Here is a 544,274-nt window from a genome sequence, read left to right as displayed (position 1 = left end):
TTCGAAAGTGTATTAGGGAAGATGAATCAATGAGAAATACCGTGGTTAAAACGTGGGACATATCCACGCACAGCATCCCGCAAAATGCATGAAAAAGAACGTCACAATGGAAGAATTGGCAATTTTCCAATTATGAAAGAATCTTTGCTAACTTCAATACAACACTAGAAAATGTGAACCCATGCAATGCCACTCAAAAAAAACCTTGCACATTTGTCATGGGGAACTTACTGCTAATAAAAATGTTGGGATTATTTCATGTCATTCATGGAGATGAACACTTGTTATATTTTCCAGTGGTTCATAATTTAACACTTTTCACAACGTGTAAAACGAGGTCACTGACAAACTGCAGCTACACTCATGTCACAAAGCAATAGCATCCTCTAGTACAGTGATTTTCAACCACTGATGTGCCGTGAGAGATCGTCCAATGTCACTTTAAAATGTTAACATTTGTGAATCATTTTCTGCTAATATGTCATTGTCAAGTGTATGTGCTGTAAAAACTGTGGGTATTGTAATTAAACATACTGTTTAGTGTCAACATTTTTGGTTAATGTGCTGCAAATTTTTTCCAATGTGAAAAACACTGCTCCAGGAGTTAAGGACTAACCATATAGAATATAATATGCCTTGTCATTGTTACAACATGGGATATGCTGTGACAACGAAATTGGACTCCTCAGATTACGCTACATCTTACCTCTTAAGTAAAAAGGGTTTTATTTTCTCAAACGTAAAAATGTCAATTTGTCAAATTGTTGGCAAACTGCCTTTTTCAGAAAAGTACAATATGCATTAGCATGATAAACCAAGTTGTAAAATGTATGTGGTGCTGTAATAGCTCCTCCTGCTCAGGTTCTCTTAGAAGAAGGTATTTGAATATAGGTTACAGGTAAACTATTGTCAACAATAGCTGTATCACTGTGACTTCTTGTCTCTTGTCCAGCACCCTGGAAAGCTGTCTCAGACATTTATTTTAGGTGTCCCCAGTTTCTCCGAGTAACTGTTCCCTGGTCGGCTTGGATGATGTACGATAGTGTTTCTGCAGCTTTTTCAATGATTTTGCAGTTTTCCAATTCTCCCTGTCTAGTTTGACGTTAACTCGCTGGCCAGGCTGCAATTCAGGCATAGATCGGGTGGAGTGTCTCCTTTTGTAGATGAATTACAACCATGCTCCGTTAGTTCTGTCGTCTTCCTGCTCGGTGATCAACTAGTTGGGCTCGGATGATGTCGCAACACATGCGCTGTTGTTCTGATTTAATGTACAATCACGTCCTTTTGCTTCGATAGGCATAGCTCTGAAGCAAGACAAGTTGTGGGTCTGGTTGGTGAGAAATTCATTTTTGCTATGCCATAACTCTTCTTAGCTTCTCCATATACCTGAGGATACTGAGGATTTGATGTGTGCTATAATCTGATTTATCAATCGGCGAAATTCTGATGAAGCAAACTTTGCCAGATTTCCCATCTGGCAAGGAAACACTTAAGATGTGAGATTTGGTTACAACTTGTTGTAGCTAACTTTCTGATCTCCAGGTAGTGCGGGTAATAGCCCGTCACTACCAAATCTTCTCTACAGTTCAGTTCAAACAAATCAGCAGCTATCTACTGCCAGATGGCAATGTTGTGATGAGTGGTTTTCTCTTGAGATTGTTTGATGCAAATCTCACATGTATTCGCCATTTGCACGTGGAACCACAGTAAGAGTTTATGATTTCAGATAAGTGAGTATTCACTACATGAGACTTGATCTGATCAACTGGACGATATGACACCTCTGGCGGCCAATCGAAGCCTGCATAAAGAAAACTGCAAAGCGTTTCATCATTCTGTGTAGTTTCTCTCATCTCCCGTAATCTGTCTTTTGCGATTGGTCTGGTTCCAATCACTGCTTGAACATATGCTTTCGCCTCATGCTATGTCTTCAACTCCATGCAGTCCAGCAGGGGGTTGCGAGAAGGCGTGTCTGCCACGAGTTGTTTCCCTGGCACATGAACAGCTTCAGCATTTCATCTCATTAGACACATCAATAGCCTCTGACACTTCAATGGTGCTTAATCCAAGTCAATTGTTGATTGGTAGAACTAGAGGCTTGTGGTCAGTCTCAAGCACAAACTAGTCCATATGTAAGTATCTTCTGAGTCCAAACACTTGCTAAACTTTCCATTTCAATTTGTAAGTATCTACCCTCAGTCTCTAGTAGTGTTCTTGAACAGAAAGCAATTGGTCTCAGTCCCTCACTGTGTTCTCGGTAGAGAGCGCCTCCTAAGCCAAAGCTGCTGTCATCAGCACACACAGCAGTTGGTTTATTGATGTCATAATACGCTAGTATAAGAGCGGACGTCAACATGCTTTTCACCTTTTTGAATGCTTTCTTTTGTGCTTTTCTCCATGTCCATGCAATGTCATTTTTAAGCAGGTTGTTCATGGGATGCATGACATTTGAGGAGTCTGGTAGGAATTTTCCTAAACTGGTTATAATTCCAATCCTTTGCCGCAGTCTACTCACATTCGTTGGTTCTCGCCCGTTCTGCAATGGCTCTGACTTTCTCAGCATCTGGTTTGATTCCCTCTTATCCAATTATGTGTCCAAAGTAGTAAATATCAACTTTTCTGAACTGACATTTGTCTTTGTTTTATTTCAGTCAATCTTTGTTTTCTTTGCTGCATACATTAAATTCAGATCAAGTTCCTTTTATCCTTGCCATAAACCAGAATGTCATCCATGACTATGTCTGTACCTGGGTGGTTAAATTTGTTCATAAGGTGCTTCAGTGTTATATTTCGTATGGAGCGTATGTGTAAGGTTTATATAAGTAACCTGTATTGTTTTGTACTAAGAAATAAACATTTCATAAAATAATATGCTCTATAAAGAGAAGTTTGAGTTACTTTTGGTAAATGGGCTTCAAGAGTTAGGCGACTTCCACTTTGGTAGAAAGTGACCCCAAAAAAAGCGACCCAACCATTTTCTCAACCGCATCAAGCTTTATTTTCCACTCTCATTCCAAATGAAATTGCTCCCCTCTTCTTTATACTTTACACCAAGCTATTACATACACTTCTAATCAGTGCTAACTTTGCTGTTGCTCAAACAGTGACTAGCCTTCAACCAGGAGAAGATTTCATTAGGTTCTGTCTAACTGTCACTGGGCGGTTCAACCCTAAACCACAACGCCCTCGAGGTGGCGGGCCGGGAGTGATGGACAGTCACTGCCCATCTTTTCCTGGTCCCCAGCTAAACTCCTCTCTCCTACTCCAGAGCCAGCATGAGGCTCTCTCCGCGGCTTCCCCCACCCTATGGGCAGTTGCCTTCCTCTCCCTTCCACTTATTCCCAGAGCTGTAAATGTGTCCCATACAGACTCTGCTGGGAAGCCCCTGCACCTGACCTCCACTGGGAATTGCCAGCTCTGCTATCCCTTGTCCCTGCACTGTTGGACCAGTTCTTGATATTTGACGTTTTTCCTTTCATGAAATGAAATGAAATGATCTGCATTTATATAGCGCTTTTCAAGTCAATGACTTCCCAAAGCGCTTTACAGTGTGCTTCACATTTCCCAATAGCGGCCTTGTATTGCAGCCATGTAAGACGCTAACCTGCTTATTGGGGGTATTAGGGGTTCATGAGCTTCGCTGCATCCATCTTCTCACGGTACAATTAGCTCAATCAGGATGATTGGCCTCAAGGAAATTTGGACTACCTGGAGAAAGTGAATTTTCCCTCCCAAGTCTACCCTAATCTACCATGCTGGCTGAATGGATGCACAAGATATTAAACAGTACAAATCTGGAAGTTCTTAGTGCACTAGAAATACAGTACAATATGTTTACACACAAACTAGGAAGAGGAACCAGATTTCTTCAGGATGGATGCTGGGTGAGCTCTCTCAGCGCTACACGCCGGTAGCAGCGGAAAGAAGTACTACAGTAATGGCCTTTACTCGGAAAAAGGTGCACAATACCAAATCGAACTCATAGCAATGTCCAGATATTTTTTGACATCCTGGAAAAAGGTTTGTATGTACTGTTGTTCATAGCTTAAATGTTTGTAAGTAGGCGAGGGTCTGTATGCCATAAATTTGCCTTTGCACACAAGCTTTCCACTTAGGCTTGTAAAAGTGGAGTTTGCCGTCACCAGGAGAGGACGCTGTTGCAGTTTTGTGTACGAATCCTGAAAATAGGAAGAAGGTTTAAATTCCAGGACATCATCGATCTGACCCAGGTATCCCCCCACCCCAGTTCTAAAAATTGTATCAATTGCCCACCCTTAGTCTCAACTCGCATGTTCTGCACATGCGTCGCGGTTTTAGTAAATTTGGGTGATGGGAAATCCTGTTTCATTTTTAGAGAAAGGCTCTTTTCGCTCGCCTCACTACAGAGTCGGCTTCCAAATGACTCTTGACATTGTTTTTGTATATTACCAAATGTACAAAATTATGCACAAAAGTATTGAATTTTCATTGAAACAACGTATGAAATATGAAATACAAGAATCATCTTTAAATTTGAATTTTAAAGTTTTTTTTTTAAACCGGAAAATGTATTTACAAACCTTCAAAATTAAACCTCCAAAATACAAAACAATCTTAACCTTTTCCCAACAAACTAAAGGTCGACAACACAGAGTCCATGAAAATAAATGCAGATTGACCCATCCAAAGAGCAAGCGTCTCAACAGGAATCAGCTCTTTATTGCTGGAGAGTCGGCTCGGATAGCCATTTTGTTCGTGAACGACATATCAGTGAACTTGAACTTATCCCATTACCCGAAGGAACTTTTTGGCAGAATTTCTATTGTGTGCCAGATAAATTCCACATTTTCTTTTGTTGGAGAGGCCAAATGTAAATATTCAGGTAATATTCCGCTAATACCACATGGAATGTGAAGTAATATCACGAATGAATGTATTGTTCTGCTAAGAAGTAGTTTGTGTTTGATATCCTTGAAAATATGATACATGTCCTCTGTTAACGTTTTTAACCATAATATCTTTTTAAACTGCAATCTCCCTCTCCAACATGGAGATTTCAAACTTCTGGTTGTTAACAGTTAAAGCGTAATCTGCCTTACTAGACGTCAACGTAACGGAGAAAAAAACGAAACGCGTCCTTGTTTCCATGGTTACGGTGTTTTGTTTCCGTATATTTCTTGACATATATGTATTTATTTAAACTTACGTAATTAAGGTCAATGACTCAGCACAAGCTAGTACTAAGCATTGCTTCCGGAGCGTTTAGGATTTTGTTATGCTAAATTCAATTAAATCGACTTTTCAACATTTGCGTCCGTTCAGTACTATCTCACTGTTCGACATTTGAACAAAGAAAAAGGTAAGTTTCAGTGATAACGCAAGAGAAAACGGCCCACTAAATCAGATACTTAACTAAACCCGGCTTTAAACGAAATCAAATCGAGTCAACTCTTTTAATGCTATTTTTTATGTCTCCTCTCGCACTGAGTTCAGATAATTTATTTGTATATGTGTTTTATATTGATTGGTATTGAAACGCTCAGGATTAAAGAAAACAATATATTCGGTCCCTATTTTAAGAACTGAATTTGATATTTAGTCCAGTAGTATTACTGTAGTATTTTCAAGTATTTCCGTTGTAGTGTTTTCGTAGTACAGTATATCTGTAGTTGTGCTTTGTAGGATTTGCTAGTATTTCTGTAGTAATATTTTTGTTGTAGTATTTTAGTATTGATGTATTTTCTAATATTTCTGTATTTTTACAGTTATTCCGTGATTTTCTGTAGTATTGACTTAGTTGCATTTCCCTAGCACTTATAGTTGTATATTATATAATTTTTCTAGTATATATCGTTGTATTTCTGTAGTTGGTAATATTGTAGTATTTTTGCAGTACAGTATTGGTGTGGTAATTTTTAAAAACATTTCTGTAGGACGTTTCTCTTTTTTAGAACTAAAGCAAGATAAAATAATAAGCCCCTGTTTCAAGCCCTACATTTGATATATAGTTTGGTTGTATTTTTGTTGTATGGTTTATGTAGTAGACAAACTAAACTGTCAATGGGGACAACACTTGCACCAATACTTTTTAATAGTTATAATAATTTGTTTACTATTGTGGATATTGTCATTATATTTGTACCTTTTTCGTTTGGCAGGCCAGATTAAAAAGATCAAGTGGCACCCGGAACATAGTTTGCCAACCCCTGGTTTAAATGGTGTTTTGTCTAACAGACACCGAGGATCGTCTTTAGGCCTCTTTTAAATTTATGATATTCAAAAAAAAAAAAAGAACAGTATGTGACCCTTATTCATTGTTGCAGGCAACACATTCTTTTGTACCTTAGTGTTATTTTGTAAGCGCTACTAACAATCTGGAGTTATTTTGATTGAAAATGAGGCGTCACTTTTTTCATGAAAAATTGTCTCGTTCAAATAATTACTCGCGGGGTAATGCTTTACTCTTTATATTAAGACGTTTTTTTAATTCAGCCTAATGGAGGAAAATGGTATTATGCATAAAATGTGTAATGACAATATATAAAGAAAATTATGTCTAATTAAAAAAAGCTTTAGTTTGGGGCCAACTTTGTCCCAATTGTCCTTTTGTGCGTCTACTACAAAAATACCACTTGTATGAAACTGAACATCAAATATAGTGCTTAAAATCTAAAGCGTTTTCATATGTTTTCTGTATCACTAGTGGTCTATGGGGTTGCTCCTTACATGACAAAAATCCGGTAAGTAAATTTTACTTCAATGTACTACTCTCCAGGCTTTCGATGTTATGCATCAAAAGTTTGCAACTGGTACAAAATGCTGCAGTGGGGCTTTTAACTCGGACAAGAAAATGTAATTACATTACCCCGATTTTAGCTGAAATGTACTGGCTCCCTGTCATTTTAAGATGTTATTTTAAGAGAGTACTCGGTTGTTTTGGACACATGGAGAGGATGGATGCGAATTTTGAAGAGTAAATGGAAAGAGACCAAGAAGAAGCCCGCAATTGACGTGGATGGAGGGTGTTATGGGTGCACTGGGGGAAAGAGGTCTAAATATAGTGGAAGCTAGAGCTCTTCTTGGTGATAGAAATGAGTGGAGAGGTGTTGCAAGAGCATAGTGGGATGTTTAGACGTGTTCTAAGGGATGGGCAGGGCACCTGTATGATGCGGCAGGGGTAAACCAGTGAAAGCTGTCGGGCCCTGCTGTTGAACAGAAGAGTGTGTTGTGTCACCCTGACCCGAGTGACATGGCCGCTTTCTTGTGTCCCGTTTCATCTGGAAGAAAGAAAGTGTTAGGTTCACGTTTCCAACATTTATAATAAAACGCTCTGCAATATAGGACAAAGAGAATCGGTTCTTTATAATTAGTTACTTTATTAATCATCATATTGAGAGCCGCCGAGATTCTGCTGTTAGACATCTTTTCGCTCGCTCTGCCCTGCTTGCTGCGCTCTGGCTCGGCTCGGCTCTGGCTCTGAGGATCTCCTCGAAAAACCTCCCTTCTAATATTCAGTTTTTGCCTTTGCTACGTAGAGTTGATTAGTCTTCTTTCGAAGGTCTGCTTTCCATCCAATGATGACAGGTGACCTTGGTCCTGGGAAACTCCTTTTTCCCAGGCTCTTTGGTGAAGAACAATCTTGAGTTATGGGATGCCAGGTCAGGATGTATTTCGTTGGTATGTGAGAACAAAAACACAGTCTGTACATAAAAAAACAACTCATGGCCCTGGAGTTTAGTTTACGGGCTGAGAACTCTTCAAAATGGCTGAGAACACATATAACATATTAAATGTCAACTGTAGGATAAATACAACTCCATCATTAAGCATGACCAACTTGGGTGCCGAGGTGCTTAACTTGTTTGGGTGTTTGGGCATTTGGGTTGGCCATGGTCAATTTTATTATGTTTTTTGCTACTTTTCCTTTTTTCTTTTCTTTGTTTTTGTTTTGTCTTGCTGTCGGTCACCCCTTCGAGGGATATGACCAGGGTAGATAGATAAATATATTTTTAAGGTTTTGCTAGTCACATACAAAATTTTGCATGGACCTGCCCCCTCATATACTGTATATCTTACCAGGGCTACACAAATACTTCTGACTTGAATTCAAAATGAATGTGTTTCTTTGTAGGGATTAGCATCTCTCTTGGCTCGGTCATGGTCTTGCAAAAGGCAAGTATGGATCAAATCAAATCAAAATGTATTTATATTGTACATTTTCACACACAGCAAAATGCAATAACCTCAGAGTTACAGTACATCTTCTAACCAGGCAAAACATTTTACGAACTTTTCAGATGTGCTCTCAGGAGACGGATACAAAAACTTTGGCCCAGGACAGAAACCGCAAACAAAAGCTAAGAATGAGTATTGGAGATCACAATTCTCATCAAGAAAAGATGGATGACTTTTTAAAAACTGAAGTTTCAGATTTCAACAATAATCCATTTGAAGATCATATGATTTCTGATAGCATTGAAGTTGGAGCACATTCGGATGGAACCAGGGAACCTGGTATGGATACTCAAAAGAGGTATATATATTTTTTTGCATCATGAAAAAAATGTTCTTTTGCAGAGGCAGTGCTTTTTAGAGTGCTGTACTGTACATTCCTGACTACAAAGGTTACCTGATTAAAAGCTGCATGCTCAAATTTAGGCTTGAAACTGAATTTCGTCTTTGTACATAATATTGTTTTAACAAGAAGACAAGTCAACAGAGTCAAACCAAACAAACAATCAGCAATGTAACAAAAATACAATATTGTATAAGAATTTCAAAAAGAAAACTCAAATACCTTACACTGCACAGTATTTTTAAAATCAGTAGTGCAAAACGTGCAAACACAAATGGATTCAATTTGAAAGCTACAAATTATGCATGCATAATCTTAGATTCCACTAACAACATTATTATAGTGATAGAACTAGGGAGACAGTATCAATCCAAGGACAATAGTATTGATCGGGTCCAAATACTTGCTCAGAATCGATATTATCAATATTTAATCACTCCACTCCTTCTTACATGATACCAAATTTGTATATCAAAACTGACTGATACTTAACTTTTGAGATGTTGATACGTCTCACTCTCAGAAGAACTATATTTAAGAAGATAAAAGTCCAATTTTACACTGGAACTACTTTCATGATGTTTTCGCAATGTTTCGTGTTAAAAAATGTGTAAAGGGACAGTGTGTAATATTTAGTGTCCCTCTAGTGTTGAAAAAAGCTTCATTTATTAAAAAAACAAAATTGATTGACCTAATAGGCTAAAATACACAAACTATTATTTAAAAGTGCATTGTTTTAAAATACTCATAGGTGAAGAAAATAGCAATTATTTTACATAACATGAGCTTCACCACCAGAGAGCCGAGATAATTGTCCACCATTTTCTTCCACAGGTACACAAAAACCCCAATGTTGTGTGTGAGTGTTTATATATATATATATATATATATATATATATATATATATATATATATATATATATATATATATATATATATATATATATATATATATATATATATATATTATCCCTTTCTTCTTTTCTGTTATTTTTTATCTTCAAGTATAAATCTATTATTGACGTTTTTTAATCATAGTTTGTTTCCTAGAGGAATACACTTATGTTTATTTAAACTTGTTGTATTTAAATAAATAAAATAAATACATATATAAACGAAGATTGTAATAGAGTAAAGTTAGCAGTAGATGGCAGTAATGATGTTTAAATCAGAGATTGAACGTTTGAGGCTTAGTCTTTAGTATTTAATCCTGCTCTTTTAATTTACAGGTTTCCCTTCTCATACACTCATAAGTAATTAGAAAAATACGCAGGAAACAGGTTAAAACTCTTGATGGTTGGATTTGACTGTGTTAAATGAGGAGAAACCATGTACGATGCTCTCTTTTACCACCTATTTTCTGTTTTTAATTATTGGAAACATTTTTTCATTGGGGTGATCAGTACCGAAACCAGCTTTTAAAAAATAGATATTAGTACTCGTTATGGTAGCTGATTTCAGTATCTGTTGCCTTTAAATGTGCTTATAACAACCAAGAACCTGAAACTAAAGTGATTGTAACCCGCTATTAGCAATATACAATATATTCCTAATCAGTAAAAACGATCATCCTATAATTCAAAGTTTGTTTTTTGTGTAATATAATTGATTTTTTTGTAAAGAGAAGGGAATTTTAAATTAAAAATTAAATTAAACACCAATAAATTTCTTAACGAAAAGCAACAGTTAAAAGTAAATCGTTCAAATGAGATAAATGTTAAATTTGTGGACATAACTTTTACGATTCAAACAAAAGAAGAATAACAGTCACAATAATAATATTAGAGTGGAGCTTGCCTAATGCAGCAACAATGATAATAAAAGCTGACAGTGGTATGTAAAAGCATCTTAACCTTGAATAAATTATCACATTTATCAATATTTATTGCTTTTGTCATACCACTGTACATTCAAGGTAAATTACAGTTTTGTTTAGATGAATAACAGTACCTGGTCACATGTGGATTTAGAACCAAGATAATTGAGATTCAAAAAAAGACTTCTTTTTGCAAAAATGGTGGTAGATTTACAGGGTATCTTGCCCTAAACTTTTGTCTACTTCAAATATTAAACGATAGAAAATCGACACAAAGAATTTATCTGGATGGAAGTATATAGTTGCAAAAGAAAATAACCTCGGTAATGTTGATTGTAATGGAGCTGAGGTAGAAGACATTGTCCTATTCACCCTCATCATGATGTTCTCTTTTTACCGATTCCTCAAAGCAGCCTTTTCCCACAATGCCACGTGATACTTTACAAATCTAGTTGCTATTCCTCATTCAAGTCATCAAATAGTATCATAGCAGCACCATTCATTTGTCTGCACTACATGTTTTCATCTATTTAATCAATATTGGCTGTGTTTGAATACATTTTTTCATTGTCACACTTTTTCAACACCCCTTTGTGCCCGTGTTTTCATTGTTGAACTCAATTTGCCCCCATCACACCCAGCTGCACGTTTAATATGTGCAATACTTTGTTTTGGTTTAACTCATTAAAGAGACATTTCTTACCCTTTCATTCCATTGAAAGGAACTGTCCTCCAACTTTTTGTTGAAATCCGAGATAGACTCATGAAGCTTTTTTTTTCATTAACAGGTGCCAGTGCACATTGTACTTTTTGTGTCAGTGAAAGTCTGGTCTTGCATTTCTTTATTGAAAACTTTAGTAGACACTTGAAATAAGGAGAGAATACACCATTAGCTATTAAACTTGCAAGGAGAACAGGAAGAGAAGCAAAACTACAGCTAAGAGATTCCAGCCTGTTATAGGCCCTCCCCTGAGCTCTTTCTTTTTATTAGATATGCTAGGTTACAAAAGCAGACCCGCCCTAAAGGGTGTGGACACTGCTCTCTGGTGGCTTCACTTTGCCATTGCATTTTTTCTACCTTTGTGAATAATCACAGCTGGCACTAGTTTATACGGCATTGTCCTAAAAAGCCCAATCGCTGTCTATGGTACAGGTGCATGCTATGTCCAAACAGGACACTATAAATCACGTATTAGTGCAAGGAATATGTATCAAGAATGGAAATTTATAACGGGCCATGCAAAGGACATTTTAGACAGCACCCATTGTCATTTTCGGTTTCCACATCCATTTTCAATACCATCACTTTTTTCCTGTTCCATCCTGGTTTCTGAGGTTTGTTATTTGTTTTTTTTTTGTTTCAGACAGTTTTAATGTTGTTTTTGACAAATTTCTTGTTGCTTTTTGATTATTTTGTTATTAAAGGCCGTAATTTTTGAGCCCCTTGCCATGAGTTCTGCTTTCCTGCATTTGAGTCCACCACAAAATCATTATAAAACTTCCTGCAACTGGAAATATAAGCTCCATATTACTGTAAAAGTGTATTTGGGGTCATTGTCAGGCTGAAACATTTCCCTGCGAAACCAGTTTCTGGAGAGAGGGGATCATTCTCAGCCCCAGTTTTTCACAGTACATGCTTGAGTTTGTGTTTCTCTTAATGAAATGCAACTTCCCAATTCCAGTTGCATTCATGTAGCCCCAAACCATGACATTACTAACGCCATACTTGACTTAAGGCACGACACAATAATGTTTGTACTCCTCACCTGGTTGCTGCCACCCATGCTTCACACCATCAGGGCCAACTAAATTCATCTTTTTCTCATCAGACTACCGTAGATAATATATTTCCAGTAAGCCATGGCCTATGTTTACATGCTTCGTTTTATTGTGTCAAAGCGATTTTTCTTCAGTGATATTCTATTAAACATAATACTTAAATCTCTGCAGAAATGTGAGGGATGTACTCACTTTTGTGAAATAATAAACTAATAAATAAAATAAATATAAACAAATCCCTATTTCAATAGATGATGGGAGTAGCCCTTTGGCCACCTTGCCTTTGGCTTTCTGTGAGAAATTTATCCCACCCCATTTCTGTCATGGCAACGGTAATGAAAAAAAAGAAGAAAGTTGACCGTGAGGGTTCCAGGTCAAATGGAAATTGGCGTATTTTTTCATCAAAATCCAAAACTGCATCTGCCTAATTTGCCAAGAGACTGTGACTGTTTTCAAATAATATAATATCAAAAGGCACCACCAGACAAACATGCTGATTAACAAAAGCTAACTGGAAATGAATGCTGTGAAAAGGTGAAGCAACTTGAAGCTGTTTTAACATGAAGTTGTGAGTCAAATGAAAATGCTACAAAAGGTGAACTACGAAGTTGTGATGCTGATCCCCAAGCACTGGAAACCTTTCATGAAGGGTGACTTTATTAGAGCCTGTTCAAAGAACTCCAGGCTGAATAGTCAGTCCTCAAACATTTTCAGTTGCTTTCTTTAAAAACCAAACAGAGATTTTAAATATTCCAGGAAAAAGAACTGACATCTGAATTCATTTTCTAGTTATGTCCCAGATATCTTGCATTTAAGTACTTTATATTCTTTAAATGGGTTTCACTTCAGAAAACACTATTTATATTATTATTATTATATATTTTTTCCAATATACTGAATGCATTTCTAAGAAAACAAACTCACAGCAGATGTTCCCCACAGTTGTATGCTCATTTTTACAAAAACTAAAGCGACTTCATACGCAGAATTTTGCTGGAATATTCACATGAAGCTTAATAGAGTTGAACATTTTATTGATAGTGTTTTTTGTGAAAATGAGAATTATATACAGGGTGTCGCCATTTTTGGGACACCCTATATGGTTCCTTTTCAAGGTACTCGTGATAAGAAATTAGTATTGGCTGTCTTCTGGGGGCTTTTCAACAATCAGGGATCTTTAATTAAAGGTATCGTAAAAAAGTTTGGTGATTCACCATCAAGTACACCAAAGAGTTGTTTCCCTTCTAGCGCTTTTCTGTGTTTATTTTTAGCTTACAGGAAGACTTTGTTTTCTCCATTCTCCAACATTCGTCTCTGGTACTGTGAGTAAAAATAGTGTGATAATGAGATAAAATTGAATGCCTTTCCGTTTTTCATCTTATAGGGCCGCTAAAGTTTATACATATCATCTGTATCATGTGTGGTCTAGTGCTTAGGGCTTTCATCGTCGCAACCAGCGTTCGTATCCAATTGCATACAATGTTTTGCGATTATAGTCAATTTATCAACTGATCAAATTTTGTACTAATATATACCGTAAGTGTATAAAATGTGCAACAGTAAACGCAACATATACACGAATAGATAAAGTAGCTCTTACTGTTAATTCCATGCGCCCTTTAGTCCAGTGCACCATATATATATGAAAAATACAAGACAGAGGGCTACTTTTTTGGGGATGCGGCCTATAACCCGTCCTGCCTTCTAGTGCAGAAAATATGGTAATAGCCTTTTTTAAATGAGGCATTTCAAATGTGTTGAAACAAGTTTTACACTTTCTGTACTGAATGTCCTCTAATATTTTCTCCCGTTTCTCCTAAAGCAAAGTGAATGAGATCTGTGCACTCTCAGAGTTCTGCTGTGAGCCAAATCGGAACACTAACCAAAAAGGAGATTTCAAGCTCTCCGTCCCGGATCATCACCAATTATTTGGACAGACACCGAATGATTTGCCCCAGCAGTTCATTAAAGGATACAAATTTATAGCTGACACAAGTTTAATGACTCCAAATGTTTCTCAGGGTGACTGTAGTCGGCCGTACCATCTCCATCTTCAAGATGATGAGGTCAGCTCCCTAAAATGCAATTCATTTCAGAATTGTAGGGATAGCATTAACTATGGGCAGCCCAAAGACGTACCAAAGAATAGCTGCGCCAATGGAAATCAAAACTTATCTCTCGAAACGTCGGAGCACACAGAGCTGGATCATGCTGTCGAGCTTAAAGAATACCAAAGCTACTACCAGAAGGAAGTGCAACAAATAGTACCGAGAGGAGCATTTCCAATCTCGACTTCTCAGACTCTTGGAAAGAAAAAAGGACTCACACATGCAGAAGATTTAGTGCGACGTAACAAAATAACACTTGGGCGCATCACAACTGCCAATAGATCCTACCTTGACATGCATGCATTTCAGCAGAAGAAGGCTAACATTGCAAAGAAGGTATGTAAACATGGTGAGCGTGTTTCTTTTCCTGCTGTGACTCAATACTTTTGCTTCTTACAAATTTAGTGTGTGATTCTTTTATCTTACAAGCAAAAATATTACTTGTAAATGATCATTTTCGGGTTCATATACATATCGAAAAATACACTAAATGATCATAAGAAAATATTATTGCTTTATAATTTTGGGTTGTTTATGTACATCTGTTAAAATACATTTTAAATGCTCAATGTTGGGAGCTCAGAGTTGTCAACTACAGTAAATTCTGGACCACAAAATACACCTGATTAAAAGCTTCATGCTTAAATTTAAGAACAAAACTCATTTTTGTACAAGCCACACTGGATTTAAACGTGGGGTGCATTGTTAGAGTTAAACATTCTTTTATTATGTGTTAACAATGCTTATTTTTCAATGTGACACTCAAAATTTCGGCAAAAAATAGTTTTCCCAAATGATTGGGGAAATAGTATCAATATTGTCACACGCTACTACCTGTCAATGCCAATATTCGGCTCATCACTGAAGAGCGGGATGATGCTGTACAGTACACCGAAAAACAACAGCAAACAGATGCTGAAGGTACTGTATCTGGGTCAAATCAGGAGGCTTCTCCTGCTATTCATAACCATGGAAACCAATACTGTTGTCGGGGAGCAAACCCTTACTGGAAAGGGACGGATGCCCCCATGCTGTACTTGCCCAAGACACACCACAGAAAGTATTGTCTCCACGACCCTGGCAGTTAAGGGATCCGTATTCCATATACTAAACAACATTGCCCAACTGAAATCAAAGAACCCTCATGAGCCCTCATAAAAAATATCCACAAGGCCTGTCAGCTTTTTCTTACTTTTAGCAAATCTGTTTGGGCCGGAACACATTAGGTAAGAGGAATGGGGGTGGTGTGGAAGTACTGGAGAGTGACGTCATGCTCGTCCCTGCAGAGTTTTCTCGTTTCAATTTGTTATTATAGCATAGAGAATAGTACAATAAAAAGTAGTGCAATAACGTTCGAGATATAATCAAATAAAAAGCAGTAAAAAATAAATATCCAGATGAACTGGTAATATTGGTATTTTTGTTTTTGACCATACAGTCTGACTTTATTTGAAGATATAATTACATCCATCTCCTGCTTATCAGGGTTTTGCAGGGGAAGATGTCTTTTTCCTGCATTCTGGTTCCTGTGTTGCTGTAGGTTCCCTTTTTGTCACTCTCTCTCTCCATCTTTATTCTTCTCATTTATGTCTCTCGACCTTACCTTATTTGGTCAATCACTTCTGAGTTCAAATTTTTTCCTCTCAGCTGGGGGTCACTTGTCTTGGTTTTCCTCCTGGCATGACTCTCCCTCGTCACTATTTAAACACTCAGTCGCCTTGGCTCTGTGCTTGTTTGTTGCCTTCCCTGTCACATCCCAAGTTTAGTATACTGAACTGACCCCTTGCCTGTCCTTCCGGATCACAAGTACTGTCTGATGAACTCTTGGACTGTCGCCTTTGTTGCATCACAGACAACGATTATCGCCTCGCACACTGATTTCCTTTGTCCCGAACCCAGTCTGAATGAAGACCTTTTTACAACGCTAATCTGTGGTTTCGGCATCATGCGTCAGCACCACCTTGAGTGGGTTCCTGACAGAAGAAGCTTCAGCGGTAATACCCATACTTACTTATCCCCAGCAAATTCATCTAGCTTGTCCAGATGGGATCTCAGGCCAGTCTAAAATCTCAGCCGCGTTTATTCAGGATCTTGTTCTTTAGGTAACAACCCCCTGTTTGTGACCATAGGTGAGTGTAGGAACGTAGATTGACTGATAAATCCAGGCTTTTCAATTTGGCACAGCTCATTCCTCACTGCGACAGACCAGACCAGTAACGGATCTCGCTCTGGTGATTAAGACACAGAGGGACTTAGACCATGACTTTCAGATTGTCACGGCAGGGGTCACCACAGTATTTCCACAAGCATGATTTGTAGCGGTACAAAACCTGTAATATTTCCAAAACCACATTGTTCGTTTGAATACTTTTTAATGAGAATTGTTTGCGTGCGACTTAGACCATTAACATCTTTCTGCTATGACCATATGAAGCAATCCATTTCTCATTTATCAGTCCTGTCTAATTAACGACCAAAAGCATGTCCAATGATCTTTGTGTTAAACCGGTCTGGAAAATAGATTTGCAATTTTATTTTTCTACTTTGCAAGCATATAAAAGAGGCATCTGTAGTTTGCTTGCCATGTAGTGCTTATTATGACTTGATGTGTACAAGCACAACATCAGAGACATGTCTCCCAATAGGCTCTCAAACATCCATGTAGCTTTTCCATTGGCATAATTGGTCTGGATAGCCCGCATTCAGCATTTGTTGGGCCACATGATTTTCTGTTTTTCAGCCTATAATAGCCTCAACCTTGTCCAGCCATCTGAGCCCCGGCCCTCTACAACATCATCATTTACATAGTCAAGAGCTGTTAGCTTTGTGTAGTGGTAAACAGAGCTCCGAGGCTTTCCCTCTCTTGAAACCTTGCATTTTCTCAATATCACCCTGAATTTACTCATTAGTTTGCAATTTGCCAGACCTATCATACTTATTAATAATTGGTCTCATTCAGTTATTTCACTTAAGAGGTTAAAAATTGTACCCCAAAACAATTTTTAGAGCCTTAATTCAGGGTCAAAATTACCAATCCAGATTTTCAATGCTCGAACTTGTTTACTTTTACTTTCCACGAAACAAACTCAATGCCACAAGATCTGAAAATTCAAATTCGATTGTGTCATTTTGCATGGAGTGGCTTTAAATAGCATTCATAGTAACCTTTCTCATACCCTTTAATTTACTGACATATCTTTCAAAAATTGAGCTCTCAAAGCCAATGCTGGCTGTGTACTAACCAACCCAAATTTGATCATTGTTACTAACATTATTAATTATTAAAACCTTTGATTCCCCACCTAAGTAAAAAATAATTTACTTAAAGCATTGGGGTCCCCAGCCAACTGTGGTGTGTACTGTAAAAGTTTTGTATAGCTTTGTCTGTGTTAATGCTACTAGCAAAGAAAATTTGTCTCAGAGGAACACTAGGCTTTGCAAACTTTTTTTTAATGTATTGTTGATAAGTGTGGAATCGGAGTCAGTTATTACACACCTTATGTTATAAAGTTGCAGTAAATCTGGGTTGCCCACCTATTTTTGATAGAAAGTTTGTTCCGATTTGTTCCGACTGGCTGCGTAGTTAGTGTGCAGTCCCACGGTGCAAAGGTTCAGGGTTGTCCAGCTACCGCAACCTCCCTGTGTGGAGTTTGCATGTTCTCCCCGTGCCTACGTGAGTCTCTTCTGGGCATTCCGGTTTCCCCCAACATTCTAAAAACATGCATGTCAGGTTAATTGGCCTGTCTAAATTGTCTCTAGGTGTGAATGAGCGAGTAAGTTGTCAGTCTCTGTGTGCCCTGCGACTGGCTGGCAACCAGTTCAGGGTGTCCTCTGCCTACTGCCTGATGATAGCTGGGATGGGCTCCAGCCGACCGCGACTCTACTGAGGATAAGTGGTGCAGATAATGGATGGATGGATGGATGGATGAACGGCATCGATAGCCTTTTTTTCTATGCCAGTCAAAAATTTCTGACTGCATTTAAATGCAACTTGCAGAACTCAAAATTCGATTTTTGGAGAGGTTGATTCACACACAAGGACTCAGTCTCGCTTCAAAATAAAAGAGCCGTAGCCTAAAATAATAGTCAATTGTCAAGATTTTTTTTTGTTTAAATATGAAAAAGTGGGTGTTTTTGAGGGGCAAAAAGCAGTAGTCTACAGTGTTTAACTATCGGGTTCTATGCGTATCATTTTGTATTTCTCACAGGGGATTATTTTTTTTGTATATCTTCTGCAGCACTTATCCTCACTAAAGTCGTTGGGGATGCTGGAGCCCATCCCAGCTATCTATGGGCAGGGGACACCCTGAACTGGTTGCCAGCCAGTCACAGGGACAGACAATTCATTCACACCTAGGGACAATTTGGACCGGCCAATTAACCTGACATGCATGTTTTTGGAATGTGGGAGGAAACCGCAGTGCCTGGAGAACATGCTAACTCCGCACGGGGAGGCTGCCGTAGCTGGAATCAAACCCTGGACCCTCCGCACTGTGAGGCTGCGCGCTAACCACCCACCAGCCGTGCCAAAACCATTTTAATGAAAATTTCTGCGGTTGGATTTTCGCCCTCCGTGAGTGTCTTTAGGTTATGTGTCAAGGCATCCCAAAAAACAATCAGAAGCAAATCCTTGATTGATGCAACTGTTTCTTATCCAAACATTTCAACAAACCACAGGACGTTCTGCCTGTCATATAAATTATTGTTGTAATTACACACTAGTTTTGAATGTATACCAGTCTGTAAAGCGACAATTGTGTGGAGCATCAAAGTGGTGCTGTGGCGTTTGCAACGAGTATGTTGGCCTTGACTCTTTGATAATAACTGAAGTATCGGATCAATCTTGTTCTATTGCGCTCATGGTCCCTTCTTGTCTTGCAGAGCTTCACTTCAAAGCTAAGGTCACATCATGTACAATCTTTTAATAGCTTTAGACCAAAGCTTTGCCCTCACCTCATTCTAAACAGCCAATCAAGATTAGCGGGGTTGTCTACAATAGCAGCTAAATGTCATTGAAGGTACACATGCTCTTTGAAGTCATCATTGCAAAAAAGATGGTTCGAGGGAACAGGCAGTAATACGGCCAGCTGCAATTGCCTGACTTTGTTGTGACATTGCCTCGTAGAAAAGCAATTACGGATCCCCCAATATGGAAGAAAAGATATTACACAGGTTACCATCCTCCAAATGCCATTCTGCCAACATTATTGGCTCCATTTGCTTGGGAGCTTCGTAATAGGTCTCAAAGGGCCATGACAGGCAAATACATGTTTGTGCATGTTGATATATATACTGGATATTTATACTGTCACACAAAACATTAGACAATTATTTGGCGCAGCATACATAAATGATCATTTCAAAAATATTCTAGTTGGATTTGAGATTTTTAGATCCATTGACACCAACAATGATTATTATCATTATTATTATTACTATTATTATTATAAAACTTAAAGGGATATTGTGTATTGATTAGGCCCGCTTAGTTGTAAAAAAAAAAATAATTTGTGAAAAAAAAAGACGATTAAAAAAAATACATGCACCATTATGATTTAAATACTCGTAAGTCAAGAAATTTGTATTTTTTACACTGCACGAGGCTCACCTATAGGGAACTGACATTGTTGCCATCTTGCTGCTATGGGTATAACCCCCCAAAAAGCTGCAAAAAACTGAGAAGAAAAATTGCGGGTTTTGGTCTCGTTAATTCTCCTTGGTTCGTATTCTTCCTTGTGGTTTCGTTTTTGGTTGCACTATACAATACAGCAACATCTCGTGGTCAAATATTACATAGTGTCCCTTTAAAAATTACCCTATCCTGGACTTTTCTCCTTTCAAAAAGTATATTTTTTTCTGAAAAGAAAGTTTTATAAAAAATAATGACAAATTATTGAGTACACAACTAAAGATTCAAATTATTCAAATCTTTAACCAATTCAGACCGCTCAAAGTTTGAAATTATTAAATAGACTATACCTATTAAAAGTTTGTTCTTCATCATCTGCACCTCTCGACAGATTTAAATTGTTTTACATTTTGAAGTTCCTCCTTTTCTGAATTTTTAGTGCTGTCAAAAATAAAAGCTTTGAGCTCAGCCTGCAATTAAAAACGAACATTTAATGCAAAAATAACTTCCATCCATCCATTATCTGCACCGCTTACTGTCAGTAGGGTCGCCAGCCAGTTGCAGGGCACACAGAGACTTGTATCTGTAAAATCTAATTTTGTAGCTGTATCCCCTCGAACTGTACAGCAGAAGAGTAAACAAATTTGTAGCTATAGGATAATTTAAATTATTATCAAAAAAACATTGTACTGTTAACAAGTTTTACTTCTAAAAACAAATCTGCATGTGTAAAAATTAAATGAGACTTTTAAAAGACCTATGTACTGTTAAAAAATGTTCTGTACTCTTAGCAAACATACACATGTTTTTGTATCAGTAACTGTCGGGCAAATCCTTCTAAAACCTGATTAGTGATGATTCCCTGGCATAGTACCTGCGTACAAAGGGCGCTATTCACAAGTACAAATCTGCACCATGCTTTATATGAAAATGATAACAGATACAAATGCATATGTTTTGCTATATTGTGGCTCTGATTTATCAAACAAAGAAGTTTCAGGTAACCATTACTTAAAAACACTATTAACATTTCCTTTTTTGTGACGCTACATTACACTGCTAATAAGGTACCAACTGCAGAGGGCCCAGAACAGAGTTCCAAACAGGGGCAAAGTATAACCCAACAGTTGAAGGTATGTATCTTGTTATACAATTTAGCATCTAGCCTTTGTAAGAGAGTTTTTTTTTTTTAATTGAAATTTATAATTTTTTCTACTCTGTCTTGTGGCATTGCACCAACTCCAACACTACAGGTCACCCATATTATTGAAGGAGATGAGCAACAGGGGACTGTGGAACCATTCCTTGGCAGCTTTGAAAAAAGCCCAGAATTGCAAAGGTGATTTACTGATTTTTTTACTGTTATTAAACATTCTTATGCCCCACTAAATTAGTGAAACATTTTTTGGCAAATGTTCTATTTTGACCTTCCTGTCTTGCTGTAGCCAGCTTAGGGCATATATTTCAGACTGCAGGAATCAGTATAAAAACACATGGCAAACAATACCCCGGTTTTGTGGAATGCTCTGCCCTCTGAGATTCAATCTGTAACCTCAGTGGAACTGTTTAAATCTAGGCTTATAACACAATTCTATTCTATAGCTTATGAATGACCTATATTTTCTGTTGACAATATCTGTGTATCATTTGTTATTGCAACATCCATTGCGGTCTGGTCATCCTGAAAGGGGGATTACCTCAAATTTTCTTCATTTTGAGGTTTTTGAGTTTTTCCTTGCCCTCATGTAGGTTTTAGATCAGGGGATGGTCTAATCATAGTCTGTAGTTTGCAATAATCTGTGGTCTGTGCAGCCCTTTGAGACTCCTTGTGATTAAGGGCTTCACAAATAAACATGACTTGACTTACTCACAGCAATAAAAACAACAAGAAAACAGTTGTGACTGAAGTATCTTTAATAATAAATATGGCGATTAATACAAATTACATAAAATCAATTCATTAAAATTAGACAGAATGAATCCCCAAAAAATGGCACACTTTTTCATTCCAAGGTATTTTTAACCAAAGTGTTATTTAGATAATAGGAAAACATTTTCTACACATCTTTATCATTCTCAGCTATTACATCTTTAATTTGTAATAATCAATATTTCGAGACTTACAATATTCAATCCTTAGCATTTATGGTGACTTAGCTGAGAGAGTGATTCCTTACTCATGTTTATAGGTTATTGAAAAACGTTTAAAAAAAATAAATTAGGACTTTCGATAACTTGACAACACTTTTTTTTAGGTTTAGACGGATGTGGAGTTACACAGTGCCCATATATCAAAAGAGGTATGCCAGAGGGGGCATACCTGTCAGTTTATATGTTTCCCCAATATTTTATATGTTATTTTTTGATCATTCAAAATTATGTACACCTTACAGAAAAAAAATCTCAAGGGGAGCAATTGCCGTAGGTTGACAGATAGGAGATCGAGAGACCGTTGTAAACACTTACTGTACACTTATAACTAAAGTAACTATCAGTTTAAATTAACTTACATATCGCACCTTTTTCATTTTTTTGCCTGTACAGTAGTAGTTTGCATGGGCAAATAGGCCAAGTTTATGCCAGCGATAAGTAGTTTGGAGCGATAGTGCTAGCGGTATAGCCTCTGGGACCGCTCGTAAACTGGATTTACCTTCGTATGCCAAACAAGATTTTTGTTGCAATGAAATTCGTACATCAAAATTTTCCTGTATAGAGGCTCTCGTATAAAGAGGTGCCACTGAACTACATTGCAATAAATCCTTAAATTTTGACGGCCAATGAGGATATTGGAAAACAACAATCATCAAGAAACAACTTCTGCTGCTACTTTGAGAGCTAGAGCTAAATGATGCCCGTTTTGTTTTACCAGTGTCATTTATCAAACAATAATTGTGTATTTCAGCACAAGTCCTCGAAGATGCTACTTAAGCGCTAAAGAGGGCGAACAGAAGTGGTGTGAAAATGAAGAATGCATTGAGCAAAGTCTGCAAAACGTCCCTACGATACTTTCAAGTACTTCACACAGCACTGGAGTCCATACAAAACTGCCAGCTATTATGCCAAAGCAACCCTTTACACACACTATGAAAACAATCAATTCCCATCATGGAAACAACTCAGGACAGATGGAAGATAAGACCAGGACCAGAGCCAATTACAAGGTTGGTTTTGGCTTTTGAATTTTCTTATTTTGGTTTTCAACTCACTCATGGAGTGCTAATGGATATGCTCAAATATATTTTACCCTTTAAACATTCAAGCATATTTACATTTATAGGTATACAAATTGAACACATAAAATGGAGTAATTAGCTGGTTAGGAGAAAAATTTGGCGACATTCTGTTCTAATCCCCATAAAAATGGGATGATGTGCTTCTTTGAAGTTTTAAGTAATCCCCTCAAGCATCTACACACTTAATCCACCAGAAAGGTTTTAGTTACTCCAGGAAAAAAAGCATCAGGTTAAGATACACTTAATTGCAATAAGATGGATACACAACTGCTGGCACTGTAAAACAAATTAAAGATGTGTTAGATCACAGGTGGCAAACTCATGGCCTGCAGGCCAAATCTGGCCCACCACATCAGACTATGGCCTGCGAGACAATGCTGAGAGAAGCATAAGGGAAAAATGAGCTGCAAACAATGACTTGCACTTTTTAACATGTTCACTGGATGTAGCCAAAGACAGGCGCCACTCGCAAAGCACCTACTGCAGCTGTATTTGCTGACTACGACTAATGAACCATAGAAAAATTAGGAAACCCATTCCGGTTTTATTCCGATTATAATATAAGTCACAAAACAAAACAAAAAATATAAATTTAAAAAATCTTTTACTATTCGCCAAAGTATTGTTGCTATGTTGTTCTCGTCTAGCAATATAGGGCTCATATTTTACGCGACGCATACCTCATTGGCTTTTTCTTTTGGCGCAGTAGTAAATATGTGCTCTTCCTCGTAATCAGCATCTTGAACGGTTACATGATCCGAAAACGTGACGTAAACTACAAGAAAACCAGCATCAGGATGCTAAAAAAAAAAAACATCCTTTAGCCAGCAGTCCTCCGAAAGGTCCGCCTCCTTCTCAAGGTACACCATTAAATTCCAGATAATGACCGCCGGCTTTGCATCATTTGTTAAGGTCTGTGAGTTGATTAGGACTGTGTCAATACAATGATTTCTTCTCTTGAGAACATACTGTATAGTATACAGTACGTGCAACAATTTGCAGATTCCTAATTAGATTATACAGGAAAATAGAATACCAATTGGAATGAAAGGAAACAGTCAAAGTAACTCAATACTAGCACAATCATCCTATTCATGTTGGTCAAATATTGATATATGATCATTTGAGAGCATTTGTCAATGTAATGAGCTAATAACTGAGCAAGGAGACCTATTCGCGTGGGAGTGTGAGAATTTCAATGACCATCTCATAGATAAACCAGTAACCAGTCAATATTTTCTTAATTGCTCTTTTTAGGGGGGTGTGCTTGAAAATGCAGTTATGCGCTTATAAAAGCTAGTATACATGTCTAATTGCTGGGGCCTTCCTTGCACTTGCTATTGGAATGAACTGATACTATCAAACGTGAGGAGTCCCGAATACCTTTGTCGGTGCTAATGTTGCTCACTCTCTATTTATACTACCACTGGTTTATCCCATCCCTAAGACCACTCGTCACATTGCTTGCTGCCAACCGTGGCCCTTTAATGTATTTTGCTGTTCAGTTGAGTCTTCTTTCCTTTGTTTAGCTGGGTAGAAAACATGGAAACTTTGAATAAAGATGAGCTAAAGAAAATTCTCAATCGTACAATGTATGAAATTGTTCAAACTTTGGCTCAGCTGACTCCTTCATGTTCAACACCGGCATAGTATAACACACACATTAAAGTCAGTCTTGTTAAACTGGCACACGGGCAAATCGAACATTTGCAAGCTTGAAATGTTGATGGATTAGTTTTTAAGAGCAAAGATTAGCAAAAAGCTAGCTATGTCATGGACCTTCAGTTTTGTTTTTTCAGTGAAAGAGGATCATTACTCAAAATGATTACCCTTGATCAAACACCATTCACCTCACCAGGAATTGAAGAGGGAAAATCTTAAGTGAAATGTAGTTATCTTCATCTGCTTGCGCCTCAGAGTGAGGAATATTGAAGAAGCAATGTCAACAGAGTAGATTCCTTCATCAATGCCTTTTGTCAATAAATCGAACAAAGGGGCTAAGTAAAATGAGTGTTTTCAAAATGGAACTCACTTAATCTGCAGAGATCAAGCGTAAGTAATATTTCTGGTGCAATTGAAATAGTCATAGATTTATAATTCATTCCTAAATAAGGACCATCTATGAGTCACTTGCAACGTTTCATGAGATAGGACAATTCACACTTGATCCATGAATTTGACTCCCTTTTTCACTCCATTTTTGATATATTGTTTTCTTTCAAGAAACCAAAATATGATCTAACTGCAGAAACTGTCCAAAGCAAAGAAAGACAATAACATGTACTCGTTTAAATCAGCCCTGAAAAGATGTGACAATGGACTATTCCATAGAGGGAAAGACTTGTCATTAAAAAAGATGAAAGACCCCAAAAGATAGAGGATAGAATGGAAAACAAACTCTTGAAAGACATGACTGAAACTAAGAAGCAGGCCAAAATGTGTACAACAAAACAGCAATAATGAAAAACAATCGGCTGGGACTTTCTTGCCTGCAAATGTCATGAGTATGGGGTTGTACATTTGTCACTAGTCATTTAAACGATTCGTCCAGATATTTCCAAAAATTCTAGGGCCATTCTCTGCACGTAAACATAGTGACTGCATTGGTTAATTAAGAGTATTCTAGATGTGTTTACATGGGCACAGTTACTAAAAACTTCTCAAAAAGTAATTCTCTCAACTCTCTCCTCTCCTCTATATTTTCAGACTTACAGCCTCAGAGAATACAAGGAGTTGAGGCTAGATGTAAAGCTACAAGGCCTGGGTCCTGACTACACAGCAGCTAACAAGCAAGTAAGTTGTGGCTTGTACACAAAACAACTTAATGGCCTTGTGGTACTCAGTGTTGAAAATCGGAGGTTACAGATTTAATGCCTGACTGTGTCAAGGACAAATTGTTACTCATTTTCCCCCTAATTGGCACCAAGCATTATTAGGATGGTGTGGTATTCATAACAGTCGGAGGTGATGTGCCAAAAATCACAAGTCTGGACTACAAGCCGCGACGTTTTTGTAATATTTTACACACTTCGGTTTTAAATTCCTTTTTTTTTCACAACGCATGTGATCTGAATACAAACCACCTCTGTGACGTCTGGAAACATTTATGACGCCCTTCGAGAGAAATCTGTGGATGTTTTTCCTAACATTATTCATATAATACATGATGGGACCGAAACGGGAGGTTTGACAGTACTTTGTTCAATATTTACAACATACTCACGGTATTTCAAATTTTTCGGTCACTAGTCAAGTCTTCAATGTATACATTTGAAATGAACATCAACAGAAGTTATCTATCTACTTCTCAGAGGATAGGAAAATCATCACATTGCCCTGGGCTAGAATTGGTAAAGACCTCAGTGCTTATATGTGTCCGATGGTTGTACAGTTTGGATTAGTATTCCATCCATCTATTAATTATCCCTTTTTCGTGTGTTTGGCAATTTCCTGCTTCACTCTTGATGCTGCTGATTTTTGTTTCACATTCTGGAAAGCCTTTCTCTGAACAATTTTTGTTGATTCACTTTTCCTTCTCTTTGCATTGATCTTCAAATCATTTCTTCTTTGCTTCTCTCAAACTATTTATAATTGGCTTCTCCTTCAGAACTGCTTCTTATCTTGAGTTCTCGCCTCGTCTCGCACTGTTGGAGAATTTTATTTGTAACCTACGGCTTTAACTTCGTCCTGTGATTTTGCTCTTGTGATTGTCTCCGCGAACTTTGTGATAGGAGTCTCGACATCGTCATTCAAAGCGAGCAAAGGAGTAAAATTCCCACCAATAAAGGTCTGGAAGCTCATCCAAGGTCCAACTTGATTTGTGGGTTCTATGAAATCTTGATCTTTTGCAGGCGAACTGGGAAGATCGCACCGTGATTAAGCTCCCAAAAATATGTTACTTCATATGTGTGTTAATAGTCACAGCCTTAAGATATATGTGTGATAGTATTTGTTTTTATATAGAAAGACACCGTTTGGTGACAAAAAGTCAAAGATCTTACATTTTTTCTGTATGTCATGATTGCCCATTGCCTTCACCTGTGCCCGCTCGTTTGGTGCCAGCTGATGCTCATTGCCTGATTGGTTCCCCTCCTATTTAAATTTAATACTCCATTCACTCCTTGTCAGTCCGTCAACGAACCTCCGCACTTGCAAGGCAAACATTTTGACTCTGGCTCCCGTTCTGTTCCTGAACTATCTTGTATCCGGTATCGATCCCGTCTGTCCCGTATCCTGTATCGATCACTGATCCAAGCACCTGTATCCTGTATCTGGTATCGATCCTGTCTGTCCCGACCTGTATGGTATCCTGCTTGTTATCGATCTCGTCTGTCCGGTAGTCTGTACTCTGTATCGATCGCTGATCCAAGCCCCGTCATCCTGTATCCTGTATCCGGTATCGATCCCGTCTGTCTCGTCCTGTCCAGTATCCTGCTCGTTATCGATCCCTTCTGTCCCGTATCCTGTTTCCTGTATCGATCCCTGATCCAATGTACAGACAGTTTAGAGACATCATCAACATAGAATATATGTAATAACAGAATGTCCGGTTGACAGCTTCCTGCGGTCAACATCATTCATAAGCTATTGAATATAAGTGTATTTTATGCAGATAATGGATTGATGGATGGATTTTAACATCTCCACTGAAGCTGCTGATCAAATCTCAGGGCATAGAGCATTCTCCAGGACCAGGGCGCGAATGGAAAACAATTTCAACCCTGCGAATTTCTTCTTGACTTTTGGAATCACTAGTAGACCAACTATATCTTCCAATTGAGGAATCTGCTCCATCCTCATCCATATCACATTAGTCATAAAATGACATAAAAATGGGAAAAATTAAGCAGAAAAATAGAAATAGACAATAATGAAAAAGAAGCAGAAGAAAAAAGAAAATAATTAAGGGCAAAAGCAAGAAAAATGGAAAAGAGAAAAAAACAGGAGAAAAAAGAAAAAAGGCTAAGAAAATAACAAAGGAAGAAAATGATTAAAGAAAATAGGGTAAAAAATAAACAGGAAAAAGACTGTTTTGGAGTCTCTTTGATCACTCATGTGTTACATTTAACTAAGTTGCAAATATATCAAGTTTCTGCCTCCTCTAAAAAGTGTGATTGAATATATTTCTGTATTGTGCAACCAACTAAATAAATCCACAAAATGTTAGTATTATCTAACAAAATATACTTAAAAAAATGTAAAATGTAATAATTGTATAAACAACTGATGAATGTGGACTGTGCAACCTTTCCAATAGCTCATTAGCCAATTTGTTAAAATGTAAAAAAAGAATTTAGCATTGCCGGAATCTTAGCAATATGTAATTTGATTTGATCTGAGGTTTTGTACACGCTTGATTTGGTTCTGAGACGTAGGATTGATGTTGCTCGCTGTTGTTCCAAGCGATGCTCATAGACTTTGTGTGATTGCTCTGACCCGAAAAGCTTAGAGGGAACATACTTCTCCGGTCCCCCAAAAACTAACATCAAAACCCTGCTGCTGGTACAAAATGCTGCAGCGAGGCTTTTAACTAGACAGGAATTTTAAACACATTACCCTAATTTTGACTCTCCTGCACTGGCTCCCTGTCAGTTTAAGATGTAATTTTTAGGTTTTGTTGTTATTATACAAAATTCTGCATGGAAATGTGCCTTCATATCATTCAGACTTTATTTCCCCCTATATTCTTGTGTTACAACACAACATTTCTACCTTTTTGTAAAAAGTTCTTGCCGTAAAAACGTGATCTTAGTCAAAAATATGCCTATTTTTAGGGCATTAAGATTCAATAAACTAATGACATTTGTCACAATAATTGGCATTAGGAAAATGTGCAGCATTTAAAATGTATTTTGCAATTTAATGAAAATTGACTCTTGAGCGCCCCCTAAAGATTCCAATAAAGATCCCAGGTTGAACATATCAGCGAGAGTTAAGGAACCCAATGGACACAACAAATTCTCTTTAAGTCATGCTAAAATGTAGTTTAGTGAAACACATTCGCCCTTCTTGGTGTTTCAGCCAATCGACATAAATTTGGCTAAAACTCCTTTAAGACCCAGAACTGTAATTTGTAGCATCCCCATCTGAATGATGGTCATGCTTTCAAACTGATGCTTCACGGTGATTTATTTTAAGAGCTGTTTGTATTACATCCACTACGTAAAAGCTTGTGCCCTTCAGCCAGGTTCTCATGAGACACTCTTTGTCCTCCTTTATAGCAGACTCGCTTTTTACTTTTTAAAGTTTGCCAAGCCGTCTTTGGTTGTGTTGACAGACTTTTCTAACTGCTGATAGTGATTCAAAAACATGCTTTTGGCGAGATACCTTCAAAATAAAAGCATTTATATGTCTGCTTTAAATAAAGAAAATAATGGCCTGGCTTTAAGGAATATCTCATCTCATCTCATTAGCTGCACCGCTTATCCTTAGTAGGGTCGCGGGGGTGCTGGAGCCCATCCCAGCAATCATCAGGCAGTGGGCCGAACTGGTTGCCAGCCAATCGCAGGGCACACAGGGATAGACAACTTGCTCGCTCATTCACACCTAGGGACAATTTGGACCAGCCAATCCACCTGAAATGCATGTTTTTGGAATGTGGGAGGAAACCGGAGCGCCCGGAGGAAACCCACCCAAGCACGGGGAGAACATACGAACTCTGCACAGGAAGTCCGATAGCTGGATTTGAACCCACACAGGAGGTTCCCAAGGCCTTAGAACTGTGCCGCACACGCGCTAACCACTGTGCCGCCGTGCTGCCCGCTTTAAGGAATATAATAAATCAAAATAGAAACATGTTTGCAGTGATACAATGAATAATCTTAAAGGTCATTTACATAAGTTGGTCAGAAGAATATTTACTTAGCGACATACCATGTAGCGGGACAGTGCTTAAAATTTGCTCTTTAAATGTGCTTTCCTTACAAAATACATAATTTTTTAATAAATATTTTGTGGAAGCTCCAAAATAATTCCTAACTCTAGCACCCTTAAAACACATGTACAATATTTTGTTTGGTGACAAAAAGTTAAATGTCCTTTATTTTATCTTATACGCCATGCCCAATAAGATTGTAATATCTCTTATTTGTATAACCGAAGATTGAAAAGGTTTTAGTTTCTATTTTTGCTTGAATACCCAACTTCTTTGGGATTTGAGTTAGTAAATTCAGTGCCTTCCATGCGTTGGCTCTATTTTCAGTTCATCATTTGAAGACTCACTTGCTACTTAGCACATAGAATTACATTTACAAAGCAAATGAGAAGACCCATTACAAGTTAAGTGCTCTTTGGCTTCAATATATCTTTTCTTAATCCTTTGTTTGACAAAGTGATCATGTTTGACTAATTTATACTTAATGGAGGCCTGCGGATCTCCAGGGCCGAGCCTATTAGTCAACCATACACCTCAATTCTTTATAAGCGAATGGCTTGCTTTGGGTCTTAATCTGCATGTGAATCTCCTGTTTTCTTCTTCATTTTCTATTTGTCTCTCTTCTTTAACCACCGACAGGCTGAGAAGGCGAGCCAACAGAAGCTTTATTCAATTGGAGTCCACGAGAGGAATAAAAACATGAGTAAGATTCCCTTTTTGTTGGCCAAGAACCCTCTAGGCAAAGACAGGAGGAACATTCCCAGGATTAAGGTATGCCTCAATCGCTTTTTAAATTGGCGCTGTTAAAAGAAAAACAAATTATCACAGCAATTTTACTTAAAATGCCAGAAACAATGAGTTGCATAGTGCATTCTGTCTCTCAATCAATTCGTCTGTGCGTCAATAACCTTGTGGATGACAGAAACAGAAAACAAAGACTATACAAGGTCTTTTAGGTACATATACATATTAAACCGAGAGTATATAGACACATAAGTGAAGAAGTGGAATGACTGTTTAACAGAACACATAATGCAAATCAGTGTTTCTGGCTCCCTGAGTAAAAATAGTGTGATCATGTGATAAGCTCTAATTCCTTTTTGTATGTCATCTGTACTTCTAGTGGTTTGTAGCATCCTCACTGCTGCAATCCTTGTTCGAGTTCCATTTCAAACAATGTTTTTCATTTGATCAGCGATACCTATTAACTGATCATAGCATGATTATATGCCGTATGTGTGTAAAGAGCCCAACAGTTATACACGAGTCCGGTGCGCTTTACGTATGAAAAAAAAACATATGGCAATAGCAGTGTCTGAAACTCATGACAAAAAGTTACTTGACACCAGGGCAGACAACTCTGAAAAGTTGCCTGCCAAGCCATAAAGTTGCCTGCCCCATTTTTCACAACTTGAAACACAATAAGACAACTAATCGCAAAAACTGTTGCAAAGTATTGAGGATTGATAATCAGAATATATAACAGAACAACACTTTAAAATTAAGTTTATTATAAATCTACTTATAACATTCAATGCACGTATATGACATTACTGTTTTCCATCTGCCATCAGAATGTACCTGCATTTACTCATCTTCATTCATGGAATGTTTGCGTTGTGTCGTCTGCTACAAGACACTTGAACTCCTCTTTTCACGATGCTTTTAATGTATGTTTACGTTTTGTAGTGTCATAGATTTTGTTAGCTTCTTTTGAATCCTTCTTCTGGAGCAGAGGTTTTGGCTTGATTCCTAACCACTTCTCCATTTTTCTTGTGTTCTCTATGCGTCTACTTTGGAAAATAATATTCAAATGCACAACTTTATAATGATCGGGAGAGTCAGGAAGTACGAAGTTATCCGATGCCGGCTTCTGATTGGCTGCCGAGTTTGCAAACTGCCAAACGAACCGAAATTTCCAAACCGAACGAAGATTTCGAAATCGGAATATAGTAAACGTTTGATTTGAAAAAAAAAAAAAAAAAAAAAAAGATTTTTTATTTCTTGAAAAAGTTGTCGGCTACCCGGGCGGAGACGTTCTGTAAGTTGTACGCCGACGTAAAAGATGCTCGCCTCGGGCACCTTTTACAGACGTTATTTTAGACACTAACAAAAGACAAATTTTTGGTGTGCCTTATGATTTAGTGCACCTTATGGTGTGAAACATGGTAAATGTTTTGTCAAAAACGAGACTTGTAATTTGAATATCTCTCAATTTCTCACTCATAGGCTTTGGAGTATGCCAAGACCATAGCCAGGCCTGTCAGCAAACTTCCAAATTCAAAATTGAAGAAAAAACAAGATTCTGGAGATTGTAGTCAACAAGACTCATTTCTTGACAGCTTGAACATTTGCCAAAAGGATGAGCTTGACCAACTTATGAAACGTCACCAAGAAGAAAAGAAGGCTCTCCAAAGAAAGGTGAATGTTATTTGAACAGATCACAAATCTTTCTTCTTGAATATTCAAATACTGTAAGCATATAGGATGAAGATTTCATTTATTTTAACTCATTTTATTTATTTATATTTTTGTGTTGCATACTGCAAGGATGCAACAATATCCACATCAATTGATGGACTATAACGGCGTTAGTGGGTATTTTTATTGGTGCACCAATATATAAAGTTGCATTCATTTTTAATATGGTATTTTTATCTGTTTTTATTTTTCATATCACAGAGGAAACACTTAAAAAATGGCCCAAAGGGAACATACTGTGGTCAGGCATTTTCATCCAGCCTGCAAAATGAAAATATACTGTAACGCTAACATATATATCTTTACCACTAACAAAAATGTGTTGTTGTTTTGTTGCCCTTATCTCCGGTGGTCCTTAATGTGCCCCCTTGAAAACTGTATTTTTGTTGGGCAACATTCAAAACACAGGCTACATTTTTCTTAACTTGCTTTTATTTGTATTTTTTTTATAATTTATTTATTTTATTTATCAAGATTTTTATCATATTACATGCAATAAAGAACACTTCAAACTAGTCCTATTGCATTCATTTTTTTCCAATGCAACTAATCAAATCTACTGCTTATTATATCGTTTTAGATAATATATTACTTTGCTTCAATTATATCAAGAATAAATGCATTTATTTATACATTTTGAGTGTTCAAAATGGTCCTTTGACGAATACATATACAATTAAATATAACTTGTGCATATAGATGCAAACAAGAAAAATCAGAAGGCTTTATGCTGTCCCCCCCCCTCATCTATTGCTGAGTAATCAGATTCAATAAGCAAAAATATACAAAAGAAATAAAGACATAAGTCTATTTATTTTTCCATCCTGGCCCAGCCCCAATGAAATTTTTCTTGAACCCAATACGGTACGCCAATCAAGTTTCCCCACCCCTACTTAAAATGAATAGCATGGAAACTGACATTTCACCCAAATTATTAATCATCTGTTCAGAATGGAACAAAACATTCATTAAAACAATATTGTAAATGGGAGCTTATTAAGTAAGTGTACAAAAAAAACATTTTTTTGCCCCATGTCCCATTATAAATCCAATTATGCCGTAAACCTGGTGCTCTTAGTGCAGTCTCTTGTTTAATGATTCAATCCTTATTTGATGAGTCAATAAATGAGATTTGAGGAAATTGTCTGTTAAGACTTTAGAACCACCTGGTCTTGTAACGAAGAACAGGAGAAACTGTTTCAGGGAGAATCTAGCAGTTTTGTTGTGCAGATAAGATTATTCTTCTGGTAGGTTTATTCTGTTTTATATATTGGAGACCTCTAAAGTAGATTTCATATGATGCTAGTTCCTTATTTTGCTTTTCATTACAAGTAGGACCTAGATAAAAAGAGAAAATGCCTTTTCCCACATGGGAATTCATCCCAGACCTACGTATCCCTTTCTGCCTTTACCAATTGAGTTCCCATAACCCCCATGCCCAACTAAGGACAATAAAAAATTAAATTTGTATTAAATAAAGTGGGAGGGCATTCAGCGTTACAATATGTAATACACTGTTACAAAACCCATCAAAATCCAACAAGGATTTTCCCTGTTCTTTATCCTACCACACTCTTCGTAGAACCCGGCTCCAAGGACCAAAATAATAAGTTAAAAGTTAAGTAAACATTTAAAATAAGGAGAGAATATATCAATGCCCGCTGGCTCCAGACATCTGCACAATGTCTGTGTTGTTGCTGTGATGATGTCCGGAAGTCGCAACTGCTTCCCTATGTCCACCAGGAGCTGCCAGTCCTTGGCAGTTGTGAGCAGGTGCCCTGAGTCTTCGTGGAGGGTTAAGTCTTCTCTCGGACAATGTAAATTGTGCTCCATGTTTGACATTGCCGCTTGCTTGTTTTGATGCCAGTGCAGATTATGTCTGCTGTTGCCCACAGGACCTGGTCGTGGCGCCAGCAATACCTGCAATCTCCCAAGGCCTTTGAGCAACAGCGGAGGATGTGTTATAATGATCCTCTTTTCTGACAAAGCTGACACACAGGAGAATCGATCAACCACTTGGTGAACAGGTTGATAGGGCCTAGGAGGACATCATACACTCATTTGACAAGGAATTTGAAGTTGTGTGGCTCCAGTTTCCAAAGTTCGGTACAGGTGACCTTCCGATCAGCGATGTGCTCCCACTTTTTCTCGCCCCCCTGCTTGCTCATGCTTACCAGTCTGCTAAACCGCCCCTCTTCCACCTCAGCACCAACCTCGTTCTGGATAAACTTACGCTTTTCCTGTCCTTTGGTTAAGCTGTAGCATGGTTTTGGGTTGCTACCCAGCCCGGCCTGGCCTGTAGCTACAGTTTCTACCAGGGTGCTGTGCCCCAGTCTGCCTTAGGACCATTCTACTTCCTTCTGGGCAGACTATTTCCTCCCTGTTCTGACCTCCATTCCTGCTACAACACTTTTGCGTCTGTGGAATCTCAGTTAAGCAAGACTTCTCTGGCGTGGGAAACCTTGAACTCTTCTGCCAGACTGCTGAAGGGAAGTTGGAGCTTGGTGTGAAATCGTGCAGCCTGTGATGATGCCTTTCTCCAGACAATGCCACACCGATGTTGACGTCCCAGAACACATCCTTCGACTATAATTTTCATAATAGTCAAGGATGAGATTGCAGACCTTCTCTGGGAAATGGTATCTGCTCATGGACAATTCCACCAACTTGTGTGGGATCGACCCATATGCATTAGCAGGGTCCAGCCACAGTACTGCAAAATAACCCCAGCTAGATCGCTCCTCATGGATGAGCTGTGTTATAGCCTGTGTGCTTGATACAGCCAGATATTCCCGGAACTCCTCCCTTCCGCACTGAAGTGTCGATATAGGAATTCGTCAGGAGAAATCTCATGAGGTGATTAGAGGCGATCTTGAAGAAGGTCTTGCACTCAACACGAAGGAGGGAGATAGTCCTGAACTGCTTGATGGTCTTTGCGTTCTCCTTGGGAATCTATACTTCTGCGTACATCCAATGTTGAGGAAGCTTTCCTCTTTTCCAAATGGATTGCAATGAAGGCGCTGCGCTTCTGAACTAGTTTTCTTGCCACTCTTCCTGTTCCACTAGGTATGTTTCTTTATGGTTCTTTGTAGCTTTGTCTGGATGCTCTCTTGTGAGAGTTGCAGCTTGGTTTCCATCTTTCCAGCTGTCCACTCTCTCCAGTCATCAACGCACTTTTGGGGTTGTCATTCAATCTTTTCTCGGAAGTCAATGGTCACTGGACACAGTGTCAGTGACTCTCCCAGGGTCGTCGGGTGTTTCAGGTCTTATTCAGACACCCTCACCCAGGCATCCCAGGCGAGGGTGAGCCCCTCAGCCATTTCTTTTTGTTAAATCTCCTAGGATACAAAAGCAGATGCACCCTAAAGGGTGTGGATTTCACGGAACAGCAACATGATTGGCCGAGAGTGACAGTGTTATAATAGAGACGCTACCCTGCTTACGAACCAGATACGTTCCGGACGATCGTTCGTAAGTTGAATTTGTTCGTAAATTGCTTCAGTGCTATATTTTGTATGTTTAAGGTTTGAATAAGTCTTTTTCAGGTTTGTATAAGTAACCTGTATTGTTTTGTACTAAATAAATACATAAATAAATAATATGCTCTGTAAAGATAAATAAAGTGAAGTTTAACTTACTTGTGGAAGATGGGCTTCAAGAGTTAGGCGACTTCCTCCTCTGGTAAAAAGTGGCCGAAAGAAAGCTATCCGACCATTTTCTCAACCGCATCAAGCTTTCTTATTCCACTTTCATTTCCAAAGACACGGCTCGCCTCTTCTTTACTCTTGACATCAATCATATTGAATGGATGCACGAGATATCAAACAATAAAAATGTCAAAGTTCTCAGCGCGCTGGAGATACAGTATAGAATTTTTACACACAAACTAGGAAGAGGAACCGTATTTCTTCTTCGGGGTGGATGCTGGGTGACCTCTCACAGCGCCACACGCCAGTAGAGGCGGAAAGAAGCACTTCAGTACGGTCCTTTTCAACATCCTAAATAATTCTTTTTTTCCGTAACTCGAATGTTCGCAAGTAGGGGAGTGTCTGTAGTTCGGGCTCTGTGAAGCCTTTTGAGACTCTTTGTGATTAAGGGTGTCACAAATAAACATGACTTGACTCAAAAGCTCTTTGTTCGGTTATGGATTTTGCTTTTTGTATATTTTTGTATCTATATTCAAATTATTTATATATTTGAATAAAAACATAACTAGATGGAATAAAAAATGAAAAGTAACGGCAACCGAAAACCAGGAATTATACGCCGCTAATAGACTTTGAGTAGATGCTATAATATGTCGTGTGGGTTTTTTCCCCTTTGAGGCTCACCTCTTTCCTAATCGTCCATAAAGTAGTACTGCCCCTTCATGGGAAATACTCCAATGCAGCTCATTTTCCTAATTGTGCTTCCATGTTATTATCAAAGCTCTATTTACCCTCTGAAATATTTTAATGAGGTCAGTGTGTCTATTTAACCCATCAGGGCTTCTTTGAAGCCCCCGTGTTTTTAGTGTTAAATCCTCAGATGACTAATAGGAAACAAATGACACGGCCCCTTTAATTGAATGAGAAATGTTGCGTATCCAGACGAAGAGCCTAGCATGTTTTTCACTTGCACCCACTCGTTTCCCTGCATTGAAAGCCAGTTAATTGAAGGGGCCTTTCACTGCAATACATGAAGGGCTTGGAAATTAGCATCCTTTTTTGTGCCCATTGGGAAGATGATGCATTCGTGGCGCTTTGATGTGAGGAGGACGTTCGGAGCTGGGAGAAAATGAGCTGATGGCTTTGCTATTAGGCCCGAATGCAAATGCGAACATGTGTTGCAAAACGCTTAATCTTTTAATTGATCACCTTCTGCATGGCCTATTCTTGTATTTTGTCTGATAATCTGAAACACATTAGGGAATGGCTTGTTTTTCAAAAGGCTGGACTACAAATGTAGTACATAAAAGACATAAGAGGTACGTTTACGACAAAAGGCACAAGCGTGTTATCTGCAGATATCAATTGAGGGGGAAGCTGTGGCTCATTAAAAGGATTCAATGATGTCGTAAAAGGGGCTGATTATGGCTCGTTACACCGGGGGTGTCAAACATGCACCTCGCGGGCCGGATCGGGCCCGCCAAGGGTTCGAATCCGGCCTGCGAGAGCACGCTGAGAGTGCAGGTGCGAGAGACAAAATTAGCTGCACTGTTAAATATCTCCACGTGATGTCGCCAAAGTCAGGCAAAGGCACTCACAAGATAGTGTAGCTGTATTTCTTTTGCTCGCATTCTTGTTCTCTATTTTTTTCTTCTCTTTTTCTCTTTCTTTATCTCTTTCTCTTTTTTCTCTCTTTCTCGCCTTTTTTTAGCTCTATTTCTTGCTTTCTCTCTTGAATCTCTTTCTCTTGATATTGTCTCTTACCTCTCTCTTTCACATTCTTTCTGACTCTCTATCCCTCACACTGTTTTTCTCTATTTTCTTTCTTTTTGTCTCTTTCTTTCTTTCTCGCTTTTTTCCTCTTCCTTCCTCTTTTTCCTTCCTTTCTATAGCTATCTCTTGATCTCCTTCTCTTTCCCTCTGCCCCCTCTCTCTCTGTCCCCTTCTCTCTTTCTTTCTTTCTCTTTAAGCTACTAGTCTGGCCACTTTAATTTTTTTCTACCATGTGTCCCCCAAGCTCAAATGAATTTGACACCTCTGCGTCACATCATTTATTTTTCCTATTGCAGAGGAAATGTTTCACAACTCGACAACTTTTTCGAACCACATGACACAAAAACTCTACCTGTGTGTGTGTTGCATACTTGTGAACTTTTGATATTCCCCTGTATTTTATATTCTATTGACCATTTCAAGTTCTGTATGCCGTATAAAGCTTTTTGCATACGGATAAAAAAGAAAATTTACTGCCACTTAAAATAAGCAACACTAAATTTTACTGCAAGAAAAAATACAATAGCATCTGTTACGCCACTGTCAGCCAGAGGGCGCCAACTGGGTTTGGAACATGGCACAGGTATCAGCACACACCTATCCCTAATTATCTCCACCCTTTATGATGACATTTATGGGTATCTGTTAACTGTGTTTGGTTTGGAACTTTTGTTAGTAGTTTAATGCCCACTTGTTAGTTTGTTACTTTGTTCTATGCATTTTCTGTTTCTGGTTTGGGTCTTCGATTCTGGCTTAGACTTTTTCAAGTTTGATTTTGGTTAGACATGTCATTTGCTCTGTAACCCATTGTTTGTTCGTTACTCAGTTCCTGGTTTTGTTAATAAACACCACCCTTATTTTGAGCACCCCTGCCTCATTTTCTCTGTATGTTTCCACTCTCCTTCATCCATGAGAGAGATACTCAGAGTTTTTTGTGTTATTTGGTAAATAAAATCAACTTATTTTTCGCAAATGGTCTGTTTTTATTCGAAATAGTCTGTAATGCTGTGAATAAATAGGGGCCATGTTGTGTTTGTGGGTAATAGCAATCATCAATAATGTATAAATTACAGGGCAGAATATGTAATGAAAGTTGTTTAATGTTTATTATACATTTGTAAAAATGTACTTTGCTTTCAATGAAGAATGCTTAATGCCAGGGTTGTTCTAGTTTTTCTTATTAAATGCTTGCAAAGGAGATTGATTTATTTTGACGATTGGACATCAGTTTGCTTTTTGCACAACAATGGCTAAAACCAATAACCATAACTTCATAAATAATATCTGGTCAAAACAAGTTGTACTCTGCGAAACAAAGGTAGACATGATCCATCCATCCATTATTTTCACCACTTATCCTCAGTAGGGTCGCGGGGGTGCTGGAGCCCATCCCAGCCATCTGTGGGCAGGGGACACCCTGAACTTGTTGCCAGCCAGTCGCAAGGGCACACAGAGACACAACTCACTCACTCAGTCCCATCAAGGGAAAATTTGTACCGTCCAATAAACCTGAAATGCATTTTTGTGGAATGTGGGTTAGGGTTAGTAAACCCACGCAAGCACAGGGAGAACATGCAAACTCCACACAGGAAGGTTCATCCTGTGACCTCAGAGCGGTGTCACGAACGCTCTAACCACTCATCCACTGTGCTGCCAGACATGATACGAAAGGAGTAAAAAGAGAAAATTACTGATCTTTAGTAAAATATTCCTGCTGTGTTGACTATTTTTCTACTTTTATTTAGGACACACCCCTTGTGGTAAAATAACTTAATTCTCTAAAAGAAAAAACAATCGAGAGTTGAATAATAAGCAAAATACATGAAAAATTAAAGCGCTTTTCAAGTCAATGAAGACCTTCCAAAGGGCTTTACAATGTGCTTCACACTTACCCATTCACGCACATGCTCACACACCAATAGGGAGTCAACCATGCAAGGCGCTGACTATAATTTGAAGATGCATTTTTGAATCACTAGTAGGTCAAGAAATTTACCATTTGTTTGTCATAACATAAGCTTCACCTATAAGGAACTAAAATGATAGTATGCCATCTTGCTGCTACGGGTACCCCAAAACTTCAAAAAGGTTTGGCAAAAAATGAGAAGTGAAATGTTGTGTTTTGGTCACTTTGAATCTCCATAGTTTGTATTCTTTCTTGTGCTGTTTTGGGTTCCGCTACACCATACAGCGACATCTAGTGGTCAAATAACACACAATTTCCAGAAGAATAAGGCTATCATTTGGAAATTGAATAAATAAATGAAGAATGCAGGGACAACGAATAGTTGGAATTTTATTTGATCCATACATGGTTTGTGGAGATCAAGCCTTGTAGCTCAGTTGGGGAAAAAGGCAAACATGCTTCTTCCAGTATTGACTTTTGAAAACCTCCCTATTTTTCACATTTAAAAAAAAACAAAGAAATAAGATCTTCGTTGCTAAAAACAGACTCCAAAAAGGAGCCCAAGTTCCAGTTATAATGCACATAAACAGGTATCAAATGAGCACATTATTTGCCATTCATGTGCAAATGAATGGAAAATATCACGTACTCCGTTAGTAATTTAATGAATGAAGTATTTTATTGAGTTCAATTAAAACACCTATCATGAATTTGCCGAGAACGCACGTTAAATTTTAAATATCACTTCATCATTCAGAATCATTAGTTGAACAATGACGAAAAACAGAAAAAAATGCAAAATGCGGCCTTAATATATAGAAAGCTGAACATACAAACAGTGTAAAAAAGCTGGCATTAGGCTGCTGATCCTTAAAGGGACAGTGTGTATTATTTAGTGTCTCCTAGTTGTAGAATAAATGTAAAAAATTGATTTAAATAATAAGCAAAAATACAGAAACTCTCATACAAACGAACATTTTGTAAATACTTGTAAGTTGACAATTTTGCATTTATTCAATATAACATGAGGATCACCCGACCTGAAATCATTGACAGCCATCTTGCTGCTACGGGTCCCCCCCCCAAAATTAAAAGCCTTATGAAAGGCTAGACAAAAACAACCAAGGTAAAACATTGTGCAGCTTGGCACCTTAAGTGTCTGTAGTTTGTATTCTTCCTTGTGGTTTTAGCATACCGGTCAACCTCCACGGCTCCATGCCCGTACAAACTGTCGTATTCTCCCTTACGAAATACAAAAAAATCTTACACCATTTTTTTCCCTGAATGATGCATGATGGGAAATCCCCAGGCGGCAGACGCATGCGCACGGTACCATCAAACCGCTCGCTTCGTTTGCAACGAAAAAAAGCGATACCGAGATAGAGGCTACCGCGGCCAACTCGTTAGACTTGACTGATTTGCCGTTTCGTGATAGTCGGTGTATACCGGATGGTACCCATAATTGACAAATTTGCGTTTTTCCGTACAGATTTTCTTGTACTTCGTACACGTCTTAAAATGCATAATAAATGTACTTTGTACGGCGAAAACGTACAGGTTGACAGGTATGTTTTAGCTGTAGTTTTTGGTTGCACGACACAAAACAGCGACACCTAGCGGCCAAATAATACACGCCATCCCTTTAAAAATAATAATAAATATAAACAATATAAATAGATCATGTTAACATAATTTGAATCAAATAGACTATGATATTTCCAAGTTATTTACATAAATGAAAGGGAATTGTACACAACATTAAACATTTCAGTATCTTTCAGCTCGTTTTTCCCATTGACTATGATGTAGTGGGCGTTTTTATTTTATTTTACATTTTTATTTTGTTATTTTTACAAAACGCATGCAGCTTACTATAGAAGGTTATCCGGGGAGCAAATATCATCTTCGATGTCCACATCGTCGTCGTTTTCTTGAAGCAAATAGGAATCTTGTTCATCTTTCGGGTCCTTATTGTTGACTTTGTCGGGCGAGTCGTGTTGGCCTCTCTCGGCCGTTTTGTGATCGTCTTGAGCTTTCCTCAGCTGCTTCTTGTGCTTCATTCTCCGGTTTTGGAACCACGTTTTCACCTGAAAAGAACATTAAGTACGCAGTTTTTGAATGCCGGTAGACCTATGCCAACTTCTCCCCTTGTTAATGATGGAAATGTTCCTTATTTAGCGCTATTAAACCTTGCAAAAGCACGGCCGTGCACCTATTTACTCACAACAAGAAGGACTAAAACAAAGATGGTTTATGTCAACAATTTCATTTTATTTAGGCTCAGTATATAAATGCTTGATCGAGTATAACATTTGCTTGTGCAGCGCGACAATATTATTAGTCTACGATGACGTCCGCCACCAGTGATCGAGACCATCCGGATAAGAAGCCAAATGGGCAAGAGAAGATCGATTTGACAAAGAGAAAAAAAACCGAGTTTTTTTTTTAAACCGTGTTTTTTCCCCCTGTCTAAAATTGTTCAACGGCAAACTCAATTCGATATGATCAAAAGAGAGGAATTGCAATCATCAATCGGGGAAACGATTGACTGATGTTAAAACAGATTCTGATCGGTACTTGGCTCGCTTTTGGGGGTGCGATTCAAACAAAGCACCCTAAAAATGACACAATTTTTACAAATCTCTTTTCCTAAATAAAAGACAAAATAGGTTTAAATATGGTAAATATGCTCGTCTGAGGATCAAGAGGTTGCAGGTTCGATTCCTGGCTCCTTTGTGTTATATGTCGTAGTGTCCTTGGGCAAGAACCTGAATCCCTAATGCCCCTGGTGTGACGCTGTGACTGTTTGTGAATGATTAAGTCTGCACATTGACTTCATAATCGCTATATAAATGCGGACCATTTACATTATTTTACTCGGCTACTACGTCACTTGCGGCATAGCGGCGGAGTCTGTGGAGGCTCTGGTGTATTACAGTGAGAGTATAGGGTTTGCAACTTCCAGGTGAGGTGACACAGATTATTCTGTAAAGTTTAGGGTGGACGTATACATTGTTGAATAGAATGCATCATTGTCTAATGAGTTTCACCGTTCTTCTGTATGTGTGTGTGTAGAAAAGTAAAGAAATGTTAACCAGCCAAACTCTCTGAACCTAAAATAGCCCCTGATTGGTATTGATTTTTTTCTCCCTATGCAGACCTCTTTTTGGGGTGGTTTTGCTTTTTTCCCAATCTTTGAAACAATAAACGTAAATAGTTGGATCAATAGTTCCCATTTTATGTTCTTGGTTTTTCAAATGTTACTTTTCAAGTGTTTGTTTTGTGTTTGAGGATATCTATCCATCCATCCATCCATTATCTGCACCGCTTATCCTCAGTAGGGTCGCGGGGGTGCTGGAGCCTATCCCAGATATCTTCAGGCAGTGGGCAGGGGACACCCTGAACTGGTTGCCAGTCAGTCACAGGGCATGAAAATATTTACTATGCTCTAAATTGATTTGCCCATTGCAAATCTCCTTAACCCAAGGTGGCTACATTCCTGCAAAGAGGGAAACAATGGATGTAGAAAATAGGCAGTAGAGAGCCTCTAAACGCCAAAACTAGGATAAATTATAGTCTATTTTATCCGTGATGTGCATTTGTGCACGTGCAATCACTAACGGGAGCTATGAAAGAGATCTTGTGCAAATATTTGGTTGTTCCCTTTTATTAATGAATGAATGGTTGATACTGTTTTTCTTAGTGTGCCTTAAACTTCCTTCATTCATCCTTGGCGTTTCTTTTGCAATTATCTAACTTATTTCTCGTTCCCCCAACTCCTCCAAACCCTTGGAATGTTCTGCAATTCGACTCTTTCGCAATTTTTTTTTTCGTTGATAAACGAAATGAAAGAAAAGACAAAAAAGAACGATGTTTCTGTTCTATACCTGAGCTCAACAGGTAAGCATATCTGTCAAGCTTAGTTAATTCCTCTCCTTATTAACGTTTTCAAGAATTGACATAATAAACACTACAAAGACAACGCGGCACCTATTTACTCACATTAAGGCAGAAACAAAGACAATTTGTGTAAATACAATTATTTTATTAATTCAATAAACAACACAAATGATTCTCTCAGAATCTTGCAGTGAATTTAGTCTTAGTTATTAGTGCATTAAAAAAACAATCTCTCCTACAAAAATGGTTTGACTCAATTTGAAATAATCAAAAAACCTCAAAAGACGAGGAAAGGTATAGGTTGACAGTTATAGGCAAGGTCATTTTTGTTACTTGTGCAAACTACAACAAACGATATGTCTATTTTTCTTTTCTTATCCCCTCACTCATAGCTACTTTAAGAAATGAAAACGATTAAAAAAAAATATTCATTCAATTTCAGATACTTCGTCATCGTTGCCCATTTTATATGCGGTGACTTGATTAATAAACTTACATTTGAAAAAAAAAACGTCGAAACCCTCTTATCCAATAACTAACTATGTTAATCGATCGCAATATTGAATACTGGAATGGTAGAATTAAGTTCACACGTTAGCCCAGAAAACGTACCACTTTTCCCCTTCATTTTTATTCTCTCGATCTTATTTTGACCCTCCTCTTAGTTTTTCAGGCATTTTTGTTGTGCATGGGCCTTTTCTCTGCAAGTATACATCCCTTGAATTCAATTTTGAAAACCTGTTAACGTAAACTTCAAAAGAATGGTAGAAAAAATGTTGTTTCGTGGCGTATTGAAGTTATTACAACACATCAATACATATATATATATATATATTTTTTTTTTCATTTAAATATTATTGACTACATGATGACTGTATGATGACATAGTGTTATGGTCAATATATTTATTTTAAGAACAAGGCTAAAAATCCTTCCCCCCACCAGCAATAGAACTTTAATACAAATATGAAATAAAAAGCACAACTACCCGTTCCAAAACAAATAATAAAATTACATTCAAAGCCTCTGTGTGCAAGAACTTACACTTCTATACAAGTGCAATTTGTGTTAGGATGCTCGTGTGGCAAAAAATGTCATTTTTAGTATATTATTTTGCAGGGATAAATATTAATTACAGTTAATGCAATATGCCCAGTTCACGTATGATCTCAAATTTGGCTTTAGCTAGCGTTTTAAAATATTTTGGTTTTATATCTGGGTCAAAACCGACCTTGACAATACAAATGTGACAATTTCAATCAGTGAATTTTATTTTTTTTCACTTGATTTTTGTTAAAATAGACATTGCAGACACAGGGAAGAAGCCTTGATGCAAGAATAGACTAGAATAGACTAGAATAGACTAGAATAGACTAGAATAGACTAGAATAGAATAGAATAGAATAGAATAAAAAATAAACAAATGTATGAGTTTCTGTATGCATTTAAAATCCAAAACACAAGAGGATCCACCTACCTGCGTTTCAGAGAGGCTGAGTGCGGTTGCAAGTTCGACTCTCTCCGGTGTGGACAGGTACCTCTGGATCTCGAACCTCTTTTCTAAACCGGAAAGTTGCGAATCGGAGAAAACGGTTCGGGCCTTTCTGCGACGGCAGTGCTTGCCCGATAAATCGGCGTGATGCTGAAACAAGGCGGGCATTTGCATGCCTGCGCAAAACCACAAACAGACATAAAAATGAAAACAGATTTTCAAGCATCACATTTCTTCCCTATTATTAAATGACAATTGACGATTTATGTGGATACAAATAAGGGAGGGCACATCTTTAACTTGATGTTAACATTTCCCTGTTAAATTGGTTCAAACTGCTTTTCAATAATCCCATGTTATCGGAAATATTAAACAGGACTTGTACATTCTTTGAATAGAATAGAATAGAATAGAATAGAATAGAATAGAATAGAATAGAATTGTCTTTATTGTCATTGATATCAACGTGGTTAAACATTGTATTCAACGAGAAAAGAAATGACAATTCAGGGTAAAGATGTCAAACAGATTTCAAAGAGAAAAATAAAATAAAAGATTGCCAGAATATATGTGCAAAAATGTTTACAATAAGTGCGTAGAAACTGGCGCAAGGTATAATAATAGTGTGTCGTAACAATAGTGCTATAAACATTATACAATAACATAAATTGCAAGATATTCTTGCATCTTTTATTTATTTTTAATTTATTCTTTATAAAGATGATCTAAAATTTGCCCGCTAAATTCGTTAAATTTGCTTTTCAATAATCACATTATATCAGAACTATTAAAAAGGACTTTAAGATTTCATTTAGATTCAAATAAAGGAGGGTGTAATCTCAATATATTTACGAGGGGGAAATTGAGTTAATTAATACTGCTTTTCGGTAATTATATTTGATCAGAATTATTAAACTGGATTTCGTGATTTATGTAAATATAATTTAATGAGAAAAGGGATGTAAGCAACTACCTGTTGATCTCGTAAAAACTGCTTTTTAATTATCACATTTTATCAGAAATATTAAACGTGACTTTAAAATGTATTTGAATAGAAATAAGGCAGGGTATATTCTTAATATTTACACGATATTGTGTGCGTTTCAGATATAGACTACCACTGAAAATGTGTACGTCAACACTCAAATAGAACCGCTTTTCAATAAAGGGGACTATTTAACATAATACATGAAAAATAACATGCTATTTGGGAAATATTCTTGTTTTCATCCCTCATATTTCTAAATACTTGTTTTTACTGAGCATATTCTTAGCTGTTATTCATTATTCACTGGCTTACTGCTGTAACAAAAGAAAATTCCCCATTGGGACGAATAAAGAATTATCTTATCTTATCTTTAAACATGACAGCCACAATTAATCAGAATTACAAAACGTTACCATTTACGTAATTTCAACTATCAGACTTGCTTATTTTATTCACGAGATGAATGGATACTTTTAAGAAGATCACAGAAAGTTTGTTATTCAATAGATATTTAAATCTATACAAGACATTTTTTTTCGATTGTATTTCCTGATCATAAATGATGAAATCAACAATTTTCGTTACAATGTAAAATTAACTAAAATGGGAATTTCATATTTCGTACGGGATAAATAATAGTTATTTTGTGAAAAATAAATTATTCTGTAAGAAGATGTAATAAGAAAAAAATGCGTGTTGTGTATTTGTTAATTCTTATCTTTCTGTAGTTATTAGCGACGCCAAATTTCCATTTGCTTTTGATGAACATTTATAATTTGGAAGATCCTTTTTTGAATACAATTAAACGACACTAGGGGTTCTTATTTTTATTTATATTTCAATGTCTATCTTTCTGGAGGCATATAGCAATAACCAATTCTTAATTTCCCGGGTCCAAATGTAATAAGCTTGTATGATTATGCAACTTTGCATTTAATGAACCTTGCTAATTGTAAATATTCTTCTGTGAATTTAAATGATACTCGTGGTTATTATTTCATCCGCGTCAACTTATACGCTTACCCCCTATTTTCTACTTTTTTATCATTTCAAATTGTGTACGCCGTATATCAATTTATGTGCGCGATCAATACATTCGAATGATACACTAAATTTACTGCAAGTGGTGAAATATCTAAGGGACATGCTAAAAGAATTTGTTTTGTATACTTGGTAGACAAATTATTTTTGCTTTTATTCCGCATAATCTGTTTTATGATGAGTAAATAGGTGCCGTGCAGTGTTTGTAAGGCCCATTATAGCCTAATAAGGGGAATTGCAATCATTTTTAATTGTTTATCCATCTTTTTGGGTCCTAATATAACATGCGTTTGCGTCCAATATGTTGGATGAAAATTAGGTACTCTAAAGATGCTTTGGTGAATTAAAAATGACACCAGGGGGAATGATTTTAACTATTTATTATAAATAAATGGGGTTTATAGGAACACAATAGATACGGGAATGAAATAGGCTTCTTTCTGTTTTTTTTCTCTCCATATTTTGATTTCCATACAAGATGGCAAACTTACCGGATGTAAAAAAGTATTGTTGATGTTCTGCTTTGTGGAGCGGATGATGCGGATGCGGGGCCAAAACCGGCGTGGGCATCAACGGGTATCCATACTCCAAACTAGGCAAAGTGGGCAGACTGGGAATCCGCGAGCTACAAAAAGGCGACTGAATCACATCTCTGAGAGGTTTTGGTTTGTGCAATAAAATATCTTCAATAAAAAAAGACGTCGATCTCTGCGTGGGACCTGCGCTTGGGTAATTCATGCTGAAAAGTGTTCAGAGACTGAAACTTCAAAGTTGCATCGGTTAAGTCGTGTTTCGACGCAGTTCCGACGTGTTGTGGAGCAACAGGAAGGAGAGATTGTCATCAAGTTCTTATTCAGTGTGAAAATGGATTTAGTCATCCGCCAATTACGGACAAGATGGGTAGGAGGGATGCAGTTCGAGCTCTGATTGGTCCAAATTGTGCACTTGCTAGTCAAAGAGCGATCATACAGGTGGGTGGTGGGGGGAAAGACCGAAAAAATAGAAAAACGCATCGTAGAAACAAATACTTACATACCTGCCAACCTGATCCCCCTATTAATGATTGCAACTCCCCTCATTAAAGAGGCTTGATGATAAAGCTTACAAACACAACGCGGCACCTATTTACTCACAGCCAGACAGACTTGTGCACTTGCTATAGTCAAAGAGCGATCGCGCAGAAAAAAAGAGTGCAATAAAGGAAGGCATCGTGGAAACAAATACTCAAAACTGCGTTTGGCAATGCCTACAAATATACTACAAAAACCCTACTACAAAAACACTAATGCAGAAATACTACAATAACATAGCAACGTCTACATTAATGATGATGTCAATTCCCCCTATAAGCGACCAGTAACAAACACAACGTGGCACCTATTTACTCACTGCAAGACACACAAGGTAGAATAAAAACAAAGATGACTCATGTAAACAAGTTGATTTTAATTATCAAACAAATCCCTTATAAAAAATAACATTTGCTAGGGTACTGCGACAATTTCAGTCAATGGTTCCCTTTAATGATTGCAAAAACAGAAATATTTTAGAAATACAACCACAGCAGTACTACAAAATACTCAAAATACAGGGCTAATGACAATTATCTTGATAAGTAAAATGTATGAATAAAGCAAAGCAAATGCTCGACAAAAAACAAACAATTTCAAATACTACAAAAATCCTCCCATACTGCCGAAATACTGCATGACTCCTACAAACAACAATACTGCAGATAAACTACAAGAATACCACAAAAATCCTACCCCAAAATACTCCTCCAGAAATACTATAAGAATTTGACGGAAATACTACAAAAACGTTACATACAAAAAACTACAGCTGAAATAGTGCACAAATACACTAATGTCTACATTTTTAATGATGGCCATTTCCATTATAAAGCAGTAATACACGTAAAAATGCAACACAACACCTATTTACTCACACAGCAAAACAGATATAATGAAAATCAATTTTTGTGAACATTTTTAATTTAATTTACAAAATAAGCAACACAACCAGTTCTTTCAGCGTCTTTTATTCGTTTTTTTACGACATAAATACTCCTAAAATACTAGAATCTACAAAGATACTACTGCAAAAATACTACAGAAACACTACAAAAACCACACTATGGAAATATCACAAAAATATTACTACAGTAATACCAGAAAAATAAGAAAACAAAAATCCCATTTCAAAACCCCCTACTACAAGAATACTACAGAAATACTACAGGAAACATACAAAAAAAAAATACAGCAATACTATAAATATAATAGAGAAGTCTACAAAAATCCTACAACGGAAATATGCAAAAATACTTCTGCAAGAATACTACAAAATACTTCTTTAGAAACACTACAACGACGAAACAAAATATCATAGAAATACTACAAAAATAATACAGCAGAAAGACTACACTCACATATACATTATTAATGATTGCAATTCCCCTTATTAAGCGATAATAACTCTTACAAACACAACGCGGCACCTGTCTACTCACAGAAAGACAGACCATGTAGAATAAAAAAAGATTATTAGTGTAAAAATGTTTATTTTATCTACGAAATAAAAGAACACAATTATTTTCGCATATTCCTTAATTCTTTCCCCACTTGCCGTAAATTTGGTGTTGATTTTAATACGTAGCAGTTTATTCCTAATTATTTTTTTTCTTCGTACAAAAAATATAATACGGCGTACACAATTCAAAATGATAAAAAATAAAAATAAAATACGGGGAAAACCAAGTTGACGGGTATGTAGTTAAAACAGAGTTTATTTGGCTGCTAAGCAACGCTGTCTTGTGTTTTTGCGTAACTGTTCAATACATTAGTCCATTAGCAAAAAAAGAGATGTATACAAATACATGACCGGCCAAAGTGTTTCATTTCCATGATTTATTCTATATTTTCCTATATGTAGATTTTATGATACAGATCATGAGCGGAAAAAGTTTGATTAGCAATCCACATTTGGTTAAAAATTTGGCGGAATATGTCAAGTCAAGTCAAGTCAAATTTATTTATATAGCCCTTAATCACAAAAATGTCTCAAAGGACTGCACAGGATTACAGTTACAAAATTACACAATTACCTGATCTTAAACCAGCATATGGGGTAAATATTGATTGATTAATTGTATATAGATAGATACAAAAAATATCATAAAGTTGGGTCAGATACCTCGGCAATGCATGAATAAATATTGAAGACACATGATAGATACATGCAGACATCTCTCTCTCTCTCTCTCCCCTCTCTCTCTCTCTCTCTCTCTGTATATATATATATATATATATATATATATATATATATATATATATATATATATATATATATATATATATATATATATATATATATATATATATATATATATATATATATATATATATATATATATATAGGGCAGCACGGCAGCGCAGTGGTTAGCGCTTGTGCGGCACAGTTCATGTCATGGGAACCTGTCGTGGGTTCAAATCCAGCTCCAGACTTCCTGTGCTTGCGTGGGTTTCCTCCGGGCACTCCGGTTTCCTCCCACGTTCCAAAAACATGCATTTCAGGTGAATTGGCCGGTCCAAGTTGTCCCTAGGTGCGAATGAGTTGTCTGTCCCTGTGTACCCTGCGATTGGCTGGCAACCAGTTCAGGGTGTCCCCTGCCCACTGCCCGGAGATGGCTGGGATGGGCTCCAGCCCCCCCGCGACCCTAATGAGGATAAGCGGTACGGCTAATGAGATGAGATGAGATGAGATATATATATATATATATATATATATATTTATGTATACATGTGTATATATCCATTCATCCATTATCTGCACCGCTTATCCTCAGTTAGGTCGCGGGGGTGCTGGAGCCCATCCCAGCCATCTTCGCAGTGGGCAGGGGACACCCTGAACTGCTTGCCAGCCATTCGCAGGGCACACAGGGACAGACAATTCGCTCGCTCATTCACACCTAGAGACAATTTGGACCGGCCAATTAACCTGACATACATGTTTTTGGAATGTGGGAGGAAACCAGAGTGCCCGGAGGAAACCCACGCAGGCACAGGGAGAACATGCAAACTCCGCACAGGAAGGTTGGTAGCTGTATTTGAACCCATGACCTCAGAACTGTGCCGCACCGCCGTCCTGCCCCTATATATATATATATATATATATATATATATATATATATATATATATATATATATAATAATAATTTCCTTGGTATTGTCATTCTTTGTAACAATGTACACAGAACGAAATGTCGATACACCTGACCCGTTGTAGCGAGCCGATGCAGCCGCAGCCAACAGAGGGCGCCGCCATTTTACCAATGTTATAAGTCTTAGGTATGACTCGGCCGAGGCGCGAACCAGCGACCTCCCAGCACGGCGGCGCAGTGGTTAGCGCTTGTGCGGCACAGTTCATGTCATGGGAACCTGTCGTGGGTTCAAATCCAGCTCCAGACTTTCTGTGCGGAGTTTGTATGTTCTCCCCGTGCTTGCGTGGGTTTCCTCCGGGCACTCCGGTTTCCTCCCACATTCCAAAAACATGCATTTCAGGTGAATTGGCCGGTCCAAATTGTCCCTAGGTGTGAATGAGCGAATGAGTTGTCTGTCCCCGTGTGCCCTGCGATTGGCTGGCAACCAGTTCAGGGTGTCCCCTGCCCACTGCCGAAGATGGCTGGGATGGGCTCCAGCCCCCCCGCGACCCTAATGAGGATAAGCGATACGGCTAATGAGATGATGATATATATATATATATATATATATATATATATATATATATATATATATATATATATATATATATATATATATATATATTCATATACAGTAAAGTAGTAAGTAGTTACATATATTATATAAATATTAATATAAATATATATATTTATATATATATTTTCATACACAGTAAAGTAGTTGCCCCTTTGTAAAGGTGCCATCCTGAATTAGGACACTTTTTGCTCGCTGACGCCATCTTCTGGCTTAAATTGTCATTGCAGCCTCTGTCAAGCTGCTTGTATGGAGCGTGCAAGCTCAAATAAACTCTTTTTTATCGTTTTGTGGTTCGGGTACTTGAAACAGCCCTTTTCCTACTTTCATCGCTCATGCTACACCAGTGCTTCTCAATTAATTGTCTATTACGTGGCCCCCGAACTCAAAGGAGTTAGTATTTAATTAGATATGTATTTAGATTTAGTATTCAAATGCTCTTCCCTGTTTTGAACAATTCGCGGCTTGCAGGTTTTACATTTTTTGCAGCTTACAAAAATGTTCCGTAGCCTCCAACCTTAAATTTTAATTTGTGTCTTTCCACAATCCCGTCAGAAATGGATTTAAGTGGTGCGTATTAAAATGAAAGAGAGCGGGCTTCATTGTGCAATGTCCATTTGTAAAATGCTGTTTGCTGTAATTTGTTGATAAGGCGCTCTCATCGCATTTCTAATCACGACGGTTAATGCTAAAGTGCGCTAATGTAGCCTGCGATGCTATATTAGGCAATTAGAGCCGTGTTAGAGTGCAAACTCTCAACCAGGATTTCTCCTCAATCCCATTGGATGAACGCAGAACAATTTAATTACAAGGAATTAGTGAATTAGTAGCTCAAATGATTATTTTTTCCACTATTTTTCTGATGACTGGAACCTTCGCACGAACTTTAATATGTTAAGGTTATTGAATTTAATTTAAAAAAAAACTCCAACATAACTATAAATGAGAATAAAATCAAAAAGAGAATGCAAGGTCAACGAACCTATACACTTGCAAGACATGCATTTTGACTCCGTCCGGCATCCTGCTCATGTGTCCAGTATCCGGTACCGATCCCATCTGGCCTGTCCTGTCCAGTATCTTGCTCGTGTATCCAGTATCCAACATCGATCCTGTCTGTCCCGTCCGGTCCGGTATCTTGCTCGTGCATCCTGTATCTGGTATCGATCCCGTCAGTCCCGTCCTATCCGGTATCTTGCTCGTGTATCCAGTATCTGATATCAATCCTGTCTGTCCTGTCCTGTTTGGTATCCTGCTCGTGTATCCAGTATCCGGTATCGATCACGTCCTGTCCGGTATCTTGCTTATGCATCTTGTATCCAGTATTGATCCCGTCCGTCCCGTATCTTGCCTGTGCACCCTGTATCCGGTATCGATCCCATCTGTCCCGTCCTGTCCGGTATTTTGCTCGTGCATCCTGTATCCGGTATCGACCCCGTCTGTCCCGTCCTGTCCAGTATCTTGCTTGTGCATCCTGTATTTGGTATCGATCCCGTCTGGCCGCCACGTAGGCACGCTAATTAGCGGGCTGCCACCTGATACAGAGGTGTATTATCTTTTATATTGTTGTTTGGTTGGATCCCATAACCACTATGGTGGGAGGGGGGCACATTTCCTGTAGTGTGTCTTAGGCAAGTACAGCCTGGTGGCGCCCCATCCCTCTGTGAAAAAAAACCCCAATCTGATTTCAACGGAGCCAATTACGAATAAGAAAATATTTGACTTTTCCTGTGTGCGTCACAGGAATACTGAGTTTTTTCACTGATAATCAACTAGTCTGACATGAGGACCCTCTATTCCACACTAATGGCAAGTTGCAACCCAAATCAAGAAAAAAATTCTCCTCTCAAAGTTATCCAACGAAAGGATTGTGCAGTCTAACGCAGATATAATAAAATATAATCACTTTTTTATAAACAAAACAAAATGACCAGCAAAATAAAATGTACTGTATATACATACAAACCTAAATTGCTTTTAAACAACCCTTTAGAATACTACATACTACGATAAATTTGTACCCAAAATATGTAAAAACATCCATAATAAATAAAAGACCTAAAATATATTATTTTCAATCTACTGTACCTTACAGTAGAGCTTCAATGGCAGACACTCGTACATCATTTTTGCGTTTCGCTGTCTTCCACTTTTCCTTCGCCTAATGACAACTGTCTAGGGTCTTATCATTGAAGGCAGAAAAAGGTAATAAAACGGACAAAATCACAATAAAATGAAACGTAGTCCCTCTCAAAAATAATTGGAACAGTAAAAAGATGGAGCAGGGCATTATCCATCCTATCTATTATGAACGAGTTTCATTGACCCTCTTGTTTCTTCTTCTTAGCAATATTTTGTGGGAGAAAAGGCCCGCGACCCACTAAGAACGATCCACTTTTGGGTCCCGACCTACCAGTTGAGTAACATAGCTTTTGAGAGGAAATTGTAAAAAAAAAAACGGATGAGATGGTCTTTCGGATTGGTGCTTAAGCGGCTTACGTGCAATTTCATTACCTCAAAATTGGAGCCGCAAAGCACATGAGTGCATCATTTGCCTCTTTACCAGTTTGGCAAGGAACACAACTAACATCATTTATTACTTTAATATTTTGCACATTTTTTAGAAGGCAATGTGTTCATTAAAGTAGTTGTATAAGTCTTCATTTCCATAAAACTTTGTCTTTTAATTTCATGTAAGATCATGTTATATCTCACCTTTCTTTCCCCTCCTGCTTTCCCCCTCTTTCTTTCCTTCTCTCCTTCCATCCCTCCTTATTTCTTTCCCACTTCTTTCATTCTTAACATCCGTTTCCCTCCTTGTCCCCTCTTTCCCCCTCCTTTTTCCTTCTTTCTCTCTTCCCTACTTCCATCCCTCTCTTTTGTTTTTTTCTTTCTTTCTTCCCTTCTTCAATCCCTACTTCAATCCCTACTTCCATCCCTTCTTCCATCCCTTCTTCCATCCCTAGCTTCATCGTTTCTTTCTTTCTTTCTTTCTTTCTTTCTTTCTTTCTTTCTTTCTTTCTTTCTTTCGCAGATATCTTGTAAAATTACTCTAGATGTATTTCTGTAGTATTTCTGTCGTATTTTTGTAGTACTTCCAGGATAGTCCTTTGTTGGATGTCTGTAGTTTTTTTTTTTTTTAGAGTTACCGTAGATGTATATTTGTAGTCTTTCTTTCTTTCTTTCTTTCTTTCTTTCTTTCTTTCTTTCTTTCTTTCTTTCTTTCTTTCTTTCTTTCTTTCTTTCTTTCTTTCTTTCTTTCTTTCTTTCGCAGATATCTTGTAAAATTACTCTAGATGTATTTCTGTAGTATTTCTGTCGTATTTTTGTAGTACTTCCAGGATAGTCCTTTGTTGGATGTCTGTAGTTTTTTTTTTTTTTAGAGTTACCGTAGATGTATATTTGTAGTATTTCTGTAGTATTTTTTGAAGTGTTTTCAAAATAGGATTTTTTGTAGTATTTCTGTAATAGGATCTGTGTTTCATTTGTGTTGTAGTATTTTTTGTAGTATTTCTATGATAGTCCATTGTCGTATGTCTGTAGATATTTTGTTGAATTACTCTAGATGTATTTTTGTAGTAATTCTGTAGTATTTTTTGGAGTGTTTTCATAGTAGGATTGTTTTGTATTAATTCTCTCATAGGATGTTTGTTGTATTTCTGTAGTAGGATTTGTGTCGTATTTATTTGTTTTCTATGTATGCAATAGTATTCTTGTAGTATTTCCATCATAGTCCTTTGTCGAATTTCTGTTGAATTTTTGTAGAATTACTGTAGATGTTTTTTGGTAGTATTTTGGTAGTATTTTTTTAGTTTTTCCATTGTAGGACATCGTAGTGTTTCGGTAGTAGGATGTGTGTTTTTCATGTAGTATTTCATGATAGTCCTTTGTCTTAATGGTGTTGATTTTTGTAGTATTTCTGTTGTAGTATCTATGTATTATAGTATAACAGTGGTACATCGGGGAGCGCTCGCCCGAGAGGTTGTGGGTTAAATGTTAAATGTCAAAGTGTCCTTGGGCAAGACACTGTACCCCGAGTGCCCCTGATAAGAAAGTAGGAGCCTTGCATGGCTGACGCTGCTATCGGTGTGTGAGTTAGTGTGTGAATGGGTAAGTGTGAAGCACATTGTAAAGCGCTTTGGGAGTTCTTTAAAGACTTGAAAAGTGCTATATAAATTCAGACCATTTACCATTAAAAGTAGACACACAAAGGGAAAATAGGGGACAAATCAGACAAAAAAAAACCCCTCATTATTTTATTAGAATTACTTTATGCATTACACATTTTACAATTGTAGCTTGCCATTATCGTTTGGCTGGATTAAAAAAGCCTGCCGGCACATGTCGCCAGTGGGCCGTAGTTTTCTGACCCCTGATTTAAAGTTTTTTTTTTTTTTTGCAAGTGTGAAAATAAAATCTTATCATTTGTGGGTGCTCCAGAGGGACATCTCTTTCCTGGGATTCAGCATACTAATCTACTAATTACTGTTGCAGTATTGAGCTGCAAGGGAGGGCAGTTTGTGTGTAGTCCATTCGGTTATTAGCTCCTGAAGAGGAGCTTACGAGCACTCCGATTGTTGTCTCGCTCGTAACACAGCTGCCCGTGTTTGCACGAGTGCGTACGCACACTAGTGCATTCACTGCTGCATTCAGTACTCCATTCAATGCTGCTTTGATACTCATTACTGTGGCCGCAATCCAATATCCTGCAATCATGCCCTCATCCAACCTATTTTCCACATCCATTGGAGTCCAAACATGCGCACAGTCACTGGCTCAAATTGGGCAATATTTGATAATCATCATTTCAAAACATACGGATTCACAAAATATGCTTTGTTTGCAGTAAGAAAAGAAAGATGGAGGTTGTTTGTATTCTTTATACAGTGATTGCAGCTTGATATATGACTGGTAGGACTGTAGTGTATAGAGAAAATTGCTTTAAACTATATTTATTTGGTTCAGAATGTAATTCGGTGGTTTAGATTCGTCCAGCAGGTGTTGCTCACAGTGTCCACCCTCAACAATCCGAAATAGCCTCATACTGTGTCTAGCATTTATAATGAAAGAAGCCATACAGACGCTTCCCTACTTACGACCATTCGACTTGCGAAAAACGGGAGATACGAACACTTTGTGAGTATTGTGTGCACCTTTTTCAGAGTAGGACATTACTGTAGTACTTCTTTCCGCCGCTACCGGCATGTGGTGCTGTGAATGGTCACCCAGCATTCACCCCGAAGAAGAAATCCACTTCCTCTTCCTAGTTCGTGTGTAAACATTCGATACTGTATCTCCAGCGCGCTAAGAACTTTGACAATTTTATTGTTTAATATCTCGTGCATCCATTCACTATGCTTGGTGTAAAGTGTGAAGAATAGACAAGCCGTTTCTTTTGAAATGAAATGGAATAAGAAAGCTTGATGCGGTTGAGAAAATGTTTGGATCGCTTTTTTTCGGCCACTTTTTACCACGGAGGATGACCTCTTGAAGCGCATATTCCAAAAGTAAGGTAAACTTAGCTTTATTCATCTTTATAGAGCATATTATTTTATTAAACATTTATTTTTCAGTATAATACAATACAGGTTACTTATACAAACCTTGAACCTACTTATAGGAACCTTACTCATACATTCCATACAGAATATAGCACTGAAGCAACTTACGAACAAGCGTAACGTACGAACGATCGTCCGTCGTCTGTACTCCAAACATTTTTTTTTTTGCTTTAAATTATCGGATTTTCAGTTCATTGATATGGATAATGTTTTCTCAGTCCAGAGGAAAAATAGTAGGGACACAAAAATAAATAAAACAAGTGGTTTGTTCTTAACAAACTATGTTTAACTTACATGACAAGGAAAATTGGATCAAATGAAAAAAGAACATTGTTGACAAGAGAAACTCGCATTTTTTATTAACAAAGGAAAAACCATTTGGGGAAAAAGGGTGTCAAGTAAAGATGGCAACGTTGTGATTCCTTAGAAAATCACAGGTTTCTTTATTGTTGTGACTAATTTGAGAATTTTTCCTAACAAATGCGTACTAAGCTTAATGGCTACCTGAAACCAGCCAGAATTGTGTGCCCAGATTACCTTGGAGAATGAGGCCAGGTTTGTGGGTCAAGCGACAGGAAGCATTTGGGGACCTACAGGTGATCTAGAGATCTCACCCCGTGGGCCCTGCACCCTGAGGGGAGGTGGCTCATGGCTGGCAGCCAGCACTCAGGTGTCTCGTTCGGCAGGAAGAAAGACTGAAGGGTTGGTGCATCCACCTTTAATAGCGTGACTAGTCGATTAAGATAGACATTAAAGGACACAGTCCGCAAAGGAGTGTCTTAATCACGTCACAATGTGTTACTTTTCTTTTACTAGACATCTCCCCTCTGATTTTTTAAAAATGTGTTTGTTGCTAATACTGCGAAAAACACCCAGTTTATACGCATTTCTAAAAAAACAACTAATAATGTAATTACTATGTTGTTAGTTGTTCTTATCGGGCTAATTATTGGATGGAGGGTTAAATAAACACAGTAAACCACTAAAAAAAATAATTTTACTAGAAAATCACAAAGACCCAGCACCAGTGAGCTATTTTCAGCATAAGTATGCGGGCACCTCAGCTGTCCTTAGGGGGCACCACGTTGGAGACCTCTGGCGTGGACAACTTATGTCCTGCCGGAAGCATCATTCATCATCCTGATTCGGTGACATCATTGGACGTATGAGCAAGAGCTGAAGAAAGCAGTACTGGTGAAGACTTTGATTAAAAATAAACAAATAATAAACAGAAAATTCTGGGCTTGTGAACAAGACACAGTCCTCCCTAAACAAGCATTGAGAACATGGCTGACCACTGTAATTATAAGAAGGGGGCATGGAATAACGAAAATGAAACTTAACTGAAATGGGAATTTTCCAGACGCAGTAAGGAAGTCAAATCTTCACAACAGACCCTTGTTAAGAGTAGATCTAAGTGGATGTTGCAGGTGGCATGATAAGATTATAACAGTCTTATCAGAACACCACTTAAAAACATTGTTGGGAAAGTAAAACCACTGAATGAATGGATGCATTGGATTATCAAATAAATACAACAAATAAATACTTCAAATGTATGCATTATCATAAGGAGCTTTAATTAACACATAATGATTACCGGTAATGTGATTATCAAAGTAATGAAGTAATGATTGTATATTTAAACTAATATAACTTGTCATGATGACTGATTTGGATCACCTGTGCCCGCTCGATTGGCGCCAACTGCTGCGGGCTATCTGATTGGTTCCCTGTCCTTTTTTAAGCCCATTCCTTTCACTCTCCTGTTGTCAGTCCATCAGCGAACCTCTGTTCCTACAAGGCAAGTATTTTGAGTCTGACTCCCGTTTGTCCCGCTTTTTGCACCCGTTTTTCCATCCGTCCGTTCCTGATCCCCCCGTTTGTCTCTGGCTTCGACCCGTTTTTAATCCCGACCATGTTTTTGCTCTCCTGTCCCGGCTATCGACCAAAAAAGTTTGAGCATATTACTCCTGTATTGGCCAACTTGCATTGGCTCCCAGTCCACTTAAGATGTGACTTTAAGGTTCTCTTATTGACATACAAGTGTTTGCATGGACTTGCACCCTCTTATCTCTCTGATCAGCTTCCTCTTTCTATCGCTAAACTTGTGGTTAACGCTACGCATTTGGGTCCTGATTCCTTTCTAGTCGTGACATACCTGGAATACTCGCACAATCACGACTCCTTATTCAGTGACACATTAATTTAACAGTTTTTTTACTAAATTTGCCCATGCGACTTTTAATCAGGTGCGCTCTGTAGTTCGGAATTGACAGTACAATATAATTTCATTCCATGCACATGCATCAACGGAAGGTTGTAGAGAACACCTGACATCTGCGCGCATGTTTTGGTGTATTGGGACTCGAACTGAGGTTGTATTTGGTCTATTGTGCCTTTTTCCCGTATCGGGCTTGACATTGCTTTGACACACACATGCACAAACCTGGAAGATGAAAGGAGAAGAGGAGCTCCATTACCTGCATTACGCCAACTTGCAAAGACCAATTGATGGTGTAAAATGCTCCAGAAAAAGCATTTTTGCTTCCCCCGCACATTTGAGTGCTCTACTTACATAGAACTTCATTTTTATAGACCACAACCTATTTTCTTCCGCCCCAAGTGTTGCAGTCAGAGGGCATTTGATAGCCACAGTCAAAGTGGACATTATGACTATATGCCTAAAAATAAATACATCTATATTTTTCCAATGAGCCAATTATTTTCGTTAGCATTTAGATCAAACTCAATTTACCTGGGGGCCGTCAGAGTTAGGGCTTTATTGAGGTTAGGTAAAATGGGGTTTCCTCAAGAAAAGCTCTTCTTTAATTTGCTACACTAAACATATCAAACATTGACAGTTATGTATGACTACTTGCCTGCTTCATCCGTTTCCAGCTTCACTGGTGAAGGATCTGTTTGGGATCTTAGGACCATCAGTTTTAAATATTATTAATATATCGCTAGCCTTCAAGTCTGCCGTTATTAAACCCACGCTTAAGCGACCTAACCTTGACCCAGAAAGCCTAGGTAATTATAGGCCAGTGTCAAATCTGCCATTTTTTGCAAAATTACTTGAAAAGGTTGTTCCCCAGCAGCTAGATGACTTCATGTCAGAAAATAACCTCTTTGAAACTGCCCAGTCAGCATTTAGGGCAAATCACTCTACTGAGACAGCCCTGGCTAAAGTAACCAATGATCTCCTTTTAGCAATAGATTCCGGTGCCTAATCAATGTTACTGCTGCTGGATCTCAGTGCTGCTTTTGATACTGTCGACCACAACATATTACTTGTTCGTCTGAAATGCATTGGTATCTCAGGAACTGTACTCTCTTGGTTTTTGTCCTACCTGTCAGACAGGATGTAATGTGTTAAGTATGGCAATCTGACCTCCAAACACTCTAATGTCCCCTGTGGTGTTCCACAGGGCTCTGTACTTGGCCCCCTTCTTTTTAGTATTTATATGCTTCCGCTTGGTGACATTATCCGCAGGTATAATATTAGTTTCCATTGCTATGCAGATGACACTCAACAGTATGTGCCACTGGCGACAACTGGACAGTTAAGTTGTAGAAATCTGGAGGCTTGCCTTACTGAGATTCAAAGATGTCACTTAATTTTTTGCGCCTTAACCCAGAAAAAACTGAAATGTTGATTATTGGTCCAGCTCATTGTCGTGAGTTGTTTTCAAACACTGCCCTGAACCTAGACAGTAATATCACCCATAGTGACTTGGTCAAAAATCCGTGTTATATTTGATCCTAATCTGTCGTTTCTGTCACAGGTGAAAACTATTACTAAAATAGCTTTCTACCACCTCCGTAATATCTCTCTGATTTGAGTTCCCCCTATGTTCCTGCACAAATTCTGCACTTGGAAAATGCCAGTCTACTTGTGACTCCGAGAGCCAAGAAGTCTGCAGGCTCGAGAGCGTTCTCCATCCGGGCCCCGGTGCTATGGAATGCCCTGCCTCCGGAGATAAGATCTGCAACCTCAATGGAAGTTTTTAAATCAAGACTTAATACACACTTCTATTCCAAAGCTTATGATTGATGCCCACCTCATATTCTGTATTGTCCTGTCTTTTTCCGACTGCCTGCCTGGTGGTGATACGAAGGAGAAGGACGATTTGAGATGAGTCAGCGGACCAGAGTCTGACCTGAAGCATGTCAACGCCTGCATTTACCACCTGGCAGAGATGGGAAGCTGCGTCGTGGCCGTCATAGACTTTCTGGACTAGTTTACAGCCTCGAGGCGTCGTTGTTCCTTGCCCACATGTTGGTTTAAGATCAGGCGATGGTGTCAGTGTAATCCTGTGCAGTCCTTTGAGACATTTTTGTGATTAAGGGATATATAAATAAATGTGACTTGACAGCCTGAGTTTTGTTACTTTGTACAACGATCTTTTTTGATTGGACCTCTCTTTTTTGAGTTAATCCTTGCTTTCTGTTCATGCCCCTCCCAAGGTGCCACACCTTTGCAGCTATCCATCCATCCATTATCTGCACCGCTTATCCTCACTAGGGTCCCAGGAGTGCTGGAGCCCACCCCAGCCATCTTCGGGCAGTGGTGAGGGGACACCCTGAACTGGTTGCCAGACAGTCGCAGGGCACACAGAGACGGACAACTCACTGGCTCATTCACACCTAGGGACAATTTGAACCAGCCGATTAACATGACATGCATGTTTTTGGAATGTGGGAGAAAACCGGAGTGTCCAGAGGAAATCCACACAAGCTTGGGGAGAACATGCAAACTCCACAAAGGAAGGCTGGTTTCTGGATTTGAACCCATGACCTCAGAACTGTGCCACGACTGCTAACCACTCGGCCTGCCCACCATTGCAGCTATCCATCCATCCACCCATTATCTGCAACGCTTATCCTCAGTCGGGTCGCGGGGTTGCTGGAGCCCATCCCAGCTGTTTTCTGGCCGCTGACAGGCTACACCCCTGAACTGGTTGCCACCCAGTCGCAGGGCATACATAGAGACGGACAACCGACTCGCTCATTTGCACCTCGGGACAATTTGGACCGGCCAAATAACCTGAAAAGTATTTTTTGGGAATGTTGGAGGAAAACGGGGAGAACATGCAAACCCCGCACAGGAAGGCTAGTAGCTGGATTTCATCCCATGACCTCAGAACAGTGCCGCGGATGCACTACCCATTCATTCGCCGTGCCGCCCTAAATTTGATCAGTTATGTAAAATTAGAAAACCCTATGTGTCCTTTCTTTGGAAAAAAAGTGTTTCTGCAGTAGGGCTTCAACGTTTAGTTCATGTTGACAAATATCGATAAGAAAAATAGTCAACAATGAATTCCATTGTTGACTATTGTTGCTAGACACTTTTTCTCTTCATGACTATAATCTTTGCGGACTGTAATCTCATACCAAATGAGGACTCTCAGAAATGAGGGCATCAACATCAAGTACCAAAACTTGTAAAGTTTGGAAGTATTTTCGTCTGAATACTGCAGATAAAAAGATTACTTGCAAAGTTAGCAAAGCAGACCTTACGTATCTTGGCAGGAACTCTGTGGCACACGTACATTTAAATAGCTCCTCGGAGCATTAAATTAATGGAGTCTCGGGAATATTCAAGTAACATTCAAGCCAATAAGGTTTGATTGTACATTCCTATGCGTATATTTGGCTATAAAGGAGAGCTTGAGCGTTATGCCAGACTGTGCCTGACAAACATATTAGAATTAAATGCATGCAGTCTGAAGAACCAACATCAGTTGCTCAAACATTAAAAACGACAAATGTGAATTGTTAAAACTGTTTTATTTCAAACTGTTGGGAAGCCTTACATTTTTTTGCTGTTGACCATTGAATGTATTTCAAAAAAATGATATAATATTTGTTTTGTCTACAGTTCTACTGCTGGTAGTGAGCCTGCTCTTGAGGATCAAAAATGTTGAATTGATTTGAATTTATTATCATACCTGTCAACCTGTACGTTTTTGCCATACGAAGTACGTTTATTATGCATTTTAAGACGTGTACGACATACAAGAAAATCTGTACGGAAAAACGCTAATTTGTCAATTATGGGTACCATCCGGTATACACCGACTATCACGAAACGGCAAGTTAATCACGTCCAACGAGTTCACCGCGGTAGCCTCTATCTCGGTATCGTTTTTTTTCGTTGCAAACGAAGCGAGCGGTTCGATGCTACTGTGCGCATGCGTCTGCCGCCTGGGCATTTCCCATCATGCATCATTCCGAAAAAAACCCAAAATGGTGTAAGATTATTTTGTATTTTGTAAGGGAAAATACGACAGTTTGTACGGGCATGGAGCCGTGGAGGTTGACAGGTATGTATTATTATTGCCTCTTCCTAAACAATGGATAAAGGTTTAGTTTTGGATTTAGATGTTTACTGACCGAACGCTGCGCAAATTTGTTTTGGATAGGGCATTTGGATTTATTTTTTTCTACAAATATGTTCAATAAAAGATGAATTTTTCAATGTACCTATTGTTGTACCATTTACAACGTCATTAAAACAAATTCATGCTTGATTTCAGAAAAAAATAATAATTCTCCGATTATTCGATTATTCGTTAAAATAGTTGACGATTGAAATAGTCATAGGTTGCAGTCAAGTCAAGTCTTATTTGTAAAGCCCTTAATCACAAAAAGTCTCAAAGGGCTGTAGAAACTAAAGGTTATTATTGCACCATCCCCTGATCTAAAACCTACATGATGGCAAGGAAAAACTCAAAACCTCTGCACAAGGAAATTAAGAAACCATGACCCTGGGTGATATTACATTTGCTAATGTTCAGAGCAGTGTTTATGAACAGGTCATGGCCCTTAGATGGACCATATCATTTCAGTCTTTTCAACATTGTCTGTATGGGGGTGGAACATTTACGCCATTTTTTTTATTGTACCCATTTTTCTCGTGTTTTCCACATGACTAAATGACTTCATGCTAAATTGAACTTAACTTCGTTTTTAACCGGGGTCAACTCAGTCCTGACCACCAAAAATAAATGACCATGGCTCACTGTAGTTAATACTACATCCTAACAAACACTTTATGCATCCATAACCATATATTACCATTGATATTTAATATTATGGCCCCTGAGACACATTAGTTATTGCATTTTATAACCTCAGAGTCACTGGAGAATTTCACACTGCCTAAGGGTCCAGTTCAAAAGAATAATTCAACTGTTTGTTTCAATTGTCTGACTAGTCGCCTATTGAAATAGTTTTTAGTTGCAGTCCTAGTCTGTGGTGTAAAAGTTGCACTAGATAGATGGATAGATGGATAGATAGATAGATAGATAGATAGATAGATAAAGAGAGAGGGATAGATAGATAGATAGAGAGAGAGGGATAGATAGATAGAGAGAGAGAGAGAGAGAGAGAGAGAGAGAGGGATAGATGGATGGATAGATGGATAGAAAGAGAGAGAGAGAGGGGGGGGATGGATGATAGATACCAAATTATTCACAGCAAAAGGGGAGGAAAAAGCAACAGTCATAAATAGATAGATAGATAGATAGATAGATAGATAGATAGATAGATAGATAGATAGATAGATAGATAGATAGATAGATAGATAGATAGATAGATAGATAGATATTTGATCAGGATCCCATGCATGCACAAAGCACACATGACAGAGGTTTACAGACTGTGACTTGAAAAGACTTTCTAAAATGTCTGGTGTCCCTCATGATTACGTTTAACGATAGCCCATTTTGACACTTAAGAATTGAGTCACAGCAAACAGTGCTCGGAGAGGAGGCCACATACGACAAAATGGCTTTCCTTTGATATAATTTAGGGCGAAAATGACAAAACACAAGCTGGAATGGTGTGTAAAGTCAAGTTTGGTGAGAGAGAAAATGGAAAAAAATCAGAGCTCTGTGCCTCACTAATGGATATCCTTGTAGCTGAGAGAAAATGGGACCTAATAATGTGTCCTTAATGTCTTTCTCAAAACATATCAAAAGAGAAGTCCCTTGCCATCTCTGCGAGCAATCACTTAATTGGATAGGTAAATCTAAAAGAAAAAAAAAGAAAGAAACCAATGCACTATCTATTACTGAGATCTGCAGACGGAATGACTCTTTGGCTTTATGGAGGAAAAAGAAATGGTAGCGCACAAAGAAAGAGCACAAAGCTGCAAACAACAAAAAGGAGAAAAGAGGCCTTTGAAAACGAATTTAGCGGCAGAGCGAGCTTGGCAATCTCGAGCGCCTTAAGTGCAGACGCTGACAAGAATTTCAATTATTTCATTAGGGAGGCAAAATAAACAGACTTAAGTGTTGTGATTTGTGCAGTCTTTTATAGATCAATCTAATGTGCGCTCACACTGGAAATCAAGCCAGATGGATGGGGAGTAAGTGAAGTAGAGTCTCCCTAAATCGTGCAATTAAAATAGTAATTTACTTTCTTGATATATTCATTTAAGTAGTTAAGTGGAAAGGTTTTTCTCCCTGCAACTGTCTCATGGGTAGAGAAAAGGTAGGCGGATGACAATTGCTATTCATTTAAGCACAGGAAAGCCTGAAAGCACTTGCCGCGCAAACGTTTCCATTTGTACGCTTCGAAATTTAAACATTTAGGCCCGGGTTGTCGGTAATAAAGGTTTTCGAGCGTTTGCCGGCTTAATGGAAATCATTTTTTAGAAGCATATTTATCACAGGGAAGTGTCAATTCTATTTCTTCTGTGTTTCATTCTTCAGATATAAACTAAAGGCTTCCTTAAATATACCGTTTCCTTTTTTCTTGTTAAAACAAAAGGTTGTTTAGTATTAAATGTAACAATCCAATCATCTGTCTGTTCATTTTTCTGCTCAAACAGATTGCATTACAGACATACCTTAATCCTACAAAACAAAAAAAAACACCACAGAAATACTACAAAATTACTACAAAACTAAATATCACATTAAATGCTTCAGAATGGGCACCTGGTAAATGATTTTGCCTTAATTCGAAAAAGGGAAAAACACTGCAGTAAGAATATAATACAGAAATATTCGAATACATAAATACTCAGAAAATACTCGAGAAAAACTCCAGAAATGCTACAAAAATACTCTACAGCAATACTACAAAAATACGAAATAAATACTGAAAACATCCTACAAATGAAATATCACAAAAGTCCTACTATAGTAATACTATAATCCAGAAATACAACAATACAAATTCTACAGAAATACTACAAAATACTATTATGGAAATACTACCAAAGAGATTTAGAAATGCTACAAGAATACATTTACAGTAATACGACAAAAATACTGCAGAACTACTTAACTAATACTACACAAATACTTCAATAATCCTACCACAGTAAATCTATAATACAGAAGTAACACTACAGAATACTAATACGTAATACTCAAAGAATACATCAAAGGAAATATTACAACAATACTACAATACGGAAAAACTACAATAATCCTATGACAGTAACACCATCATACAGTAATACTGCTAAAATAATACTAGTATAAAGGTACTCTAGAAATACTACAAAACTTCATCTAAAGTAATAAAACAAAAATACTACAGAAATGTTAAAAATACTGGAGAAATATAAAAGAAAATATCTACTGTAATGCTACAAATATACCCCAGAAATACTAAAAAAATACATCTACAGCAATACTACAAAAATACGACAGCTATTCGACAAAGATCCTACTAATTAAAAACTACAGTAGTATTATAATACAGAAATATTACTATAAAATACTACAGAAAAACTGCAATAACAAATCTACAATAATGCTACAAAAATACTACAGTAATACAACAAAAATATCAAGGAAATACTACAAAATACTATTACAGATATACTACGAACAATTTCAGAAATGCTACAATAATACATTCACAGTAATTCTACAAAATACTGCATAACTACTGAACTAATACTACACAAATACTACAATAATCCTACCACAGTAATACTATGATACAGAAGTACCACTGCAGAATGTTACTCCAAAATACTTCAAGAATACATCAAAAGAAATACTACAAAAATACTACAGACATTGAAAAAAAAGGAAATATTACAATAATCCCATGACAGTAACACTATCATACAGAAATACTACGATAATAATACTAGTGTAAAAGCATTCTCAAAATTGTTCAAAAATACATCTAAAGTAATACAACAAAAATACTACAGAAATACTAAAAGAACTGAAGAAATATAAAATAAATGCATCTATTGTAATACTACAAATATACTCCAGTAATACTACAAATATACTACAAAATACGGAAAATACTATTCTCAGCCTACATTTTTTTTCCCAATTTCTGGTTTTGGTCATTGTCTCTGGGTTGGACATGGTCAGATTTGGTTTTGTTTGGACATTTTGTGAAACTTTGTTTGTCACTTTGTACCTCTCGACACAGCTATTAGCCTTTGCCAGAAAGGTTCGTCGGACAGCCACTTCTCATCAAATTGACACTCATCCATTGTCAAAAGTAAACGTTACTGTAAGAAGTTTCTATGTGCATTGTGGGTAGACCTAAGACATGCGTCAGCTCTGATAAGCCCGACTGAAACCACATCACCGTTTTGACAGTTCCACGAAAGTAAATCGGAAAATTATTAAAAAGACGATAAATGTTACTCAAACTTTTTAGTTCAAACAAATCTAAATCTTATTAATGTGTTCACATTGTTAAGGAAATTGTATTTAAGACATTTTAATGCCAATCAAGGCCTTATTTTTAGCATAATGAATTCAATGCCAAGACTTTTCAAGGATCCGCAGGAACCCTGGGATCAGATCCAGAATGGTGTCCTTTTCCCAGTGTTGTGGAGAGCACAATTGCAGTAGCATCACAAGGCAGAAGGTTTTGCCTCTACAAACAAATGCAGAAAAAAACGTGTTGAAGATCATATTCAACAAGATGTCAAGCTTTTCCCAGTGTTGTGGTGAGCACAATCACAGAAGCGTCAGAAGGCAACTGAAAGGCCAGTGCAGCCCCTCGCTGAGCTGACATTCTCATGGTGCCTTGCCCATTAATTCTCTCATTGTTGCTGGCCTGGCCTCCTGGAGTCCTATCAAAGACTCAATAAGCACTGCTTAAGCAAAGTCCGTTGACAATTCTCTCGCTTGTCTGCTGCTAACCTGGTGGCGGCATACGGGCAGCAGTGGTGCTACAGCTTTGCACCGCAACACGTCTCGCCTGAAAAGAACATTATTAGCCTGTAATTGCGGGAGTCAAACCCAATTAAGCAAATCTGATGGGGGGCGGGACAGATGCTGCCCACCACCTCATTTTAGAGGTAAGATCGGTCTTAAATAATCCAGCCTGACCCGAGTCAGGCCCGCGGGTGTCAAAGCCTGAACTAGCCTGACCAATTCTTTTGATTTGCAGGACCGAGTCAGAAGCAAAACCCATGTTTTATATATGATTTGTGAGGACTCGGGAGGAGGAAAGGTGATTTATTAGAACAAATTAAAGTCTGCCTTTTGTAACCAAATATAAGTAAAAGAAGACAGTATAAACATTGTGTTTTTACGTTTATTCCCATTTCAATCATGTTACAACAAACAAATCCCCTGAAAAGAAAAAAATCACTTTGGACGTTCCTATTATCAATCATAAATATTTTTTTCTTTTTCTATTGTTCTCCTCCTTACACTCTAACAACAATATAATGTGCAAAACCCAAGACAAATAGGCATTTTTTTAATTTGAAATGGGATTGGATGTATGCCTAGAGTGAGTTACAAGGGCCTAACGAGACCAAGTGAGAGCTCGTGCCCAGGCAGCTCAGATAATGTCAGCTTGATCAAGGCGTTCTTGAGTGTGGTTGTCTTTTCGGCTGGGCTGTTGGTCAAGATGGAATCTCGGCGTTTAGGCGAGACCTCAGTGGGGCCAGCTGTTTCAACTGAGAACACGTTCCTACGACAAACAGTGTCGTTCCGATGAGTATACGGTGTCTCATCTTTATCGGTGTCTTCTTGGGAGTTAGGTTCAACAGAGCTCAGCACAGAGTAGAGGAAGGATTGGGTCTAAAAATTCCAGCCTGACCCGACTAGCAGGTATATAAGCCCAAACTAGCCCAAACCCGATCAATGAACATGATTAGAGGGAGCGGGCACAAAGTACCGTATTTTCCGCCTTATAATACAGTGCGCCTTATATATGGATCAATATTAAGTCGCAAAGTCGTGCAACTAAGGCAAGCAGTCGCCAACTAGATTTTCCCCCGAAGGCGAAGTAGTCTGCAGTGTATGCTGGGATTTATATACCGGCGTTTCATTTTCTAACCAATGTGTCAATCATCATTTGAATCAGTCACTATTGGCTAAAGTTATTCGGAGGTTAAGGGGGCGGCTCCTTTTTATCATTTACAGGCTCGCATAGGCTAAAGGGGCGAAACAAAGCCTGCAATTGACCGAAATGATGAATGTGAATCCATCGTTGGGTTGCACTATGGCATAGAGAAAACATTTTTTACTATTCTGTATTTGTAAATATTTCACTCTCCTGGATTTATTACACTCACGGTTGTAAGAAGACCATGGTTACGTATCATCATTGAACGTGATGGCTGCAAGAGAACTTAGGTGAGCTATGCGGCTTTATTTTCCCGGTATCTTGTTTCAGAACGATCTTGATGTTTCTGTGATGAGTCTATTTCTAAACTAAATTCAATTCAAAGTGTTTATTGTCATATGCACAGTAAAGAACCCCGTTTCCCTGGACAAAAAAAATCTTACTTTGCTGTCTACACAGTGGCCAGCAAAAAATAAAATAGAAACTAAGAAATGTTTGGCATTTCTTGAATCCCAAGACTTTAACCTTCCGAATGATATTTGGAACGATGCATTTGATTGGTGACATCGTACAGACACTGTTTCCGTACATGTCTACGACACGTATTTGCTTCTTTGCAAGCTTTCGGAATGTTAAGGGGGTAATAAGTTTGACTGAACTATCTGACTGTTTTGTCGACGTTCCCATTGTAGCGCCTCATAATCCGGTGCGCCTTATGTATAGAAAATATAGGACCAAAAACTATTTTTTGGGGGTGCGCCCTATAACCCGGTGCGCCTTATAGTGCGGAAAATACGACAAACCCGAATCTGCACTTCGGCGCTGTGAGTACTTTGACGCCGAAGTCCTCGCTTTGGCTGAAGTACACACAGCGCTGAAATGCAACACCGAGGTGCAGGTTTGGGTTAACTTCAGGCTCGTCCTTTAAATCAAGTGTCACTTCGGCGCAGAAGTGCATGCGGCGACAAAGTGCAGCACTGAAATGCACACTTTGGCACCGAAGTGTGCAATTTCGGCGAAGTGTCTTACTCAAGTGAAAGACTGAACGAAATGGCACCGAAAAGAAAATTATATTCGGCAGATTACAAGATGCAAGTAGTAAATGCAGGTGAAAAGAAAGTTTCCAAAGCTTGTAAGCTATTGGTGAGAAGCGAAAATGCCATCCGACCTATGCGACATAGAGGTGAAAAGAGGAAGCGGCGCATTGTCTACCGTGACACAGAGGATGAAAATGTCTTTGGATTTAGTGATTTGGAGTTAAACTGATAGTTTGGTAAGCATGTTCTCTATGATAGTTATTTGAATAACTGTCATTTTGGCACCGAAGTGTGTTACTCAAGTAAAAGTACTGTTACTTCAGAATATTATTACTCAAGTAGAAGTAAAAAGTAATCATTTAATACGATACCCTAAGAGCGCCGAAAGCGTGCATGCTGTCCAGATCCTCCAGGTAAAAAAACGGCGAGAGAGATGCCCGGCCTGACTTATGTATTGACATTTTATGCCTGAAATTCGGGTCTAGTCCAAGTCCGGGCCAAAGATCTTACCTCTAGTACAGAGACCCATCGCACTCACTTGCTCACCTGGGATTATAGTCCGATCTCACCACATAGGGAACAATAACAAAACAAAAAAAATCCGTCCTCAATTTTGTTAACATACTTCTGTAAAGTTTTCATTTGAGTATATAAAAAGGAGGAAGTCCAACACGATGTGCGTTAAGTTGTTTCTGAGTGTTTGCAGGTCTTCAGTTCTCTTGATCAGCTGTGTTTTAATTTGATTGGCTCCATCTGGAACCAATTTTATGAAGTCCTTTCTTTTGACATATTTTACATTTTTGTGTTTGTAGATCTTAAATTACCTGGCAATTTCCCATCATCGACGGATATAAAAAATCCGTCAAGTCAAGTCATAAACTACAGCAGCAGTATATCCTTAAGAATTTAAAGAGAGACAGGGCGAGAGACAAAGAAGAAAAATGACGGCTGGATATGTAAAAAAGTCAGTGAGAGAGAAGCCAGACTCGACCCGATTTACAGATTAAATGACCTACAGTGGGTGGTTTGGAGTGGTGCCTGACTTTGGCGACACCCAATGGACATATTCAAAACTGCAGGCTCATCTTATTCTTATGCTTCTCTTAGCATCGTCTCGCTGGCCGGATTAAATCCGTTTGTGGGTCTTTTCAGGCCCGCGGGCTGCAGTTTAGTGACCCTCGGTCCGGGTCAGGGAAAGAGAAAAGTGAAATGTCACTCCTGTTGACGGAAAGCATACAGAAGAAAAAGAGGCAAGCGAAAGCCGTTTAATCCACGGGAAAGGAAAAGGGGTTTATAGGTTGAATTGCTCCAGCAGGGATCCATGCGGGGGCCAGGCGCCTCCAACCCCTGAAGCAAATGCTCTCATTGAAGCGTCAAAGAACCCCCGGAGCCCGACACTTCCTGTCTCTTGGAGCCTTACGTCTCAAATTAAGAGAATCTTCACGCTTATATGGAGAAACTTAACACCCTGTTGCCATGACATAAATTGTACGCTTTCAAATGATAATTTCAATTCTTATTGCGTCTTTGCTGAAGTGAAAAAGCATTCAGCGGCAGTCACCAACCAAATTAGTGTCAAGGTTTTCTACTTTGATACACATTTATACAATGACTCCTTTGCTTATGCTCAAATGTACCTGTTAAATTATACGTTTTCTCCACGATTGTTTTGACCATTGTAAATCGTGAGGATTCTTTTTTCCATTTGAAAAACTAATTTAAAACCCTCGTCTTTCCCATTTTGGCTCTACTCCTTAATCTGCTACGTATAATAAGCAACACTCAGTTTACTGCAAGGGGGAAAAAACTCAAAAAGATGCTGAATTGTTTGTGTTGTTTATTTGGTAAATAAAATAAGCTTGTTCCCACGTGTCGGATACCGGAACAGCATCAGGACCCAAATGCGTGACGTTTCTCACACAACCCTTTTATTTTACGGGAAATGTGGAGTCATGCATGTTACATAGCAGTCTGGCGTGGAATGATAGGAAGCCAGAGGCATTATATAGATACCAATTGCCCGAGCGGATATCGGACAGATGGGGTCAATACCAGACAGGACGGGATAGACAGGATTGATATCAAAACACGATATCGAAATTAAACAGGACAAACTGGACGGAAACGAAACTGGAAACCGATACTAAACAAGGGATAGACAGGATTGGTATCAAAACAGGATATCGAAATTAAACAGGAAAAAACTAGACGGGAAAGAAACTGGAAACCGATATTAAACAGGACAAAATAAACGGGAACCATATCTGACAGGATATACCAACAGGAAACAGGATGTCAAAACCCACGTCTTGCGGGGCAGAGGTTTATTGACGGTCTGAAAAAGTGAGAGCACTGAGCTTAAATAGACGGAAAGCCAATCTGTCAACGAGCCGCAGCTGGCGCCACACAGGCAGGGCCAATTAGGCGCCATAGTAACGGTGACAAAATGATCTTTGCTCTTAGTTCTACATGGTCTGTCTTGCTGTGCGTAAATAGGTGCCCCCTTGAGTTTGTGAGCTTTTATTGCTTAATTAGGGAAAATTACATCATTAATAGATGTTAGCGTATTCTTGGAGTATTTATTATGTAATATTTTTGTAGTATTTCCGTAATAGGATTTTTGGGTATTTTTGTAGTATCCTTGTAGTATTTCTGCAGTAGTATTTTGTAGTGGGATTTTTGTAGTTTTTCTGTAGTGTTCTTGTAGTATTTCTGTTGTGGTATTTCTGTAGTATTGTTGTAATATTTCTGCAGTAGTATTCTTATGGTATTCCTGCAGTAGTATTTTTGGTGTACAGTTTTTCAATTATTTCTGTTGTATTCTTGTAGTATTTCTGCAATATTATTTTTGTAGGATTATTGTAGTATTTTTACTGAAGGACTTTGGGAGTATTTCGGATGTTTTTAAGTTTAACTATGGTTGTATTTTTGGAGTATTTCTGTAGCAGTATTTCTGTAGTATTCTTGTAATATTTCTGCAGTACTAGTCTTATGGTATTTCTGCAGGAGAGATTTTGTAATAGGGTTTTTGTAATTTTCTAAAGTGTTCTTGTTGTATTTCTGCAGTGGTATTTCTGTAGTATGTTTGTAATAATTCTGCAGTAGTATTTTTGTTGTAGGATATTTCAAGTATTTCTGTTGTATTCTTGTAGTATTTCTGCAATAGTATTTTTGTAGGATTATTGAAGTACTTTTGCTGAACGACTTATTGAGCATTTCTGATTTTTTTTAGTATAACTGTAGTTGTCTTTTTTGATTATTTCTGTAGTGGGAGTTTTGTACTACTTGTTGTACTATTTCCGTAGTAGTGATTCTAGTAAAGTGCTGAGGTTGACATATGTTTTCATTTGTTTGGTAACCATGCCAATCTTTTGCACACTCTATTTTTAAGAACGGAACACAATCTATCACCAGTATATTAAAAAAACAGCTTCAAACTTTGTTGAGTTATGTCGTTCTCTTGTCTTTATTTAAATTTTTCAGGATAACTGTTTTCTTCATTCTCTAGCATTAGTCTCTGGTACTGTGAGTAAAACAGTGTGAGGGTGGTAATGCACCAATATGATGATGTCAACCGCCGTTAAAAAAAAAGAAAAAGGGTGACGTTGATATAAAATCTATACATTTTCTTATGTCTTCTACATCCCCAGTTGTTTAGTGTATTTAGGCTTGTTATTGTTATTGTTGTTGATATTATTACTTAAGTCATTTTTGGGCAAGGCCGTGAGAATATTGTCAGACATGAAACCGGACCGTGGTACAGAAGTGGTTTAGGACCACTGACATTTAGCAATCAGGAAACAGAAATATTACTATGCAATTTGCATATCAATGCATACGTTTTGTAACCAATTGATACATATGCTTGCAATATAGGGTGTAAAATGTCGAGAAGCAACATATGGCATTTAAAGAGGCTTTTTTTTTCAGATTTCAGGATAAATCGGCATTCCCGAGGGACTGAGTTTCCCAAGGGGACCACTCTTTGGCAGGCCTCAGGTTGCAGACTCGAGCAACTGTTAATAGAGAGGTCCAATCCAATTGGTCTTGATTGCAGTACGCACCAGTAAATCAGTAATACATGCCGTATTTTCCGCACTATAAAGCGCACTGGATTATAAGGTGCATCCCCCCAAGTATTGTTTAGAGATATTTTGTCATATATTCAGTGCAGTGGTGCACAAGAAACAAATAAAATAAAAAAATAATATTTATTTATTTAATACAGGCATATATATATATATATATATATATATATATATATATATATATATATATATATATATATATATATATATATATATATATATATATATATATATATATATATATATATAGTTCTAAGGTCTTGGGAACCTCCTGTGTGGGTTCAAATGCAGCCACTGGACTTCCTGTGCGGAGTTTGTATGTTCTCCCCGTGCTTGCGTGGGTTTCCTCCGGGCACTCCGGTTTCCTCCCACATTCCCCAAAACATGCATGTCAGGTTAATTTGCCGGTCCAAATTGTCCCTAGGTGTGAATGAGCGAGCGAGTTGTCTGTCCCTGTGTGCCCTGCAATTGGCTGGCAACCAGTTCAGGGTGTCCCCTGCCCACTGCCCGATGATTTCTGGGATGGGCTCCAGCACCCCCGCGACCCTACTGAGGATAAGCGGTGCAGCTAATGAGATGGGATGAGATGATATAGTGACAGAGGGTGTTACTGTCACTATATATATATATATATATATATATATATATATATATATATATATATATATATATATATATATATATATATATATATATATATATATATATATATATATATATATATATATATATATATATATATATATATATGCCAATTGCAAAATAATTTGATACAATGGGATTAGAACCCGGATTGCGGCGGGGAGAGTGGCATACTCTATCTACTAGATGACGAGGGATACAGATGACACACAAAAAACATTAGGTTTTATCTCATCACCACACTATTTTTAGTCAGTGTCAGAAGGAATGTTAGAGAATGGAGAAAACAGAAATGTAGTCCTGAAAGATATAAATAACACATAAAAGCACAAAGAGGGAAACAAATATTTTGTGTATCTGATGATGAATCAGACTTTGAAGGACATTAGAATACATTTTTTGGGTGTCTTGTGTTGATAGTTTACATTGTTTATACGTGTATTCAACAATATTTGTCTTGCAATTGTTTAGTTTGAACTGAGAATAAGAAAACCCAATTTCTACACCCTCTGTCACTTTCTGTTTTCCCCATCCTCTTACATTCGGATCTGGTACTGTGACAAAAACAAGTTAGTTAACAAGATACGACCTAATGTTTTTTTAAATGCCATCAGGTCGGAAGTTGTCTACTGGTTTGGTTTGATGCTCTCACTGTTGCGCTCTGGGTTCGATATCAATAATTCCTCAAATACCATCCATATACATTTCCAACTTCATCTGTGTATGAGGCACATTGGGTTATAAGGCAGGCCTTGTAGTCCTGAAAATATGGTATTTATTTGATGTTAAAATCCTTATTTTGCCACAGAGGATATTGCATAGTTGATAGAAGAGCACATTGTTTGATTTTTGGGATTTATTTCTAAATTAGAGTGGAAAATTAGTATTTAGCAAAATTTCTGGCAGTCAAAGAGGTTTAACTTTTTCTTACAAGGTCTGAGGAGGATCCACTCTTTACCTGTATTAAAGGCAATTGTTTTAACTCATTATTGGTATAAAAGTCAGTCACACTCCAAACTCCCCTATGGCCAAGACCAAAGAGCTGCGGAAAGACACCAGAGGCAAAATTGTAGATTTACACCAGGCTGTGAAGACTGAATCTTTAGTCGGTGAAGCGCTTGGTGTAAAAAAATTGACTGCGGGAGCCATTATTAGAAATAGGAAGAAAACACCACTGATAATCTCCCTCCATCTGGGGCTAAATGCGAGATCTTCCCCCGTGGCGTCAAAATATAAAACAGAACGGTAAGCAAAAAACCCACAACCACACGGGAGGACCTAGTGAATGACCGACAGAGAGCTGGGACCACAGTAACAAAGGCTACTATCAGTAATACAATGCACCGCCAGGAACTCAAAGCCTGCACTGCCAGACAAGTCCCCCTGCTGAAGCCAGTACACGTCCAGGCCCGTCTGTAGTTCGCTAGAGAGATCCAGGAGAGGACTGGGAGAATGGCATTTTTTACAGTTTTGGCATCCAGGTTACAGTTTTTTTTAAGTGTATTTTTATTTATTTATTTCGTTTTTTTTAAATTAAATAATCTAGGTTACAAAAAGCAGATCAGCCTTAAGGGGTATGAAAATCCAAGCAGCAACATGATTGTCCAACAGTGACAAGGATATAATAACGCATAATTATCCAAATTTCGTGGAGTAAAAACAATGAACAGAAAGCCAAGATAACAGACAACTGTGCACAATATTAATGGACAAAATAAGGAACAGCCCCGGCATCCTCACCAAACGACTATGCAGGAAAAGAATTAAATAAATGCTTTAATATCACAGCACAGAAACAAAGAATCAATCAATTATTAATTGTAACATACATTAGAATATTACAATACATTTCCCCACTTTACATATTTGTCCTTTGAGCCGGACATCCCAACTCAATTTGTGCATGTCATTTTTTTCTTGGCATAAAGCAAGTTGCCGTTAATAAGGATTGGCAACACAAATTCAGTTGCAACTTTAAATAAACTAAGAAATGGATAAAAATGATAATTGCATTCGATTGATGTTTTGCGTTGTCGATGTTTACACATCAGTGTGCCCAATAAACTGCTTTTATTGTCTTCCTGCGTGTTTAATATTTCATTACAGATTGACAACAACTTCTCGTCAGTCTGTGATAAAATAAAGCAGCCTAACAGAAAATGAATGAAAATTAAACAGGCCTAATTTCCTTTACCATCAAAAAAATGAATTGCGCCTAGATTACCGTTTAAAAGTTTGGGGTCATCCAGACTATTTGCTGTTTTTTCATGAAAAAAAATCTCACTTTCAATTGTCAAACGAGTTATCCAATGTCTGTGTTCTTTCGCCCCTATTAATCTCTTCAGATATTGCTTCTCTTTGCCACTTAGCATCTCGGCGTCACCTCAGTGTTGCAAATCTTGACACTGGTGTTTTGCGACTACTACAGTATTTACCTAACTGCTAAATGAGGTAAGGCCTCTATTACTTAAACTAGAGACTCTAATGTACTCCCACTACTCTTTCTACTCTGGCTTGAGCCTGTTTTTGTGGTTCTATGAAGGAAGTAGTACACACTGTGGTAGGAGATCTTAAGTTCTTTTGCAATTTCTCCACACGGAATGGAACTCATTTCTTTGAAAAACAAAAGACTGTCAAGTTTCACAAAATGTTCTCTTTTTCTGGCCATTCTGAAAGTTCAATCACAGCCACAAATGTGATGCTCCAGATACTAGACTAGCTCAAAGGAAGGTCAGTTTTATAGCTTCTGTTTTCTCTTTCCATATGTGCTAATATTATTGCACAAGGATTTTCCATTAATCCATTAGCTTTCTAATGCAACTGGCAAACACAATGTACTATTAGAACACTGGAGTGTTGTTTGCTGGAAATAAGCTTCTATACACCTATGTAGATAATGGATTTGAGAACAGTTATTTGCAGGGAAAATAGTCATTGATCACATTAACAATGTATGGGGTGTATATCTGACCAGTTTCAGGTTACCTTCATAGTAAATGCGGTGCTTTTCCTAAAAAATAGGAGATTTCTAAACGACCCCAAACTTTTGAATGGTAGTGTACCTCTAAATGCAAGCAAAATGAAAATTCTGACTGCGCTTAAACGGCAAGGCTTCCAGTATGATTTAAAATGCACATAGTGAAGAAATGGTAAATGGAGGCAAAATTGACCCTCGCACAGCATGTTAAGTCAGTTTGTATGGGTACCTGGAGTGGCCGTCCCCCCTCTATCAATAAAATAATTTGAGAACACATTAGACTCCTTTAAAAGGGCCCATTTGGCGGAGCAGGTGACTCTTAAAAGAGCCGGTGGATTAGTGACGCCCTATGTCCCATACTTTTAATTCAAACACAATCAATACCACTTGGGCTAGTATTGTGTCCTGAATGAATATTACGAAAAAAAGGAAAAACTATTGCACCAAAATCTAGGGAGGACATTAAACCTCACTTTGACTTTACTCAATTTGTACTAAATTAATTGTTTAATGTACAGTATATGATATAATGTGTGTGTGTTATTAACACGTACGGTACCTGTCAAGCTCAGTCAAACGCTCCCCTTGTTAAAGATTGCAACTGATAATAAACCTTTCAAACACAACCTATTTACTCACAGCAAGAGAGACTGTAGAATAAAAGCAAAAAAATTGGATAAACAATGCAACTAAATGCTTGATCAAGGAAAACCTTTGCTGGTGCACTGCGACAATATTAGCAATCTAAATGACGTTGGTCTTCGTATGATCCGGCACTCTCCCAGCTGCGATCTGAGTTCGATTCCCGTTACATCCAATGTTATGCAGTTGTGAACAACCATCCATGTCCGTAGGGGCTTGGTGGTTAGGATTCAGTGCGCTCACTATTGCTGTCCGGTTTGATTCCCGATGCCATTATTGCACAAATATGACACATTTCCAATTTCATCCGCATTGGATTATGAGGCACACAGTCAAATTTCTGTCCAATCTGGGGTTTTTGGGTGTCCTTTATAGTCCGAAAAATACGGTCTATTAATTTTTTATATGGTTAACGAATAATACAAAAAAAATAATTGCTTAAATCTTTGTGCTCTGTTTATCAACTAAACGGGCAGGAGTTCCATGATTCAATGATCATGGCATTTTTAAGTAAAATAGAAATGGTATCAAATCAGTATCAAATGAAACACCATTGTATCTACTTGGATCGGATTAATACCAAAATTCCCAGTAACGCTCACCCTTAGAAAAAAAGTATTCAAAGGCATACAAATTGTCACGGTTGCCCATGGCGCCCAACTGGCCCTGCCCGTTTGGCGCCAGTTGCGGCTCGTTGACTGATTGGCTTCCCTCCTATTTAAGCTCAGTGCTGTCACTCACCTTTCGTCAGTCCGTCAACAAACCTTTGCACACGCAAGACGTGTGTTTTGACTCTGTCCAGTTTCCTGCTGGTGTTTCCAGTTCGGTATCGTTCCCGTCTATTTTGTCCTGTTTAATATCGATCTCAAGTATCTATTTTGTTCTGTTTGATATCGATCTCCAGTGTCAAGTAGCGTTACCGTCGAGTTTGTCGTGTTTAATTTCGATCTCCAGTGTCTGGTATCATTTCCGTCTGTCTGGTCCTGCTTGTTATCGGACTCCAGTCTCCAGTGCCTCATATCAATTCTGTCTGTCGCATCCTGTCCGGTATCCACCCCTGCTCGTGCAATCTGTATCGATCTCGTCGGCCTCTGGCTTCCTGTCGTTCCACGCCAGACTGCTGCCTTACATCTTCCGCCCAATGATCGCCGAATCACTGGCGTTTGGGTTAACGTGCATGACTGCCCCATTTCCCATAAAATAAAGCTCGTGTGAAAAACGTCACGCATCTGGGTCCTCCTCCAGTTCTGGTTCTTGACACAAATAACTGCTAGGACAATAGAGTATCAATTTGTAAAAAGTGTTATTAGATATTGACAATAAAGAGTAAATGCTTATGTGTTTGTTTATGACAGGGTTCGTATCGGTGCTTGTATCCTTGAAAACGCTTGAAAATTTTGTTTTCAAGGATTGTGCTTAAATTCTGGGTGAAGTGCTTGTAAATGCTTATAATTGTTGTCTTGTTTCGCATCAATTTTGCTTGAAAATGCACCGACACTGTTTGCTTTATTTTACTATTGCGTTTCCTCCCTCGTGATTAACGGCAGTTGGCATTAGTTTGTACGGTATTGTCCCATAAAGAGTCATCACCCCCTAAGGGACAGGAAAATGTGCATCAGGACATTTATTATGGGCCATGCAAAAAAAGACAAGAAAGAACTTCCTGCAACTGAAATTGTAAACTACATATTACTGTCATGTTTACCCATAGCCTATATGGGGAGGAATTTGTCTAAAAAATATTGACACACATATTGTTCACATATGAATTTGAGATTAATTTAAGATCTAAAAATCATATGTCTTGATAAATCGCAGGTATATTAGTGGTTTTGCTAAATACGTGATTCACATTGGATTGTTTCTCTGAACGGTACTGGAAAAATTGGAAAATTTGGCTTTGTGAGTCCTTAAAAAGTGCTTGAATTTGGCCATGAAAAAGGTGTACGAACCCCCTTTTGAAAATCTATTTAGTATTGCCCGTCCACCCTGCTTGTAAGTTTGTGTTGTGTCTCTGAGGGTTGATGTAGAAGCCGAGTAGTGATTGGGCATGTTAGCGAATGTTTTGGGGCTAATCAGATAGAAGGGCCAACATAATGGACAGAATGTGGGTAGAATCACAGCTAGATCTGCAGCAGTAATACAGCTAATTTCTCCACTGTCTCAGCCGCCGCATAGACAAAAATGGGGTCAACAAAGGTGTTCGCTACCATTAAATGAGCAGCTGTTGCCTTTCTCGGTTTTCGTGCGGCAGAAAACCGGATCCTGTTCTTTCCAAATGCAAAAGAATGTATGTACAAATTAAGGGCAGGACCCATGCATATTGCTTTCAATTTACACCTCCGAAACGTGTCACTCAGGATTCTGAAGGAACACTCAAAGCAGCAGTTTGATGGAATATACATACCTGTATATAGTGTAGATTGCTTTTTTTGTTTGTTTTTTTGCGCCTCACTGTTGCTGTAATGAAGAAACAATTGGCTATTTTAAAAAGGCCGCTCATCGGGAAATAAGAGTGTGCACGTTGAAAAATATGAAGGAACCTATATGTGGTGCTTCTGATAAGGACATGTGCATGTATTAATGAAAATATTAGGGTCAATCACTGGACTATATAGTTCGTCCCAATTCCCCGTGAAATGACTCAGAAATCAGAGATGTCCATCTAGAACTAGGGTGGGCAAACTTTTTGATTTGCTGGTTGAAGATCTTTGAGTTGGGGCCAAGCCAGGAGCAAAAAAAACATGCTTTCTGCATTTTATTTCTATTTATGGCGAAAATGTTTCCATTGATTTGGGAACTTCATGGTGAAATTTTACATCTATTATAGAAAGGAGATAAGGTTTCTTTAAACTTCTGCAAAGCCACCCAGGTGGTATTTAATTTGTTTTTTTTTTAAATCCTAATGCTTTTAACAGAGCATCATTTAAACACGAGATAAACTTCTACCAACTGACCTTTATTTTAAGTAAAACAAAACTGGGATGGAATTCCTTAATGTTCTCTGGTTGATTAATGGTAGTTAGCAAATACAGACGCTGCCGTATTTACAAACGAGATTTAGTATATTTAAGGCTTGTATAAGTAACCTGTATTGTTTTGTACCCAAAAATTAACATTTCATTAAACATTATGCTCTGTAAAAACAAATAGAATTGAGTTTAACTTACTTCTGGAAAATGGGCCTCAAGAGTTAGGCTACTTCCTCCTTCGTGGTAAAAAGTGGCCGAAAAAAAGCGATCCAACCATTTTCTCAATAGCATCAAGCTTTCTTATTCTACTTTCATTTCAAATGAAACGGCTTGCCTCTTCTTTAAACTTTACACCAACCATATTGAATGGATGCACGGGATATTAAACAATGAAAATGACAAAGATACAGTATAGAATGTATACACATAAATTAGGAAGAGGAGGTGGATTTCTTCTTCTGGGTGGATGCTGGGTGACCTCTCACAGCTCCACACGCCGGTACAGCGGAAATAACTACTACAGTACAGTCCTGTACTCGGAAAAAGATGCGGACAATACAAAATCTAACTTACAGCAATATCCCCCAAAAATGTTCGTATCTACCATTTTTCATAACTCAAATGGGAAGCGTCTGTACAGCTACAGTGGGTGCAAGTGGTGCCTGGATTTGGCAACATCCAGTAAACATATTTAAAACTGCATTTTTCTCTTGTGCTTCTCTTAGCATAGTCTCGCAGGCCACATGAAATGATGTGGCGGTACACATACGGCCCGCAGGCCCGACACATTTACTCTACGTGTACATTTTTTTTCCATCCTTTTCACGGTATTGTCGATGTTTATTTTTCAGTTTCGTCATTTATAAAGAAAACAATGGGGACTTGTTTTACTAATGGAAGGTTTTTAGTGATACATGTGATAAGTCTGGACATTTGCATTAATGTCCACAAGTTATGGATTATTTGAAAGGGAATACATGCACACACAATAAAAATAGAAGGATGAACCCAACCGTTTCTATCAGACTCCACATTCTGTACACGTGACATTAAATAATCAGAATACTGACAAAATATCATTTATTTCATTCAATTTCATTCATTCCTTTATGTAAACCATGTCAGTGTTTTGTTACCACACTCAACTAGCAGTTTAATTAACCACAACACCCGAACAAAAGAATTTTTGGAACCACCTGATTTCCATTGTTCATTGTCATGTTGCCCGGGATTAATAATTAGCGCAATTTCCGGACCATAAACTGCAACTTTTGTCACATGCACGCGCTTTTCTCTTTTTTTTCTCTTCAAAGTCTTAATTACATGTTTTAGCCTGCATCCAATCTTTCATAACGTTGATATCAATGACAATAAAGACAATTCTATTCTCTAATTCAAACACTGCGGGCTATGCAGAGATGCGGCAAACGTGTTCCTTTTTTCTAACGACCACTAGAGGGCGATTTTAGCGAACCTGCATTGGCTCCCTGTTAGCTCAAGATGTGATTTTAAGGTTCTGTTGGTAGTATACAAAATCATGCATGGACATATCTTTCAGATTTAATTTCCCCCTATGTTCAGGTCAGGAGCGTTCGCTCTGAAACTGCTGGTCTACTCGTGATCCCAAGAGCCAAGAAGAGATCTGCAGGTTCGAGAGCGTACTCCATTCAAGCCCCGGTGCTGTGGAATGCTCTGCCCATTGAAATATGATCTGCAATCAGTGGAAATGTTTAAATCTAAACTTAAAACACACTTCAATTCTATAGCTTATGAATAACCTATATTTTATGTTGACAATATCTGTGTACGGTATTATTTGCCCTCATGCAGGTTTTAGATCAGGGGATGGTGTCATAATAGTCTGTGGTTTGCAATAATCTGTGGTCTGTGCAACCCTTTGAGACTGTTTGTGTTTTAGGGCTATACAAACAAATATGACTTGACTTGAACGGACTTGACTTGACTGTATATGAATATAATTAGCTACATGCATTGCTGTGTCTCAGTGCCTTTTCGCCGTGTGTTTTTGTTATTTTAACTTCGAAAACTCTTTCAGGGTACGATCTTTGTCAATATAATTTGTTTCAACATGGGAATATGTGGCTTATAGTCATGTACAGGGTATGTATGTACAATTATTAGATTGTTTTTTTTCGTTATTTGTGGATCACACCGTCATCGGTGGAGTCAACTAATTAAAGGAGAGATTTGGGTTTTCAATTCCAATCAATGTTGTGGAATGGTAGCTATCATAATACCACATTCTCTTTGTCGTCTGCTCTAGCGTGCATGTTCTGGCCGCAGTGAGCAAGGACTAAATACTGGCTATTGGGACTTGCTGTGATGTCTATGATGTCATATTTATTTCTATCTCAATTCTATCTCAATCAAGGGTGTTACATATGTACATTGAAAAAAAAAGCCTCACCATTGTGCCAATGTGAAACCCAACGATGTTAATTGGTTCAAAGTGGATAATATGTGCAAGAGTTATTTTAGATAGGAAGGTGCCAAGAAAAGACAAGTCACAAGAACCTAGCGGGTGAGCTCAAGTCCTCTAGCTTGTGTCTGAGAATCTTAACCTAACACGGTTTATAGTCAGTTGCAGGTTATAGTCCGGAAACTAAGGTGGTTTTTGAATGAACAGTTATTGGATATTTCTTAGGCTGAAAATAAATCAATCAAGTCCCCTTCAATCCCCCCGCCCCCTCCACACACCTTTATTTGTAATTCATTTTAAATGGCCAAATAGAAAAGTGAATGGAAGAAGTGGAGCCATGCAGTCGTATAATTGTCCTATTTAGAGACAACTGGGTTTGAAAGACGCAAAGTGAGTGAAGTGTCCATGCCGTGGGCGGCTCGGATGCATTAAAGCTTCCACATTAGGACAAGTAATGGATTAAAGTAATGGATTAAAGGCTGCTGCGGCTCTGCAGTTTGCCAGTCGATGCTCTTTCACTCTGGTCCAATGTGAGTGCAATACCCCCCGCATCCCCTTCCCCTTTCCCTTCCGTTCCTCCTGTGTTCTCATCTTGCTGAAAGAAGTTGATTTGCCATCAATTGCCATGGCGCCATTAATGCACAGCCACAAAAGGATGACACACGGCATTATCACCTCACTCCCTTTCAAATTAGAGCTGAGCGATGCGTCGGCGCAGCTTGTGACTGTTTAACAGTATCAGCTATTTGTCGAGATTGTTCGCTAATACACAGTGGCTAAAGATTTCATCCGGCATTTCATCATGGAAATAAACCGCTGCCCACAGGGAAATCGGCCTGATTAATTAAATTAGGATTTGCGGGGAGGGGTCGATATGGACAGCAGACATTGGACGGAGGATCAACCGAGACGTCTGACACTGGAAAGAAAAGGACCAATTGTCACACTATAGTGCACTTGTGTCAAAGGCATGGCCCGCGGGCCAAATGTTGCCTGATGATCTTAAAGGATGCGGGTCAAAAGAATGCGTTGACCAAAAACTAGATTTCCCATGATGTTAGTCGTCTTGAGGTAAGATCGGGCCTAAATCAATGCAGGCCGACCTGACCCAAGCCATAAAGCCCGACCAATTTAATACATTTGCAGGACAGAGCCCCAAGCAAATCTCAAATTTCATTTTTATATGTGGGTACTCTAGAGGAAGAAAGCTCATTTATGATAAATTAAAGCCTGCCTTTTTCAACCGAATCTAAGTTGATCAAAACTGTATAAACTCACACATTATTTAGTTCTGTGTCTGCAGAGGTAACAAACTGACATAAACGACAGCAGCAGGATGTCCATAAGATCTACATACCTGTCAACCTGTACGGTTTTGTCGTACAAAGTACGTTTATTATGCATTTTAAGATGTGTACGACGTACGAGAAATGCTGTACGTAGAAATGCAAATTTGTCAATTATGGGTACCATCCGGTAAACACCGACTATCACGAAACGGCAAATCAATCAAGTCAAACGAGTTCGCCGCCGTAGCCTCTATCTCGGTATAGTTTTTTTTCGTTGCAAACGAAGCGAGCGGTTTGATTTAGTGAAAGGAAGTCCGTCTCTTTTTAGAGAACCGGCTTTTTCGGCTCAACTCATTAAAGAGAGCCGGCTCTCAAACGGCTCACTTGCTTTGATGCATTATATTACGAATTATTATGTTGTATAAATAAGTTAAGAAAAAAAGGATGTATATAATGAGAAAATGAGAAAAGACAGGTTTGTGGTAACCCCTTTAATCAGTATATTACCAACAATAATTTAATGCAGAAAATGAATTAATAATTTGATAAGAAAATTTATTATTCTGCTTAATTATATTTGTATGTATTTTTTCCTTCTACAGTGAATGTCCAAGCCACTAATTTTTGAACTTTTTTTTATAATGAACCTCATTAATGTCGAGCAACTCAGGATCTCACAACAATATGTTAATTAACAATATATATAATATAACGAAACACATGTACATTATAACATGTTAAACTACATAAATAAACATGTTTGGAAAAAAAACGGTGTAAGATTATTTTGTATTTTGTAAGGGAAAATACGACAGTTTGTAAGGGCATGGAGCCGTGGAGGTTGACATGGATCTAGCGCAGCACTTTAAGAGAGAAAGAGGCGGTGAGACCTTACGAACATCACAGTTTATAATGGTTACTGTTGTAATATTGAACTGTGTCACTGCCCATGTTTACTCATGATTATATACTTTATTCATTTGTAAATTCTTTATTTAGCCGTAGCTATGTACCTTCAGCTGTGTTTTATTTTGCAATATAGCTGAACTTATTTTAGTGTGGGGGTCAGCAAAAAGAGGCTCTGGACCCAAATGCGGCTCTTTGGCGCTTCCTAGTGCCGCCCTGGCATTTTTATAAAATGTTTGATAACAGAAAATTATATGGTTTTCTGTATGACAAACATAACATGACACATCCATTCTAAATGATTATGTAATATATATATATATATATATATATATATATATATATATATATATATATATATATATATATATATATATATATATATATATGCACTAAGTAAAGTCCACCTTGTGTCTGTTTTACCAAAATACAATTGATTTCTCTATAAAGGGTTGAGCGGTTTGAGTAAAATGATCCTAAATAGGCTGGGACTGTTCATAATATTTTCCAATGAAAAATAACGTGTAAATCCCTGTAAGGCAAGGCAAGGGTTAAGGTAAAGGGATAAGACATATGCTTGGCCCAGAAAAATCCCCTTAGTCAAGCTTCTCTGCTTTAACCTGCTTTAGTGCAGATCGGCAAGGAGTTTTGACTCACAACTTTCATCCTCTGCTCCTTCACACAAAATAACATTGATTTTTTTCCCCCCCGTTTTTACAAACACGCACCTGTATATTCGAGCATAAGAAGTCTGTTTTGAGGGATACGTTGCAGTTTTTACACTGTGGTGGAGTCTAGAATCATTTATGACGCCCTTCTAGAGAAATTAATTTATGTTTTTGCCAACATTATTCATGTAATACAGAACAGGAGTAAAGCAGGAGACAAAAACATGACAGTACTTTATTCGATATTCGCAGTATACTCTCGATGTTTATACTTTTTCTCTCACAAATCAAATTCTCAATTTGTACATTTGAATTGAACAGCAGTGGAAAAAAAAACGCTACACTTTTCTTTCCGTATCATCGGAATCAATGTCAGGTCGCTGAAGTTTCCTTTAAACCTCAGGGAACGATAACAAGCCAATGCAATTTGGTCTGTTACCGCAGAAACCACCAATAACAACACAAAAACACATAAGTGTCGCTACTGGCACTTTTGTCAACAGTATGGTTGCTCTGACACCTTCATCTAGAAATATGAGGCACACATTTTTCGCAATAGGGCCCTCATTCGCATTTTCTTTGGGCGCATAGTAAATATTTGCTCATCTTTGTAATCACAAACTTGAACGGTCACATGTACAAAATTAAACAGCGGTAAAACCAAGGCCATCATTTTATGTGCACAATTCATATCCTGGTGTATTTACTTCTCAAATGTGTTTGTATATATTTTTTACGTGACAACCACAATAAGAAGTAATGTAATGTTGTCTCAAATCACATTTGAAACATTTTATCAACCCTTAACGAAAACCTCAATCGGGGCTAAATGAATTAGACTTGGAGAGACAGCGTCTTTACGTAATCAATAAAACGAAGAAAATAAAATAACGAAGCTGCTCCTCACCATGAGCTCCTCGTTTGCTGCTGAAAAAAAGCATCCATTAAATCTCTTTTGCACTGTGACGTCTTTAATGTGATTACACGTACGCGCAGCAGCACTAAGTCCATCCCAGATAAAAGTTAGCACACAGGTCAGCCAGCTTTCAGGAAAAATAAGGCTTTGTTTATTACTGCATAGTGAAGACAGGTGGGAATCAACTAACTGACACAAACAAAGCATTTTTGATAAAGACATTTGTTTTATTTTGGGGGATTCTGTTGCTTCTAAGTGTTATTGCACTTATTTTCATTTCACTAATGTTACAACGCATTATTCCTTAGTATTTAACAAACATTGCACTATTATTATAACAAATAAATATTTTTTTCTGTCTTTTATCCTCATAGTCTTTTATCATTTTTTTCCCTCTTTAAATATTTTAGGACATGTTTACCCTGGACTCAGTGCCATGTCCAATCTTGTTGCATACAATGTTTACTACGTTGTTATTAGTGAAAATAAAGAATTCAATTCAATTCAATTCGAAACAAAAGTTGCATGTTCTCACCTTGTTATAGAAAGTGGATAATAACTAATGATAGGGGAAGTTAAACCTGGAAATGAACTGGAAGCGAGCAAGTCTTGGAGCTGAAAATAGCCTATTGGGTGTAGACAACTGGCGGAATTCATGGGATGATGATGTTGCAGGAGGTCACAAGCTGTTTGCTGAGTGAGCCGGGGCGGCGACCATCACAAGTTATCACGAATTGTTTGGAGCACAGTATAAAGGCCAGTGTGAGAAGACGAACGATGAATATGTCTGGAACTTTGAACGTGTCTCGAATGCAATAAAGAGCGTTCCCTTTTTGCCATATCTCCTCTCTGCGTATGTTTTCGGGCAACGCCCAACGACTTTCTCTTCAAAAACCTTTTGAGAGCAATATCAAAGTTTTGTTCCAATCTTTTTCCTTTAGTTTTGGTAAATGTAAAACTGTTAAGTTTTGTTAGATTATTGAAATAAATCACTGAGTATGTTGTCACCATCGCATAAGTTTCCTAGCTATATTAATTCTATTATTTAATCATCACAGTATTACTTCAATAGACACATTATTGATTTGGTTGTATACATGCAATTATGTCCATCCACATATTTGAATAAAGTATTTACTTGCTGTATCCTTTCATATCAGTACTTCCCCAGCAAAAGAGGGGACCCCTCTGATTTTGTCTTTATTTGAAAGTTTGTAATAAATGTCCTCAACTGCATTGCTTCTCTCCAGCTCTATTTTTTTAAAGTGCAAATACTCGGACATCAGAATTTTCCTTCGCCTTCAGTTTGTATATGTTTTTAAATACTTGACACCTGTAAAGGAGATTGCCTAAGATGCCAATTTGTTATTTCGACTATTATACCTCACTGTTATTTGTTGTTTTAACAGTTTATTTAATTGTCACTGTCAGGCAGGTGTGCTTTTGTAATTTAGGAGATTTATTAAAAAAATAAGGGCTAAACTGTGGGCCTTTGGAACAGGTTGGAATTCCTCATATGTTCTCATTGCAATTTTAAAATCCATAGATGTCTTCTCTCCTTGTTTTGAGTGGCTACTAAATTTTAAACTCATCAATAACCATTCCGATATTATTTGGGTTGTGGATGGGGTTATCTTAATTTTGGTGCATATGTGATAAGTTTATTCTGTTTTTTAAAATGGGCTAATTCAAGGGCTAATTTGTTTTTTGTAACTTTGAAGAATTAATCAATAGAGGAGGCCAACGGGAGGTTGGGTGTGGGGGGCGGTCTTTGCTGTACGGGCAATGGAATTCTCTTATCTGGAGGCTTCTCTTGCTGTTCTCTTTGCAAGTTCAAAATACATTTTGGTCTTCTCTCCTTATTTTGAGTGTCTACTCAAGTTTAAACTTAACAATATGTGTGTGCATAATATTTTAACCTGAAATAAAGTTCAAACTATTTGATTGTATTATACTAATTCCACCACTAGGGTGAACGTGTGATTTCTTGAATAATTTGAAAAAAAAATACAATGTATTTGTGATGCATTTAAATTGTATTCAAAGATGTTTTCAATAGAAGCATAGGGATTAGATATTTTTGCGAATCCTGGCTGCTTTCTAGTGGTTATCACTGGCAACTGCATCAGCTTCTCCAAACAATCGGTCTATGAACCGTCATTCTGGATATCTCCATCTCATAATTCCCTTCCCGTGCTTCCCAACAAATTATATTGACCCCACTTAAAACATCTCCTAAGGGTGGAGGGACCATTATTAGAGAAAGTAATACTTAATTAGTAATTATGACATTCTGTAGCGTATTTGATGGTTTGTGGTCCAAGTTATGATAACAGTGCAACGAACGAACAGTGCGTTTTAACAAGAACGCAATGAAAAGTAGTGGAATAACATTAACAGAAAAAAAACAAAAAACGTAATAAATTGCTAAATATATGTTTTTACAGGTTTGTGCGCTCGTTTAAGGTGGTGATGGCACCAGAGTCAAAATTAATTTGAACAATATCCTGCAATTTAACGAACAATGGACAAGACAATAAACAACATTTCACATATTTTAAAGTAAAATTCAACTCTTATTTGTTTTTAGGTGTTAGATGACAAATCCTTAATTTGGTTAATCTTTCTTTACCAACTGTGTTTTATTTCTATTTTATTTTGATCACCGGTCATCTACTGTAATTTGGCTTGTTAAATCTATTATTAGTCGCAAAGTGTACTTTTATGCACAGCATTAGGGTGTTTAGAATCAACCTAAATCTGTTTCTCGTGTCAGAATTTAAAGTCACACAATAATACACGTTCAATTCAAAAGAATGACACGAGGGTTTATCAAACAAGTAAAGAAAATATAATTTCGATGTTTGCCAGTTTAGGGAATCCCAAATCCATGGATAAGACCATGTGCTACTTGCAAACAGTAATCTGCTGCCATCTACTGGTTTATTTTAGTGAATAAAAAAGCAAAGAATGTGAATGGTAAATGGTAAATGGTCTGCATTTATAAAGTGCTTTTCAAGTCAATGAAGACCTCCCAAAGCGCTTTACAGTGTGCTTCACACTTACCCATTCACACACACACTCACACACCAATAGGGAGTCAGCCATGGAAGGTGCCTACCTGTGAAGAATGTTATGCTTTTTTGCAAAAATAAATGTAGGCATGTGTGTTTCTAAAAGCTGGAGCCACATAGATTAAGTCTCAATGCATAGCACGAAATGTCGGAATGACTCATTGGGAAGAACGGGATATAAATCAAGGTCGAGTTTGGGCTGGCTGGATGAGATTTTATTTTTAACATGTATCTGTCACTTGCTCTATTTAACCTTACTCGTTCATGTATTCTTGAGTCAGCTATTTGGCCATATTCAGGGCAACAGATGAGGTGAGTTTTACCATCAGGGGGCATCTCCTACTCCTAAATGTTAAGTTGGTTTGGCCCACCAGCGCTTTTCTTTTTCAAACACAGAACAGTGCTGCTGATACGAGTCAGGTACGAAGAAGGTCAGAAAGGTACTAGGTGTTATGGAGCCGAAAAAGCTAGGAAAACGGAAAAAAAAAACTTGTATGTGTATTGTGCTACTTGTTTGCAGAATTTAGCAGTTAATTTCAATAGCTCAAACAAGGGAATTACGTCTCTTTTGCAAAAAGCGTCTCTTTCTGCTAAAAAGAGCTGGCTATTTTAGCTTCCAAAAGCTTCTTCTGATTATTTTTGTTTCTTTAGTCTATTAATAATATTTTGTAACATTATACACACAATTAATTTAGATAAAAGCTAAGAAAAGGAGACAACAATGAAAAAAGAAACAATAGAAAAAAAAGGCGAAAAGAGAGAAAAAACAAGAAACGATAATAAGGAAAGGAAAAATAAGTAAAAGGCTAGAAGAATCAAAAGAATATAAGGAAAATGAGGAAAAAGTAGGTGAAAAAACAAGTAAAAGAGGAAAATGCTAAAAAAGAAGAAGAAATAAGCGAAAAGAAGAAACAAGAGAAGACAAAAAGTCAAGTGAATTCAAGTCACGTTTATTTGTATAGCCCTTGATCACAGAGTCTCAAAGGGCTGCACATACAACAGATTACTGCAAACCATAGACTATTATTACACCATCCCCTCATCTAAAACCTACATGAGGGCAAGGAAAAACTAAAACCTCAACATGATAAAAATGGAAAAGAAATGAAGAATAAGAAACAAGCAGGTCCTCTCTCGTATATAACCTCCTCACAGATGCCTATCATGTCATTGAGCTCACATATAAGTTCCTGTTGACCCATTCCTGTACCCAGGTTGTATGCGAGTGGAGATTCTCTGCTTTTAAAATGCTAAGAAGCTCACTGTTTCGGGAAATTCTGAAGGCCTTTATGCTGCTGTACAGTGAAAAGGAAATTCTCATGTCTGTAGACAATGATATTGTCCTTAAAAACCTTTCAGGGACCAGTTCTTTGCTTAGGAGGATTTGGATGTAAGTTGCCTACATAAAATGTGCGCAGGTAAGCTACTTCCTAAGAGTTCCAAGAGTTTAGTGCAAAGTCTAACATTGTTTTGGGAAGCCTGCACCAGGCAAACTTTTTTGGCCCTGACTCCCACCTGCTTTTGCTCCTGTCTGTTTCCCGGCTTCGACCCGTTGTTTGATCCTGACCACGTCTACTCTCCTCTCCTGGCTTTCGACTCGTTTCTGATCCCGACCACGTTTTTTGCTCTCCTGTCTACTGACCCCTTTTATTCGTTCCCGACACCGCCATCGCTCGCCACGGAAGTCCAGCAATCTCCGGATCGTGGGTGCAACACTTTCCTTTCTTCTAATAAAACACTGAGAGAAAAGTAGCGCAAGTGGGTCCTCTCTCCGTTCTTGTCCTGACAAAGCCAAATGCAATTTTGATTTCGAGTTACTGATACTGTACATAGATATATATGTTTTCATCTAGAGTACATCAGAATCTTCTTTAAAAAAACATCTAAATTTAAATGGTAAAGCGTTTTTCTGTTAACTTATCAATATATACCTAAATTTCTTCTGAATGAAAGAGCATCATAAGAGCTTGCTGCTGTTCTATTCATTCAAATTACTTATCTATGGCGAGCTTTGGGTAGAGAAACTCTAGGCTTTAAAATGTAGCCCGCTGATAGCACATGGTAGTTTTCAACAAAGAAAAAATAGACAAAAATAAATAGTTTGTGAAATTGTATGCCTTGCGTTGATGTCTTTATTGAATGATTAAAAAAGTTTATCAACAAATAATCTGGGTTGTGTAGGGTTACTTTAACTGGATTACTTTCAATTACTTTTGGATTACTCCAATACCAAATATGCTTATAAAAGACAAAATAAACTAAATATGAATAAAATGACTACATTTTGTGCAGGCTTGGGGAGTAACGGAACACATGGAACAGCAGAAGTGATGTTGGCAAGCTGTTTGGATTTATTTTCATTTTGTTTCTGTCGCATTTCATGTTAGTTTTGCCGGAGATCAAAGAGATCAACGCCAGGAGAGAAAGCTTACCACGTGTTGTGTGTCATAATTTTATTCATATTACGTTTCTTTTGTCTTTTATTAGCATATTTGGTATTGGAGTAATCCAAAAGTAATTGAAACTAATCCAATTAAAGTAACCCTACCCAACCCTGCAAATGATAAGGATTCTTCAGGGCTTTATCGCGTCAATTTGATATCAAATACAGCTGCAATTCTGCTTTACCGCAGCAGAGAGCAGTAAAGATTCATTTTGAATGAAACACTGAGTATACGGTCTACGGGGCGGATCCAGTCTGTTGTATAATTTATTTCAGGATGCCGTGAACGTCTGAGTATGTCAAAACAAGAAACACGTCTCTAAGTCATTTCTATCAAAGGTTATAATTATTATTTATATTTTTATTAAAAATGCAAATCATATACTCTCTCTGGGCATTAGACCTCAGTGGAACTGTTTAAATCTAGGCTTAAAACGCGCTTGTATTCTATAGCTTATGAAGGACCTATATTTGATGTTGACATTTGTTGTTTGTTAGAGCAACATCATTTGCAGCCTGGTCCTCCTGGAAGGGGGATTACCTCATTTTCCGCATGCTGAGGTTTTTGAGTTTTTCCTTGCCTTCATTTAGGTTTTAGATCAGGGGATGGTGTCATCATAGTTTGTAGTTTGCAATAATCTGTGGTCTGTGCAGCCCTTTGAGACTCCTTGTGAATAAGGGCGTTACAAATAAACATGACTTGACTTTGCCTTTTTTAGCGTAGTGAGTTGATTCAGGTGCAAAACTGCATTCACTCAACTGTTAAAATAAAACAGTTAACACATTCAATGCCAAACATAAAAAAACTTTTTTCCCCTGTTGTCTGTGAATAAATGCGTGGTGTGTTTAAAAAGATCCATTGTCAGGGTAGAAACAAAGTAAAAAAAATAGAATTGCCTTTTTTTTACTGATCTGCTTGAGGACAGAAAGTCTGGATCCAGTCCCAGACCCGAACTGACCTTGACATCCCAGCTTTGGTTAGAAACGTTGGGCCAATATCTCATCAAACATTCCCAATGTCCAAATAATAGATAATACACTTAATATTTTCCCCCTTGTATTGGATTAAACGTGTCATCATTGTGTTGTCCTTACGGAAACTGTTTTTCTTTAATAAAGTTACTGTGTTTAAATTGTAATACAAGGCTGTCATGAACCAGAACAGGATCAGGACCCAAATGCGTGACGTTTCTCACACAAGCCTTTTATTTTACGGGAGGAGTCATGCATGTTAGGCAGCAGTCTGGCGTGGAATGATAGGAAACCAGAGGCCAACGAGATTGAAACCAATCGCCAGAGCAGATATCGGACGGATGGGGTCAATACCAGACAGGATGGGACAGACAGGATTGATATCCAAACAGGATATCAAAAATAAACAGTACATACTAGACGGAAACTAAACTGGAAACCGATATTAAACAACGGGACAGACTGGATTGATATCCAAACAGGATATCAAAATTAAACAGGACAAACTAGACGGGAACAAAACTGGAAACCGATAATAAACAGGACAAAATAAACAGGAACAATACCGAACAGGAAATACCAACAGGAAACAGGACCGAGTCGAAACCCACGTCTTGCGGGACAGAGGTTCGTTGACAGACTGACAAAGAAGGAGTGAGAGCACTGAGCTTAAATAGACAGAAAGCCAATCTGTCAACGAGCCGCAGTTGGCGCCACATGGGCGGGGCCAATTGGGCACCATGGCAACCGTGACACATAGGGCTTATTACATTCAAATGAACTGTCAATTTCTCAATTGATAAAACAGGAGATAAATGTTCACAAGATAAGGCCTCATTTTGCGCAAAAGTGAATTCTGTCAACGAGCCGCAGCTGGCGCCACACGGGCGGGGCCAATTGGGTGCCATGGCAACCGTGACAAAGGCTAAAAATAAATGTGAGTTCATTAAGAAGTATTTTACTTATATATTATGTCTTTATTTGAGCTTTAAATTAATAAAATAGAGATAAATGATACTACTTCTTATCGCCTCACTTCCTGTTCTCTGATCAGGTTGTCATCAGTAGTTTCACACAATTGCGAACAGGTCGGCTCTATGTCCATTCTAACTCCATCCATGTCAAAGCATTAACAAGGTAATGCCGTGAGTTTCTAAATGTGTTTATTCGATGTATAAACAGCTATATCTTGTAATAGCTTCGACAGCTTTAAAGTCGATTTTTTTTTGTGAAATCAATGTCACGTGGTCTCAATGCATTGTAATGTACTTTTGCAGTTTTCACCATCCAGAAAACAAATTAAAGCAACAATTGCATGTCCCCTGTGGTCGCGGTCTGTTTTTGTTGGTTTAGCTCACTGTCATATCGATGACAATCAACAAAACAATTTTTTCTTTTTACTCCATTCATTTTGTTTTTTTCACTTTATTTCACTTTACTTTCTACAGCACTTGTTCCCTTCAGACTTGTTAGTTTTGCATTTTTGTTTACCGATTTTGTTTGGAATGATGTTCAATAAAAAAAAAAAAAAACGAAAAAAATGTCATTAGTTATGAGGCTTCATTTTGCCCATTACTACCCACAACTACAGCATCCGGCAAATTAAGCTTTACTTTGAAATACCAGACCGGAAGTGTTTTTGTTTTTCTACGCCAACTTTCCTGTAGCGCAGCTACCTATGACCTGATAGTTGAAGGCGATTTAAAAGGTGGATTATCCGTCCTGTTTCGGGAGAACGTGGGGAGAAAAATAACTTTTCTACGTATTCTTGGATATTAAACACCAGAGAAGAGTTGAAAAAGAATATCAGGAATAATGTATTGTGTTATGCTGATCGGAATGGTCATCCTGTTGATGGGGAAAGGTAAATATCACTTTTCAGACTTGAACTGTTTGACAAATGATTTAATTGCCTGCAGTTTTAAATTGATTTTTTTATTCTGGCGTGCACAACTAGTTAAGTATTTATCTAAACGTGGTTGGTGTTCATAACGCTTCTAAAGTGAAATTCAATGAGTTCTGGGTCTTGATACGCTCAATCACCTGAAGACGTGCTTCGGTGCAGTTTTGCGTGTCTTTGGTGAGAAAATGGTTTCCTGAATTTGGCATCGTTACCTGATTATTATACGCATCTCTTGGAATGTATTCGTATTTGTAGTCGCTGGTTTTAATTGTAAAATGTTAGGCTTCTTTTTGACGTATGACAATTCGTTTAAATGGAGATTTTCTCCGACAAATGAAGTAGTGCTTCTTAATCCACACTGATTTGCTGATCAAGTTGTCGGAGTTAAGCTCTCCATTTGACCGATTGCATCCCGGAAGGAAGACTGTCTTTTAATTCTCGTGCCTCTCTGAAACAACCGGGCTTGGGGAGTAACGGAATACATGAAACGGCCCTTACCAAAATGTCATTGTATTTCGTTACTGTTACGAAAAAGACGTACAGTAATCATATTACAGCTACATTTAGTTAAAGCCCCAATATGTAATATTTCAGCACTAGATGGCACTGTGTTGTCTGGTACGAGCTAGGGTAAAACATGGTATAGCGTGGTGGCAGGATGCCAGACAAACGTGGTGCTGACTTAAGTGGGAGTTTCCACGGTGTAAGAGAAATGGAAATTTCTCAACGTATGATTTTTTTTTTTAAAGAAAAAATAACATTGGTGTGATAATTCATGTATTTTTGTCTAGTAACACCATACCTGTCAACCTCTACGTTTTTGCTGTACAAAGTACGTTTATTATGCATTTTAAGTCATGTACAACGTACAAGAAAATCTGTACGGAAAAACCCAAATTTGTCAATTATGGGTACCATCCGGTATACACCGACTATGACAAAACGGCAAATCAATCAAGTCAAACGAGTTCGATGCAGTAGCTTCTATCTCGGTACGTTTTTTTTTTGGGTTGCAAACGAAGCGAGCGGTTTGATGCTACTGTGCGCATGCGTATGCATCGTCGGATTTCATGTGGTAGTTATGTAGTGAAAGGAAGTCCGTCTCTTTTTAGAGAACCGGCTTTTTTCGGCTCAACCTATTAAATAGAGCCGGCTCTCAAACGGCTCGCTTGCTTTGATGCATTATATTACGAATCATTATGGTTGTATAAAAAAGTTAAGAAAAAAAGGAAGTAAAAAAGGAGAAAATGAAAAAAGAGTTTGTGGTTATTCCTTTAATCAGTATATTACCAACAATAATTTAATGCAGAAAATGAATTCATAATTTGAATAAGAAAATGTATTATTCTACTCAATTATATTTGCGTGTATTTTTCCTTCTACAGTGAACATCCAAGCTACTTAATTATTGAACATTTTTTATAATAAACCTCATTCATGTCGAGCAACTCGGTATCTCACAACAAAATGTTAATTAACAATATATATTCTATAACGAAACACATGTACAATATAACATGTTAAATTACATAAATAAACACGTTTAAAAAAATATGGTGTAAGATTATTTTGTATTTTGTAAGTGAAAATACAACATTTTGTTAGGGCATGGAGCCATGGAGGTTGACCACTATGTAACAGGCAGAAGGTCCCCGGTTTGAGAACGGGTAGAAACATATGTTGGCCTGGAGAGGGATGGGCCCCACCAGGATGTACTTGCCCAAGACACACCACAAATGATGCCCTTACCACTCAAGTGGTTAAGAGATCCAACCAACCAAACATTAATCCCTCCATTATCTGCACCCCTTATCCTCAGTAGGGTCTCTGGGCAGTGGGCAGGGGACACCCTGAACTGGTTACCAGCCAGTTGCAGGACACACAGAGACAATTCACACGTTCATTTACACCTATTCACACCAATTAACCTGACATGCATGTTGTTGGGAATGTGGGAGGAATTTGGAGTGCCCAGAAAAAAACCACACAGGCATGGGGAGAACATGCAAACTTCACACAGGGAGGCTTCGGTAGCTGGACTTAAACCCTAAACCTCCGCACCTTGGGGCTCCGTGCTAGCCAACCAGCTGCCATGCCTCCCTACCAAGCATTTAATTCAATGTTTTTTGTTTTTTTTCTAAATCAAATGTTTTTTTGTACAAATAGCATGGACTAAATATTACACACCCTCCTTTTTAAAATAAGGATTTCTTTGCAATATCACAAATTTATTTAGTTGAAGTGTGTCATATTTTCAATCACAGACACGACAGATAAAAGAGATGCGGCAAGCGCGTCGTAGTACTGCAATATCCGTATCCGTTGCACAGATTGTACAGACTGGTCTTGTGCCGAAAATTGGTCCCTCCCGGCATAAAATGTCCCCCTTAGCGTGAACGTTACTAAAACAACTTCATATTTATTTTTCTGTGGGAATGGAACAGTCAAGCACGGAGCATTTGCAGCTCGTATACCTTGTAGAAATCTCTTTTGAGCAAGTTAAAAATATTGATGGTCGCGTAAACGAACTGCTATTATTGCAACGAACCAGCGATTCAAAACAGTAATCTTCCGAATATCATATGTAATAAAAACTGTTGTGTGCTCTACCATAGTGTCACGAACCGGAACAGGATCAGGACCCAAATGCGTGACATTTCTTACACAACCCTTTTAATTTACGGGAAATGGGGAGTCATTCACGTTAGGCAGCAGTCTGGCGTGGAATGGCAGGAAGTCAGAGGCAGACGAGATCGATACCAATTGCCCGAGCAGATATCGCACGGATGGGGTTGAAACCGGACAGGACATGACAGGATTGATATCAAAACAGGATATCGAAACTAAGCAGGACAAACTAGATGGGAACGAAAACTGGAGATAATAATGAACAGGACAAAAACAGACAGGAACGATACCGGACAGAAAACGCAGGCAGGAAACTGCGGGGCAGAGGTTCGTTGACGGACTGTCAAAGTAAGAGTGAGAGCACTGAGCTTAAATAGAAGGAAAGCCAATCTGTCAACAAGCCGCAGCTGGCGCCACACAGGCGGGGCCAATTGGGCACCATGGCAACTATGACACATAGGGCTTATTACATTGAAATTAACTGTCAATTTCTCAATAGATAAAACAGGAGACAAATGTTCTCAAGACAAGGCCTCATTTTGCGCAAGTGATTTCTTCAAGGTATTGACCCTTTGCACACACAACCAGGTGACGACACCATGACGGTTGGTAGTAAACAGTGGACAAGACCAGTAAGCAGTAGACAACAACAACAAAAATCAACACCATTGGCAATGACAAGTAAAACCAATACTGTGCAGCGGTTGGATGAGGTGGCTCACCTTGTCGGAAAGCACATAGGGCGCTATTTTGAGAAACCAAGGATAGCATGACCAATGCTAGTTAACGAATCACAGTCTTCCTCCTGACATTTTCAAACATCTAAACAAATCGTCCAGTTTGCCTGACTTCAGTCCACACCTTTTGTACCACTATATTAAAATGAAGTATTCCCATACACCAGTGCTTATCTAAAAGCTTATACAAGTCTCGATACACTTCCGGCGTGAAACGTTACAAAAATTACTTTGTATCTATTTTTTGGGGGAATGTAATAAAACGGCTAAGAACGGTGCAATTTGCACCTTGTAAAGAAATCACTTTTGAGCATTTTGAAAATATTTACTTTGGTGTTTTTACCTAGACGTTTTCTCTTCTGAACGTTCGTCTTACCTTTTATCCGTCGGTAATTTTGACATTTCGACGTAATAAGCTTTATGGTAGAGTTTAGTACAAATTTAATACAGATGATATTCGCAACTTTTCTGTTTTGAATCCCTGGGTAAATTAAAGCAGCTCATGTATGTAGTAAGAAATAGCAACGGTAAGACACTATTGTAGCTAGTTGGCACTAGCTAACTTATCATATTGAGTGCCTTCGACGTGACTTGTACCTTCTTAACATAAAATCACCCTGAAATTCATCAAATGTACCTTGTGAAAAATGTTCTCTGCAAATATTTGAGGGGTCCCAGCCTGCCAGTTTTGTGCCTCGGCATAACACCAGTCCCTACGTTTGGCTGCAGATAAACATTGCTGTCTTCTGTTTTCATCAAAAGGGATACGATTCCAAATTGGGCTTAGAAGCTTTCCCACCACACAGCATAGTAATAAGTGGTGGTTTTATTCTTCTGTCTTGGTTAATAGTGTTTTTTTCACTTCAAATGCCTGCGCTCAAGTACCTCTTGCTGTCCGTCATGGCTTTCATTCTGCCAGAGAAGGCAAAATAAAGTCTCGTGCAAAGGGTCAATACAAGCTGCAAATGCTCTGTGCTTTACTGTTCCATGTCCCCAAAAATGAGTCGTTTTAGTAACTTTTGCGCCAAAGGGGGACATTTCATGCCGTGGGGGGACAATTTTTGACACAACACCGGCACCTTATCCACCACTCCATGTTTGTCGGAGTGTGTTGCAGGTAAAAGCACTTTCCTTCTTGTCCGCTTTTGTGTTATTTGATTTCTCCTTCAATGTAGCTCTCATTTTGTTGAATTGGCGTGAGCCTGCAGTTTCGTGAGGCTGCTAATATGTTCCTATTGGGCACTAGGCAGCAAAGTTGCTTCCTAGTGATGAGCTTATAAATATTTAGTAAATTTGATTATCTTTTTGTATTTTGCTTTTAAGTGTTTCTTTAAAACGAATTATTAATAATTAATTATTAATAATTAATTAATATTAATTATGTGAATTTCCCAGCGGGGATGAATAAAGTATCTATCTATCTATCTATCTATCTATCTATCTATCTATCTATCTATCTATCTATCTATCTATCTATCTATCTATCTATCTATCTATCTATCTATCTATCTATCTATCTATCTATCTATCTATCTATCTATCTATCTATCTATCTATCTATCTATCTATCTATCTATCTATCTATCTGATCACTTAATTTTTATGGTGTAAATCTGAATACTTCAAGAGGTTTTGCATACCCACATCAAAAAAGTTTGTTGGAAATGTAGAAAGGGGTGTGTTTAAAACAAGGTTGGGTTCTTATACAGAGACACGAAAGCCGGGGGGAATCGGAGAGGAGGCGGACTTGCTAACACGAGGTGGTGTATCCCTGGTTTTTCACAAAGAAAAGATTTCCATCTGCCGCAAGGATGTCGAACTTTTGGACTGGCGTGACGTCATCCACTCCGCTACAAGCACCCCTAGGACATCATGTTTATCTGTTAATAAACAACGGGGTAGACTGCTGGAAGTGTGAATTTCCTTACGGGGATGAATAAAGTATTTATCTAATGTGCTCTTAATGTTAAACACAATTAAGTAATTTTATTCATACTGTTCCTGTCTTTCGTTAGCATATTTGGTATTGGAGTTCTCCAAAAGCAAGTGAAAGTAATCCAGATGCATTACTTTAATGTTATAGTATTCAGATTACGTTACTGTTTAAATTTTTCAACAATTCATATCAACTAATATCTCTACCGGATTACATTTTTAAAGTACCCTGTTCAACCCTGGAAACAACTTTAGAAAACGGTCAATTTGTCAGGACCAGAACAGAATAAGGACCCAATTGCGTAATGTTAACCACAAGTTTTATTGATAGAAAGAGGAAGGGCAGCCTCTCACACAATCGGATCTTGATCCGAATACGGAAGTGGTTCTTCTATAGCGGGAGATGGCGTGTCAGGGACGGAAAAACGGGTCGATAGCCGAGACAGGAGAGCAAAAAAGTGGTCTGGTCAAAATGCTTGCCTTGGAACAACAGAGGTTCGCTGACGGACTGACAACCGGAGAGTGACAGTACTGGGCTTAAAAAGGGTCAGGGAACCAATCAGGTAGCCCGCAGCGGCTGCGCCAAATGAGCGGGCACAGGTGATCCAAATCAGTAATCATTACACAATTATTGTTTTGGGGACAGAACTATTAAATTCAACTTGAGTTCTTTTGTATCATACATAATAAAATGGATGTTTTTAATCATCTTTACTCTATAGTTAACATACCTGGTGGAGAGTGGTTTCACGCGCATGCTGGCCTTTTTCTTATTCAAGGAAAATGGTGAAAGTAAGAAAATGAGTGTTTCTAATTCAATTCAAATGCCTACACAAACCCCAAAAAGATAAAAAGGAGTTTGTTTGAGTGCGTCTACGAGAGTCACGTACTTGCACGCACAAAACAAGCAGTTTGACATAGTTTGCAATGATGATTTTAGCCATAAATTGGTGTCAGCAAGTAGAATTTTTGAAGTTACGGACACCACCTTTAATGGTTGCTATTCCCCTATAAAGTGACACAACATGGCACCTATTTACTCACAGCAAGACCGACTATTTAGAATTAAAACAAGTATGCTTTGCGGAATTTTTTGAATTTGTTTACAAAATAAACAACAGTTATTCCAGCATCTTTGTTAGTCCTTTCCCTACTTGTAGTAAATTTAGTGTTGCTAATTGTACGTAGCAGTTTTTATCCCCTGTACAAAAATCGTTACACGGCTAACACAATTTTAAATGTTCATTTGTGACAACCAAAATCACAAGGAGTCTCAAAGGGCTGCACAGACCACAGATTATTGTAAACTACAAACTGTTATTACACATCCCCTGATTTATAACTTACATGAAGGCAAGGAAAAACTCAAAAACCTCAACATGAGGAAAATGAAGAAACCTTGAGAAGTGACCGCACATTAGGTAATCCCCCTTCCAGGATGACCAGGCTGGAATGGATGTTTTACTGAAGAACAAAAAACACCAAAATGAAATAATTAAAGTATAATATGAAATAAAAAATAACGTATAGGTTGACAGGTAAGAGTTAACCCTTTCTTGCTGACATGACAAAAGCAAAGTCCACTTTTCTGTATGGATGTTTGGCAGTAGCCATTTGCAAAGTGGCAATAAAACCTTTCTGATCTCTTAGAGTCATGCTTTGAGAGACGATGGATGTCTAATTTTGATAATTGATCATTATTAGTTTTAATACAGAAGACGGACGAGTCTCAATAACAGCTTTTTCTTACATGTCAACCATATGACATGAAAAACAGTAGATGGCTTGATGCACAATCCATGGCCAGAATAAAAACAAACTTGTGCTTATTTAAAACCAAAAGTAGCAAACCTTTGCCAAAATAATTTAGAAGTTTATTCAGGCCCAACATTTAATCTCGCTTCAAAATTAAGCAGCTGTATGTTTGAATACTAGTCTCCAGTCAATGTTTTTTTTGTTGTTTGAATTTGAATATGCTGTAGATTTCTTAAAAACAATCAGTAGGCGTTTATAAGGAGAGAAAAATGGTAGTGTTGATAGATAGATAGATAGATACTTTATTCATCCCCGTAGGGAAAGCCACACTTCCAGCAGTATCCTTTTGTTGTTTATTAACAGGATGGCCTCGGGGTGCTGTGTTGTAATTTAGGAACAGCGGAGTGGATGACGTCACATGCTAGGCCAAAAGTTCGACGTCCCTGCAGCAGATGGAAATCTTTGAGCCCAGGGTTACACCACCTTGATTCATGTAGATAACGAGTCCACCTCCTCTCCGCTTCCCGCAGGCTTTTGTTTCTCTGTCTGTCCTAAGAGCGCTGAAGCCAGGGAGCTCCACGTTAGCGTCCAGGATGCTAGACGTGAGCCACGTTTCCATAAAACACAGCAAACTGCACTCCCTGTACGCTTTGATGTTTTTCACCAGCACAGCCAGTTTGTCTGTCTTATTTGGTAGGGAGTTCATGATTACGGACGGTACCAAAGGCTTATAACGCCGCTAGCCGCTTAGCCTTCACCTTAGCTCCGGCTCTGCATCCACAATAGGGTCCCCTCATCACGCCGGCAGGAGAATTCTTCAGAGCAAGGAGTTGACTCCTCGAATAAATGCATTTTTGTGCGTTAAAACCCATAACGATAGGATAGAAAATAATCCTAAGTGTAGTTGTAAAACGGGACGAAAAACACAGAAGATAGAAGCAGACACTTAAAATAATAAATCACAAAAAGAGTAAAATAAAACTCAGCAGCTGGAAAGGCTGCCGCTCGCGGCGCCTATGATGTGTTGGTAGGTAGGTATGTTTTTCTAAGTATCAGTAATGATGGTAGGAAATACTAGTCGGCTGCATTCTACTCGCCATTTAACAATCGAGAACCCGAAATTAAAGGAATTCTAAATTGCCATTACATACATTCCATATTAAGGTACCGTATTTTCCGCACTATAAGGCGCACCGGGTTATAGGGCGCACCCCCAAAAAATAGTTTTTGGTCCTATATTTTCCGTACATAAGGCGCACCGGATTATAAGGCGCTACAATGGGAACGTCGACAAAACAGTCAGATAGTTCAGTCAAACTGATTACCCCCTTAACATTCCCAAAGCTTGCAAAGAACCAAATACGTGTCGTAGACACGTGCGGATGCGGTGTCCGTACGATGTCACCAAACAAACATTTCTTAGTTTCCATTTTATTTTTTGCTGGCAACTGTGTGGACAGCAAAGTAAGAATTTTATTGTGCAGGGAAACGGGGCTCTTTACTGTGCATATGACTATAAACACTTTGCATTGAATTTAGCTTAAAAATAGACTCATCACAGAAACATCAAGATCGTTCTAAAACAAGATACCGGGAAAATATAAATCCGCATAGCTCACCTAAGTTCTCTTGCAGCCTTCACGTTCATTAATGATAAGTAACCATGGTCTTCTTACAACCGTGTGTGTAGTAAATCCAGGAGAGTAAAATATTTACAAATACAGAATGGTAAAAAATGTTTTTTCTATGCCGCAGTGCAACCCAACATGTGATTCACATTCATCTTTTTCGGCCAATTGCAGGCTTTGTTTCGCCCCTTTAGCCTATGCGAGCCTGTAAATGATAAAAAGGATCCGCCCCCTTAACCTCCGAATAACTTTAGCCAATAGTGACTGATTCAAATGATGATTGACACATTGATTAGGAAATGAAACACCGGTATATAAATCCCAGCATAAACGCGGACGGCTTCGCTTTCGGGAGAAAATCTAGTCGGCGGCTGCTTGCTTTAGTTGCAAGACTTTGCGACTTAATATTGATCCATATATAAGGCGCACTGTATTATAAGGCGCATGGTCAGCTTTTGAAAAAAATAAAGTCTTTTAGGTGCGCCTTATAGTGCGGAAAATACGGTAAATTATTTGGAGATTCATAGACATTCTTTTAAAACCAAAACATAATCTTTCACAGAGGACAGGGAATTCTATGAACTAATGGTATCGGTATGATATATCTGTATTGACGACTCAAGCTTTGAGTATTGATAGTGATCTAAAATAATGTGGTCACCAAATCTGATACTGTACTCGAGTAGTTCTCAAATGTGGTCCCTTCATGTATGTCAGATTTAAACAGAAGCACCAAATTGAAAAAAATCCCTACTGACGTAACAAAACAGTCGAGTTTAACCCAATTTGGGTACTACTGTACTTGATTTATCAAAATCTGGGTCATATTGGACCAAAAATCCCCCTCTGTACTCATAACACGTGATTTTGTACATAATGGCATCAACATTTTAGTTCATTTTGTTTTAAACCCAACATGTGATGCCATTTATTTATAATTACACAAACTATTTAGTAATTTGTCTTATTCTCATAATATTGCGTAATCTGTTCAAACAATTTCCCAAAACTGGGGTTGTGTCGTACAAAATGATACCTTCTTAACTGAGTGAATATAAGCATTATCTTTAAAAAACATAAAACTGTCTTGTTTATAACAACTTGAAATATCTGTTCATTTTATTTGGAACAAAAACAAATAAGTTTAAGAATAACTTCAACAAAACATACCCCAAAAGTTGGTTTAAAAATATCCATGCAGTTTGTTAGGGAAATTTTGGTCTAAATATTTTATATCTTTATACTCTTATTCTCTTATACTTTTATATACTCTTGTACTCCTATACCGCTATACGTTTATATTTTCACAGTATACTCAATAAATGTGTGGTTTTACAAATAATTAAAGTGGGGAGTGACAGGAATGAAATCCTTTTTCATGTCAAAAGTGAAATGGGAAAACAACATGTATTTGTGTAATGCCATTGCTCATGCTATGCCCCTTTCCGATAACATAATACACGTAAATGTATTATTTGTATTTTATCTTTTATTTGTTCCAATCTTTTGAGAAATGCCTTGAATTTGTGTCATACAATGTTCCATTTCTGTATTGAGATTAATCACTCTAAACCTGCTAAAATGTTCTTCTTTGTGAGAGGCATCTAAAACAGCTCCTTTCAATCCTTAATTAATCCATTCTGAGCATGATCCGTGGGCTCCAGATGGCCTCTGCGCTCAGCAAAATCCTCCCGTCCGAGAATGCATCTTCTCCCCGTGAACACATCCATTCATTTTATGTTAAATTCATTAGAGCAGGGGTGTCAAACTCAATTTAGCTCGGGGCCACATGGTAGAAAGGAATATTCTCATGGGGGCCGGACTTATTGATTTAAGAGAAGAAACGGAGAGGTAGAGAAGAGAGAGAAAGAGAGAGAGAGGGGGGGGGTGAGAGGGGGAGTGAGAGAGGGGGGAAGGAAATGGAGGGAGAGAGAGGAAGGAAACTGAGTGAGAGAGAGAGAACGGAAGAAAACAGAGTGAGAGAGAGAGAGAGAGAGAGAGAGAGAGAGAGAACGGAAGGAAACAGAGGGAGAGGGGGGGAGAGAGAAAGGAAACAGGGAGAAGAAGGAAACAGAGGGAGAGAGAAATGAAATAGAGAGACAGAGAGAGAGAAGGACAGAAATGATATAGAGAAAGACAGAAATGAAAGACAGGGTAAAAATGACTGAAATGAAATAGAGTGAGAAAGACCGAAATGAAAGAGAGTGAGAATGACAGACATAGAAGAGGATAAGAATGACAGAAATGAAAGAGGTTAAGAATGATAGAAATGAAAGAGAGTAAAAATGATAGAAACGAAAGAGAGTAAGAAGGACAGAAATGAAAGAGGGTAACAGAAATGAAAGAGAGTAGGAAAGACCAAAATGAAAGAGAGTAAGAGAGACAGAAATAAAGGGGAGTAAGTGAGACAAATGAGAGTATAAAAACAGAAATGAGAGGAAGGTAGGAATAGAGAGAATGTAAAAGATAAAGATGAATAGATCGAGACAGAGAGAATAAGAGAGATATAGAAAGAGAGAAGAAAAAGAGAAATAAGGTGAAAAGGAGAGATGAAAAAAAGACAGAAAATGAGAGAGAGAGAAAAAAGAGGGATGGAGAAAAATAAAGGTATCAAGAGAGAAAAAAGCGTAAGAAAAAGGAGTGAAAAAGTGAATGATATAACAAAAGTGACCGAGAAGAAGAAAGAGAGAAAGAGAGCAAGAGAGACAAAAGAAATACAGCTCATGTTGTTTTGGGAGTGGCACCTGTCTTTGGTGACATCAAGCGGACATATTTAAAACTTATTTTTCTCTTGCACTTCTCCCAGTGTAGTCTCCCGGCCCCGATTTAAACCCTTCGCGGGCAGGATCCGACCTGTGGGCTGCATGTTTGACACCTCTGCATTCGGGAATATCTTAGCAGCAGGTCCCTGAAAGTCAACAGCACCCACACCCAGCCGCCACCACTTCATTTATTGAACGTCATTTTCGAGATTATCATTTTTTTGATGTTAGATAAATCTGTGTTTTGTCACCTCCGAGGGCATAAGACCTAAAACACATCAATTCTTAATATTTTTACACGAGGGAGAGTCTATTATTCATTAAGACCAACTATTTGCAGTGGCGGGCAGAAGTAGGTAAGAAATCTGGCCGAAAGGCCGATCCTGGAGACACATGCAATTTTTCTCATTTATGAATAAATATATATATATATATACAGGCTATAGCATATATATCTGTTATATATATATAATATATATATCAGGGTTCTCGTTTGCCCGCGTCCCTGCGTCCTAGACGCATCATTTTTGCTGGGGACGCATCGTCTCAAATCAACGTTTTTTGACACAAAATTGTCATTATTACCAGATTACCTTTTTTTTAACAAAGATTTACCTAACTTTTCGTCAGGCAGATCCGCCATTGTTGTTTTGGTCTCGCGGTTCTTTTCATCTGCACGCCAATCTCGGCAAACGAGATCTCATTTGTCTGTCTCTTTTTAGAGAACCGGCTTTTTCGGCTCAACTCATTAAAGAGAGCCGGCTCTCAAACGGCTCACTTGCTTTGATGCATTATGTTATGAATTATTATGTTGTATACAGTAGTTAAGAAAAAATATAAAAGGAGAAAATTAAAAAAGACAGTTTTGTGGTTATCCTTTTAATCAGCATATTACCAAAAATAATTTAATGCAGAAAATGAATTAATAATTTGAATAAGAAAATGTATTATTCTACTTGATTATATTTGCATGTATTTTTTCCTTCAACAGTGAACGTCCAAGCTACTTCATTTTCACGTTTAAAAAAAAAAAAAACATCATTCATGTCGAGCAAGACAGTATTAGGTGAAAATCGACACAAAATTGGTAATTTCTTCAGTGTCAGTAATAAGTCGAAACATAATTCAGAAAGTGATAACAACGGCAATAATTCCGGCACGAAAAAAATCTTCGGAAGATCGCGGAGGCAAGGAAAACACGTGTGTTGAAGCGAACGATTCGACGAAAGATAATAAACAAAAGAATACTCCTAGCAAGAAAAGGACTTTTCAGCCAAAATTGACTCAATTATATTCCTGGTGACGCTATGAGGAGGATGATAATGGATTGGATCTTGAGAAGGCATTACAACTGTGGCGGGACAGCAAACCACAAAGAATATATGAACTGAAAAATCTGAAGCTATAACTGTTTTGTATTACCGATTAACTGTGATAATTAAAACTAAATGAAAATATAGATTAATATAATTATTTCAGCAATACTATTTTGTATAATGTACAATATTGTTGTGAACTGAGAAATCTTGAAGTGATAACTGATTTGTATTACCAATAAACTGTGATGATTAAAACTAAATAAATATATAAATGTATGTTACATATTTGTCGCTGATTTACAATTTCAAACTCTATAACACTAAATTTTGGGGATCCATAGATCTCTGTTGGGACCCATAGATTTTTGAGCATGTGAGTCCCCGGGACCCATCACTTTTCAGAGGTAAAATAAACACTGATATATATATATATATATATATATATATATATACTGGACTGTCTCAGAAAATTAGAATATTGTGATAAAGTTCTTTATTTTCTGTAATGAAATTAAAAAAACAAAAATGTCATACATTCTGGATTCATTACACATCAACTGAACTATTTCAAGCCTTTTATTGTTTTAATATTGCTGAATTTGGCTTACAGCTTAAGAAAACTCAAAAATCCTATCTCAAAATATTAGAATATCATGAAAAAGTATACAAGTAGGCTATTCAACTAATCACCTGAATCATCTAATTAACTCGAAACACCTTGCGAGGGTTTCCCGAGCCTTAAAAACACTCAGCTTGGTTCAGTAAACTAAATCACTGCTGATCTGACTGCTGTCCAGAGGACCATCATTGATACCCTCCATCAGGAGGGTAAGACACAAAAATAAATTTCTCAAAGAGCAGGCTGTTCACAGAGTGCAGTTTCAAAGCATATCCACAAAAAGTCTGTTGGAAGGGAAAAATGTGGCCGGAAACGCTGCACAACCAAGAGAGTTGACCGCAGCCTTAACAAAATTGTGAAGAAGAGCCGCTTCCAGAATTTGGGGGAGCTTCAAAGACAGTGGGCTGAAGCTGGAGTCCAGGTATCAAAAGCCACAGTTCACAGACGTGTCCGGGAAATGGGCTACAATAGCCGTATTCCCATGGTCAAGCCACTTCTGAACTCAAGACAACGGAAGAAGCGTCTGACTTGGGCTATGGAGAAGAAGCACTGGACAGTTGCAGAGTGGTCCAAAGTCCTCTTTTCAGACGAAAGCAAGTTTTGCATTTCATTTGGAAGTCAAGGCGCCAGAGTCTGGAGAAAGGCTGGAGAGGAGCAAAATCCAAGTTGCTCGAAATCCAGTGTGAAGTTCCCACAGTCAGCAATGGTTTGGGGAGCCATGTCAGCTGCTGGTGTTGGTCCACTGTGTTTCATCAAGTCCAGAGTAAATGCAACTGTGTACCAAGAGATTTTAGAGCACTACATGCTTCCATCTGCTGAAAAGCTCTATGGAGATGAGTATTTCATTTTCCAGCATGATCTGGCACCTGCCCACAGTGCCAAAACCACCAGTAACTGGTGCACTGACCATGGCATCACTGTCCTTGATTGGCCTGCTAATTCTCCTGACCTGAACCCCATCGAGAATTTGTGGGGTATAGTTAAGAAGAAGATGAAAGACACCAGACCTACAAATGCAAATGAGCTGAAGGCCGCTATCGAAGCATCCTGGGCATCAATAACACCTCAGCAATGCCACAGGCTGAATGCCTCCATGCCACGCCGGATTGATGCAGTAATCCGTGCAAAAGGATTCCCAACCAAGTACTGAGTGCATCAATGGACATTTTCAAATGTTTGATTTAGTTTTGCTGTTATAAAATTATTTTTTTTACTTGGTCTGAGGAAGTATTCTAATATTTTGAGATAGGATTTTTGAGTTTTTTTCAGCTGTAAGCCAAAATCAGCAATATTCAAATAATAAAAGGCTTGAAATAGTTCAGTTGATGTGTAATGAATCCAGAATGTATGACATTTTTGTTTTTTTAATTGCATTACAGAAAATAAAGAACTTTATCACAATATTCTAATTTTCTGAGACAGTCCAGTATATATATATATATACATATATAAACACTGGAGCCATATCCCCCTCGTGGGAGGTGGCTGGAGTCAAAATTCTTATTTTGACTCTTTCTGGGAAATTGATACAGAGGAGGGGATTCCCAGTATTTATCAATTTATAAGCTGGTTAGAACAAAAGTTGGTTTTGTGGATGATGTTTCAGAAGAAATGGATATTTCCACCTATAGTGACGATTGTTTGGGTTCTGTGGCTGAGGTTTGCCATCTAAAAGAGAGGTCAGGAATCTTTTGACCGAAAGGGCCATAAGAGCAAAAACATTAAAGGGAGTCACACTATTTATTTTAAAACAAAATTCAACAAAACAGCCAAACACACGTTCCAGACAAGCTAATACTTTAGCATGTTTTATTTTACTCTGTGTCATTTATAGATTTGATCAAATCTATTAAATAATAATGCCAGAGCCTGTGTCCTATGTCATAAATATACCACATAAAATTGGTTTCTAGCCGTCAGTTACTTAAGAGTGTTGAGGCTCTGACATTTTTTGTCATAAATAATGGTTTTAAAAGCGGGTGCAAGCAAAGTTTGTTGGTAAAAATGTCTCAAAATACTGCAAACGATGATGATCTCGTCATATTTACCTTCGGCGCAGACTGCACTGAGCAAGAAAACAAAGGGAGTGCCCTGCGCTATGTGCAGCGATCCGCCCACCTATACCGCTCACCCAATCAAATTGAGTGGTTTGCTGGCTTCCTCTCTTGCGATCAACAGCAGCTGGCATTGGTTTGTATGGCATTGTCCTTTAAAGCTTTTTTTAGTTGGTTATGGCTCTTTAAGGCAGCACGGCGGTGCAGTGGTTAGCATGTGTGCGGCACAGTTCTGAGGTCATGATATTGAACCTCCTGTTTGGGGTTTGCATGTTCTCCCTGTGCTTGCGTGGGTTTCTTCCGGGCACTCCGGTTTCCTCCCACATTCCAAAAACATGCATGTTAGGTTATTTGGCAGGTCCAAATTGTCCCTAGGTGTGAATGAGCTAGCGAATTGTCTGTCCCTGTTTGCCCTGGGACTGGCTGGCAACCGGTTCAGGGTGTCCGCTGTCCACTGCCCGAAGACACCTGAGATGGGCTCCAGCACCCCCCGCGACCCTACTGAGGATTAGCGGTGCAGATAATGGATGGATGGTTTGCTGGCGTTTTCACCTGTTTACAGTTCTTTCTGTGGGGGTTCATTATAGAGTATCTCAACAGTGAACATACATAGTTTAATGAGCTTCCATTTAAGAATTTCTTAGCGACCTACTGCCAAAACGGTTGGTGTGACACCCTGACTGTAAAATGTAGTTAAAAAGTGCCCTACGCATGTTCTGAAATCGGAGTCTATTCATCTGATTTTGTTCCGCCACAGCAAGATGTGTTATGGTCTAATTCAACCCCTGAACCATATTTACTCATGAAAAGAGCCGTACATATGTCATGAAGACCTGATTGGTTTCCTGTCGTTTTTAAGCCCAGTCCTTTCACTTCTCTGTTGTCAGTCCGTCAGCGAACCTCTGTTTCTACAAGGCAAGCATTTTGACTCTGACTCCCGAGGGTCCCGCTTTTTGCATCCGTTTTTACACCCGTCAGTTCCTGATCTCCTCGTTTGTCTCCGGCTTTGACCTGTTTTTGACCCCGACCACGTTTGCTCTCCCGTCCCGGCTTGCGACCCGTTTTTGATCTTGACTACATTTTTGCTCTCCTGTCCCGGCTATCAATCTGTTATTTCCGTCCTTGACACCGCCATCTCCCGCTTCGGAAGATCATCTACCGTATTTGGCTCATGATCCGATTGTGTGACTGGCTTGCTTCCCAGGTCCAGTGAGCACCGGATCGCGAGTGCAGCCCTTCCTCTTTCTATCAAGAAACTTGTGGTTAACGCTACGCATGTGGGTCCTGATTCCGTTCTGGTCGTGACAACATAGAGCCATAGGTCCCTAACCCTGTTCTAAAAGTACATCATTTGTGTTGATTTGATATATGTATACACCTTCAGATTCACACTTTTTAATTTCATGCCTAGGAATCTTGTCTGTTATAATTGGCTGTAAATCGTTTTGGATTCTATTAAAAAATGCAGCTTCTTGACCATTTGAGTGAATATTATTGAATGAAGTTGTTTTGGTTTTGCTGGCCATTTTTTTGAAAAAATGTATTCTACTATATCTGGTTCAAACGGCACAATCCTTTCATTCAATACATTTCAGAAGTGGGAATTCTTACTTGATTTGGGTCGTGGCTTATAATTGAGGTGGGATGCAAGGTTGTCAAGACAGAACCATTGACCTAGGAGATCAGAGGAGGGCCTTTAGAACAGGTTGGACTTTTCCTTTTAAAGGCTTCTCTCCCTGTCCTTCTTGCAAGTTCAAAATCCATTGATGTCGTCTCTCCTTATTCTAAGTGTCTACTCCACTTTAAACTTCACAATGATCCTGGTGATTGGAATCTTCCCGTTAGAGTGAGCACTTCAGGACAAGGTTGTCGCCTCTGATTTGAAGTTTATCAAATTGTTGTGATGGTGGAGGGTTTCAAAACATTAGAATGTAAAATATAACAAATCTCCACTTGGTGGCAGGAGACTTCTACTCAGTCTTCCACGTGCTCTATCACTCACTGTGTGTAAAATTAGAACTACAGAAAAAAATAAGAAGACGACGTAGGAAATACTGCAAAGCAGTGGTTCTCAATTGGTCTGACTTCAGGAACCGACACTGCACCCTAATTATGAAGCGCGACCAAAATCTAGAAAAAAAACTACAAAACAACTCAAATGTATTGAATGAAACAAATACGTAATTTGAACCAGGCATAATAGAATTTACTCATAGAATTTGCCTTCATGATAATAAAATCCAAACCTCATGTATTCTCCGCTGTATCAGCGTTAGTCCATTGTCAACATTTCTAAACAAACTGGTTCTTTCAGCACCTTATTTTATATTTATATTTGTAGCATTACTATAGTTGTCTTATATCTTTCTTTCTTATTAGTATTTTTGCAGCATTTCTGTAACATTTCCACAGTATTTTTGTAGTATTTTCCTAGTATATTTGTTGTTGCATATCTGTAGTATTTTTGTAGTATTACTGCAATTTTATTTCTGTAGTATTTTTGTTGCATTTCCATTGTATAATTTTTGTTGTAGTTCTGTCGTATTTTTGTAGTATTACTCTCATTTGATTTCTTCAGTATATCTGGGATAGTATTTTTGTAGTAGTTTCATGGAAGTCATTTTGTAGTATTTTCATATTTATTGTTGTACTGTATATCTGGAGTATTTCTGAAGTATTCTTTTTGAATCACCTCACTTTATTTTGTTGTATTTTTGTAATAGAATTTCTGTTTGTTTGTAGTACTTTTGTAGTATTGATCTCATTTGATTTTGTCGTATTTTTCTGGCATTTCCATAGCATAATATTTGTTGTAATTGTCAAGGACCGGAACGGGAGGCAGGAAGTGTGAACTCAATTACGTAATGATCAGTTACTTTTATTTAGAAAATAAAAGTTGTCCAACACGCAGGGACAAAAACAAAACAAAAACAGACTTACAGGCAATCAGAAATTGTATATCTGGAGTATTTCTGAAGTATTATTTTTAGTATTACTGCACTTTATTTTGATGTATTTTTGTAGTAGAATATTTGTTTATATTTGTAGTATTTTTGTAGTATTACTGAAGTCGTGTTTTTGCAGTATTTCTATCCTAATACTCCTGTTGTAGTGTTTTTGTAATATAGTATTACTGTAGTTGTGTTGTGTTGTCATTCTGTATAAGTATTTTCATAGTAGTATTTTGGTATTTATTTTCAGTATATCCATTGCAGTACTTATGTTTTTCTGTAGTTTTTTTGTAGTACATCCATATTCCATAGTAGTACTTTTCTGGTGTTTCTTTAGTGTTTTTGGAATATAACTGTTGTTGGATTTTTGTATTACAGTATTACTCTAGTAATATTTTTCTCATATGTTTATAGCATTTTCAGAATAAAGGCGAAAAAATGTATGAGGCTTTAAGCACTACATTTTAATATTTACTTTCGTAGTAATTTTGAATAATTTTGTTCTATTTCTCTAGTAGTATTTTTGACTATGTACTCAATGTTGGCACTAAATAAAAACAGGTTTTTATTAGTTGTACTTTATTTACTATTATATTAATTGTTGTTATATTTTGACCATTTTGATTTAGCGAGCCAGACAAAAAAGCCTGACGGGCTTTTCGCCCACGATCTGTAGTTTACCCACCCCTGTGATAGAAGGTGCAATCACGTTAGCCTAGGAATAATTACACTTTGGCATTTTGTTGATGAACCAGTTGTGTGCATGCATTTAAATAAAGACAATGAGTCAAATTGAGCTTATTCATGTGTGTGCTGAACAGAGAGCGTGTTATTTTGAAGGATTTGCTCCTGTGAATGGAAAAAATGCACGACTGTAGCGTTGGGAATATTTTGTTTATTGGTGCATGTGGCACAGCCCTCCCCTCTGCAAATCAATGTCTGGGGCTCCAGTGGGCAGAGACTACCTATAAATTTCCTGTGCTATCATTTGTCTCGGCTTTATCTGAATCCATTCCAGTGATGCTATCTGATCTTTTAGCAAAAGCTGGTGTAAGGATATGAGATGCTGTTTGAGAAGTAAATCATACTCGCACATATAACATCATACTCTCACACATGCATATCTATACTCTCAGACACAGTCATACCCATGCACAAACACTACTATATACTTTCAAATATACTCCCATACTTTCGTACTCTCACTGCTATGCTCTCTCGCATACACTGACTCTTTAAAGTTATCAACATAAAATGGCAATAACATTTTCTTGGCGGCTTCAGTGAACCATATTTACGAAAGAAGTTCCGATTTACAGAGGGAGTTCAGAACAGAAAATAATACATCCATCCATTATCTGCACTGCTTATCCTCCGCTGGGTCGCGGGGGGTCTGGAGCCCATCCCAGCTATCTTCGGGCAGTGGGTAGGGGACAACCTGAACTGGTTGCCAGCTAGCCACACAGAGACAGACACTTGCTCATCTACACCTAGGGACAAATTGGACCGGCCAATTATCCCGCCATTCTTGTTTTTGGAATGTGGGAGGAAACCACGCAAGCGAACATGCAAACTCCATACAGGAAGGTTCGATCTCAGGACCTCAGAACTGTGTTGCACATGCGCTAACCACTGCCCTACCATGCTTAGAGAAAATTGAGACAATAATACAATCATCTCTAACATATATATATATATATATATATATATATATATATATATATATACACACCGTATTTTCCGCACTATAAGGCGCACCTAAAAGTTTTAATTTTTTTCAAAAGCTGACCATGCGCCTTATAATACAGTGCGCCTTATTTATGGATCAATATTAAGTCGCAAAGTCTTGCAACTAATGCAGCAGCCGCCGACTAGATTTTCCCCCGAACGCGAAGTAGTCCCAATGTATGCTGGGATTTATTTACCGGCGTTTCATTGGCTAACCGATGTGTCAATCATCATTTGAATCGATCACTATTGGCTAAAGTTATTCAGAGGTAAAGGGGGCGGATCCTTTTTATCATTTACAGGCTCGCAAAGGCTAAAGGGGCAAAACAAAGCCTGCAATTAGACGAAAAAGATGTGTCAATCATCAGTTGAATCGATCACTATTGGCTAAAGTTATTCGGAGGTAAAGAGGGCGGATCCTTTTTTATCATTTACAGGCTTGCATAGGCTAAAGGGGCAAAACAAAGCCTGCAATTGGCCGAACAAGATGAATGTGAATAGCATGTTGGGTTGACGGCATAGAGACAGTATTTTACTATTCTGTATTGTATTTGTAAATATTTTACTCTCCTGGATTTACTACACTCACGGATATAAGAGGACCATGGTTGCACATTATTATTGAACACAACGACTTCGGTGAGCTACTCCGGCTATATGTTTTCCCTGTATCTTGTTTCAGACTGAACTCGAAGTTTCTGTGATAAGTGGTGCAGATAATGGATGGAATGGAGTGTCTATTTTTAAGCTAAACTCAATTCCAAGTGTTTATTGTCATATGCACGGTAAAGTTGCGAGTGAAAAAGAAAATAGAAACTAAGGAATGGTTGGCATTTCTTGAATCCCAAGACTTTAACCTTCCGAATGATATTTGGAACGATGCATTTGAGTGACATCGTACGGACGCCGCATCCGCACGTGTCTACGACACGTATTTGCTTCTTTGCAAGCTTTGGGAATGTTAAGGGGGTAATAAGTTGGACTGAACTATCTGACTGTTTTGTCGACGTTCCCATTGTAGCGCCTTATAATCCGGTGCGTCTAAGGTATGTCAAATATAGGAACAAAAACTATTTTTTCGGGGTGTGCCCTATAAACCAGTGTGCCTTATAGTGCGGAAAATACGGTATATATATATATATATACACACAAAAATGAAAGACAATGTACATTTAAGTATTTTTTCACATGATTCTGAGTTGTATATGTACATCAAGGTACGACTGAGTAGTATTTGGTTGCAAAAGACATGCTTTCATTTGTTATCATATATGTTACATATCCTTCTAAACTCATGGACACACTACTATACTCTCACATACATACTACTATACTCTCACAACCAATACTAAAGACTCTCATGCACTAATATACTCTCTCACACACACTACTATACTCCCATTCACACACTGTCTCACTCACACCAATATTCTTTCTCAAACACCATTAAAATTGCTATTACTACAGGGTTTTTCACACCTAGTGTGATGATCACGTCACTTCTCAGTGTTTTTTTTTTTAACTTCAGGTACTTTTGGTAACTGTGGTAATGCACACTAATCTGCGTGTATATGGTGTGCAGTTTCAAAGTCGTTCAATGTCAAAGTAAAGTTGTTGTGAGTATACTAGTGTGGGTATGAGTACATAGTAGTTTGGAAAGTAAGAAGACGAGTTTTGTTTGGTGTGAAGAGAAGTCAGGAATGAATGGAACCCTGATCTTTCGGGGAAGGCTAGAAGGCAGGTTTGATTTGATTAACTTTTTGCTCTGCCAGCTACCACAGGAAACCTACCTCCCATCGGAGAAGAACCTTTGATTTTTGGACCTCATCCCCTCGTTTCCCCACACCGTTTTGTTGTGGTTTTTGTTTAAATCTTGAAATTTGTCTCTTGCCTGTGTGTTTCCAAGTGTAAAACGTGCCTTTGATTCCCCGGGTTGCCACATTGTGTATGCGGAAGCGTGGCTCTTTGGCACTCCCAAGTAGCTCCCTGGAGCTTTTTTAAAAAAAAAACAAGGTCCCAACAACCTCGCCCGAGGAGAATTTACGGCATAATGAAGGAGGGCAAAAGTATGAACGGTGCAGAGGTTAAAAAATAGGCAGAAAATTGACATTTAAAATTCCGTAAATGTCACTGCTTGGACATGTTTTAAAATGGTGCCCTTGACATTCTTTGGTTATGTTTCAAAGAGCTACAGTATATTTGAAGGTATAGATTTTATTTAGTTTAAAACAACATGTGCATAGGCATTTTTCATACATAGGCTCTCCAACTCTCTCAATTCTAAATTTCGATGATTGTTTTTTTCCCGCTGCTCGGGCCTTTAATGCATTAGTGGGAGGCACACATTGAAAAGTTTTTTTTTCACTCATCCACAATAATCAGAAGCAAATTTTTGTTAATCAAATGGGGCAGTCCCATTATGTAAATGACCAGTTAATTACCGTGCTACACTTTTTAAGTGGATGTTTATGTCACCAGTTTTCGGATCATGTGACCATTCAAGATGGCCATTACAAAAACGAGCACATATTTACTACTGCGCCGGAAGAAAACACAAATCAAGGCTGCATTACGTAGAATATGAGCCCTACTTTTCTAGACGACAGGTAACCATACTGTGGAAAATAATGCCAGATTGAATCACAAAAGTGAAACTTTGTCTTTATGTGTTTTTGTCACTGGCCAAGGTAATAAACTCTTATTACATTCGCTTGTTATCGTTCCTCGAAGATTAAAGGAAACTTCAGTGAGCTGACATTGACTCAATGCTACGGAAAGAGACGTGTAGTGTTTTTAAAAGATAACTTCTCCTGCTGTCCAATTTGAATGCACATATAATGATTGATGACTGATTTTGTCGGTGAAAGTTGTGATATCGTGGAAGATATTGAATTAAGTACAGAGATCCCCTGGTTTTCACGATAATAGGGACCAGAACCAATAAAGGTTGTGCTTTATGTGGATATTGTTGGCAACGTTGTGTACTAATTCCTCATGAAAGGCGCCATAAATATTTCCAGATGTCACTACGGTGTTTTGTCTATAGATGTACCCGAGAGTGTCTATTTTGAGACACGAATCACGATTTTGGACTACACACAAATCTAAAAAGGAAAAAAATATAAATTGTTTTCTGTTAACGTTAATTGTCAGTTCATGTACCCCAGGGTCTCCAACCTTTTTCAAGCTTAGAGCTCTTTTTTTGTCACTAATTAGCACAAAGGGCACCCAGTTTGATATGCATTTGTAAAATACCAATTTATCATGTTATTACGATGTTGTTACTATGTTATAATCAGGTTAATTTTTGGAAGTAGGGTTAGATAGACTTACTTAACTACTAGAAAAAAACATTTGACTAGAAAATCAAAACGACTTATCACTGCTGGGTTATTTTTTAGAACAGTTGAGGGCACGTCAGCTGGCCTTAGGGTGTCAGGACCAGAACAGAAACAGGACCCAATTGCGTAACGTTTACTACAAGTTTTATTGAAAGAAAGGGGAAGGGCTGCGCCCACAATCCGATGTTCGCTGAACGGTGAAACAAGTTGCTCTTGGATTTGGACTGTCATCCGAACACGGAAGTGGGTCTTCCGTAGCGAGTGATGGCGGTGTCAGGGACGGAAAAACTGGTCGATAGCCGGGACTGGGAGAGCAAAGCGTGGTCAGGGTCGGAAACAAGTCGTAAGCCAGGATGGGAGAGTAGACGTAATCGGGATCACAAATTAGTTGTAAGCCGGGACGGGAGAGCAGACGTGGTCGGGATCAAAACAGGTCGTAGCCGGAGACAAACGGAAGCAATACCGGGACAGGCGGGAGTCAGGGTCAAAAAAAGGCTTGGCTTGTATAAACATAGGTTCGCAGACGGACTGACAGGGGATTGACAGGACTGGGTTTAAGTATAGACAGGCAGCCAATCAGAGCCCGCAGCGGTTGGTGCCAAATGAGCAGGCACAGGTGATTCACATCGGTAATCATGAAATAGGGGGCACCCTGGTGCCCGTTGGCACCACGTTGGAGACCTCTGATGTAACCTCTTCACACAGAAATATAATAAAATGCCAATATTTAAACAGTTGTGTTTAAGATTCAAGATTGTCTATATTGTCATCAACATTGAATGCCCATTGACATTTTCTTTACAACCTCTGTGTACAATTTTAACAAAGGAAGTGCAAATTTACAAAGGAAGTTCAAATAAACAACGGGAGTTCAAAACGGTATATAACATAAAATCAAATGCGTATATACAAAAAGGAAAGACAGAGAACATGTATGACTCTATGTTGCACATGTACATCAAGGTGCGACTGAGTCGTATTTGGTTACAAAAAACAGGCTTTCAGTTGTTATCACAAATCACCTCTCGTCCTCCCGAGTCCTCACAAATAAAATGTAAAATATGGGGTTTGTAAATCAAGTGATTTGGTCGGGTTCAGGCTGGGTTGGGCTTTAATACCCGCTGGTTTGGGTCGGTCTGGATTTTTTAGGCCCCATTTTACCCCTACTCTGTAATGCTCTCATCTATTTAAACCTTTTAAGCATTTCAGTAAACTTGGATGAGAACATTGCAATGTGAATGAGAGCTGAGACACATTTAATTGCCATATGGGGCTGTTGAGATATCAGTATTTTCACATTCCCTCCGCTTTCCCAGTTTCACCATTCCATCTCTCAATTAGAGCAGCCTTCAAGGTTGACTCAGGCAATTTCATTACAGTCAATTAGCTTTAGGGGATGGATGGAGTGAGATAGGGAAGATGCTCCACTCATCAAGGGCGAAGCTGAAGGGCCGCCATGCGTTTCGGCACCCCCGCATATCAACCAGCGATGGCAGGAGACAGCTGGCCAAAAGGCTGCCTCCTACAAATTCAAGTATAAGTCATTATAATTACCACAGAATCAACACATTTTATTACGCGCTGTAGCGAATACAGTGGTTTCTCGTTTTTATTTTTAGCTGCGTTGCTTTCCCCGAAAAAAGACTTGCGATACTAAAATAGTAGAAACGTACAATGTAGGTCCATACAATGTAATGTTCTTATAAAACCCCTTGCGTTAGATTAGGCCTGTCAGATATTAGAGAAAAGACTTGACCTGGACCGCTCGGTTGGTGTTAATTGTCCTTCCTAGGCACATTTGTATCTTAAAGCACTCTTGTACACAATTTCCAGTTTAAATCAGTTAAGACCATTGGGACTCACGTTAGCACAAGGGCAGGGTGAGTTGCCCCACCTGCTTGGGTGGGCGGCCAAGACGGCATAAGACTAGGCATTTGAACTAAGACAGACTTCTTTTTCATTACACTGAGAAAAGCTATATAGCTGTGTACTCAATCTCTCTGGCATCCACAAAATAGTTAAATGAAAATAAGCAGTCTCCTGGTTTTTATAGTGGGCATTTAAGATAAAAGAACCAGGCTGAGGATTAGGCCCAACTTCACAGTGGTTTACAGAATAGTAAGTCCGTACAACGTAATGTTCTTAGAAAATACCTTGCGTTGAATTTCTCCTTAATTTGAACATACCGTAAACTCCGGACTATAGAGCGCACCTGATTATAAGCCGCACCCACCAAATTTTAAGAGTATAACCGCTTTTGCACTTACACAAGCCGCACCTGTATATAAGCCACATGCGCCCACATTTAAATATGTAACACAATCATAAATTCAACCCAAACCCTACTCTGAATCCCGCGATTTTTAGTGAACATAAAGTACACAGTTCCAAAACCACAGCCGGTAAAATGAACAGGAAATGATACCGGTAGTTAAAATTTGATGCAGACCTGCAGAGTCCAGGTCCCGTTGAAAGTAATCCAAGGAAAAAAAGTGTATATTTCCAAAGGTAAAATATAAAAAATATATATCCACTATTGTCTGCCGTGTCCACAAACACTCACCTTTACCGGTCCTCACTTCCCGTCATCCCCCGCGTCTGTTACGCCCCTTCTTTTTAATTGGTCAGTGCAAGACTTATCAGAATAAGTGTCCAAAATAAATACAAATAAATACATTACAAAAATATACAGTTGCAAATACATATTATACATGTTTACACATATTTACAAAGAAAGACGGTACACCGAGAGAGTTTTAATAATAATATTATAACTTTCATCCCAAACCGTGCCTGTGAAGGGTAGCAAAACGCTACTAAGAACACGGTCGCTATACAGTTAGCGGGTCTGTTAAAAAAAACATACCGTATATGTAGCAGTCACGGTAAACCGTTCTCATCTTCCCCCCATAATTGACCTCATCAAAAATGTCCTCTTTTAGTATGGGAAAGAGACTATGTCATATAGACGTCGTCCCACGCTCCCTTATTCAAAAACACGCTAGCAACACGCACGCAGGGTAAAGTTTGCGTGCAGTAGCTCTGTTTCCTCCTTTATCGGACTGCTCGATTGCGTTTAGCTTGTAAGCTGCATCATGTGCCTTGAACTCGAGCGCTGCTGGCGGCTGGTACGAAAATTACATAAATCACTGAATAAGCCGCAGGGTTGAACGTTTGGGAAAAAAGTACCGGCTTATACTCCGGAATTTACGGTAATTTGATTAATTCCATCAACTCTTCAGCTTTGTTCACCTTACCAAATATAATCATACAACAGCCCTAACTCACAGTATTCCGGCCGCTTTTTTTCTAAACCGTAAATCTTATGTTGGTGTCAAAATGCTACCGTGGTAGCAACAGCCAAGTGACCTTTCAGTGATGGAGAAAAGACTTGAACAATGAAATGTTCAACAATGTTTGGTGAGTGTTGAGTTGGACACCCGACTGAAAAGGGTAATTGGTTCCAGTTACTAGTTACTTCATTTAAAAAGTAATTGCGTTACTATCCAGATTAAAGATACCCAAAAAGTATCTAGTTACATATAACCAAATATACTCACATTGAAGTTGACCCTTAGGGGCCGGTCACACAGCCGTTTGCGGCTGAATCACGGCTAAAATTTTGCGTTTTTTTTTTTTTGCCCGTGGTTGCCCGGGATGGAAAATGCGCAAAATTGGCTAACCCGCTGTTCATCGGTGGTATGCCCGCAAAACAGACGCAGGCGACTGTTCCGCTTCCTCATCGCGTCATTTTCTCGTGTGGACCACGGGTATAAAAGCTCCCGAGCCGGTGTTGTGCCCAAATCCGACTCCTACGCAACACCCACAAAGCCCCACCCCCTCGCGTGACTTTTTGATCCACGTGAACAGACGCAATTTGTAGAATACGATCGCACTTTATTGTTTATATAAACGCGTTATATAGACTAGGATCTCCCAATTGTTATAATTAGCTCGCTTTATAGTTTTAATAAGCGTTTTATATAGAATACGATCGCTTTCGTTGGAAGCGCAGCAGAATGCACGTTCACGCGAGGGAGGGGGAGGATTTTATATACGGTGTGCATTACTGTTCGATTACGTTCACAACAAACACAAAGACGGAGTGGATTAAGTTGTATTACATTTCCAACAAATGCAAGACGATGTGGTTTTAGTTATATGTTCGCCATTACATTCCCCAAAAGTGAGATAAAACGAGGTAAAGGTGGTTGCATTAGCGAGGGGAAGCAAATCTCGGCACCGGGCTGTAAGCAATCATAACCGCACAAGACACAATCCCGTAAAGATCAAGATTTCAAGCTATGGCATCATTTTTATTTGATTATCTTGAAAAGAAATGCCTATGAATAAAAATGTATTAAGACGAGAGGGTTAAGGGTGATTGTTCTATCTTCTTTATTCATTATCCATTATCGATCAGTTCATAATACGCTACAAAGATTAGGAGCCGGGACTCCTACTCTCAACCAAAAGGCCAAGCTAAGGTCCCAGAATTATAGCCTTGCTGCGAATGCACCGAAAGATTTATTCGAAATGAAGAGAAACTACGCTGACGGGGATCCATGTTCACCCCCTTGACGTCACGAGCACAAATGACGTGTCCTCGGCAAATCGCGCTGTATATACGCGGAGAAAGGCGTTTGACTGTCACACGCGTAACACGCTAATTTTACGTAATAACACCGCGATACAGGCGCAGAACATGCTATTACCATGCTCCACCCACGATTACCCGCTGAAATTTCCCGTCCTACCCATGTGTAACCACGCCCTGGCGGCGGCCAGAGCACGTCGTTCCGCGTCATTTCCGCGTCATTACTTCGTGTTGACCACGTGTGCGGCACGCGGTTTAACACGTGCTCAAACTTTTGAGCAGCTCAAAAGTTTTGAACGCGGCCAACCACGTGAAAATTTCCGACCGCGAGTAAAGCACTGCTCTATCTCGTCTATATGGCGGTGTCCAAACGTCCGACAGCGCCCAACAGCATCTGCTTCACGGCCAGAAATTTCGAGCCGTGGTTCAGCCTCAATACGCTCGTGAAAGGCTGTGTACCCGCGCTCTGAGGAATTGAGCAGCGCAAAACTTTTTCGCGCTGCCACCCGCGCGCGAATTTCCGACCTCGCGTCAAGCACCGCTGTATCTCGTCTGAATCAATAGCGTCCGCCTCAAAGGCAGAAATTTCTGGCCGTGATTCAGCCGTAAATGTCTGTGTGACCGGCCCCTTAACGCTGCTAAAGAATAGCCACCTAATAAAGGAAATACAAGACCTGTATGCCGACCTGTGGAAACGGGGAAGCCTTTTTACTTTTTGGCTTTTGAAATCTGCAGCACCTGCAAACTAACTCAGCCGAGACACCCCATATCCATTTTGTCTTTTGTCTTAAAACCACTCGACTTCATTTTATTTTTCGTTCATGGTGTATTGCAAAACAAATTTTACAACCAAAATTTAGCACTCCTATACCATGAATTCTATGCTCACATTTACCCCGTTGATTGAATAGGTTTGTTTTTCCAATATAAGCCACGCCCCATTTTGCGCGCTGCCTACTATTTGCTACTGGTGAGTTATGACACACAACCAAATATGCGCATATAAGAAACTGACCCCTTGATTTCAGTATTTTGTTTTACAGTTGGAAATTCAGCTTAGATGTGAGTATATATGGTCGGAGATTATAATTAGGGAGACATTTTCTGCCATTATTTTCAGCAAATCAGTACTCGAGGCTGCCGATTTACGTCTGATCTTTGCATCACAAACAAGGCACATGTGAACCAAACCCATGAAAAACAACGAGAGGAACTGTTCTCTGCGTATTGTTTATCTATTTTTGACTTTCTCAGTGACATTGTTTTGCTTTGTTTTGTAATTTAAGTTAATTTATTTATAGTAAATGTTATTTATAGTTATTTATAATTGTGTTGATTGTTAAGTGTAGTTACAGTTACTAGTACTACTTAATTTAAAATGTAACTCAGTTACCCCCCCAGATTACCGACACCAAAAAGTAGCGTGTTACTCCTCAAGTAACTAGTTACAAATTACTGTATATACTCACTTAGAAGCCATCCCCCTAAAATTGCTTTAAGAAAGCCACATCATAAAAGAAATGGAAGTAAATGTGTTCACCTACCCGTGAAAGCAGTGAACCATTCATATTTCTTGGTTGCCGAGACACTTCATACCCGTTTTGTCTCTGGGCTTCAAACCCCAGGAAGATCTCCTTCTCCATTTCTGGGTACTGTACAAGTCAATTTCGTTTTTTTCCAGGCACGGTGAATTGCAAAAAAACTTTACAAATAAAATGACCAAAATTCAGCACTCTTACTGAAAATTCTGTGCTCACGTTTCCTCCCTGGATTTCGTTGTTCCTCTTTAAGCCGCGTCCCCTCCACACCCGCTGCCTACCATTCGATACTGGTGACACACAACCAAAAATGTCCATATAGTTTCCCCCCTGATTTCAGTGTTTTATTTTATAATTGTAAACACGATTTGGATGTGAGTGTATACACCAGGGGTGTCTAACATACGGCCAAGGATGCACAAACGGCATGGAACGCATATTTTTAATAAGATGCAATTCACGGAATGTCCACTAGGGAGGAGAGTGGTGCTGTTTGGATCAATGTAGTGTGATACAGATTTGAGGCGTAGGTCTGGACAATTTTTATCAGCATCTACTCCCAGGGTACCCCAAATTAAAATCCCTGGCTGCTAGAATTTTGTGTATGTTTAGACCAACCTACATTTGTTAACAAATCTTCTCAGTAATGAATATTAATAAAACAAAAATGCGTTCAAAGCTCACAAACAAGCACTTAAATGACATTCTAAAGTGTCAGCTAGTCAGGACATGATACCTGGTATTGAAGCATTTGTACAGGCGTAAAAGAGGCTGAAGATCAGGAATAAAAACAAGTCCAGAGTAGACTAACGCCATTAAAATGCTGCCTTAGAATGAAGTATACAACTCTGTGAGTACGAATCCTTACTGTGGTGTTTTGAAAAATGGGCAATTTAATTTTAGTCAGCAGCCTTCCTACATAAAAGTATGGTGGAATTCTTTATAAAATTATGGTATAATTTCAATAGTTCAGCAATGTGAAATGAGTTTGACACCCCTGGTATATACGGTAGAGAGAATATCAGAATATCAGTAGATGGAAATTACGCGCCCTCACTCTGGTATCAATACCAAAATTCCCAGTATTGCACACGCCTGCCTTGTCCACTGAAATCAATTAAAGTAGCCACCTAAAAATGAAATCCATGTTGCAAAACGTGCCAATTATTTACGGTCCGCTTTATGTTTGACTTCTTTGGATGAATGCAGGTATTTTACCAGTTTTCCTTTTCTTATTTTTATGTGTTGTCAGAGATGAGAAATGATGCGTTAGCGTCAAGATTGGCATCATTGCCTTCCTCCATCATCCTTCCTGCAGTCCATCTGCAGCCAGCCAAGTGTGAAGCTCTATAATGATCTATAATGATGAGATATTGACCCGGTTGCTGTTGGCCAGTGGATGGAGACAGAAGAGGATTGTTCCCTTTTTTTGTTTTCCTTTTCCCCCGTAAAATTATAATTGCATGTGGTTGCTGTGAGAAAACTAGTTAGAATAGATTATATGATAATAGCGACATAAGTGAGTGCACAGTTTGGTTGAATATTTCCAGCGGGAAATTATTCCAAATTTAAATATGCGTTTCATTAAGTCAAGTCACATTTATTGGTTTCGCCTTTTATTACAAAGGAGTATCAAAGGGCTACTCAAATCCACAGTTTAGAAAGTAACAACATCACCTGATTTCAAACCTACATGAGGGCAAGAACAAACTCCACCCAAAAAATGGACCACACAAGAAGTAATCCCTTCCAGATAAATTCTGTACTCTCAAATTGTAATTTAAAAATAATCATATGCACGGCGGCGCAGTGGTTAGCGCTTGTGCGGCACAGTTCATGTCATGGGAACCTGTCGTGGGTTCAAATCCAGCTCCAGACTTTCTGTGCGGAGTTTGTATGTTCTCCCCGTGCTTGCGTGGGTTTCCTCCGGGCACTCCGGTTTCCTCCCACATTCCAAAGACATGCATTTCAGGTGAATTGGCCGGTCCAAATTGTCCCTAGGTGTGAATGAGCGAATGAGTTGTCTGTCCCTGTGTGCCCTGCGATTGGCTGGCAACCAGTTCAGGGTGTCCCCTGCCCACTGCCCGATGATTGCTGGGATGGGCTCCAGCCCCCCCGCGACCCTACTGAGGATAAGCGGTACGGCTAATGAGATGAGATGCTGCTATTTTGCAAACAGGGTTGGAAATTATTTCGGGGCACTATCCACTTTTTTGATTCTGATGATATTTTTTCGCAATCATGTGGACGTTATTGGAAAACAAAAATGTGGCGGGAAAATGCTTTTACCTTCATTTAACATATGGAGAAGTCCACCTTTGTTGAAGCTAGAAAGCATCTTCCTCTACATTTTGGTACTTCTGTGGGTAAAGATGATTTTTAGATGAACTTAAAATTGAACAAAATTTGCACATACAATATCTTCCTGTACAATTAAGACCTCAACATCATCTGACAGGCAGACATAGGCAGGAAAGGGGCAGGGGGATTGTTTAGCCAATAAAAATGCAGAACAAATTGTAGGATGAAAATCCGAGAAGTAGTAAAACCCTGATACAGTGATGGATTACTGTATCAGCTGTTGGTATTGATCTCCAGAAGCAGCCTTTTTCCTCTTGAGTAGTATTGGTAGAAAAACAACAATAATCATGCAACCCTAAAATTAACTATTTTATTTATAAAAACAGTTTGATGGCTGGATGTGCAATCCTTAAAGCAGGATTAGAATTCTTATAGGGACATGGTGTAATATTTGACCACTGAATTTTGCTGTATTGTTTCGTGCAACTGAAAAAGAGTTCTACAAAGCACCAAGACTAATACAAACCACGAAGATTCAGTGACTAAACTGTAAGTTTGCTTGTCATATTTTTGCAAAGCATTTTTCAAATGAAAAAAGATAAACAAGAAAAAAATCAAACCAACTGAAAATAAGAAAGAAATGAAGGAGAAGGGATAAAGAAAAGTTATAGAAAGAAAGGGAAGAAAAAAAGGTAAAAAGAGCAAAAGATGAAATCAAGAGCCATTACGTTTGTGAATGACACAACATTAGTCTTTAAGGGAGACGGCTCTTGATTGGTGGGGAGCTGTTTCGCATCGTTTGTTACTTTAATTATTCACAATGCAACTTGTAACCAATTCATCCTGAAACCCCACAGAAGCACTGAAAAACACGCAGAAAAATATACATTAAAATGTGTAATTGAGAAACAAAGGTGTACAAATCTGACTTCTTTTCCTGCTTTGACACCTTTCTTTTTGACTCTTTTTGTCCTCCATATTGCGCTCTCATAGACAACACTACGCATATTAACCAAATTAGTTTTCCTTGAAAAGAAAAAAAGTGAGGGAGAAAAAAGTCTCAAAATGAGTTGTCTCCTGATTGGTTGGGAGCTGGCTCCTGCCATTCACTTCCAAGAGTCAGCTCACAGAGCCATTGTTTGTGAACTACACGTCAATAGTCTCGTTGGTAACAGCTCTTGATTGGTGGGGAGCTGGCTCCTGTTGGCCCCTGCTCTCGTCGTTCACTTCGAGTCGCCAGCTTATATAATTCTTTCGTTCGCAAGCGACCAGGGAACTGGCTATTGTTCGGTGTGGAGCCTGCTCCTGTCTTTAACTTCTAAGAGCCGGTTTATTGAGCTCTTTCGTTCATGAATGACACATAATTGATTCAAATCAATGTTGTTAGTTTTCTTTTGGCACTATGAGGTACTAAATAAAACACACTGTTCCTTTAAGGTAATCCTAGGAGAGTTAAGGCAAGAGACTATGGTACAAGATAAAACAATTTGAGAAGATTTGGATTAAGAGCGATCCACGAGGTGGAATGGGTGTGGGGAATAATCTCCTGCAGCATGTTCACTGGGTCACGCTCAAATCCTTCTTCACATTTTTTCCCACGAATCTAAAAGCTCAAGATCATGTCTGCTCTTAGACACTGTGTCATCTTTTGCAAGTGCATTACTCTTTTATCGCTGAGGATTTTGCTTCTTGTTCTCACAGGCTTGCCAGTCCACGGCCAAAGCGATCTGCAGTTTGACCAAAAACTCACCGAAAACATAACCATCAGACAAGGAGAGACCGTCTTTCTCAGGTGAGCCATGAATTGTGTAAAAATATTCAGTACTGTATTTTATAAGGAGCACTCCCTAAAATTTTATTTATGTTTTTTATACATATGGTGCATCGGACTATAAGGCGCATGAGTTTGAGACTACAGTAAGAGCTAGCATGCTTATGTGTGGCTAACTGTTGCACATTTTATAAATGGTATTGATTATTGCAATGATTGATCAGTTGATAAGTGTTGCAGACCAAAATCTAAAAACATTGTGTGCAACAGGAATTGGTCACAGTGGTGAGAGCGCTGACACTTAAACAGTCGACCACTAGAAATACAGATGTCATAAGAAAAGGCATTATCACACTATTTTAATGGCGCCACAAACACTGATGTGCATAGTGAATTCTGATTGGTTAAACAGTCCCTGTTCTTATTCAGATGTGCGCCAATAATGTCGCAGTTTTTTATGTATACGTGCGCAAAATAGCTTGTAGAGTAGTTTGTTGAAACGTTTTCTGCATAATCCATTCTCTAACATCCATTGGTAAGGGAGAGGAGGGACTGTTTAACCTATAGCAATGCAAAACAAAATCTACTACGCAAATCAGTGTTTCTGGCACTGTGAGTAACAATAGTGTGCTAATAAACTCTAATGCCTTTTCGTATTTTATCTGTACCGCTGGTGATCAAGTGGTAAAGTGTCTGCGCTTTTACCACCACTACCTGAGTTTGACTCCTGTTGCATACAATGTTTTGCGATTTTGATCAGTATACAGTAAAACATTGTGTAGTAACACACGGTTACAATTACTATATGCATCTTATCCAGTGAATTCTGCGGTATGCCAGGAGCACTGCATAATTTGTTGCACTTTAAAATTTCTGACCAATTTGGCGTATTTAGGTACTCCTTATAGTCTAGAATATATGGTACATTTAATCAATGTCTTTCCACGGTTTGATGTGTTATTGCAATGCTTTTAAATCTGACATGTTTATGCTGTTGATATAAATGTGGATTATTTAACCGGATTACTCCAATAATAGTCATAATAAAACAAAAACAATGATTATGATAATTTAAAAAATATTTTTTCTTTTTGAAATGTGCAAATCAGTTGCCTATTCAACTGCCGAGGGGGTTGTGACCCACTCCTGTAAACATTTCTGACTTGTTATTTAGAAGATAGAGAAAGGGTATTTGTGCACAGGGACAAATGAAACTAAATAGTTGTCCGTGCAAAGGATTTAAGATAAAATCTTGCGAGAGAAATTTTGTGGTATAAGAGAGTACAAATGGTGACCTTTTCCCTCCCCTGTGCCTTCAGAGGCTTACTGCACATCTCCAGAGGGAATTATGCTGCTTTCAAATGCTCTCGGACGTTTTAAATGCAATCCAAACAAGAGAATAGTTATAAACGCTATTTGACAAGGTTCTTAGCTGTAAAAAAATGAGAGCTTACTATACAACTAATATGTCTTACACTCTAATGTTAATGTAAAATATTCCATCTTTCTACTCTACTTGCATGGCAAGAATTTCGGGCTGAATCCGGGCATAAAATGTGAATCATTACGTTCGGTTCACACCGGGCTTCTCTCTTGCTGACTTCCATCAAGGATTATATATATGTATGTATATATATTATGATTTATTCTAAAACGATTTTTGTCACGACCAGAACGTAATCAGAACCCAAATGCGTAACATTAACCACAAGTTTATTGATAGAAAGAGGAAGAGTAGCGCCCACGATCCGGTGCTCACTGGATGCGGAAAGCAAGCCGCTCACGGCTCACACAATTGGATTGTGTTCGGAATCCGGAAGTGGATGTTCCCGAGCGGGAGATGGCGGTGTCGAGGACGGAAAAAACACGTCGATAGCCGGGACAGGAGAGCAAAAAATGTCGGGGTTAAAAAACAGGTCGTAGCCGGAAACAAACGGGGAGATCATGCACAGACGGGTGGAAAAACAGGTGCAAAAAGCGGGACTGACGGGAGTCAGAGTCAAAGTGCTTGCCTTGAGAAACAGATGTTCCCTGACGGACTGACTAAAGGAGAGTCAAAGGACTGGGCTTAAAAAAGACAGGGAACCAATCAGGTAGCCCGCAGCGGCTGGCGCCAAAGGATCGGGCACAGGTGATCCTAATCAGTCATCATGACAATTTTAATACTAAACTAAAAAAAGGTGTGCTATCCCTATCAGTGTCAGAGCTAGAAGCATGGGCCAGGATGTGCAAGAAACACTGTGATTAAATCAGTATCTTGTTACAACTCACTGTGATGTTGCTTCGCTAACATCGCTGACAATGCTGACAAATGCGCTGAGGCATTTCCAGGCAGTGAGTAGTTTTAACTACGAGACAGCGTGGTCCACAAAAACTATACAATTTGTCTCATTAAAACACCTTCGCTTGCCTTGGATGAAGAAGTTCGAAATCCTGATAACCAAGTTCTCAGAAATGATAACTGAAGCAGCAGAATAAAATGTAGGAAAACACTGGAATGAGATAAAGCTAAAGAATAAGATAATTAGCCCTGAGGGAGCAGCCAAGTATAAATCAGCCAACAATAAAATTAGAAGAAGCTTGAGAGAAGCAAAAGATAAATGGATCGAAGACCGCGAAGAGTGCCTCGACAAGAACAATTCAAAGAAAGCCTTCCAGATTTTAAATAACCTCACACCAACAAAACTGGCAAGAGTCAGCAGCATTCGGGATGAGGCAGAGAATAAGCTAACTGAATAAAAAGAGATCAAGAAAAGATGGACAGAAGACTGTTTCAAACTCTACAACCACCCAAAACAGGGAGACCCCGAGGTCCTTAAGAATTCTGGCTCTAGGGAAAGTGACAACTTCCATATCCTCAGAGAAAAAGTAGAGGCAGCAATTAACTCACTGAAGAACGGAAAGACTCCAGGAATCGACAACATCCCATGAGAATCCGTACGAAATGGTGGTGAGCAAACTATAGACATCTTGACAAATATTTGATGATAGATCTGGTAAACAGGACAGTGGCCATCTGCATGGACAAAATCGCTAGTAATTATGCTACCAAAGAAAGGAAACCATCAACTATGCTTCAACTACGACACCAACAGTCTCATCAGCCATGCAAATAAAGTTATGCTATAGGCTCTACTGAACAGACGAAAACCACAGGCTGAAAACATCCTAGCCGAAGAACAGGCATGTTTTAGGGAGGGAAGGAGCACCACAGAACAGATTTTTAATCTGCACATTCATCGTGAGAAGTTTCAGGAACACCAGAGAAACCTCTATCACGTTTATGTTGTTTTCAAGAAGGCGTTTGACAGGGTTTGGCTGGCCGCTTTATGGGCCACCATGCAGAAGTACAACATGGGCCTGAAACTAGTCCAGACCATCTAACAACTGTATGCCAATGCCAAGATCACTCAGCATTTGTTTTCAGCAAAAAAGAAGAGGGTGACTGAACAGCTGCTTTTCAACTTCCAGTATTTGTTTTACTTTTTGAATGTTTTGTATTTTGATGTAAATCTTTTCTTAACAACATATAAATAGACAATGAGACATTTGGGCTGTTTGTATGCACATTTCAGGATTTTAGTCTCCATTTAGTTCATTCAGTTTTGCTCTTTTGGTTTTTCTTTCTCATGTGCCAATGAACCTGCCAAAAAGGGAAATGCCACCCATAAATTATTTCGCTTCATACCGCGGGTGCTGCTCTAATGGACCACAACCATTCCAGTTTAACTTTGATTTGGTTACAAAAGACGGGCTTTAATTTGTTATTATAAATCAGTTTTCCCCCTCGAAGACCTCACAAATAAAATGTGAAAATTGGGGTTTGCTTGGGGCTGGGTCCTGCAAATCACGAAAAACTGTCAAGCTTGGACTAGGTCGGGCTGCCCCATCTTACCTCTAGTCATAATTGAATAAGTCAACCTGAAAGTAAGGCCTTCTAAAAATGGTTGTAAGCGTCATTCTAAACATAGGTTGTGGTTTCAAACAAATGTCCGAAAACGTAAAGGCCAGGGGAAAGGTGGCCAAAATTAATTTCCACCACAAGCTAGCCAAACACATCAGTTTTAGAGCTGGCAGCTTTGACATCTGAGATGAAGGCTGAGGGTTGAGTAGCGTATCACAACTGCTATTGTCCACATACACTAATAGGAGGAAGCTGAGTTAGAGTAGACATTCAATTGGAAAGGGTGGCCTATTTGATATTACAAGACCCCGAGGATCTTGCACGAATCAGCAGAATGAAAAAAAGTACATTACATTCCTTCATAGTGCATTACAGAAGGAAAAATCTAGATTTTCAACGTTTAACAGCATACTCAGAATTTGGCAATGTGTATATTTGTATTGTTTTTCTGTTTATGTTCTATAAAACGATTAGGATATTTGAACTGAATTGTCTTTATTGTCAGTAATATCAATCTTTTGAAACCAGATAGGACATGGCACACCAAGGTAAACGTGATAAAAACTGTAAAGAGAAAAAAAAGATAAAAGACCGTCGGGATAAATAAGAAAAATGTTTACAAAGTAGTTCTTAGAGACAGGCCTAATTTGTAATAATAGTGCAACAGGTCAAGTCAAGTCATGATTATTTGGATAGCCCATCATTACAAGGAGTCTCAAAGGGCTGCACAGACCACTGACTATTGCAAACTACTGACTGTTATTACACCATCCCCTGATCTAAAACCTATACGAGGGCAAAGAAAAACTCAAAAACCTCAACATGAGGGAAAATGAAGAAACCTTGGGAATGGACCACACAGGAAGTAATCCCCCTTCCAGGATGACCAGGCTGCAATGGATGTTGCAATAACAATTAATACACAGATAACATCAACAGGAAATATATGTCATTCATAAGCTATAGAATAGAAGTGTTTTAAGCCTAGATTTAAACAGTTCCACTGAGGTTGCAGATGGAATCTTAGGGGGCAGAGCTTGCCACAAAATTGGGGCCCGAATGGAGAACACTCTCAAACCTGCGGTTCTCTTCTTGACTCTTGGGATCACTAGTACCATTTAGCAGCAACAACAAAATCTCACAGGGTATTTGTATTTTCACAGTTTTGTGCAATAACATTTAGCAGCACCAGGAAAAAAAGGGAAAATAAGTTATAAGATACAGTATGTTCTCACAGTTTTGTGCGCTTTTTAAGGGTGGTGATGGCCTTGGGAAAGAAGCTGTCTCTGAGCGTGTTAGTCCTTGTTTTAAGAGACCTCTATTGTGGGGGTGGGGGTGGGGACTCCCGTTTTATATTCCTTAGGTGACCAAGCCCCCCCAATTCCAACCCCTAATGCTGAGCACCAAGCAGGGAGGCAAAGGGTATTAGGTATGACTCTGCCAAAGCTCGAACCAGTGACCTTCCAGTTTTGAGGACGGCTCTGGTACAGAATCATAAGCTGGCAATATCTTCTACCCTGAGCAGAGAAAAGATTATGATCTTTTGGGCTGTGTTGATTGGTTAGTTTGTTACTTACTACTAGACGATTCCTTTACTAAGTTTTTTCCTTTTCTCACTAATCGAAGAGGACTATAGCATACCTCTCAACATATAGATTTTCCCCGTATTTTCTTGTAGCTCTAGTAGCTTATACATATCTCTGTATTCATAACATATATGTGTGTTGGGGTTTTTTCTGTGCAACTGTCATGTTTGTGACTTGAATACTTCCGATTCACTTTACATGAAGAATTAGTTACATTTATGTTACAAACCCATTACATTTTGTTGCATTTATAAGTTACATAGGGCCCTTTGTGGAAAACCATTGCACTGACATTGCCCTCGGTGAAAAAGAGCCTGACACTACTGTTTTAGAGAGAAAAATAAAAAGAGTAAGCATAGTAAGATTGTCTTTGGGCTGCTCGTGGGCCAGCATTTATGTCAAGTTGCATTAAACGGAGCTGGACGACTGGTATGCAGCACCAGCGTTGCTCTTTCCTCTGTTTTTGCTCTGTTGCAATGAAAAAGACACTGTGTTCCAGAAAAAGTCGTTTTTGTGTTGTTCACTGTACTCTCGCTCAGGGGTCTTTGACTGAGCTAGGGTCTAGTTGACTTTAGGCCAAATCGGGTTTTTCACAAAAAGGTTCACACAAACATTTCACTCATGTCAAATATTGTTTTTTAAAATTCCCTACTCAAAACAGGATTTTAAAATCAAATAGCAACTGCTAGGGCTGTCACAAAAGGGAGACCATGTATTATTCAGCGTCTCCTAGTGCTAAAAAATGTCATTCATAAAAAAAAAAAAAGAATACTGAAATAATTAGCAAGTACTTAAACTATCAAACACAGTAAATGTGCATTGTTTTTTAAATAGCCGTAGTGGAGAATTTTGTGATCATTTTACATACGGTATGTCACAAAAATGAGTACACCCCTCACAGTTCTGCAGAGATTTTATGATAATGTTTAATAGAACATTGGTGAAGAATTGAATTAGTTCTGCACAATTATGGTGCCCACGCAAAATATTGAACTTCAGGTACTTTTAGTTAAGAGTGTACTCACTTTTCTCACCAGGATTTTAGCTACTAATGGCTATATTTTGAGTTTTCTGAGGGGGAAAATAAAATTACACTGCTATATACGCATTACACGGACTACTTTTCATTGTGCCAAAGCGATGTTTCTTCAGTGTTGTTCAATTAAACATTATGATGAAATCTCTGCAGAATTGTGGGAGTGTTCTCACTTTTGTGACATACTCTAACATGAGGCTCACCAAGAGGGAGATGACATAATTTTTCGCAATCTGGCTGCTACGATTACCACAAGAAAAGTTAAAACCTCAATTTTTTTCTTCTGTATTTTTTTTCCTTCTACTATTATTTCTTTTTTTCCCGTCTTTTTTGCTTGTTTCCCATCTATATATTTCTGTTTCTTCATGCTTTTCTTTATTTCTGTTTTTTTCTTCCTTCCTTTTTTCAGTTTTTTTCTCCTGTCCTTTTCCTTTTTCTTTCTTTCATTCTTTCCTCACTTCTTTCTTCCTTTCCTTTTTCTTTCACCCCTTCTTTTTTCCTGCTTGTTCCTTTATTTTTTATTTCCGGTTTTTTTCTTAGTGAAAGGCTGGGTAAAATATGAGTAGAAAAACAGTGCTTTATGGTCTTCGTACTTTGCATTCTTCCTTGTATTTTTTTTAGTACTCGTTTTCTGTTGCACGAGAATATGGCGCCTGGTCAAATAATGCACCGTACCCTAGCCTGTTTGTTTGGGACCACCGCATTACGTCAAATGTTGACTCTTGATTCATTAGTCCATTTTTTTTATCATCCTCCTTAAAATGTGCGTACGACTCGCATAAGAAATGTGTTCCTGCTTTCATTGGAATATCTGTTCTTTGCTTTTCCGCAGATGTGCACAAGGGGATATTGTGACTCACACGGCCTGGCTAAACGGGTCAAGCATACTGTACGCCGGAGATGAAAAATGGTCTGTAGATCCGAGAGTGAGCCTACTGACTCTTAATCAAGAAGAGTTTAGCATCAAGATTGAAAATGTAGAAATGACGGATGAGGGACAGTACGTCTGTGCCGTCCAAACAAGGAGAAAACCAACGACCAAAGTAGTGAACCTCTTCGTTCAAGGTAACGTAAGATCTCTCCACACACAAAAGATAAAACAAAATTGTCACTTGTACTGGGCGTCCTAGAAAATATATACAGTAGTACCTCGGTCCTCAACCATAATGCGTTCCTGGTTGTTGGTTGAGTATCGATTTGGTTGAGTACCGAATTTTCTTTTCCTATAGGAAACAATTGTAAGTATTTTAATCCGTTCCACCCATTAAAAATACCTAAAATATGAAGGAAATGTGTATCCAAACAACATTAAAGACCATAAATGTGTACATTACCTACCTACCTACCTACCTACCTAGGTCAGATCCCTCAAGAGGGGTTACCGACAGCAAGACAAACACATACTATAATAAAGAAAATAAAAGGGAAAAAACACACATAAAATTTTTTGGGCCATGGCCAACCCAAATGCCCAAACAAGTTAGGTACCTAGGCACCTAAGTTGGTCATGCTTTCGCCCCTCCAGATGAAATATATAATAAACATTAAAAAGAAGAAATATAAACTAGTTTGTATCGATTACACACCTGTAAACAGTGGTGTGATGGCGTACAGGAATGGGAGTGGGAAGGTTACTGCTTACCCTTCCTCTTCTCTTTTAATAAGAAACCCGAGGTACCACTGTACCGGATTTTTTGGAATATAAGTCGTAGTTTTTTTATAAAGTTTGGCCGGGGGTAAGACCTATACTCCGATGAGACATATATGTGAAACTATTAATACAGTTTAAAATCGTTGACCGGTACTTTATATCACTTCACATGTTATTTCCACACTAAACCACAAGAGGGCGCTCTAGGGCTATGTTGATAATTTCAACCTTGACCATGACGCAAAAGCATGAAAATAAAGCGGCCCATCATCTACCTCCGGAACCTACTGGAAGTTGTTTACTGGTAAAAGTGACATAGGATGAAAATTTGATTGGATTTAATGACTTGGAGTTAAAACAGCAGTTTGGTATACACATTCTTTATGCTAGAGTTATCTGGATGAAATGAAATGATCTGCATTTATATAGCGCTTTTCAAGTCAATGACTTCCCAAAGCGCTTTACATTGTGCTTCACATTTCCCAATAGCGGCCGTGATCTGTGCAGCCATGTAAGGCGCTAACCTGCTTATTGGGGGTATTGGGGGTTCAGTGTCTTACCCAAGGATACTTCGGCATGTAACACGGACAAGCCGGGATTCGAACTGGGATCCCTTAATCCTAAAACGATCGCTCTACCTCCTGAGCTACTGCCGCCCCCAAATATTGGATAACTTTTAATATATAAAGTCGTTACTGAGTGTCTACGATAAATAAGTATGTGTAATATTAGTATAACATGTTCTCTATTTAATTTTAATTTAACATTGCCTTTCAAAATGACGTATGTTTTTGGTGTTGGATTTTATCAAATGCATTTCCCCCAAAAATGTGACTTATATACAGTGTTCCCTCTAAGCTGCGCGCGTGCGCAATTGCGCACTGCTCGCACATTCTCAGCGCACAAGAAAATCTAGCCAGCGCACAAAAATGAGGGCTCAAAATTACTAATTAAGAAGCGACTTAAGTCAAAGTTACAGTGCATGAAGGTAAAAATACACGGGTTCTCCTGACGTTGTGTCCTAAATGCGGTATTTTGAAGTCGAGTCGAAGTAGAGCGAAGTTTAGTAAAGTTAGTAGAGAACCGGCTTCTTCGGCTCGGCTCTCTAAAAGGAACTGGCTCTTTCGGGTCCTAAACGGCTCTTCAGGTTGTTTTTGCTTCTTTAATCCTAACATTACCAAATATTATTAAAAATTATGCACAACATGACTTAAAGGAAGGGGGGAATAGAACAAAAAAGAAAGAAAATACCAAAATGAAAAAGTAGTGAAAAGCTGAGAAAAAAAGAAACATAAGGAAGAGAAAAAAAGAAGGAAAAAATTAGGAAAAAAAGCCAGAAAAAAGAAAAGAAAGAAATGTAGGAAAAAAGTAAATAGAGAACTGATAGGTTGGTCGTTTTGGTTGTAATATTTCTCAGAATTCACTGTGTGAATATAACTTGTTTTTATATTCCTAAATGTAAAAACAATCTTACACACACACACACACACACACACATGAGGTAACGTTTCAATAATTAGTCTAATTGCATCTCTTGTACGTTTATCAGTCTTGTACACTTTTATTTTGAAGTCGCATTTCCGGTGTATTTTTCTGTTTCCTGTGTGAATAAAGTTAGGTTCACACATGGGAGGAGTCAGTGCTGCCGAGGTCCTGGCCCGGATGGGCTACCCGACAGTGCTCTCCCGCTTGGGAATGTTATTTACCTTAATGCTTGTTCTTATTTGAGTTATTCTGCCAACATAGAGTTTATATAAGTATTAACTTTAACAGAACAAAAAGAAAAAAGTAGAAAAAAAAACACGGAAAAAGAAGAAAAAAATTGTGTTGCATTCAAATAATTTCCAATTATATCAAGTGAATCTTGTTGCCAACATTGTACTTCCACTAAAAAATGTGATTAAGTACGGTTCTGTATCTTACAACCGACTAAATAAGCCACCAAAAATGTTAACATTATGCGACAAAATATATCAGGAAATAAAAAGAAATGGAGATCTTGTGAAAGAATTGTAAAAACAAACAACGTTTGTAGGCCGCACAACCTTTGCAATAGTACTTGAGCCTATTCATTCAAAAGAGGAAAATAATTTTGCATTGCAAGAAACTCAGCAAAATGTAACTTGATGTCAAGTTTTGGACATCTTTGATAATTAATTATCTTGCCACACTTGGGATTATGGTTGCTCACTGTTGTTTCAAGCGTTGCTCACCGACTTTGTGTGAACGCTCAGACCCGTGGAAAATTAGAGGGAACAATGCTTGTATGTTTTTTTCCTTCTTAATTATACATTTTTCGGCCGGTGCGACCCATGCAGCGGAGAGATTTACCGAGTGTAAAATAAGTTACACATTGTAACAGCCGATAACTCAATTATCTATTTTTTCTTTACAGACTGACGCCATTGACCCAAGTGATAGCAGCTAGACTTGACTTTTAAGAAAATCTATTCAATCTAGAATGCTACTGGAAGTATGAAAACGCTGTAGAAGTGCAAAGACAATTTAAGAAGAGTTAACAGTCCACGGATCCCTAAACTGCCAGGGTCGTAGAGGCACCTTCCCTGTTGTGTGTCTCGAGCAGTTACTGCTTGACCACGCCCATCCCTCTCCAGGCTGTTTTTTGTGTAGGGGTTTTCTCCCCTGCATGAAACAGATAGTACTGGTTTCCATGGTTATAAGTAGCAGGGGAGGCCTCCTGATGATACAGCATCTTCATCACTTCATCACTTAGTCGCTGTTGTTTTTCGGTATTAAGCCTCATCCAGCTCTTCAGAGATGAGCCAGACCTTAGCATTGACAGGCGTTTGACACAAGATTCTAAATCACCGGGGAAAATCCTTTTAGTATCACATCGTAAAGTACGCAATGCCTGACTTGTGGCAATGATGTTACATCCTTTTATTTTTGTGACATTTTAATGCTCTTTTTTTTCTCATATATTTTGTATTTTATCTACCTATCTATCTCTATATATACAAAATATTCATATATTTAAATGAATAAATTAAAAAATGCTAGCATCAACAAAATAAAGCAATTAATGGTTTAAAACAAGTTTCATACATATAATCCAATAATATCGCGCCATTAAAAATACATAAATAAATAAATATCCAAATAAATAGAAGTGAAATGTAGATGTATTTACCAAGCGACTGTCTAGCAATACCTTATACGGTCTTGTTTTACTTAGATTTCATTACAAAAGACGGGCTTTAATTTCTTATCATATATCACCTCTCCTCCTCCTGAGTCAGTACAAATAAAATATGAAATTTCAGGTTTGCTTGGGTCTGGGTCCTGCAAATCAAGTTAATTAAATGGTCAGGCTCGGGCTGAGTCAGGCTTTAATACCCGCGGACCTGGGTTTGAGTTATGCTGGATTTTTACCTTACCTCTGCCGTGCTCATGACTGTGCGTTCTTAAAAAGTCTTTCGATGGACCGCGGACATCAAAAAGCCCACATCAGAAACCATATCACTGCAAATGTTACAAGAAAGGCTTTGTGGCAAGCTAGTCAAGAGTTGGGCATTGGAAAATCATCTGTCCATCGCATCATGAAACGTTGTCAATGGAGCAGTAGCATTCCAAATTTTGTCAATACTCTTAATGATGTAATCCCTTTTAAAAAGCGAGTTAGAAATGAAAAAAACAACAACTACATCATTGACATCATAGTCAATGCTGATTGCCAGTGTTTTGTCATTGCTCAATGCGGGCAGAACATACATGCCAGAGAAGACGATAGACAGAACCTGCAACTTTGATTGCAATTGTTAGCAAGACCTTGCTTCGTTGTATCCACCGATAACAGTGCAATTCACAAAGGCTGAAATACACAATCTGGACGAGTTTTGGCCAGGTTTTTTTCCTTACTGGGAAAATTCCCTGAATTTGATTATTCGTTTGATTTTGACAGTGGACTCGTGAACTATGAGAAACCATATATACCCATGGATTTGGGATTCGCTGAATTGAAAAACATCGGAATTATTTGATGAACTTTTTTGTCCTTCATTTGAATTGTTATTGAAAACGTGAAGTTTATTTTTGTGTGGCTTTAAATTATGATATGAAAACAGATTTAGGTTGATTCTATTGTCTTGATAATTGTTTATTATTGGCAGCCTTTGCTCTAATGAATTTGGACTATGGTGTTTCCTTTATTGAGTTTACCGCTCATCAAACCTCGATCTCATCTTCCCTCTGCCTAACGGCATATGTGCTACAATTATCCAGACCAAAGAGTACAGAATTGCGAGTAGTAAAGGTACGTGGAACGGTGTAACGAACTTGCCCATAAAGATTGTGTGGAGTGATGAGGCCACATTCAATTAAAATAGTTAAATTAACGGACACGATCGTACCTACAGGGGACCTGCAAATCTATTTTAAGGCCGACCACCATGTTAATTTACCAGGAATGAATTGCGTTTTCATACTTCCAGTAGCATTTTAGATTAAATATACTTTCTTTAAAGTCACGTCTGGCAGCCATCACTAGGTTCAATGGGTTCAGTTTATAAAGAAAGAATAAATTATTAATTTATCATCCTGTCTAAATTGATTGTATGACATGTTTCCTATCATTTGTGCTAATGGTGGCTCAGGGGGTAATGCGGGTAATTCATTTTAGATTCATGTTTTTGTAAATTTGTATTTTACCCTATTTTTAACCCGTTTGTCATGTTTTACCATGTATTTTGTTGTGCCTTTCTAGAAAACTTAAATGCGCTCGAAATTAACAAAAAATATTTGCCATTTTTTTCAAAATCATTAAGATTTGTACTTAATTTCATATATTTACTTAATTTTTTTCGTGTTATTTTGAACACTGTCATCAAAGAAAAAAATATCAAATATACTTTATTACCTCATGAACAGATAATTGGTATATAAAAACAAAAAGGAAAAACTCTCGCCAACAACTGATGGGGTCAAATGTTAGTTACTCGGCTGATTACTGATATTGAGCAATGGCATGGTTTTTCTTTTCTACCAGGGACACACACCATTAGTACCAGTTCCCATCAATACTCTTGCAAACCTGTACAGAAATTGTATTGTTAAACATAACATCTTGGACTTTTCTTTAAATTATAAACAAAACAGTGAGTATTTGATTAGGGTAAGCCACTTGCAAGGAGAACAAGGAGAGAAACCTTCAGATAAGAAATTCCAACCTTGTTTTAAAGGCCCTTCCCTGAGCCCTTTCTTTTTATTACATCTTTTAGGTTACAAAACTAGATCATCCCTAAAAGGTGTGTGAATCAACACTAACATGATTGTCCGATAGTAACAATAATGTAAACAGTTCATAACAGTAAAAAAAATGAACAATGTGCAATAATAGTCAAAATAACAAACTGGCATCCTTCGAAAACTTATTTGATCGTGTCCAATTTTAAGAACAGAAAAAAATTATCATGTATATAATTTTTGTGGAAATATTCATTTTTATATCAAAATCATAGGTGTCAAACTCATAGCCACACCAGGCATACAATTACAGTACCGTATATTAAAAATGTATATACAGTACATCTACTATAATGAAATGCTCATAACTCTCCAACAACAGATCCCACAATGCAGTATTTCTGATGCCGCCACAAGACTTCCCGGAAATGTTCCCGCATCAATGAGGTTAGCTATATCCTGACGGGCGCAGCTACTTTTGAAACTATCTACTGACAAATAACTCGGCCAGTTGAAAAATATAACCGACAAGTGAATTAATAGTGAGTCTTTAGTGTCAGGAAGCGTTGACGTAACACCAAGGGACGAACTTCTATATATCACTATGTTACAAAAGGCTAAATGGAGAAAAGCAGGGTGACGTTTCTGTTGCTGTGGATTAAGCGGATGCTAAACCCTCACAATGGCTGAGCAAAGAGTTTATTTGAAAAAAACAGAGCCTTTAAAAATCGATCGGAGAATGATTATTTGATAACTGACATTGCCGGCCGGTAAACCAGTATGTCTTCTATGTGGAGCTAATGTGGCTGTAATTAAGGAATTTAATGTAAAACGGCACTACAAGAGAAAACATCAGAGTAAGCTGAAAAACCTGAATGCAGAGCGGAAGATACAGAAAGTTGAAGAGTTGAACAAGAATATGAGGATCCAGCACATATTTTTCACCATGGCAAAATTCCCAAAATGAAAAGCACAAATTGTATTTATATCTCTATTTTTTTCACATTTTTAATTTTTATAGTTATGACAAGAGGTATTTTTATCGAGTTTAAAGTTTTTTATGTTATTTAAAGTTTGTTTATCCTGGAATAATATTCCTGTCAGTTTTTAATTCATATTTATTTCTAAAGTTTTAGTGTATTCAATAAATGTTTATCCCGTGGTTTGAGTTTTGGCCCTCTGTGCAATAGAGTTTGACACCCTTGATATAAATGGACAGAATTCCTTGTGCAGCCAAGGCTTTGAGGGTGTCTGCTTTGATGGTCTCAACATTGAGTGTCCTCCTTATTGCAAATAACATATTTTGATTGCTGTTCATTAGATTCCCTCCCCAAAAAATCAAAAAGAATTCCATTACCAACCAACTGGTTGCCTATCAGACTCCAAGGAGAGGCAGTGCGCATAACCGTTTGTCACAAAACCGGACCAGATCGGAGGCAGGAGGCAGGAAGGGTGAACTCATTCGCGTTAACGATCAGTTACTTTTATTAAGGAAATAAAAGTCGTCCAACACTCAGGGACAAAAACAAAAACAGGCTTACAGGCAAAGAGGAACTCAGACTAGGCATACTCACAAAACAGGCTTTTACTCAGAACGGGCAAGTACAGGTTTCCTCAAGTCAAACAGAACAGAATAATGCAAAGTAATGCAATGAAAACGCAACCGGCAATCCCCAAAACCCGCCTTTAAGAAGCACACATGCAAATTAGAAAATCTGCTACAGCCGGTGCCAAGGGGGCGGGGCCAGCCGGTCGCCACGGCGACCATGCTGGACATGACACCGTCAAAAGTTAGACTCCTGTCTTAAAGTGGAATTGGCGGGTAACTTCAATCAAAAGTATCTATGTTTATTCACAGTGCCACCAAAAGTCCTCAATCTTTCTCGAGACATTGAGGTCAATGAAGGTTCGAATGTCACAATGCTGTGCCAAGCCAATGGTAAACCAGAGCCGTATATCAGCTGGAAACTCATCTCGTCTTCAGGTAAACTGCACACATTTTCCATTTTTAACCCTTTTGCATAGTTTGAGAGTCTTTGAGCTTTTTGATTCGTCTTTGGTTATCACTCACTTCTTAACCACTTTGTTATTTTCAGTTCATTACTCTCTATTACCTTCTTCCAGATTATCATCAGAACATAATTGTGTATGAGAAAATCAACTGGCCCTATCCTAATTGGCCCAATTAATTTGCATAACAAGATAGACATAAATAGCGGCAATGATGAAGGGAGATCTCTATATTATGCTACATAATCAGCTATGAATTGTTATATAAATAACATAGTGAGCAAACTAAAATAGTGTGTTTAAAGACCATGTAAAATTCTAATATCCAGATATTGAGAATTTTTGTAGCATTGGAAATGTAGAAATGTTGTCTTTAAACTCGATTTTTTACAATTTCAGTTTTTCTCTGGTATTTTTATATTACTTTGAAGTGTCGCAGGCGAAGTACGATCTTCTCTTTATATAAGGAGCCTTTCCTTGTAACAACGTTTCAGAATCTTGCATGATTCACATTCTCCAATACGCAACTAATAATTCTTAAAAATAATGAAAACCGAACAACTTTATTATTTTTGACTTTTGCCTGTTAAATGTTGAAAAATAGACCGTTGATTTACTGTGATTGACCAGAACAGATATTCATTTGTTGGCGGACAACTAATATTTTCAAGCTCTGGCAATTCCAGTATAAAATTGGACGGACTCGTGTGTTTATAACTTTCTTAGATTTTAAGTATAAAATATTTACGTTTAATGTAACGAATCAGGTGCGTGGTCAAAGTCATAAAAATTTAAGAATCCATTTTACAGTATAACTGTATTTTCCGTACAATAAAGCACACCTTAAAACTCCAAATTGGACAGATATTTTAAAGTTTGCCTTTTAGCACATTGTGGCTTTATACCACAGAAGACTGTGGAAAAGATTTGAAAATGTCCATCCATCCATCCAGTAAAAATCGGTGTGAGTTACTACACGAGGTCTCATGGTGTACTACCGTATTCGAGCAATGATTGATCATCGCTGACCTAAATCTCAATATATTCAGGGTCGGGTAGGGTTACTTTAACTTGATTACTTTCAATTACTTTTGGATTACTCCAATACCAAATATGCTAATAAAAGACAAAATAAACTAAATATGAATACAATTATGACTCACAACATGTGGTAAGCTTTCTCTCCTGGCTTTGATCTCTCCCCGGCAAAACTAACATAAAATGCGACAGAAACAAAATGAAAATAAATCCAAACAGCTTGCCAACATCATTTTTGCTGTTCCATGTATTCCGTTACTCCCCAAGCCTGCACAAAATTTAGTCATTTTATTCATTTTTAGTTTCTTTTGTCTTTTATTAGCATATTTGGTATTGGAGTAATCCAAAAGTAATTGAAAGTAATCAAGTTAAAGTAACCCTACCCAACCTGAATATATTGCAAACAACAGGATCTGAACCTGTATTGTTGCAGTGAGAGCATCGACACTGTCCAGATTTCATACGAAAAGACATTCAAGCTTACCTCATTATCACACTGTTTATACTCACAGTGCCAGAAACACTGATTTGCACAGTGCATTCTGATAGGTTAAACAGTCTTTCCACTTCTTTACCAATTTGTTAATATCGTTGCGAAAGACAAAAACAGAAAACAGAACAGCTTTCAACAGAAGACTAAACAGGCTACTTTGTGTTTGTATACATATTAAACTGCCAAAATATGGGTGAACTAAGGAACTGAGAATTCAGGTAAGGCAGAGGTGGGCCACCCAGTCCTGGAGGGCCGTATGTACTGCATGTTCTTAGGGATTTCTCTTTTGTAAATTGGTTAATATTAAGGATCAGCTCGTTAGTGAGCTAGCAGGAGCTATTTGACAATGGCACTTAGAATGGAATTACCTGAGTTGAAGAACAGAAACCTCGCAATACATCCAGCATATGCGGCCCGCCAGGACCCAGTTGCCCACCTCTAAGGTAGGGATAAGAAGATGATATATAAATATCACCATATCAATATTTAAGACCCCGGCAGCATGTTCATTTTGGTTACAATTAATGAGCATTTGTATGACCTAATTGCTGTTGTCAAGCTTTCGTGTTGAGTCTTTTTTATTGCAGATGTTACACTCATTGGGAACAGCTGTTTTTGTGTCACACTTTTGAACATATCCACTTGTGGTGTCTAGGGGACTTTGCAACAGATGACAAATATCTGCAAATCCCATCAATCACCAGAAACAGAGCAGGAACGTACGAATGCTCAGCCGTCAACAACATTGGCTCAGATAGCCAAACAATAGACATCACCGTCAACTGTGAGTACTAAGTTTTCTTGGTCAAATGTATGTATCACATGTACAGGGATTTGTTATCTGAATGTGACTGACAGACACGTCACCACTTTTGGCGGTTTTCCTGGCATTCTTAGTTTTTCAATACAAGAAATGTGCAACTTGGTCCATTATCGCAGCAACCACCTATGTCAACAACACAAAAAGATACATCTGTGTTGCGCGTCTGTGTGGTTCTATGTCGACTCTATGGTTATTACAATTGGAACGCCAAAGATGAGATTTGTTATCAATCTCTGAGATATATGTACCCATGAAAAGACCATATCTGGCTCGCGAGCCATAGATCCCTGACCCCTGCTATAATTAGACACTAGTCAGAAAGGTTCAAAACATTTAACAGGCTTCAAGTGTTGTTCCTGTCATGTTCACTATGTTTTGTTCATTGTTACCCAATGCAACATCTATTGCAGCCTGGTCACCCTGGAAGGGGGAATACCACTTGCGAGGCCCCATCTCAAGGTTTCCTATTTTCCTCATGTTGAGGTTTTGAATTTTTCCTTGCCCGCTTATTGGTTTCAGATCAGGGTATGTGCAGTCCTTTGAGACATACATTTTGTGATTAAGGGCTATACAAACAAATGTAACTTGACTCAACAATCTGGCACTATTCTCCCCAATATGGTTGCCCTGTCGTCTGGATATATGGGGCTCACATTTTCCGTCATATTTCCAGCCCTCATTCGTATTTTCTTTTGGCGCAGTAATAAATAAGTGCTGGTTTTCATAATTGCACCGGTCATTTTGAATGATCAAATGATTTGAAAACACGTGACGAAAACAACTTGCCGTACAGTTAAACGCGGCTTCAGGTGTTGCAGGCTACAAATTCCTCAGGTGGTTGGCACCAGGTGCGCGCTGGGCTTTGGGAAACATAGAAGTTGTGTAGATATATATATTTAGGCTCCAATAACTTTTGACAGACCTATTCTAACTATTTCCTATTTATTCACGCTTATTTTTTTGCAATAGCTCAGATAAGGGCAGCACGGTGGATGAGTGGTAAGCGCGTCCGCGGCACATTCTGAGGTCATGAGATCGAACCTTCCTGTGTGGAGTTTGCATGTTCTCTGCTAGCGTAGGTTTACCCTGGGCACTCCGGTTTCCGCCCACTTTCTAAAAAAATGCATGTCAGGTTAATTGGCCGGTTTAAATTGTCCTTAGGTTTAAATGAGCGAGTGAGTTGTCTGTCTCTGTGTGCCCTGTGACCAGTTCAGGGTGTCCCTTGCCCACTGCCTGAAGATGGCTGGGATTGGTTTCAGAACCCCCGCGACCCTACTGAAGATAAGCGGTGCTGATAATGGATGGATGGATTGATAGCTCAAATATATGTTTTTAAAACGTGCTCCGGCAACCTTTTTTACGAGCCAAACTAATCAATGCTGGTATACGCTTAATTTGTGTTTCCTTTTCTCTCTAACGTTTATCTAAGTGTCTTAACGGCTTGTCTTTCTTGTATTGCGCCCATCTGTAAGTTCCATGCCACTAAGATGACATCTCATACTGAATGTTGAAGGACAAGTTGGTGTAAGGGGTGCCTGGAAGGACGAGGCTTTATTTATATATTGATTGTTTTTGGACGCTCAATTGATGCACACATTGAGTGGGATCTTTGTTCATTCTCTTTCTCAGTAATTTCTGTGTGTACTGTATTCAAGACGATTCTCTTTGCTGTTATATAACCTGTTGTGTAAAAAGAAAATAACAAAGACTCACATTTATCTACTAGTATTTTTTTCATATGATTTCTATTTAAGGAGCTTTTCCTGATACCATGTCTGTGTTTTTAAAATATATGATTAAACTCCTAGTTGCTCATGTCAGTTAAACAATTAGTTTATTGCTAAGTGTTATGACGGTGTTGTAAGGTTGAAAATCATTTTTTTTCCAATCAAACCCTTTTAAAGAGTGCATTGCCGCATTTTTACTACTTATACCGGGTCCACAGTGGCACGTTTCTAACATTAGGGACAAGAATGTGTCCAAGTCATGTTTTATTTCTTCTCCTTCGTCTGATACAATAAAATGTATCAGAATAAAGATGTGAGGGCGTCGTAGACTTCCATATGATGGACATTTGGGCAAGTTATGACAATACAAGTAAAACAATGACGCCCGAAAAATAGTAGAGCCCGCACTATTAGAGCAAAGTTAAGATGGGGCCTAAAAAACTGCAGGCTGACCCAACCCTGGCGGGCTGGTGTTAAAGCATGTCCCAGCCTGTGGGCCGACAAATTCACTTGATTTGCAGGACCCAGCCCCTTTTTTCACATTTTATATGTGAGGACTCAGGAGGAGGGGAGGTGATTTATGAGAAGAAATTAAAGGCTCTCTTTTGTGACAAAATCCAGGTTAACAAAAGTGTATAAACATTTTCACCCTTAATATTTCTGTACCTGCAGAGGTTACATTAACCGACATTTTTCCATCATTGACAGGAAAATCTCAAGGCCGTCTGTCATTTTGACGGGTATAAAATTGGGTCATAAACCACAGCATCAGTACGTCCATGTCACTAGCCAGAAACGGAGACAGGACCCAGTAGCGTTTGTTTACTCAGTTTTATTGAGAAAGAGAGAGAGCAGTGCTTGCTTCCACGGTCCGATGATCGCCGGACACGGATAGCAGGTGGCTGGAACGCGGAAGTGGCACTTCCGTGTCGAGCGAGGATAATCGCCGGCAACAGGGATACTGGTCACTAGTTGGGACGGGAGAGCAAGGGCGATATCAAGTCCAGAAAAGAGTTCGGCAACAGGTAACAGGCAGGAAACGGGGCAAAACAGGTCGATGGTCGGAATGGAAGAGCAGGGCAGAAACGGGTCCAGAAACAGGCCGGCAACAGGTATCAGGCAGGAGAAAGCAGGGCAGGAAAATGTCGGAAGGTATGAGCTTGTCTAGCTGGGAGCATAGGTTCGCAAACGGTCTGACGGCTTCCAAGAGGTGGTTTAAAAAGAGTCTTTGAAACAATCAGCGCTCAGGGCTATTGGCGCCAATTGGGCAGTCACAGGTGCCCTGAATCAGCAATCATGACAGTCCATAAGAAGCTAGTGTGGCTCTTTAAGAGAGAGAGATTGAGGCGGTGAGACAAAGAAGAAAAATGACCGGTGGATATTGGACAAAGATAGGAAGGAGTTCTTTGAATTGACATTATAAAAGTTTAGTATGTACGTGTCGTGATGAGGCCACTACTGTTTTTTTACGGACTACCCTCTCTCAAGGAGAAAACTACTCACGGCCTCCCAAAGCTAACATCGCAGTTAGCAAGAGAGAAGCTACTATATCGTGATGATTAAAATTCTAGGCCCAACCCGGCCAAAATTTTGGTCGATCCCAGATTTTGGCATGGTCTTAAGATCTTACCTCCAAAGCAGAGTGCTGAAAATAATATAATTTGCCTTTTGTTATCTTTTTGAATTTTGTGTTTTCCTGTAGATGCTCCAACTGTGTCTGACGGAAGAGATGTGGGTGTCCGGCTGGGACAAAGAGGGGTCCTGGAATGTGAGGCTGACGCCGTACCTGAAGCTGACTTTGAGTGGTATAAAAACGAAAGAAGGTATTTTCACTTTCAAATGAGGAAACTGTTTTATGTTTGGGTGTTTCCAATCACAATTCAAAGTTGTCAAAATAAACAACATGAATGCCCCCTTACCTTTTTACTTTTCCTTCATCAGATTCATGAATGGATTAGATGGCATGGAGATAGTGAACACTGGATCATTGTCCAGATTGACATTTTTTAATGTCACTGAAGTGGACTACGGTAACTACACTTGTGTTGCCATCAACAAACTTGGGAGTTCCAACACCAGCTTTGTTATGTATGGTAAGTAGATGGATCTTGGAGCCACACAGACCTTCAAAATTAATGGAACACTTGGTAACGAAGGCATGCAGTGGGTAGTACAAGTAAAATTATAGCAAATAATGAGCAATATATTAATTACTAATGGTATGATAATAAGTACTGGAGTTCTACTCTTATGCCTCCTGTCATGAACATGAGAGGTTACCTGAAACCAAGAGTCATTAGAAAGTGTAATCAAAAATCTGGAAACATTCTGTGATGTTATACACCTGATTGTAAAAATTAAGATCTTTATTAGTCTGCTGCAGATTGCTGATGAGCTTTAATACATACGTTGAAGGACATAAATCTCTTTGCGGCACTCTTGCCCTTGAGGATCAGTGTTTGGGAAGCCTGGTTTAGCCAAGATATCAAGGGTATGTGGGTGGTCATCTCTTTTTGACAGACACAACAGCGACTGATGAGAAACTGCCATAAAATTGTTGGGAGAGGAGGCTAAACAAATATTTTGGCCCTACTAAGGACGGAAGACCGAAGCACTCAGTAAAACTCACGTCATTCTGATCCTGCCTCACTTTTTACTGTGACATACAGTAAGCACTTTAAAGCAATTTTTTGGTCAACCCAATGAAGAAGACGAAACAATACCACCATTCTTAAAACAGAGTGTATGTAGCAAAATGGTTAGTTGGTTTGATAAACCCACAACCCTTGCCATCAAGTGTTTGATGTCTACAGACCTCTGTAGCTTGGTTAAATAGTAGCCGTAAAACACCAATGTCAACATCTACAGTGAAGTGGTGACCCAGAGATTCTGGCATTTAAGGCAGAGTGGCATAGAGAAGGCTATATTTGAGACTGGTCAGCAAAAATAGATTCATATGGCTAAAACAGACATCGGACAAAACAGTTGATGAATAAAAATGGGACTCTTTAATAAAAAAGACAAAATGGGATGGGTGACACCAAACGTTCGAACGGTAGTGTATATGCCAATGGAGTAGAAATTGTGGCAGTACTCTTACAGTGTAAGCCTGCATTTTCCTGCCCTGCCTTAAACAGTATGTTATTTAGTGTAGAAGATTTTGAAGTGGTCTAATTTAATGTTTTGCCAAAGTGTTTTTCTATTTTCAATCTGTTGCTGTGTCTGATATGTTCCCCTGTTTGTAGTGGTAATCGAACCTACTAGCTCAACATTATTGCAAGGTTAGTATTGCGTTCCCCAGTCTTCAGAGCATGAAGAAAATTGGCATTTCTACTAACGTCAATTGTAGGTTGTTTTTGCTTCAATGAAAGAAGTTGTGTATTTTGCTGATTTATGAGTTGATAATTAATGGGTTGACCAGCGATTTTAAATTGTGCATAGTGTGTAAAATGCATACTCCAACCTTCTGTCTTTCATGTTCTCTTTTTATATTCCAACTCTCTCTTCATGTGACATGTATTTCTTTTGATTTTTGCATGCTCTCTTTGCCACGTAAGTATTACTTTAACTCTATTAAGATGTTTGTTTGTTAAATATTCTTTATTATTTATAGTATTCATGTGTTTGTGTGCAATGTGTCATTTTTGTGTATCTTGCAAAGTATAATATACCGTAAATTCGGAACTAATAAGCGCACCTGATCAAATGCTGCGTCCTCAAATTTAATAACGAAACCTAATTTTGTGTCTGTACAAGCCTCACCGGTTTTCAGATCTATTTTTTTATATTCTAAGACCCGTAGAACCCTGCTGTCCATGCCCATGGCTGCAAAATATACTGTGGTGAATAGTGCCAAAATGCAACATTGATGTGTGTTTTTGTGTTGTTGTTACTAGTGGTTGCCGCGGTAATGGATCAAATTAAATTTGCTTGTTGTGGTTCCTCGAGGACTAAAGGAAACTTCTAGACGTTTGAAAATGTATATCACAATTTCCACGACATAGCCGTCATTGGTGTTTTGTTATGACAAAGTGGTAAATACTTGCCTGTCTTTGCAATTGCCATTTTGAATGGTCACATGATCTGAAAAAGCGTGACGTAAACAACTCTGAGCAGAACTGAAAAACTGCCCAGCCGAAAACAACTTCAGGTGCGTGCAGGGCTTAAAATGTAAGAAATAGACATGAATACGTTCATTTTTCTGGCTATTTAAACCTGCAGCTTTAAAATCCGGTACGGCACGTTAGAATACGTACTTGAGTTTATTTTTTAAATTTGGGAATGCAGCTTTTGATCAGGTGCAGTCTGTAGTCTGAAATGTTCTGTTTGAGAATGTTAAGTCTATCTTATGATTGGCTTTAAGCCTTGGAACGATATCTTAAAGTAATCGAAAAATAGTGTGAATAGATCTGTTTACCATTGTTGACAATGCAATTGTTGGTGTAAGATTCCTTTCTTTTGAATCCATTTTTGTGTTTGGACATTTTAGGGCTGAAAGCAGTTCAGGAAGGTAGCGGATCAGCGCTGGGCCTGCACATACACAACTACCTCCTCACCTTCTTCCTTCTGCCCTTTTTGCTTAAATTGTAAAGCACGTATGTTTGTATAAGGGAGTATTCATATTTTTTTCTAATCTGCAAAACACTGATGCACAGAAGTTGCTATATTACTGCGCTTTCCCTAGCAATACACAATTTCTCTTTTTTGTTGTAGATGATTTATTTTGAGGGCATTATTAGGCACCTCATTCCTTTGCAAAAAGAAATGTATTATACACTGGTTGCTATTCATATTGACTATGAATGAACTTTGCATTTTTATATACAGATTTAATATGTTTTTTTTAAGTACATCTCGAATACCTCAAGGTCAGTTAGAGAAGGCAAAAGAGTGAGAAATTGTATAGAATTAAATGACCTGAAAGTATTGTATTTTTTTATTCTTACTGTGTCTAGTTATGGAAACAATAACGATGTGTATGTTTGCAAATATTTGTATTTATAATTGTATTTATGATTTCATTAAATCCGGTCAGTTATAAAATGTATCGGAGTTGGAAAAAAAAAATCCTTGTCCTTGTTGAGTTTCTTTTTAATATTGTGTTACGATGAGAAGGTTAAATGCATCATTTTAATTCAAAAGGACAAATAAAGAGGCAGAGACTAATTGTCATTGCTTTAAAATACAACTCTCAGAACTGTTGTGAAATATTCATATCTATATCTATAAAGATAGGTATATCTCTATCTATCTATCGATCTATCTATCTATCGTAACCAGTAAGCTTCCGGTGGCGCGGAAGTGTTCCGTTTCAATTGTGTTATTAAAGTAAAGAATACCAAGTTTACGCTTTATTGTGGGGCAGCAAGGTCGCAGCAAGATGTCAGGCAAGCAACCTTTCAAAGCAGGGGACCTCGTGTTCGCCAAAATGAAGGGCTTCCCGCACTGGCCTGCTCGGGTATTGTACTCAAATACTCTTAAGAGTCCAAAGCTGGCTCCTCCAAGATCCAAATTGGAACTAACATGGCGTCCTATTAGCTTTCCAATCTAGCCTCAAAAGATAGCTTTGCTTTCCCTGATTGAGCTTGATGTATATATTATCATAGGGTCATACCTGTCAACCTCAGCCAACTGCTCCCTTTATTAATTATTGCAATTTCCCTATTACAGTATAACCATACAAAAACAACACGGCGCCAATTAACATTAAGCCAGACTATGAAGATAATTACAATATTAAATATGCAAAAGTTTATTTTATTGACAAAATAAACAAAACCAATAATATTTCCCATTCTTTATTAATTCTTTCTCAACTTGCAGTAAATTCAGTGTTTCTTGTTATATGCAGGAGTGAAGGATTTCAAAGACTATGCATACCTGTCAACCTCCACGGCTCCATGCCCTTAAAAACTGTCGTATTTTCCCTTACAAAAGACAAAATAATCTTACACATTTTTTTTTTCGAATGTGTTTATTTATGTAGTTTAACATGTTATATTGTACATGTGTTTCGTTATATCATGTATATATTGTTAATTAATATTTTGTTGTGAGATACTGAGTTGCTCGACATGAATGAGGTTTACTATAAAAAAGTTCAAAAGTTAAGTAGATTGGACGTTTACTGTAAAAGGAAAAAATACATGCAAATATAATTAAGTAGAATAATACATTTTCTTATTCAAATTATGAATTAATTTTCTGCATTAAATTATTGTTGGTAATATACTGATTAAAGGGATAACCACCTTTTTCATCTTCTCCTTTTATACTTCCTTTTTTTCTTTTTACAACATAATAGATATTTCATTAGATTTAGTGATTTGGAGTGAAGCTGATAGTTTGGTAAGCATGTTCTCTATCCTAGAGTTATCTGAATAACTTTTAATATTTTAAATTGTTAAGGAAAAATTAGAGCCTGTCAACGATATGCACGTACTCTTAACATTAGTATACTGTACACTTGTCCTCTATATAATTATTATTATAAGTTGCCTTTCAAGAAGACATGTGATTACATTTACTGCAAGTGCTACGTACATTGAGTATTAAGCATTTTAGGAGGAGATCAAGGTTCTGACAGACAAGCTGAAAGAGGGTGTCGCCATATGCAGGCAATACACAAAGAGGTAAGTATTAGTTTCAGGAGCGAGCAGCAGCAAGTCAACTGCAGGAGAGAGAGTGGGAAAGGTGAGATGGCACAACATTCATTTGGACAGGTAACTTAAAATTAGTTTTATCTGGTTATATCAGTATCAGAAATATTTTATTAACACTCCACTTATTGAAACATGAATATTTTGTTTGTTTGTTTGTACATGATTCAATTGTTTGTTTGTTTGTAAATGATTCAAATTGAATCTTTTCTTCCGGCGCCGTCACGAATGGCAGCCACTCCAGCAGCTCCCGTGTTATTTTCGATTGTTCTCGATTGTTCTCAGCTCAGGGATGCTGCTGGAAATGTGAATTTCCCTTCGGGGATGAACAAAGTATCTATCTATCTATCTATCTATCTATCTATCTATCTATCTATCTATCTATCTATCTATCTATCTATCTATCTATCTATCTATCTATCTATCTATCTATCTATCTATCTATCTATCTATCTATCTATCTATCTATCTATCTATCTATCTATCTATCTATCTATATACAGTATATTGCATCTATCTGGATATATCTATATATACCAATATATATATAATATGTATATATAAAATCAATGTTTATAAATAGACATAGATGTATAGATATAGGTGTATACACAACCATTCAAAAGTTTGGGGTCACTTTCAAACTTTGTTTTCGTCAAAGAATGAATATTTCAAAGTGACCCCAAACTTTTGAACAGTAGTGTATACATGTATATGTATGTATGTATTTACTTATATGTATGTCTGGATATGAATGAAGGCATGTGAATAAATTCACAAATATTTGACTTTGTTTTCCTATGTATTACTTCCCCAGCTATCATATCACTCATTATAATTATATTTTACCAGCTTATATTTTCATTTCTAACTCAAAACCTAAAATGTGATAACTTTGACCGCTAATAAGAAAACTAAAAATAGCAAAAAAGAAAAGAAAAGCAGTCACAATTTCAACAAACAAGAGTTGACATTTGAACAGTTTATGGACAATTTTTCATTAAAATGATACAATGACAATAAAGCACAATAGTGACTCTAGAAAGTCAAATCCCGAGAAATGTCATTCATTATATTTCACAAATAAGCCATTAAAGTGCTCATTCTTTAGAATCGACAACAAAAAAAATAGTTTGATGCCAGAACTACGAGAATACAGTACATATTGAATACTTGACCCTAACCATTTCAACTAAACTACATAAAATGTGTATTGTTCATGTTACAATACATAATACATATTAAGTCCTCATTTGATTGTGTTTTTGGGGGTAATGACATCAACACTGTATTTATCTGAGATTAAAAAAAAGGTCACTTCCATACATCTCAGTCCACATGTTACTGATGCACCAATATGTCTGAGTAGTAAATCATACTTGCTCTCACATGTAACACACTCTCACAAATGGACACCGATACTCTCATACACACAGTCATACCCATGCTCTACTCTCAAGCACACATTAAAATATTCTCTCACACACATTACTACACACTGCTATACCTTGTCTTACACTTGGTACTATATTCCCATACACATACTACTATACTCTCATACACATATCACTATATTCAGGCATAATACTATACTCTCGTACACACATTACTACACTTTCTCTTACACATCTTACAACATCATACGATCATACACACACTACAATATTCTCTTATACAAATGACTATACTTATACACACATTACTCTCTCACACGTACTAATACACTCTCAAACACATATTACTGTACTCCTACACACTACTATACTCTCAAGTGTACTACTTTAATGTCATACACATACTGCTATACTCACAGAAAACACTACACTCACATGCACACAGTTCTATACTCTCTTACACATTTTACTCCAGTAAACGCTCATACACACACACACACCTCTCACACCTACTAATATACTCTCAAAAACACATTACTATACTCACAGAAATTACTATACTCTCATACACACATTACTGTGCTCTCTCACACAGACCTTTATACTCTCATAAACACACTCTACTATACTCACACATATTACTATACTCTCTCATTTACTACCATACTCGGAGCAACTCTAAATTGACGTTGAACAGTATGACATATACCCTCGGATCAGTTTGCATCGCCATGGTTACCAAAAGTACACTAAGTAAAACAACACTCAGAGGTGAGGTGATCATATACTAGATGTAAAAACAATTTTCATAATGTGTGAGAACGAATAGTAGTATGAGTGTGAAGCAAAGTTTGTGCATGACTGTATAATAGTATGTGTGAGAGAGTATAGTAGTGTTTGTGCTTTGCTTTGACTGTTCGAGAGCATATAGTTGTGAGAGTATGAGTATGTTGGTTAAAAGCAAGTATAATTTACTTCTCAAATGGTTCCTCATACACGAACACTACAAGCTTATAACCACAAGAAACACATTCCCACATACAAACATCAGTCTGGTTTTTACGCAGAAACTGCGAAATTCAAAGATTGACTTGATTTACATCACCAGGACGTTACTTCATGAATGACTTGTGCTGTACAGTCTGGAGAAATGTTTTGACGTTTCCATTATTTTGGGTTTAAAGAGACAGTGTGTGTTATTTAGCACCTCCTTGTCGTAAAATAAACTCTATTCATTAAAAGAAAGCAATATGGATTGAAAAAAATATGCAAAATATATGTGAACTATCATATAAATAATATTTTTTTATTTTACATAATATGAGCTTCACAAAGAGGTAGCTGTCCACCATCTTGCTGCTACGGGTACCCCTACAAGCCAAAAGGTTTGTGCAAAAGAAAAATGGTGCAGTTTGGTGACTTTTAGTCTCCTTAGGTAGTATTATTCCTTGTGCTTTGTAGCACTCGCTTTTGGTTGCACTACACCATACAGCGACATCTACTGGTCAAATCATACATACTGTCCCTTTAAACTTTCTCAAGCAACAAAGAATCTGAGGAGCCATTTAGGAGCCGAAAGAGCAGCTCTTTTGAGTGAGCTAAGCCAAAAGAGCCGCTTCATGAAAAGAATTACCATCACTACAAAGAAAAATAATTATTTAATAATATTTTAGTTTTTAAGACCACATATCTGGAAAAAAATGGTTGCACTACACCAAACAGTGGCATCTATGTAATAATACAGTTAACTGCACCATTTTTCCTTTTTTACCCAGCATTTTGCAAGATTTTTTGTTTGCCGGGTTCCTGTCGCAGCAAGATGGCCGACAATCATGTCAGGGCTCATGTTATGTCAAACAAATATTGTCGACCTACGAGCATTCTAAAAAAAAAGAATGTTTATACGATAGTTCATGTATTTTTGCTTACACTTCAAATACATATTGTTTTTTTAAATGTTTTTTTACTACTACTATGTGCAAAATAATACACACTGTCCCTGAGGCACCCATCCGTTTAAATTGAAATAAAAAACACAAATTTGTATACATTTTGTTAAAGATAATATTCTGCTTGAAATATTCTTGTTTGTAGATTAACGACAACAACATCAAAAACAAAAGTTGCATTAATGTCCTCTTTGTTGTCTTGTTGTTTGCTTGTTTTGCTTTGCTTACTTTGCTATCTGCTACCAACTCTGCATTGCGTATGGTGATAGGAAAACGCATACCGTGAATTCCGGACTACAGAGCACACCTGATTAAAAGCCGCATGCTATATATTTAAGAAGAGTGAACTGAAAACCTCATATATTTATACAATAGCACTTGCGCAACTATATTGTGGAGAATAGTGCCAGATTGCAACCCAGACGTGTCTTGTTGTATTGTTGTAATTGGTGGTTGCTGCAGTAATTGAACAAATTCCATTAGCTTGTCGTCGCTCCTCGAGGATCAAAGGAAACTCTGGTCAACAATGACTCTGATAGGTAAAATGAACTGTAGCATTAACTATCACCTATGTTTAATTCAGATATATAAATTGAGTAATGGATTTACGGATGAAAAAAAAAACTAAATTTGGTGAGTATGTTGTAAATATTGTAATAAATAGTGTAATAAATAAATAAGGGTCAATCCTCTCGTTTTGCTCCTGTTGTTTATTATATGAATAGTGTTGGCAATTTTTTTCTTCATATTTCTAGACAAATGTGTCCAGACCTCACCATTGTGTTTTTTTATTCAGCTTGCAGTTTTCTCCAGTGCGGCCACAAAAAAAAAAGATTAAAAAAAAAAAAAAAATTAAAGTCGCAGTCATTAAAATGTAATGGTTTGCGGTCCGGAATTTACAGTAATTGACATCAATATAAAAGAGACCATATATTCGAAATGACTACTGTTTCTTACATATGTTTTGCAGTTTGCATAACTGGATGTTGACTTAACAAACCAAATCATACATTTCATACAAACCACAGTACTATTCATTATGTTCTATTCACACCCAGATTTAGAAAAAAAAAACATGCGAGCATTTTGTATGACTAAGCTATGAAATCACATAACGATGTGATTGAGTCGTTTCAATTTTGATTGGCTGTACAACGAATAAAATCACGGCGTCTTTCTCTTCTGTACAGATTTATACATTTTCTACACTCAAACGTAACACACAATTTCGATGCATTATGTAGTAGGACTTGCCTGAGAATTCATGATGTATTTTGTATTTTACTGCTCATCGAGAAGGATGCCTTGTTCTAGTTTGCATATAACTGTAAAAATACAGTCAGAATTAACTCAACAATCAATTTCCCTTTATGACGTACTTAAAAAAAGTTAAGTTGTACTGTACACATAGACATTACACAATAATAATCAGAATGTGCACTCCCATAATAGGCAAAAACAGTCAACCATCCACATGTTTTTCTTTTCACATACAAAAGGTTTGGGGGATACATAAAGTCGATACTCTGAACTGCATTAAATTAGTATGCACCATTCCGATTGACTCCCCAACTCACTGGATTGACGTCGCACATTCTTAGAGGACACGCTCCGTTGCTAAGTAAGAAAAGAGATTGAGAAAACTCAAAAACAAAAGGGGCTCTTTGTTTTTATACGTTTTACAGTCTATTCTTTTCCAGTGCGGAGGGAAGCTTTTCGCCGCTAACTACTTCAGAATTCTGGCAGCAGGTAGAGGGCGCTCATCAGCAGCAAGGTGCATAAAGAGACCTGAGGTGAAAACGTTGCCTTGTTGACATCGTGCATTGCACCAGGACCTGGAAGGGGCAATCACAAATGTTATTTACAAATTGCAGATTACACTGCTAAAACATATGCAGATGGCAATTAAAACTCAGATTAACGTTGAATGAATTGTTTAGAGCAAGGGGTTGGCAACCCAAACATGTTCAAAGACCCATATTGTCATTGATAACAATGTAGTGAACATTGTTTGCAATGCGGTTAGAATAGAATTTTCTCTTTTGTCATTGATATCAACATTGTGAAACATTGTATGCAACAAGATTAGACATGGCACTTCAGGGTAAAATGTGTGATAAAGACTTTGTGTCACGACTGGTACAAGCAGGGGACCCAAATGCATAATGTTTCACACAATGTTAAGGGATCGGGGAAGTCAGAGCGAGAGGAATAAGACAGCGATCTGGTGCTCGCTGGCCAGTAGAAGCGGGAAGCCCTCGTGAACGAAGCGTGGTCGGAGATCAGAACAAGTCGGGCAGCCGGGATTGGAGAACAGGGCGTGGTCGGAGAAAGGAAAAAGTCGGGTAGCCGGGACGAGCGGAAAGTCATTGATCAATACAGGAAACCGAATCAGGCAGGACACGGGTAGCCGGGACGGGAGTTGGATAGGGAGCGATAAATGGAAACGGGTCAGGATCAAAACGGGAGCCAGGGTCAAAAATGCTTGCCTTGCATGCACTGATGTTCGCTTACAGACTGACCAGGAGTGAACGAGAATGACGTTTTTAAACAGGAGGAGGACTAATTAGGGAACGAGTGGCAGCTGGGGCTGAAAGGGTGAGCGCAGGTGAGGGCAGTTGAAAAATCATGACACTTTGAAGAGAAAAATGATAAAAGACTTTCAGGATAAATAGGCAGAAAAGGTAAGTACAGTTTACGGCTTAGAAAAACTGAAGTTATTTCAATAATAATGCAATGAAAAAGATTAGTGCATTGTAACAATAGTGCAATAAAATTTAGCAGCAGCTATTACATAATTCCCAAGGCTTATATATATCCAGAGGTTTATGCCGTAGTACATATTTTTTTCGATTATTCATTTACAAACAACAAAAAGAGGAAAAAAAACTACGTTGCAAGTTATAGGTTGTGACATTCGACACGGCACTCCAGGATAAACACGTAAAAAACACTTAAAGATAACACAGGGATGGAAATGGAATATTTAAATGCATCTGTATAGTGTGAAATCTACAAAAAACATTCACATAGGTACATGTACCATTCTACATCAGCAGGAAATTAGTGTGGAAGCACTAAAAGAATTTACGTGGAGAATCTGAAAAAAAATTCCTACAAAATTGAGTAGATTTCTGTGCTTACACCAAAGAAAGTGAAGATAATAACGTTATTATGAGGTTGGATGACTTGATAATTGCAGCAGGTAACCAAAATGTCCTTGACGTGACAAAACCATGGTAACGGAGAAATTTCAAATGAAAGACTCTAATAAAACATTGGCTTTGAATGTAAAAATGACTTTATAACAAGCAAAATACACACAAAAAAATCCTAGAACGATTCAGCCAGCAAGATGGTAAAAAAAGATTGATGGATCGATTAGGACGATGCAGACATGATGATCGTTCAAATGTAGGCTACAGAGAAACAATCGGTTGCTTGATTTCTTAAACTATGAACAATACAGATTTAAGCACAGTGTTACTGTGAACAAATTGTCACAATGTTCCGTCAAACCTACAAAAAATGATTTCGATAAAGTCAAACCACCATTTGCTCGATGCCGTGACTTTTGCGAGGTTCCCTGGTGGACACGGTCCGTCAATGACCGTAGATTTTTGGACATCAAAAGGTGAGTATCATTGTTTACTTGTCAACTATTTCTATTATCAATTTTTGACGACGTATCGTTAAAGGCCTAGTTAGAATACCATTTACACCTTCAACTGTGGCTGATGTAAATAATGATAACAATAATCTTCCAAAGACCAAATGGTAGCAGACATAATCACGGAATATTAATTTATTTACACATATGAAATACTGTATATATCTGGAAGACTGAAGACTGTGCAATCACAAGTTGACTTTGAATGTATGCAAATATAAGTACTCTTTAGTTTTTGCATAGAAATATGTGAGAGCGAGAGGAAGCGTTAGAATATGTTCTCAACTATTATATATAGCATCCCATATTAATTCCTAGATAATACTTTTTTTTTACCCTGAAAAAACTAAAACGTTAGGGTGCTTGTATTGTAAAGTTGGCCGTTTTGGGAATGTGCATTTCTCATAATTCAATGCAATGAAAATAACTTGTTTTTATATTCCTAAATATAAAAACAATCTTTCTCACACACACACACACACACACACACACACACACATAAAGTAACGTTTCAATAATGAGTGTAATTACATCTTTTGTACGTTTATCAATCTTATATTCTTTTATTGTGAAGTCGTGCTCATGTGTGTTCCTTTTCCCGTTTTCACTGACAAATAATAAACCACGCCTACCGTTTGGGAGGTCTGTTCGACCAGAGATTCAGCCTCGTGAGGTATGTGCAGCTGCTACCACGATGTAGTTTTATAACTTAATATCTGTATTTTACTTGTGTAGTACAGCCACCAAAGAGTCTTTATAATGACTAATTTTAACAGTATACACGAGGTTTTACAGAGTACAGCTGGGGGGTCAAACTCATTTTAACTCAGGAGCCACACGATAGAACAAACATTCTCTCGGGGCCTGGACTAGTAGATTAGAGAGAGAGAAAAAAAGAGAGAATAAAATAAGAGAAAGAGGGAGAGAAAATTAGAGAGGGTGGGACAAACAAAGAGAGGAGAGAGAGAGCGTGAGAAACACGAGATAAAAAGGGAAATAGTGAAAGAGGGGGGATGGAAGAGAAAGAAATTATGAAATCCAAAGACAAACAGAAAGAGAGAAGGGGAGAAAGAGAGAGAGAAAATACAAGTCCAGCGTTTTTGAGAGGCACCTGGCTTTGGCAACATCAAGTGGACATATTTCAACCTGCAGCTCGTTTTCCTCTTGCGCTTCTCTGAGCATTGTCTCACAGCGCGGATTCAATCCCTTAGCAGGCCTGATCCGCCGGCTTGACTCCCCTGGTGTACAGTATACTACCTATTTGTGTATCTGTGCAATGATGGATCAGTGTGAAATATCACTGACCACAATGTCAAAACATTGGATGCAACCAGAATTTAAATGGCATTGTGGCGTTGAGAGCGCTGAAGCCTGACCGCCAAGACCATCAGTGATATAGATGACAATCAAAAAGGCATTACATTTTATTGCATTATCACACAAATTTTGATCTTGTAATGTGACACTGTGGACCATTTAAACACTAGATGTCGCTGTATTGTATAGTGCAGTGGTCGGGAGCTATATATTTCTCTTTTTATTAGTCCATGTGATTTGGAGAATAGAACATGCACAATTTTACAACATAAGATGCAGAGACGAATGACACAAGCAAATCCAAGACAATACTGATTTGCCAAGGGTTTGGTCCAGTATATATAGGACACAATTTTAACTACAATTTACTGTGTTACCCCAACAGACCCTGAATTGGCTGTAAATTGTTAAATGAAGCTCATTAAACAATCCCGTTTATTGTTGAGCCACTTTATAATTAAAAGGTGTGGAACAAACTTTAACCCACAGCAAACATTTTACCCAGAGGCTCTAGCAAAGCACCTAAAGCAATCTGATTGGGTGAGTGTAAGGAATCGGCTTAGCTATAGACAGGGCGTGCTTATTCTTTCTCCTTTGCCCAGTGTTGTCTGCACCGAAGGTAAATAGTTTGCCTTATTTTGTGACATTTTTACCAAAGAACTGTGCACCTTGCTTTGAAACCATTATTTAAGACAAAATGAGTCTCAACACTCTTAAGTAACTGTGGGAGGGAGGCAAATTTTAAATGGTATAGTTATATTGATATGGGACACAGGCTCTGGCATAATTATTATTTCATAGGTTTTATCAAATCATCTAACAACAATGCGCTGAAGAATTAGCTTTTGTCTAGAGTGCGGGTTTGCCAGTTTTGTTAAAGTTTGTCTTAAAACACATTGTGTGGCTCTCCCCCCCAAAAAATCTAAATATTTTTGCTTTGGTGGCTCTTTGAGTCAAAAAAGTTCCGGGTCCATGGTATAGTGCAACCCAAAACAAGTGCTATAAAGCACAAGGAATATCACAAACTATGGAGAATCAAAATGCTCAAACTTTTTTTCTCATTTTTTGCCCAGCGTTTCGTAAGGTTTTTGGTCTTTGGGGTACCCTTAGCAGCAATTATGTCAGCTTCATCTAAGTGAGACTGATGTTATGTACAATCACCACAATTTCTTGACCTACAAGTATTTAATAGTTTTATATCATAGTTCATGCATTTATGCTTATTATTCAAATAAATAATTTGTTTTTTACAAATGACGTTCTTTGAACATTTTTGATGTCAAAACTATTTTCTTTTTAGTGTGTGTACCGTAAATTCCGGACTACAAGCCGCTACTTTTTTCCCAAATTTTCAACCCTGCGGCTTATTCAGAGATGCGGCCAATTTATGTAATTTTAACGGCCGCCAGCGGCGCTCGAGTATATAAGGTAAGATTTAGACCGGTGCAATATATGCGCCGAGAAAGATCACAACTTCTGAGCGTAAACATACCCTCACCGTGCAGATTGCACAAAATAAGGCTCATGACACAGCTTCTAGGTCATAAGTAAACGGGCATATTGCTGGGGTGTATTGAAGTAAGGGAGAGTGGGACGACTCCGTCATAATAAAGTTCTATCTTCTTTATTCATTATCCGTTATCGGTCAGTTCATAATACGCTACAAAGCCTAGAAGACGGGATTCTTACTCTCATCCAACAGGCCATGTTAAGGTCTACTGTGATTCTGACGAATACGTCATTTATTTCCTTAACAGACTAATTAGCAGGTATGCGAGCGTGTTGTTAGTAGCGTGAGGCTACCTCCCAAAGGCACGGTTTAGGATGAAAGTTATATTATTATTATTAAAGCTTTGAAAACTCTCTCGATGTACCGTCTTTCTTTGTAAATATGTGTAATATGTATTTGCAACTGTATATTTTTGTAATGTATTTATTTGAGACACTTATTCTGCACAAGCAAATTAAAAAAGAGGGGCAGAGCGAACGCAGGCTGATGGGAAAGTAGGGACCGGTAAAGGTGAGTTTTTGTGGACACGGCGGACAATAATGGATATATATTTTTCCCACCCTTACCTTTGGAAATATACACTTTTTTTCCTTGGATTACTATCAACGGGCACCCAGAATCTGCAGGTCTGCAACAAAATTTAAGTACCTATATCATTTTACGTTCATTTTGGCGGCTGTGGTTTTTGGGCTGTGTGCTTCCATGAAGGACATTTAGTTTCAATCGCGGGATTTGAAGTTTGGCTTGGATTAATTTCGTATTTTTTAAGGGGCCGGTCACACAGCCGTTTGCGGCTGAATCACGGCTAAAATTTTGCGGGTTTGTTTTGCCCGTGGTTGCCCGCGATGGAAAATGCGCAAAATTGGCCAACCCGCTGTTCATCGGTGGTATGCCCGCAAAACAGACGCCGGCGACTGTTCCGCTTCCTCATCGCGTCATTTCTGCGTCATTTTCTCGTGTGGACCACGGGTATAAAAGCTCCCGAGCCGGTGTTGTGCCCAAATCCGACTCCTACGCAACACAACCACCCCCCACCCCCTCGCGTGAACGCGCATTCTGCTGCGATCGCTTTTGACTTTTTCATCCGCGTTAACAAACGCATTTTGTAGAATACGATCGCACTTTATTGTTTAAATAAACGCGTTATATAGACTAGGATCTCCCAATTGTTATAATTAGCTCGCTTTATTGTTTTAATAAGCGTTTTATATAGAATACGATCGCTTTTGTTGGAAGCGCAGCAGAATGCGCGTTCACGCGAGGGGGGGAGGATTTACCGTTCGATTACGTTCACAACAAAAACAAAGACGGAATGGTTTAAGTTGTATTACATTCCCAACAAATGCAAGACGAAGTGGTTTTGGTTATATGTTCGCCATTACATTCCCTAAAAGTGAGATAAAACGAGGTAAAAGTGGTTGTAGTAGCGAGGGGATGCAAATCTCGGCAGGGATGCATTTCTCGGATAACACCGGGCTGTAGAAATCATAACCGCTCAAGACACAGTCCCGTGAAGATCAAGATTTCAAGCTATGGCATCATTTTTATTTTATTATCTTGAAAAGAAATGTCAAGAAATAAAAATGGATTAAGACGAGGTCACTACGCTGACGGGGTCCATGTTCACCCCCTTGACGTCTCGAGCACAAATGACGTGTGCTCGGCAAATCGCGCTGTATATACGCAGAGAAAGGCGTTTGACTGTCACACGCGTAACACGCTAATTTCACGTAATAACACCGCGATACAGGCGCAGAACATGCTATTACCATGCTCCACCCACGATTACCCGCTGAAATTTCCCGTCCTACCCATGTGTAACCACGCCCTGGCCGCGGCCAGAGCACGTCGTTCCGCGTCATTTCCGCGTCATTACCTCGTGTTGACCACGTGTGCGGCACTCGGTTTAACACGTGCTCAAACTTTTGAGCAGCTCAAAACTTTTTCGCGCGGCCAACCGCGTGTGAATTTCCGACCGCGAGTAAAGCACTGCTGTATCTCGTCTATATGGCGGTCTCAAAACATCCAAAAGTGCCCAACAGCGTCTGGTTCAGCCTCGATACGGTCGTGAAAGGCTGTGTACCCGCGCTCTGAAGAATTGAGCAGCGCAAAACTTTTTCGCGCTGCCACCCGCGCGCGAATTTCCGACTGCGTGTTAAGCACTGCTGTATCTCGTCTGTATGGCGATCTCAAAGCGTCCAATAGCGTCCGCCTCACAGGCAGAAATTTCTGGCCGTGATTCAGCCGCAAATGTCTGTGTGACCGGCCCCTAAAGTGGGTGCATGCGGCTTATATACAGGTGCGGCTTGTGTATGGACAAAATCAGTTTTCCCCTTAAAATGTGATGGGTGCGGCTTATAATCAGGTGCGCTCTATAGTCCGGAATTTACGGTAATTTTATTTAGTTCCATTTTTTCCCTACACAGATTTCCACCTTCAAATTAGTGAGCAGAAAAAAGTAGATAAAAGCTGTACAGAATATTAAAGCCAATTTTAGAAGGAAATATAATTTTAGTATACGCAGAGGGCTGCTGAAATACAGGTTATCCATGGGGTGGCCCCTTGGGATAAAACTCACCATAAAGAATGATGCTAGCATTAGTGATTCCCATTGTGTTAATGGCAACACATGTGTAGTTGCCGTAGTCTTCTTCTGAAACGTTGAAGAAAACGAGCTTAGACTGTTTGCCGAGGTTTTCGATCTTCATCCGGTTTAGTCGGTTGGAAAGCCTGAAAGATATTTAAGAGCAACTTCATAGTCCTTCATTGACAACTAAAAAAACGTCAATCTCTGAATAATGAGTTGACTGTTTACAAAATTGCTCCCCAGATTTTACAACAAAGAAGATGATGAACTACAATGTTTGTTCTCACCAAACAATACATGATGTGTTTTGGGGGAAAAGGCTGTCTAATTTTTACCATTACGCTTAATTTGGACTCTTTCAAAAAATGTCTGAGTGGTTCTGTATTTTATGCAAAACCCTTTTTGTAAATTAAAAATCGAACATACAATGAAGAAAATAAGTATTTGAACACCATGCTATTTTGCTATTTCTCCTACTTAGAAATAATAGAGGAGTCTGAAATTGTCATCGTTGGTTTATCTCCACTGTGAGAGAGATAAACTAAAAAGAAAAACCCAGAGACCACAAACCATGCTTTTTTAACATTTATTTGTGTGATACAGCTGCAAATAAGTACTTAAACACCTGTGTATCATCTAGAATTCTGACCCTGAAAGACCTGTTAGTCTCTTCATTAGCTGTTCAGCAGCTCTCTATATGTTATCCTGAATCAGATGCACCAGATGCATAAAGACAACTGTCCACCCTACACAATCAGTAAGACTTTAACTTGTAAAATGACAAAGACCAAAGAGCTGTCCAAAGACACCAGAGACAAAAATGTACACCTCCACAAGGCTGGAAAGGGCTCCGGAGCATTTGCCAAGCAGCTTCGTGAAAAAAGGTCCACAGTTGGAGCAATCTTTAGAAAATGGAAGAAGCTAAACACGACGGTCAATCTCAATCAGAGTGGAGCCCCATTCAAGATATCACCTCAATAATTCTAAGAAAGGTGAGGAATCAGCCCGGAACTACACGACAGGAGTTGGTCAATGAAAAGAGCTTGGACCACCGTTTCCAAGGTTACTGTAGGTAATACACTAAGACTTCATGATTTGAAATCATGCATGACACGAAAAGTTCCCCTGCTTTAACCAGCACTTGTCAAGGCCCGTCTTAAGTTTGCATATGACCATTTGGATGATACAGAGGAGTCATGGGAGAAAGTTTTGTCGTCAGAGACCAAAAAAAACTTTTCGGTCATAACTCCACTAAACGTGTTTGGAGGAAAAAGAATGAAGAATACAACCCGAAGAACACCATCGCTAGTGTGAAGTGCGAGGGGTAGAAGCATCATGCTTAGGGGGTGTTTTTCTGCACATGGGACAGGAAAAGTGCACTGCATTAAAGAGAGGATGACTAGAGTCATGTATATTGAGTTTTTGGGGAACAACCTCCTTCCCTCAGTCAGATCATTGAAGATAAGTCGTAGCTGGGTCTTTCAACATGACAACGACCGAAGCATACTGCCAGGAAAACCAAGGAGTGTCTCCGTAAGAAGCATATCAAGGTTCTAGCATAGCCCAGCCAGTCTCCAGACATGAACCAGATCGAAACTCTTTGGAGCGAGCTCAAACTCAGTGTTTCTCGGCAACAGCCCAGAAACCTGACTGATCTAGAGAAGATCTGTGTAGAGGAGTGGGCCAAGATCCCTCAGTGTGTGCAAACCTGGTGAAAGACAACAGGAAACGTTTGACCTCTGTAATAGCAAACAAAGGCTACTGTACCAAATATTAACATTCATTTTCTCAGGTGTTCAAATACTTATTTGTAGCTATATCAGGCAAATACATTTTTTAAAAATCATGCATTGTGATTTCTGGATTTTTCTTTTTGGTTTATCTCTCTCACAGTGGACATGCACCTACCATGAACATTTCAGACTTCTCCATGATTTCTAAGTGGGAGAAATAGCAAAGCAGCAGGGTGTTCAAATACTTACTTTCTTCAATGTATGTAAAGAGGAAAGTCTAAACCTCAAACAGTCACAGTAACTGCGCAGCTATTCTGTAAATATTTAGGCGTTCTGAAGTAAAACTCACCTGCGATCTTCTTTGTACCATTCAAAATCGGCTCTAGGGACAGCTGAAGCTTCACATTGAAGAACTCCTTTATTCCCAACTGCAGTACTGCTAGCTCTTGCCTTAGAAATTAAGGGAGGATCTGCGGAGAGACAAAACATTACAAAGGAACACGTTTCTGCAAGGCAATTACTTCTCTCACTAACGATGACTCTAATGCATTATTGATATGATTTGGTAACTCTACAGTCCCTTCTATATGGTGCATTATTGCGTTATTTTATCTACTCATTTTACTCTTCATGGAGATATTCTCACTACCGGATGTTTCACGCCCAAGTTGAATTTACAACAATAAGATGAAATACCCAAATCAGTGTTTGCTTACAGTATATGCGTATATTTGGTTATGTGTCACCAGAACCGAATGGTAGGCAGCACGTGGGGAGGGGGGCGTAGCTTATACATGAAGACCAAACCAACGGGAAACCAATGGGGCAAACGTAAGCTCAGAATTTACGGTAAAAATTTGCCTAAATATAAAAAAATCAATAATTTGACATGATAATGTCACCAACACACCCTCATTATTGGATAAAGTGACTGTTTTTTTTCATAGTGCAGTGGTGAGCACATTTGCCTAACACGTGAAAGATCCCAGTTGGCCTGGAGAGGGATGAGCGCCACCAGGGTATACTTGCCCAAGACACACCGCAAGAAATGGTGCCCCTATGACCCTCGTGGTTGAGGGATTCAACCCAATTTATGCTTTATACTTACAGTTGACAGCCACCTGCACGGTCCTAACGTCGGGGGCGGAAATGTCATTTGAGGCGATGCACTCATAGGATCCTGACTGATCCTTGCTAATGGCAACCAGTTCCAGTTGCTCTCCATCTGCTACAAACGTATGAGTGCCTGCAAGAGAAGGGGAGAAAAACAAATGCAATAAAATGTGTTTTTGTGACATCGATGAAAATTACAGTTGGAGTATATTAGAGGTCGTCAACCTAGTCCTGGACTGACCGCATGTCCTGCTTTTTTTTGGAGTGTTCTCTTCTATTAACAAATGTAATTTTAAGTCTTTGCACCAAGGCTGTTGAACAAATACAATTCACGGCTCAGTTTTTCCTCAGACCAGCCTTACTGTAGTTCTGATTATTTTGAAATACAAACTGCACCAAAACCAATTTAATGATAATGACATAGTTCATTGTAGATCAGGTGTGGGCAACCCAGCCCTGGAGGGCCACATGTCCTGGATGTATTTGCATTTTTTCTTCTTCTACTCAGGGAATTCCAAACCGGCAGGAGCTTGATAACGATCCTGCTGATTGGAATCAATCACTTACATAAGCAGTGCGCAGACTGGAAAAACTAAACAGAATCCCCAACCCCCTAACGTGTATTGAGGCACACTTGCTCACTTCTGCTGTAGACCACGTGTATTCTTTATGTGGTGATTTACAAGTCAATAGCATAGAGGTAGTACTAGTCTATCAAAGGCATCAAAGTGTATTTAGAGATTTATAGTTGTCGGGACATGCTGCTGTCTGGCTGTCAAATGCAGCATCTCAGCATAAACATTAATGTTGCTCATGGCAGTACCCATTTTTTTAAGCGAAAGGTATAATTCAGTAGAATACTGTATATCTTCCATAACCCTGCGACTGGCTGACAACCAGTTCAGGGTGTCCCCTGCCCACTGCTCGAGGATTCCTGGGATGGGCTCCAGCACCCCCACGACCCTTGTGAGGATAAGTGGCGCCAAAAATGGATGGATGGATAGCATAGATATAATTTGAGGTTTTAAAATAATATAACATTTTTACTGATGATGGAATAAGTATTTTATTAAGAGCCAGGTATGTGCTGCCCTTAAAATGTATAAAATGGACGTGAATTGGTGCATTTTATGGCTGTTTAAGCATGCGGCTTAAAATCTGTCTCAGCTTGCACTACAACAGTTTTGTTTTTAAATTCGAGCATGCGACTTTTAATCAAGTGCGCTCTGTAGTCCAGAAATAATGATGTCATATAATTGTATCTGTGGGTATCTGTCATGTCCTTTGTCTTTTTGCATGCTGAAGTGAATAGTATTCCCTTGATTGTTTCAATCAAACTATGCATTGTGATCATGGTTCCGTCGTCGTTCACAAAAGACTGTTTATCATGGTACATTCATTTTGATGTGTTGCATAGTATCGAAGGGAATTGAGAATATGTAAGTCAAGATCCGTATTGTTACCTTCCTATTGCTATTTAGGATGTGTGCATGTGCATGTTTGCATATGTATGTACAGATGTGTGAAAAGCCTCAGCAGGAATTCTATAATTACTTCTCTGGGTTAAATGCCAGGGCTGGAGTCCTTTGTCATCTGCTCCCAAAATGTTGCACACAGTTGATAACAACATATAACCACATTTATTGTGTTTTTTTAAGAAGGCTATGTGCAATTTTGTTGCTAGGTTACTGTAAGACTTTGCTTTCCCACCCCCTTCTGTTACCATGCCATCCTAGATGCTGGAGAGAACAGGTGACTCCCAAGGCCAGCTATTGTCTAAGACTATGGCCTATCTAAATGTAGACTTAGAAAACGACCTGCTGTGAAAAAAACACTGCTTATCTTGGTTTGACACAAAAGGTCTGCTATACTGCAATTTTTTCCCCCTGATTTCCACTAGTTTAAAAGCTTTTTAATGTCATAAACTACCACAGTAGGTTGGCAAAATTCTTTACTGAGATTTCATTACAATGATATGCAGTGAGAAGCTGTGTAAAAGCTACTAAGGCTGCTGCCTCCGGTATCAATATTGAGCAGTGATAGATGCTAAAGCAGGTACCAATACCAGATTCTCCTGCCTTTGGGGCAAAACAAAGGTTGCTATTGAACTACATTCTGAATGCCAATGTAATATTAAACTTTGATTTATCATTTCATTGTCAAATCTCTTCTTCTTATGACGTTCACTGGGGTGCCGGAGGCCATTCCGACTGACTTTATGCAGTGAGCAGTAAAAACCCTATTCGTTGCTCGCCAATCGCGCTAGTTGTTACTTAAAGTCCCTCGAGCTACTTATTCTCTTGATTTTAATGTGATCTTAAGTGACACGCTACAACAGTCTTCAGGTTAAAGACAACGATTCTATTTATTTCACTTAAAGTCTGTTTAAACACGCAGAGTACAATAAATAAATGTGAGTCAAAGGGAAAACAACCATAAGCAAACATCCACGTTAGTTTAACCGTCAAAACCCTTTGCCCTTCTGGGTAAGATGCCTGTCAGAAAAAACAAAGGCGTTCCTACATTCATCCCCATGAAAACTAACCTGCGCTACCCCATTGATAAACAAGAATAACAGCGACACACATAGATTTTGGCCCCTATATGTATTCTTATTTAAAATGTCATCTTGGGACGATATCAAGATAAGCTCCATCTTTTTCTTGTAAGCCTTTTTTCCCATTCTGTTGTTTTCAATTGTTTATCAAAGCTGTTGATTTTGATTTTAATGTAATGTTGTATCTGATGATCAGTGGATTTTTTTATTTTTATTTAAATCAATCAATCCTCTCCATTGCAAATAATTCGACCAAAGTGCACAACAGAACACTTCTCCAAAGTGTGGAGCTCTTGTTTATACCATAGTCTTGTTATTACTTTTTGCATGCTGTCAGAAGAATTTTTAGCTAGTACTCTTCACTTCTCTGCAACATTTCTCCAGTTAGGTTCACAAAATAGAGAGCACTTTGAATGTTTTGGGCATCCCATATCCAGCAATATCATTTAAAGCATACCATTGTTACTCCTAGTAGTCTTGTATTCTTTGACAACATCAAAATACATGCACATGGTCTCCGTCTCCGCCTGCTTTCCAGCATGGTTGTGAACCCTAACATTCCTTTTCTAACTTTGTGGGTAAAGCCATTCCTTTTTACCAGAGCAATTTGTGCAAAGCAGATAAGTCTAAAAAAATCATCATGTCAGTGAAGCTAATTTTGCGTTGGATCAGCCTAATCATTCTACTTGATGATAATTAATAACGATCCACTAGTGATGCGATCATGCGGCCTTTTTGACGGCACCCTTGTGGCATTTGATCAAGCTAGCATGAAGACGATGATAACACATTTGACATGAAAGTGCTCTGCATTTCAACTGGGAATACATCAAGCTTCATCAGGTGTGCGGATGCCTTCATAATACACAATCTCGGATGTATGTAATGTAAATTATTCCAAATCGGACCAAATATTAGCTAAATTGCAAAAATAAGAGTTCTATCACGAGCCATTTTCTTTACAACAATGTCTTGAATAGTTGTTCAGAATTCCAAAATAGGTCATGAATAAAACAAATATAATTCATTTTAAAAGTAAATCTCTGACATGGGTTGCTTAGATGCTGTGCAGAACATTAGGGAATAAAGGCTGGGTAAACAGAGGTGAAGTTCTGAGTGAAATATTTTGATATATATTTCCTGACATTGTGGTCCTTTTATTGCTTTATTCTCTGCAAGATTCAGTGTGACACTATTAAGTTAAGTTATGGCAATTTTCTATAAAACATTTGTTCGTCCTAAGCTCAAGCGTTAAATTCCCAATCTGGTTTTAAGTGTGACTACTTGGTGGGAGAAACAGCCTTTCAGCATCTTATTAAATAAATAGTAAAATACATTTTGGGGGAGAGCTAGGTAAGAAATCCATGAAGTAATACAAACAACAGTGTCAACACACTCAAATTCTCTTTAAGCACATGTTTATATTTGCAAACATCATTAAGTATCAAACTATTATGCTGTTTTAGAATCTCAAAAATAGCAATAATATAAATAATTATCATAGCTCTAATGGCCATTTGAAAAGCATTCTTTATTAGCATAGCAATAAAACACATAGCCCGACAGCGATATGTTTACTACAATAATGACTATGAAATGACTGTTGCAATTATACAGTCAACAGAGTTTAATGAAATGACAAAAAATCCAATGCAGGATGATTACAATAATGCAACAAACAAACAAAAACCTTAGAAATTCCGTCAAACGCATTACTTTTTCACACGATTGACCGCAGAAGTGCCATATGTATCTCTGAGGATAATCCTAGCCTGGTTGTTAGCCTGGACTTGAGCAGGCAAGCTATAGAGAATAAGTCACCATATTAACTGAGGTGAGCAAAATTTATTCTGCTTTCAAGCAACCAGCTTTAGGCTAAATTAAGCCAAAATAATAAACATACATCAGCCTAATCCCTTCTGTTGGATTTGAGCAATACCCCCTGGTATAAGTCAATCAAGTCATGTTTATTTGTGAGGCCATTAATCACAAGGAGTTTCAAAGGGCTGCACAGACCACACATTTTTGAAAACTACAGGCTATTATTACACCATCCCTTGATCTAAAACCTACATAAGGGCAAGGGAAAACTCAAAAACCTCAACATGAGGAAAATGAAGAAACCTTGATAAAGAACCACACATGAGGTAATCCCCCTTCCAGGATGACCAGGCTGCAACGGATGTTCCAATAACAAACAATACACATATATTGTCAACAGGAAATTTAGGTCATTCATAAGATAGAGAATAGAAGTGTGTTTTAAGCCTGGTGTACTATAATGTGTTTTCACACAAGGATGAGGCACAACACAAACAATTAACTAATACAAAAGACATTCAGGAAAAGAGCCAATTCATGCATGCCTAATGCGTCTTCCTACCGAGTAAAATATAGGGTGTCATTTTTCAGTACACTGTCCAGAATAAATTATTTTACCATTGTGTTCTTGACTGACATCCGGCAGATTAAAGAGTCCTCCCATTATCATATTTATGAGTGTCATCTTGTCTTTATACAATTTTGAATGTCACACACCAACCTTAAAATAAGCTCCCAGCCACAATTTTAATTTGTGCAAAAGGTCAAACAACTATTTCTGAAATCCAAGCTCATTCAATAGATTGTCCGAGCTGCTAAACCTTAAATATTTACATTGTGGGTACAGTAGTTATGTTGACTATACTTTTAAATGTATCTATTAGAAAAAGGGCTGTTCTAACTATATCTTTTCCTGTTTTACTTAGAAGAAAATTAAAAATACATTGAAAATGGTCATTTAAAATGGGCAAATAATTGTTGCACAGATGTCATTTTACATCCGTGGCGATGGATGAGTTCAGTATAAACACATTTTTTTTTCAGTATTGAACCCCTTAACCTTCATTTTTGCTTAGGAATACTGAAAAAAGAGAAGGAAATAGTTATTAGTTTAAGGTTACATACACCAACAACCTTCTTTAAAAGAAAACATTTTTGGCTTGTTTTTAATTTGTCTCCAATTTCTGGGGGTTGTTTTACATACAGGACCCAGTATTTGGGGTTAAAAATTTAGACAATTTATGTTCTGATATATTAAAATGAGGGGCAGCACGGCGGCGCAGTGGTTAGCGCTTGTGCGGCACAGTTCATGTCATGGGAACCTGTCGTGGGTTCAAATCCAGCTCCAGACTTCCTGTGCGGAGTTTGTATGTTCTCCCCGTGCTTGCGTGGGTTTCCTCTGGGCACTCCGGTTTCCTCCCACGTTCCAAAAACATGCATTTCAGGTGAATTGGCCGGTCCAAATTGTCCCTAGGTGTGAATGAGCGAATGAGTTGTCTGTCCCTGTGTGCCCTGCGATTGGCTGGCGACCAGTTCAGGGTGTCCCCTGCCCACTGCCCGGAGATGGCTGGGATGGGCTCCAGCCCCCCCGCGACCCTAATGAGGATAAGCGGTACGGCTGATGAGATGAGATGAGATGAGATATTAAAATGATAAAAAAAATAACGCAATTTAGGATGTTTTTTTCTCAAAACATATCACTTTTTGGATTAGGTATTCCAAGTTATGGATATACTTTTGACCCAGTTTGGGTTGTTGTAAAGACCGTCATTTTTAACTTTAATTTCAGTTGAACCTTTTCAAATATCTTACCTTAATGTACTATAAAACACGATCTAATAATTACCTTTACAATGATTATTTATGCTTAATTTTTTTGTTAATTACATGGACCCCTGGAGTGTCTGTGCCAGGGTTACTAGTCATTGGGAAACCATTAGTATAGTATACCATTAGTATATGACACTTTTTAAATGCAAAAAACACGTATTCAGAGGTTTGTATAGTTATGATAAGTTTATTCTGTTTTACTATTACATAAATGCAAAGAGGATTTTAAAAGATGTCAGTTCTTTATTTCGACCATCATTGTCCACTGTTGTCCGTCTTTTGTCTGCCAATCATGTTGCTGTTCCTTGATGCCCGCACCCTATAGGACTGATCTGTTTTTTGTAACCTTCAACATTCATTAAAAGAGGGGGCTTTGAGGAGGGCTTTAGGACAGGGAAGGATTATCTTATCTGAAAGCGACTCTCCGTCTTCCTTGGAGGTACAACATCCATTGATGTATTTTCCCTTTATTTTAAGTGTCTACTAAAGTTTGAACTTAACACGTTACAATATTTTATTGTGACGTTTGTAAATTGGTACTACCCAAATGACCATTCCTTTAATTTCTTCTCCAAAGTACACAATCTGCAACGCTGAGACAAAAGGCTCTTGTTTACAAATGTAAAACAAAATCTTTATCTCTGGAGACAAAAAGGCCTTTAAACTAAGGTATTTTATCATGATGGTGACATAAAGTCATTTATTAGAAAACATTATTTCTCGTTTACATGACAGCACAAGCAACCTAGCCTCATTTAAGTGATCCAAAATGTATCCAGGTGTGAGTGTGAAAAATCCATGTTATTAATGATGTCATTCAGGATAACACAGATTACCACTCTGATTAATGAGGAGGGACTGAAGAGCAAAAGCCATTCACTTGCAGTTTGCACCTGCTCCAAGTTTTTTTCAAAAGTTCTACAGAGGAAATGTTCCAGATAAAGCAACACTGAGAGTGTTCTATGCATATTACACTTCAGGGTGGAAAGCTGACAATAGGCCAAGGGTGTCCAACTCAAACTACTAAATGCCATTGGTACATAAAATCAATGTAAGCACTCCTTCAGGTAAAGTAAACCTGAATTAATTGGTAGAATTGGAAACCTGTATTCATTTATTAGATATTCTATGAAACCAAGTAACAAGCCCAATTTACAGGCTCAAGCATTTGTTTAATATATACAATACTGTACTTTGTGCACTTTTTTCCAACATATAATTTGCATACAGTCAAACTGTATTGATTAAGGACACAATCCACTTTATTTCAGATTCTATCTTGTGGATGACAAAAATGTGGTATGAAAAGAACATCCCAAGCAACAAATAAAAGTACTGTACTTTATATATTCTTATATAAAAACTGGCATCCTCTAAAATCCCCTTTGCACATACACATATATATATATATATATATATATATATATATATATATATATATATATATATATATATACTTTTTACAAGTAACTTAGGTCCTGTCAAATTATAATTTTAAGATGATCTTTGCTACTATATTGCACTATTATATTCATTATGATTGGTTGACCGACTTGGCACTTGTGCAGCTTTTTATGGGAACTTTATTTAGGGGAAAATCTCAATTTGGCCCCCAAAAATTAAACTTTTCTTATTAGTGTGATGATAAAGTATCACTATATTTTCGCCTGTTTTGTTTGGCAGGACGTATTTAAAAAATAATAATCGTAATAGTAATGATAAAGATGATTTCTGAACATTTCAAAACTATTTACTTCAAAAGTTTTTGTGTCGCCATCGTGGCGACATTATGGAGAACTGCTTTAACCTTTCTTTAGCGTGTCAAGAAGTTCATCTTTGTTGGCGATATAAAGCATCTCCCTCTGCCTTTTGGTGCTTTCCTGGGTCCAAAGCGTTTCTTTGACAAAATGACTTTTAGAAAAAAAAAATAATTGAAAAAGATAAGACTGAGCACTTGGCAGAAAAAGGGGGTGCAATGCACTGTCAAAATCGACAAAGAAGCAAAACCGTGAAAAAGTACCAGTGATAAAGCGAAAGATTTCTGTAATGGCAATATCCTAAATTTAAACTAAATCTCATCTATCTGAATCTAAATTACTTTATTAATCCAAAATTATGTGTGTGTTTGTATGAAACATATTTGCTCTGAAGCCGCTGAACATATTTTCGTGAAAATTTACACAGTTGCACTATAGACCTCCATGAGTGTCTTTAGTTAGGGATATTGTCAAGGCATCCCTAATAAATACTACAAAATTGATAATGATCTACTTTTTTAGTCTATTTACCTTTACTTTAAGGTCCGCTTTAGTGGGTTCTCTAAAGCCCTCAGGCGGCCAAATTGGGTAGTGAACTCCCGACCACGACCGCTCCGAGCAGCCCATTTCAATCTTATATTAGCCCGGGAAACAACTGGCCATTTTGCTTGTGTTGCCTGAATTAAAATATAGTTATTGTCAATTTTCACATTTGTCATGAAACAGGTCAGAAGTCAGAATTTGGCACATTTGACTTCCCACTACCATCAACTGCAGTACAAGCCATTAATTGTGTTATTTGTTTTCTGTCTTTGACATTCCAGTCACATTTAGTGGCTAAGTCAAATAGATAATTCCCTGCACAGCAGCTTCATGAACTGAGGGGAAAAACAAAACAAACAAACAAAAACCCTCCATTCGTTCTTTCAATGTTGTTCCTCAGCAGCCCAGATTATTTCCCTGATGGCAGCAGAGTTTGTTGTTAGGGAGGCTGGATAAGCAATCCTTTTGCCTTTTTATGCAGTGCTTGGGGTCCTGCAGATTTGTTTTTTTTTCTCTTCTAAATCTGGAGTTGCCTGACAGATGCTACTGATTTTTTCCCATTCCCCATGCCCTTTGTGCAGTCCCTTTTCTCTTTTTTATACTTATCATAATCCCCACTCAATGCCATCTATTTGCTTCATTTATTTCGCCGATTGCATTTGGTGCGTGTTGTGTGGCAAAACACAAGTTTAAGTAAACCTTTCAGAAGCCACTTTGCAACATTTCTAAAACACAACTCGACCACATTAAATCAGTAGTACTGTTTGTGAGCTAACCTTTAAGTCCGCTCAATCGGTTGAGTATTGCATTTGGCCTAAATATTTGAAAGGCAACTTTTATAGAATTAAAATTGTCTTTATTGTTGTTGATAACAATGTAGTGAACACAGCACTCCAGGATAAACACGTCATTAAGACTTAAAAGAGGATAAAAAAAAGGATAAATAGGCAAAAATATATACACGCCTTGGAGACTGGTCTAAAATGTAATAGTGGAGCACAAAAAGATAGGGTATTGTACTAGTTGTGCAATGAAGAAGCTGACATGATTGTTTGCCATCTTGTTGCTAAGGATACCTCCAAAAAACAAAGACCTTGTAAAAGGCTGGGCAAAGGTTTCTTCATTTTCCTCATGTTGAGATTTAAGAGTTTTTCCTTGCCCTCATGTAGATTTTAGATCAGGGGATGGTGCAACAATAGTCTGTAGATTGCAAAAATCTGTGGTCTGTGTAGCCCTTTGAGACTCCTTGGGATTAACAGTTATATGAATAAAGATGACTTGACTTGACTTGGTTTGGTCACTTTTGAGTCTCTGTACTTTGTATTCTTACTTGTTCTTTGTAGGACTCGTTTTCAGTTGCACTACACAATAAAGTAACATCTAGTGGTCAAATATTACACACTGTTCCTTTGAAAGTAGTGTTAGCGCCATGTTCTGTCAAAACTAAACTCTATCTTCCACTCGTTACTCGGCTAGTGAGAGCTGCTTGCATATGTAGTCTCTTCCTTTTTAAATTAAATCAAATTGTTGCTTGTGGTCTCATGTGGTCAATTTAATTGCCGCTATCATTGTGATCTTCTGTTAGTGAAGCGATCTTTCTAAAATAATCTAATATTGTGTGAGCGATACAAAATTGAGGAAGACGTGAACGAGTAGGCTGTGAGTATCTTGGAAACAGTTCAATGCAGCTGAAAATGGCTCGGTTCATGACTCATGCTACCATGCACTCGGTGCACTCAGAGCTGACACAATTATAAGATCACATTGTTCACACATCAACATTCACAAAGCTTTTTCTTTCTTAACTATTTTGGATCCGAGGTCTCCTGGCTCATCATGTTTCATTACGTAAGGTTTCATTTTAAGTGACTCCTCAAACATACTCAAATACACGTATTCCCATTTGGGTAGAAGATTCGAGGGTTATGCAAGGAGTCAAAAAACGATTAAAACTTGGCACCGCTCATTGTGAATCATGACATGATTTGAATAAAGCAGTAAGAATCGTATGAACTGGCCTCGGAAGTGTTTGATATGTAGCGAAGTCGAGAGCAAGCATTGTGTGGGAGGACGGCTTGGAGCCACCCACACACAGCGCTAATGCTCATGCAACTTTAGTAAAGTTTTATTCCTAGGGTTAACATTTGCAAGGCAAAATGTGGGACAGAAATCTGCTGAATTTAATCTGCTGACAAAACAAAATACATAGTGGCAGACGTACAGTACCTACCATGTATGTTCAAAAATACATCAGTAAAATGAACAACTGGAAGCTTTGTACTGCAAAGGGCCAAGGCTTAGTATTCAAAGTAGAGGTAAGAGCGGGCCTAAAAAAATTCAGCCTGACACGACCCAAAACCGAACCCGCCCAAACCCGACGGATTAACTTGATTTAATGAATGAGCCCGCAATATACCTTAAGGTTTAATCTGCCGCCAAAGTAAACTTAAAGCTATACTGCCTAATTCAGCGCCGAACTGTGCTTTTCAGCTGAACTACGCAGCTTGGGGTTTACTTGGGGCCGTGTCCCTCAAATCAAGTGTGCAGTGCAAGTGCTGCGCCTAAATAAATGGTTTGGCGCCGCATCTCCGCGACTTGCAGCGAATGCAAGTGAAACTGAACAAAATGGCACCGAAAAGAAAATCAAGTTCTGCAGATTACAAGCTGCAAATAGTGAAATATTTGTCCAGAAAGCAGAAAGAAAGCTTGTAATGCTTGTAAACTATTGGCATGAAGCAGAAATGACGTCTGAGGAGAGGGAGGTGGAAGGAGGAAGCCGCGCGTCTTTTACCCTAACACAGAAGAAGAAAATTTCTTTGGATTTTGTGATTTTGTGTTAAACTGATAGCTTGGTAAGCATTTACTTTATCTAGATAATCACTATAGTAAATGTGAGTGCATGCTGTGAGTATCCTCCACGAAGAAAATAAAAACAACAGCCAGAGAAAGATTCCTGACCAGCCTGACTTAATGATTGACATTCTAAGCCCGAACCCTACCTATATTTCGGGCTGGGTTCAGGTCGGGTTCGGGCCCGGGCTTAAGATCTTACCCTAGGTCAAAGCATCTTAGCGAAACACGAAATGGCAAAATAACTCAACCTTAAACATAAAAAAAATCATACAAAACTTATTGCCCATTTTAAAAACATGTCAAAACATATATTAATTATACTGTAAATTCCGAACTATAGAGCACACCTGATTATAAGCCTCACCCAGTACATTTTTGAAATAAAAACATTTTGTACATACATAAGCCGCACCTGACTATAAGCTGCCCACATTGAAACATGACATTTTTACAAAGAAAGACAGTATACAGAAAGAGTGATAATAAAATATGGGACCTTAACCTCTTACGTTCCGACGGCCCACCGGCAGGCTGCCGGACTTTTGATAAACAAATACGTGTCTGTATGTCACCAGTCACTGAAATACAACCTTTACTCATCAGAGAAACATCACGATCAGTCCGATACCCGGAAACTCTAAAGCCGGCGTAACTCACCATTACGTGGTTACTTCAAGGACAATCCATAGAATCCAACCGTGGAAAATATTGACTCCAAAACACACGATAATGCAGCAGTTCAATAGAAATCCGGAGAAATTCCTTGGACATTGCTTTTTCTAATCTGACACATTATTTCCGTTTACAAATACACAGACTCATAAAATTATTCACAATATGGTAGTTAGTTGTCCCTTTTTGATTGACACCTTTTCCATGATGAGGGTTTGTCTATGCTAGTTTTATTCATGCACTAAGTGCAAAGTTACATTAAACTTGCGTCTTCCTAGACATATATATTCCACCTGTCTCACTCTTAACATTACCGCTTGGCGGCCATAGGAAAAAATGCATAAATTAACCGCATCGTTGCATAAGATGATCTTTCGCGGCTTATAGTCTGTAATTTACGGTACTTTTAGCAAAAACTTAGACCAAATTCCTCATACCCACCACAGTTGCTTAGAATTTGTAGGTGAGCTTCATTCTATATTGATATCAATAAAAATATAATATATTGTACATCCCTGTGTGGGCAACATTTGGTTTAAGCTCACAGTTTGAGTCTCTGGAAATATCATATTTTGTTCCATTGTAATAAAAGTTTAAGAGAGCGCCAACAGCCAATAGGATTGAAGAATCCCCATACCTGCCTCCCATCATCCAAGCCTGACTCTCATTAAGGACCCAGTACAAAATGACTGCACTGACAGTTTTATTTGTCGGATTGTTTTCTCTTCAAGTGAACATCCTGCCTCCTGCTGTCGCCTGACTTCTGAACGCCTGTCAAGATGAAATAAACACCAGAGGTGCTTTGCCATTAGCAGCAACTACGGGTGAGGATGTTAAGGTTCTAACTGGTAAGGTGCTGTGGTATTTCTACAGACCCCTTCTGTATTCTCTGCAGGTATCACATGGTCACAGGTGTTTTGCCCCTTAACCTGTACACCTCTCCTGAGTAGGGGAGCAAGGGCTAAGTTAGCCTTCACCTGCAGAAGGGGTCCAGCTACAACTTCTCGACAGTCACAGCCACCTGGAACTGATTTGTGACTTCTGGACGCCTGTCTCTATTCAATCGGGGACTCCTTGTTTCTCGCCCGCCTCTAGTTTTGCTTGGACTGTGTGTTTTTTTTCTAATTTTCTTCTTCCTCCTCCCATATGCGGAGCGCCTTTTATTCATTCCCGCTGCCCCCAATAAACTTTTGAACTCTTCTTATGTGTCCGCGATTGGGTGCAACCCGCAAATCGTAATAAAAAGTCCTCAGCAGAACTGCTCTCTTCAGCTCTTGCTTCTTCATCCCAAGATCTCGTGAAACCTGAATGTTGAATCGAGCATTCGGCGGGACACGCAGCGTCCACCGACTACAATCACCAACAGAGCGTGTAGAAAAAAGAAGAAAGTCATCTTACCTCTTGGGGAATGATGCCTCCATTTGACAACTGCCTCTGGTCGACCCATTGCAATGCACTTAAGATTGACGCTACTTCCTTCATTGACTGTGACGTCCTTTGATATATTTGTTATCCTGGCAGGAACTGACAAAAGAAATAGTAAATGGTTACGATAAAGAAAGTAAGAAATGGCTCATGAGAAAAGGGTGAAAACATGTTATAAGGGAAGTCAACTCCAGATTTTGTTGGTGATGGGCCAGAAAGACCTTATCTGTTGTCCTGAAAAGTATTTGAATCATGTGATGTTAATTAGATGTTGTTTGTGATTACTTAAATTATTCCAAATTGTCTATCCTTTCATTGTTTTTCCCCTGGCTACACTGATATTTAACACACATTTCAGCTATTACTCGTTACCAGGGTCAGAAATCTGCCCAAAGGCCTTCACAATCAGTTCTGCAGGCCCTGCATCATACTGTCGATAAAGCGGTTTCTTTAGCAAATCAGATTTCGAGTTGGCAAAGCCAGGGTCTTCTGGCTGGCCTATGGAAACGTCTGTGTTTCACAAACCATGATTGGCTAAGGGGTGGTTGATTGCGCCTACTTCGATTAAACTTGAACAGGACGAGTTGCACAAGCAAATATATTGTTATTTTGATTCAGTTGTGATTTATTCTTAAAAACACTATAAGAATGTGTCATTTTTTGGAAAAACAACAATTTTCATTTTGGGAACAGGATGAAAGCGCTGGATCCAAAATCAAAGAACACTATAGAGAGCTTATTTCTCTCATTGGTGAGGGGAACGTGGATTGACATTACCACCTGTCCACTAATAAGTGAGGTAAGGAAAATGGAGTGAAATGGTTCCGTTGTGTCATGATTTGTCAATTGCCCTCACCTGCGCTCACTCTTTTAGCCCCAGCTGCCACTCGTTCCCTAATTAGTACTCCTCCTATTTGAGTACGTCATCGAACCTCCTCGCATGCAAGCAGGCATTTTTGACTCTGGCTCCTGTTCTGCTCCCGACCTATTCCTTTATCCTGCTCGATTTCGTCCCCTGTTTCCTGTATCAATCTCCTGTCCCTGGCTTCCCGAATGTCTCCGGTTACCTGACATGTTAACATCCCTGACCTCGCTCCGTCTCCTGTCCTGGCTGGCTGAATCGTTACGATCTCCGATCCATGCTCCTCTCTCCCGTCCCCGCTACCTGACTTGTTCCAATCTCCGACCACGCTCCTTTCTCCCGTCCAGGCTACCCGATTTGTTACGATTGCCGACCACGCTTCGTTCGCGAGGGTTTCCTGCTCCTTCTGCCCAGCGAGCACCAGATCGCGGCCTTTTTCCTTTTGCCCTGCCTTCCCCGACCCCTCAATCAATCATTGTGTGAAACATTACGCATTTGGGTCCCCTGCTAGTACCGGGCGTGACAAGTTGCACTTGACACTGATACAAAGGTGAAGTCGTGCAAACTCCCCATCATAAAAGAGACAATAAAGCATACTCTTGGTGCATTTTTTGTAACCTCCATGCTGGACACATAAATTGAATAATGTAGTAAATAAAACCACTTTGCTTGGCGGTAAACTTTATCTGCTGCTGTGAGATAATTGATATTTAATTAATGCGCACCAGCGCTAACACTATATCTGCCTGTGGCAGTTAGCAAAGCCACGTGACATGACATTAACATCTTAAATAGGAAAATCATACAGGTGGGAGCTTCTGCATGTAGACCGTGATTTACATGAGTGCATTTAAGATTAATTACATTTTCGTCTTGTTTGCATGTTAGTCCATCTCTACTTATGCACGTATGCGTGTGCGCGCAGAGGTGAATACTGCCGTCAGCAACCTGTGGCTCCAGAGTCTCATTTGGCTCTTTAGCACTGCCAAAGTGGATCCTTAGAGATTTTTCAGTAATGTTTGTAAATTAAATTATGGTGGGAAACATATAAAGTAAGACCTCGGTTATCGCGGTTAATGGGGACCAAAACCACCCGCAATAAGTGAAAATCCGCGAGGTAGCGACGCCCCTTCAAAAAAAAAAAAAAAAAAAAAAAAAAAACGTATCTCATCTCATATTCACCGCTTATCCTTATTAGGGTCGCGGGGGGCTGGGGCCCATCCCAGCCATCTCCGGGCAGTGGGCAGGGGACACCCTGAACTGGTTGCCAGCCAATCGCAGCAACAAATCACATTGGTTCTCGCAGCTTGCTGCGTTCTTCATCGACGCACGAGCCGAGTGATCCACCGCTAAGAGTCGTACAGTTGGGCTATTTTACGTCCGCCCGGGACGTTCGGAGACAAATTCACGACAGGGTTTTTATTTGCGCCGCACTGCCGGTGCCGTTCGATTGCTCTCACAAGCTAGCCCCTAACCTGCGGCGGTACTTTCGGGGGTACCGCGCACGTCCGCCGCCTTTCGCCCGCCGCCTTTCGCCCGCCGCCTTTCGCCCGCCGCCTTTCGCCCGCCGCCTTTCGCCCGCCGCCTTTCGCCCGCCGCCTTTCGCCCGCCGCCTTTCGCCCGCCGCCTTTCGCCCGCCGCCTTTCGCCCGCCGCCTTTCGCCCGCCGACTTTCGCCCGCCGCCTTTCGCCCGCCGCGCTTGGACGGCCGCCTGTCGTCGCGCCGCGCTACTGGGGACGTCGGACGAGCGGGCTCTCTCCAGTTACGGGGGTAGCCCGATCACGCCTGCCGCCTTTTCTCTCGTCGCGCCGTGTGACGCCGCGTCCGCTGAACTCGCTCCGTCGCGCGGCCCGGGAGTGACCTCCGCCAACGAATTTACATTTTTTTTTTTTTTTTTTTAACCATTACAGACCGCAAAGCTCTGAAGCCGCGAACGTCGAACCGCGAAGTAGCGAGGTCCCACTGTATGTATTTCTTTGAGTAATAGTTTTCTTCAGAATGTGTATTAAATATTAAATGACTAACTTTTATGTAGGAATCACTTTTTTTTTAATTTCAAATAGATTTTTATATGGCTTTTGTTATGCGCCAAAGTGGGCGGCGGGTGTTATGCTGAACTGAACACATCTGAGCCCGATCTCCACATACCTAATAAGTGATTACATTGACCTTTTAAAAAGACTGTTCAGACAGCACACTCCATCGGGTCATTGCCTTTACATTTCCTTTTTTGTTACTCGGTTTGATATCGGCAGATTTGTTTTTTTGTTTGCACAAGGTATTTGCTTGTGACCCCTTATTTGTTTGTTGCTTTGTTCCTGGTTTTGTTACTAAATACCATCCTTTTTTGAGCACCCCTGCCTCTGTTCCTGCTGCCCATCACTTAGATCCATTCACAAAATGTGACAGTTATTATTTTTTGGGAGATCCAGACGTTTTTTATTTTGTTTTCTGGTCCTTTATGGCGCTTTCAAAATGTTTCTGATCCCTGGGTTAACGAAAGAGAGAGGCAGTGAGAACAAGTGCCTCAATGTTATGTATGTGTTGGCCATTAAAACAATTTTTAGATATTATTTGATTTCAAATGCATTGTTTTCCTCAAAGGCCTATTTCAACAAAATTAACAAATCACCCAAAAATTAATTTAAGCCAAGGCTTATAAGGGACCCATCCTCTTGATAACTTTGGAAGATTCTTCTATTAATCCTTTCAACTCATTATAATATCTTACAAAATGATAATAAATATTTTTGTCAATACAGAAATGATCACAGTGGGTTCAGTCACAAAGTTTTTGGGTTTCTTCTTCTCCTTAGTATGTATAAGTTGTATCAAACTTGTCACAAATACTGTAAATTCCGGACCACAAACTGCTACTTTTTTGTCAATTTTTAAACATTGTGGCTTCAGATATGGAGCGTATTCTTATTTTTTTGTTGTTGTTTTTTCCAAATACATATTGAAACATTTATGACACCCTCTTTGAGGAGAAAATTAGTTGATGTTTTTGCCAACATTATTCCTATAACAGGAGCGAAATGGGAGGTTTGACAGTACTTTATTCAATATTTACAATGTACTCACAATATTTCAACCTCTGCACCCATGACAGCATTCCTCAATTTATACATCCAAATTGAACAACAGGGTAACCAGACCATTCAAGAAAAGACAATTCCATTAACTCATTCACAGCTAAATACATATTTTTACATAATTTGTGTTTTTTTTGTCAACAGTCAAAAAATAAATGCTAGAAGAGACAATTTTGCCTTTTTACTGTACAATTATGTAGAATTTGAAGTTAAATGATCTGAAGATTTCAACAATTCACCTAATTCTACGCCAAAGACGTCCTTTCATATAATTTACGTTTTCCCAACATACATTCAAAAGGAGACACATTTGCCCTTTGAAAGTACAATTTAGTAATAAATTGAAGTTGAAATGTCTTTGAAAAATCTCCCTAAAAGATGCTTTTTTCATTTTTCATTATTATTTTTTAATTATTCTAATTCAACTTACATTAAAATTATACATTTCTCTCTTCTACATTTGTCTCTTCTAGCATTTCATTATTTTTGGGGGGCGTGTTGCTGAAAAAAACCCATATCAATTATATGAAAAATGTCTTTGGGTGGGAGTGAATGAGTTAATATGAACAGTTATTGCCTGTTTCGGTGTGCCCCGGTTCGGTGAGCCTGTGGGAGTATTTCAACTGAATTGCCATTTCAAAGTACACCCTCAACATGATTGGATTAGTTGTCTTTTAGGTTTTCATTAATGCAATTTTCTTACCTGAACTGCAAAATAAGTAATTTAGAACGTACAACATGGCACCATTTCAAACATCAGCACCTTTTTCACAAACCTGATACATTTTAGATTCCTAGTGTTTGTTTTTCCATGATGGTCATACTCCCACAATGTAAGTTTCCCCAATGGAGGAAATATGCTTTGCAAATCTTTGTTTTGTTTTGATACTTCTGTCTTGCTGTAGCCAGCTAAGGGTATATCTTCCACAAAGCAGAAAGCAGTATAAAAACACTTTTTTTGTTTTAAATGCTTTATTGAACAAACGCAGAATCATTTTCATACAAACATCTTACCACCTGCATGTTTTATTTTACTGTTTTTTTGTCGTTTATCTATTTCTTTATTGGTATTTTGTTTTGTTGTACAGTTTAAGTATAAAAGCACATTGCAAAGAAATAATTCACCAGCATTAGGCTCCACGCTAAATTTCAACATTGAAGACTTGAAAAATCCAAACCGGTATGTTAAATTGATTTTAATGAAACAAGCATATGGATACTTTACCACATGGTGCATTTTGAGTTTTGGACTGCTTAGTAAGCTATTCGTGTTTATTGTTGTTAGCAAATTAATGTAAGCACTTTGTTAAAGGTACATTCTGTAACACTTGACCATTACATGACACTGTATTGTCTAAACTAGAACCAAATGAGCACAGTGTAGCAGTAAGATGCCAGACGAACATGGCGGCGACTACTACGTATGGATTCCGCTTTGAAAAAGAAATTTCTCCACCTATGAATATTTATAAAAATTAACATTACTGTGATAGTTCTTGTATTTTTGCCCATTACTCAAACATGTTTTTATTTTTATTTTTACAGAATATATATTTTTTTTTATTCAATAGGAGGTACTACTGTAATATTTCGTGGGATATTGTCATTTAGTGCCTCCAAATACTTACATCCAGTCAAAAAAGAAAACATTGATTGAAATACTGGGCAAAAATACATGAACTCTAATACCAATGTTTATTTTTATAAAAAAAAATCATAGGTTGAAAAATTTGTTTCTTTTGCACCCTGAAATCCATTCTTGGATCGGCGCCATGCTTCTCCACCATCTTGCAACCACACTCTGCCGTGTCTCACTGGCCTTTGCTCGTAACAGTGCCCTCTAGTGGTCAAATATTACACATTGGGGCTTTAAGGTCACAAAATAGGCTAGATTATCTGCATTTGTTTACATAGCCACCTAAATATGTTGTGTGTAGATATATAACAAATGTAAAATATTTGTTTGTGGTTATGTTGACAGTTTTACAAAATTAAGATTGGTCTTTCACTAAAAAGGCATAAACAACTGAGTAATAATAATCATAAACGTTCCTAAAAGACAAAAAAAATGAAACAATGCACAAAGAAAAAACAAACCAAAAAAACTGAGCAAAATAAAATTATTAAATGATGAAAGTATTTGTCTAATTTTTCCAAATGTTGCACTGAATATGATAAAGAACTATAGATAAGTGCAGTCATATGTCAAGTCAGGTCATATTTGTTTGTATAGCCCTTTATCACAAAAGTAACCAAAAGCAGAGTAGGAAAAAACAACATTGAATAGCCATTTAAAGCAACATTGTGTAATATTCGACCACTAGATGTCACTGTATTGTGTAGTGCGACTGAAAACGAGTGTTCCAAAGTATGAGGAATGATACGGAGATTCAAGGTGTCTAAACAGCACTATTTTTCTCTCCACACGGCTTTTGGTCTTTGTGGGTACCCTTAGCAGCAAGATGGTGGACAATCATGCCACTTTCCTCTAGGTGAGCCTAATGTTATGTAAAATAAAATGCATGTTTACATGATACTTCGTTTATTTTTACTTATTTTTTAAATCAGTATCGTTTTTTTTCTTGGATAGCGGTAAATAATACACAATGTACCTCAAATGCAGAGGTGTCCAACAGGTGGCCCGCGGGCCAGATCAGGCCCGCTAAGGGATTGAATCCGGCCCGCGAGACAACACTCAGAAAAGCGCAAGAGAAAAACAAGCTGCAGGTTGAAATATGACAACTTGATGTTCCCAAAGCCAGGTGCCTCTCACAGAGACACTGTACTTGTATTTATTTCTCTCTGGATCTCTGGATCTCTCTTTCTCTTCCACCCCTTTTCTCCCACTCTATCTCTTTCACTCTCTGTGTCTTTTAACCCCTTGCTCTAAATTCCTTTTTCCTTTTTTCTTTCTCTTACTGACAACACTTTGTTAAAGGTACATTCTGTAATATTTGACCATTACATGACACTGTATTGTCAATAATTAAATTAATCAGTCAGATACCCTTTGCGCTTTCTTTTCTCTTTTCTCTCCTTCTGTCTTTCTATTTCTCTTTGGATTTCTTTCTTCCTCTCCCTTTCTTTTCCCCATCTTACGACTTTTTAGCTTTTGTTTCTCACGCTCTCTCCCTCTCTCTTTTTCTTTCTTTATCCCACCCTCTCTCCTTTTCTCTCCCTCTTTCTCTTATTTCTTTATCTCTTTTTCTTTCTTTTTAATCTACTAGTCTGGATCCCGACAGAATGTTTGTTCTATCGTGTGGCCCCCGAGTTAAAATGAGTTTGATACCCCTGCTCTAATGCATCAGAGAGCACAGCAGTCACATGAAATATATATATTTTTTTCATACCTTGAACAATGAGATGAACTTTTGTGGATTTGGGTTTGTTGTTTGTAATGATGGTGCAGACGTAGGGTCCCTCATCATGTACATCCACATTTTGGATTTGGATGCTGTATTCCGTTACTGCAGTGTTTTCCTTTAGAATGACTCGAGGGTCCAGAGACCATTTCTCTTTTCCTGCAAAAAGAATGGCTGTCCGATTGAGCCAAGCCACTCTAGACACTTTGCTGTCCACGCTGCATCTGAAAAGAAAAGTAAAACCAACGTGAGCAGTTAATTCATGCATTTTTAATGTTCAGATGTACTGGTAATTCCTTGGGCGCAAGCAGCTTTTGCTACATTAAGGCTTTCAACATGTTGCGGTTCCTTCTTTTTTTTTATTGTAACGGCACAGAAATAAACTGCAAGCTGCTCTTGTCCACAACCCATGTCTTCTAAAATGAAAACAACTGCCGTGAAATCTGGAGACATTTATGACGCCCTCCTAGAGGACAAATTTGTCTGTTTTTGCTATCATTATTCATTTATTACATAACCGGAGCGAGGGGGTAGGTTTGATAGTATTTTATTCAATATTAAACACATACATGCTATATTTAAAACTTTTCACCTACTAATCAAGTCCTTAATTTGTACATGCAAATTGGACAGCAGTGGGAGTTATCTATCAAGAAGGCTACATTTCTCAGTGTCAATATCAGGTCCTTGAACATTCCTTTATGTCTCGAGGAACGATGACAAGCAAATGCAATTTGGTCCATTACCATGCCTACCACCAAAGAAAACAGCACAAAAAGACAACCATGTGTTGCAATCTGGCACTATGGCCAACATATGGTGTCCCTGGAGCTGACGTCTAGAAATATAGGGCTCACATTTTTCTGCTATATCTATTAAGCTAAGTACAAACGGGAAACAAGAAAAATCAATTTAGCTGGCTGCTCATGGAAACGGAATTCGGGTAAGGCTGGGCAACATCAGGTTTTTCACAACAAACGCTCTGATATAAACTTTCCAATGTTCTGATATATCTTTTTCTTAACACGAAATAGAAGAAAAACATGAATAAAGATATTAAAAATCAATAATAAAATTAATCAGGAATAAATACTTAAAATAATAATAATACCTACTGTATTATTACATAAACAACTGAAGGAACCACATTAAATTGAATTGCTGAATTTAAAAAAAAAATTTGCATTAATTTTAATTAACATTTCTATAACATGTAACAGAAATGTTAATGTTATAGAAATGTTAATTAAAATTAATGCAAACATTTTTTTAAAAGTGCCCATTTATGCCCATCCCTTAGAACGCGTCCAAACATCCCACTATGTATTAAACATTGATTGTTATTAATGGAATACAGTCCCTTCAAATGAAACAAAACGTCTTAACAATAAATCATCCATCCATTATCTGCACCGCTTATCCTCAGTAGGGTTGTGGGGGTGCTGGAGCCCATCCCAGCCACCGCCGCCAGTGGACAGGGGACACCCTGAATTGGTTGCCAGACAATCGCAGGGAAAACACAGCGACAGACAACTCACCTGCTCATTCACACCTAGGGACAATTTGAGCTGGCCAATTAACCTGCATGTTTTTGGAAAGCGGGAGGAAACTGGAGTGCCTGGAGGAAACCCACACAGGCACGGGGAAGACATGCAAACTCCACACGGGGAGGTTGCGGTAGCAGGACTTGAACCCTGAACCTGTGTTCTAACCACCCATCCAACGTGCCACAATAAATCATTATAAAAGGAAAAATAGATAGGAACTCCTAATATGCAGTCATGATCACAAAAAATGGGAAAAATAAATAAATAAAATAAAAGACGTCTCCCTTGATTTAGTTAATTGAATTCCTGTTTGTTTGCATTTGCTTGTTTGTGCCTTATTTTTATGGGCTCAGCAAAAAAATAAAAACAATTATCAAAAAATAGCATACTCGCACACAATCACCTGATAAATACATAAAATACATAACCATGAGCCTAAAGGGAGTGGGCTGGTTCCAACGTTAGCAACAATGATTTGCGTTGCTATGAAAGTGTGCTGGCGATCCATAAATACCAGGGTGATTCAACTATGCTGAACAAAATCTCAAGATGAAACCAGGTTGGGTGCTTTTTTGATCTAATTACTTATTTCAGGGTTAATAGGACTTTTTCATGGTCAAATTGAAGCAATTTTTACGGACACTCAAAGCCAAGTCCCATTTAAAAGAAATCTGGTGTTGATAATGTATTTTGCAGAGCCATCTATATATGTATCTGCAGATTACATACACGATTATTAATCTTGTGTGTGCATTTATCAAGACATATGCTTTTAGATCTTGCGTAAATTGCGAGTATATTATTTTGGGTGAAAAATCTCTCCCCATGAAGGTGTAACATGTAGCTTAAATGTCCATAATTGTTAAATAATCCTTGCAGTAATACATATTTCGTAGTGTCCCATTTAGGTGTAGCATGCACCTGAGACAATGACTCTTCACAGGACAATATCATACAAACTGATGGCAGCTGCCGTTAATCACAAAGGAAGATGAAACACAGTGGCAAATGAGCCACCAGAGAGCAGTGTCGGTGTTGTTTTTAAGCAGATTGTTGACCAACAGGGCAACGATTTCAAGCAAATAAGAGTATATCACCCAAAATTAAAGCCCTTATGTCAAGTTTAAGTCCCCAACATTTTTAATAAAACGCTCTGAAATAAAAGAAGACATAGAGAATCGGTCATTGAGAATTGGTTATTTTATTAATCATTATAATGAGAGTGGCGGAGACCGGGCTGTTACAAATCTCCTCCTCACTCTGAAGAAGTCTCCGAACCCTCCCTTCTAATTATTAAGGTTCTTGGTGAAAAACAACATGAGTTATGGCATGCACAGGTCAGGGTGCACCCACTGGAATGTGAAACAGACTGAACAAAAAACAACTCATGGCCTTGAAGAACAGCTTACGGCTGAAAACTATACAAAAAGGGCTGAGAACACTTATAACATATTAATGTCAACTGTAGGATAAATATATGTATATAATTCCAACACCTTATCAACTCTTTAAATTACAACATTATAATTCAAGCATTTTCAAGGATTTCAAGCACCTGTACGGACTGTCTTATGTCACGGTTGCCATGGCGCCCAATTGTCCCCGCCTGTGTGGCGCCAGCTGCGGCTCATTGACGGATTGGCTTTTTGTCTATTTAAGCTCAGTGCTCTCATTTTTCCTTTGTCAGTCCGACAACGAGCCTCTGTCCCGCAAGACGTGGGTTTTGACTCTGTCCTGTTTCCTGTTGGCATTTCCTGTCCGGTGTTGTTCCCATTTATTTTTGTCCTGTTTAATATCGGTTTCCAGTTTTGTTCCCGTCTATTTTTGTTCTGTTTATTTTCGATATCCTGCTTCATTATCTATCCTGTCTGTCCTGTCCTGTCCGGTATCGACCCCATCTGTCCGATATCAACTCGGGCAATTGGTATCGATCTCATCGGCCTCTGGCTTCCTATCATTTCACGCCACACTGCTGCCTGACATGCATGACTCTCCATTTCCCGTAAAATAAAAGGCTTGTGTGAGTAACGTCATGCGTTTGGGTCCTGATCCGGTTCTGGTTAATGACAGTCTTATTTATTTATATTTATATATATATATATATATATATATATATATATATATATATATATATATATATATATATATATATACTTCAGTGTGCTCCAGGGCATCTGTTGCTGCGTATGTAGTTTACCATTAACACAGGTGAATGTGTAAGTGCATCAATAATGTATTTCCTGTAAAGCATCTTAAGTACCCAGAAAAGCCCCATATAAATCAAATCAAATGCGTAGTGATTCATTACGTCATTCAAATGGATATATAAACAGCAAAATACTGAGGAGCTGCAGCCATACTCAATAAAGAGTTCATCTGCGATTGTCATTTGTCAGAATTCAAATTCAAATTGTTTGATTTTTATACCCTTTCTCCATAATATTGTGTTTAAAGATTTTTATTTTTCAAATCAAAGACCATATTTTTGGTCTGTATCACCCAGGCTCAAAAAGGATTGCTTGCATGTGAATGTCCTCAAATGAAATTACAAAGCAATCAAATCTGGACGTGATGAGTTAACTGAAAAGGTTAATTCATCTATCCATTCTCTACTGCTTTACAGAATCGGGTCATATTCCGAGAATTCTGGGGCTTTTTTACTCATAACAAAAGCGTTTCCATCTAAAAAAGGTAGATTCTGTACAACAGAGGTAGATGTTGGTAACTCTGAGGGTACCGAACTGACAACAAGACTTTTATCAGTTTCAATTTAACATTTAGTGTTATTTGAGGTGGTATGTCACACCAGATGAGGGAGTACAGAGGCTCCCCGACTTACGACAATTCGACTTACGAAAAACGGTAGGTACAAACATTTTTTTCGGGATGTCGAAAAATATCCGGACATTGATGTAAGTCAGATTTTGTATTGTGTGCACCTTTTTCCGAGTAGAGGACATTACTGTAGTGCTTCTCATCCTGTCCCATGTGCAGAAAAACACCCCAAAGCACCCTTCACAGTAGGGATGCTGTTCTTCGGATCGTACTCTTCATTCTTTTTCCAAGCTCTCGTGCCATGCATCATTTCAAATCATGACATCTTAATGTATTACCTAAAGTAACCTTGGAAACAGTGGCTCTTTTCAGGTCATTGACCAACTCCTGCCATGTAGTTCCAGTCTGATTCCTCACCTTTCTTAGAATCATTGAGACCCCACGAGGTGATATCTTGCATGGGGTTCCACTCCGATTGAGATTTACCGTCATGTTTAGCTTCTTTCACTCTCTAATGATTGCTCCAACAGTGGACCTTTTTTCACCAAGCTGCTTGGCAATTGCCTCGTAGCCCTTTCCAGCCTTGTGGGAGTGTACAATTATGTCTCTGGTGTCTTTGGACAGCTCTTTGGTCTTTGTCATGTTACAAGTTAAAGTAATAATAATTGTATGGGGTGGACAGGAGTCTTTATGCAGCAATGACCTCAAACAGGTTCATCTTATTCAGGATGATACATGGAATGCAGGTGGACTTCTAATGGGCGGACTAACAGGTCTTTCAGGGTCAGAATTCTAGATGATATACAGGTGTTCAAATACTTATTTGCAGCTGTGTCACACAAATGAATTGTTAAAACATCATGCATTTTGATTTCTGGATTTTTCTTTTTAGTTTATCTCTCTCACAGTGGACATGCACCTACGATGATCATTTTAGACCTCTCCATAATTTCTAAGTGGGTGAAATAGCAAAATAGCAGCACGTTCAAATACCTATTTTCTTCACTGCAGCAGAAAAGTTCCTCGGGAATTAGAAGTTATCTGCCAGTTTTGACTGAGGGTCCATGATGTATTCCTTAAACATCCGTTTCATTTTTTGATTTTCATGTCTAAAACTTTGGAAAGTGCTATGTGTTTCAGATAGGAATGTTTCAACTAAACAAGAACGATTAAAAAAAAATGTATATATACATATACATATGTTTAAAACTGCCCTTAATTTATGTGGTGTTTTGTTTGTTTTTGATTGTGTTTTTTGTCGGCAAGGTCTTAAATTTATTTCCGAAGGCATTAAAAAAGGCTTAAATTTAGATTGCCTTAAGCCAGGGGTGTCAAACTCATTTTAACTCGGGGGCCACACGATAGAACAAACATTCTGTCGAGGGTCGGACTAGTAGATTGAAGAGAAAGAAAAAAAGAGATAAAGAAATAAGAGAAAGAGGGAGGGAAAAGGAGAGAGGGCAGGACAAAGAAAGAAAAAGAGAGAGAGGGAGAAATCGTGAGAAACAAAAGATAAAAAGTCGTGAGAGAAAGGGAAAAGGAAGGGTGAGGAAGAAAGAAATCCAAAGAGAAAAAGAAAGACAGAAGGAGCGAAAAGAGAAAAGAAAGCGCAAAGGGTATGAAGAGAGAAAGAGAAAAGAGAGAAAAGGAAAAAAGGAAGTTAGAGCAAAAGAGGTTAAAAGACCCAGAGAGAGAAAGAGACAAAGAGCAACAAAGGAATAGAAAAAGAAAGACACAGAGAGTGAAAGAGACAGAGACAGAGTGGGAGAAAAGGGTAGAAAAGAAATACAGAGAGAGAGAGTGAGAGAGAGATGAATAAATACAAGCACAGTGTCTTTGTGAGAGGCACCTGGCTTTGGCAACATCAAGTTGACATATTTCAACCTGCAGCTTGTTTTTCTCTTGCGCTTCTCTGAGTGTTGTCTCGCCGGATTCAATCCCTTAGCGGGCCTGATCTGGTCCGCGGGCAGCCTGTTTGACACCTGTGCCTTAAGCTGTAAGTACCCTCCAAGCTAAAACAGTGCATAGGATGGCACATGTTGTTTAACCTTTTTATAGGTTCAGCCTTTTAAACCTGCACATAGACAACGATCTGAAGAGTCGAGATATGAGAAAAGTTTTAAAAATCATCGCAGCTTAAATGTCTTACAGTCCAAAAGTGGACTTTTGAAATGCATGCTTTAAGACACTAATCAAATCAAACTTTATGTAAATAGTCTATTTGTTGATACAAATGCAATCAAGTGTTAAATTGAAAAAGAAAAAAAACGCACATGCACACTACACCATCACATAAAATGGAAATATTTGAGGGGGTAAAAAACTGATTTTTTTGAGGTTGTGCCACCACAAAACACACCAAACAACAAACTAATAAAGCCAAGAATTTATTACTGTCAGGATCTCCGCAAAACCTCATTTGTCTTGATCACAGAGACCTTTTGTTTATGACTCTTGTGTTAAATGTGATTGTGAATCTGTCACGGTTGCCCATTAGCCTCACTTGGGCTTGCCCGGTTGGCGCCAGCTGCTGCTTGTTGCCTGATTGGTTTCCCTCCTATTTAAACTCAGCGCTCTCATTCACTCCTTGTCAGTCTGTCAACGAACCTCTGCACTTGCAAGACTTGTATTTTGACCCTGTCCGGTATCTTGCTCCAGTCTCCGGTATCAATCCCGCCTGTCTCGTCCTGTCCGGTATCTTTCTCCAGTCTCCAGTATCCGGTATCGATCCGGTCTGTCTCGTCCTGTCCGGTATCTTCCTCCAGTTTCCAGTATTCATTGTCGATCCTGTCTGTCTCGTCCTGTCCGGTATCTTGCTCCAGTAACCGGTATCGATCCCGTCTTTCCCGTCCTGTCCAATATCTTGCTCCAGTATCCATTATCGATTCTGTCTGTCCTGCCCCGTCTGGTATCTTGCTCGTGTATCTGGTATCGATCCCGTCTGTCCTGTCCGGTAACTTGCTCCAGTCTCTGGTATCGATCCCGTCTGTCTTGGCCTGTCCGATATCCTGCTTCTGTAACCAGTATCCGGTATTGATCCTGTCTGTCCCGTCCTGTCCGGTATCTTGCTGGTGTATACAGTATCGATCCCATTTGTCCCGCCCTGTCCGGTATCTGGTATCGATTCCGTTCATCCCGCCCTGTCCGGTATCTGGTATCGAGCCGGTCTGTCTCGTCCTGTCCGATATCTTGCTCCAGTCTCCAGTATCCGGTATTGATCTGGTCTGTCTCGTCCTGTCTGGCATCTTGCTCTAATCTCCAATATCTGGTATCAATCCCGTCTGTCTCCTCCTGTCCGGTATCTTCCTCCAGTTTCCAGTATTAATTGTCGATCCTGTCTGTCTCGTCCTGTCCGGTATCTTGCTCCAGTAGCCGGTATCGATCCCGTCTTTCCTGTCCTGTCCAATATCTTTCCTCGATCCCATTTGTCCCGCCTTGTCCGGTATCTGGTATCGATTCCGTCCATCCCGCCCTGTCCAGTATCTGGTATCGATCCCGTCTGTCCTGTCCGGTTTCGATCTCTTCCGCCCAGCGATCGCCGAATCACTGGCATTTGTGTTCCTGCTCGTGACTGCCCCGTTCCCGTAAAATAAAGCTTGTGTGAAAACATTACGCGTCTGGGTCCACCGTCTGTTCGGGTCCTGACAGAATCTTTCTTGAGAAATCATAACTCCGCATCGTTTTGTACTGTGTTTTTTTGGCTCAGAGGAAATCGTTTCAACGCACAAAGCCGAGTTCAATTGCCGAAAATAGCAAGCGGCAGACAATGTGTTTGCCCCTTCAGGCAGACGTCTCTTTTTTGTCTTTAAAAAGAAAAAAACGAGAACTTTTGAAGATGTTTCTACCTCCAAATGGAACGTCAAAGTATTCGGCAAACCAACAATACAAAGCCCGGTTAAGTGTTTATTGAAAAAAATTGTTTGTGTGAAATTACATCCCTGCATTCCTTTCAGCCAGCAAGTGGGTAGTCCAATACTTTGTTTTGTTAACAAGAAATAAACTCTCCAACTAGTTTGCGAGCCAAGGCATTTAGAAAAACCCCAAGGCACACGCCCACTTATATATATATTTTTTTCTGGTATCTCTCTTTCTCATTCATGAATATACATGCAGAGGTCTACATGTTATATTTCTTTACATTCGTTTTTAAATGCATTCAATTGGTTTTCGAAATGCTCACAATGAAAGCAAACTAGTATTTCAGGTCCCTGTTTTAAGCACTGATTTTGATATTGGGTTTTGTAGTTTTATTGTAGATATGCTTTTGTTGTGATTTTGTAGTGCTTTTTTATTATTTGAGTATTTTTGCAGTAGGGATTTTGGAGTACTTTGGGTTGGTGTTTTTTTTTATGTTGTATTTTTACTGTCATAGTGTTTTTGTAGTACTTTTGTATTATCTTTTATCTTTTCAGAAGAAAATCAAAATATTATATAAGGTCCTCATTTTAAGCACTTTATTTGATATTTAGTTTTGTAGTATTATTGGTATTGTGTTTTCAAAGTATTTCTGGAGAAGGATTTTTGTAGTAGTATTTTGGATTATATTTGGAGTATTTCTGTAGTAGAATTTTTGTAGTGTTTCTGTAGTATTTCTGGACTATTACTGGATTATTATTCATATCCTAGTATTGTCCTGTACTATAGAATGAGTATTTCTGTAGTAGGGTTTTTGTCTTGTTTCTGTATTATTTTTGGACTATTACTGGAGTGTTATTCCTATCCTAGTATATTTTTGTACTATATATGTTTTTTGGTATTTCTGTAGTAGGAATTTTGTAATGTTTCTGGAGTAATTTTGGATATTTACTGTAGTTTTAATTCTTTAGTAGATTTTCTGTATTGTAGTATTACTGTAATGGTGTTTTTGTAGTACCTCTTTAGTATTTTTGATCTTTTCAGAAAAACGCAAAATAATATATATTGTCCCCGTTGTGAGCACTTGATTTGATATTTGGTTTGGAGTATTTCTGTAGTAGGATTTTTAAGTGTTTCTGTAGTATTTTTAGCCTATTACTGGGGTATTTCTATCCTAGTATTTTTCTGTACTATACGATGTCTTTGGTATTTCTGTAGTGGGAATCTTTGAGTATTTCTGTAGTGGGAATCTTGTAGTGTTTCTGGAGTATTTTTGGATATTTACTGTAGTAGTATTTCTGTAGTAGTATTTCTGTGTTATAGTCTGACTGTAATAGTGTTATTGTAGTAGTTTTGTTGTATTTTTTATCTTTTCAGAATGAAAGTAAGATAACATATACGGTCCCCGTTTTAGGCATCTAATTTGATTAGTTGTGTAGTATTATTATTATCAAAGTATTTCTGGAGAAGGATTTTTGTAGTAGTATTTTGGATTATGTTTGGAGTATTTCTGTAGTAGGATTTTTGTAGTGTTTCTGTAGTATTTCTATCGCTGGAGTATTTTTTATATCCTAGTATTTTTCTGTACTATAGAAATATTTTAGTATTTCTGTAGTAGGAATTTTGTAGTGTTCCTTGAGTATTTTTGGATATTTACTTTAGTTTTATTTCTCTAGTAGTATTTATGTGTTATAATCTTACTGTAAAAGTGGTATTGTATTATTTCTGTAGTATTTTTTTCATTTTTAGAATGAAATCAAAATAATATATAAGGTTACTTGATTTGATATTTAGTTTTGTAGTGTTATGGTGGTTGTATTTTCATAATATTTCAGGTGAAGGATTTTTGTAGCATTTTTGGAGTAGTATTTTGGGTTATGTTTGGAGCATTTATGTAGTAGGATTTTTGTAGTGTTTCTGTAGTATTTTGGAGTATTTCTGTGGTATTTTTACTGAAATATTATTTATATCGCAGTATTTTTCTGTTCTACAGTATTACTGTATTAGTTCACAACCAAACTTAGTCTCGCGTCAAAATTTACTAAGAACCACTAAGTTATTATTGTGATGAACTTGTCCATTTATTCTCTAAGCCACTATGTAATATCAGTCTGTTACCTGTAGTACCACAGTAATGAATATTTCTGCTACAAAACTATCAATCCAATAAAAGTTGGCAGAAAATGTACTATAAATTTTGTATATATAAGAAAAGGGCATGATTTAAAAACATGTCTTTGGCCCACTCTCTTTCAAGCATTCTGTTATGCATTGAAGTGACATTTATATGCCGTATATTAAAATATTAGTCTCGAGTCAAGATTTTTTTGCTGTTATTTGAAAAGCGGAAGGCGTCTTTAAGGGGCAAAAAGTAGTAGTCTAATATACTAATATATTAGTGTTGGCCAGTTTGCAAACTCAATGGAGTTGGTTTCATTGCATCCCTATTTTAAGTAAATCTGACCTTCAAAATATATCACCAAATTCCACCTTTCTTTTTTTTTTAAATGGTCTATTTTTCTTTTTCTTTTAGTCCTCTACAAACAGTTTAGCCTTTGTGTACATTAAAATAGCTTTTTTCTCATTTGCAACTGCTTTTAAAATACAAAGCAAAATAGCCATTTGCTGCTACGTACTTATGGGGAACACTATTAGGGATAAATTATTCGATGGGATTATTTCAAAAAGTTGTTGAATCTAACCCTGACTTCTTAGTTGTACTACCTTAATTTAAAGTTTTCAGTTCAAGGAGGGCAGATTTCAGTCAGTTAAATTCAGTCAGTGTTGAATAAACCGGCTCACAAGCTCTCTTAACAAAAAAAAAGACCGAATGAGAGGATGCCCTATTCCATGGGTCACCATGGCAACGAGGCCTTAGAGGAAAGTGGTTTTGACTCCTCCCGAACTAGAAATCTTATTGAAAGCTCCAGACAAAACAACAAATACAGAGAGAAAGAAAAATGGAAAGAAAATATACATAAAGGAAAAAATACAGAAAGAAAGACTGATAAAATTAACAAGAAACAAGCCATCAAGAAAACAAGTGAGGAAAAAACACAGAAACTTTTTCTGCAGACAATACTATCGATCCTATGTGCAGTATGGCTAACAAATTAGTGTAAGTACCGGACGACAGAGTGCACCTAATTTAAAACCGCATGCTCAAAAATTAGGAGCCAAAATCGATTTTGTCTTTTATTTGGGGTCTTTTAAGCCACAGGCTTAAACAGACATAAAAATGAACTAATTTAGGTCCATTTCTCACATTTTACGCCTGGCGCACACCTGACACCTTTTTCATCTGTGTTGTTTTCGGTTCTGCTCCAATTTGTGTATGTCACATGTTTACATGTGAATATATGACCATTCAGGATGGCAGTTACAAAGACGAGCACATATTTACTACTGCGCTGAAAAAACTTGAATGAAAGAACGTGAATAAGGTATGTATCGCATAAAATCTGAGCCTTATATTTCAGGTTGACGGCGCCAGGGAGACCCTACTGTGGTGAATAGTGCAATGCAAACGTGACCTTTGTGAAGCTGTCATTGGTGGTTTACGCGGTGATGGGCTAAATTGCATTTGCTTGTTACCGTTCCTCGAGGATGAAAGGAAACTTCAACAAGGTGACATTGACGCCAATGATACAGAAAGAGCAAGGTAGTACTATTGATCGATAACTTTCACTGCTGTCCAATTTGGATGTGTAAATTGAGGACTTGACAATTGGGTGAAAAAGTTGAAATACAATGAAAATGTTGTGAATATTGTCTTAAATACTGTCAAACATCCAACTTTTCTCCTGTTATGTAATATTTGAATAATTTTGGTAAAAAACGGCACTGATTTCTCTGAAACAGTGTCCTAATTGTTTCCATATATATATATATATATATATATATATATATATATATATATATATATATATGGTAATTTATAATGCCCAACACATGGCTGGCAACTGGTTCAGGGTGTCCCCTGCCCACTGCCCTAAGATAGCTGGGATGAGCTCCTCAGCGACCCTGAGGATAAGTGGTGCAGATGATGGATGGATGGATATGTATAAGCTGTAGTGTTTAACATTTTGCAAAAACATAGCAGCTTGTGACCTGGAATTTACAGTAATAAAGTCTGTTCTTCTGCAACTATCTAACCTCCTACTGGCACATGAAGTACGGAAGAAATTAACAAAAGGATTCCGCATACGGAGTAACTTCACAAGAACATGCCAAGCTCCCCTTTTCATTTTAGCTATCACTGCTAAAATTGACAGTCAGTTCCGTAATTAATACAGGTTATTCATTTGGTTCATATTTTTGCTTGAATTTGGGATTTTACCATATTCTTCACATATTTTTTATTTTTTATTTTATCCTGTTTTGCTTGAAAAACAACAAAAATAATACCGGTACTTAAAATGTCAGAACCAGAACAGGAGGAGGACCCAGATGCGTAACGTTTCTCAAACGCCAGTGATTCGGCGATTGCTGGACAGAAGAAGAAAGACACAAGTCTGGCGTGGAACAACAGAAATCCAGAGACCAGCAAGATAGATACCAGTTACACGAGCCGATACTGGACAGATGGTGTCAATACCGGACAGAAAGGGACTGATAGGATTGATAACAGATATAGGAGACTGGAAACAGAGATCAGACAGAATGAGATGGACGGGAACGATACCAGACACTGGAGACCGGAGACCGATATTAAAACAGGACGAAATAGAAACCACAGAAATAAAACCAGACAGGATACACAAACAGGATACCGGACAGAGTCAAAACACACGTCTTGCGGGTGTAGAGGTTAGTTGACGGACTGACAAAGGGTGAGTGAGAGCACTGAGCTTAAATAGGAGGGAAGCCAATCAGTCAACGAGCCGTAGCTGGCGCCAAACGGGCGGGGGCTATTGGGCGCCATGGGCAACCGTGACATAAAATAATGCAGAAGATCTGCCAGTGAAAAAAAATAATCACTAAAATCTGTTAAATCATGTGCAAGATTAACAAGCATGGGAAAAAATGTTTTTGTCTGAAGGATTTATTTCAATGTGACTGCATCAATTCTGTTTTGTTTTAATCTGTGATTGATATATCTGTGACAAATATCCTAACATTTTGCTATAAATCAATGCAAACAACCCCTAAAACTGTACTTTGAATGCATTATAACTCTTAGAACAAAGACAAGAACAGCACTGATGCATTAGGGTTTGCTAACTGTTTACGAATTCATCTTCTCAGATCATTTATGCTGCTAGACTCTAATTAGGACACCGAATAAAATATGTAAATAAATAGCAGAATGCACGGCTTGTAGACAAGTACATTAACATTGCTGTTGTTGTAACTTTTGCAAGTTGCAAATTGTACCTGTACGTGCCAAATTAGCTGTCAACTAAAAGGTTTGGATTAGCGGCACCTCTTTCTGGGCTTGCTTCCTGCTACTAAGATAAATAGTTTAAAGATTATGGTCACAATCTTGTGATCCCCCCCGATTACGTTGCACAATATTGAAAATAAACAACACCTAATTGCGATTTTTCAGACCTGGATTGCAATCTCGATGCAATTTTAGATACGAAAAGAGAAGTGCATTTCTGTGCTCGTGTTTTGTGGGAGAACTTAAACATAGTGACCTGCTAACCTACTTCGAGATAATGTCCTTAGAGACTGAGAGTATACAACTAGATCTACTGATAAAGACAGAATTGCAGTTGAATAAATAGTTGTTATTGTCATTATACAAAAAGTACAACGAAGGGCTGCTTCTTTCAGTGTGGGAAAGCGATTTAAAGAGCGGATGGCTAGCTACACGTTAGTGACGGGTAACCACGACTTTGAATGTAACGGCTTTAAACGAGTGGTAGCTCCAAGTCGTCTGTTTCATTGCTAATAGATCAGGAGTTGGTGACTATCCACGGACGGCAGTGGTAGCTTAAGAGTTGTTAGCCTAGCTGTTAGCTTTCCCTTCGAACACCGCCTCAATCAGTTCCTGGATGCGATAAAAATCCAGGAAGCACCCGCTGGTGCTCAGCATTTCTTTGCGCTCTTCTTACATTCCTCAGAGACCAATTTAATAGATCCATTCATTTTCAATGTAACAAGCCGCTAAAGTTACAAGCTGTCGTGTTTGTTTCGGTGGCAAGGTCTGCACCCTTGTTTTTGATTGGGCGCTTACACCAGCCTATCAAAGTTGCACACACGTTTTGCAGACCTTTGTAGGCTGGTGCCATTAAAGCCTGCTTCTGATTGGCCGGCATTGTTAAACCCTGATATGTGACAATTCTTTTTGGCTAAACACTCCATCACTCAATTAACAAACTGGAACTATAAATCCTTAAAGAAACATGGAGTGTTTTTCCGTTACACTATTGTACTACATTACATCGTGATATGGATTAGATTTCAGTTAATCGTGCAGCCCTTCTGACAATCGTTGCTGAATAAATCCGGTATTAATACACTCATTTCAGAGTCTCACTCAACATAGTTTGTTGATGTCTCAGGTAATTTGCCTCAAGCTGGACACGGTGTTGGTGCACACTTTGCACCAACCGCATGCGACGCTACTGCTATGGAATTTTACTTTAAACTCATTCAGTGTCATAGCATATACATATGTTTTTAGAAGCATTGACCCTGAGTGCCAAAATGTATAAATATTGGATTTATTTTATGATAGTATTCTCAAGGCTTTGTCGCTGCAGTTTGGTAAGTATCAAGCCTCTGGGAATGATTTCTGTATAAATCACCACATGATGGCGGCAATGGTTGGATCAGATCTATTTTTTCACACATTGAGGAAGCCCCCATGGATTCGTGTTACTTCCTCTATCCAGCGATTGAGAGTGTGTGAACGGCCCCCGAGTGACCTAAATTGTGTAATCACGTCACAAAAAACATCTGGTGCTAAAAAGTTATTTTAAAGTGCCTGATTAGTTTCGGCATTAGTTCAGTGTTCTTGCATTCAAATTTTGCAAGCAAAGTGCCGTTGTATTTATGGAAAGCATTGGAGGTTAGGATCATGAATGCGAAAAAAAAGTTGTGCTTGAAATGAATCCTTTCAAAAAAAGCTGTTTTTCTCAGTTTTCTTGGAAACGAGTATTTTCAAGAAACTAGGCATATCACGGTTGCCATGGCGCCCAAATGGCCTTACCCGTTTGGCACCAGCTGCGGCTTGTTGACAGATTGGCTTCCCTGCTATTTAAACCCAGTCCTGTCACTGTCCTTTTGTCAGTCCGTCTGTGAATATCCGTGTATACTAGGCTATCCTTTTTTGACCCTGACTCTCGCCTGTCCCGTTTTTGCTCCCGTTTGTCTCCGACTGTTTAGATCCTGACCACGTCTGCTCTCCCATCCCGGCTTACGACCCATTTTTGTTCCCGACTATGTCTACTCTCCCGTTCTTTCGTACGACTCGTGTCCGACCCCAACCACGTCTTGCTCTCCCAGTCCCGGCTACCGACCAGTTTTCCGCCCCTGATTCCGCCATCGCTCGCTCCGAAGATCCACTTCCGTGTTCGGATCCCAATCCGAGTACAAGAGCGACTTGCTTCCCGCGCCCAGCGAACACCAGATTGTGGGCGCAGCCCTTCCTCTCTCTTTCAATAAATCTTGTGGTAAATGTCACGCAAGTGGGTCCTTTTTCTGTTCTGGTCCTGACAAGGCAACGTTTAACTGTTTTTTAAAAAAACTGTAAAAACTAAAAGCATACATTTTTCCTAACAATAGATGTGCGTTGAAGCTTTCTTTTATGTCTTATGCCTATATAGCTACTGAACTCAATTTTCTGTAGGCCTTCATCCGCACTTTCCACTTGACAGAAATATCTGGTATTGGATGAGTTAAGTTTTTTTTTTAAATGTGATTTTTTTCTACTCCCGTGGTACCAAGAATGGACGAAATGCAAAGGTATTTTTAACTGTTTGGGAGTTCACCTCCAAATTTCTTTTTATATTTTGCACTTTTGGTACTCCATAGAGGGCAGCACAGCGGCGAAGTGGTAGCGCTTCTGAGGTCATGAAATCGAACCTTCCTGTGTGGAGTTTGCATGTTCTCCCCGTGCTTGCGGGGGTTTCCTCCTGGCACTCCGGTTTCCTCCCACATTTCAAAACACATGCATGTCGGGTTACTTGGCCGGTCCAAATTGTCCCTAGGTGTGAATAAGCGAGCGAATTGTCTGTCCCTGTGTGCTCTGCGACTGGCAAGCAACCAGTCCAGGGTGTCGCCTGCCCACTGCCTGAAGATTAAAGGTGGGATGGGCTCCAGCACCCCCGCAACCCTACTGAGGATAAGCGGTGCAGATAATGGATGGATGGAAGGTACTCCATAGAGAAAAACATAGTGTTTTGTTAAATGGGGCCTCAAACTCTTAATCGTCCATTAGCTCTGACACGAGGGTAAGAGGTTGTCTATGTGTACGACTCCAGATTTCCGGTGACCCTGAAGAGAATAGTTTGTGTAGAAAATAGATGGACAGATGAATAATTGATAGCAGGATAATAATCTGCCTAGCCGATGTTGCGGTCAGTGTAGTCTATTCCTCATTTTCTGTGACCTTCACATCAATGATGTGCTGTTTGTTACAACTAATGAGATGCAATTTGTCAAGATGCTCAGAAACTTCCTAGGACTTATTTGAAGGGCAGGACAGTTTTCATGACTGAAATGTGTTAAAAATCTTAGCTGCGGTCTTTTAGATGTTCCAGAATGTCATGGGATGGCACTTTTGGATTACTTTGCTGTAAAGTAACATCAAGTATTAGTAAACATCTAAGGCAGTGGTCACCAACCTTTTCTGTAGCATTGACCAAATTAATGTCTAACAATATTCTTGTGGCCCAGCTGAATACTCTCAACATTGTGGTACTGTGAGTAAAAATGGTGTTATGGTGAGATAAAACCTAATGCAGTTTCCTATGTCATCTACATCCCTTGGGGTTTCGTGGTTAGGATTCAGCGCTCATACTGTCATGAAACGGAACGGGACTGTCTTGAAACGGGTCGGGAGGCAGGAAGTAGGAACTCATTTGCGTAGACGATCTGTCACTTCAATTGAGAAAGAAGAGTTGTCCAACACACAAACGGACCAAAAACAAAACAAAGCAGGCTCAAATGCAAAGTGTGTTATAAAGGAATAAAAATAGTATAAGCAAAAACTTCAAAGTTTTTTTTTTATGTGCGGGCCAGTATCAAACGACCCACGGCCTAGTACTGGTCCACGGCCCGGAGTTTGGGGAACACTCAAAAGGGACATATTTTTCCATCAGAAAACAAAGCATGCAAAAAAGCTGATCGTCTATCCTAATATTTGATTGGCTGTTGCCTGTCAAAACCTTTCAATTGTGTTAAGTGTCGCTAGTGTTCTGTAGTTTACAAAGCTTTTGTTCAAAAGAACAAATCTTATCAGTAACCCTGAGTAAATGGATGACTTCTTGAAATGATTCATGGTTTTCTCAGTTCATTTGGGCTCAGCAAAAATACTAATGAGCAATTAGTGTGCAATAGGGTCAGCTTCATAGATGATTTATTGTGTAAAGGCGATGCCAGTTTTTATTGCCGTGTTAAATCCAAGTGTTGATTTAGATTGAATTAATCAATTTCTTTTGAATGTTGGTAATGACAAGATCCCCCAGAGGGTGCCAAACGCGGGGTTGGAACAGGAAATACCTGAGTCAGATCACCCCACACCTCGGTCTTGTTATCCCTCACCTTTTATATTGACTGCTTGGACAGCACACTGGTTGGGTCATTGTCTTCCACTTTCATCCATTAGTTTTTTTTTCTTTTTTTTCTGTTGTGGATGGTTTACTTTGTTATGCAATTTTTTACGCTGTTTGTCACACTGGTTGTCTCGCTGTTTCACCCTGTTTGTCATGCTGTTTGTCTCACAGTGTGTTATGCTGTGTGTTACACTGTTTGTCATGCCATTTGTTATGCAGGTTGTTTGTTCCATTGTTTTGTTATTTTACTCTTTTTGATGCTTCTTATCCCTGTTACTGTGACATCTTGTTAAGTGCAGATAATATGGTCTGTTTTTTTCCTCCTGTTTTTCCTGTTATCTGGTTTGGATAATTTACTTCATTAAGCTGTTTGTCACGCTGTTTGTCTCACTGTTTGTTACGATGTTTGTTTGTTACTCTTGTTACGGTTTCTTATTCTTGTTACTGTTTCTTACTCATGTGACTGTTGCTTAATCTTGTTACTGTTTCTTACTCCTGTTACTGCGACATCTGTATAAATTGCGAAAGAGATTGGTCTGTTTTTTGGATTTTAGTTTTTGTTTTTGTACAGTTTACTTTGTCACGCAGTCTGTTACCCAGTCTGTTACACTGTGCTGCATTCTACTTGTTTTTTTTTTATAGTAGGTCATTATAGCTAATATAGTAGTGTCTATATATATATATATACATATATATATATATATATATATATATATATATATATATATATATATATATATATATATATATATATATATATATATATATATATATGTTATAAATGTTTGGGCAATAATATATATATATTTATATATACTGGACTGTCTCAGAAAATTAGAATATTGTGATAAAGTTCTTTAATTTCTGTAATACAATTAAAAAAACAAAAATGTCATACATTCTGGATTCATTACACATCAACTGAACTATTTCAAGCCTTTTATTATTTGAATATTGCTGATTTTGGCTTACAGCTGAAAAAAACTCAAAAATCCTATCTCAAAATATTAGAATACTTCCTCAGACCAAGTAAAAAAATAATTTTATAACAGCAAAACTAAATCAAACATTTGAAAATGTCCATTGATGCACTCAGTACTTGGTTGGGAATCCTTTTGCACGGATTACTGCATCAATCCGGCGTGGCATGGAGGCAATCAGCCTGTGGCATTGCTGAGGTGTTATTGATGCCCAGGATGCTTCGATAGCGGCCTTCAGCTCATTTGCATTTGTAGGTCTGGTGTCTTTCATCTTCTTCTTAACTATACCCCACACATTCTCGATGGGGTTCAGGTCAGGGGAATTAGCAGGCCAATCAAGGACAGTGATGCCATGGTCAGTGCACCAGTTACTGGTGGTTTTGGCACTGTGGGCAGGTGCCAGATCATGCTGGAAAATGAAATACTCATCTCCATAGAGCTTTTCAGCAGATGGAAGCATGTAGTGCTCTAAAATCTCTTGGTACACAGTTGCATTTACTCTGGACTTGATGAAACACAGTGGACCAACACCAGCAGCTGACATGGCTCCCCAAACCATTGCTGACTGTGGGAACTTCACACTGGATTTCAAGCAACTTGGATTTTGCTCTTCTCCAGCCTTTCTCCAGACTCTGGCGCCTTGACTTCCAAATGAAATGCAAAACTTGCTTTCGACTGAAAAGAGGACTTTGGACCACTCTGCAACTGTCCAGTGCTTCTTCTCCATAGCCCAAGTCAGACGCTTCTTCCGTTGTCTTGAGTTCAGAAGTGGCTTGACCATGGGAATACGGCTATTGTAGCCCATTTCCCGGACACGTCTGTGAACTGTGGCTTTTGATACCTGGACTCCAGCTTCAGCCCACTGTCTTTGAAGCGCCCTCAAATTCTGGAAGCGGCTCTTCTTCACAATTTTGTTAAGGCTGCGGTCATCTCTCTTGGTTGTGCAGCGTTTCCGGCCACATTTTTCCCTTCCAACAGACTTTTTGTGGATATGCTTTTAAACTGCACTCTGTGAACAGCCTGCTCTTTGAGAAATTTCTTTTTGTGTCTTACCCTCCTGATGGAGGGTATCAATGATGGTCCTCTGGACAGCAGTCAGATCAGCAGTGATTTAGTTTACTGAACCAAGCTGAGTGTTTTTAAGGCTCAGGAAACCCTCGCAAGGTGTTTCGAGTTAATTAGATTATTCAGGTGATAAGTTGAATAGCCTACTTGTATACTTTTTCATGATATTCTAATATTTTGAGATAGGATTTTTGAGTTTTCTTAAGCTGTAAGCCAAATTCAGCAATATTAAAATAATAAAAGGCTTGAAATAGTTCAGTTGATGTGTAATGAATCCAGAATGTATGACATTTTTGTTTTTTTAATTGCATTACAGAAAATAAAGAACTTTATCACAATATTCTAATTTTCTGAGACAGTCCAGTATATATATTATTGCCCAAACATTTTGTTTATTTTTTTAATGTAGTTTCCGCTCCATACATCAACATTTGTTTACATCTAAACAAAAATAAATACACACATACAAATTATTGGCTTTGGCTTGATTTTTATTTTTCTAAATATGGCATACAGATAAAAATAAAAGCTATCAATTATTGGTACGGCATCCAGAGACAGGTTCTGATCAGTGATCAATATCGTTAGGAAATAACAGTACAGAGTGATATGACTATTGTTTATTTAATACTCATAGATAAGGACCCTATTTTTACTGAGGTATTGTTAAAAGTTTCCTGTATAGAATTTGGGACTTTGTTGCTCTCTGCCGCCATCTCCTGTCTTGTGTGATAATTGCAGATGCAGTCAGCTCATTCATAATGTGCGTGCAAGTAATAATAATAATAATAATAATAATTTCCTTGTATTGTCATTCTGTGTAACAATGTACACAGAACGAAATGTCGATTGCACCTGACCCGTTGTAGCGAGCCGATGCAGCCGCAGCCAACATAGGGCGCCGCCGACCACTTTTTAAGTCTTAGGAATGACTCGGCCGGGGCGCGAACCACCGACGTGAAATACGTAGACGTGCTCCGATAATTTTTTCTTTTTCATCTTTTTTGGGGTTTGGGTTGTTGTCTTGAATCTACAAAAAACAGGCCTTTTCTTACTTTCACCATTTTTATACTACACCAACAAAGAGAGGGAAAAAAAACCTGTGTAGACAAGCATGATGTCACTTTCCAGCATTTTCCCCAGGCCCCATTCCTTGAACCTAATGTGATCCGCCCGAAAACCTCTGATAAGAACAGATAGGCGAAGTGGGAAAAAACATAAGGGCTCTTTAAACATATGTGGGCATTATTAACACATACTTATCAGAAAAAATATTTAACTTTCAACTTTTCAAGGCAACCTCACACAACGCACCCCACCATTGGGTGTTAAACTAACATTGTAGTATTGCCGTGTACCTTAAAAAAACAGTGTTGAAGTGTTGAATTAACCCTGGTAATTTTACTCTGTGGTCCTGCATCCCTACCTATAATGTTTGGATATGATTTCAAACGGCTTTTTCTGGGAGCACTTGAAATGGAACTGTGTGTGTGACAGAGACACGCTAACAAACCAAGTCGAAAATGGAAGGCACCAGGGAATCAAAATTGCCAATTTGTCTGGGACAGCGATAGCCAGATTTCTACGTGATATCGATGTCAATCACCTCAGACAATGACTTTTCAAAATGGGTCGTCCATCCCAATTGCTGCGGACGGAATCTGATAAGACTCCGAAAATCCTTGCTCCGGGGTGCTGCGAATTGTTATCTTTCAAAAGTCATTGGCTGAAAGTCAGGATCTCTTTAACTTTACTGTGAACATTAAGAAATGGATATATCATATTAATCAACCCGCACATACTACCTATTTAGTAGATTCTCAGGTAATCATGAAATACCTCTCACCATATGCTGTCCATACATAATTAAGTTGAAAAGTACAAAGCTGGAAGTAGTCCGCATGAGTAAACGGTTAAGGTATTCATGACTTTCTGTCTTAGTAGGCTCTTGGCAGAAAAACAAATTTTGGATGCTTTCTTGGGCTTCTTCCAGTATTATAGCAGATGCCTCTTTAAAAATGCATGTGGAGGCTGCCGTCAGTCAGGAATTCAAAATATCAGTCGATTCTCTGTGTCTGTTATGATGTGCTGTCTAATTGTAGACCGATCAACAGTGTCCATAAATTCCGGACAACAAGCCGCTACTTTTGTGCTTTACTTTAAACACTGCGGCTTTAAATTCGTAGCCGATTTTTTTTTCCGTAGGAAGCTGCTCTTTTCCACGGCACAAGCTTTCTCGATACAAAACACTGCAGTAACGTTTGGAAACATTTATGATGCCCTACAAGAGAAATTAGTCCATGTTTTTGCCAACATATAATACATATCAGGAGCAAGACAATGGTTTGGACAGTACTTTATCTAATATTGACTATGTACTCACAATAATTCTACTTTTTTAACCACAGATAGAATCCAAATTTAACAGCAGTGTAAGTTATCAAAAACGTGTCATGATTACTGATTCGGGGCACCTGCGGCTGCCCCGTTGGCGCCAACAGCCACGGGACCTGATTGGCTGTTGGACTCTTTTTAAACTCCCGTCTTCCGAAAGGAAGCCGTCAGACCGTCTGCGAACCTATGCTCTCAGCTAGGCAAGCTTTTTGTACTCTCCGAAATTATCCTGCCCTGTTTTCCTGCCTGATACCTGTTGTCGACCTCTTTTCTGGACCTGTTTCTGCTTTGCGCCCCCGTCCTGGCCATCGACCTGTTTTTTCGCTGTCAACGACTATCCTCGCTCGACACGGAAGTGCCACTTCCGCGTTCCTGCCATCAGCTACCCGTGACCGACGATCATCGGATCGTTGATGCAAGCACTGCTCTCTTTCTTAATAAAAACGGAGTAAAACGAACGCTATTGGGTCCTGTCTCCGTTCCTGGCTTGTGACAAAACGCTTCTGTTATTTTCCGTATCCTTGGCATCAGTCCTTTATTCTTCAGGGAACGATAGAAAGCAAATGCAGTTTGGTCACTTACCACGGGAACCACCAATAACAACAAAAAGACCTGACCGTGTTGCAATCCGGGCAACCTGGTTCTGGGAAGCCGTATGTCCTGTATGTTTTTGGAGGTTTCTATTCTTCAACTATTGTTATTCAAATATGTTATTCAGAAATGACTAGGATCATTAGAAAGCTCCAGCCAGCTTGCTAACGAGCTGATATTTTTTCCATTATGGAGCTGTTTCTTAAAGATTAAATTAGATGTAGTCGTCTTTTGGGGGGGAAGAAAGAGAATGGCTCAAGAACCAATTGAAAAGAGTGGAAGAGATCTGACAGGCTCCCAGTGCTGTAAAAAAATGGTTGAAAAGATGTTGGAAAAACATTGAAAAGAAGCCTGCTTTTCATTTCCCAACCTTTTTGAAGCCAAGGCAAATTTTTTCGCTAAAAAATCTCGAGGCACACCGTCCAATGAAAACGTTTAAAAATAAATCCAAGCACCAGTTTCATGTTGGTTTCTTTAAATCTTGAATTAGGATGTTGCCTGAATTCACAGTATAAAGTTTTTGTTATCATTTGTGGTCGCTGGCAAAGGGGGTAAACAATGGTATTCATCTTGGTTCATTATTTAGCTGTTATTTTGGATTTTACTCCATTTTTTGTCATGACCAGAACAGAAGTAGGACCCAGATGCGTAACGTTACTCACAACTTTATTGAAATATAGAGGAAAGGCAGCGGCAGCGATGCGGTGCTCGCTGGACGCGGGAAGCAAGCCGCTCACGAGATCGGAAAAACAGGTCGTTAGCCGAGACGGGCGATCAAAATGTGGTCGGGGTAAAAAAAAAAGCGGGTCGTTAGCCGGGAAGGGAGATCAAACATGGTCGGGGTCAAAAACGTGTCGTAGCAGGAGACAATCAGGAACGGACGAGTGGAAAACGGGTGATAAAACGGGACCGACGGGAGTCAGAGTCAAAAATGCTTGCCTTGTGAAAACAGAGGTTCGCTGACGGACTGACAACAGGCGAGTGAAAGGACTGAGCTTAAGTAGGACGGGGAACCAATCAGGTAGTCAGCAGCAGCTGCAGCCAAACGAGCGGACACAGGTGAATCATCATGACATTTTTAACCCGTTTAATTAATTCTTTTCTTGTTTTTCTTGAAAAGTAATACTTTAAAATGACCTAAAATTATTTATACAACATTTTTGAGAAAAAATAATAAGAAATAAACCACGCAAAACAATGCTAGATTTTTACTGTATTTGATACATGCTTTTTTACAATGTAAAGACGTTCTAAAGAGGCCTTTAATCAACTTCTTTGGGGACTGAACGAAGTCCGCACTATCCAATTCCAGATTTTTTGGGGGCTAAATCATGTATAAAACAGACAAGACCTGATTTAGACCAATATTTCTATGTGAAACATGCAATAAACCACATGCGTTTTCCTTTAAATATCTGAAAAACAGCCTGGGTTCAAATTTTTCTAACCTCAATAGCTGAACTTATAGGAATGTTCGGTTTTCAGTGTAACAACAGGCTTTTAGCCGTCTCAAACAGACTACTGTTGTGCAGCGGGAAGGAAAATACTGCATTTCATCAAAAGGAGAAAACAATAAATAGATTGGACTTTGATTAGCAACAAGTTATCATCAGTGCGTCACAGCTTCAATGGGAATTGGTCACATAACTGTGTGGGACTGTTTACAAACTTTCAATATGAGTAAACAAGCATTCTTCCCTGTCACAGAGCCCTCTCGGTTCTTTGACTACTTATTCAGAACCAAAAAAATGAAATCAAACTTTGAGACATCAATTGAGAGTATGACTTGTCTTTTTATATATTATACGCGCAGATAGAATTGAGCTTCATTCATATGGATCGCAAGCGAGACCTGGAAAATATTTTAATTGTGCTAGCCAGTGGGCATTATGGGTACTGTTGCGCTGAAACTTTGGAGCATCACCAGCTAAAATAGCCCCAGTTGGATTAAAACAAACAAACATAAAGGCTTCCACAAAAAGATTGATGAAAGTGTGCCTTTGCCAAGTGTTAGAAATACAAATGGGCCTGTGCGCTGTTGTGTATGTACTGTAAACGTGATTCTCTCTGATTCCACCAGAGGCTTTGTATCAGCGGATCAAATGACATACTGAATTCCATCAAGGTTTACATACCCATTTAAGTCAATCTCTGTCAGAATTTGTTGTAACTCGGCTCTGTTTTATACAGTCATCCTAATTCAACCATGTTATGGAGGGGAACACAATCATATTAAATTTATCCTGAAATAAAATATTGATATCTGATACATGATTAGCATTGGAAACTTATTAGTCAAAACTAATATTCAAAAGTAATTGTGCATAGTCAAGCTAGATTACTCCAAAATTAGAGTGCTTACATTGTGTTATAAAGTTTTTGAACTATGACTATATTGAAGCAGGATTTTTAAAAATCATCCTCCGAACAGTGTACATTAGAAACTTGAGAAAAATCAGTATAGGACCAAAAACCGGTAGTTGTACATGCCATTCCTTATTTTGAACCAATTTCGTTATTTTTAAATTATTTCAAAGTAGATGTTCAAGTAATATTTTACAATATGAAATACAGCTTCATTGAGCACTTTACTGCAACGAGGTCATAGGTTCAAGCCTTGGCCGAGTCAAGACTTATAACAATTTTGGGTGAAATCCCATGTTTTAGTCAGATCGATCATATTTACAAGTAAATGCGACTTCTACGCGTCTCCTGTGACATTTAATCATCTCTCGTTTGAATGCCATCATATCCGACTTGCGCTGAAGAGGACACATAACGTCACACGGAATGCATTGTTGGCGAAAGTGCTCATGGATGATAACGCCATAGAGTATTATTATGCTCACGGAGGGTGGAGAGTTGTCCCCCCGAATCTGAATTAGATCCAAAACCTCACTTTCACTCTATTGAATGCACTCTATGTTTTTGTTCGCAACAGTGTGTTGAATTTGTCCACTATGCAGAAGAACATGGAGACCAAGCAGCCGCCAAGAGAGAATTGAAGATTAATGAATCGAAGGGTTGCAAGTGGAGGAATCCAAAAACAAACACCGTCAGGTAACCATCTGTGTGTTTTATTTTGCAATCAAAACTTAAATAAACCACAAGTAAACTCAGTTTTTCTACCGCTGTACAGACGCTGCACAATCTACGAATGACTTAGGTTCTGGACGATCGTTCATAAGTTGAATTTGTTTGTAAGTTGCTTCAGTGCTATATTTTGCATGTGTATGGGTTATATAAGTATGTTTAAGGCTTGTATTGTCATGATTACCCAAGTGGAGTCACCTGGGGTAATCATGTGGCGCGCTGGAATGTGCTTCCTGATTGGTCAATGCTCCCCTTTTAAACGCGTTACGCGGAGAACTCCTTGTCGGAGGATTCACATCTGTACCCCGTATGACGCTCCCGATTACCTGTGCCTTGTTTACCTGATTCTCTCTGCCTGCCTCCGATCCGACCTGCTCCGTCCCAAGCTACGATCATCTCTTCAGTCCCGACTTGTAACGAACGCTCTGGGGTCCCCTGCTCTGCTCTGTTCTGGTAATCCACGTGACAGAATCCTCCGACCAGAATGGACCCCGCGTTCGTACATCTGCCCCCTGACCGCTATAAAAGTCTGAATCAGCAGCGCGATTCCTGTTGTGCAGTTCGGCAAGTCATTTCCGACATGGCGAAATTGGCTAAGGCACCTCCGGCCGTATGACTGCGAACGACTCCCATGCCTGCCTGCTCGACTCCCATGCCTGCCTGTTCGACTCCCAAGCCTGCCTGTTCGACTCCCAAGCCTGCCTGTTCGACTCCCAAGCCTGCCTGTTCGACTCCCAAGCCTGCCTGTTCGACTCCCAAGCCTGCCTGTTCGACTCCCAAGCCTGCCTGTTCGACTCCCAAGCCTGCCTGTTCGACTCCCAAGCCTGCCTGTTCGACTCCCAAGCCTGCCTGTTCGACTCCCAAGCCTGCCTGTTCGACTCCCAAGCCTGCCTGTTCGACTCCCAAGCCTGCCTTGAGTCTGGACTCTTCTGAATCTGACCCTCCTGAGTCTGGACTCTTCTGAATCTGACCCCCCTGAGTCTGGACTCTTCTGAATCTGACCCCCCTGAGTCTGGACTCTTCTGAATCTGGACTCTTCTGAATCTAACCCCCCTGAGTCTGGACTCTTCTGAATCTGACCCCCCTGAGTCTGGACTCTTCTGAATCTGACCCCCCTGAGTCTGGACTCTTCTGAATCTGACCCCCCTGAGTCTGGACTCTTCTGATTCTGCCTGTCCTGATCTGCCTGTGTTTCCCTGTGACGTGTCTTGGGTTAAAATTATTTTTATTTTTTTTCCTGGGGAACTTCTGGAGCCGTTCCTTGAGGGGGGGGTTCTGTCATGATTACCCAAGTGGAGTCACCTGGGGTAATCATGTGGCGCGCTGGAATGTGCTTCCTGATTGGTCAATGCTCCCCTTTTAAACGCGTTACGCGGAGAACTCCTTGTCGGAGGATTCACATCTGTACCCCGTATGACGCTCCCGATTACCTGTGCCTTGTTTACCTGATTCTCTCTGCCTGCCTCCGATCCGACCTGCTCCGTCCCAAGCTACGATCATCTCTTCAGTCCCGACTTGTAACGAACGCTCTGGGGTCCCCTGCTCTGCTCTGTTCTGGTAATCCACGTGACATGTATAAGTAACCTTCATTGTTTTTTACTAAAAAATAAACAATTAATAAAATAATATGCTCTATAAAGATAAAAAAGCTAAGTTTAACTTACTTTCTGAAGCTGGGATTCAAGAGTTCGGCAACTTCCTCCTCCGTGGGAAAGTGGCCGAAAAAAAATGTTCCGACCATTTTCTCAACCGCATCAAGCTTCAATATTCCACTTTAATTCAAAAGAAACGTCTCGCCTCTTCTTTACACCAACCATATTGAATGGATGCACGAGATATAAAACACTAAAAACGTCAAAGTTCTTAGCGCGCGAGAACTACAGTACACGTTGTTTCGGTTACGCACGAACCAGGAAGTAGAAGCCGGATTTCTTCTTCGGTGTGGATGCCGGATGACCTTTCACAGCGCCATACGGCGGAAAGAAGCACAACAGTACTCTACTAACTCTACTCCAAAAAAGGTTTACACAATACAAAATATCGAATCTGCCAGAATCCGTAAGTGGAATGTAGGTAAGCTGCATACGCACGCTTGTATGCTGTCCTGTGTTGTGCCGAAAAATGACTTAACCGCCCCTCCTGCTAGACAATGCTCCCCTCACAACGCAAATGTTCCTAAAACGTTTTCGTATCTATTTTGGGGGGTAATAGACCAGTAAAGCACGGAGCATTGGCATCTTGTATGCGCGAAGAGGAAACATTTCATGCAAGAAGAGGGCACCTGCAGAGGGCAAATGCACCTCCAATAGTGTTAAATTCCAAAATAGAACTAACTACAGAGACTGCGCCCTTTCACACGGTGCGCCCTTTGGGCAACTATTTAGTCAAATGCTCTTTCTACAGTATTTTAACTCTGCTCAAAAATGGTCGGTTGGAGCCCTTAACCGCTAAGGTTGTAGAGGCAACATTTCCTATAGTGGGTCTTGGGCGAGTAGAGCCTGGTGGTACTCATGCCTCTCCTGGCCCACATAATTTTTTGCCCAGTCTCAAACCAATGACCTTTCAAGTCTTAGGCGAATGTGCTCACCACTGCACTATGTTAGCTTAAAGAAGTGATAAAAAAGAATGACAGTGTAAAAGCGAGTCGCTCAATGACAAGCTGCACTTGATCTTCCTCCAGGACAGTGAAGTGAGCATATTGCCAAGCAGCCCAAGAAATGCCCCAGGTGACTATAATGTGACTATATTGTCCCTTTTCCGATTCACTCTGCACATTTTCCCTTTTAAGATTCATGTCAGGGTCATGGCCAATCCACAACTTATGGGATGACTCCAATGCAGAGTGCACAGGTTAGCGAATAAAATGAAGTGAATGAATCTGCCAATGACCTTTGTCCGAATACTCAAGGGCTGATTCATGGAGACCGAAAATGGGCTTGGAGATGTGCATCAGACCCAACATTCAAAACCTTAAAAAAGCATATAAATCCAGGTTGAACATGCAGGTGGAGAGAATTTGATGTATATGATGAGGAATCACGTGGCTTTCTGTATAGACTGCTCATAAAATAGCAGTTGGCTATGATCCAATCCAGCAAAACAGCGTGACTTGGCTCAAAATACGTTCTGAAACATTGCCTTTAAGTGACAGTGTGTAATTATTACACCATTAGAGGCTCCTGTATTATAAAATTAAACCGGCGTGTGTGTCTTTAAAAAGTTGCCCTAAGGAAAGATAAAAGAAACCCTCCTTTGCGAAGTTCCAATGTATACGTAGAGAAGTCTCTAGCTACTTTCTATCAAAAGTTATTGTTTCTGTTTTTTTAAATACAAACAAAACAAATCCTCCCCCTTGCGCCTAAAGATCAGTGAAGGTCATTTTTCATCAACAATGTCTTGTTTCATGTTAAAGACAAGATCGTTTAGCATATTCCCAGCTTCAGTAAGCCCAGTCTAGTAGTTTGATCTAATGTTATTGCCCATTCACATCCAAAACGCTTACTTACTTTACTTCAAAGCGGAATGACAATTGAGGCTATTATTTTTTTATTTACGTGACCAATTACAAATACGAGCGTATATTTATTACTGCACTGATAGAAATACGTGAATCAGGGCTGCGTGTGAGCCTGTTATTACTGGACCACTGCGCTAAGACAGTCCCAGACTGCAACACATGCGTTTATTTGTGTTGCTGTCATTGTTGGTAACTCTGGTAATGGACCTAACTGCATTAACTTTTCATCATTCCTCAAGGATTAAAGGAAATTGCAGTGGCCTGACATTGACGCCAATTATATGGAAAAACAAAGTGAATGGTTTTTAAAGATAACTTCTGTTCACTTCGGAGGTACATATTTGTCATGATTACTCATTGCCCTCACATGTGTCCGCTTAATTGGCACCAGCTGCTTTTCGTTCATTATTTTTAAATTATTTCAAAGTAGATGTTCAAGTAATATACTTATAATATGATAAAATACAGCTTCAATTGAGCAATCCCCCTCCTATTTAAACTTAGTACTCCATTCACTCCTTGTCAGTCCGTCAGTGAACCTCCGCATAAGCAAGGCAAGCACCCGTATGTCCCGTCCTCACCTGTATCCTGCTCGTCTGCCCCTGACTTCCCAATCGTCTCTGGCTACTTGACCCTTTCTGTCCATCGACCGCGCTCCGATCTCCCGCTCCGGCTACTTGACCCGTTTTTACACCCCGACCAAGCTCCAATCTCTCGCTCCGGCTACTTGACCCGTTTTTGCCCACCGTCCAAGCTCCGATCTCCCGCTCCAGCTACTTGACCCGTTTTTGTCCACCGACCACGCTCCGATCTCCCGCCCCGGCAACTCCACTCATTTCCGCATTCCGACCACACTCCGATCCCGTGAGCTCCTTGCTCCTCCTGCCCAGCGGGCACCAGATCGCTGTTGTTTATTTCCCTGCACCTGACTTCCTCAATTCTCCAATAAAGCTTTGTGTGAAACGTTAAGCGTTTGGGTCTACCATCTATTCTGGTTCTGACAATATTGAGGACTTGATTTGTGTGTGAAAAAGTTGAAATATCATGAGTGAATGAATGAATGAAAACTTTATTTCGAACATTAAAATAAAAACAGGACAAAAACAATGAGTCAACAACAAAATAATGTTATATAACATGTTCAAGTGCATTATAGAATTTCCCTTCGAGGATGAATAAAGTATCTATCTATCTATCTATCTATCTATCTATTATAAATTTTCAATAAAATATTGCCAAACCGCCGGTTTTGTTCCTGTTAAGTATTATATGAATAATTTTGGCAAAAACATGAACCAATTTCTCTTGAAGGGACTCATAGATGTTTCCAGTAGTCACGGCGGTGTTTTGTACTTATAACGCCACCATTGTGGAAAAGAGCAGCTCACTGTTTTCCTAGGTACATGAAAAAAAAGAATATGCCGCACTGTATTCAAAGGCGTTCTGTTTAAAATGTAGCAAAAAGGTAGAGGACAGTAGTCCGTAATTTATGGTATTTTCCATTTGATGAAATCAACATTTTATTACTTAAATCCACATTATGTATTGCATTAGAAATGAATGCATGAGTTTAACCTTAAACTGTCAGGACCAGAACGGAGACAGGACCCACTTGCTTTGCGGTTCTCTCCAGTTTTATTTGGAAGAAAGAGAAAGGGTTGCGCCCACGATCCGGTGATTGCTGAACGCGGGAAGCAGGTCGCTCTGAATGCGGAAGTGGACCATCCGTGTCGAGCGAGGGCGGTGTCGGGAACGAAAAAACGGGTCAGTAGCCAGGACAGGAGAGCAAAAAAGTGGTCGGAAGCGAGTCGTGAGCCAGGAAAGAAGAGTAGACGTGGTCGCGGACAAAAAAAGGTCGAAAGCCGGGACGGGTGAGTAGACGTGGTCGGAACAAGAATGGTCGAAAGCCGGGACAGGAGAGTAGACGTGGTCAGGATCAATAAAAGGTCGAAGCCGGGTGACAGACAGGAGCAAAAACCAAGTGGGAGTCAGGATCGAAAAAAGGCTTGCATAGTGTTCACTTAGGTTCGCAGACGGACCGACAAAAGGGGACAGATAGGAGTGGGTTTGAATAGGGACAGAGAGCCAATCAGAGTCCGAGGCAGTTGGCGCCAAAGGAGCGGGCACAGGTGATGCATATCGGTAATAATGACATAAACGTTTCAAGCAACAAATTAAAAAGATGTATTAGCTGAAGTGCAATTTTGAGGAATATTTCTTTTAACCAGGGCCAAATTATTAACATATCTTATCCTCTGCAACTAAACATTTTGTTCTGCAGGCAATAACTATCACCACCAAGCCAGTAATTAATCTACTCTTCCAATTTGCATCTTTAGCACGAAATAATAATGAGCAATGATATGGCTATTTACATTTCGATATGTAATTTGTTAATATGATAAACAATCTGAATCTGAAGTGCTGCAGAACTTAGATACATTTTTCAAAGTCAGAACTGAAATTCAAAGCAAAAGATTATTCAACTTTGAAAGGCAAAAAGACATGCCAAATTCAGAAACTCTTAAGCTTTCACAGATCAAATTAAAAAGATTTGGAAACAGGATATAATGTTTGACAGTGGCGTACCATTAAAGTAATGCACTGGTGTCAAACTCATTTGAGCTCCGGGACCACTTGCTAAAAATACCCTCATGGCGGCAGGAATAGTAAATTAAAGAGAAACAAAGAGAGGGGGGGGGGATAGAAAAGAGAGAAGGCAAGAGAGGGAGAGAGAAATAAATGGAGACAGAAAGAGACAAAGAGAGAAAAATAGATAAAATAGAGAAAAAAGGAAGAAAGAGATTGAGAGATAAAAAGAACGGGAGGAAGAAAGAGAGAATTAAAGAATAAAAGAGAGAGGAAAAAGATAGATAGAGAGAGAGAGACCGAAGAGAAAGATAAAAAGACAGCGAGAAAGAGTGAGACACAACAAGAACGAGAGAGAAAAGAGAGAGGGAGAGACTAAAGAGAAAGAGAGAGTCAGAGAGAGAAAGAAAAAAGAGAGAAAAGAGAGATGTAGAGATAGAGAGACAGAAAGAGAAAGAAAGAGAGGGGAAAAACTGAAATAAAAAGAAGAAAGAAGTACAGCTGCAGTGTCTTTGCGTGTGGTGACATAGAGTGGACATATTCAAAATTATGGCTTATTTTTCTCTTGCACTTCTCTCAGCTCTGTCTTGCAGGTTCGATCCAATCTGTTGGCGGGCCTAATTGGGCCCGCGGGCCACATTTTTGACACCTCTGAAGCAATGCTGTCTATCATATTATTGTGCTTTAATTTTCAGCCATTATGTCAGCCCACGTTGATTAGATACAAAAGAAAATAATTGTTTCATTATATTTCATTGTCATACCATTAATGTTTATTAAAAACTCCTCTTCAGATCACTGTCTTTAGCCTGCAAACACAACCACAATATGGTAAATGAATCCTTAGTTGAAAAAAGGATTAACCAAACTGCCTTGAAAATGAAAAAAAAAACTTTCAAGACTTGTGTTTCGCAGATAAAAGAGAATAAATATATCTTTTCTCTCAGATTTGACAGTGCAAATCTGCTCCAACAAATGCTGTGAGACAAAAAGGAGGACAAAGCATCTATGACAGTCAATTTCCATTTGACTAAGATTGCGGTTGGAGCTAATTCAACGGCGCCATTAAATTGCTTTCACAATTGTCTTACAATGAAAATGACTGCGTTAATGATCGCATGGAACGGAAGTGGGAGTCAACATAGCTTGCCCGGATCTCCTGGTGTAAGTATAAAAATGGTGTACTGCATAGTCTGTAGATCTATTTTTCAAGCATATGCCCCTCTAGACTAGATATTAGATAGAAGGGAAATCATTTTAAAACCTGTTTTTACCTTTAATCTTCCATATGATCTAAACATCAAAGACTGCACACGTAATAGATGGGGCCCAAACATCGATATTATTGATATTGAACATACCTTTTTACATTACTGGTAGCTCAACTGTGATAAGATGTCTGCTTTCCACCTTCACGGTCGTGGGTACACGTACCACTTTTGGGTGGGATGGTTTTAATTGGATCTTGGGTTAGGTTTTTGGTTGGAACTATGGTCAGTGTTTTGGTTGGGACCTATGGTTAGGGTTTTGATGAATAGAGCAATTGCCAACTGGTAAGATGCTTGTCTTCCACTCACAGGGTTGTAGGTTCTCGTGGTTTTGGTTGGAGCTAGGGTTGTGTTGGGAGACAAGGTCAGGGTTTTGGTTGGGACCTATGGTTAGGGTTTTGAGGAATAGAGCCATTACTTATATCCCAACTGGTAAGATGCTTGTCTTCCTCTAGCAGGGTTGTAGGTTCTAGTGGTTTTGGTTGGAGTTAGGGTTGTGTTGGGAGACAGGGTTAGGGTTTTGGTTGGGACCTATGGTTTAGGGTTTTGAGGAATAGAGCCATTACTTATATCCAAACAGGTAAGATGTTTGTCGTGGCCGTCATAGACTTTCTGGACTGGTTTGCAGGCTGGGGGCGTCGTTGATGTCATGCACTTTCCAGACATTTTCAATATCTTACCTTATGTTTACTATCATGTGTACAGTAATGCTAATTGTAATTCACCCTGGTCAATTCTGGAAGGGGGATTACCACATGTGAGGTCCTTTCTCAAGGTTTCTCTTTTCTCCTCACACTGAGGTTTTTGAGTTTTTCCTTGCCCGCATGCTGGTTTAAGATCAGGTAATTGTGTAATTTTGTAACTGTAATCCTGTGCAGTCCTTTGAGACATTTTTGTGATTAAGGGCTATATAAATAAATTTGACTTGACTTGACTTGACATGTTTGTCTTCCACTCACAGGGTTGTGAGTTCTAGTGGTTTTGGTTGGAGATAGGGATACGGATAGGCTTTTGGTTAGAATTCATGACAGCACTGGTAGCTCAAATGGTAAAATGCCTGTCTTATACTCACTGGACTGTGAGTTTGATCCCTAATTGAGGCAATTCAAATTCTATGACAAGAGTAGCTCCGAACAAATAACATGTCCTAGAATCTTGCACTGCTTCGACTGTGTCTCAAACCCTCCATCCAACCTCACTGAGCTCGAGCTGTTTTGAAAGGAGGAATGGGCCAAAATATCAGTTTCTCGATGTGCAAAACTGGTAGAGACATACCCCAAGCGACTTGCAGCTGTAATCGCAGCAAAAGGTGGCGCTACAAAGTACTAACTCAATGTAGCTGAATAATTTTGAACACCCACTTTTTCATTTTTTATTTGTTAAAAAAGTTTAAAATATCCAATAACGTGTGTTCCACTTCATGATTTTCTCCCACTTTTTGTTGATGCTTCACAATAAATTACAGTTTTATATCTTTAGGTTTGAAGTCTGAAATGTGGCAAAATGTCTCAAAGTTCAGGGGTGCCAAATAATTTCGCAAGCCACTGTACATTAAAACTGTCACAAAATACGATGATTTACCTTCAGTGCAGACGGCGCTCACCCAATTAAATTCCCCTAGGTGCTTTGCTAGAGCTTTTGGATGTTTAAAGTATGTTCTGCAGCTTTTCATCATAAAGTGTCTCAACCGTGATCATTATTTAATGAGTTTTTATATAAAAGATTATTTAGCAATTTACAGTCAAGACAGGGTCTGTTGGTTGACACCTTCTCTGTAAACTGTAGTTAAAATTGAGTCTGAATCAGGGTTAGGTAGGGTTACTTTAACTTGATTACTTTCAATTACTTTGGGATAACTCCAATACCAAATATGCTAATAAAAGACAAAAGAAACTAAATATGAATAAAATGATGACTTACAACACGTGGTAAGCTATCTCTTCTGGCTTTGATCTCTTTGATTTCTGGCAAAACTAACATAAAATGTGACAGAAACAAAATGAAAATAAATCCAAACAGCTTGCCAACATCATTTTTGCCATTCCATGTGTTCTGTTACTCCCCAAGCCTGCACAAAATTGAGTAATTTTATTCATACTTAGTTTCTTTTGTCTTTTTATTAGCATATTTGGTATTGGAGTAATCCAAAAGTAATTGAAAGTAATCAAGTTAAAGTAACCCTACCCAACCCTGGTCTGAATGTACTTTACTTAACCATGTGAGCAGTCACTATTGAGCGACAATCGCCTCCGCATACAACGATAAACTAAATAAGTGCGCAAGTTCGATTTTATCTCTGTGTGCCGTGAGCCATATGAGCCGCGAGCCATAGGTTCATGACCTCTGCTCTAGATGACATACATGAAAGCATACATTTGTGCATCGATGGCAAGACCACCCTTGTTCATGCTGTCTTTGGCATGTGTGCTCCTTGCAAGCTCACTTTGCAAGACATTAAACATGTTCTCCAAAGAAATACAGGGGATGACATGAATTAAAGCACACACGGATAAGAAGACCACCCTCGCCGCTGCTGTCTTCGGCATGTGTGCTCCTTGCGAGCTCACATTGCAAGACATTAAGCAAGCGATCAATAACGTTCAAGGGCAATGAGCAAGAAAACACGCAGACTTCTCTCATTTGCGCTCCAACTTTGCAACCATGCGTGCAGCATCCTCATCCGCCTCAAACGCCAGCATCGCATTTGTGTGCATCGTGCCTAGTTTTTGCCCTTTAATCATTCGCCTTGTCCTAGCTAGCGAGCGCACGCCCGTCAAGGCGCGTGACAGCGGCCATGCACCAACAAGGCGCTCGCTCTCTCGCTCGCTCGCTCAGCATCACCTGTCAACCTCTGCAAATTGTTCCCCGTATTGCAATTCCAGTTATTACGCCATAACAAGTCCTACAAACACAACGCAGCACCTATTTATTTACTCACAACAAAACAGACTGTGTAGGATACGGCTTTCATATAAGCAATGTACGATGACGTTTGCTACCAGTGACCGAGACGATCCAGATTAGAGCCCAACTGGGCAAAACCAGATCGATTTAACAAAAAGCAACATTTGTATCCAGTATTTTTATCCAGTGATACGGGGTACGAATTGAAATGATGGTAAAAAAGTCGACAATAAAACGTCTAATCTGCCCGGTATGAAGACTTACTTGAGGACGGCGCTGTCCCCTTGTCTTGCAATAATGTTGTCCTTTAATACAGAATCTCCGCTTCTGGCAGAAAGTCCCGCAGGAAGGAGAAATAAGAATTTAAGTCCCAGGACGACGAGACATTTCCCAGTTAGCGTCAACGAGCGGCAAGTTCCCATTTTCCCCCAATGAATTTCCAGGGGAATTTGAAAGCTTTTCTGTCTTGTGTGTTTAATTCCTTCCTTTTTGCGTCTTGCCGCTGCAAATTCCACAAACAAGATGCTTGCTAGTGATGTGTCGTTCGTGAACGAATCGGCTGTATAAAACCGGCTCTTGGAAGTGAGCGACGATAGGCGGCTCCACACCAATCAGGACCCGGGTCCCTACCCTCTCTGTCTCTCTTTCACTGTCTCTCTCATCCTCTGTCTCTGTCTCTGTCTTCTCTCTCTCTCTCTCTGTCTCTCTCTCTCTATCTCATTCTCACCCTTTCTCTCTCACACTATCATTCACCTTCTCTCTCTCTTGCCTTTTCTCTCCCTCTCACTCGTTTGTGTGTTCTCTCTCCCGTCCTTTGTCCCTCTCTCTCTTACTCTCTCTCTCTCTTTGTTTGTATCTCTCATCCTCTTTTGCTCTCTGTCTCTCTCATCCTCTCTGTCTCTCTGTCTCTCTGTCTCTCCGTCTCTTTTACAGTCACTCTCATCCTCTCTCACTCACTCTCTCTCTCTGTCCCTCTATCTCCCTATCTCTCTTACTCTCTTTCATCTTCTCTCTCTCACTCGCTTGCTTCTCTCCCTCATCCCCTGTCTCTCGCTCTCTCATTGTCTCTCTCTCTCTCTCTTTTTTTCATTGTCTCTCTCATCCTCTGTTGCTCTCTGTCTCTCTCATCCTCTCTGTCTCTCTTTGTCTCCCTGTCTCTCTACCTTTCTCTTTCTCAGTCCTTCTCTGACTACCTTCTCTCTCTCGTCTTCTGTCTCTGTCTCTCTTTCTCTGTCCCTCTTATCTTCTATTGATCTCTCTCTCTCTCCCTCAGTCTCTCTCTCTCTCCCTCAGTCTCTCTCTCTCTCTCTCTCTCTCTCTCATTTGCTGTCTCTCTCAACCTCAGTTGCTCTCTATCTGACTATGTTTTATCTTCTTTTGCTCATCCTCTGTCCCTTTCTCTCTTTCTCTGTCCCTCTCATCCTCTGACGTTGTCTCTCTCTCTCTCTCTCTCATTCGCCGTCTCGCTCAACCTCAGTTGGTCTCTCTCTCTCGCTCTCTCCCCTGCTCTCTCTCTTTCATCTTCTCTCCCTTGTCCTCTGTCTCGCTCTCTTTTTACTTGTTTCTCTCATCGTCTGTCATGCTCTCTCTTTCATTCTCTCCTCTCTCTCTCCCTCTCTCGCTCTCTCTCTGAAACACTATTTTTCTATCCCTCTTGTGGTTTGACTCTCTTGTGGTTTCTCTCTCTGGTTTTGTCTCTCTCTCTCTGTCTATCCGTCTCTCTTTCTCTGTCACTCCCATCCTCTAGCTCAGTCTCTCCTTTTTTTTGCTTTCTCCCCTTCTCTCTCTATCTTTTCTCACTTTCTGTCACTCTTTGTTGCTATTTCTTCTTTCTCCCTCTCTCTTTCTCTCTCCCTTTCTCTCTCTCTCTGAGTCCCTCTCTCTCTCGCTCTCTCCCTACCTCTCCCTCTTTTTATAACTCCTCCCCCCCTCTCTCTTTCGTCTTTCTCTCACCCTCTCTGTGTCTTTCTCTTGAAGGTGTTTGTGAATAGTCAACGTGAGCGGCGCCATCCCTTGGTCGTTTGCATCGAAGGAGCAATTTGGAAAGTTGAAATCGGGTCAAAGTTTGCAGCCGATTCAAACAATAAGGGCTATTACAGTATAGTAGCATACTATACTTTCAATACCAACCAATTCATGTTGTGCATGATGTCAATAGTAATTGTTGATTCATGGATTCAACTTGAAAACTTAATATAATAATCTGTAGAACCGTTTGTAAACCGAGCCGAAAGAGCCACTTCTCTGAATATAGTCGGAATTGCCATCACTAGTAAACAGGCTTGTTATGAAACACCGAGAGAGTGTCTGTGCACACCGAGGAGAGAACTGCGATCGGTGGTTGGAAAACAATACAAAAAACGATGTTTCCCGAGAATAAGTAACCTGCTTATTCCTGAGAATTGAGCAGGGGCTTGTTTTCCACGCTCCGAAACGGTCGTTGCTGTGAAATGGATGCTCCTGATCGCCAAAGATGCACCTGCAAGTGACAAAAAAAAAACAAAACAGAAAAAAGAAATGCAATATTGCGATCACAGCTTTCCTTTGTTGGCTATTTTTTGTTCACCGCTATCTAAAACAATTCTCCTTTTCCCACACTTGTCAACCTCCGCCAGTTTGCTCCCTTTGTGATAGGGTCAATTCCCCTGGGCTTACTTACACACTGCGGTACCTATTTACTCACAGCAAGACAGACTTTTTAGAAGAATAACGAAGATCATTTGTGTAAACAAGTTGATTCACCAAGAAAACAACACAACAATTACATACCTGTCAACCTCCACGGCTCCATGCCCGTACAAACTGTCGTATTTTCCCGTACAAAATACAAAATAATCGTACACCATATGCGATTGACAAATTTGCGTTTTTCCGTACAGATTTACTTGTACGTCGTACTCGTCTTAAAATGCATAAAAAACGCACTTTGTACGGCAAAACCGTACAGGTTGACAGGTATGCAATAATTTCACCATCTTTCTGAGTTGCAGTACGTTCAACACAAATACTAAAACATACAGCACTGCAGAAATACTACAAAAATACCAAAAAAGTTCTACTACAGAAATTCTAAGAAAATTCAACTACATTAATACTACAAAAATACCGTCACGAAATACCTCTGCAGAAGATACTCCAATAATCAGACTAAAACTGCTGCGGACATACTACAAGAATCACACAGAAATACTCCAAAATACTACAAAAGTCCTACTATAGAAATACTGAAAAAATACAACTACAGTAATGCTACAAAAATACTACTACTGCAGAAATACTACAAGAATGCTTCTCAAAAACTACTGCAAAACATGGAAATTGTCACGAAACGAGGTGGAATGGAAAGGGGTGACCGGACCAGAACGGAAGCAGGAGGCAGGAAGGGAGAACTCAAATGCGTTGACGATCCATAGGTTTTATTTAACAAAATAAAAGTTGTCCATAACTCTGGGACATGACAAAACAAACAAGTTTCTTCCAACTCAACTAAACAAGACAAGGCATAACAGACGGAAAATGTTTAAACTTAAAACAGGACAAGGCATAACAGACCTGGGATTGTGTAGATATGTATAATGAGCCAGCACCCGCAAAGCCCAGAATCCAGCCTTAAATAGCAGACACAATTAGTTGAACTGCTTCAGCTGTTGCCCAGAGGGCGGGGCAGACTGGTCACCAAGGCGACCATGACAGAAATGCTACAAACATACTCAAAAAAGTTCTTCTACAGAAATACTCAAAAATATTACAAAAAAAAAAATCCCATTACAAGATACTACTGCAGAAGTACTACAAGAGTCCTACAAAAAATATTGCAGAAACACGACAAGAATCACACCGAAATAATACAATAATCACAGATGAATACTTCTAGAATACCATAAAAGTCATACTACAGAATTACTAAAAAAATATAACTACGTGTACACGTCATAGTAATACTGAAAAAAAAACCCATTACAAAATACTCCAAGAATGCTCCTCAAAAACTACTGCAGAAATACTACAAGAATATTAAAAAGTCCTTCTACAGAAATACTCAAAAAATACAACTACAGTAATCCTACAAAAATCACTTTACAATATATTATTTAAGAATTACTCCAAGAACGCTCCTAAAACTATCGTAGAAAAACGACAAGCATTGTCCTACGACAGAAATACTAAAAAAAAATACAACTACAGTAATGCAACAAAAATCACATTACAGAATATGACTGCAGGAATACAACAAGAATCCTCCAAAAAAACTACTGCAGAAATACTACAAGAATCACAAAGAAATACTCCAAGAACACAAAAAGTCATACTACATAATTACTCAAAAACACCACAATAATGCTGCAAAAATCCCTTTACAAAATACTACTGCAGAAGTACTACGAGAATCCGACAAAAAAACACTGCAGAAACACGACAAGAATCATACAGAAATATTACAAGAACACTACAGAAAACAACACACACAATTATTTCAGCATCTTTCTTCCTTCTTTCACCGCTTGTAGTAAATCTAGCGTTGTTTATAAAACGTAGAAGTATATTTAATTTTTTTCCCTCCCGTACAAAAATTGTTATATGGCATACAGAATTTAAAATGGTCCAAAAAAAAAGAACAACGTAACGGGAAAACGGAGACGTTGACAGGTATGCTATCACTGCTGTTCTCTGTCGGATATTTTTGATCAGGAAGACTAAAGAAAAACCTCCCTTTCCATGCAGACCCACACATTGCCCCGTAACAGAGTCTCTCAACCTTATTTTCCTTTCAATGTAGCCACGCAAGGATGTATCCACCCTTCACAGAGGATTTTTGACATTATAAATTGCGAGGGAATAAAGTATTATCCTGTCAAACTGAGGCAACAAATGATATACAGTACAGGGCAAGCAAAATACAGTTATACCTCTACGTATGAGTACAGTAATCTCTTCCTGTATTGCGGTTTCGATACTTCATGGATTTTCATCGTGCATTGAGTGTCATGAACCGTAACAGGATCAGGACCCAAATGCGTGATGTTTCTCTCACAAGCCTTTTATTTTACGGGAAATGGGGAGTCATGCACGTTAGGCAGCAGTCTGGCGTGGAATAACAGGAAGCCAGAGGCCAACGAGATCGATACCAATTGCCCGAGCAGATTAGGATCGATACCGGACAGGACGGGACGGACAGGATTAATATCAAAACAGGATATCGAAATTAAACAGGACAAACTAGACGGGAACGAAACTGGAAATGATATTAAACAGGACAAAATAAACAGGAACAAAACCGGAGAGGAAATACCAACAGGAAACAGGACCGTGTCAAAACCCATGTCTTGTGGGGCAGAGGACAAACTAGACGGGAACGAAAATTGGAGATAATAATAAACAGGACAAAAATAGACGGGATCGATAACTGTAGATAATAATAAACAGGACAAAAATAGACGTGAACGATACCGGACAGGAAACGCAGGCAGGAAACCGGTCAAAACCCACGTTTTACGGGGCAGAGGTTTGTTGACGGAATGACAAAGGGTGAGCACTGAGTTCAAAGAGAAGGGAAGCCAACCTGTCAACAAGCCCCAGCAGGCACCACACGGGCAGGGCCAAATGGGCGCTATGGCAACTGTGACAATGAGTTCTTCATTCTGATTGGCTAAAGAGTTGCCTTGCCCCTTTTCTGCCTGTGCCTTCATGTGCCTCAACACCTGCGTAACACAGCTTGACGTACTTTACATATCCACAAATCGTTTTCAATTTCATGTCAACACAGAACTCTGGACGGACAAAAGCATAAAATGGTAGAGGAAGATGCTTTATATTGCCAACAAATATGGACTTCTTAATTTAACTGTACACAAGTTATTTGTTTAAAAAAACATCAACAAAGTACAGTATTTTATTAGCTAAACATATACCTGAGCCTGTGAATTGAGTTTGTTTGTTTTTTTCAGGTATAATTGAGTACTAAAAAAAAATAATGTTACTACTCTGCGGATTTGGACTATCGCAAGCCCTTTTTGGAATGCAACACCTGCGAAAAATGAGTGATCACTGTACTTCCCTGCCAACCCTGAGTGAATAAAATATAAAATTTACTGATACCTCTACGTACGAGTACAGTAATCTCTTGCTGCATCGCAGTGTACTTTTTGCGGTTTCGCCGATTCACGGATCTTCATCGCGCATTGAGTTCTGCGTTCGGATTGGCTAAAGAGTCGCCGTGCTCCTTTTCTGCTTGTGCCTGCTTGTGCAAAAACACGTACGTAACACAGCATGACGAACCTACATTTTTTTTAGGAAAAATTACTGGAAGTACAAAAGCACAAAAAGGCAGAGGAAGACGCTTTCTATCGCCAACAACCTGGACTTCTCCACATGCTAAAGGAAAGTAAAATATTTTTTATGCCACTTATTTGTTGTACACCCAACCCCTAGGGAATAAAATATATACAGGTCAAACAAAATACAGTGCTACTTCTCATCCCTTGCTATATCGCAGTTTACTCTTCGCGGTTTAGCTACTTCACGGATTTGAGTTCTGCATACTGATTGGCTAAACAGTCACCCCGCCCCTTTTCTGACTGTGCATCAACATGAAAAACCTACATTATGTGCGTAGAAATCTTTTTGAATTTCATGTCAACAAAAATCACTGGACCTACAAAATCACCAAACGGAAGAGGAAGATGCTTTCTATCGCCACCAATTTGGACTTCTCCACATCCTAAAGGAAAGTAAAATAATTGTTATGCCATTTATTGGTACTCCCAATCCCTAGAGAATAAAATCTATACAGGTCAAGCAAAAAACAGTGATACTTCTACGCACGAGTACAGTAATACCTTGCTATATCGCAGTTTACTCTTCGCGGTTTAGCGTCTTCCCGGATTTGAGTTCTGCATTCTGATTGGCTAAACAGTCGCCCCGCCCCATTTCTGACTGTGCATCAACATGTACGTAACTCAGCATGACAAACCTACATTTTGTACGCAGAAACCTTTTTAATTTCATGTCAACAAAAATCACCGGACCTACAGAAGCACCAAACGGAAGAGGAAGATGCTTTCTATCGCCAACAAATTTGGACTTCTCCACATGCTAAAGGAAAGTAAAAGATTTTTTATGCCATTTATTGGTACTCCCAACCCCTAGAGAATAAAATATTTACAGGTCAAGCAAAATACAATGATACCTCTACATACGAACTGCTCGACAAAAAGCATTTGGAGATTCGAGAAGTCTTCAGAGAAAAAAACTCGCCCAACATATAAAAGAAGATCAATTTTACTTCATATATTCTCAAATAAATTAAAAAAGAAATTTCTTATTTCTACTAGTGTAGCCATCTTACTAAAGGTGCATTGGTCAGTGCTTGTAAGGAATGACTATAGCACTTTCCCACGTTTTCAAGCGAGTTGCTATACAAGAATTATGATATGGGCTTGCGCTGGAGGAATCGGACAAAGATAAGACTTAATTGAAATTATATCTTCATTGGATGCAGTGCAGGTTGCTATGTGCGCTGCTTTAATGGTTTTTAAATTAAATCCCTGTCCCTTACCTCAGCAAAATCCAAGATATATGTTCTTAATTAGACTTAAGGATGAAAAACCAGAAGCGAGCCTCTTGGCTCCTGAGACTTTGACTCCAATAAAATGTTATTTTTTTGAATTTGCATTATTTTTTATTCATTGTTGGTATATTTCTAAATGTACACAAACACTAGAGGAAAAATGATTGATTTCCGTAATCCCAATAAATGCCCATATATCTGCATAATTAAACAATAAACTGCATTATTAATACACTTTGTTGATCTTACAGCAAGGTAGGTGCATCCGCTGACATATACTGGTTAACTTGTAAGGTTAACAAGTATTTAATGTGGTTTTCAATCATTTCAAATAGTGTATGCCCTACAAAAATTATTATTATTTTTTGATATCGATTTCCTCTCGACGTTGAATTTCTCCTCATGAAGATATTCCCACTACTGTAAACAGAAGCTGCCCTACTTACTAACAAGATCGTTAGTAAATTGAATTTGTTCGTAAGTTGCTTCAGTGCTATATTTTGTATGATTAAGGTTAAGTATGTTCAAGGCTTGTATAAGTAACCTGTATTGTAATGTACTAAAAAATAAACATTTGATAAAATAATATGCTCTATAAAGATAAATAAAGTTGAGATTAACTTACTTTTGGAAGATGGGCTTCAAGAGGTCCTCCTCCGTGGTAGAAAGTGGACGAAAAAAATAAAAATCCACCCATTTTCTCAACCGCATCAAGCTTTCTTATTCCACTTTCATTTCAAAAGAAACGGTTCGCCTCTTACATTTTACATTTTACACCAACCATATTGAATGGATGGAGGAGATACTGAACAATAAAAATGTTAAAGTTCTTAGCGCACTGGAGATACAGTATAGAATGTTTACACACAAACTAGGAAGAGGAAGCGGATTTCTTCTTCGAGGTGGATGCTGGGTGACGCCTCACAGCGCCACATGCCGGTAGCCGCCAAAAGAAGCACGACAGTACTGTCCTATACTCGGAAAAAGGTGCACATAATACAAAATATAACTTGAAGCAATCTCCGGATAATTTTTGACATCCCGAAAAGAATGTTCGTATCTACTGTTTTTCGTAAGTCGAAAGGTCGTAAGTGGGGGAGCGTCTGTGTACTCACATCCAAGCTGAATTCATAACAATAAAATAAAAAACTGAAAACAGGGGGTCAACTTACACATGCCTATTTGGTTGTGAAATACTAGTAGCAAATGGTTGGAAGCCCTTGGGAAGGGAGGCGTGGCTTAAACAGGAACCAAAATCAGCCGAGCAAACGTGAGCACTGAAATTACAGTAAAAGTATTTGTAAAATTATTTTTACGAAACCCCATGCCTGGAAAAAAAGGAAAACGTCTTGGACGGTACCCAGAAACGGAGAAGGAGATCTTTGATTGGTTTGAAGCCCAGAAGCAAAAAGGATATGAAGTGTTTTCTTCTATTACTTTTACTATGTGACTATTTAAAGCGAGTTTAATCGGTAATTGTAACCGGATAGTCTGTAATCTGAGGGATAACTGACTTACTTTTCAAACGAAGTAAACAAGTATCTGTAACAACTGTCTTTTTTAAGTAAGGAACCCACTACTTATTATATTTCAGTGAAGGGTGTGCGACAGTCAAAAATGTACAGCTTGCAAATTTGACACCAGCTTTTCAAAAACCACAGATTGACAGAGGACGCTTAATATAAATGTTGTTTTTAAAGAATATTTCATAATCCTCAGATTAAGGTTATTAAGCAATGGTTGTCAGCATGGTATAAGGAAACTATTTTGGGCTGAAATAAACAGTTTACACTTGATTCCTACAAAAATGGGAAAATAAGCATCACGCTGGGAAAGGTTTTTAAAAATAATCACGACGTGCGATTGATCCTTTTTTATGAGGGTTGGCAACCCCATTTGTCGAAAAGATGAAGAAATGACTGCAAAAAATACTAATGTATAATCCTTATGTGATTTCTTGGGTTAACATAGTACTAAAATAGCCACCTCAAAATGACATTTTTTTTTCATTTTTATGCAACATTAAATTCTCGCACATCTATATACTCTAGAGATTTATTTGCTAACTATCTTGTCTTCAACCCTAAATCTTCCTCCCTGGATGAGAAGTCAAAACCCAGAACTTTCTGCAAAAACATGACAGAAGAAAACTTTTCAAAGCCAAAACTAATTGAACACTAGAAATCTGCCAGTGTGTGGTGCCTGTAGCCCTCCATAATAATCCCAAAAGCTATGTTTTAAGCTGCAGTGGGTAGACTGCTATATGATCCCTGCATTAAAGTTGTTTTTTAGAATCAGCTCTATCAAAAGCAAACTCAATAACTCGGAAATAAAGCCCATGCACTTCCTAAAAAGGACAGGACAAAGACGAGATATATGGCATATTTCTCTGATTGGATCCCTATAAGCAAATCTGTTCTCCCTTACATACAATTGGGCCATTGGCAAGATTTGCCTATGTAGAGAAAATTGCTTTAAATTATAATTTTTTAATTCAGAATCTAATTCAGCCAGCAGGTAGTGGTCACCGTTTCCCATCCGTATCAATTCCAAATAGCCTCATATTGTGTTTAGCATTTATAATGAAAGAAGCAATAATCCAAACATATTTTATCTTTATTTTTAAGTTATCGATTTTGCAGTTTGTTGATATGGATAATGATTGATCAGTCCAGAAGGAAAATAACATCCACATACAAACAAATAATGCCCCTGGTTTGATTCTAACAAATTAGGTTTTATTTACACGACAAGGAAAATGTAATTAAACGAAAGAATAAAGAACGTTGTTGACACAAGCAGTCTTAGCAAAGGGGGGACGGGGGAAGAAATCCTGTAGCAATAATGAAAGTACTGATTGATAAAACCTGTTTAAGGATAATCAACTCACTTCAATAATCAGGAATTATTTTCATAGCGTGTCAGAACTAAAAGATTATTCACCCAAAATACCAAAATTACATTAAATACATCTGAGAACAGAGGGAGCCCGTCGGTAAGGGATGTGAGAGCACTTGCTTCACAAGCTGAAGACAGCCCAGTCCCTTTTATTTTTCAGTCATGGACTCCATGGTGGTTGTCCTCATCCAGGTGACAGGTATTGGGTGATCCAAGGGCTCCCCAAGGCTCTTGGGCCTAGGGTGGCCCGACCCCAAACCCTGTCGCTCATCTTGATCAAGGCCTGTGCAAGCCCCCTCCCCGCTTTTGAGCAGGGAGGCGTGCAGAGAGCAAGAGGCGCAGGTGAAGAGAGGAAGAAAGCGGTGCACGCTTTTGCTTTTAAAATGATGACATTACGGTCACTGGAGGCGGCCTTTTGAGTCTTTTTTAAAAAAAGTTCTCCAATTTGTTTATTATAACTATTATCATAATTATAAATGTTGATCAAAAGGCAAGATTCCATTTAAGACAGGAAGGGAAATAATTCCTGGCCTAAACATGAGACACAGATGCAGATCTTTAATATTTTGATTACAAATGAACAGTCGGGGTTTTCACATTTTTATTACGCTACTGTAGAGTTCAGCCACTCCCTAGAGGGAAAGTTCTGTGGATGGAGTTGGCTTCGTTCCTAAACCTATTTTGTCTTAAAAAAAGTGTCTCTGGATCTCCGCTGCTAATGATGCTTCCTCCTAAACCGGCCCTAGATTTTTTTTTGTTTCGGAGCCCGGTGTTGGCAGAGCATCATGCTGTAGTTCCCAGGAGACCAGAAATTAGATTTGAGAAAGCCTTACATGGCAACATCAGGTTGCTAAGAGGGAATTTCAAATACCTGGCTTTCTTTTGTTTGCTATTTCACATGATTTAAACTTTGTTAAGTCAATCGTCTAATCTACAATTGTCTCTCTGAACCCCCACAATCAACGTGAAGAACCTCCGAAGATTTATCGACACAGTTAGGGCACAACAATGGAAGACACAAAATGGTGACGACCAATGTTTCCTCTAAGCTTTCACGGGTCTGAGCAACCACACAAAGTCTGTGAGCATCGCTTGGAACAATGGTGAACATCATCAATTCTGTGTGTGGAAACCAAATCATTTTCCATTTCCGAAACTCGATATCAAATCAAGTTACAATTTGCTGAGTTTCCCGGCAATGGTAGAATATTTTTTTGCATATAAATGAATTGGTTAATTTATTATTGGAAAGGTTGCACATGTTGTTTTTAACAAAAACTTTTACATGAGATTTCCATTGCATAAAAGTATTTTTGTTACATAATACGAACATTTTGTCGATTTATTTAGTTGGTTGCGCAATACCGAACTGTATTTAATCACACAGTGGAAGTAGTGTTGGCAAAAATATTGACTTGATACATTTGCAATTTTTTTGAATGTGACACCTGACTTTTCAGCAACATAAAACCCAAGAAAAAAAAAGATTTTTAATGTGTGCTCCCTTCTCAAGGTTTCTTCTTTCTTGGACGATCTCTTCCATTACCCCGCCCCCACCTTGCCGTGCCAATCCCCTCACTTTCACCCTCCTCTCTCCAGTTACAGCTCACATGCGCACTTACTTTTGTTCACTCAACCTCGTGTCGATATTGACTTTAAAATACCGCGTTTGAAACCCACGATTATTTACCCGCGTACACTGTCATTCTGGACGAATTTTCGAAGGAATTTTATTTGCAATTTTGAGCCATGATTTTTATGTGCTGGATGAATTTTTTTGGACAATGGCCTAGGCAGTGCACAGTTCTGTAGGCGCGTAGCTCAGAATAAACATCGGTGATAAGCTACCTAAGAAGAGAAAGAAGGAAATCAGGTATAGACAACGACGATATCGTCACAACAGACGTCCTGGTGAGTGTACTGGAATCAGTCAATCAAAAACTTGACCTGTTTAGTATCTTTTGTGACCAAATACATGCATTGAAGGTAAGTTTGAAAGTTCCATTTGTTCATCGTGTTTAATGTGGTGATGGAAGGGATTGAAAAAGAAAATAAAACGTTTATAGACACTGAACTGGATATTCAATCTTGTAGCGTGCGCGACAATCTTAATTTTTCTTAGAATACAACAATCCGGAAGCAACAGTCAAACAAATTATGGCAACATCATGAAAAATCTCCCATGAGATAGTTAATAAGCATCTCCTTTCATAGGGTCCACTGAATTGGAGTGCATCAGGGAAATAAACCGCGGCCCGCAGTTGTAAATTTGAACATTACAAACAAAATGAATTGCTTGTAGCTCAAGGACGTGAATTTAAAGGCCCGTCTTTTGGCATGAGTGACCACTTTCCAAAAGAGATAAATGAGCGGGGAAAATTACTTTTCTCGATAACGAGAGAAAATAGACAAAAGGGCAAACGTGCTACAATTGGGGTCGATAAATTGTGTACAGACGGCCAATTGTACCGAGACACCACTTTGACTCCTCGGCTTTTCAAACTAACTACAGACGCTCCCATACTTGCGACCATTCGACTTATGTAAAACGGTCGATACGAACATTTTTTTCGAGATGTCGAAAAATATCCGGACATTGCTGCAAGTTACATTTTGTATTGTGTGCACTGTTTTCCGAGTACAGGACATGACTGTAGTGCTTCTTTTTGCCACTACCGGCGTGTGGCGCTGTGAAAGATCACCCAGCATCCCCCCGGAAGTAAAAAAAATCCGCTTCTTCTTCCTAGTTCATGTGTAAACATTCTATACTGTCTATGTCTAGAATATCTCCAGCGTGCTAAGAACTTAAACATTTTTATTGTTTGATATCTTGTGCAACTATTCAATATGGTTGGTGCAAAATGTAAAGAAGAGGTGAGCCGTTTCTTTGGAAATGAAAGGGGAATAAGAAAGCTTGATGCGGTTGAGAAAATGGTCGGAAAGCTTTTTTTTGGCCACTTTTTACCATGGAGGAGGACCTCTTGAAGCGCATCTTCCAAAAGTAAGTTAAACTCAACTTTATTTATCTTTATAGAGCATAATATTTTATGATTTTTTTTTTAGTACAAAACAATACAGGTTACTTATACAAGCCTTAAACGTACTTATATAAACCTTAAACATAAATTTCATACAAAATATAGCCCTGAAGCAATTTACGAACAAATTCAACTCAGGAACGATCTTAAGTAGGACAGCGTCTGTACATTTAAGTAGAACCATAATTAACAGTAACTACAGAGAATAAACAGACCCTAGATGAGTATGTTGATAGATAAAACATTGTTTCAGAAAGGCGTCACTTCTAAATGTATTTCACAAGAAAGTCAGGAAAAACATAACACAAGACAAGTAGACTAATGGCAAGGATTACTGGAAACATTTCATTTGGTTTGACCAATATGAAAATGATTTAGTTCAGATGGTGTTAAGCGTGTGTCACAGCAATGAGATGAAAGATTAAACTTCTGAGAATGCCAAATTGATAATGATCCCCAAGAAAAGATTATACTTTTGTACCTATGAGCCTTGAAGATGGCCCAAATGAGAGGTCAGGCTTGATTCTCAATTATATTTCTGGGGTAACTTTAAAGTTCCCTTTGTTGTTTGCAATTACTGTAGCTTGTTTTCCATCAAAGGTTTTTGCAAAAGTGGTATGATGTTTTGCATAATTTTGATTAAGCACCATCTCAAATTGAGCAGTTATCTGTTTCTTGTTTCTGGTGAAAGATGAAAACGGGGAATAAGTTGCTCAAAAAGAAAAGAGAACATCAAAAAAGACTGCTGTGAGGTTTATAACCTTCTGGAATTAAACACAATTACAATGTCAATTTCAACCCAGAAGGTGAATGTAAAATCACTTGCACAACCTTTCTCAGCTTGTCAGCCTCTCTTATTTCATTTTAAGTACTTAAGACACAGTATTCTTCAAACTCAGAGGAAGGGTATTTAACTTAATAAGGCAACACACTCCCAAACGTGAGTATGGTGAGTGGGCTGCGATGGGGGTTGCTCCGACCAAGCGGGTCTGACGATCTTTTTGAAACATCTAGCACAGGGGTGGCGAACAAGTTTGACACAAAGAGCCGAAATTTTTAACTGTGACAGTCAAAGAGCCACACCACGCACTGACCTGCCATGACAGACAGACACACACAAACACACACAATTAAAAACATAATATTTCCCATAACACACTCCTCTCCTTACAATACAACAAGTATTGTTCTCGTGTTGATTTCAATGAAAGTGTCCACCCTCAATACACACAAAAAACTAAACATGAAACAAGTCAAAGAGCCACAGTATGTAGAAAATATGATGAGGCAAAGAGTCGCATTTTTTGGCCAAGAGCCATGTGTTCGCCACCCCTGATCTAGCACAATTGTTGCGAAAAAGCTTTTGGTATATTTCAAAGACCTCCTTAATCCACTAACACACATTTGTGTGAAAGAAGAGGCCAGAGACTCTGCGGTGGCCTTTCCTATATTGGAGGTTGAATTCACTCAGGTGGTTAAAAACTCCTCAGTGTCAAGATCTCAGAGGTAGATGAGATATGCCCAGATGTCAGTAAGTCTCTGTATTATGTGGGCCTGTTGCGTGGACATTGGGGACAGTAACTCTGGATAGGCAGACTGGTGGTGATCTAAGGATATATTCTAAGTTTTTCTAGGGACAGTCGACGACACTTCTCATTCAACCTGGGAAGTTCAATTAATGGGTTGAAATGTAAAAAAAAATCACAAATGCTTAATGAATATTTGTTTGCCTACTCTACAATACATTCACCACATTTCACAGGTACCTTAACCGCCTGGGTTGTCGCGGCACCTCTGCGGACACAACTCAACAGCTCAACAGGTTCCTAACCTGTGTTTTGGTTGTGGAAAAGTTGTCACCAGTCCATTCCTTGATCTTGTGGGCCCGTTTCTTTTTCTGTCTTCCTCTCCTCCAGCCCCTTGGAGTGTGCCCTGGAGAATGATCTTGGCCAGTCAAGATGATCTCATGATGTGACCATACCACCGCAGTTTCCATCAGCATTTCTTGGTAAGGTCCACTGTCCCTTCTGATGGCGTTGTGCACCATTTGGTTAGTCACATGGGCTATATAGCTGATGCCTGGAAGTTTTCTGTCACATGGTATCTCCATGGCCTAGATCTTCCTGTAGGAGTACATGTCGTGCGAGCGTAGAGGAAAATGGAAGTAAACAGCACTTGCTTAAGTCTGATCTTTGATATGACTGCTATGTTCTATTTCCTCCAGATGGATCTAAGCCTGGCAAGTGCAGCTGTGGTTTCAGCTATGCTGGCCAAGGTTCTTGGTTCTGAGCCTTCTGATATGACAACTCCAAAATATTCAAATTTGGTGGTTGATTCAAGCTATTGGTGGTTTGTGGTGATACCCTGGGGATTGTCAGTCATTACTTTAATTTTTTTCTGCTCTGATCTCCAGCCCATACTTGGTAGATGCTTTGTTCAGGGGATTGAGCAGATATCCGAGTTTCTGTTCTTCTCGCCAGTCTGACAATTTCATCAGTTTGAAATATTAAGATGAGCTTTTTATGCTATCTATAATTTTAATTCAATATGATGTGATAACATAAAACATTGGAAAATCACGTTAGACAACTAACTGGGGTTGATCAGAAGATAGAGAGGCAAAATTATTATTGCACATTACACCATACATTCATTGTTGTCAGTTGTATAGGTAAATGTAAAAATTGTATCTTCATGTTTCCATCATAACATGTTTTTTAAAACTGACATTTTTATCAACCTTTCAAATAACTATTCAGTTGCAAATGAATACTTACAGAAACCACATTTTCAAAACAAGCCTTTTCATTCACCTGAATGATTATAATTGGATGTGCACTCAAAACACGGATGTTTTATTTTCATCTTCTCAAGCTGTCCAATTTTAGGAAATTACTTTAAACTGTATTTACTACTCAAGTGTTTCAAATAAATATTAACAAAAAGCTCACCTTGAACAAGATAAGTGAGAAGAAAATAGAAACTGATTTTGTGTTTTAATTATTTATGTGAACTCTGCAACTCTGGTAGTCACTTTATCGTCATTTGAGATTCATGATGGCTCCCCCGGGTTTTGCAAAATAATAAGAAACTAATGCGTCCTTAAAAGCAAGCAAAAGTTGCCAACACTTGCTCCATTTTGTGTTTGGCATATCTCCAGTTGCATGCTTAGCCAATGCACTTGAGCTTAGTCAGATAAGACACTGTCATTTGCAATATTGCTATCTACTTCAGTCTGTACGACTCAGCCAAAATACAAAGTGACACGGCAATTCTTGGCCACCACAAAATTGGACTCTTATCAGTGATCAGGAAACATGCAAGTTTTAAAGCTATTTATGAAAAGCGTTGTTGAGAGAGGCAGTCTTGCCCCCAAATTTTGTATTAAGCACTTTACTAGGGGTGGGCGATACATGTAAGTTAGGTTTCGATCTCATCCAAGTAAATATGGGGAAATATCAATCGATACCAATACTTTTTCCTTGAAATTGTCATGATCATTGAATAATTGACAGCATAAAGAGTCTTGAATGTTTTATCATTTATTAAATAACTAATGCAACCTTTAACACTCAAAAAACATGTAGAGTCAAACACAAAAAGCAGCGATGTAACTGAAATACAAATATAAGTTTTTACTAAAATACAAATATAAGTTGTCAACAGTCCCCTGCCCACTGGCTGGGATGGGCTCCAGCCCCCCCCCGCGACCCTAATAAGGATAAGCGGTACTGCTAATGAGATGAGATGAGAAGTTGTCAACAGTACAAATGTACAGATGCTGCCCTACTTCCGAACGTGATTCCGGACGATTGTTCGTAAGTTGAATTTGTTCGTAAGTTGCTTCAGTGCTATAATTTGTATGTTTAAGGTTTGAATAAGTATGTTTAAGGCTTCTATAAGTAACCTGTATTGTTTTGTACAGAAAAATAAACATTTAATAAAAGTATATGCTTTATAAAGATAAATAAATTTAAGTTTAACTTACTTGTGGAAGATGGGCTTTAAGAGTTAGGTGACTTCCTGCTCTGTGGTAGAAAGTGGCCGAAAAAAAGCGATCCAACCATTTTCTCAACCGCATCAAGCTTTCTTATTCCACTTTCATTTCAAAGGAAACGGCTCGCCTCTTCTTCATACTAACCATATTGAATGGATGCACAAAATATTAAAAACTAAAAACGTCAAAGTTCTTAGTGCGCTGGAGATCCATCCATCCATCCATCCATCCATCTATACCGCTTATCCTTAGTAGGGTCGCGGGGGATGCTGGAGCCCATCCCAGCTATCTTCGGGCAATGGGCAGGGGACACCCTGAACTGGTTGCCAGCCAGTCGCAGGGCCCACACGGACAGACAATTCGCTCGCTCATTCACACCTTGGGACAGCAGCAACACTAACTTAACACATCAGATACACAGATGACATACCAAAATACAGCAGCAACGCAACTTACAGCAAAAATATTAGCAGGAACACATGTAACACAACAAAAAACACAGAAGCAACATAAGTAACCCAACAAAAACTTAACAGCACATAAAAAAAAATGAAAATAACATTGCAAAAAACAGCAATACAGGTAACAACAAAAAAGATCAATAAACAGCAGTAACACAGCAGATACACAGGTTACATACCAAACACATTGCAGCAGCACAACTAACAAAACGCTAACATGGTTGGTTAAAAAAAACGACACTAGTAAAAATCACTGACGCAACAACTCAAGTACTGTTACACCACAAAAATTAACAGCAAAACAATTAACACAGTGCATGAATGTACGTTCAGCTTCTTCTTATATGGTGTTTATTGGTGGTTGCGTCTTACCCGGCATCACCTGTCTCACGCTTACCTTTTCTGCTGGAGCACCCCCTGGTGGATGTTAGAAAAAAATGCATACATTAGCCGCATCCGTACATAAGCCGTTGGACGGAATTTGTGTGACAATTTGTGGTTTATTGTCCGGAAATTACAGTATTCTGTTGGTCAGTCGCCACTTTGACGTATCTAATGTGGACAACAATCGTGTGTATCGATTTCCCGGCTTTATTGCCCTTCATTGAACCTCAAGCTTGTACAAACATGGGAGCAAAAAATTGATGATGCAGGATTTGCTAATGTGTGCTGCATAAATATTTGATGCACAGATGGAATGGGACAAAGTGTAATCCTCTGCTATGTGACATATTTCACCTCTGTCTTGGGGGACAACACGCACCATCTGGATCATCAAGATCCCTGTACTTAGAAGTTATATAAGGAATATATAGAATAACAATTAGGAATCCACAATGTTTTTGTTTTTTTAGAAGACTTCGGACACTCGTGTCTTGATTAGACACATAGAACAGATACTGATACCACGGTTAGCTTCACTGACCATCTTCATTGGAACAGTGAATGCCTCCAGATGGTATGTGAAAAGGCAGAGGACTTTGAATTCCTCAAATGTGATGATCTGTGGGGACCAAGTGATCATTTTGGCATTATGGTGCATTTTGGCCACAGGCCAGAAAGCTGAGGCGCACCTGGTTGGCAGGGATTCTTCTCATGTTTTCCCAGTAAATCTCATTGTCTCCCTCTTTGGTGTAGCGGAGCAGCTCCTCGGCAAAGTCCCCCTTCTGCTTAGTGTCCATCTCTTTAGAGAACTGCAGGAACTCCATTTCCTGGACCTCAGCCTGAAGGTCCTCCATGAAACCGAGAGATGGACGTAAGAGCAAGTAAAGTCAATTCTGGAGTACAGAGTACCTAATAAAATGTACGAGCCAAACTCAATTTTGTCTTTGTATAAGCCGCTCCGGATTTTAGGCAGCATGTTAAGCCAGAATAATGAACTCCATTCATGTCCATTTTTTACATTTTAAGGCGAGCGCACACCTTGCACCAATTACCTGGGGATATTAGCAAAGATGCCTTTAGCTGCAGAACACCAACAGCGCCGTGCACCCCCAAACCTGACACCATTTTCAGCTGTGTCGTTTCTTTTCTGCTCCAAGTTGTTTACGTCATGTGTTTTCGGATCATGTGGCCGCTGGAGATGGTGATTACAAAGACAAGCACATATTTACTATTGCGCGTAGAGAAAACACAAATTAGGGCTGCCGCATGTAAAATGTTATGCATTTATTTCTAGACGACAGCACCAGGGCAAGGATACTGTGAAAAATGATGCCAGCTGAAAAATAAGCATTTTGACCCATCAGAAGAGATAAAAAAAACATGTCTAATAGTGTCAGCTCCTGTCATTCACTTCAAGGAGCCGGGCTTGTAGAGCCATTTCGTTGGTAAACGACACATTACTAATCCCTACAGCGCCAGCCGGTCAATTGCCACCGGATCCCTGAAGACCAGCCACCCCCAGACGGGACCCACACAGTCCCCCACCAGATTGATAAGGCTAATTCTAACTAATTTGCGTTTTGCTGACTTAAAACCAATCTAAAATGGAAGTGACTAATAGAACCCATCCTAATTAATTCCTTTCCTTTTATTTAAGGGCTAAAAGTGTCTGCCCTATCATTATTGCTAACCTTGCTTGGATTGCAAATAAAAGGATGAAAGGGAAACTAGTTTCTGTGGGTTTTTTCAATAATATAAAGTACTTCTAGAAAACTACATCTTTGATACGCTTTTTGAAATACTACATTAAAAGAACAAGAGGCTGTTCTCATTGAGCTTACTAGATATTCGATTGCCTTCACTTGCTTCTCTCTAAATATCGATTTGGGAATGAAAATAATCACATAACTCTTGTGCATTATTTTTAGTCAAACGTTGAATGCTAGGGATGCACCGAAGATTTTTTTATTTTGCCCAATAATGATCAAAAGCACCATTTGGTTTGTCACATGGGTTTTGTAGGTGATGCCAAAAAGTTTTCCGTAGCATGGCATCTCCATGGCTTCAATTTTCATTATCAGCTTTGGTTTAAGAGTCCATGTCTCAAAACCATAGAGAAAGATCTATGTAACCGGCGCTTGCAAGAGTCTGATCTTTGATTTCACTGATGTGTCCTTTTACCTCCAGACGGGTTTAAGTCTGGCAAGTGCGCCTGTGGTTTGAGCTATACTGGCCCTAATTTCTGGTTCTGACACATCTTTTGATATAACAGCTAGAAGGTATTTATATTTGGTGGTGGGTTCCAGCTCTTGTTGATTGAAGGTAATGTTTGAGGTCATACCTTGGGGGTTGTTATTCATTACGTTTGGTTTTTTTCCTGTGCTGATTTCCATCCCGTACAGGGTTGGTGCTTTGTCCAGCCGATTGACAAGATATCCGAGTTCCTGTTCTTCTCCTGCCAGTCCAGCATAACAGAGGTTAGTTACGCTGTGTTCCCTAATGCTGACTGTACTTTCATGATCCTCTCCAGGAAAATGTTGAATAAAGAAAATGCAGCTTTGTCCCATACCAACTGTGGTTTGAAACCACACTTCAATAGTACCATTGACCAGTCCTGCACTTTTAGCATTAACAAACAGCTGTTCAATTGTCTGAACCAGTTTCTGGCCCAAAGTGTACTTCCTCTGGAGTTGGAATAAGCCAATAAAATAAAGCAAGAACAACGCAGTTCTCTCAACCCAAGTAATTTAGATGATTTTAAATGAGACTGAGGTGACCGGACCACTCAAAGAACCAATTTGCACAAATTTCTACCATCTGGAGTCATGACTCACAACTGGCTTGGCTTGAAGCATTGGAGACTCGATCAATCAGCAGGATCGTTAACAAGCTCCTGCCAGCTTGCTAACGAGCTGATCATTTGTATCACCTTAGTCAGAAAAGAGAAAGATCCAAATACAAGGTTGAGCGTCTTGTTGCTTGTAAAATAGCAGCTTTTCGTGTCTCACACGCTGTGCTGCCATTTTGCATTTGTGCTTCCCGAATAATTGTTACGCTTTGCTGATGGTGGACCCAAATGCAGGGAAGCCAGGACAGAGGCAGATGTGCTCAAAATAAAGATGATATTTAATGAGAAAAAGGAGGTACAAAGTAACAAACAAACAAGTGGTCACAAAATACCATAATGTCTAAAGGAAACCTGACGTGAACATGAACAACAGCAAAAATGACATGGCTATGGCGACCAGAATGACGAAGGCAATACCCTGAAACAGTGTGCTGTCCGAGGAATCAATATAAGGTCTTTGGATGAATAAGAACAGTTGTAGGGAGATTAGGCACCTGAATGTCCAGTTCCACATACGGTTGGTGTCCTCTGAGGGAAGGTAGCGTGCCAGATCCTGATCCAAACTCAAAAAAACAAAAACAATGGAGGCCGCATTAAATAGACCTTCACCACAACAGGAGTCAAATGAAGGTCCTTGTCCGTCACTGCCTAAATAGGGACAGAAGCAGCCAAGGACAGGGACCTTTTCGTCACTGGGTCTTGGGCGGTCGAGGGTCCTTGTCTTTCGCTGCTGAAGCAGGCACCAGAAGCAGGGTCCAGAAGCAGCCAAGTGACTTTCATTCCATTACCAGGACAGGAACCTTCTTGCCACTGGAACAGGTACCAGAAAAAGCGGACCTTCTTCTCACCGCCTTCTTCCGTTTAGGTTTCCCTACGTTTAGGTCCAGCTGGAAGATGAGACAGTTTAACTGCTCATAACTAGCTATGTGCTGTGCACGGGGCAGCACAGGAGCGCAGTGGTTAGCGCGTGTGGAGATCAGTTCTTAGGTCATGAGATCAAACCTTCCTTTGTGGAGTTTGCATGTTCTCCCCGTTCTTGCGTGGATGTCCTCCGGGCACTCTGGTCTCCTCCCAAATCCCAAGAACAAGCATGTCAGGTTAATTGGCCGGTCTGAATTGTCCCTAGGTATGAATGAGCAGGAGAGTTGTCTGTCTCTGTGTGCCCTGCGACTGGCTGGCAACCAGTTGAGGGTGTCCTCTGCCCACTGCCCGAGGATAGCTAAGATGGGCTCCAGCACCCCCGTGACCCTACCCAGGATAAGCGGTGCAGATAATGGAAGAATGGATGGTGTTGTGCAAGAGTGCTAATCATCAACAAATAAGTAGCTCTAAGGTTTAAAAAGGTTGGCGTACACTGCAGTATACCGTACAGTGACATCTATCCATCCATCCATTGTCAGCCAGTCACAAGGGCACACAAGGACAGGCAACTCACTCGCTCATTCATACCTAGGGACGATTTAAATCGGCCAATTAACCTGACATGCATGTTTTTGGAATGAGGCAGGAAACCGGAGTGCCTGAAGGAAACCCATGCAAGCACGGGGAGAACATGCAAATTCCACACAGGAAGGTTTGATCTCAAGCTCAAATAATACACAATGTCCCTTACATACCTTGGTCTCAGACAAATTATCAACTGTTTTCTGAGAAAATATTCCTGGCAGAATGGTTTAATCATGTTTGCAACATAGAATTGCATTGGAAAGTCTTTGGAACTGAACTACACAGTACTTGTGAAGCGGTATTTTCCACAAACTCTGGATTGATGTGGCTGATGTCCCTATTTTTTTTATTTTACTTGCCTTGAAAACGGTTGAGGTTTGTTGATGGAGTCTTTGTTTGCCTGCAAGTTGAGTTATGCTGTCTTCACACGAGACATAAATATGGTATTGATTGGCAAACTGCACAGCTTCCACACTCTTTCTTTTCCCCCCAGTCACCATGAAGAATTAGTGGACAGTAAAGTGTATCCTGTGGCCACCACTGGAATAAAAAAAAATAAAAAAGCTCACTTTTGTGCCCCATAAATCATGCTCACACGCCACATCTATTTGTCACCGTGAAGGATTCAGCAAGTAGAGGCTGAGGATATTGCTTTTTTAATTTGTTTCTCTAAAAGTGATGTGGAGGCCAGTCTGTATTTTTCCCCCTATGGCTATTTGAGACAATTCTTTGGAGAATATGTGAAAAGGCTTGCAAAAAGGTCTGTTTCTGCAGTGCTATTGAGCATTGCTATTATTAGCACAGAATAAATTATGATTATTTAAAGATCAGTCTAAGCTGTGAGATCAACATTTTATGTGACGTTTCAGTAATATTTTTGTCATTTTACGGCAGGGGTTTTAAACTCACGGCCTGCAGGATGATAGTTCCTTAATATGGAATTAAAGGGATAGTGTTTTGTTTGTTTTCTTTCATTTCCTCTGTCTATTTCACAAAGTTTTAGTTTTGCACTGAACTCAATGCTATAGGGCTACTTGAGAAGTGTTTTATCATGTGAAATTGATCATCTTGATAAATGAAATTAAAAAAGGAGAGAAAATTGAAGCTAGCTGTTTGAATGTTGGCCATGAGCCCAATACAAAATATAATTAATGAGGGCACACAAAGAAAAATAGAAGGACACCAAAATAACGTCGCGCATTTGTTAGTACCGGTACTACTTTTTTAACATATGAAGTATGCTAGCATTATATGAAGAGGTTAATTTTAAGAAAAGGTCTTTTTTTGTTTTTTTTGTACGTTTGTTTTGTAAAAATGAAAACCCAAATTTGTGAACTTCGCTGTTAGATTTCATATATTATAGAAAGGAGCTAAAGCTTCTTTAAACTTCTGCAAAGACACCCAGTTGCTCTTTCTATTTGTGTATTTTTTAATCCAGGGGAGTACAATGGTGTTGCCTTGAACAGCGCGTCCTTGACTTCTATTTTAAGTCAAATAACCGCAGGTAGGTTTCCTCAAATGTTCTCTGGTTGATAAATGTTAGTCAGCAAATACAACATTCGGAGTGGTGCTTAGCTGTGGCGATATTGAGAGGAAATATTTTTCTCTTATGCTTTATTTCAGCTTCTTCTCCCGGGCCGGATTAAATCAGTTGACAGGCATGTTCTGGCCCGTGGGGTGTAATTTCCCAACCCCTGGTGTGTATGTCACTGTTTGTGGATCTGTGTGTTCAATTTTGGGTAGTCTATGGGTGGGGGGACAGTGAGGGGGAGGCATTAATTTTCTTCCAGCAAATGATCTTTCCTTTTGTAGAGAATCGGTTACAGCTCTTGCTTTTTATGACATAGCCATTGGCCCCTTTCTCTGTTTCTTGATAGAGTACGGGAGTTTAACGGGCTATTTGAAGCTGCTAAAAACAGAGCTGTAGACTTGAAAAATTCTCTTGAGAAACATTTGCACAATGTGTGGTGACACAAAAAAGAAGATCTATGATTTATCAATTAAAATCATCAATCCATTTCCATGTGCAATTTTTTGGGAATATATCTCATTCTTGTTTCAGTAACTGAAAAAGCAAATATGGGTTGAAAAGAAGCAAGGATTTACAATATCTGTAAAAATCTAGAGACATTCTAATTGAGAATTCATTCATTAGTATTATTTGTTTCTCTCTCTCTCATATATATATATATATATATATATATATATATATATATATATATATATATATATATATATATATATATATATATATATATATATATATATATATATATATAATCACATTGCTGCTTATATATATAGAGCACTCATGAGGGGTATAATGAGATCAGGAGTCGGAGAGAGAGAAGAATAGGAGAGAAAAAATTGCTGGTGCAAACTACTTGGGTGTTCAATAAAGAGTTGCCCAAAATGAAGCAGGAAGTGACTTATGAGTCACTTTATATTTTTATCATTTCTGACTAAAACCAAAATACTGTAGGTGTGCAAGTGGGGATAGAACTCAGAAAAATATGTAGCCTACTAGTACAAAAAGACACCATTATCATGATGTGCAATTTTAGCTGAGGTTTAACTAAAATCTTCTGAGGTCATTTGGTCTTTCAGATACATCGAACTACTCTGGATATTGATTTTGGGCATTTTGGCATCCTTCTTAAATGAGGATGCCCGTAGCTCACCTTCTGACCATCAGGGTTGAAGGTCCCCATCCTCTGCCACGGGAATGGCTCCCTTGAGGCTGGGTTGTGTAGTGCCTTGGAGAGGCAGCAGCTGGATGTGCCTCTGCAGGCTGACTCACAGATCTCCTAACTGCCTCTGTTAGCAGGGCACTACTGAGAACAAACCAAGGTTGGTGACGTTAGAATGTGCAGATTAAAGAGCTGTTCTGTGGGGCTCCTTCCCTCTTTGCTACTATTACTGTCCCTGAATGCATGGACCTTTTGTAAGAACCGCATGCTTGCTGGAGAGGTACTTGGGCCATTCCCTGTCTTTCTTTTGTGGCGGGAATGCAGAATGCTGCCACTGGTGTATAGCCTGCCATTACTTCCTTGATGGCCTCTCGTGAGGAGACCCTCTTTTCACCTGTGCATCCCCTTTGGCCACAGTGTCGGGTGATAGACAAACTTCTCACCAGGGCCTATGGAGTTGTGGGCGTACAGCCAGAATTGGGAACTCTGGTTATTTTCTGGCTCTTTCTGCCTTGTTGCAAAGTCATGGCATGTTATTTCTGGTGCATTCCAGGTGTGGCTGGTGCGGTCCCCCTAGATCACAGGTGTCAAACAGGCGGCCCGTGGGCCAGATCAGGCCCGCTAAGGGATTGAATCCGGCCCGCCAGACAACACTCAGAGAAGTGCAAGAGAAAAACAAGCTGCAGGTTGAAATATGTCAATTTGATGTTGCCAAAGCCAGGTGTCTCTCACAAAGACACTGTACTTGTATTTATTTCTCTCTCTCTCTCTCTCTCTCTCTCTCTCTCTCTCTCTCTCTCTCTCTCTCTCTCTCTCTCTCTCTCTCTCTCTCTCTCTCTCTCTCTCTCTCTCTCTCTTTCTCACTCTCTCTCTCTCTCTCTCTCTCTCTTTCTTTTCCACCCCTTTTCTCCCACTCTGTTTATTTCACTCTCTGTGTCTCTCTTTTTCTTTTCCTTTGTTGCTCTTTGTCTCTTTCTCTCTCTGTGTCTTTTAACCTCTTTTGCTCTAACTTCCTTATTTCCTTTTCTCTCTTCTCTTTCTCTCTTCATACCCTTTGCGCTTTTTTTTCTCTTTTCTCCCCTTCTGTCTTTCTATTTCTCTTTGGATTTCTTTCTTCCTCTCCCTTTCTTTTCCCCCTCTCTCACGACTTTTTATCTTTTGTTTCTCACGCTCTCTCCCTCTCTCTCTCTTTCTTCCTTTGTCCCACCCTCTCTCCTTTTCCCTCCCTCTTTCTCTTATTTCTTTAGCTCTTTTTCTTTCTCTTTAATCTACTGGTCCGGCCCCCGACAGAATGTTTGTTTTATCGTGTGCCCCCCAGTTAGAATGAGTTTGACACCCCTGCCCTAGATGGATGCTCTCTGCAGGGTTCCTGTCAAGCTGGGAGAACCTTTTGGCTCTACTGCTCTTGTAGCGCTTGAGCTGACTGTGGGAGGCCATGAGACAAGGCAAGAGCTTTGTAGTTTCTTTTTCTTCTTCTTTTTCTTTTGTTGCAAAAGGCTGTGCAAAGAATCAGAAGAAAAATTTGTTTTTTCGTCACTTACATTGTCTATTGTTTCACGGTTTATGGATCACTTAACTGCGTGGGTCATCGGGGAACCAATGAGGATGCAACTCTGAATGACGGTCCATGCTTTGTTTTTGGGCCATGGCTAAGTTGGCATCAGTCAGTTTCTTAATGTTGTCGGCAGAGTTCTTTTTTGGTCTTTTTCTTCTCCTGCCCCCTTGGACTGTGCCCTGGAGGATTTTCTTGATCAGTCCCGATGATCATGTAACGTACAGATACCACTGAAATTTCCGTCTGCGCACTGTTGACAACAGTTCTTTGTAGGGTCCAATGCGCCCTCTGATGGTGTTGCGCACCGTTTTTTTGTCACATGCCTAGAAGTTTCCGGTAGCATCGCATGTCCTGGATTTTCTTTTCCAGTTTTTCTTCGATAGTAACCAGCTTGCATGAGTCGGATCTTTGATTTCACTGCTATGTTCTTGTCCCTCCAGATGGGTTTAAGTCCAGCCAGCGCGGCTGTGGTTTGCTCAAACCCCATTCTCTTTAGTTATTGTTATTTTTCTTTGTGCTTTGTAGCGCTCATTGTTGGTTGCACGACACAATACAACAACAACTGGTGTTCAAATATTACACACTGTCTCATTTGGAATCCTTCCATACAAAGTCTCAGGACTGTCAAATTAATGTCATTGTGTTTCACCCTGGTGAAAACATGACAGTTAACAGGGGACATTAAAAAGATAGGGAGCCATTCCTAAGGCTTTCTTATCCCCTCCTTTGTTTGCTCTATGTTTGCGCTAATGATGACACAGAGAATGAGGATTGGTTTTGCATAGTCTGGCCTTTGCATTGATTGACATTGCAGGCATAATATGTTTAGGCTCTATTTTCATTTCAAAGCGGAAACAACAACTGCGATGATCACTGCCTTTTGGAAAATGGGTCACGGCAGAGATGGTGATGCTTCTATTTTGCCCCCTAGTGGCAAGACACAAGATCACCTCATTATCTCTTTCAGGCATTTTTCTTTCTTCCACTGTGACGTGTGAACGTTAGGGGGATATAATACTGAATTTTCATCCATGCAAATTGAAATGTGATGCGTGACTTGCAAATCCCATAAGCTGTTATACATGTACAGTATGTTTCACATTTGTGCAGCTATTTTGGTAAACAGCCTTTTGTGTTTCACATCAGTCTGAATTGTGTAGATGGGTGAGTCATGCTAATGCCAAAAGGCCTCTTTAATAAAGGGGCCATTATATTCAACATTGAACCAGAAAGTTACCCCCCCCATCTGATTATGTTTATATTGACAAAAAAGGAAAATCAGCAACCTCATTTCACATGTTTTTGTTTTTTGACATCCTAGCCCAGGGGTCTCAAACTCATTGACTTGGGGACCGCCAGAGCATAATAACAGTAATCCAATAGATTAGTTTGCTTTATTACTTAAAAGCAAAAAAACAAAACAAAACAAAAAAAATAGGGAAAGGCTAAAAAATAACTGTAACAGTAATACTATAGTACAAAAATACTATACATTAATGTTAAAGAAATACTAAAATAAACACAACTGCAGTTATATTATGAAAAATTCTACAAAATATTCCAATGGAAATGCTACATAAATACCTCAAAATGCTATTGAAACACTTCAAAACAATACATCAATTGAAGTGCTTTAAACAGGGACCTAATATGTTCTTTTGCTTTAAATCTGAAAAGAGAAAAATATGCTACAGAAATGCTACAAAAAATATATTACAGTAATACTATAATACAAAATAACTACTACAGAAAATACTACAAACTACTTCAGAAATACTACAAAAATACAACCAGAGTATTATGGCAAAAATACCACAGAAGTAATGCTCCAATAATACTACATAAATTGTGCAAAAATATTACAGAAAAACGACTACATACGTCAGAAATATTACTACAAAATGCTACAAAAAACAACTAAAGTAATACTACAAATATTTCTACAATAGTACTTAAAATGCTACAGAAATACGTCAAATCATTCTGAAAAGTCAAGTCATGTATATTTGTGACGCCCTTAATCACAAGGAGTCTCAAAGGGCTGCACAGACTACAGACTATTGCAAACTACAGACTACTATGACATCATCCCCTGATCTAAAACCTACATGAGGGCAAGGAAAAACTCAAAAACCTTAACATAGGAAAAATTAAACCTTGAGAGGGGGCTGCACATGAGGTTATCCCCCTTCCAAGATGACCAGGCTGCAATGGATGTTGCATTGACAAACAATACACAGGTATTGTCAAAATTAAATATAAGTCATTCATAAGCTATAGAATAGGAGTGTGTTTTAAGCCTAGATTTATACAGTTCCACAAAGGGCCCGGTCACACAGCCTTTCACGGGCGTATCGAGGCTGAATCGCGGCCAGAAATTTCTGCCTGTGAAGCAGACGCTATTGGACGCTTTGAGATCGCGATACAGACGAGATACAGCCGTGCTTTACACGCGGCAAGAAATTCACACGCGAATGGCCGCGCTAAAAAGTTTTGCGCTGCTCAAAACTTTAGACCACGTGTAACTGCGGGCGGCACACGTGGTACACACAAGGTAATGACGCGGTACAGACAAGGAACGACGTGCTACGGCCGCGGCCAGGGCGTGGTTACACGCGGGTAGGACGCGAAATTTTAGCGGGTAATCGCGGGTGGAGCACGGTCATAGCACGTTTGTTCTGCGCCTGTATCGCGGTGTTATCACGTGAATTAGCGTGTGTAACGCATGTGACGGTCAAACGCCTTTCTCCGCGTATATACAGCGCGATTTGCCGAGCACACGTCAGTTGTGTTCGAGACGTCAAGGGGTGAACATGGATCCCCGTCACCGTAGTGACCTCGTCTTAATCCATTTTTATTTCTTGACATTTCTTTTCATTTCATAACAAGATAATAAAATAAAAATGAAAAACTATTACAATAATAACATATTGGCTTCTTCGGTGCCATAGCTTGAAATCTTGATCTTCACGGGACTGTGTCTTGAGCGGTTATGATTTCTACAGCCCGGCTCGCGGAAATGACGCGGAAATGACGCGATGAGGAAGCGGAACAGTCGCCGGCGTCTGTTTTGCGGGCATACCACCGATGAACAGCGGGTTGGCCAATTTCGCGCATTTTCTATCGCGGGCAACCACTGGCAAAAAAAAAATCGCAAAATTTTACCCGCGATACAGACGCAAACGGCTGTGTGACAGGGCCCTAAGGTTGCAGATCAAATCTCAGGGAGAAGAGCATTCCACAGCACCGTTGCCCATAGAGAGAACTCTTTCGAACCTGCGGATGTCTTCTTGGCTCTTGGGATCACTAGTAGACCAGGATTTTCAGAGCGAAGGCGGCGGACCGGAACAGAGGGGAAATTAAATCTGCAAAATTTGAGGGAGCAAGTCCATGTATGATTTTGTATAATACCAACACAAAAGGTAACACTAATGGTTATTTCACCATATTTAACACAATGCATCCCATCCAAGAGCTAGGATGTGAACTTACAAAATACTATTGACATGCTACAAATTACCGGTACAGTAATACTATAAAACGAAAATACTACTACAGAAATAGTGCTGCAGAAACTATTGTAAATTCCGGACGTAAATTCCGGACTATAGAGCGCACCTGATCATAAGCCGCACCCACCACATTTTAAGAGGAAATCCGATTTTGTACTTACACAAGCCGCACCTGTATATAAGTCGCGTGCGCCCACATTAAAACATGTAATCCAATCACAAAATTAGCCCAATTAGCTTTGAGTCCCGCGATTGTAACTGAATATTAAGTACACAGTCCGAAAACCACAGCCAGCAAAATGAACATAAAATGATACCGGTACTTAACGTTTGATGCAGACCTGCAGAGTCCGGGTACCCGTTGAAACTAATCCAAGGAAAAAAAGTCTATATTTCCAAAGGTAAGGGTGGGAAAAATATATATCCACTATTGTCCGCCGCGACAACAGGTCTCACTCACCTCTACCCCACTTCCCGTCAGCCTGCGTTTGCTCCGCCACTCTTTTTTAATTTGCAAAACATATCAGAATAAGTGTCTTAAATAAATACATTACAAAAATATACAGGTGCAAATACATATTATACATCGATTACACATATTTACAAAGAAAGACGGTACACCGAGAGAGTTTTCAAAGCTTTAGATAGATAGATAGATAGATAGATAGATAGATAGATAGATAGATAGATAGATAGATAGATAGATAGATAGATAGATAGATAGATAGATAGATACTTTATTCATCCCCTAAGGGAAATTCACATTTTAATTATAATATTATAACTTTCATCCCAAATCGTGCCTGTGAAGGGTAGCAAAACGCTACTAGCAACACGCTCGCAACACAGTAACCGGGTCTGTTAAAAAAAACACACCGTGCTTGTAGGAACCACGATAAACCGTTCTCATCTTCCTCCTCATAACTGACTTCAACAAAGTCGTCTTCCCCAGTATGGGAAAGAGACTTTGTCACATAGACGTTGTCCCATGCTCCCTTATTCAAAAACACGCTAGCAACACACTCGTTAAGTGAAGTTTACGTGCAGTAGCTCTGTTTCCTTCTTTACTGGACTACTCGTTTGCTTTTAGCTTGAAAGCTACGTCATGTGCCTTTCTTTTTGCAATTTGCATGATGAGTATATGTCTACGCTAATAAAACTTGTGCACAAGCTAAGAAGTTGCAGCCTTCCTCGGCGCATATATTCCACCGGTGTAAATCTTACCTTTTGTACTCGAGCGCCGCTGGCGGCTGTTAGAAAAATTACATAAATTGGCTGCATCACTGAATAAGCCGCAGGGTTGAAGGTTTGGGAAAAAAGTAGCGGTTTATAGTCCGGAATTTACGGTACTTCAGAACTACAAAAAATACTACTACAATATCATAAAATACTAAAAATGTCACTGAAATAGAGCAAGGTACTTCAGACATACTATTACAGAACAACCACTACTACAATAATATTATAAAAAATATAACAGAAGCACCACTACAGTAATATTACAAAATACTACAGAAATACTACAAAAGTAATATTACAAAAAAAAAACTGCAGTAATGCGCCAGAAATAGTACAGTAACACTGTGATACCAAAGTACTACTACAAAAATATTACAACAAAAATACCACAAAATTACTCTGGAAATACTCCATAAATACTACTTCTTCTCTCTTACCAGTTGCTGCTAGATCTCATTAGATTTATAGTTGTGTCTATCGTGACAGAAAGTAGATGAGGAAATGCTAGCACACTTTGAATGAATACTTCATTATCAGAAAAGAAAATGTAGGTCACCCAACCATAATAACATTTCCTAGTTGGAAAGTTGCTGTGCCTTCCTTGTATCGACTGTCTAGCGGATTTCCATGGAGAAAATTAATCTACATGCAATTACTAGAGCAAGTGCAGCACATTTCAACAGCTTAGAGTAGGGGTAGGAAAACTACGGCCCAGGGCCACGGGTAGCCTGTTTGGCTTTTTCATCCGGCTCTCCAAACGAAAATGAAGTTCTAGCGGCACGGCAAACGAGAGTTTAGTAACCCCTGTTGGGAGTTTTCCACTGGGGAACAAAGATTATGGCTGTGACTTGATTTCAGCACAGTAAACATCGATGTTTTGTATTATTAGAAATGCTACGTACTCAACAAGACACTGTGTTTTATCGACAAACGCGTTCTAGAAAGTGAAGGCGTGCTGTGACCTTATCAAACTGTGATAAACTGAAAATGGAAGACGAAACTCTAAATAACGGGCTATTGAGGGATAAGGTATTTATTTGCTGGTCTTTTGCGGCTACAGAGAGAAAAAAATGGTGTGATGATTATTTTTGCAAGCTTGACTTCAGAGCAGGGGTCGGAAACCTACAGCCTGCGGGCCACATGCAGCCCAGCGGCTTTCTCAATCCGGCCGGCAAAATATAAATAGTAAAGATATGATAAGACAAAATGGTAAACAAAGTACTATTAATAAAAAGCTTAGCTTTTTTGGATGCCAGTTTTGTCTTTTTGTGTGTCTACTACAGAAATACCACTACAGATATACTAGTACAGAAATACATTCACAGTACTACTACTAAAATACTACAAAACTAATACAAAACAATTTTAGCACATATAACAGAGACCCAATAAAAATTCTGCAGAAAAAGTACAAAAATACATCTACAATAATACTATAATACAGAAATGCTACAAAAAGATTACTACAAAAATGACACAAAAAGACTACTACAGAAACGCTACAAAACGACTACGACAGAAACACTATTAAAAAATGACAGAAACGCTACAAAAAGATTACAATAGAAATGCTACAAAAAGACTACAAAAAATAGAAAAATACTGCAGAAATCCGAATATCCTAAGATGGAAATACTACAACACAACAAGAGTAACACTACTAAACTGAATATCACATTTAGTGCCTAAAACAGGGACCCAACATATTATTTTGATTTAATTGTGAGTGTTTTAAACCCAATTTGATGAGACTAATCTTATTAAAAACAAATATGAAACGAAATACAACATTTGGATGTGTGCATGTATATTTAATCACAAATGAGAAATAATGGATTGATCTCCAGAGTTTTTAACCATATGTGGCCTGCCCATCCAACGGTTTGCCTGCCCCTGCTTTAGACTTAGCATTATGTTGTTCCATCCACTTTCTATTTTTCAAGCTAAGTATTTAAAATGAAACTGACAGTGAGCTTGTCCAATCAAGTAGCACACATCCTACCCAGAGACATATTACTATAAATCAGGGGTCTCAAACTCAATCTACATGAGGGCCACCAGAGCTCGGATCTGGGTGAGGTTGGCCTAATCAGGTTTTCCATTAAAAAGTTGGGTTAAAAACATTGCACTGTTTTAAAATATCATATTTTTAGTTTCATATACAAGATCTAGAAATATAGTAGTTAAATATTACACAATGTTAAGTCAAGTCATGTTTGTTTGTATAGCCCTTAATCACAGGGTTTCTCAAAGGGCTGCACAAACCACAGATTATTGCAAACCACAGAATATTCCCTGATCTAAAACCTACATGAGGGCAAGGAAAAACTCAAAAACTTCAACATGAGGAAATTGAAGAAACCTTGAGAAGGTACCACACATGAGGTAATCCCCCTTCCAGGATGACCAGGCTGCAATGGATGTTGCAATAAAAAATCATACACAGATATCATCAACTGGAAATATAGGTCATTCATAAGCTATAGAATAGAAGTGTGTTTTAAGCTTAGATCTAAACAGTTCCACTGAGGTTGCAGATCAAATCTCAGGGAGAAGAGCATTCCACAACACCGGGGCCCGAATGGGGAACGCTCTTGAACCTGCAGTTCTCTTCTTGGCTCTTGGGATCACTAGTAAACCAGAATTTTCAGAGCAAAGGCTGAAAAATGTCCATTTTACAAAACCACAAACATTTTAAATATCCATCCATCCATCCATTATTTGCACTGCTCATCCCCAGTAGGATCAAAGAGGTGCTGGAGCCCATCCCAGCTATCTTGGGGCAGTGGGCATGGGACATCCTGAACTTGTTGCCAGCCAGTCGCAGGGCAAACAGAGACAGACAACTCACTCGCTCATTCACACCTAGGGACAATTTTGGGGTGAACCGGTTTCTAGATTGTGAACGGTGGGATGGAAACCTCACCCCAGATTGTTTTAAAGCCGATAATGACTGACAATTAAAACGGAATGGTTGGCATTACTGTAATTGAATATCCAACCCCAACACATGTTATAAACAAGTAGCATCATTCATTATGATTCATACATAGTCATTAATGTTTTAATTCGAATCCCAAACTTCATGTTATCCAACTTTATTGTAATGCCCTGAAGATTTGTAGTCTTTGTGATGATACCTGGGTTCGTCCGAGAACTGTCCATCAGTGGCCGCAGTTATTCCACCCATTCCAAAGGCTCTTTGAACTGGGGTGGAACGAAAATGTCCAGTTTGTTCTGTCTGTGGTATAAAAAAACACACAAACCAAAAGGTGGACAAATGGGAAAACCTGGTGCTTACGAAAAAAAGGCATACAAAGTCTAATAATCCAATAGGGACAAAATTAGGGAGAGTCTTTGAAAAGAAAAAGGGGAAATGTCTTGGGGGTAAGGATGTGTCTTTTGGGTACGTGGACAAACATAAAAAGGGAGAAAAAGAAGAATGGAGTAGTCATTGTGATAGGTTTATTTGCTCTAGAATTGTCTTAAATCTTGAGCTGTTTTTTACCTTTTTAGGGGTGTACCTTTGAACATCTGTATGCCAATGCCAAGAGTGTGGTACTGATCAATGGTACCATTGGAGAGTGGTTTCTAACCACAGTCGGTGCTGAATTCTCTCTACAACTTTATTCAACATCTTCTTGGATCAATTCCGAAGCTCTGGAGCAACATGAAGGTACAGTCAGACACAACATCACTAACCGCCGTTTTGCTGATGATATTGCCAGATTGGCAGGATACGAACACAAACTCAAAGATCTGGTCAATTGCCTGGACAAAGCATTAAGCTAGTATTGGATTGAAAACAGCAGAGAGAAAACCAAAAGTAATGAAGAAGAATCCCCAAGATTATCACCCAAACATTACCATTAACCACAGAGAGCTAGAACCTGTTACCGAATTTAAATATCTTGGAGCTGACATTTCAGAAGAGGGGTCAGAACCAGAAATCATGGCCAAGATAGCTCAAACCACAGCTACACTTGCCAGACTGAAACCCATCTGGAGGGACAAAAACAAAGCAGTCGAATCAAAGATCAGACTCATGCAAGTGCTGGTTACTTCCATCTTCCTCTATGCTTGTGAGACATGGACTCTCACAGCAAAACTGGAAAAAAAATCCAGGACATGGAGAAGCGATGATACATGAAACTTATAGGCAACAGCTACTTAGCCCATGCGACAAACGAAATGGTGCGCAACACCATCAGAGAGCACATTGAACCCTATGAAGAACTCATCTGTGCGCAAACGGAAACTTCAGTGGTATTATCACGTCACAAGATCATCAACACTGGCCAGGATCATTCTCCAGGGCACAGTCCAAGGGGGCAGTAGGAGAAGGAATGGACTGGTGCCAACTTTGCCACGCCCCAAAAACAGGCCAGGTACCGTCAAAAGTGTAGAAAGCTGTCCAGAATTGCGTCCTCATTTTCGCTACGACCAACCATGCAGTTAGCGGATCCATGAATCGTGAAGGCTGTGTCTATCATACTGTTACAGAACTATTGATACAAAGCACATTCTTCAATTTTACAATACAAAACCCCTAAAATAATATGATTAGCGCTTTGGGAAGACCTATTCACACCAAACATTATGCACATGTTCCTCTGGCATTGTAATATACTGGGTCATCCTGATTGACTTTGCCCCATGGAAGGTGTTCCCTTTCAACAGATATGACTTCACCATTGTCCGCTGGTCAGAAGAGCAGAAAAAGCAGTGACAAAGCCTTTCTGGAGGCAAGATCACACGAAATTAAATGTGACAGCCCCAGTTGGTGAGCCCCAAATGAGAACAGTCTGGCTTCATTTTTTCTTAATAGAATTTAAACTGAGCTTTCAGAAAAAGCTAAAACATCTTCAGTGGGCCGTTTTCTTTAATTGAGTCAAATTATTCATTCATTTTTCAGCCAAAAGGTTGAGGGGGCCCTTCCCAGCAGATTTTGGGCAGGGAACAGCCTGGACTGGCTGCCAGCCAATCGCAGAGCACAAAAAGACAGCTAACCATACAAATTCTCACTCATACTAAAGGAGAACTTACACTTGCCAATTTACCAAACATGCATGTTTTGGGGATCTGGGAGGAAACTGGGGGTCCCGAAAAAGGACTACAATTTTAGGTGGACTCAAATGCATGGAAGCATGACCAGAGGCTGGGATGCTCAAAAAAAAATAAAAGTTTAATTTTAAAACACAGGAACAAAGTAAGAAACAAAAGTTTGAAATGACAACTAAAGTCTCTAAGCTAGAAACAAAATCAAACATCATGAACTAGGATGGAACTGAAAGTTTAACAATAGTTGGCACCATCGCTTTGGTGTGTTACCGTCCTGATCATCACATATTCTAGTGACACTCCTATAATTCTATTTAAAAGTCCCGTACTCTTCCAAAATTGAAAAATAATGAAATAATTTTTTAGTTCAGTCAAGTCATTTCTATTTGTATAGCCCTTAATCATCAGAATTCTCAAAGAGCTGTCCAGACTACAGACTATCATTCCACCATCCCCTGATCTAAAACCTACCTGAGGGCAAGAAAAAACTGAAAACCACAGCATGTGGATAACTAAGAAACCTTGAGATCACACATGAGGTAATCCCCCTTCCAGGATGACCAGGATGCAATGGATGTCGCAAGGGCATCAACAAAAAATACACAGACATCATCAACATGAGCAATCCTTCCTGTGACATTTCTTTAATTCCTTCTTCCGCCAGCCCCTTCTTCTGTAATTTCCGCATTCCATTATTACATGCTCAACTGATTCTTCCTTCTGACACTCTTCACACAATCCAGTGTTGTTTTAACGTATTGTTCAAGGCACTGTGTCCAATCCTTACTCCTGACTTAACAGTCACCACTCTTGTTTTTGCCACAAACCCCTGCTGACCTAACATTTTGTTGCCAGTATCGTCAGCAAACCTGACAATTGTTTGCGTTAGGTGGTTCAGGCAACAGTCGAATTGTAGAGGTTGAACTGGAGAGATCTCAAACAACAACTCAAGTTTGTAATATACTTTAATGATTTCATATTTTATTTCTAATTTTACTGATTGTTAATGCAGCCTCCATTGCAGCCTGGTCATCCTGGAAGCGGGATTAACTCATGCGCGGTCCTTCAAGGTTTCTTCATGTTCCTCATGCTGAGGTTTCTGAGTTTATCCTTGCCCTCATGTAGGTTTTAGATCAGGGGATGGTGTCATAATAGTCTGTAATCTGTAATAGTATGTGGTCGGTCAGCCTTTTGACACTCCTTGTGATTAAGGGCTGTACAAATAAACATGACTTGACTTTACCTTTTTTTATACTGTGGAACCTCGGATCTCGACCATAATCCGTTCCAGAACCCTGTTCGAAAACCGATTTGTTCGATCACCGAAATCATTTTTCCCATTAAAAATAATGCAAATCGTTTTAATCCGTTCCAACACCCTGAATGTTTACCTTGAATGTTTAACGTAAACATAAAGCTAACCCAGGCTAATCGTACATTCGCGTTATCGTAATCTTCAGTACGAACGATTACGCTGACTTGAACGTGTAAAAATAAAAAAATCAGGTCGTTTACAAGTCATTTAGCACCCGGGTCTCCACAACAAGCGGTGAGCGGTTCATTGGAAAGGGGGCTGCGTCCCAACACCCTGAATGTTGGGCTCCGTTCCAACACCCTGAATGTTTTGAATGTTTAACGTAAACATGAAGCCAACCCAGGCTAATCGTACGTCCGCGTTATCGTAATCTTCTGTACGAAAGATTACGCTAACATGAACGTGTAAAAATCCTGGAAGGGGGATACCACATGTGCGGTCCCTTGTCAAGGTTTCTTCATTTTCCTCATGTTGAGGTTTTTTGAGTTTTTCCTTGCCCTCATGTTGGTTCCAGAGCAGGGGATGGTGTAATAATAGTCTGAAAAATAGTCTGTGTCATATAGTCCGTGCAATATAGTCTGTGTAATAACCTGTGAAGCCCTTTGAGACTCTTTGTGATTAAGGGCTATACAAATAAAAATGACTTGACTTGAAAAGGGTAGAGAAAAAAATTATGCATAGGATTTCTTACTTTTGTGGTGGTCAGTAGAAGGCGCAGGTGGACGGTGGGGTATTCCCTAGCAAGACCAGACACTCGCACACCTCCTTCATATTTTGCTATTATTTCTTTCTTAAATGCAATACAGTGGAACCTCGGTTCTCGACCATAATCCGTTCCAGAACCCTGTTCGAAAACCGATTTGTTCGATCACGAAATCATTTTTCCCATTAAAAATAATGTAAATCGTTTTAATCCGTTACAGCACCCTGAATGTTTGCCTTAAATGTTTAACATAAACATAAAGCTAACCCAGGCTAATCATACGTTCGCGTTATCGTAATCTTCCGTACGAAAGATTCCCCTAACATGAACGCGTAAAAAAAAAAAATCAGGTCGTTTACAAGTCATTTAGCACTCGGGTCTCCACAACAAGTGGTGAGCGTTTCAACACCCTCAATGTTGGGCTCCGTTCCAACACCCTGAATGTTTAACGTAAACTTAAAGCTAACCTAGGCTAATTGTACGTTCGCGTTATTGTAATCTTATGAACAGGATTTTTTACCTTTGTGGTGGTCAGCAGAAGGCGCTCGCACACCTCCTTTAAATTTGGCTATTATTTCTTTCTTAAATGCAATAGTTGTACGCACTACTTTTCTTTTTTCACCTGTAGTAACTTTGCTGCTTGCACTAACTTTCTTCGGAGGCATAATGGGGGGGCTAAAACACCCGTACGCCGCTCAGCATCGCAGTCACGCATTACCGGTGTTGGAACGCCGATTTTTTGACCGAACAGCGAAGCAAGAATTTCTCGAAATTTTTGGTCGGACTGCGATTTGTTCGAACTGAGAGGCGTTCGAAAACCGAGGTTCCACTGTACTATGTTTCCATTTCACCCAGTGTGTCATGCATAGGGAGGATTCACTGTATTACTTTACAGTACATAAAGTAATTAGTTGGGGGCTTCTGTCTTCCAAAGAACGCACATTATTCATAAGTTTGAAAATACAGGCTGCACATTTTTCTGAACTGTGTGAAATGGAGGTGAGTGGCCTTCCTGTAATTAGCATTAATCATTGAATAGGGAAGCAAATTGCTTATGACGATATTATCGACCGTTTTGCATTAAGGAAAGCCAGAAAGGTCAGGTTTTAGCTTGGTTTCTTTTTATTAAACAACTCCATTTCCTCTAGTGTGTTTTCAAATGTGTGTAATCTGCTGTATGAATATATGTCAGTTTTATAATATTGTATCTGTCACTGTTGCCATGGCGCCCAAATGGCCCCACCCGTGTGGTGCCAGCCGCAGCTCATTGACAGATTGGCTTCCTTTCTATTTAAGCTCAGTGCTCTCACTCACCCTTTGTCAGTCCCTCAAAGAGCCTCTGCATGTGTGTTTAGACTCTGTCCGGTTTCCTGTTAGTGTTTCCTGTCCGGTATTGGTCCCGTTTATTTTGTCCTGTTTAATATCGATCTCCAGTTTTGTTCCCGTCTAATTTGTCCAGTTTAATTTGGATATCCAGTTTTGATATCAAACCTGTCTGTCCCGTCCTGTCCGATATCTGCTCGAGTGATTGGTATGGAGATCGTCGGCCTCTGGCTTCCTGTTGTTCCACAAAAGACTGCTGCCTTAAGTTTTCCGCCCAACGATCGCCGAATCACTGGCGTTTGGGTTAACGTGCATGCCTTAAGTTTTCCGCCCAACGATCGCCGAATCACTGGCGTTTGGGTTAACGTGCATAACTGCCCCATTTCCCGTAAATTAAAAGCTTGTGTGAGAAACGTCACGCATTTGGGTTTTCCTCCTGTTCCGGTTCTTGACAGTATCATAGTTCTCTTCCAAGTTTTAGATTAATATTTGCCATTATATACATGTAATGTATTTATATTTATTATTTAAGCATTTAAAAAATATATTTGCCATTTTTATGTATATAGTGTATTTGTATTTATTCTTTAGGTATTTTTGACAAATGTTTGGCACTTTTATGTATATATTTTACTTATATTTCTTTATTTGAGCGTTCATGCAATTGACAAATATATCTGCTCCTTTTATTCATGTTAAATATATGTTTAGGCAATTTTTGAGCAGGGAAAGGGGGTTGCTCGGGGGTGATCTCACCCAGGGAGTGATTTAGTGTAGAACTGTCACCGATTTTACCATTTTTGATAGAGAGGCCGGAAAAAAATATCTTAACTCAAAGGTTTTTTTCAAATCTTTTTATTCATGATAATATTAACATATACAATTAAGAATAAATCCACATGATGATTTCACTGCTTCTATAGAAAAGTAAGCATAATTGTAAATGTGTAAACCTTTTGTTTAGGACTAAAAAAGACATAATGTTATTCTGCACAATATGATTGGTGATGGATGAAATTAATCCCATTTTCTTTTGCTTCTTGCACCATAAAATTTGGTGATCATATCCTAAATATCATATAAATCTCGGGACGGCGTTATTTTGTCAGAAACTCGGCAGGGACACTGTAAATTTAAAGGCATATTCTCACATTTGTGCCAAAGTCATCTTTTTAATTACAAGTGTATATTAAGATATGGGCGGCACGGCAGTTGGGTGGTTAGTGCGCAGCCCCACAGTGCACAGGTTTAGGGTTCAAGTCCATCCACTGCAGCCTCCCCCTGGGGAGTTTGCATGTTCTCCCCGTGCTTGCGCTGGTTTCCTCCGGGCACTCCAATTTCCTCCCACATTTCAAAAACGTGAATGTCAGGTTAATTGGCCGGTCCAAATTGTCCCTAGGTGTGAGTGAGTTGTCTGTCTTTGTGTACCCTGCGACTGGCTGGCAACTGGTTCGGGGTTTCCCCTACCCACAGCCTGAAGATAGCTTGGATGGGCTCCAGCACCCCTGCGACCCTACTGAGTATAAGCGGTGCAGAAGATGGATGGATGGAATGGATGTTAAGATATGATCCTGCATAGAATTCTGACAAATGCACTCCATGTAAGTCTGTACTATGAGGCGCTAAATAATGCTAAATCCCTTTAAAAAGGTTGGCACACATAAGACACCCTTTTTGGGGTTTGTCATTTTTTGTTTGGGCAACGGCTAAGAGGATTTATGAACATGGAATTACTTCAACCCTCTTCCTTTTGCATTTTAGTTAAAGGGCTTAAATGGCCCACATGATTATGGTTAATCTATTTAATCTAGAAGTTCAGTCCTCTAATCATTATAGATATGACCCCTTGACCATTGTCCAGTCATTTTTAGTGTTTCAGCATTCGAAAAAATATTAAGGTTTCTAATTTAAAAATGAACTTTTTGACAGAAAATACACATTTATACAACACTCCTTCGAGATAATCTATATTAGGACAAACAATTGTGTGAATTAAATTCATGTGAGAATATGCCCAGAGCCTTCACATCGATTGAATCCATAGGAGGTTTAGTAATGACTAAATGGTGCCGTCTCCTTCAACTCATGGTACCCTCGATGGTTTGGCTCTGTGAAAAGACAGAGAGTTTGTTAGAATGACTACAAATCCATCTGTTTCACATCCACTCAGACACATAGGCCAATTATCGGGCGCTTTTTAATTTTCTTGCGCATTTGACATCTGGCAATGGCAAACAATTTTATTCTATTTCAAAGGTGACTGTGGATGGATAAAACAGAGGAATACAGATTAGAACAGGGGTCTCAAACTCAATTTATCTGGGGGCCACTGAAGCTAGGGTCTGGGTGAGGTTGGGCTGAATCTGGTTTTCCACAAAAAATAATTCTGAATATCATTTATTAGAATTTCCAAAACAAAATAAGATATAAAAATAAAATAAAACATTAAGAATTAATATGGAACATGAGCCTTACCTAGTGGGAGCTGACACAATTGTCCGCCATCTTGCTGCTCCGGCTACCCAACAAAAACAAAAACCTTGCGAAAGGTTGGGCAGCAAAATAAATTAACAATAGCGCCATATGGTTACTTTGAGTCTCTGTAATTTTCATTCTTACTTGTTATTTTTAGCACTCGTTTTTGGTTGAACAACCGAATACTACAACATCTCGTGGTCAAATAGTACTGATAACTTTATTCTGTTTTTTAACATCGGAGATTTCATAGGATGCCGGTTCCTTACTTTGACTAGTAATGCGCACTGTTGTTCATTGTGTTGACTTTAAAATCATTGTTGATATCGGCCAATCATGTTGCTGTTCTTTGAATCCGCATCCTTGAGGGCGGATTTACTTTTGGGATATTTGAACAAAAAGAGGGGAAGGGCGTCAGAGTGGGGAATGGGACTCTCTCATCTGAAGGCTTCTCTTGCTCTTATACTTGAAAGTTCAAAATCCATTGATGTCTTCTCTACTTATTTTAAGTGTCTACTAAACTTAAATCTTAATAAATATGCACTGTCCCTTAATTTTTCTTATTCAGGCCCGGGCTGCGAGTTTGAGACTACTGGACTAGAACAACAATCGATATTTATCGAATGCTTTTTTTGTTTTTTGTTTATTGAGTGGCAGGGTTCACGTAATGATTCTCTGCGCATCCCAAATGATATAAGTGAGAATAGCAGCTAGCAGAATGCGTTTGAGTGTGTAGATCAATGTTACGGTACCAAAACTCATATTCTCCTCCACCATTGGCTTCTGTTCATTGCAGTTGACAATTCTTCCCTGGGCCGCTCCAAGAATAGTCATCAGATCCACAAGGTTGAATTTGCCTTCTTCTTTTGCTTCTTGCACCTCCTCAGCAAACTCCATGGCGGCCTCTTCCTTTTCCTCCATCTCCTTCTGGTTGAGCATTGCGTTCAGTCCTTCTGCTGCTGACGTCTTACCAACCATCGGTGGTGCCAGGGAGCACAAAGCTCGGACCTTCCCGTATGACTTTAGGTGAGCAACATTGGCCCTCAGAAAGAGTAGGATCACATTAAGATCATTCAGGGGACATCCGAGCCTGCGTTTGTTGAGAACATCCAGGGCCGGGAGAACTTCATACACAGAAATGAAGGTGGTGTCCCACACAAAGAGTCGAAGAACACTGAAGAGGACGATTGGTGCCAAGAGGACATAGATAGCGCCGTTCGCCACGCTGATCACCTGGAAGACCAGCTGGCCAATCATTTTGCATTGAACCAGTTCAGGAATCCAGTTCTGATCCCGTAGCATGCCGCTACGCACAAAGCAGCTGAACTCGTCTTGCAGGAAGGCGGACAAATGGAAGTAGGCCAAATATAGACAGGCAGCCGTCATGAAGGTCAGCAGGAGAAAGCCTCGCAGGAAAACCATGCTCACGAGGAAGTAGGAGTTTTCTTTGCATCGCATGTATCTCTCCAGTAGCGGGTATTCAAAGTATCGCTTCCTCTTTGCTCTGCAATTAACAAAAAATAAAAGGAGCACTGTTAAATTAGGACTCTTAGATATTAGATAGAATACTTGAGTTGACTCTCCATGTTGCTTTGAGTGTCCTTGCTTGGTACCTTCCTATCTAAAAGCACTCTTGCATACATTATCAAGTTTGAACCAGTTAAAGCCATTGGGTCACACATTGGCGAGGCAGAGTTTCCCACTAACTAAACTGTATGGGAGTATATGTGCACATTTTTCACAGTTCAATTGAAATCAGTAACGTAAGGCAGAGGTAGTTATTAACAAGTTAATTGACTCAGTTACATTTACTTGACCACATTTGGGAAATGTTGTAGTTCTAGATTTTAAATCACTATTGGTTTTACTTGAGTAGATTTGTGAGAAAGAAAAAGTACTCTTACTCCGCTACACCAGCCTATATCAGGGGTCAGCAACCTTTTTGGTGTGGTGTGCTACTTTCAAATTTCCTTGTAAATCGGTGTGCCACACCAAGATTGATGACTCGCAAAACATTTTTTTAATATCCAACAGAGCTGTCATTTTACACCAGTCCAAATATACAACATGTATAAACATTTTAATCGTATAACTAACCAATTTATCTTCCACTATTCTTGTTCATCAATCAACTAAAAAAATGAATGTGAATAACAAGTGGAAAGGCCTGTAGCCATCCATGAATTCAAATTTTTGCCACAAAAATTAACCAGAATCAACCATTCTAACAATGAACTACAATCAAAAAACAAGTGCTATGGACAGCTACCATACCATTTATCAATGATATCTTGTTGCAGAAAATATCAAAACTTGAAATAACTTCTTTGTGAGTTCCAAAATCCATTGACGTCTTCTCTCATTCTTTTAGACTTTAAACTTATCAGGTTTTTCCATGTTATTTTTTGTAAAACCTTGAAGGTGATCAACACTTAACTAAACGGTTATTGACCCCAACGAAAATATATTTTTTAATATACACTTATAATTACGTGAATGTTAAACAAAAACAGACTTCAAAAAAAAAATCTAAAATGATCAAAGAGTGGACATGTTGATGAGTACGGCATTGAGAAGTATTTCAAATGCACAATGTTCCCCAACTAAAAGTGATCTACTCATGCCAGTTAATTTAAAAAGGTTTTACATAATCCAATTTGAACTTGACCGTAGTACTGTCAAAACACGTATTGATTTCTACCGACTTGTCCCGTTTTTCAATTCCTGCTTCTGTTAAAAGTTCGGTAGGTCAAATCTCACTGTGGCCCCGTGCACAAAATGAGGTCAATAAAGATTTGCTTGAATGAGAAGTTGACTGGCTGGTGCAAATTCTTATTAAAAATCTTCAAAAATGAACTGGAGCCGTTAATTGGGAGTCATTCTGGCACGCTTGATTGGACAAAAATCCCACGGACAGGAAGTCTTCGGCAAAACTGTTTTTTTAATGCCAAGGGGAAACCGACTTATTTTATTCCAGGGATGTCAAACTCAGTTTGGCTCGGCTAAATTCGGACTTTCTGTTCTGAAGTGGGCCGGATCGGAAACAAAATGTCCACATTTTTAGCTGTATTTCAGGATTACTCTCTACCATTCAGCATGCATTAGTAACTTACCCTACATATTATAACCCCGGATGACAAGGGATCGTTTCTAAACACATTAATTCACAAATAATTAGGGGGAAAAAAATCATGTTTGGCATTGAATCCGTTAACTGGTTTATTTTAACGATCAAGTGAATGGAGTTTTACACCTGAACCAATTCACCACGCTATACAAACTCAACACTACCCTCCAGTGGTCAGAGAGTGTATTGGGCTCGCATTTATTAAAAATAATCACAACTTATGATAGAAATGATCTACATCTGGCTGGCCAAACAAAAAAGTTCCAAAAATATTTATGCAATCGTAATTAGAGTATCACTAATAAAAATCTATCGGGTGCCAACTTTTGACCCATTGTCCTTTTGGATACACAACAGCTGGGCATGTTTTCTATAAATACAACAAAAATAACACTACAGAAATTATTTAAAAAAAAAATGACTACAATATTGCTACACAACTAAATATCAAATTGAGTGCATGAAAACAGGAACCCTATATATTATTTTGCTTTCATTCTGAAAAGAAGAAAACACTATAGAAATACTACTAGACTAATAATATAAGACAAAAATACAACCACATGAATAGCACAACAGAAATAGTACTAAAATAAAACTACAGTAACATTACAAAAATACTTTGTAAATACTACAAGAGTACTACTATTAAAACACTTCAAAATATATATCTACAAAAAGACTAAAAAAATACCACTTTAGTAATAATATAATACAAAACTACTACAGAAATATTACGACAACAATTCTACAATAACAACTACATAATTATTACAGAAATACTTTTAAAAAATGCTACTATGGACATACTTCAAAAATACTTTGAAAGAAATACTTAAAAATACCACTGCAGTAATACTTTAATTTAAAATACTACTACAGAAATATTACGACAGAAATCCCACAATAGTACTACTACAAAAATATCAAAGACATACTTAAAAAGTACTACTATGAAAATAATACAAAAATACCACAATGGAAATACTACAAAAATGCTCCTATGGAGATACTTCAAAAATATAACTGCAGTAATACTATAATAGAAAAATACTACTACCGAAATATTATGACAGAAATACCACAACAATACTACCACAGAAATATTGCAACCGAAATACAACAAAAACAAAATACAGTAATATTAGAAAAATACTGCGATCGAACTACTACAGACAGACTACAAAATTCCACTATGGAAAGACATCTCCATAAATACAGTAATACTACAAAAATATTAAAAATATCGACCATGGAAATGCTACAAAAATACAACTACAGTAACACTACAAAACTAAATATCACATTTAGTGCTTTAAACAGGGACCGAATATCGTGTTTTACTTCAATTGTGAGCGTTTCAAAACCAATTTGTTGAGAGTAATCTTATTGAAACATATACAAAGAAATATGACATGTAGACGTCTGCATGTATATTTTTTTATAAATGAAAAAAAATGGATTGGATTGGATCTTCATGCTTTTGTTCGGAATTTTCTCAACGGAATAAAATGTATTTGTCCAAGACTGGTGATTCCATACTTTTTGCTAGGGGGTGTATTTTCATAAGTTAGCACAGGGGCTAGGTGACAATGTCCTACCTCTGCAGCTCTGCCTGAAACGTTAATGGATTTTGGGTATTGTGACGCATATCCAGGATGCATTGAGCCAATCGGATGGAGCGGTTGTACGATTTGTCCAGTTCGTCAATTATGAAGAGAAGTTCGGAACCCAGCGAAGGAACAACAAGTTGACGCCAGATCAGAGCCGGCAAATACATTAACACGGCCATGGCCAGGAGAGAATACGGGAACATCTGGAGACACATAAGGGAAACAAAATATCAAAGATGGCAACCCTGTTTTTTTCTTCCAATACAGCAATACCTGTTTTTAGCGGCGAGAACGTTCCCAAAAGGATACAAAGTCAGAATACAGTACAATATGCGATGCCATTGGACGCTCCAAGAGTTTTACCAGGCAACCCAATGGATATGGGTGAATCACGGCGTGCTCTTAGTGTCGCTTTCCCGCTCTGTAAACAGTCTACTGTATGGTACCGCTACAACAAGGGATTACTGTATAGAACATGGGTGTAAAACAGGCGGCCCGCAGGCCGGTTTAAGCCCGCTAAGGGATTGAATCCGGCCCGCGAGACAACGCCGGGGGAAGCGCAAGAGAAAAATGATATTCAGGTTGAAATATGTCCACTTGATGTTGTCAAAGCCAGGTGCCTCTCACAAACGCTGTACTTCTCTGTCCCTCTCTCTCTCTCTCTCTCTCTCAACATCAGTTGCTCTCTCTTTCGTCTTCTCTCTCTTGTCCTCTGTTTTGCTCTCTTTTTTACTTGTATCTCTCATCCTCTCTCTCCCTCTCGCTTTCATTCTCTCCTCTCTTTCTCCCTCCCTCTGAAACACTCTGTCCCTTTCGTAATATGTCTTTCTGGTTTTGTCTTTCTCTTTCTCTGTCTATTTCTCTCTCTTTCTATGTCCCTCCCATCCTCTAGCTCAGTCTCTCTTTTTGTCTTTCTTCCCATCTCGCGCCATCTTTTCTCGCTTTCTGTCACTGTTGCTATTCTTTCTTTCTTCCTATTTATTTCTCTCTCTCTCTTGCTTTCCCCTCCTCTCCTTTTCTCTTTCTATTTCTCTTTGGATTTCTTTCTCTCTCACTCTTTCTGTCCCCCTCTCTCACTATTTTTTTAATCACTTTTATTTCTCCCAATCTCTCTCTCTCTTTTCTCTAAATCGTTCTCGCTTTCTCTCTTTCTTTGTCCCAACCTCTCATTTTTCTCTCCCTCTCTTTCTCTTATTTCTTTCTCTCTCTTTTTCTTTCTCTCGAATATACTAGCCCATGAAAGAATTTTTGTTCTATCGTGTGGCCCCCGAATTAGTGCCCCTGGCAGCCGTTAGAAAAAAATCCAAAAATTAGCCGCATCGTTGCATAAGTCGCAGGGTTGAAAGCTCGGAAAAAAGGTCGCGGCTTATAGTCCGAATATTACGGTAATTCAATGGACAGATGATCATCGATCTAGATCAGTGGTAGCGAAACTACGAAAAGTATACGACGATACAACAAAGGATTACTGTACGTCTCACAAAAAAGAGCCAATGCTTCCACAAGAAAATATTTGACCCCACGTTTGTCTCCATGTAAAATATCGTTCTACTTACTTTGTGTACCCAAAGTGATCGCTCCTCAAAATTGCCATTGCTATCGAACTCGTGATGCATGAGCGAGTCCCAGCAATACGTGTCAACATAGCTAGCCTGCTTGACTGTGAAATTGCTAGGGGGAAAACAGCTGATCTGTGGCCCTGCAGTACAAAAAGAAGAAAAAGGACAACATATGCATTAATCTGCTGATATAATCAGATTTTGATCTTACATCAAAGAAATAGATTTCAAGCGAGACTTTATCACTAACACCAAACGATACAACGACATATTTTGATACACTACATACTATGTCCATCCGTTAACAATTAAATGTCAGGGGCAACAATTTTTACCCGATGCAATTCCTTTACGAATACATATACATCATATGCATTATTATAACATTTTTTTTTACATCAATTATATATCATTATAATATATACCTGGTAATTTGTATATTTTTCACATATTTATTTTTACGTTTTTTTGGGGTCATTTTCAATGAAGTACTCCAGTCACCCCTGGTCAGTCCGTCAGCGAACCTCTGCTTACACAAGGCAAGCACTTTGACTCCGGCTCCCGTCGGTGCCGTTCTCATCCATATACAACTCGCACATACCTTCCGACATTTTCCTGCCCTGTTTCTCCCCTGCCTGAGACCTGTTGCCGACCTGTTTCTGGACCCGTTTCTGCCCTGCTCTTCTGTCCTGACCATCGACCTGTTTTGCCCGGTTTTCTGCCGGATACCTGTTGCCGACCTCTTTTCTGGACTCAACTACCACCCATGCTCTCCTGTCCCGGCTACCGACCAGCTTTCCTGCCACCCACGACTATCCCCGCTCGACACAGGAGTTCCAGCCTTCAGCTACCCGTATCTGATGATCATCGGATTGTGGAAGCAAGCACTGCTCTCTTTTTCAATAAAACTGAGTTAAACGAACGCTATTGCGTCCTGTTTCTGGCTAGTGACACCGATCCTGTGAGCGGCTTGCTTCCCTCGTCCTGCGAGCACCGGATCGCTGGCGTTTGTTTTTCTCTTTTTCTCAATAAACTTGTGAGTAAACGTTACGCATCTGGGTCCTACTCCTGTTATGGTTCTGACAGTATCGAGAGTGACTGGCGCATTGGGTATAAATAGGAGGGGACTCAATCAGGCAACCAGGAGCAGCTGGCGAGCAGGCACAGGTGAGTGCAATGAGTAATCATGACACCCATACCTGTCAAGCTCAGTCAATTACTCCCCTTATTAATGATTAGAATTCCTCTTATTAAGTGATAAGAAACGTTACAAACACCATGCATCACCTATTTACTCACATCAAGTTAGCCTATGTAGAATCTTTACCAAGACCTCATACAGATATTAAAAATACGATGTTAGCCATTCTATTATAGAGCCCTCTTAAGCTGAAGTCATCAGTATGAGTTTGACTAGAGTGAAGGAAGATTTGTATGTTGAGATGAGTTTTTAGAGTCACAATTTCCAAAAACAACTTACCCAATTGATGTGTATACAAATCACAATTTTAAGGAACTTATTACTTTTTTTATAAATTCCCAGAGGAACCAGGCTTTTTAAAAAACACCGTAGGAGTCATTAAAAGAACTGACTGGACTGAGGACATCATTCGGAATGTCCACGTTTGTGTTGCTCATTTCATATCTGGTAAGCTATCGTGGCTATTTAGTTTGGATTTACTTAGATAAACGCCCAACTTTTTAGTAGGTAAAGTAAGAAAAATGACAGGGAATTGTAAGTGTTTGCTACCAAAGCCTACCACAGACTGTAAGTTTGCTACTATTTGTGCTAGATAGTAGTGTACATGAATTGGTTATCTGAGCCACTATTTTCTTCCATTTAACTTGCTGGCATAAAAATGTATCTTACTTTTAACTTTTCTTGATTTTGACCACTGAAATAACGTGGCTATCTTTCCTCTTGCTCATACTTTGTGCTTATTTGTTACTGTCTACAATCTATGATTTTCTTCTATCAAACTGCTGGTATAAACTGAAATGAGTTTTCGCAGTTCTGCCTTAACAATGCTAGCAAATCTTAGCAACGTCGCACCTGTATACAAACACCAAAACGGGTTTATATACTGCACCCTTAATCGAACCCCACAAAACTGTTTAGACAAAATCAAACATTGTATTCTGTCAAGAACCAGAACAGGATCAGGACCCAAACGGGTGATGTTCTCACACAAGCCTTTTATTTTACGGGAAATGGGGAGTCATGCACGTTAGGCAGCGGTCTGGCATGGAAAGACGGGAAGCCAGAGACCGACGAGATCGTTTCAAATTGCCTGAGTTGATATCGGACAGATGGGATTGATACCGGACAGGACAGGACAGACAGGATGGATAATAAATCAGGATATCGAAAATAAACAGGAGAAACTAGACGGGAACGAAAACTGGAGAAAATAATAAACGGGACAAAAATAGACAGAAACAAAACTGGAAACCAAAATTAAACAGGACAAAATAAACGGGAACAATACCAGACAGGAAAAACCAACAGGAACAGGACCGTGTCGAAACCCACGTCTTGCGGGGCAGAAGTTCGTTGACGGGCTGACAATATAAGAGAGAGCGCACTGAGCTTAAAAAGACAGAAAGCCAATCTGTTAATGAGCTGTAGCTGGCGCCGCACGGGCGGGGCCAATTGGGCGCCATGGCAACCGTGACAGTGTTCACCTTTAATTAATGTAACTACATCCAAAATATAAATACATATTATATATAATGATACATTTTCTTGGGTCTTAATTGCTATATAAACCTAAAGCACAGTTCTCAAACTTGTGGCCCACAGATTTTTAGCGGCCCTCAAGGCAATAGTTTGTGGCCCCTGCCATAATATAAAAGCTTAATGTTCTGCGACCCACGCAAGTTTAATGTGGATGCTTCCGTACGCAAAATGTACCCGCTAAAGTTTGCGATTGATGTTTGTCAGCCCTGCAATATGATTGGCTAGCTACTTCCTGGTTTGACTCATTGTGGTGCGTACACATCGAAGACTATACGTTTCAACAAATTTGCTGATTCAGTTAATCATTTTTTGTGCAAACTGATCGCAAAATGTTTGATTCATATTGAAATGTGGAGCGAGGGGTTGGCGCGTCGTGGAAGGAGAAAGTCAAAGCTGTTGAACTGTAGCTTGAATGGCATGGGAAGCATCTTCCATGTAACTTTCGCTGAGTTTCTGCCTTTGAGTTTCAGCATTTTGGGACCCCTGAGTTAAAGCAATACAGCAGTTTTCAAAGTGTGTCTTCTCCACCTTGTACTTAGTTGACTTTAGCTCAACCACATTTAAAGTACACCCATCTGTCATTTGACGTCTACTCCAGCCTTAAATAGAAACTTGGGAGTTGAGCCCCACCTACATTGACCAAGCTTTGCAAACACAGGGCTTCTGTTTTCACATCTGCCCAGTCTCTATTTAAATTTTAGGATGTGAGCTTTGAAAAATAGCACATAGTCTAGGTACCTCTTAATTGGAATTTGGTTACTTTAAAAATGTAATCTGTAAAAAGTTACCAGTTACATGTTGAAAAATGCAATCAGTAACGTAAACCGAATTAAAGTAATGTACATTAAGTACTATTAATTGATTTCAGATTCCAATATCAAATATGCTAATAAGAGATAAAATAAACTACATAAAAATATCATGACTACCACTGTGAATCACCTGTGCCCGCTCATTTTGAGCCAACTGCCGCGGGTTCTAACTGGCACCCTGTCAGTATTTGTCCGGTCAATCCCCTGTTTTCAGTCCGTCTGCGAATCTCCGTGTATACTAGGCAAGCCTCTTTCGACCCCGACCCCTGCCTGTCCCGTTTTTGCTCCAGTTTGTCTCCGGCTACAACCCGTTTTGATCCCGATCACGTCTGCTCTCCCGTCCTGGCTTACGACCCCTTTTTGTCCCCGACTACGTCTACTCTCCCGTTCTGGCTTACGACTCGTTTCCGACTCCGACTACGTCTTGCTGACAATAAATACAATAACAACATTCTGTTGAGGTTAAATTAATAATGTAACATTAAAAAAGAAATAGATACCAACAGAAAAGTGCTCACATTTTAACCGTGTAGTGTATTGAGCAAAATACAACTTTCTCTTTCACGCGGCAGACAAGATATGCTCTATTTTGCTTTACACTAGAGCACATTTAGAACCTAATATTGTTTCAAACACACAAAGTGTTCCCTTTTTTAATCTTCCCGAAAATCTTTGGATATTTATCATCTTTTCCCTCTCTCCAGTGTCAGTGATTAAAATTATGATGGTCACATTTAGTCTATAAGTGCATTATGTATATGTAAATGTGAGACACATATGAATGAGTGCATGAAGTGAATGAGTACATGCTTGAGAAAATGTTGTGGAAAAGAGCATTCTGAAGTAATTTAAGTTCATGTTACTCCATGTTGGTTGGTTGGTGCGGCATGGCGGCTGGGTGGTCAGGGCACATTCCCACGGTGCGGAGGTTCAGGGTTCAAGTCCAGCTACCGCAGCCTCCTCGTGTGAAGTTTGCATGTTCTGCACCGGTTCCCTCCCACATTCCCCAAAACATCCAAATTGTCCCAAGGTGTGAATGAGCAGGTGTGATGTCCGTCTCTGTGTGCCTTGTTACCAGCTGTCAACCAGTTCAGGGTGCCCCCTGCCCACTGCCTGACGATAGCTAGGATGGGCTCCAGCACCCCCGCGACCCTACTAAGGATAAGCGGTGCAGATAGTGGATGGATGGATGGATGGATGGTTAGTTGGTTGGTTGGAAAGTGGAATAAGAAAGCTTGATAAGGTTGATAAAATGGTTGGATTGCTTTTTTTCCTGTCCACTTTTTACCAGGAGGAAGTCGCCTAACTCTTCCAAAAGTAAGTTAAACTTAACATTATTTATCTTTATAGTCAAGTCAGGTTAATTGTATACCCCCTAATCATGAGTCTCAAAGGGCTTCACAGACCACAGAATATCAACGCCTAATGTGCAGCTTTGTCTTTCAGTATGCTTTATTCAGTAAGCTTTATCATTCAGCCTGCTTTGTAAAGTTATAGTGCATATTATTTTATTAAACGTTTGTTTTTCAGTTTCAAAAAGATACGGGTTAGTTGTACAAGCCTTAAACATACTCATATAAACCTTAAACATACATTCCATACAAAATATATCACTGAGGCAACTTACGAACAAATACAACTTCAGAATCTTGTTCGGAAGTAGGGAAGCGTCCGTACTTTATTTTAAAAAAAATAAAAAAACAAAAAACTAATACAGAGCTTTTTTTATTTAATCTAGCAACGATAAGTCAAGTTAATTTTCCTCATTTTAAAAACTCTTTTCTACCCACACTAAGAAAAGGACTTAAGTGAGCTAAACTATCAAACACCTACAACATAACATATTATTGTAAATATGAACAGACTTATGTTCCAAGAATAACAAGGTCAAATACTACATTAGAACATTAAAAACAAATACACCTAAATAGGCTATATGTCTTCTCACCGGGGACAGATATTTCTAGCAGTGCACTTGCAAATAATGACAGATGAGCAGATAAGCCAAGAGACCAAATCTAATGGAAAAAAAAAATCAGGATTATATCTTACCGAGGGACACCTCCCGGGCGAAAGCCATAGTGACCAGCAGCAGAGGAAGGCCCACAGAAACAAATTTGATGACTCGGTCCAAAGGAAGCTCAAGTTCCAGATGACTGATCCGGTTGAGAGAAGCGCTTTCTGGCAAAAGCGCATCGTACAACATGGCCTTCGCCGCTTCCTTGGCAATAGACATTTTCATCACCTACACGTAAAAATAGCCGTTAGATTGATGTCTATGATCATCAAAAGTTACTTTTTTGAAAAACTCCCAGAGACGAATGACCCGAAATTCTGCATGCTCAAATTTAAAAAACAAACTCAATTATATCTTATTAAAAGCTGCATCAGACTATTTTATTCTAGAGAAAAAACTCAATTTACAAACATGAAACAATCGTAAGGTCAATCCAAAGTGCAACATATTGGCTTTCAGAAAACACAGAAAAAAAAAACATCGCAATTGTCAGTAAAGGTTACTTTTATAGAGCAAGTGTAGGGAAATAAATATGGAGTCACTCCATTCCGAGGAAAACAAATATGGAATTCGTGCCTTTCGAGCAGAAAATAAGGGCACACCACGTCAATTTCCTGAGTGAAGGCTTGCCCAAGACTGGTGATTCCATACTTTAGGGGTTGTATTTGTTAGTCTGACTGTCCACCCAAGAAAAGGGGGAATAAGTCAAGATACAGGCAGTCAGGAAGGTTATCCAATATGAGGAAAAATACCCAAAAATCAGCTGACTCAGCACCTACAGTTTTGTTGCCTCTGCATTTTAAGTTTGTTTGTTTGTTTGTCTGTCCACCCAAGAAAAGTGGGAAGAGGTTTAGATGTGACCACCATCCTTCACAGACAATCTGGTAGATTACCCTAGATGTGAAAAATGCCCATCAAAAAGCTGGCTTGGTTGTGGATATTTACTCTGTTATTTTTCCCAGAAACACTTTCCACTCCCTGTATGTGAAACAGGGGGGCTGTACATCGGACACTGTGGTTAGCAGCACAGGATCGCCGCAGGTGACAGTGCTCTCTCCGTTCCTATTCACCCTGTATACATCAGACTTTCAGTACAACTCTGAGTCCTGCCACGTGCAGAAGTTTGCAGATGACACTGCTATCGTGGGATGTATCAGAAGTGGGCAGGAGGAGGAGTACAGGAAATTGATTCAGGACTTGGTCCAATGGAGCGATGCTAACCACCTGCAACTGAACACCACCAAGACCAGGGAGATGGTGGTGGACTTCAGGAGAAGTACAATTATCAAAGGAGAATGTGTAGAATTTGTCCAGACCTAAAAATACCTGGGTGTGCAGCTGGACAATAAACCGGACTGGACTGCCAACACAGAAGCTCTATGCAGGAAAGGTGAAAGCCGACTTTACTTCCTCAGAAGGCTGACATCCTTCAACATCTGCAAAAAGCTCCTACAAATGTTATATTAGACCGTTGTGGCAACGCCCTCTTCTATGCGGCAGCGTGTTGGGGAGGCAGCGCCAAGAAGAAGGATGCCTCTCGTCTTAATAAACTGTTGAGGAAAGCAAGCTCTGTTGTGGGCACAGAGCTGGACAGCCTGACAACAGTAGCTGAGAGACGGGAACTGAAAAAGCTGCGGTCAATCATGGACAATTCATCACATCCATTACACAGCATCAACTCCAAACGGAAGAGCAGCTTCAGCGACAGACTGCTGTCACAGTCTTTATTCATGGACAGACTGAGGAGATCATTTCTTCCTCATGCCATGAGGCTCTTTAACTCCACCCGGGGGAGTAAAAGCCCACATTAAACTACACCCCCACATTGCATATTACCCTATTTTTATTCCAGTGTGTATTTTATCTAAATACTCTATATCAACACGTTACATTCGGTATTTATGTATTATACTTTATTATTGTTTTATTTTCAACCCAAGGATACTGCCCCGGCTTACGACCCCTTTTTGTTCCTGACTACGTATACTCTCCCGTTCTGGCTTACGACTCGTTTCCGACTCTGACTACGTCTTGCTGACAATAAATACAATTACAACATTTTGTTGAGGTTAAATTAATAATGTAACATTAAAAAATAAATAGATACCAACAGAAAAGTGCTCACATTCTACAGGGATGAATAAAGTATCTATCTATCTATCTATCTATCTATCTATCTATCTATCTATCTATCTATCTATCTATCTATCTATCTATCTATCTATCTATCTATCTATCTATCTATCTATCTATCTATCTATCTATCTATCTCTATCTATCTATCACTCTCCTAGGCCAGAACAACATTGAAAGGGAAATGCCACCCAATAATGGTTTTGCTTTTCAACACGGGTGATGCTCTTTCGGTGCACACACATTCTAGTTTATTCATGTGCTCACTTATTTATTTAGCATATACTTGTAGGTAGTTATTCATTCATTTATTTACATGTTTGGAATTGTTCCTCCATAAATCAGGAGAAAATTACTTTTTTGAGCCTGGGTTAGGGTCAAATTTTCTCAAAGTTGTCCACCTCACTTGTTTTTAGATCATGTGACCATTCAAGTTGGCACAGACAAAAGAAAGAAAGAAAGATAGAAAGAAAATGCAAATGAGGGCTGCATCTCATAAAATGTGATCCCTGCAGTTCTAGACAACTGCGCAAAGTCAACCATTCTGTGGAAAACAGTGCCAGATTGCACGCAGACAAGGTTTTTTTTGGTGTTGTTATTGGTATTGCCGCATTCACGGACCAAATTGCATTTGCTTGTTAACGTTCCTTGAGCATTTAAGGAAACTTGACAATGACGTTGATGATACAGAAAGAAAAGTATTGCTTTTCATAGAGAACTTCTAGTGCTGTTCAATTAGAATGTATAAATTGAGAACTTGATTTGTGTGTAAAAAATAAATTAAATATCATGAGTACATTATAAATATTAAACAAAGTAAGTCAAACCTCCCATTTTGCCCCTGTGATGTACTATATGACTAATGTTGCGAAAATATAGACGAATTTTCTCATAAAAGCGTCAAAAATGTTTCCAGACGTCACTGCCGTGTTTTGTATTCAAAGCGAAAAGGTTGTTGAAGAGCAACTTGCCTGTTTCCTCTGTGCCACTATGAAAAAAAAGAAAAAGCCAGTTTTTAAAATGTCGCAAAAAAATAGCAGCTTGTAGTCCGAAATTTACTGTACTCAAAACAGCTAAAGTCACCACAAATTGTGGTTAAAAAAAATATTCAGTTCTCTTATACCTATCCACTCCTTTGTACATCTGTTCTCCTCTGTTATTGTTATTGTATAGTGACTTGTTTACCTGACTGCCCATTTTGCACATCTGGTTAGCTGATCCTCTTGCACTCTTTGCACTACTGTATAATACTATACATAGCTTTAATTATTTAGTATATTATTAGTACTTCAATACTCCAACTCAGAACAACATTTTATTTACATCTGTGCATTCAAGGAAACTGTGCGGGTCAGATGTGTCGACATTTCGTTCTGTATACACGTGTACAAGAATGACAATAAAGTATATCTGAATCTGAATATTTGAGTCAAGTCACATTTATTCATATAATCTTAAATCTCAAAGGATTTTCAAATTTTTACAGAAAGTAACAAACTTCTCTGATACTAAAGAGACATTCTGTATTATTTAGCGCTGCCGACTGGTTAGAAAAAAAACGTTATTCATGGTTGATTTGAATAATAACCAAAAACACATAAACTATTGTCTAAACATGCATTATTTTTTTTAAATAATCGTAGGTCAAGAAATATGCATTTATTTAACATAAAATGAACCTCACCTTGACGGAGCTGACATTATTGTCCGCCACCAACAAAATGCAGCAAAAAAGTAACAGATTGTAGTCTGAAATGAACTGTACTGTTTTCTTTCTTTTTCCCCCCCTTTTAACAGAACAAGACAGGCACTTACTCTTTGTTGTGAGTCTTGGCGCTTACTCCACTGTTGCTGAGAATGAAAATGGTTTCTCTGCAAAAGCATTTGGACAGTATTGGATATTGCTTCCCGTTTTCTGGGCGTGTTTCAGCAAATGAGAGGTTGGATTTGAGTTGAAGCTAGCTTAATGATAGAGAACACGTTCGTGGGCATGCAGCCACCCACATGGTCTTACTGTATATTCCAGAACATCTCTTCTATGTGAAACTGAACTATGTAATTAGGTGTACGTAATTTTGATGTAGGCCTGCTCTGACCCCCTTAAAGCGAGCAAGTCCACGCATGTGGTTTATCTTGGTCCTGTCATTTAGGAGACTATTTTTACACGGTGCAGGCCAGAATCTCTTTTCACTACTTGTTTCTGACCCTTTTGAGCGTGTATTTAATTTTTTTGACGGATGCTTGAAGGTTGTACTATTCAAAGAAGTGTATCAACTTTAGCCATTTCCAGTGGTACGTCTTTGTACAAGCTTAATTTGTTCCATGATCGTGTTCGTAGCCCAAATTACTCGTATAATGGGCACATTTTCCCAATATGAAATAATTAAAAATGTAATGGCCTATTCCTGACCTCTCAAAAGCATGAAAGTTAACCCTAAATAGCTATAAAACACATCTTCCTGATCACTAAAAACACATGCAAATAACAATTAAACAAAAAAATACTATAAGATAAATAACAATATTATTTAAATAAAATGAGAGTTTATTATGGGCACCTACCATGGATGGAGTTGCAGGAGTGGATGGTGGAATTAGCACGAGACACTGTTGATGATACATAATAACTTACTGTATACGTAAAATTAAAATTACTGTAACTAAACATACACACACATGTTTTATTGCATATTGTTTTTATTTTATTTCTTTGTTTTTTTGTAGTAAAGCCATGCAAAAAATATTGCACGCTTTGTAACCTGCACTCGCTGCTTGCTCATGCCAAACTACGTTCTCAGAGTTAGTCCTCTTGAGTTTCTCAAACCACCCATCGTGGGCATGGAAATCCATTCAAGTTGTACCCGACGCTGCGTCAAGTTTTCGGTTTTTAGTAATAGGCAGAGACTTCTGCTCTCTGTGGCTCTTTTGCTAGCAAACAAACAAATGTCTCTATTTTCTAATCATGAATAGTGGTTTGTAATTTCGAAGAAACAGTCACATCCCTGGTCGCTTTTATAGCCTCGATGACATCTTTCTGTTTCAGCAGCGTACAAATAGGAGATGTTAACCTTGTCTTACTCTTTAGCTAATTCACTCACAAGAAAACCCTGATTGTCGATTATTTCCTGCTTCATTTCAATTGACATCATGTTGCTTTATTTCCAAAAAACACCTGACCATTTCCCTTTCCGGAACTCATGGTTAGGGTCACAAAAAGCCACATAAAGAAGGTATATGATAAAAACAAAGTTTCTGCATAATATAAACAAGTGTTTGGGATCAGCTAGCGCATGTGATAACTTGGACGAGCTGATGCTGGTGGTGAGTGGTCTCTAGTGGTAGCCTCTGGGACTGCTTGTAGCTTTTATTTACCCTGTGCGTAGAGTACGATACGATTTTGGTTCCAAATAAAACTCATATATCGAATTTCTGGTGTTCACTGGCGCTTGTATAAAAAGTAGCCCCTCTATTCATATTGCTGTGCTAACTGCAAGCGCACCTCGTGTCAACAAATCCAATATTTACAAGACATCGTGGTACAGGGGCGACTTGTCGAAAGGGCTAAAATCAGGATATTAATCAAACCATGAAAAACAACCTAGAACTTCAAACAGCAGTTTTGCAACGCCTCAGAAAAAGTACAAAAAGCTCATTTGTACACTATTGCAAGAATGTAGCTTTTTCCCAACTCACGATGGTATCCAGAATATTCTGACATTAGAAAACTTCTCAAGAAGGAGTTCATCTCCAAGCCTCTTATTTTACCAACATTCTCATCACCCGGATTTCGACTAACTGTCACAATCGCCATGGCGCCCAATTGGCCCCATCCGTGTGGCGCCAGCTGCGGCTCGTTGACAGATTGGCTTTCCATCTATTTAAGCTCAGTGCTCTCACTCTTTCTTGTCAGTCCGTCAACGAATTCCTGCCCCGCAAGACGTGGGTTTTGACTTGTTCTTGTTTCCTGTTGGCATTTCCTGTCTGGTATTGTCCCCGTTTATTTTTGTCCTGTTTAATATTGGTTTCCAGTTTCATTCCCGTCTAGTTTGTCCGGTTTAATTTTGATAACGTGTTTTGATACCAATCCTGTCTGTCCCGTCCTGTCCGGTATCGACCCCATCTGTCCAATATCTGCTCGGGCAGTTTGTATAGATCTCGTCGGCCTCTGGCTTCCTGACATTCCACGCCAGACGGCTGCCTAATATGCATGACTCCCCATTTCCCGTAAAATAAAAAACGTCACACGATTGGGTCCTGATCCTGTTCCGGTTCATGACACTAACTTGCAAAGACAAAATAACAAAACTAATGTATTTCAACATACTCAGTGTGTATTATTCATCGCTTCCTAGTTGTAGAAAGAATATACATTTAAATAATACAAAATACATAAACCATTATTTAAAAGTGATTTTTTTTTAAAAACATGTATGTTGACAAATTAGCATGAGCCTAACATAAAGGAAGTGGACATAATTGTCCGCCATATTGCTGCTACAGGTAACCAAAAACCTCAAAAGGCTGAGCAAAAAATGAGAAGTATTATGGTGCATTTTGTTCACTTTGAGTCGCCCTAGTTTGTAAACTTCCTTGAGCTTTTTAGCACTTCAGTTGCACCACACCATACAACAACATGTAGTGGTCAAATATCCCTTTTACAAAGATACATAAATCAATAAAAATATTCCAACTGAGCAATGAACTCAGTTGGTGTTACTTACACTGCAGGAACAGAAATAAACATTCACAATCTTTTGTAAGAAAATACATCGTCCACATCAGCCAGTTTACATATTTTAATTATCAAATTGTTCTATTTAAACACAGTATATTATGACAATAAATGTACAAATGAAGTAGACTGAAATATAAATATTTCCCGTTGTGTATCACTTGTGCTGGAAGATCGATTAGAAAAAAAAATGCAGTCGAAGAAAACAATCATAATAAGCAACATACTTCACATTCACCACTCAAAATGTAAAGTATGACATGGGTTGTTGTTTTTTTTTAACATTATTACAAATGAAATAAGTGAATCCATTTCACATTTCTTTAAAAAAAAAAGAACATTTTTAGCAGGTTCTTTAAAATCCTTCACATAAAAGCTGACTTCTTGGCAGATTTTCCATCTCAGTCTTCATGAAATATGTTTAAAAAGTCAGTTTGCAAACAACGATGGCTTTTTCAGTCAGTCAGCGAAAATCCTTGACTATTTGTCTTTCTAACAAGATACGCAAGAAACAATTGTTCAGAGTTGGCAACTTGATGAACAAGTTTACATACGACAGCCGAGCAGATCTGTAAAGGACCTACAGTGGTATGAAAAAGTATCTGAATCTTTTGGAAATCCTCACATTTCTTCATAAAATCTTCATCAAATGTGATCTGATCTTTGAGAAATTAGGGGTGCGCGTTATACATGATTTTGACATTTATAACCAGTACAAATGTTGTTAAATATTTTCAGCTCAAGGGTGGCAAGGCGGCTGAGTGGTTAGCGCGTCTGTGGCAGAGTTCTGAGGTCATGGGATCAAATCCAGCTACCAGCCTTCCTGTGCGGAGTTTGCATCTTCTCCCTGTGGGTTTCCTTCGGGCACTCCTGTTTCCGCCCACATTCCAAAAACATGCGTGTCAGGTTAATTGGCCGGTCCAAATTGTCCCTAGGTGTGGATGAGCAAGTGAGTTGTCTGTGTGTCCTGTGGCTGACTAGCAACCAGTTCAGGGTGTCCCCTGCCCACTTCCCAAAAGATAGCTGGGATGGGTTCTAGCAACCTCGTGACCCTACTAGGGATAAGCGGTGCAGATAATGGATGCATGGATGGATTTTCAGCTCAAACTTTGCAACCAGTTGCAACGAGAATCAAACCGTTGGTGAGGGTGCCAAATCCTAATCACTGGACTACCAGTGGTACTGCTGACATGCGAAAAGGCATTTGATTTGATCTCATCATCACACTATTTTCAGTCATAGTACCAGAGACGAACGTTAATTTTGTTGTGCATTTCACATGTTACATTGACAATAATTTTTTTTCCCGTTCTTCTATTCAATTCTCGCGTCATGTGCTTTTTTTAAGTTTATTTCTTCTTGGATAAGTTTCTGTTTTCACCATTTCTAACATTAGTTTCAGGTGATGAGAGAAAACACTAGTGGTCTAGTGGTGAGGATTTAATACTCTCACCGCCGTGACCCTGGTTCGATTTATATTGGTGATATCTTCTGACTCATCAATCATTGCACAAGCAAATAATTCACTACCGTAAAACCTCATGTGTAACGCGCACCCAAACTTTGAGTTATTTTAAGGTAAGAAAAGAGGGTGTTATTCACTATTAAATATGGTCAATGAAAAGACAGTGTCTTTTTTTTGGGTTTGAACAAATTTATTGACACTAATAACAGCAAACAAGTAATGTGAGGTTTGAACAACCCTTCTCGACAACCTTAACAGCAATCAAGCATATTCACAATTTCGTTATGTAACATCTTTGTTAGTGTCAATAGATCCGTCCGGTTTGAAAAAATTTGTTGGGTTTCAGATTCTAATGAGGATAGAATGCAAACAATGACAGAGGGGGAGGAATAAGTAACGGAAGCCTCTGCTTAAGAAGACTTTAAAGAGCTATTGAAACTAATTCCCACCAAAGAATTAAAGTCATGTATGAGCCCATGTGTCTATTTGACTTTGACATCACTGGCAAAATAACACGTGACAGACTAGGGGTGAACACTGCAGATATGGTGCCAGTGTCGGTGGTACTAAAGATTCTGCATTACTCCTTGAAGGTATTACATATCATTCCAGTAGTAGGCTGGAAATTCTATATCACGTTCTTAACACAGTCACAAGAATACAGGAAAACGGGCTGCCAGTGCATATAAGTGTGCAAGGGAACAAGAGGGAAGACAAGCTGTCGGAAAGAGAATTTCAAGAATCACGACATTTCCAAGCAAATATGATCAGATCAGTGTTGATTGATACTACCCTGTATTTACTTGGATCTGATCGATAACCAAATTCTCAGTATTGCCAATCCCTAGCAGCTACAGGAAGCCTCTGGTTAGTTATTGCTGCGACAGAATATTACCGTATTTTTGGTGGAAATCTGATGTTTTTGTGAGATTTTTCACATATCCAACTATATGCGACGTGTATACGATCTCCTGTGACCTTTACGCCTTCTCCCGTTTCCGCCACAAGTTTCACACAAGCAGAAGAGGATACCTGACGTCACACTCAATTCATTGTTTGCGGAAGCACTCATGGACGCTAGCACTGTAGAATATCTAGCAATTTGAAAGTTACTCTTATCATCTTGGTGCTTTCATTTAATGAAACTGTGTCATTTTTCCACCTGAACCAGGACCATGGTGGGGAAAAAACTTGCAGATAATGAAAAGAATGGATTGTCGACACTTGGGCTAACATGTCTGCCGGGACTGTTGTTCTAACTTTCGGAAAGTGACTCTGAAAGTGAAGAAAGTAAACCTTTTAATGGGCATTTAGCAAAGCTGTTCTGGTCAGAAACAGATTATCAGGAATTTGACCGTTATGATATGGATTACCACTAAAAAATGTGAGTGCCAAACTGTTTCATACAAGCTCTTTTTAAAAAAAAGTTGTTTTATCCGTTGTTTTACTATAATTATTACTTAAATAAACGAAATTGAACCTGAGTTATGCTTCTACTGTATTTTCAAATATGTACACTTGTATACTTGTCTTGATGTTGTAACGCGGCCGCAAGCGGAGGGCTCCCACGCCTGATCGTGCGGTGCGCCCTGTGTGTTGTTAAATACAGAGATAAAACCAGCTATGGATACTCTGCACCCTATAGTTGTGAAAATAGGGTAAATGTGATGGTTCAGTTAATTATTACTCCCCCTTCTTTCATTGTTTGCAAGCTATGCTCAATAAAATATAAAAACCTATCAATGCTTGCATGTCTTCAGTTAAAACCAACACTGTGCTATGCATCTGTGTGATTTTGAAAAAGATCAGATCACATTTAATGGTAATTTCAACAGAAATATGAGAATTTCCAAAAGGTTCACATACTTTTTCGTAACATTGTACGGCAGTGTGCAGGTAGCCGTCATTTTCATGTAGCTCGAACTGGCCTCAGTGCCCGAGCAGGAAGAAAAAGGCAAATAATAAAAACAAAAACTTCACACAAGTTCAAGTTGAAAATTCACGCTTAAAAGGCTTTCGGCAGTTCTGAAATGTTGTTTGAGTGGAAGGAAAATGCTCAGTGTTTCTTTGACCTGAGAACTTATAAAAAGAAGAGGTATGAAAAATTTCCACATCACCCTCTCCTCCTACTGCACATATTTTGAAACGTTTCGCGATTTGTCTAGCAAATTAGTTGGCACCACGTACATTGATAAATCTCGCATGCTGCATGTATTTTTGTGCACTTAATAAACCTTTTAAAGTAGTCCTTAACTTCTATCCCAGGGGTGTCAAACTCATTTTAGCTCAAAGAAGACATGGGAGAAAAAAACCCTCTCACGCGGGCCTGACTAGTAAAGAAATGGGGTGTCAAACTCAATGGTGTTGGGGGCCGTTGGAGCCCCGGTCCAGGTGAGGTTGGGCCAAATCGTGTTTTTGCAAAAAAAGTTTGAATACAAAAACACCACTGTTCTCAAATGTTGTTTTTTAAAGTTCCCTACACAATACAGACGCTCCCCTACTTAAGACCATTCCAGATACGAAAAACGGTAGATTTTTTCGGGATATCGAAAAATATCCGGACATTGCTGTAAGTTAGATTTTGTATTTTGCACCTTATCAGAGTACAGGACTGTACTGGAGTGCTTCTTTCCGCCGCTACCGGCGTGTGGTGGCACTGTGATAAGTCACCCAGCATCCACCCAGAAGAAGAAATCCGCTTCCTCTTCCTAGTACATGTGTAAACATTCTATACTGTATCTCCAGTGCGCTAAGAACTTTGACATTTTTATTGTTTTGTATCTCATGCATCCGTTCAATATGCTTGGTGTAAAGAGGCGAGCCGTTTCCTTTGAAATGAAAGTGGAATAAGAAAGCTTGATGCGGTTGAGAAAATGGTTGGATCGTTTTTTTCAGCCACTTTTTACCACGAAGGAGGAAGTCACCTGACTCTTGAAGCTCATCTTCCAAAATTAAGTTAAACTTAACTTTATTTATCTTTATAGAGCATATTATCTTGTGAAATGTTTGATTTTTTAGTACAAAACAATACAGGTTACTTATACAAGCCTTAAACATACTCATATAAACCTTAAACATACAAAATATAGCCCTGAAGCAACTTACGAACAAATTCAACCTACAAACAATCGTCTCGTTCGTCAGTGGGGCAGCGTCTGTATAAGATCTAAAAGAACATTAACAATCAATCTGTAATAAATAAATCCATAATCCACTAGTGCCACAATTAAAAGGACAGTGCATATTATACAGTACCACCTTGTGGTGAAAAAAAATCGTTCATTTAAAAAAAAAAGATTAAAAGAAAAAACAAATGCATGTCATTTAAATGTGCTTTTTCTTTTTTAAATCCTCGTAGATCCCCAAAATTATATCTATTTTACATATTCCGAGCGTCATTGTCTGCCATCTTACTGCTACGGGAACCTTGAAAAACCAAACACCTGGCAAAAGGCTGCCCAAACAGATGGAAGAAAAATTGTGCCTTTTGATCATGTCTTTTTTTGTTTGTTTAAGTCTTAGTTTCAATTTCTTCCACTCCACACCCCTTTCTTATAAAAACTGTGGTCAACCATTTGTCGATGCTTTTTCTGAGGGAGACCATCTCCTTGCCTTTTGAGGGGGTAGTACTCTCTTGATCAATTGGTTCGTAGTGCACTCGGTTTTGTTTTATTTTGTAACTTTGTAATAAAAGTCCTGAACTAAACTGCTCACTTCAGTTTTTTTCTGGTTAAAATCCAAAAAGTTGAGACGCGGATTGTCTCCGCCAGCAGTCTTTTTGAGCTTCCTTAGTTTGCGATCTTTCTTGTGTTGTGTAGCACTCGTTTTCCACAATAAAGCAACTCCTATTGGTCAAATTAAGCACATTGTCCCTTCGGTGATATTCATGATAGAACACATAACAAGAAATTATATTTAAAAAAGGTTTTATGGTCACTTTGAGTGTCTGTAAAAAGTATTCTTACTTGTGATTTTTAGCACTCGTTTTCAGTCGCACGACAGAGTACAGCTATTGTTCAATAACAGACACTGTCCCTTTAACGTTATTATTAAGGCAGGGCCTCAAACTATCGTCCTTAGGGCCACAAATCACCCCTAGGCTGCGAGTTTGAGAACCTAAGAAGTGTGCCTTAGCATATAGTCGGGGGATCTTTTGGAGGCTCACAATAAAGTGAGATCATAAAATAATGATAAAGGTTTTTTCCCCAATTTTTTTTCTTTTACTAAATTTCAATCGCTTGTAATGTTTATTAACAGTGGATTTATGAAAAGGTCATTATTTGACGTGATTCAGTTTTTTTTCTCTTGTGCTTCTCTGAGCACTGTCTCGTGGGTCTAATGCAGCCTGCAGGCCGTATGTTTGACACCCCTGTTCTATCACATTACATGATGTTGAGCGTTTTAGTAAAAACAAACCAACAAACAAACCTTTGTTTAGCTAAATATGACAGTTTTAGCTTCGTGTTAAAAATACCATATTTTCCGGACAACAAAGCGCACCAAAAAAACCCCAACGGATGACATTCTGTTTTCTTTATTCTGTAACATTCGTTTCTGGCACTGTGAGTAAGAACAGTGTTATAATGAGAGAAAATTGACAGCCTTTTCAAAAGTCATCTATTTCACTGATGGTCTAGTGGTTAGGTTTCAGCGCTCTCACTGTAGCAACCCAGGTTCGATTCCTGTTGCATTAAATGTTTTGCGATTTTTGTTGGCACTAATACATACAATTGAATAAATACAGTTGTTCTTACAATAGTTTGATTCCATGTGCCTTATAGTCCATATGAAAAATTTATGAGAAAAGATATATTTTCAGGGGTGCGCCTTATAGTGTGGGAAATACGGTATGTCTTGCTTGATTAATCTTTTCCTCATTACAAGAAGCCCTGATTGATTTTGCCTAAAATGCATATTCAATGTGACAAAAATTTTCGTTGGAATCAAAACGTTGCCACGCTAACCGGCCGAGGCATCTAAACGTTCAGTCGTCTGATTCCTCGCTCCGATTTCTTCTACCGGCTTCTCTGCCGGGCATAGATCCTACCAGATTGTTTTCGTTCTCCTCCTCCTCATCGTCCTCCATACCGTCCTCCTCGTCTTCTTCGTTCTCTTCGTTTTCCTCGTCATCCTCCGTGCCGTCCATGGAGTCGTCGTTTCCCAGCATGACTTGCTGCATGGCCAGAGTAGCCGAGTCCGACGATAGCGATTGCAGACTGTCCAGGCTCAGTGGCTCTACAAGACATGAAGAAGCAGTATTATAGTTAAAGTTTGTTTCAAAAATAAATTAGAATACAATGGTACCTCTTCATACGAAAAACTCTTAACACAATATACACGGTTTTTTTTCCCGTTTTTTTTTTTTAAAGAAAAGTCACCAGCAGTCCCACAGGCTACCACAAGAAACCGCTCCAGACCACTCTGCTTAACGCCAGCAGCCACTCATACGGTTTGCTGATGCAAACTACAACAGGCAACAACAAAAAAAAGGGAAAATGTTGCTGTAAAAGATGTTTGTGTGTCTGCCCATTTAAAGTTTCAGTAACTTTATATTTAAGTGTACAGTAAGTGCTTACATATCATCAAAAGACTCTCGTTCTCCTACCCTCCAACTTCTGACAATTGCACCCTGTATCAATGGTTGCAAATCCTGTCAAGTCATTTTTATTTGTATAACCCTTAATCAGAAAGAGTCTCAAAGGGCTTCACAAGTTATTACACAGACTATTTTTTCAGACTATTATTACACCATCCCCTGATCTGGAACCAACATGAGGGCAAGGAAAAACTCAAAAACCTCAACATGAGGAAAATGAAGAAACCTTGAGAAGGGACCGCACATGTGGCATCCCCCCTTCAGGATTACCAGACAGCAAAGGATGATGCAATCACAAATAATACAGAGATATTGTCCAAGAAAAGTATAGGTTATTCATATGCTATAGAGTATAAGTGTGTTTTAAGCTCAGATTTAAACATTTCCACTGAAGTTGCAGAACGGATCTCAGGGGGAAGAGCATTCCACAGCACCGGTGCCCGGATGGAGAACGCTCTCGAACCATACCTTACAAACACAACGCGTCACCCATTTAATACAGACTATCTAAATACTGTGGTAATATGAGCACTTTACAGTCACGTTGTCGTTCGTACCAGTGACAGAGACGATCAGGATTAGAGATGAAATGGGAAAGACGAGATCGGTCTTTTCCTGTATAGTAACTGTTATACAGCGTACACAATTAGGAATGGTATCAAAACATTACGGGGAAAACTTGAGAGGTATGTGATCTCTGTCACTTTCCTTGTCACTGCACCTTTTTAGACAATTTTATTTTATTTTTAATGTTTTCTAACTTAAATACATGTTTCCCAAAAACGTATAACACATTGAGACATTGAATAGGCAATTGATTTTTTAAATTTCTATTCTAGATATGATTTTGGGGTAACAGCAGGGAATACTGAGCTTACATTCGTACCAAAATATTGATCCGGAAATGTGAATTTAATACGGAAGTGCAAAGACTTCCGGAAGCAGAATATTACCTGAAGTTAACAACGTGAAAAAACAGTTTACCCAAAGGCATAAAGGTAAGTAGGCTCAGCAAAACATTAAAGTTAAATAATATCTATCTAAAAATATATATTTTAGTTCAACTAAAACCTATTTATAAATACTCTTTTTCGAGTGTATATTGATTTTCTTGGGGGTTTGTGTCTCGCTTCTAAATGTTAGAGAGCAGAAACAAACATGAAAGGCGCCACCAAGTGGTAAAAGTTGAAGCATGCAGGGTGAATGTAAAGGTAATACTTTATAAGTGCCCACTGTTAGCATTGATGAATACTGATTTCATATTTGAAGCATGTACCTGTCCAAAATCACCTTTATCAGTTAATGAAAACAGGGATGTGTGAGACTATTTATTCCCCTAAAATTATGCCGAAAAGAGCAGTTTTTCCAATCAATCATCATAAACTACGCATGCTTCAATAAAGCCGAAATCAGTATTTGTAGATGTTAACTAAAATGTTTGATTTAGAGTGTTTCAGTTTTCAATTGGTAATTTTTCTTGGTTAAGATCAAATAAAACAATGGCTGGACTTTATAAATCACTTTATTTTTGGTTGAATGTAAAATCATGTATATTAATATACATTTGTGATATATAAGTGCGTCTTATAATAATATTCACGATCCTTTTTCTTTACTTTTCATACGGCCACAGAAATCTATCCATCATGCATAGATTATAGTATAGTAAAATGAAGCTACATGAAACCATATTGATAATAGTTTGACATTCTTTTAGATGTCACACTTGGTTTAATAATGCAATTAAAATGTAATCAATACCCATTGCAATACATTTTATAGTGAAACCATATTTAATTGTATTATGTGCAAACCCTTCTAAAGGTTATCCTAATTTTCCTCCTACTGAGTTTTTTGAGTTTTTCCTTCCCCTCATTTAGCTTTCAAACCAGGGGATGTTGTAAAGGTGGTCTGTGCAGCCCTTTTGGACTTTTTGGGATTAAGGGCTATACAAATAAATGTGATATCAATTGATAATAGAGGGAACCAACTTCTTGGTGTGCTATGAGACTGCAACAGTTATATAGACTGCAAACTAGTTGAAACTAAATGGATCAATTAACATTTTAAATCGCTTTGGAGACCGATACTAACCTGCTAGAGTGCTACAAACATAATAGAGCCAGACCAAACTCTACTTGCATGATAAAACTTTTCGCTGATTTTAAAAACTTACATGATTACGCTATAGAAATAGTCAGCAATTCATGCTTTACCGTCTGAATTGCTTCTGGATTGAGATGTGTTCGTTTGCAAAACTCCTGCCACGATGGAGTCGGGCCAGAAACGTTGTGTGGGTCGATGCTGGGACTTGATTTTCTTTGCTTTTGGCGCCGGCTCAGGGTTACTAGCATCCAACATGGGCTGCAGGATACGCCGCCGAGCATTGATGAACCTGAAAAAAAATGCAAAATTCAATTTCACTCAATTATTTTAATCCAAATAGAGATGTTCAACAGATGTATAGTGTAGTCAATAAAATGTTTCTGAATCCAAATAGCTGTATGCTGTGCAGCAACTTCAGCAAACATCAATTGGTAAATTCAACATTTATACCTACATTACTGTTCAGAAGTATGGAATCACTATCGGACTGCAGATAGAACCTGCTGCTTATGGCTGCCGACAGGACGGGGAAAGAAGGGCTTGAGATGGTTGGAATGTATTTTAGGGGACTGGAAAACTCGTATAGCATCTAGATGGACGGCCATTGACATGACTTTTAAACTCCATCTACAATTCCGTTCAAAGGTTTTGGGTCGCTTAGAAATGTCTTTATTTTTTAAAGAACAGCACTGTTTTTTTCAATGAGGATGAAATTAATCAGAAACAAACCCCATATAATGTTAACATGATAAATTACTATTCTAGGTGCAAATGTCCGATTTATAATGCAACATTTACATAGGTGTATAGTGGCCCATTTCCAGCAAGCATCACTCCAATCTTCTAATAGTACATTGTGTTTCCCAGTTGCATTAGTAGGCTAACAAATAAGTAGAATACCCTTGTACAACAATGTTAGCACAACTGAAACCAGTTTATCAGTTTGGAGAAGCTATACAATTTACCTTCCTTTGAGGTAGTCTTGTTTCTGGAGCATCGCATTTGTGGGTGTGATTAAACTTTCAAAATGGGTATAAAAAGAGAACTTTCATGTGTCAACAGTCAATTGCAGAGAAACTGTAGTTGTCCTACAACGGTGTGTACTACTCCCTTCGGAGAACAGCTCAAACAGGCTCTAACCAGTGAGAGTACATTAGAGTCTCTAGTTTTAGAAAAAGATGCCTTACGAGTCACCAACAAGCAGTTTGGTTAATTAGTAGCCGGAAAACGCCGTGGTCAACATCTGTGGTAAAGATGCAGGCCTTCAAGGCAGAGGGTCAAAGTAAAAGCCATATCTTAGACTGACCAAAAAAAGAATTGACTAATATGGGAAAATGAACAGACATTGGACAATTGATTTGAGAAATAAAAGTAGCCCTTTTTAATGTAAAACACAAAATTGTCCGGTTGACCCCAAACTTGAACGAAAGTGTATGCAGGAACTAAGAACCAAAAATGGATCCCAAAGTGCTAGGCATAAAACATGTGCTGTAACTATAACTAAAACTACAACTGAAGGGATTTCAAAACAATATCACTACAACTAGCAGTCACTTTTCCCCACTTCATTTTTTAAATCATGAATCTTTTTGGGAGATTAATACACAGGAAGGGATTCCCATCCTCCTCACTCAATCGAGCGCAACAACTCATGGTGAGTCACTAGGTGACCAAACGACAATTCCAACCCCTAATGCCGAGCGATAAGCAGGGAGGCAACGGGTTCCAATGTTGTAAGTCTTAGGTATGACGCAGCCGATGTCCGAACCAGCAACCTCCCAGTCTCGGGCCGGGCACCCTACCCCCAAGGCTGGTTTGAAAAAACAAAAAACAAATGTGAATGTGTTCTTGACTCTAGCCACCTCCCACTAGGGTGATATGGCTCCAGTGTATATATTATTTTTTAAATTACATTTAATCAAAATAAATTGACTGAGACATGCGTCCAGTAGTGCTCTTTTAAATAAAATAATTAAAAATGGCGTCCATTTTTTTATGCCAGAGGACATAAGTCAAAATAGCAGACATACCTTTTTCAGGCAGATTTGATGTGATCTTAAATGTAAAAACAACTCTGGAATGTATTGTGGAGAAAAGTAACATCAGTTAAAATACGTTGAATCGATTTTCAAATTAGTGGTCCAATTTATTTTCAGCGTTACAAAACGCACACTCTGAGTGATGTCGGCGAATGAATTTTGACAGTTAAAGACGACAAATGTAACACTAGCTTCCTTTTTTTTTGGGGTTTAAGCAGACTTCAAATCCGGCATGGAATTTAATCCACATTTAAAACCCTGATCAAATATTGCATTCTTTGCATCTTTTGTTTCCGTATTGTGCTCTGATGAAAGCGATTGGCAGTTGCCACGACGACCGTGTTTTTTCCAGCAGAAGTTCTTCGTTTTTGCAGTTGCCATGACTACCAATAGTAGGTGGGGTAGTCTACCATAATCCCAAATGAGCGTAATGGCGTAGTTACACCTGTTTACACGACAAAAGCAGCACAGTTACAAATGCAAAATTCCCAATAAGCAGGGCCGGAGTGGGCTCCTTTTTTAGCCCGGGAGATTTATACCCTAAGACAGCCCACTTAGCTATAGCGTAGGAATTTGAGCGAATGGAACAGCAGCAAATTTTTTAGTATAGAGACGCTCCCCTACTCACGACTTACAAAAAACTGTAAATACGAACATTTCTTTCGGGATATCAAAAAATACTTGGACATTGCTGTAAGTTTGATTTTGTATTGTGTGCACCTTTTTCCGAGTAGAGGACAGTACTGTAGTGCTTCTTTCCGCCACTACCGGCATGTGGCGGTGTGAGAGGTCACTCAGCATCCACCCCAAAGAAGAAATCTGGCTACTACTTCCTAGTTTGTGTGTAAACATACAGTACTATGTGTACGTTTTTATTGTTTAATATCTTGTGCATCCATTCAATATGGTTGTTGTAAAGTGTAAAGAAGGGGCGAGCCATTTCTTTTGAAATGAAAGTGGAATAAGAAAGCTTGATGCGGTTGAGAAAATGGTCGGGACGTTTTTTTTGGCCACATTTTACCACGGAGGAGGACCTCTTGAAGCGCATCTTCCAAAAGTAAGTTAAACTCAACTTTACTTATCTTTATAGAGCTTATTAATTTATGAAATGGTTTTTTTTTAGTAAAAAAAGAATACAGGTTAGTTATACAAGCCTTAAAGATACTTACATAAAGCTTAAACATACAAAATATAGCACTGAAGCAACTTACGAACCAATTCAACTTACGATGATCGTCCGGAACCTAGCTCGTTCCTTAAGTAGGGCAGCGTCTGTATATTTACAAATATTTCTGTATCACTGTAGTTGTGATTTTAATAATTCCATCTTCGTATTTAATACTGTTTCTGTAGTATTTTGTAGTAATTCTGTATATGCATTTTTGAAATATTTCTGTAGTAGTATATCTGTTCTAGTACTTCTTTAGGAAATTATTTATTTATGAGTATTTTTGTACTCTCCCGGTTTGCTCCCTTAGAGTCACCTTAGTTTGTATCCTTCCTTATTCTTTGTAGCACTCATTTTTGGTTGCATGACACATTTAGTGGTCAAATATTACACACTGACTTTAAGTACAATACGGCACTGAGTTATAGTGAAAATAAGACATTTTAAACAAAAAGAAGACACTTTCATGGACTTTAGAGCCAAAGTACAAGTGTTTCATATATTCTAGACTCCATTTGTTGTCAGTAATACATTTGGTGTTCATTCAGTCATCCACACAAAATACGAGTGGAAGTTGAATTTTCCATTGGCGGATTATTTCACTTTTGCAAAGTTCTCTTCCTAATATAAGAATTTGGGAGATTTCTTTTTTTAACTTCTAGCAGATTTTTATATGATCTCAACGTACCAGTTTACATTTGCCGGCATAATTATTATATATAATTATACAAAAGAAGAATGAACGTGAAAAAAGGCAAGAGGCAAGATAAAAACAAAGAAATAAAATGAACTACATAATAGCCGTAACAAAAAGTAATGAAAACTAAGATGAAACCAAGCATTTGTGTGTGTGTTGGTGCCGTTATAGAATAAACCGTTTCTGAAAACTATGCAAAAGCAGTAAAATTTGTTTTCAAGTAAAAAACAGTGAAAATCGAACCATTATAAAAGACAAATACACAAAACCCCAAAACCTTTAAAACCATGGACAGATTACCACACTCATCACACCATTTTCACAGAAATTGTACCCAGTAGATACAACCAACCAAAAGATGGCAGCATAGGATAAGTCATTTTTTCTACAGCAGGGGTCTGGAGCCTTTTTGCCTCAAACACATACATAGGGTTTTTTTTTTCAATATATTTTAAGACAATTTTAATCAAAGCCCCCAAACGTGATCTCCTGACAAAAGCTGATAATTCAGTCCGTTTTATTTCACTGAGGAATTTTGGATGATTTAATAACATGTATGAAATAATAACTATAATAACCAATAGTGGTAGAAACACAGTATTGCTCTGCCAGTCTAATTGCGTTAAAAAAGTTAATTTTCTTCGATCCAGTCTGGCTCTTTTCATGAGAGCCATACATTCTTAACCCCTGTCCTAAAGCAGTGGTCAGCAACCACCGGCCACGTACTGTTACCGGGCTGTGATTTGCTTGGTACCAAGCCGTAAAGAAAGAAAAAAAAAAAAAGGTTTTTTTTTTTTTTTTGCTTATACCATAATTATCTGTGTATACACGCTTCTTTTGCACCCAATAATAAACTCAAAAGTTTGAGTGCACATTACACAGAAGTTTTACGATAGCATATCACAGTATTCAAGCAATGATTGATCAGAGTACAAATAACCTAATTTCCTCAGCATTTGATGCAAACGGAATATAACTCAGATTGCGATGGTGAGAGTAAAGAAACGTAATCAATAGGTTACCAGGTTTGTAGATAACAAAGGAAAAGGTACTAAATTTTTACTCATAGTGCACAATGTTGTAATGGAGTAAGCATTGTCTTGCAACGTTGTGCCATGGGTAAAAACAGTTTAATGATGAGATAAAATGTATAATGCCTTTTCCTGTGTTATTTAGATCCATAGTGATCTAGTGAATACCCAGTGTTATTTGGGTTTAAGATTATTAATTTTTGTTATCACGTTACTAATAATGTTATTTTTATGCTGGGCCGCAGTCATGTAGTCAGACATTAACCCAGTCCATAAAACAGAAAATACTGTAGACCACCGTGCAAAAAAACAAAAATCAGTTTTTTTAAAAAAACTTACCAGTTATTGACTTGTAAAAGCGTCAAGTTTGTTTGAGCTGCGATTTGTCTTTTCTCGTCCTCTGTCGGGTACGGATGCTAAAATAGGACACAACAAAGGAATTTGGAAATGTCATTTTGTTTTGGCAACATCAATATCTCATCCTGTCAACCAAATTTCTCCCCTTAGTATTGATTGCAATTCCCCTCATTGAGCCATAATAAATCATTCAAACACAACGCGATACCTATTTACTCACAGCAAAACAGACTATGAAGATAATTTGTGTAAACAAGAGTATTTACCAATTAAACAACACAAACAGTTCTTTCAGCGTCTTTCGTAGTTCTTTTCTGTGGTGCTGTTCCAAAAATACTAATGCAGAACTACAATGAAAATCTTACAAAGATACTACTGCAGAAATACTACAAGGATACTACAGAAATACTAAAAAAAAATCTACTGCAGAAATACCACAAGAACACTTCAGAAATAAGACAAAATCCTACAACAGTAATAAACCTAAAATTACAAAAAATACTACAATAATCCTACAGAAATACTACAAACATCCTCCTACACAAATCCTACTGCAGAAATACCACAGGAACACTACAGAAATACTACGAAGTCATCCAACAGTAAAATACCCCAAAATCCTACATCCTAAATGCTACAATGATCCTACAGATATACTACAAACATCCCCCTACACAAATACAAGTGTAGGAATATAACAAGAATACTGCAAAAATACTACTGCAGAAATATGACAAGAAGACTACAGAAATACTACAGTAATCTTACTACAATAGTAGCACAAACGTACTTTAGAAATACGACAAAAATCCTACAACAAAAATACTACAATGATCCTCCAGAAATACAACAAACATACTACTACACTAATACTACAGCAGGCATACTACAAGAATACTACAAAAATACTACTGCATAAATTCTACATGCATATTTCATAAATACTCTTACTACGGAAATACTACAAAAATTCAAGAAAAATCCTATTATAAAACTATTACAGATGAAATACAAGAATATTAACGTCTACATTATTAAAGATTGCAATTACCCTTATTAAGCGATAATGAACCTTGCAAACACATTGTGGCACCTATTTACTCACGGCAAAACAGATTATGTAGAAAAAAAACAAATATAATTTGTGTAAACAAGTTTACCAAGGAAACAACACAACCCACTCTGTCTGCATATCTCTTTTCCCGCATGCAGTAAATTAGTGATGCTCTTTTCTTTCCAAAAATTATTTTATTCGACGTACAAAATTTTTGAAATGATAAAAAAAACAAAAACGTATATTATTCGGGGAAAACGTAAAAGTTGACAAGTATGTCTTTAGTGCATTACCATGAGATGCTGGAAGAGCCACGAGCGCATGATGTTTGTGGCTTGTTTGGGGAGGACGCCCCTCTTATTCCTCGACTTCTTGTCGTCGCTGTCCAACAGGGCTGACAAATCTACGTTGAGCTGCAGAGGACAGTTAAAAAAGTTGCCCCAGAGAAATAGTAAGAAATTGTGTTTCCAGGATATCTATTTAGATCACGGGTCTTAAACTCAATTTACTTGGGGGCCGCAGGAACTAGGGTCTGAGTGAGGTTGGGCCGCATTGGGTTTTCAAAAGCAGAAACTCACCATAAGTTACATGAAGGATACATATAATGTAGTTTATTTAAGCTTCAGTTCAACAGCATTGACCATCATTTTCCACACCCCAGCAGCCCCTCGTTCCACATTTTAACTCGAATATAAAATATTCTGTGATCAGTTTTGCCAACTATGATTTATTGAATTTATTGAATGAGTTGGCACTGCTGTGAGTAAAACCAGTAGGTAGCCAGCCAGTCATCTTGCAGTTTAGCATCCATATAAAAACCGCATGAGCCGCATTAACATTAAGCTTTCATATTATGGCAAGGGGCCACAATCTATCGTTTTGAGGGCCATATCTGGCCAGATATGGCCCTCAAAACGATAGATTTGTTGAGAGCCAGCTGATTTAGATCTTACCCAAGACAAAAGTGCTTTATTTTTTGTGACAATTTCAAAATCAACTCTCTGACTTGGATAAGAATGTTTCTCCCCACAACTTTAAAGGGACAGTGTGTATTATTTATCTAGGTGTTAAAAAACATTCATTTAAATAAGAATAAAACGTTTTTTTATTAGAATGAGAAGCAAAAACACATAAACCATTATATAAATGTGCAGCCCTAGCTGATATGCATGAACACATTTTTTTATCTTATTTTAGTTTTTTTTGTGCAGGGCATTGAAAAATGAAATTTAAAAAGAAATGTTTTAATCCAAACTATTTCTGCGGAAAACCAGATTTGGGCCAAACCCACCCAGACCCTAGCTCCGGCGGCCCATAGGTAGATGGAGTTTGAGATCCCTGTTACAGATATTTTACGAAAATTACATATTTCTTCTCTAACTTTCATTAAAAAAACACATTTGTTAAAAAAAATAGAGATTTCAAGAATAAGCAAATATTTGTGAACTATAATCGATGTGTCGACATGTCGAATAATAATTTATGTATGACATTTTTTTTTTTTAATTGTTTCAGTTAGACCAATCTCCTCTTGCCCATTTGGGCTCTAAACCAGATCATCTCACTCACAGGTAGCAGATGACAACGTCATGGTAGATTGCTAACATTGTTGCGGAATTCTCCATAGTCTGTTTTGCTGTGAGGAAATAGGTGCTGCAGTGTGTTTGGAAAGTTTATTGTTGCTTAATAAGGGAAATAACAATCATTAATAATAGAAGCTGAGATTGACAGCTTTGTAAAAAAAAAACAGAATTAACTGCCAATCGGAAAGAACTAAGATGCTGAAATAATTGTGTTTTATATGGTGAATAAAACAAACTTGTTTCAGACTTCATTTTAATTCTACGCAGTCTGTCTCGATGTAAGTAAATAGGTGTTGCCTTGTGTTTGTATGGTTTATTATTGCTTAACAAAGGGATTTGCAATAATCAATAAGGGGAGCAATTGGTTGCGGTTGACAGTAATATTTGGATGCAATCACTTTAGGTAATCTACTAAATCATGTATCTTGCGAGTCCTGTCATCTTTTGTAATGGTTAAGAAAATTGTTCCAGGGATAAATGTTTGGAGTTTTTTACCTGCGAGTTGTGGATGTGAATGGTTCCTGGAGGCAGTGCTTGCGTTAAGACTTGTCCTTGTGACGTCACCATGGCAACCGGTTGATACAAGGTCCCACCTGATAGCGGAAATTGAAATCACGTTTCAGAGTGACATATTCTCACACCACTAGGTGGAGTAATAACACATAGCTGTCAATACAAATGTATCAAAGTCATGGCAACCATTAAGTTCTGCAAAATCAAAAGATTTCCACAGAGCAGGATTACCATTTCATTGTACACACTTGACATTATAAAGGTCTGTCTGTCATGCACTCTGAACGATAATACCCACTATTCAAGACAAATCCTGAAAACTCTGAAAACTAAAAAAAAGTGCATCAAAAAGCAAATCACGCCTACTGTATCTCCTTCATCCCTCCAACACACCAATGATGTGTTTGATTTTGAAGCCTCTAGAACAGGTTGGAATTTATTATCTGAGGTTTGGCTTCTCTCCATGTTCTCCAAGCAAGGTGAAAATCCATTCATGTCATGATTACCGATTGGGATCACCTGTGCCCTCTCCTTTGGCCGTTACGGGCTATCTGATTGGCTCCCTGTCCCTTTTTAAACCCAGTCCTGTCATTCTTCGGTTGTCAGTCCGTCTGCAAACCTTTGTTAATACAAGGCAAGCCTTTTTGACCCTGACTCCCGCCTGTCCCGTTTTTGCACCCAGTTTTGCACCTGCCCGTTTCCGATCTCCCCGTTTGTCTCCGGCTACGACCTGTTTTTTGATCCCGACCACCTCTGCTCTCCCGCCCTGGCTATCGACCTGTTTTCCGTCCCTGACACGGCCATCGCCCGCTACGGAAGATCCACTTCTGTATTCGGATCACAATCCGAATGCGAGAGCGACATGCGCAACCCTTCCGCTTTCTTTCAATAAAATTTGTGGTTAACGTTACGCAATTGGGTCCTGATTCCGTTCTGGTCGTGACAACTGATGCCTTTTCTCTTTATTTTAAGTGTCTACTAGACTTTAAACTTATCACTAACCCAAAAGAAATGTAAAGTTGACCAAATTGTGACCTATCAAGAAGACATTGTTAAAATATCTTATTTGATTTTGAACAAAGATTATCAGTCTTCTATTTCCTTACACCCTCCCCCAAAACAAAACGAAACCAAAACAAAAAAATCTAGAATTCTGAAGATTTGGAAAACGTATGATTCAAAAAGTTAAGTTATTTAAATCTAAAAAAAAATTGGTAAAGCAACTCTTGGCAGTATCAGACTAAACCAGGGGTCACTAACATGGTGCCTGTATGCACCAGGTAGTCCCCTAGGAGCACCTGAGTAGATGGCAGACCGGTTCTGAAAATATATTATGGGGCCATTGTGATTTTCTATGAAATTTGATTTCTAACCAGCATACTGTTAAGAAGATGACTAAGCCTATTTCAACCTCTAATAAATGCAAGCTGGTAATAACTTAAAAACAACAAGATGACAACATAGTAATAACATATTGTTTTAGAAATGCATATCAAACTGGTAGCCATTCACGCTAATCAGTAACAAAAAATGAGCTCTCAGCTTCAAAAAGACGTCTGGTCGATTGGTCCTAATTGAACCCACTGAAAAGCTTACACACACATTCAAATATGATCAGATAAATTAGGCAATATTTTCTTATGGCTCTGTCAGTAACCTTTAATTTTCATCAGGCACAAACGACACATTTCCTTGATATAACATGAAGTGATTAGTCAAAGAGATTTTCTAGGAAAAATGGCATTTAGTGGTTGACATTAGCCTATTTTAACCTTCCTTTAATTAATTACAACAGGGTATTAACATTATAACAACATAGTAATGACATAAAATGTTATTTCGGAAATGCATATAAAATCGGTAGCCCTTTACGCTGATTATTAACAAAAAGTAGCTCCTCATTAATAAAATGTTAGTGACTACTAGACTTATTCACACAATGCACCTTAAAACACAGTGTGCTGTGTATACAGAAACGGCTAACAAATAAGGTCAGTTTTTTCAAAGTTTTGCCTCTTATGCACTAGTTCTTACCCGATACCACTTGTGAATTTATGTTTGTCATAGAAACATTGCACTGTTGCAACCCCCTGCTGGGGTCCACAATCCCTACGGGGTTGGATGCAGACGTCATGGATGGCGAGGAGCTCTCATTTAGTTCCTGGAGGATCACACAGACACACAATACCATCAGGACCTAAATATATCTTAAACTAACAGTACTAATGTACATAGCGATATGTGTCTCCAAACTCTTGAAACCGACCTGCTGCATGTTGAGACTGGTGTGCGTGGGCGAATAGGGTCCCCCCAAGTCGTTTCGGAGAAGGTTGTCACTGTGCATCTTGGTCTTTAGGCAGGTTATGTAGCGGTTGCAGAAATCCTTACACAGTTCATTCACCTTCTCCAGCTCCAGTAGGTGGATCCGCAACACTTGGATAGCTTTGACTATCTGAGGTCAAGAGCACCACATCATATTCTATATGCAATTTTATACGGCAACTAATACACTTATCACATTGGAAAACGAAGTAAGATGGCTCATGTCATGTCATCCATCCATCCATTATCTGCACCGCATATGCTCAGTGGGGTCACGGGTCTGCTGGAGCCCATCCCTGCTATCCTCGGGCAGTGGGCAGGGGACACCCTGAACTGGTTGCCAGCCAGTCGCAGGGCACACAGACAGACAACTCATTCACACCTAGGGACAATTTGGACCCGCCAACTAACCTGGCATGAATGCTTTTGGAATGTGGGAGGAATATATAGGTTTTTGGAGGTAGCCGTAGCAGCAACATGGCAGACCATCACGTCAGCTCCACCTCACATTATGTCGGATACATACAAATTTCTTAACCTACGAGTAAAAAAAAAACCTCACCAAGTTGTCGAGATCTGGATCTTCACTGAAGAAAGGCTTATGATCCCGCTCCTGCTGATGGACAAAGTTTTCAATGTCCACATCAAAGCTGGCAGATGTGATGCACTCAGATCCTTGTGTGGCCTGCTCGCATTTCTCAAACAACAATGCCAGCAAGGGGAACAACGGATGTCTGCCGAGAAAGGACATAAAAAGGGGTCATCAAATAGTTAAAACGATGCACGATATGTCAATTCTGTTTCTAATCAGGATCAGAACTCAACTAATTAAAGTAATCCCTTGCTCTATCACGGTTTACTTTTCACAGTTTTTATACTTTCCTGATTTTAATTGAATTGTCTTTATTGTCATTGCTATCAACGTATCGGGCATTATATTGTGTGTGTTTTGGGTGGGCGTGACTGTCTGTGTCCACGACCGTGATAGGCTGGTGTATGATGTCAGTCAAACAGGGGGGGCGGGCGCTCAAGCCTATGTGACCACCAATTCAAACTGCAAAGCACGGCGACAGCTAGAACTTTAGCAGCCCGTTACAATGAAACTAAAATTAGCAATTGAATCGGACTCTGAGGAAAGTTAGAAGAAATAGTGATTCCCCACTGGGTGCTCTGTGGATTGTTTTTGGGTCCAGGAAGAGACTGATGCAGCGTCGGTGGAGAAAGCAATAGTGAGGTTGCAGGTCCAGCTTACTACTACAGCTAGGCTACATAACAACCCTCTTAGGTCACCCCAGCCAAACCTGAATCTCACCAAAGTCACATCCATTACCCATGAGCCGAATGACCGGGAGCTACAACTCGTGGGAAACCATTCCATTTGTGACTCTTGTATTTAAATCATCATCCGAGACTGGACTCAAACCGTAGATCCCTGATGCTTGCGTGCATCTAGCCAGCCGCTCACTAAATTGCTTTTTTACATTTAAAGAAAAAACCTTGCATTTTAGTTGTACTTTTGTATACTGATCCATAGAGCGGATATTTGGCGAACTCTTTTGGAAAACTTGGGTAACTGTAAGCATAACTCAAAAATCCTAAAAATATTTCCTTCTAACATGAGATAAAAACACTAAATGATAAATTCAAATTTTTATTCTCCTGACCATTTTGGAAATATAAAGTAATGGGATGCAATGCCGGGCACTATGGTAACACATTCCCAGAGGCACAGTAAAATTACTGTTGATTAAATAGAATGGATACATGCATACTCATTGAGATGAGACTACTGCCCTGCAGAGCCCCATTTTGGATGGCCAGGCACCTTCGCAGACTAACCTGTGACTCTCATTTGAATCCTCTAATAGTCCTCTATATCATACTCTAATCTGACAGCAGACGTGGTTAGCATAGCAAGCAGGACACTTAAAAGCACGGTAAGAGCTTCTGTCTTGTCTGTTTCCTGTCAACTTGATGAAGGGGTAAATAGAATAGTACAGGTTGTAAGAATGGGTATGTCCCGTTAGCAAAATATGGGTTTTAAAAAATGTTTTCTTATCAACAATGATACATTACTGAATCTTACAAATGATGAGACTATCCTTGAATGATTGTGAACTGTTATTTTTTTTCCTAATTAAATATTTACTGATAAGTTCAAAGTTTAGTAGACACTCAAAATAAATAGAGAAGACATCAATGGATTTGGAACACGCAACAGACAGAGACGCCAGACTGCAGATAGGAGAGTCCAGCCTGTTCTTTGCCAATCAGAGTCCAAAACACAATGCACCATGCAAATTCGTGAAGTAGCGAAGCTGTAAAAAGTAAACCGCATTATAGCGAGGGATTACTGTATATCAAAATGTATGTTTTTTGTTTTTTTTTACAGAAGCCTGAATTCTGTTTAGAAGATAGTTAAAAATATCCGGTATTTCGGCTACCTGTGTGTGTATAACACCATAAGTTATGCATGACTAACACAAGTGAAAGCCGCAAAAAGGTTTTGACTGGACAACGACACCAATTCAGCAAAGAATCCAAAATGTACTGTAATTCTTGATGATGTTATAAATTAAAACTAAGTTACAAATTTCTTTAATTGTCATGGTTGCCATGGCTCCCAATTGGTCCCCGCCGTGTGGCGCCAGGTTCTGTCACGGTTGCCGAGGCGCCCAATTGGCCCCGCCCATTGATACCAGCTGAAACGCGTTTACAGATTGCTGCCAGACTATTTAAAGTCGCCAGTATGACGCCCCTGCTCGCCAGTCCGACTCCGCTGCTCGCCAGTCCGACTCGTCTGCTCGCCACTCCGACTCGTCTGCTTGCCCGTCCGACTCGTCTGCTTGCCCGTCCGACTCGTCTGCTTGCAAGTCCGACTCCGCTGCTCGCCACTCCGACTCCGCTGCTCGCCACTCTGACTCTGCTGCTTGCAACTCCGACTCTTCCGACTCTCCCGTCTGCCAGCTCGACCCGTCCATCTGTCGGCCCAGCCTCTCCCTGTTCCTGCTTTTGCCACGCCTTCAGAGGCTGAAGTGGGGCGACCCTCCTCGGGGGCATCAGCCCTTTCTGGGGTGCAATGTATTTTGTTTTTGTTGGGACTTCTGGAGCCGTCCCTTGAGGGGAGGGGGATTCTGTCATGGTTGCCACGGCGCCCATTTGGCCCCGCCCATTGACACCAGCTGAAACGTGTTGACAGATTGCTGCCGGACTATTTAAACGCGGTCTTGTAAGTCGCCTGGTGTCAGAGCGTCTGCGAAACTCCTGCTAGACTCTGTGTGATATGCCAAGTCCTGTGAATCTCCGTTTTTGCCTGTGTCTTGATCCTGTTTCATTTTTGGCCTGAACTGTTTGATTTTGACCACTCCTTAGTTCTGATTTCTATCTACTTCCGAGACATCAATCCTCAGATCGAGTGTGCGCTCATTCTTCCTCTCCCCAATAAACTTGGAGTAACGTTACGCGATTGGGTTCTCATTCCAGTTTCCTGTCCTGGTTCGTGACATTAATGACATTATGTTACAGAAAATGTTACTAAATCTGTAGAAATCCAGATAGTATATACATTTTCTTCAGAACTGAAGCAATTATAAATGCTAAAACGTTAAATATAATCTAAGTTGCAAATGGTCAAAAATGTACACTACAGTTTAAAAGTTTAAGGTCACCCAGACAATTGTGTGTTTTATAATTTATAATTGTCAATTTAATTTTCTAATGTCTTTCTTCTTTTACTCGTATGAATCTCTCCTATTTGTTGGCCAGTCTCAGATATGGCTTTTACTTGCCACTCTACATCTCAGAGCTGTCTCTTCACTGTAGATCTTGACACTGGTGTTTTGCAGCTATCATTTAAACTGGTAGTTGAGGACCTGTAAGGTGTCTATTTCTCAAACTAGATACTTGAATGTCCTTTTCATCTTACAAATTCTCTTTTATCACTGGCTAGAGCTTGTTTGTGTTGTTCTCTGTAAGGAGTAGTACACACTGTGGTAGGAGATCTTCAATTTATTGGCAATTTCATTTCTTCGAACAAGAAAAGATTGTCAAGTTTCAGACAAAGGTTTTCTTTTTCTGGCCATTCCAATGACACCCACGAATGTGATGCGCCAGAGACTCCACTAACGCAAAGGAAGGTCAGCCTAACCAACTTAATTGTTTTTAGTTGTGCTGACATCATTGCAAAATGGTTTTTTAATCATCCACTAGCCTTTTTACGCAATTAGCAAACACAATGTACTATTAGAAGACTGGAGTGCAGCTTGTTGAAATGGGGCCTGTATACACTTATGTGGATATTGCATTAAAAAGCAGACATTTGCAGCTAAAAAAGTCATTACCATCATGAATAAAGTAGTGGTTGTGTGTCTGACTAGTTTCTTGTTATCTTCATTAAAAAAATACTTTTTTTAAAATGAAAAAACAGTAAGTGACCCCAAACTTTTGTAGACTAGATGGCGTTTGAAAGTCATGCATCTCACTGGTCGGCTACCTAGATGCTATACGAGTTTCCCAGTCCCCTAAAATACATTCCAAAAATCTCAAGCCCTTTATCCCAATCCTGTCGGCAGCCATAAGCAGCAGGTTCTATCTGCAGTGCGACAGAGTGAAGATTGCCGGCTGGGGGATCATTACAAGGACCATAAAACAGCAATTTACAGGACAGCTAGCGAGTGGAGTCAGCACCATGGCAGACCCTATGGCACTGCACTGTGCTGGGTCACCAAGGAAAAGCCAAAATTTGAAAATGAGAGGTCGTTGGGCCATGTGATGACTTCAACATGAAAGAAAAGAATGTGGCATCTCAAGCAGAAAATAGAAAACCTATGTTAAAGTGAACAATGGGAGAACGTTATGCACCATGTCAATTAGATCACTTGAAGTCGTAGATGGCAACCTTTTCTGTACCACGGACCGGTTTAATGTCTGACAATATACTTGCTGCCCTGCCCAATAATAACACTAGTTCTAATAACAATAGCAAAAATAATGATGACTAGGACAGCTGTAAGTGAAAAGAGCATCACCTACCCCGAGACGCAAAACCCTTATGGGGTGGCGATTCCCTTTTGACAGAGTCATTGGAACACGATGGAATGTCTTTCTGGAAAAACTGCTTAGTCAGCAAGAACCAAAAGTGCTGAGTCTGGATTGATTGAGAAAGATTGTGATCCTGGCCAAAATTGGTCTGGGAGAGTAGAATACCTTTCTGGGAAAGCTGCTGAGTCAGCAAAACCAAAAATGCTAAATAAGTTTTTTTGTCAGCTTTCACATCTGGGGTAACCTACCTAACCCCCTGAGTGGACAGACACATAAGCAGACAAAAAAGTGTAAAATACAATGTTTAGTTTTTCAGATAGTGATCAAATTTGACAAGGTAGCAGGGAAAGCTTCAACTTGCTTAACTTGATTTTCAGATAAGATGCCCATGCTACACTCATTTGCAGGCTTTTGATGGCAAAAAAACCCAGTTAAGAATAAAAGCCTTATGGTTCTGTGTGTTCGAACTCAGATTACTCAATGGTAATAGCACTTGCAGCGATTGTTTTAGTTTGGGACAAAACGTTAGAGTATTACCTTTGAAAAGAAACCAGAACCATCAATTTTCTCGAAATGGTTCAAGAAAAGCATTGAATTTACTTTCGGTAAATCTTGGATTGGGATTTTAGACACACTTTATGGGAACAGTAAGGGGTTAATAATATACATCATCAATTTGTATTTGACATGGGTGCATGATTGGGACTGAAAAACATTTGGTGGAAAGACATGTTGGCCTGGAGAAGGATGGGTGCTACCAGGCTGTACTTGCCCAAGACAGAGCACAGAAAATGGTACCCCTACGAGCTAAGTTAAGGGATACAATCATCCACCCACTTAAAAGCTGCAAGTCATGCATTTCGTATTGTACAATATGACACTCAACAGTCTTTTCCCGAGTGGTTTAAGATCTACTGCTAGACATGGAAACCAATACTATCTTTTTTATGTGAAGGAGCAAACCCCTACCCAAGAAACAAGTCTAGAAAGGGACGAGTTGCCCAAGACGAACCACAGGAAGTGGTGCCCCTACCACCGTTGTGGTTAAGGGCTCTGTGAACCCTGATTTGGGATTATGTCCATAGTTTAGGGGTCAATAAATGATTTTAGTCATGGTCCCAATTATTCAACAACATGATACCGTGAGTGAAAATAATGTGATGGAGAGAAGAAAAAAAAAATCGAACACTTTTTCCAATATCATCTGCATTCGACTGGTCTATTGATTGGGATTCAGCGCTCTCACTGCTGAGATCAGGGTTAAATTCCCTTGCATGCATACTTCACGATTATAGTCAGTGATGTTTTTCGCTTGATCAATTATTACTCAAATACAGTAATATATGACCCAAATATTGGATTTTTTAATGGGAAAAAATAATGTATCTCATAGACAGGGTTGGGTAGGGTTACTTTAGCTGGATACTCCAATACCAAATATGCTAATAAAAGACAAAATAAACTAAATATGAATAAACTTATGACTCACAACAAGTGGTAAGCTTTCTCTCCTGGCTTTGATCTCCGGCAAAACTAATATAAAATGCGACAGAAACAAAATGAAAATAAATCCAAACAGCTTGCCAACATCATTTTTGCCGTTCCATGTATTCCGTTACTCCCCAAGCCTGCACAAAATTTTGTAATTTTATTCATATTTAGTTTCTTTTGTCTTTTATTACCATATTTGGTATTGGAGTAATCCAAAAGTAATTGAAAGTAATCCAGTTAAGTAACCCTACCCAATCCTGCTCATAGATATACGGTATAAGCAAAAAATTAGGCATCTTTTCTTTCTAAAATAAGGCTACTCTTATTCATTTCTGCATTTCTGCATACCAAACGACTCTCTGCCTGTTACCGGTCCTCAGCCCGGTGGTTGCTGACCACTGACTTAAAGTATTCTTAACCCATTTTGAACATGATTAGGCTCTGTAACGATGTCCATTGGAGACTATGGACAGGCATGATTTATTGGTTTTGTGTGAGAGAGTTGAGTTCTAATAGCTGTTCTTAGCTAAATACAGATGTTTAGTTTTTCACGAAGCATGGAAACAGCCTCTTATTATCCGAACTCCCTGTTCATCGCTAATAATATCTCTCAGTTGTTATTGCACATGTAGCTGAGAAAAAAAATAAAATAGTAACATTATCAGTATGCCAGGGCAATTACGATTTTGAGCTGAAATTGTAGTGCATAGAAATACCTTGGAGGGAAGTACATACAGTACTGTTTGATAGCAGTACATCAGGTATTCAAAAGAATAGATTTTTTATTTTTTTGTGATTCAGAAAATGAAGTTATTATGTTAGCACTAAATAATACACAATGTTCCTTTAACATTAAAATGACATTTTTGGGGCATATATTTCTGTTTGTTAACATAGAGTATCCCCTGAACCAGATTTAGAATAATAAATTCTAACCAAAAATTGTTCGAGCTTTGTTGTAAAATTACAATCATATTGTATTGTCATCGATAACCGGGTAGTGAACATTGTTTACAATGACAATAGACACGATACTTCGGAATAAACATGCAATAAAGTAAAAATTGAAGGAAAAATCTGATACAAATAGGATAAGCAACATTTACAAGATATGATGCTCTTAGACTTGTCTAAGTTGTAAGTGCATTTGAAAGTAGGGCGATAAGCATTGTGGACTGACAAAAGCAGCAAATAATGAAATATGAAAGATGAATATACATTTCTCAATGCACTTTATTTTCACAGTCTCATGTGCTTATTTAGAATGGTGATGGCCCAGGGGAGGAGACTGTCTCTGAGCCTGTTAGTCCGTGTTTTAAGGACTGAGAAATGAGCTTTTGAATATATAAAGTACTAAGCGTATAATGAAAAAAACATCAAAGAGCTCACCCTCAATGGAAGTCTTTTGCACAAAGTACAAAGGATTATTAGACGATTCACCATTGGGCTGAGAGATATACCTGTATATATATATATATACATATATATAATATACAAAATATTTTTGTATATACACTCACCCTCTTGTTCCCTCTTGTTTGACCTCACTCACTTCCTGGTGCTAATTTCATTCTCACAGCACTCTTTTTCATTTCCCTCTTATCAATACTCTCTCTTGTCACTATTTAAACACTCTGTCCCCTTGGTACTGTGCTAGTTTTTTGCCTTTTTTGTCCCGTCCCAAGCACTCTTGGGTCAGCCTTTTAAAATTCCAATGTATCACATTTTTGCCTGCCGTTCCGGGCCACGAGTGCTGCTTAACAAACACTTGGACTATCGCCCTCGCACATTGAACTACCGAGAACACCGACCACTTTGCCTAGATTCTGGACCTTGATTGTCTCGCTACCTGACTTCCCATGTAGCGAACCCTGCCTGAATAAAAGACCACCACTGCTTTACTAACCAGTGTTTTCTCAAGTGGGTTCCTGATAGAAACAGATTGTGAACTATATAAATGGTAGGTACAAACCTGTAAACAGCCCTCTTGTCCGACTCCAGTTGGGTTTGTGGGTCAAGAGTCACACCGACAGAGTTATTTCCTCCTGCAGAGGAGGCTGGGATATGGACCTGGGGGTTCTTGTTGTTCTGCGGGGTTGTGCCTGTCATCTTTAAAACAAAACGCATGATTTGTGAATCAAACAGTTTCCTAAAAGTGGAACAGAGATAAGGTTGTGTCAGTTTATATACAGAAAAGTAATCCGTCATATTGCGGTTTCACTACTTTGCTGATTTGCAATGTGGATTGTCTTTTCCATTCTGATTGGCTTAACACTCACTCCACCCCTTTTCTGGCTGTGTCTGCCTGTGCGTCAGTAACGTTGCGTTATAAGTTGCGGTTTAAGTACGACATTTAAACGCCAATCTTTCTAAATTTCGAGTTTCTCCCAAAGACATTCTGCCATCAAAACACTCTGGACCAAAAGGCAAAGGAAGATGTTTCCTAGCATCCACAAAGTTTAACTTCTCCACATGCTAACGGAAGGTAAATTGCATTGCACATTTTTGTTTTCCCAATGAGGTCCACATAATGGCGACAGAATATAATCAGAAAAAAAGTGGATTCAAAGTAGTGCAATGTAGCTGCAAGATTATTTTTGAAAATATATCATTTGACAGAACGGAAGTTATTTGCTAAATATGAGGGATTGCTCTACACATAAACACTGAACAATTGTAAACATAATGCATCTCTCAATTGAGCTCTTAATAATCACTTCCCAAATGCAATTAGGTGTGACATGTAATTTATCCTGGCAGACTACAAATGAGAACTGAGAGAGAATTATTTTTGCACAACAGGATACCTCTTTTCTAATTAAGTTAGTGAATTGCAGGAGAGTCAATTAAAGGGACATTGTGTATTATTTAGCGCTTCCTTGTGGTTAGAAAAACATAAAAAAAAAACTATATTGATTAGAACAATAAGCAAAAATAACTTAACAATCATATAAAGCCCTAACTGATTATGGATTAATCTGTTACTGATTGATTAATTTTCATATGAATATATATATATATATGTATATATATATATATATATATATATATATATATATATATATATATATAATGATAGGTTGGTCGTTTTGGTTGTAACATTTCTCAGAATTCACTGTGTGAATATAACTTGTTTTCATATTCCTAAATATAAAAACAATCTTTCACACACACACACACACACACACACACACACACACACACACACACACACACACACACACATGAAGTAACGTTTCAATAATCAGTCTAATTGCATCTCTTGTACGTCTATCAGTTTTGTACTCTTATTTTGAAGTTGCATTTCCGGTGTATTTATCTGTTTCCTGTGTGACTAAAGTTAACTAGACACACGGGGGCGCGCAGTGTGGCCGGGAGCCCAGCTGGGGCGAGTGGTGGTTGGGCCATCACCAATGCTAATAAATTGTATTTACCTTAATGCTTGTTTTTATTTGTTTAATTCTGCCAACATAGAGTTCATATAAGTTTTAACTTTATAAATATGTATATCTGTAGAATTTTAAAAACATTTTTTAGGTCTTTCTTGTGTAGGTAATTAAAAAATGATATTTAATAAACAAATGTTTTTATCCAAACCAGATTTGTGCCAAACCCACCCAAACTGTAACTCTGCCGGCCCCCAGGTAGACTGAGTATGAGACCCCTGTAATAGAGATTTGACAAAAACTACATATTCCCTCTTTAACTTCCATTCTCCTTTTATGTTTTGCATTGCCATAGCAAACCCCCACCACCATTTTAATGGGAGGTTGGGATGGGTAAAAGCTTCATGTCTTAATCCCAGCACCAATTGGGAAATAAATGAGCTTCTTCACACTTAACTAGCTCTCATTTGCATTTTGTGAACATGCATACAGCTTCTCCCCTCTTGCATTAATCCTTTGGGGAAAGGCAGGAAAAGGTGGTGGCTTAGGTGGAGGAGGGTGAGGATTAACATGCTCTACTTCCTCTCAGCGGCATCGTCTCCACCGCGGGACAATGACTTGAGTCAGATACTTTCAAAGTTTATTAATTAACACTGATGTGTCGGTCACGTACGTGTTACACTTGGGGATGCTGGGTTATCTTATTGGAACAATTGACTTGAATCTTTTATGTTTTAATTATAAATGCCTAATTTTCTTGAAATATTGTACCATATTTTCCAGAGTATAAGGCGCACCTAAAAACCCTAATTGGACAGATAATCTAAAGCAGGGGTGTCAACCTCATTTTAACTCAGGGGCCACACGATAGAACAAACGTTCTCTCTGGAGCCGGACTAGTAGATTAGAGAGAAAGAAAAAGAGAGAAAGAATTGAGAAAAAGAGAGAGAGGGTGGGACAAAGAAAGAGAGAATGGGAGAAAGAGAGAGAGTATGAGAAACAAAAGAGATAAAAAGAGAAATAATGAGAGGGGGAAAGAAAGAGAAATAAATAAATCCAAAGAGATATAGAAAGAGAGAAGGGGAGAAAGAGGGACTGTGAGAAACAAAAGAGATAAAAAGAGGAATAGTGAGAGAGGGGGAAAGGAAGAGAGAAATAAATAAATCCAAAGAGATATAGAAAGAGAGAAAGAGGGAAGGGGAAAGCAAGAATGAGAGAAAGAGAGAAAAGAGAGAAAGAGAGGAGAAAGAGAGAATGTGAGAAACAAAAGAGATAAAAAGAGAAATAGTAAGAAAGGTGGAAAGAAAGAATGAAATAAATAAATCCAAAGAGATATAGAAAGAGAGAAAGAGAAAATGAGAGAAATAGAGGAGGGGAGAAAGATGGTAGGAGGAAGCAAGTGTGAGAGAGAGAAAAGAGAGCAAAGGAAAAAAGGAAGAGAGAGCAAAAGAAGGTGAAAAGACTGAGAGAGAAAGAAACAAAGAGGAACAAAGAAATAGGAAAAGTGCTGTCTTGTGGGCCAGATTAAATCCCTTGGCAGGCCTGATTCGGCCCGCGGGCCGCCCGTTCGACACCCCTGATCTAAACGGTTCCTTACATACTGTTACTACACAATGATTGATCAATGTAATAACATCACTGTCACTGTCATTGTCATTGTAACAAGTGAAATGCACAACGAAAAAATCCTGTTACGAATTTGCATGGCACACCAGACAGTTTATGTTCATGGACTTCTTTTCCCATACAGAAACATTTTGTTATTAGTTACTTCATAAATAGAGTTATTTTTCAATTTCTGACTTTTGATCTGTGAAAAATCTATTTGATTTGATTTGATTGTGGCTTTCTGGAAAAAAATATGTTTTTACATTGACCCCGGCTCCTCGTCAGAAAAGGGAAATTCATGTGGCCCTCACAGCAAAAAGATTGGGGACCCAAGAATTAAATAAATGATTACATTTTTTTCAGTCATTTGCAGCTGACCTGTTGGCTTTCCTGGTACGATGGCGGAGGAACACGCTGGGTGGCCATCATTATCACTGCAGGTTCCGGGGAAACATGGTGCATTATGGGATAGCGTCACATTGAAACTGAAAAAGAGCAAATCCTCAAAATGAAAAAAATTTACGACAAGCAGGTTAAAAATATTTTCTATTTGTCATTGACTCGATCATCGGTCGGTTCCCAGTGCTAGAAACTGACTCGAGAAATATCGCTCAGCCTGTTAAATGAAATGACATTAATAATTAAATACGGAGTCCTAAATCAGGTCTCAGCAACAGGATGCATACTGGTAGCAGTTAGCCCCCTTGGACCACAAGAGTCTCCTGTGGACCAGTTCCAGAAAATACTGTAGGCTTATCAGTGGCGTGTCATTGTGTTTTTCAAAGAAATTTAGGATGGAAAAAATAAAAATCTTTATTCATAGAAAAAGAGTAAAACATGTTGGTATTTACTGGTGCCCTGCGACTAGCAGGCAACCAGTCCAGGGTGTCCCCTGCCCACTGCACGAAGATAGCTGGGATGGGCTCCAGCACCCCCGCGACCCTACTGAGGATAAGCGGTGGATGGATGGATGGGTGGATGGTATTTACAGGTTTCCTAATTATCTTAAAAGATCATCTGCATGACATATAAAATCTGTTCTTAACAGCGGCAGTGACTAAGACTTTGCATTTACAATCATCTTGAGGACTCGTCGGTCAACACTGAGACTCAAGTCTCTTTTTTTTAAAGGGTGGGCTGATTGATCCAAATGTCTATATTATTGGTGCTGATAAAAAGTAATTTATTATATATTTGGCTGTCCCTAAAATATGGAAGGAGGTTTATTTATGTATTTATGTCTCTACTGACAGAACACTGTGTCTAATTGCTTTTGTACAAATCAGCACTAGGTTTAATAAAAGATAAACAGTATGTCACTAAAGTCAGTACACCCCTCGGATTTCTGCAGAGATTTCATTATAATTTTCAATGGAACATTGCTGAAGAAACATCACTTTGACGCAATAAAAAGAAGTATGGGGGCAACCAGGTGAGGAGTACAAACATGTTTGCGTGTGCCTAAAGTAAAGCATTGTGTTAGGAATGTCATGGTTTGGGGTTGCACGAATGTAACTGTAATTGGGGAGTTGCATTTCATTAAAGGAAAAACGAGCTGGAGCAGAGAATGATCCCATCCCTCCAGAAACTGGGTCGCAGGACAATGACCCAAAATAAACTTCTGAGATGACCAAGGGGCTAAGGGTAATGGAGATGACCTGGCCAGGCATGTTTCCAGATCTAAATCCAATCGAACATCTTTGGGGCATCCTCATGCGGAAAGTGATGAAGCACAATATATTAACTATCCTCCAGCTCAGTCATGTTGTCATGGAGGAGTGGAAGAGCATGCAAATGCCAATTTGTGAGGCTCTTAAGTTTTTCTGCTAAATCATAGTGGCCACATAAAATGTTGAACTCCAGGAACTTTAACTTAAGGGTGTACTCACTTTTTTTACCAGGGGTTTAGAAACGAATGCTTATTCGCAGAATTCGAGTTTATTTTTAAGGGAAATGAATTTACCCAGCTATATAAGCTTTACATAGACTACTTTTCATTGTGTCAAAGCGATGTTTCTTCAGTGCTGTTCAATTAAACATTATGATAAAATCTTGGCAGAAGTGTGAGGGGTGTACTCACTTTTTTGACATTCTGTATTTTTCATTGTGCCCCTTTTCTTGTGTTCTCATTTCCCTCACTATTAGCTCAACTTCATGCTGAATTTAAGAAAAAAATCATAATCGTCTGATTATTCGACAAATCGTTTCTGTAATCGATGACTCGTTGACAATTGAAGTAGTCGTTAGTTGCAGCCCTATTATCAAGCCAATGAAAAGGGCTAATTAGTAGCGTTGAGGTGAACTGCAAACTGCTTTACACTGTGGAATGCCACTGTCACATTTAACCGGGCGCTAGGGGCTACTTGGTTCAGGAGTGCATTACACGAACATGCCAATGCAAAAATGCAAATACAAAATGGCCCCCTGCAATCAGCCCAACTTACTATAGGCAAGCACAGCAGGTGAGGCATCCTCAAGCTACGCATAAACTATGTGCTCATATGGCACCAAAAATATTCAAGAAATTGCCTTTTTAAGCCCGGGGGCACTGGATGTGATGGTACAATGATGGCAATAATAAACGCTCCTTACAAAGCACTCAATTATTATTTTTTAAATTGTATTTTAAATACTGTATTCTTAACTACTAGGGTGTTTCCATTTCTGGATAAGCTACAAAATATCCCAAAATTGATCATTTGCTAGAGACACGGTACAAATTGTACAAGCGATTGTTACGCCATAAACAACCCTTGATCTTTGGCAACATTAATGCAAAGGGTGGGCATTAACCTACAAAAAGAACACTGAATACAGTTATGGTGGCGTCACCTCAAGCATATAGTATGAGAGCGATGAATTTCTCCTCAAGAAGATATTTACCCGACTGCATTAACTCACATCTAAGCAGAACGTACAACTATGAAATAAAATAATGAAATCAGGGAGTGAGCTTATATGCGCATCACCATTAGAGTGCTAAATTTCTCCTTATGGAGATAATCTCCCTACCCTATATACTCACATCCAAGGCAAATTTTCAACTCTCAAATAAAATACTGAAATCAGGGGGGTCAGTTCATTTGCACATATTTGGTTGTGCGTCACCAAGAGCGAATGGTAGGCAGCGCCTAGGGAGGTGGTGTGGCTTTTACAGAAACAGCAAACAGATGGGAAAATCAATTAGACAAACATGAGCACACAATTTACAGCAAAAGTATACTCGATTTGTATCTGTTTTTGTAAAATTAAAATAATACACCATGCCTGGAGAAGAAAAGAACATATCTTGGTCAGTAACCAGAAATGGAGAAGGAGGGTTCTTCTTCTTGGGTGGTGTGAAAACAAAATACAAAATGGATATGGAGTATCTCAGTTAGGAGTTGGTTTAAAAGCTCTCAAGATTAAAATATAAAAATGGTTCACTGTTTCCACAGGTAGGGGTGTACCTTTTCTTCTATTTGTTTTATTATGTAGTTTTAAAGCAGTTTTGGAGAGTCGGGGTTATATGTGATTACAAAGGGTCATTTGCAACTCATTAGTTTCTTTTAGTAACGTGCTAGTTTTTGGTGTCAATAATCTGGTGGGTAGCTGAATTACTTTTTAAATGAAGGAGGTAACAGATAAGTTATATAGTTATATTTATAACTAGTGATGTATTTCAGTCACGCGCCCAATACTGGTGATAGTGTATTTTTTTCATTTATTTTTTTACGTACAATAAGAAGTATTTAATTTATATGCAACAGTGACTACCAGCCGTAACTAGTAAAAGTACAGCGCCAAAAGTGTTCAAAGAAAAAAACAAAAAAGATCTCAGACCAGAAAAAAAAAAATCTCTTATTCAGACTACTGGCATCCAGTTACCTTTCATTTAGCAAGTGTAGTACATGAAGAGTTTTAAAATTGAAATAGGTGGTTCTCAGATCCAGTCTCAAGGGGCCACTCTACTACCTCGTTCAAATGACAAGGCCAAGAACAAAAAAAAAAGCCATTTGTTTGGACCTGCAAAAAACAAAACACATACTGTGTATATCAGGGGTCTCAAACCCGCAGCCCGTGGGCCAATTGCTGCACCCAAGAATGATAGTTGCAGGCCCCAGCCTTACCAGTAAAATTAAAAGGACAGTGTGTATTATTTTCCGATTAGATGTTGCTGTATTCTGTCGTGCCACCATAAACAAGTGCCCAGAGTACATCGGTAGTAAATAACATACGGAGACTCAAAGAGACCAAAACGTGCCTTATTACTTTTGAAAAGAAGAGAAATAAGAAAAAAGAAATACAAAAAATAAAGGAAATAAGGACAAAGAAAGAAAAAAAGAAAAGTAAAAACAAAAAATAAAACTCAAGGAAAAAAGAAAAAGAAAAAAAACATAAATAAAGATACATATGCAGACATGACCAATAACCGTGTTATAGGAATAACGGTGTGTTGGAGTAAACAATTGTGCATAAAAAGAACGAAAGTGGCCCTCTAGGACAGTGTTTGGGATACCTTTGGATTGAAAAATAATCCTTTTGTTGTTTTCAGGTCAAAATGACATGCCACTGCTTTAAACCCCGGCAACAATAAAAATCATCTAAATTATATATTTTTTTATATTTGAAACATTAGGAATTCTCCTACTTTGGCTCCAACAGTACATACATGAAATGTTGCTTCAACTCATGTTTCCATGTAAGCTGTAAGACAAAAAACTTCAAAAATGGTCTTTACGTTAACATGACTCATGATTCAAATATAGTTTAAATCAAGGCTTAAGTTTTTTTTTTTTTATTTTTTTTTATTTTTTACAAAAGACAAATTATTATGCCATTTCAGTTGCGTCTTAGATCAATCAGTAGCAGAAGTGTATTTTTCATTTATTTATCTTGGCCAAAAAAGACAGATATTAATCATTTGAATTAATACATACGCATCCCAAACTCCTTTTCACATTTGTTTTCTTTTCTCTAACTATAGAAATTCAGGTGAAGAGGAAGAACTATACAATACATGTTGTGGTGAAGGACAAGTTGTTTGTTTAGGTAATATACAATTTTATGTTTAAAACAAATTAATCTGCAAATATTGGGGGTTTAGGAACAACGGGTCATTTTGACCAGGAGGACAAGGGGGGTATACAGAAAATGAGGACAACAGAAGGATTACGCGATGACAAAATGAAGGACGGATTATTCTACAAAATAATAAAACAGATCAATTCAAAGAACAACTGGATGACCTTTTTATAGCACTGTGTGAATTCCAATATGTTTATTTTGTCTTGTTTTGTGAGAGGTGTTGTGAGTACTATATTTTTTTTCTTATCCTGACTTATCAGTGGAAAGGCATCTCCTCTGTTATCTTTCCTCATTTTAATTGCAAAATACAGCCAGCGTGTTGGTGATTAAATGGAAAATTGTGCTTTAATTGAAGAGACTGAAGATAAAGCAATTCCAATTACGGCACAGTATTTTAGCGGGACTCTCGAGTTTCCCCATCGCTCCAGGGAACAAAAACACAAAGTAGCAATTTGGAACAATGCCAGTCCATAAAAATACACATACAAACACAGACCCATTTAAAGAACCTCTTCAATGTACATAAAAAAATAGCAGTGGAAAGTACCTCTCAAAAGTAATTTTCCATTTAAGTAATGGAATGACTTGGTGTAATAAATGAGGACAGAAATCGCATTATATATTGCAAATCATCTGGAAATGGCCTGTAGCAGCAATCAAAATTCACTAGCAAGCAGATAATAAAAAATGAGAAGTAGGCAGAAAATTATTCCATGTAAGATCAAAGGCTCTGAGAATTTGGATTGGAGGCAAACATGCAAAACACACAGACACAGACGCTCGCATTAAAAAGTACTTTATGGCTTTTGTGCCATACATAATTCCTGAGGGGGTAGCACGGCGGTTGGGTGGTTAGTGCACAGCCCCACGGTGCAGAGGTTTAGGGTTCAAGTCCAGCTACCGCAACCACCCCGTGCAGTTTGTATGTTCTGCCCGTGCCTCCAGTTTCCTCTCACGTTTCAAAAACATGTTCCTAGGAGTGAATGAGTGAGTTGTCTGTCCCTGTGTGCCCTGTGACTGGCTGGCAACCAGTTTCAGGGTGCCCAGGCTGCCCACTGCCCGGAGATGGCTGGGATGGGCTCCAACACCCCTGTGACCCTACTGAGGATAAGCAGTGCAGATAATGGATGGATGGAAGGAATTCCTCTGGGACGTAAACTGAGGGTCTACCCAACACATTCGAAATTAGTACACACATGACTCCTACCATCATATTTGTTTACCATAAATCCCAGACTACATTTGAAATAAAATGCAGTTTAATCTTCCGTTTAAACATTTGTTTATTTTGGGAAAAGGACACATGTGAATTTCCCTTCGGGGATGAATAAAGTATCTATCTATCTATCTATCTATCTATCTATCTATCTATCTATCTATCTATCTATCTATCTATCATTTTTTTGTCTTAGTCACCACAATGCAAAATTTAGGCATGCCTTACTTAAGTACTGTTTATTTATTGCACATTAATGTTGTATGTGTATTTGGATAACATTAATTATTTCACATCTAAGAGTCCTTCTCTGCACTTTGTCATAAACATAAACTTCATAAAAACTGGATGAGAAAAGCGAGCAAGCAAAACTGCTCAACTTATTTTCAAACAAAAATTCTGCCTCAAAGAGGATGTTCCCGGCAGTTTTCATCACAATTAATAAAAGATTTTTACAGTCAAACGGGTTGCAGCCTCAATCATTTGAGATTTTCTTTTAAAAATCAAAGGTTGTTCGGATTAGAAAATTGATTAACTTAAGTATATTTTATAGCCAGAGTTGGGTAGCAACATAGTACATTTACTACAAACTTACTCAAGTAAATATATATACTTGAGTAAGTTTCGAGTATCTTTAAATCCCTATACTTTTACTTTTCCTTGAGTAAATTTGTGAAGAAGAAATGGTAGTTTTACTCCGCTACATTAGGCAACATTGAAGTTGTTACTTTGTTACTTAATAAATCCCCTCCACCTACGCACGTGTCTGACCGTCTGTCTTCGCTAAAGCGCATTTATTTTGACGCAGAACTCCGCCAGGATCTACCATGTTTAACCAATCAAATTTAGCGGCCTCGTTAAGTGATCAGCAGGGGGGAAATTGGTTTACGGATGAAACAAATCAAAAATGTCGGTGAGCAATACAGACTATGAAAACACAGAAGAGGAGGAGCACTCCTGGCCTCACATCAGAAGCATGTTCCCCTTGAAAAGGGTGCATAACCCCAGCTACAATGTGCAATGTCTCCTTTATTCCAGTTCATGGACTAGCTTGTTGTTCTGTTTGTAGAGCATCTTAAGATAAGGATTGGTGCTTTAAATGTGCCACTTGGTGCAACATGAGCTTCATTTATTTATTTAATTTACACAATTTTTATTTTATTATTTATTAAAGCACTTGAATTTATGTTAATTATTTTAATCTACTTTTAAATTAGATATTTTTTTTTGTTGATTGACTTCGATGATTTGACGATCTGATTGGTTGGCTTAAAAAAAATCAATGAATACAACGTTGCTTCAGTTACTCAGTACTCGAGTTATTTTTTCACCCAGTACTTTTTTACTTTTGCTCAAGTACATATTTGGATGACTACTTTTACTTCTACTTGGGTAATATTATTATGAAGTAACAGTACTTTTACTTGAGTAAATGTTTTGGCTACTCTACCCACCTCTGTATATAGCAGAAAAATACAGTGATATTTATGAAGTAAAATCAAGTTTATGGGTTCAATAATTACTGTAAATTTAAGATGCATGAGGCTACTTTTTTAAACATTTGAAACAATGAGGCTTTAAAGACAGTGCACCTCATTTTTACTTTCTTTCATGGCGACACCAGAAAAAAAAAACGCGGTTAAAACACACAACACCGCGGAGATGCCCGGGAATATTTAAGACCCCCTTCAAAATAAATTAGTTTTTGCCAACATTAATCATATAATACATAACGGGAGCAAAATGTGAGGTTTGACAGTACCTACTTTTAATATTTACAACATATGATATTTTAGCTTTTCACTCACAAATCAAGTCCACATTTAATATGTATATTCAAGTTGAACAGCAGTCGAAGTTACCGATCAAAGATGCTAAATTTCTTTCTCCATTACATCTGCATCAATGTCCAGTCGCTGAAGTTTCCTTTAAACCTCAATGAACAATAACAAGGAAAAGTAATTTGGTCCGATACCGCAGCAACCACCAATGATCAAAACACAAAAAGACACATCTGTGGTGTAATCTGGCACTGTTCTCCACAATATAGTTGCCCTGGCAGTGTCATCTAGAAATCTAGGGTTTACATTTTATGCAACGCAGCCCTCATTTGCCTTTTCTTTCGACGCAGAACGAATGGTCACATGCTCTGAAAACATGTGACGTAAACAACTAGCAGTAGGACTGAAAAAGGATGCCACTGAAAATGGCATCAAGTGTGCAATGTGCCGGAGCTGGGCCACGGCGTCTCGACGGGAGGCAGTTCCTGACTGGAAGAGAGCCAGCTTGTGACGTTTGCTTCAAAGAGCCAGCTCATTGAGCCGCTACGCTTGCCTACGACACATCACTAGTGTTGGTTACTGACTGTCAGCACTTTATTTAGATTGATACAGATACCCAACTCTTGAAGTCTTTGATACTGATTCTAGTTTATGATAATAATAATAGATAGGCAAAAATTTTCCCCCGCCCCAAAAACACACCTTATTTGATAGAACAGTCACAAAGTTTCAGTTAAAACTTCAACAGAATGTTCATCTCATTTCGAAATTAGGTTTCCGATTGCAATACAGCCTCTAGAAGGCAGTGTGTAGAATATAGTCTATATATGCTACATGTCTTGTTTTAAATGCTAATTTGAGAATTGGGTAAATCAGGGATGTCAGACTCAAGTTGTTTCTGGGTCAGGATCCAGACTTTCTGTTATCATGGCCATATCAGAAATAAAAAAGTCAACTCAAAATGTTCAGCTTTGTTGTTTAGTATTACGTTTTATTATTCAGCCTTCTTTTGTAAAGACAACACATTTATTCAAACAAAAGGGAAAAGTACTGTTCATTTTGGCATAGAATGTGTTAAGTGGTTTATTGTAACAGTTTAGTAAATGCAGTTTTAGTCCTAAACCTCAACACTGTCCTCTAGTGGCCAGAGGGCACATTGGTTTGCATTTATTTGTAAAAATCCAAACTTTTGATAGAACTGACTTAATATATGTTTTTAATATATAGTCAAGAAATCGATGGCGGGCTGGATTAAATCATCCAAGGGGCCGGATCCAGCCTACGAGCGGCATGTTTGACATGCCTGGTGTAAATAGTCGCCATCGAAAAATGAGGCCTTGTGAAGGTCTTGTGATATGTTTCACTTCTCTAAATGATATTTTTGGTTTCAAAATAATGCCAAGTGTGATATGAATTGATAACAACCCAATTGCATTCTTAAAGCAAGAGTGCCATGGGAAAAGGATTTAAAATAATCAGCTTAAGCTTCAAATTAGGTGTAAACGGCCATTGTTAATAACCAAGCATTGCCTCGAAACCAAAATATCAATAATAAACAATAAATGTCACTATTAGCGCGAGTTTCCTATTCGTCGATATCGTCCCTATCAATTTGTACCGAGATGACATTTCACATTTGTATTCAAGCATTTCGACTTGATTCTCTAATGTTGAACTGCCTAATGAATGTCCTTCATTTATTCAAATGTGCCCTTTAGGAGTAATAAAGATGTAAGAATTTCCCTGGGGTCTGAGTGTTTGCCAGTTTCACTGCTTCCTTTCAAAGTGCTGACAATGGCATCATTGCTTGAAAAACACGGGGATTGTTGTTGTCTTTTATGCAAATGCCGATATTACACATTCCAGTTATATTGGGATTTTGCCTTTGAAAAGTCGAATAAGTTCCAAGTAAAATGGGGGGAACTACAATACAGTGGAAAACTCGTGCAATTCCCAAATGATGGGATGAATGAATGCAAATAAACAAACTCATTAAAATAGCTTAAAGGGCTTAAATTATTATTTTCCTTGATGAGGAGCCTTCCAATAAAAAAAAGATAGATACAACATTTAGACAGCACCACAGGAATAATCCATTACCACTAACTTAGCAGTGGTATGAAACAGTATCTGAACCTTATGGAAATTCTCACATTTCTGCATAAAATCACCATAAAATGTGACCTTATTTTTTATCAAAATAAAAATGATGAAAAAACAGTGCAAACTTTAATAAAAAATATCCAAATATCTATAGTTATTGTTAAGTCAAGCCAAGTCATGTTTATTTGTATAGCCCTTAATCACAAAGAGTCTCAAAGTGCTGCACAGACCACAGATTACTGCAAACCACAGATTATTATGACACCATCCCCTGATCTAAAATCTATATGAGGGCAAGGAAAAACTCAAAAACCTCAACATGAGGAAAATGAAGAAACCTTGAGAAGGGACCCCACACGAGGTAATCCCCCTTCCAGGGTGATCAGGCTACAATGGATGTTGCAATAACAAATAATACACAGATATTGTCAACATAAAATATAGGTTATTCATCAGCTATAGAATAGAAGTGTGTTTAAAGCCTACATTTAAACAGTTCCACTGAGGTTGCAGATCGGATCTCAGGGGGAAGAGCATTCCACAGCACCGGGGCCTGAATAGAGAACGCTCTCGAACCTGCGGATCTCTTCTTGGCTCTTGGGATCACTAGTAGACCAGCATGTGTCACTGAATATGTGATCATAATTGCATGAATTTTCTAGTCACGTTAGTTTTGTTTGATCATCACATCATTTCTTTTAGTTGCAATAAATGCACTTCATTGAATCAAGTATTTACTTCTTGTCTTTACTTTATTTTTCAATGTATTCTCTCATTCAGTACTTTCCCAGCAAAGAGCCACTGATTAGTCAGCCCTTATCTTATTATAAAACCATCAAAATCCAGCTGTGTCCAGTTTTAACAAACGTCTTTTGGATCAAGAGGTCGCAGGTTGGATTCCCGGCTCCTTCGTGTTATATGTCGAAGTGTCCTTGGGCAAGACAGTGAATCCGTAATGCCCCCAATAAGCAGGTAGGCGCCTTGCATGGCTGATTCCCTATAGATGTGTGAGTGTGTGTGTGAATGGGTAAGTGTGAAGCACATTGTAAAGTACTTTGGGAGGTCTTCATTGACTTGAAAAGCGCTATATAAATGCAGACGATTTACCATTTAACATGTTGACATCCTTACCCGACTAGAAACTTACAAGTTTAGTTTCATTTTCAATTCAGCCAATCCATACCCCTTTTTTATATAAAACATTTTTAATGCCTTTTGCAGGGATGCCTTCATCCTGATCAATGGGCCCAGGGTATACTCTCTTATTTTATTTTGTAATTTTGTAATTAAAGTCCTGAACTCCGTTCAAATTCTCGGTCCAAATCCCGGAACACGCGGCGAGGCATGGATTGTCTATGCCAGGGGTGTCAAACTCATTTTAACTCGGGGCCACATTCTTCTGGGGACTGGACTATTAGATTAGAGAGAAAGAAAAAGAGAGAGAAATAAATAAGAGAAAGAGAGGGAGAGAAAGAGAAAGAGAGAGAGACAAAGAAAGAGAGAAAGGGAGGAAGAGAGAGAGAATGTGAGAAACAAAAGAGATAAAAGAAATAGTGAGAGAGGGGGGAAGAAAGAGAGAGAAAGAAAGAAATCCAAAGATACAAGAGAGAAACAGAGAAGAGAAAGAGACAAGGGAAAGCAAGAGAGAGTGAGAGAAAGAGAAGAGAGAGAGCAAAGGAAAAAAGGAAGAGAAAGCAAAAGAAGGTAAAAAGACGGAGAGATAGGAAGAGACAAAGAGGAACAAAGGGATAGAAAAAGAGACAGAGACAGTGAGAGGAAAAGGGAGGAAGAGAGAGAAAATGAGAGAGAGAGAAAGAGAAAGAAGAGAGAGAAAGAGAGAGAGAGAGAATGGGAGAAACAAGAGATAAAAAAGAAATAGTGAGAGTGGGGGAAAGAAAGAGAAAAATAAATCTGAAGAGAAATAGAAAGAAATAAAGAGACAAGGGGAAAGCAAGAGAGGGAGAGAAAGAGAGAAAATACAGAGAAAATGAAGAAAGGAAGAGAGAGCAAAAGAAGGTAAAAAGACGCAGAGAGAAAGAGACAAAGAGAAACAAACAAAGAGAAAAAGAGAGACAGAGAGTGAAAGAGAGAGCGATAAAGCGTGAGAGAAAAAGGGAGGAAGAGAGAGAGAGAGAAAGAAAGAGAGAGAGAGAGATTCATGTACAGCGTTTGTGAGAGGCACCAGGCTTTGGCAACATCAAGTGGACATATTACAACCTGCAGCTCGGTTTTCTCTTACACTTCCCTCAGCGTTGTCTAGCGGGCCGTCTGTTTGACACCCCTGGTTTACGCCAACAGTTTTCATAATTTAAAGAGGATAGCATGCAAACAATGACAGAGTGCCGCTCGTGCTAAATTCATGCAGCATGTGATTGAGCGCCATGCGACGGTGGCTAGCTTGATTGACTTATTCTCCTGTGACTTTTCAACACAACACCTAAATCATATTTACTCGGTAATTAAGGATGCTAACTGGGTTTTCAGAGTGGTCCCAGGTGGCAGACGGCTTTTCACCATCATGTCATAAAGAAACCCCAGGCATGATATTTTCTCTCATCTTCTCACTGGAAAACTGTCTTCATAGAATAAAAGGCATTTTATAAATACAATTGTAGTTATATACCTTTCAACACACACGTTTTCCCTGTATTTATTTTTTATTTATTTTTTGACCATTTCAAATTGAGTATACTGTATGACCGTTTTTGTACAGGGAAAAACTATATATACTTATACTACTATGTATAATAAACAACACTAAATTTACTGATGATAATCAACTAAATAAATATGTTAAAAGAGTTGTTTGTGTTGTCTGCTTGAATCAACTTGTTTACAAAAGTGATCTAAGTTCTTATTTTACATAGTCTGTCTTGCTTTGAGTAAATAGTTGCTGGGTTGTGTTTGTAAGTTTTCATTGTTAATAAAAAAAGGGGAATTGCAACTATTATTAATATAGACATTAGTGTACTCTTGTATTATCTCTGTTGTTCTTTTTAGAGCAAACTTGGTAATATTTTTTTGTTTATATTTCTGTTGAAGGATTTTCGCAGTAGTTCTTTAGTATTTGTGTAGTATTTATGTAGTCTTTTCAGTAGGATTCTTGTAGTATTTCTTTTGTAAAACACTAAGAAATATGCTAAAATAATCGTTTGTGTTGTTTACTTGGTATATAAACTTGTGTAAACAAATTGGCTTTGTTTTTATTTCAGTCTGTCTTACTTTGAGTAAAAGGTGTCGTGTTGTGTTTATGAGGATTTTATAGAATAATTGCGATTATTAATAATGTAGATGTTAGCTTATTTGGGTAGAATTTCTATTGTAGTATTTTTAGTGGCATTTTTGTAGTATTTTCGTTGTAGGATTTTTGTAGTATTTCTGTAGTATTATTGTGGTATTTCTGAAATATTGTAGTATTTCTGTTGTAAACAACTAAGAAAGACGCTGGAAAATAATTTCACTTGGTAAATAAACTTGTATATTGGAAATGATTTGTTTTTATTCTACATAGTGTGTTTCGCTGTGAGTAAATAGGTGCCTGTTTTTCAGGTTTTTTTTTTAATTGCTTTATAAGGGTAATTTACATCATTAAGGCTGTGGTTGACAGATATGGGATAACTCATATAATACATCCAAAAGACAAAGTTTGCAAAGTTATTGTTGGTCTGCAAAAGTGAGCATGTGTTGTCCCTCAATCCACAAGCCCACCCTTTCCTTACAGATTTGCAGGACATCTGGAGTTTATTTCGGCAACAAAAGACATCCGATCTCCCCAGAGCGCTTGGCTGGATGGGTGGCCCCCATTCTAGCCCCTATATAAGCAGGGCCCCACTTCACCTGATTGAGAGAGGGAGCCCCCACACGTATACTGACACACTAGAAGAACTCCTATACCATTAAGAATGAAATACTCATTGAGAAAATAATCAAACACGACCCGAACAAATAGCAGAGTGTGTGTATTTTTGGATCTGTGTATATTTCTAGCAAACCATATTTTCGGCACTATAAGGCGTACTCTCATAAAATATCCTTTTGTCATACATTTTTCATATGTAAGGCCATCTGTACAATGAGGCACTTGGAATAGAAACTACAGTAAGGGCTACCGTATTTCTAACCATTGCATATTTTAAGGTTTATATTGGTGCGATGATTGATCAGTCGAAAATGTCACTGACCAAAATCGCAAAACAATGTTGCAACAGGAATTGAACCCAGGTCCCGGCAGAGAGAGCGTTGAAACCTAACCACTAGACCGCTGGTGATACAGATCATGTACAAAAAGGCATTACATTTTAGCTCACTATCACACCATTTTTACAGTGCCATAAACAAGTGTTAGAGAACTGATGAAAACAGAAAGTTGTCCTGAAAGGTAGAGATAAACGCAAAAAGCACGAAGAGGGAAATAACTCTTAGCTGTATCTGATGATACATCGGATTTTGGATTTTTAAGACTCTTTTTCAGGACAAACTTTCGATTTTCTCCATTCTCTAACATTCGTTTCTGGCTTTGTGAGTAAAACTAAGGTGTGATAATCAGATTAAGTCTAATGCTTTTTTATATGCCATCTGTATTACTGGTGTTCTTGTGGTTAGGGTTCAATTCCTTTTGCATACAACTATTTGCAAATACAGTCAGCATTTTTTTTTAATAGATCCATCATTAAACAAATAGTGTATACTGTAAAACCTCACATAGTAACACACATGTACACCAAGTTATAAAGCATTTTACATTTTAAACCCCTAGCCAGTTTGGGGGTTTAAGGTCGTTTTAGTCTGGAAAATACAATTGTGTCATTCGGAAAGAAAAGGATTCGAGCTGGTGAAGCAGAATATATAAACAATATGCATACTCAAAATTCTGAATTATCAATTTATCTTTGAAGTGAGAACTCTTACTTTTCTAATACGGTAATACATTTGATGGATTACATATTAAAAAAAAGACAAGTACAAGAAAAGAACAAGAAAAAATTGGCCAGTTATATAAATGTTGGCCATGAGTGCAATGAAAAATATAGTTTTTATGGGGACCCATGAAAGAACACGGGATGATAAGGCACCAAACCCACAACACAGGTGTATAAGTAATACTTTTGTAACATTTGTATTTATATAAAAGCATTATATATTTACCATTTTTGTTTGGCGGTCCAGAAGAAAATGTCTGACGGGCCTCAGGCTGTAGTTTGCCCACCCCAGCTCAACGTTTTCCACCACGCTGCTGGTAAAGCCTGTCACGTCACACTCTGACAATTTGATGGCTCTGTTCAGCATAATATCGGCTACAAGCGTGGATTTGAACCTCCCAGCAACTGTCTCATGAAAATTAATCAGGTATTGTAATGTGTATAATGCATTACGTCAGTTATCTGAATTGAGATTGTGATTAGGTTAAAAAGTAAAAATTAAAATACATTCATCCCTAACTTTATCGTAATTTACTTTTTGCAGTTTCCCAATTTTGCCGATTTTCATCGTGCATTTTGTTTTGGATTCTGGTTGGCTGACCAGTCGCCCAGCCCCTTTTCTACCTGTCCGCCAATAACGTTCTGGTTTAAGTTGTACACATACGGAAAACAGCTTGATGAACTTTTAATTTCAACTCTCTTTAAAACCCACAAAAGTACTGAGAGGCAGAGAGAGATGCTTTCTAGTGCCAACAAAATGGACTTCTCCACATACTAAAACAGCGGTTCTTAAATAGTGAAGCCTGGGCACATTTGACCTTGAGGAACTTTTTATTTTTTTAACTTTGAAAAAAATCCAGAGCAATTGCATCAACTGCACTGGGGAGCAGTGATGCTCTCATTGGCAGAGTGTGATTTGTTTACATTTCGCCTCCGTGCAGTTCAAAGTATAAACATTGAGCATGAAGTGTAGTTACGAGGTGGAGCAAACCGTGATTCACCCAATGAAAAAATATTTAACCCGGATAAGGAGACAGGCCAAGAGAGGTGGGTATAAAAGAGGAAAACAAAGGTCTCTTGATAGATAATACAAGTGATTTTGACAAAGCAGATTTTTTTTTGTTTTGTTTTTTTGTTTATTTTGACAAAGCTCATGTAGCACTTAGCTTCACTGCGACCACAAGAGGATTTCTTATTCTGTGGAGTGCGGGGGTTTGTGACAGAAAATAATTGAGAAGCACCGTGCTAAAGGAAGGTACATTACAAGCATTTTCACGCCACATTTTTTCTAATTAATCCCCACATGATGGCGACAAAATATCCAAAGTAAAAGAAGTAGTTCCCTGAAATCATTCCCACGCCTTTTTGGAATGAATAGTTGTAATATAGCAGCAATAATTATAATTTGACGGTAAAAACCTTATCTGTTGAAAAAAAAATCTATATAAATGCAAAGTACTTGTATTTGTTAAAAAATGCTTGATCCTCTAAATAGGGTTTGTTGTTTGTTTTCTATGTATGATAGAGTATTTAATAAATGAACAAATAAAGGTTTGTACCTCACAGGTTTGACTATCGTGTGTTTTTTTGGAACACAACCCTAGCGAAAAATGAGGAATTACTGTATTGGCTACCTTCATCACAAAACCAGAATACAAAATATTAACAATTTTTTTGTCAGTGGTCAAACGGAATAAATATGCTTTAGTTTAGGCTCAAACCAAACATTTCTTGGATACATAATTCTGAAAACTCATAAATTTACAATACAGTGAGATGGAAGCACAAGACAGTAGTATGATTGGCAAATCCTCTCAAGGGCGTGTAAGAAAAGTGAGAAAATGGAAAAGAAGTGTCATTTCCAGTAAATGGCCTCCAAAAGACTCTCCAATTATCTTTGCTTACCATGCTGCAGCGGCAGACTTCATTAAAAAGACTTGAGACCAAGCGGAGGAAGAAGCTGTCACAGATTGAGGAACTAAGCATTTAATGTTCTATTTCAACACACCACATAAAGTTTGCACCACTGTCTATTTTCAATTGCTGTCTTCAAAACAGGAAAAAAAATAGAAAATATTTTAAAAAAAAAAGTCTCGCCCTAGGGATGTACCGTATCTTCCTGTACAGTAAGCACTGTAAGGCGCACCGGATTATAAGATGCACCCCCACAATGAGTCTTTTGTCATATATTTTCCATATATAAGGCGCATTGGACTATAAGGTACATGGAATGAAAACCACAGTAAAAATCATGTATTGTATAATCGTTGCACATTTTATACACTTACGGTGTATCAGGTGCCTTTTACATCTAGGCCTTTAGCTACAGTCTGAATTAGTGATGTGTCGTTTCTCAAACTAACCGGCTCTATGACCCAGCTATATAAGTGAAATTTCCCATTTTAATTGTAAGGACTCGGGTGGAGTAGAAGTTGTTTGGGACGGTCCCCACCGCACGCCCGGTTTTCTGGGTCTGATAACGTCAGAAGCGCTGAGCGTAGTCTACTCGGGAAGTCGAGAAACACGGACTGCGCAAGAGTAACCAGGGTGGTGGGTGGGTGCGGGACGTGAATGGTTCCAGGCCACTAGAATCGTGAAGCCTGTCTTTTGTAACAAAACAAAATTAAACAAGACTGTATAAATAGAGCCCAAAAAAACAAAAACGGGTGGTTAATAAAAAATAAGTCAGCAAGAGAGAAACTTGGTCCCAACCCTACATAATGATCGACATTTTAGGTCCAGATCAGGCTTGGGCTCTGGTTTAAGGTCTTATCTCAAGGCTGAAAGTGGCGGACAAAACCCTTTCCCGCTTGCTCAATTAGGAGTTGTGCTAACTTTTGCTATTAAATCAACACAATATACTGTATATTCTTGTGCAGGTCTTCTTTTAAAAGATTCACAGCTGTTGTGGTGATCGCTTTGGTGAATTACCGCTCCCTAGCCAGCCATTGTTTGTGAAAACTCTGACGTTTCCCAACACCCGCTAGCAGGCGCTTAGAGGCCACCTTGGATTCCGATTAGCCAAGCCAACAGTTTTCCTCAAGACTGATATTACCATACACGGCCTTCAAGACTTTTTGTGAAAACCTCCGGGTAGATTTATGACCCTGGTAACAACTAATGTGGAAATGTGATTGGTTAAATGCTTAAATATGAAAGCACACATCTGGAAGCAGCTCAACCAGGGGGTGCAATGAGAGAATTCTGACAATTTAAAATGTTATATAATAATTAAGTATTAAGGGACAGAATATGATAAAACATTAAAAATTTCAGATATATTTTAGGCCAGCAAAGAAAGCCCTGCAGGCCTTGAGGGCACACCATTGTGTATATATTAGTGCAATGATTGATTAGTCGAAAATGTCACTGAGCAGAATCGCTAAACATTGAATGCAATGAGAATCAAACTCGGTTCGTGGAGGTGAGAACGCTGAAACCTAACCACTAGTGATACAACTGACATATAAAACGGCATTACATTTTTTATCTCATTATCACACTATTTCCACTCAAGTTTGGGCGCTCTCACCAATGTGATCCGGGTTTGATTCCTGTTGCATTCAATGCTTTGCGATTATGGTCTCTGATGTTTTTCCATTCATCAATCATTGAACAAATATGGTAGTATACCGTAAAACGTTGCGGAGTAGCATACACATATAAATACTGTATGTATTTCCAAACATATGCACAGTATTTGGTGGTATTTACCGCACCAGATTATTAGGAGCGTTTTTAAATTTCTGGCCAAATTGGGGTCCTTAAACTATGGTAATTCCACCCATTCTCTATTTTGAGCATCGCTGCAAAATCTGTTGGAGTTACACGGCATGTCTAACAAAAATGAATAATAAAACGACATTTGCTTCTTCCACAATTTTTCGGCCATTCTCCAAGAAATCCTTTGCCAGTGACCTTTTCACAGGAGGTGTGTTTCTATGGGAACAACAGCCAGCCACTTAGAGCATGTCTGATGCTTACCTGTTATTATCAAGAGAATGTCGGACTACTTTGTGTCTCTAAGTACGCTCGATTAGGGGGGTTTCTCAGCCCAAATGCAGTAAAGGTGTAATACTCAAAGCAAAAGAAGGTTGCTTCCATTTTGACAGGATATTTAATTGCCAAACCAGACAACTGGCTTTAATTCATATGTGCTACTAAAATACTTGATGTAAGATTTGAAATAATTAACACTTGAAAAGAACGACACAGGCACGCACATAAACAACCAGAGACATACACACAAAACGTGTGTTGCGTAAAGTAGCTCTGCGGACTTTGGAACTTTGTCACTCTCCACTGCCATCTCCTGGTCATCATCACAACCTTAGTCAGCTGTTTAATGATGCAGGTGCAAATACCTGCATTTCTTAGATAAACTCTTTTTTTCATCTTTTTTGGGGTTAGAAGAAGGCCTTTTCTTACTTTCACCATTTTCATGCTACACTGATATATAGAAAAAAACTGCGGGGATGAGCATATTGATACTCTCCAGCTCTTCGCCCGGCACCCATTCCTCAAACCTAATGTGTTCCGCTCCGGACAGCTCTGATAAAAGTAAGATTAAAGTAGATATGTGCAGGTGAAAATAAAGAATAAGGGTTCTTTGAACTCATTTGGGCATTGTAAACACAAACTTAATAAAGAAAATATTTAACTTTCAACTAGTTAAATACAAGCACGGCGGCGCGGTGGTTAGCGCGTGTGCATGGGTTCAAATCCAGCTACAACCTTCCTGTGTGGAGTTTGCATGTTCTCCCCGTGCTTGCGTGGGTTTCCTCCGGGCACTCCGGTTTCCTCCCACATTCCAAAAAACATGCATGTCAGGTTAATTGGTTGGTCCAAATTGTCCCTTGGTGTGAATGAGCGAGCGAATTGTCTGTCCCTGTGTGCCCTGCAACTGGCTGGCAACTAGTTCAGGGTGTCCCCTGCCCACTGCCCCAAAATTTCTGGGTTGGGCTCCAGCACCCCCACGAGCCTACTGAGGATAAGCGGTGCAGATAATGGATGGATGGATAGTTAAATACAGGGCGCAGCCCCACGGTGCAGAGATTCAGGGTTCAGGTCCAGCTACCGCAACCTCCCCGTGTGGATTTTGCATGTTCTCCCCATGTCAGTTTCCTCCAGGCACTTCGTTTTCCTCTCACATTCCAAAAACATGAATGTCAGGTTAATTGGCCGGTCCAAATTGTCCCGAGGTGTGAATGCGCGAGTGAGTTGTCTGTCCCTGTGTGCACTGTGACTGGCTGGCAACCAGTTCAGGGTGTCCCCTGCCCACTGCCTGAAGATAGCTGGGATGGGCTCCAGCACCCCCGTGACCCTACTCAGGATAAGTAGTGCAGATAATGGATGGATGGATAGTTAAGGACACCTACAATGACGCAGCCCACCTTTAGGTTAATTACAAAATTGATTTAAAAAGAGGACCTCATACAACCCCAAAAAACAGAACCATAAATTGATCCCGGCAATTTTTCCCTCTTAAAATATATAAATAAAACAACATCATACTTGAGAGTTGTCACAAAAAAAACAAGACTTCAGAGACGCTGCTAACAAAGACACAATTGCATACAAAGACACACACACAAAGACAAAAATTCACACTGTGCCACGCAATTCCTCTCACTTACTTAGCCAACACACAGTAGCGACTCATGTGTCACAGCTGTGCTTTGGTCTTGCCAGATTATTCAAAAGCCATGGTACACTAATATACTCTCAAAGAACAAAAGACAAACGGACTGTGGACTGTATTATTTTTGCGCAGAATGTGGGTGGGTGCAAAGACTAAACTTAAAGAGTGAGAATGCCAGGGTTCCTACAGCTTATGGCAAGTTAAATTCAAGACTTTTTAATAGTTTTTTTAATGCCTTTTAAAATTAAATTCAAAACCAAGTCGACAAATAGCACACATGGAACAAATCACCACGTGAATTAGGGGCAAGTATAAACAAATGTTTATTTTATATATTTTTTTAAATCCCATTTTAGTCAGGTAGAAAATGTTCTGTCAGAAAAACAAATTTTAGACATAAAGAAAAACGATGGTTACAGTACATCATGGAATCTCAGTCAAAACTGTCAGATTTCTACTAATTCCAAAGAACTTTTCTGTTACTTTCATAAAACATTTTTATTTATTTCTTCAACAAAATCCGTCATAAAGTGAGAGACTTATTAAAAAAGTATCTTTAAGCGCACAGAAGAAGGAGTATTCTACTTTGAAAGTCTGTATTAAACAAGAAGTCTAACTTTACGGCGTGTAGTTAGTGATGAAGAGTTCAAACATTCACTTTAGTTTAACTACTGTGTTACGTTAGCATATATAAAGCTTATTCCCCTCTCCCAAAAAATAAATTTAGCATGGGGGTTAAGCCGAGTGTGCATGTACCGCCAAAATAAAACGGTGTGGAAGTTTAAAGATCAAGTTCAAGTTTGTCATCCATCCAGCCACCCATTCTTCCGTTATCTGCACCGCTTATCCTCAGTAGGGTTGCAGGTGTAATAGAGCCCATCCTAGCTATCTACGGGCAGTGGGCAGGGGACACCCTGAACTAGTTGCCAGCCAGTCGCAGGGCACACAGGGACAGACAATTTAGACCGGCCAATTAACCTGACATTCCCATTTTTGGAATCAGGGAGAAATTGCAGCGCCTGGAGGAAACCCACAAAAGCACGGGGAGAACATGCAAACTCCACAGAGGAAGGTTCGATCTCATGACCTCAGAACTGTGCCGTGGACGCGCTAACCACTCAGCCGCCCTCATTTTTATCAAAATGCATGAAAAATGACCTTTTCACTAAATCTGTTTAGTTCAAACAAATATAAATTTTATTTACATTTTGACATTTTCAAGACTTTTAAAAAATAAATTTAAAAAGTTTAATGCCAATTAAAGCCTTATTTTTAGAATATTGAATTCAATGACTAATACGATTTGTCAAGAATCCGCAGGAACCCTGTAATGCACAAAAATGTTTGGTTGCTGTCTATATCATAAGGATAAACCATAAACATTGAAAAACATCATTCAGATTCAGATTCAGATTCAGATCTACTTTATTGTCATTCTAGTACACGTGTATACAGAACGAAATGTCGATACATCTGACCCGCACAGTGTCCTCGAATGTACAGATATAAGTAAAAGTTGTATTGTATTATGGCTACGTATAGTATTTTACCGTACCATAGTGCCGATAGTGCAAGAGGAGTAGCTAACCAGATGTGCAAAATGGGCATTCAGGTTAACAAGTCAGGTAAACAGTAACATTAACACTGTAACAATAACGCTGTAAGTACAATAGTGCAGAGAGCAAATGTGCAAGGAGTGGCAAGCTATAAAGAACTGCCAGTAGTGCAAAAAGTCAGATTAGCAGCCGTTAAGATTTAGGTTAACTATATGTTAGATTGACCATTTAACAGTCTAATGGCCAGGGGGACTAGACTACTGCGGAACCTGGTGGTCCTGCACCACACACTGCAGTACCTCTTCCCAGAGGCTAGCAGAGTGAACAGTCCATGATGGGGGTGAGAGGGGTCCCCGATAATGTTCTTAGCATGGGATAGGCAGCGCTTCTGGCCAATGTCCTGAATGGAGGGAAGTGTAGTCCCGATTATTTTCTCTGTTGTCCTTGTTACCCTCCTCACACTACCCCAGTCGGTAGCGCTGCAGCCTCCACACCACACAGAGATACAGCTGGTCAGGATACTCTCTATGGTGCCCCTGTAGAATGTGATGAGGGAGGGTGGGGGCAGGTGGGCTCTCCTCATCCTCCGCAGGAAGTACAGGCGCTGCTGTGCCCTCTTAACCAGTGATGCAGTGTTCACGGACCAGGTGAGTTTGTTTGTAATGTGCACCCCTAGGAACTTGATACTGATGACAACCTCCACAGCCTTGTTGTTGATGCAAAGTGGGGCATGGTTGGGCTGGTTTTTCCTAAAGTCGACAATGATCTCTTTAGTTTTGTCAACATTCAGGACCAGGCTGTTGTGCCTGCACCAGGCCACCAACTGCTCCACCTCCTCTCTGTAGGCCAGGTCGTTGTCGTCCCTGATGAGGCCCACCACTGTTGTGTCGTCAGCATACTTCACGATGTGGTTTGTGGCGGACCTAGGGACGCAGTCGTGTGTCATCAAGGTGAACAGCAAGGGGCTCAGGACACAGCCTTGGGGGGAGCCCGTGCTGAGGTAGATGACATCTGAGATGTTCTGACCTATCCGCACTGATTGGGGTCTGTCACTGAGGAAGTCCAGCAGCCAGTTCCGCAGGGGGGTGTTGAAACCCAGGAGTCTCATTTTGTCTACCAGATGTTGTGGGATGATGGTGTTGAATGCTGAACTGAAGTCCAGGAACAGCATCCGCACATGGGTGTTCTTCTCCTCTAGGTGTGTCAGGCTCAGGTGAAGCGCAGAGGAGATGGCATCCCTGGTGGAGCGGTTTGTCCGGTAGGCAAACTGAAAGGGGTCGAATGAGGAGGGGAGACTGGAGGTGATGTGCTCTTTAACCAGTCTCTCAAAGCACTTCATTATGATAGGAGTCAGTGCAACGGGCCGGTAATCGTTGAATGATAAGATCTGGGGTTTCTTTGGCACAGGGATGACGTTGGCAATTTTGAAGCATGATGGTACTTTGGCTTGGTCTAGCGAGGTGTTGAAAATGTCTGTTAGTACACAAGCCAGCTGATCGGCGCACTCCCTAAGTACCCGCCCCGGAATGTTGTCCGGGCCTGGAGCCTTCCTTGTGTTGACCCCTCTCAGGGTCTTTCTCACGTCGGTTGAGTCCAGGTGGAGTGCCCTTTCGTCCTGATTTGGAACCGCTTTCGCTGCAGTGGTGCCGTTTTGTGCCTCGAACCTTCCAAAGAATTTGTTGAGGTCATTCAGAAAGTCCATGCTAGTGTCCTGCACTCGGGCGGTGGTTGGCTTGTATTTGGTAATGGCCTGAATGCCTTTCCACATATCCCTGGTGTTGGTTTTATTGAGGAAACGTTCCTGGATTTTTTGACTGTACGTTCGCTTTGCTAGTCTGATAGCACGGTTCAGGTTAGCCCTCGCTGATCTCAGCGCCTCCTTGTCACCAGATTTAAAGACAAGGTTCCGTACTTTTAGTTGTTTGCGTATCTCAGTAGTCATCCAGGGCTTCTGATTGGCACGGGTGCATATAGCACTCATATGCATCCACTAATCCATGTATTCTCTGTACTATGTTTATCATTTTTGTGCTCCAGACATATATGTGGTGATAAACAAAAAAAAAAATATATATATATATATATATATATATATATATATATATATATATATATATATATATATATATATATATATATATATATACTGGACTGTCTCAGAAAATTAGAATATTGTGATAAAGTTCTTTATTTTCTGTAATGCAATTAAAAAAACAAAAATGTCATACATTCTGGATTCATTACACATCAACTGAACTATTTCTAAGCCTTTTATTATTTGAATATTGCTGATTTTGGCTTACAGCTGAAAAAAACTCAAAAATCCTATCTCAAAATATTAGAATACTTCCTCAGACCAAGTAAAAAAAATAATTTTATAACAGCAAAACTAAATCAAACATTTGAAAATGTCCATTGATGCACTCAGTACTCGGTTGGGAATCCTTTTGTACGGATTACTGCATCAATCCGGCGTGGCATGGAGGCAATCAGCCTGTGGCATTGCTGAGGTGTTATTGATGCCCAGGATGCTTCGATAGCGGCCTTCAGCTCATTTGCATTTGTAGGTCTGGTGTCTTTCATCTTCTTCTTAACTATACCCCACAAATTCTCGATGGGGTTCAGGTCAGGGGAATTAGCAGGCCAATCAAGGACAGTGATGCCATGGTCAGTGCACCAGTTACTGGTGGTTTTGGCACTGTGGGCAGGTGCCAGATCATGCTGGAAAATGAAATACTCATCTCCATAGAGCTTTTCAGCAGATGGAAGCATGTAGTGCTCTAAAATCTCTTGGTACACAGTTGCATTTACTCTGGACTTGATGAAACACAGTGGACCAACACTAGCAGCTGACATGGCTCCCCAAACCATTGCTGACTGTGGGAACTTCACACTGGATTTCAAGCAACTTGGATTTTGCTCCTCTCCAGCCTTTCTCCAGACTCTGGCGCCTTGACTTCCAAATGAAATGCAAAACTTGCTTTCGTCTGAAAAGAGGACTTTGGACCACTCTGCAACTGTCCAGTGCTTCTTCTCCATAGCCCAAGTCAGACGCTTCTTCCGTTGTCTTGAGTTCAGAAGTGGCTTGACCATGGGAATACGGCTATTGTAGCCCATTTCCCGGACACGTCTGTGAACTGTGGCTTTTGATACCTGGACTCCAGCTTCAGCCCACTGTCTTTGAAGCTCCCTCAAATTCTGGAAGCGGCTCTTCTTCACAATTTTGTTAAGGCTGCGGTCATCTCTCTTTGTTGTGCAGCGTTTCCAGCCACATTTTTCCCTTCCAACAGACTTTTTGTGGATATGCTTTGAAACTGCACTCTGTGAACAGCCTGCTCTTTGAGAAATTTCTTTTCGTGTCTTACCCTCCTGATGGAGGGTATCAATGATGGTCCTCTGGACAGCAGTCAGATCAGCAGTGATTTAGTTAGCTGAGTGTTTTTAAGGCTCAGGAAACCCTCGCAAGGTGTTTCGAGTTAATTAGATGATTCAGGTGATTAGTTGAATAGCCTACTTGTATACTTTTTCATGATATTCTAATATTTTGAGATAGGATTTTTGAGTTTTCTTAAGCTGTAAGCCAAATTCAGCAATATTAAAATAATAAAAGGCTTGAAATAGTTCAGTTGATGTGTAATGAATCCAGAATGTATGACATTTTTGTTTTTTTAATTGCATTACAGAAAATAAAGAACTTTATCACAATATTCTAATTTTCTGAGACAGTCCAGTATATATATATCACAAAATTAACTTACTTTATTTATTTATTTATTTATTTATAATTACAAAACTAAGGCTTGCTAACTATTTAATGTTTTAAAAAATCAGAAAGATGTCTGATAATACAAAAAATCTAAATGGCAACTAATAGAGTCCTTAACAAGTAAATGATTATAAAATAGTTGGCTATTAATTTTACAATCAATTAATCATTGAGACACTTTCAGAAGTGGAAATCCTATATGTCCTCAGAATTTCTGGGTGCACCTTGTATATGAAGAAAAAATACCACAAAAGACTATTCTTTGGAGGTGCATCTCATAGTGCAGAAAATATGGTAAAACCCCTTGCACACATATCCAGACATACGGACAATTCTGAGTCACAAATCAACCTGCCATGCATGTCATTGCAATGTGGTGGGGAAACTGAGTGCCCGGAGAAAACCCACAGATGCACGGTGAGAACATGTAAACTCCACACAGGGACACCAATTGCTGGAATTGAACCCGGGACCTCTGAACTGTAAGGCAGACAAGCTTATCAGTCAGCTGCTGTGTTGCCTAGAACTAAACATCCATCCATTCATTATCTGCACCGCTTATCCTCATTAGGGTCGCGGGGTGCTGGAGCCCATCTCAGCTATATTCAGGCAGTGGGCAGGGGACACCCTGAACTGGTTGCCAGCTAGTCGCAGGGCACACAGAGACAAACTCACTCGCTCATTCACACCTAGGGACAATTTGGACCGGCCAATTAACTTGACATGCATGTTTTTTGGGGGAATGTGGGAGGAAACCAGAGTGCCCGGGGGAAACCCACGCAAGCACGGGGAGAACATGCAAACTTCGCACAGGAAGGCTAGGAGCTGGATTTGATCCCATGACCTCAGAACTATGCTGCAGACGCACTAATCACTCATCCGCCGTTCCGCACTTCGAGCTAAACAATGCTGGCTTTTCTTTTACAAATAATAATTTTCTTTTTTTCTTTTTTTTACGTAAATGTTTTATTTTCTTTTTAACGGATTACACAATATCAGTGCAGAACGACACAGTTTCCGAAAGGGAATAGAAGGACGTCACATAAATGCTCAGGAGATTGCAAGGACGGTTCAATTAGTAGGGAATCATCACTAATTAAAATCAGTATAGCAGCCTGTCTGGTCTGATGGCTTCATTTAGGATATAAAAGAGCCAAAATAAGAAAAGAAATTCAATGTTTTGTGTTAAAAAGAAGTAAACCCTTTTCTGTTTTGAGTGGTATGTCTATAAAAAGTACCTAAAACCCCCATATTGGCCAGAAATGTAAAAGTGCCCCTAATAACCCTGCTGCACCATATACACCACAAAATACTGTTGATAAGATGGTATATGCATACTGTTTTGAAAGGTGTGCATTACTACGCAAGGTTTTACGGTATATTAACTTGTTTGTGCAATCAAAAATATAACAGTAATTCAATTGATTTGGTACCCTTAGGGAAATTCGTTTTCACTATCTGTACCTCCCCGGTACAGTAAGTGCCATAACAGCATAGCATGCACCAAATGACCTATTTACAGCACGTGGTATTCCCAGGCAATTACCCACCCGAGTATTAAACAGGTCCGACCCTGTTTAGCTTTCTGAGATCGGGCATTCTTAAGTTGATATGGCTGTAAACAGGTCCACCCAAAAATTGCAAAATATTGCATGTAACAGGAATCAAATCCAGGTCACGGGGGTGAGAGCACAGACACTTAATCACTAGACCACCCGTGGTTAAGATGACGCAAAAAGGATTTGATTTGATCTCATTATTACATTATTTTTACTCACAGTACCAAAGATGAATATTGACAAATGGAAAAAACAGAAAGTTGTCCAAAGGATAAAAATAAATGCATCAAAGCACGGCAGGGGAAACAACTCTCAACTTTGTATATATTTATATCGTTAAGTCAAGTCACATTAATTTGTATGGCCCTTAAGCAAAAAAATGTCTAAAAGGACTGCACAGGTTACAATTAGACCATTCTTTATTCAGGATGACTTTTTGTTTTCTCCATTCTCTAACCTTCATTTCTGGCATTGTAAAAATGGTGTGATAATATAAAAATGCCTTTTCACATGTCATCTGTAGCATTAGTGGTCTAGTGGTTACGTGTAAGCGCTCTTACCACTGCGATCTGGTTTCGGCCATTTTGTGACTTTTGTCAGCGAAATTGATAAACCATTGCATATGGAAAGCGCTAGTGTAATGCACAACAATTTTGAATAAATACGGTAGTTCTTACTGTAGTTTTAATTGAATGCGCCTTATAGTCCAGTGTGCCTTTTATAAGAAAAATATGACAAAAGACAATTTGGGGGGGGGGTGCTTCTTATACTGTAATTCGGTGCGCCTCATAGTGCGGAAAATATGTTTTATGCATCATTGCAGTGAGAGGCCGGGGCATTTATCCGTCTGATTTTGCAGTCATTACGGTTCTCCCAAATAGAAAAACAAGAGGCTGAAACAAGTATGAAGAAAAACAAAACAAAAGAAGAGTAACCTGTGCTTTTTTTGCAGAGCTAAGTGAGAATATTATTGAATTAGCGCTCCCCCGCCATCTGTTTTGTTTTCCTTCAATCTCTGTTTTTGATGAGCTGTGTCTTCAGCCGCCATCTAAAATGCCATTAGCCCTTAATGAAGTCGGGCTCCTAGCCTCTTGGCCTCACCTCATTTAGCACGATTGTCTTGCGGCCATTAGCATGGAGGCAATTACAGCCGCACCGCAAGAGTAATTGGAAATGGTGACAGGAAAGCTGAGAATTTGGAATAAATAAATAGAAAGAGATACTCGGACTAATAAGCTCTTCCTCAAATGGCATGGAGGGAGCCGCGTATGTACAAGTTAAATCAACATAATTACAATTATGGTTGCAGAGAGTACAGGTGATAGTAAAATTGATATGGATGGTTCAAAACCCGGGAAAAATTAACCACTTATAATCAGAAAATAAGATATTGTGTTTCTGTTTATAGTTGGATTAGCATGTGGCATCATGTGATGGGTGGTATGTGCTTTTAGACTATAAATGTGATCATTAGCATCAGAGGCTAGGTTTTCAATAATGTAGTATAGGCAGTAGTGATTTGCCGTTGGTGAACGAAACGAATCTTTGAAGTGTTTCTGTCTTTCTCTCTCTCTGTCTGTCTCTGTGTCTTTCTCTGTGTCTGTCTCTGTCTCTCTCTAACTCTCTCTCTCTCTCTCTATTTGTCTCTGTCCCCCCTCTCTCCATTTGTTTTTCTCTGCCCCCCATCCATTTCTTTTCTGACCACTCCCCCTCTTTCCATTTCTTTTTTGCACCCCCCTCTTTCTCTCTCTGTCTCTGGTTCTCCCTGTCTTTGTCTGTCTCCCCTCTCCGTTTCCTTTTTCGGCCCTCACCTCTCCCCATTTCTTTTTTCTATCCCCCACTCTCTCCTTCTCTCTGTGTCCCCCCTCTTTCCCTCTCTGTGTCTCTTTCTCTCTCCCCCTCTCTCTCTCCCCCTCTCTCCCTCCCCCTCTCACTCTCCCCCTCTCTCTCTCTGTGTCTTTGTCTCTTTCTCTCTCTCACCCTCTTTTGTCTTCTCTCTCACATCATCTCTCTCTATATCTTTTTTTGTCTTTTCCATCCTCTGTTACTCTCTCCCTCTCTCATTCTCTCTCTATCGCTCTCTTTCTGACTCTCTTTCTCACCCTCTTTTGTCTTCTGTCTCGCATCATTTCTATTTTTCTTTGTCTTTCTCATCCTCTTTCCCTCGCTCCCCTCTCTCTCTCTCACCCACTTTTGTCTTCTCTCTCACATAATCTCTTTTTCTTTGTACTTCTCATCCTTTGTCTCTCTCTCTCTTTCTGACTCTCTCTCTCAACCTCTTCTGTCTTCTCTTTTGCATCATCTCTCTTTTTCTATGTCTTTCTCATCCTCCGTTGCTCTCTCTCTCTCTCTCTCTCTCTCTCTCTCTCTCTCTCTCTTTCTCTCTTGCTCTCTCTCAGGTTGAGAAAGGTCAATACAAGTGTCTTTATCTCCGTGTTTTCTGAGAGAAACAATTTGAAAGTTAAAATTAGGTCAAAGTTCGATGTTGAGGCCATCCTAATAAAGTAACATAGAACATTTTCAAAATTTGGTCCATAACGCTTCATTATTAATTCGTAATAAAAAAAAATTGCAAACGGAAAAAGTCAGAAGAACCGTCAGGCAGCAGAACCTAAAGAGACAGTTCTCAAAAAAGAGCAGAAATTCCCATCACTGATGAGCAATTTAAATTTTTGATTACATTTAATTTAAAATTTAATGCTGAAGAAAATGAACTATCATCTCTCCAGTTGTTCCTGAAAATGGACACTTTCCGCTTCAGGAATTGTGATATTGCTTTCAGATAATACATCACAGAAAATGAGCCAATCCACTTAGCAGGTGTCTGTTTTTTCAAAGTTGGACTGGATTGGGGATCAATCAGACAATAAACTTTCACGGACAGTCAAATCCAATCTATGTTTTATTAAGCAGTTTTGATTGAAGATACTACTCTTGAAATTGCAGATGAAACTACCTTCTGAATGTTGTTTGTATCAATCACACAAATATAAGATTTCTGACTATTGGGACTAAAGAAAAGCCATCGTTATATGACATTTAGGCCAGGTTAGCCTAGATATCTGAAAGTACCGTAATTTCCTGATCATAACACGAACCTGACTCTGAGCCACATCAAATACATTTTTGAAAGCTAAAACTATTTCGCACATACATAACCTGCCCCTGACTTTAAACCGCGAAACATTAAAACTGTGTTTTAAGCAACTAACAGTCATTTTAAATATGGAAAATAAAAACTATGAATATCTATGTGACTCATGCAGGCTTACTGCCAGATTGCAATGAAATGACTCATGTGTTAAGGCCGAGCGCTATTCACTATCCACTAACTGACAGGTGGCGGAAATGCGATCTGGAAAAGAAAACTTCCAAACATTAACGGGCCCCCATGCTATATCACCAACCAGTGGACCACTGCGCTAGCGATGGGAATTGTGGCTCTTTTTAGAAAATCGTCTCTATTGGCTTGGATCACTGAAAAGAGCTGGCTATTTGTACTTCAAACAGCACATAGTTTGTAATAGGCAAATGTGATAAAATGAATCATATTGATCGATTATGAATGCCTGATAAAGAGAGAGAGACAGAGAGAGAGAGACAGAGAGAGAGAGAGAAAGAGAAAGAGAGAGAGTGAGAGAGAGTGAGAGAGAAAAGGAAAAGAAAAGAGACGAAGAGGGGGAAAGGGATGGAGAAATAGACTAAGTGTGAAAGTGAGAGAGATATATTGAGTGTGGAGAGAGAGAAAGAGATAAATAGAGAGAGAAGGAAAGAGAGAAGAGTGAAGAAGTGATTTAGTGAGAGAGTTTGTAAACGCCCACAAGAGAGAGAGAGAGAGAGAGAGAGAGAGAGAGAGAGAGAGAGAGAGAGAGAGAGAGAGAGAGAGAGAGAGAGAGAGAGAGAGAGAGAGAGAGAGAGAGAGAGAGAGAGAGAGAGAGAGAGAGAGAAATGGAATAAGAGTGAAAGAGAGAGACAGTTAGGGAGAGATAGAGAGAAACTGAGAGTGAAGGAGAGAGATAGTTAGGGAGAGATAGAGAGAAACTGAGAGAGATGGAGAGAGAGAAGGATGAACACAGAGAGAAACACAGAGAAAGAGACAAGACAAGACAAAAAATAATGTATATAGAGATAGAGAGAGGGAGAGAAGGAGAGAAGAAGAGAGAATGAGAGAGGGAAAATGAGAGAAAGAGGGTGAAAGAAGGGGGGAGGAAAAGAGAAAGAGAGATATCAAGATACAAGGAGGAAGAGAGAAAGATGGGAGAAAGATATAGAAAGAAAGAGAGAGAGGAAGAGAGCGAGAGATAGAGAGACCTTTTGGAAGGAAGCCGACTCCTCATTAATGCAAGAGCCGGCTCTCGTCGTTCACTTCGAATAACCGGCTCATCAAACCATTTCGTTCAGGAAAAAAACAAACACTAAACTGCTCACTGACCTCTGCAGCTGAATTCAAGATTATCTTCATTGTTATTAACACAAATGCCGATGAAATTTCCTTTGCAACATAATAATCTATGTAGGGGGGAGGGCAGTATCCGGGGGCGCAATACTACAAAGGATAAAGGGGGTTGAGAAGAAAAGGGCAAGAAAGGCTTTTTGGCTGAGGAATCAAGTGGCAAGGCAAGAAGTGAGTGGCTAAAGCTACAGGAAAAGGGAGAACGGCCCCCACAATAGTCCATGAGGAAGTCCTCAAGGGGATTTTGCACAATACAATATCAAGCAGCTGCTCTCAAACACATCCAAGGTCTCATTCTTAAAATAAGACTGTCTCACCTTTTATATTATAGAAGGGACGGTTTGTATTATTTGACTGCTAGATGTCGCTGTATGGTGTAGTTCAACAAAAAGTACAAGGAAGAATTCATTCTACAGAGACATAAAGTGACCGAACAGCTCCATTTTACAACTCGTTTTTATGTCCAGCATTTTTGAGGATTTTGGGTACCTGTAGCAGCAAGATGGCAGGCAAATATGTCAACTTTAGATGAGGCTCATGTTATGCAAAATAACTGCTAATTTCTAGACTACCTATTTTTTACAACGCATGTTTTTGCTTATCATTTAAATCAATGTTTTTTTTTTACCCCTGGTAGGCTCTAAATAACACACTCACACTGGCTCTTTAATATTTTTGAGGGTTATTTATCACGACTGTACAGATACTGCAGGGAGCATTCATAGATAACTTTAACGATATCGATGGGTTTTTAGTAGGGATAAGCAACTAATAATGCCAGGTATATAAATGCCTGGAGAGTGATTGGTGCCACCAGGCTGTACCCAAGACACACCACAGGAAACGGTGGCCCTATGACCCTAGTGGTTAAGGGATCCAACTAACCAGGAAACAAACCAACCAACAAACCAACCAACCATCTGGATCAGTGCACAAACCAGCCTTAGTTAAGTATCAGTACTTGCGATGGAAGCTTTTACCAGTATTAATCAAAAGACAATGTTCCATTTCTCAAGTAAAAGAAATAGGTGCAAGAGTTATGTGATATAATAGTTGTATGAATGTGAATTAATTTTGTACTTTGCTTCAGAATAACTCATCTCAAAAATGTGTGTTTTTCAGAAAGACAGAAAAACATTATTCACAAAATAACCAAGAAAATACCAACTAAGTTTTGATGAGTACATGCAAATTCCAAAAATAATCCTTGTGGTTAAAACTTTTTTGACTGATATTTTAAAAATATTTTAATGTTTTTTTTTTTTTTTTTTTCAGTTTAAGTCAAGTCATGTTTATTTGTGACACCCTTAATCACAAGGAGTCTCAAAGGGCTGCACAGACCACAGATTATTGCTAACCACAGACTATTTTTACACCATCCCCTGATCTAAAACCTACATGAGGGCAAGGAAAAACTTAAAAACCTCAAAATAAACATGACGTTTTTAGTTTGCAAAAACAAACAAACACATCGATGGTCAAGTGCATTTATTGATTTTTTTGTTTTAATAAATTCTTGCTACATTTTATTGCACATTCCATTTTGTTGTTTTCTTTCAACTCCTCAAAATTTAAACAACATAAAAAATCTATCTATATACAAAAGCCAAATCCCCTAATTGGACATGGCTAGAGTCGAGAACACACTCACATTCACCAAACATTTATTCCACTTTGCTCCTCCCGACCTTACATTGAACATTAAGCCCATAGCACAACAAGGGGTGTGTTACTGTGCCATTAAACCTTTAATCATCAGAGAGGCCCTGACAAAAATTGGATTTCTTTGTTTAATTTATTTAATTTTATCAAATAAATGAAACATACTGTAAATTATTAATATTGTAATGACGTCAAACATGAGGACGTATACTACAATAAAGCAGTCATGTGGTGCATCATTCTCCACAGAAACTTAATTATTTTGATAATAGGCTAATATAGCTCACAGAGACTTAAAGGACGTGTTGCATTCATTATGGAGCCTATATAAATCTTTTATTTTTTTGCGGTTCCAGACAAATACGTTTTTTGGTCCATTATGGCTCTTCCAACATTTTGGGTTGCCGAGCCATGCTACACAGAAAAGGCGCAAGGTAACCAGACCTCCTCTAGCCTTTAGCTAAACATGGCCATGTGTGCAGCTGCTCATAATGTATTTTTATTGGGTCTACAGTTTCCTTTTATATTGTAAAGGCATGTTACAGTGTTCACTCACATATTACGATAATGTGCAGTAGATGTACTCGAGAGCCCCTAAAGACACTCAGCTAGATATACAATTCTGCAAAACCAACCGCTCGGATCCATAGCTGCAGTAAGAATGAAGGGGTGGAATTCTCAATAGCCGGCAAAGACAGAGAGGGATTCCTCTTTGGTGTGGGAACAGACAACGGTGTGCTACAAATTGTTTCACCATTACTAGCATTGAGTGAATGTTGGAAAAAGTACAGACGCTGCCTTACTTACAAACGAAATATGGATTTGAATTTAAATTTGTTCGTAAGTTGCTTCAGTGCTATATTTTGTATGTTTATGGTTTATATAAGTATGTTTCAGGCTTGAATAAGTAACCTGTATTGTTGTGTACTAAAAATCAACATTTCAGAAAACAATATGCTCTATAAAGATAAATAAAGTTAAGTGAAACTTACTTTTGGAAGATGAGCTTCAAGAGGTGCTCCACCAAGTTAGAGAGAAGCCGAAAAAAAGCGATCTAACCATTTTCTCAACCGCATCAAGCTCTCTTATTCCACTTTCATTTCAAAAGAAACGGCTCGCCTCTTGTTTATACTTGACACCAACCATATTGAATTGATGCAGGAGATATTAAACAATAAAAATGTCAAAACTCTTAGCGCGCTGGAGATAGTATAGACATGTTATAAACAGTATAGAATGTTTACACACGAACTAGGAAGAGGAAGCCGGATTTCTTTTTAGGGGTGGAGGCTGGGTGAACTCTCACAGCGTCACACGCTGATAGCGGCGGAAAGAAGCACTACAGTAAGGTCTTGTACTCGGAAAAAGGTGCACACAATACAAAATCGTCCGGATATTTTTCGACATCCCCATAAAAATTTATATCTACCGTTTTCCGTAAGTTGAATGGTCGTAAGTAGGGGAGCGTCTGTAAATGTAGTAAATATATATTTTTTTAGAACTACTAAAAATTGTCGGTGTTTTACTGTTTGTTCTTGATGTAGGTATCTGTTGGTGTTCATATTTAAAATACCTACACTGCAAGCTGACCTTTGAAAACAAGTGAACTGTTATGTCTCATTCATCTCTGTAAGCTATAAAAGTACTTGGACCACTTTTAACGGGTGTCTAATGTGTTTGACCCAAGGGATGTAATGATATCCATGACATCACAATGAGGTAAAAATGAATACATGGTAGATGGGTGGTGTATTTTAAAACAAAGCTCAGGATGAAAATGTCATGATTACCGATGTGAATCACCTGTGCTCGCTCATTTGGCGCCAACCGCTGCGGGCTCTGATTGGCTCCCTGTCCCTATTTAAACCCAGTTCTTTCAATCTCCTGTTGTCAGTCCGTCTGCGATCCTCTGTTTATACAAGGCAAGCCTTTTTCGGCCCTGTACCCCGCCTGTCCTGTTTTTGCTCCCGTTTGTCTCTGGCTACGACCTGTTTTGATCCCGACTACGTCTACTCTCCCGTCCTGGCTTAGGACTCGTTTCTGAAACCGACCACGTTTTTCTGTCACAGAAAAGTCTTAGATTGTATTCAAAATGTGAGCCGCGCCCTATCACACGACGCGCCTTTTTTGGCGGATGTGACAGAGGACAGCAGTGTGTGACTTTATGCGAAAATCCGCTAAACGTTTGAATCGTGGGCATCGCCGCTAGCAATCATCTTCAAGGCAAATGGAAAGGGCTAGATGGACGGAGGCATGATGAAAGAATGGCTGAGGGATGTTTATGTCAGAAGACTAGGGTTTTTTTTAAATGCCGCCCTGTCGCTCTGGATTTGTGACTATGCGTGCCCATCTGACAGCCATTGAGAAATAAATAGTGAAGCAAATGAACCCCGTTCTTGCCATCATCCCAAGGGGGCTGATGAAGGACCTTCAACCACGAGACATCGGTGTCAACCGGCCTTTTAAGGTGTAGCGTGGGAGCAATGGATGACTGGAGGGGTACACGGTTTCAAAGAGTGGGAGGCAGCGCCGGGCGGGTTACGCCACAATTTGTGAATGGATTGCGGACGCGTGGGCTGGCGTTTATGCTCGGACTGTCGTTCGATTGTTTTCAAAAGCTGGCATGATCCCCGAAGGGCCACACGGCACGTAGAGTGACCCGGAAAATGAATCTTTGGCGCAGCTTTTCATGTCCGAGACAGAGGATGAAGTTAGAGGGCTTTGTGTAAAAATATGACCACCAAACTGTTTTTTTTTGTATTCTGGTGTTTTACTTTGTGATAAATACTTAATAAACCGCAATCAATGCTTTTTTTTTTTGAGACGCACACTTCTTGTAGTATTAAAGGCGGTCGTGGGTCGTGAGAGATTCGCGTCTATTAGGCCAGTGCGCCATATGAGCAGACAAAAAAATAATTTGAACCAAGGAGAGTGCGCCCTTTAAAACAGTGCGCCTAATGGGTGTAAAAATACAGTACACTAAAAATAGCTCCTGTATAATGTTAGAGCACAAGCAAAAACAGGGTGGTAGATTAACCAAAACTAAAACCAAATTCAACTTTTTAAGTAATGTGATATAGTAATTGGGTCAACTATATTTCATGACAAACGGGCAATTTTGTTGTGGCATTATCATGATACTTCCATTACTTGATTACAAAAGTTGGCTGGACTGATATGATAATTGAATTTGCTTGAACTTTCCTGTATGATTGAAATGTGTTGTACTCCTTTGTGATTTTGTGTAAGTCAGTAGTTGAGGCTGGTATGCCAATGAGGCTAACGATGTGGTTCATGCAATTGTGTTTTCTTTTCTTGTTGTTGTGTTTTGTATATTGGGTTTTGTAACTATTAAATGGAGTGACAATACATGTTTGTACTTTAAGACTGCAGAAAAGTGCAGCCTTGGAGGGACACGAGCAAAAACCAGTGTGCTTGATATGTTAAAAATGTTGGTAGTGGACAACACAGAACCAAATAAATTAAGCTGTCACTTAAATACATAACAACCAAATCACACTGAGAGGACCCTTGAGTTTTTAAGCAGCGAAAATGCGTTTGACTTTGCGTATATTTGGCATGTACAGAGGTAGACGTTATACCATCAATATGAAGCAATCTTTGTTCCGTCCCTACTAATACAATATGATCACTTTAAAAAAAACAGATCTTGGAGGGTGTGAGAGGATTTCTTTTTCAGAGGTGGGGTGTGACCCAAAAAAATTGAAAAGCAATGCCTTAGTCTCACAGGTGAAATGCTGACTATCATTACTTTCATAAATATTTTAAAAAACATTTTGGAGGTGTTGTGTAATAAAAGATGTTTACTTACAGTTAGCTGTCCAACAGCAGCTGAGCAGTTTTCAAGTGAATTTGCACTGAGGGCCACATAGGATTGCTTGGTTCCAATTCTTCACAAAAAGCCTGTGGATCGATTAAAAAATGCAAAAGGTTAATGGTAAAATAAGGATGGTCAACAATCATTCTGTAATATACGTAACTTATTTTGTATTTGTGTATCCAATACTACTACTTTTAATGTAAACTAAGCATCTGTCAAGTTCATGGCCGGTGGGCCGAATGTGGCAACATTTAATGTGGACAGCAAGACAATCCTGAGCAAAAGGCCAAAATGAACCACAATGACACGCAGTATTAAATATTTCCACTGGATGTCGCAAACGCCAGGATCCACTTGCAAAGCACCCACCGTCGCTGTTTTTACTGACTACCATTAATCAACCAGATAAACCCATGTCAATGGTATTTGACCAAAAATGACTCACGTACGCTCTGTTTAAGGCAAAACCTGCATGTATTTGCAGATGTTTAAAGAAGCTTTAGCTCCTTTCTATAATAGATATGAAATTTAACAGCGAAGTTCCCATATTTAGTTAAACATTCTAATAAATATAAAAACCCAAACTTTTAAATCATTCAAGTAATCATTTAAATTAGTGTTTGTATGCTATTATTGTCATTTTACAGTCACATGCCATTCCCAGATTTTAATAACATTGGTTGGGCACCATTTCCTGTGGTGTGTCTTGGGCAAGTAGCACCCATCCTTCTACAATATATGTTTTCACACTGTTTTTATAAATAATTTGTTGTTTTGCTTTGAAAACACACACACACACACACACACACACACACACACACACACACATTTGATAACCACTACAAAATATTAGTGAATGGAAAAAAAAATCCATCCATCCATTATCTGCACCGCTTATCCTCAGTAGGGTCGCGGGGGTGCTGGAGCCCATCCCAGCTATCTTCAGGCAGTGGACAGGGGACACCCACATCCCTGAATCATAATTTAATTGTGATCCCCAGAAAAGATCGCCAGCCCTTCAGCCAAGGCTTTTATGTCATCTATTTACTAGTCTAACCCTTGTGGCTCCCGAGCTAATATAAGTTTGACTAAATGATCAGATTGGTCAAGTGTAGGTTCTAAAAGAAGAGTGGATAATTGTCAATTTTATTATAAAATGCCACTTTGTAATCACAACATTAGATACAAAAGCTGATAAAGAGCATCCAGTAAAGATTTGTAACCACAACTAAGAATGTGTACTATGTTAATGCAACAGTTGCCATGGTGATCTTATAACAGGTACTGATCTTAACAGGTAATAGGTTGCTTTGATCCAATACGCATAAGAATCGTCTTTAATGTCATTGATTGCAATGTGGTGTACATTTTTCACAACAAGATTAGACATAGCATTAAATAATAAACATATAACAAAATATTAAAAAATTAAAAATAAGATCACAATTTATACTAGGATAGATTGGCAATGTTTACAGGGTAGTTCTTGTAGACTGGCCTTGGTTGTAGTTTTTTTTATAAAACGGTGCAATGAAATAAGATAAGAATACCATTTTTTCTATACACGGGCAAAACATTTTTTATTTTTTTTGTACAGTTTTGTGTGCATGTTTAAGGCAATGATGGCTATGAGGGGAAAAGAAACTGTCTCTGAGGCTGCTAGTCTTTTTTAAGGGACATGTGCATCTGTCAGAGGGAAGATTGCCAAATAGTGTTGGCCAGGATGATAGCAGTCCTTAATAATATTAAATTCCCTCCGAACTGTGCAGACAGCAGCGTATGAATTTCTGGGATGAGTTTGTGGCCCTCTGTAAATAACATTTTCAACTGACGAACTTTAAATCTGCACGTACTTTCATCCGCAAGTAAAATAATCCAAATTTCATAGAGCTCCTAAATACATAGATTCAACTCAAAATAGAAATAGGGCTGGTTAGGAAAAAGGAATATAATGATTAAACCCTATGGAAACAACAAGAACTATATTATGTGTGTAACATGTAGCATGGATTGCATATCCTTGCAGCCCTCTCGGGGCTTGAGGAGCTTTAGACAAGAATGTTGCTGAGGTTTTTAGTGGCAACAAAGAAAACATTTTTGTCTCCTTCTAATTCCTCCACGAGCCTCTCTTCGCTCAAAGGGGCTTTTCCTCTAGAACGCTCTGTCTGGATCCCACAAGACCGTCTCCATACCGATGCAAACCATTCAAATGATCTATGCCTTACGACACCTTTGGGAGACAGCTCACTTTTCCGTTTACGTCAAAGTAAATCCGAGCAAATCGAATAACAAAGCAAATCAGGTAAAGAATTGCTGAATCTCGGAGCTCCACCCAGCGGGCTGGAGGTCTAACCACCATGTTTACTACAGTAGACAGAAAGTAAAGTTTTGAGGCTAACCACACTTATGTGCAGGAATACAATCCATCGCACTTAATAGAAAACAATTTAAAAGTGTACAGAAAGATTTACAACAGTTACATGGAGACACAATCAGATATCTATTGCAATATTACTTAGAGATGCTGGGTAAGTTCATGCACTGCGCTTTACACGAAAACCGTTTTAATCTAAATGCTCTAATCTAATCTAAATCTAGGCTCCGCAATAGTCTAGTCCCCCTGGCCATTAGACTGTTAAATGGTCAATCTAACATATAGTTAACTTAAATCTAAGCGGCTGCTAATCTGACTTTTTGCACTACTGGCAGTTTTTTATAGCTTGCCACTCATTGCACATTGCTCTCTGCACTACGGTAATTACAGCGTTATTGTTACAGTGTTAATGTTACTGTGTACCTGACTTGTTAACCTGACTGCCCATTTTGCACATCTGGTTAGCTACTCTTCTTGCACTATCGGCACTATGGTAAAATACTATACGTAGCCAATTACAATACAACTTTATTTATATCTGTACATTCAAGGAAACTGTGGGGGTCAGATGCATCGACATTTCGTTCTGTATACACGTGTACTAGAATGACAATAAAGTAGATCTGAATCTGAATCTGAATCTGAATCTAAACCTGAGCTCTCTAACCAGGGTTCCCTCTAAGAACAGTTGTTTTGAAAACAGGTCACCGGTGCAGAGATATTGGGATTTTCTAGTAAAAAATTTTTTTTAGTGTTTGACTGTTTATATCTACCTTACCTCCAAAAATTGGTAATAACATAGATAGAACATAGTAATAACATGATAAGTTGTTACTTTAAAAATGCATAGCAAACTGTGTGCCTGTTGGGCTAATTGGTAACAAAACGTAGTTCTTAGCTTGAAAAAGGTTGGAGACCCCTGCTTTAAATCAAATGGGCCCTTTCTATATGGTGACAGGTGCCTATCGGTTACAAAACAAGACTTCCTTGTAATCATTTATTTATTTTTTCAAAGACGATTTAGAAATGGATATACTCAATAAATCCCCTACCCATCCTTCAGCTGTAGCGTCTGTTTTGCCCTTATGCGCTTCTCCTTTTTCTTCAGGAGTTTCTTAAGCTTTTGCCCACCCTCTTGTTTACAAACATAAGCACAGCATGGTTATTGCAAGGTGTGGCCAATATGTTTAGTCAACTACACATTTGTGCAGATGTAGCAGCTAGCCCCATTACCCACTGGTGTTTTAAGGCATACCGTTGGTGGCACAGACGCTATTATTAGTGGCGAGCATCGCTCAGTAGGTGTGTAGGGCGCTAACAAGTCTAATGAATACCACTTGTTTTCTTTAATTATCAAGTCTGAACTGTGTTTGTTGTATGTATTTTAACATATCATAATGTAAATAAATATGTAAACAGCAAAACATTGAATGGGTGCAGCCCTATCATTAAAATAAAATATCTCATCCAATGTTATGCAGAAAATACGAGTCTGTCCTGTTCCGTTGCTGCTGTTCTTCATTCTTTATCAACAAAAATGAATAGAATGAAAATGTTGGTTGATCTTCAATATCAGAATGCAAATGAACTAACAAAAGTATATGTATCTTTGTTTATTTTGTTCCCTATGCATCCTGAATTGAGCAGCAACCAAGGTGAGCCGTTTAAATTATTTTCTGCCAGGGTAAATTTGTTTATTTGTTCATTAATATATCTACTTAATGAAAAAGGAGTATATGAATGTTGTTAATGAAGTGAGCACATTATTCACAACATCAATATATGGAATCTAATCTGTGTAAGTAATTTTATTACATTTCTTGTCCTCATATTACGAGTTCAATCGGCAAGTTAATTGTGTGGCACAAGAGACATTGAACTTTTTTTCCCTTTAACTTTGTGTGTTCATGTTGGAGGGCTCTCTCAAATAAACGTACGAACCAGATGGATGTATTTAAGATTCCACCATCTTCCCCAGTTGAATTTTTGGTGTCAAGGTGGAAAACTTGGGGTAAAAGAACGTTTTCCCACAATGTCTAAGACCCCAGCTGTTCAAGGACTACCATAACAACAGCTGCACAGAGGTTTAGTGCTTCATGTTGCTATGACAACAGGAGGATCAATTGGCATGCAAAGACCCTGTGATAGTAGTGAAAGTGGCATTATACCAAAATTCCATCTCAATAAAACAGGCAGGTTTTCCAGTGCTTTGAAATTCAGGAGAAGGCAAAATCGTTAATGATTCATCATAAAGCACATTATTCACTAACAAAAAAAATCAAATAAAAGACTCACACGTGTAAAGAGCTGACTCAAATGCATTTAACTCCATGTAGGAATTCAAGATTTGCTAATGCATCTGTTGTGTCCAGCCTCGTGTGCCACAAAACTCTCAAACAGGAAGTGTAAAAATATTTTTTCCTTGTAACCAAAGGAACATTAGACCTAGAGAACATTAGAAAATTAGAGATTTTTTACACATAGACATTTTTGTTGAAAATTGATTGTAGGATAGACCATACTACTGTGGCTTGAACATATTCAACATGCATTCATTAAAGCACAGTTCGTGTATCTTTCGTAGTGTCTCCCATGCATAATCCAGCCTAGACAAAACCCACAGCATTATAGGGACTCCAAACAATAGCTTTGGCTGGTAGTCCCACAGGGGTAACAAGATCCTGTGCAGCATTGCCATGGGGATAAAGCTAACATTTAACGAGACTGCCAATGATAAGGACAGCTGGGCCAGACATAAGTTGCACAGTCTCTTGTAAATTTACAGTTTTGCTTTGAGGTACACTTTTTGAGGATTTTGCCTGAAATTTATCAAAATTAATGCTCTATTGACAGTTCCTATTACGTAATCTACATCCTGGCAAGCTAAGTAATTGCGGCCGCATTGTATGGATGTAAATTTATCTTATTAGTGTGACTGAACTTAGAAATATGGCCATCGAAGCTCTAGTTTGGCTGTCGTTAAACTTTCCGGGCACAACACCAATACGCACCAGAGAAAAGCTTGAGGTATGGGAGTTAGGGTTCAAGTACGGTAATTTCTGGGACTCATTTCACCCAGCGATCGACACACAATCATTGGCAAAGCATTTTAGCGTACCCAGGCCATACCCCAAGGTTGCATGTTAGGGCTTTGCTTTGCCCTCCACTCAACGGATAAAGGTACACTATTTTCGAACAGGCTTTCAGGGAGACTCAGGCTTTCTTTGGAGCTCATTTCGACTGGGAAACGGCGTACTATTTTTGACGAGGCCTTATGGCGCGCGCCAGAGATCGCATTGCACTAAGTGAGGTTCTCCCTCAGTTACATCACAAAAACGACAAATTACACTTTCATTTGAACATACTGTATAACAAAATAGTGTAGACTTGTGAAAATGGACCTATCCAATGTGGCCGATTGTTTACATTAGGGGATGTGCGTGACATCAAATGAAAACTATCAATTGCCTGATATTAGGCAATGACGCAAGTGTATACAAATATCAGGGTGTACAGTTAATGATGTAGGTGGGAGGGACAGTTTTTCAATTATTCAGTCATTGATTTTCTAAACCGCTTATCCTCACTAGGGTTGTTGGGGCGCTGAAGCCCCTCCAAGTGGGTACATTACACCCAGGACTGAATGCCAGCAAATCACAGGGCATACATAGACATCCATATGTAGGGCCAATTTAGAGTCACCAACCAGGCTGCCATGCATGTTCTGGTATGTGGGAAGAAACCGGAAAAAAAAACACCCTGGAGATCATGCAAACTACACAGAGAGGCCGGCAGCTGGAATTGAACCCGGGATCTCTGAACTGTGAGGGGGACGTGCACGGAAAGGTACAGCTGCATGCCTTTAGCATGAACTATGGGTACTGACGCCGTCCCCTGATGACATCCCCAAGGGGAAGCACATAATGATTAAAAACAACAAGGCCCAAGATTGAAGGTTGGGGAACTCACACATTTAATGTCATGGGTTTTAGAGAAACACATGTCCATACAAAAAAATGTTGGTTGACAAGGTAAGAATAAAACCAGTTCAAAACAGTTTAAGAGATGCTCTACACGTTTCTGAGTGAATAAAATGTGGTGATGTACTGCAAGAATGTCCTAACTTTTTCAGAAAGCAGGCCAGATTTGGTAAGCTGAAAATGTGTGAGGGCAAACTATTAGCATTCTTGAACCATCTTTAGTAAATTCACCCGCAGTGAAAGGTTTGCAGTACTGTACTTTGCAATCAGCGTCGCAACCTCGTAGCTCGCCTTTGTGGCATTTTCATTTGACTCGCGGGGTCTCGTGAAAAACCCCTGCTGTGTGGTTAAAACAGCTTCCAGTTGCTTCACCATTTCACAGCGTTCGATTCCAGTTAGCTTTTTGTAGTTAGCATGTTTCGTCTGGCATTGCCTTTTGATATTATATTCTTCTTTTGGCAAATTAGGCAGACGCAGTTGTTTCGAATTTTGGTGAAAAAATACTCGCAACTTCCATTTGTTCTGGAATTGGCAGCCTGCACAGTCAACTTTCCTTTTTTTATTTACAGTCGCCATGTCGGGAATGGGCTGGGCTAAAATTCTCCCAGAAATCCGAAGGCAAGGTGACCAAAAGGCTACTGCCATTCATCTGGTGAAATTGTGATGTTTTTTTTAAACATTTCGGCATTAGCTCAGGAGGTAGAGCGCTCATCTTGGGATCAAGAGTTCGCAGGTTCGAATCCCGGCTCCTCCGTGTTACATGTCGAAGTGTCCTTGGGTAAGACACTGAACCCCTAATGCCCCCAATAAGCAGGTTGGCGCCTTGCATGGCTGCACGGCCGTTATTGGTGTGTGAGTGTGTGTGAATGGGTAAACGTGAAGCACATTGTAAAGCGCTTTGAAGTCTTCATTGACTTGAAAAGCGCTATATAAATGCAGATCATTTCATTTCATTTTACATTTTTTAATACTGGGATCAACAACATTACTCCAAGAAAGAGGCCGTGGGCCAGTGAAACTTTGATAACAGGCCGTAACGGGCCCCTGGGCCAAACCTTGGACATGCTTGATGTACTTCATCAGAAGCAGCACTGAGATCCATAAAGTGCCTGTCCATCAGTTCATGATCACTATTCCTTATCATAACAGCATGTGTTCTTCTATCCAATAACTATAACTTAAATGTTGATAACTCCAGGAGACAAGAAATAATGTAACAAACTCATTATAAAAACACATTAATTTAATGACTTTGGAACTTCTGTAGACTTTATTAACTTGACAATAAAAGTATCAGCGGAGGATCACGAGACCCTGCTGGAAACAATGTCACAGTGGTGAGTGATGTTTTGAATACATAAACAAACAAAACAAAGCACTAAGGTTTCAATTTTCTTTGCTAAATGATTACCCATTGGATACATTTAATAGCTGCTGTAGGATATTTTTTTAAGAATGTCAAAACCTCAAAAGACAATATAAAAATGATTAAGACTTAGCTAGTTCATCTGAAACGTGCAAAAGCCAAGCACTGGAAAACAATAAAATGGTTTCATTTCTGCAGTTATGAAATTGGCTGAAAATTATTAAAAGAAAAGAAACTTTGTTATGGTCGTTGCAGGTCGTTGCAAGTCGTTATACGAATAACACAATGGCACAACGTGAAAGCTTTCTTAGGCCGCACAATGGGCTCACCACTTGAGGTCAGCCGACTTTCCTTCATAAATTAATGTTTTTGTTGGTTGTGTTATCAATTGTTATTCCTAATATTGCTACAATTATTGCTTCTCATACTCCTTGTAGTATTAATATTTTTGTTATTGTTGTAATTATGATTGTCGTAATTTTTCTTTACTGTTTTTTTTTTGTATACCGTACAAAAACAACACACGAGCAGAAATTTTACAGATGCTTTTATAATATAAACCTATATTCTTCTTATGGCAAATTAGGCAGACACAGTTGTTTCGAATTTTGGTGAAAAAATACTCGCAACTTCCATTTGTTCTGGAAGTGGCAGCCTGCACAGTCAACTTTCCTTTTTTTATTTACATAAACCTATAAGCTGCTTCAAAGATAAATGAGAGAAACTGAGACATGTACATTATTGATGAAAATTAAAGTAAAGAAAATTGTTAAATGTTTTCCTTTTACTGTATTTGTCATTTAAACAGTTTTCAAATGTTTTTGATGATTATTCTACATTGTATTTGATATCAATAAATCGAGATTCATTCATGCATTTAGAGGGTACATTGATTAACATTTTCTCATTTACTCCATCTTTGTTACCATCTGAAATCAATAAATGTATATGTATTTTACATAGATTTCTGGTAATTAACAAAAAAAAGTGTGTGACTTTGTAGATTAGCCCCAACAATTTATTTCCCAGAAAAGCATAGCAAACAGGCTCAATTGTGGACATAACAGGTTGGTCATTGTTTGAAATGTATTAAATCATTACAATTGAAAGCATCCACAGTATAGTACTTCATACTTGTTCTACAAAAGTCAATTCCATTGAAGTTGGGAAAAAGTTTAAAATGTCAGTAAAATTAGAATAGAATGACTTGCAAACCTTTTCTAACCCATATTTAAATGAATACACCACAAAGACAAGATTATCCATGTTCAAACTCATAAACTTTATTTCCATAAGCAAATAATGATAAACTTAGAATTTTATAATTGCAACAAGTGCCAAAGTAGTTGGGAAAGGGGCTTCTTCACCATTGTGTTACATCACCTTTCCTTTTAATAACACTCAATAAACGTTTAGGAAGTGAGGAGACTAGTTGTTGAATCGTTGATAGTGGAATCCTTTCCCATTCTTGCTTTATGTACAGCTTCAGCTGTTCAACAGTCCGGGGTCTCCTTTGTCTTATTCTGCGCTTTATAATGCGCCACACATTTTCAATGGGAGACAGGTCAGGACTGCAGGCAGGCCAGTCAAGCACCCGCACCCTCTTACTACGAAGCCACGCTGTCGTGAGACGTGCAGTGTGTGGCTTGGCATTATCCTGCTGGAAGAAGCAAGGGCGCCCATGGTAAAGATTCTGTTTGGATGGCAACATACTTTGTTCCAAAACCTGAATGTACTTTTCTGCATTAATGGTGCCTTCACAGATGTGCAGGTTACCCATTCCTTGGCCACTCATGCACCCCCATACCATCACAGATGCTGGCTTTTGCACTTTGCGTGCATAACAGTCTGGGTGGTTCTGTTCTTCTTTGGACCGGAGGACACGACGTCCACAATTTCCAAACACAATTTGGAAAACTGACTCATCAGACCACAGAACACTTTTCCACTTTGTATCAGTCCATTTTAGATGGGCTCGGGCCCAGAGAACCCTGCGGCGTTTCTGGATGTTGTTGATGAATGGCTTACGCTTTGCAACATAAAGTTTTAACCCACACTTACGGATATAGCGTCGAACTGTATTGACTGACAGTGGTTTTCCAAAGTGTTCCTGAGCCCATGTGGTGATGTCCTTTACACATTGATGTCGGTTCTTAATGCAGTACCGCTTGAGGGCTCGGAGGTCACGGGCATTCAATAATGGTTTACGGCCATGCCGTTTACGCACAGTGATTTCTCCAGATTCCCTGAACCTTTTCACAATATTATGGACTGTAGATGATGATATCCCTAAATTCCTTGCAATTGTACTTTGAGGAATGTTGTTTTTAAACTGTTCAACAATTTGCCCACGCAGTTGTTCACAAAGAGGTGAACCTCGCCCCATCCTTGCATGTGAATGACTTAGCTTGTTCGGGTCTCCCTTTTTTATACCCAGTAACAACTCTCACCTGTTGCTAATTCATCTGTTCACCTGCAAATAGTTGGTTGATTTCCATTCATCCACTTTCTGAGTAGTTATTGACACCTGTCCCAACTATTTTGGCACGTGTTGCTGTCATCAAATTACAGAGTTGATGATTTTCTCCCAAAACAATAAAGTTTATGAGTGAAGACAATAAATATGTTGTCTTTGCTGTGCATTCATTTAAATATGGGTTGAAAAGAATTTGCAATTTACTTGGATCAATTTTTATTTGCAATTAACACACTTTCCCAACTTCATTGGAATTGAGTTTTGTACATTTATAGTATACCACTATATCTTAAAAAATATGCAAATACCTTACATTTTTTGATTTAATTTAAAAGCTTAGTAGCTGTCTCCATGTTTGCATGATGTCATACAATATTATTCAGCAGCACCATCAGTGCTGCAGATGATAGCTGGCAACTAGAAAGTGAGAAGAGCTCCCGACAGTTAAATGTTTCATCTAGAGTCAACTACTGTACAATACGGAGCAGTTAGAAAGAGGGGCACAAATTTATTCGGTTCAGCAAACTAATGGTTAGCATACTGATTCTTTTATGAAATGATAGGAGGCAATCCTTTCATAGAATAGTCTTTTCTCCATCTTGGATTTATCCTTAAAAGCCATGCTCTTCAAATGATTCTGATTCAAATTTGTAGCCGTTTTCACATACCTTTGACAAAAACAAAGTTGAGTTACATTCCTTTTAGCCACATTATAATCAGAGTTGGGTAGGGTTACTTTAACTGGATTACTTTCAATTACTTTTGGATTACTCCAATACCAAATATGCTGATAAAAGACAAAATAAACTAAATATGAATAAAATTATGACTCACATCACGTGGTAAGCTTTCTCTCCTGGCTTTGATCTCTTTGATCTCTGGCAAAACTAACATAAAATGCGACAGAAACAAAATGAAAATAAATCCAAACAGCTTGCCAACATAATTTTTGCCGTTCCATGTGTTCCGTTACTCCCCAAGCCTGCACAAAATTTAGTCATTTTATTCATATTTAGTTTCTTTTGTCTTTTATTAGCATATTTGGAATTAGAGTAATCCAAAAGTAATTGAAAGTAATCCAGTTAAAGTAACCCTACCCAACCCTGATTATAATCATAACAATGGTGTTTTTAGTCACTATAACAGAGATAAAAACAAGTATTTCTGACAAGGAAGCACACCGAGCTTACCAAGATTTCCTAAGCTGACGATTTGCTATTAATTTGAAATCCAATGGTTTTAACTTCTCCCATTTTACCAGGATTCAAAAATATAATCAATTTTGGATTTACAACCCAGCTCCATATTTCTTTGTGTGAAGCGCTCCTCATTTATTCGGATCATCTACATTCCATTGGAGATAAGAAGCAAAGGCACAATGAGGGTCCGTGGTTTTAAATGCAGAATATATAATAAGATGTTGCTAAATTGATTTTCTGCTTGATCTTTGAATAATAACTAGTGGTTTCTAGAAATAACTGTTCTTCCCACAAAGATAATGACATCAAAAAAAATTATTCCAAGACAGTGGCTGCTGAGGAGATTAGAGCGTACATGCCGACATGCTTGTGTGTGTGTGTGTGTGTGTGTGTGTGTGTGTGTGTGTGTGTGTGTGTGTGTGTGTGTGTGTGTGTGTGTGTGTGTGTGTGTGTGTGTGTGTGTGTGTGTGTGTGCGTGCGCATCCCCCATTGTTAATGGCAAAATTATTGAACTAATATTGCATGCTTGACAAATGGTTCATGTGGTTTCTCAAATCCTTATTAATGTTTAAAACCTTTAAATGATTTTATCTGTGCTAAGGTTTTCACTTTATTTTTTAAAAAGAAACAATTGAGCAGACTTAACATGATTTATCGGTGAATATATTTCTAGAAGTTTGATAACAACACTAAAACCAATATATATTCTTTTATCCAGAGGAATAACGTAATCAAACACCGGAAGTTGTGTATAAAAAGCAAACATACTTAATTTCCATTCCCCTTCCAAATGATTCATGATAATTACTTTAAGACTTAAAGAACATTGAAGTTTGAAGCTTTAATTACAACATATTGGAGATATACGGATATAGATCTTCTGATCTCAAATTGAAGTGTTTTATTACTATTGTTCTGAAATTGGAAATTAGCAGAGGTCTCCAACGTGGTGCTCGAAAACACTTGAGAGATAAACAAAATATTTGCACAACCTCACACATGTTCAGTGAAGGACTACGAGAGATTAAGTGATCAAAATCACGATTATGATTTGGGATTTTGTTAAAACTTGTTAATATAATGGGAGTGTATCAGGCACATTTATGGAGATAACCAATTCTAGTTTTTGGTTCAAAATGGGAGTATTCTCACTTTGGAACTTGTAAACCTTTTGTGACACTGTTTCTTATAAATTGGAATAAAAATCAGACAACGATAATGTCTTGAAAGAGATTATGCCAAAAACAATGATTATGCCAAAAACAATGATGAGTGGACACTAACCATGGTGGGTACAATATACTGCTTCATTTATAAGAAGAGAGCAGAGGTCTATTACTAAAAGACGGATTGGTACAAAGGAATAAACTCAGTTGTAGAGACAAAATGTAAATGTAAAAGGTCTGTATCAAGACCTCTGAAGACCTCCCAAAGCGCTTTACAATGTGCTTTACACTTAACCTTTTACACACACACACACTAACTAACTGATAGCAGCGTCAGCCATGGAAGGAAACTACCTGCTACCCGTAGCATTAGGGATTCAGTGTCTTGCCCAAAGACACTTTGACATATAACACATGCGACCTCTTGATCCCAAGGCATTACCTCCTGAGCCACTGCAGCCGCAAAATTTAAAAAATCTACTTTCCAATGCCATAATTTTTTGAGGAACCAAGACACAACTATTTACTAGCTATTGTATTAATCTCCATTGGATTTTTTGACAGGCGTTCCATTATCGTTACGAATGACACCCAAGTTAATTTTGAAATATAATCAACCAACCACATACAATAAAACATGGTGTACAAAAACTCAAAAGCTTCAAACACGAAGCAGTTATAGTTGTTTTTCTGATCTCCCCTTCATCTGTTCAACAACAAACACATCCAGAATAAACCAATCTAGATTCAGTCTAATGATACATTAAAAAACTACTAACGTTGTTCAGGATAAGAACACACAACAAAAACATCCTTGACAACCTTTAAAATGAAAAAGAAGTAGATGTTATCGCACACTGTATTTTTATGCGCGAAACACAATCAGTCTCCAGAAATTTAAAAGCAAACAAACATGTGTTTGTTCAAAACTTTTACCAAAATGGAAATCAAATGCGTTCATTGGAGGGGTTTATTCATGCACCAAGAATTAGTCTTGCTTCAAAATGACGCAGTTGAAATGCTAGTCTGTAGTCAGGATTGTGTTGTTTAAATTTAGAGAAGTGATAGATTTTTTAAAAACCATTTTGCGTTTTTCAAGGGGCAAAAAGTGGTCGTCTAACGCTTAAAGTGGTAGTGTTGGCAGATATGGTCTAATTTTACAGAAGTAACTCCCAACATTCTTCCAGATAAAAACATACAACCAAAGCATAAATGACCACGTCCATCTTACACTTTTTTATGTCAAAAGATTCGCATGGATGCTCTTGTGATTTTTTCTAATACAGAACAATGTTGGAACTTTTTTTTAATGTTTTATTCTTTACATGAACACCTACATTAAAAAGTGCTAGATTTGATCACACACTTTATTTTTACGCGCAAAACACGGTCAGTCTCAAAAATATTAAAAACAAACAAACAAAAAACATGTTCAAAAACCAGACGAGGCAACTGTTTTTCCCCCGATTTAGGAGTCATTAGGTGGCCAAACCTCCCAATTCCAACCCCTAATGCCAAGCAGGGATGCAACGGGTACCAAATTTATAAGTATTAGGTATGACTGTGCCAAGACTCGATCTGTGACCTCCTAGTCCCGCGGCGGGCGCGCTACCCCAAAGGCCACCGAGCAAACTTTTACTCATCTAATGTGATTATTAGAGTGATTTTTTCGAATATTTCAAAACAAAGCAGCGGTAGACTGAAATATTAGTCTACAGCCAAGATTTTTGTGTTGTTTTTACATTTGAAAAAGCTGTAGATTTCATTTTAAAAGCGGTAGGAGTTTTTTGTAAAGGCGAAAAGTGTAATCTGATGTGTAAAGTGTGAATACGTGAATAAAACAATAAAAAAAGTTCCAACATTGTTCTGTATTGCAAAACCTCACAAGAGCATCCATGCGAATCTTTTGACATAAAAAAAGTGGAAAATTTTATCGTGCAAAACACAGTCCGTCTCCTGAACATAAAAAATGTATAGACAATCACCATGACTGTTTAAAACCGGAAGTGGTAAACTTTTACAATAACAGATATCTAATGTGATTGTTGGAGCGCTTTATTCACGCACAAAAACTTCAAAATAAAGCAGCCTTAGACTGAAAAAAAAAAACAGTCTCAAGTCGAGATGTTTTTGTTGTTTACATTTGAAAAAGCTGTAGACATGTTTTTAAAAGCGGTAGGTGTTTTTGCAGTAATCTATGTATGTAATAATAATTAATAAAAAAACTCACAACAATGTTTTGAATATAAACGCACAACAAAGGTATATTTTGACGTTAAAAAGCGGCAGATTTAACACACAAAACACAATCCGACGCTGGAATATTATAAACAAACAACATGAGCTTGTTTAAACCCGGAGGTTGCGAACTTTTACCAAAACGTAAATCGAATGCAATTGTTGGAGCGGTTTATTCAGACTTCAAATTAAAGCCGACGTAGACGAAAATACAAGTCTCGAGTCAAGATTTGTTGTTGTTGTTTACAGTTGGAGAAGCTGAAGGTGTTTTTTAAAAAGCGGTAGGCGTTTTAAGAGGCAAAATGCGGTTGTCTAACGCGTTAAGCGGTAGGTATGTAATAATACATATATAGACCTTCTAACATCCTTCTGGATAGAAACGCACAACAAAAGCCGTTTAAATAAAACCGATAGCGACGTGAATTCAAATTAAATTCCCGACAAATAGAGATCCAAGCAGAGGAGGAAAGGAGAAAATCCAGTGCTGTGTTCCTCCAACACAAACAAGACGTGTTCCCTCCTTTTCCTCTTTCTTCATTTATCTTTCCCCCCTCCCTCTCTTCCTCGCTTTCTCCCTTTCTCTCTCTCTCCTTCTCACTGTTGCCCGGCTGCCTATCTTCCTCAGTGAACAATGTCTTTTGAGAAGAGAAGGGGGAAGGGTAAAAATGCCCTCTGTGAGAAGCAAACGGCTTTAAATGTGTGAAGCATTGAGATGTGCAAGAAAATGAATGACAGCTTACCTGCATGCCAATCTTCATCAGACTGACACGGCGTTGACAGCACAGCCTATACTCCTCCACGCAAGAGTGACGTCACATGTAGCAAGCCCCGCCCACCTATTGCTGTCTCGCCTCGGATCCGCTCCCCAATTTTTTCGGTGCTGCTGCTTTCACACCGGAAAAACGATATTAATGATCAATTTAATAATATGTGAAATATCGATTAAAGCAGGGGTGTCAGACTCATTTACACAGAGGGCCCAAACTCAAACCACACTTTTGGTTGCAGGCCAAACAAGATAAACATTAATTGAATACACTAGACTACACTAGTTTTTTTAACATTAACATGAATTAGAAACAGACAGGAATATTATTCCAGAACCAACCTAAACATTAAAAAACGTACTTGGTTCTCCATAAAAATATATTTTGTCAACACTAGACTAATTCAAAATATGAAAAAATATATATAAATATAACTGTGCGGAGTTTGTATGTTCTCCCCGTGCTTGCATGGGTTTCCTCCGGGCACTCCGGTTTCCTCCCAGACATTCATTTCAGGTGGATTGGCTGGTCCAAATTGTCCCTAGGTGTCAATGAGCGAGCGATTTGTCTGTCCCTGTGTGCCCTGCGATTGGCTGGCAACCAGTTCAGGGTGTCCCCTGCCCACTGCCCAATGATTGCTGGGATGGGCTCCAGCACCCCCGCGACCCTACTGAGGATAAGCGGTGGAGCTAATGAGATGAGAATGAGATGAGATATATATATATAAATAGAATTTGTGAATTTCACCAGACATGTGCGTTTTTAACATGAATATGAATTCAAAACAGACAAGAATATTATTCCAAATTTAACGTTAACATTAATTCACTTCACATACTTTTTTCCCCTGCAAAAAATGTATCCTGTAAAAACTTTACAAATTTAAAATATGGAGAGAGAAAAAAATGAATAAAATGTATGCTTTTCACCCCAAAAATGTAACATGAACATGAATTCAAAACAGACAAGAATAATATTTCTGAATAAACGTAAACAGTAAATAACTTCAAATACTTTGTTCTACATAAAAAATAGATCCTATTGAAATGCTCTGTTGTGTTTTGTCCATAGTGATGCTTTAGCATCCACGTTATCCACGCCACCAGAAACGCCCACCTACTCGTCTCGGTTTAGCCTTCTTTTGCAACGTGATATGCTCATCCCCGGGCGTCACATTTCCGCTTTCTGACACTTAAATTTCACTTTTAGTGGCCGGCGTGTTGTTTGTTAGTAGATTGGTTCGTTAATAATTTTAACGGTAGCTGCTCAAGCTAACGATCGATGCGGGAACGCCCCTGTGAAGTTTTGCGGCGGCAGCCGAAGCGCTGCATTGTGGGATTTGTAGTTTAAAAGTTATCAGGGCTTTATGTAAACGACCCATTATAGTAGATATAAAATTATTACGCCGGCTGGATATAATTGTGTCCCGCGGGACGTAAAATTTCCCCTTACGGATTATGAAAACCTTGGAGCCGAAAGGGAGAGCTCTTTTTCGTGAGCCGAGCCGAAAGCGCCGGTTATCGAAAAAGACTGAATTCCCATTATTTCAGGCAGCTGTTATGCCATTATTTTAAAGGCGGGCAAGGCCAGCCCCCTGTCGGCTTTACTCAAAAAGTACAAGTCTTACGATTCAGCTTTATTTACCTTCGTTTCAAGCATCAGAGCAAAAACAAATCCCAGTTAAATTCCAATTTTCTGGCCAATTAATAGTACAAAAATATTGTATATTGAAACGTAGAGTTGCGTCATCGATAATTGAAAAAATATACAAATGATGCTATAAAGAATTTCTCAATAAAGCTGTGGCTTGTCTTTTTCCATCGTATTTTATACACAGTAGCTTTATATAGTATCTCCTTTTGAAGAAAACAGTGTTTCGGCTTGTAGTAACTATTGATAATAGTAATATCTTAACTGGCAATAGTTTGAATTGGTGTCATATCACAAATTAGATCATTAGTCAGCCAGTTGTTCCCCTTATTCGTGATTGCAATAACCCTTATTAAGCGATAATAAACTTGAAAAACACAACGCACCACATATGTACTCACAGCAAGACAGACTATTGTAGAATTAAAAACAAAGATACTTCGTTTAAACAGATTTATTTTATATACCAAGTAAACATCACAAACAAGTCTTCCCTATTTAAGCAACAATAAACCCTACAGACGGAACGCAGCACCTATTTACTCACAGCAAGACAGACAATGACATTGACAAATGTAATGTCACCCAGAGTGATTCAGTCAAAAAAATTAGGTGTCATATTTGACCCCAATCTGTCCTTTTAAACACACGTTAAGAATAATACTAGAACAGCTGTTTTCTATCTTTGCAACAGTGCTAAAATTTGCCCTATGCTGTCTCAGTCGGATGCTGGGATTATAATTCATGCGTTTGTTACCTCCCGTCTCGATTACTGTAATGAACTACTCTCCGGTCTCCCGAAGTCCAAAATCAAGAGCCTTTAGCCAGGTCAAAATGCTGCAGCGAGGCTTTTAACTAAGACAAGACAGTTTGATCACATTACCCCGATTTTAGCTTACCTGCATTGACTCCCTGTTAGCTTAAGATGTGATTTTAAGGTTCTGTTGGTGGTATACAAAATCATGCATGGACTTGCTCCCTCATATCTTTCAGATATTTCGCCCTATCTTCGCTCTGAAAATGCTGGTCTACTTGTCATCCCAAGAGCCAAGAAGAGATCCGCAGGTTCGACAGCGTTCTCCATTCGGGTCCCCCTGAGATTCGATCTGCAACCTCGTTGGAAATGTTTAAATCTAGGCTTAAAACACACTTCTATTCTATAGCATATTAATAACATATATTATATGTTGACAATATCTGTGTATTATTTGTTATTGCAACATCCCTTGCAGCCTGGTCATCCTGAAAGGGGGATTATCTCATGTGCAGTCCCTTCTCAAGGTATGTTCATTTTCCATATGTTGAGGTTTTTCCTTGCCCTCGTGTAGGTGTAAAAATAGTCTGTGGTTTGCAATAATCTGTGGTCTGTGCAGCCCTTTGAGACTCTGTGATCAAGGGCTATACAAATAAACATGACTTGACACGACTTGACAATTTTGTGATAATAAACTTCAAAAGCACAACACATCACAGACAGACTATTGTAGAATAAAATCAAATATAATTCGTTTGAATATGTTCATCTTAACATCTTGAGTTAATCTTGTATTTTAATCTCTTAAATATTCCTAATACTATTTTATGTATGCATACATCTAGTTTCTTAGTTCTATTACGCTGGCAACTGTGTAGAGCAAATAATTTCATGATGAAGGGAATCAGGGTTCTTTACTGTGCATATGATAATAAACGCTTCGAAGTTAAATTTTATTTACCAAGTAAACAATACAGGCAATTCTTTTGAGTTATTTTCTCACTTGCAGTAAATTTAGTGTTGCTTATTTTACGCAACAGTTATTTCCGTACATAGATTGTTATACAACGTACATTATTTGAAATGATTAAAAACAACAACGTATAAATACAGGGGAAACTACAATGCGTTGTGTTTGCGTGCCCTGATTGTTTGAGTATTAATATCTTTGATTGGCTATTTAAGATTTTGTACAGCCAATTGCATTTGAGTTTGCTGTTACCAGGAAGCGTCCTCGAACGCTTTGGTTTAACGCGGTGGATTTAGACGACAGTTAAAATGGAGACATACACCATGTATTTTCTTCAGATTTATAACCTTAACCAATTGATTCTAACAAATTGTTTCCGTAGGACCCAGGTAGTTCATTAGGATGCGATCTAAGGCTAATGTGTAACTGCCGATCTATACTTAACAGATAGCAGCTAAAGCTAACAATAATATTGTCCAGAATTTTTTTCTTTCATCTAAAATAAATAACAAACAAGGAAATGACCACCACAGTCTTGGGTGTCGGTACTGGTGTTTTTATCATCGCTACAGTTTGGATTGTGACAATTTTGCTTTGGTTGATTCTTCTGAGAGCTTCTGGATCAACAAAGTGAGTGCCATAATCTCTCAAAAATCTGTTTACTGTGTTTATGATTTCGTGAGCCTAACATTGTATAAAATGTTAAACGAGAATTAAGACCTCTGTGTTAAGTAGATATCCCGACAATCTGATTGCACATTACTACCAAAAATAAAAATGGACAATAAGAACGTCTGAAGCACTGAATGCACACACATTCTAGTAAAGCTCTAGTCCTAAACCCTAATGTCCTGGTTGACTGGTGAAAAAGCATGCAATTACTAAAAACGAGTTTGTTTTTCTTTCGATGATGTATTAGTTTGATCTTGATCACCCATTTGTGCACGTTATCATATTGGGCGCCATCAGGCTGTCCTTGCACAAGACACACAACAGGAAGGGGTAACGTTACGACCCAGGTGGTTAAGGACTCCGTAAACCGTGAATATTTTCACATGTTCTCCTAGTAATTAAGATAAAACGTATAAGGATGGTTACCACGCCTTAAAGCACAGGTGTCAAACAGGCGGCCCGCGGGCCAGATCAGGCCCGCTAAGGGATTGAATCTGGCCCGTGAGACAACACTCAGAGAAGCGCAAGAGAAAAACAAGCTGCAGGTTGAAATATGTCAACTTGATGTTGCCAAAGCCAGGTGCCTCTCACAAAGACACTGTACTTGTATTTATTTCTCTCTTTCTCCCTCTCTCTCTTTTTCTTTCTTTGTCCCGCCCTCTCTCCCTTTCCCTCCCTCTTTCTCTTATTTCTTTATCTCCCTTTTTCTTTCTCTTTAATCTACTAGTCCGGCCCCCGACAGAATGTTTGTTCTATCGTGTGGCCCCCGAGTTAAAACGAGTTTGAGACCACTGTTCTAGATTATTTTCTCTTATCATAGTAACTAAACATTTGTTTGTAATATGTATTTTCTAGGTTAGGAGTCATCCCGATTTTCTTCTTGGCTGTCATCATTACATTGGCACTAGTGTTTTTTCCACGAGACCCAGCAACCCCATCAGTTCTCAAAGAGAAAGAGGTGACGTTTTACTCTCATTATGTTCACATGCAAGCCGGTATACTATTTCCGGTATTCCTATTTAGAAAATCAATGTTATTGTGTAAACATGTTAAATCCTGGTCAATCAGCGAGCAGTGGGAGTTACTTCATCTAAAAAGTAACCCCCATATTACTGAAAGTAACTAGCTGGTTATAAATTACTGGATATACTTGCATGGATGCTGACGCCCTAAAACGGCTTTAAATATAATAGATATAATAGAAGAAAAGGCATACACCAACCTCTGGAAGCAAGGAAACTTTCATATTTCTTGGCATGTGCAAGCGTGAGAGCCTGCAAATCAACACTTAGCCAAGACACTCCATATCCATCTTGTCTCTAGGTTTCAAACCACTTGAAGGTCTCGTTTTTCTATTTATGGGTACTTTCCAATATGTATTTTTTTTCTCTACAGGCATGGTGTTTTTTAAAAATAGCTTTACTAATTAAAGACCAAAATTCAGCACACTTTTACTGTAAATTCTATGCTCACGTTTCTCTAATTGATTTGCCGGTTTGTTGTCCCTGTATAAGCCCCCCTTCCTACATGCTGCCTACCATTTCCTACTGTTGACACACAACTAAATTTGAGCATATTAACTGATGCCCGGATTTAAGTATTTTATGGTTTTGAATTGAGCTTATGTGCAAGTATATATATATATATATATATATATATATATATATATATATATATATATAATGTATATATGTATATATGGTAGGGAGAATATCTCCTTGCGTTTTATGGCGCTGGATCTGTGACGCACGAATATTTAAAGAGCACATCGGACAGTTGAGCAAGAATGAGTCTGACTTGCTTCTGTAAGACTCAAGTAACATTCAAGCCAATACGGTTTCGATGACATGCATTATCCATTTCATACACGTATATTTCACTACAAGAAAAAGTTTGAGCGTTGTGCCAGGCTGCGCCTAATACACATGTTTGAAATTAAATGCATGCAGTCCGAAAAACAAACGTCAGTTGCTAAAGTATTGAAAATGACAAACGTCAGTCATTAAAACCGTTTGATTTTAAACTTGAGAATCACTGAGTAATTTTGTTATAGACATAGCAGTTGACCACTTAATGTACCTCACAAATTGGACATAATTTTTGTTTTATTTTCTGTTCAACTTTTGCTAATGTGACTCAGTCATGGTTGACACGGATAAAACAAATGTTTAGTTGATTGTCATATTTTTTTTATTTACCTCTCCCTAAAAAAATGGACAGAGGATTAGTTATCTATTTACAGTTGTGGTCAAAAGATTACATACACTTGTGAAGAACATAATATCATGGCTGTCTTGAGTTTCCAGTTTTTTCTACAACTCGGATTTTTCTCTGATAGAGTGATTGGAACAGATAGTCCTTTGTCACAAAAAACAATCATGAGGTTTGGTTCTTTTATGTCTATTATGGGTTAACAGAAAATGTGATCAAAACTGCTGGGTCAAAAATATACATACAACAACACAAATGAGCAATTTGGTCACTTAGAAAGTTGTGTCAGTGAAGTGAGCTTTATAGCATGGCCTCTTAATTTCTTATGAGTGATTATGAGTGACAACGTCTGGTGACTTTTCTGAGGCGATTTAAATAGGGCTCATTGGATGCAAACGTCCACAAACGATACAATGGGAAAGTCATAGGAGCTCAGAATAGATCTGAAAAAGCGAATCATTGACTTGAAGAAGTCAGTAAAGTCACTTGGAGCCATTTCAAAGCAGCTGCAGGTCCCAAGAGCAACAGAGCAAACAGGAAATATAGTTTTGTCACTGCCATGATCAGGAAGAAAATGCAAGCTATCACCTGCTGCTGAGAGAAAATTGGTCAGGGGGTGAAGCTTCAACTGCGAATCACCAAAAAGCAGATCTGCCAAGGATTAGAAGCTGCTGGAACACAGGTGTCATTCAGTGCCCACAGTCAAGCGTGTTTTGCATCTCCATGGACTGAGAGGCTACCATGCAAGAAGGACGCCCTTGCTTCAAAAGGGGCACCTTAAGGCTCGACTGAAGTTTGTTGCTGATCACATAGGCAAAGATAAGACGATCTGGAGCAAAGTTCTGTGGTCAGACAAAACAAAAATCAGGATATTTGGCCACAATGCCCAGCAATATGTTTGGAGGAGACAAAGGTGAGTCCTTTAACCCCAAGTACACCATGCCTACCGTCAAGCACGGTGGTGGTAGTATTACGATATGGGGCTGTTTTGCTGTCAATGGAACTGAGAGTAAATGGGATCATGAAGAAGGAGGATTACCTTCCAATTCTTCAAGATACCCTAAAGTCATTAGCCCAAAGATTGGGTCTTGGGTGCAGTTGGGTGTTCCAACAGGACAATGACCCCAAACACACATCAAAAGTGGTAATGGAATGGCTAAATCAGGCTAGAATTAAGGTTTTAGAATGACCTTCCCAGAGTCCGTACTTAAACCCCATTGAGAACTTGTGGACAATGCTGAAGAAACAAGTCTATGTCAGAAAGCCATCAAATTTAACTGAACTGCACCAATTCTGTCTAAAGGAGTGGTCAAGGATTCAAACAAGCTTGCCAGAAGCTTGTGGATGGCTACCAAAAGCGCCTAATTGAAGTAATAATGGCCAAGGGACATGTTACCAAATATTCGCGCTGCTATATGTATACTTTTGACCCAGCAGATTTTTCTCACTTGTTTTGTTAACCCATAATAAAGTCATAAACAAACCAAACCCCGTGAATGTTTTTGTGGGAAAGAACTATCTTTTCCAATCACTCTATCAGAGAAAATCCGAGTTGTAGTAATAACTGGAAACTCAAGGGAGCCATGACATTATGTTCTTCACAAGTGTATGTAAACTTTTGAGCACAACTGTGTGTCCCTACTGACAGCGTGCGGTGCCTATTTGGTTTGAAATTTAGATTATTTTTTTCGTACAAATCAGTAATATGTTCAATAAAATATATTTATTTTCAGCATATTATCAAAATGCCTCTCTATCTAGTGTAGAGACTGTTACAATTTAATGGAAATGCTTGTAATTCCCGCAAGGTTTGTAGTTCAATAATTGATTAGCCTTGAAGCCCAAAGACTGTTTTCTTCTTCCTCTCCTCCTACTAGATGAGGTTGGAATTAAAATTAGATTCTAATTTCACTTCCCACTTCAGCAGATCTCTTCACTTCCCACACACAAGATCAAACTGGCGTTAAAATGTTTAATAATGAATCATTTTTGACAGGGAGTATCTTACCATAACAAGTATGTTTTTAGCCCATCTGCTAAACCTGCTCCAAAAAGCACCGCCAGTTCCATGTCTCGAATGGCATCCAACAAACGACTTGCCCATATATAAAAAGACATGGCAAGCAGCCAATACAATTGAAAACACCGTAATATGAGACTTTACCTTCAAACTGGGAAGAAGCCAGAAGTCAGATAACACAGCTGAACGATTGCGCATTTGTATATGCCGTGCCTTATCGATTAGCGGATTGTCATGTGATCAGAAAATCGGTTAAACCCACATAAGCTATATTTGCTTTCAGTTGTGACCAAACCAAGTTATTTTGTAAGGGTCTTAAATACTCTTCATATCAGTTGAAGCATATCCTGATAGTGGATGGACACAACAGCCTGTCAGAATTTATTGTAAAAATGTATTTATTGTATGTGGAGCTTTACATTTTTTTCTTTTAAGGCATATTTCAACAAATATCACATAACAAAGTAAACAAATCACCCGAAAGAAAATCAAGGGAAGACAGGTTGAAGCTGTCATGTCCTGCACGGTTGTCGTGACATCCAGCTAGCCCCGCCCCTTGACACCGGCTGAGACGCATTGAACTGATTGTTTGTGGAGTACTTAAACGCTCCTTTTGGGACTGCCCGTTGCCAGACCATTGCTTAACCTTGAGGAAAACCTGTTCATTCCCGTTTGTTCTAAGTAATGCTTAGCCTAGTTTGTAATTTTGATTACCTTTGAACCTGTTTTGTTTTGTCCTTGGTCCGTTTGTGTGTTGGACAACTTTTATTTCTCAATTAAAGTGAAAGATCGGCTACTCAAATGAGTTTCGACTTCCTGCTTCCTGGTTCGTTTCCTGACAGAAGCCATCCCTTAAATATTTTTTTTATGATGTGATGTAAATAATGTAATGCTTTTATTGGGTATAATTATTTTCAAAGTCCAATATTGAGCAACAGCTGTTGATAGGTTTTACGTTTAGTAGACCCTTAAAATAAGGAGAGAAGACATGAATGGAAAACAGGGAAGAGGCTAAACCTCAGATAATAAATTCCAATCTGTTCTAAAAGACCTGCACTGATCCTCCAGTTTTGCTCCTGTTATGTATTTTATGAATAGAGTTGACAAAAACATGGAATAGTAGGCTGTCATAAATGTTTCCAGACATCACTATGGTGATTTGTATTTAGAGTGCATGTGTTGTGGAAAAGTAGTCCGTAATTTCCGCTAATTTTTATTTTGTGGTTTCTCGCACAACAGAAAAATAATCGTTTTATTTTTCCCTTCCATAGATTGTGGACACCTTGTTCATAGCTCGCTACGTGCTGCTGGCTTTAGTCAGTGTGATATTTGTCGGCAGCCTCTTCCTGCTGCTGCCATTTCATTTCTTGGAGCCCGTTTATGCAAAAGCTTTGAGAACAAACTAGAAGACTTTGCACCGGATCACATTGCCCTGAAAGAAGACAAGGAAACAAGAGGCCCACTTCCTCTCCATCACAGACTGTGGAACCAAAATGACAGGAGATACTTCTTGATGGTTAACTTGCCATAGGTTGTTTATGTATCACGGTGTATGCTGGGTAAAAAAAAACACTCTACATGTCATTTGAAAAATGTTTACTGTATCATATTTTCCGGACCATAAGAGTCACCTAAAAAAACAAATCGACCAGCAGTTTGAAAGTCAAGTCATGTTTATTTGTATAGCCCTTAATCATAAAGTGTCTCAAAGGGCTGCACAGATCAAAGACTATTGCAAACTATTATTACAGACTATTATGACACCATCCCCTCATCTAAAACCTACATGAGGGCAAATGATACACATATTGTACGCCCTATAACGCAGTGTGCCTTATATACCGCAGAATGCGAAGGTTTTTACAGTACGCTTCCGTATTTAATAATCACCGTTGGCCCAAATCTCTATAGATTGAGTGCAACAGGATTCGAACCTGGGTCGTGGCAGTGAGGGCGCCGACACTTGATCATCAATGGTTCGGATGAAATATAAAAAGGCATTAGCGTTTCTCATTTTCACTCTATTTTTACTCACAGTGCCAGAAGTACTGATTTACATATTGTATTCTGGTGTAAACAGTCTCTCCACTTCTTCATCTCTGCATCAATAACCTCTCGTTTTAAGATGTATACTGTACTGTCTCAGAAAATTAGAATATTGTGATAAAGTTCTTTATTTTCTGTAATGCAATTAAAAAAACAAAAATGTCATACATTCTGGATTCATTACACATCAACTGAACTATTTCAAGCCTTTTATTATTTGAATATTGCTGATTTTGGCTTACAGCTGAAACAAACTCAAAAATCCTATCTCAAAATATTAGAATACTTCCTCAGACCAAGTAAAAAAAAGAATTTTATAACAGCAAAACTAAATCAAACATTTGAAAATGTCCATTGATGCACTCAGTACTTGGTTGGGAATCCTTTTGTACGGATTACTGCATCAATCCGGCGTGGCATGGAGGCAATCAGCCTGTGGCATTGCTGAGGTGTTATTGATGCCCAGGATGCTTCGATAGCGGCCTACAGCTCATTTGCATTTGTAGGTCTGGTGTCTTTCATCTTCTTCTTAACTATACCCCACAAATTCTCGATGGGGTTCAGGTCAGGGGAATTAGCAGGCCAATCAAGGACAGTGATGCCATGGTCAGTGCACCAGTTACTGGTGGTTTTGGCACTGTGGGCAGGTGCCAGATCATGCTGGAAAATGAAATACTCATCTCCATAGAGCTTTTCAGCGGATGGAATCATGTAGTGCTCTAAAATCTCTTGGTACACAGTTGCATTTACTCTGGACTTGATGAAACACAGTGGACCAACACCAGCAGCTGACATGGTTCCCCAAACCATTGCTGACTGTGGGAACTTCACACTGGATTTCAAGCAACTTGGATTTGCTCTTCTCCAGCCTTTCTCCAGACTCTGGCGCCTTGACTTCCAAATGAAATGCAAAACTTACTTTCGTCTGAAAAGAGGACTTTGGACCACTCTGCAACTGTCCAGTGCTTCTTCTCCATAGCCCAAGTCAGACGCTTCTTCCGTTGTCTTGAGTTCAGAAGTGGCTTGACCATGGGAATACGGCTATTGTAGCCCATTTCCCGGACACGTCTGTGAACTGTGGCTTTTGATACCTGGACTCCAGCTTCAGCCCACTGTCTTTGAAGCTCCCTCAAATTCTGGAAGCGGCTCTTCTTCACAATTTTGTTAAGGCTGCGGTCATCTCTCTTGGTTGTGCAGCGTTTCCGGCCCCATTTTTCCCTTCCGACAGACTTTTTGTGGATATGCTTAGAAACTGCACTCTGTGAACAGCCTGCTCTTTGAGAAATTTCTTTTTGTGTCTTACCCTCCTGATGGAGGGTATCAATGATGGTCCTCTGGACAGCAGTCAGATCAGCAGTGATTTAGTTTACTGAACCAAGCTGAGTGTTTTTAAGGCTCAGGAAACCCTCGCAAGGTGTTTCGAGTTAATTAGATGATTCAGGTGATTAGTTAAATAGCCTACTTGTATACTTTTTCATGATATTCAAATATTTTGAGATAGGATTTTTGAGTTTTCTTAAGCTGTAAGCCAAATTCAGCAATATTAAAATAATAAAAGGCTTGAAATAGTTCAGTTGATGTGTAATCAATCCAGAATGTATGACATTTTTTTTTTTTAATTGCCTTACAGAAAATAAAGAACTTTATCACAATATTCTAATTTTCTGAGACAGTCCAGTATGTGCGTAAAAAGTTTTTATAGTATTTTGTTGAAATACTTTCTGTTTTATGTTTGTGTCTTTCGCAACATTATTGAAAACCATTTTAGGGGGGTGAGCCTTATAGTGCAGAAAATATGGTATATTATTTCTTAAAAATCTCAACTTTGGGATAATTTTGTTTTATTAACTCCTTAACGTTCCTAGTTGTGTTTTGATGATGTTACCAGTCAATGAAATATGTCATATCATTGGAAAACGTGTTCAAGAGAGGATTTCAAAATATACTCATCCATCCATTAACTGCACCGCTTATCCTCAGTAGGGTTGCGGGGGTGCTGGAGCCCATCCCAGCTTTCTTCGGGCAGTGGGCAGGGGACACCCTGAACTGGTTGCCAGCCAATCGCAGGGCACACAGGGACAGACAATTCCCTTGCTCATTCACACCTAGGGACAATTTGGACCGGCTAATTAACCTGACATGCATGATTTTGGAATGTGGGAGGAAACCGGAGTGCCCGGCAAAAACCCACGCAAGCACGGGGAGAACATGCAAACTCCACACAGGAGGTTTGATCTCATGACATCAGAACTGTGCCGCACACGCGCTAACCACTGCTCTGCTGCTTTTTTTCTCGTTAAATGCACATAACAAAGACATGCAGCTTGCCATTAACTAAAAGATATATATTCTTTAGTTCTCTCATAAAACAAGTTTTTTGTATTATCGATTTCAACTGATTAAATCACAGTGCACTGTTAGTTTTTGCACCTTCTAAAAAAGACCACTCTTTTCATTCAATTATGTAATCAGTTTGTTGATTGTTTTTTATCTTTAATACACATTCTTCCAAATCCCATGTTCCATAACAGTTTCATCTCCCAGGTGTGTGTGTGCACATGTAAAATTTATAAATGCATAGGGTAAACAAAAGGGTTTTAGAAATGTTCGAATTGTGTTTGAATATTATGTTTTTAATGAGCAATCACAAAAGTGATGTTATGATGGGCGGAGAGAATCCAAATACGGACACTCGAAGAGTTTACGGTTTTAATCGGTCAAAGGAAATAACCAAAGAGCCCCATAGAGGGTGGAGAAGAAATAACTGAAAACAAAAACACAGTCCAAGAGTTCAAGGCTGGATAAATAAAATAAATATTCAAGGCACAATGCAGGTGTCAAGGGTTCAGAGAAGTGGCACGGACAGGCAGATATGTCCATGATCCAACGCTAGAGATCTGTCCGTGCTGTCATTTGCCAGTGATTAAGTAAGCATCAGGTTTGATTAATCAGTATTTAGTCCAATTTGTGGATGTTGCTTGGCAATTCCTACTCGGGCAAAGGGCCATGTTTAGACTTGTAAGGACCCATACAACATAATATTGACAACCATCCGTTTTAAGCCATACATTGATGGTTGGCCAGATTTGTCGTCTATCACATAAATACCTTTTAAGACTCATTAAGAATATGCAATGGGGTTTTTTTTTATTCCCATAGTGCATTTTGCATGGCTGTTTCTCATTTACTGAAATATTAAATATTATTAACTTGCGAATAATTGTTGTTATGACCCGTACATCCATTATCTGCACCGCTTATCCTCAGCAGGGTTGCTGGAGCCCACCCAGCTATCTATGGCCAGTAGTCAGGGGACACCCTGGACCAGTTGCCAGCCAATCACAGGGCTCACAAAGACGGACAACTCACTCGCTTATTCACAGCTAGGGACAATTTGGACCAGCCAATTGACCTGACATGCATGTTTTTGGTTTTGGGAGGAAACCAGAGTGCCTGGAGGAAACCCACACAGGCACGGGGAGAACATGCAAACCCCGCACGGGAGGCTCCGGTAGCTGGACTTGAACCATGAACCTCCGCACTGTGGGGCTGCGCGCTAACCACCCATCCGCTCCATCGCCTGTTATTATTATGCTATTATAATGATCTGATATGATTACAATTTCAGCCCCTAATCATTTTCTAAGTCTTGAAACTTTAACACTTCCCTTGTTTCCTTCTTTCATTCAGTACAAATGCTGAAATGATGTGGAGAGGAATTCCAACTACGATAAGAAAAAGGGAATGTAAAGAATCAAAACCAATCCTATTAGTGCCGGTCTGTATTGTGTTTTGTTCACAACATGCATATCAATACGGATCCGACATTTCAAACAGGCTGGGAAACTACGGCATTTCAACTGGGTGGGATCAGGAACATTTTTGAACTGCAGAACTAGTTCTCTCAGAAATAGCCGCATGATACGCAGAACACAAGTCCTAACAGCGAACTGCTGTTATTTTTATTCATTCTGCCACTCTTCTTTGCACTTGTCACACACTTTCTCAGATGAACTGACTCGTATAATCTTTAGCATCCTCCCTCCAGCAATGTCTTTCCTTTATTTTTAAACTCTTATGTCTAAGGGGTGGGAAAATTGGAAGAACAAAGCAAGTGGGAGGTTTCAGGAATCATTTGAAACCAGAGGACAAAGTTTTTGGGGCTCAGCCAGCTGGACATAGAAAGAGACGGGGCGGGAAGACGAGTGAAAGAGGAGGCAATGCTAAGGCTAAAAAGGTCGAAGGCTTGAGCCTGCCGTGTAAGCTTTGGGGGAATGTGCTGCACTCCTCTCTCCAGTAGAATCTTCTTTGAGAAGCATTCAAGCAAATCTGAGTTTGTTTTTCCAACATTTCATTTCCCAAGAACCCAGCCCACATACATTCATAAAATCTGAGAGACACCAACGTTAGACGGGAAGAGTCTGTCTTGTTACGTGTTAAATCATTAGTATAGTTGAACTGTTAAGTCATATTTGTTTGGACAGTCTTAATCACAGAGTACCAAAGGGCTTCAACAGACCACTATAATGGTAGTTACAACTTACGCTGAATTCAAACCTCCACGAAAAAAATTGCATGAGGAAAACTGCGAAACATTGAGATGGGACCACCCGTGAGACAATCCCCCTTCCAGGACAGCCAGGCTGCCATGGATGTTGACTTGGCAACAAAAGACAAACCATAGCAGTGTTCATTTTACCTGTGAAAAGTGATGGGCCCCGGGGACTCGCATGCTCAAAAATCTATGGGTCCCAACAGAGATCTACGGGTCCCCAAACTTTAGTGTTATCGAGGTTGAAATTGTAAATCGGCGACAAATATATAATATAAATCTATATATTAATTCAGTTTTGATCATCACAATTATTGGAACACAAATCAGTTATCACTTCAAGGTTTTTCAGTTCACAACAATATTTTACATTATACAAAATAATATTGCTGAAATAATTATATCAATCTATATTTTCATTCAGTTTTAATCATCACAGTTAATTGGTAATACAAAGCAGTTATATCTTCAGATTTTTCAGTTCACAAAAATATTGTACATTATGCAAAATAATATTGCTGAAAAATTAGTCTCTATATAAATACACTTTTAATCATCAATGTTAATTGGTAATACAAAGCAGTTATCACTTCAGATTTTTAAGTTCATATATGCTTCTTCGTTTGCTGTCCCGCCACAGTTGTAATGCCTTATCATGCTCCTCATAGCGTCACCAGGAATATAATTTAGTCCATTTTGGCAGAAAAGTTCTTTTCTTGCTAGGAGTATTCTTTTGTTTTTTATCTTTCGTCGAATCGTTCGCTTCAACACACGTGTTTTCCTTGCCTCCGCGATCTTCCGAAGAATTTCTCCGCCGTTTTTTCGTGCCGGAATTATTGCCGTTGTTATCACTTTCTGCATTATGTTTCGACTTATTACTGACACTGAAGAAATAACCAATTTTGTGTTGATTTTCACCTAATACTGTTTTTTCGTAGGCATACTTAATCTTCACCTTTACTCGACGACAAGCACCACAACAATGACGTCATCTCGAAGCAACGAGATCTTGTTTGCCAGGATCGGCGTGCAGACGAAAACTCAAACCGCGAGACCAAAACAACAATGGCGGATCTGCCTGATGAAAAGTTTAGATTGCGGTAAATCTTTGTTTAAAAAAAATATAATCGGGTAATAATGACAATTTAGTGTCAAAAAAAAGTTGCGTCCCATGGACGCACGTCGATTTAACACTATGCGTCCCCAGCAAAAATGATGCGTCTAGGACGCAGGGACGCGGGCAAACCAGAGCACTGCCATAGTGCACATGAACAATAAAAAAAAGAAATCCTGAAATTGTGAAAAGGTCCAAGACAGCAATGAGGAAGCTTCCCATCTAAACCCACCGGTTGTTGCAGAGGACTCTAGCTAATGGTTTGGATTAGGTCCAGATGCTGCAATTCCCCTACTTCCTCGCTCAACCAATAACCAGGCAGCCGGAAGAGACAATCAATAAATCTTATGAGCTCAACATCTATCACAAGCTATCACAACATAAAAATAATCTCAAGCCTAGATTTAAACACTTCCAGTTAAGTTTCACATTGTATCTCTGATGACAAATCATTCCAAAGCATTGGTCCATGGATGGCGAATGCTCTCGAGCCTTCAGATTTCTTCTTGGTTCTTGGCGTAACAAGTAGTCCAGCATTTTCTAGGTAGGGAAACAAGGCACAAAAAAATCTGAATAACCAGGGGGATTCCAAGAACATGCAATTTTTTTATGTTAGTTACTTAACTGTAAAGTCACGTCTTAAACTGACAGGCAACCAGTGCGGATCAGCAAACGTTGGGGAATGTGATCAAACTTTCTCGTCCGATCATAAGTCTTACTGAAATATTTTGCACCAGAGGTAAACTTTGGATGCTGGACAACGGGAGAGTTAGCACGAGTGCGGCACAGTTCTGAGGTCATGAGATCGAGTCCTTTGTGGAGTTTGCATGTTCTCCCCTTGCTTGCGTGGGTTTCCTCCGGGCACTACGGTTTCCTTCCACCTTCTAAAAAGATGCATGTTAGGTTAATTGGCCGGTCCAAATTGACCTTAGGTGTGAATGAGCGAGTGAGTTGTCTGTCTGTCACGACCCTACTGAGGATAAGCGGTGCAGAAAATGGATGTCTATCCCTTTCTTACTCTGTTTCTCTTTCCCATTATTTCTCCCTCTTTCTCTCTCCTTCTTCCTCTCTCTCACATTCCTTATCTCTCTGTTTCTCTCCCTCTCTCTTTCACCCTCTCTCTCTGTTTTTTTCTCTGTCTTTCTCTTACTCTCTGCTCTTTCTCCTCCCTTTTCTCTTTCTCTCTCTCTCTCTCTCTCTCTCTCTCTTTCTCTCTCTCTTTCTCTCTCAGAACAGGAAACAGAACCCACTCGCGTAACGTTACTCATAGTTTTATTCAGTAACGTTACTCATAGCTTTATTGGGGAAGTGGGACTTCCGTGGCGAGCGATGGCGGTGTCAAGAACAGAAAAAGTTGAAATCAAACAGATCGTAGCGGGAGAAAAACAAGAGCAAAAACACAGGACAGTCGAAAAAAGGGCTGGCTGTGTAAAAACGGAGATTTGCAGATGCACCAACAAAAGCTGACTGACAGGACAGCGGTTAAATACTGACAGGGAGCCAATCTGTCAACAAGCGCCGTCTCCGTCTTTCTCTCACTTACTGTTTCTCTCTCTTTCCCTCTTTCTCTCCCTCATTGTCTCTTTTTCTCTCTCTCTCTCTCTCTCTCTCCATTTTTTTCTCCATCTATCTCTCTCTTACTCTGTTTCTCTCTCTTTCACTCTTTCTCCCCTTCTTTCTTCCTCTTTCTCTCCCTTTTCTCTCCCCTTCTCTCCCTATTTCTCTCCCTCATTCCCCCTCCATCTCTCTCTCTCTCCCTCTCTCTCTCTCTCTGTCAATAGGGGGGGAGTGTTAATCTCTTTTAGCCCTTAACTTGACCCTCCTCTTTTGCATCTCCCAAGGAAACTAAATACCCAATGAGGTGAATGCATGGGACAAAAGATGAACTGAATTAAAGACGCTAGGATGAAGGGCGTTCAGGGATGTATACAAATTATCATGTTGATGGTATGCAAGTTTCAATTTTACAATGTTGGTGATGGGTCTCACATTACAACCAATGCCACCGTTTAGTAAATGAAGTGTAGAACTTTAGGGCTCAAGATGAATACCGGTGCTTGGGTACTCTATGTTTCATGGCTCTATACTTTGAGCGAATACTCTCAGAAGTGCAAATGCAAAAATCTCCATCCATCCAAACTGGAAAATTGGAAGGCAGAGACCCAGATGACGGTGTTTTTTCGCAATGCTCTGAGACACAAGACCACTCTTCTCAGAAGCAAGCCTCACTGCAGAAAAGGTGAGCTTTTAAAAATGTTGAATTCATTTTTTTTTTATCGTCATTGATATTTACATTGTGAAACATTGTGAGCAATGAGATTAGACATTGCACTCCAGGGAAACATTTAATATAGACTTTAGAGAGGAAATTGAGATTAATGACTCAGGATAAAAATTAAAAAAAAATTAACACAGTTGTTTTTAGAGACTGGACCAAGTTATAACTACAATACTCTAGTATATAGTAGTGCATTGTACTTTAATAATAATCTTAACAGTAGTACAATGAAAAGTTTTGTCCATGTTACATTCAGGGTTTCAGTATCATTTACCCGAATTGAGAGCACTGAATTTTCTTTGCACTATTAGGTGCAACAGATTATAACACACACTCCAAATATAGTATATTGTGATATATTTTTCTTGTATACAGGGTTCGTACAGGTCTTTGAATTTCTTGAAAATGCTTGAGTTTTAATGTTGTGTTTTCAGGATTTGAAAAGTGATTGAATTTTGTTTGAAATGCTTGTAAAATCCTTGAAATTGTTGGCATGCTCAAGCCGATACTGCTCTTTGGTGGCTTGGATTTGCCATTGCATTTCCTCTGTCAGTATTAATGGCAGCTCGCATTAGTTTGTGTGATTTTCCTATGAAGCGTCCTTTCTGGGCCGCATGTGTTCTACACCTAAACAGGGCACTGTGAAATGTGTACTAGAGCAAGGGATATGTACCAATTATTATTTATTATGGGACATGCAAACAATGAAGGTAGTTATTCCCAGTGTTAAATTGAAATGCAAATGATTTCCTGCACCTTAACATGTAAGCTACATATTACTACCCAACAACTATATGAGGAGAGATTTGTCTCAAAATTATTGACACACGTATTGTTCAGATCCACTAGTATAATTGCAATTTACTCAAGATCTAAAAATCATAACTTGATAAATGAGGTGTACGAACCCTGCATAAATAAGACGCTCTGGGCTATAAGGTTCATGGAATTAAAACTACAGTAAGAGCTAGGGGTGCAGGAATAAATGCATTCGAATTAAAATAATTTGTTTCATATTATATAAATTAACATTATGACATGTGCCAACCCCTTCACTATGGAACAGCAACATTAACAACATTAGCTGTACGGAGGGCTTCAATGGCACTCATTTAAGGCATTCTTCAGCTTTCAGTGTACCCACACATTTATTTCCTTTAGATATAGCATTTAATCTACTTTTAGATGTGTAAGCTGCGGGAAATTGTTGATTTTGCCCTGATCCGGGTGTTCTTATTGGGAACCACATTGAGAAGGGACTGCACAATACACAAAGAGGTAAGTATTAGTTTCAGGAGCGAGCAGCAGCAAGTCAACTGCAGGAGAGAGTTGGAAAGGTGAGAGGAGAGAGAGTGGGAAAGGTGAGATGGCACAACATTCATTTGGACAGGTAACTTAAAATTAGTTTTACCTGGTTATATCAGTATCAGAAATTATTTTCCCCCCATTTTATTAACACTCCACTTATTGAAACATGAATAGTTTGTTTGTTTGTTTGTTTGTACATGATTCAATTGTTTGTTTGTTTGTACATGATTCAAATTGAATCTTTTCTTCCGGCGCCGTCACGAATGGCAGCCACTCCAGCAGCTCCCGTGTTATTTTCGATTGTTTTGTTCTCGATTGTTCTCAGCTCAGGGATGCTGCTGGAAATGTGAATTTCCCTTCGGGGATGAACAAAGTATCTATCTATCTATCTATCTATCTATCTATCTATCTATCTATCTATCTATCTATCTATCTATCTATCTATCTATCAGGTTTCACCACAAAAATCAATTTAAGGACCAAACAATTAACATGTTAACCACTAGAGGACAGTCCACGATCTCTCTCTCTCTCTCTCTCTCTCTCTCTCTCTCTCTCTCTCTCTCTCTCTCTCTCTCTCTCTCTCTCTCTCTCTCTCTCTCTCTCTTTAATATATATATATATATATATATATATATATACATATATATATATATATATATACAATTTTTTTCAATGCAAAATTTACCGTTTGCAGTATCCTTCACCGACAATTCAAACAAGAGTATGTCACCTTGTACAAAACTTTAATAATAAAACAAATATCATATCTCATCTCATCTCATCTCATCTCATTAGCCGTACCGCTTATCCTCATTAGGGTCGCGGGGGGGCTGGAGCCCATCCCAGCCATCTCCGGGCAGTGGGCAGGGGACACCCTGAACTGGTTGCCAGCCAATTGCAGGGCACACAGGGACAGACAATTCATTCGCTCATTCACACCTAGGGACAATTTGGACCGGCCAATTCACCTGAAATGCATGTTTTTGGAACGTGGGAGGAAACCGGAGTGCCCGGAGGAAACCCACGCAAGCACGGGGAGGACATACAAACTCCGCACAGGAAGTCTGGAGCTGGATTTGAACCCACGACAGGTTCCCATGACATGAACTGTGCCGCACAAGCGCTAACCACTGCGCCGCCGTGCTGCCCAAATATCATATATAAACATTTAATATAAATAAATAGGGTTGGGTAGGGTTACTTTAACTTGATTGCTTTCAATCACTTTTGGATTACTCCAATACCAAATATGCTAATAAAAGACAAAAGAAACTAAATATGAATGAAATTGCTAAATTTTGTGCAGGCTTGCTTGGGGAGTAACGGAACACATGGAACGGCAAAAATGATGTTGGCAAGCTGTTTGGATTTATTTTCATTTTGTTTCTGTCGCATTTTTTGTTAGTTTTGCCGGAGATCAAATAGAACAAAGCCAGGAGAGAAAGCTTACCACGTGTTGTAAGTCATAATTTTATTCATATTCAGTTTCTTTTGTCTTTTATTAGCATATTTGGTATTGGTTGGAGTAATCCAAAAGTAATTGAAAGTAATCAAGTTAAAGTAACTCTGTATATATACATATATATGTATATATATTACATTTTATTATACATTTTTTATCATACATTTTATTATATTATATTTTTCCTAGAACTGTAACGGTTCCAAATTATAACAAATATTTCTGTGGCTAGCTTTTATTTTGAAATGCGCCTTTCCAGGGCTTTGGCTTTGTACTTCAGAGTTCCAGATACGAACAACCATTAGTTACTACAACATGCACACAGGTTGCAAGGATGTCTGCAAGTCATATTTTGCTCTTTGTGTCTACTGCACTTATTGTGCCACGTAAGTTACTTATATATTCTATGCTTTTTTTTCTTTGTAACGTATATCACCAACAATTCTTACTTGCTAAGATAAAAAATGTACATTAGTGTCACGAACTGAGGCAAAATGTTTAGCATACCTACCCTGTGATGTGTGTCCATGAATTTTGTTTAACCTGTATTTATTAAGGTTGATTTTTTTTTTACCTTTTACTGTGAAAATATGGTTAGGCAGGTTATTGTTTTGTTATTTGAGCCATTAAAACCTTTTACAAATAAAGGAATAATTGAAATCAGTAGCTCATTGTGTAACATAAAATACACTTTTTTTGTACCAATAAAGTGAATTTAGGAATAGGGTAGTTTTTGGTTAAATTTAATCAAATACTTTTAGCTGTCTTTTTATAATGTTCTGTTCAACTGCCACTGTGAATGAACGCATCTTTATTACAATCCTTAATATTTAGTTTTTTTCCAACGTTTTAATGCTTTTGTACATGTTTACCATTTTAAACGTGTTTTACTTGCACTGAAAGGAGAAAGGCTATAATGAAAATAAAGGCCATTCAGTACAGAAATATCTATTCCAAGTTGAAATCAGGTGTAGAGGCTGGATGAACCCCATTATACATTTTATTTATTGAACATCTGGGATTTGTATTCAAAACCGTTTTTTCGGGAGTGTCCAATTTTCTTCAGTGATTCCTTTAGTTCCTTGAGCTTCCTCTCGAATCAGGAAGTCAACCAGTTTCCTTGGATGTGGTCAACCAACTGTGCAGGAAATTCAAACAATGGCTTTTATGTTGCACATCCCTTAAGACATATTTCACAGTAGGAGGGTTAAACTATAAACGTTTCAACTGTGTATTAAGGCTAAGCGGACAAGCTGAAAAATGCACCACAAAATTAGTTATGAGTTTCCGTATAACATATTTTCCGCACTGTAAGGCGCACCGGATTCTAAAGCGCACACCCTAAAAATTGACCTTTGTCATATATATTTCATACATAAAGTGCACCGGACTATAAAGTGCATGGAATTGAGACTATAGTAAGAGCTAGTGTTTGATCTGTGCAGCCCTTTGAGACTCTTTTTGATTATGATTAAGGGCTATGACTTGCCTTTATTCCTTTGGCTCCTTATACAAAAATTGTCAATCAATTGGCGAGAATTACTGATTAAAAATGCAAATTATTGTTTGAAGTGGGAATCAAACCCGGATCCTGCATCGGGGCAGCAGGCCTGGACTTTACCACTAGCCCACCAGAGGTACAAATGACATATGAAAAGGCAATAGTGCATATCTCATGAACATTAACATTAACATCTAAGAACATTATCGGGGACCCCTCTCACCCCCATCATGGACTGTTCACTCTGCTAGCCTCTGGGAAGAAGTACTGCAGTGTGCGGTGCAGGACCACCAGGTTCCGCAGTAGTCTAGTCCCCCTGGCCATTAGACTGTTAAATGGTCAATCTAACATGTAGTTAACCTAAATCTAAACGGCTGCTAATCTGACTTTTTGCACTACTGGCAGTTCTTTATAGCTTGCCACTCCTTGCACATTTGCTCTCTGCACTATTGTACTTACAGCGTTATTGTTACAGTGTTAATGTTACTGTTTACCTGACTTGTTAACCTGACTGCCCATTTTGCACATCTGGTTAGCTACTCCTCTTGCACTATCGGCACTATGGTAAAATACTATACGTAGCCATAATACAATACAACTTTTACTTATATCTGTACATTCAAGGAAACTGTGCGGGTCAGATGTATCGACATTTCGTTCTGTATACACGTGTACTAGAATGACAATAAAGTAGATCTGAATCTGAATCTGAATCTGAATCACACTATCTTTACTCACAGTACCAGAAACACTGATTTGAAAAGTGCATTTTAGGTTAGAAAGTCTCCTAACTTCTCTCAGTTTAATATGTATATGTAAGTAAAAGAGCATGTATAGTATTTTTTTAAAGGCTTCCTGTTTTTGTTTCTGACTTTCGCAAAGGTGAAGACTGTTTAACCTATCCAAATGCACTATGAAGATCAGTAATTCTGTCACTCTAACTTAAAGTAATGTGGTAGTGAGACAAGCTCAAATGCATTTTCAAATGTCAACTATACCACTGGAGGCCATGAGGTAAGATGTCACCACCCTCGTTGTCACGATCTGAGTTTGAATCCTGTTGCATACATTGTAACGTGATTTGTATCTGATAATCAATTATTGTTTAAACAAACCTCATAGAGTAACGTGCACCTATAAACATTTTGCATTTCCAATTTTATCCATCGTACTCTGAGGTATAGAAGGCTAACCGGGTTACAAGGCTCACTTATCAAAATCTGGCCAATTTGGAGTTTTTAGGAGTGTCTTATAGTCTGGAAAATATTGTACTTCAATAGGAAACATTTTTAAACTACTTAAAATAAGAAAATAATATTACACCAGTTAAGTCTGAAACTGTCTAGTCACTGTTTATTGCCATGATCAACGAGTTCTTAGAAAATATGTGGAATAAATATACAATTTAGAGGAGTAAAAATGTCATAAAATGCATCATGAAGCTTCATTAGTCTAATCTTGGTATTTCAGCCTCGTGTTACATGCCATAGTAAGCTACTTACTTAGAGTATTGTATATTTTCCAGTCGGATTTTGTGCTGAAGATGTGGCACCCCGCATCGTGCACCACCCTTCTGATGTGGTGGTCAAACTGGGAAAGCCGGCTACATTCTCCTGCCGAGCGGAGGGAAGCCCAAAGCCGAGTATTGAATGGCTTCGTGACGGCCAGCCACTGCAGATAACAAAGGGGGACGGGCAGGTGCAGCCCATGATTTTGTCAGACGATAGGCTCTTCTTCCTGAGCGTGGGTGCTGGTGGACGTGGCCATTTGCATGAGGGGACCTATACATGTGTGGCCACTAACAGTGCCGGAACAGCATTTAGCCACAATGCATCCTTGCACATTGCAGGTAAGACTTTTGCTATTGTTACTATATTAATATTCTTTGAATTTATATATTGTTTTTCTTATTTTACAATTTTTTATCATTATCATCATATTATATTAAGAAGAACAGAGGCCCCTCTACTTAAGGGTTTCATTCGTTCCTGGATCGAGTAAAATTTATTGTTACTCGAACAAATTTTACCCATAAGAAATAACTAAAAATCAATTAATCCGTTCTCGGGTTCCCAAAATCATCCAAGTTAGGCCTGAATAGCTATAAAACATCTTCCCAATCACTAAAAACACACTCAAATAGTAATTGAACATAAATATACAGTAATAAGATTAATAAAATGATATTAACGAAATAAAATGCAAGTTTATTATGAGAACTTACCATGGAGGAAGTCGGCGGTTGCTCACGTTATGAGTCTTCTCTGAAGGGTACGAGGCGGCATACAGGGATGAGGTGGAGTCACTTTCAACGTGGTGTTGAACGTGGTGTTCGGAAAACCACCTCATACTGAACACCACAAAAACAAAAGAACTGATTCTGGATTTCAGAAGGAATGGCAGGAATCCAGAACCACTCATCATAAAAGGAGACTGTGTAAAGAGAGTCCACTCCTTCAAATTTCTGGGTGTGCACATCTCCGACGCCCTCTTCTGGTCTGCAAACACCAGAGCGGTGGTAGGGAAGGCCCAGCAGCGACTGCACTTCCTGAGAGTGCTCAGGAAAAATAATCCAAACAGCAGCTGCAGGTGTCATTTTACAAAGCCACAGTGGAGAGTATTCTAACATACTGCATTACGGTGTGGTATGCTGGGTGCACAGCAGCAGACAGGAAAAAGCTCCAGAGGGTCATCAAAACAGCCCAGAAAATCGTCGGTTGCTCTCTGCCCAGTCTGGAGGACATTGCCTGCTCTCGCTACCTCAGCAGAGCAGAAAACATCAAGGACTTTTCTCACCCCGGCCACCACCTCTTCGACCTGCTGCCTTCCAGCAAGCGCTACAGGTCACACAGAGCAAAAACAAACAGACTCAGAGACAGTTTCTTCCCCACAGCCATTACCACCCTAAACAGACACCGCACAAAAAACTGAAAACTCTTGCAAAAAACTACCTCACACAAATGTAAAATGGTACTTACGCCTATGTTCTTACACATGCTGACTGCACTATGTTTGTTCACTGCTCAAAACAAACACAGCACAAAAAAACTGAAAACTCTTGCCAACACTACCTCATACGAATATAATGGTACTCATGTCTATGTTCTTGCAGATGTCGACTCCACTATGTTTACTGCTCACCTTGCACAATGTCTGACCATTTCTTTTTTCTGCACTATGATGACTATGTTTGCACCAATGCATATGCTGACTATTTTTTTGCACTATGATGACTTTTGCACCAAATGCAATATTGCACAACCCTTACGATACCAACGGTATCACGATAACAACTGTATGTAACATCCCACATGCCGACATTTCTTGTGTAAATACCATGTAAATTATAACTATAGCCTTATTCCCCTTGTTTTATAACCTTATCTTCTCTGTTTCTTTATCTTCTGGCTCATACCTCACTGTGAATGTGTAAATCTGGAGTGTCATGCCCAATTTCGTTGTCACAATATGTTAACCCATTTTGTAACATGACAATAAAGGTATATTCTATTCTATTCTATTCTGTTCTATTCTATTCTATTCTATTAAATCTGCCTGGTTTCTCTGTATAATACAACCAAAAGTGGCTTTACTTGGTAGTCACCACCAGCACTAGCACACAATGCTAAAGTTAGCCAATCTTTCATGGACGTGTGGCTCAGCAGCTTCTTCTTTAAGTTCAACAGCGGTTAGCGCCATAATTTTGGTGGAATACTGCCCTCTGGCCCAACAGCTGTTGAATGTCCTGTGTGGCGTCCCCTCTCCCCAAAAAAGGCCCATCTCTTGCAAATTTAACACTTGCTGCAGGATATATTCTTAAAAAATAAGTGAAGTGATGCACCGGGTAAACTCTTCTGTGACTTTGGTATCTGCACTCACTGCTTCTCTTTGCTGTACCACAGAATGTATATCAGTCCACTTCGAGCACGCACATAGTGTTGGGATTTTTTTGTTTTATTTTGTGGCACAGCACAAAGAAACCAACACCAACCACGAATAAACAAAAGCAAACAACGAAATATTTGATTAAAAAAAAGCTCTGGTTACAATAAAATGATATAATACATAAACATGAACCCAAAAGGAGTAGGCTAAAGATTGAGTTTACAAGTTTCTATCCACATTCAATTTATCTCCCTTCATGGAAGACATATTTAAAATCAAAACAAGAATACAGGATCTTACCCCACAAAAGGGAAACTAGAAAACAAACCTACAATTGTACCCCTAATGACTCTTATAACATAAACCCCCCAAAATACCTGATTTATTAATCTTCTTAATCATATTTATCTAAAATACATATTGAAAATCAAATGAGAATACAGGTATTACAATCTGCCAGTGGAAAAGTGTCTTGGTTACCTTGTAATACATGATTAATCAGTAAAATTATGGGGTTAATAAACTGTAAACATATTCTTGAACCCTATCATTCTATGACGGTGGATAATTTTGAACGTTCTTTGTGTTTTCCAGCACTGCAAGATGACTTTGTTGTGCAGCCCAGTGACGTGGAAGCGGCAGAGGGGGAGATGGCCGTTTTAATGTGTACGCCCCCACTGGGACATCCAGAACCAAATATTTACTGGAGAAAGGATGGCCGACCGATTAACTACACTGACTTCCACTACACTGTGAGATACTTGTCGATTCCCGAAATTCAAGTATATTTCTTTTGTGCGTCGATTCCTCACGAAAAATTTTAATTGTAATAATGGAAGTTGTGATTAATAGTACAATATAATTTGACCACTGTAAAACTACTAGTACTACTGTATGGCTGGAAATATTGCTGAGTATGTATGATTTAGTTCACCTTTAACTGGTGTATTAGGTAATAGCAGTTTTTGTGTGTGCCATACAGGAAGTGAATGGAAAGCTTCTCATCGCCCCTGCAGAGAAAGAACACTCCGGCGCTTATGTTTGTGTGGCCAGTAACACAGTAGGAATCCGTGAGAGCAGGGCAGCTCGACTCACTGTGCTCGGTATATTTTCAATGTCGCAAAATTTGAACTGATACTAATATTTGAATTTGTGATGATTTTTCACAGTTAAATTATATTTTTTTCTGTTTGACTCCAGCAAAACCAGTCTTGGTGGTGAAACCTGAAAACGTCTCGGTAGGAGTGGGCGAGTCTGCACAGTTTTACTGTCAGGCAAAAGGTGAACCTCCACCCGCCGTGGTCTGGAGCAGAGAGCAGGGGCAGCTGCCCAATGGCAGGTAGTCACAAAGTGAAATTTCAATACGATGCATTTTTATTCAGAAAACTAACTATTAAAAACAAAAAAGGATATAACTGGGAAGTGATGCTGAATTAATTCCTGGCAATTTGAGAGGGACCACATTTCGTTTTATTGTGATCTAGTGCATTTCATTGCCTTTTTGCCAATAATAATGAGCCCCGGGCAAGTTAGCGATAAGGAAAAGTGGAAAACAGTGACAGAAATGATTGAGTCGAAGAAGGAAATGGTTGCGAAAAGTTTAAATGTGTACGAGTGTCTGTCATCAAAGCACTGCTTAAAGGTATAAAGGTATAGAAATTGGTTTTAAATTGTTTTAATTTGATCTTAATTAACGATTTATCAATCTTTATTATCTACACCAGGGGTCTCAAAATTGCAGCCCAGGGACCAATTGCGGCTTAAAACGAAAGTTTAAGGGCACAGTGTGTATTATTAAGTGTGTCCTGGTGGTAAAAACAAAACAATATTTGGACAAAGAAATAAGTTGTGGTTTGGTCACTTTGAGTCTCCGTAGTTTGTCTTCTGCCTTTTAGAACTCGTTTTTGGTTGCATGACACAATACAGCGACATCTAGTGGTAAAAAAAATCAGTCATTTTCATGGAAGTGGAGCCTACACAAATGATGGATTCTATAATACTGAATGATTGACTTTTTAAAATATTCGATCTTATTTTGTGTAGCAATTTTAAAAAAAAGAAGATATCTGAGAACTGTGGGATTCTTTTATCAAAGCTTTTTTGTGTGGAAAATCCAATTTGGCTCAACCAGATTATAGCTCTGGCAGCCTCCAAGTTAATTCATTTTGAGGCCCCTGATCTACACATTTAGATAATTATCATCATTGGTACACGTTTTATTAATATTTTGGGTACATATTTATTTTAGTTAATGGCTATTTTAAAGCAGATTTAGGGAGGCTTTTATGCGAGTACTGTATTTTCCGCACTATAAGGCGCACCGGGTTATAGGGCGCACCCCCAAAAAATGGTTTTTGGTCCTATATTTTCCATCCATAAGGCGCACCGGGTTATAGGGTGCTACAATGGGAACGTCGACAAAACAGTCAGATAGTTCAGTCAAACTTATTACCCCCTTAACATTCCGAAAGCTTGCAAAGAAGCAAATACGTGTCGTAGACACGTGCGGGTGCGGTGTCCGTACGATGTCACCAAACAAACATTTCTTAGTTTCCATTTTATTTTTTGCTGGCAACTGTGTGGACAGCAAAGTAAGAATTTTATTGTGCAGGGAAACGGGGTTCTTTACTGTGCATATGAAAATAAACACTTTGAATTGAATTTAGTTTAAAAATAGACTCATCACAGAAACATCAAGATCGTTCTAAAACAAGATACCGGGAAAATATAAATCCACATAGCTCACCTAAGTTCTCTTGCAGCCTTCTCGTTCATTAATGATACGTAACCATGGTCTTCTTACAACCGTGAGTGTAGTAAATCCAGGAGAGTAAAATATTTACAAATACAGAATAGTAAAACATGTTTTCTCTATGCCGTAGTGCAACCCAACCTGTGATTCACATTCATCTTTTTCAGCCAATTGCAGGCTTTGTTTCGCCCCTTTAGCCTATGCGAGCCTGTAAATGATTAAAAAGGATCCGCCCCCTTTACCTCCGAATAACTTTAGCCAATAGTGACTGATTCAAATGATGATTGACACATTGGTTAGGAAATGAAACGCCGGTAAATAAATCCCAGCATACACCGCGGACGACTTCGCCTTCGGAGCAAAATCTAGTCGGCAGCTGCTTGCTTTAGTTGCAAGACTTTGCAACTTAATATTGATCCATATATAAGGCGCACTGTATTATAAGGCGCATGGTCAGCTTTTGAAAAAAAAAAAAGCTTTTAGGTGCGCCTTATAGTGCGGAAAATACGGTATATACTATACCTTGTATAAGAGTCCACCAATAAAACGAAAAAGTCCAATGTGCTTACAGATATCTAACAAACCCAGACCAGAGTCTTCAGATCCATTACGTGACGAATGAAGATGCTGGCAAGTATACCTGCACTGCAACCAATGAAGTTGGTATCGTCACTGCAACAGCACAGCTATTAGTTAAAGGTAAAGTGACATTATATGTGGAACAACCGCACAACGTACCCTTAATTGAGCTTTATGCAAACACATAGTCGGGAGCGATGCTAGGAATGCTGGTATCTATCGGTTCCAAGTAAAGACAGGGTAGTATTAATCAATTACAATCCGATACCGATACGTTTTGCTTGGAAATGTCATGATAATTGAATGAGTGAAACTCTCCCTTCATGAGTTGGTTTATAATTACGATAAACACGGCACAAGGATTTTAGGAGAGTTAAACCATAAAAAGCAGCAATGTATCGGACATACAATTAAAACAATGTCAACATGCTGGGTCATTGTGATTTTTTAAATTTATTGGTTTAATAAGTCTATTTAACCTTATTTTTAATAAATAACCTGGTAATAACAGAAAAACAACATAGTAATAATACAAGTTATTTTATAAATTCGAATACATAATTTCCAGTTACGCTATTCAAGTATTGATAATTATTTTTAAAGCAATGAATTAAAAGAATAGAATAAGATTCTATTCATGAACGAAACCACTTTATTTAATCATCTTCAATCATCTTTTTATTGATTTATAACACAGATGAGCAAAAATTGGCAGTTTTTTTTAACCAGCTATCTGCCTACATTTCTAGCTCTGTCGCTAGCTATCTTCTTGTCCTTTTTAGCAAGCTATCTACCTCACTTTTTGTATTTTTTTCCATAATAATCTGCTTAACATTTCATCTTTTTTCATAGATACCAAGCTAAACTTTGACCTCCTTTCTAGCTAGCTAGCTAGCTAGCTTTTTTTGTTTTTGATTTCAATCTGGCTATTTAGTTGGCTTTTCACTCTTTTAGCTAGCTATCTAGCTCCCTTTTAGTTTTTAACCTGTTTACATTTCTAGCTAACTACCAAGCTACCTTTTTAGCTATTTAGCAAACCATCTAGCTAAGTTACTTAGTGATTTAGTGACTTTTCTGCTTTAAAATGGAAAATGACATTTCTAATGTAGAATTTCTCACACGTTATACTTTTCATTTTAATCAGGGTTCGTACAGGTTATTTAAACCCTTTGGAATGCCAGAACTTTACTGTTGTGTTTTCTAGGAAAGAAAAGTCCTTGAATTTTGGGTGAAGTGCTGGTAAATGCTGCTGGGGAGCTGCTGGAAGCCGCTTTGACATGTATGCTTAAAAATGACGCAGACACTGCTCTTTGTGTGCTTTTGTGTGAATTTCCCTTAGGGGATGAATAAAGTATCTATCTATCTATCTTTGCCATTGTATTTCTTCCCTCGTTATTAACAGCAGCTGGCATTAGTTTGAATGACATTCCCCCTATGAAGTGTCATCGCCTTCTATAGGACAGGTGAGTGCACACCGAAACAGGACACTGAAATGTGTATTAGTTCAAAGATTACGTATCAGTTTGTGGACATCTATTACGGGCTATGCAAAAAATTGAAGTAGTGTATTGTAATAACAAGAACTTCCTGCAACTAAAAATTTGTGTTATTGTCATTTATACTAAGCACCTATATGGGGAGAGATTTGTCTCAAAAAACAATTTTTTTTACAATTTACTCAAGATCTAAAAATCGTACGTCTTAAAAAATGTACACAAGATTCAAAACCGCATATGTAATTCGCAGGTACATGTATGGCTTTGCAAAATGCACGATTGTCACTGGAATTTTTTTCATTTCATGGTACTGGAAAAACTGGGGGAAAAAAAACGTCTTTGAAAGTCTTTAAGTGCTTGGCCATGAAAAAGGTGTACAAACACTGTTTAATTTTACTATAGTAGTAATTCTAGTTTTTCCCCCTAGCGGTCATCTCCGAACCGAAAGCTCTCCACATCGAAATGTCGTCCCTACGACTGAACCTGGAAAATGTCACCATCATAGCTCCAGACTCCGACATATGTCTAGTACAATGGACGGTATGCAAACACTGATATCAAATATGTAGAGAATATTTTGCATTAACAGTTGTTTCCATTGATTGTTATTTTTCAGCTGCAATCGGCTCCCCTTCAGCCTCATTACCTGGTTGGCTTTGAGGTCCTATATCATTCTGTCTTACCCATCAACTCCAACTGGGACACAAAAAAAGTGACGTTGCCAAACTTTAAGACACAAGTCGGCCCTTTAAAGAGAGGTTACCAATACGAGTTTAAAGTTCGTACCTACAGTGGCAATTTGTATGGTCGGGAGAGTAACACACGCCTACTCAAAGTTCCAGAGACGTGTGAGTAATACTCCCATAATTACGATATTTATTCCTCTTTTACTTAAAAATAAACTCAATGTATCGATGTGCGCTATAAATGAGATTTTACTGAATACCTGGGGTCTTCAACTTGTTTTAAGCCGAGAGCTACTCTTTGTTACTCACGAGCACAAAGGGAACCCACTTTGAAATACAAACTTAGGTAGGTGGCTTGTTAAATAGTGAAAAAAGGTAGCTCGATAGCTAGCTAAAAGAATAAAACAACAACTAAATAGACAGGAAGCTAAAAACCAACCTAGATAGGTAGCAAGAAAGAAGGTCAAACTTTAGCTTGATAAGTAGCAAACAAGTAAATCGTAAGTTAGATAGCATGCAAAAAAAAGAAAAAACAGAGCTAGATAGCTTGATAAATAGCTAAAAAGCGAGGAGTATAGCTAGCTACAAAGCTCACAAAGTAGCCAGCTGGCAAGCTAAAAAAAAACTGCAATTTTTTGCTCAATCGCTTTATAAATCCCTTTAACTATTTATGTCCCTTAAACTTTTTGAACAAAAAAACACTGTACACTACAATACATACACATATGCCCAAAGAGAGTAGGTTGAAGCCGAAGCTTTGAAGTGCCAACCCCTATTCCATTTTTGTCCTTACAGGGGAAAAAAAGGTGATAATGAGATAAAATCTACTGCCTTTTTGTTTGTCGTATATGCCACTGGTGGTACACTGGTTAAAATATGGTGCTCTTACCACCGTTACCCAGGTTCGATTTCTGCTGCATCCAGCTGCAAAGTTTGAGCTAAGAAAAAGTGAAACAAAATTTTCCACCGATTTCTGATAAAAGAAATTAGAAGTGCGCATTAAACTTAAGTGCACCTTATACATGAATGAATGTTGTATGTTGTACTTTTGTGATTAATACAATTGTGGATTCAGTTCCCAGTGCAGCCCCACTAGCTGTTTCGATAACAGTTAACCAGGATCACAATAACTCCATCCACTTGAGCTGGGAGCCCCCTCCATCCCAAACTCACAATGGGATCATTCAAGCTTACCAGGTCATTTACTTTCGTATATTCTCTTTATGTACACACTTCATACATACAACCAATTAAAAATGATCCTGCCCTATGTAGGAATAAATATTTACATAAAAACTTGCAAATATATGCCATATAAATAAACACCGATCAGTTTAAAAATTAGAAGACAGTCAAAATAAGAAGAGAACACATCAATGGATTAAGTTTTCAGATAACGTTAACCTATGCAAAAACGGCACTACTGAATGAAGACCGTCTCGGTTATTTATATTTTCATCATCTTTTCGATTTTGGGAATATTAACATTATGAATCCCATTAGTTAACTGGTGGCATGTGATATTTGCCTTAACTACTTACATACCTAGTATGCAATCATGGATGTACTTACGTACTTTAAGGTGAAATCACTTTTGTTTGTATAGCCCCTAATCACAAAATTTCTCAAAGGAATACACAGGCCACAATTACACCATCCCCTGATCTGAAACCTGCTTGAGGGCAAGGAAAAACTCAAAAACCTCAGCATGAGTAAAATAAAAATTCTTGAAAAGGTGCCGCACATGAGGTAATCCCTTTTCCAGGATGACCAAGCTGAAATAGATGTTGCATTGGTTAACCATACACAAAACGTAGTCAACATTATCAAAAAAATAAATAAATAAATAAAAGAAAATACATGCAACATTAACAGTTTTTAGCCTTTTTCTTGAAAATAAATGATTGTAATGCGATCTTTGCATGAAGTCAATGTAAAGAATTCCCACCAGTTCTAAGCACCCCTGAGACTTTTCTTTCCATTTCATAGTCTAGGTTACAAAAGTAGATCCAATAATAGTCAAAACAACAAACAACAGTGTGCAATAATAGTCAAAATAAGGGACTGTTATCCTATGAAATCTCCTCTGCAGGTGTCTAATATTAAAAACAGGATAAACCTATAAATCATGTAATACCTAAATATATTAAATAAATGCAATTTGTTTGTTTGGGTTTGTCTGAGAAAATCCGAAGGTGGTGGCTTAAGTTTACAGAATCGCAAACTCTTTGTTGATTCAGGTGTGGTGCGTCGATTCGGATGAGCAGCACTCGCAAAATTGGACTGTTGCTAGCACGCAAAACTGTCTTGATATTTTTGCCCTGCAACCAAAGAAACACTACTGGATAACAATTGCAGCAGTCAATGGGGCCGGAGTAGGCGTGCCAAGTAATCCGCATGGATTCCTTATAAGTAAGCTAAGCAGCATTATTGAAAACATATTTTCATACTTATTCATGATTTTTTTCCCCTGCAGACCCTCAAATGAGATTTCCTCCTGAGCCAGAAAGCCAAAGACCGACTAAACCTCGTTTGCTTGGCCTTCTTCGGGACCCCGTATTGATCGGCAGCATTGGCGCCATTTTGTGGTTCATTATGATGCTCGCTGCTTTATGCTTTTTAAAACGGCACCGAAAAATGTCTCACCTAACTCCAGGAAGTGAAGGCTCCAATGGTGTGTATTCAACAAACAATTCCAATAATCAGCCTAATTATGTTCTTGTTTTATATAGAGATCCAACATATCATTACAATCTTTTAAAATGAGAAAAAAGGGCAAATTGAAGCTTCCGAGGCACCCACACCTTGTAACATTGCATCATTGATTGACAGAGTTGATTCAAACTGTCACGACCAAAACGGAATCAGGACCCAATTGCGAAATGTTAACCACAAGTTTCATTGATAGAAAGAGGAAGGGCATCGCCCGCGATCCGGTGCTCGCTGGAAGCGGGAAGCAAGCCGCTCACACAATCGGATCTTGATCTGAATACGAAAGTGGTTCTTCCGTAGCGGGGGATGGCAGGGTCAGGGATGGAAGAACAGGTCGATAGTCGGGACAGGAGAGCAAAACGTGGTCGGGATAAAAAAACGGGTCGTAAGCCGGGACGTGAGAGAAGACGTGGTCGGGATCAAAAACAGGTCGTAGCCGGAGACAAACGGGGAGATCAGGAAGGGTGGAAAAACGGGTGCAAGAACAGGACAGGCATGTGTCACGGTCAAAATGCTTGCCTTGTAACAACTGAGGTTCGCTGACCGACTGACAACCGGAGAGTGACAGGACTGGGTTTAAAAAGGGACAGGGAACCAATCAGGTAGCCCGCAGCGGCTGGCGCCAAATGAGCGGGCACAGGTGAAGCTAGTAACAGTGTTGAACATCCTATTGAAATATAGGAATCCGTTTCAGTTACTACTCACGTAACTTAACTCAGTTTCCCCCCAGGCACCAAAAAGTAGCACGTTACTATGAAAGTAACCATCTATTTACAATTTACTGTGTATACTCGCATAGAATAGAATAGAATTTACTTTTTATTGTCATTCTTTGTAACCATTCACACAGAACGAAATGTCGATACACCTGACCCTTACAGTTAAACTGTAGCGAGCCGACGCAGCCGCAGCCAAACAGGGCGCCGCCATTTTAGATCCAACTGCTGTGTTGGGAGTCATTAGGTGACCAAACCCCCCTAATCCTAACCCTTAATGCAAGCAGAGAGGCAATGAGTACCAATGTTGTAAGTCTTAGGTATGACTCGGCCGAGGCTTGAACCAGCGACCTCCCAGTCTCGGTGCGGGCGCCCTACCATCTAGACTACCGAGCTGAAGCTAACTCCCTAAAACTAGTGGAGAAAAGTCATAAAAGAAATAGAAGAAAACTTGTACACCCACCTGTGGAAATGGAGAAGCCTTCATATTTCTTGATTTGTGCAATCCGAACACTAATGAGACCCTACGTAGCCATTTTGTCTCTCAAAGATCTAGTCCTCCATTTGTTGGTACTGTCCAAGACATTTCCTTTTTTTCCTTTGGAATGATGGAGTGCCAAAATTCAGCACTCTTTTACAGTAATTTCTATGCTCACTTTCTCCATTGATTTTGTTTTTCCCTTTATAAGCCACGCCGCCCTCCTCACGTGCTGCCTCCCATTCGCTACTGGTGACACAAAGTCAAATATGCGCACATAGGCTGCCCCCCTAATTTTAGTATTTTATAGTTGTAAATACAGCTTGGATGCAAGGATATACGGTAGGGAGAATATCTCCATGAGGAGAAATTCAGCGTTCTCCGTACTTTGTGCGCAGTCATAACTTGTAGATGAACAAACATGCCCGTGGACCAAAGCTCTTATATGACAACGTGAGTAATGAAGGAGTATTCATCCATCAGAGAACATTGTAATTAATAGTCCGCATTAAAAAGGTAGGAGAACCATGCAATCACACACACCATTTAGTAATGACAGTAGGGGAACCAAATTCTTATTGAAAACATATAAGAGTACTCGTTACTGAAAAATGTAATTGCGTCCCAAGAATGAGTTCCTTTGTGACACTACCATCTTTCCAAATGAGAAAAATGGAAAGTGAAGCTTCATATAGGACCCACAGCTTGTTACATTGCATGATTGATTGACAGTGTTGATTTGAATGATTGTAAAAAACACAAAAGGAACTTATTAATGGATGTTAATGTGTTTTTTTTCTAGAATTTCCAAGACGCGCTAATGAAGATATCTTTATGAATCGCAGGTGATATGGAGCGATATCTGATATGTCCATTTTTTGAATGTCCAGAATCTCCAATCTCTCTTGAAATGTGATATCTTCTTTTTCAGGATCCTGAGTCTGGATCCTCCATGGATCTCTGGGAGTTGGAAACCTTCTTTTAACAAGAAGTACCAAGACTTGTGGGTTCAAGGTCACAAACCTTCTATTGTGAAAAACGCAAGTGAGTATTGAAGTGATGCATTTTTCTTCAAATTTTTTTGAAATTGATATTTTCAGCATGTCAACTCAAGGAAGTAGGTTTGGTAGGTACAAAGCGCAGGTCAAGTTTTCTCTCTATCCATTGATGTATTTTCTACTTCTTTTGGTGTCTAATAAATTTTAAAAACATTCCTTTAGCATGTGGAGAAGTCCACCTTTGTTGTCGCTAGAAAACACCTTCCTCTGTCTTTTGGGCCCTGCCACAGACCGCAGACTAAACAGGTTTTCGTCTCCATTCATCCTCAGACTTCCGAGTACCTACTAGGAATGACCCAGTTTGCATGGACTCAGCGGTTCCAATTGTGACGGACTGCAATGTTTATGGCACTTTTTACGTTGACCTGATGGGAAACGGGCTCAGGACGTTCAACAGTCCCAAGCGTCACCGAAAAATGCAGAATATTCTGCCACAAGAGCAAGAATTTGAGACAATTCAGATCTTCACCCAGCCCACGAGCTCCCCCCATGCTAGCCGAGAACTGTTAGCATTGAAACAGTCCAGAAAGCCTCAGCCCAGAATGGGAGTCTTCAGAGAGTCGTGGGAGAAGAAACACACCAAGCAAGGTGTGTCATGTAGTTTTAATATTGCAAAACTACTTTTCATGTATTCATGGTTCCTTTTAAATGTATCTTATTCATACTTGTATAACGCGCATACTTTGTGACCCAAAATAAAACTCAAAAGTTTGGGTTCACGTTATACACGAGATTTCCCCATATTATCGCAAAACATTGGTTGTGACAGGACTCGAACCTGGGTCATGGCGGTGAGAGCGCCTAATTCTAACCACTGGACCTGTAGTGATTTATATGATACAGGAAAAGACATGTATCTCATTATCACTCTATCTTGAGTCTCGGTACCAAAGAGAAATGTTAATTTCATTGTGCATTTCTCATGTTAAAATCACAAATGATTCTTCACTCATAATGGTTAGAATCAGATAGAAGTGCTGGAATAAAAGGCAGTCGGGCTGCATGTCTAGGATAACCACTTACTGTCTTTGCATAAACTACCGATAAAGGTTTTGTTTTCATTTGCAGGGGTACATGCAGCGAACAGTGTCCCTATAGGATACAATAGGGACCAGCCTGATCTGTCCTTTGTCCAACACAGGCTCAGTCATGGGCTGTCAGCTCAGCTTGGTGAGCTTCAAACATTCACTTTTTCATTACTTAGCACACAACTTACAATTGTCTTACATCCATCCATCCATCCATTTTCTGCACTGCTTATCCTCACTAGGGTGGCAGGGGGTGCTGGAGCCCATCCCAACTGTCTTTGGGCAGTGGGCAGGAGATACCCTGAACCGGTTGCCAGACAGTCGCAGGGCACAATTGACTTAAATTACAGTTTAAAAGATTAAGCTCACCCAGACAATGTTGTTTTCCATGAAAAAGTCACACTTAGCTCAAATTAATCTCTTCCTTTTGTTGGCCAGTCTCAGATAAGGCTTTGTCTTTGCCTCTCCGCATCTCGGAGTTGCCACTTCACTGTAGATGCTGACACTGGTGCTTTGCGGCTACTATTTACCAAACTGCTAGTTTAGCACATGTAAGGCATGTATTTCTCAAACTAGAGACTCTAATGTGCTTGTCCTTTTGGTTAGTTATGCACTTGGGCCTGCTTTTTTCCGTTCTACTCTGTACTGTTTCTGAAGGGAGTAGTACACACCGTTGTAGGAGATCCTTAGTTCTTTGGAAACTTCTCGCAGGAAATGGCTTCAATTCTTTGAACAAGTAAAGTCTTCTTCCGGCCAGTCTGAAAGTTTAATAACACCCACAAATGTGTTTTTCCAGATGCATGGCTAGCTCAGAGGAAGATCAGTCTTATAGCTTTTCCAACCAGCTGTTTTCAGCTGTTATTAAATCCTTGCACAGTTTTCTAATCATACTTTAGCTTTTTAACGCAGTTAGCAAACATAGTGTACTAATAAAACACTGGAATGCTGGTTGCTGAAAATGGGCCTCTATTTGCATATGTATAGATTGCATTAAAAATGTTCTTGGTTTTTTTAAAAAAACAAGGACATTTTTAAGAGTCCCAAACTTTAAGTGAATGTTGCCCTACCTTCTGTTCATTTTTTTTTTACTCTTTTTCCTTGTTTATGTGTACACTCTGTGCATCCAGATTATAATCCGTTTGAAGACTGTCCTCGGCTGCTGCATAATTCTGCGTCACTGCATTTAACGGATGTGCAACCACCACAGCAAACTTTCCACTTGGACGAACCCAGAGACTCCAACAGTTTGACCTCAGATGAAGGGTAAAACATTGAATTTATTTCCATCTTCAGAATGCCATTTTTCCTATAATGTTTTTTTGTGGAATACCAAAGATTTGACAAGACCTGAGAACTTTGTTGCTTTGAATTGTGGTGACGTAGCCCTTAACCGTTTTTGTTGTGATAATTTCTTTAACCTTCTTTAAAGATCTCTGAAAAAAGTTTGGTATACACTCAAAACAAGGAGAGAGGACATCAATAGATTTTGAACTTGCAAGGACAACAGAGAGAGCAGATATCTCAGAGAAGAGATTCCAACCTATTCTAAAGGTCCTCCCCTGAGCTCTTTCTTTTTCTCAAATCTCCCAGGTCCCAAGCGCATTATCGTCTTTAGGGCTGTAGTAATCAAAGAACAGCAACACGATTGGCTGATAGTGACAGTGATGTAAACAGTTAATGATAGTCGGAATGTCACAGTTGCCATGGCGCCCAATTGGCCCCGCCCGTGTTGCGCCAGCTGCGGCTCGTTGACAGATTGGCTTAACTTCTATTTAAGCTCAGTGCTCTCACTCACCTTTTGTCAGTCCGTCAACGAACCTCTGCACCCGCAAGACGTGGGTTTAGACTCTGTCTGGTTTCCTGCTTGTGTTTCCTGTCCGGTATTGTTCCCGTCTATTTTGTCTGTTTAATATCAATCTCCATTTTCGTTCCCGTAGAGTTTGTCCGGTTTAATTTTCGATATCCGGTTTTCGCCTGTCCTGTCCAGTTTTGACCCCATCTGTCCGATATATGCTCGTGCAATTGGTATCGATCTTGTCGGCCTCTGGTTTCCTGTCATTCCACGCCAGACTGCTCGACGTATCACTGGCGTTTTGGTTAACGTGCATGACTGCCTCATTTCCCGTAAAATATTTTAGCTTAGCTTGTGTGAGAAACGTCACGCATTTGGGTTCTCCTCCTGTTCCGGTTCTTGACGCAGAACACCGAACAGTGCACAATAATAATGAAAATAACAACTGCCATTCTTTGAAGTCTTCTTTGCAAGTGTCCAATACTTGAAAAAAAATTATAAACTTATCAACAATAGTAAATTATATAAAACTGATGACTTTTTTCACGTTTCTCTATGTTGCTAGAAATATGGGTTAAATTCGTATGCTTCTGTAAGGAAGCCACATAGTATCGCGTGTGTAGAACACAGAAACAGATTATATGATTATATTTTGTACATTGAAGTTTTATCAGTTCCTTTTGTCAAATTTTGTGGAATTACAACTACGGTTTAAAATTGTTTATGGATTTTAGCTGTATGCAGGTTTATTACGTGGCATTCTCCATTATTGAAATTTTCTTCCCTTCCAGCATGGTTTCTCCCAGCTCTAAAAAAATCTCTGTGTTTTTCTCATTGTTTTCAGATCCAGTCGCTCCACAAAGCTAACAATAGACCTGGGCTCGCTCCAGTCAGTGTGTGATACTCCAGGCAACCATTTACAACCAATGTCCACCACCGCTAACGTTAACTTCTATAGCCCCCTGTCAGCCATGTTGTCTAGCAGGGCTCTTGATGAAGAACAGAATAATACACTGACCACAGAAAATGCCACTCGCTATCTAGAATTGACTTCCAAACTTCAGGAATCCAGGTACACATACTATTATGTCAGAAAGTTACGTTTTTTTTTTTGTTTTGGTTAAAATTATAAACACAATACAGCCATTCATTGATTTATTCATTTATTTCATTAACCACCTTAAATAAGCACAAACTGCGAAAATAATAAATTCCCTATGGTATAGAAAATGTATATCATTATTTGATTATTATTATTATTTTCTCACAATGTTGCTGCTAGTTATCGTTTTATTGTTTTTTTCTGCTGCACTTATAACTTTCGCGTTACAACAGAACGTAAATTAATTTCGGAAATGGTTTGGGAATAAGTACATTTTTGTTTAGTGAACAGACCGAGTGCTAGAGCAGTGTGGGGAGAACAAAAAAGATATAATCATCATTGGATTTAGAACTTCCATGGTGAACAAGGGAGCAAGACCAGTCCCAGACAAGAAATTCCAATCTTTTCAAAAGGTCACCACCTTAGCCATTTTTTTTTAATAAAATCTCCTAAGTTACAAAAGCAGATCTGCTTTAAAGGGTGAGGAATTAAAGAACAGCAACGTGATTGGCCGATTTTGACAATGATGTCAACAAAACAACAATAGCCAAAACAACAAAAAACATTGTGCAATGAATAATATTAACGAACTAGTATCCTAAGCAATCTCCTTTATCAAAAACATAATAAACGTACTGTATCAAGTCTACAAACACTACCTTGTAAATATTCCCTATGTAACCTAATATATATATATTTTTTAAGTCTTCAATTAAATGTTTATCATGATAGGTTAAACAGTATTTCCATTCCTTCATCTTTGTGTCATTAACGTTGCGGTTTACAATGCATATGTAAATTAGAAAAAGCTTATTTCATTAAAATAATTTCTGTCTCTTCCATTCTGTACCATTCGTTTCTGGCACTGTGAGTAAAAATAACGCTATAGGGATAAAACCTAATGCCTTTTTGAATGTTAACTGTACCACTAGAGGTTTAGTGATAAAGTGTCGGCGCCTTCACTGCCACAACCTGGGTTGGAATCCCTTTACATACAATGTTTTGCGATTTTAGTCAGCGTCTCTAACGGATGCATCAGTTATTGTACAAATATCGTAGTATACCGTAAAACAGGGGTTTCCAACATTTTTGAAGCTGCAAGCAAATTTTTGTCACTAAGTAGTTCAAGCAGAACTGAGTTTGATATGCATTTCTAAAATAACAACTTATCATGTTATTACAATGTTATCACTTTTTCAGCACCAGGTTAATTATTGGAAGTACGGTTAAATCAACCATTAAAATCGTTTTACTAAAAAATCATAACAACTTAGCAATGTTTAGCTGTTTTCAATCAGCTATCTTTCAAAAGCACCCTGATACCCGGGGGCACCATTTTGGAGACCGCCAATCAAGACGGAATCACGGGATACTCCCTGTTAAACATTCTCCTGAAGTAAATTTTGGTTACAAATTAAATAAAAAAGGCCCTGATGAGAATTTAACTCACAACCTCCAGTTCCATAGACCAGTGCTCTAAGCCCTGAGCTACAAAGCCCGCCATTTGTATCAAAAACCTTTTAAAATTGAAATTAACATAATTTCACTAAACCAAACAAATACCAAAATAATATGACAAGAACGAGCAAACCAACCACAGGAATATTAGCATAGCATTAATATCTCTTTCTTGTTATCAGGTTAGAATGTAGAAGTGGGGTAAATAGGCTCAGTAAATCACTAAAGCAAACATTTTACTAGAAAAGCACTGGTGAGCTTTTTCCAGAACCTCAGGTGTCCTGGTGTACACCCCTGCCGTAAACTGTGTAGTTACGGACACCTAAAAATATTGTATGCATTACCAATCTTATCTACTGTATTCTGCGGTATATAAGGTGCACGGATTTTTAAGGTTTTGGTTAATTATGGGTCTTTAGGTGCAACTTATAGTCCATAAAATATGGTACTTTAATTAAACCTCATATTCCAATTTCTATAACCAAGTCCTCATTCTCTGTCAGCAGAGACCTTTCCTGTTTGACCACGGGGCAAAACCTTGCCCGGGAATTCCCCGACACTTCCGGCGAGGCACGAGCTATCGGCCTACAGCGTTCTTGCCTTCGGAGTTCCCCTTCGTCCTGTTACAGTGACTGGGACGGTTCCCTGTGGAACACCTGGAGCTCCATTACCAATGAGAATTTTGCAAGTGCCCGAGCAAGCCTCATCAGCTCAGTGGACAGCTGCTATACAAATGCTAGTAGCAACTTTGCACGATTTCTCACAGAGGAGTCTGTTTCTGGAGCTTCTTTGTCAGGTGAGTGCAAAAAAATAATGGTTGCGAAAGGGCTTCAGTTGATTTCAATGTGTTTTATTTGTAGTTGAATATGCTTTAACTAGCTTCAAGCTTGTTCAAAATAATAGCAGTGCAATGTGACTAACCAGAATATCTCAGGTTTTAGCTGCTCTCTCTCTCTCTCTCTCAATTTCCATCTTTATCTCTTTATCTCTATTTCCATCTCTCTCTCTCTCTCTCTCTCTCAATTTCCATCACTCTCTCTCTCTCTCGATTTCCATCCCTTTCTCTCTCTTTCTTAATTTATCTATATCTGTCTATATATCCATCTCCTTCTATTTATGTCTATTTTCTATGTAATCTTTTCTCAATTTAATGTTTTATCTTGGTTTATTTTCCTCAAACCCCAAATATTTTGTTCTGGTTAAAATACAGGGCTGGAATTTCATTCATTGGTTGAGAAAAGGTTGGGAACCACTCACTTATTGATCAGCTAGCAAAAATGCTACCATTTATACGTTTTACACACAATTGTGCAAGTTGCCTAAAATGTCAGTCATTACCTCAGGGTTCGTGTCAAGCTGGGCAGCTCTCTTGCAGACTTTTCTTTTTAATTATTCAGGCTTCCGCAATTGTTCTTAGTTTATCTTTCTTTGTGGAGGATCCATGCGGTGGATTCTGTCCCCCTTTTGTGCAAAGCAGCTCTCGTCGACGCACTTGGCTCGGCGCGGGGGACAGAATTTATCTCCCAAGCGCATACTCCGCAAAGAAAAATAAAAGGAGAATAGTTACGAACAAGAACGTTTTAAAAAGATCAGCAAGTGAGGAACCCTCTTCCTCTTAACAAAAAGTCCTCAGGTACAAAATATGAAAATCCGGGTTTGCTTCGGGCTCGGTCCCTATAATCAAGTTAATTCATCTGGCTCGGGCTGATTCGGACTTCAATACCCGCGGGCCAGGTCGGGCTGTATTTTTTAGGCCCGACACTACCTCTATCCATTACTCTCACAACTTCCATTAATGCATGTCAATGTTCTCTTCAGACTTTTCTCCACCGGCCTCACCTCTGAGCAGCCTGTATCCATCGTTTTGCAGCGAGGGCGACACTCTCCAAGAGATGGAGCCTGTTCCTGCATGGGACTGGAGCAGGAACTGGATGGAGGAAATGGAGGCTCAGTACAGAGCACACTATTATGGAAAAAACACAAAACCCTTTAACGCTTAGTTTGGTCAAAACTGCTGGACAACATTTTGTCCACAAAGATCTGACACATGTAAACCATTATATTTAAGGTTACAAGAATATTCAGGGTTAATGTACAACCATCCTCAGGTCATTTACATATCATAATGTCCTCCCTTCCCCAACACCTAATTCACACCACATCCAGAACAGATGCCTTACACTGTCCGTATGGACGCCGCAACAAAAAACAAGTATTGTTGTGGCCTTATCAATGCACACTGCCTCCATAATGAATGCAATCTGTTCCAGTTCCACTGATAACAAGTTGATTCTGTTTTTAATATCGGGCACCTGCAAAGGAGATTCCACGGGATGCCAATTCCTTATATTGACTATTATTCCGCACTGTTATTCATTGTTTTACTATCACGTTATTATCAGGTTGGTGTTCTTTGATTACCACACCCTTCCGGGGTGATCTGCTTTATGTTACCTACACAATTTTAAATTGTAAGAGGGCTCAGGTGACGGCCTGTGAACAAGGATGGAAAAAACTTATCTGAAGACTTCTCTCCCTGTCCTCCCTGTTAAAATCCGTCACGTCTTTTCTTTCCATTTTGAATGTCTACTAAAGTTTGAACATGAAATGTTTGACCATTCAACACCGGTCTGCGATACACCTGATGCTTCCGGCCGCTCTGTCCTTCGCTAGGTCAGTGGTTTTGCCGCCGTGCCTGGAGGAAATTAATAGATCCGACAAAGCTTGCTAAGCCACACCCACCATTGTTGTCGTATCCATGTATCACATGCGGAGCAAATAGGGTGGCTGAAACTACAGCGAGCTCTTTAGTGGCTATTCCTGGTAGCATTGCCATTTCTTCCTTATTATGCACTTATCTCAAAAGACAGTAGAACAGGGCCTTAATTATTATATGTAGAGTTATATCCATGGCATCAAGGTGTCCAAAGACACTGACCTTGTAAGGGTGTATTCAAAATGTTGGCAGTCTATGAGGAAGTCAGAAGCCCCGTACCAACTACACAGAAATATATTCAGATTTATCAGAGATAATGGCATACAGCGGATATAATAATATACAAGTTTTCCTTTAATTACAAAACACCACCTTCGCTTGTATCTGTTTTTTGTCATTTGCTAACGAGGGCGCAGTGACAATACTCAGTGCAATACAATACTTTTTAGGTTCCTATCGATCCTATGCGAATTTAGTTGATAGTGAAGCCGCTAGCATGACATGCTTGTCTGTGTTAAGAAAGGGGCCGGGCTGTTGTCTGCCTCGCATTCTGATTGGCTGAAAACAAACACTGTCAGATCTAATAATTATGTCGACTCTCTCTAAATGAAGCTCATGTTATGGAAAATGAATGCTATCTTCTTTACCTACGAGTACTCAACTCATTAGCTACACCGCTTATCCTCAGTAGGGTCGCGGGGGTGCTGGAGCCCATCCCAGCAATCATCGGGCAGTGGGCAGGGCACTCCCTGAACTGGTTGCCAGCCAATCGCAGGGCACACGGGGACAACAACAAACAACTCACTCGCTCATTCACACCTAGGGACAATTTGGACCGGCCAATTCACCTGAAATGCATGTTTTTTTTGGGAATGTGGGAGGAAACCGGAGTACCCACGGGGAAACCCACGCAAGCACGGGGAGAACATACAAACTCCGCACAGGAAGTCTGGAGCTGGAATTTGAACCCACGTAGGAGGTTCCCAAGACATGAACTGTGCCGCACATGCCCTAACCACTGCGCCGCCGTGCTGCCCTATCTACGAGTAATTACAAATAATTCACGTACAGGATATAAATGTGTACTGTATATATATATATATATATATATATATATATATATATATATATATATATATATATATATATATATATATATATAAGATAATGTATTATTTACATCAATATAGTTTTTTGTTGTTGTCTTTTTTCTCTTTCAATACACTTTTCTTACCACTAGAAGGCACTAAAAATACACAATGTCCCTTTAAGAATAGCAAAACATTCTAGCAGGGGGAAATACATGTAAATAGTGAAAAACTCACCCTACGAGAATACATTAAAAAAGCGCTCACAAATGCTTCTACATGTAATTTTCTATTTATAGGATGTCTAATAGTTTTATTTTTTAGTCTGATAATTCTTATACGTTAAAAATTAAATCTTGGAATCATAACATAAAAAAAGATTTTGTTTGGATGTGGAGTAAATTGGAAATCACTATTTGTTATATTTACTCGTTAGGGAGGAGAGGAGTAAAACATTTTTGTTAAATGTCCACTTTAATTGTTGCCATTTTTTGTACATATTTTTATAAATATGAAAGGGTTGCTTCTAGATATTTGGTGTTTCTTTAAACAACTATTACCTCTCTTAAAGGGACAGTGCGTATTATTTGACAACTAAATGTCTCTTTATGGTGCAGGTCAACCGAAAACAAGTGCTATAAAGTAAAAAAAAAATGCAAATTACGAATTCTCAGAGTGACCAAAACGCACCACAGTATTCTTTATTTTATTTGCCCATTCTTTTTTAATTGGGGTACCTGTAGAAGCAAGATGGCGGGCAAATATATCAGCTCCATTTAAGTGAGCCTCATTATATGTCAAATAAATGCTATTTTCTCAACCTATAAGAAATTTAATTCATGATCGTTCATGTATGCTTTCTTATTACTTTTTCAAGTTTTTACCCGTAAGAGGCAAAACACACTGTCCCTTTAAGGTAACACCGGGAATCCAGAATGTATTTTTAAAGATGTGTTATCGAGTTCAAAATCCAATATTGAAGTTATAGTATATATAATATAATAATATGAAGTTGTTTTAGTAGTTTCCTGTTTTGGAAATGGAAAATATATGCTTTAAGTTATTGCATTTCACTTTTAATTAAACTGAGATCATATATAATTGAATATTTTGACATTTATTTGATTTAACAAATATTTTTAGATTTCTTTTTTTATATATAAATATTTGTCATTTTATATATTGTGATGCAAAGTAAAATCTGAAAGAAATAAGTGTGTCCTGAGTCAAGTGGATAAACCAGGGGTGGGCAAACAATGGCCCACGAGACACACATGGCTTTTAAAGCCCTCCTGTTTGGCGAAAATGGTGAAAGTATAATGACAATTTTATAATAGTAAAAAAGTGTTAAGTCAAGTCAAGTTGTGTTTATTTGTATAGCCCTTAATCACAAGAGTCTCAAAGGGCTGCACAGACCACAGATTACTGCAAACCACAGACTATTTTGACACCATCACCTGATCTAAAACCTACATGAAGGGAAATAATACACAGATATTGTCAACATAAAATATAGGTTATTCATATGCTATAGAATAGAAGTGTGTTTTAAGCTTAGATTTCAACATTTCCACTGAGGTTGCAGATCGAATCTCAGGGGGAAGAGCATTCCACAGCACCGGGGTCTGAATAGAGAACGCTCTCGAACCTGCGGATCTCTTCTTGGCTCTTTGGATCACTAGTAGACCATCATTTTCAGAGCGAAGGCTCCGGACCGGAACATAGGGGGAAATTAAATCTGAAAGATATGAGGGAGCAAGTATTACAGTGGTACCTCTGCTTAAAAATTTAGTTTGTTCCGGGAGTAGCTTCGTAACCTGAAAACTGCGTAAGTAGACATTTTTGGAATGTTAATATGCTAATCTGTTCCCAACCCTGCAAAGTGCAGTATAATATATTTTTTCAATGAATCCTAAGAGCATCAGAACATTTTCTTGTTAAAATTAGATGACCGCACAGTAAACATCAAACGAGATGCACATAACGTAAAACAAACTAAGAATAAAGGAGATTACAAAAATATGCATTTATCTTTCTGTCTCGGGTTTCTTGAAAAACTGATCCAAAGATGTCTGCTTTTGCCGGCTTATGACAAATACGCAATGGCCCGACTTGTCAAAACTTTCCGGGTGATTCCTTTCCAAAATTTTAGAGACTTTTTGCAAAACGTCTTTAATTTAGGCCTGATTGACGGCTACGTCCTAATCCCCGCTTTCTTGCGGGCCCTCCCTTCGACGTCTCTAAACTCTGAACTGTGACAGTGAATATGCAGGGAACACGCATGCGCACTGGGTTGCCAGGCAGATTTTAAGCGATAGACATTTTGTTTACGTTCAAGAAACTCTGGGAGCGGCTGAAAGAAGTGCGTTCTGTACTGTATGTTTTACTTCGTATCCTGAAATGCCTTTGTAGCTAGAGGCAATACTATACTTGTTAGTTATTCTTAACCGGAAACTTTTGTATGTAGGCATTCGCAAGTAGAGGCAGTGTCTGAAATAAAAGGGGTGATTCTGCTTTGTGCCCTGCCCTATCTCCAGTCTCATGGTGTCCCCCTTCCCTCCCAGTGGTATGTTCGATTATGCCTCATTCGCATTTTTTTTTGGTTTGAACAAATTTATTGACACTAATAACAGAAAACAATCATGACAATCTCAACAGCAATTAAGCACATTCACAATATTATATTTCAATATGACTTTTTTAACAGCAAGCACAATGTGAGGTTTGAACAACCCTTCTCGAAAATCTTAATAGCAATCAAGCATATTCACAATTTCATTATATAACATCTTTGTTATTCGCATTTTGGTGAACACCTGTGCAAACATGGCCACGAAACGGCAACAAGAGTCTGGAACGGAGAAAAGAAAGAACAAGAAGAGACGAGATGAAGCTCAGGTGTCCCTTGCCGGTAGTGTATTTTAAAATAAAAAAGCTAATTATTGTACCGTATTTCCACACGCATTTGGTGCACTGTTTTCAAATGATTGTTTTTGTCGGTTTATACGGCTCACTGGCCTATTAGATGAGAGTCTCACGCGATCTTCTTTAATAACAAAACTGAGTTTGATTGTGGTTTAATCAAGTATTAATCACAAAGCAAAACACCAGAGTAAAATACAATTGCAAAAGAAAAAAAAACAGTTCGGTAATCACATTCTTAAAAACAAAGCCCTCAAACTCAGATTATCAATGATAGAGTGTTGGGCAGATGGTGAAAACTGCCACTAGGAGGCGTGCTTTCACTGTTAGTGTCAGACTGTCACTGAAGGTTTTCAATTGATAAGATGAGTACAAACTAATTTAATAATGTCTATGCGAAATATTATTTTAATAGCACTAAATTATTAACACAAATCTAATACAAAGCATGTTGAAACTATATTTTACCAAGACAACAAATTGAAACGTCTTTGCCTTAATAATCCAAAAGAAGCAAAAGGACTTATATAATTATTGTTAATTTATTTTCTCCCCAAAAAAGTTATACTACGAACAAACCGTAATACTACAAAACTAAATACCACATAAAAATGGTACCTAATGTATAATTTTACTGTCGTCCAGAAAAGAAAAATGCATACCACATAAATACTACAACAGTAATACTATAAAACTAAATATAATATTCTGTGCTTCAAAACAGGGACCTAATATATCATTTTGGTTTAATTCTGAAAGGTAAAATAAATACTAAAAAATGACTACAATAACAATACAATACAAGAATACTACTCGTGAAATATTACAAAAAATACTACTTCAATAAAAAATACTACAGAAGAACTACAAAACTAAATATCAAATTGAATGCTTACAATCATAGTATATTGCTTTAAGTCTGAAAATAAAAAATACTACACAAAAGCTACTCCAGTAAAATAATAAAAATACGACCACAAAAATACAATAATAATACTCCAAAATACTACATCTGTCATCTACTTTTCTAAGTAGATGGGAGTTAACAGCAAGCACCAAATATTGCCAGAAGGGGTCAGCATTGTAGTACTTTTAGAGGAGCCTTCCATCATGCATTTGGAGAATGATTAGTCTTTGTCATGCTGTATTTATTAATAATGAGTCCCAAAAAAGGGAGGGGACGGTGTTTGATATCTAAAAGGTGTTGTACTGGCATACCTATACCATATTTTTTTTTATCAAATGAACAACACAAACCGACCCCTAGATTAAGGCAAGTGCAGCAGTACAAATCCTAGGATTAGGGTTTAGGTTAGAACTGTGGTTTGGCTTTTAAGCAACTGCCATCACCAGTAGTCAACTGGTAAGCTGCTCCATTTTGGAAACAATGATCAGTTCTCCCCGTACAACGTTTAAGGTTAGGGGCCTAGTGTTGCAGCCATGGTTAGTTGGATGAGGTTTTGGTTTTCTCTGGTATGGTTGCTGTTGGAGTTAGGGCTAAGTTTAAGGTTTTGGTAAACATCAAAATAAGTACTGGTAGATCACCTGATAAGATGCCTGTATTCCACTCACCTGTACAGATATTGGGTTTAGGGTTTTAGTTAGAGCTAGGTTTACGTTTTGGATTGGAGGTAGGATTCGGGTTTTAGTTGGAGTTAAGGTTAGGGTTTTTGCTGTTACTAGTGTTGGAGCAATGGTTAGACGGTTAGTGTCGGAATGAAGGTTAGGGTTTTGGTAGGAGCTAGGATTGGGGTTTTGGCTATAACTACGGTTATAGTTTTGGTCGCAGCTAGGGTTAGACTTGGAGCTTTGGTTAAAAATCTGTAAACACACTTATACCTCAAATGTTAAGATGCATGTTTTACCGGGTTGTGTTCGAACCCCAGTCAAAAAAGTACAAAATTCTGGGGTTTGCATGTTGGTTGGACTAAGGGTTAGGGTTTTGGTAGAACCAACAAAAAACAAAATCCTAGAATTTATGCTACCTTGACTAAGGATCGAACGCGGAACCTTGTAAGTTTACTACAGGTGTCACAGTTAAGCTAGCAGCGCTGATTCTACACTGAGCCCTAACCCTAGCTCCAGCCAAAACTATAACCCGAGATCCTGTGTGTGATAGACGGACATACTTCAGTTGAGATACCAGTGTTGCTCAAAACCGTATCCATAACTCCAACCAAAACACTAATCCTATCTCTCGGCACAACCCTAACCCTAGCTGCAATACTAATCAACTAACCAGCACTATATGTGAAAAGCAGGTGGATTAACATTTGAGTTACCAGTGATGGTGAATTTTCAAAGGCCTAAACTGAGTTCCAACCAAAATCCTGAACATCGTTCAAACTTCATCCCAATAACCATGGCTCCAAAACTAAGACAATACCCTTAGGGTTTGTATCATCCTGACCAAAACCCTAAACCTAACTTCAATATTAACCCACTAACTGTGGCTCCAACATGAAGCTCTTAACCCTAGAATTTGCACTGGCTTGGTTGACGGTAAACCCCATAACCCTATGTGCATAAGTCAGGGAGCTTAGCAGTTGAGCTACCAGTGGGAGAGACTTCCTAGAAGCCCAACCTGACATCCAACCAAAAGCCAAACCCCAGTGTATGCCCAGAAAGGCGCAGTTGGATGACATGAGCAGGGCGATGGGTGTCGCAAGAGTGAGAAAGTGTGAGATGGAGTTCAGTGTTGTATTTGATAAATAGGTGCCAACTATTTTTCTAGAACAAGAAGTGACCTAGAACTTCCCCAAAACAACACGCTACATTAGAACTTACCAAAGTCTTAAGGCTATCTCCAAGCAAAAGCCTTGTATGCAAAGAGAAGCTCCCCTACTTACGAATGAGATACGTTCCAGACGATCGTTCTAAGTTGAATTTGAAGTTGCTTCAGTGCTGTATTTAGTATGGAATGTATGTTTAAGGTTTACATAAGTATGTATGAGGCTTGTATAAGTAACTTGTATTGTTTTGTACTTAAAAATACGCATTTAATAAAAGCATATGCTTTATAAAAATAGTGTTAAGTTTAACTTACTTGTGGAAGATGGGCTTCAAGGGTTAGGCGACTTCCTCTTCCGTGGTAGAAAGTGGCAGAAAAAAAGCAATCCAACTATTTTCTCAACCGCATCAAGCTTCCTTATTCCACTTTCATTTCAAATGAAACAGCTCGCCTCTACCTCGGCCTTTACACTTTACACCAACCATATTGAATGGATGCACGAGATTTTAAACAATAAAAATATCAATTTTCTTAGTGTGCTGGAGATACAGTACAGTGTGCTTACAAACGAACTGGCAACAGGAAGCTGGATTTCTTGTTCGGGTGGATGCTGGGTGAGCTCTCAAAGCGCCACATGCCGGTAGCGGCGGAAAAAAGCACTACAGTACTGTCCTGTACTCGTAAAATTGTTGCAGAATACAAAATCTAACTTACAGCAATGTCCGGATATCTTTTGACATCCCGAAGAAAATGTTCGGATGTACCGTTGTTCATAACTCGAATGTTCATAAGTAGGGGAGCGTCTGTAAACAAAAACACAGCACGGGACCTATTTTTGCAAAAAGCGACTCATTAAATCATTTTCCCTTCTAATTGTCTCACAAAACTGAAAAATAAAAGGCAAAGAACAGCCCTTGTCTTTAAAACCCCCTCACTTCAAAAAGCTGATCCTACTGGGCTTGTGAAATGCGGTTTATAAACAAAGCAGACAGTAAATCCCTTCTTTACTTAACGTCCAAGGTTTTACATGACCCGAGTGACCCAGATACAAGACCAGGATTACTGTACGGGATGAAAAAGCTGTCCAATGCAGTCAGTGTAAAACATGCTATTTCTCATTTACGGTATGCCTTGCTCATTATGCTGAACACTAAATCGTGGGAAGGCCAGTGTTTCCTATAGAATTGTATAAGACCCTGGTGGGTGGAAAGTCTTGCGGTGTCAAGAGGCATGCTTCCCCGGAAGAAAAATGTGTACATTTCAAATTCAAACGCATCGATCTGGTAGACTTTTAAAGCATAATCAAGAAGCTAGATCTATGGCGGATGTGTGCCCTTGTAAACTATTGAGTCATAAATACACTAGTTATGAAAGGCAACAGCACAACAAACAAGTACAACCCATAAAACATGGTCAACAAGACAGTTTAATGCAAAAAAATCGGTGTTATCTAATCTGACTAAAAATAACTAGTGTTGTTCCGATGTTGATGCTGTACTATTTTAATGTATCGTATCGGCAAATAAACAGACAAAATGACTGATGAGTTTTAAATATAATTAAATTCAATGCTCATATGGGTAGTTTATTGAATAACTGTATTAAATATCAATATCGGTGCTTTTGTGATAGCTGCTATGATACCATGCCTGCTCTTCTTCGATGGTTTACAGGTTATGGTAACGCACAACTTATGAGCTACAGTTAAGGCCCATGGCCACGGTCGCCGAGAGTTCATCAATTTAGGGAAACGTGACTCACATTTTACCCAGCCGTCTAATCACAGTGCAGGCGGGGCGGGCAATACACCGCAAAAACGAAATGCAAGCGGGGTGCGACTGACTAAGATTCTTTCTGACTGTCAGAGATACTTAGTAAAAATATACAACATAATTTTTGCAATCATTGATATATTAGGAACTGCGATTGGCTGGCAACCAGTTCAGGGTGTCCCCTGCCCACTGCCCGATGATTGCTGGGATGGGCTCCAGCACCCCCGCGACCCTACTGAGGATAAGCGGTGCAGCTGATGAGATGAGATATATTAGGAAATCTAAAAGTTATTTTGATTAACTCCACATTTATACATATTTAACAATATTATTTTTCTATTATAAGGTTTGAGGGCAGCACGGCAGCTGGGTGGTTAGTATGCAGCTCTGTGATGCGGAGGTGCAGGGGTTCAAGTACACCTACTGGCTTCCCTGTGCAGAGTTTTCATGTTCTTCCCTGCCTGGGTTTACTTCTACAAACCAAAAAAAAACATGGATTTTGGGTTATTGGCTAGTCCAAATTGTCCCTAGGTGTAAATGAGCGAGTGAGTTGTCTGTCCCTGTGTGCCTTGTGACTGGCTGGAAACCAGTTCACGATGTCCTCTACTCACTGCCCACTGCCCTAAGGTAGCTGGAAAGGAATCTAGCAGCCCCTGCTAACATAGTGAGGATAAGGTGTGCAAAAAAAGGATGGATAGAAAATTTAAGACTATGAGGGACTAATGGAAAACACTGGGCAATGTACTCAGAATTTACAGACATAAATTATCTCCTATTAAAATGTATATATAATGTATATATAAATGATGCTCTCCAATCTCGGCCACCCGGAAATCCATTTTTGTCTATGCCTTTTTCCTTTCCTCTTCATTCTGTCCATCCGGCCTTCACCTCCAGAGCAAAGTGGGCGTTTTGGCCCTGTCACCAGCCTAATGAATGAGTTTGTGATTTATAGCCTGGAGAAGAGAATGCAGAGGAGGACATGGGAAGAATTAAATGATAAAGGCTGGGTGGGGTCATTCTGTTGAAGGTCAGCCGTGTAAATCTTTTTTCTTAACTGTCATCCTTTGCTGTTACTTGCGTGTTAGTGTTAATAATCACAGACACATTTTAAGACTCTATGGAATAAAACTTCATCATTTAAAGGGACATTGTGTGTCATCTAGCTTTTCTTCGGGGTAACATAAATCTTAATTCATAAAAGAAAACAACACATGAACTATTGTATACATGTGGATTTTTATGCAAATACTCTAAGGTCGAAAAAATGTGTATTTATTTTACTTATTATGATGCTAACCTCAAGGACACTGACATTATTGTCTGCCATCTTGCTGTTAAGCGCGACCCCCAAAACCCCAAATCTTGTGTAAGGGTGGGCAAAAAAATTAAGAATGAAACTGATACTATTTTGTCATTTTGTGTGTCTATTGTTTGTATTCTAACTTTTGATTTGTAGTTCTCGTTTTTGGTTGCATCACAAAATACAGCAATATCTAATGGTCCCATATTACACATTGTCCCTTTAAACCACAAAACCCACACGTATCAATAAATATCAAATCTTGAGTTACAGTATTTACAAGTCTATTTATTTACATAATTTGAGATAATCAATGTAGAAACAAATCATAACCCCAATTTGGAATGAACTAAAAAATCAGTGGCGTACACAGAAATACAACATGTGGTGCTAGCACTTTTGCCCCTGAAATGGGTTTTCTGTGAAACAATTTAATAACATTCTCTGGGTTGCTGCTAAGTTTCGACCGGTGTAAAAACATGACAACATAGGTGTGTCAACCCTCGGCTTCGACACAGAGCAAAGGACTAGTCCTTGAAACATTTTACTGCTCTCTTCAAAGGACCAAAATGATACATTTTTAGTTTAGTCACACAAAATAGAGAGGGCATTAAATAATTTTGAACGCAAGGAGAACAGGAGAGGACTGCAAATATCCCCAAGATGCAAAATTCCAATGTGTTCTAAAGGTTAACCCCGGAGCTCTTTCTTTTTATTAAATCTCCTAGGTTACAAAGGCAACTCCGTCCTAAAGGGTGTGATGTTATAAAACAGTAACATCTTTGGCCAATTGTGACAACGATGTAAATAGTGCAAACTTGTCAAAACAACGAAAAACAGTGAGGTTTAATAGTCAAAATATTAACTCCTCCATGTACCTGATATTTCTTTTCATATAAATCATTTTAAGGAACACCAAATTTAAAAAAACATGAAGTGTGAGACAGATGAACTTCCATACATATTGTTATTCTGACATAACCAAACTACTTGCGCTTAATCCAACTGTTCTACTTTGACAATGACAGAGTTTAGGAAGTCGCTAAAATGTGTACGGAAAACCAAAACTTTACCATAGTAAGGTGTTTATATGGCTGCTGTCCACACCCTTTTTAGGGTTACCTCATCCCTTGAAATCAGTTGATTCTTGAATTTTTCTTCTCTCCCAGCTCCTTCTCTATTTATTTACTTTACCTACGTAGTCTAGTGGGCCCGGTGGTTAGGATTTGACTCTTACTCTGTTATGCAATTGTGCTCGGCGATAAATATCGAGTGTTCGAGACTGGGTGGAAATATATGTTGGCCAGGAGAGGGATGGGCCCCTGTAGAGCAAATAAGCCCGGCACAAAATTGACTTCCAAGTAACTCAGAACTTTGGAATGGATGGAACGACTGCGTCCCCCTTTTGGACAGTTCCCGAACGTACCAATTCGCAATGTACCATAATTAAATCTGATAACATGAAGTTTTGAATGTAATTAAAACATTCAAGGCTATACAGAACATTACGCAAATTTCTCTCTTCTTTGGCTTCTTTAGCAACTTCAATGACCCGATACTGTGAATATCAGATATCTAAGACCACGCCAAAAGAGGCATTATCAGATATCTAAGACCACGCCCATAGAGGCATTATCTGGCCAAGCATCCCTGGTCCACATTAAAAGAGGAACTGATCGATAGTTCGCTCTCTTTTCTACTGCCTTGCATGACGGCCGCGTGGCGCAGCCGTGCGGGCGGGCCTGATCTGCGAACTTGAGCTCAGCACGCGTGCCATACGTTGAGACCATACGGGGCACGAGACCAAATCTCTTGGCAACAACCAGTAAGAGGACTGTTTCAGATTTAACACCATGTTCTTGGGAATGAGCATTTTTTCTGTACTAGGGAATCTCCCCAAATTGACTAGCGTTATAACAGGAAACTTTCTTTTTATGCTAGTAACTACCAGATTTTCAGCGGTAAAACTCCCATAATCTCCGCCACCTTACCCCCCCATCATTAATTTTGTGTTAATAAATTATGTCTGTGCTATTTCAGTTGGCCTGGTTTATTGAATCCATTTTCTTGGGATTAGTAATTCATATCAGAACTCAAAGAACTTAAAGTAATAACATAATTTGTTTTTATCAGTGTAGGAAATTCTAGCATTCTTCAGAACAAAACAAATATTTATGGTGGAGCACAAGCAACACCTAGAGTTAAATTTGTTTACCGATTGCAGTAAATAATAATGCATTTCAATCCAAACGATTTTCAAAATTAAAGCTAGAAAAATCCCTACACCCACCAGGCTGTACTTGCCCAAGACTCACCACAGAAAATGGTGCCCCTACCAACCAACAATTGCACAAATATGATAATACATCATAATGCATTTCCAAATTTCCGTCCAATTTGGGGTTTTTGGGTGTGTCTTATCGTCTGTAAAATATGGTACAGTAATTGCATTATTGTTGTTTTTAATCCACACCAAATCTGCAATAACCCTTCATACACAAGCAAAGACAAAAGACGTACCTCAGCAAATACATTTTATTGTACATTTACAAAATGGAAAGTGTACAAAAAAATCAGTCGACAGATATTGTTCTTTTGAGAACTCGAGCAAATGGTCTCTCACACAAAATGAGGATTTTGGTAGGGGTGGCCTACAATCAAACTGTTCTTTGAAACATTCTGCAGCATAGTAAGAAGCCCGGGTCTTAAAAGACACAGGCACATTCTGTTGGACAGCGTTTAGGAAGTTCCCAATCAAACCGTTTTTGTCAACGAGCAACAACCTGCACGTCCTTTTGTGCTTCACAATTCCTGTTTTTTGGCCATCACAACATGAGTGCAACAGTAGTTAATGGTTCCCCCCTCCCCAAAAGTATATAATACAGTTCAAGCCCAAAGTTTGGCACATTCAGAAGGGATGCTCTGTTTTTTGTTTTGTTCAATTCATGTTTTTCCGTTTACCCATAAATACAATATATCCAAGGCCAGCAACAGAGCAAATAAAGACACGGGTATTTACAAATAAAAAATACATGTGGTGAACTCCATGGCTTAGAATCTGAGACAAACAAACAAAGATAATGAAAAGTCCGTATTTGTTGTTCGGCGATAAAGACATAAATCTTAGGTGATCACAGTGTCCACAGTGGAGAGACGGTAAACAATGGAGGCATCAGAGGTTAACTTCTCCAAACGCGTGTCTTTATCTCGTTTCCTGGAAAACAAACAAACAAAATCAATCACAAATATTCAGATAAGATGAATGCCGAGTATGTCTCAGTACTTTGGATGTTTATGATCAGGATTTGTGATGCTTGATTGGCTGGAAGAGGTCTTGCTTCTAGTTGTGAAATCCAATTCCAGAGTGAGTATCTTATATCACCTTTGTCAGTAGTGTGCACAAACATTTAAAAGTTAAATGTAAAATTCATTATTTAAGGCCGAGGCACACTAGTGTACCGTGAGACCTTGTCTAGTGTGCCGCTGAAATTTCCCCCCTTTTATCTTTCCCAAAAAATCAGGCTATTATTCAGTATTTTTGCTATATTCAGATGAGAAACTGTAATAGTCATCCATATCAATAGGTGGCAGTAGATTTTTGTATACTTTTTATATACCAATTATCTGCTCATGAGGTAGCACAGTACACTTAATAACTTAATTTGTTTAACAAAGCGGTTTAAGATTGCACTGTAAAAAACATAAATAAAGCACATCATTCTTTTTTATTTTAAGTATTGTTCTCTTAAATACTGTACAGTGGTACCTCTACTTACAAATTTCTCTACATACAAAAGTTTCAGGTTCCAAAGTACCATAACAGTAAAATATTGCCTCTAGATAAGAAGGCATTTCAGGATGCAGAGTCAAAAATACAGTAGAGTATACACTGCTATTAGCCGCTTCCAGAGTTTCCCGAACGTAAACAAACTGGCTTTCACTTAAAATCTGCCTCGCAACCCAGAGCGCATGGATGCTACCAGCATGCTCTTCGTGTAACCATCACAGTTCAGAGACGATGAGGAAGGGCAGTTCCGGCAAGATAGCGGGCAAGAGGATGCAGCCATCATTCAATCAGCCCAAATTGAAGAAATTTGAGGAAAAGAATAGCCTGGAAAAAGTGTTGACAAGTCGGGCTATCGCTATGTCTGCCTCGCGCATTTCCCACGGATTGTCAAGAGCTGAGAAAAGTGGACGTAATTGAATCCGTTTTTACATTATGTGCCTCTCGTTTTATGTTTATTGTGTGATTATGTAATTTAACATGTAGTCGTTTCGTGTTCAGGTGCTCTTTTATGATTTATTAAAAAAAATTTTTATCATCCTGGCTTGGAACGGATTAGCATATTTACATTCAAAATGCATCCCTACTTACAAAGTTCAGGTTAAGAAGCTACTCCCAGTAAGTACCACAGTACAGTGGAACCTCGGTTTTCGAACACCTCTCAGTTCGAACAAATCGGTATCCGACCAAAAATTTCGAGAAATTCTTGGTTCGCTGTTCGGTTAAAAAATCGGAGTTCGAACGCCGGTAATGCGTGAGTGCGTACGCTAGCGTGCGAGGCTGAGCGGCGTACGGGTGTTTTAGCCTCCTTATTATGCCTCCGAAGAAAGTCAGTGCAAGCAGCAAAGTTGCTACAGGTGAAAAAAGAAAAGTAGTGCGTACAACTATTGCATTTAAGAAAGAAATAATAGCCAAATATGAAGGAGGTGTGCGAGCGCCTTCTGCTGACCAACACAAAGGTAAGAAATCCTATTCATACGATGACGATAACGCGAACGTACGATTAGCCTGGGTTAGCTTTAAGTTTACGTTAAACATTCAGGGTGTTGGAACGGAGTCCAACATTGAGGGTGTTGGAACCGAGCCCCCTTTCCAATGCACCGCTCACCACTTGTTGTGGAGACCCGGGTGCTAAATGACTTGTAAACGACCTGATTTTTTAAATTTTTACACGTTCATGTTAGGGGAATCTTTCGTACGGAAGATTACGATAACGCGAACGTACGATTAGCCTGGGTTAGCTTTATGTTTACAGTAAACATTCAAGGTAAACATTCATGGTGTTGGAACGGATTAAAACGATTTACATTATTTTTAATGGGAAAAATGATTTCGGTGATCGAACAAATAGGTTTTCGAACAGGGTTCTGGAACGGATTATGGTCGAGAACCGAGGTTCCACTGTACTTAGTACTGGGTTTAGATCAATAGGATTCTCTTGCTACTGCTGACCACATAAACTAGTACTATCTGTTTAGTGTTGAAGGGCGTGATCAATGTTTACAAAATGTCATTATTGTGTTTTGTATTAAGAACGCATGTGTTGTAAAAGTGTGCTGGTTGCCATTTTCTACTGTGCCACCATAAAAAAGAAGAAAAAATAATAAGTACTTAAAGCTGCCAGAATTTAAATTACATTCGGCAAGTTGTGCTCGCCAGTTACCTCGCAAACAGCAAAGCCTACAGCCCTTTGCATTCAAGAGGCACGGCTTGCCCGTCCGTAAAAAGCATCGGCTTGCGGCGCAAAAACCTGCGGGGGCTGCTTTTAAAAGCAGCACTCCCACAGAGAAACATTCCTTTTGGAGTGGGCTGGAGCACTATTGTCTTTTTTCACAGCAAAGCCTCACTTGAGTTGATGGCCAAAATTAATGCAAAGCACTGGACATGCATGAGAGTGTTGAAAATGACAAGTGGATGCTACAAATGGTTAGAGGTGGGCGTATCTATCCAAATATTGATATTTTTGATACTGAGCATGTACTTGTCCTCCACCAATTTCTTCAAAGCGTCGCTTCTCCGTGCACCGCCCTCTCTCTGTCGCCCAGCGCCCTCTATAATTCTATAAAACCATACCTGATTTATGATTGATAGGTGGACTTTTAGCCCCTTCTCCTACCTAGCCAATGAATGGCCCTCCTTCCTGACAGATAATAATAATAATAATTTCCTTGTATTGTCATTCTGTGTAACAATGTACACAGAACGAAATGTCGATTGCACCTGACCCGTTGTAGCGAGCCGATGCAGCCGCAGCCAATAGAGGGCGCCGCCGACCACTTTTTAAGTCTTAGGAATGACTCGGCCGGGGCGCGAACCCGAACCTCCCAGTCTCAAAGCGGGCGCCTTACCATCTAGGCTACAAAGGAAAGGGCAACGAAAGATTGATAGAGCAAACCGATGGATCTACCTATTCTGACCAAAGGCTAGAAACGACAGAGGCAAACACCAAGTGCAGCGCAGTGAGGACTTTTAAAAAGGGTTCCGTTACTGTGGTAACACCACTAATTTACTTAAACACAAGAAGAAAAGCTCACTGTAAGCTGCACTAGAATTAGTGACGTCATAAATTTAGTAGGAAATTGTAAGGCATTAAATCATTAAAAACATTTTCGTCAAAGTATATAAACCGGAGTTGAATAAGTTATCTAGAATACTAATTAACTTAAAGATGAGTCGTCTTCAAGGCACAAACAAAACAAGAAACATAAATATAAGGGTGTGGGTGGATCGATAAAAACAAATCGATATTATCGATACTAAGCAAGTATTTAGAGACGATTGATGCTATAATCCTGGGATCGATATTTTGCTTCTCCATTTATTTCCTTGATTTACTCTACGCAGATACAGTGGGACCTCAGTTATCGCGGTTAATGGGGACCAAAACCACCCGCGATAAGTGAAAATCCGCGGAGTAGTGGCGCCCCCCCTTCAAAAAAAAATAAAAAATATATATATATATATATATACATATATATATTTTTTAGACCCAGTTAATAGGGACCAAAAACACCCACAAAAAGTGAAAATCTGCGAAGTAGCGACGCCCCTTCAAAAAAAAAAAAAAAAAAAAAAAAAAAGATTTTTTTTTTTTACTTTTACAGACCGCGAAGATCTGAAGCCGCGAACGTCCAAGCGCGAGGTCCCACTGTAATGCACCCTTCTCTTTTGCCCAGCTCACTGTTATCCCATCAGTTTATACCAGATTTATGACTGACAGGCACACCTTCTAGGGCGGCAGTGGCTCAGGAGGCAGAGCGCTAATCTCAAGACCGAGAGGTCACAGGTTTGATTCCCGGCAGGTAAAATGTCAAAGTGTCTTTGGGCAGACACGCAACTCCTATTGCCCTGATATGCAGGTCGCCACTTTCGGTGTGTGAGTGTGTAAATAGGTAAGTGTAAAGCGCTTTGAGAGTTATTTTTTTTAGTCCCTTCCCCAACTCACCAAGTACTTGGATCACATTGATACTGTTGCACTGCGATCATTACTTTGCTCCTCATCCAAATGTTCTCAATGAGGACAAAACAGAAAGTCTTTCAACAAAATACAATACAAGCCTTATTACATACATATACATGTACATATTAAACCAAGTGGTTATAGACGCACAGGTGAAGGAGTGAAGAGATTGTTTAACCAATCAGAATGTACTATGCAAAAAAACGTTTCTGGCAATGTGAGTAAAAATGGTGTGATAATGAGATAAAATCAAATCCCTTTTCATAAATCATATGTATTAAAAAAACTGGTGGACTACTGGTTAACTGTTGGCGAACTCACAGGCGCAACCCGGGTTCGTTTTCCATTGCACACAATGTTTTGCCATCTTGGTGAGCGAATTTTATCGATTGATCAATGTTAAATCATTGCACAAGTATGTCGTGAAGTACCGAACGCTTATAAATACTGTATGCTTTTCCAATCCGATACACCGTATTTTGTGGTATATAAGGCGCACTGGATTATAAGGCACACTTTAAATTCCTGGCCAAGTTCTGCAGTTTAGGTGTGCATTATCGTTGGGAAAATACGGTATTCCTACGCAGCATAAGCACTTTTTGTGGTCCACAACCTGGGAGGCTTCAATTATTAAAGAGACATCAACGTATCCTACCTCATTGCTCTTCCTGGCTGCATTGATCCCTCGAGAGTCTATCGAGGCCCGAGAAGAGGAGCTTCCTGTGGTGGAGCAGTTACTGGACATCTGATTCCTGGAAACGTAAACCGCTTTACCACCGTAGAGCATCACCTCCTTGCCATTTGCAGCTGCTCAACACAAAATGTGGAATCATAGGGATATTTAATACCATGATGAAAACATTCTACTGTTCTCAAATACGTTAATCAGTCATTTATTGCCGGAGTTACAAAACACACCAGTCATAAGCAAAATATGCAGCGATAAACCTTTATTTTTTATATTTATCATACAATTAAATAAAGTAACAGGCCCAAGTATTGGTTTATCAAATAAAAGTACTGTACACTCTAAACATTTTATTTTTTTCTCAAGGTTTCTTCATTTTTCTCATATTGAGGTTTTTGAGTTTTTCCTTGCCCTTATGTTGGTTCCAGATCAGGGGATGGTGTGATAATAGTCTGAATTACTAGTCTGTGCAATAACCTGTGCAGCCCTTTGAGACTCTTTGTGATTAAGGGCTATACAAAAATAAATGACTTGACTTGACATGACCAATAACTACTATCGTCGGGACAGTTAACCCAATCACAATGCAGAACACAATGCACAATGCAATTTAATGAACCCCTTAGAGCGAGGGATCACTGTATCTTTTATTCCTACACAAAATAAGTTGTAAAAATTAAGTAGACAGTATTGAAATTAGTAAGAGGATAAATTAATCAGTAATAAATAAATACAATTCTCAGCAATGTAATGAATTACATTTTCTACAAAAAATAAATTTTAAAAAGTCTTAAACTAAAAAAAAAACAACCCCAAAATACAAGGGTTAATATGAGATTCAATTAATCAACGAATCATTAAAAATAGTCTGCATTTCCTTTAAAATTTCATATTAAAGCAGGAACCTCAAACAATCATCCTGCAAATGGTCCGTGGGCCACAAGTTTGAGACCCTAATCTACCTAAAAATATGTGCCATAAAAATAAACTAACATAAATAGACCACACAATACCTAAATGTATGACATAAATGCAATTTATTCATTCATCATTAATTTGTCATGTATTTTTAGTGTTTTTATCAATATCTTGTATAATATAGTACATTATATCCTGTGTGGTGAGAAAACTGTTATCGTGCATTCCTAAAAAAATATTTGAACTTGCTGATCCCTAATTACATTGTTTTATTTTATTGTTTCTTACTGGGGCAGCACGGCGACGCAGTGGTTAGCGTGTGTGCGGCGCAGATCAGAGATCGAACCTTTCTGTGTGGAGTTTGCATGTTCTCCCCGTGATTGTGTGGGTTTCCTCCGGGCACTCTGGTTTCCTCCCACATGTCAGGTTAATTGGCCAATCTAAATTGTCCCTAGGTATGAATGAGCAAGTGAGTTGTCTGTCTCTGGGTGCCCTGCGACTGGCTGGCAACCAGTTCAGGGTGTCCCGTGCCCACTGCCCGAAGACAGCTGGGATGGGCTCCGGCACCCCCGCGACCCTACTGAGGATAAGCGGTGCAGATAATGGATAGATGGATGTTTCTTACTGGCTTTGTCAATTATTATTTTTCACCTGGTTTAGGTTTTTCCAAGAAAAAACAGACATTGTTAAGTTTACATTCCGTGCTGTGTAAAAGAGAAATAACACCTTGTATGTTTTCATGTTGAAACAAAACTGAGATAGAGTCGATGTAGATTTGGATATAAGTGCACAAATATTAAGGGTGAGACACGTGTTGTGGAGCTCCAGCGAACTTAGCAGGGGAATATTTGTGCAAGGATGCCGTATGTAAGAATAAAGCACAACGCCACTGGCACTCAAGAGTACGTCTTACTTTCAGTGTGTCTTTGTCTTGAACTTTTGCGTTCCTGGCTGTTGTATTCGCACCTCTCCAAGGAAGATAGCGAACCGTTTGTCGTGTTACTCTCCTCCTTGCACCGGAGACGCCCCAGCGGGTGCTCCTCTTCTGGGGGTGGCTCTGGCGGAGGAGGTAGGTCTGAAGAGGAAAATACGGTATACACTTTTAAAATGCTAAATATTATGACAAGGTTTTTGTTTTACGATTGTTGCTGCTTGAAGGAAGAAACAAAAAGGAACGTAGGAAGAGAGGGAAAGAGTAAAGAAGGAAGGAGGGGAAGGACAGGATGGAAGGAGGAAAGAAAGGCAATGGAGAGGATGGAAAGGGTGGAGCAAGAGAAAGGAAGGAGGGAGGGGAAGAAAGGAAGGAACAAATGAAGGGAAAATAAGAAATAAGGGCGAAATATAGAAAGGGGGGAAAAAGAAGAAGGAAGGAAGGGAAAGAAGTAGGGTAAAGGAAATAAAGATAAGGAAGGAAGGGGAAAGAAGAGAAAGCAAAAAAGGGAAAGGAAGAAAATAAGGGAAAAGAAGGAAGAAAGAAAGGGAAGAAAAAAGAAGGGAGGAAGAAAGAAAGAGGGAAAACGATATTAAGAAAGAAATAGAAAAAAATAAAGAAAGGGAAGATGGAAGGAAGGAAAGAAGGTAGAAAGAAGGGAAGGAAAGAGAAGGGTGGAGGGAGAGAAGGAAGGAAGGGAAGAAGGAAGGGGGGAGTAAAGGAAAGAAGAAATGAAGGAGAGTGAAACGGTAGGGAGGAAAGACGGAGGGAAGGAACATAGAAATAAAGGAGGTAAAAAAGGTAGAAAAAAAGGATTGCTTGAAAATGTAAAAAAACCCCAGATGTGCTGTTTTTAATACCGCAACATCAAATAGTTTGGCAACTTTAATATCACAGCATTGCCTTTGTTATTACATCCAAACTTTGAGTAAAGTAATAAAAATTCCATCAGACCGGTTGAGATTAAAAAAAAAACCTTACCTCCTTGTATTTCTCGCCTGTACACCGAACCCTTGGAAGCCTTTTTTTTAACGCGAACTCTTTGGTTCAATGGAGAGTTTGAATTGGCTGCTGATGAACGGCCGTGCACTGAAACGTCAGCACAAGAAAAACGAAAAATCTAAATTTGACGAAACACATTTGTGGCCATCCGCTACATTTATTTGTACATACCTGGTGTCGTCGCTTTGCCGATTTCTTCATCCGGTTCCTGGTTTTGGGGGCGACTTGGGCACTGCAGGCTAACCTCGGATGTTTCAGGGTGCCGTTGACTCGGGAGGCCACACTGGGTGAGTGGGGAGCTTGGTGCTTGGGGAACTGGCACCTGTATCCCTCTGCTGTAAAAGTAATACTTACTTGTTAAAAGTCAATTAGTCTGACGAAAAACATAATATTGAGTGATGTTTGCCAGAATAAGAATCAACAAGCAGATTTATCTGCTCTCTTATGCATGGCTGGAGTGTCACATTTGTGACTGAATGGCCAGTTAAAGACAACTTTCATGTGACATATGACAGTCTATTATTGTATTGTCTATTATTATCTAAGAAACTAAGGTTTTTCCATGCGAGAAATTGCTCAAAAACTGAAGATCTCCTCCAACAGTGTGTATTACTCCCGTCAGAGAGCGGCGCAAACTTGCTATACCCAGAGTCGAAAGAAAAGTAGGCTGCAGAACCACCCAAAGGACAAGTACATTAGAGTCTTTAGTTTCAGAAATAAACGCCTTACAGGTACTCAACTTAAATAGTAGCAGAAACACTCCAATGTCAACATCTACAGTGAATAGGTGACTCAGAGGTGCTGAATGGCTAAGAAAAAGCCATATCTGAGACTAGTTAACAAAAGGAAGATATGTATATGAGCAAAAGAACACAGACATTGGACTACTCATTGGATAAATAAAAGTGTGACTTTTTCATGGAAAACAAACTGTCAGAATGACCTTAAACTTTTGAGGGTTGTGTATCTCAGAAGGCTCCAAACAGAAAGGAGGCATTTATTTACAGTATATCTAAATTGTATTCATTATACCATTGATATGTTTTTAATTGATATTGTTACTTCTATAACTATCATGAGAAGTATTATTAGCAACTAAATTTTGCACACCTGTACTATCTGTATCATGGAGGGAGCAAACCCCTACCCGAAAAAACATCCTGAAGAGGGATGGGTGACGCCAGGATGTACCTGCCAAAGACACACCGTAGGCATTGGTAACCCCACAATCCTGGCAGTTAAGGGATCCGTGAAGTTATATAATCCTCGCTTGTTTGATTTTCACTGTTAAATCAAACCTTTTTTTTAGTTCCATGTTCAACCTTGACCCACGGATTTATTCAATGACAAATTTTGGCCTACTGTGAATTTGAGTTTGAAACCCTTTCTCTATTTCCAAAGCAATACAAAAATGTAATCAGGCAGGTACCGTGCTGGCTGATGTTCCTCTTGTGGGCGGCGTAGATCGTGGGATACTTGCATCTCCTCATTGGGGGACGGGGTAAGTGTGGCAGTGGACTTTTGACTGTAGGAAGTGGCAGGAGAAGAGTCTTTATTCCTGTGGGAGTGGGCATCTTCACAGCCATCTACCAGGTATGTTCTCTCTGGGAGGGGTGGACACCACTCCGCATCCGAGCTACAAGCCAGAGGAAAGCGATTGAGGAAGGTGACATGGTTTGGATTTTGGGTGTTTGCATTTAGCCTCCACGCAATTAATTAAGCACAGAGTATAAGCATTGAGAATGAAGTGTAGACACGAAAACCCTCGAGTGACATCATAAGAAGTATATTTAACACGGATGCGGAGACCAACAGAGAATAGACGGGTAAAGTGACAAAAATCTCCTCCCGAAAGCTAAGACGAGGAAGTTTGACAAAGCGCAGCACTTCACTGCTACGACAGAGGGAGACGAGCAAAGACCATTCTGCTTGCTATGTTAACATTTTTGGGAGCGGATAGCATGAGGCCAAATGCAGTAAGCAGTCACTTAAAGACATTACCACCCAAACACACAGATAAGACGCCTGAGTTTTTTTTGTCAGCAAAAATGTCCCGAAAAGCGTAAATTTGGCATGGACAGAGGTGACGTGTTACAACGAATATCGAGCAATCGTTCTTTTGTTCCCACAAATATTATGTGATGAGCTAAACAAAAGAAAAATGGGCGGCGCAAGAGGTTTTCTTCTTCAAAGGAGGGGCGGGACAGAAAGGAGCTAAAGAAGGGTAAAAGCGTTTTACAACACATTTTTGTTTTCCAATAACACCCACATACAGTAATGGGGACAAAATATCATCTGAAGTAAAAAGTGAATGCCTGTGGATGTCCTGAAATCATTTCAACCCCTTTTTGGAATATATATTCATTTATGGTAAAATGTAATGACTTTTTAATGACTCATTTGAATTGTCATTGCAAAGATGGACAGATGTACCGAAAGGTAGCTTCAGTATGACCCACCCCATGTCTATGTCCTCATTCACCGGGGCCTCCACGTCTTGGTCACATTTTTCCAAGTCTTCAATTGGAGGAGGCGGTGGCAGTGTCTCAAGCCATGTTAGCGATGGTGTCTTCACAGCTTTCCCCATTGCCTTCGCTTTGGGCTTACCTAGAAAACAGGTAGTGGGTGAAGAAATACTTCATGAAAAGATATATAAACTCAAGCAGGGTTTCCCACGTTACTGATGGCCACCAGGCTCAGTGAGGTATGTTGGCTTAAAGCAATGGTTCTCAAATAGTGTGGCGTCAGGAAGGGGGTGTTCGGATAGGTGCATTCAACTTTTTTTTTTTAAACTATTTTTGAATAAAGTGCAATCGCACCTCCACTACATTAGGGGGCAGTGGGCTCTTGTTGGCAAAGTGGTGAAGGAGTTGTTCGCATTGAGCATTAGTGCTTGCACAGAGTATAAACAGTAAGTGTTGCAAACCCTCATGTTACACCATTAAAAATATTCATCATGGATGAGAGGATTATGAAAGTGTCCTCCTGAAAGCCAAAATGAGGATATAGGACGATTTGTATACAGTGCATGAGATGAGGAAAGATGGGTGTGCTTACTGTGTCTAAAAATGTAGGCAACAACGCAAAAAAAGCATGATGGAAACTCAAGAGAATCTGATAATGAATTAGACTATGTGTTTATTTTTATGTTCCAGGACATCTTTCTGTTTTCTCCATTCTCAAACATTTGTTTTTGGCAACGTGAGTGGAAATAGTGTGATATGGGGATTATATCGAATGCATCTTCATGTGTCTTCTGTATCACGGGTAGTCTAGTGGTTCAGTGTTGACAGTGCCCTCACCATTGCAGCGGTCCGGTTGAGCATACTGTGATGGTCCCGGTTGGGTGATCCAATGCCCGTCTTCTTGCAGCTCACCAGCATGTGACGGGCTCTGCATTTGGCTTGAGAACGGCAAGATGGCAGTAGAGGCATACAGAGCGGTAGAAGTGAAGTTGTGAAGGTCCTCGCTGCTGGCATTGATGGTGCTGTAGATGGGCCCCTCATTGGAGCCGTTCATGCTGCATTTCTCTGCTTTGCTCAGGTAGTTGGAGATACCAACTTCTACATCATGTGGAAAGTAACAGTGGCTCATTAAAGGTAATCCCTAAGTCTTGAACTTGCAAAATGTGAGGCATTAGTATGTTTTTTGCATGAAATCGATATATATTTTATCTGAATATCCCAACTCTTTTCGGAGAAAATGCATTTTTAAGACAGCATGTTTTGATAACAGCATAGGCGCCAACGGCAGCCTTTCCACTAGCTCTGTGTTATTTCGTTCTTTTTGTGATTTATTGTTTTAAGTGTCTGCTTCTATCTTCTGTGTTTTTCATCCCGTTTGACAACTACACTTTGGATTACTTTCGATCCTCTGGTTATGGGTTTTAACGCACAAAAATGCGTTTATTTGATGAATCAACTCCTTGCCCTGAAAAATTCTCGTGCCGGCGTGATGAGGGGGCCCTATCGTGGTTGCAGAGCCAGAGCAAAGGTGAAGGCTTAGCGGCTAGCGGTGATATAAGCCTTCGGTACCGTCCGTAATCATGGGAAATTAACTCTCTACCGGATAAGACCGACAAACTGGCTGTGCTGGTGAAAAACATCAAAGCGTACAGGGCGTGCAGTTTGCTGTGTTTTACGGAAACGTGGCTCACGTCTAGCATCCCGGACGCTAATGTGGAGCTATCCGGCTTCAGCGCTGTTAGAGCAGAGAGACACAAAAGCCTGCGGGAAGCAGAGAGGAGGAGGACTCGCTATCTACGTGGACACGAGGTGGTGTAACCTTGGGCACAAAGATTTCCATTTGCTGCAAGGACGTCAAACTTTTGGCCTAGCGTGTGACCTCATCCACTCTGCTGTTGCTAAACTACAAACACAGCACCCCGAGGCCATCCTGTTAATCATCAACACAAGAATACTGCTGGAAGTATGAATTTCCCTACAGGGATGAATAAAGTATCTATCTATCTATCTTTGTCTTTGTCATCGCAAACTGTGGCGTAATCAGAGGAACACCAGCAGTTTTGCAAGCCAGTTACCAAATTGGTTTATGTGTTAATTCGTTGAGAGGTTACGAGTGTTTGAAGCCACTGTTTGCTTGTTTTGGTAGAGATTGCCAAGGCGATGTGTTGCATGTGGATGCATTAATGGTACTGCTCACGGTGTCAGTCGACAAAATGTTGCAAGTAATTGGACAAAATCTGTGAAGAATACGCGAGTGTGCAAACACACTAAAAACTGAATGCGGTTCAATAGGGAACAAAAAACACATATAGTCAAGGTACATGTGGTATTTGCAGTGCAAAGTCTATATTTTACAACAGTAAATATATTTACTTTTCTTTAGTATGGCCTGTTCTCAGCAGTCTGCTCCAAACTGACAAGCAAACTGCGCTTCAAACATCTTGCTCGCCATACAAAGGAAAATCCAGTTCATGAGCAGTCCCGGAGGCAATCACTAGAAACCGTTAAAAACTGCTCCCGGCTCATGACTGCTCACTGCCAGCATCAGCTGGTAATCAGTCTGAACATGCAAACTACCACAGGCATAAAAAAATACTGTAAAATTGTGTGTATGTTCACTTTAAGTTAAAGTGTCTTTAATGTTAGGTGTACCATTATTGCTTACGTATTAACAGTCTCTGGATCTTTTACTTATCAAGCTCAGCCAACTTTTACCTGTTGTAATGATAGCAAAACCCCCTATTAGGTTATCATAAACCTTACAAACACAACGTGGCACTTATTTACTCACAGCAAGCCAGACTATGTTGAATACCGAATAACATTATTAGCAATCTACGATGACATTGTTGTATGCGACCAGTGACCGAGAACATACGGGCAGGAGGTTGGATATTCCTGAGCTAGAAGAATCTAAAGTATTCACACCATTGTTCGGTCCTTGCAAAGAAGTAACTTTGTACCATTGTAGTATCGCTCAGCTGTGTCATGACTGGCGGTGCAGCAGTTGACGGCCTCTTTACCACTGTGGAACAAGTTGGTAGTGGGCCAAGAGTCTGCCAGCCACGGGTAGTTGCCCATGTTGTCTCCCAGTATGCCTGCCCTACACAGAAATCACACACATTGTTGGGACAAAGAACATCCACTAATGGTCAGATGGGAAAAGAGCTTTGAAAATAATTTAATACCACGATGAGGCTTATAAGAAGCAACAGCAAAAAATAGTCTTTTGTCATCTATTTTCCTTACACCAGACTATGGGGGGATGTAATTGAGACTACAGTAAGAGCTACCGTGTTTCTTTGTATATAACTGTTGGACTCGTTACATTTATGACACATAACCGCTGCTGTACAGATTGGTTCATTACCTTCCGTTGTGGCCAGATCCCTCTCCATGTGGATATCCAACTAGAAAACCAGAGAAAAACCCTCAGTTAACATTGAATGTATCGTTTTCACCTAGGTATTCACAATGCTACCTGCTGCCGTGTAAGCAAAGGAAGCCGTATAGTGGCTCAACTCCTTCCTCTTTTTGCGTCGGCAATAGATCCAAACGCTGAAGCCCATCAGGATGAACCAGCAAGCTCCACCGATTCCTGCGATGAATGCCGGCTGCTTCACTACGTCCGTGATTCGCTCGGCCAGGCTAACGTTAACTTCGCCGTTCTTGGCGTCGCTTGCCACTGAGGGTAGATCAGCAGCTGTTCCTGAGAAAGAAAGTCAATGAAATTAACATGGGCAAAGCCTGTATAGAACTGTCTTCATTGTCAATGATTACAACCAGAGGCAAGATTATGCCTAAAAAATGCAGGCCAACTCGAGCCAGCCCTGCACCACAGCCCGAGCCAGACAAATTTACTTGAATACAAGACCGAGCCTGGAGCAAACCCTAAAATTCAGATTTTATTTGTGAGGACTCGGGGGAGATGATCATTTACATGTTTTGTATTTCTTTTACGCAAAGGTTTTCCATAATTGACAGATTTGACGGGAATATTTGAAGGCTGTCAGCCATTTTGACGGCTTGAAAATTGCATTACTCACTCATCCAGAGTTTCAACACTTCTTCATGAACATTTTATGGCATGCCATTTTTTAGGATAAATTGATCTCATAGGATTTTTTGGCAGAAAAGAGCCCTACAATATTTCTCAAGGTTTAAATTATCTACAGACTTTTATGAACATGATAAATGCATTTGCAAATGCTTGACACTGAATAAGGGGTCAAAGAGAGTGAAAGAGACATCTTGATGCGCACTTGCTTAATTACAGAGAAATACTGCACCCAACTAGGCTTTAAATAGAATCAGGCAAATCAAATAAATGCACCGCTTAAAATGTGTCACCCTCCCGCAGTTACTTAAGAGTGCTAGTGCTTATTTTGACCATCATCATTTTATATAAAGGTTTTAAGGTGCAAGCAAAGTTCTAATGAAAAATGTCACAAAATTCTGCAAATGAGGATCCTCGCGTAGTTACCTACGGCGCATACAGCTAAGGGCCAGAGACAGGAAGGAGTGCTCGCGCTGCTTGCATAGCTCCATGCATCCCTATCGCTCACATAATCAAATTGTTCTCGGTACTCTACTGACTTTTTGGCATATTTACAGTTTGTTCAGTGGATTTTCATCATGGGGTGTCTCAACGGTGAGCATTGACTGTAAAACTCAGCAAAAGAGAAGCCCGGCCCAAACCGAACATAATGATTGACATTTAAAGCCCGAACCAGCCCGAAATTTGGGTCAGACTCGGGCTTAAGATCTTACCTCTGGTAAGAATCTGTTTTCTTTGTATTGTACTTAGTAGTAAGTGCTAAAGCATCGACGCTAATACATACTAAATACTGATATATAGTTTACATATAGTTTTACACTGAAAAAAATGTGAATATTTTGAAAGAACTCACTGATGAGGATGGGCAAAGGCTGACTGCGAGTTCCGACGCCAGAAACGGTGACGGCCGCCACCTCCACCTGATAAAGGATGCCGGGTGTGAAGCCATTCAAGGCTGTAGACAAAATCTTGCCTTCCACTGTCTTGTTGATAAACAACTGAGTCTGGTTGTTGCTTCCACTGGTCACGCACCAAACCTGTTTGTAAACATTCAGACGGAATCACCAATTGCCATGGTAATCGTTCACCGTACACTCGAAAAACAGTTTTATTTCAACAACCAATTTTAAGGATCATCAAAGGAATGCATTTCTTCAAGGCATTGTAACAAGTACTGGAACTTTTTTTAATAAAACTTTGTTACTCTAGTGTCATTACTTCATGGTGTGTTACTGTGTCATTCCACTACTTATGAAATGCATCTTATAATTTTCCTATGTTAGATATTCCGGCATCACTCTCATTGCCACATACTCTGGATCCACCATGTTTAAATTACCTACAAAGTTCAATTGATTCCATTTATGGTGCCCCATCTCAAGCAGAGTCAGAAAACACAGAATTTCTCCTCATGGAGATATTCCCTCAGCGTATATTATCTAGGCCGAATTTACAACTATAAAGCAAAAACTTAATACCCCTGTTCCTGGGTCAAACTGGTGTCACAATCATGCACTCTATCATTCACTCTCTCAACCTTACCTCACTTGTTTAATTACTTCACAGTTCAATTTTCCTCCTCACGGCTGTGGTCACTTGTCTTGATTGCCCTCCTATCATGGCTCTCCCTTGTCACTATTTAAACACTCTTCCTACCCGGCCTTCTGATAGTTCATTGTCTTCCATGTTACATATCAAGCATTCTAGTCTCAGTGTTTTGTTATCCTAGTATACTGAACCCTTGCCTGCCCTATTGGATTGTATCCCTTATGCTGATATGATTTACTGGAACACTGACCCCTCTTCAGCATCACGGACCACGATTATGGCTGCTACCCTACTTCCTGTGTACAGAACCTTGCCTGAACATAAGACCATCGTTTTCTGTTGTAAACAGTGTTTTTGCACTTTCCTTCCGCACCGCCCCGAGTGGGTTCAAGACAATTGTTTCTTTCTCAACTTAGAAATTGGGTCCAATTTGACCCATTCTGGGTTACATTTTGAGTGTGTAAACTTTGGATACTGCATTCACTTCAGTGCTCATCAATGGACAACATTTGGTAACACAAATTTTCATTTTCTTAATGTTGGTGCTTAATGAAAACAGTACTCAACTAACAATTATGCAATTGCACTGAAAAATTACGAAACAAATGTTTTTAATGTTATGTTTTGTGATATGTGTTTACCTTGTACTCGAGAATGTCACCGGGTGGAGGCTCCCAAGAAACGATGATGCTGGTGCCGTTGCTTTGCTTCACCATTGCTACGGTAACAGCTCTTGGCGGGGCACTAGGCTCTAGAAATACAGCATCAAAACATACGATCATCTACTGAGGCAAGGAATGGAAGGATAACACGGAATCTGTCAACTAAACCAGTGGCTCTCAACTGGTTTGACTTAGGGACCCGCCATTTTTCCCTAATGACGTGCTGCGACCCAAATCGAGAAAATGTATCGAATGAATAGGATTGCACAGTTTAAAACAGAGATAGTAGAATATATTTACCATTTATTTTTTCACAACCAAAACAACTTCAGGTATTGCATATACTCGCATATAAGACTACATTGCAAATAAACAACTTTAAAAAGCAAAGATAAGTCTTCACCCAAAATAGTAAAAAATGGTGTATTTAACAATGATACTTACAGACTTGTGTGGAAAAGAAAGATCAATATAATTATTATATGTAAATTCGAACAGTCCATCAATAGCAGAGACTCGTACAATATTTTCGTATTTCGCAATCATTTTCTTCTTTGACTCGATTGTTTTCGTCACCATTTTCCACTTTTCCTTTCCCTTATTACGAACATGAGACCCAATAGAACAGGGCCTTATCGCCATATACTTTGGAATAGACCCTCTGTTTTTTCTTCCTCTTAGCATTATTTTGCCTGTGCAAAAGCCCGCAACCCACCATTTGAGAAAATCTGAAATATACGGAGAAAAAAAAAACGTTGAAATAATGGAAAAGTGTGCTGTATTTTTGCTTTTTTATTTGTAAAATGGTTTTGGTATACACTATTCCTGGAAAGTTGAGGAAAGAGATCTTCGAGTATGTAGAAACCCAGAGACTAAATGGATATGGAGTGTCTCGGGCAAGTTTTTGTTTGCAAGCTCTCAAGATTGCACAGTAAGGTTTCACTGCTTCCACAGGTTGATGTACATGTTTTCTTCCATTTCTTTTTTTATGTTTTATTTATTTGATGCATTATTTTATTCTGGAGCAGTTTTAGGAGCCTCTATGGGAGTATGTAATGTGTAAATAGATTTTCTACTTTTTGATATCAGTAATCTAATCAGTGTAACTAAATTACCTATTAAATGAATAAACTTAAAAAAAAAAAAATATATAGATCCAAACCATTACCTTCTTGTGGGGTTCGAATGAGTATCGTGCGGCTGTCCTTCCCCTGAAATTCGTCAAAATATGGCCGGATCTTGATTTCATACTCAGTTCCTTTCAGAAGGTTAGTAAGTACAGTGCTGCGCTCCGAAGGAGAGTTGATATCTTTGATGAGCCAAGTTCCACCACTGGGGCGATAAAACAGACGATAGCCCTGCACGTACTGCGATTGGTAATCCACCTGAAAGACAAAACCAGACAGTAAGAACAGATTTTTTTTTCAATTAGGCACAGAACATGTAGTGTTCCTCGCAACAATTATACAAATATGTTGAGAAATTGAGTCCTAAGTTGTAGAGCTGTGACATCATTGAAGGAAAACAACACTTTCTAAAAGGCTATTCTCATGACCACAACATATGAGGCCAAAAACAGAAAGCGATTTTAGTGAACAACGATGGCACTTCGCTAATTACTGCTTAGAAATAAGCCATTGTGGCTTTTCCTTCGTGTTTTACGGTGGGTTAGATAGATAGATAGATAGATAGATACTTTATTCATCCCCGAAATTCACATTTCCAGAAGCATCCAGCATCCAGGATAACCTATTAGCATTGGGTCTGCCGAGGGCTTTCCTGTTTTGTTTGCTCACGGTTGGTGCTTGTAAGCTGCCCTCCGTGTGTTGTTTGGCTGGCTCGCCAGCTTTGCGTTTATCACCGTAGCCATTGCCGCTTTTCATTGTCGGTTTCCATTTAGCGTTGTTGCTCACTGCATGTTTTTGGGTCGGCCTCCCTCGCATTCTTGTCTGCCAAGGCTGCAGCCGCCTTTTGTTGACCATCCCGGTGAGCTTTCTATGTGTTATTTTTTACGGTTATCCCCTTTTCGGATGCTCGTCCTTGTTGTACCATTACTGCATAGAACCTGAGACACAAAGACTAGCCATTCTCCACAAAAACTACCAAAACATGGGGTAAAACACTGGTAACCTCTTCGTTTACGTAATTACAGGTTTTGTACATCTTTTCCATGGCCAAATTCAAGCACTTTTTAAGAATTTTGAAAGCCAATTTTTCAATTCCTCTAGTGCCATTGAAATAAGAAATCAGGTGTGAACCCACAAATATATCTGTCGTTTAGATATGTGATTTTTTAATCTAGCGTGTGCATTTATCAAGTAATGTGAATTTTAGATCTGGAGAAAATCGCAAATAAATGTCTCGATCTGAACAATACATGTGTAAATATTTTTGTGACAAATGTCTACCCATTTGGGTGTTGGGTAAAATGACAGCTTACACTTCCAGTTGCAGGAAGGTCTTCCCATTACAATTTACCAACTTTGTTTTTGCTTGGCCCATAATGAATGTCCATAAATGATACTGTTTGTAATACTTGCACTAATACACATTTCATATTGTCCTGTATAGGTGTAGCATGCACCTGTCCTCTTAGGGTTTACCCATAGGGGGCAATGACACTTCATAGGAGAATGTCGTACAAACTAATGTCTGCTACCGTTAATCATCAGGAAACGCAAGGTAGCAGTGCCAGTGTCATTTTAAAGCGGACTTGTTGTGAAACATGAAAGAATGTCAACCATTTATTTGCACTTCACACACAATCCAGCACTTTTCAAAAAGCTAACGTTAAAATGTAAGCAGTTTAAATGATTTCAAGCAACCATAAGAACCCTTCAATTAACACGTAAAACAATATGGCGAATGGTTTGCTAGGGTCCTGGTGTTCCACCAATAACGTCATAGCTCAGGAAGCTGTCTTCAAAATGCATGATTTTGGAATATATATATATATATATATATATATATATATATATATATATATATATATATATATATATATAGATATAGATAATTATATTTCATGCAAAAAAAACGTGTATTTCCTCACATTTTGCATGTTTAAGAATTGGGGAATAGACTAAAGAAAAAAGTCATACACTTACAGCCCAGGAGACTCGGACAGAGGATGTGGTTGGGGTGAAGGGCTCTTGTAGTTGAACCACCACCTCCCCCAGTTCTCTTTGCAACTGCCTGTGGTCCACTCCCTGGCCCGTCGGACTCACATCTGAGCCAAACGCAAGTGCAAATTGAAATTACAGTTCAGTTAAATACACCATACTGGAGTGACCTTATGTTGTGACTGACCTTGTGTTCTGACGGGCTCGGAGATAGGGCTCGGGTCGCTCAGGCCATAAGCATTGACCGCTCGGACTATAAACAAGTAGATGGTGTTGGGCAGAAGGCTGGTGATTGTGTGAGTTTCCTCTTTCACTGTGTCGGCTACAGTTTGCCAAGTGCTGCCGGCCGACTGGCTGTCAAGGATGATGAAACAACAAATAAAGTAATCCCTGGTTTGTTATATTGCAACATCATTGAAGCACATGCAGACACAGGCATGAAAAGGGGCGGGGCAAATGTTTATTCATTCACACTGCAGAACACAATGCAGTGAAAATCCGCAAAGTAAAGCGAAACTGCGATACAGCAAGGGATTACTGTACTGCAAATATAGGTCAATATGTTGCAAGACTTGGATTTGCCACGAATGCAATAGGATGCCAGTCAATATGGTAATAAAAATAAAGATAATCAAAACAATAACAAAACGAGAAATATATACAAGACAGAGTGGGTGGGTGAAAGAGGGATGGGATTGAGCCTTAATCGTTAAAATAGGCAAAACCCTATTCATGGACTTTTTACATCAAATTGTAATCCGATCAAAATAAAAGATTACAATAGATTTATTATTATATTTAGATTCATTATTTGACAATAAATTAATCTAATGATTGTTTAGAGCTAATAATGAATGGCTTTTTTGTAGTTGTAATAGAGTATAACTGTCAAGACCAGAACGGAGACAGGACCCACTTGCGTTGCGTTTCTCTAAGTTTTATTGGAAGAAAGAGAAAGGGTTGCGCCCACGATCCGGTGATTGCTGGACGCGGGAAGCAGGTCGCTCTGATACTTGATTGCGTTCTGAACGCGGGAGTGGATCTTCTGTGGCGGGCGATGGCGGAGTCGGGGACGGAAAAAAAACGGGTCAGTAGCCGGGACAGGAAAGCAAAAACGTGGTCGGGGTCGGAAGCGAGTCGTAAGCCAGAATAGGAGAGAAGAAGTGGTCGGGCACAAAAAGAGGTCAAAAACCGGGACGGGAGAGTAGACGTGGTCAGGATCAAAAACGGGTCAAAGAGACGGGAGCAAAAAACAGGACAGGTAGGAGGAGTCAGGGTCGAAAAAGTCTTGCCTAATGTTAACTGAGGTTCGCATATGGACTGACAAAAGAGGACAGACAGGAGAAGGTACAAGTACTGATTGGGAGCCAATCAGAGTCCGACGCAGTTGGTGCCAAAGGAGCGGGCACAGATGAGTCACATCAGTAATCATGACAATAACGAAAATGGTAATGTATCAATGGTTGTCAATAGTACATTCCTCTTAGTTGTTATTAACTTAATGCTGAGTTTCCCGCACTGTCCTCAAAAGAATGTTTGCAGTATGAGTATACTCTGGCAATAAGATCTTGGAAAACCTCACTTTTCATTCTTTCAGAAAATGTTCTTCACATTATGGAAGTTTGTACCACATCGATCAATGTATTACCAATAAAAGGGTTGGTGGGTTGTTAGTCTGATCACTACCAAATAGGGTTGTAGAGGCACCATTTCCTGTGGTGTGTCTTGAGCAAGTACAAGAGCACTACAAAATACAGTTGTAGAAAGAACCTGGAGAGAATATATCCACTCATTCATTGGACAGCTATAAACGTTAATCCCAATGACATCTAAAACCTTTTCTAAATCTAGAAAAATAACCAAACAAAACTGTCCTAGAAAAATGTTTTTGGATTTGGTCCTCCTGTGGTGTTTGTAATCTAACCAATGACATTGTTACCACAATTTATAATTTAAGACATAATTAGAATCATTATTCCTTAAATTTACCTGAAGGCCTCAATAATATAAGAGGTAACTGCAGCTCCACCCTCGTGAGCATTGGGTTGCCAGGTCAGAGTGACGCTCTTTTTAGACACATCGGTGACAATGGGTTTGTGCGGTGGACCTGGCAACTGGAAAGGTTCAGTTGCCTGAGCAACTGTTGGGTTTGCATCCTCTGTAAAGAGAGAGGCACATATGCATTCAGTCCGAGAAATACAAATATCAGAAAATGTTGATAGCCAAGTAAAGCAAATGTAAGACACATTATGGTGACTTTAACCCATTGTTCAATTAGAGGAGCTGTGCAGAATTTTGAACGTTGTTACACTGCGTTTTCATCTTTCTTGGGGTTTAAGTTGGCATTTGGACTCTAATTGAAGCTGGGTTTTTCCCAGGACCCACCCTTATCATGCTACAATGATGAACAAAAGTTTTTTTTTTTTAAACCTGCAAGGTTGTGCATAACGTAACTCTCCATCCCACATTCCTCAGACCTAATGTGCTCTGCCCTGAACAACACTAATTAAAGATAAAAGCAAAAAAAAAGGCGTCAGGAGGTTGATAGACAAAGTCCTGTCTTTACGATGACACCAGTCAATGAAATTTGTCATGCCACATATAATTGGAAAGCTTAAACTCTTGGGATTCAATTTATGATTACCATTTCAAAATATACTCACGATCAGTCTGAAACAAGATACCTGAAAACTATAAAAGCGGAAAAGCCCACCTTAAACGGTCTGGTAACTTCTATTCATGACAAAATTCCCCGCATATATGGTGTGGTTACATTCACAAAAGTCCAGTGAATCCAACCGTGTAAAATATTTACTCCAAAACACACAATTATGACGACAAATAAAATAAAAAATCCGCCTAAAAGAATTCCTGCATTGTTCGTCAATCTTCTTTGAAATCTGTCTGTTTAAGCTTCATTACTCCCTTCTAAAAATCAACAGACTCGTCAGATTGAATTCAATACTTAAGTTAGCCTATGAGCTTTTGTTTGACACCACTTGCAAGCTTTTTATTCACAGTCCTTAGCCTGTGACAACCTATAAGGGCCTGTTTAAAAAAAACAAAAAACAAAAAAAAAAACAAAAAAAAAAAAAACCTTAGAATCTTTAACCAATAGTGACCGATTCCAATGTGGTTAGACAATAAATTCCCAATGTAAATATGTACACAATTACGATGTGTATTCAAATCAGAGCCAAAGGTAAACGTGGGCGAAGCCAATCGTGATTCATTTTTTACACACCCTTATTACGCATAAGAGTGCACAATCATGGATTCACTGCTAGAAAGAGAAGTCAAACATTTACAACTCTTTCGCAGTGTCTAAAAATTGGCCAAAGTAAAATACACAAATGCAGATACTGTATAGGTGTGCCTTACAGTCCAGTGTGCCCTATATACCAAAAAATACAGTAAAATTTAATTATACTTAATACAGTAATTGTTCTACCTTTGAGAAAAATATGTGGTCTTCGAGTACCCTCTTGACGTTGACATGTTAAATTGTTTTTTGTTAAAAGGAAACAAAAGAGAAGCCCCGAACTTGGAACGCTCGTTGGAAATCCTCTTTCTTGTTGCCTTGCAAAATAATTGTCCGTAAGTATGAAACGCACAAGGAAGAATACAAACTACGGAAGCTCCAAGTGACCAAACCAAACATTTGTCTTCTCATTTTTTTAACCCATGAATATGCCGAGGCTGCTTTTACCTTTAACTGTGAGCACTCCGCTCCAACTTGTTTCACCACTGGAACTGGCAGCCAAGCAAGTGTAAACACCTGAGTCGCTTTCCTGGCAACAAAAAAAAAAAACTTTTGTGTCATCACCTTAGGGCGCATAAAAAGGAGTTTGCGTTTGAGTGTTCAGGTGCACATTAGCAACCATGACATAACACGACATACACTACTTTAGTTTTCTGTTACTAAAAAAAAAAAAAAAAAGGTTGCAAAGACTTGGCCCCTCATATCTCTGGTTTGAGTTCCCCATATGTTCCTGCTTGGAGCCTCTGCTTGGAAAATGCTGGGCTACTTGTGACTAAAAAAGCCAAGAAGAAATCTGTGGGTTCAAGAGCGTTCTCCATCCAGGCCCCAGTGCTGTAGAATGCTCTTCCCCCTGAGATAAGATCTGCAACCTCAGTAGAAGCGTTTAAATCTAGATGTAAGATACACTCCTTTCGCTTATGATTGATGATGACCTTTACTATTCTTCTCCTGTCCTTTCTGGCTGCCTGGCTGGTGACAAAATGAGGGAAAAGACAAACTGGGATGAGTCAACGGACCTTAAGCATGTCATCATCTGAATTGACCAGCAGGCTGTGATGGGAAGCTACTTCGTGCTAAGATTTTTGAGTGTTTCCTTGCCCGCGTGCCGGTTTCAGATGAGGGGATGCTTTTATTGTGGCCTGTGCAGTCTTTTGAGACATTTTGTGATTAAGGGCTATACAAATATAAATGTGACTTGACTTACTTTTACTTACTTTTCAAAAGTATGGGGTCACTTGAAAATGTCCTTATTTTTGGAAGGTACAGCATTGTTTTTTTCAATCAACATAAAATTGAACTAATCAGAAATACACCCCATACATTGTTAACATAATAAATGACAATACTAGTTGCAACTTTCTGCTTTTTAATGCAAGATTTACCTAGGTGTATTTCCAGCAATCAGCACTCCAGTTTTCTAATCGTATATTTCGTTTGCTAATTGCATTAGTGGTCTAATGGATGATTAGAAAACGATTGTGCAATGATGTTAGCACAACTGAAAACAGTTTAGCTGGTTAGATAAACTATATAACTGATCTTTGAGCTAGTCTAGTATCTGGAGCATCATATTTGTGGGCGTGATCCAACTTTCAGAACGGGCAACAAAAAAAGAACTTTCATGTGAAACTTGACAGTCTATTCTTGTTTTAAGAAATGAAGGCTTTTTCATACGAGAAATTACCAAGAAAATTAAGATCTCCTGCAACTGTGTGTAGAGAATAGCACAAGTAGGCTCTGACCAGTGTAGAAAGAAAATGGGAGTACATTACGATCTTTTGTTTAAAAAATAGATGTCTTACACATCCTCAACTAGCAGCTTTGTTAGGTAGTAGCTGCAGAACAGCATTGTCAATAGCAGGAAAAAGGCAACTCCGAGATGCAGAGTCGCAAAGAAATAGACATATCTGAGACTGGCCCCCAAAAAATTAATATACACTAAAAGTCACAGACATTGAACAACTAATTAAAGGTTGAACAGCTTGAGTAAAGTTTTCCCAAAGATGACGAGAGACGTCATCAGTAGAATAGAGCTCTATTTTAATGTATGTTTGACTTCAAATAGATTTTCAATCAGCTTATGGACTTCCTTTTTTCTATAAGAATGATAGTAAAACAAATTAGTCTTCACACAAGTAAATTGCTACAACCACTGTCTGTTAGTTCATTCCTGCCCAGAATATATCTATAATAAAGCTGCTCATCTGTTTTCATACTCTATTTTAAAAACCAGCCTTCTTTGTATCCAGAACTAACGAACACCCTAAGGAAAAAGCCATCCCTGAACATTATACGATACAATTTCCCAGATTATGCCCCTATATCAGTGGTTGGGGAATTAGCATGGGAGGTGAGCAGGGTAAAGTACCGCATCACTTGACCATTAATCAAAGTCAGGAGTTCAAGTCTTGGAAGAAAGAGATTGATGAAAAATGGATAAACTAAGTAGGCGAGAAGAGATAAAAAGGAAACTTGTTTTCATCCACTCCTGGGATGCTTTCGAAAGATATGTGTAGAAGGTCTTTACCCAATCATACATTTTTAATGTTATAAAACAAGTCCATACACGTAGACATGTTTTGTTTTCAGGAGAATATATACACAAGTATATCGACCGTTCAGACCAGTGGTCTCAAACTCAATGCCTGGGGCCCAATTGTGGCTCTTAGGGTGATAGTTTGAGGCCCCCCACCTTAATATGTTCTTACTACAGTCTCAATTCCAGTCTTGTAGTCTGGTGCCGTATGGAAAATATATTACAAAACATTATTCTTTGAGGGTGCGCCTTATAGTGCAGAAAATACCGTAATTTTGGTGGGATATAGGGGTACATTTAACACATTTAACTGTGGAACGGTGGGGAGTTTCATTCAAAGACAGTCAATGATGAAATTCTGTATTTCCGCAAGATACCTGAAGTTTAGAAATCTGGAAGGTGCCATTTTCCATCAGGTTGATTCTATCATCATTCCCTAGAATCCTGTGTCCGTCTTTCTCCCACTGAATACTGGGAAGGGGGTTCCCCATGATGTGGCAGTGTAACTGTGCAGTTGATCCTGGTGCGTACGTGTGATTTGCTGGTCCCTGCCGAATGATCGGGGGAACACGATCTGAGGGCGCTGTGGGGAAGATTTCAAAATATTACAAAATTGATTCAAACGCAGGCATCTACATTTGTGTTAGTAACTCCATTGTATACTGTACATGGCTTTATAGTTTTATAGAGTGATGCACTTTTTACTTGGACGCACAAAAAACCTCTCTCTAAAACAAGCGCTTTAGCTGACATTGAATGACCGAAGCAACTACGTACCTCTCTCCAAGATGATGTACTTGTGCAGAGAGATAACCTCAGGCCTAAAAGATGCAGCTCAAACCTACCCAGACACACTGGTATTGAAGCCCAACCCAGCCCAAGCACAACCAATTCATTTGAGTTGCAAATCCCAAATTTCAAATTTCATTCGTGAGGAGAGAGCTGATTTATGAAAACAAATTAAAACCTTAAAACCTTAAAATCTTTTGTAACCAAATCTAAGTAAATTCTAATTGAAACAATAGGGTTTAAAAAATTAAGTGACATTTTTCCAACATTGAAGGATTTTAGCTGATGGAAAATTTTAAGGCAGTCCATCATTTTGACGGGTTTAACAATCAATATGTGTGTTTATGACCGAATTAGTAATCGCTCAAGAGTCAAATCACTAAACCACAAATTAATATCTAAGTGTTGGTTGGTTGGTTGGTTGGTTGGTTGGTTGTAGGGGGACCATTTCCTGTGGTGTATGTTGGGCAAGTACAGCCTGGTGGCACCCATCCCCCAAATGATGATACTGATAACAACTGGTGAAAACTCCATCAAGGAGTGGTGCCAGAATAAAACCCTATTTAGAAGGAAACATATGCTGCATTCGGGTTATTTGCATACTGCTTTTGAGGGTGGTCTGCTTTAATTATAACAGATAAGACCCCCCCTGCTGTCTGCTTACTTTTTGGGGGTTATTTTTAATTGAAACACATTTGAGGGATGTTTGACTTAACAGCAGCTCACATTGAAAGGAGATTAAGTAGTGTGCCTCCATCCCAGTGGGAGATGGTAAAAGTGCAAGATCCAAAGGCATACTGTTAATCTAAAAAAACAACAGAAAAAATATATATTCGAAGAGTAATTTGTATCACGGTAAAAATTTTCAGTACTTTGGATGAAGAATTGTAATGTGTCCTTGAGGCTTGTAAATCAATATAAAAAGGGTTTTCTCCCCCGTCATTCCTAACAATGGAAACAATCTGAGCTCAATTCAACCTTTGTGTCGCACTTAATGTCAGGATCTTAACCCCTTAACATTAGAGTAAAAATCGCCGTAAATACGAATCCAAGACGTACTCAAAGTCAAATGAATGCTGTTCTTGAAAACCTTAAAGAATGTGGATGGTTTCGGTCTCTTTTAAGAGGTAAAACTCTGAAATAATCACTGCAAGTGCTACTAACATTGAGCAGGGCCTTCCATTTCTGTGTGCTTCAACACGCAGAAATGGAAAGTTTTTATTCTCACCTTCTTTTTTTGCAATTAAATGCCTACAATTGAGTAGAGCATGGGCATCTTAGCTGGAAAACAGGTGCAACAATAGCTTGAAGCCCTACCTGGTACCAATCGGAAAAACTAAAAGTTGTATTTTACACGTTTTTCAAGGGTAGGTTAGGTGTTTCCAAAAGTGGCCATTTGGAGACAAGCGGTTAACCACACTAAAACCTTTGCAAATGTCTATTTTAATTTGGCCATCTTTTTAGATATTGTGAAATAGTTTTAAATGTTTGACTTCTCTTTCTAGATGACACATTTAAGGTTGCGCACGCTCGCACGTCATAATGATGGGTACAATTAATTGCCTTGCGCATGCGCATGTTATTTTTGGCTCTGATTTAAATAGACCCCGGGTAAATGGCATAAAATTATGTTTACATTTTCATTGGCAAACCAAAGGGTCAATCATCATTCAATTTGGTTACTACTGGCTGAAGATATTCAGAACTACTACCTTACTTTTATCAAACAATCCCCTCTAGGCTATTACGGGGTGTGGACTATGAAACAAAGCTTGCCATTGACCGAAAGTGGTGTCAATCGGAAGTCAGAGGCTAAGGGATCTACCGGAAGTCATCTGACGAGTGGGTTTTTTTTTAAAGAGGAGTTTTGGAATTAAATGAATGAATGAACAAAGCAGACATAATCTTAGGCGGTTATCGTGTGTTTTGGAGTAATTATTTCACACGGTTGGATGCCCTAGACTCTGGCGGGTGTAAGGAGGCCATGGTTATGTACTTTCAGTGAATTTGATGGCTGCAAGTCGACGTCTTTGATAAACACATATTTGTTTATCAAAAGACTGATGGCCCGCCAGCAGGCCGGTGGAATGTTACCCGCCCATTTACGGACTGCGTGACAATATTTTTGAGAGACAGATACAAAAAACAGAGAGAGAGAGAGAGAGAGACAGATACAAAAAAACTGAGAGAGAGAGCAAGAGAGAAAAAAAGAGACAGAGCGAGAGAAAGAGGGAGAGAGAGAGAGCGCGAGAGAGTGAGAGAGAGGGGGGTACAGATCAAGAGAGGGACAGAGAGACAGAGAGGGAGTGATGGAGAGGAAAGACAGACATAGAGAGACAGATAGAGAGAAAGAGAGAGAGAGAGAGAGAGAGAGAAAGAGAGAAAGAGAGACAGAGAGAGAGGGGGAGAGAGAGAGGAATACAGATCAAAAGAGGGACAGGGAGAAATAGAGGGAGTGATTGAGAGAAAAGACAGAGAGAGAGAGGGAGGGAGAGAGAAAGAGAGAGAGAGAGAGAGAGAGAGAGAGAGAAGGATACAGATCAAGAGAGGGACAGGGACAAATAGAGGGAGTGATGGAGAGAAAAGACAGAGACAGATACAAAAAAGAGAGAGAGACAGATACAAAAAAAAGAGGGAGTGAGAGAGAGAAAGAGAACAAGAGAAAGAGAAAAAGAGAGAGAGAGAGAGCGTGAGAGTGAGAGAGGGAGAGAGAGACAGAGAGGGAGAGATAGAGAGAGAGGGATACAGATCAAGAGAGGGACAGAGATGGAGTGATGTAGAGGAAAGACAGACATAGAGAGACAGATAGAGATAGAGACAGAGCGAGAGAGAGAGACAGAGAGACAGAAAGACAGAGAGAGAGAGGGAGAGAGAGAGAGAGAGAGAGGGAGAGAGAGAGAGGGATACAGATCAAGAGAGGGACACTAAGAAATAGAGGGGGTGATGGAGAGAAAAGACAGACATAGAGAGACAGATACAGAGAGAGAGAGAGAGAAAGAGACAGAGACAGAGCGCACACGCTCTTAACTCTGCTTGCATGTGTTTGTAACTCACCGCTTTCCACTTCTAACAGGGCTTTTGTCAGTATGCTGCCCGCCACACTGATGGCCTGGCAAATGTAGTAGCCCGAGTCCTCCTCATGGACATCAGTGATGGTTAGCTCGCCGCTTAGTGACACAAAAAAACGGCCTGGTTGTGAATGCTCCTGAGTTGGGAACAGCAAAATCTAGGGAAGGACAAATGTAAAAGATAAAAACAGCTTTATGAGCCTTTCTGATCAGATGTGTTTATTCATAAGAAAACGCTGGTATCATTACTGCTAATGTACACCCACTCTTGACAGACATTTATAATTTATGGTAAAACAACACATTTCCTTCTACGCTACAGGTTATATCATTATTTCTTGTTCTGCCAATCAAATGATAAATAAGATTTCATTTATTTATTTGTAAATCTGCCTCACTAGACACAAACTTCACTGCAGGTCACTGTTCGCATAGTGACTAAAATACTTTTTTTAATCAAACTCTTAACATGGCCACAGTGCCCACATGTTTCAACAGCTAGTTGAGTGCGTTTCAACATATAGGAAAACAAATCGCCAAATATACACATTTGTCATTGTCCATGCCTTTGCAGACTCTCAATGCTGATAAAAGTGGATCAAAAGATGAAAGTTTGAGTGTGTGGGTGTGAGCCATGATGCAAAGGGGGCGGCAGTAGCTCAGGAGGTAGAGCGATCGTTTTAGGATTAAGGGATCCCAGTTCGAATCCCGGCTTGTCCGTGTTACTTGTCGAAGTGTCCTTGGGTAAGACACTTAACCCCCAATTACCCCCAATAAGCAGGTTAGCGCCTTACATGGCTGCACAGATCACGGCCGCTATTGGGAAATGTGAAGCACAATGTAAAGCGCTTTGGGAAGTCATTGACTTGAAAAGCGCTATATAAATGCAGATCATTTCATTTCATTTCATTTCACATGGACACAGCGAAGAATGATGGGGAAGGGTTATCAAGTTCTTCGTGGAGAGTATGGATGAAATGTGTTAGTACAATTTGTAGATACACCTCGCTACTTTCCGCTTTGTTTATCGCTGGTTCACTGCTTTGTAGATTGTTATCATGCATTGCGTTCTGCATTCTGATTGGCTAAACAAGGGAAATGCTTTATATTGTCACAAAGTTGAACCTCTCCACCCACTAAACCTGCTTAGGAGCCACATGCGGGCGCTCCCTAGTAGCTCCCTTGCGGTCTTTCAAAAATGTTTGGTAATGAAAACATATATGGTTGGCGGCGCCCTCTATGGCTGCGGCTGGATCTGCTCCCGACAGTTTCTCACATTCTAGTCAAAAACCCCAATCTTCGACTCAGTTTATGAGGGCGAACAAAGACAACTCTAACTGTAGATTAATATACGATCGCAGTTTTTTGCTGGATATGCGAACATCCAGAAATCCAGCGAAAATTTCGACGATCACTCTGGAGTGTTTACTTAGCCTCGGAGTGCTACGTCAACAGAACACAGCGGCCTACAAAGCAGCGAGTAAAAGTGGCAAGCGGAAGCGCTGTGACCGGGGAAGGAAACGAGGTTGTCGGGCCGGGCTAACGGCTCGGATGAAGGCTAAACCCTTCAAAACGCCTCTACCATCCATTTTCCTATCCAACGTCCGCTCCCTGGACAACAAACTGGACCATTTACAATTGGAATTCTCATCGAACCGCGAGTTGACGAACTGTTGTGCTTTAATTCTGACGGAGACATGGCTAAACTCATCTATCCCGAATGACGCTGTTAGCATTGTGGGGCTAACTGCTTTCCGCGCCGATAGAAGCAGCGAGCTCACCGGCGAGCTCACCGGCAAAAGAAAGGGTGGCGGTCTATGCATTTATGCAAACAACAACTGGTGTAGAAATGCGAAGATAATCTCGAATCACTGCTCACGAGACATTGAACTTTTGACGGTGATCTGCAGACCCTACCTACCGAGGGAGTTTAGCGCGACCATCATTACTGCCGTGTACGTGCCCCCCAGCGCTAATACGAAGGAGGCAATGGACGTTCTCTACCGAACTGTGAGTGAACTGCAGCATGCTTACACCGAGTGCATTTTTATTGCGGCGGGGGACTTTAACCAGGCCAATATGAAAACAGTTCTCCCGCATTTCCATCAGCATGTAAATTTTGCTACAAGAGGTAGGAACACATTAGACCTGGCCTACACAAACATCAAAGGTGCATATAAAGCAGCCCCCCGCCCCCACCTTGGCTCATCAGATCACCTTTCTGTTATGCTAATTCCAGCATACAAGCCCCTGCTGACCAGAGAAAAACCTACAGAGAAGCAGGTGAGGGTGTGGTCTGAGGGGGCAATGGAGGCACTACAGGACTGCTTTGATTGCACTGATTGGGACATGTTTAAATCGGCTGCCACTTACAACAACAAAATAAATATAGATGAGTACGCTATTTCTGTGTCAGCCTATATCAGTAAATGTGCAGAAGACGTCAGCAATACCAAAACTATATGCACCCGTGCCAATCAGAAGCCCTGGATGACTGCTGAGATACGCAAACAACTAAAAGTACGGAACCTTGTCTTTAAATCTGGTGACATGGAGGCGCTGAGATCAGCGAGGGCTAACCTGAACCGTGCTATCAGACTAGCAAAGCGAACGTACAGTCAAAAAATCCAGGAACGTTTCCTCAACAAAACCAACACCAGGGATATGTGGAAAGGCATTCAGGCCATTACCAAATACAAGCCAACCACCGCCCCAGTGCAGGACACTAGCATGGACTTTCTGAATGACCTCAACAAATTCTTTGGAAGGTTCGAGGCACAAAACGGCACCACTGCAGCGAAAGCGGTTCCAAATCAGGACGAAAGAGCACTCCACCTGGACTCATCTGACGTGAGGAAGACCCTGAGAAGGGTCAACACAAGGAAGGCTCCAGGCCTGGACAACATTCCGGGGCGGGTACTTAGGGAGTGCGCCGATCAGCTGGCTTGTGTACTAACAGACATTTTCAACACCTCGCTAGACCAAGCCAAAGTACCATCATGCTTCAAATTTGCCAACATCATCCCAGTGCCAAAGAAACCCCAGATCTTATCATTCAACGATTACCGGCCCGTTGCACTGACTCCTATCATAATGAAGTGCTTTGAGAGACTGGTTAAAGAGCACATCACCTCCAGTCTCCCCTCCTCATTCGACCCCTTTCAGTTTGCCTACAGGACAAACCGCTCCACCAGGGATGCCATCTCCTCTGCGCTTCACCTGAGCCCGACACATCTAGAGGAGAAGAACACCCATGTGCGGATGCTGTTCCTGGACTTCAGTTCAGCATTCAACACCATCATCCCACAACATCTGGTAGACAAAATGAGACTCCTGGGTTTCAACACCCCCCTGCGGAACTGGCTGCTGGACTTCCTCTGTGACAGACCCCAATCAGTGCGGATAGGTCAGAACAGTTCAGATGTCATCTACCTCAGCACGGGCTCCCCCCAAGGCTGCGTCCTAAGCCCCTTGCTGTTCACCTTGATGACACACGACTGCGTCCCTAGGTCCGCCACAAACCACATCGTGAAGTATGCTGACGACACAACAGTGGTGGGCCTCATCAGGGATGACAACGACCTAGCCTACAGAGAGGAGGTGGAGCAGTTGGTGGGCTGGTGCAGGGACAACAGCCTGGTCCTGAATGTTGACAAAACTAAAGAGATCATTGTCGACTTTAGGAAAAACCAGCCCAACCATGCCCCACTTTGCATCAACAACAAGGCTGTGGAGGTTGTCAGCAGTATCAAGTTCCTAGGGGTGCACATTACAAACAAACTCACCTGGTCCGTGAACACTGCATCACTGGTTAAGAGGGCACAGCAGCGCCTGTACTTCCTGCGGAGGATGAGGAGAGCCCACCTGCCCCCACCCTCCCTCATCACATTCTACAGGGGCACCATAGAGAGTATCCTGACCAGCTGTATCTCTGTGTGGTGTGGAGGCTGCAGCGCTACCGACTGGGGTAGTGTGAGGAGGGTAACGAGGACAGCAGAGAAAATAATCGGGACTACACTTCCCTCCATTCAGGACATTGGCCAGAAGCGCTGCCTATCCCATGCTAAGAACATTACCGGGGACCCCTCTCACCCCCATCATGGACTGTTCACTCTGCTAGCCTCTGGGAAGAGGTTCTGCAGTGTGCGGTGCAGGACCACCAGGCTCCGCAATAGTCTAGTCCCCCTGGCCATTAGACTGTTAAATGGTCAATCTAACATATAGTTAACTTAAATCTAAACGGCTGCTAATCTGACTTTTTGCACTACTGGCAGTTTTTTATAGCTTGCCACTCATTGCACATTGCTCTCTGCACTATGGTAATTACAGCGTTATTGTTACAGTGTTAATGTTACTGTGTACCTGACTTGTTAACCTGACTGCCCATTTTGCACATCTGGTTAGCTACTCTCCTTGCACTATCGGCACTATGGTAAAATACTATACGTAGCCAAAATACAATACAACTTTATTTATATCTGTACATTCAAGGAAACTGTGGGGGTCAGATGCATCGACATTTCGTTCTGTATACACGTGTACTAGAATGACAATAAAGTAGATCTGAATCTGAATCTGAATCTGTAGGACAAACCTAGAACGCAAATGAAATTTTCCATTATGCCCACATGGAGAGGGCAAAGAATCATTTAAAGTGAATGGGATTGGGTCTTTAATTTTTAAAATTGTTCCATAAAACAGCAAAATTATTTATATCAAATTATTATTTGACAGTATAGAAGATATTCATTAAAAAAACGGTTTCTAAACTACAGTGCTTTTATTTGTTAAACAAACACTTGAGCTCGTAAATTGGGTTTGTTCTTGAGTAAAACATAAATAACTAAATAAAGGTTTCTACGCCACAGACTTACTTTTCGCAGGGGTTTCTGACCCCAGCGATTACCGAGGTAATGCCGTATATCCAAAAGATAGGCCACAAAACCTACATTAGGTAAGAAAACAATGATGGGAGCCCGCCAAGGAAATAAGTAGGCTCGTTAATGCTACGTTTGCTGATGCTACGCTCCCTGGAAAGTGTATCTTAGTTGAAAAATGTTGCAGTTAGGAGAGATCCACGCACCATAGGTGAGTGCAATCATATTGCCTTTAACAGCACGCCCATGATTTCTATTTTAGGTAAAATAACACCAGGATGGGTGTTTCCTCACATGTTATCTGATTGATAAATGGTAGTCAGCAAATGCAGCTCCAGTAGGTGATTTGCTTTGGGAGTGGCTACCTGCTTTGGCAACCTCCAGTAGACATATTTACATCTGCAGGTCATGGATTGGCTATATTTCCTATTGTGCTTCTCTCAGCATTGTTTTGTGGTGCGGACATAAGCGGTTGATAAGCTTTGCTTGGCCTGCCTGACGTAGTTTTGACACCTCTGATCTAAAGGAAATCCATAATTTTAAAGTCCAAAAACTACACAGAAAATTGATAAGCCATTGTGTCACTCACAGATGGTGATTCAAATAGGAACATTTTTAAGGTCTCCTAAATTATAATAAGCTTTTAAAATCATATATTATTTTTTATAAAAACGCTGAAGAAAAGTAATACTTCAAGAGTTTCTTTTAGTCTTGGATGTTATAGAAGTCGTTGTATCATTTCTGGGGGATTGGTTTTGTTTCTGTTGTCTTTCCAGCAAGATGAATAGTAAATATTGGTAAGCACTTAAAACCTTTTGCTTTGGCTTACTCCATTCAGGCATCGTTTTATTGCATTGTACAGCTGATTGAGCGCAAATATTTTGGATTTTGTTAATTATTTGTTGATTTTGTGCCATGCCCGCCAAAAAACCCCACAAAGAAACAAACTTTATTTGCCTTAGGACTACAAACGCTCCCCTACTTACACTTCGAGTTACGAAAAACGGTAGATGCAAACATTTTTTTTCGGGATGTCGAAAAATACTTGGACAGTTAGATTTTGTATTGTGCACCTTTTTCCGAGTAAAGGACAGTGCAGTAGTGCTTCTCTCTGCCACTACCGGCGTGTGGCGCTGTGAGAGCTCACCCAGCATCCACCCGAAGAAGAAATCCGGCTTCCTGTTACCAGTTCGTGTGTAAACATACTATACTGTATTTCCAGCTCGCTAAGGACTTTGACATTTTTATTGTTTAATTTCTCGTGCATCCATTCAATATGGTTGGTGTGAAGTGTAAAGAAAAGGAGAGCCGTTTCTTTTGAAACGAAAGTGGCATAAGAAAGCTTGATACGGTTGAGAAAATGGTTGGATCGTTTTTTTTTTTCGGCCACTTTCTACCACGGAGGAGGAAGTTGCCAAACTCTTGAAGCTCACCTTGCAAAAGTAGGTTAAATTTAAAATTATCTTTATAGAGCATATTATTTTATTAAATGTTTTTTAGTGCAGTAGTAGTGGGAGGGCTTCAAAACGGGGAAAGGAATTCTCTCATTCCAGAGGCTTTAAAATCCCTTCTCTCCTTTACTTGAGTGTCTACTTTAGGGCGGCAGTAGCTCAGGAGGTAGAGCGATCGTTTTAGGATTAAGGGATCCCAGTTCGAATCCCGGCTTGTCCGTGTTACATGTCGAAGTGTCCTTGGGTAAGACATTGAACCCCCAATTACCCCCAATAAGCAGGTTAGCGCCTTACATGGCTGCACAGATCACGGCCGCTATTGGGAAATGTGAAGCACAATGTAAAGCGCTTTGGGAAGTCATTGACTTGAAAAGCGCTATATAAATGCAGATCATTTCATTTCATTACTTAAAACATGATCTTTTTTTACCTGGCTTCCTTCTTTCTGCCAAAAGACAGCCGGAGGAGGGTTTCCTTTAGTGCCACACAGAAAGGTTACAGTGCGACCAGGTGCTGTGATCTGGTCCCGCGGCCGTACGAGAATTTGAGGGGGCACTGGAAAACAAAGGATTAGAAAAGGTTACATGACAGACTAGTGTGCAACAGCATACTAGCTCAGAAACACTGTCCCAAAAGGTAAACTAGTTATACAAAATAGGACTCTGATGTTTTCTCACATCCCATGCCTCTGCATTCTAATTCCCATTGCTTTATGCTAGAAAAGGAAAAACTACATTGTGCAAACATAACGATTGGCTAATTATGGCTGTGGAAGACTTTCATAGCGGCGCATTCGAAGAACATGTATGAGAATAAAATTGTTTATTCTGTTTCTAATATTGAACACTAGTAAAATATATAGAATAGGCCAGTTCCTCAATTTACCCATTATTGCTCACTGTTGCTCATATTTTTGACTGTTTGAATCAGTGCCACTTTTGGACAATCTGTTCTTTGATTTGCACACCCTTTAGGGCAGATCTGCTTTTGTAACCTAAGCTATTTGATAAAAATAAAGGGCTCAGGGGAAGGCTTTTAAAACAGATTGGGATTTCTTATCTGAAGTCTGTGCTCTCTGCGAGGTCAAAATCCATGGATGTCTTCGCTCTTTATTTTGAGTGTCTACTAACTATCAACATAAAATTTCCCTTTTTCCTCTCTTTCTCATATGCCTTTATTTTCATAATGTCATCTGTATTTAAATTACAAAATCTGTTTTTACGGCGGCACAGTGGCTAACGAGTGTGCAGCACCGTTCTGAGGTCATAAAATTAAACCTTCCTGTGTGGAGTTTGCATGTTCTCCCCATGCTTGCATGGGTTTCTTCCGGGCACTCCGGTTTCCTTACACATACCAAAAACATGCATGTCAGGTTAATTTGCCGATCCAAATTGTCCCTAGGTGTGAATGAGCGAGTGAGTTGTCTGTGTGCCCTGCGACTGGCTGGCAACCAGTTGAGGGTGTCCCCTGCCCACTGCCTGAAGATAGCTGGGATGGGCTCCAGCACCCCCGCGACCCTACTGAGGATAGCCGCGGCAGATAATGAATGGATGGATGATTGATATTGTAACTTTACATTTAGTTAAGTTAATATTTATTTTAAGACGACAAATTTGACAGTGAGCACTGCAGAAAAACGAATTAGCCCAGGAGGTAGAGCGCTCGTCTTGGGATCAAGAGATCGCAGGGTCAATTCCTGGCTCCCCAGTGTTATATGTCGAAGTGTCCTTGAGCAAGACACTGAATCCCTAATGCCCCCAATAAGCAGGTCGGCGCCTTGCATTGATGCATGGCTGCTATTGGTGTGTAAGTGTGTGTGTGTGAATGGGTAAGTGTAAAGCGCTTTGGGAGGTCATCATTGACTTGAAAAGCGCTAGATAAATACAGACCATCATCATCAACATTTGACCCATTTTATGATATTTTTTTACTATTTTAAGATATTTTATTTTAATTTTCGAAAATATTAGTAAATTATATTAAAACAAGCAAAATCACACAATCTACCAGAAGGTAATATTTTCTGTCTATACACGACATTTGAGCTTTTGTTGCCAACCATAAATTCAATCGTGTGCATTGGAGAAAAATAATGGTAGAAAAACACCAGTTTAGACTCTAATGGTCAAAAATAGAGAACTAAACTGAAACTTGAAATCCTTACCGTGTACTTGCAAGATTGCTGGTGCTTCTGCTTTGCCGACACTGTTTTCAGAGACGCACGTGTAAGTGCCCTCGTCTTCAGGTCTCACATTGTTCAGGTGCAGACTGTTGTCATTACGGATTTCGAACCTGGAAACACAGCAATCGGATCCTCATGTTACCATATTTTAGTTAAAACTAGTATTGACATTGCAATGCTTCCATTACACTTAGATTTGCTAGAAATATGCAAATAAAAATACATATAAATCCCTGTGGCCATTAAATACATACAAACTAATATCAATTAAGAAGTTTTTTTGGAATATAAATCAATGCAGCAAGGCATCAAAAGCTTATGGCTAAGTTAAGTTCAGTGAAATGATAGTCCCTATCACGTCATCTACAGCCCGAAAACTTTTGTACCGGCAGCCATATTGGACGGGTGTGTGCGTGAATTTTCTTCTTGTTTTTGTGATTGAATTAAGAAATATGGCTCACACAGTTTAGTTGGGAGTAGGTGGTCGTTAGGTAAATGTTCCAGGCTATGTTACAACAACAAAAGTTCACTGATTGACAAACAAGACCCATATGAGCAGAGACAAACCAGTGGAAGGCTCTCTGGGACTCGTTTCAGCCGGCGAACTGCTTACTTTCATCAGCCAGGCATTTTAGTGCTTCCAGGCCATACCTGGAGATTAGGGAGCTCTGCTCTCCACTCAAAGGATAACAGTGTACTGTTTTCAGCCAGGCTTTCTGGGACACTCTGGGTTCTCTCTAGAGTTCATTTTAGCTGGAGAACAGTGCACTATTTTCTGCTAGGCTTAATGGGGCACGTTGGAAGTCGCGTTGAAGTGAGGCCACTCAACGAGTAACGGTACTCAGACAAATGGTTTAGTCACAAAGAGACAACGCCTTTCATCTTCCACTTTCTTTTGAACATCCAACAAAATTAGTGTAGACCTGTGAAAACATCAAACCGGATCCATCCAATATGGCCGACTTTTCCATCCGGGGATGTGCGTTACACCACACGAAAACTATCAATTTGTCACTGTTTCTGATTGCCTTACCTGCCCCGAGGCAACTCGGCCTCCTCTCTCCGCCAGCGAAGAGTGGGAGTTGGATCTCCATGCACCTCACAAGAAAATTCCACACTATCATCAGCCAACACCACTTGACTCGAAGGTTTCTTGGTGAACACTGGTCTCTCTGATATCAGACAGAAACAAAAAAACACAGAAGAGTAACAAAACTAAAGATCATTTCAGTTTCAATGCAATTCCTTTGCATAATACTTGTAATGCTTAAATTGAATTTGTTTGGCATTTGTTAAACCGCATTGGGCGATACATTGGTGTCAAATGCAATGCATGTATGTGAACATTGGTGTCTTTCGTTAGATATTTTTTTTATTTTATTTCTTTACCTTTTGACTGGTTAATTAAATATTGTATGAAGTAAATAGACTTAATTAAAAAATAATAGACCTAATTGAAAAAAAATCCACCTTTCAGGGTTCTTACAGCTTGAAATCCTCGAAAATGCTTGAATTATATTGTTGTGTTTTCAAAGATTGAAAAGTGCTTGAATTTTGGATGAAGTGCTGGATTTTTATGTGACTGATATGAAAGTAGATTGAGGTACATTTTTTTCGACTGATAATAGGTTTATCAATCTTGTACAGGACTGATCATGAAACAAGAAATATAAAAAAAGAGAATTATTAAAACAATATTAACCAATCTTAGATTATGTCATCCAACACCCTAAACCAAGTGCATTAAGAGTGTTCTTTGACTATAATTTTATGCTTGAAAGAATTGTGCATTAAAAGTGAAGTGTGTAGCTAGAGGTGTCCTTAAAAAGTTAAAAAAGAAATAATTTCTCTACGGGTGCATACTAACGGGTACATGATAATAGATATCAGCTAACGACTTTCTCAAGGTTTCTTTATTTTCCTCATGTTGAGGTTTTGAGTTTTTCCTTGCTCTCATGTAGGTTTTAGATCAGGGGATGGTGTATTAATAGTTTGTGGTTTGCAATAATCTGTGGTCTGTGCTTTGTATGAGCAATGAAAAACCCATCTTTCCTAAGATAAAAGATCATATCTTTGTAACGAGTTAATCCCAACACTGGTTATAAAGCCCAAGAACAGGAATCCTTTTATTAGAGAAGTTACATGCTGATTAATATTAGTTATTATGTCTCAGAGTTTTCTTATAAATTTAACAAAAAGAAACACCTCGTACTGAAAAGAATAGATAAAATAACTCACAACAGAAAAAAAGTTAATCAGAGAAGAATGTCACTAGTTTGACAAGCTTTTGGGTATTCTAAGCACTTGAGATATGTGTGTGATGATTATTATTTTTTTTAGATTTGGTTTGACATCACTGTGTAAAATAATAATTGGAATCTGAAGCAGCTTACTTCATGTCAAAGATGTGCTGAAATAAATTGTTAAACATGTTTGTATATTTATTCGTATGCTTGACAAAAAGTAGCACCTTTTTAATTTACCATTCACCATACCTTATTTCTGTTTTGTTTCTGCATATGTACAGTGTATGTTTATTTGACATTCATTTGTTTACAGCGATGCCAGTTGAATATTCCTGGCACCGATGTTTTCACACTGTGAAATTATACATTGCTGTCATTGATTTATTTTAAACAATACCACAATAATAACATGCTTATATAATATTGTCATATTTTGATGTTGTGCATGTCTAATGTTTAAAGTGTTAAATACTGGTCTTAAATCTACTTACCAAAAACTACCAGTTCAGCTGGATCACTGTCTTTTTCTCCAACCATATTGGTGCCTACACACACATACATGCCAGCATCACTTTTTCTGGTGTTGGAAATCATTAATTTTCCTCCACGAATCTGAAAAAAAAAACAATATTGAAAAGAGTTGAGTTGAAGTCAAATACAGAGAGAAGCATGTCATCAATCTCAGATATGTTTTTGTGTTCAATCTATACATTAAAATGTTCATTGCAATGTTTAAATGAGCTTTTGGGATATTAAAACTTGAACATATGTACCGTATTTGTACAACTGTAAGGCACATATTAGGTATTACATTTTCTCCCAAAGGGCAGCACGGCGGCACAGTGGTTAGCGCGTGTGCAGCACAATTCTGAGGTCATGAGATCAAAACCTCCTGTGTGGAGTTTGCATGTTCTCCCTATGCTGGTTTAAGATCAGGTAATTGTGTAATTTTGTAACTGTAATCCTGTGCAGTCCTTTGAGACATTTTTGTGATTAAGGGCTATATAAATAAATTTGACTTGACTTGACTTGACTTGCATCAGGTTAATTGGCCGGTCCAAATTGTCCCTAGGTGTGGATGAGCGAGCGAATTGTCTGTCCCTGTGTGCCCTGCGACTGGCTGGTAACCAGTTCAGGGTGTCCCCTGCCCACTGCCCAAGGATGGCTGTGATGGGCTCCAGCACTCCCGCGACCCTACTGAGGATAAGCGGTGCAGATAATGGATGGATGGATGGATTTTCTCCTAAACATGTGTTGCGCCATATTGTGTGGTGCATCTTCTGTGTGTGTTGAGGACGCGAATTAGAGGGCGAAGGAGACCTTTGGTGAGAAAGCGTAAGCGTTTAACATTTATAATCCAATTGTGTACAAGATCGTGCACAATCCTGTGGACAAGAGTGTTTCGCGTGTGAATACAAAATAGTGTGCGTGGGGACTAGCATGCGTATAAATAAACCATACGTTTTATAAGTGAGTGTATGAGAGGTGTGGGTGTATACAAATGAGTGTGTCATATGCATTTCACAACTCAAACACAGATCATCATAGAATAAACATGGTTTCGTCCACACTTCACCACCATTTTTTGTGTATGGATGCCTGTATCATTGAAATTAAAATATATTCTAGTTGTTGATGACACCACAATATTAGGCGTGGGTACAAATTTCACAGGGATTACATGAATTTATGACAGTAGAACAAGTACATGTTTGGTAAAAAAGAATTACAGTGATATATTTTCTTTTACATCTGGCTTGGAGATATAAGGGCCATTCTAATTTTGTCTATACAGTAAATTCTAATTGCAGTTTATGCAAATTTGAAGCATTACACTACTGCTTGGTGTGGTCCAAAAAAATAGGGCAAAGTCCCAAGTAAAGTTTACAGTAACTGTGTTACATTTACGGATCCTTATTTGGCTGTACGTCTCAAAGGAATCCTTTAAAAGGAAACTCATTAAACAATGTATGTTTACTGTTAAGAAACTTTATGATGAAAAGACACAGAAGAAACTATAAACACAGAGCAATTTGTGTGAGCGGTAGAGGTGAGCAGATCTCTGCACACATAGGGCACTCCCTTTAATACATCCATATTTTCTTGTTTGCAGTAGTTTGTATTCTTTAGAAAAGAAGTTTGCTCGCACCTTGTTTTGAAACCGTTATTAAACCTAAAAGAACATGGTCTAAATGAGCATCGACAATCCAAAAGAACTGCGGGAGAGAGACATATTTAAGCGGAATATTCGTTGATATGGGACACAGGCTCTGCCATTATAACCCTTACATAGATTACTTCAAAGATTATATCAGAGAATTAAATGTCACGCGGTGAAATCAAATAAGCTTAAGAATTCACTTTTGTCTGGAGAGCAAGTTCGGCGGTTTTGTTGAATTTTGTCTTAAAATGAACGGTCTGGCTCTCAAAAATAAAATCTAAATATTTTGCTTTCATGACTCTAAGTCAACAAGGTTCCCGAGCCATAATTTTGTACATTCTCCAGCCAATAATGTGGACAACCAGCAAAATACTTACTGTGATCCTCTCATCTCTGTCATTGACCTGGACATTATTTCTCTTCCAGGAGATGGTCGGTTCTGGATGTCCTCTGGGTGGAAGACACTCCATGACGGCCGGCTCCCCTGCTGCCACCACAACATCACTCGGCGTCTGTCGAAAGTCATCTCTTAGAACTGAAAAAGAAGAGAACTTAAATTACGGTCATGAATCACATGTCTTTGTTAATTTTGCAGTCACAGCTCTCAAAACATTTCCATTCAGGGTACTCTTTAAACAAGCAGCCTGGTGAGTTCAAGTTGGATTATTCACCTTGCTTGCTGTCGCACAGCTTCTAGTTTGTGAACCTAGATCTCTTTGTTAAGGGTGGGCGGATCGGTCCCATGAAGCTCCATTACATTGTATAATGTGGCTGTGGGAGTAAAAAATTGTGTAATGGTAGAATTGAATTTACAGGGTTTGTACACCTTTTCATAGTCAATTTTAAGTATGTCTTATTAACATTTAAAGCCGATTTTTTTGATTGCTCCAGGACCATTAAACGAAGAAATCTTGCCTCTGATTGGCCGGCGCTGTTCAAATCTTAACTGTGACAATTACACTTGGCCAAATGCTTCATCACTCAAATAACAAAGGGGAACCATTGGTCATTGGAAAAAAAAGGCAGTGTCTTGCAATTACACAATCACACTACGTCAAATAGCATATCAATTACATTTTGGTTAAATATGCAGGCTGGTATTTACTGAGATTAGATCAATAGCAAAATTCACAGTATTGCCCACCCCTACTGTTCATGTGTGAGTTTCTTTTTAGTCATTTTTTCCTGAGTCTGCAGTGTTATTTCTGTGCACTACTTTTTGATAGTCCGTTTTGTGCCTAGTGCAAGTGTTTTTGGTGACTCCGTTTTTTTTTTTCTTACAGTTAATATAATTTTCAGTTTCCACATGTTTTTTTTTTGGTCCCCTCGTTGTGTTACTCTGTGATATAAGTCTTTTGGGATCCAATTTTAGTTTTTTTTGTGCATTGGTATTCATTCATGAAGTTCTGTTGAAGCCTTTTACTACTAAAATTCCTTAACAGAAAATAAACACTTAACAACAATGGTGCACTTCTGCTTTCATAAAAAACAGAATAATTGTAATAATAACGTGAACATCTCAGCAACAAGCCAAATCATGGGGAAAAGCTACTAATCATACTTTAATCCATTGTGTTATCTTGCTTTCAAATTTGCTGTCATTGGTGGATATTAATAATGCAGATAAATGAATTATTCACACTACACAGACACATACACGTTTTCCCCTGGTAAATTAACATGCATAAATACATCAGGATATGGGGAAATAACTAGCATACAAATGCGGACATCAGACAATTGTACCAACCCCTATTGATAGCAAACTCCAAGCTTGTATGCAACAAGGAAATGTAACTGGGGTTTGCTACATACCTTGACCATAACCTGCTTGATTTCCACATTATTTAGGTTTTGTGTCTGAAAGTAAAAAAATCACTTTAGATATACCAATCTGAATTGCTTGTTGAGCTCTCTGATTAGAGTTATGTACATAAAAAGAAGGGCTGCAACAAAAATCGATAACAAAAATAGTTGACAATGAGTTCTATTGTTGACTATTGCCGCCAGACACGTTTTTCCAACAGAGGAAGGAGTCGCACATGATTACTATCTCTGCTGAGAGACGTGCATGCAAAATAGTCTCTCTGTATGTCACTTAACTTAACTCTTGCGCCTTAACTCAGAAAAAAAACGTAATATGAATTATTGGTCCATCTATATGCCTTGTGACTTGCTCACAAACACTGCTCTGAATATTGAAATGTAATATCACCCAGAGTGACTCAGTCAAAAATGTAGGTGTCGCATTTGACCCCAATCTGTCTTTCCAAACACACGTTAAGAATATTACTAGAACAGCTTTTATCAATCTTTGCAACATTACTAAAATTCGCCCTTTGCTGTCTCAGTCGGATGCAGAGATTATAATTCATGCGTTAGTTACCTCCCGTCTCGATTACTATAATGTACAACTCTCCGGTCTCCCGAAGCCCAAAATCAAGAGTCTGCAGCTGGTACAAAATGCTGCAGCGAAGCTTTCAACTAAGACAAGAAAGTTTGATCACATTACCCCGATCTTAGCTAACCTGCATTGGCTCGCTGTCAGTTTAGGATGTGATTTTAAGGTTCTGTTGGTATTATACAAAATCATGCATGGACTTGCTCCTTCATATCTTTCAGATTTAATTTCCCCTATGTTTCGGTCCGAAGCCTTCGCTCTGGTCTCCTCTTGATCCCAAGAGCCCAGAAGGGATCTGCAGGTTCGAGAGAGTTCTCGATTCGGGCCCCGGGGCCGTGGAATACTCTGCCCATTAAAATATGATCTGCAACCTCAGTTGAACCGTTTAAATCTAGGCTTAAAACACACTTATATTCTATAGCTTATGAATGACCTATATTTCATGTTGACAATATTGTTGTATTGTTTGCTATTACAACATCCGTTACAGCCTGGTCATCCTGGAAGGGGGATTACCTGATGTGAGGTCCTTTCTCAAAGTTTCTTTATTTTCCTCAAGTTGAGGTTTTTGAGATTTTCCTTGCCCTCATGTAGGTTTTAGATCAGGGGATGGTGTAATAATAGTATGCAGTTTTCAAATATCTGTGGTATGTTCTGCCCTTTGACACTTCTTTTGATTAAGTGCTATAAAAATAAACATGACTTGACTGTCTCGAGCAGTAACATACAGAAATGACGGCATCAACATTGATTTGTGGACAAAAAATTCAATAGTTTGGGAGCGATTTAGCATGGATACGTTAAAAAGAAAGACCCCTTTCAAAGTTTGCAAAGCAGACCTTGCGAATCATAGCAGTAGTTTGGTGACGCTTGAACATTTTAAAAACACATCAGACAGTTGAATGAAACAGAGTACGACTTGCCTCTGTAAGACTCAAGTAACATTCAAGCCAATACGGTTATGATATAACTGTAAATTCTATATGCATATAATTGGCTACAAAAGAGAGCTTGAATGTTATGCCAGACTGTGCCTGACAAACGTTTTTAAAATTAAATGCATACAATTAGAAGAACATATGTCAGTTGTAAAGACCTAAAAAGCGACAAACAACAGTTCTTGAAACCCTTGGATTTCAAACTTTTGAGAATCGGGGAGTACTTTTGTTACAGACTTTTCAGTTGACTACTGAATGTACTTCACAAAATGCACATCATATTCGTTTTATACTGTTCTACTGCTGCTAATGGGTCTGTTCTTGGTGTACAGGGATAAAAATGTTGATTGATTTAAATTAATTATTTATTTCGCTATCCCTACAAAATGGAGGTTTATGTGTGGTTTTACATTTTTATTTACGTTTCGTACAAATCTGCAGTCTGTTCAATAAAAGACATATTTTTAGTGTACCCATTTTTTTGTGTTTATTATTATTTTCCACATCACAAAAAAAACTCCATGCTTAATACAAACAATATATCATTATCCGATAAATTCAATAGTCAGCGACTAGATGACTGTTAAAATAATAGTTAATTGCAGCCCTATTAGCTTGATTTTGTATTCGCCTACGATGCCCAAATACCACACCACAAGAGCAACTCGACATTTTCTCCTAGCCAGAGATGAACAGCTCTTTGAATTTTTGATGATAGCTGAAGTTTTGACATCAATGAGATATGGGATGCTAAATTTATGCGAGGGGGTTCGTTGCATCACGGATATGAGCGATATAAATAAGTCATCCAGATACAGCAAAATCTTTACGAAGACAACTGTGGTCGAGAAGAAAGTGCAGTACAAGCAATACAACCAAACAACAAAACCACTCGGCAAAAAGAAGAAAAGCCATTGAAAAGCCATTAAGAGACGCCAAGGCTTCACCCAATATCCGTTGTTAAATGATTAAAAAGTAAAAGCTTAAAAGAGTATATTAAAGAAGTTAGAAGACAATATTTTGTAGATTCAATTTGGACTGCATTGGACAAAGAAACTACAATGACTATTTATGACTACATATAGCCTGCGTTCAACTGGCTACCCAAAACCTAATATTCTACTTTTTTTCCCCAACTAAATCTAGTCTAAAATGGACCTGACCATATTTCGCCCAAAATCCTCAGCCTGAATAATGACCTCTGGTTTTGTTCGGTATCACTATATAAATCTTTTTCTTACTTTATCCTCATTGTGAAAAACGGAAGCATATTTCAACAAAATATTATTATTTTTGTTGCTACATTTTATCAGAAATGCAATTTAACCTCCTAATGCAGGCCGGTAGACTGTTGAGAAGCAAATGCGTGTCTGTACGATGTCACCAGTCACTGAAAAGCATAAACTTTTGGGATTCAAGATATAATGACCTTTTCAAAATACTACACATTAAAGAAACATGATCAGTCTGAAACAAGATAACCGAAAACTACAAAGCCGGCGTAACTCACCTAAGACGTCAATGAAAGTACTCAACCATGATCCATGACCACCATCAGTCTGAAAAACGTTACCCAGAAAACTATATACTGTAGCTGGGATGGCTCACCAATAAAGTCCCATGGTCGTCAGCTAATGTGATGATTCTCGGCAAACATGTACTTGTTTCATCCAATACGGCCCAGTGAATCCAACTGTATAAAATATTTACTCCAAAACACATGATAATAGCGACAGATTAAAAAAAACGGCCTAAAAGCATTTCTGCATGGCCGTTCCTTGTTGCAATCCATCTATTTTGCCTTATAATTCCCGTTTACAAATAAATAGACTAGTAAAATTACATCTAGTATGACTGTTAGCTTCTGACCTTTTGTTTGAACCCACTCTTGACCAATGGCAGGCTTTGTTCACGGCCCACATTAGCCTAAGGGGGCCTGAATTGATAAAATGGACATTGACATTGGCTTCGAATAACTTAAGTCAGTAGTGACCGATTCAAATGATAATTGACAAACTGGTTAGCCAATGAAATTCTGAAAAGAACCATATGCAGATGTATGGAGTGTATTCAAATGAGAGTTCATTTTTATGCACCATCATTACACGCAAGTGTGTACAATAGTGATAGAGACGCGGAAAGAGAAGTCAAACATTGACAATTCTCTCAGAATGTCTAAAAAATGCCCAAAGTAAAACACACGGTTGCCAATGCTCTATAGCAGTAAACTGGTCGTCTTCAAATGGCCAATTTTGGAACCGCCTCGACCTACCCTTAGAAACATTTGTAAAATACAATGGTTAGTTTTTCAGATTGTTTTTAAAAAACGGTAACAGGTAAGGCTTCAAGCTATGGTTTCCACTGTTTTCCAGCTAAGATGACCATGATACATTCATCTGCAGACATTTAATTGAAAAAAAAATCAGGAAAGAATAAAAAAAAAACCTTCTATTTCGGTGTGTTCCAACTCAGTTTACTCATTGTTAGTAGCACTTGCCTTGATTATTTCAGTTTGGGACAAAACTTTGGGGTGTTACCTTTTAAAAGAGACAAAAGCGTCTAGATTCCACAAACACTTCCAGAAAAGCATTCAATTTACTTTGAGTAGGTCTTGGATGGGGATTTTAGGCGAATTTTACAGGAACATTAATCAGTCATTATTCCCAAAGTATGCGACGGGGAAGTTCATTAGTGACAATAAAAGGCACTTCATAAATTGTTTGGCAAAACTGAATGTATAACATATTTTAATTAGGATAGTTTGCATGAAATACAATACTAATGTTAGCCAAATTTCACAGAATTTTGTGATTATGATGGGCTTGTAGCATCTTGTATTTTGGTGAGTTACGATAAGTGGCAAATTTGCCTCAGAATCTCTAATATGGAATGCAAATAATATAAATCGCTTGTATATCAGTGCTAGCACAAACCAAAATAAATAACCGATTATGTACTAACAGCTTTGGCACAAGTTGAAGTACTGTATTATTGTATTGTACAGCTGTTTGTGTGCAAATAGTTTATTGTTTCCTTTTGTTAATTAATGACTGATGCTGTTTCTTAAGTAGGATGGGGCTGAATAAAAAGCCACAAAAAAAACAAACAACTGACGTCTTGAGGAAAAACTGGGTCTTCTGACTGTCACACACTGTATGGTAACTTTTTGATAATTGTACGTGTCAATTGTATGCAACAAAAACGCATTGGTAAACATGACAAGGCAGCAAAAAAGCTCGATGTGATTGACGACATTACTCCCCCTTTAATCAGAGTGCTGACAGGCCAATAAAGCCTCAGGACATTCCCATTATCATCAGATTTATAGAGGGTAACACATCTAATGCCTTTTTTTAGAGGCTATTCAGCATCATAAAGTGATGAGGACTCTTTCCATTTTAGCTAGTTGCCAATGTTTCATCATTTTGGTTAAGATTTTAAAAACTGACTTGGTGTAGGAAACAAATCTTGGGGAAGCCAGCAATTAGACAAGAATGAAAATTATATTAGACTGTTTTAGCCAGTGATTCAAGTAATAGATTATTACGACATTGGCGGGAGAATCGGAGGGATCTAGTAGCTAGGTATACCGTAATTTCCACAATATTAAGTGCACCAGATTATAAGGCGCCCCCAGCCCAAAAATAGTGTTTTCATCTACAAGGCACACTGGACTATGAGGTGCATGGAATTAAATTACAGTCAGAGTTCGGATTGCAAACAAAATAAAAACATTTGAATAAAACAAAATCATAGAACATAAATTAACATTGCGCCATCTGGTTTCACCACTGAAATTAATTTTAGCAACAAACAATTAATATTTTTACCACAAGAGGGCACTCCGAGACCACTTTATATGTTTCTCAAAAGGAGAACAGTTACTGTGTGCAGTATCACTTAACATCAGTTGAAACAGGAATAAGGTAAACATCTACAAAAATCTTCATTCAAGTTATCACAATACGTTTCATACACAGAGAAAATTATTGTCCGAAGCAACAACAAAAGAGGATTAGCATTGAGCGTTTAAAGGTTGGTGTCAAAGTTCTGCGATCCTCTTTTGTGTCCTTTTAGCAACGATTAACATGCTAACCACAACTACGCATTTGAATGTCACTCTATATATTTCTCAAAAGCATAACCGTTAGCATACACAGTAAAATTGAATCGTAAATATACATTTTCAATTTTTTCCACTGCATTTTTCGGTACAGACGCTCCCCTACTTACGACTATTCGAATTACAAAAAAACGGTAGATACGAACATTTTTGGGAATGTCGGAAAGTACCCGGACATTGCTGTAAGTTAGATTTTGTGTTGTGTGCACCTTTTTCCGAGTACTGAACATTATTGTTGTGCTTCTTTCCGCCACTACCGGCGAGTGGTGGCGCTGTGAGGGGTCACCCTGCATCCACCTCGAAGAATAAAACCGCTTCCTTTTCCTGGTTCGTGTGTTAACATTCTATCCTGGATCGCCAGTGCACTACGAACTTTGACATTTTTATTGTTTAATATCTCGTGCATCCATTCAATATGGTTGCTGCAAAGTGTAAAGAAGAGGCGAGCCGTTTCATTTGAAATGAAAGAAGAATATGGAAGCTTGATGCTGTTGAGAAAACGGTTGGAATGCTTTTTTTCGGCCACTTTTTACCACGGAGGAGGAAGTCGCCCAACTGTTGAGGCTCATTTACCAAAAGTAGTTAAACTTAACTTTATTTATCCTTATAGATCAAATTATTTTATGAAATGCTAATCTTTTTAGTACAAAAACAATACAGGTTACTTATACAAGCCTTAAACATACTTATATAAACCTTAAACATACATTCCATACAAAATATAGCACTGAAGCAACTTACGAACAAATTCAACTTACGAATGATCGTCCGTAAGTAGGGCAGCGTCTGTATATACATTTCTGGCTAATTCCAATGCCTTTTCGTATGTCATCTGCATCACTAGTGGTTAGGTTTCAGCATTCTCACTGCTATGACCCGGGACTAATTCCCATTCCGTCCAATGTTTTAAAAATGTTGAACTGATCAATCATTGCACTTATATATACTGTAAGTTAATAAAATGTGCAATGGTTATACTCGAATAAATACGGTAGCTCCCACTGTAGTTTTACATCGATGGACCTTTAATATGAAAAAGAAAAGTAACGAGAGACTATTTTGGATGGATGCACCTTCTAATTCTAATGCATTATAGTTCGACCTTGGTAATTTGAATGGTTGCTGCAACAGCAGCCAGTTGTCATTCTGTTTTTACATTGCCAACAATTTCCTTAGGTACTAGCAATTTCTATTAACCCCTACAGACCCTGATTACGTGCATGCACTTTGACCCTTTCCTATAACCCCTTTCACAAAACCAAAATAATCCCCATCCGGCAAGCTTTCATCAGCAACCACACCAACACACAGGGGAATCTATACATAACAGATCACAACTGCATCCAAGTGAAGAGATTACAATTAGCGGTGAGAATCCTTGGGTACCTTGCAATTCAATTACATTTATGATTCAGGGTACGATTTAAATAGAAAACAATTATTGAAGTATTTATGATCTAAATGTTTTACACCCACTAAGAATAAAATACCCTTAATTTCAAACAACTTTGTACTTGTGACAAAGTTAAACAATAAATTACTTATTTTCAATGACAATTAATATAAGGCTAAGAAAATTCGACAGAGACACTAAAAAAGTGTAATTTATAGGAGTGGGCGATATGACAATATTAGATCGTGAAGGACTTTAACCGGATTGCACTATACGGCCCGCCAGACATTTTAAAGAAAATCAAAATACTTTTATATGGTCATGAAAATACAGTATCCAGAAATAATCCAAAATACCATCATATCACAACACCCCTTTAAACTAATCTTTGTTTTTTGTCAAGTAAGACCACCATGTAACATGCAAATTGCAAACACAGCAGACAATATGGCACATTGATCTTTTCTTTAAAGATAATATTTTCATCTAAATTTCACAATAAAATAAAACAGGAAACGGCACAGAGGATGACCACCGGTCTAAATCTGGTCACATGACGTTATCCGGCAATATAGAATAACACCGTCTTTCATTCTAGTATTCAAATGGATAATAAAAACACATCTGGGGTTAGCTGCTGCTGACTTTAATTAAGGGCTTTACTGCTGTCTGGTTTGTTTTAACAATGGTGTGTGTACATACTTGACAGCACCCCCCCAACTATAAATATTCATATGGCAGATCCAGAGTGACACAAAGTCCCTTTGCTGGCAAAGCTAAGAGCTCCACAGAGGGGGTTGCTCAGGAAACAAATGTCCAGGTTTAAACACAAAAGTCAAAGAATTAAGCAATATTCCTCAGTGTTATCGTTAAGACATTTGCTCATATTCCTATATAATATCTGCTTACCGTATTTTTTTGGACTAAAAGGGACACCATATTTATAAGATTAACAATCAGTCGATACATTTTATACCTGGTAGCAATGGTAAGATCACCAACACTAACCACCAGGTCGCCAAGGACATATATAGTTCACAATTACATAACATTGAATGCAATGGGAATCAAACCAAAATCACAGTGGTGAGAGTACCAAATACTAACCACTGAACCTCAAGGGATGTAGATGGCATAAGGAAAGTCATTAGGTTTTATCACATCATCACACCAGGCCGACAACATCAAGGAATGAAGTAGTGCCGACTTTGCCACAACCCAAACGCTTCAACAGTGAAGAAAACTGTCAAGAATTGCATCCTCAGAGATATCCCGATGACGGTATAGGGATACGTGAACCAGATATGTAAGAGTAGAGAGAATGTCTTTCACATTTCTTTCAACTCAAATAAGCATTGTTAGTGACACGTTTGGAATACCTGCAGCCATGCGTTTATTTACATCTTTAAGGACAACCAAATTACTTCTCTTTATGCTGTTCTCTTTATTCAGTTCAGAACGACCAAATTACTTCCAACAATGCCTTTCTCGTCATTCATTTCAGAATCAGGTGCGCTTGGACTGTTTGCACCATGGACCTGGTTATTGTCTGACAATAAGAACATCAACAATTTGGTACTGTGACTTAAAGTAGTATGATAAAGAGATAAGACCCAAAGCCTTTTCCTGTGTCGTGTATGTCCCTGATGGTCTATTAGATGATCTCTAGCACACTTCACGCCAAGATCTAGGTTCAGGTCACATATGCACTTGTGTACAATTGTATTTAATTGTGATCGGTGAAATATTCTGACTGATCAATATACTAATACAGCAATTTATTTTTAATTGTATGGGGCAACTCTTTCCCTTTCAGTAGTTTTATTCCTGTGCGCCTTATAGTCTGTTGCAAAGTATGTATGAAAAAAATTTCACATTGGACTATCCACAGTGCCTTATAGTGTGGAAAAACGGTATATTCGCACAGGCATTCAATCTGTGTTCACTCATGGCAATATATGTTTAGGGCCATGGTCCCAACGGAGTCCCCCATCTGAAGCCTACACCAGCCTAAGTCATTACCCAGAGTGGCCCCCCTCTGATCCCTATCAACTATTGCACAGTAATGAAACGGCCGACACAGGATATTGCTGAAGGGTTAGGGCTAGAGAGGAATTGGGGCTCTTGATGAGACAGATGTCTGCACTGCTGATCCCCCTCCAGCCCAAATTCAAACTGTAGCTACTTTCCCTCTGGCTTCTAAGCATCATACATCAGAGTGGATATTTTCCACTGTTACTTTCAGACCACTGGGAATCAAGTGGGTAATTTGTGAAAAGTGGATGCATCGGGATGTCAGCTTTAAAGCTACAATTGTTTGACCACAAAGTAGCGTGGTCTGGTTGGTGCTGGCAGTCTCAGGCCTTTGTTTGGATGGAGGCTAGAAAACTCGTAAGCATACCCCAGCATCTCAAATCAGAATCAAACACGGAGACAACCAGTCCAAACAAATCAGTGAATTTACTTGAATGACCTTGGAATTTGCTTGAATGAGTATAGAATTGTACCCTTTCTAGTCACAGTCAACGATGTGCATGATTGATTAGTGCTTATGTTTTCCAGGACAATACCCAGAAAAATATTTTTAAGACACAAAATGGATATGCAGTGTCTCGGCTCCAGGGTTAAAAATTGATCTCCCTTGCGTGTGTTTACAAGATTTGGCCGTACGAGGATAACCAAAAGCATAGGCTTACACTATAAATGGATGGATATAACTGTGACATCCACTCTACATAACTGGATACACATGTAGCATTTTTGCCATCTAGACACAAAACGGGGAAATAAATACACACAAGGCTTTTTTAGCAATAAGGCCGGGTTTTGATGTATCATTTGTCTCTGTACTACACGTTCCACAGTGCTTTGTGGAATAAAATATCCTTAATGAGGCAAACTGCACTTGCGCACAAACAATTGGAGTACTGGAATTCGTTTACATGCAGGGTAAAAAAAGGACTACCGTACTTTCATGACCATAAAGCGCACATAGATCCTTATCGTCCGGTGCACCATGGGTCAAGTAAAGCGGCGGACGAAGACCAGCTCGGTGTCCTTATGTTTGGGAGCCCGCCCCTAAGACTGGAACAAGGCTTACAACATTTTTGGGGTGAAATCCCAGGTTTTTGTGAGATTGTTAACATTTTCAACTAAATGCAACCTGTATGCGATTTCCTGTAACTTTTATGTGTCTCTGAACGCCACCACGTCCCGCTTGCGCAGAGGAGGACGCGTATTGTCACATGCGATCCACTGTTTGCGGAACTAGTCATGGATGCCAACGCCTTCGCGTATGTAGCATTTTAAAAGTTATTGTTATCAACTATTGTTTTCGTTTCATGAAACGGTCATTATTCCACCCGGACCAGGGCTACGGTGGCGCAGAAACTTTCAGCGGATTATTAAAAGAAGAATGGATTGTCGACGTTTGGGCTAACGTGTCTGCCGGGACTACTGTTCGAGCTTTTGGAAAGTGACTCTGATAGTGACTTTGAAAGTGAAGAAAGTTAACCTTTTTTTAAAGATTTAGCAAGGCTGTTTTGGTCTGGAGACAGAGGATGAGGAGTATGTTTTGTTTGATATGGATTACTGGTTTCAAAAAATGTGAGCACCTATCGTCCAGTGTACCCAGTGTAGTGGTAAATGCAGAAATAGAACCAGCTAATGAGACTGAGCCTTTTAACACGGTGTGCCCTATGGTCCTGAAAATATGGTAATTCAACCATTGCGATTGGAATACTCGCAGTCGGATTACATCTTAATCCGATTTACACAAACGGAATACTGGCAATATACTATTTCCAATCAGATTATATCTTGCGTGTAAATATACCCAATTTCATGTTTTAAAGGTAGGAAAACAAAGGTCATAATTAGTACAAATATTAAGTCGTCAAAACTGAAGATAACAAATTGTACATTTTTACTTGGCTAGCATTGCCAAGGGTTGTTTTTTGACTTGATACATATAGCGAAGGTCATTCCCACATGTTGGCTAGCCAACATTGCTATTAAGATTTATTTTCTTCAAGATCATCCGTTAGGTTTGCTGATCAGGACAAAAGTCAGGCACCAAATAGTGGTGATCATTCAAAATCCTCTACAAAATATTTGCAGCCCTCTATAAAGTCTCTGTTAAAACGAACGACTAAATGAAATTTCAAGGATTCCTTCAGGGCGGCTGGGTTTGAACCTTTTTGCTTTGGGAGCCTTTGTTAAAGATCAATGTCTGAAGTTTTTTCTTTCATTGGAATCACCTCGCTTGATTTTATTTTTGTTCCTCTGCGCGAGGGATGGTCAGCCAGCACTCATTACAACCACAACAACTGCCCCTAGGCTATCCATCCCATCCCTCAAAATGACACACTAAGTCCCAGATTGCTCCCAAAAATATGTAGAGAGATTCCGATTCGTTACTTGAAATGTTTCCAAAAATCAAGAAACATAATGAACATGTGCTGCCAGATTGATAGAGGTGGATACCGAGAGGCTCTTATGCGTGTGATTAACACCACAAAATACCGGCAGTGCAATACTTTAATTTGCTTAGCAGATCTCTAGAAATCCAATTATTTGCCACAAAGCAGAAATTAGATCTACGAGTCATTGTGATGCATCACACGCAGATGCTAAGGCAGATGTCAAGGCTTTGATTATGACAATAACAATCATCAGGAAAACATTGAATTTAATATATATGTCATGTTACGATTCTGGTTTACGCTTTACTGTGCAAGAGTCATCATGAGCAGCATAGCTTGTTTTTAGCGTTAGCTTAGCCGCACACTTCTGTGTACATTAAACATACTAACCTAACACAAACTAACATCACATACTTACCAGGATGAATGTCTTACAACATTAGCTTAGCCTCAGTGTGGCGTCAGTTTAGCTTTAACTTAGGGTTAGCTAAGTGTTAGCAGTGTATCTTAGCGTAAACATATCTAACTTACACAAAATAACCCCACACAAGATGTTCTTCAAACATACAAAGACGAAAGTCAACACTAGCTGATGATTAATGCCAACCTCATACTTTTCTTTTCCTCTTCTTTACGGCTGCCTCATTGGTGGTGAAATGAGGAACATATCGAGTCAGTGGAACAGCACCTTGACCTGAAGCATGTCATCAACTGCATCGCCTGAGATGGGAAGCTGCGTCTTTGTCTGTCTTGGACTTTTTGGACAATTTTTCATATTACTTGTTTTTTTTAAATGATGCTCACTATGTTTTAAAGTATTAGCCAATGCAACATCTACTGCAACCTGGTCATCCTGGAAGGCGGATTAACTTGTGTGGCCCCTTCTCAAGGTTTCTTGTTTTCCTCATGCGGAGGTTTTTGTGTTTGTCCTTGCCCGCATGTCGGTTTCAGACAAGAGGATGGTGTCATTGTGGCCTGTTTAGTCCTCTGAGACACTTTGTGATTAAGGGCTATACAAAACAAATGTAACTTGACTACACAGAAAATCTCAAACTTACAATGGCATAGTGCTAGCTTAGCGTTAGCCGCTCACCATTGAGTACATTAACTTATTCAATGCAGGGCGTTTCTCTCAAATGGGAAGTGCGGGTGCCAGTCAATATCTGCCATTTTGACTTTTTTTTGAAGACCGACAATATTTTGTTCTACAGCTATTTGGGCATAGGGCATATCAAATGAAAGCTTCACTCTCATCTTTCACTATAAAAAATAAGGCCGTTTACCATTGGTAATAAACAACAGTTGAACATTGTTAATATCTTGAAAATACGCGTTTCCAAGAAAACTTCTGAGGAAAACGGCTTTTGGTGAAAGGATTTTAAGCACAACTTTCAGTACGGTCATTTTTTTCCCCTTGCATTTATGTTACCTCGAATATTTAATCGATGCTTTCGACAAACACAAGGGCACTTTGCTTGCAAAATAACATTTTATTGCTAGAACACTGAACTTATGATGTTTTCGGTGACGTAATAAAACGATTTTGATCACTCACGGGCCACCCACACACTCTCAATCCCTGATAGAGGAAGCATCACGGAAAAACGGGCTCCTCGTTGTGTGGATGAAGATCTGATCAAAGTCATTCCTGCCATCTAGTGGTGATATACCATACTGAAATAATTCCCAGAGGCATGATGCTTTCTGATTAACAGCACCACAACCTTTAGAATAGATTTATAAAGTAAAACAAAGCAAAAAACGTATCTTTACTTTTGGAACTCAGAGACAATGCTTCTGAAAACATATTTATACATTATGGCACTGAATGAGTTGAACACACAAAACTAACAAAAACTAGGTTCTGTACAATGCTTTATTTTGTTTAATCACTGTCAAATATCTGAAATTGAATGAAGTGGTCAAATATGAGATATTGCCGCATGGGCGATTGGGGGCATTGATGACGGGGTTATCAATCAAGGCGTTTTGTTTCATGGCTTCTTAATCCCTAATAAATGGCAAAGCCTTGCTGGACAGCAGTGTCCTGTCACATTTGGAGTGTTGTGAAGGGGGATGGGATAATGGTCGATGGTGAGCTGGAGAGGGGGGGATTACTTGGCAGTAGCACAGACTACAGCAAATATGGCTGTGGGCCCCACATGCAGCCGTCGATGGGGGTCTCTTATTATCAATCACAAAAACACATGAGTAAGAGGGTGGGTGTTTCTGTATTATCAAGCAAATGGCACATGGGAATGATAAAATGCTGCAGCCAGGAATAAATGGTCCTGATCACCACCTGCCACTTTTGGGGCCTTGGGATACCTGTTCAATCTACGAACAGGAAATTATGGGTTTTGGACTATAAGGCAGACTTGCATTTGTAATGGTTGCAATCCCTATCAGACTTGCCGATTTTTTTTAATGTAAAGAAATTCACACATTTACCTTTCCAATTTGGATTCATCACAAAACATTGAACAATATTCGACCAGCAATTAAACAGTTATTTCATTGTTTCCCTAAACAAAAATGAAAATACAATTAAGTTGGAAAATATCAGTTATGTTAAGGACAGAGATTCTTAACTGGTCTGACTTGAAGAGCCACCATTTCATATTAGTCCAAACAGCAAACTGGCAGCTTATGTAATCTCCTTTGCATGTGTCCTATATTAAAAACAGAACAAATTATCAATCAATAAGTATTAAGAGGTTAAAATATTCAAAAAAATGTAATGTAAACAATGAGGATATGTTCCATTATTATTTATTGAAATATGGCATATTGAAAAATTGTACTCATTACAACTATGTTTATTGTTTATTTTGACAACATCTATTGCAGCCTGGTCGGCCTAGAAGGGAGATTACCTTTTGTGTGGCCCCTTCTTATGATTTTCAACATTTTCCTTGGCCACATGCAGATTTTAGATCAGGGTATGGTGTCATTGTGGCCTGTGCAGTCCTTTGAGACGTTTTGTGATTAAGGGCTACACAGATAAAGGAGACTCACTTCAGTTCTGCATTAAACTCTCGGGTTTACAGTTTCCATGCAAATATGCCTTATTTTTAAATGTTTGTGATCCCAGACTAATGCATGGCTTCAAATTAAATAATTGACTGCATTTTTGTTATTTTTTTCCAAGGTACAGTGAAGAAAAGACAAGACAATGTTTTGGTCCAAATTTGCTGTCACTTGCCTGACCCCGTTTTAAACTGGATTACAAGAAATCCTATTTTTAGGATCAATAAAACCATTATCTAAAAGCTGCCTAAAACTCCTTAAAGCTTTGGGGCTTCAGATTGCCGCATACCTACGAACATTTAAACTTTAAAGTGATGTCTCTATTATTTTGTTTGATAGTGTAGAATAGATGTGTTTAAAAAACTGATGAGAGCTCTGGGAGTGTATTAGTGAGCCAAGACAGCATTACTATTAAGTCAAGTCACATTATTTGTATACCCCTTAATCACAAAACGACTCAACGGATTGCACAGGTTACAATTACACCATCCCTTTATTTTCACTATACATAACCATTCTAAGTAGGTTCTAAAAAAAGTAGATATTTACTGTTTGAGTGGTCTATTTTTATTATAAATGGCTTTTGACACTCATATTGCATGGAGTTGGATTGTCTATAAATGAGGTGGAGTTGCAAAAGTAATGCATGTATGGAAATGTTAACAAGAGCAATAAAAACCACAGAAGCCAGTAGACTGTTCAACGATGCAGGAACCTTGAGGGGCCCCTGCAACAATACTATTTCAGGGGTGGTCGAAGCTCCTGTATGTGGCCAGCTAATAAAGCAATTGTCTGGCCTCGAGAAGAGGATTACTTTCATCTAGAAATAGCGGATGTCGTGTGCCTCATTGATTTGGAGTAAAAGAGCCATTGTAAATTGGAACACTTCCTTTGTGAAGCAAATTATGCCCTTTTTGCCTTATTGCCTTACTAAGTACTGCTTTTAGATGTGTGTCTGGGAAGCTGGAACTAGTTTTTACACTGCAACAATAAGCAACTTGAGGGAAAATTCAACAAAATGTGGTCAGAGAAGCAAATCACACACTACGTTCCATAAAGTCTCGTCCACAATTTATGCATGCAACCAATCATAAAAACAGTATTTTATCCTTCCTACTTTTGATCACTACAACAAACTAGCTTGATACTTAAATCAAAATCTACCACTGTGGAGCCTCTGCCGTGAAGTGGATACAACTTCACAAACTTTCAATTCTTGACAACTGTGTAAGTAACTGTGTCTAAAATTGGTGAGATTTCTGAACCCATGGAATAGAAATTAGCTATTGACAGGCACTTAGATAAGCATGTAAAGTCTTCTGATGAATACTTTCCTGCACAAGACTCATTTACAGCATGGGCGAGACTGCCGTTCAACTTTGATTTTGGGGCAGCAGAAGTCAATGAGGAATACAGTACATTAACAAAAACATTGAAAATCAGCGGAACCAGGTTCAAAAGCAACTCTACAGCATTACGCTCTCAACGTTTTGGTGTCAACAAATCGAAAAAAAAATCAAGTAAGCCCTGGAGTTTTATTTATACCATTTGTTACAACATGTATTTGCGATCAATTCTTTTCAAGGATACTGGACACGCGAACAACAAAAAGGAAGCAACTTTGCTGTGACGCCACGTATACCTTATCGGTTCTCTCAAAGACAACACCAGAAGCCACCCTGATTTGCAGTTCTGTAATTTATTGTGAGTACATTTACTTTGTTGATTTGTTCTGCACGGTTCATTTTGTGCACCATAAGAAAACTATATGTCTTAAATTAAAAAAAACATATTTTACTTTGGACGAAAATAGTTCGGTGAATGCACATATGAAATTGGTGGGGTTCGGTAGCTCCAACAAGGTTAAAAAACACTGTTCTAAAGGAAGGGTGATTCCACCTTTCTCAGCTATTTGATAAACCATCTTATCCCTCTGTGTTTCCGCATCTATTTGCATGATTTTCATTCATGCTTCACTAATGGAATTGCAGCTTCATATTGTCTTAAAGTCCAGTGTTCTGGGCTCAAGTGAGTAGCTGAAGTGAGGTCACGTGCCCTAGGTTTAACCCCCTATGTGTGGTCTGGCTTTTGGCAAGAGTCAGAGCCAGACTCACTTGCCAAAGCTCCCATAACGGCATAGTCATAAATTAATTAGACAGTACTAAAGGTGATCGTGAATAATGACCAGTGCATGTATCTGCATTATAAAGGGTCAGTAGTACAATAGCAAAGGGTGGGGGAAACCCAGGGTTTGTTTGTGTGTATTTGAGCGAGCAACGGATTTGGCTACTGCTTTTCTACAACAGGTGGTGAGGAATAGATTTAACCTCCTCCCCCTTTAACCAGAACAATAAAAAGCACTTATTCCAACTTTTATGTACAATGACCCTCATTATCTCTCTCAACTGCACCATCAGACACATTAAATATCTATTCCAGACAGGGATTTCATAGATTTCTAAACTTTTTCATATGGATTATGCACACATACATGATACAGTTGATCCTTGCACTATTATCATGATGCTTTACAATTGGCAAGTCTACTAATACTAACATATAATTAAATAAAGTTTTTTACAATAAAAAGCAGTTGATTTCATAGCACACTCTGTATTACGCACAAAAAACACGAATTTGTCTTTAGAACATTAAAACAAAAATTGTGCTTGTTTCAAAGCAGAAGTGACCATTTTTTACCAAAACGGAAATCTAATGCAATTGTAGCAGTTTATCCACCCACAAAGATAATTAGTCTTGCTTAAATAAAAAAATAGCCCTTAGACTGAAATACTAGTCTTGATTCAAGATTTCTTGTTGTTTAAATTTGAAAAAGCGGTAGATTTAAGAAAAAAATTCTGTAGGCGTTTTTAAGCGAAATAATTGCCAGTCTAACATGTAAAACAGTAGTGTTGGTCGTTATGCTCTACCTTGTAAATATGGCATCGTTTTATCTTACTTTTCCTCTCTTAATTATGTGTTACATGTTTATCTTGTTAAACCTGAAGTGCCATGTCTGATCTTATTGTAAACATCATTTACCATGTTTTTATCAAGAAAAATACGGACAATTATAATTCATTTCTAATTCTAACAAACAGATATGTCAAGTTAATTTCGTGTTTCTAATTGATAAGTTCAATGTTTGGTAAACACTGAAAATAAGGAGAGAAGACATCAATACATTTTGAACATGCAAGGAGAACAGAGCAGTCAAAGCATTCAATAATAAATTCCAATCTGTTCTAAAGGCCCTCCCCTGAGCAGTTTATTTTTTATTAAAACTCTTTTGTTACAAAAGCAGAGCCGCCCTAAAGTGTGTGGTAATCAAACAACAACAGCCTGATTGGCTGATAGTGACAATGATGTAAAGAGTGCATAATAGTCAAAACAACAAATAACAGTGAAGTATTGTAGTCAAAACAACAAAATGTCATCCTGTGCGACCTCCTGCGCAGGTCTTTAATATTGAAAACAAAATAAACTCATCAGTAATGTAAATGATTATAATTTTATGAGTGAATCACGAATAAAAACAAAGATTTAATTTTCACCAATCTTTCTATTATTATGCTTGTGAGCTCTGGATCGTGAGTTGACAGACCGCTGTGCCAAATAGGTATTGATTTTCGGCTGTACTAGGGATTCATTTCTGTAAAAGATGGTAACCCACCTAAAGGTCAGAGAGTTAATTCTTTCGATTGAAGCAAAATTGATTTATTACTCCAAGATCAATGTGGTTGGAGTTTGTTGACAGCGTGGAAAATTAAAGCCATTTCTTCTCCCTCTACACTAAGGATAGCTTCATAAAGGTAAAGGCAAAGTGGGCAATGCAATGTTACATGTCGAAGTGTCCTTGGGTAAGACACTGAACCCCTAATGCCCCCAATAACCAGGTTAGTGCCTTACATGGCTGCACGGCCGCTATTGGGAAATGTGAAGCACACTGTAAAGCGCTTTGGGAAGTCTTGACTTGAAAAGCGCTATATAAATGCAGATCATTTCATTTCATTTCATCTCAGTACACTTAACCAGTTGAAGACATATGATGGATGCCAAGGAGGACAGATGCCTGATCTATAGGACACCAACAAAAGTGGACTGGGTCACCTTAGGATTGTACAAACAAAAATTGTGGTTTAGTTTTGATGTGTCGCCGGATCTTACACCTACTCACAAATAGTAGCTTAACATCTCTTCGTAGCAGAGTCAGGCATTCTCGCAACATCGAGGGCAGTGAGGGGACAAATGTGTTACAAAGGAGGCATTCAATTTTGCAACTCTGCTGTCGTTACTACTTGGTAGGTAAATTTGGTCAAATGTAACCATGAACAACCAAAGCTCTCACTGTAGTCTCGACATCATCGACCTTATAGTCCGGTGCGCCTGCTGTTTGATAAAATATATGACTAAAAACTATATTGGGGTGTTTTGCCTTATATTTTGGTGCGAATTACAGCACAGAAAAAATATTGTATTTAAATATAAAAATATAGTGTTGAATAAAACAAGTTTAAGAGACTCCGTGGGACCATAAAAACCTTGATGGCGAGCCAAAAATTCCGTATGAATTGGAGACACTGCACTTCTATAAGGAAAACAAAATCACTTACTTGCCACTTCCAGTGAAGCATTCCGGCTGACTGCCTCACCCAGGTAGTTTCGTGCTACACACACATAGACCCCTTCGTCAGGCTTACTCCGCCGACCATGCACAATTCGTAGGAAGAAGAGGGAACCGGTGGGTAGAAGCATCCTGTGAGAGCGAGGGTCTTCACGGTCCGTCTCGACTCGGTCACCATCTTTGTACCACTCCACTGTGGGAATTGGGCGCCCCTCTGCCTTACAGTTGAGGGTGGCAGGCTCCCCTTTGGACACGATCAAATCAGATGGGTGCTCAACAATTCGCGGAGCAGCATCTTCCAGCCTTGGTCGAGATCCTGGGAAAAATCATACGAAATTACTGCAAGAAATCTTTGAATGACAGCTTTATTTCATAAGTTCCTCTAAAGCAGGGGTGTCCAAACTTTTCAGAAAGCGTGGCAGATTTTGTCAGCTGAAAATGTGTGAGGGTTGACTATTCAGCCTTGCATTATTTGAACAGCTTTTAATAAAATCACCCTCCGTGAAAGGTTAGCAGTTTTTGGCGATCAGCGTCGCAACCTTGTAGCTCGCCTTTGTAGCATTTTCATTTGAATCACAGGATTTCGTGAAAAAACAGCTTCCAGTTGCTTCACCCTTTCACAGTGTTCATTTCCAGTTAGCTTTTTCTAGTCAGCATGTTTCGTCTGGCAGTACCTCTTTATATTCTTTGAATACAGCCACAGTCTCTTGGTAAACTAGGCAGATGCAGTTGTTTTGGATTTTGGTGGAAAAAAATACTGCAATTTACACATGTACTGGAAGAGGCGGCCCTTACAGTCAACTTTCCTTTTTTTATTTACAGTTGCCGTGTCGTAAATAGGTTGGGCTAAACTTCTGACAGAAAGCTACTGCTATCATCTGGTGAAATGTAGATTGTTTTTTTTGGGGGGTAAGAAAGCATTTTATTCTGCAGTCAACATCCCTGGCTAATCACATTATTAATTTTATAACAGAGCCCGGGACAGTAAAAACTTGATCACGGGCTGTAAAGGGTCCCAGGGCAAGACTTTGGACATTCCTCCTCCAAAGATAACGCATGCATGCCAACCTTTTGACATTGAAAAGCGGTGGAATTTATTGTGAAGTCTATATTTGCCAGTGAAACACAAAAAAACATGTGCTTGTTCAAAACTTTTACCAAAACTGATATCTAATGCGATTGTTGGAGCAGTTTATTCATGCAAAAAAGACTTAGTCTTGCTTCAAAATACATCAGCCGTAGAAAAAAGATAAATCTTGTCTTTGTCAAGATTTTTTTACATTACATTTGAAAAAGCGGTATATATATATATTTTTTTTAAATCAGTAGGCATTTTTAATTTCAAGAACCACCTGGACAACATTGGGACTTTTTTTTGTTTGGGGGATTTCGAACATTGGATTTGGAGCTTTTTCATAGCATATGTAACTAGCTGGTCAGAAAAGGTTAGTGTCACAATCCTGCACCCAGACTTCCCTTTCTCTGTTTATTACTATTTTTCTCACTCTTTCCTTTCTCTCTCAACCTTACCTTATTTGGTCAACCACTTCAGGCTTCATTTTCCTCCTCACAGCTTCAATTGCTTTAATTTCCTTCTAATCACAACTCTCTCTAGTAACTATTGAGACACTTCGTCTCCCTGGCTCTGTGCTAGTTTTTTTGTCATGTTATGTTTTAGCCTTTTGTTATTCCATCGTACCGAACCCTTGCCTGCTTTCCCGGATCACGAGTTATACCTGACAAACTTTTGGACTGTTGCCTTTGGTGTTTGGACTGCACCTCGGACAACGATTGTTGCCTCGCTACATGAGTTCCTGTGTACTGAATCCTGACTGAATAAAAGACCACCATCCGCTGTATTAATCAGTGTTTCTGCACTTTGCTTCCACATCACTCTAAGTGCATTCTGGGTTCCTAGAGTGAGCGCAAGCATCAGCAGGACATAACCTTTGAGAGCTGAGTCTTCAATTTTGCAGTTAGCATAAGCCGTGTGGAAATGTAAAGTAGTAGCTTTAAGTATAGAAGACCACCACGAGGGTATGAGTCAAATATGAAGAGAAAGTTTGGCTCAAAACCAGTGATGATCAGCGTTTTAAGATGACACGTCTCCTATCCCAAGACATTTAAAGCTGATGAAAAGACCTCACTTGGCAGAAAATCTCCCATTAATCAAAGATATTGCAAAGTAAGAAGAAATGAACTAACATCCTCAGTCTACTACTGTGATTTTGAAAAGTTTTATCACGCCAGAAAAGAGTACAATTGATTCCAAAGCCATGCTCGTAAGCCAAAATTCTCAGATCATTATTTATCTATCCACGCATGTCAAACTCAGTCTGGCTCGGGAGCCGAATCCACACTTTCTGTTCTCAGGTGGGCTGGATCAGTCAAAAATTTCAAAGCCAAATATTTAGCTTTGTTTTTCAGTACTATGCTTTTTCATTTAGCCTATATTTATAGCCTACTCTACAAATTATAATCAAGGCTGATCAGGGATCTTTTCTAAGCACAACATATCTATCACAAACAATGAATGTGTTAACAATTTGTTCATTCTAACAGTTGAGTAAAAGCAGCTTTACATCCGAACCAACTTTCCACAAACATAAGAAACATAAACAAACTCAAGTGGGAATAAAAATATGCTTGCTTCAATTGTCATGGTGGAAACATATGTTGGCCTGGAGAGGGATGGGCGCCACCAGGCTGTACTTGCCCAAGACACACACGATCCTAGAGGTTAAGGGATCCAACCAACCAAGCAAATTGTCATGCGGCTTTAAAATAAATGAAAAAGATATACAAAATAAGAGTTTCAGCAGTTAACTGGTAATAACGTCAGATCAAACTACTAGACTGGGCCTACTGCAGCTGAGGAAATACTGAACTGGGTAAGACACTGAACCCCCAATACCCCCAATAAGCAGGTTAGCGCCTTACATGGCTGCACAGATCACGGCCGCTATTGGGAAATGTGAAGCACAATGTAAAGCGCTTTGGGAAGTCATTGACTTGAAAAGCGCTATATAAATGCAGATCATTTCATTTCATTGAACATTCTGGTCTTCTACAGTAAACCAGATTGGACGTCAGCTCTTTTACATCTTTACTTGTCTCTAGCAGTGGGGAGGAGCATTTGATTCTTATTCATTAAAAATAATAGGAAGAATAATAACTTGATCGAAATGAGCTCGAGACTTGCTTTTATTTTGTTTTACTCCGAGATTCACAGCGGCCCGTATGTTTGACATGTGTGATCGATCCGCATGGAAATCAATTGTAATGCCACATTACACTTACAATTTCCACAAAAAACAAGTATTATGATTCAAAGTATCAAGTTTTAACTTAGTTGGACTTTTTGGTTTGCATGTGATGAAATGAGCTAAATTGTCATTAAAAATTAATTTTCAGATGGGGTGGTGTGTGGCATAAGGTTGTAAAGATAGACATTTGTCAATGTTGTATAGTTGAGTAAAATAAATAAACAAGCAAATAACATAAATATACTATAAGCAACAAATTTGTATTTTATTTTTCTCTTGGGTGCTAAGTTGTCCTGTTTCATCTTAAACAATGATTTTTTATTGACTTTCAGTACACTTCCTGCCTCTGATTCCCTGCACTTTGATCCTCGTCTCGTCAACATCTTTACCAAAAATTGTGACTTTTTTACAGTCATTACTTCATAAGAAAAAAATATATATTCTTGTTATAAACCTGTGTATATTTGTTTTTTTTTTCTTAAATTGCTGCAAACAGGTTTTGAAAGTTATAATTGCTAGCATTTAAATGTGGAGTTTTTTCAGTACAGTATTTGGAAAAATGGACCAATAAATTGACTTTGACAATAGTTTAACATTGAGCTAAACGTTTTATTTTAAGGTAAAGCTCTACATGTTTTTTAATACGAAACATTACTACAACTACGAATTTGGTTTACTGTTTAGTTTGACAGTTGACTTTCAAAGTGGTACAACATTAAGCCGCCAGCTCGGTGGCCTAGGGGGTATGGCGCCCGCCCCGAGACTGGGAGGTTGTGGTTCAAGCCTCGGCCGAGTCATACCTAAGACTTAAACATTGGTACCCGTTGCCTCCCTGCTTGGTGTTCAGCATTAGGGGTTGGAATTGGGGGGTTTGGTCACCTAATAACAAGTCGCCAAAAGTTAAGGTAATTTCCAGAGAGGCTTAGGTTTGAAAGAATAAACTCAAATCAATTTCCTCGTACTTTAAACTGTACAGTACAAGCAGTGGCATTGACGTGTTAAACAGGAAAGACTGAATCCTCTGAAGACCAATTACCTCCTGATAAACAAACTTGTAATTCTCATAAGATACCTAGCTGCAAAAAAAAACTTGGACAAGGATGGTGTGAGAAGACAATATCAAAATTAAGTTATGATTTGGCAAATGTATGCAGGTATGTAGATATGACAAGCATGCTCATTGGAGAACAGAAGTACATTTTAAAGGCCTAAATATACTGAAGCTGTGTTGGGGGAGTTGGATGGTTGGAAGCTAGTGGCAATTCAAGCTGATGCATTAAGCACAAGCTAAAATTGTACTGCCACTTCTCTTTTTGCAGACTGAAAGCAGTTGCCGCAGGATGTCCCTGAAGTGGTAAATCAATTTTCCATCTAACACTGAAGAAGAAAACTTATAGTTGAAGTTTAAAACATTAATGCTGGAATATATAACTCGTGCCTCAGTAACATAAATCAAAAATATACCAAAAGAACTACTGAAATATTGAGACCAATCCTTACGTCTATTATATTCCACTTATCCGGGATAAGATTGCCTTTGGCAACAGCCTCAGCAGGGAAGCCCAGACCTCCCTATCCACAGCCACTTTGTCCAGTTCATTCGGCGGAATACAGAGGTATTCCCAATCCAGCCTACAGAGGTAGTCTCCCAGGGACTTCATGCCAGCGAGACATGGCCGGAAAACCTCCTATGGGAGAAGTCCAACTTCAGCCATCTTGACTTGCTCCTCTCAACACAGACGAGCAGCAGCCCTACAGTCACTCCCAGATGACACAGCTACTCACCCTATCTCCAAGCGAGAGCTTTAATGAATGAATGAATGAATGAATGAATGAATACTTTTATTTCGAACATAAAAATAAAAACAGGACAAAAACAATGAGTAAACAACAGAATAATGTCACATAACATGTTCGAAAAGGGGTAGTCAGAAGCAGATGCTTATTTTTCCTACCCCTTTATCTTCCCCACTAAATACATTCCACAAATCCTCCTTTCCTCTGATGTCTAATATAACAAAATCTCATGGATATACTTATTACATAGGTCAGATATCAATAATTATAATAGTTACAATAATCACATATTTTATACACTAATCTTCGCAATACCCATCCCTCAACGTCATAATGCGCATAATGTCACTGCGTCACCAGTGATAATAACAATAAAAATAAACACAATACTTATAATAACAGTTCTGATATAATAATAGCAACAATAACAAGTTAACCATAGTTTGAAATGCAGTATTTCCAATCTCCCTCATATCCCATTTTCTTCATCCCTGTATTTCGCCAGTAATGCTTTTTTGTATTTAAATTTGAGCTTACCCTGCAAAATAAACTAATTTCAGCTGCTTGTAACCGGGATCGTGTTCCTTCAGTCATGACCCACAGTCTTTGACCATTGATGAGAGTAGGAACGTAGAACGACTGTTAATTTAAGAGCTTTGCCCTTTGGCTCAGCTCCTTATCCAACACGACAGACCAAAAGAGGCGCCACATGACGGCAGATGCTGCATTGATCCGCCTACCCATCTCCTACTTCAATCCACCCTAACCCGTGAACAAAACCTCGAGATACTTGAACTCCTCCACCTGTAGAGTAGCTCGGGGCGGTAGAGCGATCGTCTTAGGATTAAGGGATCCCAGTTCGAATCCCGGCTTGTCCGTGTTACATGTCGAAGTGTCCTTGGGTAAGACATTGAACCCCTGATTACCCCCAATAAGCAGGTTAGCTCCTTACATGGCTGCACAGATCACGGCCGCTATTGGGAAATGTGAAGCACAATGTAAAGCGCTTTGGGAAGTCATTGACTTGAAAAGCGCTATATAAATGCAGATCATTTCATTTCATTTCATTTCATTTCATCTCAACGCCGACCCAGAAAGGGCATGCCACCATTGACCGAGTCCAACTCCTACTGGAAAAGAAATGTGACTTACCACTAGCAATGCAGAACAAACGCACTGGCACTTGTCAGACAGGAACACAACAGCGCGGATTTGAATTTCCGGTACCCAATACTGCCAAAGTATCCCATAAAGGGCTCCCTGAGGAGCAAGGTAAACTGCTTTCTCGAAGTACACAAAAAACATTTAGACTGGATGGGCAAACTCTGATGCACGCTCGAGGACCCTGCAGAGTGTGTTGGTCTCTGTGGCATTTTCTTGACATAGTGATTCATGCATTTTCAAACTGCGTTTCCAAAGATTTTTTTCATGACAACAAGTTTGTTGACTATCTTTGTAACATGATGTAGTGGGCTGCAGTGAACCATTTTTTTTACACTGAATGGCTATAAGTGCATAACTTTGGTTCGTTTCATTCTTTGCTGTACCTCCTACTGGCAGGAATCCTCGTTTGCACCGCCAAACAGGCAATTGTGTCCGCCCGCACTGCTTCAAAGCCGAGTTCAAGTTTAGTCTGAAGCCATGTCAGTAAACCTTAAGGTCTGAAAAATAATTGAACTTTTTTGGTGTGTGGCCCAAGGCCCAATACTGGTCTGTGGCCGGGTGGTTGGAGAACCCTGCTCTATGCATTTAACCCTTTTTTACCCCAAGTTAGTGAGCCAATTGGAAGATATTGCGACCAAGTAAATCATAAATTAAAATTATAGAAAGCAACACGGGTTGCACTATTCAAGCAGTCTCTCTGCAAATCCTACCACCTACACAGCCCCTGATTTCCTAAATCATAGCAGCGCTGAGCCAGCCATATATCATATAAAATCACACAGAGTATAAAAATCTGTTAACAGCAGTTCTACTGGGAAACGGATATACCTCTTGCCTCTTGGTCATATCCTCCGCAAATTTAATATCCACTTTCACTGCTTTGCTGATGACACCCAACTCTACCTCTCCTGCAAACCAAACTCCATACTCCCACCTCCCTCCCTCACCTCTTGCCTTTCCGAACTCAAAACATGGTTCACAACAAACTTTCTTAAATTAAATGCCAATAAAACAGAATTCCTCCTTCTTGGCACCAAATCCACTTTATCCAAAGTAAACAATTTCTCTCTCAACATCGACAGCTCCTTAGTGTCCCCCTCCCCCCAAGTCAAGAGTCTGGGTGTCATCCTGGATAGCATGCTTACCTTCCACTCACATATCAACACCATCACCCGCACTGCTTATTTCCACCTCCGCAATATTACCAGACTCCGCCCTTCCCTCACCCCCCGCACCACTGCTATTCTCGTCCACAGTCTTGTCACATCCCGCCTTGACTACTGCAATGCTCTCCTCTTCGGCCTTCCTCAAAAGTCCCTCCATAAAATTCAGCTGGTTCAAAACGCCTCTGCTCGCATCATCACAAAAACATCTTCCCAGCAGCACATCACCCCTGTTCTCCAACAGCTACACTGGCTTCCTATTCAGCATCGCATCAGCTACAAACTGATCCTATATACATATATGGCCATTCACAACCTGGCTCCTCCTTACCTGTCCGACCTTCTCCAGGTGCACGTCCCCACTCGCTCCCTCAGATCCTCGTCCTCCCTCCGACTGTCAGTGCCCCCTGCCCATCTAAGCACCATGGGAGCCAGAGCCTTCAGTCGCGCTGCTCCCAAGCTCTGGAACAATCTACCTCCGGACCTCCAAAACTGCACACCTCTCTCCACTTTTAAGTCCCGTCTAAAAACACACCTGTTCAGGACTGCCTACAACACATAGCTTCTCCATTTCCTATGTTTTTATGATTTTATGTCTTGTTTTTTTTATTATTTCGCTTACAACTTTTTAAATTGTATTTTTTCCATTGTCTGTACAGTGTCCTTGGGTGGCCTGAAAGGCGCTTTTAAATAAAATGCATTATTATTATTATTATATTATAAGCAGGATAGCAATTGCATGCCGAACTCCATAAGGATGCCCGAAAATAGAAAACATTAAAATGAATTTGTCAGAAGGCAAACTAAATATTATGTGTGTGAAAAACATAATGGGTGCAATTCTAAAATAAGCATTTCCCTTTTAAGAAATCATGTCCACCAGCTAGTCATCAAACATTGCGTCAGGAGATAACAAGGAGCTAAAAAATGGCCACCTGCCTCTGGTCCTTTGCTGCTTTTTATCGTCTCAACACTTGCGTAAGGCAACAACAGCTCTGCACCTGACACAGCTCTAAAGTCAGCTATTCACAGTAGCTGTCATAGTTAAAGGTCCTCAACACTGTGACTCCTTGACGTATTATTGACTCAAAATCCTTTTCACAGAGTAGTTTTTCTATTTTCAGAATTCAAGTGCCCGATATCACAAATATGTTAATCTTACTTGCCAAAAATAGAAAAGAAACACAACAAGACTATTTGGGATAGTTGTAAGTCTGAGAACACTCTGCAATTCCTATGGTGAATATTGCTATAGTTTTTAGCTTAAACCTACGTCTAGGAAAATACTGATTTTGGCGTTCCGTGCACAAACATCTGGATTTAGTAATTGAATTATTCTTTTTGTAAACCCTGAAATAACACCATATGAATAAAGCCGTGTCCTGTCGAGTTAAGTGTTCTATATCAGAGTCACAATTCAGAAAGCCTATGTCAATGATGCTCTTGCCTACTATAGTAAAAAAAAAAAAAGGTGCCTATGGGCATATTTGCCCGCTGGAACTAATTCCTTAGACAACCCATCTGTCTATGGTCTAAGGTGGGAAGCTTATGCTTATCATGTCAGGTCCCTCAGGCTGTTGCATTTGAGACTTTAATAGCTGACATGTACTGTCAGCACCCCTTGCTCAATAGTCCTTGTGCTGGAGAGCTACAGTTTAGGGTTATTAGTTTTTAATTTTTATAGTAATCTCTGAGCGCTTCGATTTCCTGAAAGAAGTATTAGGTAAAGTACAGCACGCGTGGAATCAGAGGGACCCTCAAAATTCAGAGAAAAGGTCTTGTTAGTAAAGTATGACAGAGCTCTCATTTTAACTTTCTTGTCTGCAAAATGAAAACTTGCTGCCACAATGAGCACAAATTCGCCCTGGATGAAAGAGAGTTTTGTGAGGCTAACCTCAAATGGGACGTGACGTCATCAGCACATACTATTGGTTTTTAGTAGGGCTGCAAAAATGAATCGATGAAATTGATAATCAAAAGCTTTCGCAACTACTTTTCTTATTGACTTGTTGTGTCACGTGATTTATGAGCCACTAAGGATGTTAAATCAATGCAAATAAGTGCATTGATTTCTGTTGTGAGGTTGTAGTACCACTTCAGTCCAGCAGAGGGCACGTTGAGACCGTTTTTATAAAAGTATGTTGTTTTTTTAAATAATTTTCTATAAAATATCGCATGATTACAAACAAAATTGGCATGAAACAGTCAAACACTACAAAGTAAACAATTTTCAAGGAAAGATAAAAGTGCTGCAGATATATTAAAAAAAAAAAAAAATTAATAAAATAAATCAAGTAAAAAGAAAAATAAGAATGATGGAATGTTCCACTCAACACAAGGAGCAGATTCTTAAGCATATTATATATCATTTGCAGATTAGGACTGTTTATCATATTCGAAGATTTAACTAAAATAAACAAATTATTTGAAAACATTTTTTACATTTTTATGCAGATAAAAAAATTCTACACATAAAGTGAAATGTATAGCTCTTCCTTTTTTTTTTGTCTTGGTCCAAATGTAATATGATCTTTGGATAGGTTGGTAGGAAAAAGTATTTTACATATTTGCAGGTCTACAGCATGCATTTGTATGTATTTTTGTGTATTGTTAAGTTATTTGAAAATTACTTTGTTATTGTTTTTTTTTCTTATTATTGAATGTTCTGTTGTTTTGTGCACTATTTTTTTCTTTCAGTCCAAAGCCTAAATATTTTATTACAGGAGGAAATTAAATGTGTGTTTTTTAAAAAATCTGATTCATCGATTAACCAAAATATAATCGACAGATTCATTGATTATTAAAATAATCGTTAGATGCAGCCCTAATTTTAAAAATATGAATGTAACATTTGCATTTGGTCTATGATTGTTTACAGGACTAAATAAGCCACATTTTAATAATTTCATTATTATTTCAGAGATTTTCCCATTCAAGACACTTGCATCTGACATTAAAAGAACAGGACTTCGATCTCACTAAACTCCATTAACTTTTGTGAAACTGTCCTTAGCCAATCCATAAATGTCACAATCTTGGGAATGCCCTTATAACACTGTGAACCAAAATGCATAACTGAACGAGAAAGCACAGTAGGCATGAACAATAAAATGCCTTCCTAATTGGGCTGGTTTGACCACAGTGTTTCCTCCCAAAAGGATACTCGGTGGGTTTAACAAGAATAGTCTGATTAAAATAAGAATATTTCCAATTTCAGGTTCTGTATGGCCATGTACTCATCACAGAAATCCAAATATGTGTATTTGGACTATTAATAGTCGAATTGAAAGGATTGGGTTACTCCTTTTAATAAGTAATATACTTGTTTATGTAGACACTTTTGAGTTATCTGGTGCGCTGTTTGCACGCTTAATTTATCCCTCGTTTTTTCCCCCCTTGTAATTTATGCCGAAAATAACTTTGGTATTGTGAGACAAATCATACACACTACCTCTGGCTAACTCGCTAAACAAGCTTTAGCTAGATATTTTGATTTCCCTATGGCATTTCATTTTCATATTCTGGCTCTATGGGATTGTATCTCACATATAAAACTTAAGGTACCTGCATGCTTCTGTCGACCAATGTACAAGCACAACTTTTAAACACATAAGACACAGCAAACAGGAACAATTTTCGGGCTAGGAGCAAAACAACTACAGTACTTCAATGGCCATGTTTACACACAGGGAGAGAATAGTCCGACTGGGATCAGAGTTCGGGATTCTGGAGCAATCCGAATGGATCATTTACATACATTGAGACAAACAAATAACCCGTTACATAACTAAGTATTCACATTAAAGGGGCAAAGTTGGAGGGACGTTATTAAGAAACCAATGTCATTTTTTGCTTTTTATTTTACACATTAAATAAAGAATGATTTCATTCATGTCACCTACAAAACAAACAAAACTCTGGTGCTTGTTTCCTCTCAGCTTCAAATGTGTGCCCCACTCCTGCCTCCATTGTGTTTGCAAGCTTTGCTCATACATGGCTTGCCAGAAACATGGATTTACACTATACAGTATATGGACAGATAAAACTGGTAAACTCACCATTTGAGTAGAAAATAAAATGGAAGTGTCCCAGTGAAATTCAGCAATACAGATGCTCCCCTACTTATGACCATTCAACTTACGAAAATATGGTAGATACGAACATATTTTTCAAGATGTCGAAAAATACCTGGACATAGCTGTAAGTTAGATTTTGTATTGTGTGCACCTTTTTCCGACTACAGGACAATACTGTAGTGCTTCTTTCTGCTGCTACCGGCATGTGGCGCTGTGAGAGGTCACCCAGCCTCCACCCTGGAGAACAAATCCGCTTCCTCTTCCTAGTTCATGTATAAACATTCTATACTGTATCTCCAGCGCGCTAAGAACTTTTGTAAAATGCTGTTTAATATCTTGTGCATCTATTCAATATGGTTGATGTCAAGTGAAAAGAAGTGGCGAGCCGTTTCATTTGAAATTAAAGTGGAATACGGAAGCTTGATGCGGCTGAGAAAACGATTGGATCGCTCTTTTGGGCTAATTTTTACCTCGGAGGAGGAAGTCACTTAACTCTTGAAGCCATCTTCAAAAAGTAAGTTGAACTCAACTTTATTTATCTTTATAGAGCATATCATTTTATAAAATGTTTATTTTTTTAGTACAAAACAATACAGGCTGCAGTGGCTCAGGAGGTAGAGAGCTCGTCTTGGGATCAAGAAATCGCAGGTTTGATTCCCGCTCCTCCGTGTCACATGTCGAAGTGTCCTTGGGTAAGACACTGAACCCCTAATACCCCCAATAAGCAGGTTATCGCCTTACATGGCTGCACGGCCGCTATTGGAAAATGTGAAGCACACTGTAAAGCGCTTTGAGAAGTCTTGACTTGAAAAGCGCTATATAAAATGCAGATCATTTCATTTTCATTTCATTTCATTTCGTTTCATTTATACAAGCCTTAAACATACTTATATAAACCTCAAACATACAAAATATAGCACTGAAGCAACTTCTGAACAAATTCAAGTTACGAACGTACGGAACCTCGTTCGTAAGTAGGGCAGCGTCTGTACACATGTGACGTTTTTGTCAGTAAGCCACATTTAATGTGTATCATTCATCCCTGGAATACAGGTCCACAATTCTTAATGGAACCAAAACATCCTGGATGAGGGGAAACATCATCTGAGTAAATGTTATAAATAAAGATTATATAAAATAAATAAAAATCATAAATGAAATTATTAGCGAAAAAAGGACCAACCCAACCATGTCAATCAGACTACTTGCCGTCAGACATAAATATTATGCTCAAAATTAAGAACAGATTAGTGTGCTTGTTTACATGACCTTACATAACCAAAATACCGGCTATAATAAGATTTAACAACGACACTAATTATTTAGTCGACTGTGCTTCGCCCTTTCCATTTAGGTAATTCCCAAACACAATGTATATGAGCTAACTTATCACGAATGATGCCAAACCACATGTGTTAAACACATGGCCGTGAGCCAAATGTGTCCCGCCACATCATATTATGTAGCCCACGATAGCTTAAAATGTCTGAACAACAAGGAATAAATGGTTCAAGACTACTTTGACCAAAAACTACATTTCCCACAATGTTTCTCGACTATGATACTTGCACACTGATGCCTGGGTGCCACAACACTGCAGTGTTTCTATACCAATGCCAATGAGTGGAACAGAGTGATTATATTTAAAATGTTCGAGAAGATTTTGTTGTATATGGTTAACAACTAAATGGAATTTGAAACCTTTTAACACTCTGGAAAAGGAGGAGCACTTTATGGTAGCTTTTAAGCTGGATAGCTTGAATAATATTCTCAAAAGGAAGAGGATTGGTGATCACTGAACTTTAGCAGCGTCTTAGGAAACAGACGATCATTTTGAAATGTCAGATTTTTTTAGCCAAAAGGTATTTATGATATTTTGTTTGTGCCTTTAGGTCAACTTGTAACCTAAATGTAAAACAGGCCAGGATATAATTTAGCTTTTTTGGACCACTATCCTTTTAAATAGACATGCGTGCAGACATCGGTTTACAGGACTAAAAAGCTGGGAAGGGTTTGAGTTTTTTTTTATCTAAGAATCCAACAAATAGAGCTGTATGGAATTTGGAACCTTTTTCACAAGCGACCGCCATCTCCTGGCTTGTGTCATCATTGCAATCTCTGTTAGCTCATTTATATTGTGTGTGCATTTCGTAGGCGACCTTGAATAAGCTGTATTTTCATCTTTTTTGGTGTGCATTTGAACTCTACTTGAAGCATTTGAACCATTTTAACCCTACACTGACTAATAGAAATAAAAAAAACTTTCAGGAACAAGCATGAGGTCACTTTCCAGACCCCATTTCTCCTCTCTAATGTGTTCCGCCCTGAACAGCTCTGGTAAAAGTAAAATAAAAAGCAGATTGTCGTAGTGGAAAATAGAGCATAATGTCTCTTCAGTTGGGCATTTGTAACAAATAATTAATAAAGAAAAGGTTTAACCTTCAACTTTTTAAGGACACCTCAAACGACGCACCCCATCTCAGTTACATTTATAAGTAACGCTAAGTCCTTTGAGGAGAGCCATTACGCTGATGTGAACACTACATGAAAATTAGTATGACACCCCTCTATACAAAAAGATTAATAGGATTTCTCCCCAAGAAACCCAATTCTCATCTCAATCAGACTATTCCCTGCCTGTGGGCAGGCCACGAATCAGTATGTTTAGTCCCTAATTAGAGTGTAGATATCAAGGTTTGGTGAGAGCTATTTGATGTGGTTAGTGGCTTGTTTGGGGTGGGGGAAAGGAAGTCATCCCACGGTCATTTCAGTAAAGAGCATGGCAAACAGTCTGTTGAGTGCGATTGGAGCCCCTGTGTTGACTGATGCTAACAATGATGACTGAAAATCACACTGCTGATATCAGTCTCACCTTACTGGACAAACAAACTGGTTAAAGGTGACTGGTTGACTAAGGGGAGGGGAACGATTGGGAAAAAATCTTTGCAAACATTTTTGAGGCTTACTAGGGTCATTGGGGCACCACTTCCTGTGGTGTGTATTGGGCAAGTGCAGCCCAGCCTAGCCGTGCCCATCCCTTTCTAGGCCACTTTTTGGGTAGGGGTTTTCTACCCCACATGAAACAGATAGTACCGCGTTCTATGGTTACCAGTAGCAGGAGAAGCCTTATGATTGAACTCAGATGCAGAACCTTCATCATTTGGTCACCGTTGTTTTCAGAGATAAGCCGGACCTCAGCATTGGCGGGCAGCGGCGTGTGACAATACTGATACTAGATTCTAAACCACTGGGGGAAAACTATTTTATTCCAAAACTTTGAGTATCACGTCGTACAATACTGATATGCTTAATCTGTTTTAATATTGGACAAATGAAAAGAGCATATCACAGGATGTTATTTCCTTATTTTGACTCACTTTTGTTTTGACTGTTACTTCATTGTCGCATTGGGCCAAAGGCGTTACTATTGCTGTATACTTTGCACCATGGTTACGATCAAGATTCCTTTAAAGGAACACTGTAATATTTGACCACCAGATGTCGCTGTATTGTGTGGTGCAACCAAAATCAATGAACAAGGAAGAATGTAAACTACGGAGTCTCAACTTGATTTAGAGCAAACAGAAGTTTACGAATAATGAGTGCTGTCTGGTATAATACAATGAGAATGAAAAATGATTTAAGGTACAATCAGGTATCACAGCTGTATTTTACCATGGTCGACATTTTACCTTTATCAACTTCTATTTTTTTATGCTTGTGTGTCTGGTAAAATAAAAATAGATAAATTGCCTATTTTACATGCACAGTGCATACATAGTCCACTGCATTTTTGTATGTCAGAACAGATTGCAAACCTGTAATTATTTTTGCAAAGAACGTGTCATTTCTAAATGGTCCCAATAATGTAGATGAATGAGAAAGGCTGGCTCGAACAAAAGTCATATTTCAATGGGGAGCAGATGCTGGTCAGAATCCCCGGTCCCTTGGGTGGGTCCCATAGTAAAGCTGCATACTAGCTAATCATATGTCTAATTGCTTAAGTGCCCTTTTATGTAACATTGATTTCATAATTAAGAAAGATTGGTTGGGATTTTTAAACTTCACGTGCTATTAAGTAGCATATCGGGTTTCATGCAGTACTCATCATTAGTGTGGGCACTACAGGGATTTTTGGTATCTATCAAATACCAAGCAAACACTGGCTAGAATCGTCCCATATCGATAGAATACTGATATCTTCTGCTTGGAAATATCATGATCATTGACTAATTGAATTTCGCGTTTCAACATTTAGCAGTATTAAAAGAAAAACGGCTTCTATTACAACAGCTGTTTCAGAACAAAAGACAAGTGAGTCAAACTGAGAAAAAAATAGCAATGGAACTATATCTATCTACCCTGGTCATATCCCTTAAGAGGGGTGACCGACAGCAAGACAAACACATATACAAAAACAAGGAAAAGAAAAAAGGAAAAAGTAGCAAAAAACAACCCCAAAAATTACCATTACCAACCCAAATGTCCTATAGAGCTAAAATACAAATATAACAAGGTCAATGTGAAACTTAAATAACTTTCATTGCACAAAATGCCCCAAAAGTGCAAATAGTGTAAGAAATACAATGAAAAAAAAACATTTAACACTATAAAAATAACAAATACTTCTACTTAACAACTGATTCAAAACAAAAGTCAAGAGTCAAATAAAAAAAAAAGCCGCAATGTAACAAAAATACAAATACTGAAGAACAATGTCAACAAGACAACTAATATATAGTTCATTACACAATATTTTCAAATGAAGTGAGTAGTGCAACTAAAGTGTAAACCCCGTTGGGTTGAATTTGAAAGTTTTATAATGTATCAAATCAGAATCAAATCAAAATGTATTTGTATAGCCCTTTTCAGCAACAAATTGCAACTCAAAGAGCTGTATAAAATAATTAAATGTACGGTAACAAACCAAAAAATGCCATATGTATGTGTATAAAATCTTGCTACCCACAAACATACTATAGCAAAAGTTAAAATGGAAAGGCAAAATTGATCGCAAGACAAAAGTATTGATCTAATCGAAGAACTTGCTCAGTATCAATAATATTAGTATTTGGGTCCATCCGCCCACCCTTCCTTTAATGGTTGTTTGGTTGGTTGGATCCCGGCGGCACGGCGACTGGGTGGTTAGCACACAGCCCCTCGGAACAGAGGTTCAGGTTTCAAGTCCAGCTACCACAGCCACCCCGTGTGAAGTTTGCATGTGCACCCAGTGCCTAAGTGGGTTTCCTCCGGGCACTCCGGTTTCCTCCCACATTTCCAAAAACATGCATGTCAGGTTAATTGGCCAGTCCAATTGTACCTACTTGTGAATGAGCAAGTGAGTTGTATGTCTCTGTGTGCCCTGCGACTGTCTGGCAACCAGTTCAGAGTGTCCCCTGCCCACAGCCCGGACATGGGCTCCAGCACCCCCGCGACCCTACTGAGGATAAGCGGTGCAGATAATGAATAGATGGTTGGATCCCTTAACCGTAGAGACACCATTTCCTATGGTGTGTCTTGGTCAAGTGCAGCCTGGGGTTGCCCAACTCTCACCAAGTCGACATATGTTTCTACTCGGTCTCGAACAGAGGCCGGTTTGCGTGTTAGGCGAATGTGCTAACCACTGCACATAAACATTTAATAAGTAAATAAAAACATGTTATATTAAAATGGGGGGGAAATTACAAGTGACTCTTGTCTGAAAAATCGTATATTTTAGACGATGTTAGATGGAATAAGAACCAACTGGGTGCTGAAGATGTGTGGCACACGGGCTCCATCTGTACAAACATTTAAGGAATATAAAGGGAAATGTAACTTACCAAAAGCCAAACTCCAAAACCCAAAGAAAACCAGTAAGAAGACCAAGGTTAGTGGTAACTCCATTTTAAAGTGAAGCGTGTCATAGGTAGACAATTGGAGAAGCAACAAATCCAAACAGGCTAAAGAAAGTCTTCACAAAGTAAGTATAAAACTCCACAGGTAACGCCATAGGTCCAAACTAATAAAAATCCGACTTCACTCATTCCAATTTAACTTTTTTTTTTTTTTAATCGATAAGTCCAGCGATTATCAACAGCAAGCCCACTGTGATGAATAGGAAGGCGGATGATATTGTAGTGCAGTGAACGAACATCCACGAATCCTCTTTTTGCGTATTTACAAACTGCATTTATGTTTTTTTAAAAAAAATCTATAAGGGGATTAAAATGAATCCCAAACGACACAAAGCATCAGGATATTAAGAATATACGGAGAACCCGTTTAAAAACAGCGCGGGTTGTCTTTAAGTGTAGTCCGCCTCCGTTTCATTCAGCACGCTGTGCAAAACTGAACGCCTGTCCACAAATGGAAATCATGCGCATCGTTAAATGTTCCGGTAGACCTTCACAATAAAACAAAGCCCAAACACAAACCTAATTTACCGGCTGCGTGGGAACCGTACTTCTAAAATTCAGGATTGCTTTTTTATTCGTGCATATCAAATATATGTAATAATTCTTTACACTTGCTCAAAACTTGAGTTCTCAACGAAGGTTGTCGAATGAGTTTTACTACAGGAAGAGTATGTTCTTATTTTATACTGAAATCATAGTTCTTGCATTGTGTTCATCAAACTTTATTTTTAAAGGGCTACCTAACAACAGAAGCGACACAAGAAATTAATAAAGAAACTAAATGCGTAATAATAAATACAATTAAACAGAAATGGTAGAACATGCGGGACAAAGAGAGAAGAGAGAGACACCTGCATGACATTCAACAAAATATTAGAAAAGTGGAGACTGTGAGACGAGACTACGAGTTGGACACAGTGCCTTAAAGGGACAGTGTGTAATATTTAGTGGTACAAAAACTTTTATTCAGTAAAAAAAAAAAAACAACAATAATGATTTGGATACCAGGCAAAAGGACATTAACGACCATATCAATGTTATGTTTGCATACAAATCATGGGTCGAGATATTTGTATTTCTTTTGCACTGTGTGTGGAATCCCCACTTAGGTCCCCGCCATGTTTGTCCCTCGCTCACACCAGACAACACAGTGCCATCTAATAGTCAAATATCACACATTGGGGCTTTAAACAAAACGTTTATTCACCAAAAATCATTTTTATTTGAGCTCAAAATCTATCCTCCCTTCTCCCCTCAAGAAGATTTCAATGATTTTGTCGTAGAGATTATCCGTGCGTTTTAGTTCTATCAAGACATTCCTTTCGATCGCCATTGAAGCTCATGCTGAAAGTCCAGGCTGAGCCACTTCAACCGACAGCTGCTCAACATTCGTTTTACAAGCCAATGGTGTTGATTAGTATAGCGTTTATTGTTTTCGATGTCTGCTGTTTACTGGCTTTGTCCACTGTTTATTTCGGGTTTTTACCCATCATCATGGTGTCGTCACGTGGTTAGGCGTGTGCAAAGGGTCAATAGAAATTAAGAGCGATATTTTAATCAGAGATTTGTTCACAAAACACATTAGACTGAATGGGAGAACTCCAATGCAAACGCGAAGACCCTGCTGAGGGTGAAGAGCTGGTCCACTGTTCACCCAGATTCGATCTTCTGACGGACCCTTATAGGACAATTATCTCTATGTGGTTATCTAACTTTCGTTTGGCACAAAAGGTAATCTGAATGTAAATTTTTCCTACAACTTTTTGTTATGCAAAATGTGATACTATGGATACAAATCATACAGTGGCTATGGTATGTCACGAACAGGAGAAAAACACATTTCACAGTGACTGTAAAATGCTGCAAATGATCTGAGTGCTTGTTGTGGCTGCCCTTGATGAAAAGTGAAAAGCAATATCATGTAGGCCAAGAGACAGCAAACTGAAGAAAATGAGTCCTGACATAGCAAAAGCCACAATGCCACAATGAAACAATAAAGCAAGATTGGGGCCGAGTGCTCTTGAGGTGAGTCAATATTCAACATTCAGCTTTAGACTTGGGGTGATGGGATAATGTGGATTGAAATTTGCTTCAAAATAAAAAGATACAGATTAAATTCTTGCCTCACATTACACATTGTGTTTTGGAAAGAGTTACCGTATTTTCCAGGCTATAAGGCGCACCTCCATTCATCTATTCATTATCTGCACCGCTTATCCTCAGTAGGGTTGCGGGGATGCTGGAGCCTATCCCAGCTGTCTTGGGGCAGTGGGCAGAGGACACCCTGAACCGGTTGCCAGCCAGTCGCAGGGCACACAGAGACAGACAACTCACTCGCTCATTCACACCTAGGGACAATTTGAACTGGCCAATTAACCTGACATGCATGTTTTTGCCCGGAGGAAACCCACGCAAGCATGGGGAGAACATGCAAACTCCACACAGGAAGGTTCAAACTCATGACCTCAGAACTGTGCCGCACACGCACTAACCACTACGCCTCCGTGCTGCCCTAAGGCTCACCTAAAAACCCCAAATTGGCCATAAATTTGAAAGTGCGCCTTATAACCCAGAGCCCTTGTATACCGCAAAAAAAACAGTGCATTAGGTTTTAACGTATACTACCGTATTAATGCAATCAAAGGACATAGCGGACCAAAGTTGCAAAGCATTGTATGCAGCGGGTATCAGCAGTGAGACTTAATTGGACCACCAGTGTCGTGGATGACATGTGAAAAGGTATCTAGTTTTAATCTCTTCATCACCCCTTTTTTACTCATGGTGCCGGAAAAAAATGTTAGGGAACGGCTGAAACAGAAATTTCTTCCTGAAAAATATATATAACCGCAAAGTCCGATACAGCATTAGCTACACAAAAAGTTGTTTCCCTCGTCGTGCTTTTTTGCGTTTATCTATATCATTCAGGATAACATTCTGTTTTCTCCGTTCTATAACATTCATTTCTGGCACTACGTGAAAAAATAGTGTAATAATGAGATCAAAATGCCTTTTCGCATGTCATCTGTATCACTAGTGGTTATATAACAGCATTCTCACAGCTGCGACCTGAGTCTGATTCCCGGTGCATTCAATGTTTTGTGGATATGATCAGCAACATTTTTCGACTAAACAATCGTTTAATCTTTGCACTAATAATAATTATAATTGTCTTTAGTGACATTGATATCAATGTTGTGAAACATTGTACGAAACGAGATTAATGTGAATTTCCCTTCGGGGATGAACAAAGTATCTATCTATCTATCTATCTATCTATCTATCTATCTATCTATCTATCTATCTATCTATCTATCTATCTATCTATCTAGACATGGCACTCCAAGGCCAAACGTTTGAAAATTAAAAAAGAATAAAGACTATCAGGATAAATAAGCAAAAAAAAAAAGTAATTACATTATAGTGCTTAAAAACTGCCTAAGTTATAATAATAATACAATAAAGAATTGTGCAGTTAAGTACCATAATATATTTTTTACAGTTTCATTTGGCGACAACAAAAAGAGAAATAAACCCAAAAATGTGTGTCTGTTTAGGGTTGTGATGGCCCCTGGGGAAGAAGCCGTCTGAGCCTGAATATATACCGTACGCGCAATGGCTATACACAAATAAATACAGTACTGTAGTACTGTAGTTTTACTAACATGCGCCTCATAGTCCCCTGCGCCTTGTAAATTAAAAATATATAATAATCCGTGGGGCAGCATGGCGGGGCAGTGGTTAGCGTGTTTGCGGCACACTTCTGAGGTCATGGCATCAAACCTTCCTGTGTGGAGTTTGCATGTTCTCCCCGTGCTTGCGTGGGTTTCCTCCAGGCACTCCGGTTTCCTCCCACATTCCAAAAACATGCATGTCAGGTTAATTGGCTGGTCCAAAATTTCCCTAGGTGGGAATGAGCGAGCGAGCTGTCTGTCTCTGTGTGCCCTTGGCAACCATTTCAGGGTCTCCCCTGCCCACTGCCCACTGCCCCAAGTAACTGGTATGGGCTCCAGCACCCCCGCGACCCTACTGAGGATAAACGGTGCAAATAATAGATGGATGGATGATAATCCTTTGCGCCTTACAGTGCTGAAAATATGGTACTCTCCTTTAGAATTACATTAAGAACAATAAAAAAACAAGCACCCCTTTAAACGCCCTAGATAGTTTTTCCATATTTTATCCACGTGCATGTTTAATTCAAACACCCATACTGATTAATTGAGCATTGAGCGTTGATTCAATAAAACATGATGAAGCCCTCAGTTGAATGCGGTTTCCTTCAGTTATGACTGATGCTGCTACTTAGTGTAACTGCCTTTGTCCAACATTTGCCATTGCTGTCAGCAAAATCAATTAGTTCATGAATTTAAACTGATTATTCACCTCAGCAACTGAATTGCAATGGCAATCTCTCAGTGAGGTTTGGTGCAGTGGATTTGAGTGATGCATTGCTTTTCATCTCCTCACACAGGCCCGTCAGGTGGATTTATTAGGTGATTTTTATGATTAATTGCAGTCTGCTCTTGGGAAAAGGCCATTGACTTGGAAATAAAACACTGACCTTTATGCTCCAATTAGTACTTTAAAAGTTGTATTGTGTGTTTGTTTCAACTGGAGGAGTTGTTAAATCCATCACGTTTTTGATTATTACTGAAATCAAAATTGTAATGAGTTAAGTACAGTTTTTGTAGGGGTACTCCAAATCCTTGAATTTTATGTTGCGTGAGTTTTTCCTTGCCCTCATGTATGTTTTAGATCAGGGGATGGTGTAACAATAGTCTGTAGTTTGCAATAGTATGTGGTCTGTGTAGCCCTTTGAGACTCTGTGATTAAGGGCTATTCAAATAAACGTGACTTGACTTGAAATGTGTTTAAATGCTTGAAATAGTTGCCGTGTTTCTCAACAAGTCTGCTTAAAGTCCCGATATGTAATATTTGACCACTACATGGCAATGTGTTGTCTGGTACGAGTAAGGGCCAGTGAAACATGGCAAAGCGTGGCGGCATCATGCCGGACAAACATGGCACCGACTGAAGTGTATACAAATTTCTGGACCTATGATTTTTCATAAAAGTTAACAATGCTATGATAGTTCATATATTTGCCTAATATTCAAATCAATGTTTGCTTTTTAACTGGATGATAGTTTTCTTTCTACCACTAGGAGGCACTAAATATTACACACTGTCTCTTTAAAGATAACGCTGACACTGCTTAGCATTGGCATTGCATTCCTTCCTACTTTGCTATTAACAGCAGCTGGCATTAGTTTGTAAGGCATTGTGCCATCACCCCCTACAGGACAGGTGCATACTACACCGAAACATGGCTTTATGGAATGTGTATAAGTGCAGGGATTAAGTATCAATTATGGATATTTAAGTTAATGTTTACCTGTGGAACTTCCTGCAACTGAAAATGTAATGTAAGCTATTTTTACACAACTATAAAGGGAGAGATTTGTCTCAAAAACAAATATATTCACAATTTTCTCAAGATTTAAAAATCATATGTCTTGATAAACACAAACTCAAATGACATATGTAAATCACATATATTCTGTATTTGTGACTCTTGAGAAATTGGAACTTTTGCTTTTAAAGTACTTAAAAAGCGCTTAAATTTGGCCATTTGTCACGAAACAAAACGGGAAGCGGGAAGCAGGAAGAAGGAACTCATTTGCGTAGACATCCTCACACTTTAATTGAGAAAGAAAAGTTGTCCAAAACACAAACAGACCAGACCAAAAAACAAAACGGGTCACACACAGGCAAAACTACAAACTAGGCATTTCCAGAATTAAACAGAACTTGCAGGAATCTCTCGGAATGTTACACTGAAGTGCAACAAAGTCCAACAAGCACAACAAGTATAACCAAGCATAAACAAGTCTTCAACAACGATCTGTCAAAGCACAGTTCAAAAGAGAGCGTTTAAGTACCCACAGAAGTAATCGGTAAATGCAAGTCAGCCGGTGTCAAGGGGCGGTGCCAGCTGGGCACCATGGCAACCGTGCAGAACCTGACACCATTAAAAGGGTGTACCAACACAGTGTCAAGACCAGATTAGAAGTAGGACCTAGATGCGTAACGTTACTCACAAGTTTTATTGAAATATAGAGTAAAGGCAGCGCCAGCGATTCGGTGCTCGCTGGACGCGGGAAGCAAGCCGCTCATGGGATCGGAACGTGTTCCGAATGCGAAAGTGGATCTTCCGGAGTGGGAGATCGTAGCGTAGTTAGACGGAAAAATAGGTAGTTAGCCGTGACGGGAGATCAGAACGTGGTCGGGGTCAAAAACGGGTCATTAGCCGGGACAGGAGATCAAAACGTGGTCGGGGTCAAAAAACGGGTCGTAGAAGGAGACAAACGGGAAACTCAGGAACGGTCGAGTGGAAAACGGGTGACAAAACGGGACAGACAGGAGTCAAAAATGCTTGCCATGTGGAAACAGAGGTTCGCTGACGGACTGACAATGGCGAGTGAAAGTACTGGGCTTAAGTAGGACGGGGAACCAATCAGGTTACCAGCAGCAGCTGGTGCTAAACGAGCGGGGACAGGGGAGTGTAATGACTCACCATGACACACAGTCAATATTTTCTCACCAAGAGGGGGCACATTGTAGCACACACCAGGTTGATAAATTCAATTTTAATCTAAAAAGAAGACTAGTAAATTGTTGGATTAATTCAGTATTTAATTCATTTACTATTTCCTTTAAATTCCTACTCTTACTGATATAAATATAAACATTTTGATTCTGTCAGCCAACAAAGAGATTTCCACGCAATATTCATGCAGGAGTATTCTGGCAGAAAATGGAAATATTGAAAAGAATCGTCCCCTCCGGCTCCAAGAGAATCAGAACACGTGGTTACGGATCTGCTCTGTAATTTAGCCGACGCTGCCAACCCACTCCATGGAGCTTCAACCCATTTTCTCCTCTGTGATGAAATGACTTTTACAATTTTTCAAGAGGGCATGAAGGCTCCAGTGGGGAGGGTTAGCGGCAGAAATGACTGTCTTTCTTCCAACACACAGGGAATAATAAAGCTAACAGGGAGACCAAGCATATTCGCACAACAGATACTCCTAACTTCATTCATACTCTCACCCGCTGTTAACTAGGGGTGGGCGGATCGATCCAAATACTGATATCATCGATAATAAGCAAGTACTTGGATCAAAACGCTACCATAGTCCTGGGATCGATACGTCCCTCCTCCACTGATTTCCTCAAAGTGCGTTTTTTCTATGTAGATAGCGCAGCCCTATCTCCTTCACCCAGCGCTCTCGGCATCTCTAAGTTTAGCAACTCTCCTTACCTGGCCTGCTGCTGCATTCTGTCTGCCAGGCACAAGAGAGGGAGAAATCTATGTGCACACCATTACCAGAAGATACACATGACAGGACTTTTTTCTCAGCTATAGAAAAGGACAATGCCAAGTCGATCCAAATATTGATACCAAGCAATCGGATTAATGCTATTGACTTGGGATTGATACTTTACTTCTCCACCAATTTCTCTATGTTGATAGCACTGCATATTTTCTGTGCAATTAGTCTGCTGCTGTGGAAACACCACAAATTGGCATAAACACATGAAAAAAGAGAGCAATGAGCTGTAACCAACGATATAAATATGTTACTGTTCCTGAACAAAACCTGTAAATCCCTCGTCACTGGCAGCAAAGCCAATGTGAGACACTTGACCCTTCTTTTGCATTACTGAAATAATGTGCAATGGAAGACAGTTCTGTAGTTGATATTGGGATACAGTACAGTATTTGTATTTTCGTAACATGGCTGCTTTCCGGGTTTGACTCTCTTGGCTTTTGTTCTGAAGCTGTTGTAATAGAAATAATGGAAAATAATTTTGTACCGCAAAAGTTTCCAATGTTGTTATTTCATTAAAATGAAACATGTTAAAAGTTCTGTGCTGTGTTTATCGTAATTATAAACTAACTCAAGGAGGGGTTAAATCATTCGCTGATCATGACATTTGCATGCAAAAAGCAATGGTATCGGATCGGTATACGATCATTATCGATCGATACTATCCCGTGATTACTTGAATGGGATTGATACTTAAATTGCCCGTATCGCCCACCCCCTCTGTCAACAGGAGGCCCCAGACTTTTAGAAGAATGACAATTGTCTTGATTGTTATTGATAACAGCGTAGGGAACATTGTATGCAATGAGATTAGACATGGAACTCTAAGATAAGCACGTAATAAAAGACTTCAAAGAGACAAATAAGATAAAAAAAAATGTTAGGATAAATGGTCAAATATTGACAAGGTTGTGTTTCTAGACTGGATTAAGTTGTAAGTGATCAGAACGATAGTGCTATGGGATATAATGCAATGGCATTAGCAGTAGCATACTTCCAAAATAAAAGAGAAATAAACTACTGAAAGAATATATATTTTGCCAAACATAGTCATATGTAAGCTGTTCCAGGTGCTATCTAAGTTGTCGAGCTGCATCGAGTCATGTGTTGTGAGGACAGTACACTTAAAAAAACAGATAATTGTGCCTGGATCTGGCAACACCATTCCCCCCTAGAGGAGGAGGCAACCAGTGGGGAGTGGCTGGAGTGTGCCCACCTGCGCCTAGACACCCTCCACACCTAGCTGACAACAGAAAGCTTTCATATTGGGTTTTTCTCTTGCCAGTTGTTTGCAGTCTGTCTCCATTGCGCTCACCTTCGACATGCCCTACCTTGGTCTCTTCAATTTTTACGTATTGTGTTTGTTTCTTCAGATCTGGGGTCCTCAAACTCAACCGAGTTGGGGGCCGTTAGATCTAGGGTCTGGGTGAAATTGGGCCAAATGGTGTTTTCCACAAAAAGCTTATAAAAACAGTCCGCTGTTTTGTAAAGGGACAGTGTGTAATATTTTCTCACTAGATGTTGCTGTATTGTGCAGTGCAACTAAAAATGAGTCATAGAAGGCACAAAACGAAGAATATAAACTACTTAAATGGAACAAAAATCACTGCTCTTATTTCAATTTTCCCCATGGCTTTCACATAGAAAGAAAAAAAAGAAGGGAAAGAAAAAAATAAATTGTGAACAAACAGGGGAAGAATAAACCAAAATAGAAAAAAAGACACAAAAATGGAGAAAAAAAGGAAAAAACAAAGAGAAAAAGAGAAAAAAATAAAAGAAAACAAAAAAGTACCTTTTCCCTCTTCTTTCTTATATTTGGTCCCACTTTTCTTTATTGTCTTTTTTCCCTTTTCACTATTCTTTTCTTCTTGTTTTTTCTTCTTATTTTTATTTTCAAATATAAACTATTGTGCACTTCCACGATAAGCGTTATATGTAACACTGGTAAAGTTAATATAAATTCAATTTTGGTCTACCATTGGGATACAAAGGAAACAATGAAAAAGGAAGCGCTCCTAAAATCAAAGATACGGTGCTCGACCGACATATTTTAAAGTGCATTGTATTTCCTTCAAATGGCAACCCTATCTCATGTAGTAAATTGGACTGGACAGTTTAGATTGTCTTGTCTCCTGCACGTCTCTAACTCCATCTCATCAGATTCTCGTTGTGGTATAAATTGATGCTTTATAATTTGACCTATTTGGAGCGAATCAGCCTGTTATATTTTCCAGTGCAGGGGGAAAGCTTTTGTGTCTGGTGAAGGGAAAAGGGAATGTAATTACTCATGAAAAATAGAGTCAGCGCTTTTGGTTTGGAAAATATATCGAATAAAATGGCTACTGCAGCTCTCCTTTATCAGCCACCACATTTTACTGCTCGAAACTAATTTTAGATCTAATAGACTCCTAAAAAATACCATTCGTTGTGGCATCTGGCCAAAAATGCAGCAACCAAAGATCCCCATCTGCTAAACTACTTCATATCACCCCTAGAACAACATTTGGTAATCCAGACCCAAAAATGTACTATGTGAGTCAGGGGTTGCTCACAATTTTTCAGCATGCTACTCTCAAAATGATCTATCCACCACGAAAAAAATGGAAAACATCTCATTTTATTCTTTCAGAACTCACACAGACAGAGGACCCAGACCCGTAACGTTTTCACACATGCTTTATTTTACAGGAACGGGGCAGTCATGCGCGTGAACACAGACGCCAGGGATGCAGCGATTGCTGGGCGGAAGAAGTCAGAGACAGACAAGATCAAGGCCGGACAGAACAGATGGGATCGATACAGGACACATGGGTAGATACCGGACGGGACAGACAAATGGGATCGATACAGGATACCGAAGACTGGAGCAAGATACCAGACAGGACGAGATACCGGGTACCGGAGGCTGGAGCAAGATACCGGACTGGATGAGACAGACGGGGTCGATACCGGATACTGGAGACTGGTGCAAGATACCGGACAGGACGAGACAGGCGGGATCGATATCGCATACTGGAGACTGGAGCAAAATACCAGACAGGAGGAGACAGACGAGATTGATATCGGATACCAGACACTCTAGCAAGATACCGGACAGAGTCAAAACACAAGTCCTGCAAGTGCAGAGGTTCGTTGAAGCACTGACAAGGAGTAAATAGAGCACTGAGTTTAAATAGGAGGGAAGCCAATCAGGCAACGAGCCGTTGCTGTCACCCATCGGGGGGGAGGTGGGAGGGGCCATTTGAGGGCAATGGGTAACTGTGACATATTCAAAAAATCTATAAAAGATGCTTGAATTACATCCAACAAATTCAGTTTTAAGGGCAGTCTAGCATCGAACATATAATTTAAAAAAATATATATATTCAACTATATAAATATGCTTGATTGGATGTTGACAATATTTTCAATCCACTTTTAAATAAATCAATTGTATTTAGTCCAAATAAAAGTATACGACACAATAGTCCAATTTGATTGCTATTTTTCGTACATTCATGCAAAAACAGTAAGTCGTACTGTACTGTACTGTACTGCAGTTTGATGAAATGAAAAACATGAAATGCACGGTACTCAAATTATGCATATACCGCACATACATTTGTGGTTGACTATCAAAATTCTAACTTCGACTCGAAGAGAACAAAATGTAATTTCTGTGAAATTCGGACTATAGGTCGCGACTTTTTTCCCAAGATTTTAACCCTGCGGCTTATGCAATATTGCGGCTAATTTATGCATCTTTTTTCTAACGGCCACCAGGGGCGCCAGAGCAGTAAAGGTCGGAGTGAGAGTTATGATAAATATGTGTCGAGGAAGTTTAGTGTAACTTCAAGCTTTGTGCATGAATTAAACTAGCATGAACCTTCGCTCTGAATATTCTGGTCTACTAGTGATCCCAAGAGCCAAGAAGGGACCTGCAGGTTCGAGAGCCTTCTCCATTAGGGCCGCGGTGCTGTGGAATGCTCTGCCCCATGAGATTCCATCTGCAATCTCAGTGGAACTGTTTAAATATAAGCTTAAAACACACTTGTGTTCGATATCATATGAATTACCTATATTTCATGTTGACAATGTCTGTGTATTGTTTGTTAATGCTACATCCGTTGGTCATCCTGGAAGGGGAAGTACCTCACGTGTGGTCCCTTCTTAAGGTTTCTTCATTTTCCTCATGTGTAGGTTTTTGGGTTTTTCCTTGCCCTCATGTACTGATACCATTTTTTTGCACAGTATTCTCAAAATAATTTCTTCTAAATTGAAACACTAACAAGGTGGCCACTGTTGAACTGAAGCATAAAGGACAGTGTGTCACGATTCTGTCACTTGCCCGCTAATTGTTTCCGGTATTGATCATGCTCCGTTCTCCCGACCTGGCCACCCGACGTGCTCCGATCCACGATCACGCTTTGTTCTCTTGTCCCAACTACCCAACTTGTATCGATCTCCGACCACGCTCCGTTCTCCCATCCCGGGTACCCGACTTGCGCCAATATCCGACCACGCTCCGTTCTCCCGTCCCGGCTACCCGACTTGCTTCGATCCACGATCACGCTCTGCTCTCCGACCCTGCCTGTCCGCCTCACCACCGAGGACTTCCTGCTCCTCCTGCCCAGATTGCTGCCTTTTTCCTCTCGACCTGACCTCCCCGATCCCTTAATATAGAATTGTGTGAAACATTACGCCTTTGGGTCCACTGCTTGTTCCGGTCGGCACACAATAGGGTTAAACAATACATGAGTAAAACTAAAAATCTTTTTGATATAAACAATGCACATGCTTTGAATTAGACTGAGATACATATTATATTAACTGAAATAATTCACAGTATCTTGAGAGGGAATGACCTTGAATTGACAGGGATTTATCTGCCATTTTGTCTTTAGACACATAGTGTTAATCGGTCAGTGGCTTTTCATTTAGGCTCAGCACAAAAATAAACAACATGATTAATTAACAAAAGGAAACAATAAACTAAACAGTTGTAAAATACAATATTTCATTATCTAAACATGTGCCCAAAGGGAATAGGCTGAGGCCAGAACTTTTAAGTGCCTACCATTTTTTTTCCTTGTGGGGAACACAAATTCAAAATCAAAACACGTAAACAGAACTTTACTCCACAAAAGAAAATTAGAAAACAAAGAAATGACTAAATGGGTTGTCTGGGATTGGAAAATTTGCAGGAAAGGCCGAAGATCTATGACAATGAAACTGAAAAGCACGAGTACACACACACACACACACACACACACACACACACACACAGACATACACAAACCAAAGAGGCCGGGCTATGAGAAACCCTGAAACACAATAGTGCAAGAGAAGGAACAGAACGATCTTAATTTAATTGAATTGTAACATGAAACAGCTCCAACTAAAATGGAAAAATTCGACTTCAAAATGTCCTTACACCACATAAGGAAATATGTTTCAAATGTATTTGAGACACACATGCGCCACTCTTGGAAGACGGTTTGCACTTTTTATCAATCATGGTTGATTGGTTGGATCCCTTAACCGCACTGGTTGTAGGGGCACCAATTCTTGTGGCGTGTCTTGAGCAAATGCAGCCTGAAGGCGCCCATCCCTCTCCAGGCCAACCTATGTTTCTATGACCCAGCCTATTTTGTCAGTAAATCGTTACAGTAACTAGAAAAATAAGTATTTGCATTACCCCCAGGTAGTGACACCAAACAGTAACTAATTTCAAATTATATATACTCGGATAAAAGAAGACCCGCTAAAACCGCTTTAGAATAGCCACACACCAAAATAAATAGAAGAAAACACATACACCAAGCTGCATGAACCTTCCATATTTTTTTGGGCTTGTGCAATCTTGAGAGCTTGTAATCCAATGGTTCCCAACGTGGGCGGTACCGCCCCCCCTGGGGGTTAGTTTACAGGCTGGGGGTGTCGTTACTGTCATGTGTTTTCCGGGACAAATTTTCAACATGTTACCTAGTGTTTACTATGTTTGTGTACTGTAATGCTAAGTCTATTTCACCCTGGTCATCCTGGAAGGGGGATTACCACTTGTGAGGCCCCTTCTCAAGGTTTCTCTTTTTCCTCATGCTGAGGTTTTGAATTGTTCCTTGCCCGCATGTGGGTTTAAGATCAGGTGATTGTGTAATTGTAATCCTGTGCAGTCCTTTGAGACATTTTTGTGATTAAGGGCTATATAGATAAATGTGACTTGACTTGACTTGGTTAGGAAGAAGGGTGCGGTAGGGGGGCGGTAGGGGGGCAGTAGGGGGGCAGCAGTCTGAAGTCAAAGTCAGAACGTTTGTTTGACGATTTGTACACAACACGTTAGGGCTGCACAATAAACCGAAATCAAATCAACATCGCGATGCGACGTAGTGCGGTCGGGAAACCGCACGCACTGTGTTTTTTTTCAAGGTTTTGTAGTGAGTGATGGAGTTTTGGCCAACCGCAATTGTTACTGTTCGAGTTTTAAAAACGCCGACCAATCAGAGGCAAGTTTTTATAATAGCACAAGCCAATTAACGTGATTCAAAGTTTGCAAGCACCACACTATGCCACACCCACCGTGTGAGCTCAAAGAGTGTCATGGCAGACTCAACAGAGTAACAAACGAAAAGGAAACGAAGTTTGCACCGAAGAAGGGCGGTACCTCACTTGTTTGGAACTATTTTGTTCTTTTACGAAGCGGACGTGGAATTCTATGGGAGGCAAAGGGGGGCGCCAGCCTGCACTAAAACCAGAAACTCAATTTCAATTTTGTCTCTGGGCTTTAATCAACTAGAAAATCTTCTTTTCCATTTTTGGTTACCTTCCAACAGGTGTTAGTTTTTTTCTCAAAAATAAACTTTTACCGCTAATTCTGTGCTCACGTGTGTTGCATTGACTTCCTGTTGGTTTGGTGTTCCTATATAAACCTCACCCCACTGAGCTCTATTTAAGAAAATGTGATCAAACTTCCAAATCATGCTAAAAAGCATGCACAATCCTTACAATCCTTTCCTAACTCGTCTGTAGTTTACCCAGGTGGAACAAGCTGGCCCTCAACAGATATAACGTTATTATGTGTAATATTCCCCCCCCCGGATTTCATTCCAGCAACCGCTTTGGATTTAGCATATTTTCTCATGATGTTTGCACTTTCTGTCAGGCGAATTTTGCAAAAGGCTAAGAGCAGTAAGCAAAACTTGCTTTTGTGTGCTTGTCCTCTTTGTGCTTATTTTTAGACAGGCACACACAACTGCACAGCATTGGGCATGACATATAAGAAATTCGCGCATTTTTGGGGAAAATCTCAAACGGCAGTGACTGACATTTGAAACTGAAAAAAAGTGACATTGGTTGCCCTCTTTCCAGAAGAAGTGATTGAAGTTTGAGATAAATTGTGAAACCTGTAGTTTGAAGTTGATATTTTTAGGTTTCTATTTTGCTCCGTTAAGTTTTTGGTTTCCTCTTAGCTAGGGGTGGGCCATATTCGAATTTGGGTATCCATCCGATTCAAGTAAATACCCGGTAGTATTGATCGATTCCACTACGATATTTTTTGCTTGGGAATGTCATGATCCTTGAGTTTGTTTATCCATCTATCTACTCTGGTCATATCCCTCGAGAGGGGTGACCTACAGCAAGACAAACACTTACACAAAAACAATGAAAAGAAAAAAGTAGCAAAAAAACACCAAAAAATTGATCATGGCCAACCCAAATGCCCAAAGACCCAAACAAGTTATGCACCTTGGCATCCAAGTTAGTCATGCTTTCGTTCCTCCAGATGAAACGGGACACAAGAAAGCGGCCATGTCACTCGGATCAGGGTGACACAATACACTCTTCTGTTCAACAGCAGGACACGACAGCTTTCACTGGTTTACCCCTGCCGTATCATACAGGTGTCCTGCCCATCCCTTAGAACAGGTTCAAACATCCCACTATCCTTTCACAACATCTCTCTACTCATTCCTATAAACAACAAGAGCTCTAGCTTCCACTACATTTAGGCCTCTTTCCTGCAGTGCACTCATAACACCATCCATCCATTTCAATCGCAGCCTTCGTCTTGGTCTTCTTTCATTTACTTCTGCTGAGGTTTAGACAGCAAGGCAAAGAAAGTTGGGTGGGAGACCGAAAGGTCTCGCAAATCCAGGTTATAGGGTCACTAAAATTTGTGAGAGGATGTGGAAGTAAAGCGACTCAGTGGAAGAAAGAGGAGATAGAAAGGATAATGACTAAAAGGAGTTTGTTTATAATTACGATAAACACAGAACGAAGATTTTAGGCCCTAAAAAAACGTTTTATTTTTTATTAAATAATTACATTGCAAACGGCATAAATAAATGTAAATACATATATTTTTCAGAGCAAAAGAGTCAAAGCAAATAAGACGCAATGTAGCTAAAATGCAAATAATGTATAATGATGTCAAGGAGCTGACCAATATACTTTTTGTTAAACAATAGTTTGAATAAAGTCGGTGATACAAATAAAGTGTTAACTGTCTTCCATCGGTTCTGTTGCTGTTGTGACTACAGGTTTACATATTTTGCTCAGGAACAGTAACATGTTTACATTTTTGGTCGCTGCTCGTTGCTCTCTGCAAGGGGAGCTTTTGACAAGTGTTATGTACATTTTTGGTGTTGCCACAGTAGCTGAACACTTTACCACACAAATTACACAGAATTTTTTTAGTGCTATCGACATGGAGAAATTAGTGGGGGAGTGAAAAATCGATCCCGAGACAATAATATTGATCTGATTGTTTGGTATCAATATTTGGACCGATCCACCCACCCTTATTCTAAACCACTCGAGTCTTGTGAATAGTTATTCCTGTTGAGTTTTCCAAGTTTGAGTTTGCTGTCATAGTTTGCTTGGGGTTGTGTTCTCACCAGTAGCGTATGTTTGTAAATATATAATATAAACAAGGCGCAGTTAAACTTGATGTAGAAGTAGAAGAATAAACAAAACTATTTCGATGAGCACGCATGTTGACATCAAATTGTCAGGACCAGAACGGAAACAGGACCCACTTGCGTGACGTTTACGTCAAGTTTTACTGGAAGGAGAGGAAGGGACGCGAACACGATCCGGTGTACGCTGGGTGCGGGAAGCAAATCGCTCTCGTACTCAGATTGTGACCCGGACACAGAAGTGGATCTTCCGTAGTGAGCGATGGGGGTGTCAGAGACGAAAAAATAACGGTCGATTGCCGGGACAGGAGAACAAAAACGTGGTCGGGGACAGAAACAGGTCGTAAGCCAGGACGGGAGAGCAGACGTGGTCGGGATCAGAAAACGGGTCGTAAGTCGGAACGGGTGAACAGACGTGGTCAGAAGCAAAACAGGTCGTAACCGGAGACAGACGAGAGCAAAAACGGGACACGTGGGAGTCAGGGTCGAAAAAGGCTTGCCTAGTGTTCACTGACGTTCGCGCACGGACTGACAACAGGGGATTGACAGGACTGGGTTCAAATACTGACAGGGAGCCAATCATTTGGGCGCCAAATGAGCGGGCACAGCTGAGTCACATCAGTAATCAAGACACAAATACCCTTTTAACAACAAAGGGAATAATCATCAAACTTTTTTTTTAATAATTAGGATCACTGGCTGCCTTCCAGGTGTTATTTACCAATCTGGAAACTTAAATCCAAACATTGATAAATAGATAATAAAATGTAGGAAAAATATTCTTTTTCAAATAAATCCTTCCTAGAAATCCGTAATAATTCCAAGGAAAACTGAGAAATATTTTGATGATGAATTTCGATTGCTTAGCCACATTATCAGTGTTATTCCAATAACTTTAATTATGATTCAAATATCTGGCAGCCCAACACAAACATGTAATTTGTAAGTCTTATGCATATTACTGTTTGTTTGAAAGTGCATGACCTCTTGATGGGATAGGGATTTTTCCAGCTTTTTTAGATTCTTTTATCCGCATGAATCTAAGGACAGTACTCTGGAATGCCAAATGAAAGCCCTCGGCTGATAAATGTTATCTTTCTCTCCCTAGTTAGAGTCATGAGTCTTAATCCACTGCACAGGGAAAATTATTGCCTGATGATATTTACCTCGTAAACCCAATCTATCCGGATTAACAATGTCCATGAGGATGGATGTGAGAAGGGAACTAAATGCAGCATGTTTGTGTATTCATTGTATGCAGCCATCTGTTTGCTCCACGCCTGCTTTATCATTGCCTTTGTCTCCCTTTGACCCTTGTGATGACAGAGATGGGGAGACTCACAGCAGTCAGGTTCTTGCTTTTAATGTCTTTTCTCATGATTTTCCTGCTCTAGGGCCTAGAGGGTTTAGGCTCCTCTCTCCCCTACCGGTCTGATTTACAAGGTCCCCAGTGGCTGATGGAGAGACGGGGCAGAGCAGTTGTTGCGGGAGAGGAGGGATCCATTGTGCTTTTTCTCTTTATTGTCTACCTTTTTTATGTTATTCTATGGCATGAGCACCGCCATGGTGATACCCCAGGGTGTGTTGATATTGCTGAGACTGACAACCGGTGTGCACAGAGCAGACTGTTCCTTAGGGTTCTCAGGAGAAACAAGCTGGAACAGAAGCTGCTGGTGTCCTTCTACTAAGCCACAATGAGAAGTATTCACATGGCAAGACTGTGTGCTATGCAGGGAGCACAGCAGCAGGCAGGAAAAATTAGACAGAGAGTAATCAACACAGCCTAGATGATCATCAGCTGCTTTCTGCCCAGTCTAGAGGACATTGCTGGCTTGCGATACCATAGCAGAGATATCAACATTATAAGGGACTCTCCTCATCCCAGCCACTCCCTCTTTGACCTGTTGCCCTGTAAAGACCAACAGGTTTAGAGAAAGTTTCTTCCCGGGGCCATTACCACCCTAAACAAGCATGCAACACTGTGAGAATATATCTCTTACAACTCTTTGGAGAATTTTTCTTGCTGCTACCATTATTGCACTACTACATTGCAAATGTTGCAATGTGCTATACTTTCAAATGCTCTATTGTGATAACATAGGCAGGTCTCTAAGCACTACTTTGTAAATCTCATCTCATCTCATTAGCCGTACCGCTTATCCTCATTAGGGTCGCGGGGGGATTGGAGCCCATCCCAGCCATCTTCGGGCAGTGGGCAGGGGACACCCTGAACTGGTTGCCAGCCAATCGCAGGGCACACAGGGACAGACAACTCATTCGCTCATTCACACCTAGGGACAATTTGGACCGGCCAATTCACCTGAAATGCATGTTTTTGGAATGTGGGAGGAAACCGGAGTGCCCGGAGGAAACCCACGCAAGCACGGGGAGAACATACAAACTCCGCACAGAAAGTCTGGAGCTGGATTTGAACCCACGACAGGTTCCCATGACATGAGCTGTGCCGCACAAGCGCTAACCACTGCGCCGCCGTGCTGCCCTACTTTGTAAATATTTTTGCTTATTTATCCTGAGAGTCTTTTATCTTTTTTTCTCTTCAAAGTCTTCGTTAGATGTTTACCCTTGAGTGCCGTGTCTAATCTTATTGCATTCAATGTTTCACTACTTTGATATCAATGACAATACAGACTTTTATTCAATTGTTGACAGATCAGGCAACAATATTTACTCTATCCAGATCACCATCATTCATGCTTATCTAAGAACTAGTTCTGGTTTGATACCAAGCCTTCAAGATATTTGTTCTTGAGACTATCCATCCATTCCATCCATTATCTGCACCGCTTATCCACAGTAGGGTCACAGAGGTGCTGGAGCCCAACCCAGCCATCTTCGGGTAGTAGGCCGAGGACACCCTGCACTGGTTGCCAGCCAGTCGCAGGGCACACAAAGACGGACCACTCATCTGCTCTTTCTCACCTAGGGACAATTTGGACCGGCCAATTAACCTGACATGCATATTTTTGGAATGTGGGACAAAACCGGAGTGCCTGGAGGAAACCGACGCAGGCACGGGGAAAACATGCAAACTCCACACGGGGCGGCTGCAGTAGCTGGACTTGAACCCTGAACTTCGGCACCCTGGGGCTGTGCGCTAACATCCCAGCCGCCTAACGCCCTTCTTGAGACAATATTTTCATTTTTTTCTTTTTCTTTTTTTCTATATTTCTTATGATTATTTTCTTCCTCTTTTCTGTTTTTCTCTTTTCATTTTTCTGTTACTTTTTTCATTTTCCCCATTATCCCTCTTTTCTTTTCCCCTTGTACTTCTTTCAGTTCTTTATTCTTTTCTTTTCTTCTTTTATTTTCAAAGTGTTATTTTCTTTTTCTTCTTTCGTTCGCATTATTTTTTTCGTTTTGGTTCGTTTCTTTTTTTCCCATTTCTTTTTTTTCTCTGAATTTTTTATTTGGGTTGAGTCATTTTAAGTCTCCGTAGTTTGTATTCTTCCTGGTGTTTTGTAGCACTCATTTTTGTTTGGATTTCACAACACAGGGACTTCCAGTGGTCAAATATTACACACTATCCCTTTAACGTGAATAATTCTCAATGTTTTCTCCCCAAAAAGAAAAACAAATCCGTACTAAACACAAAGCAAGCATATACCGTGGCTCAAAAGCACCAGCCTGACCTTTCGGAAGATAAAAGATTGAATATTAACAAGAAAAAGATTACAATTTTGATTATCTCTACAAGGAAGACAAACAACAGTGATTGTTCTGTTGATAGAGGCAAAACTTTCACTGCAGATCTCCTGGAAAGAAAAACGGCTATTTTTATCAGAATCCTCATTTTCCCACTTCTCTTATTTTCTGCCTGCGTTCACACTGGCCCTGTCGACTGTTGCCATGGCAACGCCTCCAGATTGATCAGTACGCCGTGCATGCGAGAAATAAGATGCCCATTATTAGAAGTTACTAGAGAAAACATTCGTTGTTTGTAATCAGTGGAATAAAGTCAGGGTTGTTTCACCAGAACAATTGCGAATTGAAATAAACGATTGCAATCGAGACAAATTTACGTAACCGTTTCTGTAGTGTGAGATAAAACACACCAGGAAACATAATGTTTTGGTGAGTTTGATGCAGCAAAAATCAGAAAATCTCTTTTTTTCTCCACTAGAGAGCCCCTACTATAGAAGTATAAGTACAGACGCTCCCCTACTTACAACCATTCGATTTACGTAAAACGGTAGATACGATCATTTTTTTTTTTGTGGAAAAATATCCGGACATTGCTGTAAGTTACATTTTGTATTCTGTGCACCCTTTTCCAAGTAGAGGACAGTACTGCAGTGCTTCTTCCCGCAGCATGGCGCTGTGAGAGGTCATCCAACATCCACCTCGAAGAAGAAATCCGGCTTCTTCTTCCTAGTTCGTGTGTAAACATACAGTACTACGTGTACGGTATCTTTAGTGCGCTAAGAATTTTGACGTTTTTATTGTTTAATATCGCGTGCATCCATTCAATATGGTTGGTGTATAGATTCTTTTGAAATAAAAGTGGAATAAGAAAGCTTGATGCGGTTGAGAAAATGGTTGGAATGCTTTTTTTTCGGCCACTTTTTACCACAGAGGAGGACCTCTTGAAGAGCATCTTACAAAAGTGAGTTAAACTCAACTTTATTCATCTTTATAGAGCATATTATTTTATGATTTTTTTATTTTTTCGTACAAAACAATGCAGGTTACTTAAACAAGCCTTACACATACGTATATAAACTTAAACATACAAAATATACCACTAAAACAACTTACGAACAAATTCAACTTACAAAGGATCGTCCGGAACCTATATCGTTCGTAAGTAGGGCAGCGTCTGTAATAGCATAAATGTCCATACTAACATCATATTGTTACTCCCCAAAAAAGTACGTACTAATAAGGTTAAACTTAAGTTGACACTCAAAATAATGAGAGAAGATATGAAAATCCAACCTATTCTAGAGGCCCTCCAAATGCATTGCATGAATTGGCCTGACATTAGAGCCTTGTCAGCAGGCTAAAAATACTACAACTCAATCACTACATGACCTCTAAGAATTCAAGCATTAAACAAGCATATATTAATGAGAACAATACAACTTAGTTTGTCATGAAGTCATCTATCTAGATAGACAAGAAGATAAGAAGCAATCATCTTCCTTTGCCTGTGACAGGCAAAATGCCTCTTTTCAAGAGCTTTTTCTTTATTCCTATGCAACGATCCTGTTAGAGAGTGGCTTATGTAACCTATTCTTTTAGTAGTACGATTATTGCACAGTTGACTCACAAATCCAATTTGCTCAAGTAATCTCATACACCTAAGTGACCAACTTTTTCGATGTACTATAGATGTTCACATGGGTAGTCCAGGGGTCGGGAACCTATGGCTCGCGAGCCATATATGGCTCTTTCTATGAGTACCTATGGCTCAGAGACCAATTTGATTGCATGCAAAATTTCTCCATCTTGTTCAAAACCGGGAATGTCTATGCTATTCAGGTACACGTAAAGCCAAACCAAAGCTAAACACGAGGGTAACACTTTGCAGTATATATAGGGCACGTTTTTCACTACAATTTACAGTCAAGGTGTAACACAAAAAAAGGGGGAAAAAACTCGTTTTGGCTGTACAACGCTAAAGAATCCTTTATTTAAAAGTTCACTATATAATCTGTGTTCAGTGTTCAGATACTTTATGATGAATCCACAGAACTGTAAATACGCCAAAACACCGGATGAGAACTTAGTCATTTGATTGGGTGAGTGGGAGGGATGGGTGGAGCTATGCAAAAAGTACAAGCATTCCCTCCCATCTCTCGCCAAAGGTAAGCACATAAGGCTCCCTATTCTCAGAATGTTGTGACGTTTTTACAAAATAAATGCTTGCATCTGGTTTTGAAACCAATATGTATGAAAAAAAGGGTCAAAAGGAGTTTAGCCGATCTTGAGTAATTGCAAGAAAGACAAATTTAAAGTGGTCTGTTTGTTGAATTTGGGACAGGGGCTCTGGCATTATTCTCTTTTCATAATTTTTATCAAATCATCAAAAATAAATGTGCTGAAGACTAAGCTTTTGTCTGGGGCGCGGGTTTAGCAATTTAGTAAATTTGTCTCATAATATATGGTGTGGCTCTTTCCCAAAATAAAATTAATATTTTTTGCTTTTATGGCTCTTTGAGTCAAAAAGGTTCCCGACCCCTGGTGTAGTCAATACAAACATGAAAACAAATAACACGTAGTATCATATTTCTTAGCTTGTGTGTGTGTGTTGTTCTTGGGCAGTGTTGGGAGTAATGTCTTCCTGGAATGGAATTACATTCCTCGGTAACGAGTACTGTAACGTGATATTAATAACATTTTGTAACTCGACTGCCGGTACTACATGGTGCTTTACTTCGCTACTTTTTAAAAGCAGTTCATGATTTAATGTTTTTGAATGGTTTATTTTTTATCACAGAGGAATACTTACCCCTGGCACCACCAGAAACACAACTCTGAATATTACACCTGTAGACCTATTGGATATGAAGTCTATCAGCTTTGATTCTAAATTGATATTTTCAATGCAAAGTACAAGTTCAAACTAATGTCAGGAACTTTAAGCGAAACAAAAGCGAAAACAAAGTTCAGCTTGATGTCAAGAAACCACAAGACCAAGACACAAAAAAAAGGTCAGAAACTTTGGTAATTGGCTGATATAACAAAAATTTGCGAACACTGCCCAGCAGAAAACTGAAGTTGTGTTTTTTTGTTGACCTATACACTGCCTCCTAAATAAAACAAACTGAAACTTTGAAAATTGGCTGATTACAAAAAAACGTGCGAACAGGCAGCAAGCTGAAAAATGAAGATGTGCTTTACTGTTGAACTATACATGGCCTCAAAAAAGGTATACAAATCTTGCTTCAAAATGTCATAGAGAAACTAAATCTAGGATTGTCCATTTGAAGACTTGTATTGCAATGGTTTCCACAATATATTGTGCCAATAAATGCTTCTTGAGAAGCAGTTAATCTCCAGCCTCTTAATCTACCAACATACTCCTCACCGGAAATCCAATGAATTTAGCGGTGGACAAAATCAGAATCCACGATTCTTCTTCACACACTAAAAGGTTTACCGTTTATACAAGTACTTACAAAATACAACTGAATACAGTTACAGTGGCGCCATCTCAAGCACACAGTGGCGTAATTTCTCTCTAATGATATTCTGATATTCTCCCGATCATATGTACTCACATTTAAGCCAGATTTACAATTATATGCGCATATTTGGTTGTGTGTATCCTATAGCGAATGGTAGGCAGAGCATGTGGAGAGGGTGTGGCTTATACAGGCAAACGTGAACAAAGAATTTACAGTAAGAGTGGAGTCTTTTTACTTGTAAAATTATGTTTGTAATATACCATCCCTAGAGAGAAAAAGAATAAAACCTCTTGGACATGGAAAAGAAAATCTCAGAGTGGTTTGAAACCAAAATTGATATGGAATGTCTCAGCTGTGTTAGTTTGCAGGTCTCAAGATTGCACAAGCCAAGAAATATGAAGGCTTCAGTACTCCCACAAGTTGGTGTACGTGTTTTCTTCCATTTCTTTTATGATGTGGCTATTTTTAAACAGCTTTAGGTGGTTGGCTTTAATGTAGAGTGAAGAAAATAAGTATTTGAACACCCTACTATTTTTCTATTTCTCCCGCTTAGAAATCATGGAGGGGTCCGATATTTTCATCGTCGGTCCATGTCCATTGTGAGAGAGATCAACTAAAAAGAAAAATCCAGAAATCACAATGCATGACTTTTTAACGATTTATTTGTGCTATAAAATTACCTTTTAAATACAAAGTAACTGGAATGAATTCCTTTTTTTTTTTTCAATAACGCGACAAACGCTAGTGGAGACACACACATAGCATTGCCGTTCTATGAGAGCAACAAAGGCAATTCGCCCGTGGCCATGTATTCTTTGTAACTGTCAAAATTTGGGACCCCAGATGGCCCATCAGCAGCCAGGGGCCCTCACTCCTCTGGTGACACGTAGCCATCTTCACATCATTCATTCTAGACTCCATAGTTACTCTCTTTCTTTCAAGTTTTCACTTGGCGGTTGGATTCCCTGAACACCTGACTTTATAGCTGTGTATGGCTGTGATTTAATATTTTATGAGATGTGTTGCATAGTGACCTTGAAGAAGTTTGTGGCTTTTTCTTCAGGCACAGCAGAAAAATATTAATTCACAAAAGTGAAAAATAAACTATTTGCACAAAAAAACACCGGCTATACAATACAAAAGGGAATAGTGTGAAACGGAATCTTTTAAACATCGATAACATTTGCATTGATTTGCAGGGAAAATATGTTCAAAATTGAAATGAGGGAACAACATTTTTTCACCACTGGGAGGTGCTAAATAAATATTGTCCCTTTAAGATCCCATTTTTAAATGGCTGACTCATGACTCCAATTAGTTATTTTTCAAACTCGTACATCTCAAAGACAGACTTCTCTCTATTTACTATGGATGTTTCAATATTGTTGATTGGACTCCTTATGTCATGGTTGCCTTGGGACCCAATTGGCCCCGCCCGTGTGGCGCCAGCTGCGGCTCGTTGACAGATTGGCTTTCCGTCTATTTAAGCTCAGTGCTCTCACTCTTCCTTTGTCAGTCTGTCAACGAACCTCTGCCCCGCAAGACGTGGGTTTTGACTCGGTCCTGTTTCCTGTTGGTATTTCCTGTCCGGTATTGTTCCCGTTTATTTTGTTCTGTTTAATATCGGTTTCCAGTTTCGTTCCTGTCTAGTTTGTCCTGTTTAATTTTGATATCCTGTTTTGATATCAATCCTGTCTGTCCCGTCCAGTATCAACCCCATCTGTCCGATATCTGCTCGGGCAATTGGTATCGATCTCGTCGGCCTCTGGCTTCCTATCATTCCACGCCAGGCTGTGGCCTAAAGTGCATGACTCCCCATTTACCGTAAAATAAAAGGTTTGTGTGAGAAACATCACGCATTTGGGTCCTGATCCCGTTCCGGTTCATGACACCTTAACCACTAGGGTCATATCCCGAGGTGTGTTATGGGCAAGTACAGCCTGGTGGCGCCCATCCCTCTCCAGGCCAACAAATGCTTCCACCCGATCTCGAATCGGGGATCTTACAGGTGTTAGGCAAATATGCTAACCACTGCACTATGGAAACATATATACTCAATACAAACGTGAAATCAAATAACTTTGTTTGCTCGAGTGCCTTTTCTAAGGTAAATAGAAACCTATTTATCCAGAAATCCAAGTAACAACAGAGTATTGCCATGTATTTTGTCGTGAAATCATAGCCCTGTGCCACTGAATGGCTCTTATCAGTCTCTGCACCCGGGGTGTCAAACATGCAGCCCGAGGGAAGGTTAGGGCCACCATGGGTTTTAATCCAGCCCGCAAGACAAACGCTGAGAGAAACAAAAGAAGAAAAATAAGATACAATTTCAAATATAGCCACTGGATGTCGCCCAAACGAGGCATCACTCACAAAGCACCCACTGTAGTTGTATTTCTTTCTCACTCTCTCTTTCTACCTTCGCTGTTCTCCCTTTCATTTTTTTAGATGTATCTCTCTCTTTTTCTCCATTTCACTTTCTCCCTTTTTCTTATTTCTTTCTTTGTTGCTTTCTCTGTCTCTTTTTCATTCTCTCTCTCTCTTTTTCTTTCTCTCCCTGTCTTCCTCTTTTCCTTTCTCTCTTTCTATCTTTCTCTGTCTTTATTTCTCTTTTCTTCTCTGTCTCTCTTTCTTCCACTCTTATTTAGTCTCTTTTTTCTCTTCTTTCTTATTCTTTCACTATATTTTATCTTTCTCTATTTCTCCGTCAGTCTCTTCCTCTTGCTTTGTTGCATACTTTCTTACTCTCTCTCTCTCTCTCTCTCTCTCTCTCTCTCTCTCTCTCTCTCTCTCTCTCTCTCTCTCTCTCTCTCTCTCTCTCTCTCTCCTCTGTCTTTCATCTACTATTCATTTTTTTTCACTCTCTCTCTCTCCCTCTCCCTCTGTCTTTCATCTACTATTCATTTTTTTCACTTTGTGGCCCCTGAGCTAAATTGAGTTTGACCTCACTGCTCTACACTACAAGTCATTCAAATAATGCCCGTGCAAAAGTCCATCAAGCAACATCACAGAAGCTCATTCTTTCACCGCCTCCGCTTTCAACGCTTTTCAAAAACTGCACAAGCACACATGTAGGAGTGTTAGAGTAGAGTGCTTTCCAATGATGAAATCTGCTGTGAGGAAATGTGTTCATTATGTAGGAGTCAAAACAAAGGTTAGGATGCCATTTTTAAATAGTCTATGCTAATTTAGAGACCACATATGTGCTTCAAGAGCACTAATAGTTTCAATTAACTCCAAGAGTGCCTCCAGCAGGCTCTCGAACATGGTGCCCGTGGGCATCTAGCCACCTAAAGACAGCTGAGTAGCCCGAGGACAGGTTCAGTGATGGGTCATTGCGATTTTCTAGGAAATGTTTTTTTCTAACTGACATTATGTTGTACTAGTTGACTTCTGATTATTTCAACTGGATAGTAACATTATAAAAATAATGATAAGAAGAGAATTTTAGAAATGTAGATCAAAGTAGGAGCCCCTCATTCCAATCACAAACAAAGAGTAGTTCTCAAATTCAAAAAGGTTGGTTACCTCTGATCTACCGTAAACTTCTTCCTTCCTCCCTCCCTCCCTTTTCAATTTCAAATTTGTTTGTCAGGCACAGTCTGGTGAAATACAGATATGAAATGTACAATGCGTGTTGAATGTTACTTGAATATCACCGAGGCGAGTCAGACTCTATTTAGTTCAACTGTCCAACATGCTTTTGTTTGTGTGTCGCCGATCTACTGCCATTATACGGAAGGTCTACTTTGCAAACTTTGTAAGTAGTCTTTTTAACGGCTGTATCCAGGCTAAAATGCTCTAGTTGATGTTGACAACTCTATTTCTGTATGTTAATGTTCCGGCTCCAGACTCCGCTATTGCGCATCTCAGCTTAGATAGATATAGATAGATATAGATAGATATAGATAGATATAGATAGATATAGATAGATAGATATAGATAGATATAGATAGATAGATAGATATAGATAGATAGATATAGATAGATAGAGATATAGATAGATAGAGATATAGATAGAGATATAGATATAGATATAGATATAGATATAGATATAGATAGATAGATAGATAGATAGATAACGTTATTCATCCCCGAAGGGAAATTCACATTTCCAGCAGTATCCTCATGTTAAAAAATAAAATAAAATAAGAGATACAGAGGGCAGCACGGCAGCGCAGTGGTTAGCGCATGTGCTGCACGGTTCTGAGGTCATGAGATCCAACCTCCTGTGTAGAGTTTGCATGTTCTCCCCGTGCTTGCGTGGGTTTCCTCCGGGCACTCCGGTTTCCTCCCACATTCCAAAAACATGCATGTCAGGTTAATTGGCCTGTCCAAATTGTCCCTTGGTGTGCATGAGTGAGTCGTTTGTCTCTGAGTGCCCTGTGATTGGCTGGCAACCAGTTCAGGGTGTTCCCTGCCAACTGCCCAAAGAAGGCTGGGATGGGCTCCAGCACCCACGCGACCCTACTGAGGATAAGCGGTGCAGATAATGGATGGATGAAGAGATACAGAATCCAAATTATTCAAGTAAGCTGCCTCACTCTGTTGAAAAAGCATGCCTGGCAACAATGGCCATCATTTTTGGCGACAATTCTGACTTATTGTTGCAGCACTAGTATCTGCCTGCAACTTTTCTCCCTCCAAATTTCTAACAACATCGATTCCTTCTATTGATTGCGTCTGTCCTTTAAGAGGAGGCAGAAAATTCCCTCAAAGCACTGTGTGAGCCCTGTGCCAAATACCATTATCTAAGCACCCGAAAGCCTTGTATTACAAATAGGAGAAGGTAACGCTCTTTTCACCTTCCTTGTTACCTTCACGTGAAGATGCGAGCCGAGGTCAAGCAACAAAAGCCGACGGCTTCCTCGGTTTAATTTGTCGGAGGACGCGTCTGAAATCTCTTCAGCTCCAATTGCCTTTGCTGTCAGGCTTGTTTCCAACAATGAAAAGCGAGCAAATGACCTTGTAAGGCCTAAAACCAGGAGGAAATTGATTCATATTTCATTCTTTTATGCCTCCTCGTGTTCACTAGTCTCCTGCTCCTGAAAGGGATAAATTTTGACAAGGGCCACATAAGACAGAGAAAGGCTGCTGACGATACATTCTTTGTATTATCACTAACAGGAGACCCAGCAGGCAATTAAAAAATGTGTGCTAAAACTAAAAGAAAAACAGGACAGGGTAAGGTGGGGTCAACACAATACATTTCGACACAAAACCATGTCAGGTGCCTCTTTTAATCCAATCACAGCATTTTGTTTTTGTAGAGCACGAGTTAAAAAGTAATATTTACCTTTATAGTGGTACCTCGGTCCTCAACCATAATGCCGTCCCAGTTGTTGGTTGGGTACCGATTTCGTTGAGTACCGAAATTGTTTTCCTCATAGGAAACAATGGTAAGTATTTTAATCCGTTCCACCCATAAAAAAATACCTAAAATATTAAGAAAACGTGTATCTAAACAACATTAAAGACCTCAAATATAATACTAATATATAATAATATATAACAAACATAAAAAAGAAGAAATATAAACTATTTGGTACCAGTTACAAACCTTTGAACAGTGGTGTGATGGCATACAGGAATGGGTGTGGGAAGGCTACTCCAATAGTTTGCCTCACTCTTTTCCTCTTATCCTTCCCTTCATCGCTGTTGTTCTTGAGACCCATGTTTAAAAGCAACGCAAAAGTACAAAGTAGGAAAAAAATAAAAATTCGAAAAGTACGTACCCCTTCACTCATTGGCAGTCCGGATAGAAGTGGCGTTAAAGCTAGGCTAACTCGCGCCACCGAATGTATCTCGGCTCCACTTGTTACGCACTACATCTCATTCGATTCGACTATTTTTAGCTGTTTTAACTCGGGTATTTTCGGTTGGGCACCGAATTCCGTGTCGAGCATCGAAACATTTTTTGCGCTCGTTTTTTGGTCGAACACCGATGTGGTTGAGCATTGAGGCGCTTGAGGACCGGGGTACCACTGTTTTTATCTTACCCAGAAGGTGTCCATTTTAACAATTCTTATAAACACTCTGGATTCAGCTAATAACCAATCATGGCCACATGATTTCTGAAACAAAGCCAAAGTCATCTTCACAAGACAGCATTCTCGAAGTGGAGAAAACGAGGTTGTTCTGCTTTTTAACTTAAACCTACAATTATATTACTATTTAAGGGAATCCCACTTTTCAGCCTCCTTGTTAAGGTGTATTGGAGGGTATTGGGTCTTGAAGATCAGATTCAGGAAGAGCAGTTTGGTTTTCATCTGGGTAATAGAACCGTGGACCATCTCTACACCCTCTGCAGGGTCTAGGAGGGTGCATGAACATTTGCCCATCTAGTCTACATGTATTTTGTGGACTTGGAGAAGGCATTTAACCGTGTTTCTCTGGGAGCCCACTGGAGGATTCTTCAGGAGTATGGGATGCCCACAGTCTTATCAGGGCTTTTAAGTCCTTGTATGACCGGTGCCAGAGTTTGGTCTGCCTTTCCGGCATTAAGTTGGATTCTTTTCCAGTGGAAGTTGTACTCTACCTTTGTCACTAATTCTCCTCATAACTTTTACGGACAGAATTTCTAGGCACAGCCATGGCTTGAAAGGGGTCCAGTTTGGGAGCCTCAGCATTGCTTTCTGTAGATGATTTAGTGCTATTAGCTTCCTCAAGCCATGATATTCAGCTCTCTCTGGAGCGATTCACAGCCAAGTGTGAAGCAGCTGGGATGAAGAACAACACCTCCAAGTCCGAGACCATGGTTCTCACTGTAAAGAGGCCCCGAGGACGACCCAGGACACACCCTAGAGACTACATCTCTAGGCTGGCCTGGGTATGCTCTGGGATCCTGTTGGACGATCGTACGAAGTGGCTTGGGATAAGGAGGTCTGGGCTTCCCTGCTGAGGTTGCTGCCCGGCAACCCTACCTTAGATAAGCGGTAGCTGATGGATGGGTGGATAACACTTATTTAAATGAAGTGTTTATCCATGAATCATTCTATTTAAGACATTCCTTGGTCTGACTTCTGCGTTAAACCATTCTTGATTTTAACAAAGCTTAAATGAACTTATATTAATCCATCGGTATGACACGGTTTGTTTTTCAAAGTTTCGCTACATCGGTGATTTGCATCGTGCATTGTGTTCTGCATTTGATTGGCTAAATAGTCTCCCTTCTAGTTATTATTTGATGTTTAGTACTTGTAAAAAAATAAAGAAAAAAAACTGTGTCCAGAACTTTTATTTGTTAAGCAAATGCTTGAGCCTGTAAAAATTTCACTTTATTTATTTTCGGAGTACAATAGAGTATTTCATTGTAAAAAAAATTGTAAAAACATAAAGGTTTCTACGTCACGGATTTCGCCCATGACAAACTCTTTTTGGAACATAACCCCAATGTGTCAGGGTCAGAACGGAAACAGAACCCGCTTGCGTTGCGTTTCTCACAAGTTTTTTGGAGGAAAGAGAAAGGGCTGCGCCCATGATCCGGTGTTCGCTGGACGCTGGAAGCAAGTCGCTCTGGTACTCGGATTGTGCTCCGAACGCGGAAGTGTATCTTCCGTGGCAAGCGATGGCAGTGTCAGACGGAAAAAGCGGGTCGGTAGCCAGGACAGGAAAGCAAAAACGTGGTCGGGGTCGGAAGCCAGAATAGGAGAGAAGACGTAGTCGGGGAGAAAAACAGGTCAAAAGCCGGGACGGGAGCGCAA

General features: G+C 39.0%; 9 protein-coding genes across 16 annotated transcripts; 4 read left to right on the top strand and 5 right to left on the bottom strand.

The window, feature by feature from the left end:
* Positions 1-5,116: 5,116 nt before the first annotated feature.
* Positions 5,117-61,417, top strand: jhy (junctional cadherin complex regulator). 3 transcript variants are annotated; one of them, XM_088321572.1, is made up of 11 exons: positions 5,117-5,338; positions 8,111-8,151; positions 8,277-8,512; positions 13,972-14,593; positions 20,954-21,019; positions 21,140-21,225; positions 22,789-23,047; positions 25,826-25,912; positions 30,633-30,764; positions 32,223-32,414; positions 61,346-61,417. In XM_088321572.1, the coding sequence occupies exons 2-11, from the start codon at positions 8,137-8,139 to the stop codon at positions 61,400-61,402; spliced, it is 1,752 nt and encodes a 583-aa protein (XP_088177698.1). In that variant the 5' UTR covers positions 5,117-5,338; positions 8,111-8,136; the 3' UTR covers positions 61,403-61,417. The 3 variants fall into 3 exon arrangements, with proteins under 3 accessions (XP_088177698.1, XP_088177699.1, XP_088177700.1); XM_088321573.1 differs by lacking the exon at positions 61,346-61,417 and adding an exon at positions 34,370-38,689; XM_088321574.1 differs by lacking the exon at positions 61,346-61,417 and having other exon boundaries at positions 32,223-32,989.
* Positions 40,739-48,021, bottom strand: bsx (brain specific homeobox). Its single transcript, XM_088321338.1, has 3 exons — positions 47,713-48,021; positions 45,178-45,368; positions 40,739-41,887 (listed from the first exon to the last, which is right to left on the bottom strand). The coding sequence occupies exons 1-3, from the start codon at positions 47,957-47,959 to the stop codon at positions 41,672-41,674; spliced, it is 654 nt and encodes a 217-aa protein (XP_088177464.1). The 5' UTR covers positions 47,960-48,021; the 3' UTR covers positions 40,739-41,671.
* Positions 61,418-130,278: 68,861 nt separating the features above from the next.
* On the top strand, positions 130,279-155,227 carry ntm (neurotrimin). 5 transcript variants are annotated; one of them, XM_088321478.1, is made up of 8 exons: positions 130,279-130,517; positions 137,855-138,087; positions 145,734-145,859; positions 148,072-148,200; positions 151,669-151,789; positions 151,908-152,059; positions 153,212-153,247; positions 154,468-155,227. In XM_088321478.1, the coding sequence occupies exons 1-8, from the start codon at positions 130,345-130,347 to the stop codon at positions 154,554-154,556; spliced, it is 1,059 nt and encodes a 352-aa protein (XP_088177604.1). In that variant the 5' UTR covers positions 130,279-130,344; the 3' UTR covers positions 154,557-155,227. The 5 variants fall into 5 exon arrangements, 4 of the variants coding, with proteins under 4 accessions (XP_088177604.1, XP_088177603.1, XP_088177605.1 ...); XM_088321477.1 differs by having other exon boundaries at positions 154,456-155,227; XR_015847386.1 differs by having other exon boundaries at positions 130,280-130,517; positions 153,212-153,518; positions 154,456-155,227.
* Positions 155,228-160,810: 5,583 nt separating this feature from the next.
* Positions 160,811-229,602, bottom strand: opcml (opioid binding protein/cell adhesion molecule-like). The gene is made up of 7 exons (XM_088320824.1): positions 229,246-229,602; positions 192,664-192,899; positions 185,330-185,455; positions 171,894-172,031; positions 171,135-171,255; positions 169,044-169,195; positions 160,811-161,803 (listed from the first exon to the last, which is right to left on the bottom strand). Exons 1-7 carry the CDS (start codon positions 229,401-229,403, stop codon positions 161,700-161,702), a joined length of 1,035 nt encoding a protein of 344 aa, XP_088176950.1. The 5' UTR covers positions 229,404-229,602; the 3' UTR covers positions 160,811-161,699.
* A 40,511-nt stretch (positions 229,603-270,113) lies between these two features.
* Positions 270,114-283,580, bottom strand: panx3 (pannexin 3). Its single transcript, XM_088321302.1, has 5 exons — positions 283,397-283,580; positions 277,790-277,932; positions 276,222-276,436; positions 272,246-272,997; positions 270,114-271,126 (listed from the first exon to the last, which is right to left on the bottom strand). The coding sequence occupies exons 1-5, from the start codon at positions 283,578-283,580 to the stop codon at positions 271,068-271,070; spliced, it is 1,353 nt and encodes a 450-aa protein (XP_088177428.1). The 3' UTR covers positions 270,114-271,067.
* A 6,695-nt stretch (positions 283,581-290,275) lies between these two features.
* pknox2 (pbx/knotted 1 homeobox 2) lies at positions 290,276-374,832 on the bottom strand. Its single transcript, XM_088321301.1, has 12 exons — positions 374,786-374,832; positions 359,238-359,329; positions 322,061-322,167; positions 318,661-318,797; positions 310,720-310,891; positions 310,102-310,287; positions 309,870-309,996; positions 307,818-307,915; positions 306,033-306,152; positions 304,668-304,744; positions 299,504-299,682; positions 290,276-296,926 (listed from the first exon to the last, which is right to left on the bottom strand). The coding sequence occupies exons 3-12, from the start codon at positions 322,142-322,144 to the stop codon at positions 296,676-296,678; spliced, it is 1,431 nt and encodes a 476-aa protein (XP_088177427.1). The 5' UTR covers positions 322,145-322,167; positions 359,238-359,329; positions 374,786-374,832; the 3' UTR covers positions 290,276-296,675.
* Positions 374,833-378,436: 3,604 nt separating this feature from the next.
* Positions 378,437-385,097, top strand: tmem218 (transmembrane protein 218). Its single transcript, XM_088321135.1, has 3 exons — positions 378,437-378,816; positions 379,714-379,816; positions 384,361-385,097. The coding sequence occupies exons 1-3, from the start codon at positions 378,707-378,709 to the stop codon at positions 384,493-384,495; spliced, it is 348 nt and encodes a 115-aa protein (XP_088177261.1). The 5' UTR covers positions 378,437-378,706; the 3' UTR covers positions 384,496-385,097.
* An 11,052-nt stretch (positions 385,098-396,149) lies between these two features.
* robo4 (roundabout, axon guidance receptor, homolog 4 (Drosophila)) lies at positions 396,150-422,202 on the top strand. Of its 2 annotated transcripts, none has more exons than XM_088321425.1 (19): positions 396,150-396,238; positions 398,879-399,202; positions 401,833-401,990; positions 402,221-402,341; positions 402,439-402,577; positions 404,562-404,689; positions 406,493-406,605; positions 406,682-406,913; positions 407,827-407,948; positions 408,992-409,163; positions 409,228-409,425; positions 411,460-411,502; positions 411,589-411,701; positions 411,986-412,303; positions 412,784-412,885; positions 413,871-414,006; positions 415,380-415,607; positions 417,602-417,891; positions 418,914-422,202. In XM_088321425.1, exons 1-19 carry the CDS (start codon positions 396,187-396,189, stop codon positions 419,093-419,095), a joined length of 3,171 nt encoding a protein of 1,056 aa, XP_088177551.1. In that variant the 5' UTR covers positions 396,150-396,186; the 3' UTR covers positions 419,096-422,202. The 2 variants fall into 2 exon arrangements, with proteins under 2 accessions (XP_088177551.1, XP_088177550.1); XM_088321424.1 differs by having other exon boundaries at positions 417,599-417,891.
* Positions 422,203-432,144: 9,942 nt separating this feature from the next.
* Positions 432,145-513,550, bottom strand: robo3 (roundabout, axon guidance receptor, homolog 3 (Drosophila)). Its single transcript, XM_088320792.1, has 27 exons — positions 513,058-513,550; positions 495,759-496,085; positions 475,214-475,371; positions 473,167-473,287; positions 471,463-471,601; positions 470,412-470,539; positions 468,678-468,802; positions 461,906-462,077; positions 458,440-458,645; positions 455,974-456,055; positions 454,254-454,422; positions 452,452-452,618; positions 452,250-452,371; positions 450,311-450,527; positions 449,122-449,231; positions 447,786-447,969; positions 446,357-446,584; positions 446,246-446,285; positions 445,839-445,978; positions 443,713-443,973; positions 442,870-443,017; positions 441,840-442,046; positions 440,582-440,745; positions 440,390-440,497; positions 439,391-439,552; positions 437,527-437,678; positions 432,145-432,841 (listed from the first exon to the last, which is right to left on the bottom strand). The coding sequence occupies exons 1-27, from the start codon at positions 513,119-513,121 to the stop codon at positions 432,830-432,832; spliced, it is 4,113 nt and encodes a 1,370-aa protein (XP_088176918.1). The 5' UTR covers positions 513,122-513,550; the 3' UTR covers positions 432,145-432,829.
* Positions 513,551-544,274: the final 30,724 nt, after the last annotated feature.

Source organism: Urocampus carinirostris, chromosome 17 (genome assembly GCF_059441175.1).
Source record: "Urocampus carinirostris isolate Australia breed hairy pipefish chromosome 17, RoL_Ucar_1.0, whole genome shotgun sequence".
Lineage (NCBI taxonomy): Eukaryota > Metazoa > Chordata > Actinopteri > Syngnathiformes > Syngnathidae > Urocampus > Urocampus carinirostris.
This window is presented reverse-complemented; position numbering and strand designations above follow the sequence as displayed.

What these genes read in the sequence shown, in the direction of transcription:
- opcml (XM_088320824.1), bottom strand. Translation starts at nt 229,403, where the DNA reads ATGGGAACTTGCCGCTCGTTGACGCTAACTGGGAAATGTCTCGTCGTC. An exon ending in GGGGACAGCGCCGTCCTCAA is followed by an intron (nt 192,900 to 229,245) that starts GTAAGTCTTCAT and finishes TTTTCTTTTCAG; the next exon opens with ATGCAGCGTGGACAGCAAAG. An exon ending in CGTGCAGGTGGCTGTCAACT is followed by an intron (nt 171,256 to 171,893) that starts GTAAGTATAAAG and finishes GTCTCTCCGCAG; the next exon opens with ATCCTCCCTTAATTTCTAAG.
- jhy (XM_088321572.1), top strand. An exon ending in GGACCAGAGCCAATTACAAG is followed by an intron (nt 23,048 to 25,825) that starts GTTGGTTTTGGC and finishes CTATATTTTCAG; the next exon opens with ACTTACAGCCTCAGAGAATA. An exon ending in ACACAGCAGCTAACAAGCAA is followed by an intron (nt 25,913 to 30,632) that starts GTAAGTTGTGGC and finishes AACCACCGACAG; the next exon opens with GCTGAGAAGGCGAGCCAACA.
- ntm (XM_088321477.1), top strand. Translation starts at nt 130,345, where the DNA reads ATGTCTGCTCTTAGACACTGTGTCATCTTTTGCAAGTGCATTACTCTT. An exon ending in AATAGACATCACCGTCAACT is followed by an intron (nt 148,201 to 151,668) that starts GTGAGTACTAAG and finishes GTTTTCCTGTAG; the next exon opens with ATGCTCCAACTGTGTCTGAC. An exon ending in TGGTATAAAAACGAAAGAAG is followed by an intron (nt 151,790 to 151,907) that starts GTATTTTCACTT and finishes TTCCTTCATCAG; the next exon opens with ATTCATGAATGGATTAGATG.
- pknox2 (XM_088321301.1), bottom strand. Translation starts at nt 322,144, where the DNA reads ATGCACCATGTTTCCCCGGAACCTGCAGTGATAATGATGGCCACCCAG. An exon ending in GACAAGAGGGCTGTTTACAG is followed by an intron (nt 310,892 to 318,660) that starts GTTTGTACCTAC and finishes CTTTCTCGGCAG; the next exon opens with ACATCCGTTGTTCCCCTTGC. An exon ending in CTTTTACAAGTCAATAACTG is followed by an intron (nt 299,683 to 304,667) that starts GTAAGTTTTTTT and finishes ATTTTTTTTCAG; the next exon opens with GTTCATCAATGCTCGGCGGC.
- robo3 (XM_088320792.1), bottom strand. Translation starts at nt 513,121, where the DNA reads ATGGAGTTACCACTAACCTTGGTCTTCTTACTGGTTTTCTTTGGGTTT. An exon ending in CGAGCCCGTCAGAACACAAG is followed by an intron (nt 452,372 to 452,451) that starts GTCAGTCACAAC and finishes CGTTTGGCTCAG; the next exon opens with ATGTGAGTCCGACGGGCCAG. An exon ending in CATTCGAACCCCACAAGAAG is followed by an intron (nt 449,232 to 450,310) that starts GTAATGGTTTGG and finishes CTGTATTTCTAG; the next exon opens with AGCCTAGTGCCCCGCCAAGA.
- bsx (XM_088321338.1), bottom strand. Translation starts at nt 47,959, where the DNA reads ATGAATTACCCAAGCGCAGGTCCCACGCAGAGATCGACGTCTTTTTTT. An exon ending in ACAATACTTTTTTACATCCG is followed by an intron (nt 45,369 to 47,712) that starts GTAAGTTTGCCA and finishes GGTTTTGCGCAG; the next exon opens with GCATGCAAATGCCCGCCTTG. An exon ending in TCAGCCTCTCTGAAACGCAG is followed by an intron (nt 41,888 to 45,177) that starts GTAGGTGGATCC and finishes TGTTCTTTTCAG; the next exon opens with GTGAAAACGTGGTTCCAAAA.
- panx3 (XM_088321302.1), bottom strand. Translation starts at nt 283,580, where the DNA reads ATGTCTATTGCCAAGGAAGCGGCGAAGGCCATGTTGTACGATGCGCTT. An exon ending in GATCACTTTGGGTACACAAA is followed by an intron (nt 276,437 to 277,789) that starts GTAAGTAGAACG and finishes ATGTGTCTCCAG; the next exon opens with ATGTTCCCGTATTCTCTCCT. An exon ending in TTTCAGGCAGAGCTGCAGAG is followed by an intron (nt 272,998 to 276,221) that starts GTAGGACATTGT and finishes TGTTAATTGCAG; the next exon opens with AGCAAAGAGGAAGCGATACT.
- robo4 (XM_088321424.1), top strand. Translation starts at nt 396,187, where the DNA reads ATGTCTGCAAGTCATATTTTGCTCTTTGTGTCTACTGCACTTATTGTG. An exon ending in ACTCAAAGTTCCAGAGACGT is followed by an intron (nt 406,914 to 407,826) that starts GTGAGTAATACT and finishes TTGTGGATTCAG; the next exon opens with TTCCCAGTGCAGCCCCACTA. An exon ending in TTCTGGAGCTTCTTTGTCAG is followed by an intron (nt 417,892 to 418,913) that starts GTGAGTGCAAAA and finishes TGTTCTCTTCAG; the next exon opens with ACTTTTCTCCACCGGCCTCA.
- tmem218 (XM_088321135.1), top strand. Translation starts at nt 378,707, where the DNA reads ATGACCACCACAGTCTTGGGTGTCGGTACTGGTGTTTTTATCATCGCT. An exon ending in AGAGCTTCTGGATCAACAAA is followed by an intron (nt 378,817 to 379,713) that starts GTGAGTGCCATA and finishes TGTATTTTCTAG; the next exon opens with GTTAGGAGTCATCCCGATTT. An exon ending in CAGTTCTCAAAGAGAAAGAG is followed by an intron (nt 379,817 to 384,360) that starts GTGACGTTTTAC and finishes TCCCTTCCATAG; the next exon opens with ATTGTGGACACCTTGTTCAT.